At 37.6% G+C, this 574822-nt stretch overlaps 44 protein-coding genes, 4 long non-coding RNA genes and 7 other non-coding genes across 135 annotated transcripts; 32 read left to right on the forward strand and 23 right to left on the reverse strand.

Annotated features, from left to right (window-relative positions):
- Positions 1–37754: 37754 nt before the first annotated feature.
- Positions 37755–230455, forward strand: shep (RNA binding motif single stranded interacting protein alan shepard). Of its 50 annotated transcripts, none has more exons than XM_086833937.1 (11): positions 37755–37817; positions 72384–72633; positions 148050–148385; positions 215589–215842; positions 218131–218189; positions 219437–219561; positions 223012–223153; positions 223325–223695; positions 223893–224057; positions 224412–224587; positions 226071–230455. In XM_086833937.1, exons 2-10 carry the CDS (start codon positions 72469–72471, stop codon positions 224574–224576), a joined length of 1782 nt encoding a protein of 593 aa, XP_086690063.1. In that variant the 5' UTR covers positions 37755–37817; positions 72384–72468; the 3' UTR covers positions 224577–224587; positions 226071–230455. The 50 variants fall into 50 exon arrangements, 46 of the variants coding, with proteins under 46 accessions (XP_086690063.1, XP_020798108.1, XP_020798113.1 ...); XM_020942449.2 differs by lacking the exon at positions 37755–37817 and adding an exon at positions 70193–70541; XM_020942454.2 differs by lacking the exon at positions 37755–37817 and adding an exon at positions 70193–70541 and having other exon boundaries at positions 224433–224587.
- On the reverse strand, positions 126145–129857 carry LOC110176196 (uncharacterized). The gene is made up of 2 exons (XM_020942448.2): positions 128125–129857; positions 126145–128055 (listed from the first exon to the last, which is right to left on the reverse strand). The coding sequence occupies exons 1-2, from the start codon at positions 128223–128225 to the stop codon at positions 126321–126323; spliced, it is 1836 nt and encodes a 611-aa protein (XP_020798107.1). The 5' UTR covers positions 128226–129857; the 3' UTR covers positions 126145–126320.
- On the reverse strand, positions 208080–258372 carry LOC147643472 (uncharacterized). Its single transcript, XR_015271960.1, has 4 exons — positions 257790–258372; positions 209471–209491; positions 208771–208877; positions 208080–208714 (listed from the first exon to the last, which is right to left on the reverse strand). It is a non-coding gene; the product is annotated as an uncharacterized LOC147643472 (long non-coding RNA).
- Positions 258373–258729: 357 nt separating this feature from the next.
- On the reverse strand, positions 258730–260806 carry Srp54k (signal recognition particle 54k). The gene is made up of 2 exons (XM_020959013.2): positions 259728–260806; positions 258730–259678 (listed from the first exon to the last, which is right to left on the reverse strand). Exons 1-2 carry the CDS (start codon positions 260643–260645, stop codon positions 259070–259072), a joined length of 1527 nt encoding a protein of 508 aa, XP_020814672.1. The 5' UTR covers positions 260646–260806; the 3' UTR covers positions 258730–259069.
- Gen (XPG-like endonuclease) lies at positions 260716–263480 on the forward strand. Of its 3 annotated transcripts, XM_086833992.1 has the most exons (6): positions 260716–260856; positions 260972–261117; positions 261183–261486; positions 261547–261832; positions 261887–262054; positions 262108–263480. In XM_086833992.1, exons 4-6 carry the CDS (start codon positions 261672–261674, stop codon positions 263426–263428), a joined length of 1650 nt encoding a protein of 549 aa, XP_086690118.1. In that variant the 5' UTR covers positions 260716–260856; positions 260972–261117; positions 261183–261486; positions 261547–261671; the 3' UTR covers positions 263429–263480. The 3 variants fall into 3 exon arrangements, with proteins under 3 accessions (XP_086690118.1, XP_086690117.1, XP_020814739.2); XM_086833991.1 differs by lacking the exon at positions 260716–260856 and having other exon boundaries at positions 260864–261117; XM_020959080.2 differs by lacking the exon at positions 260716–260856 and having other exon boundaries at positions 260865–261117; positions 261543–261832.
- On the reverse strand, positions 263418–267186 carry AlaRS-m (alanine--tRNA ligase, mitochondrial). Its single transcript, XM_020959078.2, has 10 exons — positions 266918–267186; positions 266683–266856; positions 266478–266623; positions 266210–266413; positions 265876–266151; positions 264828–265825; positions 264615–264771; positions 264269–264554; positions 263985–264205; positions 263418–263927 (listed from the first exon to the last, which is right to left on the reverse strand). Exons 1-10 carry the CDS (start codon positions 267083–267085, stop codon positions 263525–263527), a joined length of 3033 nt encoding a protein of 1010 aa, XP_020814737.2. The 5' UTR covers positions 267086–267186; the 3' UTR covers positions 263418–263524.
- Positions 267165–269182, forward strand: Fitm (acyl-coenzyme A diphosphatase Fitm). The gene is made up of 3 exons (XM_020959081.2): positions 267165–267396; positions 267468–268062; positions 268119–269182. The coding sequence occupies exons 2-3, from the start codon at positions 267537–267539 to the stop codon at positions 268850–268852; spliced, it is 1260 nt and encodes a 419-aa protein (XP_020814740.2). The 5' UTR covers positions 267165–267396; positions 267468–267536; the 3' UTR covers positions 268853–269182.
- Positions 268926–271856, reverse strand: Gdap1 (ganglioside induced differentiation associated protein 1). Of its 2 annotated transcripts, XM_020959083.2 has the most exons (5): positions 271332–271856; positions 270013–270205; positions 269773–269952; positions 269243–269701; positions 268926–269153 (listed from the first exon to the last, which is right to left on the reverse strand). In XM_020959083.2, the coding sequence occupies exons 1-5, from the start codon at positions 271455–271457 to the stop codon at positions 269140–269142; spliced, it is 972 nt and encodes a 323-aa protein (XP_020814742.1). In that variant the 5' UTR covers positions 271458–271856; the 3' UTR covers positions 268926–269139. The 2 variants fall into 2 exon arrangements, with proteins under 2 accessions (XP_020814742.1, XP_020814741.1); XM_020959082.2 differs by having other exon boundaries at positions 269115–269701.
- On the forward strand, positions 269080–273424 carry Dhrs4 (Dehydrogenase/reductase 4). The gene is made up of 4 exons (XM_020959018.2): positions 269080–269674; positions 272117–272539; positions 272602–273004; positions 273079–273424. The coding sequence occupies exons 2-4, from the start codon at positions 272295–272297 to the stop codon at positions 273382–273384; spliced, it is 954 nt and encodes a 317-aa protein (XP_020814677.2). The 5' UTR covers positions 269080–269674; positions 272117–272294; the 3' UTR covers positions 273385–273424.
- CHMP2B (Charged multivesicular body protein 2b) lies at positions 273382–274117 on the reverse strand. Its single transcript, XM_020959020.2, has one exon. The coding sequence runs from the start codon at positions 274115–274117 to the stop codon at positions 273479–273481; it is 639 nt and encodes a 212-aa protein (XP_020814679.2). The 3' UTR covers positions 273382–273478.
- LOC110189049 (pentatricopeptide repeat-containing protein 1, mitochondrial) lies at positions 273382–277374 on the reverse strand. The gene is made up of 2 exons (XM_020959016.2): positions 275441–277374; positions 273382–275381 (listed from the first exon to the last, which is right to left on the reverse strand). Exons 1-2 carry the CDS (start codon positions 277256–277258, stop codon positions 275091–275093), a joined length of 2109 nt encoding a protein of 702 aa, XP_020814675.2. The 5' UTR covers positions 277259–277374; the 3' UTR covers positions 273382–275090.
- Positions 274377–275089, forward strand: Tcs5 (TP53 regulating kinase). The gene has a single exon (XM_020959019.2). It carries the CDS (start codon positions 274377–274379, stop codon positions 275049–275051), a length of 675 nt encoding a protein of 224 aa, XP_020814678.2. The 3' UTR covers positions 275052–275089.
- Positions 276554–278023, forward strand: LOC110189055 (protein Asterix). Its single transcript, XM_020959022.2, has 2 exons — positions 276554–277646; positions 277712–278023. Exons 1-2 carry the CDS (start codon positions 277491–277493, stop codon positions 277880–277882), a joined length of 327 nt encoding a protein of 108 aa, XP_020814681.1. The 5' UTR covers positions 276554–277490; the 3' UTR covers positions 277883–278023.
- On the reverse strand, positions 277933–279248 carry Yod1 (Yod1 deubiquitinase). Its single transcript, XM_020959017.2, has one exon. It carries the CDS (start codon positions 279246–279248, stop codon positions 278211–278213), a length of 1038 nt encoding a protein of 345 aa, XP_020814676.2. The 3' UTR covers positions 277933–278210.
- Positions 279249–279259: 11 nt separating this feature from the next.
- LOC110189085 (uncharacterized) lies at positions 279260–281585 on the forward strand. The gene is made up of 2 exons (XM_020959057.2): positions 279260–281220; positions 281293–281585. Exons 1-2 carry the CDS (start codon positions 281203–281205, stop codon positions 281461–281463), a joined length of 189 nt encoding a protein of 62 aa, XP_020814716.1. The 5' UTR covers positions 279260–281202; the 3' UTR covers positions 281464–281585.
- An 890-nt stretch (positions 281586–282475) lies between these two features.
- On the reverse strand, positions 282476–283243 carry LOC110189061 (uncharacterized). The gene is made up of 2 exons (XM_020959030.2): positions 283094–283243; positions 282476–282880 (listed from the first exon to the last, which is right to left on the reverse strand). Exons 1-2 carry the CDS (start codon positions 283109–283111, stop codon positions 282707–282709), a joined length of 192 nt encoding a protein of 63 aa, XP_020814689.1. The 5' UTR covers positions 283112–283243; the 3' UTR covers positions 282476–282706.
- A 1505-nt stretch (positions 283244–284748) lies between these two features.
- Positions 284749–285545, reverse strand: LOC110189048 (uncharacterized). Its single transcript, XM_020959015.2, has 2 exons — positions 285498–285545; positions 284749–285435 (listed from the first exon to the last, which is right to left on the reverse strand). Exons 1-2 carry the CDS (start codon positions 285543–285545, stop codon positions 284749–284751), a joined length of 735 nt encoding a protein of 244 aa, XP_020814674.2.
- A 42025-nt stretch (positions 285546–327570) lies between these two features.
- LOC110189058 (uncharacterized) lies at positions 327571–333754 on the forward strand. Its single transcript, XM_086833998.1, has 4 exons — positions 327571–327633; positions 329121–329397; positions 332261–332383; positions 332444–333754. The coding sequence occupies exons 2-4, from the start codon at positions 329200–329202 to the stop codon at positions 332633–332635; spliced, it is 513 nt and encodes a 170-aa protein (XP_086690124.1). The 5' UTR covers positions 327571–327633; positions 329121–329199; the 3' UTR covers positions 332636–333754.
- Positions 333755–333916: 162 nt separating this feature from the next.
- LOC110189059 (uncharacterized) lies at positions 333917–340659 on the forward strand. 5 transcript variants are annotated; one of them, XM_086834001.1, is made up of 4 exons: positions 333969–334107; positions 334859–335068; positions 338648–339039; positions 340072–340659. In XM_086834001.1, the coding sequence occupies exon 4, from the start codon at positions 340120–340122 to the stop codon at positions 340381–340383; it is 264 nt and encodes an 87-aa protein (XP_086690127.1). In that variant the 5' UTR covers positions 333969–334107; positions 334859–335068; positions 338648–339039; positions 340072–340119; the 3' UTR covers positions 340384–340659. The 5 variants fall into 5 exon arrangements, with proteins under 5 accessions (XP_020814688.1, XP_020814687.1, XP_086690129.1 ...); XM_086834002.1 differs by having other exon boundaries at positions 334004–334107; positions 338648–339052; XM_020959029.2 differs by lacking the exon at positions 334859–335068 and having other exon boundaries at positions 333917–334107; positions 338648–339052.
- Positions 340660–343908: 3249 nt separating this feature from the next.
- On the reverse strand, positions 343909–360345 carry mus301 (mutagen-sensitive 301). The gene is made up of 8 exons (XM_020959023.2): positions 359413–360345; positions 358890–359342; positions 358622–358827; positions 357950–358552; positions 356254–357135; positions 356054–356188; positions 355872–355992; positions 343909–344088 (listed from the first exon to the last, which is right to left on the reverse strand). Exons 1-7 carry the CDS (start codon positions 360236–360238, stop codon positions 355909–355911), a joined length of 3189 nt encoding a protein of 1062 aa, XP_020814682.2. The 5' UTR covers positions 360239–360345; the 3' UTR covers positions 343909–344088; positions 355872–355908.
- On the forward strand, positions 344857–355866 carry LOC110189057 (uncharacterized). 5 transcript variants are annotated; one of them, XR_015271964.1, is made up of 10 exons: positions 344870–345189; positions 345458–345591; positions 351569–351660; positions 351844–352037; positions 352103–352197; positions 352256–352370; positions 352670–352803; positions 353044–354364; positions 354993–355184; positions 355255–355866. XR_015271964.1 is itself a non-coding variant. In XM_086833990.1 (10 exons), exons 3-10 carry the CDS (start codon positions 351621–351623, stop codon positions 355271–355273), a joined length of 2580 nt encoding a protein of 859 aa, XP_086690116.1. In that variant the 5' UTR covers positions 344870–345189; positions 345458–345591; positions 351569–351620; the 3' UTR covers positions 355274–355866. The 5 variants fall into 5 exon arrangements, 3 of the variants coding, with proteins under 3 accessions (XP_086690114.1, XP_086690116.1, XP_086690115.1); XM_086833990.1 differs by having other exon boundaries at positions 353044–354834; XM_086833988.1 differs by having other exon boundaries at positions 344857–345189; positions 353044–355184.
- On the forward strand, positions 357662–366576 carry LOC110189080 (uncharacterized). Of its 2 annotated transcripts, XM_086833970.1 has the most exons (9): positions 357662–357775; positions 360583–360633; positions 360726–360952; positions 361026–361962; positions 362024–363980; positions 364038–364171; positions 364248–364346; positions 364404–366034; positions 366101–366576. In XM_086833970.1, exons 3-9 carry the CDS (start codon positions 360770–360772, stop codon positions 366227–366229), a joined length of 5070 nt encoding a protein of 1689 aa, XP_086690096.1. In that variant the 5' UTR covers positions 357662–357775; positions 360583–360633; positions 360726–360769; the 3' UTR covers positions 366230–366576. The 2 variants fall into 2 exon arrangements, with proteins under 2 accessions (XP_086690096.1, XP_020814710.2); XM_020959051.2 differs by lacking the exon at positions 357662–357775 and having other exon boundaries at positions 360507–360633.
- Positions 366577–366813: 237 nt separating this feature from the next.
- Positions 366814–372426, forward strand: Setx (probable helicase senataxin). The gene is made up of 7 exons (XM_020959053.2): positions 366814–367121; positions 367180–368182; positions 368314–369928; positions 369983–370116; positions 370332–370433; positions 370497–372121; positions 372188–372426. The coding sequence occupies exons 1-7, from the start codon at positions 366939–366941 to the stop codon at positions 372314–372316; spliced, it is 4791 nt and encodes a 1596-aa protein (XP_020814712.2). The 5' UTR covers positions 366814–366938; the 3' UTR covers positions 372317–372426.
- A 272-nt stretch (positions 372427–372698) lies between these two features.
- Cds (CDP-diacylglycerol synthase) lies at positions 372699–376718 on the reverse strand. Its single transcript, XM_020959055.2, has 7 exons — positions 376455–376718; positions 375584–375708; positions 374909–375005; positions 374663–374839; positions 374105–374593; positions 373908–374039; positions 372699–373836 (listed from the first exon to the last, which is right to left on the reverse strand). Exons 1-7 carry the CDS (start codon positions 376572–376574, stop codon positions 373624–373626), a joined length of 1353 nt encoding a protein of 450 aa, XP_020814714.1. The 5' UTR covers positions 376575–376718; the 3' UTR covers positions 372699–373623.
- Positions 376719–376751: 33 nt separating this feature from the next.
- Uba2 (Ubiquitin-like activating enzyme 2) lies at positions 376752–379472 on the forward strand. Its single transcript, XM_020959054.2, has 4 exons — positions 376752–377081; positions 377146–377300; positions 377362–377649; positions 377712–379472. Exons 1-4 carry the CDS (start codon positions 376938–376940, stop codon positions 379273–379275), a joined length of 2151 nt encoding a protein of 716 aa, XP_020814713.2. The 5' UTR covers positions 376752–376937; the 3' UTR covers positions 379276–379472.
- A 23-nt stretch (positions 379473–379495) lies between these two features.
- Positions 379496–380144, forward strand: mRpL36 (mitochondrial ribosomal protein L36). Its single transcript, XM_020959037.2, has 2 exons — positions 379496–379649; positions 379705–380144. The coding sequence occupies exons 1-2, from the start codon at positions 379569–379571 to the stop codon at positions 380089–380091; spliced, it is 468 nt and encodes a 155-aa protein (XP_020814696.2). The 5' UTR covers positions 379496–379568; the 3' UTR covers positions 380092–380144.
- On the forward strand, positions 380141–381139 carry LOC110189066 (2-aminoethanethiol dioxygenase). The gene has a single exon (XM_020959036.2). The coding sequence runs from the start codon at positions 380289–380291 to the stop codon at positions 381024–381026; it is 738 nt and encodes a 245-aa protein (XP_020814695.2). The 5' UTR covers positions 380141–380288; the 3' UTR covers positions 381027–381139.
- On the reverse strand, positions 381130–382927 carry ldbr (lariat debranching enzyme). Its single transcript, XM_020959035.2, has 2 exons — positions 382626–382927; positions 381130–382570 (listed from the first exon to the last, which is right to left on the reverse strand). Exons 1-2 carry the CDS (start codon positions 382820–382822, stop codon positions 381175–381177), a joined length of 1593 nt encoding a protein of 530 aa, XP_020814694.2. The 5' UTR covers positions 382823–382927; the 3' UTR covers positions 381130–381174.
- Positions 382928–383075: 148 nt separating this feature from the next.
- On the reverse strand, positions 383076–388634 carry msk (importin-7 msk). Its single transcript, XM_020959058.2, has 10 exons — positions 388099–388634; positions 387062–387297; positions 386486–386983; positions 386234–386410; positions 385964–386109; positions 385106–385903; positions 384811–385034; positions 384436–384746; positions 383900–384372; positions 383076–383827 (listed from the first exon to the last, which is right to left on the reverse strand). The coding sequence occupies exons 1-10, from the start codon at positions 388186–388188 to the stop codon at positions 383631–383633; spliced, it is 3150 nt and encodes a 1049-aa protein (XP_020814717.2). The 5' UTR covers positions 388189–388634; the 3' UTR covers positions 383076–383630.
- A 363-nt stretch (positions 388635–388997) lies between these two features.
- Arp3 (Actin-related protein 3) lies at positions 388998–391457 on the forward strand. The gene is made up of 6 exons (XM_020959061.2): positions 388998–389256; positions 389355–389535; positions 389614–389928; positions 390102–390638; positions 390699–390782; positions 390852–391457. The coding sequence occupies exons 1-6, from the start codon at positions 389213–389215 to the stop codon at positions 390945–390947; spliced, it is 1257 nt and encodes a 418-aa protein (XP_020814720.1). The 5' UTR covers positions 388998–389212; the 3' UTR covers positions 390948–391457.
- Positions 391458–391588: 131 nt separating this feature from the next.
- On the reverse strand, positions 391589–394806 carry Nulp1 (Nuclear localized protein 1). Of its 2 annotated transcripts, none has more exons than XM_020959059.2 (6): positions 394219–394806; positions 393772–394142; positions 392783–393658; positions 392395–392721; positions 392105–392337; positions 391589–391962 (listed from the first exon to the last, which is right to left on the reverse strand). In XM_020959059.2, the coding sequence occupies exons 1-6, from the start codon at positions 394372–394374 to the stop codon at positions 391802–391804; spliced, it is 2124 nt and encodes a 707-aa protein (XP_020814718.2). In that variant the 5' UTR covers positions 394375–394806; the 3' UTR covers positions 391589–391801. The 2 variants fall into 2 exon arrangements, with proteins under 2 accessions (XP_020814718.2, XP_020814719.1); XM_020959060.2 differs by having other exon boundaries at positions 391589–392044.
- On the reverse strand, positions 394762–395870 carry fan (farinelli). Its single transcript, XM_020959062.2, has 2 exons — positions 395713–395870; positions 394762–395656 (listed from the first exon to the last, which is right to left on the reverse strand). The coding sequence occupies exons 1-2, from the start codon at positions 395825–395827 to the stop codon at positions 394947–394949; spliced, it is 825 nt and encodes a 274-aa protein (XP_020814721.2). The 5' UTR covers positions 395828–395870; the 3' UTR covers positions 394762–394946.
- Positions 395871–396469: 599 nt separating this feature from the next.
- LOC110189078 (vesicle-associated membrane protein-associated protein A-like) lies at positions 396470–397379 on the reverse strand. The gene is made up of 2 exons (XM_020959049.2): positions 397244–397379; positions 396470–397185 (listed from the first exon to the last, which is right to left on the reverse strand). Exon 2 carries the CDS (start codon positions 397156–397158, stop codon positions 396526–396528), a length of 633 nt encoding a protein of 210 aa, XP_020814708.2. The 5' UTR covers positions 397159–397185; positions 397244–397379; the 3' UTR covers positions 396470–396525.
- A 341-nt stretch (positions 397380–397720) lies between these two features.
- On the reverse strand, positions 397721–442269 carry Sarm (sterile alpha and armadillo motif). 16 transcript variants are annotated; one of them, XM_086833987.1, is made up of 10 exons: positions 442145–442269; positions 415595–415906; positions 409072–409493; positions 407641–408028; positions 402038–403975; positions 401701–401880; positions 401457–401626; positions 401091–401320; positions 399749–400694; positions 397721–397919 (listed from the first exon to the last, which is right to left on the reverse strand). In XM_086833987.1, the coding sequence occupies exons 1-10, from the start codon at positions 442250–442252 to the stop codon at positions 397835–397837; spliced, it is 4779 nt and encodes a 1592-aa protein (XP_086690113.1). In that variant the 5' UTR covers positions 442253–442269; the 3' UTR covers positions 397721–397834. The 16 variants fall into 16 exon arrangements, 15 of the variants coding, with proteins under 15 accessions (XP_086690113.1, XP_086690097.1, XP_086690098.1 ...); XM_086833971.1 differs by lacking the exon at positions 442145–442269 and adding an exon at positions 439321–440059; XM_086833972.1 differs by lacking the exon at positions 442145–442269 and adding an exon at positions 439321–440059 and having other exon boundaries at positions 397721–398268.
- On the forward strand, positions 416804–422041 carry LOC110189096 (dyslexia-associated protein KIAA0319). The gene is made up of 8 exons (XM_020959071.2): positions 416804–418429; positions 418562–419860; positions 419918–420049; positions 420107–420215; positions 420278–420468; positions 420528–421044; positions 421113–421280; positions 421347–422041. Exons 1-8 carry the CDS (start codon positions 417806–417808, stop codon positions 421550–421552), a joined length of 3246 nt encoding a protein of 1081 aa, XP_020814730.2. The 5' UTR covers positions 416804–417805; the 3' UTR covers positions 421553–422041.
- Positions 442270–442456: 187 nt separating the features above from the next.
- On the forward strand, positions 442457–443176 carry LOC147643473 (uncharacterized). Its single transcript, XM_086834000.1, has one exon. It carries the CDS (start codon positions 442537–442539, stop codon positions 443002–443004), a length of 468 nt encoding a protein of 155 aa, XP_086690126.1. The 5' UTR covers positions 442457–442536; the 3' UTR covers positions 443005–443176.
- LOC147643474 (uncharacterized) lies at positions 443039–443775 on the reverse strand. The gene has a single exon (XM_086833999.1). The coding sequence runs from the start codon at positions 443634–443636 to the stop codon at positions 443160–443162; it is 477 nt and encodes a 158-aa protein (XP_086690125.1). The 5' UTR covers positions 443637–443775; the 3' UTR covers positions 443039–443159.
- Positions 443776–445020: 1245 nt separating this feature from the next.
- Positions 445021–453742, reverse strand: LOC147643475 (uncharacterized). The gene is made up of 2 exons (XR_015271966.1): positions 453250–453742; positions 445021–445161 (listed from the first exon to the last, which is right to left on the reverse strand). It is a non-coding gene; the product is annotated as an uncharacterized LOC147643475 (long non-coding RNA).
- On the forward strand, positions 446487–447447 carry LOC110189099 (uncharacterized). Its single transcript, XM_020959077.2, has 2 exons — positions 446487–447067; positions 447143–447447. Exons 1-2 carry the CDS (start codon positions 446588–446590, stop codon positions 447167–447169), a joined length of 507 nt encoding a protein of 168 aa, XP_020814736.2. The 5' UTR covers positions 446487–446587; the 3' UTR covers positions 447170–447447.
- On the forward strand, positions 447666–465006 carry bip1 (THAP domain-containing protein bip1). 4 transcript variants are annotated; one of them, XM_020959072.2, is made up of 4 exons: positions 447666–447728; positions 461550–461702; positions 463499–463781; positions 463851–465006. In XM_020959072.2, exons 2-4 carry the CDS (start codon positions 461551–461553, stop codon positions 464682–464684), a joined length of 1269 nt encoding a protein of 422 aa, XP_020814731.2. In that variant the 5' UTR covers positions 447666–447728; position 461550; the 3' UTR covers positions 464685–465006. The 4 variants fall into 4 exon arrangements, with proteins under 4 accessions (XP_020814731.2, XP_020814732.2, XP_086690122.1 ...); XM_020959073.2 differs by lacking the exon at positions 447666–447728 and adding an exon at positions 460557–460872; XM_086833996.1 differs by lacking the exons at positions 447666–447728; positions 461550–461702 and adding an exon at positions 460557–460872.
- TRNAL-CAG (transfer RNA leucine (anticodon CAG)) lies at positions 448071–448153 on the forward strand. Its single transcript has one exon. It is a non-coding gene; the product is annotated as a tRNA-Leu (tRNA).
- Positions 449135–449217, forward strand: TRNAL-CAG (transfer RNA leucine (anticodon CAG)). The gene has a single exon. It is a non-coding gene; the product is annotated as a tRNA-Leu (tRNA).
- On the forward strand, positions 451762–451844 carry TRNAL-CAG (transfer RNA leucine (anticodon CAG)). The gene has a single exon. It is a non-coding gene; the product is annotated as a tRNA-Leu (tRNA).
- Positions 457560–457642, forward strand: TRNAL-CAG (transfer RNA leucine (anticodon CAG)). Its single transcript has one exon. It is a non-coding gene; the product is annotated as a tRNA-Leu (tRNA).
- TRNAL-CAG (transfer RNA leucine (anticodon CAG)) lies at positions 457795–457877 on the forward strand. The gene has a single exon. It is a non-coding gene; the product is annotated as a tRNA-Leu (tRNA).
- TRNAL-CAG (transfer RNA leucine (anticodon CAG)) lies at positions 458575–458657 on the forward strand. Its single transcript has one exon. It is a non-coding gene; the product is annotated as a tRNA-Leu (tRNA).
- Positions 465007–466779: 1773 nt separating the features above from the next.
- Positions 466780–556188, reverse strand: nmo (serine/threonine-protein kinase nemo). Its single transcript, XM_086833994.1, is given in 9 exon segments — positions 466780–469787; positions 469790–469818; positions 472376–472469; positions 472539–472740; positions 472908–473499; positions 474602–474657; positions 483588–483717; positions 553284–553921; positions 555463–556188. Coding segments are annotated over 8 exon segments (1302 nt in total). The 5' UTR covers positions 553448–553921; positions 555463–556188; the 3' UTR covers positions 466780–469752.
- TRNAA-AGC (transfer RNA alanine (anticodon AGC)) lies at positions 500747–500819 on the forward strand. Its single transcript has one exon. It is a non-coding gene; the product is annotated as a tRNA-Ala (tRNA).
- Positions 556189–557028: 840 nt separating the features above from the next.
- Positions 557029–557919, forward strand: Pop4 (ribonuclease P/MRP subunit POP4). Its single transcript, XM_086833997.1, has 2 exons — positions 557029–557095; positions 557154–557919. The coding sequence occupies exon 2, from the start codon at positions 557233–557235 to the stop codon at positions 557755–557757; it is 525 nt and encodes a 174-aa protein (XP_086690123.1). The 5' UTR covers positions 557029–557095; positions 557154–557232; the 3' UTR covers positions 557758–557919.
- LOC110189068 (UBX domain-containing protein 1) lies at positions 557879–559363 on the reverse strand. The gene is made up of 3 exons (XM_020959038.2): positions 559143–559363; positions 558437–559048; positions 557879–558373 (listed from the first exon to the last, which is right to left on the reverse strand). The coding sequence occupies exons 1-3, from the start codon at positions 559190–559192 to the stop codon at positions 558031–558033; spliced, it is 1005 nt and encodes a 334-aa protein (XP_020814697.2). The 5' UTR covers positions 559193–559363; the 3' UTR covers positions 557879–558030.
- A 182-nt stretch (positions 559364–559545) lies between these two features.
- Positions 559546–560233, forward strand: HP4 (Heterochromatin protein 4). The gene is made up of 2 exons (XM_020959050.2): positions 559546–559974; positions 560038–560233. The coding sequence occupies exons 1-2, from the start codon at positions 559686–559688 to the stop codon at positions 560052–560054; spliced, it is 306 nt and encodes a 101-aa protein (XP_020814709.2). The 5' UTR covers positions 559546–559685; the 3' UTR covers positions 560055–560233.
- A 368-nt stretch (positions 560234–560601) lies between these two features.
- On the forward strand, positions 560602–563302 carry LOC110189073 (uncharacterized). The gene is made up of 5 exons (XM_086833993.1): positions 560602–560949; positions 561023–561157; positions 561222–562132; positions 562204–562820; positions 562878–563302. The coding sequence occupies exons 1-5, from the start codon at positions 560868–560870 to the stop codon at positions 563194–563196; spliced, it is 2064 nt and encodes a 687-aa protein (XP_086690119.1). The 5' UTR covers positions 560602–560867; the 3' UTR covers positions 563197–563302.
- Positions 563303–563576: 274 nt separating this feature from the next.
- Positions 563577–565452, reverse strand: RNaseX25 (Ribonuclease X25). Its single transcript, XM_020959042.2, has 2 exons — positions 565245–565452; positions 563577–564990 (listed from the first exon to the last, which is right to left on the reverse strand). The coding sequence occupies exons 1-2, from the start codon at positions 565316–565318 to the stop codon at positions 564075–564077; spliced, it is 990 nt and encodes a 329-aa protein (XP_020814701.2). The 5' UTR covers positions 565319–565452; the 3' UTR covers positions 563577–564074.
- Positions 565453–566052: 600 nt separating this feature from the next.
- LOC147643476 (uncharacterized) lies at positions 566053–566784 on the forward strand. The gene is made up of 3 exons (XR_015271967.1): positions 566053–566305; positions 566375–566549; positions 566619–566784. It is a non-coding gene; the product is annotated as an uncharacterized LOC147643476 (long non-coding RNA).
- Positions 566785–567099: 315 nt separating this feature from the next.
- Positions 567100–571062, forward strand: LOC147643477 (uncharacterized). Its single transcript, XR_015271978.1, has 3 exons — positions 567100–567276; positions 567346–567522; positions 567592–571062. It is a non-coding gene; the product is annotated as an uncharacterized LOC147643477 (long non-coding RNA).
- The last annotated feature ends 3760 nt before the right edge of the window (positions 571063–574822 follow it).

Below are 574822 nucleotides of genomic sequence, written 5' to 3' on the forward strand. Positions count from 1 at the left end.
ACATATCCAGACTTTAATTTTTATTATTAAAATGAAAATATTATTATAAAGTTTGACATCCTTAAGGCTTTTATATAACACAAGAAATATATAATATATCATCAAATAAAATCATACAACTTACTTGAAAAGAATTAGATTACTTTTATATTAGATTAGATTCTATAAATTTTTTAAAAATCATTACAAAAGTTTGGGTTTCATATTTCCCTATACATTTTCTCTGCGTGCATATTTCTTTTTTCCATTTGGGCCGAGTTTTTCTTTGGGCTTTGGGTCAAAGTTTTTCCTGTTTCTCTTCCTTTGTGCGTAAGTCAGCTCATCTTCAGCTTCGTCTTTCTCTTTTTTTCTTGCTTTCCCTTCTTGTAAACGTGCTCGGTGCAATTGTAATCCTTTAAGCATCTTGTCGAGAGAACTGGATAAATGCAATGCGCTTCATTTAAAATTTTCTTTCTTTTCCATTCGTTGGCTTTTTTTATGCTCAGGCTTCAGGTTCTTCCCCCCCGCCTTACAGCGTTTTAAGAGCCTCGCTGTTGGTTACTTTTTTATGGTCCACTTGGTTGTAGTACATAGTAGTAGCTGCAGCTGATTGTTATCACAATTGACTGAGATTACGTTTACAGTTACGGGGCATAAAGAGGTCACTTAACAGGCGCATTGTTCCGAGTTTTTAGTTAAAAAACTTGTCCCGAGTGCACATAAGTAGCTGCTGCCCCCGTGTCTCTTAATGTCGCTAATAAATGTTTTTCTTTTTACAACAATTTTAATGGTTCCCTCTGAAAGAAGAAGGTATTAAAGCGGAAAGTTTTGTTCAATTTCCTTAATTTCCTTCTTTTATTTTAGAGTTGCAAATTGATTTCATTCTCATCACAAACATTTTGCTGTTGATTTAAATTTTCATATATGCGCATAAAATATCGTTTTTACTTACTCTTTCAGTGTGTGTTTATGTGCAACAAGTTGGAAGCTCTGGGGAAAACTTTTTCCTCTTTGCATATTTAAACAATTTACTTGGGTGTGTGTGTGTCCAGCTTAATTCACTTGATGCAAATGTAAATCGCTTGCAATTATCAATTATGAAAGAGGAGAAAATATATATTCGTAATATATGTATATGCAATATTTATGCAGAAATCAAGGCAGCCAATTGATAAATGTAGTTGCAGAAATCCGACTCCAGAGTATTTGGAATTTCAGATTTAAATGGAAATGTGTATGTTAGTAGAAACAATTTAAATTACTTGATTATCAAGGCTCAGAATTACATTGTATTTAAGGAATGAAAGTAAGTTTTGAGCTGGTGATTAAAAGGAACTTATAAAAATATATAATAATGTAAAAATAAAAATGGATATGCTGATACTGTATTTTAGTCGAAAGGGGCTATATAAATCAATAGTATTTAGTCACCATATTTTTCTGTAAATGTATAATTTGTTTAAATTATCGGATTTGAAAATTTCTCTCAATATAAATACCTAAATACGAAACAATATGAATTGTATAAGTTCTCAGGAAGTAAATAACATGTATAGAAAACCTATTTTCGCTAAGGTATAACTTGAAATCCAATAAAAATATGTCCCTTATTCACCTCAAATAATTTCGGCAATCCCTCTCTCCCTTTGATAACTTTCAGAATTGCACTTTAATACCTGAAATAGGTTCTGTGTGTGCGCCTTTCCACTGACTTTTCGATAAATCAGCCATTTAAAAACCACTCCCTCTAACACAACCCACATCTACTTGCACTCCTTTTAAGCGAAGTAAGAAAAGCCACACACTATGATGATGCTTTGACACATAACCATTTGATTTATGGCGTCAATGCAATTTTTTCAATTTCATTTTCACAAGTACCCCCGAAAAAAGGGGGAAGGCAAGTCCACAGCCACTTCATAGATTTGCGATATTTTATCGTTTCGGGCCAACGCTGACCATGTGGCCATGGTAGGAGACTACGTCTAGGGCTCTGCTCTGCTCTGCTCAGTGTATGAGTGGGCAGGGCAGGTCCTTCTGTCCTGTCCTGGCGTGACCACGGCCAATTGGCCATTGCCAAGCAGCTGGCTGCCATCCTGCCGTATTCCCATCCTGAAAGCCAGCCAGCCTGCAGCTTACCTTGAATGTCTTTTGGCTTACAGCAATTGCAGGCAGCAATATTTGATAGGGTTCAAGTGGAAGGATGTTCCGGAAAGAAAAATTGGAAACGAAATCCTTGCTAATAACTAAAATAAAACATTTAAAAAGGGATTTTTGACCTTATTTATATGTACTTAAGCTTAAAAAAAAGTACATAACTATTTTAAAATATATTAAAGCAACTAGTCATTAGGAAAAACTTAATATTAGAGTTTCTACAAACAATATATTGTTAGTTAAGACATCAACATAAGAGGTATTTATATTTGTGATTAAATTACCTCTTAATAGGAATAGTTTTAGTTATGATTATCTTTATCAGAACACTATCCCCGAGCCCATTGCCATTTTCGTTTATGTTTCTTTTTGGCTCTCTTATTGCAACTGGTTTGCTTCATTATGCCACATTTGCCCACCACCCCAAGAGGCACCTATTGCATCCCTTTGTGGAAAATCCTTATATATATATATATAGGAAGAACTGAACCAAACTGAACTAAACTGACTGCTTGGCTGATTTTGGCCGGTTAGCCGCTGCATTCGATCTCTGGCTTAAGGCCAAAAGTCATAATGCCGCGATGTCGACGGTTGTCATCAACGGTTTCCAGTTTACGTTCCTGGCTTGGCTCGGTTTTCGGCTCGGACTATGGTTGATTTGGTCTTGTTTGCTTTTTGTTTGGCGATAGTCAAGCTTAATTGCCATTGAGTGAATTTTTATGGTCACCATTGTGTATGTGTGTGTGTGTGTGTGTGTGTATGAGAGCGAGTGTTTTTGGCATATTTCAAAACGAGCCAGCAGGGAGGTAACAAAATGCCTCAATCGATGACGAAAACTGCAATTGAATTGAATGCACATAAATTTTCCCAGTTTTATATTTGCCATTTTTGCTGGTATGCAGTTGTTTCTTTTTAATACCCTTCAATAGGGTATTATTGTTATATTGGATTAGTGTTAGCGTGTGGTGTAGCTCATCTTATGGTTATTATGGTCTTTACTCACAATTTGTGTTGTTGCAGACAGGTTGCATTAATTAACTATCTATTGTGGAATTTTCTAGATCTTAAGTTGTATTTATTTGAAAGACTTTCATTTGCCGTAAGAAAATTAAAAAATTTTCTCAGACTGCAAGGAAGGCTGCAATTGCGAGTTAACTCGGACAATTACGTATACGTCATGTTGTACTTAATTTCGCAACTTTGGAACCAATAAACTCTGCTTCATTTGGTACTCTCTATCTGTTTCCTCTCTGCTTTCCTCCTTTAAGTCCTGTGTCTCAAAAAATACGACATCCTTTGACTATTTTTAAATATTTAAAACCAAAAAAACCTATACACATTTCGATTAGTTAATATCTGTCAGAGTATAAGGACTTCGTCTTAGCTAAAACCAATTTCCCTTTTTGTATAGCTTTTTGTTGTTGTTATTTTCTTGTTGTTTTTGTAGTTTTTCGCTCTATTTGGCAGCATTTGGGGTGACAGAGTCCTTCATAGCTAATTAACTGCATTTTTCGCATGTCATAGCGCGGACTGACTGGCTGAGTGACCCCAATGTCCAATGTCCCCGATTCCACAACACTCCTTGGTGATGCTGCTGCTGCTGCTGCATGTCGCATGCATTTGGGGTGTAATTAAGGTCAACAGAAGTCAACTAGCAACTTGATGCTGCATCTGCCCCTGTCCCCTGTCCCTGTCCTTTCTGCCCTCCGCCACTTGGCCATCTTGCTCTCTGTTTGGTGCGGCTTTCCAGGGGGAATTGGGCCAGCGACAAGTGTACACCCGCAGAATCCCATTCCCTAACTCTGGTTATGTTATCTGTCTTTTTGGATCGCCTTCTTGCAAACGCATTACAAACTTTTTGTAAAACGATAAGATGCTGCGGAGCTTTAACTGATTATTTATGTCTTAATTGCAAGAGAATAGTGTCCAATTTGGGTTGAAAAATGTCGCAATTATAGAAGACAACATTTTACTGACTCAGTTAAATTGGAGATGAATGAACTCATTTTTTTTTGTTAGGTTTGAATAATATTTAACGTTTATTTTGTTTTACATAGTATATTCTTTATTGTAATAGATTTTTCCCTAAGGAAAGTTTTAATTTAGCTTAAAAAGTATAACGAATTATGTCTTTTTGTGAAACATCTTTATACCCTTGAAGGGTGTTATAATTTTAGTCAGAAGCTTGAAATTCAGTGAAGGAGTCATTTCAAACCCTATAAATCATATATATTCTTGATCAGCATGAAAAGATGAGTCGATCTAGTCATGTTTGAAAGAAAAAAAAATTTACAAAATTTTTTCTACATTTTATAAGTGGTTACATCGTGAAAATTAAAAAAAAAAATAGGAAAATTTTAATTCTTTTTAAATTTTAAATTCAGTATGCATATTTATAACCCTCATAAAAACTAACATAGGAAAGCCTTCCGAATCAAAATTAATGCTATTTTGGCTTAGTTATACGTTTTTCAAATTTGAATTTGTGGAGAGAATTTTCATGTTAAAACAGAGGTAAATGCTAATATTTTCAACTTAGTAATATTGATTTTCGATTCGATTCTATAAAGGTATATAAATTTAGACATCCCAAATTTCGTTTCCTTTCTTGTTTATAAATATACCTATTTTGCAAAACATTCTCTAACATACTTTTCCTATCTTTGTCCATAGAAATAAAGAGCTACCGACCTTTTTAGACTACTTAATAAAGGGTTAACCAACCTCAAATCTTTCTTTTAGTTATTTAATATATTTAAGTTATTAATTATGAACTTTTAAAGAGATCTAAAATTAACTCAAATATATTTTGTAACCGAAAACCGATGAATACATTTCCTACAACTCGTCTTACTCTAATTTGCATCTTTTATGTGCATCCATATCCTTTTTTGTCAGTTTTCCCTTAATACGTAAATCCCCATTGTTATGTAAATCCTGAGCAAAGGAACAATATAATTTGTATATATATTTTTTTAATATTCATGACGTCAGTTCAACCCCCTTTTTTTTGGGGGGGGGGGTTTCGAAGCTTAGGGAAATGATTAGTTTAAATCATAAAGCTGCGAATTTACTTTCATTTTATGTCTTGCCTGGGTTTATTATGGCAAAATACTTTCAACTTCATTGCCTCGAACCTGGCAGTCACGATGCTCTGCGCTATACTGTGCAGCTATAAATTCGCTTAATAAAGTTCTCATATTTGCAATTAATTTCATTTCATTTTTCATGAATAAGTTGTATGGCTGCAACGGCTTTGCCGACTTCAGCCTGTTCGCAATTTGCGCTCCATTCAATATAATCAGAGCAGCCAAGGCGGCTGTATGGCTGGACAAATGGATGGATGCAAGGACGAAAGGATGGAAGGATGGATGGTGGAAGCTACAGCTGAATGAAAGACACAGGACTAAAAGGAGGGTGGCACGGAGAAAGAGAGAAGCGAATGAAGCCGAGCTGAGTGGTTGCCCGGTTGCGGGATTCATTACAACATGACGTATACGTAATTCGCCGAGTTAACTCGCAATTACAACTCTCCCTCCTTCGTAGTCTGGGGGAAATTTAAAATTTTCTTACACCATTATCGGCAAATGAAAATCGTTTAATTAAACACAGCTTAAGACCTGGCAAATCCCACTTTATGGGCAATAGATAGATAATTCATGCGACCTGTCCGTCTCTGTCTTCTATTTGACTTGTCTCTGTCTGTATATACATACATAGCTCTCCTCCTGTGTGGTTGTTGTAATTATGGTTGGTGGAGCTATGGTCTTTGGGAAAATTGCTATTTAAACATTTTAAGTGCTTTTGGTGTTAATAACACATCACCGCATGTTTCATTTGCCTGAGTCAACAGTTTAATTAGAGTTTGTGCATAAATCATTTGCATCCATCCATCGCATCTATCTGTCCCTGTTGCAGAGAGCGACTGTGCTGCAATCTGTTATAGAATCATATATATATATATATATATCCTTTTTGTATATATATATAGACAGATCTGACTGCCGCTTCTTTCGCCCATTTGGAGCTGGCATATTTGATGTCGTTTTGCTTGGGGTTTTTGCAAATGCTTTATGAGCCATGGGCCAACGGGGCGGATGAGTGTTTTGCGAAGTGATTGTGATTTAATTTCATTTGCTAAGAACGTGTCTGTATTTTGAGTTGAAGAGGAAAGTGATTAATTAATATATTATTTTTAATTAAGATCGTACAAATCTAAAAGTATAAATAACTAGAATTCAATGACTGCTTTGTTGTCCCCTCTAGTTAATGTAAAATATATTTAGATTGTTCTGCAAAATCCTGAAAATATTCTCTAGTTTGCTCTTGAATTTATCTCTGCAATGGCACTTTCCATTTATTTCTAGAACCCATGAGCATTTGCTAGCAAACTTGACTCCCCTTTTCCATCCCAGACATTTGTAATAGTTCATCTCGAATTGCTTTTGAGGTCCATTAATACAAGAGAGCAGCCGTGGCAAGTGACAGTGCTAAAATTAATAGAGCACCCACGATTTCCACTACACCCACTCACTCCACTCACTCCAGCCACTCCACCCACTCACTCTATTCACTCCACTCACTCCTAGCCAATCCATAGCAATCCTAGCTGGTCCACGTGGCGGATGCGTGATTTATGCCATAAGCTAGAGCGCATTTAATTGAAAGCCGCCTTCATTTACGATTATATACATGGAATATATATTCATAGTTTTGTCTGGGCGAAATCTCGACTTTCAGACTCCTCGATTTTGGTCCAATGAATAGACAAATATTGTGGCTGGCTTATTAATGGGCTGCTTAAATTACGATAATTGCCACGCAGCAAGCGGTCAGCGGCAATGATAATGATGATTTCCTTTGATAAGGATGATGATGTCTTGACTAATTAAAGTCAGGAGAAAGAGAGAGAGCAGCTTGGACTTGACGTCACAGAGAAAGAGAAAGAAAGAGAGAGAGAGAGGGAGAGAGAGAGCGAGAGAGTCAGCGAGAGAGAGCGTTTTGGTCCTGGCGGCAACAGCTGTTCACAAACTGCAGCGCCGCCACCCACACAATAGTAGCAAATGCCTCCGCTTATCCTGTTCCTTTTTTTCCATATATATTTCTTTTTTTTTTCTTCTTGAACTGCGTGTGTATACCGAATTCAGTTGTTGAGCCTTTCTGCCGTAGTAGGCTCTCTCTCCAGCCGGAGAACTCCCCCGGCTTTTCAAGGAGCGCAGTCGCCGGAAATTGAAACTTGCCTCTCAGGCCTGCGCTTTCCAATCAGGATCCACTAGGACCCCGCTAAATCTGCAAAGGAGGAGAGTTTGTCAAACTCTTTTGCCGGCTTTTGGTCTCTCAAAACAGCATTAATATTTAATAACACACACTGAGCAGGGATTCTCTTCTGTTGTTCTTGTTTCTTTTTTTTTATTGTTTTTGGTCCTGAAAAAATTTTCGGCTGTCCTGTTGCTCAGTGTCGCCATCTGCCGCCTGCTGCGTGCCCCAGCTTTCAAAACTCGGGTCCAGCCATCAAAAGTTAATTAAAACGCATACTTAATGCTTTGCCATCGCCCTGTACTGTTCCCTGTCCTGCCCTGTCCTGCCCTGTCCTGCCTGTTATCCTTGGAGCCGGCTAGTTTGGCCCCAGCCTGTATCCCCATATGATATGCATGTTTGCATACGAATAGCTGGCACTGTGCGATGTTATGGGTTTTGATTAATTGGAAGTGTTGTTTGACTTTGCACGATTCTGAAAAGGGGAATAAAGGGGTGGGGCAACGGGTTCTAGGGGATATCCTTGGGGATTTCCTATGGGATTTCCTCCTTGTTAAATGTTTTCACATCGTTGTTCGATTTTCATGTTGATGGATTTTGGAGAGAAAATGCTAAGAGAAAGCCTGAAAAATTGTTAGGAATATTAAGTTTAATTTTAGTCCAGAATATTAACTCTAAAATGTTAAAAATATATTCAGAAAGATAATAAAGATCTGAATTAATAAGAAAACAACTAAAAGTAAGCTTTTCTTTTCTTCAAAAATAGATCAAATCTAAGACATAAAAATATTTTAATATTATTTTAATTTTAAAGAGTAAATTTAAACTTAAAGTCGTCATTCCTTTATTAATATGATTCCCATTCCCTCCCCTCTATAAACTCTTTGCCAAACTCCCATTCGAGTTATAAATAAACACATTATAAAATCAAGTTTTTTAAAGTTTCGTAAAGTAAAATAAACTCAAACGAAAAAAGTAAATGTAATGCATATTATTTAAATCCCAGATCGAAACTCAACAGTATTTCTATTTAATCGTAAAAAATGTACCCAAAGGTTGTTAAAAATTAACATAAAATATCAATAGCAAGCATAAATTGGAAAGTTCAAACCCATGGAGACTGGCTGGCGTTCACCTTTCGTTATATTACCGGCTAATCATAGATTTCACTCCAAGGATCCATCTCACTCTCACTGCCATTGAGGACCGCAATCCCCCAAAGAAACTGCCCAGAACGAAATGGCGCCAGGTGAGATGAAATGAAGCGAAAATGTAAAACGATTTTGCATACAAACGAAGCATAAAGCCGGGGTCCAAAAGTCCAAGTAGGGGTCACTTCTACCCTCTTTCACAACACTTTGGAGTCCATCCCCGCTGTTCGCAGTGAGGACCCTAGGCCCCCAGGACCTTCTCGGTTCACAGTTTGCCAGTTATCGTAGCGTTTCTTTGCTCATAACGCGGCGCATACATTTTTAAGGCCGCTCAAGGGACTATTAAAACTATTATCTCGGAAAGAGTCGCCGCTTTCATTTCGCTCTTTTTTTTCTTTTTTGGTTCACCCTCCCGCCACCATAAGGTCTGAAATGAAAAATATTCTCCCTTTTATACCCGCTATTTTGAGAGGTTAAGGGGTATATTGTTCTGGTTGAAATGGAACAGGATAGAGTTTTCCACATCATATGTATTCTTATTAGCTGTATGTCCGGTTGAACAGGGAAATATCAGGGTGTATGTATGTCAAGAGTTCTTGTTAATTATATGGGGAATGTTCCAGAAAACTTTAGGGGTTTCAAATTCTTTTCTACGAATGTCTTACAATATGCTTACAATTTTTTTAAATTAAATATTTATATTTATTTTGCATCTCAAACATTTAATTGCTTATTTTTCGACTTCCCTAGCGATTTCTGTAGTTCAAGTTCTAAAAATTAAACATCTGAAGAGAGAATAAGTATTTAATTAATGTTGTCCATCTCTTATAGTTTAATTAAATTGTTTATAATAATGAAAGTGACAGTAATCATTGAAATTAATTAATATTGTATATTAAAAGTAAGCTAAAATATGTGTTATCCCTTAATATCCTTCGCAAAAAATGCCAAAAAGTATGCAATAAATTCTTGTTGCGGGTATTCCATGGTCGGCTATTCTCAACTCCTTGTCGTTTTTTTGTACTCCATTTCTCTCTGAGTTTTCCCCAGTTCTTTTTTGCTTCATTTCGAGGCCAGAAGAAATTAGCCAAGTGCGCAAAAATTTAAATTAATTTCATGCTTCTGCAAGCCGAGTCAAAACTAAACTGGCCAACACAAATATCGCGACACACATACACACACACCCCTCTGCACACACACTTACACACTCTGCACACCCACGCAAACTGACACATACAGGGGGGAAGGCAACATTTTTACCGCAAACATTAGCAATTCTAATTTTTCGTGCAATGGTCGGGACTTGCCCCCTTTGCAAAAAGAAATCCCCCTTTTGTCCCCAGCGGTTTTTGGCTGGGTCAGTCATAAAAAGGTTAAAGGAAGCCCATAGCCAGTGCCACACTCACACATGTGCAATATTCATTGTTTAAAATGCAACCACAATATATACACACACACGCAGACACTCTCTGTGCTTTTACATCCGGTTTCAAGGGAAACATTTAGCTGTCTGTTGCTCCGAAACTCTCTTATTAGGATCTTGTGTTTGGTGGTAGAGAGGGGAAGGAGCATTCCATAACTTTGTCATTTAAAATTGAAATGGTTATGTTGGGCAGGAGATTCCGAGATGAATCTGTTGGAAAAGAACAAGGGGTGGGGAAATCGTTATTGTTTGAATGTTAAGTTAGCTAATGGAGGGCGTAAAATAGTTTACATATCTGGGGAATTGTTAAATTGATATGGGGTTCAGATGATGAAAGGTATATATCATTTTGCTTTACTTGTTTTGAAAATCTTTTATAATGTAATGTATATAGAAATGTTTCTTTGGAGTTTTCGTTTAATTTCTAATTCAAACTTATATTAATTTACTTAAAATTTAACTTAAATATTTATTAAGCCTTTATCTTTAGCTGATTGCATTTAAAGACCTTAAAAATGCTTTATTAGAATATTTAAAAAAGGTGAGAAGTCTTAAATTTAAGGTTAAACTTGTATTTCTTTTCTTAAAATATAATTTAAAAATATATTTAACCCTTAAATTTATTTAATTGCTCTTAAAAACCTTTAAAATATTTTATTATATTTTTAAACAAGGTTCAAGTTAGAAATTACAAGTTTAAAGTTTCAAACTAGAATTTATTTACCTAAGATGTAATTTAAATAAATATATAACCCTTAAATTTATTTATTTTATTTCAAAAACCTTTAAAATATTTTATAATTATTCTTAAACTAATGGAAATCCTACAAGTTACAACCCAACGAATACTATTTGGCATTTTCCCCCATATATTCTTAAAATATTACTCATACGTCTGGTGGGCCCACTCAAAGTAATTTGGCCTGGTTATTTTTTTTTTTTTGCTACATCTTTTTGCGACAAACTTTCGGCCATCAATGTGGGTTTTGGCTTTTGAATTTTTGGCTTCCATTCTGGTGGACGGATCGCAGTGCGACTGCTTAATTGCCATTGACTTTTGTTAAGACGACGCGTCGGGGCCAGCGAAGGATGATGATGATGATGATGATGGCACCAGAAAGTGCGCAGTCAAAGGCAAACAATGCCAACGACATCCTTTTGAGATTTCTCACTGCCTGCCCTTTGGACATGACGAAGCCATGATTGAGCACGGACTGGGACTGGGACTGGGACAGGGACTGGAACTGGCAAATGGTCTCGCCATTTTTAGTGAGACAAATAGTTGAGTCTGGGTTGCATTTCCATTTGAGAGCGCAATTTATTTGACTGCGCCACCAACGAAGAAGTTTCGAGCAGCGGCCTCAGCATCAGCAGCTAAGACCGGAAACTCTGCAGCGGAAGTGCAGCCCGTTTTTTCTTTTTTTTTTCTGCTCTAACCTCGCTTTCTCTTTCTCTTTTCTATTTGATTTCTTTTAGCCCGACTTTATTCTGGCCCCATTTTCGGTGGCTGCTGGCTGGCTTTATTTGTTGTCTCATTGCCTCCGCCCCGGCACGTCTCTGTTGGCCTTTTCTATTTTCTTTTTTTTTTTTTTTGGGGTAAGAAATGTGACTTTTACTGCGACAATTTGTGTATCCGCAAATTGTGATTAATTACAGCGGCAGCGGCAAAGATAAACCCAGGACTCTGGACTGGTCAAAACGATGTCTGCTTCTTTTTTTTTTTGTAGTGGCGGTGGCTAATGTGCTGTCACGCTAACCCTTTTCTCTCCTCGCTGACCCTTTTAACATAAATTATTCTCTGGCAATTTTCGCCATGTGAAATTATGGAAATTATCAACATTTTCATAACTTTCATTTGCGATTTATTAATATTAATTTTAATACTTTTTTGGCTGCATAATTGCGTTACTTTCATTAAAAGGGTTATTTCTGTAATTTAGCAAAAAGTTTTATGATGGCATTTACATAAATGTGAATTATTTGGAGTGCCTTTGCAGACAGAAATTTTGTGGAAAATGTCACCAAAAGAAGCCACCTTTCAAAGTTCTCTCTTTGCCTCGGGGACATAATGCAATTGTACCCAAAATATGTATAATGTAATATATATATAAGTCCTGGGGAAAATGTATGTGTGTGTGCTTGTGAAACTCGAAAGAATGTAAGGCATTAAAAGCTTAAAGACTTAAAACATTAACACACACTCATACACATATAAAAACTATTTCTGGCAAGGGAGACTCAAAAGATGCCACCGAGTAATGGCATGGATGGGAGCTGGAAGCTGGGCCAGGATTGCGGCCAGACAGACATTCAGTCAACGACTCAGTTGAGCTCATGATAAAATTTAAATCCGTCAGGTGCTTTTCCACATATACATACATACATAGAGAGTACATGTGCATTTTCCACCCAACTCTCTCCGGGAAACCGCACACGAGCATGGTTATAATTTATTATGCGCCAAATCATGGCAAATGCATTAAAATTTTCGTCTACACCGGCAAAGTGTGGCCAAAAATGTCTGAGCTAGAACGATATGGTTATGTGGCACTGGGGGACATCGGTTTTTGTGGTGCTTCTGTTTGTCAAATTTCTTTGCGAGTGAGTGAAAATTGTGCAGAAGGAAACTGAAGGGAGGTAAAGTGTCTAGCAAATGGGTCCAGTTGCATTTGAAGGAAACTCAGGGAATTAAAGATACCTGGGATGTATGATAAAATTCAATGGGAATTATGGGGGGTTTTAGGTTTTTTTTTAGAACACATTTTTATAGAAAGTGTAAGCTTATAATAAATAGCAAAAGGAGTAGCATTTAATAAAAGGAAAAATTAACCTAATCTGAATCGCATTATAAGGTGATATATGGTAAAAGATAAAATATCTTATTTGTCTCTATATATTTAGATAAACATATTTTATTTATAAGAACTTAATATTACCAATTTCTCTTCAAGTGATATTTAAATATATCTTTATATATTTAATAATAATGCAAGGAACCTTTTAAATAATCAAGATCAAGAATATTTGTCTTTCTTTTATACCCATTTTTTTTTTAAATATAAAAAAATATAAAAATATGTAGCACACCAACAAAGATTACCTATATTTCTTCAAAGGTTTAAAAAATATAATAAATATATTAACATATATATAAAGAAAATACATATTTTTATACCCTTGCAGGGTATTATAATTTCAGTCAGAAGTTTGCAAAGCAGTGAAGGAGGCACCTCCGACCATATAAAGTATATATATTCTTGATCAGGATCAACAGAGTAGAGTAAATAGAAGGCTAACAACAAAGTTTCATTAAGAAAGCTTTAAAACTGAGAGACTAGTTTGCGTAGAAACGGACAGACGGACAGACGGACAGAAGGACAGACGGACCTGGCTAGATCGATTCGGCTGTTGATGCTGATCAAGAATATATATGAATAATAGGATCGGAAATGACTCCTTCACTAAGTTTGAAGTTTTCGACTGAAAGATAGGCTTTGCTAATTATCTGGTACATAGAGCGCTCTCCTCTGCGATTCTCAAGTCTTACACTTAAGCAAGGCCCTAGCTAGAGGAAGTTTAGTTTTCTTCTTCTTCTTTTATATAAATTACTAATTTAGTGCTTGGTGGTTGATAGACTTTGATCAAGTGGATGTGGCAACCATGGCTAGATCGAGTCGACTGTTGATGCTGATCAAGAATATATATATGAATAATAGGATCGGAAATGACTCCATCACTAAGTTTCCAGCTTTCGACTGAAAGATAGGCTTTGTTTAACTATTTGGTACATAGAGCGCTCTCCTCTGCGATTCTCAAGTCTTACACTTAAGCAAGGCTCTAGCTAGAGGAAGTTTAGTTTTCTTCTTCTTCTTTTATATAAATTACTAATTTAGTGCTTGGTGGTTGATAGACTTTGATCAAGTGGATGTGGCAACCATGGCTAGATCGAGTCGATTGTTGATGCTGATCAAGAATATATATATGAATAATAGGATCGGAAATGACTCCATCACTAAGTTTCAAGCTTTCGACTGAAAGATAGGCTTTGTTTAACTATTTGGTACATAGAGCGCTCTCCTCTGCGATTCTCAAGTCTTATACTTAAGCAAGGCCCTAGCTAGAGGAAGTTTAGTTTTCTTCTTCTTTTTGTGTGTTTTTTTATATAAATTACTAATCTAGTGCTTGGTGGTTGATAGACTTTGATCAAGTGGATGTGGCAATCATAAAAATTATAGTTTTCTTAATTAAGGTAAGTCGTTAATAAAATATCTCTTGATAATTGAAACCAAAACAAGGCCCAAAAAAGTCAAGATACATGAAAATATGGTTTATATTAAATTATTGTTTAATTACCATACCCTTGGCCGTGTTGACTAGCTTATTATTGATCTTGAAAAGTCTTCCAAGCTCTCTTTAAGAGCCGTGATGATCATGACAAGCGGGGATATGGTGTCATTTATTTGTTTATAGTAAAGTATACTTAACTCCCGAAAATAGTTTATTCAGCACAACTTACTAAACAAAGAACATAACAATGGTGATGTTCGAAACTGCTCAATATAAAATATATATTAAAATAAGTTGATCTATATTTGTAAAGCAAATTTTAAAGATTTGGTATGCTTTTAAATAACAAAAAGTTTACATATTTCAAGCAATGCTTGTATATAATTTTTGCAAAAGTAATTCTTCACACAAAAACCCGCTCAAAATATAAGGATTTTAAGCTTGCTAATATAAGCCTATTTAGGATTTTTTTTCCTTGTTTGTTTTTTTCTTTTCTTTTTTTTATACCCTTGCAGGGTATTATAATTTTAGTCAGAAGTTTGCAATTCAGTGAAGGAGGCACCTCCGACTATATAAAGTATATATATTCTGGATCAGGATCAACAGCCGAGTCGATCTAGCCATGCCCGTCTATCCGTCTGTCCGTCTGTCCGTTTCTACCCAAACTAGTCTCTCAGTTTTGAAGCTATCTGAATGAAACTTTGTAGTTAGCCTTCTATACGATCGTTTGATGTAGAGGAAAAATGCAAATCTGTGAACTGCAAATATAAATATGTTTAGGTGAATGAAATGAAAACAGGTGTTACTTCATTGTTTTTAATCATAAATATATATAATTTATATTGTAGGGATTCCTAGTCATAGAAGTTCTATCTGCAAGGGTATATAAACTTCGGCGTGCCGAAGTTAACTTCCTTTCTTGTTTTACTAATATTTTTAAATTCTTAAGCAGTCGCTAAATCACCTGTTTTTAACAAGATTCTTCCGCTAATCACGCATCATAATTACCAACATAAAGTAAACAGAATGTTACCCGAAATAATTTCGTGCCTCACTTAATTTCCACTGCTACCAAGGCCCAAAAAATGTTGCTAAAAACCTCCAAGTCAGTTTCCCCTCTCTAGATTTTGCGTGTGTGTTCGCTTAGAGCTTGGTCCTTTCGGTTGCATATTGTGGGTGTCCCCTAGAGCTAAATGACAGCTCGGTGTGTGTGTGTGCCTGAGTGCGGGCACAAATGTCAACAACAAGATTATGACCAAAACGCAGTTGTTGTTGTTGTTGCTGTTCCCTCTGCTGCTGTCTGTGGTTAGCCAAGCAGCTGAAAACAAGGAAAAACCTGCATCAATGGACGCCACCATAAAGGAATTGTCGTCTGGCAGGGCAAACAACGAAATTAGATTGCCCGGCTCTGGACATATGCTCCATATTATATGTTTGTATGCATAATCCATCAATTAATACAGCTGACAGGCGTCTAATTAAATATGTCATGACTGTTTTGCCCCACCATGTTCCATGTTTGTGTGTGTTGTGTGGTTAAAGTAACTTAATGAAGCTTCGACTAAAGACCGGCAAGTTTTCCGTCGAATTGTTATTGCTCCACGCGCCGCAAATTCATTGAAGTTTTAGTGAAATCCATAAATAAATGACTTTTCGCATAACCCAAAAACTTGGCTAAGTAGTAAAAGTATGAAGAAGAATGGCCAATGGAGTATTAGCGAAGATCATTTGACATATTGACAGAAGAAATATGACTGTTGGCGGCGAATTTTGAAAACTATAGCATACTTATTGGGGCGTATTTAGGATGTTGAGTTGAGTCAAGAAAATATAATATAGAATAAAAATAGAATAAAATATAATATAGAATTTGCACACTTTCAATACTTTTATTTTAGTTTTTAATGTATATCCATATGTTTTTATAACTTATTTTAAAAATAAGGTCAAGGAACTTAGTTGTGCCTTCTGTAATATTTGACATACATAAATAAAAGTATATTATTAGTTTGAAAAAATCTTAAAAAATAAAGGAGCCCGTTTTTTAAAAAGAATTGAATCTTCCGGAAGTATTAATAGCTTCTTCAGCATATTTTTCCCCAGTGTACACTGTCCAAGTTTCATCGACTCAAGTTATTTGCAGCCTAATACCATTTGATAGATCATCTTTCCTGGAGCAGGGGCCATATATGATTTTTGACTGCTGCTACTAGTACTACAATGCTTTTTCTTCGTTCTTTTGCAGCTTTTACCTTCTGTCGAGCGACGCATTTCGTTGCTCTTAATCCTTTTTGCACACTCCCCATTTCGCTCCTTTTCCCTTCCATTGAGTCAAACAAAAAACCTTGATAATGGCAGCTCGGCACACACATACACACACAGGATGGGAACTTACACACACAAGTACACTGAGAAAAATGCCAAATGTATTTGTTCTAGGAACTGGTTACATTTTCTTAACTTTCTTCTTTTCTCAACCTTAACTATAAGATTCATATTTAAATTATTTTTTTATTATTCATACAAATTATAGCTTTTGATTTATCTTTAATTATCTTATTTTAGTATAACCGCAGTCTTAAAGAACACCTATATTTCATGATTTTATAACAGGTAAGTTCTATTACTGCTTATTTTTAACTATACATAGAAGATATAGAAAGAAAAAACGTCAATCAATTCTTATTTCTACATCAATGTCTCATGTTTAATCATATTAATTGCAAAATTCTTGTAACTATAAGGTTTCTTCAATTTAGCTTGAAATACAGTTTAAAACCTGTAAAATGAATATTTATGAGTAAAACCTATTAAAAATCTTGAATTTTCTCAGTGTAAGAACACACACATACTCAGGGATGGCTCGGCTATATCCGTTTGCGCATATATGGCAGGGATTAGTGAACATGAATGTTGATAGGCGGCGTTTCAGTGTTTGACAGATGAGTTTTATGGGTTTTTGCGCTTGTCATGTGGAGATGTCTCTCTTCATACAGCCGAGTGTCTGTGTGTAGTTCCACGTGTCTGTCTGTGTGTGTGTGGGAAATTCGTTATATATCTGTGTGCGAGTCGTTGTCTCCGTTTGGGCGCCATAATAGCGCCGAAATTGAAAGCATAAAACTCAATTAAAGCAACTTTATGTGCAGTCATTTCTCCGGTTTATGTTTGCAGTAAGCCTCGCGACATGTCTGCGCACCTGCCACGCCCCCCTCTGACAGCACAGCAGCCCGCCCCCTTTAGATGCCACTCGTACTTGCTGACATTTCCTAATTGCGCGTCAACAACGACAACGGATATTGAAAGAGCTCTTTTGCAGTGCTCTCCTCCCGCGCTCTCGCTCGCTTTGCACAAAATTGAAACTGCAAACAACTTCATTTTGGCCCCAAACACACACACACACACAAGCAAACTATTCAAAAGCCCGCTAAATATTTGGCCATCACCCCCACACACACCTACACCTACACCTTGTTTCCAAAGACTCACCTCTTCATTTGCAATCCTTGGAAAATCTGTGCTCTGGCACACCCCACACTCAAATTGCAATTAGAGGTGGGAAAGGATGGCAATATCTGTCTCCTGTCACGCTGCCATCGCTAGCTGCAATCTTCAAGTGCATACCAACCCCCTTTTCACCCCCTTTTAAACATTCCTGCGTAATTTGTTGTAACTGCATCATTTAACATTTGAAAGACTACTGAGAAATGCTAAGCAAGGAGAAGGAGAAAGGCAGGTTGAAAGCAATTCCTTCCCCGGGCTTGCCCTTTTCGTGTGAATACTTGAGTGCTCTGACTTGCCATGCACTGGGGGAAAAAGCTCTTAATTCAAGTTAATTTATATATTTTTTATAGATAAATTAATGATAAAATCAAATCAGCAAAGGTTTCATACTTAAGTAGTTTAAAAATGCTTCTGCTTAGTTTTACAGAGAAATGGTTTCAATTTTTTAAATACAAATCATGTGTTCACATTTGTAAATAATCTTATATGATGTCTAATAATATGTAAATTAAACATACTTTTACTTAATAATTTATTAGGATATTTGTTTTATTCGTTTTCATTATAAAAGAAGCGGCCAAAAATGCCATTTAGAGTATGACTAGGAAATCACAAGTTTATTTAAGTGTTTAGAAGTTTTCCAACAAAGAAATTCAATAAATATTTCAAAGATATCGTTACAATTTAAAAACTATATTTCTACCTGCTTACTTGCTCTACTTTTTCTTACCGTGTACCCCTTTCCCGCACCTAACTCCTGACTCCGCCACCGAAAACGGCTGCCACTTTAGTTGCCATTTGCTCAGGGTAAAACGAGGGACAGAGAGCGAGAAGTGTGTGAGTCTATCGGTTGCTAGTTAGGGATAATGGCAACAGACAGCAGTTAATGTTCCGAAAAAATGCACTACAAAGTGTTACAAAAAAAAAAAAAAAAGGAAAAGAAAATGGGAAAAGGGAAGACAGTGCAGGGCAGCTTTTCCAGGCAGACAACAGACAGAGCGCATCGCTGTTGTTTTACAAGCTCCTCCAAGTTGGATGCCGAGATTCTTTGCCCTCGCGTCCTTAAGTGCTGCCATTCTGTGGACCAGCTTTGCGAGCGGGTTGGATGGATGGATGGAAAAAAGCTAACACTGAATGCAAGTAAGAAATTAATTAGCACTGGCCAAATAGGAGTGAAACTCAACTTTACTTAGCCCCATCTAGAGCTGAGTTGCAAGATTGACAATGCATTCTTAGGGTTTCAAAATAGAGCAGAGATTTCTTTGGGGTATTGTCGTATTTAATGTGAACTATTTTAATGTGTTGTTATATAATTTTGATAGAGAATTTAATAGTTTTACATTATTATGTATACACTTAGGCAGGTCCTGTCTTTTTTTCATTTAGACAATGTTAGGGCTTAGAAAATAAAGCCAATCTCGTTGTCAAATCTTTTCAGCTTGATATTTCTTTATTTAAAAAATTTATTCATTGTTTTTTATTATTATTTCTTAGAAATATTCCTTATTTTATTATTTAATTTATCCCTTACCCCTCGAAAACCCATTAAATTCAACTAATTGATTTGTTTGCCGGCTCTAAACATTTTATTTGCTCTTCGCAATGACTTGTAAGAGTTTAGCCTCCGTTTGATCAAGTCAATTAAAACTAGATTTATACTTGGCAAAGACAAACAGATATGCAAACTAAATACACTTATATGAAGCAAACCCCTTACCAAAAACCCAACTGCCCTGACAAACTTATTAAGCACCCGGGCCAAGCAATCAGGCAGGCAACCCAAAAGTTGGTCATACAAATCATTTGGAGCCCCTCAGAGAGACCGCAGGAAAGTCGACAACAAATAAGTTTAAGTACATTTAACTTTTTGTGGGCGTAGAAGATACTACAAGTGCGGGATGGAGTCATGTCAACTTGCCTCAAGTATTCATTAAAAATCAAACAGAACTACCGAGTAGGATGGAACAAGTTTTTGCGACTCCCAGCAATTGCATTAAAGATCTATTTCGCCTCATTATGGCATTCCCGGGAACTTTGTGCATGCATATTAATTAAGCAAGCAAGTTATCAAGTCGCCAAATTAGCATATATATCAGGCAGAAAGGCAGTCAGTCAGTCAGTTAGTCAGGCCTCAAATTAGTGAGCCCAGGTAAAACATCAACTTGCCTCATTTTCCCTAGCTGCAAAAAATATAAATGAAACTTATTAATTTTGTTTGTCAAAGTTTGAGCACGACAACCGGGGAAGTAAACAGGCGACAGCCAACGCCATGTGTCACTCCATCAACGTTGGATTGTGGGGCTCCAAGGGATGGTCTCGTTAATTAGGGTGTGAAAATAATTTCGCCACGTTCCCTTTGTCTGCCGAGGCAGAAAATGGAGTCTGTTTTTCCTTTTTTTTTTTTTTGGGTGCGGGAACTACGTGAGCTGGTGGAACAATTAAGGAAATTGTGGGTATTGTTAAAGGGAGATATATCTTAAATAATTCAATTGGAATTAATTAAAGGGCAGAAGATATCGTATAGAAATATATACCTTTATTCAAATAATAGTTAAAGAAGAACTTTAAGTTTCTTCAACAATCCCCTTTTATTGTCTACCATAATTAACATTTGTGTTAATTTGCCAGACTTTTAAGCCCGCTGTAAATTCCAATCGAAGAAAGTTCCTCTTTTATCAGTTCCGCAGTTTGCCATCTTTCTACCTCGATAAACTTATAATGAAGCAATGGCGCATCTCTTGTCTTACCTTACTTTTCTGAACAGCCACTGCAATCAAGGCAAATATTTCCATAGTTTTTCTTGCCTTCTTTTCTTTTCCTTTTCCTTTGCTTTTCTCTTTTTTTTTGGGAAAACAATCTTTGCCATAGTTTATGGGCACTACAAACACGGCAACTGCCGCTCATTAAGCCAAAGAAGGGGTGGTCGAGATACCAAAGGAGAATCATAAAAATATCAATTTTATGTTTGAACAATGCATTGCAACCCGCTTTCAGATATGGTAGATGAGATATTGATGATTTTGCCACGAAAAAAATAAAAACAAAAGAAACAGGCTCCGCCTCACTTTTGTTGCCTTTCAATAAACGTAATAATGTTGCATATCCCAGGAGATATACCAAAAGTGGTGGGGCAACATCATTATCGTCATCATCAGAAATTGCTCAATCAGTGGCAGTGATGGTGGCTTCATGGAAATGTGCAAAAGTGGCCGCCTTTCGGTTGGTTTTTGTATTGTAACTACCGCCATAAGATATGAAAATGACGGCCCACCTACAACATCAGCGGCAACATCAACAGCAACCAGTTAGGTCCAGCCATAAACTTCATGGCAACGCCTTGCAGCAAAAGTTTCAAGTAGCTGCATAGTCTTTAAATTTACGATGCAAGACGTTGGGCCCGCAGTCTCTACCATCTACCATCTATGGCCAACCATCTCTCTCCCGAAAATAAGCGAAACAGAAGCCGCACCAGAAGCAAAGGCCAGCCCAAGCGGAACCCCAAGAGTCCTGGGCAGGATATGTGGCATGGGGACCAAGGAAATGTGATCAGTGATGGTCGCGTGATGAGAGTTTTGGGGTGTCTACAGTATTGGGATTACTTTGAAATATTTTTAACATTAAATTATGTATTTTTTAAGGTATTTCAAAGCATATCAGCTATTCTTAAATTATATTTTCCTTAAGAGCTCTTATAGTAAGCTGTAACCGAATGATCGGTTTGCTTTCAAGACCATTAAACTAAAGAAAGTGGCCCCTCTCATGGTAGTGTTCTTCTTAATTATATTAAAATAGTGATCCTGAGCTCTCTCAGCTTAAAATAAAATTATCTACTTCGTATTGCCTGTACATTGCAGACAAAGCATAGAAAAAAGAGCGATAGGAGGCGGAAGGGATCTATCCTTAACTCAAGGAAGTCTTTGGCAGAAATGGAATCTAATTAAATACCATTATATATTACTTTAAAAAGTATTTTACCAACAATTTTTTAAAGGGACTTAACAAATATTTAAGTAGGACTTTCTTTTCTTAAATAATACCTCCCTTCACTATACCTTCCTTTGCAAACTGCAGACCTGCAAAGTCCATTTCCCGTTGCCATCTCTAATTGCGAAAGTTGGCCGAGACTTGGAACGTTTGCTAACTGCCAGCGGCGGCCGGAAACATAGCTCTGCATGAGGCACATGGAAGGAGCGGCAGGAGCAGGACTACAAACCAGAAGAAGCACAAGAAGAACACGAAGAAGATATAGTATCATAAGGAAAGCAATGTGGCAATGGGTAGGGGCAATGAGATGATAAAGAAGCGAGCAGTAGTAACCACCACCACCACCGCCAACGTGGCCAGTGCAGTTGCCTTTAATTTAGCGCCCATTTCTGTGCTTGCGCTTGACACGCCCCCTTTTGCCGCCCCCTCATACACACACACACAAATACACACACACATAGAGGTCTTGCCCACTTGCCCGGCGGCGTAATTTTAATAGACTGCAACAGTCTCAAGTTGCAAAGTTGATTTGCCAGTGGTCGGCGTCCTACCCATGTCCTAGTCCCCGAATACCCCAAACCAGGACATATCCCCTGGAAAACTTTATGGGCCCCACGCCCAAGAACCGGTATTCGTTTTCTATTTATACCGCGGGTTTATTAGCCTTCAAGGTGTATTAGCTGGATTTTCGTGGTATTATTATTTTAGACTACAGAAGGATAGTTTATTTTCTTATTTTATTAAACGAAATTAAGTCAAATTTTCTTCATTTTTAAGGTTTCTATTCAGAATAAGTATTTATTAAATTAATAAGCTATTAAAAAAAATATTAATTATATAAATTTATAATAAGAAATAACCCCAATACATAATTTTCATTGTTATGGAAACGTTAATTCGAAAGGGAAAAACTAGGTTAATGGTTAAAGCCTTGAATTAGCAACAGTTTGTTTCTAATTAATTAAATATTTCGAAGATTAAAAATAGCAATTTATGGTGAACCCATTAATTATACATTTGTTTGTACACTTTTAGTTTAAGTCTATAAGACTATTTGGTCTTTAAACTATTTTATATTAAAATTATTTGGCAAGCCATTTAAACATCTCAAAAGCAGAGATTTTAAACAGTTGTGGCTAGTGAGTTAGAAATATTTAAAAACTTCCTTAATATTACAAAATAAATAAATAATATTTAAAGTATAGTTTCATTAAAAATATTAATATCTATACAAAATAAATAACAGAGGAAATAAGAGAGAGAAATAACTATATTGAAGAGTAGGAGAATGAGCTTAAAAAATAGAGATTTAAAAAATATTTAACTCAAGGCAAAATGCAGAAGAGTTCTTTAATCTCTCTATGCCATTCTACAATTGTTTGTAACTAATTCAAATTATCTTATATCCCTATCGAAATATTTTATCTTAATTCCATAACAGGGTAACATTTCTTCCATCCCAAGACCGACTCATTTACTTTATTTCATAGTTGGCCGCTTCTGGCTTGGGGGAAATGGCGTTTTCTTACTGCTGAGAGAGAGCTGAGACTGAGACTGGGCAGTTTTCTCAGCCTCGGCATTCCCGCCACTGGGATAGCCCAGTAAGGATCTGGTCCAACCCCACACAGGACACGCCATCCCCCCCTGGGGGCCTAGTAACACTAAACTGCATGCGAGGGGCAATGCCAAACAGAAAACTAAAAGAGGAAACTGGCAGGGAAAAGGACGTGGCAGTATACATATATATATATATATACTATATACTATATATGTGTGTGGGCAGCTTTGCACTTTGGTTTTGTTTCGTTCATTGGAATTTATGTTCAAATTTCATGAAAAGAACTTGTTTTCCTGCAGCCAGTCTCAGTCTCAGGCTCCTCGGGCTAAAAATACTAGAGGGTGTGGTGTGCCAGGACTATGGACTATGGACTATGGACTATGGACTGTTTGGGCCCTGTTTGTGTGTGAGCCTTGGCTTATTAAACATCAACAGTAAACGCCTCCAGGGATCCAAGTTTCAGCTTGCGGTTTCGCCTTCTGCTTCCTCTCGCTTTTCTTTCTTATTTTTTTGTGGGGGGAGATTTTTAGAAAATTATAAAATTACCATAATTAGTGTGTTGATATACGATGAAAGTTTTCTAAGCTGATTTATACGATACGCTCGCAGAAATTTGGAAATTCTATTTCTCTGTAAGAGGATTCTTCAGCTTTTATGAGTGCCAGCCATTTGATAGTAGACAGAGAGTGAACTACTGTGTGCCCCATAGATAATTGCACTAATGAACTCGGGCAATTAGAAGGTGTAAAAGTCGAAATGCTACTCGTAGATAAAGTTTCCCTCAACTTCATGTTCAAAAGTATGAATTTAAATGGACGGAAGGAAGTTGGCTTGCTCCTTTCTCTTTTCACTCTTCATTTCACACTTCATTCTAATCTGTTAACTTTTGGGTTTTCTTTTTTTTTTGGCAGCAGCAGTTAGTAGCGTTTGCCAAAGAAAAAAAAAAGCATCAACAAATTTGGATTACCTATTGACTTTTGGCCAGGTTGTGCCTATACACACAGTCATTCTACTGGCCGCACACACATGACCGAACTCTCTTACACCCACACACACACACTCTCTCTTAATATCCTGCACGCCCACACACACACTGCCACACATGCTGACTGTTATAACCTTCTCAATGACCTTTTATTGACCTTCTGGGGAGGTGGACAGGAAAAGCAGAAGCATCTCCATCATTGCAGTGAGAGAAAGCCATTGAAATTACATAGTTTGTATTATTTATATTGATATTTATGATGTATTTAATATCTTAATTCTTCTTCTAACTCTAGTTCTATGATCATTAGAATCCAAAGTCCTTGCCAACTTTCTTTAAGATCTTTATAAAAATTCCTAAATTTCATGAATAGAATATATTGTTTGGATATTTGTTTTTATTTTCAAGTTATAATTACTAGTAAATTATTATAGATCTGAATACATATTTTCACCAAGTGTAAACACTTTGAAATAACAAAAAAAGGACACAAACGGTGCAGGAACATAAACGCCAACACATAACAGTAAACATATTTCATGCACTTTTTATTCGATTGGCCGTTGGCATGGCCCAGGATACCATTGCCAGGATGCCACCCATCACAATGCACAGGCTCTTCTCTCTCTTGGGCTCTCGAGCTGGAACTCCGGCTCGTTACGGTTCTGAGTTTGGGAGTCCAGTGTCCGTTGGCCAGAGTCCTTGGTCCTTGGATCCTGGTGCTGACTCTTCGTTGTGCTGGGCCCCATTCGAATGGCATTTGGCGAATTTCAGTTACATTTTTGCATATGCAATTCTGATCTCCGTTTTGCGGTTACAATGCTCTTTCACGATGCCTGCGGTTGTTGTTGCCGCTGCACTTGTAAATGACAGCAGCAGCAGCAACAGCAGCAGCAGCAACACCAACTACATTGGGAATTGTATTTAAGAGCTGGAGCGTCGACTGCGCAGCCAATTGGCAGTCCTGGCAATATCCTTTTGAATAAAACGCTATGAGGGAGCGTTGGTAAAGGGACAAACGTAGCTGCAACTCTTTGGGTCCGAAGTTGGCCAATGAGTGGCTGGCAATTGCAATAATACTCTTTCTAGGAGTAGTAAAATGGGGCCAGAAATAGAAGTATTTAAATTAAATATATAACTTATATAGAAAACTTTTTTCATCCGATTTTCTACTATACATTCCTCTGTAATGTGTTTGAGAAACCATTTCCTGAGCGAGTTATTTAAATACTTGTTCTAGTGCTTTCCTTTTTCCATTTATTCCAAGCTGTTTTCGTGACGTCTTCTCTTTGATAATTTCCCTAAATTTAAAGAGCATTACCTTAACGGATTATTTGTTGAATAATATCTATATTCCGCCCGATTGCTGCTCCTGCTGCAGTTTGCTACAACTACCACTGCAGTTGGCAAGACGATTCCTTGCTCCTGTTTTGCCGATGGCAGTGTAGCTCCCCTTTTACTGTTGCAAAAACTGCAGTGTAATGTAATGTATGTCCCGAACACGCACACACACAAATACACCCACACAGATACACCTACACACGCACATATCGCAGACCGCCCATATCCTGTTTGTTTTTGTTCACCATCACCATTTCCCCCTCTCTCAGCTCGATTTCCACCGCTTTCCATCGCTTTTCACGATGGCTGCGCTGCTTGTTAGCTTCGGCGTCTAACACGTCGGGCATTTGTAGTTGTTATCAAGTGCAGTATTTAACTGCAGCAATTTTTACAGTTGAATTTGTAGCCCTAAACTGAATGTGTGTGTGTGCAATGCAATTTAGATTTCAATCGAAGCGTATGCGCTGCAAAATGTTTGTTAACATTGAAATTTATGCACTTTGAGCGAACGGAACTCCCCAAAAAATATGCAAAACTGACAAACTTAACTCGAACTATTACACACGTATACCATTAATTTTTTTGCCATACCTATCTTTGGAAATCTTTCTATAAAAAATATAAAAAATTTAGGGGTTTGAGTTGTGGCTTTTTTCTCTTCCTTTTTTTCTCGGACAATGTCTGGGCGTCGCAAGCTCGTCAATCATGTTAATTATAACAAATCTGTCACGTACTCAACATTTTGCAACAAAGAACTGCAAGGCAGAGAGACAAAAAAAAATATGGCACTAGAGTCCTGGCAACAAAAAAAAACCAAAGCAAACGAAACGCAGGAAAAGGCACGAAGCGAACGTCAGGATCCGTGAACCTCATGAAGATGATGACGATGCCGGGATGATGATGATGATGATGATGATGATGACGATGCCTGATTTTATGGCAGTGGCGTGCCCGTAAGCGATTTTTAAATTGCTGCTCTGCATAGGACACAGGACTAGGGACAGGATCCACCTTCTTCCTGCGAGACAGATAGAACATTGTTAGTCCAGGACACCAAAATTCCAATAGCACTGCAAGTAAAAGTCTCATATAAAAAATACATAGTATATTATGGGTGCTATATCATAAGGGTTTCGAAATTTCTCTTTAAAAGTGTGCAAAATGTTATTATTTTGTAATAAGGAAAAGTTTTTACCTTGCTGAGGTTGTCTTAAGAATTCTCTTTGCCACTTTTAGACACCTTTTTCTAGGTATTTTAAAAGACCTAGAGGACTATTGTAGGACTCCTGATAGTATGTGAAATAATTACTTAAGAACTATATATCCCATCAGTATTCATTTTGCAATTTGATCAACCAAACAAATTTTAAGTTGTGAAATTTATTTATCAAGCATATTTACCAAATTAGAGTTCATTATAAATAAATCTGCATTTCAAGCCAATTTCTTAACTTCAGAAAACAAAAATTATATTCTGTAAAATAAATAACGAAATATATACTATACTATTCTATACTCGCTAGTTTTCCTTAGTGCAGCATCAGGTGGAACGTGTTGCATTGGTCAGAAGCCCCTAAAGACAAAGACCGATATAGCGTTATCCCTGAACCATTATCCTTGACGCCGGCCAGAAAATGGCTCGCAAATTGAGTTTGTTAATGGGAAAGAAAGAAATCAAATAGAAAATGCTGCATTATAAGTAATACGACTACCGAATGAATGGGGGAACGCTGAACTACGCAGGACTAGTTTGTTGCCAAAAAGCGAAACATGTTTCTCCTTGGAGCAAGTTTCTGTGTAAATATGTGTGTGTGTGGGCAGTCATGGTTGTGCCGGTCGTGTGCGTGTCTGCAAAAAGCAATAGCCAAGTTCTAGCTCCATAGAAATAAAACAGAAATGCATTCAGACGGAAATGCAAATAAATCTTAGTCACTGCAAAAGGCAATTGGCTTTGGGTCAGCCTCAGACGCCGTCTCTGTAATTCGAAATGGATGTGGGCGGAACATTTCGTGCGTATATATTTATATAAAACCAGCCACCATGTACTATATACTATATATATCAGAAAATAACACATGAACTGCACGGATCAAATGTATATATATTGTTCATATAGGGTTCATTCAATTCAACGGCTTGATTATGTGACCCTTTGGGACAGATTCGATTGGGAATTTATATTTGCATTGCATTTCGTGTGTGGCCTAAGAACTTTGTTAAGAACGAACTGAAAGGGAATAACAATGATTGTTTGCCACTTATCCAAGGACCTTGGCAGATTGTCGACTGACTTTCAAAAAGGTTGAGTGGGGAAATTAAATGTAAAGTGTATACGAATATAGTAAATTTATGTATAAAATGTATGGTATAAATCTTCTTCTTTTAAGACATTTTAGAAAGTATTTAAGATTATGCATTGTTCACCTTTTTTTTCTGCCAGTATATAATTTTGAGTTTATTTTTAAACAAATTTAAAAAAATTCTTCAATCATTATTTCAGAATTATAACAAACATTTTTTAAATCAAATCTCTGTGAGGCATTTTCCAAAGTATTTAAAAGTATATGCACCTTTTAACTTACCTTTATTAGGAATTAGCAAAAGGACTCTCATACAATGATAAATAATACCTGAAAATTTGATGTTATTTATTATATAATCTTAAGGGAATATATATACATATATTTAAAGATTAAACTTTCCCTACAACTTTCCCTAAAGAAAACCCATTTACAGACAAAGTTATTCTCCCTGAAGAGTCTATTAAACTCGTAACCGAATACTGTAATCGACTAAAATGAACATTTATTGAATATTTCGTTTACCATTTATTAGTTTGTGTTCCAATTTGATTCGAAATTACCAGCAATTGATGAGAGTTTCGTAAGATCTCCTTGTGAGTCCTCCTCAAATACTATCTCTCTGACCCCCCATTGGCAACATTTAATTCAATTTGAACTGGAAAAGGAAATTCCTTTTTAGCCAAAACACACACTGAGAACATGCCTGCCTGCATATGCATAAAAATCAGTAAAAGATTTTACCCATCAAATGAATTTCAATGTTGGATTGATGGTGGATGGGTGGAGGAAGTCAGTAAAACAATTTCGAAGATTTGTTACGGATTTGCACCCAACTCAATGCAAATGCAGACCAGACAATGCCAATTGCCAGTTAGAAGGAATACGAATGAAAATCAAATAAACAGAATGAATGGAATAAAATAAACTGGAATACTGAAACTGAAAATAAAAATAAAATGTACCCTCCTAATGCTAATAATGTGCAAATTTCTTTGTTGTCCTTGTTGGACTTTCAACTGCCGACTGTGTCGGTGGGCCTCGGGGCGCTAGTTAGTATTTATGTCTGTGCTGGGCTTACCAGAGACAATCGGTGGGCATTAGCAGGACATTCTTCCCCCAGGACATGGTCCTGCCAGCCAGAGCCTGTTTGTCTTAACCTTTTGCTCCGGCTGTCGTTCCAAAAAACCTTTTGCCTGATCTGCATATTTAAAATACCTCTGTCTACGCATATGTTTCTGCTCCTGCTCCTGCCTACCTGTCACCCCCCCCCCCATCTAAAAGGGCAAAAAATACAGACAAAAATATTTTGAAAAATAAAACAAACACCCCAAAAACTCAATGCAAGTGCATATATATATACATATGTCTGTGCTTTATTCCTCGGGGCTTTGTTTTAACAAATACCAAATGGATAGAGAAAATTGCCCTTTTATGTCCACTTTGGCGTTGTTTAGTCGTTCGGGAACATCTTGTGCATAGCTTAGCCTATAAATATTTCAACATTTTTCAGCAATAAATATTTTTAAATATTTAAATGCTGGACCGCAAGAGCAAAGCATACACATCCCTTTTCCTGACTCTTCCTCTCTCCATGAATGAGTATGTGTGTATATGGCTTTTGTTTTTATTATCTCTATCGCCATTTTGCTGTGATTTTCAACAATGAAGTTTAATTTTATCAAAAACTAATACCCATGCACATACCAACCAGCATTCTGGGCTTTACAAGGATATTGTTTATACACATATATGTTTGTTTTTTCAGTTAGGTTTCCCTAAAAATACCCTTTGATACGGGAAAATTGTTATGAAATTTATTGGGTTATGTAATATTCAAATTGTTTACTAAATGCCCAAAGCGAGGGGATAGGGAAAATTAGGGAAATCAGACTAGAAAAATTTGATTTATTATTTAACACCTACTGCATATATAAATTTGTTAAACTACACGATTTGTTTTAAGCCAACAATTTAATAACTATTATAGAGTACAGTAATATAAATATATATAATATAATATATATATTTAATAGAAAGTATAAATATAATCTATATAATAAAATGATTAAATTGATCTATCAAAATAATTTAATAACTATCGTTTAAACATATTTTCTTAGTAAACCAGCAAGGGGCTAGGATGAAAGAAAAACATTTAAACACTTAAAAAATTTATATTTTAAATGACATTATAATGGACGACATTTTTGGATCTTATTTAAGACAATTTGTTCACTTGAATAAAATGTTTAAATACCTGGAAATATAGCTCGTATCTTAAAATACATCCTACAAAATGTATATTGAGGAATTACATTTAAAGGTACAACAATTTTCTTTTATAAATAATTTTAAAATAAATGGTATACTTCCTTTTATTTACAATTCGTTTAAATACAATTTCATACAATTTGCAAGGTTGTTGTAATATATAAGGTTAAACAAATACAATTAAATTACAAGATAGAGTCATAACTTATTTTCTCCTTAAAAAGAAAAACTTTCACCTACTATAATATAGATTATCCTTTAACTCATGAAACCCTTTAAATATGACAGTTGACTAAATAAAAAGTACACTCTAAGCATTAAAGAACATTGACTCTTTCGTGGTGACCAAACATAAAAAAGTTTTTATTCAAATCCGCCCTGGGGTCACTCCCTCGCATCCGATTCGAGCTATTTTGTTGCAGATTTAGTTTGGTTTTCGGCTTGTCACTTTGGCATTTGCCGTAATTGCCTTTACAATGTTTGCGCACAGCTTGCAATATGCATTCTTCTCCTTGGCGTTTGCTGTTGCTATTGTTAGTGTTAGTTCTGGTAGTTAGTTGTTGCAACTATTGTTGGCCATCATTTGAGCTGCTTTCAATTAGGCAAATTTCGACTCCTGCGGCGCTGGCTTTGTTGCCTCAACTATTATGCTAACTAATTTTGTGAATTTTCACTCAATTGTTTAGCAATTTCGGGGTCAGTGCTCAAAAAATACGAGCTACCAGTAGCAAATATATATTTTCACATATCCTGTGACATTTTCCAGGCCAGTTTTACATACATACATGCATGTCCTGGCCTTTGTAATACTTCTTTTTGTACTGTTTTGTAAGCTTTTCATATTTTTGCTGATGTTTGTCTCACTTTCTTTTTGTGTATTTTGCGTAATTTTTACATTTACGAGCCATTAAAAATATTTTATTGCATTTATATTTCGCTGGCTGCTTTATGGTTTGCCCTGCTGGAGATTTTCTCGCTTCCTTGTGTGTGCGTATCCTGGGTATCCCTGATACATTGTTGTTTGCCTCGCCGCGTGTGGGAACTCCTGATGACGATGACGATGATGATGATGATGATGACGTCGTTGATTTATTTGACTCCTGTTTATGGTATGCACTCACCTCTGTATCTCCTCCACCCCTTTTTTTTGAATACCCAACGCACCCCGAGTCCTTTTGGCAACGCAACCCCCCATCTCCCTTCGACCATATTCATCGGCTGAACAACAAAGTTGCCAACCGCATTTACAGCGAAATTTTGAAAGCTTATACCCGGTTAAATGTTTTCAACTGATGTGGCCAACTCGTTTCGGCAGCTCTTTTTGGGGTTTTGTTAACTATTTGCAATATACGCGGAGGCTTAAATTACATCGAGGGTTTTTTGATAGACAAAATTTCATTTAAATTTGTAACTGGGAAATGGGATTTAAGGATTGAGAGAGTTGTACGAAATACAGCATTTCAGTGGTAGTCCGATTTTGGTAATTAGTTGATGGTAAATCGATTTGAAGTTTATATTTCATGGGTGAATATGGAATCACACTTGAGGGTGTATTCATTGGTAAATTCGTGTGCTAATTCATGACTGAATTTATAAGTAAATTAATTGGGAAATTAATAGGTGAATTAATGAATAAATTAATGGGTGAATTAATGGTTGAATTCAAAAGAGAATTAATGAGTGTATCATTAGGTAAATTTTGGGGGTGAATTCATGATTGAATTTTTGATGAATTCATTGGTAAATTCGTTGTTAATGGAATAATTAATGGGTGATATCTGTAGTGAATTCATGAACAAATTCAAAGCTAAATTGTACTTATGTACTGATGTACTAAATATTTATTAAATTCCCTATTCTTAAGCTCCTTTTTCAGTTTGTACTCTTAACTTATTTTAAAATCGTAATCAATCCTCAATACTGAACATTCATAAAAATAGCATATACCTCGTAAATATATCATCTCTAGCACCATTCAAAATCCCTAAATATTTCCCATTTCAAAAATTGTCACTACAAAATAACCCCAAACAGAATCGAATATGCAGGAAGTGAATCCAGGATCTGAGACTCTCAGGTTCGGTTAAAGCCACACAGGATATGTGTGTGAGAGAGAGAGCTGGCTGGCGGGGGGTGTTTGTGTGCGTGTGGCTTACTTGTTTATGGGTATTTGGGTTAGAAGCTCAAGTGTTTTGTTATTGAGTAAACATGTAATAAATACCGTTATACAAAATACGTGTACATGTTCGTGTTTCATGCAGCGGCAAGAGCGACTCGTCTGTGTTTGCATAGCAGGAAAAGAGTGTGGAAAAACGCCGAGTGTGTGTGTGTGTGTGTGTGTGTGTATGGTGAAATCCTTTTACTAAATACAAACTACGTACATGCGTCTCATGTTTCAGCATCATAAAAAACGCTGTTTGGCTTATGAGCTGAGGTGTGAGTTGGCGACGCCATCATCCTTTCGGGTTATGTTGCCATATTTAAAAATGCCCGAAAGGCTAAAAGCTTGAAGCTTTTGAAATGTGCTCCTAGGACTGGAAAATTAATGAAGGTAAAACTGGCTTTGTGGGACCAATGAAAACGTAAGTTTCATGCTTAACTAATCCCCCGCTGGAGGGATTAAAGTTTTTGGCTGTAACCTCTAAGAGTAAATAAATAAAGAAAGGAGAAGGTTCTTTGCTTCTTGAGACTATTTAAGGATATATAAGACATTTTTAACAGTTCTTCTGGACTTTTCTAGTGTCTCTAACATACATTTTAAAATGAAAAATAAAGAAGTCTGCTTTTATCTTTCAAAGTAATTAATTTTAATTATAAATCCATTTATATTACTTTTAACTATGCTTCATCAAAAAATCTGTATACCAGCCATAATGAATTATTGCATTCTTTTAAATGTTCTATTTCCTAGTTTTTTATTTGCTTTGCAGCTTTTGCCTCTCTCCCCCAGGTGCATAATTTAAATAATTCAGTTTAATTACTGTTGGTAAATTACTGTACACATTAGACAAATATAAACAGCAACAATAAAGCGATGGCATAGAAAACCTTCAATGGCGCACATATGTCAATAGAAGGATGTCCTTTTGTTTGCCCAGAAGCGTCACATAAATTAATTATGCAGAACATTTATTAATTGTCAGGAACAATTGAATGCAGTTAGAGGTAATACAATACACATAAGAGCTGAAAGAGGGAGTGAGGAGGCTGCAAATCAAATGAAATCAATTATGGGTAAAGTCAACTCGGACTGAATGACAAATTGAATTTAATTGCCAGTCGACGTGGCAGAAATGTTTGCCTTTTACGCTTATTCTTTTTTTGGAAAAGGTTGCACACTTTTTTCTCCTCTTTTTTTTTTTTTTTTTGTTGCCTTAAATTGGTGTTTGCCCGACACTTGACACACTTGACAATGACTCCGCATTCGCTTGGCTTCTCTCTTGGCTTCAGACTTTTGCCTCCATCCGCCCCGTGGGCCCAAAAGCGCAGCACTCAGCACTGAAAATGTTTGCCGTTTAGGCCAGCACTTACGTAGCAGTTGTGGGATGGAAATGGTGGAGGGGGGATGCTGGAAAGGTCCTGGCCTCCTGCAACAGTGTTGCCAGAAAATAGGAAAAGATGAAGCAATAAATTTGGGTGAAATAGAAGATAAACTGATGAAGTTTTATATAATATTGCAAGGGAAATAAGCAATAGAATTAATCCTTAATTCCGATTTTGTTTTAAATATTTACATGCTTAGTTTGTGCTCTTTTCTCACTTTAAAAGAAGATGGATCCTTTTGGAATAAGGACAAATCGACAGCACTGTCCTGCATATCTGTGCTGTCATCTGTGGACTCGTTTGGAGCCGGCGTCCATTCGGTGCGATAGCGTTCCATACCATAGCCATGCTGGTCTCTGGCAAACTCATCAGCATTCAACGTTATTGTCACTGAAAAATACACACAATTATCGTTACAAATTGCTGTTAACTCTCACATGCACACTCCTCGTTGGGGGTTGGTGGGTGGCAAAATGTTAACATTTCCACGCCCCCTGCCCGCCTGCATTTTCATTTTCTTTCTCTCTCGGTTTCTTTTTTCCTCTTTTTTTTTGGTGTCAATGGAAAGTGCTATTGAAAGTGCATGCATGTGGGCGACCCATTCACATGGACATAGCGGCGAGCGGCAAGGAATAAGTGTGTCGGAAGTTGCCCTCAAGCCATGCGGATTGCACATTGTTGATGATGATGCTGCTGCTGCCGCTGCTGATTCCGATGCTTATTCCGATGCTGATTCCGATGCCGATGCCTAGCAAGGATCCCAAGGTTCCTATGGCTCCTATGGATCCTTCTCCTCTCTTTGGCTTTGGCTTTGACAATTGAAAAATGCCGAATGCGGAATGGCCAAGATGGCCAGGCATGCAAATGCATATATGTATGGCCATCCATCAGGCTCGCCTTCGTCAAACTGGAACTCAATTATTCAAAGTGATTCAGCACACACACCTCTAATGAGTTCATTTCGAGTTTATGACGCCGGCGCGGCGTTAAGTACATTCTTGCGCTTTCGGCTCCAACTACTAATTTGCATTTCATTTGCCATTGCTCAGGTTGAGTCATAAAAGGTAAAAACAAAAAAAAAAGAAGGAAAATGAGGCCGCACGGAGAAAAAAATTATCTTTATATATTATATTATCATTTATATATAATTTATAATTGGCTCTATCAACTCTCTATCTTTAAAATTTATATCCTCCGACTAAAAAACCTGAAATTAGAGCCTTTTATAAATTTCCCAAGAAACTTGAATTTTTTCCGTATTTCCCTTTATTTAAATAAACTATTTTAGTTAAATTTTCCTTGCTGCTTTTATAAAAATCACAAAATATATTTCTCTCTGCAGAAAGAGAAAAAGAACCGGCATAAAGCTGGCACTAAAATCATTAACGAAGAAAAGAAACTCTAATGGCGCACTGATGAGGTGTCTTTGTCTGCGTGTTGTCCTTGTATGTGTGTGTGTGTGTGCCAAGGATGAATATTCAAAGAAATGCATTCAAATCAAGGCAAACAGTTCATAAATTGGCGCAACTACAAAGTGAAATTTAAGTTTTTATTAGCACAAAATGTGTAGCATACTTTTATGGGCCATCAAAATGAGGTCAACATTAAATCCCCGCATTTTCTCGTGTATTTGCGACCATTCAATGGGAATTTTTTAAATCAAAGGCAATCGTTTCATAATGCTGATGGTGCTGCTAGCTGATTTTTCAATATTTGCATGTACACCATATACATTTTATTAAATATTTTTATTTGTCCAACACTCTTGTTTATTTGTGTGTCAAAATTCATTTGCTTTCGTGTCGCATTGCAGTGCGTGTGCACCTGTACCACTATATATGTATGTATATCCCTTAGGTTTTTTCTATCATATTTACACCAGAGTCCTGTTTGCTGTCCATATCAATGGCAAATATCACACGAAACGGACCTGCAATCGTGTCAGGTCCAGACCACCATTGAGGCAAAAGAATTAATATAAAAAATTAACACAAGTGTGGCATAAAAAGCATAAAGAAAATAATAATAATATTAGCATAGAGTTAAAGTATAAAACAAAACAAAAAAATACGAGTGGACTGCGGGCTATCAGCCACGCTCGGGCTACAAAATTTAATAAGCCCCGGCAACCCTTATTATAAATTTATTTATGTTTATGTTGGCCCAGGTAGATTCTCTGGCCTCCTCAGTCTCACTTACTGTTTGCCGTGACAGCCGCCAGCTGCGACAAAGACACATGAACATTTGAGTACTTTTGGGGGCTCCTGTCCTGGTTCCATGTCCTCCAACCACACCCTCGCACACATCCTTGATGCCAACTGCAAATGGGAGCTGACAAGTTGGCTAAGGTTTCTTTTGGAAAGTTTTGATTCTATATTATATATCTTATATATATTGTATATTTATATTTTTTATTTATCATAAACTATATGCTCTATAAAATATATTTCATTTATGATTGTTTATTTAATTGCTATATTAATGTGTGCTTAAAGGGAATAAATATATTTAAACACCTAAAAAAGTAATGGTTAGACTTTAGAATAGGGTTTTAATAATAGTTTGAGCCAATTATTCTCAGAATTTATTTTTTTTTTTTAATTATATATGAACTTTGTAATTTTTATATACATCTTTCTTCTTACTATTCAAATCCAATTAATACTTTTGATTTTTAAAATGAAGGATTTGAAATGTTAAATCAAGTACAGTGTGGTATAGCTGGATTGTAAACTAAGGCCTTAATAATATTTTAAACCCTTGATGTGTGCGATTTTTAAATGTTATATAAAACTTTTTAATTAACTCTCTTTTGAACTATATAATATAAAATAATAAAAAACCCTTTAATTTATTAATAACTCTCTTCAAAACACTCTCTAACTATACATTTAGGTCTTCTCTTTGGAATTCTAAATATTCAAAAAGCTTTCTTTCACCTATCCTAAGAGGATACATCAAAGTACCCTTAATAAATATTAAAATCAAAGAGTAAACAGAAGAAATACCCATAAAAATTTCTATATTTCCCTTTTACTTCTTTAATATTTTCTTCTTTAATTTCAAATGTTTTAAAATTCCCTTAAAAAAAATCTGCCTGCACTGGTGGCAAACTCCTCTTTGCCTCGGCTTTTGTCAAAATATATGATGCTCATATGTTAGCCGGCACTCAACGTGTGCCGCATTATTCACTCATCAGCAGCCCTCAGCATGCCCATCATCATTATCATTGTTCTTCCCTGTTGTTCCTTGGTCTCTCTTACTGCTCCTGCTGCTCGTTGTGTTGTGGTTGTGATGGTGGTGGTGGTGGTGGTGGTCCACCCTACACAGCCTCCACCTCATCTCTTTGGTCCTTGATAGTGCCACTGGTTGTAGTAGCATTTTTCTCTCCCCGCCAAAAAACCGCCTACTGTCTCTTTGTCAGTTCCATGCACTGCAAAAGTGTTTTAAAGTAGACTTTACTTTGTTGCGGTTGGCTTCCTTTATATTTATTTCGGATTTTTTATGTTTTTTTCGGGGGGTTCCTTTTTCGAGAGAGAGGCTTGACAAAGTGCAAAGGCAGCGGGGGTAAGGGAAAATAAAACGAATATTTAAATAAATGAATTTAAAGATGTGGGCAGAAGGCTATGATTCACAGGGATTTAAATCTGAGAGGAATAATTAATTACCTTGAAGCTTCAAGAGATTATGGAGATTGTAAAATCTTAAATCATAAAGAGGTTAACTGCTTAAATTTTTGCTAAATGTTTTCACAATATTAAATTATAGAATTTACAAATTCATGTATTTCTTTATAGTTATATTTTTAAGTTCCTTAATTTGTAGAAAAATTCTGCTACCAATAACTTATATTAAACAACTTTACTTTACTTACTTATTTATTTAAAAAATACTGCTTATTCTTTTTAAATTTCTTTGTATCTCTTTCAGGATTTCGTTTATTATTTTTCCAACTCAAAAGCTCAACCTGCACAATCTCTTCTTCTGCTGATGTCAGCTAATTATTAGCTATTCCCTGAATCATTTTCATCTGAAATCTTCGAGTGTCATCTTTTAATTAGAGCCTGCTGCCCCAACTGTAAGTATTTTTTCTTATTCACTGCTATTTGGTTTCATAATTTCCCTGCACTTTTCTTTATTCTCTCCCCATCATCTTGCTTTGTATTTACTTCAAATTTTCTCATTTTTTTATTTCTGGGAAAGCAAAACTAATTTCTGTTGCTGACAACCATTTAAATTCAATTTCTGCCAAGGGGCCACCGAGGCGGGAATAAGAAAAGGAACCCTCCAAGATTATCTTGAAGCCGGGGAGGGTATAGGGAGATATATAGCCAGGAAGCACATCATACATATATGATTATCCAAGCTTTATTTATGCTGGCTTGGCTCTTCTCTGGGTTCTTGGTTCTAGGTTGTAGGTTGTAGATTTTTGTTTTGTATTTTTACCTTTTTCCCTGGCAGTTCACATCCATCGTCGTTACCCTTTAACCGCCTGATGCTATTTTCCATCATCATCCTTCCGATGGCAACAGATGTTTTGGGTTTGCTCCTTTGGATTTTCTTTTTTTTGTGCTCTCCTTTTGGTGAAATATAATTTGTTGATCCTGCCCACATCTATGGGTTTGTGAGTGTGTCCTTTTGGCTCGCCGCCGCCGCTGCTTGGCTTATCCCTTTCGTCCTTCGCCCCTTTTCCGCGTGTGTGGCGCATTATTAAAAACTACTTAAAAAAGCCTTACTGCAAGGCAGGAGATTTGGCAGCAAAAAAATACATACAGCAAAATGTCAGAGGGACTAGAAAATGAAAAACAAACACATTTGTTTCGCTCGACGGTTCTTGAAAGCCGAGCGAGCAGCTGGCGTCAATGTTTGAATGACTGCATGAATGATTGAACGAGCGATGGGCTGTGTTACCAAACATTCGCTTGCCAAATTGCGCACAGTCGCCCGTTCAAGATCCTGTATCCTGTTCGGTCCGGTCCTGTCCGTTTGGCCGTCCTGAAATGAGCCAAAAGCTGCGGGTCAGCGAGGCCATATTTGTTTTAACAAACCAACAGTAACATTACTTTGAAGTAATGTATAGTTTAATGGTGACGAAGCTTAGGATACCCTAAGGAAAGTGTTAGTTCAATGCATTATACATTTGGTTAGTACATTATAATATTAAAAAAGTTATTTTAACTTTTTATTTGAATATTTTTGTAAATGTTCTTCTTATAAAATGTTTGATGATTTTTAAAATGTTTGATAGCTTTGCTAAGGTCTAATGATTTAAAAGTAAGTTTTGGATATTTCCAATTATTTTAAAATTCATATAGCTATAATGCGTAGCTGTTTTAAAATAATTTAGTAAACTTTATAAACATTTTATAGTCACAGAAATAATGTGTTGTATATATTTATTAAAGTATATAAGTATTTAAGAAATACCTCTTGGAAAAGTCTAGCCCAGTGAATAAATCTAAAACCAACCAAAAATGCCGCTTTGTTTAGAATGTCCACTCTTTGCAAGGATATATATACTACATATACACATATATATCCGTGGTATTTCTATCTAAAAAAGGATGCAAATCCTGACAAACAAACTACCAAAAATATGTTTGCCGACTGAGTAAAATTTCTGTTGCCATGCGGCGACTTTTCTTTAGCTTTAGTTTATATATATTTTTTTGTTCCTCATACTTTTACCACTAAAATACGTATGAAAAATATTTACAAAATGTCCGCTGCTCTCTTCTTCTCTCTTTCCCAGCGGTTTCTTTGCTCCTTTATTTATTTATTCTCTTTTTTTTTTGGCTGGCAAACAATTTGGCGCCAATGAAAAGGAGTAGAGTTTGAGGCAGGACGAAGAAGAAGTCAAGCGGAGGATGCTGTGGCGCATTTCAAAGTTTAACACGTTTTGGTAATTTCATCAAGGACATGTGGATAATACAGTTGGCCCCTCCAAAAAACAAACAGTTGAGGAGGGTTAAACAATATTAAAGCTGATCTCGAGATTAAAGAGCCCCCCATTAGTGTTTGTTTTTGGGGAGAAGCTTTTAGTAGATGAAACTTGAAAGAATTACATACTAAAAGTGGTTTTTGTGAAGTCAGTTTGGGATATGCGGAACAAGATTTTCGAGAATAACTGAAAAGTAAGAAGATGCCTTTAGAAATATGCTAAAAAATAATGACAGCTATTATTATTATTATTGTTGAAAATGTCTCAAAGATAGTCATACTGATGGTTAGAAGTATAGATTTAGAATTGGCAATACACTTTGAAGAGATTATTTTAAATCTATTATATATTAAAATAATTTAAAAGACCATGAAATAGTATGTATTAAAATAATTTAAAAGACGATGATCTATAATTTTTATGTGAATTTGATTAGTTTAAATATAATTTGTACTTCAAAATTAAACTACGCTTTTGATTATACCAATTCCCTTTAAATAGTCCCTTTCTTTTTCTGAATTTTCCCAATTAAATTGCTTTAATTTCAAAAGCCCAACTAAATGAAAAAGAAGACTTAGGTAGATACACTGGCGTTTAAGAATGTAATTCTTCAAAGCATAGAACAAGTCGCAATAAAACCCACTTCCTAGGTATCAAAACTACTGGCAACCTAATACCACTTTTATGCCACCCATTGGCAGGCCACAGGACTCAATGGGCAACCCTTTGCCAGTCATGGCACAAATCGCATTAGGATCGGACTGTCTCCAAAGGACACACTTCCTTCCCCTCTCTTCCCTCCCTCTCTCCCCTCACTCTGTGTGTCTCCTTAAACCCATCCAATCGGTTGACCAGGACGCTAAGCATCCTCGATGGCAGCTGGCATTGGGGGTTCAAATGCGAAATACAATTTCCTCAACCAATAACGGAAACGTTCATCAATGACCATTTTGGCACTTTCGGTTTCAGGCCAGCTTCGAGTTCATTGGGGCCAAATCAAGTGAGGAATCGCCGTTCGCCATTCGGTCAGTCACCATGGGCGCAGGACATTCAGCACTCACCCAGGACTCACATGCACATCAGACAAAAGTCAGTTGAAATCAACTGGACTTCCAACCGCAAGCAATCGGCAGAAAGAAAGCAAAAACGAAAAAAAAAACCGAAAAGGATCAGGACCAAGTGCACTGCGGAAGTAAAACTGGAAAATTTAATTATCACATACACACACGCATTTGGAGAGGGGGTGGAAGAGGCAGGGGGAATGGGGGTAGAAGGATATGCGGATGCAGACAGACTGATGCCATGTTCCTGTGAATTGTCAATGTCAGAGTTGCTTGTTCTGCTGCTGTAGCTGCTCCTGCCTTTGTTGGTTTTGTTAGCGTTGCAAGCCAAGCAGAAACCGAAGTCGAAGCCTTGAATGTGTCGCCTTCCCTGTCTGCCTTTACAGCTGCACTGAGAGAAAAAAAATATAGGGAAAATTTCGTATTATTTTAGGGCTCTTTTATGGGGTCGTGGAGTATATGAAAAGTCTCTAAATCAGTCTGCATATAGGTTACAAGTTAGGGATTAAGGCACACGGATTATTTTTTAGAAAAGTGATGGTCTTGATTTAACTATTTTATGGATAGATAAGTCCTTTAAAAATTATTTAATTTAACGCTAAAAAAACCAAAAACTATTAAATGGATAAATAAGTCCTTTAAGAATTCTTCAAACAAAGTTTTCCTTATAAAATATATACAGTTTTCAATTAAACCACAGACATATAATTAGAAATATATGAAAAAACATAATAGGAGGATTTATTAGAAACAAATTTCTTAAGTAAAAACCCATTTAATATAATGACTTCTTAGCTATAAATGTGAAAAAATCTATACTAAAAATAGGAAATACAAAGACATTGCCTTTAATTATAAAACTAATACCTTTGTTGATAAAACATAAAACATTTTTAAGGTTATAAACTACAATATGATTTTTCTCATATATTTTTTCTGATAACTCACAACTTTTTAAAATATTTTAAGACCTATTCAAGTCCTTAAATTGTTTGTACAACAACCTTCAATATTTTTAAGGTGTATACCATTGCTATCTGGGTATCTGGATTTCGGTTAGCCTTCAGTCGCGTGCGGTTTGTGTATCAGCCATCTCCACCAGCCCCCTCGGATTTTGCCACCACCGAGCTCTATCATGGCCGTTTCTTGTCTTTGCGGTTCTCGTTGTTCACAGAGTATGATGTCAACTTGTGACAGCTGCTGCTCTTCAGGCCTCCTGCTCGTCCTGCTCGTCCTGCTCGTCCTTCTCCTCCTCCTTAACCTCCTTTACATCCTCCGCCTGCGCCCTAGTTCATGGCAGGCCGTACTCCTACGGATTCTGGCTATGCCCAGAGGCATATTATAAAAAGGAACGATGAGCAATTAAAGCCATGCGTGTCCAGTTCTTACCAAAAACTCGCCAAGGATGTTGAAAACACAGTTTTTAATTAAAATATAAATTTTGATGGCGAAGAATAAAGAGATTTTTATTGAAGTTCTTCTGGACCACTAAACTATAGCGACCACATGGCGTATGAGTAATATTCTTTGGCGGTCAGCGAAATGGAGGAGTTTAGACATTGAGCTTAGGAAAGTTTTGAAATGCTTTTAGTAAAATTTTAAGGTTATATAGTTCTGAATTATGAAAGTATTGTGATAGAGAAAACAATAATGCTTCACATGGAAAATTTTAATGAATTATTGAATAAGAATATTTTAAGATGAAATTAAATTTATAAAGATCCCTTAAATGCAAATTTATTTGCTTAATAAGCACCTTCTAATCCATTTCCTTTTTACTTGATTTTCTAACAAAAATGGAGTCCACATGGCGTATGTGTAATATTCTTTGGCGGTCAGTGTGTTTAGACTTTAGTCTTAGGAATAATTCGAAATACTTTTGATAACATTTGAAGTAATATATTTCAGAATTATTAAAGTATTGTTATATAGAAAATAATTATGCTTCACATGGAAAATTTTAATAAATTATTAAATAATAATAATTCATGAAGATATTTCATTAAAGAAATTACAGACTAAAATTACAAATTTAAAGAAATCTTTCGTATAAAAATGCATTTACTAAATAAAATACTTAATTCCATTTCGTTTTGACTTTTATTTTGTAACAAAAATTGATACCACATGGCGTATGAGTAATATTCTTTAGCGTTTAACGAAGGGGAAGTTTAGACTTCAGGCTCAGGAGTGCTTACAAATATTTTTGGTAACATTTTGAGGTAAAGATTTTTGAATTTTTAGAGTATTGAGATATAGAAATAATAAGAATTCATATTGGAAATATTAAATTAATTATTAAATACTGACATTTCATAATGGAAGTATGGGAATGCTGGCTTGTAGAATATTAAAAGATTAAATAAGAGGTCCTTATAAATAAATTTATTTACGAAGTAAGCTCAATATGTTTCCTTTCCTTGGTAATTTTTTTGTAAAAAAATACTGCGACCACGTGGCGTATGAGTAATATGAGTCATTGTGCAGTGTCTAAACTTAAGCTTAGGATTGCTTTCAAAAAGTGTAGATAATATATTTTTAAATTCCAAACAGTAATGCAATATAATTTATAATATAATTTCCTTTTCAATATATTTCATAAACATAAATGGTTTAGGTAAGAGGACTCATTATATACAAATTACTTTCTAAGTAAACTCCTTCTAATACGAAAACCAATGGTGGTAACAAACCTCCATTTTCCATTTCTCTAAATGCCTTTTTTTGCGCTTTCAATTATTTCCATTCCAGCCTGCCATTCATAATTATTTTTAGCTGTGCCTGCACTCCTGCCTAACACATTTAACAGGCCAGCGAAAACTTTGGCCATAATTAAAACTAAAAGGCGAAAATTTTCTTTTTATTCAAATGCTCGGGGGACTGGCAGGGGCGGGACAGAGCAGAGGCAGGGAAGGATTTTCTCCAGGCAACAGTCGGTCTCTAAGTGCAGCTGACAACAATTGCATTGGAGGATATGGCAGGACGATGGGACGATGAGGGTACTGGTGGAGGCATAAAACACACAAAAGGCGACCAAAAATTATTCAACAAGCGGCGGCGGCGAAAAAGAGACATGGGCAGGACATGCCGCCATTTCTAGCTGGTATCCTTTGTTGTGCGCTTTTGTGTTTTAATAAGTTTTGAATTTCACTACAAGCGCGTAACTTCAAATCTCAGTGCCCTGCCTCTTATCCCGGTTCTCCCCGCTTTTCCTTTTTGCCTTTTGCCAGTCCTTTCTTTTCGTGCATTTCCATTCTTTTATACAACCTTTTTTTTTGTATGTGCTAAACCCTGTCAGAGGGTCTGCAAATTGTGCTTATGAATTTTCAAAAGCATAAAAAAGTGATTCTTCACCCCGGGAAAGTGGGTTATATGCTCGACACCTTTTTGTATTCTTTTTTTTTTGGAAAATAAGAATGTTTTCCTATTTTAAATGCTGACTGAAATCAGTCTTTTGCGATGATATATATTGTGTTTTATATTTTGTGGAGTTCTTACTGGTAATTACGAGGCTCCTTAAATTTGTTTATTTAAGTAAAAACATGAACATAGAGTAGGGACATTTTGCAAAGATATTATTTTGTAGCATACATGATTAAAATAATTTGTTTTATTACCAATTTCTTAACAATTACAAATAAAATTTAAAATTCAGAGGGAAAGAAAATATTAAACAAAAAGTCCAAGCATTTTAGGACTCAAATTGCAAATTGCTAAGTTGCTGATTTAAAAACTAATCTCCTCTTTATATTTGTAAAAATGATCTCTAAATATTATGCAAATTCCTAACTTAACAGGTTTCACTATTGTTTCTTAAATCTGTCAATAAAAATATTTAAACAATTAGGAAAAGTTAGGAAATCAATCAATCAAAGTAATATGTTATACCATACTCTACGATATATAATTTAATAGATTGCAAATCAAATTACACAATGATCCCCTGGAGAATCCTTTCAATTCTTTTTCTATTCAAGGATCCTTCAAGCATCCCTTCCTCGAGGGTCATTCTTGCCCATGGCCTTTTTCCGGCCGCGTGTGTTTTCTTTTTTAATTTTCTGTTTTTGCCACAAAACGAAACGAAGCTGAAACCAATAATTAATACCCAAACTCGTTTTTCGTTTATTATCCTTCGTTGCTGGCATTTTCTTTTGGCTATTTCTCGTTCCACGAGCATTTTAGCGGCTAAAGCTTCGTTAGTTGAAGCTGGAAAACTCGGAAAACTCGCAAACACTCACACACACTCATACATACCCACACACACTCACTCGAACATTTGAATTGCACTCGTTTTAGCCTTGTGCCATGTATCTTCAGTTTTATTTTCCCTGCTGTTTGTTTTGTATTTTCCATTTTACTTGTTGTTTCTTGGTTCTGGTTTCGAATTATTTTTCTCGTTTTTTCAGTATTTCGTTTTCTGTTTTTTTTTCTATTTAAATTTTTTGCCATTTTTCGTTGTTGTTTTCGTAGTTTAGCCGTTGCGCTGCCGTTGATAACTTTGTTTTATAGACATTTGTTCTCGCCGCTGTTACCTAGCGACCCAAATACCCCGTTCAATAGCTTTGTCCTTTGGCCATCCTCTTCACCGATTTTCCTGCTGCTCTTTTTATGGCTTTCCCTCACTGTTGGTTTCTTGTGGATTTCCTTTTTTTCTATTTTTGTTCGTTGCTCTTTTGGTTTACGTTTCTATTTTTCACGTTTGGTTTTTTGGCCCAGCACAAATCTTCTGTTGGTTTTTAGAAGCCACGGGGGCTGTGGGAGCATTTGGGGGAATTGGGCAAACAAAAGGGTAAAGATTGTATAACATGAGATGGGCCTTGTCACTAAAGGTTTTTTTTTAGTGCGGGTACAATTTTAAATTTTGAAAATTTGGGGAAAATTTCAATTTTATGTTCAAATTTTAAGTGGGGAGAAATTTAAATGGAAATTTTAAAAGGTATAATAAATTTAATTACGTAGCAATAACAGATGAAAGTATATATCTTACCTAGAAATTGAAATTCTAGAGCTGGTTTTTTAATATAAAGCTCATAAAATAATTAAAAATTATTCTTTTGTGAATGGTTTTTTAATAAATTATATAAACTATAAAAATTCACTTTTTAAAATCCATTTATTCCATCCACAATAGAAAGTCTTCTCTAACCTTTTTTTATTTTAAACATATAAAAGTAAATAAGGGTAAGGATTTTCAACAATTTATATAAAATATAGAAAGTCATTGTAAAACATTTATTCTATATAAAACAGAAAGTCTTTTTTAACCTTTTTCTACTCTAAAAATAAATAAGTATATAAATTACGCAAATTAGTAACTTAAACATATAAAAACAGACATTTTCTAAATAAAACTTTAATATTAAATATACCATTTTCCTTAAACCCTACCGTTAACAATCTCGTCAGTATTTCATTCCACTAATTGATCAGAGTCCAAGGACTCTAGCCCCATGGCGATGGGGTTGGTCACAGAGTGTTAACGAATCCTTGAAGCCACCCACTTGAAATGCCACGAAATGCCTTCAACCTGACTGTTGTTGCCTTTGGCAACTTAAGAACCTTAAAAGGATTTCACAATGATGAAATTATGTGAAAGCGAATGGAAGGTGGAGGAGGTGAGTGAGGGGTTTGGATTGGGTCTAAATTGCATAAGAACTTGACTGAGGGTGAGGGATAAAGGGAGAGCTAAGCCCATGATGGAGTTTACTTTTCCAGTGATTTACAATTGTGCAGTGAACTTTTCCATCCCTTTTTTGATTTTCTTTCCTTTTTTTTTTTACTTACTTTCACCCAAGCTCTTTCATATGTCAGGGAGCTGGACAACAAAGCTGCTTCTGGTTGGACTCCTCCTTGTCGTTGCCATTGCTCTGGCTGTTGGCCTTTAATTCTTATCAAATTGCCGTAGAGCTAAAGGCGCTTATCAGCTTCAGCAAGTCCAAGCATACATAGAGCCGGAGATGCACTGGGAAAAAAACGAACAATTTTATTTTTGTTACCATGAATGTTTAGTAAAGTTTATAAAGTTTAATAATCTTTATACCATGAATATAACAACAATTTAAGGTATAAGGTTTATTAAACTATTTATGGATGCATTTTTAAATGATTTCAAATTTAAAGTCATGTTTTTGGAGTACCACTATTATATAGTATGCTAAATAAATTGATAATATTTTAAAGTTCCTTAAAAGTATGATATAATATTATGTTTTGTATAAATAGAAAACATTTGCAATGATTTTTGGAAAATGAAATATTAAATTGTACAATTTTACACTGCTTTTTTAGAAATTTCAAGTTGATATTGATTTCGGTTGTATATTTAATAGTTATAGAACATTTTAAAGAAGAAATACATAACTTGAATATCAAAATATGTTACTTTAGAGCATACCTAACCTTAACTTGTAATCTTTAAATCTCTTTAATCTCTAGAATAAAATAGTAAAAGGTTTATTTTCATATACAAAATACTTCTATAAGTTTACTTGTTTTAATATATATTTTATATATTTTTCCCTCTGTGCATTCCACATACGCCAAGTGGTCAAGGGTTGAAGTATGAGGTTAAGGCTGTGAGGCGAATTGCTTCGGTGGGCACTTCAATGCCAGTGATTTGCCAGAACAGTGGAACGCAAGCACTTGTGGCATCAATCGTGGCCCAATAAATCAAGCAACTCTCATCGCTTCGGGCCATATACCATACATACATACATACATACTAGTACGTGCAGCATACACCATTCCACCTTCAAGGCTGTTTGTTTGCATTACACTTCCGTTTCCGGCTCAAGTAAAATGCCAGGGCACACGCAAATTGAGACGAAGAGGAGGAGAATGAGAATGGGAATGCGATTCAGATACGAATTTCGATTGGTATTGGTGTGCCAAGGATAAGTCTGACGGTTGACGTTAGTGTTTTCCCCCTCCTTGGTTGATTGTGCAAAATACAATTTTACTACAACTACTACTTCTATGGGGACTACAGTGGCAATCCCCCATTATTTCCCATCTTGGAATCCTCCTGAAGGCATAGTTTCGTCTTATTGCGGTGCCAACAGCAACTATGGCGCAGAACTTTGCTTTGATAGCAATTGTGATTGAAACTGAGACACGATATTGCACTTAAGATATGAAAAATGCCCCAAAGGGGATGGTAAGGCATTCATTCCTCTCCCCATCCTCTTGCCACATTTCGATTGTTTTTTTAAGGCATTGGCCTAGATTTGCAGTGTGAAATTTAAGTTTAGGAATCAAATGAATTAATAAGTATTTGATAACCTAAAAAGCGGTGGTTTTACTTAAGGTTCTGTAACACTTTAATATCTTTTAATAAGATTATTACTTATTAGTTTAAAATAATAATTACCCTTAGTTAAGGGCAATAAATCCTCGTATCTACCATTACAAAAATCAATTATAAAATGGCTGCCTTCCAAAACGGAAACCCCTTACCGAACTTCGTTCAACTTTGAACTCCCTGAGGCAAGACCACAAATCAAACAGCCTTGGGATATATTTGCTATATGCTTCATCTTTCCCCGATATTTGCCTATAGTTGCCACTGTTTACCAAATGCTTCCACCTATGTATAAGTTACAACTTCACAAGTTTCACAGTTGCCTTGGCCAAAACTTAAAATTATTTGATATTTATAATATTTAATTTCCCAGAGAGTAAGACACCTTTCAAGGTATTTTCCTGCCTGTTTGCTGAGCACTCCACCGAAACAACTCCAATAAAAAATATAAATAAAAAACGTGAAAAGCAGAGAGAGAGAGAGTTCAGAAATACAAAACTTAAACTGTCAGTTTATACCACCGCTTCTTGGCAGGCCAAAATGCTTAAATATTTGGCCTGGCAAAGACTGTTTCTAATTTGGAAATTTCGCCCCGGTTTTCCCCCTCTTAACACTTCCCCGCAGGCATCGCCGAATGCTTTTGCTATTTGTGCTTGCTAAATATTTAACTTTTGAATTTCAAAGCAACGTTGAATATTTGGTGAACTCCGTTCCGCATTTTCCAACCCCCCGAAAACAAGGCCTCCTCCCATCTCTCGTTCACATCAAATCAGAGCTCACTGACTTCATATCGGGTTACATACGTATTAATTTAATATTTCACAGAGCACACGATTCGGGTTTGTTATTTCCCGGCTTTTCTTTCCATATATTTTTTTTCTTTTCACCCGAATTTGTCATCGTTTCCGTCACACAAAAGTGGTATAAAAAATATATGTATATATATGTGTACTGGGCAGAGGAAACCGGGGCTCTCATGTGTTTGGTAACCGCAATTTGTTTACTTTGTCGGTTTTTGTGCACGCAGCCGAGTGTTCAAAATTGAATTTTAACTTGGTTAACAGGGCTCTGGCCAGGGCCCATTCATTGGGGATCATCCAACACCCCGGCCATTGCCTCTATTTCCAGGCTCGCTTTTCCGCTTTTTGTTCATCGCTGTCGTTGGCACACTAGGAAAAAATTGGATAAAAATAGAGCACAGAAATATATTCAATTAATAAACTAATCTGGGGAAGAAATATAGAAAATAATAAGGGAAATATGTAACAATATGCATACTATTATGTTATGTTGGTGAAACCTGAATTTCTAGCTGTTTTTAGTAGGTTAAAATTGATTATAGCTGTAGTCAAAAGAATAAAACGCAGTGAAGGAGTCATTTCTGACCCTATAAATCATATATATTTTTGATCAGCATCTGACAGGGAGTCGATCTAGCCATTTCCGGTAAACAAAATTTATTTTCGCAAATTTTTTTCGAAATTTTAAAACAAAAATTGGTTTTAAAAATTGATGAAAATTTAAATTTTCTTATATTTAAATATGAGTATGCATATTTGTTAATCTACTAAAAACTAACATAGAACAGCTTTCCGATTTGAAATGAATGATTTTTTGACTTAGTAATAAGTTTTGTAAACTACGATTTTTGGGAAAAAATTGTCTGTTTTTATACCTTTTTGCGTGTTTTTATAATTTTAGTTAGAAACTAATAACAGCATCAACAAACGCAGTATGAAGATTTGTTAGTGCTATAAGAACTTGCACAGAAAAGCTTTCCGAATCAAAATTAATGCTATTTTGGCTTAATTATGATGTTTGGAAAACTAAGATAATTTAAGAAAATTGTCTGTTTTAATACCTTTTTGCAGAGTATAGCTTCAGTCAGAAGATTAAAACGCAGTGAAGTAGTCTTTTCCGACCCTATAAACCATATATATTCTTGATCAGCATCAACAGCCCAGTCGTTCTAGCCATGTCCGGTCGAAAAATAAATTTTTCACATTTTTCCGAAAATTGAAAATTTTATAAGGGGTTACATCAATAAAATTGCCAAAATTTGGCCAAAAATTGAATTTTTTAAATTTGAAAACTGAGTATGCAGCTTTGTTAATCTGCTAAAACTAGCATAGAACCGCTTTCCGAATTAAAATTAATGGTTTTTTGGCTTAGTTATGAGTTTTTTTAAACTATGATTTTTCGGAAAAATTGTCTGTTTTTATACCTTTTTGCGGGTTTTTATAATTTGAGTCAGAAACTTATAACAGCATCAACAAAACCAGTATGAAGATTTGTTAGTGCTATAAGAACTTGCACAGAAAAGCTTTCCGAATCAAAAATAATGCTATTTTAGCTTTATTATGATGTTTGGAAAACTCAGATTTTTTAAGAAAATTGTCTGTTTTTATACCTTTTTGCATATTATAGCTTCAGTCAGAAGATTAAAACGCAGTGAAGGAGTCATTTCCGACCCTATAAAGCATATATATTCTTGATCAGCATCAATAGCCGAGTCGAACTAGCTTTCTTAGGAAGAAAAATTTTTTTTTTAATTTTCTGTTCAAATTTTTGTAATGGTTTACATCGTAAATTTTTTTCAAAAATTTTAATTTTTTTCAATTTCAAATTGAGTATGCAAATTTATTTAAATATTAAAAACTAACAAGTGAAGCCTATCCGAATTAATTTTACTGTATTTTTGGCTTAATTATGACTTTTTTAAATATTGAAATGGCGAAAAAAATGGCATATAAAAATATAGATAGAAATATAATAAAACATATAAAAATTGATTAATGAATGCAAATATTTTAAATTTAGTTATGATTGATTTCCCATACGAACCTATATTTCATTTCAATACTGCAAGGACTTTGTCTTCCCGAAGTTAGTTTCCCATTTCTTGTTTTTCCTAGGTTATATCAAAGTCAAAGTTTCTTTCAAAAAACCTTCTCTAATACATTTTTTTCCAGTGTATTGGCATACTCTCCTCTCGATTTCGCGGACTTTCTCTCTAAGCGCTCGCTTCGCGTTCGTTGGCGGCGTTGATAACGTTATCCATTAGGGCGTATGACAACAAGCGTGGGCCGCATGGGCGTTTTCTTTTTTTTTTTTTTGGAGGCGGGTGGACAAGTGGGCGTGGCAGGGGCCACTTTAGGCTGGCAGCTGAAAAAGTTAGTTAGTATTCGGACTGAGAGGAGGGGGAAGAGAAGCGGGCAAAGTGCTTTGCACTGCCTTTGGTTGCGTCTCGTCTCGTGTTTGGTTTTGGTTTCGTTTTTAGTTTTTTAAATGCAATCTTTTAAGTGCTTTTTGGTTGAGGAAGCAGTTGCTGTAGTAGAAGCAGCATCAGGAAGCAACAGCAGCGACTTTTAATGGGACTCCGGCTGTGGCCTCAATTAAAATGACGAGTTGTGCTGAGGGGGTCAGGAATTTTTGGCCATTACTAGCACCGAAATTAAACGCCAATTTTAGCTGAGCCAAGTTTCAATTACCAATTACAATTGATGTTCAAGTGGGGTTTCTATTACTTTTTTCCTTTTGTTTTATTTACTGCTTGTGATTGAAAAATATTTCAGTAAGTACCTACCACACACACACACATGGCTTGTTCTTTTTTGCGCCTTTTGAATTTTTCATGTGGCAAAGTTCAAGAAATGTAATAAATACGATTTTATTGCCGCATTTTTTTCGGGGGTTTTTCTTTTTCGCCTTATTGTTGTTTGTGGCTCAGCTGCATTTTGCAAGAACAACGCCAAGGGAAGGAATATTTGCTGCATTGGCGCAGCATCGAATGAATTTCAGAGGCATAATAAATTTCCAGAGCTACTCGCAGCTTTCAGCAATTTTCCCTTCGAAGCGGAATTTATTTGCGACGTTTTGGGCCAAGTAAAGATGTTTGTTAAATATAATAAATTTCCGGCTTTTGTTCATATATATATGTCATTTTTGTTGTAATTTTTGGGTAGTTTAATGAAATTTATTAAGGAAACTTTTGGGCCAATTGTCGCGGTGCAACAGTGCGTATGGGTAATATTTGGTGTAAATTATGGTTGAAGATATAAATTTGTGGGGAACTTTAAGAAAGGCTTTCGAAGGTCTCAAGATTTAATTATTATTAAAATATATGCTTATCTTAATTTTAGTTTTATTCATTTAATGATTCAAATAATTTTAAGTCACAAACAAAACACAACACAATAATAACAAAATTCTTATAGATTAATATACATTTCCCTGTTCTGTTAAAACTTAGCTTCCTTTTACAGAAACACTTCCTTTTACTTAATTCCCAAATATATATAGCAACCAATTAACATTTAATTTTATCTAACTTCTTGGATATAAGAGTTAACTTGGTATTCTTAAAATTAATTAATATTATTATATCTCCCCTTTTGCTTTACGACGTCTTCTTCGTTTTTATGACCTTTGCCACACCCCCTAAAATCAGCCTTCAGTTCAATCTTCTTTTCTGACTAATTAGACATCGCTCTCTCGGGGCACCCAAATCAATAGTTGGGAAAACTTTATTACCGCCAAATTAGACTTGTAAGTAAAAGTACTTCAACTCGGTTAAGTCCAACCCCTTTTTTAAGCCCTCGCCAAAAGCCATCGACAATTTTATGGGGGGCCCCTTGAAGGCTTCAGACTTGATTTCATCACAAATTGAGCACATTAATAGAATTTGCTGGCTTTTGTTTATGGGTAAAGTTTCAGTTGCTTTTTTTTGTTCTGTGTTTCCTTCTTGCCAGTTAAGCCTTCTTTATTATAATTAGGTGTTTAATTACAAAGTTGAGAGACTTTGTAAAGCGCAGTCTTAAAAGAAAACTGATTTACAAGACATTTTCAAAATGTTAATAAATATATATATATCCATAATTCTGTTCTAGTTTCTGCTCTCAAAGTTCGACTGCCAATAATAATGAGCAAAGATTTCTGACGCCAAAATACAGAACAGAAATATTGGAAATTATTCAGAAATGGTTTGAGGACGACTAGGAAGAAGCACTTGAGATATGTCAAGATAGGACATTGTTTTTGGCCTGGATCCTTTTGGCCATGTGGGTTCTATGTTTGCCAGTCCCTGTGAATGTGCGTGGGTTTCCCCTTATTTTTCGACATGTGTTTGTTTGTATATCGGGGTTCATTGTTACAATTTCATTTCAGGCATATTGGGTTTCAGTCAGCAACGATGACGACAGACTGCCGAAAGAATTCAGTCCAGAGGTCACGTACAGAACAAATAGCAGTTGGGGCAACGGATTCCTAAAGAAAAGAGAAATGTATATAGACGAAAAATGGTGGTGTTAAAAAAATGCTACATTCTATGCTGTGTGATTTCATCAGCAAAAATTTTGCATCTGAGGGGAGATTCTAAAAATCCCCAAGACATCATTTAAAGTCGGTTCTGGTCGCATCTAATCGCTTAGAGAAATGCGGTCAGCTTTGTTTTATGGTCCTGCCAAGGCTTATACCATACCATCACCATACCATCACTCAATCCATTCATCCATCCGGCGACGTCCTTCAGCCATTGCCGTCGCCAACATCATCATCATCAACATCATCGGTTGTAGTCTCGTTGCCAATATGCCACGTTTAGTCGCCACTAATCCATCGCGTAAACAATATAAATGTTCCGACCAGAGCCGCAGCCGGCAGGATATGCTGATTTCAGTGTGTAGTCCTTGGCTGTCAGCCTCCCTAAAAACTCTCCTAACCAAAACACTAGGAACCCCCATCTCAGTTACACTTGACGGAAATCTCCTTTGAAAGTTTAAAGAAATAAATCTTGGGGTCTTTTAAGGGTTCTGGAAGTTCTTAAATTTGAATCATCCAAATAAATATGCCTTCAAACCTTTATCCTATTTTTATCCTACTATTTTTTACTTCATAAATTATATATTTACTTCTTAGTGAAAGAAAAAATCTTATTGAATCCATTGGAACTTTGTTTTCAGTGCCTTCATGGGCATTGTGTGGTGCGGTCTCCTTTTGTTTAACTAAAGGATTTAAAGTTTTTGTTTTGCTTTTTCATTCATTTCAGCGACGTTCGTCATTCATTGTGTGTGTATGTGTAGGTGGGTTGGGTGTGGTATGCCCCTCTGTGTGTGTGTACTAGTGCGAGCCGCCATATTGAAATCAATGTTGGGAGGCAGTTTCCGTTTCCCCTTAGCCTTACCCCTACCCCTCTTTCCGCTTTCCCTTGGCTTTAGCATTGTTCGCATATTTTTATTAATAGTCGCGCGTTGTCTGCGATTTTCCCTTGGCCTCCCAACCTGCGATTTTTCCTGCCCCCCCACCCTCTATTCATTGCAGTCCCGGGAAAACTTCGTCATGGATTGGGAATTCCTCTTTTGCCCCCACTCCCTCTCTCTTTGGGTTTATGAATTGCAAATGGTTTTTCTGCTTTTTGCCTTTTGCGCTTAGCAATCATTTAATATGCCGACGTGCCGAGAAAATGAGTTGTTTATAAAGCGTGAGAGGATTGCAGTGCCTCCTCTTGATTGTGAGAGGAGATGAGAGGCTTGAGGTTGGCATCTGGGGAAAAATAGGGGCTTGAATGGAGGTATGAAGGGTGCTTTAAATAAATAGGGGGTTGTGGTTAAGGGGGGAAAGAGGTGTAGATGGAGGTGCATTCGGAGCAGGTCAATTTGCAAGCTTGTCCGTCTGTCAAACCGGCTAATGAGAGGGTGAGTTCGGATTTCAAATCATTCTCATTGGCCATTTCCTGTTTCAGTTTAATATTTCTTAATGGAAAACTGACAGGCGAAGCCCTAGGGAGTTTAAGTTAACTAGAAAGGTGTCTTAGATAATTTTTTGTTTTTGAAACTAGAAAATCAATACTTTTTTTAAACGGAATATTTCAGTAGCCTTAGAAATACCTTTAAAAACTACACAAATTTTCTCTTGAAATTATTTAAATTCCATTGAATAATAACATAAAATATACACAATTTAATAAAAACTTCAAATTTTTGAAAAACTGTTGTTTATTTTAAATAAGAGCTTAACAATTGTTCAGTTTAATTCACCTTTTACGTTTATTTTCTACTGAATTAATATATAAAAACAATCCACTCAGCCAATTTAAATTTATTATTATTAACTTACATTATTTAGATTTAGTTTTTTACCATTAAAATTGATGGCTACCAATTTAACTGTCGAACTACAGTTACGTTTCTCAAGCAGAGCTCACGAAAATTTCAAAACTAATTACGCTTACACTTGAGCAGTCTAGACAATTCGGTTGAATATTTCCGCTTAAGATTGCCATTGCGAAATGCTATGCCCCTAATTAACTTTGCCCCTGGAACTTTCACCCGACTTGGGTTTAATTAAAGCCATCTCAATAAGTACTCTACGAGCACATAAACATCTCGGGCACAAAACTTTCTGGTCAAACTTATGCAGAAGGAGCCGCACTGGCTCAGCCGCCTTGGGGCGCAGTTTTCCCCTTGATTTTCCTAGATTTTCCACTGCCTTGCCGCTTCGCCAGTGGAGCATCCCCCCTCAAATTTCACACGTTAATTTGCAATTGCCCCCGGAAGGCAAAAATGTTAATAGCGAAAAACCCAACGCACACTCTCTAAGGCGGAGATGAGAATGGAGAGAGAGAGGTGGGTCTAGGTTAGACTGAGAGAAACAATGGGTTAAGAGATAGAGAAGTTCTTGAAAGATAATATTTAAATTCTTAAAATATAGAAATTCAAGAATTTGTGAGTTAAAATTAAACAATGCTCCATAAATCACTTGAATTATAAAGATTATACTTAAGGAATGTGTTCGAAAGTATAAAGTACGATTTGTTTTTGTATTTTTCCAACATTTTTGTTATTTTTATTTATTTATGGTGTAATTGCCTGTAGAAAATGTAACTTAAGTATATTACTTTTTAAGAATTTTTACTTAATTTTGACGTTTTTCACCATTTAAAAAAAATAATAATAATAAGAAAAAGTTAAACCCATAGTGGTTTCTGTAGCACTCCCCAAAGTTCATTTAAATTTCGTTCTATTTAAACACCTATATATAATGATATAATGATAATTGTTCCACATAGAATTGTTATACATTTTTGCTCAGTGTAAAGCTTCCTGCGATGGCTGCGTCAGCTCAGCTGCCGCCATCTCTCTCACCGCTTTCCGCCATTCGAGTGACGCACGAAAGTGTGCAATGAAAATTTTACAATTTACGCGTGCAAAACTTTATGAGCGTTTCGTATCTCGAGGCGGCATTAGGCTGAACTGGCGAAAAGCGGGGGATTTGCAGGAGGATGAAATGCGTCTGACATTGAAGGGGTGGGTGGTGGTGGTGGTGGGCTCTGGTTGTTTGGGGATGTTGACAATGACAAGCAATTAATGTTGCGGAAAATTGTGGCGCGAAAACGGCCAAAACAACAAAGGACATCGCGACGGACAGAATATAAAGAAAAGTTAAAAAAAAAAGTTGAGAAAAACAGCGCAAGAAAATCCACTAAACACTTTTAAAGTTTTGCATAGCTCGAGGCGCATAAGCAGATTTTCCACGCCGCGGCATGTGCATGGGTGTTTATACAGGTGTTTTTGCTTTCTTTCACCTCTTTTTTATTCCGTCGCAACACAATTTATTATGCCATGTCAAAATCTTTGGTAAAATGCATCGCAGACAGGAAGACTGCCAAAAGGGAGAAAATGGGGAAAATGGGGGCAAAAGTAAGGAGATCAAGAGCAAGCCCAAGAATGAGAGGGGGAAGAGAGAGGATGTGTGTGTGTGTGGAAAACTTGTGAAAATGTTTTGTCGGGATTTAGGTATAACCCAAAAAGAAAAAGACACCCAACGTTAGCTGGGATCAGAAAAAGTTTAGATACTCTTTCAGTGATTAATAAAAAAAGGGAGAGCTGATTTTTATAATAAAAAATATTGTCAAACAATAACAATATATTTTAATATTTTAAAATATTTTTACTAGGATGTTCCAAAAATCACTGGGTCTTTAACAGCCTTTGAAACTGTGACTATAAAATGCATTGCAATGTATTAAATGAGGTGCAAATTCGACTTTAATATCATGATAAATTATATAGCTTAATTTTGTACCATTTTATGGTTCTAAAACATTAAAATATATAATATATTGTACAGTATTAAATCTGTTCTTGTTAATTTTTTGTGTAAGCTGCTTACTTAACAAATATATAATAATACTCACACCTTTATATTAAAATTGAACACTATTATTGATGAAATATATTTTATTATATCATTCAATATAAAGGAAACTAAAAAAATTATTGAAATTATTTATATTCTTTAAACTTAACTACCTTCTCCACAGTATAAAACCTCCCCTTAAAGGGTATACAAAATAATACATACAAAAAGGCAAAGGAGTAAAAATATTTGCAGCCAAAAGTAGCTGGAAAATCAGGCAAAAATGTCATCCAGTGAGCTCAAAAAGGGAGGTGCTGTGCTATATATATATATATCTCTATATGTGGACTCAAGGTGGGTGGTGCTGATGGGTGGTTTGGGTGGTCTCTGTGGGTGTGATGGGTTGTCCGCCCCTTGTCGTCTACGTCTGCTGTGATGAGAAATAGTTGCAGCTGCTGTGACATACGCGTTTGCTGCATTAAAGGATTACCCGCAAAATGGGGTATTTTTTGGGTGACGAGGGGATGGTCTCCTTGTTGTTGTTGGTATTGTTACTTTTTGGGGACCAAACTTCTTTTGCAAGTTAAGTTTTTAATCATTTTTCAGTCAACATACATAGAAGAGGAAGAAGGGAAGGAAAAAACTCATTTTTCGTTTTTAGTCGCCTTGGCATGCTTTACATTCGCCATTTCATCCATCCATCTATCTCTTTCCAAACTCACACTAGCCACCCTTTTAGCTTTGGGGACATTTTTCTTTTTCTATTTTTATTTTCTACTTTTTTTTAAGATTAATCATGCGCATCGCATCGAATAAGTTGAATACGCTTAGAAAATGGCTTAGAATCCTGAAAATTGTGGGCGTTGCATGGGGACAGGATTCTTTATTTAGCTAGCAAAGTATTGACTGCATTCGAAAAGGAAGTTACAACACAAAAAATAAAGATAAATGATCAAATTAGTTAGGTGGATCCATTAAGGTTTTAAGGACAATGTCCAGATGAGAGTTTAAATTAAAGTTGAGATGTTTTTTTTTAATTATTAGGTTCACTGAAATTCGATTAAAACAAAGTAGTCTTTGTATTTATGTAAAAGAAAGAATTGATCATTAGTCTAAAATAAAAATGAATAAATAAAACAATTGTTTAAAAGATTTTTGGGTTAAAAAAATGTTTACATATTGTCTTATCGTTCTTATTTATCTTTAACCTATCATATGTTAATATAACATGTATTAAGCATTCATGAATATATTCAATCAAATTAGTTAGTAACATCTTCAACATTTATTTAAATCAAATTAAAAGGCATAAGCCATAACTGTACTTACAACCAAAAATATGTTCACCTAATGCAATTATCACAAATTAAACCAAATGAATCATAATTAAAAGTCAACTGAAATCAAGGAAACTCAAGTTTGCGTTTTGCAAATGTTTTCCCTGCAGCAAACTACTTGAGGAAACTCATGGAAAATTGTGTGGGGGAAAATGTAGGTTTTAGCACTTATCAACACATTAACAACACAGACAGACACATACACACACACTCACCCACACACATACCGAGGAAATTCTCGGCAATTAGCAATGCGAGGGAAAACATTAATGATGAAATATTAAACAGAGCAAGGGAAGAGCGAACTGCGTATAAATAATGCAGCAAAGGGAAAAGGGAAAATGGAAAATTGCGGGGAGGAAAAAAAGAAACGGCAGTGAGATGGAGCGACTTACAAAATGCTCTTTCAATGTTCATTGTAATTCAGCCAAAAATTGCAACAATTTGCTGTTGTTGGTGCTGATGCTGCTGCTGCTGCTGGTTGCTGTTGTTCGATAACAATTTGCAGCAAACAGCGGCAACAACAAAAGCAACTTGTAATGCCCTTATTAAGGAGGTTTTTAGAGGAGTCTGGGATGTGGTCAAAAAGTGAACAAAAGGGTTGAGGGGTTTTGTTATACATTGCACTTAGAAATAATTTAGAAAAAGACGTTTAAATAATAGATATTTGATAAAAATTATCTTTTTTAAACGACATTTTAAAGTGTTTAAGAGTAGATTTCTGGATACAAACAAATTCTAAACCTACACAAATGGTACTTTCCTCAACTAAGCAAAATCAATTAAAAGATCAGTATATATTTCACAGTGTAACACATGAAACTAAAAATTGTTGACGTCAATTTCATTTCATTTTCATTCCCGTTTTTGCCGCTGTCGCTTCATGTTGCTGCTGTTGTTGCTGCAGTGTTGTTGCTGCAGTGTTGCTGCTGCATTTTCCGCCATTTGGTTTGCTGCCGATAACAACTGTACAACTACGGCAACACACACATACACACAACAATTGCCCAAACTGCCAAACAGTATTTAGGCGGTTAAATATATATGAACTACAATTGCTGCAGCAACAGCAACAGCAGCAGAAACTGTGCTGCAGCATCACATCCTGCAACAACAACAGCAGCAATCAGTCCCTTGTTCTTTTTGTTGTTGTTTTTGTTGCACACGGGGCAAACAAATTGAAACTTTTGCTACTTAAGAGAATGCTGCACATTCGTTACGAGACCCAAAAAAGTCACCAGCGTTGAACTACTACAAAAAAATGTATATATTAAATGAATTGCAACAATTTTGTGCAACGTCGCACGATGTTGCTGTTGTGCACAGATAAAAAATGAGGTTCATTCAAAATTAATATTTCTTTATTTAATTACAAAAAATAGTAATGGTTCCCAGACTGGGAGAAAAGTTTAAATCTAGAGTAAAGTCAAAGTAAAAATACTCAATAGGTTAAATACCAAGCTCCTTACTTTTTAATATATATTTGAAAATAGAAACATTATATATTTATATGTAATAATTTTTTTAATTTTTTTTGTTATTCAATAAAGGAGTATAAAGACTTTATAAAAGCTTTGCTCTACAGTTTCCTTAAATGTTAAATTTTTATTAATATAGAAATGAATAGTTTATTAATTTACTTAATATTTTAAAACATTATTAAAAGCTAACAAATTTTCTCGCTGTGCTGATGATTTGAAGAAATTGGTGTGGGCGTGGCAGTAGGCAGTAGGCAGTAGTAGAAAATCGGCGGTGGGCGAAACGTGCGACATTTGAAACAGAAACCGGAAATTGGAATTGCAATTTATGCTCATCGCGTGTTGCACATTTTCTGTTCCGCTCAACTCTGTTCAGTTCAATTCAGTTCAGTTCAGTTGAATTCAGTTGAGCTCGGTTGAGTTGAGTTCGTTTTATTCGTTCGACTCGTTTTGGATCGGCCCAGGATTCCATTTAGTTGGGTGCAGATTTCGTATCATCTGGCATAATCTATTTGGGGGTCATAAGCATAAGGTCAACACATGCCATTTATTTCCTTTTTCCTTCCCCCCGAAACCGATGCTTGTTCGTAATTAGATGGCGGGGGAGGGAGGAGCTCCTTAAATGGGTCAGCGGCAGTTTTTGGTATTTTTGGAATTTTATTTATGGTTCAAATGCGAAGAATTTATGTCGGTTAGCGGATAAACGAAGGGAGTTAAAGGGGATATTAATTTTCGCAACATTTTGCGATTTATTTCAGTTTTTGGGGGGAAATGAGGAGGGAAATTGAAATTCACATTTTTTTTCTGCACAACAATTGCAAATGAAACTTTAGTAAAAGTTTTGTGAAGGAAGAATTCCTTGGAAAGTAATTGAAAGTTTAATCTTTAATTTAAATTGAATGAGCGTGGGCATATTCAAACTTTGCTATAATATTTGAGTAATTTAAATATATTTGGGTATTTTAGAAAATGTTTATTGTATTTCAGAAAATGTTTAATTAAAATTAAATAGGTTTCTATTAGAGGAAACACATTTAGTTGATTAAAAATTCTTCCAAAATTTATTGATTGTAAAAATACTGCCTATGAAGCTTTGGTAATTGATATCAGTTTTATCTCACTTTAAATATTTATTAAGTGTATATATATTTATTAATTTAAAGAGAAATGTATTATATTTTTATAGAACAAAACATACTTTCTTGATTTTAAATAGTTGCAAATAAAGGAAATATATTTATGATACGACTGCTTTAAAAATTGATATCAGCTTCTTTCCAAAATATCTTGAGCTATATATTTTTTGGATTCATAGGAAATTCAATTTCCTTTTTATAAAACTTCCAAAGCAACCACCTTTGGGCATCAGCTTTAATTAGCAATTGTCGTGTTTTAAAACCATCCTCTCTTCAGTCTTCCAGTCTTAGTTGAGGTTTCTCTCAACTTGTAATCTTTAATTTTGTTAACTAGAGGACAAGAAGCCGGCTTTGTCATTGGAGCAGGGGGTGGCACTAACAAGTCCGGCTAACAAAGCTGACAACTAAAATGGTCAAGAAAAAGGTACCCTCTTCTACTGCTCCACCCGTCCCTACCCAGAAAGTTGGCAGCAGCTTTAAATTACACGAATGTCCTGTCAAAAATACTTAGCACCGTACAGGATATACACGGAATACAGGAGCTTTGAGGTCAGAGCAAAATTGTCGGAGACAGCTGTAAATAAAGGAGACCACTCCTCCATGGGCTCGCTTTAAACTGCCATTATTTATTGAGTACATTGAGGCCTGGTAACTTGGTTTTTTCCACAACTCCTCGTCCTCTTTTTTTCGGAGGATCCTTGTTTCCTTTTTCGCCCTTGGTTTTTCATTATTCGAAGCGTTTTTCGGCGCATGGAACATTTGCTGCCCAGCCAAGTGAAACACTCGAAATGCTGGGAAAGGGGGGAATTTATATAGGAATCTGCTAAGAAGTGGAGTTAGTTCCTTGCCTCCCCTTTCAGGTGGTGACTTTGGGCAATGTCCTGTGGCGCATGATAAACGCAGTTTGGCCCTTTTTAAATATATATATCAGCCAGCGCCCCCCCAAAAATTGTTCGGCTTCAAGTGGCCAATGATATATACATAATGTGTATGTATGTAGCCATTTTTTTTGTTTTGATAAATTTAATAAATCAAGCGATTGTTTCGGCTGGAAATGCAATCGCTTGTATATAATAGATGGCATTTTATTTATGGCCCTGCCCGCCGGCTAATGAATGCTTATTAATAACCCGATTAAGCGAGGGGATTTGGTTTGGGGTTTGGATTTAGTCGGAAAAATAAACTCCCCGATATACAGAAAGAAAATTAAGGTAATAAATTCAGTTTTGCTTCTTAATAAATGGGATTTTATAGGGTTAATATATATTATGTATTTATAGGGTTGAGAAATGGAAAAGACTTTAACACTTTACTTTAGATAGTTTTATGAGAAAAAAAATCACGTAAAATATATGAAACTATTTATTTAAATATTTTAAAGCTTTACTATATCATCTAATATATTTAGTGGTGAAAAAAAATATTACAAATTCGCTTACTACATTTTTTATTGAACCAAAAAATCATTATTCCCAATTGTGGTACCAAAAAAATAGCATTGCAAGCATCTTAGCCACCTTTTTAAATAACTTAGAAACTTTTGGAGCACCCTACATATTTTATTATAATTTTCTTAAAAGAATATGAAATATTTTAGAACTTTTTCTCCATGTGTATTCCCATATTTAACTTCTACTCTATCGAATTCCCAATCAAATTAGCTCTAATCGAATCAAAGGCAGGCACTCGCTGGCTCAAAGTCTCTGCTCTAGGATATAGGATAATTTAATTCGAGCGCGGAAAAAAACGAAGAGACGCCCACTGTCAAGGATAAAAATGTCCTTTTCTTGTGCTTACCTAAAAATAAAAAGAAAAGAAGAAAGAGAAAAGGGTTTTTCCAAAGCCCAAACAATAAAAGGCATTTTTCAGTACCGATTTTCCAAGTCCGAATCTGTTTTTCCTGTTCGCACAGATGTTTACGCGGTTTAAAGCTCGTTAGCGCCCCCTTGAAAAGTGGGGGTGTGGTCATGGGAATATAGGGTTAGCAAAAGGACTCTTTAAGGGTTCGAGGAGGGTTTTGCGGTCTGCTTGTTGAAACATTTTGCGGGGTCTGTCGCCCTGGCCTGGCCTTGCCTTGGCAATTTGAAGTCATTGCGGCCTCGGACTTGAGAGATAATAGAACTACGACCGCAGATATTGCCTACAACGGGGTGGGAAGAAGTGTAAAGGAAAATTAGGGAAAAAGGGGAAAAACGAGGAGGAAAACCGAGGGGAAAAACTCCAGGGCGGGGCGTTGTGGCAAAAAAGGATTAATACCAAAGCAGATTAGATTGTCAAAATGCGACAGCTTGCCGCCGTTGCTACGCCTTTATTTTTTGGGGATTCTGGCTAAAAACCGAAACTGTAACAGAGTTATCAACATTTTGACAGCTCCAATTGTGAAACAACAGAATTATGCTAAAAACAATAAGCGGATTTTCTAGGAAAGCTTCCCTGGCATTAAGTACTTAATAATTTTTGCCAAATTCCCAAACACAAAAGGCAAACTTTAATTTAATACCATTTAAATCGGTGTTGATTTAAACGGTGTTTAATTTTAGCTTAAAATAATATCTCAAGGATACTATTTCACTATTTCATGTGTGGTGGAGTAATTATCACAATGATAATGATAGGAATAAATCATTATTTAATGGGTCATTAAATTCAAGGTTGATTTTGTAAGCATGAAATAATTTCAATGTTTTAATGTGATTTAATTTACAGCATTTAAGGCTTTAAGTGAATACAATTAAAAATCACCTTTAACTATATTTATTTACTATTAATTCTTCTCTCCTTTAAATTCTTCCATTAGTAAATGTAATCTTAGTATAAAAAGCTTCAAGAATATGTACTTCCTTTACATCCTTAAGTTATTTTTAAACTCCTTTTGGCCATCTTGTAGATCAATCACTCTTTCGAAAAGCTTTGATTTTGCTTAAACTTTGGACAGGATTCTGGCAGTTTTCACTAATGAAGTTGGTTTTCATGGAGAAAAGGAAAACAATTTGTAGTACAAAAATAAGGAAAAGGAAAAAGGATAAGCATAAAAAGGTCCTCGTTTGAAGTACGTTCTTTTTTTAGAGCTATCAATCAAAAGGAAAGAAATAAAATTAAAAAGAGAATCTTAACAGGAAGTTAGGGAAACAGTTTCACTTATGTTTTATTCTCTTTAAGATATACATCAACTATTTGCTATTAAATAATATCAGAGAGAATGTTAGCTAAAAACAGTATTATTTAAATATGTTTCCTATTTAATAAATAATATTAATATCAATAAGTCAACATAATTCTTACAAATTAGTATCCTTCCCATGATTGATCTATAAATTGTTAGTATTTCCAAAGAATCCCAATCATAATCAACATTTGCAGCTTTAATAACAATATTATGATCACGATGCCAGGGAATCATCTTTATCTGCCTTCTAATGGATTTTTCGGGTGGGGGGAGTGGCGGAAATCAAGGGCGGGAAATTCCACAGATATAGAGTTAGGGGAAAACCGCAGATGCTGCCACATGAGTTTGTGACTGTGTCTCTGTGTGTGTGTGCCTCGCCACTTTGAGTTAATTCCCTTTACTTGGTCGTAAACTTTACGCATTCACTGTAATCAAATTTTATGAAATGCTCAGGCCCCAATTTTCGTCTTCATCTTTTGTTCGAAGGGTTTTCACTGTGTCCTGGAAAGCGTGTGTATGTGTGTGTGGGTGGGTGTGTGTGCACTTTAATGTCTTTACTGTGGTTTCTGGGATCTCAGAGCCTGCGGCCTGTGAATGAAAATTTTGCGGCATAGATAATTAAATAATAAATTGTTGTAATGTCTACATTTGCGATCCGCACTTCTCCACCTCCACTCCAACGTCTTCGTCCTTCTCGACTGTTGCATTTGGCTGAAAGGACATAAATGATTTATATGCACATTGAGTGCGTCGACAATAGATTTAATTTAACGATGTCTTGGCGACGATGATGACGATAATGATGAAGCCATGCGACGACGACAACGCCGCCGCCATTTTGGCTTTGCTCCCATGGCGGATTTTCCTTACCGATTTTCCACCCATAGAGGTAATTACGCGGAAATGTGGAGCCAAGCCTGAGAGGGGGGAAAAGAGAGAGAAACATCAATATTCTTCCTTCATTCGCATATTAAATCTATGTCATTTTATATAAATTAATTTTGCCAATGACATTCAATGTCTGCTCGGGTGAAAATGGATTATGAACGTAATATATATGCTATATGCTATATGGGGGAGCTCTTGCTCTTTGATGTGTGTATTTGAGGATATATTAATGTGATATTGGAAAACATATCGACAAGGGGAAGTTGCAAGGGAATAAAGAGTGGCAGACCTATTTTTGGGGGATTTATTTGCCTTGGGGTTTACTGCTAATGATGTGTGGTAATTACATATTATTAAATAAAAATCTATTCAATTTTACAAACAATTTAATAAATGTTTTAACACATGAATAATGTATATAAGGTGTTAAAAGGATATATATATAATACGAGAAAATAAGCTATTTGTATTACTAATCCTTTTTTGAAATCTTTTACAAGACTTTCTGTTCCAATTTTTCTTAACTTCAAGATATTTAAAATGCTTATACAATTTAAAGAAAATTACTTCATTTATGTTGATTTTATTTTTATTACTCTTCGCTTGAACTGTTAGCTGCTTTCTATTCATGGTCGAGCAATTACTGGCTGCAATTTGATTGAATTTAAATTCTTGAGCTCGTCCTGAGAGCGCTCCTTATCACAAAGTCAGTCCTCTGACAACCCGTAATCCCCCACCACTTCCATCCCCTGGGGCAAAGTCATAAATTATCCTTAGATCACGCGCCAACAAAAGTGTTTCCAGGACTCCTCCACCTCGTTGGGCCCTGTAGGTTTCTCCCTTTCATTTTCTTGTTTTTGATGGTCCTTACGCAGTGACCTATACAATGCATTCCATCAGAGGGGAACTACTAGTAGTAATAGTTCTTCTGGCTGAACCACTTTCTCTTTTCTTTTTTTTTTTATTCCATTTTTTAACTAGCTTGAATTCCTGGCAGTCACATGCCAGCGGAGGCGCAACGCCAAGATGATGGAAACAGCTGACATTTCACTTTCTTGATGCGATTACGCAGCGAGGAATGGTTCAGCCTCCCACACTGGCTTTTTCCACTGCGCCTCCTTCCCGCTTTCCCCGCTTTTCCCCCCGCCTTTCTGTCCACATTGCAAATTGCTTACGGTCACGTAGCAGCGCTCTAGCCTCTCGCTCGCCCTCGCACAACCCCACACACAGCGATGGGGTCGGCTCCTTTTTGCTGCTGTTGCGCGACAAGAATTTTTTGCGCTTCAAGCGGCGGCCAAGAAACTTAACACTGCACAAAAAAATACTTAACTTAAAGACAGAAAATAATAATAATTTAAAATGCCACTTAAAAAGGCTTTTCTTTAAATTCTACTGGTAACTAAGAAAGCTGTTGCGCCATTCGGAAGGAGGTCTAATATCCTTCCATTTTGGTCCTTCGAGCCTAATGCCCAAAGCATTTAATTGGTGATACAATATTAAGCTTTTTGTATAATCTATAACCTATCCGGAGTCCTGAGTAAATAGTCTTAATAATATCTGATAAATATCGTCATGAACTAAGCGTTGATAATCCTTGTAAAAAGCTATCATATATAACTTCTTATACTTTACCAGAATTTAATAATAATAATAATTATATTGAGTTTTGAAAGTCAGGTCCCAAAAATAAGTAAATAATAAGATAAGATCATTTAATTTAGGCATCCAGAAAAATCTTACACATATCTTTGATTATAACAAAATATATTATAAATTATTCATTTCTTGTATCCAATAGATATCTCCTTCAAAACATATTATTGTAAGATTTAATTAATTAATTAAATGTAAAATAATATTTAAATTTAGTCACTTTCTCCTAGTGTAAAAGCCGGAAAAAATGGAAGAGGAAGAGCGGTCGGGGAGTGAGAGAAAGTAAGGTTGGGGAATGGGGTAACAAAAGGAAAATGGTGCCAAACTTAATGAAAATACCAACGCGTCGTCATTTTGGCCGCAGAGAGGCTGTAGTATCTTTCCCCAGAAAAACCATCCTACCCTCTCTCTCTCTCTCTTCCCTAAGCCATCCATCTTGCATGCCATTTCCCCAATATGTTATTTTTCATGCGTTTTAGGCGAAAGTGTTTCAGCCCACTGTGCGCAAGAAGCTATCTTGTTTTTTTTTTTTTCTAGTGACACCCACCTCTTATTTATTGGCATTTTTTTGATTCCTTGCTCCATTTTGTTAGTACAGTAGTATTAGGAAAATTGCCTAAAAAGTAACTAAATAAATTCTAAGAGAATTAAATTTTAGTATATCATATTTATATGGTTTATATAGATATTTAAGATAGATATTTTACTCGCTTTTCTTTAGCTTTTAAGCTTTATGTCTGGCTTCCTATTTGGGGCTAGTATAATGGAGTTTCATTCTGTTTTTATTAACTAAAGACGTTATTAGAAAAGATAATATATAAATTTTAAACACCTGAGTAATATAGTTTTTTTAAAAAACATAATATATTAATTTTAAACACCTGAGTAATATAGTTTTTTTATTTTAAAATTTTTATTAATATTTAAAGTACTATTGACTGCTAAGTTAACATTTTTTTAGATTTTTCAATTCGTTTTGTTTATTTTTCCCTGTATTGGCATTTTTTGATTTCTTGCTCCACTTTCCTTGTATTTTGTTTTTTTTTGCACTGCCGCTTCTTTTGGGAAATTTGCATATCTCGATAGTGTCATTAAATTTGCATATTTAAGATAAATTTAAATTCTTTGCATGTTTTGTTGTATTTCCTTTTTTTCTGCGTTCCAATTTCATTTCGAGTATTGTCCTTTTTCCTTTACTTTCGTCCTGTCCTGGCTCGTTCTTCAAATTTTGCCGTTGCGATTGCAAATTTATTGTAGGCTCAAGGGGGCGGGGTTGGTGGAGTAGCATAACATTGTTTACAGACTGTCTTCATATATGTACAATATAGTGGAGCTTACAGTAGGTGATAGAAATATAGTTATAATTTTCAGATTTTTCAACCAAAACAATTTTTAGCCAAGCTTTAGAAGGTTTTAAATATTGGTATAATTTTACTTTAAATATTGAAAGATATCCGATTCAATTACATTATATTATCAAGGGGGATAATTTTATAAAGCAAAAAGAAAAAGATATTGTAATAAACTTTACAATTAATATTATTAAAAATTTTACAAAACGTAATTTATTGTTGAGAACTTTCCTAGACAATTATTAGTTTCACCATTCGTTTAATATATATTTATATAAATATATTTGTAATTAAAAACGAAAAACTGCATATATAAATATGATTATATATATAAATATATTGATTTCTTTTTATTTATCCAAATCTGTTTATTTAAAGTTACTGCTACTTTTCTCTCCTCGACTATTTGTGCTCAAGAGTGGTAACTTTAAGTGGGCGAGGTGGGCGTGGCAGTGCTTTACAATGCGTGGGAGTTGCTCTCATCTCTGTTTCTTTTCTTTTTTTCATTTTGCACACCCCTCACTCGTCCTTCTTCGTTGTCGTCATCATGCATCATTTGTTTAGTCCCTTAGTCCTTTGTTATGTGCCAAAAGCCAAGGGGGAGGAGGAGGCGGTACAGTGGGGCGGAGAGTGGGAGGAGAAAGGACGTGTGTGGGCGGGCGGATATGTGGTGGGTGTCACACTTTTATGCGACGCACTTGTTGAGAATATTAATTTTATTTAAATATTTCAAAATAACACAAGAGTTTTTGCTGGCTTGCGTTCCTTGTCTTTTTTCGTATTTTATTTTATTTATTTTATTTTGCGACATTTACGTAATGAACTCTGGCTAATGGGATTAAGTCCCATCCCATTCCACAGAAAAACATTGACAGATGTATCATGTGCGATGAAGAAGGAAAAGTTTTCGTTTTGCAGTAAAAAAAGAAACTAAATAAACAGCTTGATTAAAAGATACAAAAACTTTATCCTCTATTTTTTCTCTATTTTGAAATAAATATTAAAACACAATAAATAAAAGAAATAAAGCACTCTACCGTCTTTACCATCGTTTTGTCTCAGTTTTTGGATTAATTGTTAATAACAAATTTTAATATATAAAAATATTTACCAATACTTAATTTAACTTAATAATTAGTAGGCCAAATGGTTTTTATATAATTTTAAAATTTTCATATAAAAGCTCTTTAAAAAGTTCTGTAAAACAAACCAGAAATCCAACTTATAATCTGAAATTAAACAGTAAAAAATGGGAAAGAGTTATATTTAAATTTTAAAACATCCAAATTTTATTTTAATTTACAGATTTAAAAATTAAGAACGTGATTATGTAGTAAAATAAATCGCTAAAATCCCATGTTTACTTCTACTTCTACTACTTTAGAATACTGTATAAAAATAAAGTTATCCGTATCTTTTTGTTGTTGCCTGCAAACTGGGAGAGGCCGTAGTTTTGCTTTTGCTATTTCCATTTAGTTAATTATTTAAATTTCTATTTGCGATTCGCACAACAGCAACAAGAATAGACTTCGGGAGAGCAGCGGGAGAGAGAGAGAGAGATTGCGAGAGCGGCAAAACAGAAAGAGCGAGCTCACATTGTTCTGAGCAGATCAACAAAAACTAAAAGCTAAAAAAAGCCAAATTCCGGAAGAGAAGCTTATAAGAATTAATAAATTATATAAAATAATATGTAGTAAAAAATTCACAAATTCTTAAATTTAAAATAATTACTCGCAATAGATTGCGTGAAGAAAAAATTTAATAGTTCGTCTCTTATTATATACATATTTGGGCTTAATAATGCGGAAAATATGCATTATTTAACCAAACATTATTAATATTAAACCGTTCAAATCAATTAACAACTCTCAAAATGAAGTAGAAGGAAAAAATAAAGAAAAACCGCTAAAATACTCTAGAATTCCCGCTGCCCGCTATATTCAAGTTCACCCCGCAACCACTCTGCACAAAAAAAGCCAAATCTGACGGGAAAAAGCGGAATCGTCATCACTAATCGTAGTTTTGCCGGCAGATAAAGAGAGTGAACGAGAGAGCTCTGCGCTTTCTTCGTTTTTTCGGCTGCGCGAACTTATATTTTGTCGTTGTAATATTTTGCATAAATATATAAATTAACGCGCGTGACGAACAAACAAAAGTAAAGGCAAAAGCTAACAAATCAAACGAAATCCACATAACTTTTAAGTGCAAAGTTTTCGAGCGTGCGTGTGAGTGTGTTTTCTGTGTTTTCGCGTGCGTATTTTTGTGTGTGTAAAACGGAACGTGCAACAAGAAGCAAGAAGAAGAGGAAGTAGCAACAGCAGCTGACAAGCCAACAACAAGCAAGATTTCCAATAAGTAAGCAACAAAAGGGAGAAAAGAGGAGGAGAAATGAAACAAAAACAACCTTTGGAAGCCCCGCAAAACGCTGTCGTAACCGATTGCAAAAACAAAAACCAAAATAGGAACAACTACAATTCGCAGGTCTCAGCTAATTGAAAGCGAACGTGTTGTTGCTTTTAGTGCATTGCACTCGATGCAAAACAAGAAGGACAGAAAAGAAATAGCATAAAAATACATAATAAGAACGGCAATTAAAACAGTAAAGAAATTGCTGCTGCGCTCCCGCTTGCTCTCTAGCCAAATCAAGTGAGGGAGAGTGTGTGGAATAAAGTGCGATTAACAACAAGTGAATAACCTGCAGTGAGAATTACGTTTTTTATGTGTTTAGTGTAATTATTTAAACCTTATCGTAGTGCAAATAATTCGTTTTCGTTTTCCGTTTTTGCTTTGCTCACTTGTTGTCTTCGCTTTTAATTTTGCCGGCGCGCGCTCTCTCTCCCTCTCTCTTTTCGCCTCTCTCTCTTTCTTATCTCTCTGCGACAGCTGTCAAAAGCAATGGGCTCTCTCGCTCTCTCGGTGTTTCGCATTGTGAATAAGCAATAACAATAACGGCAAAAACAACAAGTGCAATTGATAAAAAGCCATAACGTATTACAATTCGCAATTGAATAATTTCCCCCCTGCATATCAATAAATGATTGCATCAGTGTTAGTATGTCTGGTCCCGTAAAAATAAATAAAAGTACAAGAAAATTGGCTGGCTGTGTGCTATTTTTAATGCCCATGCAAATGTTGCAACCGTCCGTGTGAGGCAGACAGAGATAGCGATAGTGCTAAAATAACTCGCTGAAATGCTCCGTTGCAAAAACAAAAGTAGTGCCGAAAATAATCAACAAACTTGCAAGTGAAATATTAATTACAAATTAGAAAAACGGCAAGCGATCTGTGGAATGCGAGAGCAGTAAAAGATGGAAATTGCTGCGGTGTCAGTGGAGAGAGGGGGGACGGCGAATGAGAACAGTGTTGCTGAGCAGCAGCCAGACAGCAAGTGTAGTGAAGTAGAGTGCAAAGTGGAGTAAAAGGAGTATAAGAGATTTATAGGTGCAAATAAAAGGTAGTGTTTAAATAGTGTAGCAGGTAATTAAAAAAAGTGTAAATTATGTTGCCAAGACAAGCATAAATAAAAGTTTTTATTATAAAAGTGTAACACCAAAGTTTAAGGAAATTATCTTAAAATAAAAATATTCTGAAATAGTAAACAGCTTGTTATTATATACTGAAATGAAATAACGTAAAAATGAACATCTGGAGATTTAATTTTCCTTGTTTAACTCCAGATTTGTAGATGTGAAAATATAATACATTTTGGAAACTACTTTTTGGTTGTTGCCAAAAAGTTTTCATATCTTAAAATATACTTTTGAAGATAGAAAACAATTAAAATATATATAATATATCTAATTTCACTGATTTTGCAATCTGGGTTAATGGTTTAAAATCAAGAAATACCTCATGAGCAACCATTTTTAAGATACTTTTGGTTTTAACTTGATATTTTTTAAATTATTATATACTTTTGGTAAAAACGTTATTAAATGCTGTATCTAATACAACTTAGTTACACTACAATAGGATAACTCTAGCGCTAGCTAAGCAATAAACTTAATAACTATTGACCAAACAAAAACAGCAATTGTGAAAAAGTGTTGACAATAGAACACCTGCCGCTGGCACACAATCCTCCTGTATTTATTGTAACTACTGCAAAATGCAATTATAATTGTTGTGCCTTTTTTCATGACTCACTCCATTTCTAATCTGCATATTCTCTCTGCCTTATCGCCTTTTAATTTTCAGCAGTCACGAGTAAATTCGAGGGAGTGTTAATTGCTAAAAAAAAACACCATACAGTAGAGACCGTTTGGCGGAAAGTGTGTTCCCAATGCATCCGAGATACAGCCCCGCACCGCCCCCTCAACAGCAGCAACAGATGGGTGGCGGACCACATCCCCAGCAGGGCGGTGGCGGTGGAGGAGGCGGTATGAGGGGGCCGGCGAACGCCCAGCAATTGCCGCCACAAATTCCGCGATCCCAGAACTATTCAAACGTGAGTCAAACATTCATAAATCTCATCTATATTTAAGGTGGCAATTTTAGATTATTATTTATTGGTCTGCGATGATTTTTTAGAGTGATTTGGGTCGAAATGTTTGCCAATTTGGGAGCTAGGGGAATTTTCGTGAATATAAATTTACATTAAACTTAATTATTATATTTATTTTGGAAGGATTTTTTTAACCTTGCAGGGTATCTTAATGTTATTCGGAAGCTTATAACTTTATGAAGGATTCATTTTCGACTCTATAAATCATATATATTCTTGATCAGCATCAATAGGGGAATCTTTCTATGCATGTGGAAAATAACAATTTTTTTTGTCAATTTTTTTCAAAAATTTATAAGGGGTTAAAATTTTTAAAAATTGAGAAAAATTAAAAATTTTAAAAATATTAAACGAAATACCAAGATTTATTAAACCAAAAAAATATAGCACGGAAACGCTTTCCAAATTAAAATTAATACTGTTTTGGCTGAGTTTGACTGTTTAAACTTTAATTTTTCGAAAAATAATTTCATATTAAAAGTATCTATAAATAAATATTTAAAGAATGTGAATATTTTAGATATCCATGATAGATTTCCCATATGATTCTATAATTCAATTAAAAAGGTTAATAAGCTTCGGCTTCTTTCTTGTTTATTCTTCAGTTGATGGGAGATTTTAGTTAGTTATTTAGTTGGTATAAAAGGATATTTAAACGAAAATGAATTTAAATTAAGTTAAAATTACTTTTAAGAAAAGTTATACCATACTATTTATTCTACATCCTTTTTATACTATATGGTTTATAGTTTTTATTGTATACTATACCCTAGATGGGTACTCAATGGCTCTTACTGCCCACGCTGTTTTTTTTTTTTCTTATGTTTTGAATGAATTGGGTATCATTGAGGCGGAAATAGCCAGAAGACGAAGCGATCTAGAGTTGTCAACAACAAATTAGTGCTTTTCGACATATGTAGATGAAGATAGTTTGCTCTAATTCGTAATTGCCATTGTCTGTAATTTTTTCTTGTCTAGCTGCACTTCTTCCGGTTATATACTGCATCCATATTTGTACTTTACTAGATCGGAACCTATTTGTTATTGATTCAAAGAGTATAAGTACTATCCCCATATTAATGCCTAATGGGCTTTTGCTCTCTATCAAAAATCCAGCGTAGTTGATAAAGTAGCCTGGTACAAAAACGATTGGCCAAAAATCTAAGCAATTAAGTACCAACAAAGGCATCAATCAATCAGTTGCTGCGTGCATCAATCAAGCAATCAAACGGCTCACTCACTCGCACACTCCACTCTCCTTTCTATGCCTCTCCTCGCCTTAGTCAGTCAGTCAGTCAGTCAGTCAGTCAATCAGTCAATCGTTCATTCAAATCGGATGCAGGCTGATGATTTTTGATGCGGATTCTGATGCTGATGCTTTCCACATAGAAGGCGCCAGCTTTGCCTCGCGGCCAAAATAGGGGGCGCCACTGCAATCGACATGTGTCATACGCAGTCGTTCGTATCATGGGGGAAAAAGCGGGAAATGCGGCAGGAAAATCGGGCAAAAATCGGGGGGAAAATCATGGCTAAAAGAGGGAACCAAACATAGGAAAGCGGTGGTAGCAAGGGAGCAAGCATTTGAGTGGAAAATTGCTCCCGCTGATGCGGCTGCCACTGCCTGGCAATGATATGGATTTCTTCTAACCATTTTCGCCATCAATTTGCTGACAGTTGCAGTGCAGCAGCCGTCGTCTGCCTAATCCCTAATGCTAGAATCGGGGCACTATACCGCCACTGCCACCATTACCATTACCACATTATCCTCAATCCCACCTGACAAATCATTATTCACAGGGCACCACCGAAGAAAGGAACATTTTAGCAGATTTAGATTTTCTCTATTTGTTGTTCTTGTTGTCGTTGTTGTTGCTAATTTCAATGGTATTAAAACCCCAGTTTTGCCAGTTGGTGTGGGATTTGGCATTGTGAAATATTTCCATCATAATTTATGCATTTGCTTTCTAAATACACCAACACTATACACTCGCAAAAAAAAAGAAAAATATAAGAAAGAAAATAGAGATGAAAACCACAAAATGGAAATCACACAAAGGCAACATTTGTACGTAGTTTTCCCCTCTCATCCTTTGCCATCCCACAAAAAATCTGGTTTACCTGCGTGTATTATGTGTGCACTGAAATGAATTTCTAAAAATATATAATAATGTTTAGTTATAAATTATTTAAAAAATGTGTTAGGGTATTTCTTAGGAATTTATTGAAAAGTTTACTATGATATAGCTGATATTAGTAGGGTTTCTTGGTCTTATATAGTATTATTTCATAATGTTTGCCATTGGAAAGGTCCTTAAAAAGGTGTCAAAAAGTATGCAATGCAATTTTTCAACTAAAGAAAATTCTAAAAATTAATTCTTAATTAGATTTGTTTTTTTGTTAGGATTTAACATCTTGTAGCTTTATTTTTTGGGGTTTTTTAAATCCTTTATCTAAGTCTTTTATACTTTTATGCTATAATTACCTATAAAAAATCATGCAATTTTTTTTTATTTCACTTATAATCTTCTAAAAAAATATTCATAAAGGTATGATTATATAATCATCAAATTTATATAATATTTTTTTGTTGTGTTGCAAAATGCTGTACATAAAATATATGTATTCCATATAATAAACTATTCAAAGCTGTTGCGGCACAATACCTGAGCGGGGCCAGGACGAACCCCAGGCCCAATGTTGCTCGTTTTGCTGCGTTTTTGGGTAGCCCACCTGGCCAGGTACACCCACTCCCCTCTCCTCCCATCCCCCCATGGCTCCAAACACTCACTGCAACCCCTCCAGGTGTGCTCGCTTTGTAGGCAGCATCTATTTGGCATCCTCTAATGGCCAACAGGCGTTGCTTTGGCTTTCCACGGTAACGTTCTTTCATTTAAACAGCTTTCAACTCACAACAACAATATTCTGGCAGACCACATCAAAATAAAAATACCAAGAGAGTGGTTGGGGGGGGGGGGGGAGAAAAATATGAGGAAAGTGAGGAAAATACGGGAAAAATTGTAAACAGTCGAGGCGCTTAGTCAGCGCCGCAGTCCAAGGCAGTTATATTGTGCCCGGAATGAAAATTATATTTCGCATTTTGTGTCCGCCAAAAGAAAGGAAAGTAAATAAATAAAAGCGGAACAGGGCAAGTTGCTGAAGTTTATGAAGTTAAGGGAAGAATATATACATATATTTAAAATTACTTCAGACCATTCTTTGTATGAGAGGTTTTTATTTATTATTATTATTTTTTAATGGACGAAATTTTGAGTTTGGAAAACTTCAAGACTTTTGTATATAATCATTTTTTCAAAAGTTTTAAGTGGTTTATGTTTTTTAAAATTTCAAATTGTGCTCTTTTCTTTTAAAAATGTATAAATAAATTGCATTCTTTTCGTATTCAATAATTTGTTTACAATATTTTTATTCTCAACCCAAAAACTCAAAGTTTACAAAGTTTACTGTAATGAATTTTCGAATTCTTGAAGATTGGGTAAAATTTATTTGCTTTTGTATCAAGCTTAGCCTTTCTTTCCTATTAATAAGAAAACTATTTACTTAATTTTCTTTCACTACTTCCATCAAATCGTATTGATATACCAAATACTTTTCTCAGTTTTCTTAGTTGTATTACTTCTTTTCCTCTTTAGTAATTAGGAAATTAAATACTTCAGGAAATATGCAAAAAGGAAATATCATTTACACTCCTTTGATTTGCTTTTCCTACCCCTCTCCTTTGCTTTGGCATTTACCTGAATAATTTGTTTTCCACCTGTACCTTGCCATCTTCTTTCCGGTTTTTTGAGTTGAATTTTCCTTTTGGCAAATTCTATTTGAGTTTGCAAAACCAAAAATGTTTTGTAAAACTTGAAAAAACTTTACAGTATTTGAGTTTTGTGCGCTAAAAAGTTTGCTCAACAAAATATTTATATTTCAATGTTCATGATGATGATGATGATGAACAGGATAATGAAGAATGAGCACTTTTGCCTGGTCACGTAGTAATTTGTGATTAAATTCAATGTTGACAATTGGCAAGAGAGAAAGCCAGAAAAGTTGTTAAGGTAATTGCGACCGCGTAGGCTGAGATGCATTTCAATTGAAAGCCTGCTGACCAGACGCATGTCGAGGGGGCGAATGAGGGATTCTCTAGGATTCTCCGGGACTCTCTAGGATATGCTCTAGGACTCTCTTCAATGCAGCGCTGAATGCCGGACGAAACGCCTTTATGTCCTGCGCCTGCGTCGGCTTGTGGATCCTGTTGCTGGGAATTATTTTTGCCGGCTCGCAGCAATGCAATTTCAAAGGCACACGAAGTAGGGAACGATTCGCAAGAACCGAGGCGAACCGAAACCGAATCCGAGGGCAAATCTGAGGCCTTACTCCAAAACCTTACTCAATGAGAAATTCAGAATCCATTCGACGATTGTCAAGTTCAGTTACAAACGCCTTTTCCTCATTTTGCGCACCACAAAAGCGGAAAGCGACCACAGAGCCCCAAAGCACCCAGAGATTGCCAGAGACGAGCGCCTGAAGTCTGAAGCCAAAATCGTATCGAATCCGAAATCCACTTTAAATTCCAATTCAAAATCCAAGAAAATAATAGCCAAGCCAAGCGGGGAGTCCCAAAAGGAGTCCTGCGAATATCCTTTCAACAGTGCAAGCTCGCCATTTTGTGTTTTATCGCCGCAAAATTCACCATTAATATATACATATATATACATATATCCATTCCCCCGTGCGTATACGTAATCTGAGTCGAAAGTCAGTTCATTCTGTCCATGATTTACAAATATTAAAATAAAACAAAAAATCTATATATTATACAAGTAGTCACTGAGAGAATTCGCCGAGTGCAAGTGCAAGTGAAGTTCAGTATTATTTACAACGCGCGAAAAGGAAAATATTAAGAAATTTACAAAGTTATTCTGCTCAAGAACTCGCTACTCAAAGTAGTCCAAGGATTCCCAGTCTCTCAGCGCAACAATTGTCAGCGAAAAATTCCTACTAAGAACTCTTAATAAAAACCCAAAAGAAATCAACTAAAAAGAGTTACAAACTCTCAAAATAAAATTAAAAGAAAAATTAAGAAAACATTTAAGTGAACACCAAAGCAAAGATCTACAGTATTATTTTAATAAAATATATTGCACAAAAAATAATATACGAAACTCTAAGCGATAAATAGAGACAATAAAGTTAAATTAAAAGAAAACCAAATTAAATTTGTGACATTAGCTTAAAAGTAAAACCATAAAACTAGCTTAATTGTGAGTGAAAAAGATTTAGCAAATTGCCCTAAGAAAACATAAAATTAAAATTAGTTAAAGAAAAGCTTAGCTTGCAAAACAAAAATTAAAGAAACAAAAATTAAATGTGTCTACTTGTGTGTGTGCTTAACTAACTGCAAATCAAGTAATAATACAAAATAAATCAAATAAAATTCAACATTACTAAGTGTTCAGTGTTTAGCCAATATATAAAATCGCATTACGATCTCTAGTCAATGTTCTCAATCTAAGAAAAACAGAAAATCAATAAGAAAATCTACAACAAACCAGACGGCAGACAGGGCTCAGACAGTCGCAAACAAGAAAAAAACCGTAAGGAAAAAAGGAGGAAATCTATTTACCATCGACCTGCTCATCAATAGCCATTAAAATTGCGTCAATCAAGAGAAAAACCTCGCCATTGCCCGCAGCAACATCGAAGCTAGCTAATTTCAGTCAGCAGCAACAACAACAGCAGCAGCAGCAGCAACAGCAGCAGCAGCTCGACAAGGAGTCCTTCGACCACCAGAAGCAGGAGCCCTTCAAGTTTGAGGCAGCAGCTGTAGGCAAATCGTTTTCAACAGTTGTCCAAACACCGACAGCAACCACAGCAGTAGCAGCAGCGGCGGTAGCAGCAGCAGCAGGAGCTACACGACCAACAATACCAGGAGCGACTCCTACATCTACAGGAGCAATATCCTTGAGTCAGCAGCTACAAGCACCACCACCACCACCACCGCCGCCGCCGCCACCGCCGCAGGAAACCGCAGCAACAACAAGTGTTGCCGGGACAACAGCAATCACAACACCAGCAGCAGCAGCAACAGCAGCAGCAGCAACAGCAGCAGCAGCAGCAGCAGCAGCAGCAGCAGTAGGAGCAGCAGTAGGAGCAACATCAGTGGCTAGCAAGGGCAAGGCTAGTAAAACCACAGGCAGCAACAGCGACTGTAAAGGCAGCAGCAGCAACAGCAACAGCAGCAACAGCAACAGCAGCAACAGCAACAGCAGCAACAAGAGCAGCAGCAACAAGAGCAACAGCAGCAACAGAAGCAACAGCAGCAGCAGCAGCAACAGCTATAGTCGCAACAACAACAGCACCAGCACCACCACGACGCTGTACACGTGCTCCAGCGCCTCATCGTCGCTGATTGCCCAGCCGCCGCCAACAAAGATATTTAAGACGGATCACCATCTGTGCGCCGCCTACGGACTGCCGACCGCCACCGCTGCCGCTGCTGTTGGTGGGCATCCTTGTGTCTACTGCGTGATACCTGTGCCTCTGGTGAGTGTCCTCCAAAAGAGTCCTTCAAACTGGGTTTCAACAAAAACAGTGTCAGAAAAGGAAACCAAAATTAAATTATTTCAGGGAAAACTTGGAAAGCTTCTCTTCCCAATTTCGAAATAAATACTATATACATACACATATACTACACATTTTCTCAAACAGAGTTTTAAATAAGAGAGTTTAAAAATAATTTAATAAACTCTTAAGAAATGAAGAAAAACTATACAATTATAGAAAAAAAAGTTGGAAAATATAAGAATATGAATATTGAAAAAGGATTATAAAGAAGTTCTTGGAAAAATATTTATCTAAACCACATATTTCAAAAAATTTAAAAAGAACATAAAATTTTTTGTCGAGTGTGGCATTTGCATAGTCTCCTTTTGATTTTTTACAGTCATTAAATATTGAAATAATTACGCTGGGTGGTTTGGGGTGGGCCAGGCATAATGCGGACTACAGCTGGTATCTCCTGGTTGTTAGCCTCCTCAATGCTCCATGGACCCCGTCAATTTGCTTATCCTGTCTGATGATTATCCTGTTCCTGGCGGCGTGTCGCGGACCGGGCGGTTTCTCATTATCATTTATTATCCAATGTTGACGGCTTGGATTTCGTTGTACTTAAAGAAATGTATATTGCTTATATATTTTCTTATATTGTGCAAGCTCTCTGCCTTCTCAGGTTGGAACAGAGTTTTTTAGCGGCTTTGTGGGGGTAATCCAAAAATGAAATGAATTGTTCAGGTTGAAGAAGTTTAAAAGGGAAATATGTATATTATATTTTTATATATATTTTTGTGTTGTGGGTTTGGGTTTTGTGAATTCAAGCGGAATGGGTGGGTTTTTATTCAAGATTCTGTGTGAATTTGAAAGTTTTTCTTTTGAATATTGTTAACTTGGATTATTAATTTATTAATTATTTGAAAGGACCTTTTTCATGGGTTTCTTTAAAGAAGTTTGATGTGGTATTTATTTACCTGGGATGATGCGTAGAATTTTAAGGTTTTTGTAATAGTAAAGCTCTTTGCAATGAGTTTAATTTAGGGTAACTTTTTTAAAAAATATTTATTTTGATTAGTTTGAATATTTAATAGTAGTTTTTCCCTTGTTAAATAAAGAAAACAAAGTGCAAAAGTGTACATAGATTTCTTAGCTTTGCAATACAAATTGCACAAACAGAAGGCAGAAACAGAAGACGTAATCTCTAGCTAAGTAACAGAAATCTGAGGCATGCCACACCCACACACCATCCGGAACCACCCACCCCCTAAAAAACCACAAAATCCACCTCACCCCCGTGCCTGTGGTGCTGCCATTAGCAGCGTCAGCTGTTTGTCCACTTAAAGAATGCCAAGATAATCGAGGCAACAAATGTGCCTAATGTCAATGACAATAAAGACAAATTATACAAATATTTGACTAACTGACTGACTGACGAACTGGAATGATAATGACACTCATTGTTCGTGTGTAGAACAAGGAGAATTTCATTAAAAACCCCACCAAAAAGGCAAACCAAATGGGCCAATTATTGGCTAAACAGGGTAGAAAACTAAGGGGGAAAAACTGCCTTGGCCAGCACATTTTCAATAATTACAACAAAAATCAAGAGCCCGGCAATGACCGCAAATATAAATCTGAAATAATAATGATTATTAGCCCCGGTTGAGGAATATTTTTTTTTTGAGGGTGGCTCCAGAGCTCTCTCTCTCTCGTATAAAGCCACAGAAATGTTTTTCAATTACAAATGGCCAGAAAAGCAAAAAAAAAGGAAGGAAAAATCTAAAGAAAGCTACGGGAAAAAATGCAACTGAAAAATCTTTTCATATTATTCATTAATTTTCATTGTTGTTTAGCGGGTAGCCAGGGAACTTGGTCTCTTTCCTCATTGTCCATTGCCAAGAGTGAAAAATCTTTTTCCCCTTATTATTTCTATTTATTTATTTTTCTTTCTTTCTTTTTTTTCTTGTAGTGAGTTCCTTCCTTATTTTGCTCCTTATTTTCCTTCTTTTTTTTTTTGTATGTTTCGTTGAGCTTTTGGGGGCTCAGGCGAACGAGATTTATGTAAGAAGACTGTCTGAGCCCGCCGCTTTTTCGTTCTCTGCTCATTTTGTTGATTTCTAATTAATTTTACTCGAAGTGAAAATGAATTGGCAAAATGCCCTGCAAACACAATACTAAGAGATACGAAATAAAAAGGGCAGTCGAAATGAACAAGTCAGAGAGGAAGATCCTTCAGTTAAAATATGTGATTTTCCACACATACATACTTTGCAGTTTTCCATTTCGGTTTTGCTAAGTAATTGCCAGGGGAATACAAAGGAAAGGAAGAGGTTAAACCCTTAATTAACGAGTTGAGATTTAGAAATTAAATGCAGAAACTAGATTTTTGAGAGTTCTCTTAATTAAAAATATAAAAATGAGGTCTCTATTCATGTTTTTTATCAGTATTTTATTCCTGTAAAATTCAATAAGTATTTGCCAAGAAAAAATGAATGGAATGAGTTGGGATTTACAATTAAATGCAGAATATATATTTTTTAGACATTTTTTTTTAATTATAAATATAATATTGCATTCTCTTTTATTGTTTAATGTTAGTTTTTTTATACCTAACTAATTAATTTTCTGTTTGTTAAGAAATCACCCAGAGATAATAAAGGGGAAATAGGAAAAACCCTAGTTAGTAAGTTGATAATTACCATTAAATGCAGAAAATATATTTTCTAGAGAGTTTTCCTTATAAAAAATTATGAGTAAAGAAGTCTTTACTAACATTTAAGCATAGTTTTCAAAGCTAAGCATATTTGTTATCCATTAAACATTTTAAAGTTAATCAAACTTAATTAGCCACCCCTATTAATCTTCTTTCTTATAGATATGCATACTGTTAATGTTTTTCTAATGAATACTATTTTAATCTCACTGCATTTTGCTTTATGTAAATACCAAAATCTCTACAAGTAATTAAGTGTTGCATTTAGAAATCACTTTTGGCTAACAGGACCTATCCGATTTTAGGGCGTGTTTTTCCAGGACCAACAACAATGCTTCCATTTTTGTTTTTTTGTTCTGCTCCTGCCTCGTTAAGTGGGCAGTTGGCCACGCCCACCCGCCAGAAAAGGCACTTATGAGCTGCGTGTGCTGGCTGCAACTGTTGTTGCTGCTGCTGTTGCTGCTGCTGCTTTCAAGGACCTTTTCGAGTGGCATCGTTCCACGTGGCGTATGCGTGACATGGTCACATAGAAGGCGTCGGCGCGAGCTATGAATATGCATTATTATTATTTTCCACATACATATGTGCACTGGGTTGGGTCCAGTGAAGTGCGGCTAATTAGCAACTGACATACATTTGCAACTAACCCAAATTGTTGCCGCTGCTTTCCTGACGAGGTTAAGTGCGGTCGCCGGTTTTACCTTTCTTTCTTTGAAACCAGAACAAAATATTAAAGGTGATCCAGGACACCCCGTACTAAGGCAGGCAAATTGTGTGGAAAATCTGTACTCTCTCTTTTGCATACGAAATGAGATGAGAAGAGATGAGTTTTTGTTTGGTCCTGGGTTCCTCCTCTTTGGTAATTGTTATTGATGTGGAAATATGTGCGATTAGCCAGGCTCTGTTTTTTGCCGCCAGCCGTGTCTCTCTCTCTCTCCTCGACGGCAAAGCAAAAACTTTTTCGGCCCCCAAAACTAAAAAGTGAAAATTTTATGGCCAAAATGCGAGGAGGAGAAGAAAAAAAATGAAATAAAAAGGGCAGAAGGCGGCTAACGCCATATTGGATAACATAAAATGGCGTTTATGATGGGCAAAGTTTCATCATTTGCAATTTGCTTTTGACCCTCCGCTCCGTCCCTTCTCTCTGTGTTTGAGTTTTCCAGCAAATTTAACATAAACCATTTTTCGGTTTGAGTTTTTTTATGTTTCTGCCGATTTATTTTTTTATTCTCCATTTTGTTGCAAAACTCTGCTTTCATAAATGATTTTTAACCCCCCCGAAAAAAACCCATGCATATCATTTCATTATACATATATATAAATATATATATATTTGTGTGTTCAGCTTGAAGTTTTTAACTGATTCAATGTTCTGTTCACAGTTTGCCCAGTTTCCAGTTTAATGCCACTGACTGAGCATTTAATTAATGTTTTTACAAACTGGAAAAATAAAAAATAAACCCAACAAAAAAATGAACAGAGGTTGAAATTGTCCCGTGTGCTTTAGACTTCACATACGAAGCTTACAAAATAAAATAAAAAAGAGAGCTGAAAAATAAAACGAACGAAACTTTACGAGGCAAGGAAAAAGCAACTTTTCCGGGTAATTCCATGAAATGGCATTTCATTCAATTCAATTTCATGCTCTGTAATTATTTTGTACAAAATGTTTTTGGGACTCTATGCTCCGGTTAGGTACAACGACAACTGTCGCAGCAACTAATCAAGTTGACTCAATGAAGCAAAGCTCTGCACAAAAATTGAGGGGGAGCGTAGTTGGGTGCACTAAAAACAGGGGAGGTTAAATGTCAAAGTTCACTATATATATTCGTATGAATGTGTGTGCCTGAGTGCGGTGAAATAATGAAAAATAAATTCAGCAAACACACACAGAGAGAGAAAGATGCCCAAATATCCAATTTGGTTTAAATTATTCAATGCTTCAATGGCCCCCCACCTTTCGCCTTTTATTAATCCCGTATATATTTCAATTCACTTTGCATTCATTTGTCCAGGTTGAACACGATGCATCTAATTTACTAATCACTCATTCAAGCATCAATGTCCATCAAAATAAATTACCAAACTGTATCATTTGATTCAATCAATTTTGGTGAAACTTAAAATCAAATTGCGGAATTTGTAATTCAATTGAGGGAAAATTCGCCTTTGGGCCCAGGTTTTCCGACAATTATTTAATTGACGCAGCCACTTTGTGAACATATTTGTTTGAGTATTTTTGACTAAATCTCTTGGACTTGTAAATTGCAACCTGTTGTAAATTGGCATTGCAGAAATTGCAATGACTTGACTTGTGTAACACTTAATTAGAATCGAAACTGAAACTCTCAACATACTTTGTAAATAACATATAAAGGCCAATAATATATGGAGAAATAGTATGTAACATGAATTTAATTGATAAATAAGAGGTCTTAGATTGGCTTCTCTTGTTTACCATTTGGTAAAAAAGGTTAAAGTGTCTTTTAAGCCAAATTAGGGGTTTGTGGGATGAAAGAATTTAGCTTTATTAACTCTTGATAAAAGCTAAAAGTGTAATATTGGGAATAGGGGCAGTTTCTTTATATATGTTCTACCTATGTACATGTCAAAATTATTGAAAAACAAGAAAGAAAGCTAACTTCGGCACGCCGAAGTTTATATACCCTTGCAGATAGAAATTCTATGACTAGGAATCCATACAATATAAATTATATATATTTGTGTTAAAAAACAATGAAGTAATACCTGCTTTCATTTCATTCACCTATACATATTATATTTGCAGCTTTTCGTTCACAGATTTCCATTTTTCTTCTACATCAAACAATAGTTTGTATGGCACCTATATGATATAGTCGTCCGATTTTCATGAAATTTGACACAAAATTTAAGACTAATATAAAATGGCTACACCTTAAATTTGATGAAAATCTATTGAAAACTGAAAAAGTTATAATTTTTAATTGTATTAATTTCTCTATCGTTCCTATGGGAGCTATATGATATAGTATTCCGATTTTCATAAAATTTTATACAAAATTGTAGAGTATAATAAAATGGCTATATCTCAAATTTGATCCAATTCTATTGAAAACTGAAAATGTTAAAATTTTTTTTGTAAAAATTTTCCGATCATTCCTATGGCAGCTATATGATATAGTCGTCCGATCCGGCCCGTTCCGACATATATACGAGTGAGAGTATATAGAAGGCTAACTACAAAGTTTCATTCAGATAGCTTCAAAACTGAGAGACTAGTTTGCGTAGAAACGGACAGACGGACAGACGGACAGAAGGACAGACGGACAGACGGACAGACGGACAGACGGACATGGCTAGATCGACTCGGCTGTTGATCCTGATCAAGAATATATATACTTTATATGGTCGGAGGTGCCTCCTTCACTGCGTTGCAAACTTCTGACTGAAATTATAATACCCTGCAAGGGTATAAATATGTATATTAATTGGCTTAGAGTGTAAAATTATTAAATTAAATAAGTAGAACCCAATACCTTAGTGAGTTAAAATTAGACATAGATTTAGGTTTAAATAACTTATTTTCCTCCTGTTAAAACATTTTCTTCTCTTGCTAACTTACAAAAATATATTTCTTACATGTCAATGCTTTAGCATTAAATATTAACTAAAAGAAAACTACTTTAACATACCTTCAAATTTATTTCCCTATAAAAAAGTGGTTCCTTAATGGTGAAGCTAAAAATTAAGGCCAACTAAAAACCTATTCTTACATTTTCCGCAATATACATATATACACATTTCTTTCATTTCGAGACTATGGCTAAAAGTATGCTACTGCCGAGTAGCAAGGAAAATTGAAGTCTTAAATAGATTTCCCAGGGTGTTGTGCAGTAACAATTCTTTGACTTTTGCCACGTTTTCATTTCTCGCTTTATTTTTGGCATCAAGCAGCAGTGGCAGCCTTTTGAGATTCGTTACGCTACAACGCCTCACAGATGCGGCTCCTCCATCGTCCTTTAAGCTATGCTTGTGTGTGTTAGCTGGAGTGTGTGTTTGATATGTGTGTGTGTGTGTGTGTGTATGTGCCCTGACACATGCTCAGCCCGAGTTGGCCTGGCTTGTGCTGCTGCCAGAGCCACTTGGCCAAAGTATTTTAACCTAAAATTTGTAAAAATAGCACATCAAGAGGCATTCTTGGGGCGCCTTCTGCTGATGCTTCTGCCTGTGTCGCTTCTTCTTCTTCAGGCTTCAAGTGGATGCTCTAGAGGAATATATACATACACTGGGAAAAATAAATACAAATATGAGTTTGTATATTTTAAATATATATATAACCAGTTTCAAGCTTTTTATATATTCTAAAGGGTAATAATGGTCTCATACAATTATGTTTAATTTTATATTTAAAAATGCTTACAAAGTTTTAAGAATTATATCATAAATGATAAAAATATATACAAGTTAAGGAAAATAATTTAAATACTCTTAGAATAGAAAACAATTCTTTTACCTAAACGTTAAGTTTGTTTTCTATTTATTATCCAAGTAGAAAATATATTATTTTAAATTTAAAAGCCTTACAATCTTTGTTTTCTATTTAATATCTAAGTAGAAAAGGTATTTATTTTAAATATAAATATCTTGCAAACCTCCCAATTTTCCCAGTGCACATTAAACACAGAACGAAGGGCGTTGCGTTAAATTTATCTACTGTACCACAGTGCGTATGCTTGATGCTTTATTTATTTATTTAATTTGGGCACGAAATGAAATGAGACGAAGAGTAGCACCGCAATGCATTGTCCATGGGTGTCCATTAGAGGGACGCTAGCGGGGGAATTTTGTGGCATAAAATATGTTGAGCAATTTGTCAGCAGGATCTCTCTCCCCCCGGCCCCTTGTTGTTTGTTGTCCATCACCCGTTGTGTCCTGTAATGAAATGTCATTAACATTAAAACAACTTTCAACACTTGGCCTCGCCATTTGCTGACATTTTTTCTCTGTCTCTCTTGCCTTCTATCTATCTCTCTCTCTCTCAATGTGTGTGTGTGTTGGGAAAATCATCACCCAAAAAAAAGAAAAGTAAAGGAAAAACATGGCGAAAAAATGATTTCTATGTATGTGCCATCATCATCAACTTTTGTCGCCTGACTTTTTCTCGATTTCGTTTTGTTAATGAAAAAAGTTTGCTTCGCTCCCTTTTTATTTTGCTTTGAATTGTTTGATGAGCGAGAAAATATTTTTCCGTACGTCCTGGCAACGCCTTTGACGTCCTGGCTTCATCAACTTTTCATTAATTTATTACATGCCCTGGCCAAAGCCACGCCCCGCTCGATAGCTTCGTCCCTGAGATTCATAATCATTGTACACTTTTTGTTTTTATTTTGTATTTTTATTTTTTGGCTGCTTGTCAAAAAGATTCCTTATTTTGTGCTGACTTCTTTTTTCCTTTCCCGATTTTGCTTGTTTCAATCAATGTTTTTATTAAAAAGTTCCTTTTTTATTGGGCTCTGTGGGCCATGAACTTTGACATTCTCGACTTGTATTTTTGCTGTTGTAATTTTTCTTTGCCTTTGCGTAGGCTCTTTTTCTGTCGAGTCTGATTTGTAGCCTTATTGTAATGCCAATATATGTAGAAGATATCTAGGTAATCCCATTATAATGACTTGACCAGGATTTGTTAAAGTTTTTTGGACATGCTGGAGACTGTAGAGTACCCTGTAAAAATAGTTTTTAAATGTTTAAAATTATATTGGTACAATATTGTCATTTATATCTTATGGTAAATACAATTTGTTTTAGTAAATATTGTTTGTGAAATATTTCTCCTTCCACATAGAGTATTAAACTGTCCTCAACTTAAGCTAAACATATCTCTAATATTTCCTTCATCTCACCCTGTACTCAACATCTCCGTGCTCCAATACAAATTGCAAGTTCGCATCATTAGCTTTGTCCGAAAATTGTCACGTTCAGCACACGTGTGTGCGCAAAGCTGCATAATCCGGCTCCTTGTGTCACCGCCGCCTCCCTGGGCCAAATCGCTGTAGTCGTCATAGTCTCATAGTCGTTGTCGTTGTCGTCGTCGTCGTCGTCGTCCAACCGTAACCACTGCTGGTGGTTGCCATACCACGTTCCCTCTCCCCCCTGCTGGCTCTTTTGCTCCGGCTATCTCTCGGTTCTGTTAACCAATCCGACCGCCAACGTAAACCGCTAAGTGCTTCCCTTTGTTGCGTTCTATTCTCGGTCTCGGTCTCGTTCGAGTTCCTGTTTTTCCCTTGTATTTCGCTAAACAGCTTCAGGAGTAAAACGGAAGTTTGCTATTATTGCTGCCGGCGCTTAACAACACTGTCCGACAGTGTTGACCACTAACATCTAAAGCGGAAGTACAGTCGAACTGTGGAAATTGTTACTAGGTTTTTAATATTTTTACAAAATGAGAGAAACTTTTAAGGTATTTATAATTCTTTGTAAACCGAAATGAAAAACCCCCTTAGAGGGATAACTTTTGATTAATTATAGTTCATTGTTTTACAGAAAGAAATTTTATGAAGTTTCCCCTGCTAAATTTTGTGTGACTTAAGGAAAATTCGATTTTGGGAAGTTCGAGAGGGATAAGTTCAACTGTACTTCGAAGCATTTCTAGAGTGTAACGTGCTGACGACTTTCGCATGAAACGTGCTCGGCATAAATCGTTTTCAGCTCGGAAAAGCAGGGAGAAAAGGTGAGGGGGCGATTAGGGAATGTGTGAGAAGTGGGAACCCCCGCTTATGTGCGATATATGTATATGGTATGTGTTTTTGACCCTCGCTCTCTGCGATTCAGCACCGCCACAGGATGGCAGTTACTTAGCTTATTGCCGAGTTGCATTACCAAGATTTCTTTGTACGCGATATGATATAGTGATATAGTGCGGTTCGTCCCCGCTTCATATCACATCATATTATTCTTGATTTGCTGTTTGTGTGGTCTGTAAAAAAGTATGAAAGAGTATGGAGGAAAAGGGATTTATTGGAATGGCGACTTAAGTCTAAAAAATGCTAAGATTTGTGTTAGCTTTCTATTTTTTGGGATGTTTGTTGTTTAGAAGATAGATGGGTTTAGTTATAGATAATGATTGATTACTAAGTAATATTTTAAATCCAATTCAATAGTGAAATGAGTTCAATAATTAATGGAAATTTTAAGATAATCACAAACTAATTTAATTTCCTTTATGCAAGTATTTCTTTGAATTTCCATTCCACCTTTAACTTACTTTCTTATTTGGTCCTTTGCCATTCCCTTAAGTTCCTGCCAAGTCCTTGAGCTAAACATTGCTTTTAGTGAACCCCCGAAAAGGAGTGGCTTGCCATTCCATTTCGGTGTGAGCTAAGCCAATGGCAGCTTGGAAATGTCAAACTTCAGGACCAAATATATATCGTGTCTGTGTCATAATCAGGATGCAGTCAGTCACATCTTCGTTATCCCTGTCCCTAACCCCGGTTATTTGACATGCACTTAGCGATTGGCGAGAGTTGGAGCTAGTCGGAGTGGATTTTGGCCCGTATCTCCCGAATTTCCTGCCCCTTCTCCTGCTCCTCCTCCTCGTCGTGGCTGATGCTGCCAGAAGGGTCCTCTTCCTCAAGGAATGCGGAATGTATTATTAACTCTCGGCAACGTTTTTGACACATCCATTGATATGCACATTTGTGACTTGTCGCACTGCATTGACTGTCAATGTGAATGCAGCACACACTCTCTACATACAACTCACATACATTATCAGATGGGAAAAATAGGGAAATGGGTTGGGGAGATCCTGGAAAAAGGGACATCGCATTTCAGCTGTGGACTGGCACATTTGATAGTGTTGTAAAATGCATAAAAAAGTGCTTAGCATATTAAAAACATGGCCAAAATGTGCAGCTGTGACGCGATGCCTTTGGGGAATACTACGTGCCCAGTAAAAACGAACGACATGTGTGGGAGTGGGAATCGTGAGTGGAAAGTACCAATGACAACACCCATTCAAGCACCCAATGTTGAAGCACAGTTTTTACTAGGTTTATTTTAATGGTATTTTATTTGGCTAAATTGTGTAGAATTCTCTTAAATGTTTGTAAAATTGATACGTTTGTATTTTGGGTATAAGATAGTTTCTGGAAATTTGAGTAAAATTGGATAATAAATATGGGAGTTTTATTATATTTAATGAAGTTATGCAACATCTAGAGTTACTTTTGAGTTGTCGGCAACAAAGGATGCTGCACAACATGTTCCTAGCAACATTTGCCTTTGTCAATATTTTCTTTTGCCTTTCGTCCTTTTTAATTTATGTTTTTCATAAATTAGAGGGAAAATAGACAAAGGGAATAAGATATGTGCTTGGAGTACCAGATATCTAACATTCTGTAAAACTCAAACTAAACTCTTTTAATTTTTTTAAACTTTTACCAAGGATTATTATTATGCAAACTTAATAATATATTATATTTAAGATTGTAGAGTTCTAAAATGTAAAGATTCCTGAAATCCTCTCTTAAAAGGAATAAAATTCTTGGAATGTAACGCAAAATCCGAGTGTATCTAAAGTGCATGCCACACGTTGCAGCATTTTCTAGCAATTTTCAACATTTATGCAACATTTTTGATTTATTTTCGTGGAGCTTACACACACATACACCCCCAAAGAGAGCGCTTGCATGTACCCTCTAATGCATATGCAGCATTTTGCATACGTTTCTAATAATTCATCTTCGTGTTTTGCTGCTTCTACTTCTTTTTCTTCGTTTTTAACCCTTTGGTATCTTCCCGTTTATCTTCATTTTTTTGTTCTCTTCCTCCGACGGCAGCTTTCTTGTGGAAAGTTCTTTTTTGGCTCAACTTTTGCTGCCTCAGCTCTCGGTCTTTCTCTTGCTCTGCCATTACCAATTTTTGCATATCTCTGTTTGTGCAGCTTTGAACCTTCACCTCACAGCCACCCCCAAAACCCCTTACCGCCCCTTCGCACATCTTCTACATTTTGGAAAATTGGAAAATAGTTTTTCCGTTTTCTTCTTTTTTTCAGATCTTTTGCTGTTTTCGTTTCTTTTCGCCCCCCAAAACCATTTTCCTTTTTATCGACTTATTGTGTTTGACGAAAATGTGCTTTGTCTGTCTGTGCCACGCCTCCACGTCCCCCCCAAAAAAAACACTCCCCAAATTTATCGGTGATATCGGGAATGGAAATCGAAGGGAGTTACGATGACAATGGCAACGAATCCTTTGGCATTCGTGTAGATATATTTTGCAAGAAGAGAGATATGTAAAAGGAAAGGATTGGATTCCGAGAACTTGGAAGTTTGTCACATTGAATTCGAATAAAATATTTCCAAAGGAAAAAAGGAGTTGTATAATGTAATAATTTAAGCCAGAGTGTGCCCTTTCCTCGAACACAGATGTATGATAATAATTTCATTTCCATGCATAAGCGACTTTAATATACGGAAATGTAAAATGAAGAACTATACAATATTTTATTTCGTTTGTTGATAATAAATTGTTATACTGTAACTAAGAATGAAAAACTTAATTTAAGTAATCGTTTTTCACTTGAAATGTCACCCAAGTACTTTTTCTTACTCACTCCCACTCTTGTCACATAATTCAGAATATATTTCCAAGGGGAGAATGATTGTGACTCACAACCAACATCTTCTATATATAAATTTCTCTGGAAAAGTCGCATACAATTGCTTTATTTCATTTTGTACATCTCATATTTCTTGAGTTGCAGGCTGCAGCAGCCTGCAGCTGCTTCCTTTCGGAATAGTTTGAATGGCCAACACAACTCCTTCCTGCGGCGGCATCATCTGGCCACATTTCATATTCGACATTCCCTGAGACGACGACCACGGCAACGAGGACGTCTGTGAGGCTCGTTTCCTGTCTCGTCCTGCGGATTCCTAAGTAGTTTTTTCCTTGGTCGCATTTCCCATTGGCATTTCCCACTCGAAGCGGGCCAAAAGGACTATTGATAGCTGAAGCTGCCAGCTACTTTGGCAGCTGGCTTACCCTTACAGAACTCCACGACGAGTCGTCGAGTCGTCTCCTCGTCTCTTGCCCCTCACTTGAAAAGTATTTACGTTAAATTGAACTTTTGTGTTTGAATTTTTTGGGGGCCTGGACTAACTTCACATTGCGGCTTGTCCTGTCCGAGTTGACTGCACATTATATCCCAACCCGTCCAGAGTGTCGACGCTAAGCTATTTTTATTAGAATTCCCCAAGAAAAAAAAAGGAAAAAATAGCGGCAAGATTGCTGCCTGTCTGTCCTGGCTCTATCCGGTTGCCTTTTGGCCGGCCAGGAATTTCATTGGAATAATTAAAAAATTATAAATGTGCATGCAAGCAGCTGAAGCTTCGGGCTGACCGCATTCCAAGCCAAATTAAAAGCCAAAAATTGCACCCGAAAAGCATCAAGGATGCCGGGAATGCTTCTCTCGTTCTTTCTTATTTCTATTTTCTCTGTTCTCTCTGTTTAATTTGCCAAAAAAATGTTTAGAAAATGGTAGGGAAATTAAATCAACATAAATGTTGCTTTTGCCAGGTTCACACTCTACCATCTCCGTTTTTTTGTGAACTTTATTTTTCACAATTTTCTGCACTTTTCCGGCCTTCAAAAGTTTTAAATACAAAGAAGAACGCCTTAAAAAGAATTATTTTAAGAACTGAATTAATGCTATGTTGGTATAACATTTTATTTGTTTGTTTTGGTGTTCTCAAATATAGTATTGAAAATATTTTACAGTATTTAAACACTTTAACAAAACTAAATACACAAGAAAGGCATAATATATAAAATCATTTATTTAATTTTTAGTTCAGCCAACCACTATACAGTGCGTATACTTAATATTTGAATATATGTTGCGTTTGCCATACACTGCGTATACTTAATACTTTAATATTAAGTATACGCAGTGTATGCCTCTTCGAAAAATTAATTAAATTACTTCATTTATTATTATTTATATGTTTTCTTAAAAATATTGTCAAATTTATGGATTTTTGCCAAGACATATCATTTTATGGTGTAATATTAAGTATACGCAGTAGCTGCCTGAGTAATTATTAATGAGCCAACGAGAGTTTTAGAATTAATTATTGAGCTAAACATGCTTAAATTGCTAAATACATTAATAAACAGAATCAAAGACTATAAAATAATATATCTTGATTGTTATTCAAAAATTTGCAAATACTTTTAAGAAAACATATTAATAATAATTGAAACAAAATTATTTCAAGATCCTTTTCAGAAATTTTAAGATATTTAAATCCTCTCTTATTTCAAATGTACATACATGCATATAAGAAATTATACTTGGGACATGATATGCTAGGGTCGCACGGGGCGTATACTTAATGTGAAACAAGGAAAAAGCTAAGTACCAGCTGAGGAGCAGCCAAAGAAGAGAAATGCAAGCAGATAAAATATAAGGCATAAGTAGATAGATGAGTGGCTGCTGGTGCTGCTGTTCTGTTTTCCCACTGCTTTTCCCTGGCTTTTCCGGCTGCTTTTCCCGATGACGCTGCTGCTCCTTGCTGCTGCTGCTACTATTGCTACTGCTTTCCTGCTAATGCAGCTTGGCGATGATGCTGCTGCTATGTTTAGGAAGAGACTTGCAACTCTGGAGAGTGAAAAATCCAAAGCCGGAAATGAAAAGTGGCATGTGTGTGTGTGTTGGGAAGGAGAGAGAGGTGTGGACATTTTAAAGGGGGGGAAGGGAGGATTATGTGGGTCTCTGTCTGTGTGTGGGTGTGGCCATTTTGCAAAAGCGCAGCTGTAGCAACACTTTATCTCCATGGGTGTGCGTGTTTGTCTATGTAATGAGGGCAATTTAAGGGCACTTGAAGCAATTCAATTCTCACACACACTCATGCCTCGCACTGTCCTTCTGTCTACGTGTGATGTGAAGGGGGTTCTGGGTGAGGGGAAAACAGACGTGGCAAGTTTTTAGTGTTATTAATATGCATGCATTGCATATGCTCAACGTACGCCATTCTCTTCTCAGTGGTGTATGTGTGTGCCGCCGCCATTTTGCTTGATGCCGCCATTGCAGCAGCCTTTAAACCACCCTTCGCCTCGTCCTTTTTCGGGGGTAGCAGCTGCATCGAGTGCTCTGCTAGTAATATTAAGTGCCTGCCCGCCTTCAACTGCATAACGAACTACGGGGCAGGGGTTATTAACCCATAACTGGAATACATGTGCTTAATTTTTTTTTACGTTTTAAATGTATTTTTTGTTATTGTATTTTTTATAACCCTTTTTGAATGGTTTAGAGGGAAAAGGGACACAGAGAGAGAGGGAAGTGGAACTGCCGGCTGAGTACAGGAAATTTCCCAAGGATTAGACGCATTAATGGATTATTTTAAGAGATTTGTTTTATTTTACAACTATTTTCATTTCGTTTGTGCATTTGTTTTCTAGCTCAGCTGTGTGAGGTTTTCCTGCTCGTTTTCATTTCGTCTTTTTTGTGTTTTTTATCGTTGCCTAAATTATGCAGATGAGGATCTAAAAGTTTTGCTAAATTCATTTATTTACGCCATGGTTATCATTGGTTTCTATTTGCTAAACAGTTTTAAAACATTTAAAGTGTTGATTATTCAGTAATTTACTCAGTGCTACTTATAAAAAAAAATATTAATATTTAATATTTACCTTCTAGGTTGTATATTTTTGCGGCTCTTCTCTAGTTCAACTTTTAAAGTAAGACTAGAAGTTAGTTATAAGATATTTTTATTTAATTCAAAATATTATTAATTTATTTCTTCCTAATAAATTTCCTTCTTTATAAAGATAAATTTCTTCATGTAGAGTGTATGATTGTTAACAAAATATGTTCATCAACACTATTCAAGAATAAATCTGTACAAAAAACACGAAGCAGAAAAAGAATAATAATTTTCCAAGATGACAAAGGAAACCATTTTTCTTTTACATGAAAATCTAGGATGTGTAGGAAATAAGGGGTGAGGAATGAGATGGTGGTGGAACTTTTTGAGGTGTAGCATAAATTCATATCGTTTATAACACGTCAAGCAAATACAATTAAAAATTATGCTACCAGACGACGGCGCCGACTGCCAGACATGTATGTATGTGTGAGGTCCTTTATTTCTATATATATATATGTGTGTGTGCGTATTCTTTATGTGAATGTGTGTGAGTGTGAGGAGGAGGGTTTGAAGGCTGGGGCTTCTACTCAAAGTAATTTACACTAAATTACATGCGAACAAGCAAAATGAGAAAAGCCTACAAAGCTCTCGCTTATGTGTGTGTGTTTTTTTGTATTTAACTGTGTGTCTGTGTGTGTGTGTGCGTGTCACAGAAGAGCAACGGAAACGAAAATAATGAAGCGCGCTTTTGTGCGCACATAAGCAAAGCCAAGCACAAAATAAAAAAAATGAAACCAAGGAGACAAGCAAAAATTGAGTGGGGTGCATACACCACCCCCTAAAAACCCGCGAAATTGTGCGTTGTGTCAAGCTAAAAAAAATAAGAGAATCATATACATATATATTGTGTTATTTTTGTTCTAACCCCTTTACATTTTGTGCACGTTTTGTAAATTTACTTTTCATTCAAATAAGCGCCAGCAAAGTTGCTTATGGAGCAAATCCACCTCTTAGCTAAGTCCTTTTTGGTGCTCCTTTTGCTTTTTTGGGCAAATTTTCGCTTTAGTTGTTAATGAAATGTATACAAAAAGTAAATTAATGCTGAAGCACTGAAGCCAAAGTGTTGAGAAAGTTTCCCCTTTTTATTTTTAAAGAGAAAACAAATTAAACAAAACCAGAAAAGGGTTCATTGGTTCAATGCTGATTTAATTGATCAGCATCCTTTTTTTTAAGTGTCTCTTTTTTCTTTTGTGGGCTGAACTGTTGGTCTTTTTGTGCTGAAGAGATTCTCTGAAATCATTAACCATTAACCGCTGACCTTTCACAAACCAAAAAGCTAATAGCATTACAATCCCGACCTGAATTCCACTTCCTTTTTACCTGATGAAAGCTGCTTAACTTCAAGAGCCGCGGTTTTATTTGCCGCTGCTCATTTTTTTTGTACTTTTCTCCCCTGTTTATTTTCGTTGTTTACTTTCCCTTTTTTGTTTTTCCTTTTCATTTTCATTTTCATTTATTTTCATTGCGTTTGACAATGGTTTTCGGTGTCTTGTGCTCGATGTTGTCAAGCCGATTTGCGTCACAGGACTTGCTGCCTTTTTAAATAAACATTAATTTTTAATGCCCATTGACGATTTAATATTGAACATCCGGGTGAGCTTATATATAGCAGGATATATATAATATATAAACCAATTTTTATTTGCATTTTATATTTTACGATTTCATTTATTCTTGTTTTTTCTTATATTTTATTTTTTTTTTTTTGGGTTTGGCCTCATCAATTGCAGCTGCTGTCTGTTTGCGATGAACCAAAAATGTCTGAATTATTAAATCGGCATCAAATTTCGTTGACTTTATAGCTTTGTTGTTCACCCGATTTCGGTCGTAACTCTCGGCTTCCCAACCACTTCCTCGCCTGTGTGCTCCTTTTGCTGTAAATAATTTCTGTCGTTTTCATTGGAATTTTTCACTTGACTCTTCGCAATTCGGCTGCAATCTGTTGATGATGGATCCTTATGCATTATACATGTGCTTTTCTGACTGATAGAAAATTCCCAGAAAAGTAACATATATATATATATATGTATATGTTTTTGTCATGAGTTGTGCTGAAAAATTGAGTTGACAGTTGAGTGGGGTAACTGGAACTGGGATTAATTAAAGTTCTTGTTGGTTTTTAGTTAGTCATTTAATTAAGAAAATCTAGGAAAATGAGAAGTGCTTGTAAATCCCTTTAAAAGGGTGCATGCAATGCATTTTTCGAGGGACCAAATTCAGGGTAAATATCCTTTTTTTTTGTATGACTTAAAAGGATCACAATTTTGACACCAATTTATAGTATGTGATTTTTGATTTTTCAGCCTTGAATATGTCATTTTCTTACAACCATAGTAGATAGATTAACTTCTTTACATAAAGTATTTAAAATTGGAGAATGTAAAGCTTTGTATTCCACATTTAAGAAACTCCTATTCTTAACTAAAACCCTGAAAAATTAAATAATTTAACTGCACTTAGCGAACAGAAATCCCACTTAATTATAAATCAATTTAAATAGTGTTAAAAATATACAAGGAAATGTTAGAGTTCCCAAAAAAACCTAGTTTCTCTAAAGTATGACCTTTTTCTATTGTATTTTAAAACAGAATTTACATAAATTTTAAATAATTATCTTTTTCTCTATCAGTATTTTTAAAATAATAGTTAAAAATCATTGCAATTCAATAATTTCCCTTATAAATTTAACCCCTTCTCTGATTGCAATCCATCGATATATCCTGTAAAAGTTTTCCCTAACTTTTGTTGATTTACAAATTGTGCGGGAGAAATTCAAGAATTGTGTGTGTACCTTAACTTTATGCAAACAGCAAACTTGCTGTGGGTTGGGGGCATGTCAATAATAATTGCGTTGCTGCAATGCCCGGGTCTGCCATTAGCCAGATTTGTCAGAGTAACCTGAGCGCAACTCATGCATTATCCTTGGGTTTTTGCTATTCAAATATTGTTAGCTTAACCGAGTTGTCAATTCCAAGCCAATGCATTTGCCTTTGCCATTCCTATTCTATTTTTTCTGTTAGTACGAGAAAGACAAACACCAGGTGCCCTTGCCAGGTTTTTCCCCTCTCTCCCTTCAAAATAGTGTGTGTAATTTCAGAATTTTTTCCTCTTTGTACTTTGACAATGTTTGTATAGAAGCCATGCCGGGGGTGGGGATTTCTGGTTGGGCTTCTATTCTAGTCCTGGCCTCACTCTGTTTGTTGTAACCTGGTCACACAAAGTAAAACCAGTACGAGGGGAGGAGAAAAAAAACCAGAACAAACAGTCATTCGATTGAATAATTCTCAGAGACTCAGAGAGAGATTGAAGGGGAATCATCGAGGCAAAGGACGAGACATCCTGCACATCATCATCATCATCATCAAAGTGCAAGAAGTGCATAAACTTTGCCCAAAGTTTTTATGTCATTTGCGATAAGGTGTAGACAGCTGTAAAAAAAAGGAGAAAGAAAGGAATAGAATAGAGACTACTATAGTCTGTCAATAATATTAAAACTTGATGAGCTTGGCGCCCAACCTGATTATAAATGGGGAAGGGAGGGATGATAATCACGCCCTTGCTGTGGGATCTGGTCATTTTGGTCTCCCATCCTGTAGCATTGTGCGAAGGAAACATTTGCTGCCACATCCTGGCTGCCTTTGTGACTCCTTTTATCAGCACTTCCGTCATTTGTTTGGCAGGACCACGACCACCAGGAAGAGGACCACGACCAGGACCTCTATCCATTGGCTTTTGTTGATTTTACACCATGTGTCGCAAAAGAGTTCACAGCTTCAGTTGGCTGAACCTCGATGTGTCAATAGCAGCAGAAGGCTAATGGAATTGAAATCGAAATGGAAATTGGTCAAAGGGATTTCACATTTCTACAAATATTTATATGGAAACTGCAATATTGTTGCTCTCGTTTTGGTCCCTCTGCGTGATACGCTTAAGTGATTTTAATAGTGCTTTAATTCTTTAATCCCTATTTTAAATCGATTTAGGTTGGAGGCATTTATAATGTCAGATATTTTGATATTGAATATGCAAAGTGAATTATTTATAAGATACATTGATGGCAATTAAAAGTTAATACATTATTTATAAATACATAAAAATCCAGGATATATAGAGGTTAAGAAGTTGAGATTGTTTATTAAAGATAAATATAACACTCGTATTTATCAGAACTGTTGAAATGTAGTTATGCATCTTATTATTAAAAAGTCTTTGACTTTACATTCTATAAACAAACAATGCATTCCAATTTAAGAGCCAGCTAAGAACTCATTATTGTTTTACTAAAATCAGCATCCTTTTGGTATTTCTATAAAGACTTCTCAATGATTTAAATTCCACTCATCTTTATTGAGTTGCATATCAATTCGTTGCTCAACAACTTTTTTGTGGCCACTCAAAGTAAATGAAATTGATTGCAGTGACCGCTTCTCCTTGACTTTATTACCGGGAAAATAACCGCCTTTGAGTAATATAAATTGGTTTGACATTTGAATAATTCCCCCGAGTTTCCGTTTGCTGTTCACGTTCTTTAGAATCCAAACTTCACAAAGGAGAAGACCCTTTGCATACTTTTTGGGGCTTGGTCACATCAATTAAAACGGATTTTCCACCTCTAATTTGTGAGAAGTTTTGCACTCGGGCATTTTCTTTAAAGGAAAGTTTGCTAACAAGCAAAGGATAGGGACTTTTCCTAAAAGCAAGTTTAACCCTCTCACTCTCACACGCTTTTCCCCCCTCGAGAGAGAGAGAGAGGGGGCTCGTAAAATGCTCAATGTCGAAGACACTGGGCGCCAGTCAAGTCATAAAACTGCCGGCCCTTGCCAGTGTATCTGTTTCCTGTATCCTGTACTCGCATTTGTATCTGTATCTGCGGCCTGTGTCCTGTATCTGTATCTGTAACTGTAACTGTATCTGCTTGCTGGGAATATCTTTTTGCGGCAGTTTGTTGAGTTATATACCAATTGGCAGTTGCTTTCCATTTTGGCCACATAAACTCACCCTGCTTTCTATACGCTCCTCATAAAGCCCTCACCAAAAGAATCCTTTATGCGTCCTGCAAAAAATGAGAAGAAAATGTATAAGTAACCAGATGCTTGCTTTCGTTTCTGGCCATGAAAGTTTAATGAGTGCCGCGTCTTGGTGTCCTTTTTGCTGCCTGTCGCTGGCATAAAAACCCCTGACAGGATATTCTTCTTTTCTTTTCTCAACTCTCCCAGTGCGCTCTTTTAATGTCATCGCTTATGATGCAAAATTGTTGCTGATTCGTTTGATTTTTATTCACGTTTTATGCGTAAATATCTTTCTCTGAACTTGTGGTTGGCACTTGAAGACACATTTTGACATGATGATGGGAATGTTTCTTACTTTTTTGCCTTAAAAGTATGTAGATGGAAGTATCTTTATGATGGCATTCATAATTTCGGAAGGGGAAGAGAATGACATACTTTTATGGAGTTTACATTTTTCTTACAGTTATGAAAGTACTTCTATGACTTGTACTATTAAAAATTTAAATATTGAAATAATTGTTGATGTTAAAAATATCTTTACAATACCTTGAGAAACCTATATTTTTATTTATTATTATAAATTTACTAATAATTGCTTGTATTTTCTTTCTTTCCAGGTAAGTCAATGACAATATACACACATATTCAAGGAAGAATATCAAATCAATATCAAGTAAACTACTTTGCTTTAAATACATTTCCCAGTAACCAATCCAATTTCTTATATTCTCACCTCAAATATCTCTACATAAACCCTTAATTATAGCAATAATTTCTCAATCGCCTGTCATTTACGCATTTCAAGAACCTTAAATTATCAAGAATTCTAGGGCTACAAGAAAAATGGCATAAATACATTACCACTCAATACTTTGTCGTAAATTTTGTAAAATTCCACTCTCTCATAACCCGTAAGAATAACAATAATTTCTCCCAGAAAAAGAAAAAAATAACCTGTCGGTTGCACATTTAAGGCTTAAAATGTACTTTTACACTCTGGTATTCTGCTGCGGTTGCCATTTCCTGGCATTTCGCCTGGCATACCATGTCCAGGTACATTATCCATTAAACCAAACTGGCCGGCCGCACATTTGTCAAGGCTAATTGCCAGGCCGAGAGTCTGGAAGCCCCTTTGGAGCTGACACGCACCTTCTCGTTGCCCCCCAAAAAATCCAATCCAAAAGCAGACCAATGGCCTGGCAGGCAGGATGCCCTAGAGTGCCTCTCCTCCGGCTTTTCCGAATCCGATGGCTGGCTCAGCAGGATACTTACGGACACAGACACGCATTCTGTCTCAATGGCATGTTTGGATTTTTAATGGCCCAACACCAGGAGCTCTCTCCCTCTCTGGCTCTTAGATTTTTCGACAGAGATTTTTCCGGAACGGTAGAATTTCCTCATAATTTTTCCCACACACACACACAGACACACACAGAGGAGGGCACGCACAAACAACACAAAAATCGATCGAAACTTGTTGAGATGGCCAGTCGTCCTTCTTCTTCGATTGCCTGCATGTAATTTCATGTATTTTTAATGCATACCCAGGTAACCTTACCTTACCTTAGCTTACCTTACCAGTAGTTACCTTACCGCACTCGAGAACATTAATCATGTTAAGGTTTCCTTAGCCGCCCGTCTGTCTTTTTTGGCCCCCGGCACCAGAACAACATGTGTATATCCTTTCGGGCTCGGCCCCAGGACCAAAATCCATTTATTAGGGGCAACTAGTTAGTGCTCGAAGGAGTGTGTGTTACCCTCTACCTTTGCTCAAACTCTGTGGCTAATAGTTTTCCCTTTCAGTGGGGTTTTTTTCAGAGACTTTTATAGTTTCATAAAATCACTTTGACAGGACCAAAAAGGAGGAAAGTGTACTTGTACTTTGTTTATTTTAATATGTTTATTGAAATCGGATTTTTAACTTAAAATGTTTAGGTTAGAAATTGTAAGAATTTTGTCAGAATAAAACCAAGTTCAGATTTATTGATTTAAAAATTAAATACAGTCAAAAAACAGTATAGTTAGGACTAAAATTAAGAACCTAAGGATCACTCTTTGCTTGAGCTACTTAACCCGGTTTATCTATACAATAATTTCAATAATATTCTTTATGATTATAAAGAAATGCTAAACAGTAATAAACATAACATTACCTCCTTATTTATATATATATAAATACTATATATATCTTAACTATATAGTTTCTTAAGCAGTATCCCAAAAAGTGACTTCCCAACATCTAAAACAATATCCTATTTTGTGGTTTGTACTCAAAGGGATTTTGTCATGTGCTAAATCCATGGCTGCAAGTGCGATTTTTGCCTTACCATGTGGATATTTTTCAATGGCCAGTGTCGGGTGAAAAGGGCTACGAAAAGGACTGGGTTTTAGAAAGCAGGATGGTGGCATATACCAACCAATCCCTTTGGCCCTTTCCTTTTGGATGATGCTGGTTGTGCCGAGGCTCATGATTTAGATGCGGTGTCGCCATCGTCGTCGTAGCTGCCTCAGCCTTAAACAACAATGTCACCATTTTGGGCTATTTGGTGTGCCTGCGGTCCACCCTACCCCCCCTCACACATGTCCACATTTCCAGCTTTCTATCCTTCTATCCTCTCCATATATCCTGGCCCCTTGTGCCACTTGGTCTAAAACAGAAATGCCACCGAACATGAAAATTAGAGAAAGGTGAAATTGCACGAAATGAGTTTATACCTTGGCTATGCGTAGCCAAACATATTTACATGTCCTCCGGTGTGTGTACTCTCTATCGGTGTGTGTGTGTGTTTGTGAGTGTGTGTGTGTGTGCAAGGGATTCTTTATATGCGTAATGATCGAAATGGTGCTGGCAGCTAGTCAGAGGTATGGTTTCTTAAGGGGATTAAGATTTGTAAACTCAGAATTTGAAGGGAAATCTATTTTGGGTTAGTTTTTAGTTTAATTTTCCCTTTTTTGATTAATTTATTAATATGATTTTTAATTATATAGTTAAATATACTTAATTCTAAAAGAGTTCAAAGGGGTAACTAAAATATATTACCATTTTCATTGTGATAATAATGTTAAAACTATTGTTCATATCATATTTCCCTCATCATATCATATCATTCATCATATTTCCCTCTCTTTTCTTGTAATTCCTTGAATATATTATTTAAATGCTAAAACTTTTGAATAGTTAGTATTTATTCATTAAGAAGCTTTAAATTATTTAACAAAACTGTATAAAATGCCTGAAACATTTTCCTTTATAACCTTTTTGAACTAACTTTATAAGCTGTACCAGCTCTTGCAAAAAAGTAAAAGTTCAGGCAAACTTTTTTGAACTTTATTTATATAGATGTATGTTGTATCTATTTTTTTTTGTTTGCACCTTTTTGGAGGTGTTAGCTCTTCGCTGACTAAGCCACTGGCTAACGGCTAAGAGCTGTAGAGTATAGAAAAAAAAGCGAAACCTCCTCCGGACGTAATAACAAAGCCTCCTGTGTTACAGCCCACATATGTGCGTGGGGCATAGTGTAAGTGTATAACCTTGATGATGGCACTATATGTGTGTAATCGGTGGGGGGAAGTACCAGGGGTAGTGGGTGTATCTAGGGTGGGGAAGGTTGGCTTATAAAACGCGTCGTTTCGTTGCCTGTGTAGGGCTACTTGTCAAGCGCTGCGGGCCAAGAGGAGGTTCGTTCTGGCCACCCAGCAATTTCAGCAAATGCTTAGGGGTCGCACTCTCTCACTCGTCCTCCCGCCTTTCGGTCTGCATGTGCGTCTGAAATGAGGGCTCTTTGCCTGAAATTCCACCTCAATCCCACTAGCTCGAAGCTTTACTGATTTACACGATATATAGGATATATATATATATATATATATATATATAGGAAGCGAGTGCGAGAAAATACGGCGTATTAGGGTTTAGGCTTCCAACACCAAACACCTTTATTAAAGGCAAACACAGAGCGCTGTTTTTTTTACACTACCTATAAAAATTTCTTGAGCTTATATAGGGGAAAGTACACATGGATTTAAGGGGTATATTAAAATTTATATCAAGCTACTTTAAAAGACTGCTAACAAGGATTTTAATTTATGCAGCTTATAAACATAGAAAAGTTCTTCAGGAAGAACATTAAAATATATATGATCCGATTTTCATAAAATTTGACAAAAAATTCTTGATTAATATATTAAGGCTACATATCAAATTTTATAAAAATCTGTTGAAAACTGGAAAAGTTATAATATTTTTCCTTAAAATTATCCGATCGTTCCTATGGCAGCTATATATCTTTTATATATACATATATATAGTCCACCGATTTGTCATGCTCAGACTTATATACTAGTAAAATTATATAGAAGAATAACTTTATAGTTTCATTCAAATAGCTTCGAATAGCTCTTCAATTTGTTCGAAAACAAATCTCGCACGTCTCTGCTTATGATTCCCAACTGGTTCTCACATCCCCGGAACGAAGTGACTTCTGCCAACCAGGTCTCAGAAATGTGTTGTGTTCCAAAAGTTGCAAGTCATTGTTTATTAGTGTTCAAAGTTAGTAACTGATCACACTTACTTACTGGTCATAGATACTTACTAAGCATAGTTACTTACTTGTCATAGATACTTACTGTTCAGAGTTACTTACTGGTCATAGATACTTACTGCTCATAGTTAATTACTAATCATTGATACTAACTAAAAATGATAATCTAACAAAATATAAACAAACTCTCAAGTTCCAAATAAAAAGATGACCAAAATTACAAATTCTAATTAACAATCCAATCAAGTATCTGCAAGAATGATAAAAGTATCAGTGATATAAGTATCTTTAATTAAAATATCTCTGAAAAACGTATCTCTAATATAAGTATCTCTGCAATCTTTCCTAGCACTTATTTTTATTCTGTTTAGTATGTGCACAATGCATAAAAAAATCAGCAAAAAATCACAAAAAATTATAAAAAATGAAAGAAACAAATAACATAAACTTGAGGAAAGAAAAATAAAACTATCTCAAAGAGACAAATCCAGATTTCTTACAGAGAGTCAGCGAGATAGATCTCTGGGAGAGCTTTCGCCATGGTTGGCCAAGTCTTCCGATGTTCCTATAGCATATATATATATATATATATATATATACACACCACCTTCAACCCACCGCCTCCCCACCCTTTCCATGTGGCTCTGCTCTTGCCGACTTGTCAAGCAACATTCCGTTTTAGTTTTGTTTCAGTCTATTTTTTTTCTGTGTTTCTTTTTTGTTTTTTGCCATGTCTTGCAGTCAGGTTTTAGCCATAAGATATAGACAAAAAAAAAGAGCTAACCTATCTTTGGTCATTGGAGGATGCTTGAAACCCCCTTTTGCCTCTCCCCGGTTGCCGCTTTACGGTACTTTTGCCAGTCGAACGGCCTTCGCTGGCATTTGGCAACACAAAAAAAAAATAATATAAAAAAATAAAAGCGGCTGAGACTACTGCAAAAGTTGCTTGCCTTTGGCCTCACTCCCACGCTTCCCTCTCTTACTATTACCAAGGCTCCCTCTCTTTCTATTACTGGGCCTCCCTCTCTTTCTATTACTGGGCCTCTCTCTCTTTCTAAGGCTGAAGATATCTGCCTTCTGTGACGTATTGTTGCAGATTATTTTCGAGGTTTTTTAGGTCCAAAGAACTGCAGTCTTTTGTGTAAGGGTATTAACCTCTGGTATATGCGAATGATATTTGGTACTAATTTATAAATAATGAAGAAAAAAAATAATAAAATAATAAACATTTAATAAGTATCTATATTTCAAAAGATTATCGTTGAAGGTATTCTTTAATAGTAGCAAATATCTTAAAATAATATTCCTGAATAATTTAATATACATTTATTATTGTCTTAAAAAATCGTTATTTCATTTAATCTTTCGACGTAAATAGGCATATAAATATGCTCTTATTACTTATTATATTTTTTTAAATATTAATAAGTTGATATATATATATATATTATATATTTTGTATTCGATTAAAACAAAAATTCATTTTACATATAAATATTACCAATTTCTATACCTAGTCTTTTATTTTATCGCAAAAAGTTCTTCCCAACCACAGACCACAATTTAATTAAAAGTATTACTGGTAAATGTTTTTATAGTATAAAAATAAACATAATAAAAATTCCAAAAAATTGTCACAAAAGCAAATTAAAAACTAAATTGGACTACAATTTCCAATAGCTGCCATAGAAACAACATTTGCAATCAAAGAGAATTTGAAACTCGGGTAACAGAGATTACTTTTATTTCCTATTTTTTGGTGATTTTCTTTTATTGTTTTTGCTACTGATTTTTTTGTTTGTTTTATTTTGTTTTTATGTTGTTTTCTTTTTTTATTTTATCTACTCGTTAGCAACATTTTCGTTGCTGGTTTCGGTTTCGTTCGGGGCTTTTGTCCTCCGGCATTAGTTCTTTTGTTGAAACTTTTCCAGCTTTTCCTATACACAACACACAGCATCCTCTCTCCCTTTACTTTTGCTATTTCTTGTTGCTGTCTTCGTTTACACGGGCATTAATTTTTGCCTTCTTTTCTCCCATTTTTTCTTGATGTGTTGTGTTGGTTCTGCAAAGTCTTTGGAAAAGTTTGCGGCTTAAAGTTGGGAGTTCTCGCATCTCGCAAGGGGGATTTCCTTTTTGTCGCCTGCTGCTGTTGACATGTGAAAATCTTTCGCAAAAAAAATGAAGATAGCTATAGAAGGACTTCCTTTTGGGTGCCATTTTCATGGTTAATTAATAATGCACCAAGCTTACCACTCAGCCAAGTAGCAACTCCGACTGCAAATGCCAACAGAATTTTGTGCCACCACCTCGAAGAAAGTTTCCTTGGGCTGCAATTAAAACCGCAACTCTTGAAATGCCGACAAATTCCCTTTTCAACTTGCCAAAAAGGAAAACTCGAAACTTTTCCCCCCCTTTCATTTCCGTTCTGCTTCGCATTTTTATTGGCCCAAAAAAACAAACAAACATTTTCTCGATTTGGCCTTACATATATGTAACGAACATTTCTTGTTGCTATTGCGGTTTCTTAACAAGGGTGATTCTTGGCAAGTCGTTAATAATTGGCGATCTACCCTCAAATAAAGTTTCCTTGCCTACAATAAAATTTGATTTTGCCAGTTTGTAAGTGAAGTTTATGTTTCTTTGGGATTAGCTATATGGGTATTTTCGTGTGGGTGGAATTTATCACCTTTTGAAAGGATGTGATTATCATGTTAAGTAAGTGTTATAAAAACGATATATATATGAAATTGATGAAAGTGTATTTTATGGCATTAATGGGTTTTAGTTTCGGGTATAATAAAAGAGAAATGTGTTATTTTCTGTGGCAGAATGGTGCCTTGAGACAGAAGCAGTACTTTTGCATGGCAATTTTGTATTTAAAATCTATTAAATGAAATTATTTTAAAAAAGTAGCCGAAACCTTGCAGTGAAAATCCATCATAACTCAGTCAAAAATTCATTAATTTTCAATCGGAAAGCTTTACTGTGTTAGATTTTATTATGTTAACAAATATACATACTTAATTAAAATGTTAAAAAATTAAAAATTTGCACAATTTTGTAAACATTTTAACGACCTTTTAACCCATATAAAATGTTGAATAAATTTCGAAAATTTATTTGTCGACCAGACATGACTAGATCTCCTCGGCTTTTGATGATGATCAAGAATATATATGATTTATGATCTTCTGTATAAAATTATATACCCTGAAAGGGTTAAAAAATAAGATTAAGGTTAAAAAAGATTAAAATCAAATTAGTATTAAGTAAACTTGCCACAAATAATTCTATTCTAATAATTCTTCGCTTGTTGCCTCACGATATAGAGCATGTAACTTTACCACATGAAGTCAAAGTTCCATAAATTAATAATTTTACAACAAGCAAAGTCATAGTAACTGATTTGCGGCAGAAATTACCTTAGCATAAAACCAAAAAGTGTTTAGATAATGAATCTCGAATTGAATTTAAATAACCACAAAACTGTAATTGACTATCTCCAAGAATATAACAATTTTCCAAGTTGAATTTTCCTAGATTTTTCCCTAGACTCATAGAAGTTTCTTAGCAGCAATAACAATAAAGAGCAGAGCAAAACTGAAAATGACTAACAACTAGTAACAATAAAAAAAAAAAAATATAAATATATATATAAAAAAAAAGAAAAACTGCAACAAAAGCTACGCTCCACAGAACAGCTGCAGTCGACGCTGACGTTGACAGAGGCAGTGACTGAGGAGCGGCCGGCGAAATATTTGCAACGAACCGGCAATAGAAAGAGACCGAAGAAGCGCAGACAGAAAGAGACGCAATGACTGGGGAGACAGACAAAACACAAGAGCGCAATGCAACTTGCCTGGCAACTTTACACGGAGAACAATATTTTATGTAATATTTGGTTAAAAAATATAATTTATTTTAAAAGATTTTGCTTTTAAATTCTTTTAAAATAAAATATATAGTCGGTTTATCGGTTTCCAAGTCTGTAAATTAAAAAAAAAAGGAATATTGCAGACATTTTAATTACTTTCTTTTGATTAGTATTCAGATTAGTAGTAAAATTTAACACCATAACTTATAAAAATAATATTCATTAAATAATACATAAATAAAAATAATAATAAATGGTTAAACATAGCAAAACCTTTTAAATTTTCGCGCTCTACTAGAAATATTTAAATATAAATTAAAATTGGAAAACATTGATAAAAAATGTTGTATCTATATATTATAAAATTATAGTTTAGCTTGGTTTAAATATTATCCGTAATCCTGACATAATCTGTACATTTTTTATGCTAACATAGGAGTCAAATTATTTTCTTTATTCAAATATTTTGTTCTCTGTGCATAACATCTGCTTTTGTCTAGCCAAGGGAAACCTGCTGGTTTTCCTTTCCCCTAGCGCCTCATTTCCCCTTTACTTTATCCCCTTGTGCACCTTTGGCTCCACTAGAGTTGCATGCGAGAGAGCGGCAAACGATAACAGTAAAAAAAGACGGGCAGACGACACATAAACAACAGGTGGGAACGACTATCGAATACCCAGGTACAATAAATTGATTGAATACGAAACTTTATATTCAATGTTTCATTGAAATAATGTGTTTAGAACCCAATAATTATTTAAGTTCACGGAAGAGGTATATCTTCTTATATCCAGAATCAAAAAATCGATCATGGATGAAATAGAAACTAAATTTTCTTTAGTAGAAACCTTATCAGTCTTTTAAAATTTAACAAGTTGAAGAAAATTTCTCTAATAGGCCTTAATAGAGACTGCTAAAAACTATAGCATACTTTTTGACACCTAATTTCCTGTTTTCATATAAACAGCTTTGCAAATGATGAAGTTAATTATTTGAACCATAAAACTAGGAAATTGGGACTAAAATATTGAACAAGATACATTAATAATATTTTATGTATATATTATATATTTCTTCGTTGAATATTTCTTATTTTAAATCTCATTTCTGGATATAGAAATTCAAAAAATATTTCTAAACATTTTCTAATAAATGTACCTATTATATTGAAGTACTTCAAACTGTATGATAACTCCCATTATACCCTAGATCAATAGGAGTTACTGGGTAATATATATAAAAGCTAGCCAAAGTTCCGACCGACTCACATGCAACGCCCGCAGCGACAGCGACGCTACCGAGAGAGTAACTGCGACGCCAACGGCGGCAGAGACTCGACTTCAGATTCAGATTCGGATTCGGATTGAGAGTCTAGAGCCCCAGCACGTTCGGCAATTAGTTGAACTTCGTTGCTCGGGCCGACGAGACGAAAACACGAATCCAAACTGGAGAAAACCCCAACAAAAAAAGCACCGAGACACGGCAAACATCCATCATAAAAGAAAATAATAATAATAATAAACAAACTGCAACGGGCGCGCGCTTAAAAAAATACTAGACAAACTTTTGCCAGTGCAAAATTCATAACAATTCGTTTAAAAAAATATAAATATCTGGAAGCGAGGGTAAAAAAGTGAATTGAACTTTGGCAACTTTGAACTTTGATTTCAATGCAACATCAGCAAGCAGCAGAAGCAACTGTAATAATGAATGGCAACCGGCAATGTCTGGCTATAACCCCCTCATCCCCATCTTTCCCCATCACTCCACCTCCCTTTTCACCCAAAACAACCCCCTCGACGACGCCCCTGCTGCTCTGCCAGCGTCGACGTCGCCTTCAGCGTCTCCGACAAATTTATCGATTTTTTCAGCCGCCACATTTGTTTGCACTTGCGTTTGCTGTTGGCTGTTTGCTCTGTGTTTTTTTTTCTTTCTCCATTTCCGGCATCCCTTAATGCATAAATATTTCCAATATAGTTTAATTGCATCCAAAGAAATCGAAAATTGTTGTTTATATAAGTATAAAAGGCATTTTTAAAGCTTCCTCTTGTGGGTGCGTGTGTGAGCTACGGTTGTGTTTTTGTGTGCGAGTGTGAGCTTGTCTGCCAGGCTTGCCACCTTTCCTGAAATTGTAAAAAAAAATATTATAAAAGCAACGAAAACTTATTTTTGGAGCCACTCCCCAACAACAGAAAAGGAGCCAAAATATAAACAAGTTGAGTCAACATACAGCGAATTGAAATACGGAAAAAAATAATAGTTTCTAAAGGTAAATAATTGTATTTTATTTTGAGATATGAAATTAAAGATATCCTTTGACTAGATCACCAATTATTGGATTTGTCTGTATATATTATATATTTATTATATTTCTATTTATTTATATAAGGTTAACCATAACATTTAAAACTATAAGCACCTGTAATATTTCTACCTGATAGATACTACAAAGCACAAACTGTATCTTTTTGTAAAACAAGATTGTGTGGCTGAATTTTAAGGTTGGGAATCTCGAGTACTTGTAAGGGGTTTATCTAATAGATATATTCAAGCCAGTTTTCTTATTAAACAAGAAAGGAAACTAACTTCGGGAAGCCGATGTTTATATACCCTTGCAGTTTGCAATTAAATTATTGGATCGAATCGGAAATTGATCATAACTTAGCTTTATAAATTTACCTTTCTTTTAACCGATATTTTACTATATTTTTATATGGAATTTTTTTTGAAAATGCCAAGTTTAAAAACTTCACAAGTAAGCCTAAAAAGGCATAAATTTTCATTCCGATACCGTATCTTAGTTAGTTTTAATTAGGTTGATAAATCTACATACTTAAATTAATACTTAAATAAAATTAAATTTTTTGATCTTATTTTAAAATATTTTGACGATGTTACCCCTTATCAATTTTTTAAAAAAATTGATAAAATTTTTTTTTTTCTGCCGAAGATGCCTAGATCAACTTGACTGATGATGTTGATCAAGAATATATATGATTTATAGGGTCGGAAATGACTCCTTTACAGTTTTACAAGCTTCTGACCAGAATTAAAATACTTTGAAAGGGTATTCAATTTTTAAAATAATGTATAAATGAATAAAAATATATATTATATGCTAGAATCAAAGTAAGATATAAAATTTATATATTTTCCTTCTCATTTTCTATATTATAAAATGACTTTTTCCGATTAAACCAACTGCAGAATCACTGCAACAGTTTTGATGAGGATGTGCCCAACGCCAACACGAACACCATGCCACTTACACCCCCTCCCCCCATCTAATGCCACCACCCAACCCCCCTCAAACCCCTCGCTTTTCTAATGCCACATCTCCCTTTCCATTTCCCATCATCATTATCACCGCTGTCAGCGTCATTTCCATCGCCTACTCTGCTCTGCTCTGCTCCACTCTCCTTTGGCGTGTCAGCGTCTTTTTTGGCGGGGGCGTTGTGGGCGTGACACATGGCAGGGGCGGTGGCATAAAGGGGTGGGGGGGAGACTCTTTTTCGGGGCTTGCCAGGAAGTTGCGCTAATTTTGAGCGGAAGTTTATTGCCAGCTTCATAATTTGTCTGTCGCTGCTGCTAGCTAGCTTCCCACCCTTTTTTTTTTATCACTCGCTGCTGCTGCTGGGTGCTTCTATTTTGATGGCAATTACTGTACGTGGAGAAAGCGTTCTGGCTAAAATTAAATTCTGCCTGCCTAATCCCATTAAATATCTCGTGAATTGCGCTAATCAAGTTGTTAATTTAATGTTTGCTAAATTTTTAATTGAATTATGAATAAATGAAATTTCATTTCTAGCCTCCACCGACTCCTCCTTTACCCACTTTGACTTGACTTCATCTTCGTTGCTGTTTGTCTTTGTCGAGTTGGTTAATTAAAATAAATTACATGTTGAAAATTTGTACAAAAACCACTTCACTGTGTAAAATTGGAATGGCGGGAATTCCGCGAAGTGGGTGGTAAGGGAGTGAAAATTGTTAACTAACTAAAGTTGGGAAAATTTTTGCCTAACGAATGCTGCTGTAAGTTAGTTCAGTCCTAGGGCAATGTCCAGACAAAGCTACTGTTGATGAGTGTTGACAAAGAGGCAACACAACCGCAAAAATATTTTCACCAAATTTTTAGGAGACAAAATGAGTGCAGAGAAGCGGAAGTTGTTATCTTTAAAATGTCTGAGAAAATTGTAAAGGGTTATTTCTTTCTTTCCAGCAGTAGTTTATTTTATTTTACTTTTATGAATCTCAAATGTTTTCATAAAATGAATATCTCTTTGGTAGTTCTAACCATTAAACCATAAATTGGTTTTCATAAATGCTTTTTGGAAAGTTTACAGAAATTTGGAATGTAAATGTGAATGTAATTTTATCACAACATTTTCGTGTCAATTTTGAACCATTATACCATTTTTTTCACCAACTTTGTGGGTGTGAGAACTAGACAAGTTGTATTTTTTAGAAAAGTTTTCAGCTTATGATGGCTTTAACGTCAGCTTGTCTATTTTATTATCAGTTTTGGCTTTTTATATTATTTATATATAATATATAATATAATTTTAGTAAGATAAACTATGGTTCAAAGAACTATTTAGTTTCTTTCCATTCTATGTAACCTTATATATTTATTTTATGAACTATATAATCCCCTATTCACCATATACTCTCTTATACTCTCCAGTTAATAATCACAGTCATATTTTCTTCAATTACTGTACTTGTACCTTTAAATCCTATCACTGGGATAGTCCTGCTAATATATTCTTCTCAAGTTGCTTATGTTATTTATCATTTATCTATCCTACTGTCTCCCTAATAGACTATATATTCCCTATTCACCATATACACTACTGTTCCTATCTACTCACTCGCTAATAAGCACATAGCTCATACGCCCCGTGGTCCCACAACAACATCGACAAAAGGCAAACGTTAGATGTCTGCAAATTCGATGACTTTGGCAGCAAGTTTTTGTCGCCTATACGCTCCAATGGAGCCGACTGTCTCTATATAACCATGGATATAGCAACTATGTTATGTTGTTGCAGTTGCAGCGACATCTGCAACAGTCTGCAGATTGCTAATGGCCATTGTTAGGGAATCTTGTTTTGCGGCGGGTATCGAAGGCAGAGGCCGAAAGAGAACATGTTCCAGCAAAAGTGAAGAAACTGAGTGACAAGGAAAGAAGAACAAGACAGAGACGAAGACGAAGATAGAGATGGATATACATGAGAGAGAAGAGAGATATATATAGCACATTCCTACACTGTTATAAGAGTATATCTATTGAATTATCTGTATAATTATTATAAATCAGGGATATAAGTCTATTATTATATAGAAACAAGGAAAAATGTATAAAATAGGTGGTATAAATAATATATCAATGTGTTCTCTTTATCATCTTCACAAGGCGAGTCGATTTAGCAAAGCCAAGTACCTGAATAATCCTTAAATTAATCCTTAAAGAGTTACCACATTTGCTAATATATATAATAAAACCCATAATGGTTATACAAATATATATATTTTATAATTTATTCCTTATTGATTTTTATTCTCAGTGCATTCCTTAGTTCAAGATCCAGCTTCAATGTTGTTGAACCGTTAGAAACGTCTTTGCTTCGCGTCATTGGAAGAGGTTCTGCCTCTTGCGCGATTTTTCCCTCTGCATTTTGCAACTAGTTTTTTTTTTTCTTTGCCCCTCTGAATTTTCACTTTTCTGCTCAGAGTTTTTTTTCCTGCACTTTTCTTTGGCGTTGTTCCGTTTGCCGTTGTCCAACATCGTCTAATGCATCCGCTTAGCCTCGCCTCGTTCTCTGAATGGAATGGCTAAGCCAACGCCGAAGCCAAAGCCAGTTAACGCCAAGCTGACTTGGCCCAAAGAGGTGAAGGGGAGAGGGGGAGAGGGGGAGTGGAGAGGAAAATGCGTTTAGAGCTTGACAGTCAATGCACCTGCTCACGGACTTTTCTTTGTCCGCATCTCCCGCCCGCTCTGTCATTGTCTGGTATTTTATCGCTGTTCTCTCTCTTTGCAGCTCCTTCTCCGTTTCCTATCTGTTTTCCCTCTTTTTTCCCACTTTATTTTCCAGCTGATTTCCATTTAATTGATTTCACATTCCATAAGTGTGATTCATTTTAAAGCCATTTCGCATTCGAAATTGAAGTTTGCCATTTGTTAGAATTGAATCTAAGTTGGAGTTTAGAAAAATGATAGTTATAATTGAGGAAAGTTTTGGGAATTGATTATAATGGGATATATATCTGTTTAGTGAATTTAAGTATATGTATTTTAAGTATTTTGAAGTATAGTTTTACAACCTTAAAAATGTAACTAAAGAACTTTAAGTGATATGGTTTATTAGCTGATAATTGGGGTGTCAGGGACTGGAAGTCGACCAAACAATCATTTCGACAGCTTTTTACAAAGCTATCACGCCATATTTGGGAAAATATTAGTTTGTATGACATATGAACTTCATATTATGAAGTACATTTTTGATACATTTAAAATATATATTTAACACGCTAGCTCTGCTAGACACTCTCTTTAAATACTCTTTTCTTAAATTCCTTTATTTCCTATAAATTTTCTCTCTTAAATTCCTTCATATACTAAACTTGTATCTTCTTATATTCATTTTTTAATGTGTTCTCTTCTTAAATTCCTTAATTTCCTTAAAATTTCTCTCCTTAAATTCACAAATTTCATAGTATTTTTTAGTCAACTTTCGAGTTGTCCTTTTGTAAGACTAATTACTTCTTTAAATACCACCCACCACACATATGTACATATACTGAAACGAAATTGATGCATTTATGAACCACCAACACAATCCCTGATCTCTCCCCTTTTGTCCAACATAATTATGACCATAATAACCCCCATCAATTTCCGTTATAATCGGCATGCATCCAAGCGAACATCAAGCCACTTATTCCATTGTCACCTTATCCCCACATGGTAAATGTTTATTATGCCCTTTTTATATTCGCTTTGTGGCAATTTTTGGGCGGCAGGGCAAATTTTTCGGGCAGAGGGAGAAAGTTAACGAACCATAAATCACGGGCACGATCAATGTCCATATCTATCTATATATATACGTATATATATCCATATGCCATGTCTTCGATGCATTCCATGCTGATACAATGACATCAATTACATGCCATAACATTTTGCATGCGCGCAGTTTTGCAAAAGTGTATGCATCTCTTTTATACACAAAACAAAATCTTAAATTCTTAAATTCACAAAAAAATATTTTATTTGGAAGGTTTTTTAAAAAATGCTTCGATAAGATTTCTTTCCCTAATATAATTCCCTAGAAATCAATTTTCTTGTCAACAACAATTCCTTGAGTTCTTATATCTTTTTTTTAAAAAATTAAATTTTTAAAATCAATAAACTTATTTATTTTCTGTGTATATAAGGTCTCCCTAGGATTTGTTTCCTTCTTTGTAAAAATTTATTTTAATCTGGTATTCTTTTAAGTAATCCCTGGATTTTTAAGATGCTTTGAAAACCAAAATATGTAACACAAATAATTTCAAAACTATACAAAAAATTAACTCAGGTTTTTTTCATGTGTATAAGGGTTTAATTCCCTGTGAATATGGCTTCTTGTGAACGCTTCCCTAGAGTTTAAAATTCCTTTTGAAAAGTGTGTATTGAATTATTGAATTTTGTAACCCAAAAAACTAGAACAATTATTTTTCCCTGTGTACATACGGGTCTTCCTGTTGGGCACCAAACGATTAGGTTAGATAGGGACCTCCCTCCACTTAGCGCCAAACGACCGAAAATGGCCAGGGGAACGGAACTGAATAGAACGGAAAATACAGTTATTTAAGGCCTAAAACAATTGCATGCCTCGATGGCTTTTCGGTCGATTCTTGTGTTTTTTTTTTTTGTTTTGGGCCCCCCTATAATCCATCTCTCCGGTTTGTGGATGCAATCGCAAGGCCTTCGGCTCTTCGCGCCCCCTTTTCGGGCCCACCCACTAGACTTGCAGACTGTTTAAATAGACAACCGTCTGTGTCTGTGTCTGGGTTTGAGTTGGACTTTATAGTCTGGGCCGTGCTTTAATGCGTTGCCTCTTCCCTGCCTGATTTTTCCTTATACTCCCCTCCTCTCTTTGAGCTAGAAAAAGCACACTTGAAATGCTTTTTCCAAGCGCATTTTCATTTATTTTATTGCAGGTTTTTTTTTCTTTTTGCTTTTGTTTTTCTTTTTGTTGCTCTGTTACTGAGAGCGGGGCCTCTGCAGCGATATGCAATTTGTTTTATACGCTCATTGCCTGCACCCCAGTAACCCCCCTTGAAACCGGCACCCAGGCCGTGTCTCTGTCTCTGTCTAGCTGTCTAAGTTGCCTATCTATTGAGCGCCGACTATCTATCTTTCTCTCCTTTCTTTATATGCCGTGCACGAGGTGGGGGTTTTGAGGGAAAAAAGGGGTATATTGGTTCGGAATTAGCACAAGGTTGTTATATTGGAAGAAACTTTTTTACAAATAATAAAAGTGTAAAGGATAAGATAGTTTTAAATCTAATTTCCAAAAAATTTGTGCACTAAAATTTAGCTTAAATGCACTTGAAAACTTTTTGTTTTTCAATTTAAAAACAAAGGTTTTAATTTTAAATCTATGTATATTATGTATATTATATATTATTATATATTCAAGAAAAAATCTCAAGGAATTTAATTTTCACTCAAAATTCACCAGAGATTGAACTTAACTTGAACTTCACTGGAAATGAACTTGAACTTCACTAGAAATGAATTTAATATTATTTTGATATTCATAAGAAATTTAAATTTGAAATTCCCTTGAAGTTCATTTAAAATTCACTTAAGAATTGCTTGAAATTCACATGAATTTCACCAGAAAAGCAGGAGAAATTGTTCTGAAATGTATTGGAAACTATTACAAAAATCTCTTAAAAATCATTCAAAATTCCTTAAAAAACTTATATTGGATTGTTACAAACCTCTAACATACCTAGGGATTTTAAAACCTTAAAAAAGGTTTCAAAAATTATTATTTTAAACATCTTAGCACGTCAGATTATTATAATGAAATATCCTAGAACTTCATAAAAAGATTTTAAAGAGTTTCCTTGTTAATTCTAAAGCAAATTTGTATTTAATTAACCGAATATCATATCGAAAATATTGAAAACCAGTATTTCAAGTAGAATTTATTATATTTTTCTGTAAACGCAGTATCAACTATTCGATTCGTTTGCAATTTTTTCTCCCGTCTGCGTGCTGCATGTGCCACTTGCTGCACGTCTCCGGGCCTCAGCGTTCTAAATTAAAGCCTGAAGAGGCGCAGCAACTGCGCTGCAACTGAAACTGCAACTTCTATGAACTCCCAGCCACAACTTCACTCCACTCCACTCGGCTTGACTCGACTCGCCAAAAGCAAAACTCGTCTGCGGAATGAGACTTAACAAGTGGAAAAGTCTAAAACCGCAATCAAGTGGCAAGCAAACCAATATATATATATATATATATATAAATATATATACAAAAAATACTTTTGTATTATAGAGAATTTTGTTTTATTTTTAGAAATTGCCAATCAAAGATAAACCAATCAAATAGAGTGGGAGATGGCTTGTTACCTTGATGGATTTCAGGCCGTTGCAGGTTGTTTGTTGTTATTTTCTGGCCACGCCCTCCGGCAGCGGCATGTCTCGTTGCAACTTGGTCAAGTTTTTGGCCAACTTGTCGTCGTCGGTTGGCCTGACTTGTTGGCCCATTTGGCATTGTTTTGGCTTCAACATTGGTCGTCTAGCAATGACATTCCTCAAATGCCTGACACGCCCTTTTTCTTATTCTTTAGTTTTCAATTTGCATGCAAGTTAGAATTTTCACACCTTTTCTTTTCATTAAAATACTTTGTATATTCTTTATTTGGTTGGCTTGTGGCAATCAATTTTTTTGTGTTTAATATTTTCTCAATATTATAAAAGCATTCGTTTTGGTTTATTAAATATTAATGCTATTCTTTTTTACACATTATGGAATTTCATTTATTCGTTTAACCACTTTTTTGGGCCAATCATTAAATATTTGTGCGAACATCATTAAAATTTTTGTGCAATTTTTTATGCATAAGCATACATTTATGCACATAAATTGCCATTTGCCATTTTGCGGTAGAAAAAAAATGGAAAAGGTATTTTGGTTTTTCCCTCCCTTATCCTACCTATATTTGCATATTTTTCATTTATTTTGAATTTTCCTTTTTGTTTGTGTAATTGCCCGACAGGAAATGGGCATAAAGAAATTATATATACTGCATACATATATATATTTATATTTAATTTTTTATGCAAACATAAATCATAGGGAAATGTAAGATGTGACATTGATATGGATGCGTATAATATTTACAACGTTTTGAAATGCAATTTCAGAGTTCCGTTCTGGATTAGAGGTTCATTTTGATAAATGGTTTCAGATAAAATCAAATAAAAAATTGATTTAAAACAGATGGAACTACTGGCTTAAAAGCTCTAGGGACAAATAAATCAAAGTAATATCACAAAATTTGCACAGATTTCAAGGGATTTAAGTTGCATTTATGATTAATTTAAATACAATTTAAGTTTAAAGTTAATTCAAAGCTAGTCAAAGGATTCCAAAAAGGTATTTAATTAAATTTACTTGCATTAGGGAAAGTTCAAAGCAAATGCCACATTTTGGGGCATTACCCATACGCCACGTGGTACGCTTTTTGAGTGAATGAGAACGAAGGGAAATGCAAATGAAAACCGAGGTAGCAAAAATGTTAATTAACTGTACTCGTCGTGTGCTTTTTATTAAATAATCTTAAATAGAATTACGTGACTTTGCTGCGCTTTGCCAGACACTTAATTATATGTTGGAAGACGCGCTACACACACACACACACACACACACACACACACACACAGGTGTGCACATACATAGATAAAAAACACACACCTTTAGGTTCCATGTCCAAGTGGTTTCCGAGGTTGTTCTTTGGGGTTTTTCTTTTTTTCTTCTTGTTTTTGGAACGGGAATGTGAACAGGGTTCGAGGTTTGCGGGTGTGGAAAAGAGCTTAGTTGTTTTCCTTTTATTATTTGCTTACATTTTCCTTTATTTCATTTAGCTCTACTTGAGTCTGTGTGTGTGTGAATTTTCTGGCTCCATCCACACATCCCCTTAATCGCCCTTGTGTTGATTTTTATTTCATTTGCAGCCTTTCTTTTCGCTGGAGGTTAAGTATCTGTTTACATTTCTTTCTACACCTTATTCATTAAGTGTACTGTGCGTGTGTGAATGAATGTGTTCCAGTGTGTGTGTGTGTGTGTGTATCTGTGAGAGCCTGTTTATCTTTGTATCTTTGTGGTCTGCAGTACATTTATTTATTTTATTAGTCTGCCTTCGTGCGGAGTCAGCTGCCACTCACAGATTCAGTTTAGCAAATTCTCTCGGTCATTTTCATGAAAGACTTTACATACTCTGATGGAAGTAGAGGTTTTTTCGATTTAAGGTTTGAGAAGTTAATAAAAAGGTACAGAAATATTAGAGATTTATGTATAAAAAGTTTGACTTATTTGCTAGATTTATGTAAAAGTATAAAATAAACTTGTAACTGAACAGTTTCCTTATGAAAAACTTTATTTTAAAAGACGTATGGATTTCCTTACCAATTTTTTATAAATATTTCTTATTTATATTGCTTTTCCCAAAATATATTTATAAATACAATTATAACTGATTGAAAATAAAAATGTTATAAATGAATGAACCAAGATTCTATCTAATTTTAAGTAAATTCAAGTCTTATCGAATTCAATGAAATGTATTTCCAAATATTTATACCTTTATTTGTCTGCCAGGTTTTCCCTGTTTTAGATTTTTGGCAACTTTCCCTATTTTTAGAAAAACCATATAGCTTTCATCTCTTGCGATAAGAGAGCATTTACCATTCGTTTTCCAACCGATAATTTTCCACCAATTGTTTTCCTTCTCTTTGACTTTTATTATGCGCTTGCAACAATTTGGTTTAATAGAAATTTTTGCTTTATATTGGGGAGTATTTTCTTTTTTTTTGCGGATTGGAATTGAATTCGGTTTCAGCTCATTCCGATTTCCTACTAAAAATTTCCCGCCCACCGCTGAGCCAGCATTAAATTGGTGTGGCCAGAAGAAGAAAATTGTTTTGCTTTGGATTAGCTTTCAGCATTCGCTGGGCGCTTCACCACGGTAGCTGCGTCCTTTTTTTTTTGGTTTTTTTTTGGCCTGGCCTCATAAAAAGTTCATTCGCCAAAATGGCCAAATGTTTACTGTGCCCCAATCTAGGCAGCCCCTGCCACCACCTGCCACGCCCCCCATTTGATTCGACTCGCATGTGAAATGTTTTCTTGCCCCTGCGGTTGTTGCCACCTCCTCCTCCTCATTTTCTGCCTCCTCTTCTGGCCAATTGTTGTTTATATATTTTTGGCTTATTTTTATTGGCTGTTTCTCTGCTCTTCTGCTGGCATTGTTTCGATTCTGGTCTTCATTTTTCTGTGTATTTATTTTTTTGCTAACTCTCCTCTCGAGTTGATTGCCTGGCTCCTTGCCGGGAAATTGATTTGCATTTGTTTGTGGGGGCTGGGAAATTGCAGAGATCTTTCGATAATTGAAAATTGTATTTCGCACGATTGGGGGTCAAAGGTCAGCAAAGCAAAAGCGCTGTACTGACCATGAGCGTGCACCTACACAGGGGGGAAATTATAAAAGAAATGAGGTTCGGTGTGTGTGTGTCTTTCAAGGTTTTTGGAATATTTTTGTTGTAATGGAAATAATGTGAATTACTTTAAAAATATTGATGAATTTTGAACTCAGTATTAAGAAGTAAAATAAATAAGAATTTATTCCATTATCTGTTTATTAAATTAATAAAAAGCTAAGTTTTAGTAATTTACCACCCGTCTCGAAGGACCAAAATTACTCATCCGACCCGGAGGACCGAACTGAAAGGATGACTTGAATAAAAAGATATCTTTATTGGTTGCTTGAAATATTTATGATTTAAATTTGAATTTCTCATAAAATAGTTGTATTAGAAACTGATTTTGTTTTATGTGTGATCCTGTTTGAATGTTAATTTCTTGTAAAATATTAAACAACAATTAAAACTCGTTGAAATTCAAGATTGTACACCTTGTTTTCCTCACTGCAGCTTCTCTGTTCAAAAGAGTTTTCAAGTTAATTCACACATCAGCCTTTTTCCAGGTATTCCTTCTATTTTCTGCTTCGATTTCTGTCGCTGTCCATTTGGCCATCGTTCGCTTTTTTGCCATTACAAACTTAATGGCAAAACTTCTGGCCATCATGATGAGGTCACCATCTATCTATGTACATCTCCTCTTTTTGGTGGAAAAGTTGGGGGAAAAAATCATGAACAGGACAGAGTCAGGAGCAAACAACATCCGCCCAACTCCCCGCAAAGCTCCTCTTTTTTTATTCAGTCCTGTGCAAATAGGAGAAAGCAGTTGCAGTTTGCAGTTGCCGAGTGGAAAATTTAATTACATGCAAATACCGTTAACTGTGTAGGGACAGTGGATTGTGGGTAGGATTTTTCCCTCCTCTTTTTTTGTTGCAAGAAAAACGCTTCTAGATTCTATAGCTAACATGGCAAAGGACTCTGCGGGTATGATGCCATGGCCAAAGGACAATCGTCTGACGGTTACTTGTTATTGTTGCCAGTGAAGTGGTGGGTGGAAAATATATATAAAATGGGAAATAAATAAAAAGGAGAGCAAATAGAAAAAGGAGTTTTTCTTTTAGCTGCAATTGCAGTTGTTGTGGCGGCGATATGATGCTTTCCACATGCAAAACTCCACACAAACGCAGACACATATGCAAATCCTTCTCATAAAGCTCGTTATTATTCCTGTTTTTGTTTTTCCACTGTTTTTTATATATACATATATACTTTTTTTTTCCTTTATCTATGCAACTCTTTGGGATATTTGTTTTATGCCCGCCAGCAGGTTTAAAGCAAATATTTGCATATTAGCTGGATTTTCAACCACAATCCCGCCCTCTCCAGACTGGGGAAAACAAAAAACTTTAATAATAGGAAACGGGGTGGTGGAAACAACAATCGTTTTGTTTCAGTTTTAAATCATTTAACAAACTAGAATTTATTGCATAAGAATGCAATCTATTTAAAATGTATTATGCCTCCAGGCAGCCAGCTATCTAATGGGGCATGATGCCATTGTTTTTCACTCGTTTCAGGTCCATATATTTAATGGTTTTTTATTTTTTTGCACTCGCTAGTCTTTCAAGGATGTGGAAAGCAAAAAAATAAATAAAATAACAAAGGAATTTAAAAGTATTCTGCGCAATATTAATTGCAGTTTTACGAAATTACTTGCTACTGCAGAACAATATATATATATATATATATATATATATATATATATATATATATATATTTAATGAAATTCGTATAATGGAACTAAGGTTTTATGTAAATTGTTTAAAGCATTTTAAAGTAATTTCAAAATTAAGGAATTTTGCGGGAGGTTAGTCAAGTTTTTTGGCCTGAAACTTTTTGGTTTGCACTTTGATTCAAATGGCAAATCGTTTGGAAAGTTTGTTGTTCCGTTTGGTTTCCATGTCTGCTCCTGTTGGTCGCTGTCAAAGTTGTTGCAGCTGCATTTTGGGAATTACTTGGCTGCATGTTGCCATTGTTTACACATAGTTACTGTCGTTGTCAGTTAATGTAAATTTGGTTTTTACATTATTTGCGGTTCTGGTTTTTCGGCTCTGAACTAAAATTTACCAAAATGGCACGTTTAATTTTGAAAAGGGATTGGAACTTGCAATAAAATTGATCATTTTCAAAAGCAACAACAGCAACATAATTTTTGCTACATCTGTCGTTATGTTGTGGATGTTGCACAACATGTTTTTAGCAATATTTGTCTATGTTGCTAAACATTATCTTGTGCCTTTCACCCTGTGGGATTATGTTTTTTCATATAGTTGAGCTTAAAATTAAAAAGAGTAAGGAAATAGTTTCTTATATATAGTTTTCCTATATCACATTCCACAAAAGCTCACGTTCGGCTGTGAATTTCCTAATTGTTTCATATTTTATTTTATTTACAACGTGTTAAAATGATTAGGCATTTTAAATTTATTTAATTCATTAACATATTTGAATATTATTCGGGTTTGCGCATTCTCGCGATTATTGAATACAGATTTGGGAATCTTTAGTTCACTCCTTGCAACATTTTTGTTTACCATAGAAACATTCTTTACAATAATGTTGCGCAACATGTTCATAAGATCATCCTTTATCAACATTTTCTACTGCCTTTCGCTCTTTTTAATTCAGGTTTTTTAATAAATTCGTTTTATTATACAAATAAATGATGTATTTTATGTCCTCCTAAATACACATAACTAAAACATAAATTAAACATAAATAAGACCAATATGTTTCCTATACTCACACACAAGTTGCCCCAATCAATTAGTCACAAGTTCTCTCATATTTCGAAGGCTCTAACGACGTCTACGCTTTGACTTTGTGGCAGCCACAAAAAAATAGGTGAGAAAATTAACACGGCGAACCACTTAACAGGTGTAGGAATGGTGGATCAACCCCCCATTTTTGCCATTTAGTGTTATTTACCTGTGCAGGTTTCTTGGGGCGACAAGTCACGTCGAAAAGTGCACAAATTACCAGTGAGAATATGAGTGCTGCTCTAGTTATGGCGAACTATTTCCACCGATTTTCCACCGCCTACTTTTCACCCATACTATACCCGAGCAATGTGGGGAAAATCAACCCCGCCTCTTTTTTGCGCAACCTGACAATTAATCACTTTGTCATAGACATCTCCTGCTCCCTTCGATTTCGTACACGTGATGGGGGTCCCTTCAATCATTAATTTATCATGTGCACTTAGCAGGAAAATTGCGACAAACCCACATTTTCCCTCCCTCTTTCTGTGTGTGTGTGTGGCAGGTGCAGTGTCCTGTGTCCACTGCCATACTTTTGTTTTTGCTTTGTTTGTTTATTTGCTTTTCCATTGCAAGTAGGTTTCATTTTGTTTTTGTTTTTTGCATAGTTTGGATCGGTTGGCTGTCGCTGACACATGACGCCTCCTTATGGGCATTGCGGGGGCATTGTGGGCGTGGCAGCCGCAGTTTAATTACCACAGTCTGATGGGGGCGGGGGCATATATATATAAAACTACAAATTAATTGCAACAGAGTGAGTGAGAGTGTGTGTGTGTCACGATATTTACACGCAAAATTAAAAATTAATGCAATCAGCAAACAGCTAAAGGAAAAAAACAACGGAAAACTATTCAAAGGCTCTCAACAAAATTCATAAAAATAAATTTGATTTTTTATCATTCTACTTTGATTGTTCAGTTGATGAATTGTTAATTGTATTTGAGTGAATGCAATTTATTATAATAAATATATGTAATAAGTGAAATGTGTTGAAACCAAAATAATAACTTTGATTTTTATCTTTTTTTCATTGCAGGTAAGCTGAAAACTATATTTATATATTTACAAAATTGGGTTACAGGTAAAGCAAGAATATATAAAGGGAAGGATTTTATTTTCCAAAGTTTGATTGTTCCTTTTTATTATGAGATTATTATAGATTGAAGGTACTAGGATAACAAAGAAGACAAAACATCTTCAATACAAGTTACTTCTTCCTAATTTCAGATTAAGATAAAATCATATAAACTTAGATAGTTATTTTTACTAACCCGTGGCCTTGGTATACCTCTAATTTTCCCCACTTTAAGTTCAAAGGATAAACCTTAATCCTTAATTCGTTTTGCCAGTTTGAAAACCATTCAACTCCAACCTGTCGTCTCTATTATCTCCCAACGACAGCCAAGACCACAATGTCAGTACTGTTCGTTACCTGGCTTTTCCTTCCATTCCTTTCTTTACGCTGATGTCGAAAAATGCAATTTTTAAATTTCCATTAATTTCGCGCTGTCGACTTTCGTGAAATGTTGTCGCTGGGAGAGAATTCAAAAAGCGTTCAGAAAATACAGACAGAGATGTCTCTCTTACCAATGCAGCAGCAACAACAATGTTGTCAGCCATGCAAATAAGCACACACATACAGGTAAAATACAGGTGAGATGGCGATGCTGATGGTGTGCCGCCAGGTAACCTGCTGTCTAAGTGACTGATGCCACTGTCGTCCTGAGTGTCCTCCGCGTACGAGTGTGTGTATTCCGGGAAAATGGAAGCCTCCGGGTCAGGTAGAAGCTACCTTCTGCACTGTTTTTTAATGACACAGACACATGGACCACACCACGCCCATGTCGAGAGGTGGCAATAACATGGCGAGCCAGTAGCTCCAAGGAGCTCGCTCGTCCTGCTCGTCCTGTGACTATTTTAGCCTGAATCTCTTGCCTGTCGTTGCCTCGAACGCTGAACAAGCGACTTTACACCGACAACGTGACATTTAATTCAAAATGTTTTACGCGCCCTCTCGCACCAAGTTTTCCCCCATCCCTACATGCTTTTCCACCTCTTGACGAGCTTGTTACAAAAAAGGAAAAATAATAAAAAACAGAGGATAAAAAACAATAGAGAGGGATAACAAGGCGAGACGAATAGGGGGAAAAAAGAATAGCAGACGTAAATGGTGTATTAAAAGCAACTGAAGCGGGATTTTTATAAGCTTTTCAAAGAAATTTTAAAGGTTTTATTTAGATTTTACGATGAATATATATGTAAAATTAGTTTGCAACTAAAATAGCATACAAAACTATTTAGAAGAAGTACAAGGAATTTAACTAGTTGAATTTAAAATACTATTCAATAGTAAAGAAATCAAGATTCACTTTACTCATTAAAAAACAACCCCACCTAAAGACTATTCATATATTTTTCAAATGAAAGGCCAATATAATAACAAGCTGAGTTACGTCAAACAAATTCCATTTTAGAGATTTTTAAGCACTGAATCTGCATTTTACTCTGAAATAGTCTTTCGTAATACTATAATCACAAAATAAGTGGTCCAATTTCTGTTTCATTAAATACCTAGTAATTTACATAATAATTTATTCCTACATTCATTTCATACATTTGATTAAATATTTCTGAGATCATAGCCACATTTTCCTTTGATTAAAAGAAGCTTTAAAAGATGAGCGAAAAACGGCGGCCATAATTGCGCAGGATCGGGAAAAACCCAGGTCCTTTCGGTTAATCTTCGTCCTCGCCCTCGCCACCTTCGATTTCGCCACCACCACCGCCTTCCTCCTCCTCGACCATCTCCTCCGAGGAACTGATCTCCACAATGGGCTCAATTTCAGAGGCCAGATCCTCCTCAAAGTCACTGATCTCGCCCAACTCTTGCAAACACTTGTCATAGTTCTCATCGAAACGAATGGTCTCATTGAGTGATCTAACTTCCACATCCTGGTCAGGTGGCAGTAAAGCTGGAGCTGTGCCCGGTGGACATTCGGTGATATTTCTTATTCTCAAAGTGTGAATATGAAAGATGGCGGAACGATTGGATTCGAGGAGAACTTGATGAAAGACACTCAACAGGCGATCCATATTTCCAAACATACGAACGCTGGCACTTTTGGGATCTTCACCCTCCTCCAGGATGCGACCTACGATATTGTGACGATAGGGATCCATAAGATAGATAAAGTCCGACTTTTTCCACAACGAATACATCTGATTGTTGATCTGAAAGATGACGTAATCGTTCTCATTTAAAGCCTTTTCCAGCATCAAATGGAAATCATTGAACTTGTACATGGGCACACACTTCCACCAACCCTCATAGACATTGGGCGTGAGAAAGATTTCGGCCACAAACTGACCCATTCTAATCTGACGTGGAAAATCATCAAGATCCATGGGTTTATTGATATTTGTGCAAGGTTCCCAGCAATTCTTGCACATATTAACACCATAACACATGACCTTGTCATACATTTTCATATCCCAAGTGGCAGGATGATCGATTTTGGAGGCGAGAGCAGTGGCCACTGCCACAGGCAAGGCACTGCGATTCCTCAAAGCATCCTTGGGGTTCAGAGTAAGATGCAAATTGGACTTGACATAGGCATAATCCGAAGCAATCACATCATATTCACTCATACGCATACCATGCTCTCGCTCCCAACTCTGACCCTGAGGGCCAGGTGTGGCCAATCGGGTGACTAGTATCTCACGGATTGTAAACTTGTCAGTCTTCTCCAGGTCACTCTCCTTCTTGATCAGCCAGACCACATTGTCCAAAGACTTCATGGCCAATAGTACGGGATATCCCGAATCCTGACTGGGCTTCATGGTTTCCCTGTCTCTGCCATTTAGATCCAAGACCATCCACACACCTCGCTCCTTCCAGATTAGCAAATACCAGGTGGGTGTGAAAAACACTCCATATTTGCATTTCTTAAAGAAAGCCCTCAGGATGCGCCGCAGATTGTGTATATTATTCGGAAAACCATAAATCTCGAAGGCTGTATCCAACTCCACGGCAAATTCGATCTCATTGATCTTGAATGCCCGCGTCACCCGCTGTTCATTCTCATCGTAAACATCTGGATTCTCAATTGAATTGGGATTATCCATATTCTCGGAATCATTGAACAGTATCTGACCATCATTTATAACCATATCAATCATTTCCGGCACCCATTCATCGCGACGTGTATAGTAGGAATGAGCGAATCCCTTGAGGTATCCTGCATATCGAACACTCTCCTGATTTTGAATACCCGACTTTACAGCAGCAAGTCCAGTTACCACGCCCAAAGGATAACCCAGCGATCTATCGATATTTTTGCGACGATTTCGGGCACACTCCTTGGGATCAAGGGGTCGAGTGTAGGGTCCATCATGGTTCCGAAAAATGAGGCAATTCTTGAATGAGCAGGGATCCTGGGACTCTTCTATTGTGTTTACCAAGCGAACCACTCTTGAAATATATATTTTTAGAATACTTTTAAGGCAAGAAATATTTATAGATAGGTTTAAATGAACTTACGGTGGTTCAGGTGGTGCTGCAGGTGGACAGGGTGGACAAAGTGGTGCAGGTGGAGATTCGCCACATGGAAAGCATGGTGGTGGACAGCAAGGACCAGCCATTTTCACAAAGATTTGGAAAGAAACAAAAAGTAAAATATCACCTTTATTCTATGACAAATAATTTGATGAAGTCTGATAGTTTGTTTTGCCAGTCGGTCGTTGAAAGTTACTAAATCAAAAAGGTTACTAGATTTTTTAAGAAAGATTTTGTGTTTGAGAAGACAAAATATTTGGCACTAACTTGGATGTACTTTCTTTTTATAAAATTCTTATAAAAGTAATCATTCAATTTATTAAGCATGAATTATATTTTAACTCGTTGGTGTTTAAACCTTAAAACAGTTTAGTTTCTTTTAGATATTTCCAATTATTTCGTTTTTCGATTTGATCCTATAATTCGATTGAAAACTTAAAGTGTTCTTAAACTTCGTAGTTAGTTTTCTTTCTTGTACTTGTTTCTTATCCATAAAATTCACTTATCGCTGCACTTAGCCCACCTTTCATTAGCTCGCTCATTTAATCAATTGACTCACCTGCTGACAGATTTGATTTGTCCTTTTTCGCAGAACAGAAAACCCCGGGTAAAACACACTCGACTTTCATTACACAAATTGCGGTTTTGGATGGCAAACTTATGATAATTTTTATTGTGCACACGCCAAGTCATCGTCAGTGCTGGAAATCAGTTGAGGGCCATTTTTGGTTTTGCTTTCAGTGTGTCGAGTTTTTGGTTTCCGTTTCCGTTTCGGTTTTTGTTTTTGGCTTTTACGATGGCCCCGGCAGTTAATTCCTTATCCGGCCAAGAGAAAGAGGGGAGAGAGAGACAGTTAACAGGCAACAGCTAAATGTAATTGGAAAGCTCATCAAGTGCTGTCGTTGTTGTGGCTTTGCCACTTGAGTGCGCCCCGGAAAAGTATGCAAAGAATTTGTGCTCTGCTGCTGCTGCTGCCATCAAGTTTGGTTTATTTTCCTGCTGCGCTGCTATTTTTTCCATGCGGTTTATTGAAAACGAGCGAAAGCGCCGTCAACGCAGCGTATACGTAACGTGGCATCATCATCATCATCATCATCGAGGGTATCCATCGAAGGAGGAGTCACTCGGCTGCTTAGCTAAGCTCCTCTGATGGCATTTACGAGCCAGCCCTTTATTGTCCTTTTGTTTTTGGGATTTTTGTTGTCGAATTTATCCCATCCTTCCTGCCATTGTGGTATCCACGTAATTGGCTTAGCAAAAGGCAGGGGATACTATATGTATATGTATATATATAAGAAACAGAGCACTGCTATTAACAATTTTGTTGTGTGCAACGTTTTTATTTCGTGTCATCCAATCAGCAAGATTCCCCTCTGAGCACATGTGAGATTGATTCCCCGAGCACCCATCAAAGGGGATTCCTCTCCAACTTCCTTATCCTTCTTGGAAGTTTTTTTCTCAGCATTCTTTTTATTTTGTTCAGTTTGGACAGAGGGGACTTCCTTTCGATATCTACTTGCAAGTGCAATAAATTTAGCTGGGAATCGTAAATTTTAAACACTTCATTAAACATACGAAAAGGAAACGAAATCGCTTAACGATTATCGCCTGGCTAGCACCCACTCAGCTCTCCCTGCCTATAATAGCACTGGAAGAAATTAGCTTTACTATCGGGAAATATAATACATTATAAGAAATGAAAACATAAATCCATGGAGCTAATTTTAAAAACCAACTCTCTAACCATTTGTTCTGTGTACTTTGTGCAAATGGACTCTGGGATTTCTACTTTTTCATTTCCCATTTTCAATGCTGCATCGTGGCTCTTTGGGGAAAACTCTTGGCAGTGGAGGAAAAGTGAACAGAAGAAACTCCAGTGACTCCTTCAGCTAGTAAATCCCGCCATCATGATGACCACTGTGTATTGAAGCTGCCTTTATACCCGCTTTTCCCGCTTTCCCGGACTGTCGTCTGGTTCAGTGCTCAATAATGATTTCCATTGCGAATTATTTGCATTTCCCCAAACTCATTATGTTTGCATTGTGCAAAAATTCGCCTCGACGTTTTGCCACGACCATGGGGTACCTGAATCTGAATCTGAATCTGTGTGTTCCTCGGCTCTCCTCTCACATTTCCATTTGAATTTTCGTCTGGCCTCCATTTGAAAATATTTTCAACTGCTTTGTTTGCTTTAGCGGTTTTTGGGGGTTCTTGGAATTTCGAATGGTTTTAGCTAATGGAATTTCACTCGGGCTGATTGAGTTGTATGCCACAATTACCTTAAATTGAAGAGGTTTCTCTATTAAGGTAGGGGAATTTCTTTTGAAAATATAATTCCATTAACCGGTTTTTCATACTACAACAAATTTAAGAATTTAAATTTTATACATGGGAAAGGTACTGCAGCTTTATGCTTTATTTGTTTCACTATTTTAGCACCTTAATTCTCCTCAACTATCACCATTCTCTTATATTACCCTGTTAATTCAATTAACTTTGTTTAAATTTTTAACATATATGGTTTGAAAAAATATGAACCACTTTTTTCGTGGCCAAAATTTAATTAATTCCTTTTAATAAATAAAATCATGCTGGGCTGCAGCATGCGGACAAGCATAAAATTGTTTGAAAAATCATATTTCCGGTGGACCTTCGTTAACATCCTTCAACCTCAACCTCATCCTCACCATTCCATTTCATTTCATTTCGTTTCGTTTATTACATGTCAAGCGTCAATGAATGTCAGTTTGACAGTTCATAAGACAAATACGACAATACAGCAGCACCAGAGGGGGGGTGTGGAAAATGGAGGAGGAGGGATAGTTTTTTGGGGTTTTTCCAGGAGGAGCACAAAGCCATGGACAGGTGCGTCTGGTTGTTCCGCTTCTCGTTTTGCGGACATTAATGTGTCAGCATGCAGCGTCTCGTCGTCTCGTGGCATATGAGAGACGTGCTCAGGCACCACCTCAAACACACACACCTATGTAGATATATACTAAAGTTATATATACTATAGATATACAGATATGGCCACCCCCGTACCTTCCTGAATAATGTGTGTAAATGGGACCCAAAAGATGCCGATGCCATCGTCCCGCTGTCTTTGGCAATTCTCGGCGAACGTGTAAGTAGCCGCTGGCAGAAAGGATATATATGTAAGGATGTGCGAGATGCTGCAGCTGTCGTCGGAACATGACAACTTATTGGCATTTTGCTGCCAACATCCCTGACAGTTTTGCTTCTACATTTAAGGCCTTAAACAATTTCTAGCTGCAAATTGAAAATCTGATAAAAATGGGAGATTTAGAAAAGGGGAAGATGGATATCATTTTAAAAGATTGACAAACGTAGGCATTGCACTGGAAATATTTTTATAAAAATATAAACAGAGAATATATATTTATCAACGGGTTTTTTCAAAGCTTAAAAGTACTATTTTAATTGTTTTTATTAAGGTTTCAGTTAACTTTAGTTTATGTATATTTGGTAAATAATTGGAAAAGAATTTAAGCATTAATTCTAGAATATTTATAATAGATTTTAAAATGAGTGCAACAACGTTTCTACCCGATTTTAAAAGCAGTTTTTTCACAATCTTTCGACCAGGTTTTAACCAACAGTTCAACTTCTTTTTTATTAAATTTCAACAACAGTTTTAAAAAACTTCAACAAAAGATCTTCAAGGCTAAGAAACATTCCAACAACAATTGTAGCAGTTTTAATGAACTTTTCAACTAGTTTTTAACAACTTTTCGACCATAGTTAATCAATATGTCTCCAATAGTTTAAGAACAATTTATCGATTCTTCCACAGCAATAATTCTTCGCTATAAATAATTGGTATAAATATTTGTGTTCTCTTTCTGCCTAATTCAAGCTGAAAATTTTAGAATTTACATACAAAATATACAATAAGTTAAGCCTTGGAAATATGTTATAAAATATATTTTTCTTGTGTACATCTCTGGACTTTACTCTGGCTGAACTCTTCCGTAGGCTCTCCAACTACAAATGCCTCTGCTGCTTGCTCCCTTATTGACATTTCCCCTGCCTCGTTGACAGCCTAGAAGTTTTCAATGCATTGTCATAAATCATTTTGCGGCAAAAACAAGTTGAACGCCATGCCACGCCCACACATCTGACTGCCACATGCCGTGGACATTCCATTGTGAATGCCCGGAAAAGCGGAATGGGCCAGTAGACCAGGGGACTGGTCTGGGACAAGGGGGAAATGTATGTGGAAAATGGGTAAATGGGAAATTTTCGAGGCAGTCCGATTGAGAGAGAAAGGGAGAAATGTCAAAGTTGAGTCGGCTCTGTGTGAAGTGGTGGGCATTCCACTCCTCCACTTGTTTTTCCTTGGCATATGTCAAGTTCCTCGTCCATACCTGGCTCTCAAGTATCAGAGAGAGAGAGGGAGAATACCAGGGTTTTCCTATTTTCCTTATCTATATATATATATTCCTAGGTGCATTATTATCCCTTAGGAGGGAAGCCCAGTTGAGTGGTAAAAGTGCTTGAGGCGATGCGTTGTGTGCCACTCAATATTGCGTATACGCCGCATTGTTCGCCTTCCATTCCACATTCCAGCATTCTTTATAAATATATCTTGGTTATTTTTAAACCTTAACTGGTGTTGCTGTTGATTTTTTTTTATTATTCTTATATTTATTTACTTGAAGGGTGTAAAATTTTGTAGCACAACAACATACGAGTATGTGCTAACAACAGCTGTTGCCAAATGGATTTCAACCTATTTTCCGCTCTGCAGATTGAAATTGTGTGTGTTTGAGCAACATGAGATTTTGATGTTCAGCTGAGCAGGCTGACATAAACAGCTGCTGACACACATATAGTATATGTAACTTGATCATTTGTAATATATAACAAAGCATAAAGAGAGCTATTTTTCACAAAGCTTGCAAAGAAAGGAAAAAAGACTTTAAAACAATTTATACATCAACTAATATTGAACTTAACTTTTGTTTATTTTTAAGCTCATGATAAACAAAAACTTAAACCTTTTCCCTGCTGATATATAATCCTTAATCCTAGCCATCTTGCTTCTCTACAAAACATGATAAGCTTCTTTTAATTACCAACTAATTGTTTGTTTTAGGAAATGAAATCTTTTTAGCTGCCGGTTTTCGTATATTTTTCCTGCTATCTCTCAGCATCCTTTTTTGATTATATCAACCTGATATCCGTGAGTTTTTGTGTTTTACCCCCTTCCTTTTGGTCTCATTAAGCAGCCATTTCTCAAATTCTCGCTCTTTCTCTCTCTCTGCACGACATAAAATGGCTTCCACTTCCTTTTGGCTGCTGCTCGATGTCCTGATTACTGGCAACTGCTTCCGTTTTTAATATTTATAATCCACTGTAATTAAGACGAGAGCGCCAAAGAGTCGCTCGTACCGAAAGCGAAGAAAAATGTAGCATTAATTACCAGGAAAGCTTTTTATGGCAAGGACCCAGACCGGAACCAGGTCCTGCGGCAAAAGAAAGTCCATATATATATATATGTATAAAAGGAAAATGCATGAATATAAATGCGTATCACTTGAAAAATGTATAATTAGTGGCAGTTAATAACTTTTTCGCAAGTTCTCACGCACCGAAAGAGGTTTCTGGAACCGCACGCACTAATTAAATATAAATAAAGTGGAGGGGTTGCAGAGGGGGGAATTTTAAAAGAGGTCCATAAATTATAAAAGTCAAAAAGAGTATTTTTTATTTAGTTGACCTCAAGGAGGAAGGGGCAAACAAACCGCAGAAGGCAACTTGACAAAGAGCAGAACACGACGCTGAAAAATGCGTCTCAGATTGAGATAAGTTTCATCCCGACCTCCCACACTCCACCTGTGGAAAATTCGTCCTTTGCCGTTATTCTTGGACTAATTTGTGGTTTTCCTTTTTGCCTTATTTTGGTCTCAATTAGCTTCATTATTGTAATTAACTTTGTTTGCTCAGTCGCTGTCTGCCTTCCCCCTTTTGCCTTTTTGTTAAATTTAGCAAATTAGTTATAGAGATACTTTGGGAAGGAAAGGGAATTTGTTTGCTTGGATAATTGAATGCCCAAACAAATAGCCTTCGATTAAGATCTACAATTGCCTGGACTTTGATTAGATTTTCCAATTAAATACATTTTTCACTCCAATCACATTTTCTGTACCCCACTCGCAATCACATTTCTCTTTCGAAACATATGTAACATTTATTTTTGGGTTCCCAAATAAAAACCCAAATCAAAATTCAATTCGTTCTGTGTGAGTGAGAGAGTGTGTGTGTGCTTTTCTGTTTCCGTTTCCGTTTTTGTGGCTGCCACGTGGCTGACATGTTAAAAGCCTAAATAATTGCCAACATTTTATTTATGTATTTATTTGAGTTTTTTTATTAGTCCTTGGCTAGCAAAAAGAGAGAAGCATAAAAATTTTAATGGCATGACAAAAGTGTTTATTTATATACTGATGATGAGGATGGATTTTAAAACAGATTCTCTATTTATATTCTTTATTTTCCTTGTGACCTTAGCTTAGTTTTTGTGCAATATTAATTATGTAACATATTTTTGGAGCCATAAATAATCAAATATTAATTGTATTTAGAAAAGTGTTGCATAATTAACAATTACCTTCCGTTTTAGTCATTAAAATATGGCATAAACACCTACAAAAATGTAAAATTTAATTCAACACCCACAAAAGCGTCATACAATTTATATTTCTCTAGAATTTTCATAACGTTTTCAACAGACTTTTGGAATTAAATTCAATTCCCCGAAAATGATGATCAATGGCGACAGACCATGTTTACCCAATCTCTTCTTACACTTTGAATTTTTCCAGAAATTTGCTTAATTCTGGAGAACTTTTTTTCCAGCTATTTTTCCTTTTATATTTTTTCCATTGCCTTCGATTTTGTTGGCCTTCAGTTAAAGTTTTGAATTTCATTGCCTTTGCCGGCGAGAACTCTACGAGTGTGCAGAATTTTCCGAGCCAACGTCAGTATCTTTTTTGAGTTCGAAGACTAAACTTCGCGTGTGGATATATATAGAGAAAGAGAGTTATTTTCTAGATACATCGATGCCATATTCATCCGGCTCTCGGCTTGACTTTAGTGACATTCATGAGCGGCTGCATCGTTTGTCATTGCTGCGATGGCATTTCAATTTGCATGGCCTGACGACCGATTTGCCAGGGGTTGGTTTTGGCACAGGCAATGACATTGGCAATGGGAATGGATCTGCTGCTGGATCTGGGTTTGGTTCTGGTTCTGTATCTGTATCTGGAGCTGGATCTGGTTATGGTAATGCTGATGGGGCTGATGGTGAAATGGCAACCAACAATCAGCAGCAGCAGCAGCACCCACACCACTATCCACGTCAATGCCAACGCAATCACAATCAGTTTGGACAGCAACGCCATCACCATGAGTATCATTCGAACACCACCACCACCACCCACTTGAATCATCCCCCTCAATCGCAATCCCCCTTCTCGTGGAGCTATCACGGCCAGGACTTGGTCGCCTCCATTCGCGGACATTATGTGAGTTATTTGCTAATTGCCAGCACAAATATAAAACGAGGTAAAATTAAAAGTGCACAGGGAAAAATTAGATCAAAAAGTGATTAAATGGAAATTTTTAGGGGTGCCTTTATTTCTTAAAACCTTTTTTCTATGTAAGTTATTTACTAATTGCCAGGACGGACTTTAAAAATATACGTAACAAAGAAATAATTATAAAATGCTTTGTGATTTTTCTTGTAGAAAAAAGAAATGACAATACCAATTTAGAAATTATAAAAAACATTTAAAAATAAATGGTTGAAAATATACAAATAGTGTATATTATTTTCACTGTACCAGGAAGCCATAAAAATTCCTCTAAAACGTTTATTTTTATAAATAGAATCTTCAAAGAATCATATAAATATTATACATTATGTTTATATATGTTTAATGTATGTAAAAAAAAGCGTTTTGAGAATAGAATTCATTTTAAATGGTTCTGTAAATCTCATAGATATGCGTTTTCTATTAGTTTTATCAGACTTCTATAATTCGAATTTAGAAAATTAATCACTGCAAAATTCATTTTTTTTCCTGTGTAAAAAAATCATGGTTAAAAAAGTTTTCTCTTGACGAGGGCGTGGCGGCAACATGTCAACCACCGGCGACATGACAGCCCCACACAAAAGCAAATGCAACCGCATGAGTGCGAGCAGAACAGAACGCTTAGAGTTTAGAGTTCGAAATAAAAAAAAACAGAGACAGACAGTGATTTTGGTTTACATTTCCAAAATGAGTGCTAAACACTTTGCTGAATTTGACAGCTAGGTTTTAAATGCGAGTGATTTATTTTAGGTTATATATTTGGGGAACATTTTTTCCCTTTTCAACATATATTCAGGCTTTAAAGCATCCAAATGGGTATTTGAGAAAGTTTTAAATTTATAATTATAATTTATTATTTAATTTATGTTAACTGAACTCAAATATTAAGCAAAGCCCAGGTTCGTAAGTCTGAATTCAGTGATGAAATTCTTAAAGAAGTTTACAGAAAACTTACTGCTTTTCAGGCTGTTTAAGCAATCTACTGAACTTTTCTTCTTAATAAAATATATTATATATTTTATATATATTATTTATATATGTAACTGTGTAGTATTACAAACCTTTAAAAATACTAAACTCAAACCAGGTGATTTATCGAGTTACTTTAATTACATAAAACAGAAATAGAAACGCATTGGTTCGATTTGAAGCAACATTTTACCCCTAAAGTTGCCCCCTATAAAAGTTTCACCCTCAATCTGTTTTTTTCGAAGAAATTTCCAATTGTGTTCGCCACAGTAATTCTCAGCAAGAAAAAAAAAGATGAAGAAAAAATGTTCATTGTTATTGACAAACAAGCGACATTGTGCGGCTTTGATTGTCATCCTGGACGATGCACATAGCACACACGATGCCACACCTCAACAGTGTTCCGCTAGCCGCATCTCAGTGCCAACTCCTCAACCCCCTTTTAACCCCGTCAAAGCCCCCTTAACCCACTTTGGAGCTGGAGCTGGAGCTGGAACGAGGAGCCCCGGCTGTCTGTGGCTTTTTCCGTCTTCGTGCGCTTTGGACGTGTTGGGACACCACTTAATTTCCGGCAATGCGAGTCACGTACGCTCCATCCTGCCTTTATGTGCAATGACATTTTCATTTTGTTCACACTCACCAACAGTCTCACCAACACACTCACCAACACTCTCTCCAACACACCCGAACACTCACCAACACACAGTTACTGGGTGGTGCAGACATGTTACAAAATGGCAAACACTTTTTGGCCTTGCGAAAAAGTTTTTGTCAACTCATTTTGTTGCAATTTGCACAAAGTCTAAACAAAAAAAAAAAAAGAAAAGAAAAGACGACGACGGCAGCGACTAGAAACTCGATTATTTTTAATTAAAACAACATAGAGAGGCAAGGAAAATGCCATGGCAAAAGCCTTCGAAAGAGCTGAAGCAAAAGCCAGATGAAAATTCTTAGGAAAAGAGTTGCGATTCAATTGCAGACTTCTGCGGTCAAGTAGCGAGCTTTGGGGCCTTTTCCTTTTGCTCTCTTCCCTCGCAAATTCCTTTAATTACACGCTAACGATGCCGTCACCCGAAACAGAGAGAGAGCTTGGAAAAACTTGAATAGATGAAAACAGATTTTGTCCGTGGAAAATATCACAGACCAGAAACAAGGGTTGCGTGAAAGCAAAAACCAAAACAAAAAAGTGGACAATCTTCACGGCACTCTTGCTCCTTTGAAATGCGATTCTTGTATAGTCTTTGGTGCGTATCATAATCGAAGTCATATCCGATTTAATGAGAGGGGAATGGCAGCTACAATGGCAATGGTTCCCCATCTGTTTGCCATCATCGATTTGTTTACATTAAGCGGAAACCATTTGTGTTTGCCTTGGCTCTGTGCTCTGCTAGCTGGTTTTTTATTTTGGCCAAATGAAATTACATCCGCCAAACGTGGTTGGAATTCGTAATAAAAAGAAAACGGAAAAAAAGGGGGCAAAAATAGAAAAGGCTTCAATAAGTACACTAAATTAGATTCTTTAGTTCAACAATTGCAGTAACAGGAGCTTGAAGAAATAGTAGAAAAATGTCAATAAAACTTTAAAGAATGAGTTATTGATTATTAAATAAAAAAAAAGAACTAATATTAAGTCAAGGAATTCATTCTGTACCTCATTTCATATAATAGTATTTAAAACAAAACTTAAATTTGATATTTCCCCCTATGTTTTTTAAAGCCTTTTGAGACTGTTTTCATTTTAATTCTAAAATCTCATTCTAGTAAAGTTCTAATAAAACTCCAAACTCAATAAAAATATAATTTATAAGAGATCCCTTTGATTTTCTAAACTTAATTCCCCGTTTATCCAAGCAAGCAATTTGATATTTATGGAATTTACAAGGAAAAACCACAGACAGCTTCTCCTGGCAATTACACATCCTAAATTATATAATTTCCACAGAATTCTACGCTTGGTTTTTCACACACTTGAGAAAATAATATTGCAGTTTCGTTTTTGCCAGCCGCGAAAACCAGCCACTCCAAATGCAAAGGCAAAAGCGGAAAATATAATTAAATTTTGCGTTTTGTATTAGCCACTCGAGGGAGGAGGGTTGGCCTAAGCCGCTTCCCTTTTCCTCCCGCTTTTCCCCTGTCTGCGGTTTGAGCGTTTGAGCTTCGTATGACAGAGATGGAAAACCGCTAGACAAAAGACCAACACTTACAATAAAAATAAATAAAAATAGAATAAACAAAGTGGGAGCTGCAGCTGGGCTTTCCACTTGCCGCGTGGGTGAGTGTATGGTAAAGCGAAGATTTATTGGCCGGGCAGCAAAGGAGGATTACCCAAGCGACAGGATCCTTGTTACCATAAAGCCGCTTAAAGATTTTCATTTCCAAGCCACAAAAAAAAAGGAAAAAAGAAAAAGAAAGGAAAACAATAATGTAAGGCAAAGGCGAAAACAAAAGCCTCTCATCGGTGAAGACAAATGAAATAAGGAATAATTAATTTTATATGGCCAACGTTATTGTTGTTTGGTTTTTAATTCCGTAATGGTGAAAACTTTAATTGGTTTTTTGGCTGCTGATAAATTTACTTCATAATTTGTTTCGCTTTTAATTGTTTTTATTTTGCGACAGAGGTATAAAATTTCATTGCCTGCTTTTTGGCCGTCGCTTGCCCAGTAATGTGCCGCGTGGGCATTAAAAATTCAATAAAAGTACTCACTAAATATAAATGCAACGACAGCAGCAGCCGTTAGAGAGAGCGTTAAAAATTTTCATTAAAACTAAAATTGCAATTTCGAGTGCTGAAGCTGGAGCTTGGAACGGTAGCGGGATAAAGTTTTCGCGGAGGGCGAATGGAATTTATGATGCTTACGTGACCGCTGAAAAGGGGGCTTAAATGATGGCTTAAATGAGTCGTGCCTGGGTGCCCCAGCATAAGTTTTTCCAACCATTTTTCCTTCTCCCCCCCTACCCCTCCGTTGCCAGTTGCATTTGAATTTATTAACAAAAGTTTGGCCCAGGTCCAGTCACTGGCCAGGGTAAAACTACAACTGCAAGTGAAATGTAATTTTATGTCTGCGCCTAAAATAAATAACATTTGCAGGACGTTTGGGAAAATTACGAGATAAAGGGAGAGAGGGGGAATTTTTCGGTACGTGAATATTTGCAAATTATTTTGTATTGTCGAAATTCCCCAATTTTTGGGGCCAGCGAAAAGGTTAAATTACGAAATTGGTTTTCCTGGCAAAAGCAGCGGAATTTTCTCGTTGTGCTTTTTAATGGGAGAATATTTAATTTGTTGAAATGGAGAAATGTTTCAAAATGAAATTAGAATTTTGATTTGTGCACAAACATTATACAAAATTATGTGCTTTTACAAATTTGTTGCTATCAAAATGGAAATTGGAGTAATACAAATATTAGATAATGTTCTAAATGTTTATATTATTTTAATGAGGTTTCCTTTTGGGATTTTCATTTGATTCTACAAATTTTATATTATATGTTATATTAAATAGAAACTCTAGATTAAAAACTTTTCCAAAGTAAGTGCAGAAATCACCTATTTAAACACTTTAAAATGTGTCTCAAAGTATATTATAATGTTAAATATTTTAACATAATTTTACACACATTTTCAGAAGTAGAAAACTTAAATGATTTTGCAAAGAAAGCCTCTGCTGAAAAGCATATTTAAACTGTTAAAAATATATTTTTTTACATGGAAACAATTAAAATAATATTTTACAGAATATTACAATACCTATAGCTTTTATTATAGTTTAATTCGTTTATTTAAATTCCAAAATTATTAAAAAATGAGATACTATTTAGTGCAGTGTAGTCACATTGCTTCACTAACATTTTTGATATATGACACGATACAAATAAAATATAAGCATAAATAACACCGGAAAACATCTGTTTCCAAAGTTTTCTTTTCCCCGCCAAAAAAAAATCACTTAGTACGAAAGTTTCTTTCATTTTTCCGCTCGATTTTTCTTGTTGTTGTTTTCATGACTGCTGGTGGGTTTCCAACCCGAAAGGCGTTAAAGGCTTATACGAATTTTCCTTCTCCTAACGCCTCGACTTTTTTGACTGGCTGGAAAACGTAATTTTGTCGTAAATGTCATTTTTTATGTTGTTCCGTTTCTTTTGTCGCTGTCGCCTGCAATTGTTTTTTGTTGTGTTGTGTATTGTTCTGACCTCCCAAAATAAAGAAAAAAAAAAAACAAAAAGAAATAAGCAGAAGAAAAATGTCTTCAAATCAGTGGCAGCTAAGCCTTTCCACCCAATTTCCACGAACTTCCTCCCCTTTTGCACCCCTCGCAACGACAACCAACGACATTTCAACTCGTTCATTTTATTGGATTTTTCTTTTGCTGCTTAGACTTTTTCTGCGTTGTTGGTTGTTACATTTAATGAAAATTTGTTGGCAAACGTGAAAGGCGTGGAAAATTTTAAATTGATTATTGCACAGAAGGGGGGCAAGCGAAAATATCCTGTTGGGGTTTGCTTTTCTCTCTCCGAGTTTTCCTTTCGCCGCATGAGATTTCCCGCCATTTCAAAAAAGGGATCTCTGCCTAATGTTGTCGAGCAATGTAATATATTATCGTTTATGATGTTAACATAAAACTTGCACGCTTCGCTGGTGGATCCATGGGTGGGTTTTCCGTATCCGGATACCCTTGCTACCTGGGATCTCCATCCATTTTTATGCCTCACTTGCCACGTGCTCATAAAATAAACGCCTCAAGATGGATTGCCTCCCCCTTGGTCATCCATCCATCTGAGTATCCAGGATTCAGGATTTCAATCCATTGGTAGAGAGTCCTGTGTTGTTTTTTTTTTATATCATTTTGCATAATGGCAATTGTAGACATTTTGATTCGCTTGTTTTATAGACGTTTTAGTTGAGCCAAAGAGAGCTTTTTTATGGCCCCATTTTGCAAAATAAATTATGCTATTGATTTGTTGCTTTCCTTATAGGATAATCCTATTTATAAAGAATACTTTTTGTGAGGATAATCCTTTTATAAATCTTTCAATAAGTTTAGCTGCTTTAGCTGAAGCAGGATCCTTTATAGATTAAATTTAGCGATCTGTGAAATTTTCTAAAAGCAAAGATACCGAATTAAAAAAAAAATAAGAACAAATTTAGAGTACTATGTTGTTAAGACTCTAAATAATGGGTTAAAATATTAAAGATGTGGAGATAGAAACTAGATACTTTTGTTTACAAAAGATTATAATCCTATAATTCCTGCAGAGCTATAAAAAACCGTATACAATTCTCCCAATCAACTGAAAAACAATATTCTTTCTTAATACCAAAAATAAACCTTTATTTAAGCCAAACAAGTTATCTAAAAATCTACCCATGGCTAGCACATTTCAATTTGCCAAATGTTTGCATACAATTTTAAGCAACAAATGGGAAGGACTTCTACACAAACAACATTTTTTTTTTGTTTCATTTGCAAGCCATGCATATTCATACCCATCCCCCCCTCCCCACACCAGCTGGAAAATAAAATAATTTCGAAGAAAAAAAAACTGTCGGTAGCTGCTTTCCCTTTTCTCTCTTGAGGGTAGAGAAGAAGGGATTGGGGATCCATAGAAAAAATATGCAAAATAGGCAGGAAAAGTTGCATATCATATGCAATGCACACTCATACACATACACATGAAAGGATTTTCGCCATGCGCCTCATTTTCATTTTTAGCTGCAGCTTTTCTTCTGGCGGTGCCTATTTTTAGCCCGTTGTTCCCCTCCCTCCCCCTCTTTTGCCTCATCCCCTAAGCGCTTTCACTCGTGAATTTTTATGCAAAAAGAGGAAAAAGAAGAGATGAGAGAAAAGTGGGGGGTAGGGGGATGCCAGTGGGTGGGGTATGAAATGGACACAGGACAATACGAAAATTTAATTTACCGCATAGAATTAAAATAGGCAAAAGTCCGGAAAAAATAAGCGAAAATTTTGCGCCTGAAAGCTAAAGGAAAAAAAATCCTTTTGTTTTCTGCTCTTGCGCCTATTTCCCAACACCTCCCAGCACATCATCCCTTGGAAAAACCTCCCCCGAGACACTGTTGTTGGGTCTCCTCCCCCGACTGGCGTCGGTTTTAATTATGGAAAAAGTTTTTGCTTTATTTAGTTTAAACAATAAGTGGTTGGAAAATATGAATTATACAAAGAGACAAACGTGGGTTTGTGTGTGTGCGCAGTAAGTGTATATACATAAATGTGTGTGTGAGTGTGGAAAAATTTCTTGAGGAAAATGCAAAAATATTTTTTTTGCTGCATGCTTTTCCACCTTCGTTGTTTTTGGGGCCTTTTTTGTCAGTGAGCAAGTGAGTCGTGAGTTGAGTCCCAGTTTTTCATCTTTGTTTTTCTTTTACGATTTTTCCAGCTATTTTTTGCAACTAGTTTTTGCATTAAGTAATTTGAAAATGCTGACAGTGGGATGTTTTAGTAGAAAAATTAAAGAAATTTTAGGTGTTTTATCAAATTTTTTCGAAATAAATTTAAGTAAAGTAATAATAATAATTCTTTGATTATTTGATGATGTCCTATAAATTTAATTACATAAATAAATAAGTCTGGTTTAAACCAATTCAAATTTAATATTCTTCTAAAGTGTCCACAGCGGAAGTCTAGGACTAAACTCATTCCCCAAAACTGTTGGCCTTCTATATAATATAATATTATACCCGCTCACGTATTTCCATTCGCCCACAGCAAAATCGAATTTGCGCATAAATTTTCCCTCCTCCCAAAAAAAAAAAAGAAAATGACAATAAAAATGACAAAGGCGCTTCGTTCGCTTCATAGCCACGAAGCTACAACAGCAACAACGACCGCTAATCACAAAGCGTTTATCAGAGGAAGCGCTCCATTCCATCCCTCACAAAATACAAAATACAAAAAAAAAGAGGAGAAAATAGCACCTCCAAACTCCTCGTGGTGTGTCTCTCCACCTGTCAGTTGGTAATAAATTATTATCATTAATATTTTGCGCTTGATTTTGCTCCCCCGCAGGAAGGACTATCGTAGCCGGATAACGGCTGGCAAGGACCAAAAACGAAACGTTTTTTGCATAAAAATTAAGCGAACCACCGAATGGTGAGCATTTTTCGAGAAGCATTTTTTCGGGGTAATAGAATAGAACAAAAGCGTCAACAAAAATGTTGAAAGACACGGCAGGAAATTCTAGGCTTAGAAGAGTTGCTTTAGAACTGAATAGGAATTAGTTATAGTCATTCGAAAATATATAAAAAAAAATGTTTTTCAAGAAGAATATATTATCTGTAAATCATTTTCGTAATATTCAAATATTTATTGATCTTGAAATATTATTTTTGGTATATTTACAATAATATTTTCTTAGATTTCTCTCTCTGCACGTGTGTGTCTGTGCGTGAGTTGGGCAAACTTTACAAACACCCTCGAAGTGCACGCGATAATGGCTCCCAATTTGGTAATTAATCACGTCCTCGTTCCTATTCCCCGCTCCTTGTACGTTTTTTCTCGCCAAAAACAGCCACAGCTGCCCATTAGGGCTGAAGGAGGACGGATGGATTGTAGGATGTAGTAGGGCAGCAGCCACCTAGGCAGGCAGCCAGGCATTTTCCTATTTTCCATTAGCTTTCCGTTGTGCTATGCTATTTTATATATATGTTTTGTATATATATGATGGAATTTTTCGTTGCAGTCAACGTTAAAATGAAGCGAATTTGAACGAACGATAAAATAATTACCTTTATGATTATTTTTGGTGGGTCTTTATGGAGGGACTTTGGTGGGGTTTTTGGGTGGAACTTGGGGGTTTCTGAGGTGTATGTGAGGCTCGGCTCGGCTTGGTTCGAATGTGCCAAACGTGTCTAATTTAGCGGCTTAAATTTATAGCATTTGTGCGCTTAAAATGTTTGGCCATTCCATTTTATGACCCCCACCGAAGGCAATTGATGGGTTGGGTGGCTCCGAGGGTGGTTTCAGCTCCTTCTCGTGTGCCTATTCCTATGTGAGAGAGAAGATTCTTGCTATAAATGGTGGAATGTGTTGTGAAATGGATTTGGAAGTCAACTTTTTTTAAGGAGAATCTATGCTCGAATTGCTTGGCAATTTGTTAAACATTTTCGTAGCATACTTTTTGGGGCTTGAAGTGGTGAAAATTTGCCATGAAGAAAATAGCAAGTACTTTTATAACCCAATTTATTTTTTTTTATAAAAACAAGTGCTACCTAACACTTATTTTGGTATGAATGGAGAAATAATATATTTATATTAACTTAAAGAATTTTATGGCTTTAAATTAAAGGTAAAAGTAAGAAGCAGCCTTAGATACTTTTAGTGGAAACTGTTAAAGAAAATTTTTAATAGTAATAAATAAAATCTCTCGGTTTTATTTATATATATTTATTGGGTCATAAGTTGTTTTTAAGGTATTATTTTTTTTGTTTTCTGAAGTTTTTGCAGCTCTAAAACCTTTTATAGCCTGCGGAGATTGCATTCTTTGCCGTGATGTTTATAGTTTCGTTCTTAACTTCAAAAGGATTTAAAAAATGTTATTTCCCATTCGTAAAACTTATGCAAACAATTTTAAAATCCCTTGTTTTAGCAAAGCATAAGATACACAATACAAAGAAAGCTAGAAAATAAATAAGGCTGGCTGAATATAATAGTTTTCATTTCTTAAAATCATGAATTACATTTTGAAATGTGCAAAAAACATACCAATCTGTTATGCCCGCCCTGAAAATGAAAATGCAGGAACGCCTTCTACGATTTTTCCATGCATATTTTTCGACAAAAAAACCCGTTCTTAAATTTTTTACTCCACTTTCCATTTGCCAAAGAAGAACAGAGAGCAGGAGCCGGCATAGCACAAACACACACGTCCTCCACTCCAATTCGAATGGCTAAACCATTATTACTCGTTCTCTGCCATTTAACTGCCAAATTACAGAGGCACCCCTGCCTCAGCCAGGCAGCCAGCAGCCGACAAAAGCAAACCGCATTCGAATTGCGTGCCCACGAAAATTAACTGAAAACGTGAAGCCACCTAGAAAAACGAATCCAGAAAAAAAAACCAAAAACGGAAGGAAATGTGTAGTGTGGTTGCGGTGGGTTACAGAAGAAGAAAAAAATAAAGTAAAATGGGGTGAAAAACAAACTGAAAATCAAATATTTGCCATATTTTGCAATTGGAAAATCAACGACAGCACGCAAAGGCAAAGGCAAAACGTATCGCCGAGGCTTTGAATCCAGTTGGAATCCTTTTAGAAACCGGGACACACACACACACACACATACGAGTTTTCTCGTTGCTTCCTACCTCAATCAGGACGAAAATAAAAAATGGCGGCTCTGCTGTTTCCGGTTTCTGTTGCTGCTTTTGCTCCGCTCTCTTCTGTTGTTTTTCTTTCGTTTTGTTTTGTTTGTTGTTTGTGCAGACCCATGAAAGATTTCACCGAAAAATTCCCATCAAATTTTTCACCTTGTATACTTTTGCTGGAATATAAATTTTCTATATATGTATGTATGTAATATATGCGAGCGAGTGACACACCGCCGCAGAGGCGGGTTTATTTGTGTTTATGCCAAGTGACCCCAAAGAACGAGTGTGCTCATAAAAAAAAAATACTAGGAGAAAAAATACAAAAAGAACAACAACAACAAAAATGGCCCAAAGCAACAAATGCATTTGCAATGCAAAACTGGAGCATACACATACACACATACATATATACACACAGGAAGCGACCAGGCAGGCAGCAAGGACAACCCAGCGACTGTTGCATCTGTCCACGCCCCCACATTTACCCACCGCCCACCGCCCAACATTTTCCCATGTGTGTTCTCCATTGCATTGAATTGGGAGTTGAGGGAAATTATTTATAGCAGACATGTTTCTACGTAAAATACCCCGTTATTTCCATTAAGGAAAACCCAAAAGATTTTCATTTCGGGGGATTTCCTGTCTTAACATAAATTATTACAATGCAATTTTAATGACTTTATGTGGAAACGTAAACTTGAAATCATCTAGAAAGTATAGAATCACAAAATTTGCAATTTCTTTACATTGTAAATAAGAACAAAGAAATAAACAAGGCAACAGATAGGGATCCCTTACAACTTTCAAAACTTCTTAGTAGTTAAGGATTTTTTGGATTTATAAGAAAAACTGCTTTTAATTTCCCACATATTAAACATCTATTCATAGGAACTTCACTTAATATATCTCTCTGATTTTAATAAATTTTCAAAACACCTTTATAGGATATCAAATTCCTTAAACCATCTTTATTTCACACTCTTTTGTGTTATCGTTTTGCGCAACTGGCACTCAATAAAACAAAAATCTCTCTGGCCCATGATTCATATGCATTTCCCGGTACCATGTGTGTGCATTAGAACGGATGTCATGGCGGTTTTTCTAGCGGTAAACAAAAGCTTTACAGCGGAGCCGCAGCTGCGATGCTCTGTGGTTTTTATTTACGGCAAAAGCAAAAAAAAAACAAAAAACCCCCACGCCCAACCAGATTATTTATGCCGAAACTAAAACCGCATAGTGGAAAAACACCTGAAAGCTCACGTACCATATTGTCATTTACACTTTATTTTTCCATTCTAAATCTGCGATTCAATAGTTTTAACTTTAAAATATTCAGCTCAATACTTTCTAATTTAGTAATTCATTTAAATAATTTGAAAGACATTTAAATAACCTTCTTTTTTTAAAGTTTTGTATAAATTAATGCAATGGTTAAAATGTAATAAATAAATATTTGATTATAAAACAGAATATATTATTTAAGTGCTGACAATTGTCAGATTTATGTTTCGATATTAAGTTTAAACTATAAAGATTATAGTTATAATAATCGTTATTTATTGATATTGATACGTTTTAGTTTTAAATATTTTCTAATGGAATTCTTACAAAAAATTCCATAGAAAATAATCAATATCAATAACAATAAAGGACTTTTTCGATAACAGTTTAAATATTATAAAAAAAAATGTTATTATCTCGATATTTCGGTTTCTATTATACTGTTTATGTTTTGGTAAAAATATTTAGCATAACATTTTGATCCTCTGTAATAATTTAGTTATTGTTTCCTAGTAACAAAAGAAAATTCCAAATTTTTACCAATTAACTTTTTGTCGATATTTTATTATTTAATTAATTGTGCACTGTATTGTTAATTATAATTTAAGCTACAGGATAAATATCAGACAGCTTACGAGGCTTTCGGCTGGATATTTTATTATATTTTTCATAAAATACTTTATCCTTAACAATGAATTTTTTTTCCTTTACTTTCTTTAGGGGAGCTCGTCTAGCGCCGCCGCCGCACCACCAACACCGCGCAGCGCCTTCCCCGGCGCCCCGCTAACCGCCTCAGCCGTCGCACTCAAGGGCGCCCTACCTCAGCGTCCACCGGCCATGACCAGTCCCGCTGCTGCCGCCGCTGGCGCCGCTTTGGCCGCTGGTGCTCCGTATCGAGGCGCCGCCAGCTGGACCCCGCAGGGTTATGCCCCAGCAGCTGCAGCTGCCGCAGCCGCTGTTGCCCAGCAGGCAGCATACCGTTATACGGCGCCGCTGCCCCAACCGGCGTATGCCGCCTACACGCCGCACACGGCCACCACACCGGCCACAACCACGGTGAGTAATTGTGAAAAATATTTAATATTAAATTATAAGAACTAGAATTCAAAAAGTAGTACATATTTGTGGGGAATGATTACTATTCATAAATATTTAAAAAGAGATGTTTTTGAACCTAAGAGAAAGGGATTAGTCTCTAGAAATGACAAAAAGGTTTATTTAATATAATTAATTTATCAAGATATTAATTACAATATTGTAAAGCCTATTTCTTATTACCATAATATTAAATAAATACCCCTCTTAGTCGAAAGGGTATTTATTACAGCTTTAATTTATTAAAGAATAAGTATAGAAGTCGATTAAACTTTAGTCAGTGAAAAAACCTATGGAAAAACAATGAAATTTGGATTATCAATTAGAAAGTTATGAAATAACCCAATCATTACAACAACCTACCTCATACTGCTCTCAAATTTAATGTCACATCCCTATTCATCGATTTAAATCAAATCTTAACCCTTTCTTATCTTATACTGAAACCCCCAAATCAACTCGAAATATATAATCATATAAAATTTACCAAAAAAAGCCATTATCAAATCGAAACATTGCTGCTGTCCAAGCACAAATTTTCTTCGCATAAAACGCACAAAAAAAATGAGATCCACTTTGATGAATTCCTCAATTCGTGTGTAATGGTGCGAATAATCGAAAATTTATGTGCGTCCATCAGGACAAGCAAATGGAATTCAAGTGTTTTTACACTTCCAAGAAACTACCTCTATTAACTCGCTCCTTCGCCTGCTGCAGAAAGGAACTGGTTCTACCATTTCCTTTCAACTTATTGATTGTCAAGTGGAGTTCCTCAGTTTGACAGGAGAAATAGTCTTGGAAAATTGCTGGAGGCAGGCATAAGAAGAAGCGCGTTCTGTCATTTATTGAAAATTGCTGAAGCAGCAATTTATTTATGGCACTCACTGTTGTTTGGTTCAAGTTTTCTTGGCCTCTTTCCTTCCTCACTCTATAACCGTTCTGCATAGCTAAAAGGGGGTTTCTTGTACTTCTTTGGTGAAAAGTTTATTTTTTTCTTTATAATTCACATTTTGCTTATATCCTTTAGAGATTTTTTTATTCTTATTCTTATCTGAAATTCTTTTACCTGTAACTAGAGGATATAACGCTGCTATTCTTATTTTATATGTCTTTAAGAAGGGGTTTTCTGTGATGGTCATAATCAGTCACCTAGAACTCATAAAGTTTATATTTTTAAGATCTACACATTTAAATAACCTATTCTTAGTCATATACACATACAAAGACCTTTCTCTGCGATTCTTTACCCTAGCAGCTAAAGTACCTCTCTCTGCGATTCTCAATCCTTGAAGCAAAGCTTAAAAGGTCTATGATTCTGACTTTCTCTTATTTGTTATAATTTTTTATGAATATATATGCCAAGATTCACTTTCCACAAGTAGTTAAGTTAAGTTAAAGTACATCTCTCTCTCTCTCTCTCTCGCTACAATTCTCATTCCCTGTAGCTAAAGTATCTCTCTCTCTCAGTGATTCTCAGCCTCTACAGGATCTTTCTCCACAATTCTCATTCCCTGTAAACGAAGATTTCCATTCCCTTTGGCATCTTTATTTCTGGCATTAATTGGCCTCGCCCTCGTTTTGATTTGTGTCCTATGTCCTTTGGAGAAAGATAGCACAACTGGTGAATCCCAGTCAAGTCTTTGGGCAATCAATTAGCCCGTTCTGTGGTTTTTCACACTCTGACATTCATCAAAGTCAGGCCCGAGCTGCTCGCTGCTCGCTGCTCCCTGGTCATTTTCAATTTGAAAGTCATACAACAGCCGCAGTATCAGTGCGCAGCATCATTAATAACGAACAATTAAGAATTTTCGTGGATTCGAGTTGACAAGTTGAAACTGCCACCGCCTGTGTGCCATCGACTTAATCAGCATTATCTGACTCCGGACTCATTTCCTGACTTTTTTGGCGTCCTGGCTTCGGGGGTTCAAAAGTTCGCTGCTGTTCAAATATAATCTCTGGTCCTGGCCTCTCCAACTCGCAAAGCGATTGAATCGGCATCGAGCATGGGGCATGAGGCATCATCATCATCATCATGACGAATGATGCTGACTGGTTTTGACAAATTTACCAACCACCAAGCAGGCAGGCACAGCTTGTTATGTGCATAGCTATCTTGCTTTTTGGCAAAGAAGAGTTTTCAATTTGATTTACAAATGATTTTCGATTCGAACGAAGAGATACTCCTTGGTGCTACGCTTCCACCCCTTTTTTTTCTTCTCTTTTTGTTGATGGCCCAAAGGCAGTCAGAACAACTTCTAATAAATGCGCCGAAAAAGTGCTGAAAATAAACGAGCAAATAAATAACCAGTCAGCAGAGTCACATAGCGCCACCCCCTCAGGTAGTTTTTCCTTTAACTGGCGGATGGAAAAATTCTTTCATTTTTCTCGGTTTTCGTGGCCTGCGGGGCCAGGCTTTTCTCGTGCTCCTTTTCTCTTAACTCACCACTTTTATTTCTATTTGCTTTGCTCCTTTCGGTTTCTTCGTCCTGTCAGCCCGCCATTCATTCACTCATTCATTCATTCATTCATTCAACGTCGTCAATGGCAGTTAAATAATCCAAAAAGGAAATGTATTTTTTGTGGGCGTCATCGTCGTCGTCGTCGTCGTCGTTGAGGCTCTCCTGTTGTCCAGTTCCAGTTCCAGTTCGATGGCCATTAAAGCTGCATGCGAATGTTGCTCATAAATATAAAGTGCGGCTACTTATTTCGTTTTCCTCATCTTTTCTCTCGTGTTTTTCCTCCGCTGCCCAGCAGTTCTGTATTTTATGAAAGGTTTTCCTGCCACGGGGGCCATAGATTATCGCTTTTGATTTGAGTGTCGTTAGCCTGGCGGCGGCGTCGCTTTCTGCTCTGTTCTGTTTCCCCAAATTGTTCCACTCTCTTGATGTTGGGCAAAAAAATGCTTGACGGAAAAGAAAACACCCCGCCAAACAAAACGGAATTTTGCTTTAATTATAATTAGTTTGGTGTTTTCGGGGTCCGGACAAGTCTCAAGAGTGTACACAAAGTTTCTTGATAGCGATCTTTTTTTTTGTCGACAAGTTGTGGCACAACTAAGGCGAAAAAACGTAACAAAACCAAAAGCTTTGGTTTGCAAAATAAGAATATTAAGCCCAGATTATTTTAATAAATAAAAACGAGGGGTAAATTTAATTTAAGGTTTTATTTTTTGCCTTGGATTTTGTAATTTTATCATTTACATATCCTTAATAAGTCTTTTTTCATGATCCTTAGCTAATCCGCTTTATAACAGTCATTTAGAAAGCTCTCTGAATTATCTGAGCTATTTACATTTATGTATTTTAAACTTTATTTCTGCAATTCTTATTTAACATATTTAAAACTTCTCATTACTTGCACCTAAGCGCCTTCCTCCTCGATTCTCATTGATCGTACGTAAGCGTATTCCTCCTCAATCAGTAGGCGCAATTAAGGGCCTTCCTCCTCGATTCTCATTGCATGCACCTAACCGCCTTCTTCCTAGATTTTCATAGCATGCAGCTAAAGGGCCTTCCTCCTCGATTCTCATTGCTCGCACCTAAGCGCCCTCCTCGATCGTCATGGCATGCAGCTAAAGGGCCTTCCTCCTCGATTCTCATTGCTCGCACCTAAGCGCCGTCCTCGATATTCATAGCATGCAGCTAAAAGGCCTTCCTCCTCGATTCTCATTGCTCGCACCTAAGCGCCTTCCTCCTCGATCGTCATGCGCGTTCCTCCTCAGTTCTCGTGGCATGCAGCTAAACATTACTCGCACCTAAGCTCCTTACTTCGCCATTCGCACTGGATGCAACCGAGGGCCTTCCTCCTCGATCCTTATTGGATGCATTTAAGGGCCTTCTTCCGTGATTCTCAAAGCCTGCACTTCAGCGCCTTCCTCCGTGAATTCATAGCCTGGACTTCATCCTCTATGTCATCCTTATACCATCCACCTAAGCCTCTACGCAATTCTCACGGACTCTCACGTAAGTCTAAAATCTGAAAAATATCTTATATTCACTATATATTATTTAAGAAATACATTATACTATCATATCATACTATATTTTTTTCTTAAATAACTTTGCTTGACCTCTTCCAATCTAAATCTCTCTAAAGCCTCTTTCTGTAAAATTCGTATTTCCTGTAGCTAAAGTATCTCTCTCCATAATTCTCATTCCCTGTAGCTATAGTAAGTGTCTCCGCAATTCTCACGTACGCCCACGTAACCTCAAGTAAATACAAATAATCCCAAAATTACTTAGTTCGACTATTTATTATTTAAAATATACAATTTGCTATATAATTTGTGTTACTTTAATAATCTTGTTTGGCCTGTTCGTATCTAAATAAGACAAAGTCCAATTCCAATTGTCCCTGGGCGATATTCAGTCGAAGTTCTTGAGCAGAAATGCGTTTGGCCTGAGAACACAAGAGATTATAATCATCTGGCGAGGCAGCAGCATGACCAGATGTCCTCCATTCTGCCCACTTTCTTGTGCATTCTGTCATGGAGTGGTAAAGAAGGAGGAGAAAATGGAACAGAGACATCATTACAATCGCAAGGAGTGGAAATTTTCTTCATTGCTATTCAATGCTCAGTTACATTTCCGTTTCTAAGGACAAGTCCTGCCTTGGTTCCACTCTCTTGGGCAGCGCTGCATTGTGTTACGCAATAACTATGAGCATTAGTTTAATTTTAAACTAGTTTATGTATATTCAGTGCCTCCAACTCTTTTGAGATGTGCACACTTGAGAGCATTTTGCCGCTTTCCTTCCTGTTCCCAACTTGTTGAATTTGAATTGTATTCCGTTGAGAAGAGAAGACAGCTGAAACGCATAAATGTAAATGTTATTCTTGTGCATTTTATTCCGTTTTAAATTTTAATTATTTTTAGCTGCCAGCAGCAGCAGCACCAGCCAAGATGGAGAAGCACTTCTCCCTTGAGAAAATTGAATTTTGTGTGGGTGGCTTTTGGGTTCTTCTACTAAGACAGTTAGACGACGCATCTCTGGGCACTTGGGCTTCAAAAGCAATTATTGTTGAAATATTATTTACATATCTCTAGTCCTCTTTATACCGCTCTTCTCTCTTCCCATCGCTGCCTTGGCCCACGGGTCGTATGAGTGTTATGCAAATGTGTCGCAACTAAATGCAACATAATATGGACGCAACTCCCTCTCTAGTTTGGCATGCAAAGCTGCCCAAAACGAGAGCTATGAAATTTTCAATGCAAAATGCAGAAAGAAATAAAACGGAAAGCATAAATCTGAAATATAATAGTGGTTGGTTAGTGGCTTAAACTTTAGAGCTCATATTTGAATATAAATTGAAAGGTTCAAGTAGTAAGAGGTTTAAAAAAAAGGTTTCAAATTGAATTAAAATAAATTGTGGAAGACCTATTCATTTAGGTTTTTATTTTGTTTAAGATATTACTTTGAACTTGTAGTTGCATATTTATTTAGTATTATTGTTATTAATTTGTGTGTTATTTCCTAACCATATTGTTTCCTCAAAACTAAAGTTACATAGTTTTGTTTTTACAGAGCTTAGCAAATATTTCTGCATATATACCTAAAATATTTTAATTCGTTTATTATGTTCACAATTTATCAATTCCTAGGAAAAATTCGAATACAAAAACCTTTATCTGAATATAAAATAACATTTTAATAAATATCTTATTTGACCTAATGATGTCGGCTTTTGAAACATGCATTGAAACTATAATCAATAAATAATTTAATAGTCGTTTTCCTTCATTACCAATAAATTGTTCATTTAATCTGTATTAATTAATACCTCTTGTAATACCAAAAGCATTCCTTTTTAAAAATTTATATCTGTAATACAAGCTGTTGCCAGATTTCTGCTCACTTTAACCCAACACTTTTCAATTACTTTCCGCAAATTGAGCATTCCAAACGCTTTAATATGCGATAAAAAATCTGTTGCATACTTATGGCCGCCGCACGCAAAGTGAAATTATTTATGAAAGCATTTTTTTCTCCATACATATATTTAATGTAAAAATTAACATTTCATTTTTTTGGGCATATTAAATGAGTTTGTTTATCATACTTTATTTAATTTGGGTTCGTGTTTCTGTTGTTTTTACTGTATTATTTCTGTTAAATTTCACAATGACCGCACATAAATTCCACAACTGGCGGCACATAAATCAACAAACATGCTCAATCAAAATTCCAGCTGGCCAAAAAAGGGCAAAAAATAAGGGGTTGTACATATTTACGCAGGGACCACACACACACAGAGTGAGGCGAAATGAGGGTGATGGAATCAATAAAAACACATTAAACTTTATTTGTCACAAAAAGGGACACAAGCAGAGTTGCGATATTGAGCAGCTGGAAAAGCAATGCAGGTAGCAGTGAAAAAGCGGGGAAACTCGGGAAAATCGAGGGGGAGAGTAACTATCTCGGGCTGCTGCTGCTGCTGCTGTTGGATTAATTAAAAGTGCTGAGCTGGCAAAAGTGCAGAAAGGCAAACAGCGGAGGGAAAATTCCGGACATAAAGCGATTAACTCAATAAAGCGTAAGCGTTAAAACAAAAGTGACAAAGTGCACAAGTGCCACACACACACACACACACACAGAGAGACATTCAGGACACACGACAGCAACAGCGACAACGAACAATGCAAATAAACAGGCAAAGGCGAGAACAGGACACAAAGAACCCCGCACAGATCACGCATACGCCCCGCTGGCCAGCACAAAAAAACAAAAAAAGACAGAAAAGCGAGCGAGAAAAAGCAGCAGCGAGAAGGCCACAACAACTGTTCGTTCGTTCGTTCGTCTCCGCCTGGACAGGCTTAAAAACAAGTGGCCAAAAACATGCGGCTTCCCCTGACCCCTGACCTCTGGCCCCAGACCCCTGTGTACCATAACAGAGCTAAGAGGGAAAAACAGCAAAAAGCTGGACAAAAATTATATAGCAAACGGTGGAATTTAATAAGGTTTTTCTTCTTTTGATTATCAGATTCTGAGTTTTCTTTTCTAGAAATGCTTTTGTTTAACTTCAGCTAGCTTGAAGCTTGAAGCCAGTTACAAAAATATCTTAAATTGATCAAATAAATATTTAAATTAAGTTTTGAACATTTATTAGTGGAATTTATTAAATTTTTCTTAATTTCAAACCTCCGATTTTTGGTATTCTTTTTTTTAATAATGTTTTACAGACAACGTTATTAAAATATGTATGTGTTTTTTTACTATATTCAGAACATCTTGAAATTATTTTAGAAGATCTTTTAAATTCTGGCTTTTATTCAATATATTACTTGACAAATGTAAAGCTGTAAAAATTAAAGGGTAAAACATTTTTTGAAAAACTTTGCAGAATTCTGTAAGTTTGACATGACATAATACCAAACCAGCAATATTAAATTAGGCTTCGATAAGTCATGATTAATGCTTCTCCTCCAGTTAATTTTACTCCCGGGAAAAAATTATAAAAAAATTACTTAAATGAATAAAATAACTAATTACCCTTAAAAAGCATACAAAAAAAAAAACTTAAAAAACTACCTAAAGTAAATTATATAACAAGTAGTTTACTTAACTTACGGAATATACAATTCTTTACAAAAAAATTAAATGAAAACTTATAAAATTCAATGGTAATGCTTCACGGAAATGGGCATTTTACACCTTTGAAAATAACCTGAAATAAAACATAAAGTAATAAAACCAATTCCTTTAGTTAAGTTAATTACTTTATCTCTATGCTCTATAAAAACATTAAATGAAATCTCATTAAATTCAAGGGTACTGCTGCACCTGAAGAGCCTTTTTGCATTGGGGTCCTTAAAGCTGCGGCATCCGAAATGGCAGCATCTGCCACAACAGGCTGCCTGCGGCTAATGCAATGGGGCATCATAGGGCTCTCCCCACAGTTGTTGGCTCGGTCTGGCAAATTATGGAACTTAACTGCAAGTGACAAGCAACTGCTGCTGCTGCTGCTGCTTTTTCAGTTGCTGCAGTTTGTGCTGGCTGCAGCAACTTGCTATGTTGCAGTAGCCGCACGTGCCACGCATCCTGACATTTGGCGGCGGCTCGCAAAAACTGGCCATCCTCGCTGACACTTGACATTTCGCAGCAGTTGCCGTCCTCCGCCTACCTCCCTTCCTCCGCTTTTTTGCCGTCTGCGTGGGCGGGTAAGTTCAAAGTGCATTCTGCGGGGGTAACATTTCAATAATAAAAGAGAACACCCGAAGGCGAGGGGAAAAAAATACGGAAAAGATTGAAATGAAAGCCACAGATGCGGATGCAGGATGTGGGGCAAACGGGAGCGGGTTTTCCGGCAACGCCTCCGCCTGACCCCAAAAATGCTTAGCCTTTTTACACAGTGTGGAAAAAAAACTGGGGAATTTACATAAATATGAAAAATATAAACATTAATTACTGTTGGGATAATAAACAATATAAATACAATACATTAAATGATTATAATAATTATGTGAAATACTCTTTTAAGCTCTAATTTAATTTACTTCCTATTATTTATTTTTAAAAGAATATTTTATTTTAAAAGAAGACAAAAGTTACTTTTCAATTAAAAATTTCTTCTTCTAATTATGCTTAACTTTTAAAAAAAGCTAAAATTAAACAGGGCGGATAGCAAAATAAAATGTTGGTAAACGGATACAAATGTTGACAATTGCTAGGAACATGTTGAGCTATGGACCTTGATGCTGCCAATGCAAATGTTGAGATTCATTTTTGTTAAAAGCATAACTAATATTGAAAATACTTGTCTTATGTAAGCTTCATGGCTAACATTAAATATTTAATGGCATTAAAAATATAAGTTGTAAGCATTAAATATTAATTTGCAGAAAAAACCAATAACAAATATAAATTTCAGTAAACTATGACAGGACCTAAATACTAAATTATTATTTAAAGAGATCTCTCTTTATCATTAACTTCTTTCACTAATTAATAAACTTCTTGGAATACAATTCACAAAGTTCCCAACTATGATTATAAATATCTTTCAGATGATTTATATTTATTTTCTTTCGGTGCTGTAACTCACACTGAGCAAACCAGGCAGCCATCCTTTCCATCCTTAATCATAGTCGCCCAGCTTGGTGTGTAATATTATCCACTTTGGTCTTCCTGTTGCTGCACTGCATCCGCTGGGTATCCTTCCCTTTTTCAACCCATACCTTTTTCCCTTTTCGATTGTTTCAACTGCACTTTTTTAATGCCGCAGTTGGATTTTCTACAGTTTGTGTGTGTTGACTTCGGTGGTGCAATAAATTTGATTGCAATGCATTCGAGTGGCAAGCGAATCTTTTGCGGTTTATCGTGGGAAGTGGTGGGAAAGGAAAATGGATCGATAACTTTTGCGTATTTATTTACCCGAATTAATTATTTGAATTTAAAATTGTATGAGATATATCAATTAAGAAGCAATTTAATTAATAATTGAGGTACATGAGCTTTAATATTCTGCAATTATGCGAAACAAATTCGACAAGTTTTTTTTGTGGGTCAATTCAGCGGAACGTGAACTATTTGCATATTTATATTATTTTCCCTTATTCAAATATTTACTTTAAATTCCATTTAATTTATCTAAGTTTATTTATTCAGTTTTTTCCTCTAAATAAATATTTTTTTCATAGTGTTTACGTTGGTTTTTAGTTAAACTTTACAAGTTTCCTGAACAACATTTCATTTCCCTGAACTTCAAAGCAAAAGCTTTTCAACATCCCCCCACATGTTATGCTATTGGCTTTGCCAAATCCAATATAAGACTATTATTTTGTGAGGGGCTTCCCCTATTCTCCTATTTTTCCTTCTTTTTTTTCTTTCAAACCCCTTCTCTTTAATCGAAAAGCAAACAGCAGCAGCTCCAAAGTCCTCCCAGAAAACCCCCTTTATTTCTTGCTCGGACTGCAGCTGGCCGGTTATAAATTGTCTGAAAGTCGCTTTACAAGGTTTTCGTATCATATTTTATTATTACGCGGTTTTCACGCCCTTTTCGTGGCCCCTCCCTTGGACTTGGACTTCCTTTCCTCTCGGCTTTCCTCTTGCATTTCCCGCTGCTTTTCCCTCTCGGACATCGATGCATTGCGTTAATTTTGTTTTTATACCCCAGGATGGGGTTGGGGCTGCCCGTGTAACAACAATATTTTATGGTTGCTCGCAGATTTTCAGACCAACGAGCAACAATTTTCCCTCCACCACCAAAAAAAAGAGTTATTGCGAAAGTTTTTCCCCTTCTGGGCGTTTTGGCCAGTTTTAAGCTTTTCCGTGGGATTTTTAAACTGCAGCGAACGAACGGTGAGTGAAAAATCTGTAACCTGACCTTTTTAAATACTTGATTGCACTTAAAAAATCACTAGAGATAATCAAGGTCAGTTTGGACACTGAGTTGAGATGAGGTTTTCCCTTAGAATTTCCCCTTATTTGCTAATTGCTTTTCCCATTCCGTTTTCTATGCCCTTTTGGAAAATCAGCTGTCAGGCAGGACTTAAAAACCTGCCACAGTGAGTGGTCGAAGACCAAAGAAACCTCAAAACATGGCCAAGCTGATTCCATATACGGAATCCGATTCCGGTGGAGGACTCCTTCTGCCATTTGGTTGCTAATTAAGTTAGATGCATCTTTGTTGTATTACGCAAGCGAATCAAGTGTAACCGCAAAGTGCCAAGAGCGTGTCTTAGTCCTTACTCTGTGTCTGTTTTTGCACGGGGAGAAATTAAGAGAAAAAGTTGAGGTTTTAATATATTTTAGGATATTTTTTCAATAATTTCTTAGTTAAATAATTGTGTGGATGTGAACTCTTTAATAATTAAAAAGCTAAAGTCGAGTGTGTCCAAAGAGAATAATACTACCCATCAGTAAAATAAGTTTCACTAAAAAAATACTTGATTCCTATAGCATTAAGTAAGAAATGAACAGAAACATGAACATGGCTTATTCACTTTGTCTGCTAATATTTATAAAAAACTTAAATTAAACAAGGCGAAACGTAGTAGAAAATGTTGACAAATAAAGATAAATGTTGCTAGAAACTTGTTGAGCAACATCTAATGATGTTGATGTAGATGTTGCAGTGTCCTTTTAGTTGATATAAATTTACCTCAAACCGAAATACAGGTGTATTCCGATGCTCATTAAAGATATGTTCCAAAACAAAATTTATGCATCTTAAAGCTAGAATACATTTTCCTTTTTAACGAACTCTTGTTAGTTATTTTCCGCACTGCATTTAGATATAGTAGTAGTGCCTCCCTCGATTTCCTCTGTCTTGCACAATGTGTGGAGCATTAATTATTTGCCAGTCTTGGAATTCCAGTTTCCACCACACCCACACACACACTAAAAGACACCACCCTCACTCTGATAGGAAGGTATTCCAAGGACTTTAATTTGCCAGACGAGCCGATATGGCCGTGCTGGTTCTAACAAACAATTGAAACAGCCCAAGCATAAATTACACTAGCTCAACACCTGATTGGGCGGTGTTTTCGATGGGTTGTGTGGTGTGTAGGTGGTTCAGGCGGTTGCAGATAGCTGCAGGTGGGTGATATTCGGTTGCCAGGACACTCAAGAGGGTCAACCAGTACACACACACTCACACACGCAAATTGTTCGCCCTTTGTTGCTGTGGTCATTGATTGTCTGCAATTTGCATTTCTAGACATGAACATAGCTTGCCATGTGAAAATTTTCAGAGGGGGTAAAGGGGGAAAAGCCGTGAGATTGGGTAGAAGCATTTTGGGGCAAGGGTCGCCCATAATGATTCAGTATTGTTTAGCCTTTGACAGGGCAAACCTGTGCAAAAAGACCCCGAAAGTGCTGTTTTTAAATTCAAGTATTTAAAGGAACGCATTTTTTAGCTGGGAAAAACCTGTAAATATTGTTTTTTTATTATATCAAAAGTTCATTGAGAACATTATAGATTTTATTTGCTCATTGTAGAGTTTAGAAAGCTTGAAATTAAATTCAGAACTTTTATTTTATTTATTTTATTCTTGATTCTCCATTATTTAGACATTTTTAAAGATGGATTTATAAATAAAGAAGATTGCAGGGTTATACATATTCTATAAATATTTATGTATCCTTTATTATTAAAAGAAATCAAATTTATTTTCTTTCAATACATTATTCTGCGTATTTCCTTAATTTTTTAAAGTTTCTTTATATAATACATGTTCCAGGAGTAAAGAAATTCACAAATTTTCAGTTAACGAAACCACAAAACCTTTTAAAAAATAATAATAATAATAACAATAGCTCACATGTATCAGTTCCCCCTTTTTTTTGTTACCAATATTGATAAACTGTCTTTGCTTTGAAGTTGAAGTTTCCGCCTTCTAATAACGATTTCCACGGAATCGAATGAATTATTAAGTATTGAACTGGGTTTGGAAACAAAAATCACATTGGGAGGGAGAAAAATACAAAGTTTATGGGCTTGTGACGGCATAACAGGCATAAACTCGACAATTATGTGAATAAAATTGTAATTTCTTGGAAACAGTTTACGTTTAGTGGTAGAGTGCCATGTGGGTGGAAAATTAAATTACAAATTATCATATGCAATTTTAACTCGCAACTGGTTAAGAGCACCCCTCAATCATTCATTTATTCAATCATTCGTTCGTTCATTCACTCAGTCTGTCAGTCAGGCATATGATGATGCATTAAAGGCTGAAAAAGGAGAAAAATCTCATTGAAATCTGGCCGTTTCTCTCTCTCTCTCTCGCTCTGTCTCTGTCTCCATCTCCATTTTCACTTTGACTTTGGCCCAGAGTTTTTCATATTTCCATTTCCACTCCCATTGCCATTCATCCGCATGCTGCTGTGCATTCACTGGGAAATGAACATCAGCTGCAAAGGCAAAGCGAGAATTATAAAAAGAAAAACAAAGGAAAAACTACGCTATAGAAACAAAAAAAAAGAACAGAGAAAAACGCAAAAGGAAAAGCAGCGAGCACATGAGTGTAAAAAACGAAGAAGGATAATTGTGGAACAGGATGAAACACTGAAATTAATTTCCGTTAATATGGCAGCGTGTGTGTGTGTGTGTGCGAGGATGGCCTACAGTGCGTATGAGTGATTTTTTTTTTTTTTGCTGCTAGCAAATCAGTGGAAATTTTCTGTTGCGGAAGTAGAATTTTCTTAATTGCCATTTTAATTGAAGTTAACGAAATGAAGCACTGAAAATAATGTAAATGGTATGAAAATAATCTGGATTAAGTTGTATTTATTCATAAATAAATACAACTTCTTAAAATTCAATCAAATGAATGAAAAATACTGCTTAATGCAGAAATATTTGAAAATGATGTGTAAAATATACCAGAACATTTTTAAAATTTAATGAAATAAATGAAGACATGCTGCTAAATGCATAAATATTTGGAAATTGTTTGAAAATATTAAGTCTGTGTCTTTTTAACTTTGTTCAATGGGTACTTTCTAACTTGAATATTCTGAGTGTTTATAAATATTTGATCCCGACGGAAATTATAATTCTTTCCAAGTATCTTCTACTCCATTTCCCTTATAAATTCAATTCCAAATCTTTCAATTATTAATTGCTTAATTTCAATCAATTAAATTCCCTATAAACTCCCCAATAACTTTATAATACCTGAAACCTTTCTAGTCACAAAGTAACTAAATCTAAAACATATTACAAGCTATCAAATGCGATAAATACCATTTACATTTACAACTTAAATGAACCGAACTCAATCGAAATGTATCTGACCAAAAAAGAACATTCCCATGTTCCATCCGGGGGGCATTTCACAAATTTATATTTAATTTGCAATTGTTTTGCTGTGAACCAAATAACCGAAATCCAAAAGAATAAAAATCTCGCATGTAAATTCAATTTGATTAGTAGAACGGTTCTCGTTTGGAGTTCAGAGTTCGATTTATTTATTTTTTTTTTTTTTTGTGCCCCAACGACCAGGGGGAATTTCAGACAATCCATTAGATGTGGCAGAGAACTTTATGCGTGGCTGATCAATAATCCCCGGCCACCAGCCCTACGAAAGGTACCATCGTACCCACTTAATATTCCATGGCAACGGACAGATATTCGACATTCACAATAAAAAAAAGAAAATGTATATAGATACAAAAGATGAGATGAGAGAGCCAAAACCAATTTGTGCTCATTGGGGAGCAAAATTCGTGGCGCTTAGCATTTGAATTAGGGCCCAGATTTCCACAGGGGCGACGAATGCAACACAACCAACACAAAAAAAAAAGTAAAGCTAACAAACCAGAAAATCCGTGATTATTTATTAATTTGGCAAATTATTCATGCGACGCGCCATCACAAATCTGCTTAGTTGAGTGTTAGTTCGAGAAGGGCGGGCTTGGTTTTGGGTGGTCTGTCCAGGGGCGTGGCTGTGACACAGGTGTGTGGGGGAGGGGGGAGGCAGAGTCCCCCTTTTGCATTTACTACGTGCTGAGCCATTGTCTGTGTGTGGTTACCAAACCCCCTTCTCGCCACTCCCCTCTCCAATGGATATGTGAAGGGTCCCTAAAGTTGTTGCTAGTTTGTTGCATGCCAAATTTCAGTTTCAGATACAGTGGGATAAAAAGTTTACTAACAATTAAATATTAAACAAGTTGGGGAACATATAATTGTTGCCTAAATATGCTTTGTTTTAAAATTTTAGAGATTTGTAAGTCTATAAAAATAGAAAATGAGAAAAATAGACTTAATCAAAAAGTCTGATAATTTACATTCCTAAAGAGATAATATAAAAATAAAAATTAAGATGCTTAATGCATACATTTGTATTTTTTTAGCTACAAAATTGTGATCTCTGCTTACAGGAGATAGACTGGCCTTAGAGCATTCTGAAACTTTCTTTTTTATTAACCAATTTTCAAGAAAGCCTTCTAAAAAGCTACAAAAATTTTAAAATATATGTATATAGTCGGGAAAATCAACCATGTATAAGGTTTATAAAATCATATGTTTTCTGGCTCTTATTTTCCTAAGATTTTGACAGTCGCTGCCTTATTCTAAATAACAAATAACGTAGAAATATATTTACTTATTTCTTTTAATCCTCCCCTTATTTATGTATACTTTTATTATAAAAAATAATCAATTTTTTGAAAATTATTGGATATCATAAAATAATATTTCAATCACTTTACAACCACTGTGCAATTTAGCAGCTTTCAAACTTGCCTCGAACGACTACTGGCAGTTGAAATAAAGTTTTTTATTTAGGATGTTGGGGTTGTGTTCGGGGTCGGGTCCTCTGGCCTGTGGGCGTGGCCCTCGAGGGCATTTTGATTTTTTTTTTGTATTTTGTTGCTGCACAATTTTGCCATTGCAGTTTTGCTGGGACCAACTTTCCGTTGCAGTGATTTATCATAAACTTTTCGGGCCAAACAAAATTTATTTACAGCTAACCAAAAAAAAAAAGAAAAAAAAAAGGAAAAGGGCCAGGGGAAAATGTTCAAAAATGGCTTAAATTAATTTCGTAATAAATCGGATTGCCTGTCGAATCGAATCATATGTGAGATCAACTCCAGAGAGAGATGGACGCAAAATCCAATTGATTGAAATTCCATTTTTAATTGCTCTTTGAGTGGCCTGAAATTTATTTGCTAATTTGTTTTAATTGCCAAACTAATTAATCAAGCTGGTGAGTACTTAAGTGGGCAGTTTGTACCACCCCCAAATGATACACAAATGTGTGCAGGCAGGTGTAAATATTTATGTAAAAACTTGCCATAATTAAGCAGACAAAATGAGTGGCCTTGTGGTAAGAGTATCATTTTGCAGTTGTGCATTCGATAAATGAATAGGTACAGTTGTGTTCATTCAATTAGTAGTGTTTTAAAATAATATAAAAGGATAATTTTAAATATTATTATTCCAGAAAAAACAAGCAGGCCGTTTTACTTAATAAAATCTTTATCTGAGCTAAAATTTTAATATACGAAATACCCTTTAAAGCTATAGATTTAAATTTTAAATTTAAATTTATATTTAGAAATATTGTTTTATATTCCCACCACTTCTATTGGTTGATCCACAATTGTTGCATACATTTTGCAAATCTGGCATATTTATGCATCAAATGAACGAATAAATACAAAAAGCCAGAATATATGTTGGCCTAATAATTTTATAGAATTTTACAAGTCAAATATTCAGGGCAGCATTTGTCGGTATCATTTTCATTTATTCAATAAAAGGATACATGACTCTCTCTGTGTGTGTGGGGTTTTAGAAGGCTGCTACTAATGGCATTAATCTGCATTTTTCTACAGAAATCAATAAACAGTCATTTGGGCAATTAAATTGTTGCATGGCAACCTCTCCCTTTTGTCCCACCCCCTCTCCAGCCACGCCCCCTCATTGTTTTAGGCCCAGCAAAATGGCATAAATCAAACTTAACAGCTGCAAGCGATGGGTCCAAAAGGATGAAGGACATGGAGTGGAAATGGGACTCGGAATGGGAATTGTGGAGGATGTGTAGTAGAGGGTGTGCTCGCTGTGTGCAAATGGCCAAAACTAAAGTTGTACTCGGTGTGTGCCAGTGTGTGTGTTTAAATTGTTTGTTTGCCTCTGTGTGTGTTTAGTTAGCATTTACATCAAATTATTTTGTTTGTCAGACTGTGGTGGCAACGCCTCTTCTTTGTCCTGTGTGTGTGAGTGTGTGGCCCCCAAAGGATGAAAAGCAAGGATGAATGGCATAGGATATTTGTGTGTGCATTTTGCTGCTGCAATGGGAATAATTGTTTCATTCCCCAGATGTTTTTGTTTAATTTTCGAGGCCCCAATATATGTGTCTCTGCTTGGTCTATGTGCCACAGTTTCATTTCGATTAAATCCCATTTACATTTTACATATACTGTAAGCTTTATCAATTTCTTCTCTTGAAAATAATTAATGGTTTTGTTTTGTAATTAAATATTTGAATATATTAATTCTATTCCTATTCCTATTCATAAATATAGCTCTCTGACTCATACCTGTAATACATATAATATTTCCATTAATACATTAAACTTTGCTTCCTTTGAGGGTATTATAACTTGAATACAATATTTCCATTATTATTATCCGATCCATTTCCCTGGTCAGCAATCGTCATGCAAAATGCGACTTAGACACAAACTTGAGAAACCATAAACTATAAATCCTTCTATCTATCATCAAAGAAACTTTTGGTTCCCAGACCTATCGCTAAGCTGCTTCCTGTTTTGTCAACTGCAAAACTTTAACATTGCATTTAGACAATTGCCATGGTTGTTTCACATATAACATACATATATCTATATAATAGAAATCTAAAACTATTTATGTATGTAGCCGTCACTGCAGATATATATAACCCAAGTCTTGCCCTGTTTTAAACCCCCCATGTTGGCTGCCCATAAATATATATATTTCTATATATATATATAACTGAAAAGGCGCTGGAATGGCATCTAAAACCCCTTCACACATATATTGCCGGCAAACTTTTCAATTACGTTGGGGTAATTCTAAACTTTCCTCCAGCTGGATCAAAAAAATAAAAGAAAAAGAACATCCAATAAGGAATACAAATCCCTGCGGCGCTTAAATCTATTTATGTCGCTGGCTCTTCTATTTCCACTGCTGCAGCTTCTTTGCCACTATTCTCGACTCTCTCTTTCGCTCTGTATCTCTATCTCTCTCTATCGTTGCTCTCGGTGGGGTCAGTTCTAGCCGGGGTCAGTTTCCGTTTCCTGTACGGTGGAAACTTGTGGCCAGAGTCCTGAAACAAGAGAAGTTTGTGGCTGGCACAAGTTTGTATACACTAAGAACAATCGAATGAAGAAAATATTTAATTTCAATTAAATTAAATTAAATTTTTCAAATACTGTATATCATGTTAAAATCTTTTTATTAAATTAATGGCTCTTAGTTTGTTTTAGTCATGACAATCGTGGTTTCTCTGATCTTCCATGTTGAATACTTATAAATATTTTCAATATACTCGAATTTTCTTTGTTTATTTCCTGATTACTACAAAATATTTAATTACATTCCATGGGACACTTTTGAAAGTGAACTAAAATCAAAAAAGATTTGAGTTTTGAAATGCCCTTAATTAAATCAAACACATTAATAAATGTATTGAATTAAAAACAATTGTACATTGAATTCATCGCCTCAAGAAGTGCATTACAAACTTTTAGACTATTTTCAATTTAAAGTTTGAAAATATTTCCTTTAAATTTAATATTAACATTTTTTTATAATCTTTACCAGATGAATAAGTATTGTTTTTTCAATGTACAATCTTTTCCGTTCCGTCAGGCTCTTGTCTCACATCAAGGTCCGTTGGGGATATATATTTTTCCCCCTTACCGCTTTTAATCTTGTTGTGCGTTCATATTTTTTAATTGGCTGACCAACATTGAAGAATGTGCCCCTCCCATTCTTTTAATCTGACCCTTGTATGGCGTCCACTTCTCTTCCACTTCCACTTCCTTTTCCTCTTCCACTTCCACTTCCGCTTCCGCCTATTACTCTCTGGCAAAGTCCGTTAAGCGGATTTAAAATGCAATCTGCCAATCGCCGCCTATCCCTATCTTCCCCTCGTCCCCTTTCTCTATCTCTCTCTCTCTTTCTCTGGTTTTTTGGGATCCTTGGTCTGTTTTTTATGGCTGCGTAAATTGAATTTCGACTGCAATGGATGCACAAATTAATTGCCGGCGTGTTAACCTCGAAATTTCTTGTTTCGCCAGCAAAAGAGATGGCAAAACATGGCTCTGTTGCTGACTGCAGTCGACGTTGACTGCTCTGCCAAAGGCAACATCAAATGGGGCGGACATTTTCCCCCGAAGCGCAGGCGTCGACATTATTCTTTTTTTTTTTTTTTGTTTTTCTTATTTTTTGCAATAAAGAGAAAACTATTTCTCTTAGTTTTGGTGAATCAAAAAAGAGATTTTGATGTTACATTAATCTGATAAAGAAGTGTAATTTAATTATAATATAAATTTGTAAATTTTGAAGGATTTGAAATAGTTCTGAGGTTCAATTCAATTAAGATTTTAGATTGTATAGTGTTCATCTCATTATTATATTTATTTGTATCGCTTAAAGTGTTCTATAAATATACATTTATATTATTTTAAATAGTATTGAGTGACAATTAAATTAAAACTTTTATTTGAAATTAAATGAATTCTCAAAAGTGTTTAATAAATAAATATTTAAAGTTTTGAGAGAAGAGGTGTCAAAAAGTATGCTATAGAAAATATCAGGTCATTTGCAGGGCTATAAAAATCTTTGGGTTTGGAAGAACCTTTGAAATGAAGTCAAGAATTATTATCTAAAATGCTACATTCTAAGAAAAACACATTTCCACTGACTTATGTACATCATGCATTTTATTTTATACTTTTAGACAATTTTAAAAGGGGTTTTAAGCTCATATAAATGTATTTGGAAAATCGGATTGCAAAATATTGTCCGGTTTTCAGAGTTTTTTTTTATCTTTTAAAAAACATCTTTAAAATCAAAAGGTATTTCTTTATACAATTCAAAGCTTTATTAATATTTAAGATTTTAAAAACCTAAAACATCATTTTTAAAATTAGTAAAAATATAAAACATCATTTATAAAATTTTTAAAAACCTTAAACATTATTTTCAACTATTTCACTTAATTCTAAATTTCTTTAAAACAAAAGCATGTTAATTATCGACCTGCCAGAGTGGTTATTTTTCACTTATTTGCCTTTATTGAAGTGAAGTGTCTTCTCGCTGTCTGTCGTTGCGGCTTTTCGAGTGCGGCAACTTAATTAAGAATAAGCAAACCGCCTTCCCGCGAGGGGTTGCACTTAAAGGGGGGTTGGCGCGGGGACAGCTTCTCTTCAGCTGCCATAGTGACGCGCTTGGAATATCAAAAACGGAAATGAAAGTAATTTAAAGTGTTATTAAGTCGTCGTCGTGGGCTGTCCCTGTCAAAGGCCAAGGGTTGGGGTCAAAAAAAGCAGAGGGAAGCTCACTGACTAAGGGTAGCTTGTAACAGGAAGTGCCTTACGTGAAAATTGGTGTGTGTGTGTGTGTGTGTGTGTGTGTGTTTACTTAGTGTGTGTAAGTCATATGCAGTCACAACAAAACAAGAAGACAAGATAGAGAGAGGGATGGGGGAAAATAACCAAAGACGAACTTCGCTTTGCACACAGTAAAAATACTTCAACTTTTTTTTTGCTATATATGTACATATATAGTGCCCTTGGTGTACATAGAGATTTCCCAGCAAGAGATTTTCTTACATACTGTTCTTGAAAACTGTCAGCGGTTGAGATGTATTCTTATGTAGATGAAAGACCTTGTTTCTGATGGGCTTAAGTTTGTGAAAACTCACAAGCTAACAAAAGCATTTAAGATAATCTTAAAGGATTCTCTGCCAAATAATTATTTAATATTAATAATTGAAGACTGTAAAACCCTATAAAATGTGTGTTATTATCCTGAACCTCTTAATTTCCCATTACAATCTCCTTAACTATATTTGTTTCCACACACATTCATATTTGTCTGCCTGAAATAGCTATAAGAAAACTGCAATTTTAACTTTGTTTCTGTACGGAAACTCGTTGTTCCCCTGCGTTGCTCCAACTTTTTCCTCTTTCTGGTTTCTGCCTATATAATAAAGCACTTTAAGTGCCACGGCACGAGCCATTTTTGGTTCCATAGATGACAGTAAAAGCAGCTCCCTTCTCGCAGCCTTAACTTAACCCCGACCTCGCTCATAAAGTGCGTGCACGCACCGCATAAATAACCCAAAATAACCAAGGAAGGAAGGGCTGGCGTGGAGGAGCAAAAACTTTGAGTTTTACGCATATGAGGCCAAGTTTATGACTGTGTCGTATAACTTAAACTACGCTGAATTCAATTAACTCAAAGCGCCAGCTTGGTCCTGATTGTGGTCGGTGAAGTTCCCTTTTTGGTCCTTGCATTACTTTCAGTCTCTCGGTTTCGGTTTTTCGACCAACTCTGCGAGTGTGACATCTTAAGCTGCTTGTGTGCGAGAGTGTGTCTGGCTTAATGAGAGGAGCATTTGCCTGTCAGATTTCTTTTGCAACTTGTCTTTTTCTTTTAATACTCTTTGTCTTTGATAGGGGTATTATAATTATTATATAAAGTTAGTGAAAAGAAATAAGAGATAGAAAAAGGTGTATTACCATGTGTGGAATATATTATGTATACAAAGCGATGTTAATCGTATAGAATGTCCCGATAACATAAAATTTATCGCACATTCTGTGAGTTAAATATTGATCTTATCGACAATATGCTAATTATTGAAATAACAACAATTTTAATATTACTAATATTTCATCTAACGTTAAAATATAGATATTATCAATTTATATACGAAACATAGAATTAATATTTTTTTAAAGAATTCATCACTTTTTATTATATTTTTTCCGGATCCAATTATATTTAACTAACATATCATGCAAAATATCAATTTATTGAATATACAATTATATACAAAGATTTAAATAATTATTACCATTATTTTTATAATTATTTATAAATATTACATCGAAAATTTCTAATTGTAAAATTTGTTATAATATATGAATATATACATATAAAATATATATATATATATATTTCTTTATATCTCTTCCTACACGCAACATATTGCAAAAAAGTTTTTTATCCGTGGGAGCAACAAACTTCAGTGTCATCCCTCGTCTGCCAGACAGCCCAAAAAAGTATGCAGCACGCATTTTAAACGTTTTTAATTTAAGGCATCGCCCCAGACAGGCAGTTATGTGAGGTACATGTACTTTGGAAGTCCTGGAATCCCCTTGGCTTAGCGGACAAGTCCTGCAGTCTGAAGCTGCTTGTCAGTCTTCAGTTGTCATGGCATTCGTTAACCTCACCTCGCCCCCTTTGGCTCTCTGTCCTGTCATTTGTCGTCTGTTTTGGGTATTTGCAATTTTTCCGTCTACCTTGAAGGATTTTGTTGTTGTCCTTTTTTCTCCTATATATGTTTGTATATTATGTACATTTTTTTGTGTCGTAATGCCGTGTATTTTGTTGTTGGTTTGATTGATGGCATTTGGCGCCATGCAGGGAAATTTTCTGCGTTTGTCATTTATAAATAGAACAACAACAATAACAAAAGGGAATATATAATAAAACATTCCGCCATAGATAGATATAGATTCCGTGAGCAGAGTGTGTGTGTGTGTGTGGGGTGTATTGTTGTGTGACCCCATGAACTCGAATGATACGGAAAATTAATTCAGACTGAGCTTTTTTTTGCGGAGAGTACTGAAGGGGAAAATTAATTTTCCTGCTGCTTTTATGGGATTTATTTTTGAGGCTTTAGTACAGGAAAAAAATTCCACACAGGTAAACCTATTTATTATTATTTTTTTAAAGAACTTTGTAACTGATTCCCCTTAAAATTCCAAAATGTAGCATTGCTTTTCCTAACAAATCAACTATCAATTGTCTTTCGCTTGTCACAATCGATCTTTTACTATCAAACTACTATTCTCACACCCTATTTCCCTTCTCTATCTAAGTAATTCAGAACCCTCCCAAAGCTTCCCCTAAGAATTGTCAACTAAGTAGCCATTTTGTATGCTCGGCCATGCCGCAATGTGTGCGCCACAATAATTAATTACAGCATTCTCTCGATGGCGGCGACAGCGTTTGTCGTTTTGTCCTTGCCAGCTGAATCCTTGAATCCTAGCTAAATTTGCTGCTTTCACTCCTGTGCCTCCTCCTTCTGGTCCTTCAGGCGTTTTTTGTTGCTGCTGCTGTAATTGTTGTTGTATCCTTGACATTTAGGAGAACAAACGCTCAGCGCAAAAATGTTGGCAAACGCTCCGCCGCTTCCTTCAACCGGAAGTGAAAAATTCCTGAACAGTTGTAGCCACCGAAATGTGAGTGGGCGAGTGAAGAGAGCAGGTTAGTTGGAATGGAAAAATAAAAAAGATGATGCACTACAAGAAAATAAAAGTGCTTAAAAGATAATAATAATTAAAATAATAAAACTATTTATTTATTAATTAATTACTACTCTATTACTACTCTATTACGATCCTATAATTCAAATGCAAGCTGAAAGATTATATACACTTTTGCTTCCCAAATTAAATTACCTTTCTTGTTGTTAAAAACACAAATTATTATTAACTTGTACAAATAAATACATAGTTAATTTTTCCTCAGTAAAGTACCCTCTCTCAAAAAGCAAAAAATAAAGAGATCTCTCTGGAAAACCTTTGGTATTTTCCATTTTCATTTGTTGACTGTTTGAAACCACTGAATTTCCCTTACTGAATTTTCCTTTATAGTTGCACTGTAACCACTTCCTCGCAATTTTATCCTGGCTTTTATGTCCTTAGCATTTCTTGTGGCTGGCGAATGAGAATTTGATTTTGCTCATTTGGCCAAACTAATTTGTACATTTGTCTCTGTTTCTCCAACTGTCTAACCACCTCTCATTCTCATTCTCATTTTCTTTCTCTGTGTGGCTTTTCTCGCTGTTTGGTGATAATGCCTTGCAGCTGTTGCTGATTGGTTTTTATTTTATTATTTGACATATGTTTTGGGAATAGTTTTTTCTATTTTTTCCCCCCTGCTCTCTTTGTCGTGTTTGTTAGCTAATGATAACGACCGTTTACGGAATGAGATTAGAGGGAGAAAATTTTGCCAACTTTTTCGTTTGATTTGCATGTTTCTGTCGGGTTTTTGGGTTGTGGGGCGAAAGTCCTTAATTAGATTAAAATGTGTGACAAATGTGCGACTCGTTTATGAGGGCAGCTGTTTGTGACTAAGCCCGGTTATGATGGATGCGTTTTAAATGGAAGATAGTGCAGATTAGGGACATAAATAAGAGAAAATTACTAAAGCTGGGAGATAACAATTAGACTTAGCTACAGACCCTGAAACTTTAATAGGAGAATTAGGATATAATAATACATTAATGAAAAAGTATGTATTATATGTTTGTAAATCTACAAGGAATTCCCAGTAACTTTAAGTCTTATTTTATATAACTTATTACCATTTTCACACTTAACTCCAAGCTCCATCAATCAATTTTTAAATCAATAAGTCTGTCAAGATTAACATTTTCCAAACCCTTTTTAAATTAAAGATTTCCTTACATTTTTCTTGCCAGTAATTCTTACAAAGATTTCCCTAATCCATCAATGTTCTTTTTCTGAGGGTTAAATTTTCTAACACCCAAAAAAATGATAAGCAATTCATTGTTCTTAAGTATTCACATTCTCAATGGAATTTCAATAAAAAAAAAAAAAACAGGGCACCTGTTAACCCCAGAAAAAGCAGCTGCTGCTGCTGTGTCTAGCGAATGTTTTTTACAATTTCCCGTACAACCGTGAGGGGGAAAAGCGCAAAAACTTTTACAGAATGTTAATTACGAAGGAAACTCTGACGCAAATGCCGCCCACGCAAAAAGAAAAGAGAAAAGTAGAGGAAAATAAGTAAAGAATATGGGGAAATGGAAAATACAGGAAGGAGGACGAAGAAGAAAAGTGAAAGGAAAGATGCCCCCGACTTTGGCCAACGCCCTCCGGCGGCCAAGTGTCGAACGTTTTATTAATTGACTGTCACTTACATATCCGTATTCGGTCGAAAAACATGGAGCACAGAGCGAAGCATCGTGGAGAGAGCGCCCTGAAGAAGTGAACAAAAATTGATATCCCGATGACAGTTGGCATTGTCCGTGCCACTCATTTCGATGCTTAACCAGCTCTCCAGCGTTTCCAGCTTCCAAGCTCTTCCCTTGCCTTGGCTTTTCCTTCCTTTCCGGGCTTTCTTTTGCTTTCCGTAGGGAGATACACTGAAAGAAACTATAAATTATAACGTATATTTTAGTATTTAATAATATCTAGAAGTTGCTCTTTGTTTGAGAATATATTCGAGCTTTAATACCTTTTTTTTTTAATTACAAATACTAAATACTAAGTCCTTTATGGTGATTCAAAAATCAGCAAGGGTTTTAATGTATAAATAATAAATATAAATTTAGTGTAAATTTGTTTTTTTTTTACAATTTTGAAGCCATTTTAGGGTCTGTAGAAACCCCCTATATATTCTTAATTAAAAAACCATATAATCACTGTAACCAAGAGAATGATTTTATTATACTTCTATTATTAAGTTTAATATACAAGTTTTCTATGAAAAAGATTTAAGTTTCTGAAAAACTGAATAAATAGGGCTTCAAACCAAATTTAAATAATATTTTCGGTCCCAATTCCTTTTGAATTAATTCTTTTTAATAGGAGGTCTAACTTTATAGCTTACTTAAACTTACTAGACCGAATTGTAAATGAATTCCCAATAGAAGATTACATAAAATAAATAAATAAATAATAAGACTTTAACATTTAGGACTATAAAAAATTTTTTTCAAAAATTTCCTACTTAAAAAAAAATTAAATATGTATTCGGAACTGATTACGATTAGTGTTTTGACGAAAACTAAAGTTTTTAAAATCCCTACAAAGGTTTCAAAAATAAAAACCATTTTTAAAATTTCCTAAAAGAATTCTACAAAATGTTGCAATGTAAAAATAAAGTAATTTACACTGAAATTGCTATCTTAAAAGTCTTATTGCATTATTGTAGAAATATTTTCAACTCCCTATATTATTTATTAATTTTTTTAACTTAAACCTTTATTTGCTCTGTACCCCCTTTACCCCCCTGTTTCCCTTTATAATCACCACCCCATTTTCATGGTCGAATGCAAAGGCAAAGTCCTTTTTCAATGACATTGTCATTGCCATCGGCAGCGACTTGCCATTCGATTCGATTGCGATTCGCTGCTGGCTCGTCCTTGTTGTGCTCAACAGGTTGTGTGTGTCCAGCAGGCGAAAGCAGTGTCCTTCCGCCCGCCCAAAAAGAACTCATCTCAGGACCTCCAACTTCTCCTCCTTCTCTCTCTCCCTCTCGACTCTGTGTGTGTGTGTGTATTTGTGTATTTGTGTGTGTGTGGGGAACTTTTTGCTGGCACAGCAGCCAACAGCCGGCATTCAATCATGGTTCGGTTCGGTCTCGTCCGGACACTTTTTGCCAACTTGGCTCTCAGTCAGCATCCGACATCGCTTCGAGCCGAATGTGCGTGCGCTAAACAACAAAAGAAAAGCAAAAAACAACAAAGTACAGCGACACAGAGAAAATAATAATAATATTCACCACATTGTGTCTCGTGCAACAGCTGTTTCTGCCGTAACGGGGAAAATAATATATAAATATAAAATAAAATACGTATTAGGCTAACGGAAAACGGTGTGCAAACCGCTGGAAAGGAAATTTGAACTGAAAAATTTCGATTTCAGTTTTGACACTTGATTAAAAAAGTTTTGCATAAAGTTGTGGCCGGATTTTCTTAATATAAATATTGTTATTTTTGTTTTGGTTTTGGTTTTTTTGTCAAGCTTATTCCGGGTAAGTTTTGCAGGGTAACATATGGCCCAAAAGCCACGCCTACACTTGTTTTTTGTTTGTTTGAGCCACCCAGCCAGACTCACTCGCTTTTTGCTCTTTTGTCAATATTGATTTTTGTGTGATTGTTATTTATTTTTCATCTCGACACTTTCCGCTTGCGCCTTCCTCGAAGGACATCGCCTTCGCCTGTCGCCTGTCGCCCTTCTGTACTTCGAGAGTAAATCTTTGATGTAATTTAAAGCTTTCTTTCTTTCTGTCGTCCTTTCATTCTTTCTTCTGCCATATGTTGGCCATATGTGTGTGGGTGGCGAAGTGATTTCCAGGACCTCACCTTGCCTGTGCACCAGCTGTTTTCACAGGTGAAGTGTACAAATTGTTTGCTCTCTCCCCAGACACGCGAAAAAAAGGGGTTTACCAGGGGATCGGAGTAAAGAAAAGCCGGTCAGACTCAATTGAGAGATTAAATTGATTTACCTTGTTTGGATAATATTTATTTTCACTATGGTGATTGAAAGTGATTTATATTTATTCTATTTACAATCACATACAACGTGATCCCCCCTGTTGACTTTCAGGGGTTATTTGGGGAAAAGCTATCAAATAAATAAAGTTTACTAAAAGACTTATTTAATAAATATAACTTTACTAATATATATTTTCTTCTCTTATCTTTTTAGGTAAGTTTCTAAACCAATTCTGAGAGGGAAAAGGGTAAGATTTTTCCTAAAGAAATATAGATAATTAAGCTCAAGCTCAATGAACGTTGCCATGGTTTATAGACCCTTTATTTACCTGCCTCTCATTATTTTTTCAAAACCCTTTACTCCTTTCTTTGTTGCCTGCAAAAGTTTAAGGTCATCAAGAGTAGACCCCGCAAAAATCATTAAAAAAATACATATATTATTTGATTTTTTCTTTACCACCGACCTTTCCTTCTTCCTCAAAAAAGAAAATCATGCAAATACGAAAAATATTTCCAATCAAAGTACAAAAAAAGAAGGGGGGAAATCAGGAATGAAAACCGCAGCAAACAAAGTTCAAATTGTAGCAACAGTTGTGGCCAATACAATAACAATATAACAAAAAAAAGAAGGACGAAGAAAATATAAGAAAATTCTGAGAAAATCAAGAGCTAACCCCATAGTCAGCGAAAAGCAACCCCACAAGGGTTGCACCCAACGCCATCGGGAAAACTTTGTTTGAGGCAATGGGCGAAATCGAACAACAAAACTCGGCGAATTACTTTGAAAATAGTTTGGGGCAACAGCAAATAATGAGCATTGAACGATAAAACTGGAATCTATGAGAATGTTGTGGGGTGGGTTGGATAAGAAAATTGTGGGCGTGGTCCTTCCACAAAAACCACAAAAAAAAGAGAAATGCAAAAATGGGAAACGGAAAACTCCAGTTTTCGTGGCTAAAGCAAGGACTTAAATGAACGAAGTAGCAAAGGACTATTAAATGTAAGAGCTAGAAGGAAAACTACCAAGGATGATCTTGAGAAAAGTTTTTGAGTTTTAAAAATTAGGGAGAGAGACTTAAAAAAAAAGGAAAAGAAAAGAAAACTGGTAATGTGATGGTGACAGCTGTATAAAAGGACAAAAGGCACAGAGACAAGTGTTTAGCTTTTGTCCCTCTAGACTTGCTCGTAGTAATGTCTAGTAACTCCGATTAGGCTCAAAAATTATGTGAAATTTAAACACCAAATACATTTTATATTTACTAATTCAAAAAATATAAATGTAAATGCCTTTCTAAGAGGAAACCTCACATTTATCGTAATAATTTGCTCATGGTTTTTGCCACAGCTTAAGTTGCGCTTGCAGATTAGCCGCAGGACTCATTTTGAACTAGTGGCAAAACATGAAATTAATTATGATCATAAAATTATGCACAGCATATAATGGACACGCCCAGGAGTAATAGTTGCCATAAGACTACTTTCCCCCCATCCTCTTAACACCACCCCTGCCTGGGAAATACAAACACACAGTTGCGGGAAAATAATTCGAGAAAAGTTTCCCAACGAGTGCGTAATAAATGTTTACGCAAATTGGGCAACAAGGGAAGGTACTGGGTGTGAGGGTGCCAAGTGTGTGTGGGGTGTTTGTGTCCTGGGGATATAGCATCCTGTGCATCCTGCACCGCAAAGTGTGGCAACATCACTTAAGCTCCTCTTTTTCGAACAGTTAACTAGACAAAATAATAGTTGATAATAATAGTTGGAGAGTAGAGTTTTGCCTGCCAAAAGTGCAACGTGCAAGTGAGAAAAAGAGAGGTGAGGGGAAATGCCTGGGTAACTGCCTGGGAAAAACTTTTTTTTTACAAATGCACCAAGAGGAAAACCCTTGAAATGTCAAGAGAAAACTGCGATGGAAACACTTCAACTTCCACAAGAGGGGGGAGGCAGGGACAGCTGAATGGGGACTGTGCGTAAAAGTCATTCAAAGAATGATAATAATTTATGGAGAAGTGCGAACAAAATGGCACTGAAAAGTTTGTGAAAACTCTAGAAAGCTCTATTCTTTACTAAATTGGAAAATGAACACAATTCATTTGCTGCACAATTTTTTTGACAAATTTTAAGGCTTTATTTTGGGCTAAATGCTTGCTGAGTTCTTTTAGTAAATTTATTATTAATTGCTCAAGTTTTTAGTGGTTGATTTATGATGTGGTTTTGGGGTCTATAAAATAAATATAAAAAAAAAATAAAATAAAGCCAGTATAAGCTGTTGTCATTGTTTTCAACACTTTCTTAAAGTATTTTAAACCTGCAACAATTTTTGTAGCACATCTCTTATAACTTTATAATATTCTTTATATAATTTTCAATTGCTTAAGCTAAAAATCTGGATTAAAATCTTCAAGTTTAAGCTGCTGTCAATGTTTAAGCTTCAAAATGTACGGAATTAAGCCTCCTAATTTATATTTTCACCATCTACTCATCACTTAGGCATCTAATCAACTTGTCAAACAGCAATTTCTTTTTCTTTTGAAATTTTCTGGCATCTTCGTCCCCATTTTTCCCCTCCAAACTTTTCTCTCCTTGTTTTTCATTTATTTCTCGCTTCACTTCACGGTTTCATTAGCTTGGTCTCTAATAATTCACACGTATGCAGCTCCTTTCCAGCAGCGCTCATTAAAACGTGGAGCGAAAATTAAAATATTATTTTTTAATAGTTTTGTTTTAGCGAAAAAAAAAAACGCGAAGAAGAAAAAACCCAAGTTGGTTTTAATGTTTATATCTATTTTAATTGCAAACTGCTGCTCAAACTTCAGGGTAATGGACTGCTCTCCTGGCTCCTTCGTCCTGTATAGTTTCGGTTTTGGTTTTTTCTTTTTTTATATTTTTTTGGAGATGGGTTCTTTAGCGACTCCTTGCCATAATTAAACTGCCATTTGGCACGTACGCCGACTTAATGATATTTACAGCAAAAACTCGGTAGCACCAGCCACGGCGCAAATAATACAACATAAAAGAAAAAACTGCCAGGAGCAAGGACATGGCGAAGAAAAAAAAAACGCTCACTGACACGTCGCGGAGTTCCTGGCTGTCCTTTCTGTCTCTCACCTCCTCCTGAACTCCTGTGCGGCAAACTCCGCTGCCAGGACCTCATGTCCTTGCAAACTCCCCGTTTTCTGTCTCACATTAGCCTGGCTGCCAAAACATATTTTCAGTGCCCTCACTTTTTGTGGTGTTTTCGTATTTGTATCAGGAATAAGGCGAAAAGGATATTAATGGAATTTTTAACTTTAAAAATTATGAGAGAAATGTATCTTAAAGCTGCTTCGAAAGTCAAAAGACCGCTTAACTTTTCTTTTATTTTTTTTAAACTTATTTTATTACAGGACATTCAGTCATTATCCTTATTACTCTTAATAAATATGCATGCCATGTTAGTTTTTTCAACATCCTTTTTTTTTGAGGTTTATTATTTGCCTAGTCTGTGGCACTTCCTTCCATTTTTTCCCTATGCCTGGGCTAGTTGGAAAAACCTAGGGGAAAAATTAAGAAATTCCTGTAGGATAATTGCTTGGCATACGTGCTGGAATGTTCTTTGCTCTTCTCCTCCATCTCACTCTTTCCTTATAGTCCTTGGAAGGTTGTTACATCCTGCCTCTACTTTTGTTCTTTTATTCTTTTACTTTTTAATTCGTTGCAAATATTTTTGCACATAATATTCAAGTTTCGTGCTTTGGGCAAACTTTTTTTTGTTGAGGCAGACTTTTCTTCGTTTTCATCTTCATAGGGGAGTTTTGATAGTTCTTTCTAAGTCTTTCTCTTTTAGACTGCTTTTTCTCTCTTTCTTGTCAAGCTGCTTTCTCATTCTTTTCTATTTGCATAAATTTTCGTATTATTTTTTTTACACAGATAAAAGTTAGAGTATTTATTTAATGATTTATTTAAGAACTCTAAAAATTATAATCTAGAAAAATAATGTAAATTCGTTGTAATTTGTATTTTATTGCCTACTTTTAGGCACCTTTAAAAAGAATCACAAATCTACAATGGTTTCTGTGGAAACTCTAGTTTTTATCCCTGAAATATTACCCTCAAATCAAAGCTTCAATTTCTTGCTGTGTATTTAATTTTAATGTTATTTCTTTTTTGAAAACTCTCCAACTTAAAGTTCAAGTTGAAGTTTCCAAAAGTTTTTCAAGTTGTGTGTGCCAGGTGCAAAAACAGCCTAAAGGAAAAAGAGTTGGTAGAAGTGAAAAGATGTACTAAAGTTGGAGTGGGGCCAGACCTAAGGAAGTTTAGAGCTCGGTTGGCTGCCTTCTCCCACACACACACACACACACTCACACTACGCATGTGAGGCAACCCTGACCAGAGTTGCCAACTATTTTTGGGGAAACCTCCTTCTCACATATCCTGCGGATGGCGTAGCTAGGAGTACCGTAAAAGCGCTTACTGCGGTTTGCTCTCTCAACTGAACACGATTTTTGAATTAATGCATAAAATGCATAGCTCTTCCTGCTCAACTTCCTCCTTCAATTTCAACCAAGTCTTCCGCCCTGTTCTTCCTCTCAGTTTGTTTGTAGCATTTCCTAGTGTTCTCAACCAAATTGAAATTGAATGTCTAAAAGTTTAGTGTTCTTTTTGCTCTAAAACAATTTCAAAAAGCGAAAAGTGTGATAAATAAAACAAGATAAATGGGATATGAAGTTGTTATATTGCGATTTATATTTATTTAAGTTAGATTTGGGGAAAATATTTCATATTTTTTAATAGTTTATTGATCAAAAATCAATCTTTTAAATATATGAATTTATAAGACTATTATTATTATGATGCCATGGTTAAATTCCTTTTGTTTTTTCAGAACTTAATAAATTGCTTACAAGAAATGAATAATTTGTACCTTACCTCACTGCCTTCCCTATATACCATATCAATTTTGATCAACTTCAATTGCAATTTCATTGAACTCTTCATCGGTGTCGTTTTCTCACTTCACTTGGGTGTAAAGAAATTTTCATATTTCTCGAGACGTTATGTCTGCCATTGATGCTTCTCTTTATCCTGCCAGCGACGACTCTATGTATATATCCTGTCATATTTTTCCATTCCACTTCAATTATCATTATAGTTCACAATCAGCTGGCAAACGCGTTTATACTTCATGCGTCTCATTTTCAATTTTCTCAATTCCCCAATCGATGGCAGCTTTTCCTCTCATTTCTCATCCTGCAGCGATGGAAATTCAAAACAAGCTGAACTGTGAACGTTGCGCTACGCACAAGGGAAAAATAGTCGAGGAAAACTCAAGAAACGTGAAATGAAGACATATTCAATTATGCGAGTTCCGGGCAGAGGAAAAGAAAGGGGTTTGGTTGGGTTGGGTGTCAGGAGAATTGGAGAAGCACAGAGAGAGAGTGCAGCACTTCATCAAACGAAGTGTCAACAAAGTTAAACGAGAAACTGCAGCGACAACAGCAGCAACAATGGTAATACCCATGGCGCACGCAATCCTTCCTGGAATTCTCTCACTCCTCCTTCACTCCAATGCTCCTCCTGGTCCTCCTGGTCCTCCTGCTTCTCCTTCTGATTCGAGACCAGATACTACTCTTCCTGCCAGCTTCTCCTGGTAGCTCCTCCTGCTAGCTCCTCCTTGGTGTGCAACAAAACATAATTCCCAAACAAATATGAATGTCAAACGTGACTGAAATGCAAATGAAAAAGAACCAAACGCGAACAGAAAAATAATCCCAAAAAAAAGAAAGGTGTGACCGATAAAAAAGACCAAGAAAATGGCCTGAAGGAATAGGAGATTTTAAATACTCTTAAGAAGAAAACTTGGAGGTTGAATATTTAACAAAGACCCTTGAGAATATGAATGGAACTATTTTAAAATAATAAATAATAAATAAGCAAGAAAGGTAATAGGATATAGGACTTAAAAGAAATTGGATCGTATTAGAAATCCTTCATAACAAAGCTTAAAATATTCCCCTTCTATAAATCGATATTTATCCATAATTTTATATGACCATTTTTTCGAAAAATCTAATTTTTAAAAAACTTAACCTAGCCAAAAGAGCATTCATTTTAATTTGGAAAGCGGTTTTGTCTTAGTTTTTGTTGGGTTAATAAAACTGCATACTCAATTTAAAATTAAATAGAATTTAAAATTTTACAAATTCTTTTTTTTACATTTAAAAAAAAATTATTTTTTGACCAGATATGCCTGGATCAACTCGGCTGTTGATGCTGATCAAGAATATATATGATTTATAGGGTCGAAAATGACTTCATCAATGAGTTATAAGCTTCTGAATAAAATCAAATAATGTGTAAAGAAATATCACAAGACCTTTGGTCTTTCCTGGTTCCTACATATCCATAACAAAGGTCCAAGACCCAAAGGTGTTTTCAATAATAATTTAAAAGGGAGCTAAAAGTCATTGTAACTTCTCTTCTAAAGTTAATGCATCCTATTTCCTTAGTCCCCGCATTGCATGCAAAGATGCATTCTTTCTTTTTGTTGTCCACCTGAGAAGTGGTCAGTCCCTGAGGCTTCACTTCCTCCTCTTTCAGTCTCCCCGGCAGGTACATCCACCCATTGTCCCAGTGATTTCATTTATGCAAACGCACAGAATTCTAAGAGAGAGAGCTGAAAATCTCTGCCCTTGGATGCACATCTCTGCCAAGGGCTCGGTCGTCTCAACACGTTGACCGAAAAAGTTCCAAAGTTGTTTGGGCTTCATTAATATTCCATGACTTTTGCGTGGGATTCGTTTTATTTTACTATTCCATGGGTTTTTTATTCTCCTCTTCTCGGTTTTTCAGTTTTTGCTTCTTTTTCTAGGCTTTTGGCAAAGTTTTCTCTGTGTTTTCTGGCTTCGTTTTATTTTTTTTTTTGGGCAGCTTGTGTGTGCCATGAATTGTTAATATTTATGTGTGACACTATCAATCATCAATCTCTGTCTATGAATTTTGTGGCCTGCTGCTGCCGGCCTATCCATCAATAATTGCATTTCTATCTGCGAACTGGAGAACTTCAACGAATTTTACACGTTCCTTGCTTTTTTTTTTATTTTTTTGCCTACCGAAATTGGAGCAAGTTTTGCTTGCGGCTTTTGTTTTAATATTTTTGTGGAGGGATTTATTTGATTTTTTGTTCTTCTCAGTTTTCTATTTTGACAAATTGTTGGAATATTTTGTTTTTGGGGTGAGTTTTGTTATAAATGAACCAGAGAGCAGTTCCTGAGAGCTGCCAATTATGTATGGAGTGAAGTCAAAGAGATTGTTATCGTTAGATGGATGGATTGCAAGTGATAGGATTGGATTGGGATAGGGATGAATGGATGGATGATTGGAGGTATATCATACTCATTACCTAGAGAAAATCTGTGGAGACTTGGATAGATTAAAAACTAGCTGGAGGAAGTCATATATCTTGAAAGAAACTTAAAGATAAAGATTGTAAAAGTATTAAATACTTAAAAATATATTTTATACATCTATTTTACATTTATGTATACATTTTTTAATAAATAGAAAATGTCAATCATATGAAAAAGGGTAGAAAAATCAATCAGGAAAGCTACATTTATGTGTTAGATTATTTATGAGATACAAATTTTACACAAAGTTCTAGATTAATATATAATGGCTGAAAATCTGTTGAAAAGTGGAAAAGTTATAATTTATTTTCTTTAACTTTTCCGATCGTTCCTATGGCAGATATTTATATGTATATATATATATTCCACCGATTCGCCATGCTCCAATTTATATACCAGTAAAATTATATAGAAGAATAACTCCATAGTTTCATTGACTCTTAAATTTGTTCCAAAGCAAATCTCGCGCATCTGTGCATATGATTCCCAACTGGTTCAACCTTCCCCGGAACGAAGTGTCTTCTATCAGCCAAATCTCGGATACGTGTAGTGTTACAAAAGTTGCAAGTCATTGTTTATTAGTGTTCAAAGTTAGTTACTGATCGTACATTCTTACTGTTCATAGATACTTAATGCTCAGAGTTACTTACTGTTTAGAGTTAATTACTGATCATAGTTATTAACCGACCATAGCTACTTACTGATTATAGTTACTGAATGTTCCTTGATACTTACTGATCATAGTTACTTACTGCTCATAGTTACTTACTGATCATAGTTAATTACTGATCATAGATACTCACTGTTCGTGGTAACTGATTCTCTACATTTAACAATCGTTTCAAATCTTCATTCCTGGCAACTTCTGAAGCCATAGTGCAAACCTCCTAAAAGTTTAATAGAAATCGGACAAGATTTAGCCAATAATTTGTTGACTAACACGGGCTAAAATCTGTCAAAACAGACGCCACTTAAAGTTTCAAATCGACTTGGAAAAAACTTTGCTGTGAAACTTGTCACTCCGACTAAAGATTACCTGATTTGGGTTTGGTGTTGAAAAAGAAGTTCGATCTTGAGGGATTTCAATGATAATAATGTCAGAGGCACTTCAACATAATCCTCTGTTATCGCTCATCCTCTTAACCTTTCTCCTTTCCTTTTTTTTTTTTCCAGGTAAGTTTCAAAGACACTTTTTTATATATGCGGTAAACAAAAGAGGGAGAAAAAAGAAGAAAGAAAAACTTAAAAAGCGGTAAGTTGGAAGGGGGTTGGTAAAGGTGAAGAACCCCTTTGGGGATAGGCGGCTGCCACTTGTACCCTTTTGTCCTGCTGCAATTTGCTGTTTAATTATTCAACAAGGATTTGTATCCTTTAACTATGCGCTGCCGGTTTGCTCCTGCAAAGCCAAAAGTTAACGTCAGGGGAGGGACTTTTCGGGGTGGTAAATGTGGGCGAGACAAAGCTCAAATCACTTTGTTTGCCCTGCACTTAGGCCACGCTGCCACACGGCTATAATCGGCTCAAAGTTAACTAACACAAAAAAATACAAGAGAGTGAACGAACCAACGAACGAACGAACGAGAAAAAAAAACAGGACGAAAGAGGAGTTGGAAAATGCTTCCTCTCGGCGCCCACTTTTCCTCGCCCACTTGTCGCACATTTTAATTGGCAATTTGGTGGAGGCTGTCAGCAGGAGATGCCACGAAGGGAGGTAGGGACACGAGGACCTCGAGAAGGACCAGTAGAAGCTAAAGCCAGCCAGGAGCAGGAGCAGGAGCAGCTCCTGTGTAACACAATAAGCCGCGACATGTCCCAGAACCTCCCACGACGCGACATGTGAGCATAAACAAACAGTTTACGGCCCGCCACCCAGAATATTCTCAGTCCTCCTTCTCTCCCTGCATTTTCTCCAGAATTTTCCCCCATTTTCCACCCCCTACCCACCCACCACCCACCACGCATGCTGGTAAAGCGAAAATTGACACTTTTAACAAGTCGAAGGCACGCAAAAAAAAAGAGAAAAAAGAATGTCGCCTGTCGAGAGTTTAACCCGAAAAAAATGGGAGGCAAGGCAAGAAGGAAAACTCGACGAAAAAAATTGAGTAAAAATGGGTAGGAAAACTGGTGTAGGAAAAACGGGTAGGAAAAGCCCAGGCCAAGGCAGATGAAAGCCAAGTGACAGCAGGCAAGGGAAAGCAAGCGGAAGGCTGATACTGTGTGATTCGTTAAGTGGCATTCCAGTTAGTCAAAAGGCCAAAGCCCCCTATTTCCGTCCAAACCCCCCGCCTCTTACCCAACCCCAACCCCCTTTGGACAGGGCCAATTTACGCGTTGATAAACTTTTCTTTTTGTTCCTTGTTAACGGTGTTGTTCTGCTGCTCCAAGGGGCTTGTTTAGAAATTAGAAAAGTTGAAACAACTAATGTCAATAATTTTAAAAGACAGCCACAGCCCACACACACGAAAATCGTTTTTCTTATTGAGATTACCATAGAAAAGTTGTGGTAAATATATAGGAAATGCTCTTTTTGTGTTCTAAAAATAAATGCAAATTATTGTCTAGGGATGAGGGAGTAAAGGTGTACATTAATGTCAGTCTTGAGATATATTTTTACTCAAGAAAAAAAATATATTAGCAAGGAAATGATATTAAATATTTATAAATCTGAAGAAGATAAAAGGGAACAAGAAACTTTTTATTTAAAAAAAGAAAAAAAATTGCAATCGATTTATCGAATCGTATCAGAAATCTAGTATAATTAAGCTGAAGATATTCGATTTCTTTGAACCGATATTTATCTATATTTTTATATGAGTATTTTTTCGATAAATCAAAGATTTAAAAAACCCACATTTTGTAATGCTTCTGACTAAAATTATAAAACCCGGAAAGGGTATTAAAACTGATGTAATAAAAAGGTATAAGTTTAGTGATTAGCGTTTCATAATAACTTGTTCAACTAAATAAAGTTATTTTTATTATTATGAAGCAAAAATAATTTGATTTCTTAGATTTTATTAATGTTATATACAAGTTTAAAGTAATATATTTTTGCTTCAAATAACTACCTTTAAAAATATACAATCTAATTACCTAAACCCTCAGCTAATGAGGGTGTTAAAAGCTTCACTCTTTTCACAATTTATTTCAGTAATTGCAGTGAAATTCAAGATGAAAAAAATCCAATTTTTGTTTGTAAAACGACCCTCATAAAGTGTTTTTTTTTGTGAAGAAGAGCATTAGCGCTGAGCAAGTGGGTGTAATATGTGCAGAGGGGGTGTTATGTGTATGTTCATAGGTATATGTAGGGGGTGTCTAGTAGCGGGACCTTCGGTGGCCACCCAACGGATGTTCATAAATCACTTTTATTCGCCTCCATTCTGTAGCGCTTTTAATGTTTGCTCTGTGATCAAATTCAGATTTGCTGTCAACCGAAACTGGGCTCCATAACAGCACCCCCACTTAGTAGATTTTTGTACCCACCGCGTCACACACTCAAGTTACACACACAGCCCACACACACCCCATATCCGTGACCCTATACACACGAAATGAAATTTAATACCAAATTTGGTGCCAATTAAATTTCTTTATAATTTCAATTGATTTATGAATTATTTAAAAGCTAAGATTTTATAGGATATATCTCATAAAGCAAAGATATATTTATAGATAATGTAATCCTAGCTAAACCATTGATTACTTTGGGGAGAAGTTTAATAAATACTTAATAGAATATCTGTGATATCTTTCTAATATTCTGGAATATTTAATCTTATATTATTTATCAAAATAAGGAACGATACTTGCTTGTATTTTTTCCCTGTGCATGAAAATCTCATGTAAGCAAGTGTGTGTTGGTCATGAGGTATATCGGTTTACATTGAATTACGCTTGACTGATGACTGCCGTTTCAGGATTCTTCTGCCGCCTTTCCCCTCCTTTGGAGTCCTTCCTCTTGTCCAGTGGAAGTCATGTAGCGATTCCCTGGCCCCTCCATCCCATTCCACACACCCTTGCGCTATGGGGCACACTTAATGTTCATTAAATTTATGAAAATTTCAGCAATGATTTATGATTCTTTTGGGGGTTCTCCCGCACGCTTTCTGTGTGTTTTTCCCTCTTTTTTCCTGTCTGATGGAAAATCGTTTTAATGAGCTTTGAAGTCGATATGAGCTCAATTTAATGGATTTTCCTAGAGATTTTTTTCCTTTTTTTTCGAGCTACATGAAAGCTTTATTTGATTGAATTAGTTGGAGGGGATTTTGTATATCATATGTGTGATAAGAACATAAGGAATTGAACTAGGTGGTGAGATTAAAGATCAATTTTCACAATTTGTTTCATTAGAAAAATATCCCTGGGATTATACTAACTCTAGAAATCAATGATTTGGTCTAGTTAATTTTCATTTAATCTCGCGAATTAGTACATTTTCTCTGCTTGACCTCTGCCTTTCCTTACATAAATCATACAAAATTAAGAACCATTCATAACTGCAATTTCTAGACTATACTTTGATGTACATAATGTGTATTCTGTAGCATATTGTATGGACTTCCGTCCATCATCAACTCAGTCTAAGTCCCATACCCATTCCCAAAACAGATAACTCCCTTAACGGTGAGTTGAGCACGCACCAAATTAACCTGAACATTGAATGCTTCTACCCCATCTACCAGCCATTAAGATATCAATTTTATGCATGCCCACAGTTCCAGACTTGGACAAAATCCAGGGCTCAGTTGCCCAATTTTGCTCATACATAGGAATTATATATTGCCCGATTACATACAATTTATGTGAGCGCCCTTTTTGGGGAGTGTGCATGTGCATGGTGGTTTTTCCGGGTGTGAGTTGTTGAGGGGGTCTAATTTAGTCCGAGACATGACTTCAAATGTCAACCAATTGTTGACCCCCTCAACCAACCTACCAATTCCCCCTGTTCATCGGTTAATGTCCATTATGGATGAATGTCCATTAATGTTCATGTTTTCATGGTTATGTTTGTCATTAAAATGGACAACACGCACATAAACGCACAACAGGATATCGCACACACATACACGCATGTTGTGTGTAAGTGTGTATTATCATCATTATCGTCCTTAGGTTAGTGAAAAGTCAGACCAAAATTAGCTTAAAGTTAGCCCCAAAGTTAAGATAATGATGAAATTTATTAAATTATGTGAAATCAGAGATAATGTCAGCACCATTTTTTGGTCCCAAAGCAGTTGGGAGAAAAAATAATTAATTTGAATTAATTATGAACAAGAAAGGAAGCTAACTTCGGCACGCCGAAGTTTATATACCCTTGCAGATAGAACTTCTATGAATAGGAATCCATACAATATAAATTATATATATTTGTGTTAAAAAACAATGAAGTAATACCTGCTTTCATTTCATTCACCTATACATATTATATTTGCAGTTTTACATACACAGATTTGCATTTTTCCTCTACATCAAACGATCGTTTGTATGGCACCTATAAGATATAGTCGTCCGATTTTTATGAAATTTGCCACAAAATTTAAGACTTATATAAAATGGCTATACCTCAAATTTGATGAAAATCAGCTGAAAACTAAAAAAGTTATAAATTTAATTGTATTAATTTCTCGATCGTTCCTATGGCAGCTATATGATATAGTAATCCGATTTTCATAAAATTGTACACAAAATTTTTGAATAATATAAAATGGCTATATTTTAAATTTGATTAAATTCTGTTGAAAACTAAAAATGTTATCGCCACCGCGATTGTCAGTCTTCCGACAACAGCCACCGCCATTCTCATTCCTCTCAAATTCCTATGGGAGCTATATGATATATTAGTCCGATTTTTATAAAATTTTACACAAAATTGTAGAATAATATGAAACGGCTATATATCAAATTTGATCAAATTCTGTTGAAAACTAAAAATTTTATAATTTTTTTTGTAAAACTTTTCCGATCATTCCTATGACAGCTATAAGATATAGTCGTCCGATCCGGCCCGTTCCGACATATATACGAGTGAGAGTATATAGAAGACTTACTGCAAAGTTTCATTTAGATAGCTTCAAAACTGAGAGACTAGTTTGCGTAGAAACGGACAGACGGACAGACGGACAGACGGACATGGCTAGATCGACTCGGCTGTTGATCCTGATCAAGAATATATATACTTTATATAGTCGGAGGTGCCTCCTTCACTGCGTTGCAAACTTCTGACTGAAATTATAATACCCTGCAAGGGTATAAAAAGATATAGAAAATGATAAAAGCTATTATTAATAATAAATTTGTATAAGAAAATGGTATACATTTTGATAATGGTTAGGAGAAATAGTGAATTATTCGAATTAATCATGAAATTAATAAGAAAATTCTAACTTGTTGTTTTCCAGAATAATGTGATACATTTCATATATTTTCCTCTATTTAATATAAAAACTTTCCATATTTAATATATTTTCTCTGCACTTTTCTTTAAACTTTCTATAGATTCTTTCCTCTTCCTTATTTACACATCTCCCCTCTTAATCCTTCGCTTTCACTGCATAACTAAACTAATTTCCTGCACTTGCATAACCTTGAAATCGCTGGCCACACTGGCAAGGTGAAATAGTTACAACCCTGACAGCCCCCAGACTTCACCTCTCAGCTTCCTCAGCTCAGATGCACTTAATGCAATTCCGTTTATTTGTTGGCAATTCCTGTATTTTATTCACATTTTACACTTGAACATTACTGGCCATGGCCAAAGCATTTCCCTTCCCCCACTGAGAAATCATGGGCGTAGTCTGAAGAAGATTTTAAGAGGGATTAGGTTAGGAAATTGGTCGGAACGTTCCGTTAAAGCTGGCGAGACTACGTCGCTGCTCTTATTTGAGCTATGCGGAATTTTCTGCTTTGCATATTTTCCTGCCGGGTTCTACTTCTATTTTTTTTTTTTTTTTTGTACTAGAATTTTCGCCTAGAGTTGGGATAATGAGATTATGATGGATACATTCCTGCTCCGGCGGCGGCTTCTTAAGGTGGCTTACTGCCTGTTTGTATGTGCGTGGGAGAGGAGGGGGGCAAGGGCCGTGGCTTTGTGAAAAGCCAGCTGGAAAAGCCTTTCGGATTGCCTTCTTAATGGCCAAGTATTACCGCAGGATTCAAAGTTCACAAAGTCAACGCAAATTCAAGGCTAAACTTTTACGTTTTATTCATCGTATTTTGTATTTAACAAAAATAAAACCCTTTTTTTATCTCACTGTCAACGCCTACAATTTGCTTTGTAATTTACCATTAATTGCAGTAAATCTGTTGTATCCCCCGATGTTGTTATCTGAAGTTTGCTCTTATCGCCAGTGCCCCGAAAATAAACCCAAGGCAAAAAAAAAAAACAACAGAAATCCACAATCGGATAAGAACGCCCACAAAAAACGGATATTTTTGTTGTGATATGATGGGAAACATATGTACATAAATATCTATCTCTTATATAGATTTTTCCATAAGAGATTAAATTTATTTCTATGCCCTGGCAGGGTATTTTAACTTTTAACCCTGTGAAAGAGTCATTTCCGACCCTATAGATCATATATATTACTGATCAGAATTAATATCCGAATCGATCTAGCAATGCCCAGTCAAAAAATTTCCAAATTACATTCCTTTCTTGTTATGCCAAAAAGGATAACAATTTGCCTTGTTTACTGTTTTATTGCATACTTTTGAGCACCTTTCAAATCGATTTCATATGGGGAAAGAAAAGTTACCATTCATCTTTATATTATTAACTAACAAATTATTCTATGTGGCCCATAGTAATCACACAAAATAATTCCAATCAGAAAGTGAATAAAGCTGAAGCTGATAAATTTCGCTTGGCGAACTTGGTCATTAACGGTTAAAGCTTTTATCTTGAACTTCCACCAGCCTACACACACGCGTTTTTCCCATTCCATTCTTTATTCCCCGTTCCCCATTCCCTCCCATTCTGATCCCCCCAAAACTCCCCCTATATATGTATGTTTTTTTTCGCACATGTTTACTTATTTATTTGGATACACATTTATATTTATTTCCTTTCGGCTACGATAATTTTTGCGCTGCTGCTGCGGTGTTGACAACAACAATTGCCAGCGATTGACAGGCGACATGCAATAAAAACGTTTGTCCAGCACAGTCAAGCTCATGTTACTAAGTACTTCTCAAATTAAATGTACAAAATGTACTAAATTTAGTTAGTGGTATAGAGTTTTCTTTTTAATAGGCATTAAACCATTCTGGACCTTAATTAAATTATATGAATGTTTAATGATATCACGACGATAATGGGCTATAATTTCCACCACCGCTGTGTGGATTTTCTGATTCTGTGGGGGAGGGTGGAGTTGTGGTTTAGTGTTTAGTCAGTTTCCAATGGTCGGGTGTTGGAGTGATGGAATGGTCAGTCAGCGGCAGAAATGCCGCAAATTGATGGGTCGCTGATGATGCTGTTCCACCAGCGTCGCTGTCGACATCACCACCAGCAGGCAAAAGAGAGGTATGAGTGAGGGAGAAAGAAGACAGTCGCAGAAAGCAGTTAGACTGATAAGAAAAACGAACGTTCATATGATGAATAAACCAAAATAGCGAGCTACAAAGAGAAAGGGAGTAAGCAAAAGAAAAAAGGCCCATTAATGAGCATTTAATTTCTTGACGACCAGCAGACAAATAGAAAGGAAAATGGAATGAAATGAGGCAAGAGAAGTAAATGCATACTGAGAGAACATGTTAGAACTTAGAAGAACTTCTAACAATTTTCGTAAAATAATTAATACGAATATAAAATATATAATAAAATGTAAAATCCTTTAAAAATGCATAAATATATTAATAATTTCCCTTTTCGAACAGTGTAAAATTCCAAACAAGATGCGATAAAATAAGAGTATAGCCAATGTCAATGGGAATGGGAATCGGAGATGGGAAATGGTAAATGCGAGATGGGAAATGGGTGGTAAAGGACGGGCGTACAAGTTGGACCAAAAGGAAAACTAGAAACACACGAGCAACAGTCCAATAACAGCAAAAACAACAACTTGGAGTCGTCCAACTCGCATAACAGTTGAACAAACAGTAAATGCTATTAGAACGAGAGGAAGAAGCAGAAGATGCTGTCAGAGTGAAAGAGATAGTCAGGAGGAGGTTGCCTCAGCCGGCGTCGCTCCTATTACTGTAATCGCGACGCCGCTGATAATGTATTTAATATATACAGCCGAGGTCCTAAAAATAGCACTGAAAATACAAAATAGTTTTAGGGGCACTAGAATTTTAAAATAAATAAATAAACAATCATATGTTTATATTAGATTGATTTTTTCGGCACAAAAGTCATAATTTTAAAGGAAAAACTAAATAAGTAATTCCTTAGGTCTTGCTGTTAAATGGAAACTCGAATAAATTGAATTTAATAATACTTAAAAAATATGCGAATGAAATATTTTGATGTAGAATCATATATATATTTTTAAAATCACTATTATTTTGACCGCAAGTGTAAATAGTACGTATAATACGTGTGTGTTTGAGCATTTTTTTCTTGCCGCATTCACACCCCGCTGCGTCAGCGTTGACGTCGACTGCGAGACGTAGACCAGCATGAAAATGCAGGAGAGAAAGATGAGGAAAAAGAAAGGAGGGAAAAGACCGTGGAGGAGGAGGAGGAGGAGGAGGCGGAGAGATGCCGCAAGCCGATAAAAAGGCAGGCAAAGTCGCAATTTTCCCCCATACATATGTGTGAGTGTGTGTGTGTGTGCCTTTTCCATATGGGCGCATTTATACGCGTTCGTTTTCAATTGAAAATTCCCCCCGGCTATTGGCATCTCTTTCTATAATATTGTTTCTCTCTCTGTTACGTTTGTTTTGCTATTATCATGGCTGTTCGCTCATCCTCCTTATGCCACTCTTCTCCTCTTAACCCACATACAAGATTTTCTACATTTTTTTTTTTGCCAACGCATTTTGTTTTTTATCAGCTGATACTCGCACCCACCTCTCACACCCACACACCATTGCCAGCCCTTTCCTTAACGCGAATAAAATGAGTGTAAGCCATCAAATTGCTATTGCTCCATTGAAATTGCTTTCTTTAACTCGTTTCTTTTGTCTCATCGCGGTATTTTTGCATTTCTTTATCCAAAGTTGTTTGCTTTGTTATATTTTATGCGCAGATACATATTCGACATGGTAAAAATTGTATTGTATGAAAATAAAGCCCCCACTCTGAGTGTTTCAAAAGATGTTCAATCTTCGTGCCGACCTTTTAAACTGTAGAATCTACAGTACTCAGCCTAGAAATATGATAAATATGTCATAGAAGAATAGTTGGGCTTCGTAATTACGTCTCTTGGGAATTCCTCCCCCCCTCTTTTCCGCCCCGTTCTTCAATCAATTAACAAATTGTCAATCAATCAGTTGAAGCATTCTCGAAAAGTCAAAGATTCATTGGAATCGCGTTATGGGCAATTCCCAATATAAACAACCATCTTATAAAATCTATAAACTGGTTTTTCTCTGAACTTTGTGAGGCAGCGAGCTATGGCAAAATAAAACAAAAAATTGTTAAATTTCTCACTATTACAAAAGTGGGTTATCCAAAACTTCACATAGAGAAGAAAAAACTATGGTGACTTTTAAAGCCAAACAATACCCTTTCTTTTCTATTCAAATATGATTATGTTGAGATAAATGATTCCTTTTTTCTGGAATGTTTACGAATCAACAAATAAATAATTTAATTATATTCTACTTAGTTTTAAAATTAAAAATATAGAAAATGTTCTTAGTTTCATTAAACTAAAGATATAAATGTTTATAGTTATACGTAAGGAAATTTTAATAGAATCCATTAAACTCTACCGCTTTATTTTAGCTTTAGAAGTCAACTTCCATTAAAAACAGTAGAAAAAAAAAGTAATTCAAGGCGGACAGGTGGCGGATGATAATGATGATTTTAATGTTTTTTTTTTCATATTTGTGGTGCAAATTTAATAGTTTTTTCACTCGTCGCTCGTGTTTCCCCGCTTTACGATTTATTTTTACGAGCGGCAAACAAAACAAAAATCAGTCCAAAAGCCGCCAAATAAAAAGAGTGATGTGAGAAGAGAAGGCTATAGAAATTATAGAACCCGCTCATCAGCTGGTGATTTTCGAGGGGAGCGATGAAAAATTCTTGGGGCCAACTAAAAGACAGTGGCCGACAACTCTCAAATTTGATTCTCACGCTCTCGACATAGCAAAAAAAAAATAACCACTTGTTAAAAAATTACTTGCACGAGCAGTTTGCCAAATTAGAAATACAGGGATCTCTCTTAAGTGTGAACTAGAAAATCTATATTTTTTAAAAGATTGCTAGATGTATTTTAATTAATAATTAATTGCAATTTTTTATTTTGGTTCTACAAAAAGTAGATAATATTTTAATTAAAATTCAAACAAACATTAATTGGTTACAAAAATATTAATTAATTTAAAAAGAAAACCCTGAATTTTCATGTTTTCAAATCTCCACTGTATTTTGCAAAACAAAAACCGAAGTAAACGAAGCAAAGGGAGAGGCTGCAAAAATGGGCGAAGCGAATGGGAGAGCGAAGCATGTCGCCAAAATGATGAATGAAGTAATATATTTTTGCCACAAGCTTAATTTCTGCTCCACTGTGCGAATTTTTTTGTGTGTTCGTTCTTCTTCTTCTCTCCTTTTTTTGGGTGGTGGCGCTTTGCGACGTCGGCAGAGGCGGTGGCAGAAGCAGAAGCGTTGACTCAGACGTTGACGTCAACAGCATTCGCTCTCGTTCTCTCTCCCTGACTCTCTGCCAGTGGCACTGGTGCTCTCTCTCCCAGTGTCTTGCGGGGTTTTTTTTTGGGGAAATTCATCCCCGCCGCATACGAAAGACCATTTTCCGGCAAACTAAGGGTGTGGGTGGCAGTGAGAAAGAGAGGGACAGAGAGCAGCCGAGAGCGCAGAGTTCCGTTTTGCCGGCGCTTTTCTACAACTATTTGGCATGCCGCTCTCTTCGCTCTTCCCGCATTCCAGCCTCGTTCATTCATTCAAACGTGTTGGCAAAGAGAAAGAGAGAGAGAGAGAGAGAGACTGCGAGAGCGGCTATTACTTTGCGCAGGCGCTGGCTCTGTCGACGTCGCCGTCGACGTTGCGTTGTTTGATTTCCGTTTTCAGCTAGCTTCACATTTACAGTTTGATTTTAATTTTTGTCGCGGTTAGTTCGAAGAGCGCGAAGTTAAGGCTCACTCTCACTTCCCACTGTTTCCTCCCGTTTTGAGATCAGCTGCTCTCGCAACAACAACAACAACAGAATAATAGCAATAACAACAAGCATTACTGTAGTAACTTACGTCTCTTCTCGTTCGTTTTGCGTGTGTTTCCAGTGCGTGTGTGTGTTTAAGCTTAAAGCTGACGAACGAAGCGAAAAAAGAAAAATATAAATTATAGGAAAAATTGTAAATTATAGAGAGAAAGAAAGAGCGCAAAAAAAGAAGAGAGCGAGTGAAATATTATCGTACGTGTCTACCTCTCAATAGTGTGCGTGTGCATCAAAAATATATAAAAATAGCAATAGAAAGTTATTAAAGCGTTTGCAAAAATATAAAAAAAAACCGACAAACGACCAACGAACAGCGATAGGAAACGCAGAGGAGAATAGTTAAAGCCAGCGTCTCTGCCAACTGCGCTGCCAGCGTCGCACTTGAAAACGTCGCAAAAGTTTGTAAACAGCCGAAAGCTTCTATACGTGTGTGTATTTGTGTGTGTGCTAGCCGGTGTGCCTGTGTGCGTGTCTAGAAAACAGTGAAGAAGCAGCAGACGCCGCTAAACGAGGAAAAGAAGAAGAAGGCGAGGAAAGGAGACGACGCAGCCAAGAAGCCGACAGCAAAGAGTAAATAAAACAAAATAATACAACAAAAAAATATTAAATTAGATTTAGATTTGTATCCCCCCAAAGAATTAATAACATTGTGCCGTTCTCTTTGTGCTGCTCTTTCGCATTGCTTCGCCATCCAAAAGTTCAATGTCTGTTTTTCTTTTTGGTTGAAAAAAGATTTATTTCACCGCTCTTTATATTGTGGTTTTGCAGTTCCTCTTTCTTTTGCTCACTTCTGTTTTATTTTCACTTTTTCTACGCCCTCTCTTTGTTGCGTGTATAATTAAATATAAGCTCTCTGTGCGGGTGTGCGTATGCCATACATTTTTGTTTAACTTTTTTTTTTTTATTGCGATTAAAGGTTAGCCACTTTTTTTATTTTCCTTTCTTTTTTGTACAAGAAATTCATAAAAACCCAAATGAAGTGACAAATGCCAAACGTCAAGATAAAGTTCACAAAAGCCAACGGGAAAAAGTAGGGGAAAGACACAGAGAGAGGGAGACAGAAAGAGAGAGCGAACAGCTTGCAAAAGATTACAGTTTTTGCAATCAGCTGATTTTCAATTTAATTGGGAATTACCGGTTTATAAAAATGCCTGAAATTAACTGAAAATCTTGATTTTCTCATTTCTATTTTTTGTTTACTTGCCTGGGAAAAGTATGTTTAATTAGTTTACATGGGATTTTAAAGGCATTGCTATTTATTTGACAAATTTTTTTAGTATTACAATTTAAAAGAATATTAATAAAGTGCAATTAAAATTTTTTAAATCTTTGCTAAGCCATAAGTAATATAAATAATTTAATCCAATACTTCAAAAATAAATAAATGTTATACCTTAATTAATTTAAAGCTAATGTTTAAGTAATGTCTACAATCGTTAAAAAAAATATCTTTTAAATTTGTCAAATATTTGAATTGTTTATTTTATTTTCTATATGAAAACAATAAATTATGGCTTACATAGGTTCAGGTGCAAAATTATTGTAAAAGTATTAAAATTATATTAAATATTTCTAAGCGTAATTAAAAATATACAATTTCGATTCAAGCTCTCTTCTAACATTAAAATATTTTTTAAAGAATGTATAATTTAGTTAGTCACAGCTTGTATCTTAGATTTTCTTGATGGAAAACATATGACATATGGCAATAGATTTTCCTATCAGACATATGTTTTCTCTTTTTTTTTTCATTTCTTTCGTTCCAAGTAATGTGTATACTGTTATCGAATAAACTTGTGCTCTGCCTTTGAATTAGTCATTTGAATCATTTGACTCTGATTGCGGAGAGTGTGTGTGAGTTCTTGTCCGGACCAGTGTGTGTGTGTGGGTGTGTAGGGCTGTGTGTGTGCTGGTGGTGCCATGCACGATTGCAAAGAGAGTGCAATCCCCACAATTTCCCACAATATCTCCTACCCAGTTTCCATTGAACTGATACCAAACGCACAGCAAATAAATGTGATTAATTAAGATTCATTTTCGAGGAATTTGTTTTAAATCAAAAAGAGTTTAAGGGATATATATGTATTTGGAATATTTAAGATTTATTATATGAATATTTATATATGTATTCTGCAGATAGTTGTGGTTTTAGAAACTGTTTTATATATAGCCTTTTGAGTCACAAAGTGTGATCTAACATAGTAATCAACACTTGACTCTGATTAATTGAATCAGAGCTCGATTTACCTTAAATGCTTATAAGTCAAAATATATAATAGAAAAAACGTGCTTATATATTAAACGCTTTCTTTATTCTAATCTTTATTACTATCTATAAAATATTATAATGCTAATATATCACTCGTTATATTTTTCGGTGTATTTTACCGCCGATTTTCGATGCACACGATGTGGTCAGACCCCAAATAATGTCCGATATGGACAAGCCAACGACTGATTAAGTCCACCAAGTTTAGCCCATGGTCTGCACCCCCTGGACCCCCTTTTCGCCGCCTCTTTGAGGTTGAAGTGCCGGGTTGAGCTTGTGAAGTCCAAGGTTAAGTCTTTATTTTGGGTGTTTGTTCGTTCGGTTTCTGCTCGTTTTTTCGGTGAATGTGCGATAAAGAGGGCAACTTTATTTTTGGCATTTTTTTTAGTGGCTTTTGTTTGTGCACCCTTTCGGCTTCTTCCTTGCCTCCTTCGTCCTTTGTCTGGCCAAAAAGAAGAGAGAGAGAGAGAGAGAATAAATCGAGGAAAGAAAAAGGAAACAGCAGCAATGGAAACAACCCTTGAAATGGGCAACAATGAAATTTCTTAGCAGCTTCAAGAAACTTTCTCTGCGAACAAGTTGCAGTCAATGCACCCCCCTTTACACTCCCTGCCTCTCTTTCGCTCACTATTCCCATCCTGTTCTGGCCCACGCCCCGAAAGGGAGACAGGAGCAGCAGACAACATCGTTAACCTGGCCCAGGGGCCTTAGGGGTTTAATTTAGCCACCCCACCGACGACGAGCCACCACCACCTCTACCACCATTACCATCACCACCCACACCAAACCCCACTTTGTTCCTTCTTTGTTTTATTTCGGTAACAAAGTAAAAGTTGTAAAAAGAATAAAAAGAAAGGAGGCAAAATAAGGAGATGAAATAAAACGAGGCAAAAGAAGCTGAACGTGAGCAGAGAACTGTGAACTCTCACCTCAGCACATGTCCTTAGACAGCTGAAGCATCCCCTTAAGGAGCCGCCCAGTCTCACACTTTGAAAAATATATTATATATTATTGAACTTTGCGCTTAAAAGGGGTTCGATTTTATTGTTAAATTATTGCCTATAGCAAGAATCTGATTTACTATACCATATAATATTTAATCGTATAAAGAGTGTAATATTCAAGGATTCAATACCAATATTTAAGGATTCAACACAATATTCAAGGATTCATGATAATATTCAAGGATTCAATACCAATATTAAAAGATTCAACACAATGTTAAACGATTTAATACAATATTCAAGGATTTAATTCCAATATTTAAAGATTCAATATAGTATTAGGATTGTATTCATATGTTTTTTTATAATATTTAAAAAACTCAGTAGACCACAGGAAATCAATAAGAATAACTCAAAAATCTTCTCACATTATTTATAATTTATTTTAAAAATATTTAATGTATCTTCAAAAATATATATTTTTCTCTGCGCATTTCCAGCTTTTCATCTTCATCTTATAAGAATTTTCCTTGGGTTTTTCTCTTCTGCCCTGGCTCATCTGTTTTATGTCTTTTTTTGGCCGCAGCATTTTTTATGGTTTGTTGGCAATTTTTGGGATTTACATATTTCCCTTGCCCTCCCCCGTACACCACCCCTTGGCCCACCTCCTACTTGTATTCGCTTTGCTTTTTTGCACTTATCGCGCGGTGTTGACTTCCTGGCCCAAAAGGAATATAAAAAAGGAGAAAATTTGGACAGAACAATTTGTTAGTCAAAGTTGCTACTTTTTCGGGGGGTTGCTAACGCGGTTTTCCTTTCCTTTTTTTTGTGGCTTCTACGTGCTCAAAAATGCAAATCCAAACGAAATAAAACGCAGCAATAATAATAGCAACAATAACCAAATATCACAAAGGAAAATGTAATAAAAAAATACACGAGCGACAAGCGTAAAAAAAATGTACAAATAATAACAAATAATATATACAGATCGCATAAAATAAAGCACACAAACAAAAAACGGACAAAAAGCAGCTTAGAAATAAAAAATAAAATATCTAAAAAGACCACAGTATTCACCACAGTATTCTTAATAACTAAAACCGTTTTTTTCGGCTGTCAAAATAGATAATAAAGCCACAGAATTTGATAACAAATATTGGTCACTGAACGATGACTGACCCAAATCCTTGAAATATAATATTTTGCATTAAAAATAAAGGCATTTAGATAAAATATCAAATTTTTAGTCATTGATGTGTCATGATAAAAAAAGCTTTTGGAATTGCCTTTGGTATGACGTTGTTGTCCCACCACAAAAAGTCTCAAATGACCGTCAAGTTTAGAGTTTCCTTTTCATCAAACATTCACTAGAAATTGATTGCGAAAGATGTATAAAAATAAACGAGATATATTTGCGGTTTTTCCCCATTTTGAAAACTTGTAGTTAGATCAACAAACAAAAACTATATATTTTGCTAATCTAATAAACTTGAAATGAAACATGGTGAATTCCGAGAAAGAGAGATAGAGCGAAATTGCCCCAGAGCGTTGAAATGTACGTACTCCCCTCCGATAACAATATCGAGTTTAGTCAGCCCCCCGGTGATAACACAAAAAAATGTTCACAAAACACAAGTAGAGTAAAAAACGCTCTTCTTATCAGTTGTGGTACAAAAAAAAAAGTACAGAGAAAATTATGTCAACTGTTTGACACAACACACAAGAGCGATATATAGATACTATATACATTTGTTTGGGGGCTCTTCCGCGGGGTATATATTATATATATAAATATATATATACATATGTTCCCGATCAAGTGACGCGACTGCTGAAACTTTTAAAAAAGTGAGTTAACGTCGTGGAATGAATGTGCAATCAGATTAAGGGCGTTTTTTATGGGAAGTCGAGGGAGAGAATTTTATCCGAGATTTAAGAGTGAGCTAAAGATTATGTTAATTTCATATTTTTATTGTTGCTTATGGGTATTTTTTATTTGCTTTTATTAATATATGCCATATGAGCTAGATAGTTGCTAGTTTGCTTTAATTTACTAACTGACTGACTGAAATTTTTTATCAAGTGATTTAGGTTTAATATGAGTTTTTTAATGAGTTCTCTAACTTTTAGAGGCATTTTTAATCGGAAAAAAATTCAGAAAAATAACAATCTAAACTTTATTCTCATACAATTTGTATTTGAAATTAAAATTATAGTTTCTATATTATTTTTGATAGGAAAATGAATGTTATGCCCATCAAAAGTGCTGATATGATCACATCATTTATGGTATTATAATTTTTGCAAAATTAAGCAACAACTGGGTACTATAATTTATAAGTTTTTCGAAAAACTAAAATTTTCTGATTAAAATACATTAAATTAAAATAGAGGTAAACTAACTTTTTTAATCTTTATAATATTTTTTTATACAAAAGTTAATGTTTTTCTCACTAAGCGATACTTTTAGGAATAAAATAGAGCTGTTATGATCATTCATATACGGTCTTTTGCATCGAAAATTAAACTATCTCCTCTGTTTCTTACTTAAAACTAAGCAAAGTAACTGTTGCTATGTATCTTTTTCAGTTCTTTCTTTCAAGACGTTCTTCACTTCCACTATTTCTCTCTCTTTCTTTATTGCTCTCTTTCTCTTTCGCTGCATTTGCAGCTTCATTCGTAGATGATTGAATTTTAGTGACTCGCTTTTGTCTTGGCCACAAGAGTGTTGTGTTGTCAGGTGCTTTTTATGGTCTTTACCTTCCTGTCTTCCCTCTACACCTTATTTCCCATCTCCGTTCTTTCTCTCCCTCTCTCTCTATGTATATATATATATATATGTATATCTCTCTTTTCGGCTTTGGCTTTGCTTTTAAAGGTCAATTCGTTTGCGTTTTTTGTGTGTGTGTGTCGGTTTTTTACTTCGCTTGCCTTTGAAGTGAGTCATTTTTCAATTCACACACAAACAGGGGCAAACAAAGCTTTGGGGATTTTGTGTTTGCTTTAGTTGTTAAAGTTCGTTTATTTCGCTCTTTTTTTTTGCAGGCGAGTGTAATTAACGTAGGCGTTTTGTTTGCTTTGGGGGCGCACACCATCTTACTGTGTCTGTGTCTGTGTCTGTGTCTCCTGGTTCCTCCCCCCTCTTGTGGCACATGGGGCGTATGAGTGATAAAACATTTTGTGTATTTTCCTCCATTAATCGCTGGCCAAAACCAAAAACAACAACCCAGAACAGCAGCAATCACCTTTAACAAGTGCAACCTGAGCGCGCTCTGGTTTTCTGGCTTTTCATGTTGATTTTGCAGAGTGGCCAGTTGGTGTGTTTGAATTGGTCGTTGGAAAATGGAAAATGGTTGGTTTGTTGGGGGGGGGGGGAGGGTTGGGAAAAGCTCGGGCGGATTCCCGCGTGATGATAATGGAAATGAAGCCGTTTCACATTTGGCTAATTGTTAATGGATTGTTTGTCTGCTCTTGTGTGTGTGTTTTCCTGTGGCCTAAAACAATTGCAGGTGCAATGACTTTGGTGCCGAAATTGTGATACTTGGGGATTTCATTATGCTAAACGTTTTATGAGATACATTTTGAGAAGGTATGAAATATAAGGTATTTTAATACTTATTTGTATAAATTAATAAAGGAAAACTCACAGTAGCAGAGTTATTTGTATGCCTAAAGCAAAGGTTAAATGTTATTCCTGTTGAGTCTCAGCAAATCAAAACAATTCATTGTAATATAAGTATAGAGAAGGGAAAGTATTACCTGTAATCGAAACATAAATTTTAAACAGGTTTCACAAATATTGAGTTTTCGTATTAAATTAAATTGTGTGCCCATTAACCTGTTTCCCAGAGAAATCCGTATTTTTGTTGGGCTCAATAGTTACTCTTTAAGCTCGCTTCAAAGCCTTTCCACCCACTCATTATCCCACCCCCAACCCCATTGAACAGTTCAATTAGGTTGAAAATCTGTCGGGTGGGCTTTTCACCTCAGTAAATGTGTTGTGTTGGCCCCTCCTAATTTCCACTAAATGGAGATACAAAGCCTGTCTGTCACTCCAACTCCTGCTCATTTCCCCTTTTTGCCCCAAACTATCCCCTATCCTGTTGCCCAAGGATCCTGTAAAACGTTAGTAGCCTGACCAAAAAATCCACTTAGCGAAAGAGAGGGGTATATCTGTGAGGAGAAAGAGACAGGGACATGGAGACAGCCAGCAGAATTTTAGGTTTTTGTGCTTGACTTGACTTGCTTTTAGCTAAGTTTTCCTTTTTTGTAGCCATATATGGGGAAGCTTAAGTATGGAGGAGACGCACTTCCTGTCTGTCACAGAAAGAGACAGAGAGAGAGGGAGAGAGAGAGCGAAACAAAAAGAGACACACACACTCACAAACTCAGAGAAAACACACTCACTTAAGGGGGGAAGGGAGATGTCAAGAAACCGCTTTGCTTTCTTTTTTGTCAGCTTGCAAATTAAATTTAAATACCCGCATAGAGGCGGCGTAGAAAGAGAGGGGGAGAATGTGTGTGCGAGTGAGAGGGGCGGGTGGACTGAAGATTTTAAGAGGGCCACTAGTGTAGCTTTTTGTTGCACAAAACGTGTTGTCTTTGTCACTTTTCGGGCTGCCATTGTCCATGCGAGTGTGTGTGTGTGTGATTGACACTTGAATGTATGCGTGAGGGCTTTTCCCCCTGATAAATCCCACCCCCTTTTTGGGCATCACCCTCATCCATCTTTCAAAAGCGACTCGTGCTCGTGTTTGAGTTAAGTGTTACTTCCGCCACACACACACATTCATCTCATTCATTATTTATGAGAGAGCATGCGAGACGAGCCTTATAGATAGTATCAAATGGGAAGAATCACTGGGGGTATGTCTTCTCTACATGGGAAAAACAAATATCATTTAGAAATTGATCATCAAAAGTGATAGTATTGTATCAACTCTACTTAATTTATTATGCATGAGAAGAGAAAATATTAAATTGTTAATAAACTGAACGCAATTTATAAAGATATTTAATTTATAAAGACTACCTTGAATTTAGATATTATATTCCCATAAGAAACATGGTTAATAATCTTCTAAACTGTAATTTAAAAGGTGTTTACTTTAGGCTTTTCTTGATTTTTAACTCTAGATTTAGATATAGATTAAAAGGTCTCAGAAATAGAACTTCTGCTTGATCTTCTTATGATTCAGGTACAAGGATCAAGTTATTTAAGATTTTATATATCAATAAGGACTATATCTATGTTATTACTCCTTGTTCTTTCCAAGTCCAAGTGAAAAGTGAGAAAAACAAGCAACTTATTCTTGCATATTTCATAGCATTGTCTCGAGTTTAATTCAATTTAAAAGCAGCATGTTTGTGTTTTTAATTGTCAGAGAGAGAGAGACAGAGACGAAGTGGGGTTGGCATATTATCACACCCACATATATGTCAACCCATACTTCCTGCATTTGGGTGTTCTAAAACCCACTTGACCATTCTTTAAGTGCGGCTTCCGATCACGTTCTGCAGCTTTATTTGATTTATTATTTGCAATTGCTTTTACTGGCCCATTCCCCCAAGTGTCTTCCCCTTAATTTTTCTTCTTTTTGGCACCACCTACACACACACACCACTCTGAGGTTTCTGCACGTTGTCACATAAATTATTTTTTACCCTTCCTTCTCCCCTTGATTCTGTTTGTGATTAGTGGTCATGGCTAATGTGGCAATGTTGGTAAATATCACGCGCCATATATCATGTAATAATAACGCGGTCATATTATATATAAATAAATATAAAGTGTGCAAGAGAAGAGATTCTAAATGAAAGAATGAAGAAAGAATGGGTTTCTTACTATTTAAAATTTCTGGGGAAATATATGCATATTATACATAGACATTTTTAGACAAGGTCTCTTATTTGTCAACTTAAAAAACCAGTTTATATATATACTTTTCATAGCTAAAATATTTTCAAAGCGAAATCCATTTTGGTTCAAGTTTCCTCCTCCTCCACTTGAATCTGCCGGATACTTTCAATTGAATTACCATTTGATTGACAGGCCCCAACTAATTTGGTCGCATTATACCTTCCGCAAGACCAATGCTATTTTCCCCTCCACCTCCACCTCCATCTCTCCATTCCCATAGCTTCAATCTTCATTGTGAGTGCCAGGTTGCCTTTGCCGAGATGCCAATCAAGATTTAACCTTTCTGCAGAAATGAGCTTTGGTGTACGAAATTGACAGGAGCAATTATGAGAGAGAGCCAGCCGAGCCCTTTCACTCCCAAATCAGGTGGCGGTGGTGGTGGTGGTGTTATTACACCTGATATTCTGATGTACATACATATATCCCCCCTACCTTTACGAATTTTTGTTGCAGCCTGCAGGGAAACCTGCAAATGTCAATTTCACTATGCTAACTCGATGAACTTTGGCTTTAGATTAGCAATTTACACAGCCCCCAACTTGCTTCGTTTTAGTAAGAGATGACTAGTTATTTTTTTAAATGTGGAAAAGGATAAAGAAGGGGCAGGAACAGCACCAGGAGCAGTAGCATCAGATGCAGAATTCATCATCAGCTTCCATTAATATTCCATTTCCTGCTAAAAGCTTCAATTAAAATCTTATTTACTTGCAATTGCTTGAGTGTGTTGTTGTTGCTAGAAGAAGGTTTTGCTGTTTTAGTTGCTGTTTGTTGTTGTGGATGCTGGACATCCTTCAGCTACACAAACAATAAAACAACCGCATTACACTGAGAATAAATAAAAGACTTTAAAGGTTCATACAAGAAATTTAATATATTGCTTAAGGTTTATGTTAAAAGAGTGTATATTGTTATCATATTTACTTGTAATTTATATATATTTTTCTTAAATATATTTGTATCTTAAAATTTAAATTTTTAATAATAACTACCTTTATTTTTTATTTTATTTTAATGCTAATATCTAACTTAAAACCGGACTCAAAGAACCAAAACCATACACCATAAATACATCATTATTTAGCATTTATAAAAGTTGCTCCCAAAAAGATAAACCATATACTATATAATTTGTTTTATAATAATAACTTATTATAAGCTTATTTCCAGCAATGTTATATATTTAGTTTTTATACTACTCTCAAAGACAAAATTTCAAATTTGTTTTCAGTGTAATGGCAACAAGAGCTCTCGCTCAATCATACACTCAATTAATGCTAAAATTTATTATGCCAACAGACAATCGCTTTGGAGACCTGGAGACTTGGGAGCCCCCAAAGCAGACTGCCTGGGTGGGGTTTCTCTCTCTCTTAACCCACTCTGTTCCTAGATTTTCCGCTGGTCTGTCTGGCCAAGTTCTTCTATATATATGTATATACCTTTTATTTTTTGCTTTTATTGCCCCTTGTTGGACTAATCGCGCTAAAATGCTTTTAGTGTTTCATTTTGTTGATAAATTTCTTGTTATGCATTTTTTTTGCTTATCGTTTTCTCTTTCACTTTTTTTTGGTATCGATAAAATGTGTATCAGAATTCGGTGTTATCTTTGTCAGGTAGTTAAAGCAATGCCAATCACAGCAAATAGTTGGGAAACACAACATGGTTCTATTCTGATTATAAATGTTAAAATGCCATTTTTTGATGACGCATTTCTTTGTGTATTTTTTATATCAATCGATATTTCTCTTATCTTGAACTATTCATTTGGTCAATGGGTTATGATTTAATGGCTCGAAGCACGCAAATGATAGAGAGGCGGCTTGTATTGTAAATAAAAGATATATATGAGATAGTTTTTAAATGGAAAATTCATTCATTTCATTTACAGTTTTGCATTTTCCTCTATTTTTAACGATCGTTTGTATGGCAGATATATATATCTATATATCTATATAGTCCACCGATTCGCCTACGACTTATATACTAGTAAAATTATATAGAAGAATAACTCGAGAGTTTCTCTTAAATTTGTTCCAAAACAAATCTCACACATGTGTGCATATGATTCTCAACTTGTTCTAACATCCCCGGAACGAAGTGACTTCTGCCAGCCAGGTCTCCGAAATGTGTTGTGTTAAAAAAGTTGCAAGTCATTGTTGATTAGTGTTCAAAGTTAGTAACTGCTCATACATACTTACTGGTCATAGGTACTTACTGACCTTAGTTACTTACTAGTCATAGATACTTACTGATCAGAGTTACTTACTGGTCATAGATACTTACTGTTCAGAGTTACTTACTGCTCATAGTTACTTATTGATTATAGTTTAATTAGCTTGCTGCTCCTCTCTGCCTCTCCCCCTCTCACTCTATGTTAATCGTTCTATGTTAATCTCTAGAGGCAACTGCTTCTCTCCCACGCACTCACACTCACTTTCTCTGCTCTTCTCTGCTCTGCGCGGGGACTATAAATAGAGGTGCTGAGGTCGCGCGCGCCTCAGTCTGTCCTAGGGGTACCTAGTGTTAACATCTCAAGTGATAGTGATAGTGATCTCCCTTCGATCCCAAAAATATGACGTGGCCAATACATCTGGATGACTAGGAAGATACTCACTTTGGATGAAGTCAATGTAAACAATGACTGGTTATAGATACTTACTGATCATAGTTGCTTGCTGGTCATAGATACTTACTGTTCAGAGTTACTTGCTGTTCATAGATACTTACTGTTCAGAGTTACTCACTGTTCAGAGTTACTCACTGCTCAGTTACTTAATGATCATGGTTCTTTAAATCGTCCGATTGTTCCTATGGCAGTTATATATATGTATATATATAGTCCATCGATTCGCCATGCTCCGACTTCTATACCAGTAAAATTATATAGAAGAATAACTCCATAGTTTCTGTAAAATAGCTAAAAATGTGTTCCAAAACAAATCTCGCAGATCTGTGCATATGATTCTCAACTTGTTCTAACATCCCCGGAACGAAGTGACTGCTGCCAACCAGGCCTCAGAAATGTGTTGTGTTACAAAAGTTGCAAGTCATTGTTTATTAGTGTTCAAAGTTAGTAACTGATCATACAGGCTTACTGGTTATAGATACTTAGGGAACATAGTTACTTAATGGTTATAGATATTTACTGTTCAGAGTTACTTACTGGTCATAGATATATACTGGTCATAGATAATTACTGATCATACTTACTGATCGTTCCTATGTCAGCTATATATGTATATCTATATATTTAGTCCACCGATTTGCCATGCTCCGACTTAAATACTAGTAATATTATATGGAAGAGTAACTCCATAGTTTCGTTCAACTAGCTTACTCTTAAATTTGTTCCAAAACAAGTCTCGCACATCTGTGCATATGACTCTCAACAGGTTCTAACATCCCCGGAACGAAGTGACTTCTGCCAACCAGGTCTCAGAAATGTGTTGTGTTACAAAAGTTGCAAGTCATTGTTTATTAGTGTTCAAAGTAAGTAATTGATCATACATAGTTACTGGTCATAGGTACTTACTGATGATAGTTACTTAATAGTCATAGATACTTACTTTTCAGAGTTACTTACTGCTCGTAGTTAATTACTGATCATAGTTATCTACTGATCATAGTTACTTAATGTTCATTGATACTTACTGACCATAGTTACTTTTAGTCATAGATACTTAATATAACTGCAATATTATCTAAACATCGAAGTAAGCTTTTTATTTTGTTTTTTGTTTATTTATCTATAGTTATACATTCTTTTTGCACATTTTATTCCTTTCACATTTAACTGAATTTTCTTTCCATTGAAGTTCTTGGGGTTTCTTCACTTATTCTTAGTCTGTAAATGCCAACGTACATTGTTTAAATGCTTTATTTTTTTGCTGTTCCCTTTGGACTATGTTTCCATCTTGTGTGTTGGCCTGTCCACTCAATTGAGTTATCTGCTTTAATTCAATGAAATTATTGCATTTTATTGTCCGACTGTCGCCAAGTGGCCGCCGGTTTGAAAGAGTCTGGAAGTCTGGGTACGTCTGTCCGGCTGCTTCTTCCATATATTCCGCATATTTGCGTAGGCACTTTATATTTTTCACCCACTTGAGGGGAATGCTAGTATCTGTATCTGTATCTGTATCTGTAGCTGTATCTGTATCTGTATCTGTATCTGCTTGTCGTGTATCTGCAGCTAGACGAGAGTATCTGTCGGTGACATGAAATTTAAACTGCGACCCCAGTCAGTGGCCCATTTCAATATCAAAAACTCAGACATGACTTTTGCTATCTGCCAGATACTTTTTAGCTTTCTATGTATATGTGTGTTTGCTACAAAATGTTTGCGGTTAAGTTGAATGGTGAAAAGAATAGGCATTTCCCTTGGGGAGGGAAAATAGCTGAAGTCTTTAGTGTAGCCAAGCTTAGACGAAGTTTGTGGCTTTCTTACAGGCATTGTGAATATAATTCTAAAAGAAAAATACTAAAATTGGCTGGCAAACGTAATCAAAGTCACCTATAAAGATATAGATTGTGCTGTAAGAATTTCCCATTAAAAGATACTCAACTTACTGCTACCCCAGGCACATCCAACACAATTGTTTAGACAATTTATCTTTTAGCTTCTTCTCTCGAAGCACGTGCTCTTTGCTGCTTCCAATTTAAGATAATACTGCTCCCTAAAAAAAAATAAAAATATATGTAGAAACCTGCTCAACCTTTTACGAATCACGTAGAACAAACAGAGAAACCTTTCCGCTTGATTAAAGTCCAGAGCTGATTTTCATGCTCTTCCAATCTTTTTTTAACCCTTCTTTTTTGTCGTATTTTTTTGGGTTACAATCAGAAAGGTTTGCTTTGATTAGACCCGGTTATATTTGGGTATCCCCAGGATTATGCAAATTATAACTAAAACCCGTTGGAATTGTATCTAGAAAAAGGCTTAACAAGACCACGCTGAAATGCTAAATTGGTAAAGAATTTTTAGCTCAATTAAAGTATATTTTTTATTCAAATAAAATGCGAAACATTGCGAAATGTATTTTAAAAAAATAAAAGATGGTGAGGAAAAATGTGTCATCCAATAAACTCGCTATGTTGGCAAAACATGTTGGCAAAATATATAAACGAGGAAAACCCAAAAAGGAAAACAACTGACGCTTGTTCGTAAAATGTCAATATTTAAACTCGAAAATGTGGCAATAACTCGGAACCAATATTATGGATTTTATATTAAAAAGATAAAAACAGAGAACAAAAATAATATACTTACGTTCTGTAGCGTCAATTGCATCTAAAAATAAATTGAAATATTTATAAATAAATATGCTTTTGAAGAGAAGCAAACATTAAAAGCAAATTATTTTGATTAATGCGAATGCTAGCAAGAGCATTTATTTATAAATAAACTTGAGTTTCTGCGAATTTATGGGGTCACTAGAAATTGCATCGAGTTTCTTGGAAGGAATTCAAAAATTTCCTTTGATTAGATTCCTTCTAGACACACAAACACAAAGTCATTATTGTGTTATCAGAGGTGATTATAAAAGTTACTTGGCAACTCTTTTGTTCTAGATAAATTATACAACTTAAATTGTGGTTTGAAGGTCGGGTTTAATGACCGTACCGAGGACTGTTTAAACAAAAGAATAATGATTTCATTGCTCGCAATTATTATGGAAAGTGCCATTGACCCCCTCCTAGAAATTACAGCCTTTAATTTGAAATTGAAAATTCTTTGTGTGGAAAGGAATTATTGCTGATAAACCAGCTTTCACATGAATTATTATTTCTCGTCTCCTTTTCTTTTCCTTCCTATTTTTCTTTTTGTGGGTGAGAGAAAATTTCATAAATTTTTCTCTCGTTTTGTGTGTAAAAATTCCACCTGCAGATAATTCAGAAATTCTTTCTACGCCAAGTTCTGAACGAACTGCCATTGGCATGTCAAATATTTGCAGAGAAAAGGCCTTAACCAAAATCCCTCCCCTTTGGGGGCATGACTTGCGTCAATTATGGAGGGGGGGATGGAAAAATGGGTGAGTTTTTCCTGCTGACTGTTATCTGACGCTTAACATTTCCCATTTTCCTAGCAGCAGATGAATTCATCTATCCATCTATCAGTTCCGTGCCAGCTTCCCAAGCTTCGGGAACCCCAAACGCATTTAATTTATATAAGTCACGTGAGCGGCATTTTTTATGCGGAAAAGCCATGAGAGGTTAGATTGGTGGATTGCTGGTGGTGTCCTGGTCCAATCAAAGGAAAATCCGGATTTGGTTGCCTGATTTGATGAGTTTTGCAACCCCTCGGAAAAGGGGGTTCTGCTTAAAAACATTCAAAAAGAGCTATAATTTGTTTAAAATTTGATATCTTTTATATTATATTTATTTGAACTCTTTATTTTCATAAGTCCCCCTAAGAAGATAAGGTTTTGAACCTCTTCAATTAATTGAAACATCTCTCGGCTTCTATAATTCTCTTGGGTTCAAAAGCCCCGTCTACATATTTAGGGAACTTCTATATATCCTACATATAACCAAATTTGACAAGACTGGCAAGTACTTGGACAAATAATAACTGTCACTAATCGTGATGGAGTGGATTTATGCAGAGATGAGATTTAGTGACTAAAAATGAGTGGTGCACTCCATTTGGTATGCGTCTTTGGTCTTTGCATTTTGATTTATTAGCCTAAGCGAAGACTCAGCTCTTTCTCTCTCCCTGGTTTAAGTGAATTATATTATATATTTTATGTGTGGCTCTCCTCATGTCGCCACGAACATCATAAATCACACAAAAGTCCATTTGTATTTCACACTTCTTGGCACGTGACTCTTTCAAGCGGATCTCTCGGTAGAGATCTTTGACTTTTGGGTTTCTCTTCTGAACTTTTTTTTTTATATTATTTGTTTATTTTCCATGGGTAATAATTGTTGATGGCTTCTTAATGGAGATGTTGACGGTGAGAAGTTGTTATTGAATTTGTAGAGGTGGAAATATATGACAGAGAAATGTGAATTAACGAGCTTCTGCTTAAAAAAGTGAAAATGGAAAGGTGGGAAATTATTAATGTTACAAGTTTATCAAGGCTTTGTAGGCTTTGATATTTTAGTAGTTGATTATTATGTATTGATTGTTTATGAAATAAACCTTGAAAAACGTATAGATAAAGTCTTAACTAATATAGCTACTCAATTTGTTTAACATCCATTTCTTGATGCCTTCTTTTTATAATAACTCACCTTTCGCTTTGTCTTTTACTCCCACTTTCCTTCTAAATTATTGTCGAAGCATTAGAATATAAAAGAAGGCCACCTGTCAATCTTCATAATCGATATTTAAGGGCCATTTCCTGTGTGAACCTTAGACCCATATCAATAGTAGTTATTGCCCACCTACATCGATGACCCCTGGAAGTGTACCGTGTTACCCTTCAACTGAGGGAAAACCTTTGTCTAATCTAGTGAAAAACAGAAATGGTTGAACAAAACGAACAACAAACAGTCATAAGTTGAGGCCATTAACAATTGCGTGTTTTGGCATAGTCATCGTCACAGAAGCGAACCAAAACGAATCGAATTCAAATGGAGAATGGAGAATGGTTTGGTATGGCATCCATCGACGACATCATTTCTCCATCGCATTTGTGTCCCATCGCTGCCGGGGCAATCAAAAAGTTTAGCTTATGCCATTAAATTGTATTTTTAGTTGGCTCCGCTTTTGCTCATGCAAATGCAATAAATAAGTAAACAAATTAAATGCGCATAAATAATAGCGGAACAGTGGAAAAGCGGAAAGGTAGAGCAAAGCAAAGAGGTTAACACATCCCAACTATCGTGCTAATGTGCATAAACTTTTGTCTTGCTCTCTCTCTTTCTTTTTTTTATTTTATTTTATTTATTTTATTTTTTTGCTCAAATACAGTTGGCCAAAGTCTCAGACACGTGTGGGCCCCACAAAAATTGGGAGAAAATCACCAGAAATTTGGTGAACAAGAATGAAAACTCACTTCGCAAAGACGAAGTTTATATACTCTTAACTTGATATTTTTATGTGAACATTTTATTGATTCAGCAAAGTTTAAAAAACTCATAACTTAGCCAAAAAATCATTAATTTGCATTCGGAAAGCGTCTTTATGTTAGTTTTTATCAGATTAATAATATTTCATACTCAATTTAAAATATTAAAAAATCAAAATTTTTGAAAATTTTAACCATGTAACCCCTTATCTTATTTTTTAAATTGTGAAAAAATTTCGAAAATTAATTTTTTGAGCAGACATGTGGCTATATTTATTTAGCTTTAATGCTGATCAAGAATATATATGATTTATAGGGTTTGAAATGACTCCTTCATATTGTTACAAGCTTCTGACTAAAATTAAAATACCCTGAAAGAGTATAAAATTAGTAAAATTAGCTAGCGAAAGAGCCAAACAAAACGCAATCCCAGATAACTTAACTAAATCTAAAAAACAAAAAACAAAAAAGAAACGAAAAACCGCGCAGATTTCGCAGCGTGAAATTTTTTGCAAATGACGCAATTTTTTTGCAAAAAAAAAAACCCAACGAAGAACTAGAAAAAAAGACAACAATAAAAAGCCAAGCTGACGATATAAAAAACATAAAAAGAACAACAAATTAAATAAAATAAAAAGCCAGCCAGCCAAGTTGTCATTTGCTCATTTTGGCGTGACACACATAAGAATACACACACAGGGAGAGAGAATATAATATAAATTATAATATAAATATACAGTAGGCAACCGATATGATAAAAAAAAACTAAAAAAAAGAGTACTAGTTGGTATTAATACATACTTAAAATAAAAATAATAATCATATCATAAAAAATACTAATCAAAAACTTGCTTTTTTAATAATAATGGTTTTATAAAAGTTTCTTACTCCAATTTTAGATATTATAATAACTAAAAAAACGCTAAAATACTTTATATACTCAAGAACTTTCACTGTAAATATATAATAAACTATAAGCCTGTGTGTGTAGCTTACTTATTTAGATATTTGTCGGCTTTTTTTTTTGCTGTGTGCATAAAATTATTAGAACGATATAATTTCATTATCAGACAAATGGCGAGGCGAGCGAAAGAAGAGAGAAAAGTTCATTGGCACACAGGGCGTATGAGTGTTTTGGCTCAAGTATTTTTTTGCAAACAGACAAACACAGAAACACACACAGTCGCAGATAAACAATTGCTGACTACTAAAAATTGCTGCCTGAATTTATTATTTAATTATGTTTTGCATGCGAGAAGAAGCAGTAGTAGTAGTATCTAGGGAGGCCATGTAGGGCCATGGAAAATTGTACAAATTGTACTCGAGTGAGTGTATACATACATATATCTCTTGGATGTGACTTGGACTTACTTAACGAGTTTGGGGAGTCGCAAAGTTTATTTAGATAAGAGAAAGAGCCAGAGTTTATGATTTGTGTTTGCCAGCTCGCTGAGGCGTGACTTAAACAGCTGTGAAAAAAAAAGGAAACACAATGTGTGGAGCTAAATTTTATCAGCTTATGTCAGCCAGAAATCCTCAAAAATAAAGAAAATCAAGTATACGACAGGTGGATCTTCTCTTGAACTTTCTTTAAGGCAAACTCTTGTCTGAGGTTACTCCTGCTCTTTTATAGGTAAAATATTAATGTAATTCTTATTCAAACCTTTCATAAAATATATAATAATAAGGGAGGAATTATTCTATTTCGTTTTATGAATTTAATTCTATAAAATTCAAGAGGTTTAGTAAACATTTTCAGCCCTGACACGAATCAATTAGCAAGCTGTCGTCCTTTTTTCTTTTTTCCTCTCTCTAAATAACCTCCAGGATTCAGTGGCTTTCATGGAAATGGATTTTGCGGCTGGCTAAAAAAGTTTGCCAATCCGCAAAACCTTTTTTCCATTCTTTATTTATACGTAAAACAAAAGAGGAATCCAACAGAAAATACAAAAAATAAATGTTTCGCTTGATTTTTTGGTTAGCATTTTTGGGAATTTGCGTTTGGAACTTTTCCTCCACACACTCTCGTTGTTGTTGGATGCATATTTTAGCATTTTCCCTCGAATAAAATAATGTTTTTGGCAAATTTTCAAAAATGTATCAATGGCAAAGTTTGCAGCGAGTGTGTGTGTTGAGCTTTTGTTTGTTGCATACAAATTTTATAGATTTTCAACGCCTTCGAGTGCAGCTGCCAAATATCCTGGAGCCTTATATGCAAAGCTCAAGCTCCTGCTTTCTCTCTCTCTCTGTCTCTCTCTGTCTTCCTGGCATACATGTGAGGCATTTTAAGTGAAAAACGCCATCGTCATGGCTGTCGTCGACATGCCAATGTTTCCGTCTCCCTCTCTATGTGCCACCTCTCTCCCTCTCTCTGTCTCTATCGTATCTCACCTCTACGGCTAGCTATCCGCCGCTCCATCTCTATCCCTCAGCTCTATCCCCATCTCTATCCATTGTGTGGGCCAAGAAGCAGCATTCAATAACTTCGAATGGCAGCAGATATTCCAGTTGGAATTTCAATAAAAATACTTGTCCAGTGTCTCTCTCTCTCTTTTCCTCTTTTATACATAGTTGATTGTGGCAGCCAAATCGCTGAATATTATCGACATGCTTTTGCACTAAAAACATTTTAATAATGCATTTAGTTTTGGAATATACAAAGATCGGAATATATTTTCATTGTCGTTTTAAAAGTAAATAAATAAATATATACTTTTTGGGGATTGTATAAAACATAGTTATGGGTTTTGATTAGCGTTTTCCCCCTTTATTTAATATAAATTTAAAATATTTGTATGTTTATAAAAACAATAAAGGAAGCCAAAGTTTAAATGCCCTTACAGTTTGCAATTGAATTATAGGATCGTATGTGAAATGGATCAAATCTAAGTTTATAATATTTCCATTCTTGGAATCGATATTTATGTATATCATAGGAACATTTTTCGACAAATCAGCATTAAAAAAATTTAAATTATCTAGATATATTCTGACCAAGAATATACACGATTTATGGGGTCGGAAATGACTACTGTAGTGAGTTACAAGCTTCTGACTAAAATTATAATATTAAAATTATAAATTAAAAAGGACGAAAGGCAGAAGAAAATGTTGACAAATGAAAACAAATGTTGCTAAGGAACATGCTGCGAAACATCAAAATAAAGCCAAATGTGGCTAGGAGCATGTTTAGCAACACCAATTCGATGAAAGGAATATAAATGTTGCAGAACTTCCTTCGGACGGAGCGATGGTTAATAGGATGAAGCAGTTGCTCTCCAATAAAAATTAATATCAATTAAAATTGCATGATTTTTGTAAAATATATTATTCTATACTAATAATCTCCTCCCTCTCCTTTGATTATTGCAGTACGGCCAGCGAGTGCCGACGGCAGCCTCACCGAGCAACACCAACTCGAGCAGCTCCTCGAACACAGGCTCCCAGAGCGGAACGCTGAGCACCAGCCTGAGCAACACGACGAATACCAACACGAACATGGGTCCCAACGGCACGGCACAGAATCAAAACCAGCAGGGCGGCGAGCAGTTGTCCAAGACAAATCTCTACATACGCGGACTGCAGCAGGGCACAACCGACAAGGATCTAGTTAATATGTGTGCACAGTGAGTACCAGAAAGGACACCATTCCATTCCAAAAAAAAAATAAATATATGTATATAGAAAATCATACATGAATCAGATATGAATGCAATCAAGTCTCTCTCTCTCAATATGATTTCTGTGTCCGTTGGTGCGTTGTTCTGTGCCCTGCGGTTTTCCATCTTGTCTCTGCGGCGATCCACCTATCACATTAAATTGCATTATGGGTTGCCAAGGCACGGGCTCCCTGGGCAGGAGACCATTATGCAAATTCACTTTAATTGTTTTTGCAGCTTCAGGGCACTCATCTACAGCAAATAGATATGTATTTCTATATGTATATCAATTTGTACATCAATTTGTATGTCAATTTATGTACTGCCTTTGATGAACCGAAGCAGATGCTGGATGCCTTTGAGCAAGAAGCATGACTACCTTGATTTTAATTGAACATTAATAGGAGGCAGTGTGGGAAAATTTAGGAGACATAGGCAGTGGAAAATAGTAAAGGAAAATTGTATATTAACTAAGAAAATGTTAGGTGGAAAAGTGGTATTATAAATGTATTTATTTGATATTTCAAGTGGCCAACTAAGTAACTTAAATCGATATTAACCAGGTCATCTTTCAGTTTTCAGTTATTATTGAACATTAAACACCCTATTTATATGAGCCCTTCTGTACTCTTTAGATAACGTATACATTTCGTAAATAAAAGTGTAATGAAATACACTATCCTTATCTTAATGTAACAAAGCACTGACGTAATGGAATACATTTTAATACTCCAAGTATAATATAATATCCAAATTGTATTCTTTTGCGCCCTTTTCTTTTTTCTTCGTTTATCATTTACAAATTTGACAATGTATTCCATTCTGTGGCACTTGGCTCGATTCGTATCTTTGAGATACGCTTTGTATTTATATAGTATCTTGTGGTGCCACATCAGGCATACGAAATGCCATCCATACGAAATGAACTAATTCGAAATGTGTGTGTGACCGACTATTGATTTGCCCCCCCAATGGAGTAGAGTTTTTGGGAACCCGAAAACCATTTCCATCCGCTGAAACCCATCCCCAGGCCTGCTCCCAATCTCATTCTCATCCCAATTCCCATTCTCATTCCCTCTGCTAATGAGCGGCTTAGCCTCAGTCCATTCCGCTCGGCTGCGTTCCCATAAAGCCATCCACCATCACCACTGGGAAGGTCCTTTTTGCTCTCCATTCTCCAGCCTTCGGGCAGCCAAAAAGTAACCCCCAAAAAAGCAACACTCTTTCCACATCCACTTCCTTCTTTCCTGACTTACTTTCTGCAAACTAAACAAAATCCACTAATTAGTGCGCACGCTTCATCAAAAAATGAATTGTTTGTTGGAAATCATTTTTGGGCGCAGGCAGGAGCAGAGTGAGAAATGTGAGAAATAAGAAGGTAAAACAAGAAAATCAACATTATTATTATTATTATTATGTGTATATTACGTATACGCACTGTTGGCCACTTGATTATGATCATGCCATTTCTTTGGTACATACATAAAAAAACAACTTATTCGTCACACGAACATAAAAATACTAATGAAAAGCGCTTAGAAGCAGCAGGAATCGGGTATTCCCCCCCCCCCAAGTCAAGTAATTAAATTGAAGGTTAATTTGTTTTGCTTTTTTTATGCTGCAAAGTCAGAGGGAGAGTCCACTCCTGCTTCTGGTCCTGTTCTTAGTTCTGTTTCTGCTCCTACTCCTACTCCTGCTCCTTCTGCAGGCAATCAAAATAAGCGGCTTATTAGTAGTCGGGCAAGGCTTAGGGCTCCCAGGGCTTTAATGTTATTATAACCATGTATTTATGGCAGTGGTGAGTGAGAGGAGGGAGAAGAGAAGCCTTTTGCTGGCTAGTGTAACTAGGAAGGTATCGATTTAATTCCTGGACAGTCATAAATGAGCAGCAGCAGCAGCAGCGGCAGCAAAGATGGCGCCCAAAGGGTTGTGCACATTTCCATTGCCTACTTTGCAGGGCACGAGCAGAAAAATTGCATTTTAATGACACTTTAATTGCTTATGCTAAAGGTAAACCCAACCCAATCAGAGTCGCGGCAGGTGTCTGCCATGCCCCCCTCCTGTCATGCATTATCTTTGTGGCACGTGGCACCCGCCACCGCCACCAGCGACACGCACCCTTAACCAAAGAGATAGAGACTGGAATGTGTTTATAATCTGATTATCCAGTCTTTTGCAATCCTTGTTGTTGTCATGCAACGATATATATTCAATATATTAACCACACCTGTGTCTCTCTCTTTCAAACTTTTCAGATACGGAACAATTATATCAACCAAGGCTATTTTAGATAAAACAACAAACAAATGTAAAGGTATTTTTTTCTTCACCATTCTCATCATTATTTTATTTATGTGTGTTTTTGTACAAGTATTATTAGTATGTGTTTATGTAAAAAGAAAAGAAAAAAAGATATCCAAAAAGAACGCAACAAAAAGAAAAGAATATAAACAATCAAAAACTGAAATTTCATTGATTTGTTTTGTATTATTTTCTTGATTTGTTTTGTTTACAAATGCTGAGTGCTCATTGGAATTTAATTTATGAATTCTTGTACTCAGCATTTGTTTAAATTAAAAACACTTGAGTTTGTTTAATAGAACTGATCACGACTTATTTATTGCTCGTTCATTATTGTGTACTTGTAGCTTATATTATATATTTTAAATATACCATAATGGTATATATTCTATATACATATCATTTTCGAAATTAAATATTGGCATTCTACCCAGTTTGCAATATGATTTCCTTCTACTTGTCCTGAGTTTTTTCCTCAGTTTGGTTTTCCTTCTCATTTCGCAATCGTGTCATTCATGCATTTCCACTATTTACTATTACAATTAAATTTATATATATATATATAAATATATATGTATATCTACTGCTATTGATGCACTCGATTAATGATAATTACCATTTCGATTATGAAAATATGTAAATATCTCCGGTAAATGAACGAGCTGTATAAATTGTGTATCTCCTGCTCTCTCTCTCTCTCTATCTCTTTCTATCGATGTTTGTGTGCGTGTATCGATATAAATATAGTATTTTTTTTCGAATATTTCTTGATATTATTTTAAGAGTTCTTTATGTTGGTGTTGTGTTAAATTAATTATTAATTTAATTTTCACCCATTTTTTCTTCTTCTCCCCACCTTTCTCTCTTTCTCTCTCTCTCTCTTTATATATTTTGTTTTTGTTCAATTACGATTTTTTTCGTTTTCGTTTTCGTTGCACGTGACCCAATGCGAAAATTACACTTTTATATATATATTGCTTTTTAATTCCTTCTCGATTGAATTTTCGATTTCAATTTTCGATTTGTGTGCCAAACAAATATTGGACTATAAATAAACATTTCCACTCGCTCTTTGCCAATATATTTATATATATATATATTTATACATGCAATTAAAAATAAATAAAAATAAAATTCCCCCGCCCACCCGCAAACACACAAAAAATACAAAACAAAAATTAAACAAAACAATGAAAAAAATAAATAAAAACAAAAAAACGAAAACAACGAAAAACAAAAACAAAATATGCTTTTTTGCAGGTTACGGCTTCGTCGACTTCGAGCAGCCAGCCTTCGCCGAGTGCGCCGTAAAAGGATTGCAGGGGAAGGGCGTGCAAGCTCAGATGGCCAAAGTGGGTATCTGGGTGCTTCATAGGCCGGCCATTGTACGTTTGTTTGCATGCAAGTAATACTCACCCCCCACACACCGCAGAAAGTGTCCCATCCTCCCTCCCTCCCCCAAAGAATAGAACCCAAACCATCCCTGTTTGTCCAAAACTTTAGTTTGAAATCCTTCAAGTCCTTTGATATTTATCCTTATTTTCCAAATCATTTTTTCGTCATTACGTTTTATATTGTACTGCCTAGAAGTTGCCTCTCTCTCTCTCTCTCTCTCTAGTCCAGATTATTATAAAAATAATATTATTATTTAAGTTTCGGTTCAGACTTTAATTTAGAGTTTTAGTTGGGAAATTGGATTGAGTTTTTATAGGTTATTTTTGTTAGAGAGAATAGTGATTGCAAGACAAATATATTTACCGAACTATCATAAACCGATTTTCACAGTCTTTATAAAAGCCATCTTGAACTTTTTAAATTTATGATAAATTGAAAAGGAATTTACCAGAATTAAGTCAATTTAAATATTATTTATTAGCTATTCGGTAAATACATAATACCTTTACTTATGAGATACTAAAAGCAAAGATAATTAGATCTATTAAATATAATATTTATTAACTTGGTACTTTCATGAGGTTAAAGCTATCTTCTAAGTAAGATCATGGCTTTAATGATATACTTTTATCAACTATTTCCTATTACAGAGCTAAATAGAACACAGTTCCTAATGAATTTAGTTCTTCTTAATATCATTGTAAAGATTTTCCTATATAAATTTCAATATATCTCTACAAAAGTCGGTCTATGATAGTGGTTTATTATTATGCCTTTGTAAATCAGAACACAGCAAATTATCTATTTAACAAGAAAACATGTGGTAAACCCACATTAAAGTTCTCACACAGCGAATTGTGGTGAACCATATATAAATTATGCTTTCATTTGCATTATCTTTATTGGTTTATCTTCCCTTTGGATATCCCAGCCCCGAAAAAAACCCCAGATCCAACCCAAAACCCTAAAACCAATATAGTTCGTAGTGTTGTTCCAAAGACTCTCTTTGTATAACAGTTTGTCGTATACCAAAAGAAAACCCACACATACTATATATCTCGATATAACCGAATATAGACAGAAACAATTTGATAGTAAACCTGAAAACAAGTTACTTATAGATTTATTTCCTTGTTTTATCATCTTCCGTTGCTTAGTGGTAGCCTTATTGATAGTATATATATTTTATAGTGTACATTTCCAATATTAATTGAGAATAAATTCATTTATTAATGACATTCTGTAGTTCATATTTATGAAGCTGGAATAAGTCATCAAATAAATAATCCCCTCTCTTTAATCTTCCTTTAGCAGTTGAATAAAGAACCCCCCAAAAATAATGGCATTAAGTGAGAACAATTAATGTTTGTTAGCGGATTTGTTTTGGTAAATTAATTGCATTAAGTGTACACTGTACAACAGGTATCATTTGCAGTCTAGCGTACAAGATTTTTAATAAGGTATTCTGATTATATTAATACATATAAATTTATATAGAATGCAGTAACTGATATGTAAATCCCATTAAATCATTATTAGCCTAGGCTTTACTCATCAAGGTAGACCTAAAGAGTATACACAACAGTTCTTTATAATTTTCTTATATTTATACTATTATATTATTCCCTTGCGGGGTTTTATAATTTTATTTAGAAGACTGTACATCAGTTAAGGAAACATTTCCGACCCTATAAACCATATATATTCTTGGTCAGAATCACCTTATTATTTAACTCAATCTTTATAGATAAAACATTTTAAAGAAACATTTTAGATCAAAGTATTTTCTGTATAAAACATACATTATGCTTATGTTTACTAGTTTAGTTCTCTCTGAAATAATGAATCCAGTTAAAAACTATTCAAATTTTAGCTCTCATATGTAATTTATGATTTTCCTAAGAGATTTTACCCGAAACTCAATTGTAGCTTAGCTCCTAAATGGGAAATCGGGCTTTAGATACTTAATTTAAGTAGACCTTAGCTAAAGTATTTATCGATTTAAGTAGAGAAAGTCAAACATTATAGGTAACCCTCTCCATTTCCCTCATAGATTTAGTTCCGAAAGCGAGAAACATTGTAAACATTTCAATTCTTGAAATTGTAAATCGTAAATCGTAATCAATAATTCGCAGCCATTTACAGCGGCTTACGAGTGCCGAGAGGCCGGATTGGGATGCTCCCCCGGGCATCAATATCAATTTCGGCCATTAATTTGTGCATATTAATAATTTGTAAACAAAACGAAAAGTTTTTCATCCGAAGAGCTTAGCGCCTCTGATATCATCCTCGCTCTCCTGTTGGCCTTTTCCCCCAACTTTATAATCCGATGGCATTAAATGCTCATTAAACACAAAAACATAGCAACAAAAAAATGGAAAGTTTGCTGTATAATAATAATAAAAAATACACCCAGACCACATGTATTAGCGTAGGCATTAATGAATTGTAATCCATAGATTTGAACGACACAAACATACACATAAAATAGAAACCAGTACAAATAGAGTATCTATCTCTTCATATATGATAATATTCTACATATATATTGAATCTGTATAAACTGTATACTCGTATTTTGAAGTTATAGCCAGCCAAAAGTATATAATCAACCTCTACTACTACTTCAACCTACTACAAAGTTTGTTGTTTGAGTACGCAAATTGCTACAAACCTGTGCCGGCCAAAAATCAAACCAAAATATAAAAAGAAAAACCAAATACAATCTAAACTCTAAGTATAACAAGTCAAACAGATATCATTATAAAACCCTAAGACATTACTAACTGCTCAGGTATTTAACTTAGTTAAGCGATGATTAAGGGCGAAGGTAAAGACACTGAGGGTGGGGAAAATCAATTCAGTGAAGCGTTTAGGTCTCTAAGTTATTTTCCGATAAGTCTCAGGCATTACATAACATCCAAAAATACACACACTACACCTACACACACACACACACACACTAAACACACATCTTCATTCAGAGTTAGGCACACTAAATGCACACTAACACACTGACAACAGACAAACAGTCCAAAAAGAGTTTGACAACAGATACATTTTTTGGCAAGCAACTTGAATATTTACTAATGACAAAATCTCTACGTTCTTAATTTCTCTACTCCCCCTCTCTCTCTCTCTAAAAACAAAACAAAAACAAAATTAAAAACACACTTTCCACACACATTTATCAACATGCATATGCTCACACACCAATTAAAAACAAACACACACACATGCTTACGCCAACTGCTTTTGTGTAACGTTAATTTGTGTGAAACCAAAACAAACAACAATCAACCAAAAAAATACATTTAAAAAAAAACCCCCACAAATCAAACTAAACTGATTCAATTTCAACAACAACAACCACCAACAATCAACAATCAACAACACCACACCACCCTGATCTGACCCAATTGCATACAACAACCACACAGCAACAGGAACAGGATCCCACAAATTTGTATATTGCAAATTTGCCGCCCCACTTCAAAGAAACTGATCTGGAGGCAATGCTATCGAAATACGGACAAGTTGTTTCGACCAGAATATTGCGTGATCAGCAAATGAACTCCAAGGGTAAGTATTACAATATTGATAGCCAGATTGCCACAGAAATTCCCTCACTTGATCACTGAAAATTGATATAATTACCAAACTTTTCAAGGTGGCAACCTGGTTATTTGTAAATCCTTTTTCAATAATCAATTACTAATTAATTTATACATTTCTTACCCCCCCCCTGTTAAGGTGTTGGCTTTGCCCGCATGGAGAGTCGCGAAAAGTGTGAGCAAATCATTCAGATGTTTAATGGTAACACAATACCGGGTGCCAAAGATCCCCTGCTGGTTAAGTTCGCCGATGGTGGACCCAAAAAGAAGAATCTCTTCAAGACCCCCGATCCGAATGCGCGTGCGTGGCGCGATGTGTCAGCGGAGGGTATACCCGTGGCCTACGATCCCACCCTGCAGCAGAATGGAGTTAGCGTGAATGTTGGCACACCCATTGGTGTACCCTATTCCCGTTTCAGTGCCCCCCAGGTGGGTGGCTATCCAGTGACTGGCTCTCAATGGATACCCGGTTATATGATGACCCAACCGATCACTCAGGTAGATGATCAGGTGAGTAGTGGATGAGCATCCATTATGGGGTTTATAAATGGCATTGGATTTGAATGAGAGATTCGAAAGATTTTATATACAAAGTGAATTGTGAAACTAACAAAAGAGAATGGAGTTCATCAAGTCCGATGTCATTGGGGTTTTTACCATCATCCTTGAATATATATATTGATCTATTATCATCTCTATCCCCACAGTACATGCAAATGGCGGCTGCTCCACAATTGGGAGTTACCTCGTACAAACCAGAGGCGGTGAACCAGGTGCAGCCACGCGGCATCTCGATGATGGTCAGCGGCGATACGGGCGTGCCATATGGAACGATGATGCCCCAATTGGCCACTCTGCAGATTGGCAACTCTGTAAGCCATTGATCTATTATGAACCCGAAACTCTTTCTCTCGAGTTCCCCTTGCCAAGAGGCAGACATGCCTCCAAAGGGACATGTCTGCCTGAATCCTTGTGGATTGAAAAGAAAGAAAAAGAGTTGTCGTCAGCTTAACAACCTTGAAGATTCGCATGAATTGTGTGTGTTTCTTCTCGGTGTGTGTGTGCTGAGTGTGTAATATCTTGAAAAAGAAGTTGATTGATACTTAATTTCGTACTCTTTCTATTCCTTTCTTTTACTCCAATTATTTTCGATTGATTTCTCGGTTGGATTTACTTTTTGTGTGTTTGATTTTTTTTTTCTTTCGTTTCTTCGGTTTCTTTTATAGAACTTTTCTCCATCGTTACAGTATATTAGTCCAACTTACCCATATTATGCACCACCACCAACTATTATACCAACAATGCCAATGACAGATTCCGAACAGGCTAGCACAGCTGCATCACCCGACGAGGCATACACACAGTATCCACATCAAGCCGCTCCCAAATAGGTCTTCGCGAGGTGAGTGAAGTCTTCTCTCTGCCATCTGTGTCTCCACTGTCTCTCTCTCTCTGTCTGTCTCTGCCTCATCTCTCATCTCTCATCTCTGATCTCCATCTCGGTCTTGGTCTCTGTCTCTATCACTATCTCTCTGCTGCCACTGCATTCATCACTCTGTCCCCTGAATTCCTCTCTCTGTCCTCCATTTGTCACCCCAAAGTCATCTAAGAATGTTTCAATAATAATTGCGAAATTAAGAAGAACAGACTCGTGTCTCGAGTATCTTTAAATTTTTAATTAAAAGCTTGAATCAAAAATGTAGCTTTATTTTTTAGGAATCTGAATTTTTCTATAACTCGAACCAATTTTAAATATATATGATATTTCGATATTTTTATATGCCAATTTTTTGGGAAAATCCAAGCTTTTAAAATATCATTACTAAACCAAAAATAATACTATAATATCCTAAAGGCGTATACAAATAATACAAAAATTAATAAAATTACTATTTTAAAACACTGTTTCTCGGTGTCGAGTTATAGAAAATCCATCATTGTTTTTGTTGTCGTAGCACTACAGCTTTCCATCCAGTTTTTTTGTGTTTACTAACACTATTTTGCATGTGCGCTCTTTGCTCTTAGAGCAACCCCAAAAGTCCCCCCTTTAAAACGAGCACTCACCCACCCCAAAAAAATTAATGTACCACCTCACTCGTCTCATTTCATTTGCTTTCACTCTGAGCTTTCCCCTTTAAATAAAACCCCACAAAGGCTTCATCGTTTCATCTACACTTTTAAACACAATGCCCAACACTAAGGATGTACATACATATAATGTATCGAGAGGATATAAGAGAGAAATAAATTTCTCAATGTAAAATTTAAAATATTGAAATTTTAAGTATACCCAAAAATATAATTTAACGTTAAAATATAGATTTGATCAGCTCTAAAGCCAATAAATAAATATTGATCCAAAATAGGATATATCTCATCGTTGAAAAATAAACTTTCTTGTCAAATTTCGATCAGTATCTATAAATTAATATTATCTTACATCCCTCCCAAAACTGCATCCACCAAAAAAGAAAATACACTCACAAACACTGACCATTATCATCGGGGCTTCATGTGTTTTGTGTGCTCTGCTTGTTGTTGCTTGCCTGTTTGCTTCAGATCTGTTCATTCCATTAACATTATGTTTCTACGATCATCTCATTTCGATACTAAACACAAATTCCTATTTCTTTCTTCATTCATCTACTTTGCGGCTTGAAAACATGGTTGTTGCTTTAAATATTGTTTCATATAGTACAGTTATTAAGCAGCCTACTCACTGGTAACCCTTACTAGGTAAATATCATTCATTTTTCAATCATTTGCATGTGACCCTTGGGATTTTGGGGGAACTGGATAATAACCTGATAACCTATCTTCCTTTATCCTTGAAATAAATTAATCGTAAAAAGAAAACATTTACTAATTCTGTATAATACTTACAGCTATAATATATTAGTACCCCATTTGAGTACTATATAAAATCGGACGAGAGTGAGAGCACGATGCCCGGTGGAAGCAGCAGAAAAGCCAAGGAGGAAAATGAAGCGGATCGAGAATTAATAAGGATAATGGAGTCAACAACATCAACAACAACAACCACCACATGAACAACAACAAACGACAACTGGAACAGCAACAACAAACAACAACTAGCAGAAACAACAGCAACATTCGGCAGGAGAATCCGGAATGCAGATACAGTTCGCGAAAATTAAAATCTAGAGAAATGCAAACCCTAAAATTATAAAACAAAAGAAACAGAAAATTATGTATAAATAAGAAAAGGAGGTTGGATATGAGAGGATAAAGTTTAGAGGTTACACGAGCAAAAAAAGGTGAAGACGCCGCCGGTCTCGAAGTAGACGAGCGCTGAAGACGCAAGTAAAAAGTGAAGAAAAGCAAAGACTAAACTTAAATAATAGAGCATAGTTATACACACTAAATAAACAACAGAGAGTAGCCGCGAAAGCAGAAAAGCTAAAACAAGAACAGCAGCAGCAGCAGGCAAAAAGGCAAAAGAAAGTGCAGTCGAAAATATTTACAAAAAGAGAACTGCAGGATGCGAGGAGAATTCGAGGAGAAGAAGCTTAAGTCAAACGCATGGAAGAAGGAGCACTCGAGAAACTTGAGGAAATCTGCCGAGAAAGAAAAACCATCGCAGATTAGAGTTAAGTTAATTTTGTTAAGCGAAAAGTTGAGGGAGAAGAAACAGTTGCATGGGGAAGCCGAGTTCAAGAAGTGATGTAAAAATAGAAGGAGAAGATTAAAACAAAAAAAAAGAAACTATTTTGCTAATTTTGAGCTAGCAGAAAAACAGAAAAAAATAATAACAAAAAACATAAATTATAAAAACCGTAAGCAGAGAGAAATATTTGTGAAATGAAAGAGAAGCAACCCAAAACAGAAACAGAAAACAAAAAAATAAATGTGTGTGCAATGTATGTTAAAATCGTAAAACAAAAAACAGAGCAAATAAAAACGAAACAAAAGTCATTTCGACTCGATGATGATGATGATAATACATAAACCAAGCATAACTCTTAACTTCGGCAAAGAAATGCGTAAGAAAGCGAAACTTTTTTACCTTGGAGGCAGGAAGATTTTTTTATGCTGAAGATGAAACTCGGACTCAACCCTTTGTTTCTGTTCTGTTTGTCCTTAATTGTAATATTTATTTTATATTTTTTTTGAACCGTGTTGAACAGCACAAAAAGAGTGGAAGAAAGCAGCAAGGAGCGTAGATAGCCACTAAAAAAGAAATTAAAGGAATGATAAAGGATAATCTTTGGTTAGCTTTTTCCTTTTTGAACCGAAGAACATGCAAATTGTATAAAGCAAAGATCTGAGTCGAAAATATGAAAAATCCGATGGAGAGGAAAACCAATTTATGTTTTTTGACATTCATTTTGTGCTATCCAAGCAGTCAAAGGCAGTAAGAAGAAAGTAAATCTAAACAAATGAAAAGAAAAAGCCTCTGAAACGGGCGAAAATAAACCTAGGTTAAGTCTTAGCAAAACAAAAAAGTAAGAAAATTGCAGTAAGCAACAACAGATTTAGTAGTTCTAGAGATCTAAACAAAAAGATGAAATAAAGAAAACACAGAAGAAGAATAAGCAGAAGCTTAAAATGAATGTTGCATGAAGAGAGAATACAGAGAGAAAGAGGAGATGATGAAATCTTGTACTAGTTTTTAGCATATTTTTTGTGCTCATCAGTCGATTTAATGAATGAATTTTTTGTAGCTGTCTACAGTTTTTTACGTTAACTGTTTTTTAGAAATATTAATGCAGAAAGTAAACACAAAAAAAAAAAAATAAGAAAAAAAACAATAACAAAATGAACCTAGGTATAGTATATTTTTCTGCATAGGCGAAGAGTTGTTGACATCGCAGAAGAATTGTGAGGAATGTGGATGAAGGAATGGAGTTTGATTAGCAAGGAAATACAACCAAGAGGCAAACACTTTTTAAAAGGGAATAGCGAAGCAAATCGAAACAACACACAAACGTAGCGAAACACACAGAACAAGAAAATAAAATTTTGAAACTGTAGAATTGTAGTTTAGCTTTGTGATGCGGAAAAATGGTACGATTTTTTGAAAGGATCAGTAAGGACAACAACAGCAGCAGCAGCAACAACAACTGGCACAGGCAGTAGCAGAAATGTAAACAAAAAAACATGAAAATTAAGATTAAATTAAAACAAAAAAAAAAAAAAAGAATTAAAACAAGATGAAGCAGAGAACTACGTTTAGTGAACTTAGTTAATAAGCGAAGATTTCTTTAGTCTTGTAAGCGTCTCTTAAGTAGAGTTTTCGTGAATGGAGCAAGGGAGTTTAGAATTGAAATTAAATCCTTTTTCAAAGCCTAGTACATATTTATTTTCCTGAAACACACACACAGACACACACACTTACACACGGACACACCTATCAAGTCTAAGCATTGTATTTGTGATTTTTTCGAATGTGTTAACAACCAAAACGATGAGCAAATGAAGAGAAACAAGGGAAATATATGTGGGGTGGGCGTTAGAGAGGGAATTTTTTGAGAAGAATCTCCGTTTTGAGAGAAGGACATACCCTCACACTCACAGAAACACACAAACACTCACACACACACACGGCAAACAACATTCCTGAGCAAAGTCTTTGATTTGATTTTGATATTTGTATGAGATGTGTTTACGATACGATATGATTTTCAAGTTTAGAGTTGTCGAGTCGCCTAACTGAACTATCTACTTATATATATATATACATTATATATACATATATATATAAAAACGTAAGAAAAACACAACGCCAAAAGTCTTCCTAAGCCTAAAACCAAAACAACAACAAAATGCAAATGTTTTTCTATACTTTTTTTTTGTTTTTTTCTTGTTACGATTATATTTGCTTTAGACTGACTACGAACTGAAACTGTAACAATAACAAACAACAAATGCAGGATTGTAAGACACATATATAGACTCTCCATCTCCTGAACTTGATGTGTATCGGAAAAATATATATATTTTGCCAAAAATAAACAACATTCCAAAAGCAAAACAAAAAGTGTAAGAAAAAATATAAACAAAGGACAGGAGAAGCGAAATTTTTGCAGAAATCAATCGAGCGATGCCTGCATTTGTTGTCCTTAAACAAGAAAGATCACAAATACAAGAAACCACTCATTGGGAGAATATTTTTGAAAGGACTTTCAATCTTGATATCCTGATACACCTACACACACACACCCACACACATTCACCCAAACCCATACATATATCCTCGAACTCACACAAAGTGCAATTTTCTTTCTGTAGTTTTCAATGATTTTACTTTGTTAGCAGCAAGCAACTTAAGCAAATTGAGAGAAAAGCATTAAACACTAAGTTAATTTATAAAGCGTCGGAGCAGGAAATGTGTAGTAGAGGCAGGCGCACCCTAGGAAAGTGAAAATGAAATTTATGTTTTAGAGATGGAAATGAAATGCAGTCGTAGAAGGGACGAGAAGAAAATGAACCTAGTATATAAGATCAAAGTCTAGTGCGTAAGTTTAGCGAACCTAAGTACAGTGTTGAGAAGCAAAGAAGAACGCAAAAGAGGCGGGTTTTGAAGTACAGTGCCGCAGCGGGAAAGCGCGAATGGTAGCAAGGAAGACCGGAGACGAGTAGGACATATGATTTCTAGTTGGTAGTGAAAAAGAGAGACGAAAATAGTTGGTTAGTTGGAGTGCAACACACGTAGCAAGTTGTAGTTTTTGTGTAGTTAGAGAGTGAAGACGGCGACGAGCGCCTCTGTCCGACAGTGTTGGTCAACGTTTGGCGGCCAGCGGGTCGCACTGTTTGAGTTTAGGTTTAATTTTTGAAAATGATGAAACGATGTAAGCAAGGACGATGCTGGAGAGGGTAAACAATAAACAAAACAAACAAAAAAATTAAGAAAAAGAAATCAACCGACGAGGAGTGTTCTTATCTAAAAGCTATACTGACTTTTTTGTGTGTGTATTTAAATCTACTTTGACAAGAAACCAAACTTGGAACTCGTTTGTTTTGCGTCTGTATTTTGTTTTAATTTAATGCGTTTTATTTTAGTTTTTTAACTAATTTTAAGTAGTTAATTTATTATTTGTCTTAAAATCGCAGAGACCCCATTCAAGATTCAAGATTGCTTGGGTTTCCCCCTGATTGAAGAACTCTCTCGCCTGAGGAGCGAATCGATTAAATTTGATGCAAGTGTTGAAGTAATTTTTAAAATGCAAACAAAAAAATGTCTAGTGCGTAAAATTGAAAACTAAAAACAAGAAAAACAATTTCAATAAAAACTAAAAACAAAAACAAATTCGAAATAATACCTTTCGTTTTGAGTGTGTGTGTTTTCCTTCGTTTCGTTTTGCATTTCAATTCGATGTGATTTCTTAGTCGTAGATTGTTCGCTATTTGAATTAACAGTCTAAGCTTACTCACACCCTACACCAACTAGTTTGCAGTAACAAATTCTTAAACTAATTAATTAATTATTGACTCTACTAAATTGAATTGTGTTTTAAACAGCAGGAGGCAAACTTAGTCGTCTTAGTCGTTGTTTAGGGGCGGGCAGAGAGCAGAGTGTGAGATGCGAGCGGGAGGAATAAATAAACATTTTTTAATTAAGCCAATTTAAGGAAATGATGAATATATATTTTTTTGAAACTTTTTTGACGAAACCAAGAATATAAACAAAGGAAACCAAAAAAACGAAAAACAAAATGAAACACATAAAAGTGAAAGCAAAATGCGGAGGAGCCAGTAGTAGGAATGAACGCTAGGCAAATCGACAGGATGGCGGAATGAAAAAAAACAAGCTCATTAAATTTAAAAATAAATAAGAAAAATAAATGGAAACAGTTTGGTATGAAAAGTGAAAAGGAGGGAATGGAGGAGATGATGCCGAGGGGAAAGGAACAAAACACGACGACAAAGGCGTAAACTAACTTTAAGTAAGCGTAAAATGCAAGCAGCTAATTAAACTTAGAAACAGAAATACTTAAATGAGAGTAATGTACATTTCGCTTGTTGCTATTTTTAAGTTTTAAATCAAAGTCTTTTAAAGAACTTTATTCATTTTCTTATTAACAATGATAAAACCCAAAAAAACGACAAAAAAATCAAGCAAGCAAATGCGCAAACTGGTAAAAATAAATCAGAAGAAGAAAAAAACTACATCTCTCTTTGTAAATCCTCCAGGACACAAAACTGAGGGAAGATCGATCGAAAGCATGAGGAATCCTTTTCAACTCTCTGTGTATTTTTTAAGGTATTATTTTTTGCATCAATGTGACGCTTTTAAGCATTTTTTATAAGGCGAAAGAATTGTATTTAAAACTCTAGTAAAAGCTAAACATGAACACGAAAAACCTAAAACCCTAAAAACGAGAAATGACAAGACAAAAAAAAAATGGAAAAATGCGGAAAAGCGAAATCTTTGCTAAAACTTTCAAATTTATACGCGTACTTTTTGTGCCCTCAACTTTAATGCAAGAGATCATACATTAAAAAACTGAATTGGAGATCAAGAGATGAAAGCTAAAGACCCTAAATAAAAGAAAAACGCAAGAACGATTCACGATGGAAAATTAGTTTAAGCAAAACATTTTGCAGCTTTTGTGCTTATTTCGCTTAAGACTAGTTGAACAAGAAAACCCAAAACAAAAAAAAAAAAAACAAAAAACAGAAAGTAAATGAAGAAAAAAAATTAAATCTAATTGTAAGTAAAAAAGAAATGAGAATAGATCAGTGTAGAACAGAACAGAATGCGAGAGAATCAAGCAAGAGGCAGCCAGGCGAGGGCAGGACGAAAGTCCTTGGTCCCCCGACTTGAGGTGAGGCAGAAGGCATTAAACCGAAAACATAGCAAAAGATTTAAATGTGGACGATGGACGATGGAGGTCAAAGAACACACGAACGTAAAACAAGAAGAAAACGTCTCTTTGGTAAGAAAAAGTGTAAAACCTAAAGAGCAAAAATGCTGTCATCCAAAAACCAAAAAAAACAAAACAAAACAAAAAAATGAAACTGAACTTTTTCTGAATCAATAAAAGACAAATTGATTTTCTGTAAGAAAACAAAAATCAAATGCATTTTTTATTCGTAAATGTGGGTTGTAAAATCTCTGTAAACTCTGGTAATCATCCCACATTGGGGATGCAAAAATATCTCTGAAGGGTTAACCCGGCAATGGCTGCTATGTCCTGTGTCCTGTCATCCCCTCGTAAAGTGCTTGGGCCTACGGGGAGTGTTTCTCCCTTAGGCTATCTTCTTGGGAGTGTGTGTACTTGTGTGTGTGAGTGTACAGGCCCAGCTTATCGTCTCATAAATAAAGCCCTTTGGGGGCGGAGCCCACCACAGGAACTCCTAGTGAGTGTGCCTAGGAAGCCGCAAGGATGAACCGAAAAACGTTGACAGCCGTTCGTCCTGCTGATTTTCCTGCTATCCTGTTCGTTTGACTTGTTTGATGGTTTTATGAGTGTCAAAACTTGACATTTTTATGACAGGCAATCGCAATTTCATTGTTATTGCAAGGAAAAAGGCGTCGCAGGGGGGGAAAACTAAGGTTTTCCGGAGGGGTGAAAAGCCGGCAGAGGCCTGTACACCCCCACAAACACTGACAGGCGGCCACTTCCGGTTCGGAATCGATGCTGTGTGTATGATTGCGCCAACAAAAATGCTATAAAAGCAACACACTTTTGCTTATCGCACAAACACTGGAAGAAATTTGGAACTTTTTTTTAAATTAAAAAATTTAGTATGCACATGAACATAATAAAAACTAATATATGAATGCTTTCCGAATTCAATTTAATGCATTTTTGGCTTAGTTATGAGTTTCATAAACTTCGATTAAATATTGGTAAATATCGAATATTTTAAGCTTAGTTAAAATCGATTTCCCATTTGATTTTATAATTCACTTGCAGCGGTATATAGTTTCCCTTATAATTTTTGTATAACATTATTACTTATATATTTTCTTTGGCTTCAGAATATTATTATCTTGCAAAACTTTATTACTCTTAAGAGCAAGAACTCCTAAACATATGCCTAGCTTTCTTCAGTGCAGGAGGCAAAATCTCCCAAAAAAAAAGAAGACTAACAACAAGAAGAGCATTAAAAGCGGGTCGGCACATTTGTTTGCCTTCCTGCTTGTTTGTTTACTTTTCCCTGCCGTTGTTTCGCTTTCGCATTTTTGCTCGCCGGCTGCGCGACATCTTGTCGAGTTTTCTGTGCACCTGTTAGAGGCTTGTTTTTTGTTGTAGTTGTATGTGTGACGACAGAACAGTATCCACTTTCCACCCTCCAAACTTTCAGTGATACAGACATATCTATGTATGAATATATATTATTTGCAAGTTTGCTTGGTGGGGCGACGGAAAGTATGCAATGCTGCAGCAGGTTCGGAAAAGACTACTTCACTGCGTTTTATTCTTCTGACTGAAGCTATACTCTGCAAAAAGGTATAAAAACAGACAATTTTCTTAAATAATCTTAGTTTTCCAAAGATCATAATTAAGCCAAAATAGCATTAATTTTGATTCGGAAAGCTTTTCTGTGCAAGTTTTTATAGCACTAACAAATCTGCATACTGGTTTTGTTGATGCTGTTATAAGTTTCTGACTAAAATTATAAAAACCCGCAAAAAGGTATAAAAACAGACAATTTTTCCGAAAAATCATAGTTTAAAAAAACTCATAACTAAGCCAAAAAATCATTAATTTTAATTCGGAAAGCGGTTCTATGCTAGTTTTTAGCAGATTAACAAAGCTGCATACTCAGTTTTCAAATTTAAAAAATTCAATTTTTTGCCAAATTTTGGCAATTTTAATGATGTAACCCCTTATAAAATTTTCAATTTTCGGAAAAATGTGAAATATTTATTTTTCGACCGGACATGGCTAGAACGACTGGGCTGTTGATGCTGATCAAGAATATATATGGTTTATAGGGTCGGAAAAGACTACTTCACTGCGTTTTAATCTTCTTACTGAAGCTATACTCTGCAAAAAGGTATAAAAACAGACAATTTTCTTAAATAATCTTTGTTTTCCAAACATCATAATTAAGCCAAAATAGCATTAATTTTGATTCGGAAAGCTTTTCTGTGCAAGTTTTTATAGCACTAACAAATCTGCATACTGGTTTTGTTGATGCTGTTATAAGTTTCTGACTAAAATTATAAAAACCCGCAAAAAGGTATAAAAACAGACAATTTTTCCGAAAAATCATAGTTTAAAAAAACTCATAACTAAGCCAAAAAATCATTAATTTTAATTCGGAAAGCGGTTCTATGCTAGTTTTTAGCAGATTAACAAAGCTGCATACTCAGTTTTCAAATTTAAAAAATTCAATTTTTTGCCAAATTTTGGCAATTTTAATGATGTAACCCCTTATAAAATTTTCAATTTTCGGAAAAATGTGAAAAATTTATTTTTCGACCGGACATGGCTAGAACGACTGGGCTGTTGATGCTGATCAAGAATATATATGGTTTATAGGGTCGGAAAAGACTACTTCACTGCGTTTTAATCTTCTGACTGAAGCTATACTCTGCAAAAAGGTATAAAAACAGACAATTTTCTTAAATTATCTTAGTTTTCCAAACATCATAATTAAGCCAAAATAGCATTAATTTTGATTCGGAAAGCTTTTTTGTGCAAGTCTTTTCAGCACTAACAAATCTGCATACTAGTTTTGTTGATGCTGTTATAAGTTTCTGACTAAAATTATAAAAACCCGCAAAAAGGTATAAAAACAGACAATTTTTCCGAAAAATCATAGTTTAAAAAAACTCATAACTAAGCCAAAAAATCATTAATTTTAATTCGGAAAGCGGTTCTATGCTAGTTTTTAACAGATTAACAAAGCTGCATACTCAGTTTTCAAATTTAAAAAATTCATTTTTTTGCCAAATTTTGGCAATTTTAATGATGTAACCCCTTATAAAATTTTCAATTTTCGGAAAAATGTGAAAAATTTATTTTTCGACCGGACATGGCTAGAACGACTGGGCTGTTGATGCTGATCAAGAATATATATGGTTTATAGGGTCGGAAAAGACTACTTCACTGCGTTTTAATCTTCTGACTGAAGCTATACTCTGCAAAAAGGTATAAAAACAGACAATTTTCTTAAATAATCTTAGTTTTCCAAACATCATAATTAAGCCAAAATAGCATTAATTTTGATTCGGAAAGCTCTTCTGTGCAAGTTTTTATAGCACTAACAAATCTGCATACTGGTTTTGTTGATGCTGTTATAAGTTTCTGACTAAAATTATAAAAACCCGCAAAAAGGTATAAAAACAGACAATTTTTCCGAAAAATCATAGTTTAAAAAAACTCATAACTAAGCCAAAAAATCATTAATTTTAATTCGGAAAGCGGTTCTATGCTAGTTTTTAGCAGATTAACAAAGCTGCATACTCAGTTTTCAAATTTAAAAAATTCAATTTTTTGCCAAATTTTGGCAATTTTAATGATGTAACCCCTTATAAAATTTTCAATTTTCGGAAAAATGTGAAAAATTTATTTTTCGACCGGACATGGCTAGAACGACTGGGCTGTTGATGCTGATCAAGAATATATATGGTTTATAGGGTCGGAAAAGACTACTTCACTGCGTTTTAATCTTCTGACTGAAGCTATACTCTGCAAAAAGGTATAAAAACAGACAATTTTCTTAAATAATCTTAGTTTTCCAAACATCATAATTAAGCCAAAATAGCATTAATTTTGATTCGGAAAGCTTTTCTGTGCAAGTTTTTATAGCACTAACAAATCTGCATACTGGTTTTGTTGAAGCTGTTATAAGTTTCTGACTAAAATTATAAAAACCCGCAAAAAGGTATAAAAACAGACAATTTTTCCGAAAAATCATAGTTTAAAAAAACTCATAACTAAGCCAAAAAATCATTAATTTTAATTCGGAAAGCGGTTCTATGCTAGTTTTTAACAGATTAACAAAGCTGCATACTCAGTTTTCAAATTTAAAAAATTCATTTTTTTTGCCAAATTTTGGCAATTTTAATGATGTAACCCCTTATAAAATTTTCAATTTTCGGAAAAATGTGAAAAATTTATTTTTCGACCGGACATGGCTAGAACGACTGGGCTGTTGATGCTGATCAAGAATATATATGGTTTATAGGGTCGGAAAAGACTACTTCACTGCGTTTTAATCTTCTGACTGAAGCTATACTCTGCAAAAAGGTATAAAAACAGACAATTTTCTTAAATAATCTTAGTTTTCCAAACATCATAATTAAGCCAAAATAGCATTAATTTTGATTCGGAAAGCTTTTCTGTGCAAGTTTTTATAGCACTAACAAATCTGCATACTGGTTTTGTTGATGCTGTTATAAGTTTCTGACTAAAATTATAAAAACCCGCAAAAAGGTATAAAAACAGACAATTTTTCCGAAAAATCATAGTTTAAAAAAACTCATAACTAAGCCAAAAAATCATTAATTTTAATTCGGAAAGCGGTTCTATGCTAGTTTTTAGCAGATTAACAAAGCTGCATACTCAGTTTTCAAATTTAAAAAATTCAATTTTTTGCCAAATTTTGGCAATTTTAATGATGTAACCCCTTATAAAATTTTCAATTTTCGGAAAAATGTGAAAAATTTATTTTTCGACCGGACATGGCTAGAACGACTGGGCTGTTGATGCTGATCAAGAATATATATGGTTTATAGGGTCGGAAAAGACTACTTCACTGCGTTTTAATCTTCTGACTGAAGCTATACTCTGCAAAAAGGTATAAAAACAGACAATTTTCTTAAATTATCTTAGTTTTCCAAACATCATAATTAAGCCAAAATAGCATTAATTTTGATTCGGAAAGCTTTTTTGTGCAAGTCTTTTCAGCACTAACAAATCTGCATACTAGTTTTGTTGATGCTGTTATAAGTTTCTGACTAAAATTATAAAAACCCGCAAAAAGGTATAAAAACAGACAATTTTTCCGAAAAATCATAGTTTAAAAAAACTCATAACTAAGCCAAAAAATCATTAATTTTAATTCGGAAAGCGGTTCTATGCTAGTTTTTAACAGATTAACAAAGCTGCATACTCAGTTTTCAAATTTAAAAAATTCATTTTTTTGCCAAATTTTGGCAATTTTAATGATGTAACCCCTTATAAAATTTTCAATTTTCGGAAAAATGTGAAAAATTTATTTTTCGACCGGACATGGCTAGAACGACTGGGCTGTTGATGCTGATCAAGAATATATATGGTTTATAGGGTCGGAAAAGACTACTTCACTGCGTTTTAATCTTCTGACTGAAGCTATACTCTGCAAAAAGGTATAAAAACAGACAATTTTCTTAAATAATCTTAGTTTTCCAAACATCATAATTAAGCCAAAATAGCATTAATTTTGATTCGGAAAGCTCTTCTGTGCAAGTTTTTATAGCACTAACAAATCTGCATACTGGTTTTGTTGATGCTGTTATAAGTTTCTGACTAAAATTATAAAAACCCGCAAAAAGGTATAAAAACAGACAATTTTTCCGAAAAATCATAGTTTAAAAAAACTCATAACTAAGCCAAAAAATCATTAATTTTAATTCGGAAAGCGGTTCTATGCTAGTTTTTAGCAGATTAACAAAGCTGCATACTCAGTTTTCAAATTTAAAAAATTCAATTTTTTGCCAAATTTTGGCAATTTTAATGATGTAACCCCTTATAAAATTTTCAATTTTCGGAAAAATGTGAAAAATTTATTTTTCGACCGGACATGGCTAGAACGACTGGGCTGTTGATGCTGATCAAGAATATATATGGTTTATAGGGTCGGAAAAGACTACTTCACTGCGTTTTAATCTTCTGACTGAAGCTATACTCTGCAAAAAGGTATAAAAACAGACAATTTTCTTAAATAATCTTAGTTTTCCAAACATCATAATTAAGCCAAAATAGCATTAATTTTGATTCGGAAAGCTTTTCTGTGCAAGTTTTTATAGCACTAACAAATCTGCATACTGGTTTTGTTGAAGCTGTTATAAGTTTCTGACTAAAATTATAAAAACCCGCAAAAAGGTATAAAAACAGACAATTTTTCCGAAAAATCATAGTTTAAAAAAACTCATAACTAAGCCAAAAAATCATTAATTTTAATTCGGAAAGCGGTTCTATGCTAGTTTTTAACAGATTAACAAAGCTGCATACTCAGTTTTCAAATTTAAAAAATTCATTTTTTTTGCCAAATTTTGGCAATTTTAATGATGTAACCCCTTATAAAATTTTCAATTTTCGGAAAAATGTGAAAAATTTATTTTTCGACCGGACATGGCTAGAACGACTGGGCTGTTGATGCTGATCAAGAATATATATGGTTTATAGGGTCGGAAAAGACTACTTCACTGCGTTTTAATCTTCTGACTGAAGCTATACTCTGCAAAAAGGTATAAAAACAGACAATTTTCTTAAATAATCTTAGTTTTCCAAACATCATAATTAAGCCAAAATAGCATTAATTTTGATTCGGAAAGCTTTTCTGTGCAAGTTTTTATAGCACTAACAAATCTGCATACTGGTTTTGTTGATGCTGTTATAAGTTTCTGACTAAAATTATAAAAACCCGCAAAAAGGTATAAAAACAGACAATTTTTCCGAAAAATCATAGTTTAAAAAAACTCATAACTAAGCCAAAAAATCATTAATTTTAATTCGGAAAGCGGTTCTATGCTAGTTTTTAGCAGATTAACAAAGCTGCATACTCAGTTTTCAAATTTAAAAAATTCAATTTTTTGCCAAATTTTGGCAATTTTAATAACCCCTTATAAAATTTTCAATTTTCGGAAAAATGTGAAAAATTTATTTTTCGACCGGACATGGCTAGAACGACTGGGCTGTTGATGCTGATCAAGTATATATATGGTTTATAGGGTCGGAAAAGACTACTTCACTGCGTTTTAATCTTCTGACTGAAGCTATACTCTGCAAAAAGGTATAAAAACAGACAATTTTCTTAAATAATCTTAGTTTTCCAAACATCATAATTAAGCCAAAATAGCATTAATTTTGATTCGGAAAGCTTTTCTGTGCAAGTTTTTATAGCACTAACAAATCTGCATACTGGTTTTGTTGATGCTGTTATAAGTTTCTGACTAAAATTATAAAAACCCGCAAAAAGGTATAAAAACAGACAATTTTTACCGAAAAATCATAGTTTAAAAAAACTCATAACTAAGCCAAAAAATCATTAATTTTAATTCGGAAAGCGGTTCTATGCTAGTTTTTAACAGATTAACAAAGCTGAATACTCAGTTTTCAAATTTAAAAAATTCATTTTTTTGCCAAATTTTGGCAATTTTAATGATGTAACCCCTTATAAAATTTTCAATTTTCGGAAAAATGTGAAAAATTTATTTTTCGACCGGACATGGCTAGAACGACTGGGCTGTTGATGCTGATCAAGTATATATATGGTTTATAGGGTCGGAAAAGACTACTTCACTGCGTTTTAATCTTCTGACTGAAGCTATACTCTGCAAAAAGGTATAAAAACAGACAATTTTCTTAAATAATCTTAGTTTTCAAAACATCATAATTAAGCCAAAATAGCATTAATTTTGATTCGGAAAGCTTTTCTGTGCAAGTTTTTATAGCACTAACAAATCTGCATACTGGTTTTGTTGATGCTGTTATAAGTTTCTGACTAAAATTATAAAAACCCGCAAAAAGGTATAAAAACAGACAATTTTTCCGAAAAATCATAGTATAAAAAAACTCATAACTAAGCCAAAAAATCATTAATTTTAATTCGGAAAGCGGTTCTATGCTAGTTTTTAGCAGATTAACAAAGCTGCATACTCAGTTTTCAAATTTAAATAATTCAATTTTTTGCCAAATTTTGGCAATTTTAATGATGTAACCCCTAATAAAATTTTCAATTTTCGGAAAAATGTGAAAAATTTATTTTTCGACCGGACATGGCTAGAACGACTGGGCTGTTGATGCTGATCAAGAATATATATGGTTTATAGGGTCGGAAAAGACTACTTCACTGCGTTTTAATCTTCTGACTGAAGCTATACTCTGCAAAAAGGTATAAAAACAGACAATTTTCTTAAATAATCTTAGTTTTCCAAACATCATAATTAAGCCAAAATAGCATTAATTTTGATTCGGAAAGCTTTTCTGTGCAAGTTTTTATAGCACTAACAAATCTGCATACTGGTTTTGTTGATGCTGTTATAAGTTTCTGACTAAAATTATAAAAACCCGCAAAAAGGTATAAAAACAGACAATTTTTCCGAAAAATCATAGTTTAAAAAAACTCATAACTAAGCCAAAAAATCATTAATTTTAATTCGGAAAGCGGTTCTATGCTAGTTTTTAACAGATTAACAAAGCTGCATACTCAGTTTTCAAATTTAAAAAATTCATTTTTTTGCCAAATTTTGGCAATTTTAATGATGTAACCCCTTATAAAATTTTCAATTTTCGGAAAAATGTGAAAAATTTATTTTTCGACCGGACATGGCTAGAACGACTGGGCTGTTGATGCTGATCAAGAATATATATGGTTTATAGGGTCGGAAAAGACTACTTCACTGCGTTTTAATCTTCTGACTGAAGCTATACTCTGCAAAAAGGTATAAAAACAGACAATTTTCTTAAATAATCTTAGTTTTCCAAACATCATAATTAAGCCAAAATAGCATTAATTTTGATTCGGAAAGCTTTTCTGTGCAAGTTTTTATAGCACTAACAAATCTGCATACTGGTTTTGTTGATGCTGTTATAAGTTTCTGACTAAAATTATAAAAACCCGCAAAAAGGTATAAAAACAGACAATTTTTCCGAAAAATCATAGTTTAAAAAAACTCATAACTAAGCCAAAAAATCATTAATTTTAATTCGGAAAGCGGTTCTATGCTAGTTTTTAGCAGATTAACAAAGCTGCATACTCAGTTTTCAAATTTAAATAATTCAATTTTTTGCCAAATTTTGGCAATTTTAATGATGTAACCCCTTATAAAATTTTCAATTTTTGGAAAAATGTGAAAAATTTATTTTTCGACCGGACATGGCTAGAACGACTGGGCTGTTGATGCTGATCAAGAATATATATGGTTTATAGGGTCGGAAAAGACTACTTCACTGCGTTTTAATCTTCTGACTGAAGCTATACTCTGCAAAAAGGTATAAAAACAGACAATTTTCTTAAATAATCTTAGTTTTCCAAACATCATAATTAAGCCAAAATAGCATTTATTTTGATTCGGAAAGCTTTTCTGTGCAAGTTTTTATAGCACTAACAAATCTGCATACTGGTTTTGTTGATGCTGTTATAAGTTTCTGACTAAAATTATAAAAACCCGCAAAAAGGTATAAAAACAGACAATTTTTCCGAAAAATCATAGTTTAAAAAAACTCATAACTAAGCCAAAAAATCATTAATTTTAATTCGGAAAGCGGTTCTATGCTAGTTTTTAGCAGATTAACAAAGCTGCATACTCAGTTTTCAAATTTAAATAATTCAATTTTTTGCCAAATTTTGGCAATTTTAATGATGTAACCCCTTATAAAATTTTCAATTTTCGGAAAAATGTGAAAAATTTATTTTTCGACCGGACATGGCTAGAACGACTGGGCTGTTGATGCTGATCAAGAATATATATGGTTTATAGGGTCGGAAAAGACTACTTCACTGCGTTTTAATCTTCTGACTGAAGCTATACTCTGCAAAAAGGTATAAAAACAGACAATTTTCTTAAATAATCTTAGTTTTCCAAACATCATAATTAAGCCAAAATAGCATTAATTTTGATTCGGAAAGCTTTTCTGTGCAAGTTTTTATAGCACTAACAAATCTGCATACTGGTTTTGTTGATGCTGTTATAAGTTTCTGACTAAAATTATAAAAACCCGCAAAAAGGTATAAAAACAGACAATTTTTCCGAAAAATCATAGTTTAAAAAAACTCATAACTAAGCCAAAAAATCATTAATTTTAATTCGGAAAGCGGTTCTATGCTAGTTTTTAACAGATTAACAAAGCTGCATACTCAGTTTTCAAATTTAAAAAATTCATTTTTTTGCCAAATTTTGGCAATTTTAATGATGTAACCCCTTATAAAATTTTCAATTTTCGGAAAAATGTGAAAAATTTATTTTTCGACCGGACATGGCTAGAACGACTGGGCTGTTGATGCTGATCAAGAATATATATGGTTTATAGGGTCGGAAAAGACTACTTCACTGCGTTTTAATCTTCTGACTGAAGCTATACTCTGCAAAAAGGTATAAAAACAGACAATTTTCTTAAATAATCTTAGTTTTCCAAACATCATAATTAAGCCAAAATAGCATTAATTTTGATTCGGAAAGCTTTTCTGTGCAAGTTTTTATAGCACTAACAAATCTGCATACTGGTTTTGTTGATGCTGTTATAAGTTTCTGACTAAAATTATAAAAACCCGCAAAAAGGTATAAAAACAGACAATTTTTCCGAAAAATCATAGTTTAAAAAAACTCATAACTAAGCCAAAAAATCATTAATTTTAATTCGGAAAGCGGTTCTATGCTAGTTTTTAGCAGATTAACAAAGCTGCATACTCAGTTTTCAAATTTAAATAATTCAATTTTTTGCCAAATTTTGGCAATTTTAATGATGTAACCCCTTATAAAATTTTCAATTTTTGGAAAAATGTGAAAAATTTATTTTTCGACCGGACATGGCTAGAACGACTGGGCTGTTGATGCTGATCAAGAATATATATGGTTTATAGGGTCGGAAAAGACTACTTCACTGCGTTTTAATCTTCTGACTGAAGCTATACTCTGCAAAAAGGTATAAAAACAGACAATTTTCTTAAATAATCTTAGTTTTCCAAACATCATAATTAAGCCAAAAAGCATTAATTTTGATTCGGAAAGCTTTTCTGTGCAAGTTTTTATAGCACTAACAAATCTGCATACTGGTTTTGTTGAAGCTGTTATAAGTTTCTGACTAAAATTATAAAAACCCGCAAAAAGGTATAAAAACAGACAATTTTTCCGAAAAATCATAGTTTAAAAAAACTCATAACTAAGCCAAAAAATCATTAATTTTAATTCGGAAAGCGGTTCTATGCTAGTTTTTAGCAGATTAACAAAGCTGCATACTCAGTTTTCAAATTTAAAAAATTCAATTTTTTGCCAAATTTTGGCAATTTTAATGATGTAACCCCTTATAAAATTTTCAATTTTCGGAAAAATGTGAAAAATTTATTTTTCGACCGGACATGGCTAGAACGACTGGGCTGTTGATGCTGATCAAGTATATATATGGTTTATAGGGTCGGAAAAGACTACTTCACTGCGTTTTAATCTTCTGACTGAAGCTATACTCTGCAAAAAGGTATAAAAATAGACAATTTTCTTAAATAATCTTTGTTTTCCAAACATCATAATTAAGCCAAAATAGCATTAATTTTGATTCGGAAAGCTTTTCTGTGCAAGTTTTTATAGCACTAACAAATCTGCATACTGGTTTTGTTGATGCTGTTATAAGTTTCTGACTAAAATTATAAAAACCCGCAAAAAGGTATAAAAACAGACAATTTTTCCGAAAAATCATAGTTTAAAAAAACTCATAACTAAGCCAAAAAATCATTAATTTTAATTCGGAAAGCGGTTCTATGCTAGTTTTTAGCAGATTAACAAAGCTGCATACTCAGTTTTCAAATTTAAATAATTCAATTTTTTGCCAAATTTTGGCAATTTTAATGATGTAACCCCTTATAAAATTTTCAATTTTCGGAAAAATGTGAAAAATTTATTTTTCGACCGGACATGGCTAGAACGACTGGGCTGTTGATGCTGATCAAGAATATATATGGTTTATAGGGTCGGAAAAGACTACTTCACTGCGTTTTAATCTTCTGACTGAAGCTATACTCTGCAAAAAGGTATAAAAACAGACAATTTTCTTAAATAATCTTAGTTTTCCAAACATCATAATTAAGCCAAAATAGCATTAATTTTGATTCGGAAAGCTTTTCTGTGCAAGTTTTTATAGCAGTAACAAATCTGCATACTGGTTTTGTTGATGCTGTTATAAGTTTCTGACTAAAATTATAAAAACCCGCAAAAAGGTATAAAAACAGACAATTTTTCCGAAAAATCATAGTATAAAAAAACTCATAACTAAGCCAAAAAATCATTAATTTTAATTCGGAAAGCGGTTCTATGCTAGTTTTTAGCAGATTAACAAAGCTGCATACTCAGTTTTCAAATTTAAATAATTCAATTTTTTGCCAAATTTTGGCAATTTTAATGATGTAACCCCTAATAAAATTTTCAATTTTCGGAAAAATGTGAAAAATTTATTTTTCGACCGGACATGGCTAGAACGACTGGGCTGTTGATGCTGATCAAGAATATATATGGTTTATAGGGTCGGAAAAGACTACTTCACTGCGTTTTAATCTTCTGACTGAAGCTATACTCTGCAAAAAGGTATAAAAACAGACAATTTTCTTAAATAATCTTAGTTTTCCAAACATCATAATTAAGCCAAAATAGCATTTATTTTGATTCGGAAAGCTTTTCTGTGCAAGTTTTTATAGCACTAACAAATCTGCATACTGGTTTTGTTGATGCTGTTATAAGTTTCTGACTAAAATTATAAAAACCCGCAAAAAGGTATAAAAACAGACAATTTTTCCGAAAAATCATAGTTTAAAAAAACTCATAACTAAGCCAAAAAATCATTAATTTTAATTCGGAAAGCGGTTCTATGCTAGTTTTTAGCAGATTAACAAAGCTGCATACTCAGTTTTCAAATTTAAAAAATTCAATTTTTTGCCAAATTTTAGCAATTTTAATGATGTAACCCCTTATAAAATTTTCAACTTTCGAAAAAATTCAGAAAATTTATTTTTCGACCGGACATGGCTAGAACGACTGGGCTGTTGATGCTGATCAAGTATATATATGGTTTATAGGGTCGGAAAAGACTACTTCACTGCGTTTTAATCTTCTGACTGAAGCTATACTCTGCAAAAAGGTATAAAAACAGACAATTTTCTTAAATAATCTTAGTTTTCCAAACATCATAATTAAGCCAAAATAGCATTAATTTTGATTCGGAAAGCTTTTCTGTGCAAGTTTGTATAGCACTAACAAATCTGCATACTGGTTTTGTTGATGCTGTTATAAGTTTCTGACTAAAATTATAAAAACCCGCAAAAAGGTATAAAAACAGACAATTTTTCCGAAAAATCATAGTTTAAAAAAACTCATAACTAAGCCAAAAAATCATTAATTTTAATTCGGAAAGCGGTTCTATGCTAGTTTTTAGCAGATTAACAAAGCTGCATACTCAGTTTTCAAATTTAAATAATTCAATTTTTTGCCAAATTTTGGCAATTTTAATGATGTAACCCCTTATAAAATTTTCAATTTTCGGAAAAATGTGAAAAATTTATTTTTCGACCGGACATGGCTAAAACGACTGGGCTGTTGATGCTGATCAAGAATATATATGGTTTATAGGGTCGGAAAAGACTACTTCACTGCGTTTTAATCTTCTGACTGAATCATCATTAAAATTGCCAAAATTTGGCAAAAAATTGAATTTTTTAAATTTGAAAACTGAGTATGCAGCTTTGTTAATCTGCTAAAAACTAGCATAGAACCGCTTTCCGAATTAAAATTAATGATTTTTTGGCTTAGTTATGAGTTTTTTTAAACTATGATTTTTCGGAAAAATTGTCTGTTTTTATACCTTTTTGCGGGTTTTTATAATTTTAGTCAGAAACTTATAACAGCATCAACAAAACCAGTATGCAGATTTGTTAGTGCTATAAAAACTTGCACAGAAAAGCTTTCCGAATCAAAATTAATGCTATTTTGGCTTAATTATGATGTTTGGAAAACTAAGATTATTTAAGAAAATTGTCTGTTTTTATACCTTTTTGCAGAGTATAGCTTCAGTCAGAAGATTAAAACGCAGTGAAGTAGTCTTTTCCGACCCTATAAACCATATATATTCTTGATCAGCATCAACAGCCCAGTCGTTCTAGCCATGTCCGGTCGAAAAATAAATTTTTCACATTTTTCCGAAAATTGAAAATTTTATAAGGGGTTACATCATTAAAATTGCCAAAATTTGGCAAAAAATTGAATTATTTAAATTTGAAAACTGAGTATGCAGCTTTGTTAATCTGCTAAAAACTAGCATAGAACCGCTTTCCGAATTAAAATTAATGATTTTTTGGCTTAGTTATGAGTTTTTTTAAACTATGATTTTTCGGAAAAATTGTCTGTTTTTATACCTTTTTGCGGGTTTTTATAATTTTAGTCAGAAACTTATAACAGCATCAACAAAACCAGTATGCAGATTTGTTAGTGCTATAAAAACTTGCACAGAAAAGCTTTCCGAATCAAAATTAATGCTATTTTGGCCTAAATATGATGTTTGGAAAACTAAGATAATTTAAGAAAATTGTCTGTTTTTATACCTTTTTGCAGAGTATAGCTTCAGTCAGAAGATTAAAACGCAGTGAAGTAGTCTTTTCCGACCCTATAAACCATATATATTCTTGATCACCATCAACAGCCCAGTCGTTCTAGCCATGTCCGGTCGAAAAATAAATTTTTCACATTTTTCCGAAAATTGAAAATTTTATAAGGGGTTACATCATTAAAATTGCCAAAATTTGGCAAAAAATTGAATTATTTAAATTTGAAAACTGAGTATGCAGCTTTGTTAATCTGCTAAAAACTAGCATAGAACCGCTTTCCGAATTAAAATTAATGATTTTTTGGCTTAGTTATGAGTTTTTTTAAACTATGATTTTTCGGAAAAATTGTTTGTTTTTATACCTTTTTGCGGGTTTTTATAATTTTAGTCAGAAACGTATAACAGCATCAACAAAACCAGTATGCAGATTTGTTAGTGCTATAAAGACTTGCACAGAAAAGCTTTCCGAATCAAAATTAATGCTATTTTGGCTTAATTATGATGTTTGGAAAACTAAGATTATTTAAGAAAATTGTCTGTTTTTATACCTTTTTGCAGAGTATAGCTTCAGTCAGAAGATTAAAACGCAAGGAAGTAGTCTTTTCCGACCCTATAAACCATATATATTCTTGATCAGCATCAACAGCCCAGTCGTTCTAGCCATGTCCGGTCGAAAAATAAATTTTTCACATTTTTCCGAAAATTGAAAATTTTATAAGGGGTTACATCATTAAAATTGCCAAAATTTGGCAAAAAATTGAATTATTTAAATTTGAAAACTGAGTATGCAGCTTTGTTAATCTGCTAAAAACTAGCATAGAACCGCTTTCCGAATTAAAATTAATGATTTTTTGGCTTAGTTATGAGTTTTTTTAATTTATGATTTTTCGGAAAAATTGTCTGTTTTTATACCTTTTTGCGGGTTTTTATAATTTTACTCAGAAACGTATAACAGCATCAACAAAACCAGTATGCAGATTTGTTAGTGCTATAAAGACTTGCACAAAAAAGCTTTCCGAATCAAAATTAATGCTATTTTGGCTTAATTATGATGTTTGGAAAACTAAGATTATTTAAGAAAATTGTCTGTTTTTATACCTTTTTGCAGAGTATAGCTTCAGTCAGAAGATTAAAACGCAGTGAAGTAGTCTTTTCCGACCCTATAAACCATATATATTCTTGATCAGCATCAACAGCCCAGTCGTTCTAGCCATGTCCGGTCGAAAAATAAATTTTTCACATTTTTCCGAAAATTGAAAATTTTATAAGGGGTTACATCATTAAAATTGCCAAAATTTGGCAAAAAATTGAATTTTTTAAATTTGAAAACTGAGTATGCAGCTTTGTTAATCTGCTAAAAACTAGCATAGAACCGCTTTCCGAATTAAAATTAATGATTTTTTGGCTTAGTTATGAGTTTTTTTAAACTATGATTTTTCGGAAAAATTGTCTGTTTTTATACCTTTTTGCGGGTTTTTATAATTTTAGTCAGAAACTTATAACAGCATCAACAAAACCAGTATGCAGATTTGTTAGTGCTATAAAAACTTGCACAGAAAAGCTTTCCGAATCAAAATTAATGCTATTTTGGCTTAATTATGATGTTTGGAAAACTAAGATTATTTAAGAAAATTGTCTGTTTTTATACCTTTTTGCAGAGTATAGCTTCAGTCAGAAGATTAAAACGCAGTGAAGTAGTCTTTTCCGACCCTATAAACCATATATATTCTTGATCAGCATCAACAGCCCAGTCGTTCTAGCCATGTCCGGTCGAAAAATAAATTTTTCACATTTTTCCGAAAATTGAAAATTTTATAAGGGGTTACATCATTAAAATTGCCAAAATTTGGCAAAAAATTGAATTATTTAAATTTGAAAACTGAGTATGCAGCTTTGTTAATCTGCTAAAAACTAGCATAGAACCGCTTTCCGAATTAAAATTAATGATTTTTTGGCTTAGTTATGAGTTTTTTTAAACTATGATTTTTCGGAAAAATTGTCTGTTTTTATACCTTTTTGCGGGTTTTTATAATTTTAGTCAGAAACTTATAACAGCATCAACAAAACCAGTATGCAGATTTGTTAGTGCTATAAAAACTTGCACAGAAAAGCTTTCCGAATCAAAATTAATGCTATTTTGGCCTAAATATGATGTTTGGAAAACTAAGATAATTTAAGAAAATTGTCTGTTTTTATACCTTTTTGCAGAGTATAGCTTCAGTCAGAAGATTAAAACGCAGTGAAGTAGTCTTTTCCGACCCTATAAACCATATATATTCTTGATCACCATCAACAGCCCAGTCGTTCTAGCCATGTCCGGTCGAAAAATAAATTTTTCACATTTTTCCGAAAATTGAAAATTTTATAAGGGGTTACATCATTAAAATTGCCAAAATTTGGCAAAAAATTGAATTATTTAAATTTGAAAACTGAGTATGCAGCTTTGTTAATCTGCTAAAAACTAGCATAGAACCGCTTTCCGAATTAAAATTAATGATTTTTTGGCTTAGTTATGAGTTTTTTTAAACTATGATTTTTCGGAAAAATTGTTTGTTTTTATACCTTTTTGCGGGTTTTTATAATTTTAGTCAGAAACGTATAACAGCATCAACAAAACCAGTATGCAGATTTGTTAGTGCTATAAAGACTTGCACAGAAAAGCTTTCCGAATCAAAATTAATGCTATTTTGGCTTAATTATGATGTTTGGAAAACTAAGATTATTTAAGAAAATTGTCTGTTTTTATACCTTTTTGCAGAGTATAGCTTCAGTCAGAAGATTAAAACGCAAGGAAGTAGTCTTTTCCGACCCTATAAACCATATATATTCTTGATCAGCATCAACAGCCCAGTCGTTCTAGCCATGTCCGGTCGAAAAATAAATTTTTCACATTTTTCCGAAAATTGAAAATTTTATAAGGGGTTACATCATTAAAATTGCCAAAATTTGGCAAAAAATTGAATTATTTAAATTTGAAAACTGAGTATGCAGCTTTGTTAATCTGCTAAAAACTAGCATAGAACCGCTTTCCGAATTAAAATTAATGATTTTTTGGCTTAGTTATGAGTTTTTTTAATTTATGATTTTTCGGAAAAATTGTCTGTTTTTATACCTTTTTGCGGGTTTTTATAATTTTACTCAGAAACGTATAACAGCATCAACAAAACCAGTATGCAGATTTGTTAGTGCTATAAAGACTTGCACAAAAAAGCTTTCCGAATCAAAATTAATGCTATTTTGGCTTAATTATGATGTTTGGAAAACTAAGATAATTTAAAAAAAATTGTCTGTTTTTATACCTTTTTGCAGAGTATAGCTTCAGTCAGAAGATAAAAACGCAGTGAAGTAGTCTTTTCCGACCCTATAAACCATATATATTCTTGATCAGCATCAACAGCCCAGTCGTTCTAGCCATGTCCGGTCGAAAAATAAATTTTTCACATTTTTCCGAAAATTGAAAATTTTATAAGGGGTTACATCATTAAAATTGCCAAAATTTGGCAAAAAATTGAATTTTTTAAATTTGAAAACTGAGTAAGCAGCTTTGTTAATCTGCTAAAAACTAGCATAGAACCGCTTTCCGAATTAAAATTAATGATTTTTTGGCTTAGTTATGAGTTTTTTTAAACTATGATTTTTCGGAAAAATTGTTTGTTTTTATACCTTTTTGCGGGTTTTTATAATTTTAGTCAGAAACGTATAACAGCATCAACAAAACCAGTATGCAGATTTGTTAGTGCTATAAAAACTTGCACAGAAAAGCTTTCCGAATCAAAATTAATGCTATTTTGGCTTAATTATGATGTTTGGAAAACTAAGATTATTTAAGAAAATTGTCTGTTTTTATACCTTTTTGCAGAGTATAGCTTCAGTCAGAAGATTAAAACGCAGTGAAGAAGTCTTTTCCGACCCTATAAACCATATATATTCTTGATCAGCATCAACAGCCCAGTCGTTCTAGCCATGTCCGGTCGAAAAATAAATTTTTCACATTTTTCCGAAAATTGAAAATTTTATAAGGGGTTACATCATTAAAATTGCCAAAATTTGGCAAAAAATTGAATTATTTAAATTTGAAAACTGAGTATGCAGCTTTGTTAATCTGCTAAAAACTAGCATAGAACCGCTTTCCGAATTAAAATTAATGATTTTTTGGCTTAGTTATGAGTTTTTTTAAACTATGATTTTTCGGAAAAATTGTCTGTTTTTATACCTTTTTGCGGGTTTTTATAATTTTAGTCAGAAACTTATAACAGCATCAACAAAACTAGTATGCAGATTTGTTAGTGCTGAAAAGACTTGCACAAAAAAGCTTTCCGAATCAAAATTAATGCTATTTTGGCTTAATTATGATGTTTGGAAAACTAAGATAATTTAAGAAAATTGTCTGTTTTTATACCTTTTTGCAGAGTATTTCTTCAGTCAGAAGATTAAAACGCAGTGAAGTAGTCTTTTCCGACCCTATAAACCATATATATTCTTGATCAGCATCAACAGCCCAGTCGTTCTAGCCATGTCCGGTAGAAAAATAAATTTTTCACATTTTTCCGAAAATTGAAAATTTTATAAGGGGTTACATCATTAAAATTGCCAAAATTTGGCAAAAAATTGAATTATTTAATTTTGAAAACTGAGTATGCAGCTTTGTTAATCTGCTAAAAACTAGCATAGAACCGCTTTCCGAATTAAAATTAATGATTTTTTGGCTTAGTTATGAGTTTTTTTAAACTATGATTTTTCGGAAAAATTGTCTGTTTTTATACCTTTTTGCGGGTTTTTATAATTTTAGTCAGAAACTTATAACAGCATCAACAAAACTAGTATGCAGATTTGTTAGTGCTGAAAAGACTTGCACAAAAAAGCTTTCCGAATCAAAATTAATGCTATTTTGGCTTAATTATGATGTTTGGAAAACTAAGATAATTTAAGAAAATTGTCTGTTTTTATACCTTTTTGCAGAGTATAGCTTCAGTCAGAAGATTAAAACGCAGTGAAGTAGTCTTTTCCGACCCTATAAACCATATATATTCTTGATCAGCATCAACAGCCCAGTCGTTCTAGCCATGTCCGGTCGAAAAATAAATTTTTCACATTTTTCCGAAAATTGAAAATTTTATAAGGGGTTACATCATTAAAATTGCCAAAATTTGGCAAAAAATTGAATTTTTTAAATTTGAAAACTGAGTATGCAGCTTTGTTAATCTGCTAAAAACTAGCATAGAACCGCTTTCCGAATTAAAATTAATGATTTTTTGGCTTAGTTATGAGTTTTTTTAAACTATGATTTTTCGGAAAAATTGTTTGTTTTTATACCTTTTTGCTGGTTTTTATAATTTTAGTCAGAAACGTATAACAGCATCAACAAAACCAGTATGCAGATTTGTTAGTGCTATAAAGACTTGCACAGAAAAGCTTTCCGAATCAAAATTAATGCTATTTTGGCTTAATTATGATGTTTGGAAAACTAAGATTATTTAAGAAAATTGTCTGTTTTTATACCTTTTTGCAGAGTATAGCTTCAGTCAGAAGATTAAAACGCAGTGAAGTAGTCTTTTCCGACCCTATAAACCATATATATTCTTGATCAGCATCAACAGCCCAGTCGTTCTAGCCATGTCCGGTCGAAAAATAAATTTTTCACATTTTTCCGAAAATTGAAAATTTTATAAGGGGTTACATCATTAAAATTGCCAAAATTTGGCAAAAAATTGAATTATTTAAATTTGAAAACTGAGTATGCAGCTTTGTTAATCTGCTAAAAACTAGCATAGAACCGCTTTCCGAATTAAAATTAATGATTTTTTGGCTTAGTTATGAGTTTTTTTAAACTATGATTTTTCGGAAAAATTGTTTGTTTTTATACCTTTTTGCGGGTTTTTATAATTTTAGTCAGAAACGTATAACAGCATCAACAAAACCAGTATGCAGATTTGTTAGTGCTATAAAGACTTGCACAGAAAAGCTTTCCGAATCAAAATTAATGCTATTTTGGCTTAATTATGATGTTTGGAAAACTAAGATTATTTAAGAAAATTGTCTGTTTTTATACCTTTTTGCAGAGTATAGCTTCAGTCAGAAGATTAAAACGCAAGGAAGTAGTCTTTTCCGACCCTATAAACCATATATATTCTTGATCAGCATCAACAGCCCAGTCGTTCTAGCCATGTCCGGTCGAAAAATAAATTTTTCACATTTTTCCGAAAATTGAAAATTTTATAAGGGGTTACATCATTAAAATTGCCAAAATTTGGCAAAAAATTGAATTATTTAAATTTGAAAACTGAGTATGCAGCTTTGTTAATCTGCTAAAAACTAGCATAGAACCGCTTTCCGAATTAAAATTAATGATTTTTTGGCTTAGTTATGAGTTTTTTTAATTTATGATTTTTCGGAAAAATTGTCTGTTTTTATACCTTTTTGCGGGTTTTTATAATTTTAGTCAGAAACGTATAACAGCATCAACAAAACCAGTATGCAGATTTGTTAGTGCTATAAAGACTTGCACAAAAAAGCTTTCCGAATCAAAATTAATGCTATTTTGGCTTAATTATGATGTTTGGAAAACTAAGATAATTTAAAAAAAATTGTCTGTTTTTATACCTTTTTGCAGAGTATAGCTTCAGTCAGAAGATTAAAACGCAGTGAAGAAGTCTTTTCCGACCCTATAAACCATATATATTCTTGATCAGCATCAACAGCCCAGTCGTTCTAGCCATGTCCGGTCGAAAAATAAATTTTTCACATTTTTCCGAAAATTGAAAATTTTATAAGGGGTTACATCATTAAAATTGCCAAAATTTGGCAAAAAATTGAATTATTTAAATTTGAAAACTGAGTATGCAGCTTTGTTAATCTGCTAAAAACTAGCATAGAACCGCTTTCCGAATTAAAATTAATGATTTTTTGGCTTAGTTATGAGTTTTTTTAAACTATGATTTTTCGGAAAAATTGTCTGTTTTTATACCTTTTTGCGGGTTTTTATAATTTTAGTCAGAAACTTATAACAGCATCAACAAAACTAGTATGCAGATTTGTTAGTGCTGAAAAGACTTGCACAAAAAAGCTTTCCGAATCAAAATTAATGCTATTTTGGCTTAATTATGATGTTTGGAAAACTAAGATAATTTAAGAAAATTGTCTGTTTTTATACCTTTTTGCAGAGTATAGTTTCAGTCAGAAGATTAAAACGCAGTGAAGTAGTCTTTTCCGACCCTATAAACCATATATATTCTTGATCAGCATCAACAGCCCAGTCGTTCTAGCCATGTCCGGTAGAAAAATAAATTTTTCACATTTTTCCGAAAATTGAAAATTTTATAAGGGGTTACATCATTAAAATTGCCAAAATTTGGCAAAAAATTGAATTATTTAATTTTGAAAACTGAGTATGCAGCTTTGTTAATCTGCTAAAAACTAGCATAGAACCGCTTTCCGAATTAAAATTAATGATTTTTTGGCTTAGTTATGAGTTTTTTTAAACTATGATTTTTCGGAAAAATTGTCTGTTTTTATACCTTTTTGCGGGTTTTTATAATTTTAGTCAGAAACTTATAACAGCATCAACAAAACTAGTATGCAGATTTGTTAGTGCTGAAAAGACTTGCACAAAAAAGCTTTCCGAATCAAAATTAATGCTATTTTGGCTTAATTATGATGTTTGGAAAACTAAGATAATTTAAGAAAATTGTCTGTTTTTATACCTTTTTGCAGAGTATAGCTTCAGTCAGAAGATTAAAACGCAGTGAAGTAGTCTTTTCCGACCCTATAAACCATATATATTCTTGATCAGCATCAACAGCCCAGTCGTTCTAGCCATGTCCGGTCGAAAAATAAATTTTTCACATTTTTCCGAAAATTGAAAATTTTATAAGGGGTTACATCATTAAAATTGCCAAAATTTGGCAAAAAATTGAATTTTTTAAATTTGAAAACTGAGTATGCAGCTTTGTTAATCTGCTAAAAACTAGCATAGAACCGCTTTCCGAATTAAAATTAATGATTTTTTGGCTTAGTTATGAGTTTTTTTAAACTATGATTTTTCGGAAAAATTGTTTGTTTTTATACCTTTTTGCGGGTTTTTATAATTTTAGTCAGAAACGTATAACAGCATCAACAAAACCAGTATGCAGATTTGTTAGTGCTATAAAGACTTGCACAGAAAAGCTTTCCGAATCAAAATTAATGCTATTTTGGCTTAATTATGATGTTTGGAAAACTAAGATTATTTAAGAAAATTGTCTGTTTTTATACCTTTTTGCAGAGTATAGCTTCAGTCAGAAGATTAAAACGCAAGGAAGTAGTCTTTTCCGACCCTATAAACCATATATATTCTTGATCAGCATCAACAGCCCAGTCGTTCTAGCCATGTCCGGTCGAAAAATAAATTTTTCACATTTTTCCGAAAATTGAAAATTTTATAAGGGGTTACATCATTAAAATTGCCAAAATTTGGCAAAAAATTGAATTATTTAAATTTGAAAACTGAGTATGCAGCTTTGTTAATCTGCTAAAAACTAGCATAGAACCGCTTTCCGAATTAAAATTAATGATTTTTTGGCTTAGTTATGAGTTTTTTTAATTTATGATTTTTCGGAAAAATTGTCTGTTTTTATACCTTTTTGCGGGTTTTTATAATTTTAGTCAGAAACGTATAACAGCATCAACAAAACCAGTATGCAGATTTGTTAGTGCTATAAAGACTTGCACAAAAAAGCTTTCCGAATCAAAATTAATGCTATTTTGGCTTAATTATGATGTTTGGAAAACTAAGATAATTTAAAAAAAATTGTCTGTTTTTATACCTTTTTGCAGAGTATAGCTTCAGTCAGAAGATTAAAACGCAGTGAAGTAGTCTTTTCCGACCCTATAAACCATATATATTCTTGATCAGCATCAACAGCCCAGTCGTTCTAGCCATGTCCGGTCGAAAAATAAATTTTTCACATTTTTCCGAAAATTGAAAATTTTATAAGGGGTTACATCATTAAAATTGCCAAAATTTGGCAAAAAATTGAATTTTTTAAATTTGAAAACTGAGTATGCAGCTTTGTTAATCTGCTAAAAACTAGCATAGAACCGCTTTCCGAATTAAAATTAATGATTTTTTGGCTTAGTTATGAGTTTTTTTAAACTATGATTTTTCGGAAAAATTGTTTGTTTTTATACCTTTTTGCGGGTTTTTATAATTTTAGTCAGAAACGTATAACAGCATCAACAAAACCAGTATGCAGATTTGTTAGTGCTATAAAGACTTGCACAGAAAAGCTTTCCGAATCAAAATTAATGCTATTTTGGCTTAATTATGATGTTTGGAAAACTAAGATTATTTAAGAAAATTGTCTGTTTTTATACCTTTTTGCAGAGTATAGCTTCAGTCAGAAGATTAAAACGCAAGGAAGTAGTCTTTTCCGACCCTATAAACCATATATATTCTTGATCAGCATCAACAGCCCAGTCGTTCTAGCCATGTCCGGTCGAAAAATAAATTTTTCACATTTTTCCGAAAATTGAAAATTTTATAAGGGGTTACATCATTAAAATTGCCAAAATTTGGCAAAAAATTGAATTATTTAAATTTGAAAACTGAGTATGCAGCTTTGTTAATCTGCTAAAAACTAGCATAGAACCGCTTTCCGAATTAAAATTAATGATTTTTTGGCTTAGTTATGAGTTTTTTTAATTTATGATTTTTCGGAAAAATTGTCTGTTTTTATACCTTTTTGCGGGTTTTTATAATTTTAGTCAGAAACGTATAACAGCATCAACAAAACCAGTATGCAGATTTGTTAGTGCTATAAAGACTTGCACAAAAAAGCTTTCCGAATCAAAATTAATGCTATTTTGGCTTAATTATGATGTTTGGAAAACTAAGATAATTTAAAAAAAATTGTCTGTTTTTATACCTTTTTGCAGAGTATAGCTTCAGTCAGAAGATTAAAACGCAGTGAAGTAGTCTTTTCCGACCCTATAAACCATATATATTCTTGATCAGCATCAACAGCCCAGTCGTTCTAGCCATGTCCGGTCGAAAAATAAATTTTTCACATTTTTCCGAAAATTGAAAATTTTATAAGGGGTTACATCATTAAAATTGCCAAAATTTGGCAAAAAATTGAATTTTTTAAATTTGAAAACTGAGTATGCAGCTTTGTTAATCTGCTAAAAACTAGCATAGAACCGCTTTCCGAATTAAAATTAATGATTTTTTGGCTTAGTTATGAGTTTTTTTAAACTATGATTTTTCGGAAAAATTGTCTGTTTTTATACCTTTTTGCGGGTTTTTATAATTTTAGTCAGAAACTTATAACAGCATCAACAAAACTAGTATGCAGATTTGTTAGTGCTGAAAAGACTTGCACAAAAAAGCTTTCCGAATCAAAATTAATGCTATTTTGGCTTAATTATGATGTTTGGAAAACTAAGATAATTTAAGAAAATTGTCTGTTTTTATACCTTTTTGCAGAGTATAGCTTCAGTCAGAAGATTAAAACGCAGTGAAGTAGTCTTTTCCGACCCTATAAACCATATATATTCTTGATCAGCATCAACAGCCCAGTCGTTCTAGCCATGTCCGGTCGAAAAATAAATTTTTCACATTTTTCCGAAAATTGAAAATTTTATAAGGGGTTACATCATTAAAATTGCCAAAATTTGGCAAAAAATTGAATTTTTTAAATTTGAAAACTGAGTATGCAGCTTTGTTAATCTGCTAAAAACTAGCATAGAACCGCTTTCCGAATTAAAATTAATGATTTTTTGGCTTAGTTATGAGTTTTTTTAAACTATGATTTTTCGGAAAAATTGTTTGTTTTTATACCTTTTTGCTGGTTTTTATAATTTTAGTCAGAAACGTATAACAGCATCAACAAAACCAGTATGCAGATTTGTTAGTGCTATAAAGACTTGCACAGAAAAGCTTTCCGAATCAAAATTAATGCTATTTTGGCTTAAAAGAAGGTAAACAAAGCCACTGCCAAAAAGAAAAAAAGGTAAACAAAGGCAGTTTGTTTTCCAACTTTCCAAATGTCAAAATTGACAACCACAAGTAAGGGTCAAGTGGCTCTCTCGCTCTCAGGTTCTACTTTCCAGGCCGAGAACGGCCATCGAAAAAAAATGCGCGCGCGAAGGCAAAGAATTGCGAGGATAAAAGAAAAATGGAAAATCTTTTGTCTCACTCACCCGCTTGAACTGTTGTTGCTGCAGATCCCAATAGCGAGTTATGAAGTGTGTTTTTCGCTAAATAATACCTAATTACTTGACGGTATGGCGCACCCTCACGCATTTTCTCCACAAAAATAAAAAACAACAAAAGGAACTGGCCAAAACAAACGGCACTGATCGGTGCTAAGTGAAGAAATGACCGGCTTCTGATTTGGGGCTGTTTAAGGCTGTGCCCTCATTTTAATAACAGTTTTAACTTCACTTTTACATCACTAGCACTTTGCCACTGTTTTTCCGCCGTAGTTTTTCCGCGTTTCACTATATTTTCACCGATCTCGATGCGAGTACATGTTTTCCCTTTCGTTTTCGTTTTTGCACTGCTGAAATTTGCCCCTGGAATTTAACAGCCCCATTAACATTTTACGTCTTACACGTACACGTCAACAGATACATGGAGAAGAATTCTCGTCGGAAAAAGAAAACTCAATTTGATAAAGCAGTGAAACGGTCGGTAATAAGTACCCGAATTTGACAAAGCAGTTTGATTGGATTAGGTGCTTCTGCTTATTCATTACAGGCCTTTCCAGAGTAGAATTCCCATGTGGGAAGTAAAATAAATTCACAGATCTGCTCTCATCCGACGAGGAGAGTGTAAATTAACATAGAACAAATTTCCAGCGGCCACCGGGAGAGGTCGCTCAGCTATGATGGATGGCGGAGTGAGCGAGAGAGGGAGATGAGGCGCTGTTGTCAATATCAGCTGGCGACCTGTGACTGGTAAAACGAACCAATTTATATCTTTATATTTAAAAAAAAGTATTATATTTATAAAAAAACTAATAATAGATTGGCAGGTGTTATAATATTCTTTAGTTGTATTAACCGATACACTGACAATATGTATCGAAAAGCACGACCACCTTGTTATCCCATTTAAAATTGCAAAAAGCAGATCTTATGCCAATTTCAATTAATATTTATTTATTGTTTATATCTAGTTCAACTGCCATTCCGGGATTTTTTATAGGCATATGCAACTTCCATTAGTTCGTGTACAGAAAACTGTTTAAGCTATAAAAACTGACACTGTGGCTGCTGGAGCCGTACAAAACCGAATTTGTTAACTGTTTGCACGTTTGCACATAGGCTATTTATATGCTATATTCGGTCCCACACATCCGATATCAATTTTTGTGGCCTTGGACAAAATGGAAACAATGGCTAACAAATTACGAACTACGCGGAAACAAAATCATATATAAAAATCGTTAAATTTACACGCCACACCGTCATCAGGCTCACTTGCCGCCAAAGCCGCCCATCAGGTTCCCCAGGCCGCCTAGTCCGCCCGCCGCACCTTGTTGCAGCTGTCGCATCATGTTCTGGAGTCCACCTACGCCGCCCATCTGCTGCAGCATCCGTGGATCGATCATCTTAGCCATCTGCTGGTTGAGCTTAGCCATCTGGTTGGGATTCACGTTCTTGGTCATGTCGCCCTGCTTGAACAGGCCCTTGACGCCGCCCATCTTCTTGACCACCGCTGCGAACTTGGTGTAGTGGGCAATCAGCTCCTTAACTTCGCGCTCCAGGACGCCAGCACCTTGGGCCACGCGAATGCTGCGGTTGGGCTGCTTGCTAAACAGTTTCGCTCCGTCTCTGTTGTCCAGTTCGTTGTCTGACATGCTGTCCATCATGGTCATCATGCGTTTGATCCTTGCCATCGACTCCTGTTCCCCGCCTTTGGTCATGAAATCTTGCGAGAAGCCGGGTATCATGTTCATGATCTGCGAAAAGGGGCCCATCTTCATAATGTTCTGGAACTGTTCGTACATGTCACGGATGGTAAAGTGTCCGTGCTTGATCTTCTCGAGGAGTTCCTCGTTGCCGTCCAGCTTTAGCTCATTGACCTGCGAACCAAGAAAGTTAAAAATGGGAAATTGTTCACCGTCAACTCACCTTATCCATCAGACCCTCTATGTCACCCATGCCTAGCAACTTGCTCACAAAGGGTTTCGTCTTGAAGGGCTCCAGGTCATCGATGTGCTCGCCAGTACCGATGAAGATTATTGGCGACTGAGTGGCTGCCACGGCCGACAAGGCACCTCCACCCTTGGCATGGCCGTCCAGCTTGGTGATGATGACGGAACCGATGTCTACCTTGTCCTTGAAGGCCTTTGCCTGGGCCTCACAAGCCTGTCCAATGGTGGCGTCCATCACGAATATAATGTTGTCGGGACTGACGGCATTCGACACCGCCAACATTTCCTCGAACAGCGACTCCTCTTGCTTGTGCCGCCCGGATGTGTCCACGATGATCATCTCGAAGCCCTCGCGCTTGAACATGTCGACGCCCTCCTGGGCAATGACCACTGGGTCGATTTCCGTGTAGCTGCCGTAGAAGGGGATGCGCGCCTTGGTGGCGTTTTGCTTGATCTGGTCGTAGGCGCCGGCACGGAAGGTATCCGCGCACACGAGGCACGACTTCCAGTTGCGCTTCTGGTAGTGATAGGCTAGCTTGGTGCACGTGGTTGTCTTTCCGGAGCCCTGCAGGCCCACGAACATAATCACGTTCGCCTTGCCCTTGATGGGCTGGTAGGGCTTCACCCCGGGATCCACCAGTTTGACGAGCTCCTTGAAGACGGCAGACTGGATCATGCGGCGCTTGTTCAGACCACCGGCCATCTCATCGAAGTCAATCACGGCGCGTACGTTCTCGCGCAGCTGCTTCACCAGCCGGATGTTCACGTCCGCCTCCAGGAGGGCGGCGCAAATCTCTTTCAGCATCGCATTAAGCGCCTCCTCGTTGATGACCGTCGCCTTGCTGAGCGAGTGCAGCGCGGTGGTTATCTTCCGCCCCAAATCCGCGAGAACCATCTTGCTGGTGGTGTGTGTGGGTGCTGTGGCGTATGAACTATTGGCAGCCTCTGAATTTTATCGGGCTCTGCGATTATTTCAAAAACAGGCAGAAAACTTATATTTTTTGGACTTTCTTTCGTTTGACACGTCGATGTGGAAGAGGAAGAATGCTGACCACTGGCCATTCGCAGGCGTGCTAGTCCTACTGTCAAAACAAAGGCAACTATCGGTATGCGTTTCGTTGTGAATGGCCGTGACGGGAAGAGGAAGCAGCTGTTTGAAATACTTTCGCAAATTTATCGCGCTTTTATTTTAATTTTTTGTTTATTTTTATGGGTGTCAAGGAACTGTGGACTGTCCTTACGCCCCACGCCGAACGCAAGCCCATCAATGAGCTGCGGGGCAAGAAGGTGGCCATCGACTTGGCCGGCTGGGTGTGCGAGTCCCTTAACGTTGTGGATTACTTTGTGCATCCGCGGCACCACTTAAAGTGAGTTTGATTCCACTTAAAATACTTATTATTATTTAGTTTCAAATAATTTGTAAACCTTACAGAAACCTGTTCTTTCGCACCTGCTATCTGATTTGGGAAAAGGTCACGCCCGTCTTCGTTTTAGAGGGAGTTGCTCCAAAGCTCAAGAGCCAGGTTATTGCCAAGCGGAATGAGCTCCAATTTCGAGGCGTTAAGCCCAAGGAAGCTACCGCAGGAAGCTCCCAAGCTCCGAAGGGTGACAAGGGCCGCACCAGGTTCAATCATGTCCTCAAACAGTGCGAAACACTGCTGCTTTCAATGGGAATCCAGTGCGTCCAAGGACCTGGCGAAGCGGAGGCTTACTGCGCCTTTCTCAACAAGCATGGGGTGAGTTGGATGAACATTTCTTTTAATATTACCTCTCTAAATCGATTTCCCTTAAGTTAGTTGACGGCGTCATTAGCCAGGACTCGGATTGCTTTGCTTATGGAGCCGTTCGGGTCTATCGCAACTTCTCGGTGTCCACCCAAGGAGCTCAGGCAGCAGCCGGAGGTGCTGTGGACATCTACGATATGAGGGAGATCACAGCCCGTATGGACTTTGGTCAGCATAAAATTATTGTAATGGCTTTGCTCTGCGGATGTGATTACTGCCCCGACGGCATTGGTGGCATTGGCAAGGATGGCGTCTTGAAGCTCTTCAACAAGTACAAAGAGACTGAGATTCTGGACAGGTACGTACGTCAAGTGTCTGCCTTAGCTGGTTCACAACATTATCCCCGTTTTAGGTTGCGAAACTGGCGGCAGGAGACCAACAAATACAATGCCCTCGAGATTCGTGTGGACGACAAGTCTGTGTGCAGCAACTGCGGGCACTTAGGGAAGACCCAGAGCCACACCAGGAGCGGCTGCAGTGTGTGTCGAACCCATCGAGGTTGCGATGAAAGCCTTTGGAAGTAAGCCATACCCTAAGACGGTATTCTTCTATTTAAACCATACATCTCCGCAGAGAACAGCGTTTGTCCATAAAGGCAGAACTTGCCTTGCGCCGGAAGGCCTTGTTAGCTCCCGAATTTCCCAACGAAGAGATCATTGCTGAGTTCCTCAGCGAGCCGGCCACCATCCCAAACATCAACCTCAACTGGCGGCAACCAAATCTCGTCAAGTTCATCAAGCAAATTGGGCATCTTCTGCAATGGCCGGAAATCTACTGCTTCCAAAAGTTCTTCCCCATTCTAACGCGTTGGCAGGTGCAGCAATCGACGCGGGAGAAGGCTCTTATTGAGCCGCTAGAAATCATTAAAAAGCGCACCGTCAAGGGCGTGGCCAGCCTGGAGCTGCAATGGCACGATCCTAGCGGGAGTTTTAAGGGTCTTATACCCGACGAACAGCTATCCGAGTTTGAGCTGGAGCATCCGAAAGGAATCGAGGAGCTGTTCTACACCATCGAACCGTTGGATATGATGGAGCAGGCCTATCCGGACTTGGTGGCTGCCTTCCTCAAGTCCAAGGAGAAGCCTGCCAAGAAAACAACGAGAAAGAAAAAAACTGCTCCACAAGAAGATGATAAGGAGAATGAGACGGAACAAGGACCGAAGCCGAAACCAAAGCGAGTTGTCCGAAAGAAAAAATCTACAACCGAACCAGGTCAACCCTTGTTGCAGCAATTCCTGAGTCGTGGCAAGGAAGGTGGCAATACTCCCTTCAAGAGTTCAGCTTTACAGGAGCGCCAGCAATGCTCCACTCCCATCACCAAGTGCTTGCCCTCCGATCTGGAAAGTGACTGCGATGCGGCCGAATTTGACCTGTCCGACATTGTCAATGGCATCATAACCAATCCCAAGACGAGGCCAGAGTTGTTGACGCAGCACCAAGGACACCAGTTGCACTACGAACCGATGGCGGCAGATTTGAGTTTGCGGCTGGCCCAGATGAGCCTTGGCGACGACGAGGAGTCGCAAAATAAGAGAGAACTTTCTCAAATGGAGCAACCGCCTCCGCATAGCAAACGGTTATCTCTGGATGACAGCTTTGATCGATTGGTAAACGGAAATGCTAGAAAGGCCTCACACCTCATCGAGCCAGCTAGGACGCCAGTGGAGCGATTCAAGCTAAAGCATCGCCTCAGCGCAAGGATTCCAAGTCCAGTGAAGCCTTTGGCTAGTGTGAGCTTCTTTTTCAATCAAAGCTCTGACAATACAGATGCCTTCGAGGAGCTGATGAACTCCAGTCTGTTGATTCAGAAGAACGAACACGAAGAAGAGGAGGAAGTGGAACAGCAGCAGGAGGATGAGGATGAATATGATGAGCTCGTGGTGATCAGTGATTAAACAGTTTCCGCGTTATATTCACAATAGAAAACATTAAAGGGCCAAGCTCTAAGCTCTCACATTTTTTGGAGGGCGATGATCACAACTAGAAATAACCTATAGATAAAGTTTGGCGAAAGCGTTCGCCTGGGCCAGTGCCTGGTCCAGCTGCTCCTCGAACAGATTGCTGACTCTCCGGGCCTTCATGTTGCACACGGTCCGAGGATCCTGACCCTTGGGCGCAGAGACTTGACCACCGAACGTGTTCGCGAAAGACTGCAGCCAGGTGGATGCATTGAATTGGTCACCGATGCAGCTGGCTGGTACGCAGCAGCGTGCCTTGACCACACTGTCACACATGCTGACCACCAGGATAGGCCGATCCGGACAGAGTTTGGTGGCCCGCTGCAGCGGAATTTCTTCTACGAGGGCCGAGCTGGTGATGTAGTGCAAAATGAAAGGGTGACTTTCGACAGGCTTCTCCTGCAGCAGGTTGCGCATTTCCACTTCGACGAATTCCCTATTATAGAGTTCACTTGATGTAAAACTATGAAACTTGGCAAGATTTGGCACTTACTTTAAAGTTGTGCGCGAAGAGTCCTTGATTCTCTTGAGCATCTCATTGAGACGCTCCAGTGTGTCCATCTTGAAGGCGTATGGCAGCTTGATGTCGGTGTGCAGCATATTGTGACGGATGGTCTGCAGTTCCGCCTCTGTGGCGTTGGTAAGCTTGTCGGTCTGAAACTGCTTCTCAAGCAAATCCACTCGATGTCGCAGCAGGGCAGCGGTTTTGAGAACCTAGGGAAAATAAATAATAGGATTTAGATCCAGAAACTACTTTCTTTTGGGGCGTTAACACACATTCTCCGCCGCCTGGCCAGCCACAGCGGTGAAGGCGAAGCGCGCCCGATTAGTTTGCTTGAGATTGACGATGCAGAAGCAGGAGAGTTCCATTGTGTTGGTGGCGTGAGTGCCGCAGCACAGCTCCTTGGAGCTGAGTTGCAGTTCAGGGCTTTCTACGTTGACTAGACGCAAGCCCTGCTCCGGATACACCTCGCCGGGCACCATAGTAATGTCATTTTGTTGCAGCACTTGGGCGGCACTCAATAGTTCCACCCGAACAGGCGTCGCGGAGCAAATTATGCGGCTGCAGTTGAGGTTATTGTGGTTATCATTAAAGAAAGGAATGAACGGGCTATTAACTCACTTGATCAGATCCTCGATGAGCTGGACATCGCTCTTTTGGATGCGCTTGCCCAGGAGTCCGACCTCGAGCTTGCACTGATCGCTGGTCACCGAACTAGACACCTGGTAGGTGACCTTGTTGAAGAGAGAGCGGATGGCAGCGTTCAGCAGATGAGTAGCTACGAAATTGTTAGATTAATTTAATTTTCAAAAGAAAATCTCTGCTGTGACTCACCTGTGTGATGGCATGTGTTGAGTTGCCTCTGCTCAGCGTCCACCTGTAGCTCCACTTCGTCTCCGATGGCCAGCTCGAAGGTATCGCTTGAGGGGGAGGAAGGTAACCTGCACATGTGAACTACGCAGTCGTTGAGATGCTTCACGCAGATCACATTGAGCAGGTGAGGCTGCTCTGGTCGCAGCTTATTTTGTACAATGATCTTTCCTTCGTCGGATTGCTGTCCCCCAGACTCGTAGTAGAAGTTACTGGAGGCAGTGACAATGGAAATAATGTCGGTGGAGGGCTCTTGGAGACGACTGGCTTGGGTGCGTGACACCTCCGCATCGTTGAGAAGCATTCCCACTACGCGACTCCTCAGCGGCGGTATCCTGTAGGAATCACTTTCCTTGTCGAAGGTGTAGACATACTTGTGACTGTTATCGGTGGCTGTCAGACGCTTCGTTAGCTTCGCCTGGGCCTCTGCAATTCGTTGATCGCTGGCTAGATCGCAGAGTGCTTCTCCGTTTTCTCGCTGGCCGCCTTTGGCCTTGATCTTGGCCAGAGAAACCTCCGCTCTGTAGCGCTCCAGATCACAGTTCATGTTCTCTAGCTCGGCCAGCTTGAGAAAGCTCTCTTCCGTGAGACCATAGGTGTCACTCAGCTTGTAGAGAAAGTCACCCGGTATGGTGTTATTTGGAAATCGGCTGCGCTGAACCTGGAACTCCCGGTAGGCAGGCACAAAGCCTGGACATTCCATAAGATCAATATCGTCTAGGTTGGGAAACTCTGTGAGTACCTCGGCAAACGCTTTGGAAGAACTTTCGCGCAGGTTGTTGTACACCTCCTGCTCGTGGTTGATAAGATCGACGACTGCCTGCTGGCGGGAAGACATCGCTGGATAGGCCTCGCCCAGCGTCTCCACGACTATAGGAACTAGTTGGGTCAACAGCTTCTCATGACCGAAGACATGATCGGAGATATTTAGAGCCTTTCTCAGCACACGACGCAGCTTTTGGCTAAAATGGGACAGGTATTAGCTGGGAAAAGGTGCGAATACTAAACATACTTCTGATCGGGAAGCATTCCATCGGCCAGACACGCGGTAACCATGCGTGCGTGGTCCGCCAGAATTCTGTAGCTGGTATCTACCGATGCTCCGGCCGAGAAACTTCCGCCGTAAGCCGGTGCCTTTGCCACCTGCTGTATGCTGTCGAAGATTGGCGTGAACAAGTCTGTATCATAGTTGGAAGTCTTGTTCTGCAGTAAAGCGGTCAAACGTTCGAAGCCCATGCCAGTGTCCACGTGATGAGCGGGTAGCTCTGTGATTGATCCGTCCGCCAGGCTGGAAAATGAAATTAATATGATTTTGTCATGGAATTAATGATGACATCCCTCCTTACCGATTGTACTGTATGAAGACGAGATTCCATAGCTCAGTGAGATCGGAGCGGCCTGCATTTACCAGCTTTGCGCGCTGTTCCACACTGCCAAGATCCGGACGATGATCGATGTGGATTTCTGTGCAGGGACCACACGGCCCGGTGGTGCCCATCTCCCAGAAGTTGTCTGTGCAGCCAAAGGGAAGGATACGCGAGGCGGGAAAGCTGCAAGGACATAAACTTCAAATGTAACAAACGTAACGCTCCTTTGATTATATAACAATTGTACCCCAAACTCCTCCAGATCTCGAAGCACTCCAAGTCAGCAGGGATGCCTAGCACCTTGTCACCGGCAAAGTAGGTTACATACAAGCGGGCTGGGTCGATGTTGTAGGGACCGCGGAGTAGCTCCAGTGCCATGGCACATGCCTCCCGCTGTAAAACACCAGAAGAAAGTTATTTAAAGCTAACAGAAACTCGAGTTGTGCTCCCACCTTAAAGTAGTCCCCGAAGGACCAGTTGCCCAGCATCTCGAAGAAGGTGTGATGGTAGCCATCTGTGCCCACCACGGACAGATCGTTGTGCTTGCCGCCCACCCGGACGCATTTCTGTGAGTTGACCACCCGCTTGTGGGGAGCCGCTGCCGTGCCGAGGAACACGGACTTGAACTGGAACAGAGAGTAGTTGGATAAGAGGAGAACAATAGCCTCAGATTGTCTGTTACCTCACCTGATTCATGCCCGCGTTGACAAACGCCACCGTGGGATCGCAGAAGGGCACCACCGGGCTGGAGCGAACGAATTTGTGGCCATGGTTGACGGTGAAATGGTCGAGGAACGTCTTTCGGATCTCCCGCGCCGTCAGCACGCGCTGCAGCTGCTTGGCCGAGTTGTACATGCCGCTGCGCCTAATTGACGTCGTCCAACCGGCAATTAAAGCTATGTAAGCTAAAAACTAAATTTGAACAGCTGATCGAGGGGCCATTCACTGCGCAGCAGGTGTAGTGCAAGTGCCATTCTCTGGGTAGCGCTTTCAGCCCGTGCAGCAGCTGTTCTATTTTTTACTGGGCGCAACACGTAAATTTTGGCCATAATAAAAAGTACAAAATCACCGTCGGGAACAAAGAAGGGGTTCATCGAATCCCCGGAAAAATCAGCCGTGAGTGTCGGCCAAAGGAATGGTAGCAGTGTCAGACAGGTGCAGCTCAGGTAAAGTGTGGAAACCCTTCGACGAACTTTGACACGTACAATTCTTCCGCTTTCACTTTCGGCCGCCGCAGCATAACCAAAAACGGCATCGCAACAACGCAGTTTCCATCTGGCCTTCTTTATTTTTGGCACAAAGCGAGATGGCCACCAAGCGGCGACCCCTACGGCCCAATCTTGGCTCCAATCCCAGCTCCCCATCCGGCTCAAACATGAACTTCAGACCCGGGGGCCCTGATATCACACGGGCCGAAGCGCGCGGCACGAGACCAACCGCGGCGCCCACCAGCATACGAGAGATCCTGGTCATGGGCGTGATCCATCTGTGCAAGAAGACCATATTCTTCAACACGGACCTCAAGGTGGCCCTGTATCTAGGCAGTCTCTTTGTGATCTCCGTGATCGGGGACTTTGTGCCTTTCCCAAAGACCTACTTTGCGCGATCAGACAACCTCTTCAACATGTACTTCGTGAAGGTGGGCTGGGGTTGGACTCTGCTCTTCGCTGTGCCCTTCCTGGTGCTGTCTGCATATACGATTACCTGCGGTGATCATAAGAAGATGCTGCGCCACCATTTTCCGCGCATCGTCATTGCCACCTTCTTCTGGTTCTTCTGGACAAAGCTCTTTAACATTGTTGAGACCTCCTACGGTCGCTGCACCACTAAGGGTAAGTCGAGTACATCTAGTATAGAAACAATTTATTAATCAGCCCTAATGTTGCAGGTTACCAGAGCAAGTCCAGCTGCCTGAAGGCCGGTCATTTGTGGCAGGGCTTCGATATATCCGGTCACGCCTTCATCCTTATCCACTCGAGCCTGGTGCTCATTGAGGAAGCACGCCCCATCATCCGCTGGGAGACGATTAAGGAGCATATCCGAAACGAGTTGCACAACCGCAGCTCCTCCGAATCTTCGGGCACGAATCCGCTGCGTACCCTGAACGACGAGCAAATGCGCAGCCTGCAGTTCCTGTACAAGCGCCTGACGCCGATCATCCGGACCCTGTTCATCGGTATGGCGGCACTGCAGCTGCTGTGGGACATCATGCTAGTGGGCACAATGCTGTACTACCACCGCATGATCGAGAAGGTGATTAGCGGCATTATTGCGATCCTCACCTGGTACTTCACCTACCGCTTCTGGTATCCGACTCCCGGCTTGCTGCCGGAGGCGCCTGGCAATGGCAGCTTCAGCTACCAGCGCGAGATGCCCACGTTCCCCTTCAAGCGACCCTCGCATTTATCTACGGCATCCGGAGCCACCAGTGCCGGGGCCAGCCCCAGAACGAACCTCAACGGCAAGGCGGCGTCAACGACGAGTTTGCCGAGGGACCAGCAGATACCGACTTTTATGGGCATGCCGCTGTTCACGAACGCGAAGGCGGCCAGCGCAGCCGCCAATCAGCTGCAAGCCGAGCAGCAGAAGCGGGAAAGGGACCAGCAGCAGCTGGACAGCTGAGCAGAGTCCTTGGAACAGCTCGGCAGACACAGCCATCAAGCATAGCAGGAATTGACAAGTATAAGGTGACGGATTGGAATTTTTACCAAATTTTTTGTATATTCAGCGACGATGAAATGATGAAACAATGATATTACTAAGCAGCTCGAGGCTGGCACTGGTTCGCGTTCTGCTCCTCATCCTCCTCCTTCTCCTTACCATCATACCCCAGGATCTGATCTCAGGATCCGGGACCCAGCATCCTTCATCGGCAGCGCGTAGCTTTAAGCGTTCTTATGTTCGTGTGTTTATATGTGCCCAACTTTAACAGTAAAAGGATTTGTTAACAAAGTCTAGTGTCCCGATCCTCCTCCGCTCACTTGTGGGCGAAGGCTGCGAACATGGCCATACCGAGGAAGCCGGCGCCCGCTCCCAGCTTGTAGTTGCCCGGCGTCCGCATCCACATCTCGCGCAAAATGGCAAAGTTGCTTGGCTGCAGGCGGTGGTAGGACTCGCGCTGCCGGAAGCGCAGGAAGTAGGCCTCAACCTGGGGCAGCTTGCCGAAGGCCCAGTAGTGATTCTCGAAGCCCAATTGGTACAGCCGGTGCAGGAGCAGTCCCAGCGAGATATCTGCCAGGGTAAGCTCGTCTCCGGTCAGCCACTCGCTGCGGGGAGCTTTTGCTGACAGTTCCTGCTCTACGTAAAGTAGGAAGTGGCGCACAGCATCCAGAACGCGTTGGAAATCCTCGCGGGACGAGACCAGATCCCGACGGCGCACTTGGATGTCCAGCTTGTTCTTCAGAGCAGCCTTGTTAGATGCCAGCTCTTCTACGGAACGGCGCAGTAAGTCCAGAACCTTTTCGTTGTTCTCTAAAAGATTAAAGGCAACATATTAAAGTTTATCCGTGACTATGGTTAGAGGACTAAAAGAGGTAACCTACTCAGGCAGGACTGGCGCACAGGTCCTATGAAGGGCGCTTTGGGCACCAGTTTAAGGTCATCGTGGATGAAGGAACCCAGACTGAGCGCTCCTACTGGTAGACGACCCACCGCCTGCTCATAGAGCAACATCTGGTCGTAGTCCTTGGAGTTTTGTGCAGGCTTCAGCGCCGGGTGCTTAGCTAAAAATCTCAGATTGTTAAACAGCTTGTTGTAAGCACAGATTTATAGATGCTAGTTACCTCCGCGGAACTTGCTTTCCACGTAGTTGATGATGTGCGTAGAATTGGGAACGATAAAGGCTCCATCCTGAAGTACTGGCACATCGCCTTTGGGATTAAGGTTCAGGAACCAACTGGAATACTGCTCTCCATTGCACAAATCCACAACGTATGGGAAAAAGTCGATCTTCTTCTCATATAGGACAAGAAGAACCTGTATTTGGAAATGGGAAATATGGATTTTATGATTTAAAAAAAAAGTTTCAGTGGGTAGGGTTGTAGGGTATTATAATTTTAGTCAGAAGCTTCTAAAGCTGTAAAGAAGTAATTTCTGACCCTATACATCATATATACTCTTGATCAGCATCAACAGAAGAGTTGTTCTAGCCATGTCCGGTAAAAACATAAATTTATAAAAAATAGCAGGAATATATAAAAGGGGTTACATCGTTAAAATTTTCAAAAATGGACAAAAAAAAATTTAATTTTAAATTGAGTATGCAGATTTAAGAATATAATAAAAACTAACATGGAAAAGCTTTCCGAATTAAAAATAACGCTGGGTAATCTGGGTAAATATTGATTCAAAGAATTCGAATAGTTCCTTTCTTGTCTTAATTTCCTATTTATGTCTTCGTCGATTAATACATATATGTACATATATGCGAAATTTATATATTTGGCTTTAGTCCAGGAATTTGAAATTAATTGAAAAATATTTAAAAATTTCACGAAATGCAGGCAGGCACTATCAATGCATTCGACTCATTTAGTTAAGAGTCTTAGAATGGTTACATTTCTGTTAATTTAGGTAATATCTTTAGAATCCTTTTCTCTCTATTCTCTTATATAATTATTTGTTTTTATTTAATTCTACCTAAATGTTTTTTGATCAAATAATATACTAAATTCTGCGCTTTGTTTACTTTTTCGCTTATCTTCTGTGCTCTCCCGCTCAATTCAACTCATTAGCACCTGCAGCAGCAGCCGAGTAAACAGTGTGTAAATCTATCCTATGCTGTCATAAGCCCAAAGTCTAGACTTTTAGAGTGTAGTCCGAAATCTAGAGAGCTCCGCTACACTTCCTCCCAACTACATGCTACTCCGAGACCAAGTCATGCTCCATTGCATCCGCTAGGGAGCGCGGGTGGAAACCTTCCAAGCGGGGCATCCCACTCCAGTCATTACATCAAATACAAAAAAAACAAAACCATGACGAGTCCGAATTACGATGATGATTAATTTAGTAATTTCGCGGCATTGGTTGATTGAGATTCGGATATGGAAAATAATTTGCTCGAAGATCACATGATTAGAGAGAGCTAGCGGCTGCTACTAACTTTTTGTGAGTAGAAGTTGTACGGATGGAAGAAGAGCACCAGCTTGTTGTCCGGCAGGACAGGAGCCTTGAAGTCCTGCAGCGATGGGGGCACAGCCTCAATCTCTTTGGCCTGGTCGCTACTCATCTCTTGGGTTATATTTTATCGGGTTTATTTTTATGTAACTTATGTTTAGTTAGTCGAGAGTTTAGTTAGCACTATCATAAGGGCTTTTTCCGTATCACATGCCTTGCCGACGCGAGGGCTGCGAAAAGTTAAATGAAAAACCGAAACGAAAAGCGGTTAGCGCGTGCCGGACGGAAACGGAGAGCCGGAGAATCGGGGAATTGGAGAACCTGAGACGAACCGTGTTGGAGAAGTGACACCAGACTGCTTCCGCCGACGACTGCGACTGGAGTGGAGCCAGAGTCGACGCTGTATAATGGCTCCTCTGTCCGCTTGTCAATTTGCACTTTTTGGCGAATCTATATATGCACATACATATGTATATGTTTTGGGCACGAAGTTCTCCATTATGTAGAGAACCCCGCTCTGTTTGCGATTTGTTTGTCATACTTATTTATCTTTGTTTATGTTATTACGAAATTGGAGCGTTTATCTGACTGTTTGGAGATTTTCATTTCAAAGTGCTTTCGATGAGTTGTTGTTGCGGTTAAATGGTAACAGCAATAAGTAATATAATTGAGTATATTTATTTGTATTTCTATTTATACATTTATAAATAACTCTTAGTTAGTTTTTTTTATTAACTTCAAAGTAATCAATCGCTAGAGTTCCACTTTTAGCATTTTTAAAACTGGCGCCAACTTAAAGCTTTCTGCGAATGGCAAACCGCGGACAGGAAGAAGAAGCTATTCCAGTTGTAAACAAATTGGAGATCTCTAAGCCGCAGTCAAATCCAATTGGGAAAATCAATTGTTAGGCAACGAATCCTTCAAAAAAAGATTTTAATCGCTTTGGAAAATGCTACATCTGGGCAAGCAACTGGTGGTCAGGGCGCCCAAGATCCAATTCAGAGCAGCCGCTGTGACTGGAAGTGGTCAAAGTTCGGGCCGGAATCTTGATCAAAACAACAACATTCACAGCCAGAAACTTGTTGGCCCTAATCAGTGCCATAAGCGCTTGTCCAGCACCAGTCAAAGTTCGCACGTTGGTCCGATGAAGCGCTTAGCAGGGAAAGTTGCCGTGGTCACTGCCTCCACAGATGGGTATGACATTGCCCCAATGTCCAATCATGTTTTCCTTAGTAACCAACAGAATCCTGTTCCAGGATTGGCTTTGCCATCGCCAAGCGGTTGGCCGAGGACGGAGCCGCCGTGGTCATCAGCAGCCGAAAACAGAAAAATGTGGACAACGCACTGGCGGAGCTGCGGAAGCTAAACCTAAATGTCCATGGACTCAAGTGTCACGTGAGCGAGCCCCAGGATCGCAAGCAGCTCTTCGAAGAGACCATCAGCAAGTTTGGAAAGCTCAACATCCTTGTTAGCAACGCTGCCACCAATCCCGCCGTAGGTGGAGTGCTCGAGTGCGATGAGAAGGTCTGGGACAAGATCTTCGATGTGAACGTGAAGAGCTCCTACCTGCTGGCCAAGGAGGCGTTGCCCCTGCTGCGCCAGGAGAAAGGTTCCAGTATCGTCTTTGTCTCCTCCATCGCAGGCTACGATGCCTTTGAGGTTAGTCTCTTCTCGCAATGCTTATCGAAGGGTCAAATGTCCGGAAGCTTATCGCAATCCTCTTATCGTTGCAGCTACTGGGAGCATACTCGGTGAGCAAAACAGCCCTGATCGGCCTGACCAAGGCGGCCGCCAAGGATCTGGCGCCCGAGGGCATTCGGGTCAACTGCCTGGCTCCCGGTGTGATCAAAACAAAGTTCTCCAAAGCGCTGTACGAAAATGAGTCGGCAAATGAGGCGGCGCTGAGCAAGATTCCCATGGGCCGCCTCGGTACTAGTGAGGAGATGGCTGGAGTGGTCTCATTTCTGGTCTCTGAGGATGCGGGCTACATCACGGGTGAAGCCATCGTGGCCGGCGGTGGAATGACTGCGCGTCTCTAAGCGATGTACATAAATATATTTCCTTACGGGCTATGGATAACAGCAGTGTTCACAGTGATCAAAAAATACAATGACAATTCAGTGGGACTAACGACTAGGAGGAGCGCAGCTTGGCCAGCTGGTCGGCGATGTCCTTTTCGGTACGCTTGCCGCTCGTCTCGAAGTCTGCGGTGCCTGTGGCCGGGATGCTGGACATTTTGCCGGAAATCTCAATGCCAATCTCATCCAGCACCTTGTTAACCACGGCGTTGGACTCCTCCTCATCTCCCGACTCGTTAAGCATGTCGTCCAGAGTGTCGTTGATCATCTCATCGGTCATCTCCATCTTCATGTTCGCCGCCTGGAACTGTCGCACTGTCTCACCGATTGCCTCCGGCCGCATCACCTTATTCATGTCAGCCATCGTCTTGGCCGTGCTGCCCATGGCCTCGCTCAGTGCGATGTTGGCGCCCATGTTCTTATTTTGGTAGCCGATGGACTGGATCTTTCCGGAGGCTGCGTATGTGCGAGACTTCTGCTTCCGGATCTCCACCAGCTGCTTGGCCAGGATGCGACAGGCGTCGTTGTTTCCGGCGGCGGCATTGCGTCGGATTTCAGCCTCCAGCTTGCGTTCCTCATCCTCTAGCTTCCTCCGTTCGCGTTCAATGTCGCGGGTGGCCTTGCGCAGCGAGCGATCATTCTCGCGCTGCTGCTCCTTTACGGTGGGCTTCTTGCCGAACAAATTGTTGAACATTTTGGAATTTAGTGCTAGCTTAGAGCCTTAATTTCTGACTCTCGGAGCTGCTGAGCTGTGGTGGTTTTTCCTGTTGATGATTCACACGGAGATTGGCGCAATCGGAGCAAACATCAAAACAGCAAACAGCTGTCAGCTGTGTGCATGCGTTTCGCAGTGAATACCATAGTCCCCATAAACTAAGCACCTTTTCGGGGCTGCCAATCTTTCTTCAAAAAAGAACGCCGGCGGACGACTCGTTTAAAGTAAAATCTAAAGAATGTCTATGGAAATCCTCAAACAAGGCGCCGAGGGGCGCCTATATCTGGGTGATTTTAAGGGCGAGTCCTGCCTGATTAAGGAGCGGTTTGTAAAGAAGTATCGTCATCCCGAACTGGACACGCAGATCACGCGGCAGCGAATGAAGGCCGAAGCCAAGGCGGCCAGCCGTTGTCTGGCTGCCGGCATCCTGGCCCCAAAGATCCTTCACTCTGACCTCAACACCCACAAGCTATACATGGAATACTTTGACAAGGCGACAACAGCAAAGCTATTTATACAACGGACAGTGGGGGCTAACTCGGAGGAGGAAGCGAAACTGGCGCTGCTGGAGCTTTGCTCGCGAATTGGTTCTATCGTCGGCAAGATGCACTCAAATCACATCATACACGGCGACCTGACCACCTCGAACCTACTCATCAACCCGAAGGCCTGCGACTACGACGTTATCCTTATTGATTTCGGACTGAGCCACTACAACCAGGCCACTGAGGACAAGGGCGTCGATCTGTACGTTCTGGAGCGCGCGCTGCTTAGCACCCACAGCGAGCAGCCCTATCTATTTGAACACATCTTGGCCGCGTATCGCAAGGAGTGCGGCAAAGACGAGGAGGCAGTGCTGTCCAAATTTGAGGAGGTAAGAGCCCGGGGACGCAAGCGCACAATGATTGGCTAACAAATAATAAACTTTAATGGGCCTGTTGCACTGTTAAACCTATTCTATCCTCTTGAAGGTCTCTCTGGGTGGATCATCCTGCAGTTCGTCTATCTTGATTTTCTTGATGTACTTCCGCAGCTTTGTCTTGCGTTTGATCAGCTCATGTTTGAGTGGTTCTTTTCCCTCAACGGGTTCTTCCTTGTACCTTGCATATGGGCGCTCCTTCATCTTGGTAATAGCATCCTCCAACTTGAGACCGGTGAGGCCGAGTTCCTCATAATACAGGCGGTACTTATCACAGAATTTCGAGTGTCCCTTTTTAAAGGCGGCAGTCTTAGTCGTGGGATGCTGTATAAGATTACCATTAGTACAGGACGTGTCGATATATATTCTCGCTAATGCCTTACCCTGGCGTCAATGGCCCTGGCACATCCCCTGTGAAAGTTGTGCAGATGACGCAAAAATGGCTCATTGGGTTTAAGTCCCTCCTCCAGACTCAACTGCATGATCTCGTTGATGTAGCCAAAGGCTTTATTGGCGCAGCCCTGCCGCAGCATGGCGCCCAAGATGGGCATATTCATCTTGATGCCTGCCACCTGCATTTGCTGCAGCAGCTCTCTGGCTTCCTCCTGCGTGCGGCAGCCCAGAGCGAGGACTCCGTAGGTGACAATATCTGGATGCAGACCCGCTGTCCGAATCATGGCTAGCACCTCGCGAGCACTCTCGTAATCGAAGCGCATGGATCTCTTTTTGATCAGTATATTGAAGAAGTCGATGTCCGCCTTTAGCCCGATCTTGCGGACGAAAGTGAGCAGCTGCTTCTCTGCGGTGTTGGTAGGAGGGATAACCTCCAGCATGGTGGTGAATGTCTCAATATCTGGCGTGACTTTATGCTCTTTCATGAGGTCCAGAAAGCCTGTCAGACCGCCGAGGAGTAGAAACCGCTCATGTGGGCGAGACACCTCCTCAAAGGCCACCAAACTGCCCAGATGAGGTCGCGGCAGGAGGAGATTTGGCATTTCCAGATCGCTTGATGTCGTGACCATCTCTATTTGGGCAGGAAGCGATGAGGAACTTGAAGATATAGTGGGCAGATTATCTTTATTGCCACTGTCCAAGCGAAGAGCCGGCTGCTGTCTAGTTGCTGAAGGAGCAATCTGATCGAGGACCTCCCGCATCGCTTCCAAGTCTCCAAAGCTGCAGTCCCTCACACATCTGAGCATTGTAGTAAAGCTGTAGTAGTCCGGTCTGATCCCACTCTGCAGCATTTTGTGCCAGGTGAGGAGAGCGTGCCTGAAACCGTGCTCCGCGTGGCTGGCGCAGGCCTGCAACAGGAAGTTGAACGTCTCGGCATTCATCTCAAGCTTCCGCTCATTCATTTCGTCCGCGAGAAGATAGGCAGTGTCGATATCCCCGCATCTACCGTAGGCCTTGATCATAGCATTGTAGTTCTTTACGTTAGGCTCATATCCCTTTTCCAGCATGTTCTCCCTGACGATCTGAGCCTTGGCCAGGCCATCGCTGAGGGAGGGAGCATTGGCGCAGGCGTTGAAAAGAGAGGTGTAGGTGCCGCCAGTCACTTGAAGGCCCCGCTGCCGCATCTTCGTATACAGAGCAAAGGCCTTGCGGGTGTACCCGGCCTTGGCGCAACCGCTGATCAGTAGGTTGTATATGTACTTGTCCGGCTTGGCACGATCCTCGCGCAACATCCGCTGCTCCAGCACGGCGATGGCATCATTTAGCCGGTTTGCTTTCAGGTGATCCTTAATCTGGCGAGCGTATTCCACGGCCTGCAGCTTCTTTGACTGCCTCGTGGGTCTGCTTATATAAGCCTCCTCCTCCACATCTCCAGGATCTTCGACTTGACTCTCGTTAACCTTGGCATCGCCGAAAGTGTCCGGATCACCAAAGTTCAGAACTTTCTCGTTGGCCTTCTCCTTTGGCTGTTTTTCTTTTCTCCGTTTGTTGTGCTGTTTTGGTGCATCCAATGGAAGTTCCTCCTCTTCTTGAAACGGATTGTGACTTCTGTTTGCTTGCCGTTTGGTCTGCAAACCGGCTTCTTGGTCCGTAATCCGCACATGCAGCATGCGATTTGGTCCGCAAGTCCAAGCAGAAGACACCAAGACGTTGCTAAAGTTATATTCCTTAAGTCCATTTCTGGTGGCGTTTAATTGCATGCCACGCATATGCGTGGCCAAGGAGCGGCTAATCAACCGCAGTGCCATTTAATCTGCTGCAACTTTATGTGATTTTTATGTAATTAAAAAAAAACCAATTCAAACGTGCAAGCCGCGATGTAAATACGAAACCATCTGCTGGACGAGGTTGCCACCTTTTTCATGGTGTCATTCACACAAATAAAGACATATATTCACAACGAAACGCACACAAAGTCATTCCTCGTAGTCAATCTGACCTGGTTTTAGCTTAAATTAGTGAAAATTAAATAAATTAAACATGAGCATCACCGTGGACCCCCGCCGCAAGGAGAAGATCAACCGCTACAAGGCGCCCAAGAATCAGGGGCAGAGTGGCGGCGCCAACGAGGACATGATGCCGGATTACATGAACATTCTGGGCATGATTTTCTCAATGTGCGGCCTGATGATGAAGGTATGGAATCCACCTGCTTTATGACTTATGTATGCATATCTAATCTCCAACTGTTTCTTCCTTAGCTCAAGTGGTGTGCCTGGTTTGCGCTTTACTGTTCCTGCATTAGTTTCGCCAGCTCCCGAGCCAGCGACGACGCCAAGCAAGTGCTCTCCTCCTTCATGCTGAGCGTTAGCGCTGTGGTGATGTCCTATCTGCAGAATCCGGCTGCGATGACCCCGCCCTGGGCTTCCTAGCATTCTCAGGACTCTCAGCTTTCCACGTGGCAGTGAAAATTCATTTCCACTCTAGTGTAGATGAATGTGCATGCTTTATTACGATCCGAAAAGGGGATAAGGATAAAGAGACTATGAATTCAGGCGACTGGCGCAAAATAATCAATGAGTTTTGGAGGCGTGAATGTGGAGGTAGTAAAATTTAGCTACTGCGGGCTCGGGATCTCCGCGCACTGCAACTGGGCAACGGTGAGTCAGTGTATCAGTGCGACTGTGGCTAGGTGGTGAGCAGGTAGTAGGCAAACAGCATGAAAGCCACAATGTAGACGGTGCCGACGATCAGGACGTATTAAATCTCCCCGAACCTGCTGTGGCCCGTGGCCTGGGCGTGCTCCTGGGCCTGTGCCTGCCCCACCAGCCTGACGTCGCACTGCATGCAGCGCACCGTAAACTTGTCCACGTTAGTATACTGGCGCGACGACTTGGCCTCGTTAGCCAGCTGCTCGGCTTGTTGGTATACGCCCATCTCTTCTACGGGAAAGATGGTGGCGGGTGCGGCGCTTTGGGCCGTTTCCATGTACAGCGGGTCGTAGTGGATGCCGTCGAACAGCAGGAAGACACGCAGTCCAAAGTTCTTGTCCTCGCCGAAGCGGTTAATGATCGCATTCTGGATGTCTACGACGTCGATCTCGATGCCGTAATAGTTGGACAGAATGGCCACCTCAATGGCGCCGCCCCACGAGTCAGCCTTCTGGATCCACGAGCAGTACTCTGCATTGGACTTGCCCAGCACGGCATCGTTGTACTCCTGCGGATTGGCGGCCACCTCTTGGGCTATGATGTGACGCATCATTTCACTGCCCTCGTTGTCCACCTTGCCGTTGAGCACGAATCGAATGCTGGTGAACAGGCATGAGTTATCCGCCGGCACCACCTTCTTCAATAAGATGCCGTTGAAGTCGCCGTTCGGCCCGCTTTCCGTGGGTGCTATTGGGAGCTGCATTTGCGAGGCATTGCCGCCTGCGGCTACTGCCTCCAGTTCTTGCTGTTGAGCATCCTCTTCGGCCTGAAGACGGCGCGCCAGCGCCTCGTCGTCCTCCAGGGTGGCAAAGGCAGATGGTGCGGCTGCTGGAGCGGCCTTCTCTTCCACAATCAAGGTTTCTCCACTGTTGATACCGACGGTCTTGAGGTCGCGCTGCTCCTGCTGCTGCGAGAGGTCCAGGGGCTTGGGCGGATAGCCTACCAGGACGTGGAGCTGAGGTGGCTGGATTGCGGTGGCAGTGGCTATTTTCCGCTTCAGCTCCCCGAGCGTCGTATTCTCGTTAAGGTCTTTGACAATGAATTGACCTTTTTTCGATTTGAGTTTTAAACTGAACGATCCAGTCATTGTTCCGTCAGGGGCGCTCCTGGTTGACGTGTATATCTTTTTGGGCGGGTGTGTGTGTTTGTGTATATGGGTTGGCTTCGAATTTGGACTCGTTATTGCTTTTCTTTTATTGCTAAGTTATATTGTCTAATTTGGTTATAAGCAACTAGAGATGACAAAACATGTAGAAATATCAATATATCGTTATATTTTGAATACAACAAAATATTTTTATAACGATATTTTTGTTGAAAAAGTGGCAACGCTGGCTTATCGTTAATATTTACGAAGTATTTTTAATATCTTTGCAGGAATTAATGCTTTCTTCCACCCAGTCTAATTGATTCCACAGCTGGAAAATAAGAATGACGCGAAGAGGGAAGGAAAGTGGTGATTTTCCTTTATCAGTCTGGCAGCGCTCAGCAAAAATTTTACACTGCTATAAGAGCAAGCCCATAGAAATATTTTGAATGGTGGAGGACTTGAGTAACTAACTTTTAAAAATTTAATTAGAAGTTTGCATCGCAAAAAAAGCTTAATTTTCACACTATATACATTAAATAAAAAATAAAACAAGGAAGGAAACGTACTTCGGGAAGTCAATGTTTATGTAACCTTGCAGTTTGCAAGTAAAATTAAGGACAAAATCGGAAATAAATTATGCCTAAGCTTAAAAAATCGCATTTTTTAAACATATATTTTGTAATATTTTTACATGCGATTAAAAAAAAAATAAAGTTTAAAAAACTTGCAGCAAAGGCAAAAAAAATTAATTTTAATTCAGAAAGCTGTCCTATGTTAGTTTAAATTCGGTTAATAAATCTGCATTCTCAATTTAAAATTTAAAGAGATTAAAATATTTTTCAATTTTAAAATTTTGACGATGTAACCCTTTTTAAAAATTTCATAAATTGATAAAAATTGAAGTTTTTAAAATGTTAAGTTCAGATTTGTTAACCTAATAAAAACTAACAAAGACACAGTTTCCGAATTGAAATTAATGCATTTTTGGCTTACTTATGGTCACTCGTAACTGCAAGAGTATATATACTTCGGCTTACCGAAGTTAGCTTCCTTACTTTTTAATTTTAATATTACAAAAAGGCTATTAAATAATTTCATTATCCTATTGCTAACGTAAACACGAAAGGCTTAAAAGGTTCTGCTTCCCTAAGTCAGCTAATTTTCTAGTTGTAAAGAATCATTATTTTTAAATCCATTCGTTCAATACATTGAACATATTAAAAATAACAAATAAAAAATCAATTACTTGCTAAAATACAAACAACCCAAACCTCTTGCTCAAATTTCCTAATAAAATAAATATATTATTCCCAAAATCCCCAATAAAATACTCCCCCACTTAAATAGTTATTTTCGACACCCATGCACAGGTGTGAATTCAATTGTTATTAGCTGATCTCGGCGTTAAGGCCAATGTCAAGCCGCTAATTAATATTTAGCAGAGAATCCGCTCGCACATAATGGCCTACTCAAATAGAACTCAGAACCGAGGAAACGCCGATTAGCAAAAAGAGGCGAAGGAACCGGGAAAACCGCATGTCAACAAATTGACCAAACATTATGCTCAAAGTACCGGACAAATGAAACCACAAAAAGGTAGCAGAAGCGCCAAAAAAATGGACGCAGGCGCAACACTTTGTCTGGCTTTTGCTATCGCTATTGCTCCACATGCGTGGCGGGCTAAAATCACATTTAATAGCCCCAAACAGATTGATTGCCCGCTCCTCGCACCGCTCTGAATCACCGAAACTTGTGCCGGCGTTTTTCTTTTCTTGTTGTTTTTGTTTTAATTTCTGTGAAAGACGAGCGGTCTGCCGGCCGAGCATCGCAGGCCAGTGGACTGGCATATAAATAGACGGGTCGGCGGGGTCTGGTGTTCAGTGCTAGCAAGTCTGTCAACGCGCAGTGCGAGATCATCGATCAAATCGAAGCCAACCGAAGCCCAGTCAACATGAAATTCTTGCTTCTGGTGCGTCTCTACAAGCCAAAGGACTACTTAGCGACCTTAACTCATTCGTGATCCCTTTTTGTTCCCTTACAGAGTGTGTTCCTCTGCCTGGCTGTGTGCTTCATGGTCACCAGTGCTGCTCCCCGAGAGGAGGCCGTTCCCGAGGGCCTTGAAGGTCCTGGCAGCGAGTCCGTCAACCCGTCCGACGATCAGTCTTTCCTGCTCAAGCTCAAGTTGCTGAAGAAGCTCCTGTTCTTGGGCTAAATGCACACCCACATCGCCCATTAATGGATTTTTAGTTTAACTATGTGTTTAGGTCTTTAAGAAGAAGAGGAAGAAGAACAAAAAAAATCAAATAAAAATAAATATGTATTTGGTAACAGAAATTTACTTTTTCAAGTTCGTTTCCTGAGTCTTTTGTTTGGCAGCGCGAGAAGAAGAAACCGTAACTAAAACTAACATATTAAATAGGTAGTTAAGTAATGAGATTAATATGGCTTGACATAGATAAAGAATATTGTCTTTACATTAAAAATGTTTAGATCTAATTTTAATGAAAGTATAATTAAAATATAGATTCCCTGAGCAGTAAACTAAAATAGTTTGCTTCCTAAGTCTTTTGTTTTTGACAAACTAGACATTATTGGAAGAGTTTAAACTCTTTTATATAGTTACCAGGGGTAAAATATCTCCTGAACTCTAAGGCTTACAATACCCATCAATTAGTATTTCCTAAGGAAACTCTAAAGATTGTAAACCACTTAGGCTTGCCTGACTTGCATATCTTGATAATGGTTAAACCATCATTGTTTAAACAAAACCTTTGATGTATAACCAACAAAGAGTTGATAGGAATTTTATTCTAAAGAAATCCAAAACTAATTTCAGCATTTTTATTATATGTCACTTTACATGGTATTTTAAATCAATAAAGTTTTATATTCGGTTTATACACCTTATCGAGAATCAGTTAAATCAATCAATGGATGGAATCATTGATGAAAAGCGTAGCTATTCATTTAGATATCCCCTTTATGGCACACAATTAGCACATGGCAGACTTTTCATTTATATAGGATAGCGTATTGGCCAATACTCACCAGTAAGGAGGACTCCACTCGCTTTTCACACTCTCTCCGTGGACACGACGATCACAAACAAGTTTCCCGTCGAGATCTAAATAAACAAAAACTCGACCCGCTGTCATTAGCTCCTTTTTGGATATAGAGGGAGATCCCCCGGACCGATGACATAAGAAAGTCGTCTCGCACGAGCCTTTTTGTTGTATGAAAATTACATTTATTTTACGATTACGTGGTCTTCACTCGTCTGTATGGATGTATGAACGTGCTGTGTGTGATTATGGTATTTTCTAGGTTTTTTCTTTTTGTCAAAACTGCTGAATTATTGAATGATGTGGAAGAGGCAAGTTCCCAATTGGTTGGACTAGAATCTGAGCTGAGCTTAGCGGGCAGATGGGCGCCGGCGAAGGGTGGAGCTGTGCCTCCTAACCCAGGAGCTTCTTTAGCTTGAGCAGCTTCTTCAGCTTAAAGATCGCCTGCGGATCCTGGGGACGCTGGACCTCATCGAAGGCTGGCTGGTAGATATTATCCCCAATCAGGGACTCATCCACGGGCACTGCAGATACCAGGACGATGGCCAACAGGCACACGAACAGGGTCTGTAAAAATAAAGTAAGAAAAATGTTATTAAAATTTGCAAGTCCTAATTAATTCCGTAGTTTTTAATGAAAGATATTTTTGCTTGAGATTTCTATCATTGTGTATCCACAGTTGAAAACTATATTTTCCCTACTTCAAAATAAGAATCTCCTATAATTTTTCAGTTAATCCTGTTCAAGCGAAGTAATCCTTGATGATATTTAAAGACTCACCAGAGCTAGGTATTTCATGATTACTTCTTGTGGTAGATGTCACACTGATTAATCCAAAAATCGACTGCACATCGCTCCACCTGTGATCGGGGCTTTTTATAGCCGGACTTAAGGTGGTCATCGATGATAATGCCATATGTAAACTGCAATCTGCAATGGAGAAGCAGACAAATGAGCGATACATAAACAAAAGACCGGCGCATATATAAATAAAACGGTGAACAGAAGGAAATATCAACTCAAAAACTGAAAACTGAAAACCGAAACTGGCCAAAAGCGGAGTCGAGGGGCAGCTGGAGGGTGTGTCTCTGGCCGTGCAAATCAGGTAGACCGAAAACTAAAACACCGAAACCAAGTCGCCCTGTTTACTTTGCTTTTGGTGGCATCTTCTGTTTGCCCGGGTTAAGCCACTGAAGAAGTTGATCACTGATTAAATAATAATCGCACTCGGTAAATGAAAACAAGGCTCGAGTGAAGGTCACCGCAAATGCGGTCACCAGAGCGATGTTTGTCCACAATTAGGAGGAAGATAGTCGTCATAGGAGGAAGTTTACTTACTAATTCCCAATAACTACAGTTCAAGAACGTCCTCAAACGCACCACTAAACATTCACACTGATCGATCACTATGGTCGGGCCAATTAAATAAATTATCACTCAAGAATGAGGGTGTATATATCGAGATCCATAAATATTTGGCACTTTTAATAGCCGTCAAGCCTAAAGAGTCGACCACTGTGTCAATAAAATTGAAGCTAAATGATGGAACCATTTTGGGCTGGGCTCCAGCACAAAAACCCAACTGAGACTGGCACGGAGGCCAGGCGTTTTTTTGCCCAGTCATCGTGGAAGTAGCCGCAGTGGACTTGGATCTTGCAGCTGATCCGTGGGTTTCAGAAAACCGGAAACATTCGCTCCGCTCTACATATGTAAATCTTCGGACTTTCGAGAATGCCAGTCATCACAATGTCACAGCGAGTTAAAAAATTCCATAGATTGTACTCGAAAACTAATAGGTTGTTTATGGATAAATCAAAGCAGACTTTAGAGTTGTAACAATGCAAGAGATAAGACTGAATGGAATACCTTTGAGTCGATCTTTGGTGAGCAGATATGTTTCAAGTTTTTATATGCTTCCCATGCCCCTGAGCCTCTCAATTACAAACTTGTTAGGGCGTGCCTCTGGCCAAGTGTGAGATGTCTCAATCTTGGTGAATCTGTAGTAGGTGGCCATAAATTGAGTTTTGCACACCGAACCTGACTAAGGAAAGGCGGCATGAAATCACAGTAATTGTGAAATTAGTTTGGGGTTGACATAAATATGCGAAAAGTGTGGGAACTGAAAGGGTGTGTGTTTGATTAGGGTTTTGGTACATCATTGAAATTGTTAAAAATTAACAAACGAATTCGTACTTAAAGAAGAAAGGCAACTTACTTCGGTTTGTCAACGTTTATATACCATTGCAGTTTTTAATTAAATTTTAGGATCAAATCGGAAATCGATTATAACTTAGCTTAAAATATTCGCATTCTTTGAATCGTTTTTCGAGAAATCTAGGTTTAAAAAACTCATAACTAAGCCAAAAATGCATGAATTTTAATTCGGAAACGTTTACAATTAAATTAATCATAATATTTTAAAATAATAGTTGTTATTATTCTTCATAATCAGTAGTAGTCTCATAGTTATCATCACTCTGATAAATAACCTCTGAGCTAGGTTCCTTATCTTCCTTCTCCTCGTCTTCATTGTTATGTTCCTTCTTCTCCCCTTCTGGTTCATCTTTAGTCTCCTTTTTTTCTTCTTCACGATTTGCTGTTACTTCATCGCTATTATCAAAATCAGAGGATGGTTCCTTATAGCCTGGTGGTCTCCTCATGGCAAACTTGATTCTGGTGGTAACCAGTTTCATGACTTCCTCGTACACCTGAATCAGCTCGAGGAGTACCATATACCGGCCATCGGGGATTCGGAAGGGAATCAGGCTGACATCGACGGTGCTATCCTTCACATAGTAAAACCCGGGCACAAAAGGACACGAAATTACAAAGGTGGAGGGCAGAAGGCTTTCACCCGGAATCTCCTGCACGGTCATATTGCGTAGCGAATCAAGGAGCTTGCACACATCCATATTTCTCAAGCGGACAAGTTCGACCTGGTCGGAACCACCAAATTGATCCGAGAGTTTCCGCACGAAAATGTGCAAAAGCAGTTTCCCGGGAAAAGGAACTTCCACAGTCAGATTAAAGTTAATTTCCTCAAAGCGAATAATGCTATAGGCAAGATGGATGTTCTCGGGCACAAAGGACTTGGAGTAGAACTCCTCGATTTGTAGTTTTAGCTAGATTATAAAGTTGGTTTATATATAGGAAATGGGTCTTGGGATTATTGAAACAAACTCACGCCGTAAACACCCGATAGATATATTAACAAAATCGGAGTTAGCCACATTGTTCAGTGCTTGGTTCAATTTAGCTAACTGCTCGCCATTTGCTGACATTTGGCAACTTGGAAATTGGCCTTATTACGCATCTGATTAGTCAGGCCACGTTAACTGGGCTAATGACTCTTGATTCTTATCGATCAATGCCCTAACAATGTGAGCATACTCCATGAGCTCACAGGTCGTATGCGTAATGTGGGTGTTCAATGTGTGCACACATGGCGTATGCTTAACGAAAACAAGTGCCAAGCATTAAACATATATTCGCTGACATTTGCCACGAGTAAATCAGGTTTACGATTAGTATTTACACGCCTCAAATCGCTACGAGAGATACAGACATAATACTACGTACGCCTCTAACGACGCATTTATGAAGACAATAAAGTCGGAACCCGGGCCCAGTTGCAAATTCATCGGTCGTCAGTGGCCAACTGATGAACTTGAACCAAAAAAATGACCCAACAGATAACAACAAAAATATATAAAGATATGACTGGCAGAGACTGCAAAAGTTTACCATGTAAACGGACATAAATTGTGCCGCCGGAAAGCGAGGCGAACAAAAGTCTCGGATAAATCATACCAAACGGAATATATGTATGCCAGTGGACCATAAATTTGAGCATTTTTATTGCAATTTGCTTGTTTGTACCAAAAAAAAAAAAAAAAAACAAGTGCAAACAATGGCCACAATAACAGCGATGGCAAACAAATGCTGCCTTAAGCCGCAAACTACAGTGAAAGTGACGTAATGCGATGGCCAGACCCGCCACCAGCAGCAGCAGCAACAACAGCGGGAAAAAATATGTATAAAAGCATTAAAAAACGACACCAAAGTATGGAGTGTGGAGTGTGGAACAGAAAAGCCAACTGAGCAGAAAAAAATGTCAATGTCTTTTACAAGCCGAGAATGGCGAAGAAGCAGCAGCAACAGCAGCTGACCAAAGGGTCATGGGTTGGTCAATAGGGGAGGCTGGGTGCTTAAGGGCGATGGTGTATACACAATGGATAAAGGACAAACAACAGCATGGAACTGCAAATGTAAACATTGTTTGCATGTCCAGGACCTTGACGATGGGTTTAGTACATGGACCGACTATCGACAGAGAAATGCCAGGCCCCTAAGCATACCTTTCTTTAGGTAATTTATTCTATTATGACTTTTATGGGGGTGTCAAAAAATTTAGTCTAAATTCAGCTATAGCTTTGTAGATTGTAGTTTATTGTGATTAGAAGTATAGGTTTTTAATAGAAATGGAAATCATAAATCAATGTAGGAAATATAGAACCAAACGCTAAGAAAACAAGCATTTGGAATAAAAAGAACAGCAAGTGCTCCAAGAGGGGCTTGAGTTGAAAATGATTACGTTACGTTTCCTAATATATATTTTCAATAATAATATAGTTTTCAATTTTGCAGAAAACCTTATAATTTTTCCGATATTTCTTTAAAACAAAACTCCCCTCACGCTCCCATCTCTGCCATCTCTGTGGTTTTCGCGAAGCATAACAAAAAATTCACATGCATCGGATGTCGGCTTACATTTTATTTACTCCGCTGTTTCTTCGGTTTCTTCGCTCTGCGTATATTTTATACGTTCAACGTTGAATGTTTTTATCGCCTGCATTTACAATTCAATGTCACGCCGGGCATTGTTTTTTTGCAGCAATTTGTTGTTACCACCGAGCCGGGACGAAAAAAATAAAAACCAGAAGATAAAAGAGAAGAAGCTGCACCAGAAGATGCACAAGATCGAAGATCGAACCGGTTGTTGCCGGTTGCCACTCCTCCATTGATATTTATGGTCAATACACATACACATACACATCAGGCCAAGAAATGCAGCTTCGCTGTAAAATCAAGTGTGCAATGCGACCTTGAGACCTAAACTCCAGCTTAAACTTCAACTTCAACTCAAAGGTGGACCTGCAATTGCCGCTGGTCGCGTCTTATGTATTATTTATGTATGCTCGTCAAGTTTTATGAACCAGCTGGCTGGATAATAATTGTTATTAAGCCACATACGTTATGTAGTGAGACGGCGGGGCGATATCATTAACAGTCTAGGCCAGATCCATCTGGATATTACATACGTATCTGTGTAAACGATTGGGCGCTACTCTGTCTGGGGTTTCCGTATCATTTTCAGCGGTTATCAAGCTTTATCAAAGCTACGTGACTTTGGTAATACTATTATCTTTTAATATTGCTAATAACGAGTATATTGCTTAACCGCAAGTACTTATCATCTTCTTATCATTATAACTTTTACAGTTTTTAACATTTTTTTTTTATTTAATTTGATTCAAAGCTATCTTTAATTATAGAATTTCATTTTTAGTTTTATGAAAATCGGACTACTATATAATATGACTGCCAGAGAAACGGTTTTAAATGTAGAGGATCAGTAAGTATCTTTCAATCTTTCTATGATCCGTAAATAACTATGATCACTAATTAACTATGAACATTAAGTTACTATGATCAGTAATTAACTATCAGCTGTAAGTAACTATGAGAAGCAAGTAACTATGATCAGTAATTAACTATGAGCTGTAAGTATCTATGACCAGTAAGTAACTCTGAACAGCAAGTATCTATGACCAGTAAGTATATATAATCAGTTACTAACTTTGAACACTAATAAACAATGACTTGCAACTTTTGTAACACAACACATTTCTGAGACCTCGCCGGCAGAAGTCACTTCGTTCCGAGGATGTTAGAACCAGTTAGGAATCATATGCACAGATGTGGGACATGTAACTATGATGAGTAAGTATCAATAAACATTAAGTAACTATGATCAATAAGTATCTTTAAGCAGTAAGTATGTATGATTAGTAACTAACTTTGAACACTTATAAACAATGACTTGCAACTTTTGAACCACAACACATTTCTGAGACCTGGCCGGCAGAAAACACTTCGTTCCTGGGATGTTAAAACCAGTTGGGAATCATATGCAAAGATGTGCGACATTTGTTTTGGAACAATTTTAAGCTATTTAAATGAAACTATAGAGTTATTCTTGTATATAATTTTACTAAAATATAAGTCGGAGCATGGCAAATCGGTGGACTATATATATAGATATATATGGCTGCCATAGGAACGATCATTAAGTATGATCAGTAATTAACTATGACCAGTAAGTAACTCTGAACAGTAAGTATCTATAACCAGTAAGTATATATAATCAGTTACTAACTTTGAACACTAATTAACAATGACTTGCAACTTTTGTAACACAACACATTTCTGAGACCTGGGCGGCAGAAGGCGCTTCATTCCGGGGATGTTAGAACTAGTTAGGAATCATATGCACAGATGTGTGACATTTGTTCTGGAACAAATTTAAGAGGAAGCTATTTGAATGAAACTATGGAGATATTCTTCTATATAATTTTACTAGTTTATAAGTCGGAGCATAGCGAATCGGTGGACTATGGATATATATATAGCTGCCATAGGAACAATATCATATAATATGGCTAATTATGGGTATAAAGCTTGAGGGCAAGTACTTATCTTTTTTTTTCAGGAAAGGCTTTTTATACAAAGGAAAGAGAAGTATTTGGAGTACTTTTAACCTATATAGACTGAAGTTCTATTATCAAGGAACTAAAATTCTTGTTTTTTTTTGTGGAAATCTTATGCCATCTTATTTTTAAAAGCATAGGTAATATTTCGTACTTTCAAGAAGAATTTATTAAGATTGGTTAACATTTGTCTAAGCTATAAAAATAACCCCTCATAGTAAGAATAAAATAAATAATAATGTCAGCTTAGTTTAATTACTATAAACTATCTCAGGCTGGTCAATAGTTTAGTAATAAAACTAAGCTGGCATGAGGCCATTAAGCATTGTAATGTAAGTTCGCCACAGTAGTAGTTGCAGGCTAATCAGCATTTAAATGACCTCGAGGTTAAGTTTACAGTTTATTGGCAAGGTGAGGCAAGACTCAACGAGGGATGTTACACAAGTTTCCCTCGGATCTAAGCTTTGCTCATCACATACAACTTACTCCAACCCCCTGTAGCCGTTGATGATGAGTGAAGAATCTAGGTTTATGTGTTTACTTCCACATTGGACAAACACTCTGGTAATGTTAATGGAATTTTTCTTATTTTAACGCCTAACCGATTGATTCCGGAGATCAATGCCAAGTTCTGTAATTAAAGACAAAACTCTATGAGGAGGAATTAGAATGCTAGTTTTTATTTCGCGTTGGGTGTTCTTTTGCTTTGTTGATTTAGCACTTGGGGATTTTTGTTTTCACGGCGTTTCGCGTACACTCCGGTGGCAGCAACAACTACTATATATATTGTGGCAAAGTGGATCTATAGATAAAATGCAAATTCCCGTTAATTGAATGCCAAACAAAAGCGCAGTGGCAGCCGCAACATCGAGGGGATGCCAAGGGGGTGCCAACTACCGCAGCGGGGTGAGTGTTTGAAAAATCAATTAGCAGTATAAAATGCTTTTTGGGCTTTAAAGCCGTACCTGGGTTAGTTTCTGTAACCGTGGCTTCTTCTCCACTTTTCTCTCTCCCGCTAAAAGAGAACAAATCCCAGTTCTGCAAAAAAAGGAGAGGAAAAGCATAGGAAAAGCAGTGGAAAAACCGCAGCTGCTGCTTTAAATTTATGCCAACGCGGCATTAGAAGCATGGCTTGCGATTAAATGGGCAGGGGAGTGCCCTGAATTTAGGGGGAGTAAGCATAGCGAAGGGGGATTTTCCAGCCATATTGGCTAGGTATTGGTAACACACATAGTTTCATGAAAAAAATGGCATGTCTATTTTAGAAAATTTAGATAGAATTTCAGTTTAGACAAGTTTTACCAAACTAATTTCTTGGATATTAAGCTAATTAGTATCCTTAATTTGGGTAGTATCACAATACAAAATACTTCTTTGTTTTAAAATATATATAAAGCAAAAAGTGTAAAGTAAAAACTTATACCATTTTCCTAATTTCCTAAATATAATACACTTAAAAAACATACTTGAGCCTAATAAGATATGGTATATAAAATAAATAATATTCTTAATGCCTTTATAAGTTTTCTCTTGATAAAGACAATGAAGTCTTGGAAATAGTTTTTGTTTTGTTAGCTTAGAAACAATTTAAGCTATTCAGGAATATCAAAACTGGTATCTATGTAAGCGGGGAAAAAGGTGTAAACCCATGTGAATTTTTTTTCAGTGCACATGTGTGTAGCAGAATGCAAGAAATCAAGGCTTTAGTTTCGGCGGTTGCAACGAAAAATGGCGGAGCACTTTATGAATATTTCTAACACAATGGAGCATGAAAAAGTTGGGTTTTCTGTGGAAGGGGAAGGCAGGAGGAAGAGGCAACTGACCCAGAAGTGGGTGGGATGAATACATGAATGAAAGTAACCATTGAGGTTCAAGCGTCTGTTATCGATACCGATTGACAGGGATGGGTTCTCATTTGAGCATCAAAATGTCATATAAAATGAATATAGAAAAGAGATAGTTGTAGGATTTATGAGTCAGGAAATGTTTTCTAAATGATTTTTGTATAAAATATTTACTTACCAAAGGTTAACAATATAATTTTATTATAAAACCTTATATAGGAACATGGTAAAATGTCACTAACTATTTTCATTTATTTTGAATAACCCCACTACGCCCCTGTTTTTTTGCACAAAAACCCAACAGAGAGTCCGCTCAACTTACAATGCAAACAAGAAAACCAAAGGAGCAGAATGAGATTCTCCTCAGACCCACTTCCTGTGCATTTTATCCTCGCATTTAGATTGGCAATAAATTAATACTTGAACATGGGAAGTTGTGCCATTAGAGGGGATGCCAGGCAGTGACACACATTTGGGAGATATTTAATTTGGCTAAAATGCCAATCGAAGGGGAGAATCCCGTGCAACCCGCTCAAAGCATTTCCATTTGAATTCTATGCATATTGCGCATACGCCGGGTGGGCGGTGACAATAATAAGCGAGCTCATTGAAAAGAAATTTACAGCAAAAGTTTAAATTAAAAATTTAGCAAAATTCGACAACGTAAAAAAAGACGAACAGGAAAATCTATTCAAATATTGATTGCAGAGGAAAGGCAGCGGGGGCTACATATAAAAGGGGATTCCCCCGGCTGTGAGCACGTGCTGGCGCCATCTAGTGGCCGCTGCATGCAAATTGCCAAATCAGTGCGTGACTTGTAAAATTTGAACAAAAAAATCTGCGAACAAAAAATGCAAAGCAAACTGTTAGTTATGACAAAGCCAAGTTAACTAGCGGTTATTTAGGTTTCATTTTTTTTCTTCATTTTCGTTGTCGGAAAATGCTTAACTGGCACGCACGTGTAACGCCCCACAATGGACGGTGAAAAAGAGGTGGCCCAATCTTTAAGCGCCACTCAATTACCGAGTTTACAGAATGCCCCGGCGGCTAATGGTCAGCTCATTTGCCACGCTCCCGCCCCGAACCCATTCATGGGGTCTCTCCTTTAATGGCCCTCGAGCAACTCTTTTTCTTTCTTTCTTGACTCTTGTGTTTGCTCTGCGCTGCTTACCTGCTACCTTTTTTGCCGCCAATTTGAGCAGCAACTGTCAAAGTCAAAGACTAACAAGGGAGCATATACAAAGTCATAGTCATATGTGCACTATAGTGTGTCCATTCATGACAACCCTCCGCCCCATATTTTACATTCAACTCACCCAAACAGCAACTTTTACATCGCTTGACTGCGCTTGTCCACTTTACCATTTTTGTAGCCCAACATCGAAGATGCCTTTTAAATGATATTTTTTCAATCACTAAGAGAAAAGTTGAAGTCAAGAAAACATATAGATGAAATTAGAAAATCTTAAAGTAAATTAGAGCTCTTTTAGGAATTTCTAAGCATTGCAAGGTCTAGATGAGATTTCCTTATAGTTTGGATAGCTAGGGTAAAAATTGCATGCTTAAATATCAATATATCCTTGTCCATATCCACATATATAATTGATAAAAAAGGCATTTATAATGCTTTTTAAACCCTTGAAGGGTATTATCGAACGATCGAAATCGAATAACTATGCACATTAAGTATCTATGACCAGTAAGTAACTAAGAGCAGTAAGTAACTCTAAACAGGAAGTATCTATGACCAGTAATTAAGTATCTAAGACCAGTATGTAACTATGATCAGTAAGTATCAAACATCATAAACTATGATCAGTAAGTATCTATGACCAGTAAGTATGTATGATCAGTTACTAACTTTGAACACTAATAAACAATGACTTGCAACTTTTGTAACACAACACATTTCTAAGACTCGGCTGGCAGCAGTCACTTCGTTCCGGGGATGTTAGAACCTGTTGGGAATCATATGTACACATGTGCGAGGTGTGTTTTGATACAAATTCAAGCTATTTGAATGAAACTATGGAGTTATTCTTCTATATAATTTTACTAGTATATAAGTCGGAGTATGGAGAATCGGTGGACTTTATAAAAATATGCATATATAAAGCAGTCATAGGAACGATCGGGAAATTTAAAGAACAAATATCATACCTTTTCCAGTTTTCCGCAGATATTAATCAAATTTTATATATAGCCATTATAAATTTTCTAATCAACAGCTCTGAATTTTTTCCCAGTGCTTACATTTTGTAAACAATTTTCCTACAAGTCAAACGCTGTATATCTTGAATTTATATTTCAAGTGCAGAAAGTGGGCCAAACTAACATTTCCATCGATTTACTTCGGTGCGGGTGTCAAAACTTTTTGGTCAGTTTATGGAGTTTTATTGGTTGGCTTCTTGGCCCGGTCAAGTCCTGGAACGTTTCAAGGAATCGAGGGTATGGGATAAGGGTTTCCATAAAACCTAATCGATTCGGACACTTTACAACATGTTTATCACAAGTATTTGACCAAAAGAACTATTTCTATCAATTGCTGCAAAAGCAAACAAGAAAGGGGGAGAGATGCAGTTTAGCAATGGAATAAGAAAATAACCCAATGAGAGGGAGGGGTTGTAAGGAAAATATTGTGGGGAAAAAAGCAGAGAATGGAAAGCAGCTTAAGGAGTTTAAGCACCTTATTTGTTGACTGGAATCTGTTATTAGGTTAAGTGCAGATTATTTTCAATTGACGGCTGTCAAAGCAGTTTGCATAGCAATTTAATTGCAACGAAAGAAACAAGAAACTTAATCCAATTTACCCAAGATATGCTATCACTTGAAAGAATTTAGATTGCTTTCACTTGCTTGTTTAAGAAAATATTAAATTGGTTTTGAAAAAGAAATTTATTTATTACCCAAAAACGTTTTACCATTATATGATTCTTTCAGCTCACTGCTCGTTTAGAAAGACCCATATTTTTTTTTTGCAGAAACCCTTAGTATCCTTCCGGATCCTTCATCCCATTTCATCTGACCCCAGCTGAACATTTTAGCATTTAAAATTTATGTCAAATTAGCGAGCGCCTCAATGACAAATGCGGGGGCAATAGAAAAGGCCGCGAAGAATGCAATTTTTACAAGCCAGAAACGAGTCGAGCAAACCAACTTCCTTCCTGGAAACCACTTCTGAGGAGCATCATCCCAGAAACCACCACCCTTTGCCGCAGGGCAACGGAAATTAGTTCAACGGCACTCACAACGGCGGCAGTTAAACGTCGCCTAAGACTGGAGTGCAAGCAACTCATCCTGGGTTCTCTTAGGGATGTGAAAACTAAATTTTGACGGACGATAGTATTAAAACATAAAAAAATATATATACATTTACTAAATTGTTGTCAAAACAATTGATAATTAAACTCTGGGTAAGCTTTCTTTAAAACGTTTATAATTTATCTAATAAGTGAAGTGAAGTGAAAGTAGATCGTTCTAGGATATTTTAGGTGTGGGATTAAACATAAAAACAATAGAAGAAGCTAACCACAGAAGCCGCAGTTTATATACCTTGGTAGTTTGTATTATAGAATCGAATCAAGAATATATACGATTTATAGGGTAAGAAGTTTCTGACTAAAATTATAATACCCTGCAAGGATATAAAAAAATAATTGTTTATCTTATATTCCTTTAAAACTATCGATAGTATACATTGTATTCTCTGGCAGGGTATTATTATTCTAGTAAAAAAAACTACGTTTTCAGAAGTTAGCTTCCTTTCCTAACAATTTCGAAAACTTTTGAGATGGAATTTAAACGTTTGATAGATTCTATAAAAGAAATTGGTTTTGAACCTTGTGACCCTGTGAAATCTTAAAGATGTAATATAATTTCTTTATAATTTATTGATCATATTGATAAGTTTGGACTGATAATTCTTCCCAATTTAAGACAGATAAATCAAATCGTATTTTTCTTGGTCAGTAACATCGCTAGGATCTCTCTGGGACACCACATCTCCTTTCCCTAAACTGCAGACACTTGTTTTTTATAGCTGCAAGGCGGCGGTGGCGTGGGAGGCGCGCGGACATTTGAAGATGATGTAGTGCGGACATAAACATAAATAATGGCAATGCGCAGTTATTACTTTTCTTGGTCTTGGTCTTGGTCCCGGCTCTGTTCGTCGTCCTGCCGTACGTCCTTGGGCTGTGATGCTTACATAAAAATTAAATGTAAGTACGAGGCAGAGATGGAGGATTCTCATACAATGGCCGGGCAGCCTTTTGCTGGTCTCTATCCTGCTCTTTTAATTGCATTCTGACTGCCGCATCAAATGGCAACCGCTGTCCTAATGGGTTAATTGGGCTTAAGGCAAGGATCCTTCGTCCTTGGAGCCGGGCTCCTTCTTTCCTCTTTGCAGCTTGCAGCTCCTTCTAGTGATTTATCTACGCTGGCAAATTGACAAACGATTCGCGCTTAATGGAAAAGTTACTCATACGCCATGGATTACGGCGCTGCGCATTATTAATATTCATTTCAGTGCGCATAATTTGCACATACATCAGGGACATGGGAGCAATAAAAGAAAGAAATGGCCATGATTTGGCAAAAGTTGCCTACGATCCTCGCCAGCGGAGAATGCAGATTGCATGTCCTGGCAAACAGGATGCAAGCGCCCCAGTCATGCATTAACAACAGACCCCATCCCAACCAAGCAGCAATCCGGGCAAAGAGCTCCAGCCGAAAACATAAACAATAAACAGAGAGCTCAAATGGGCAGGAGGAGCAGGAGAAGGAGCAAGGAGTAACGCACTCCGCTAATGCACCAAAAACTGCATCCACTGCTCTTGGCCATCTCCGTCCCTTGCGACTCCCCCAGTTACTTAACCATATTTCTCATTGTTGTTGAGACGTTGCAGGTGTTTGCTGAAGCATATCAAAAATATATATACGACTACCACGACAACGAAGACGACGACGACTTTGGCCAGGACCCCAAGACGGTGCCTGGATGTGGTGGCTTTTCGGTTGAGCCAAGCCAACTGGCTGTCTGGAAAGGATAGAGATGCCTGGAAAGTCAGGATCTAGTTCGCAAGCAAAGACCATGGAGATGAAGGATGATAATGAGTGCAGAACATGGGTTCAATTGAAATATAATGAGTTTTGCTATTAAGATGGGGTATTATTCTTCTTTTAGACAAATTTTAGGAAGAAACTAGGTCTCTTGGACTTTTTTTATGAGACTTTAAAAGCAATTGAAAGCTTAAGAAGTCTTCTAAAAATCTAAACAAGCAAAAACAAGGATTTCTGGAAAGCGTAAATAATATAAGTCCGTTAATATTTTACAGAGTTTTTACAGAACACAATTCAATTTTTTTTTAATGCTTTATCTTTGGTTATATAATATGAAATTTCTGTTTAAAAAAACTAATCTTTTTATAATATATAAGACCCGATCTATATTAACAAGAATGTTACAATGTTATGTTAAAATAAATAAATGTTTAAATAAATAAATCGCTTTCCCAGGAACTAGTTCCATGAGACTTCCGCTGCACATCTCCACAGAGAACTGCAGGTTGCCTAAAAGTAGGCAACATTCTGTGGCACTTGCCATATGCGGCAGAAGAAAGGCCGTCTGCTGCACACTCTTTCAGTCCCTCCCCTCTATCCCCTTGCTTGGCTGACTTGCCTTAATTATGAGTTACTTTTGTGCAGGCATTTTCTTAGTTGCTCTTACCTGGGAGCCACCTCTACCTGCTGCTATCCGCCCCCCTTGTTGCCCCGTGTGTGCGTTGTTTACTTTTTTGTGCAGCTTAAATCAACTGAGGCGGGCAGGTGGTAGGAGCGGTGGGCGGTAGGAGCAGGGGAGGCAATTGCTTGGGTCCCTGTGTTTGCCTTGGGACCACAATGCAGCTGAAGGAAGGGGTTTGAAGGAGATTCTTCTACAACAAAGCAGACGAGAGTCGCTGGCGGCATTTGCTGCAGCACCAGCAGCAGAGGTACAGGAGGTGCCGGAGAATGGGGAACCAAGTCTGCGGTTGGGTCGCCCAGAGAATGGGAGCCTGGTTCCAGGGGGGCGTCAGCTGCTTACGCTGTGTAATTCCGCGTAAAATGCACAAAGGGACAACCCGTTAGGCTGCCTTGAACCGCAGCGCTTCCACCTGCATGACACCTGCCATTGTTCGCAAAAAGTAGACAATAGGGACAGCCACAAGGCGGTGCGGCTCCCAAAGAAGGCACAATGAGTAGGCCTCGCCTGAATCCATAATATACATATATATTTAAAAGGCCTTGCCTCACTATGATTTATTTTGGCTGTTAAAAATTAACCCAAAAAGTGTCAACAATTCAGAGGCAAACACAAGTGACCTACTTAGAAGCGAGAGCGAGTCATCAACAATTAGATAAAGTTAAGAAGGATTTAATTTTTTTAACTTTAAATATATGACAAAACAAACTGGGTTATTTATTAAAGTGCATTTCAAGGAATGATATATATAGGGAAACCTGATAGGTAAATAACAAGCCGAAGGGTTTATGCCATAGGACTATGGGTTCGAATAAGAAATCGGTCATAACCAAGCTTAAGGTGCATTAATATTTTTTATGTTTTCTTCTTTATTGATTATGATTTGCTTGGACATGGCTAGATCGACTTAGCTGTTAATGCTGATCATGAATATATATACTTTATAGGGTCGGAAACGATTGCAAGCTTCAGACTGAAATTATAATACCCTGCAAGGGTATAATAATGTATCAAAAGTTATCGCCAAATACAAAAAAAAAATAAGAAATCAATATTTGTGAACAATTGATAATTAAATAAGGCTGTTAACTTTGAGCATAACTTGGTAGACATCCTTAATACAAATTTCTGTATCACTATAAACAAAAATTAACCTATGGTAATTAGGGAATTAACTGGAATATAGATGCATAGTATTGCACTGCTAAACCTAGACCTGATCCCTTCTATAGCTTCTATATTTATGATACAATTGTCATGGTTAAGACTTACCGCAGTAGAGGACACGTGGTCATTGCTTAATTCCATCAATTAAGTATCATTGAAGTGAGCTTCTTCCTGTCTATCGTATTATCACATATTCATTACATTGGTCAGGTAATACATTTGGGGTCGAAGAGCAATCACTATCACTACCCCTCCTACCACTATCGATGTAAACACTGGGAAGGCCATGGACGAAATGAGGGCAGGGCGGCTGTAGCGCCTGTATTTATAGTCACCGAGGGAAGAGAATAACAGAGAGCGAGAGCGAGAGAGAAATGAGATATCTCTACAGATAGGCAGACAGAGATAGATGCACATGGAGAATGATAGTTTGAGCGAGAGAGTGAGAGAGAGGCACAGGCAGACAGAGAAAGAGAGAGTGGGAGTGGGAGAAAGCTATTCACTGCCATTACATTATTATATTATTACAAGAACGATCAATAATAATTGATACAATATAAATTTTATATATTTATGTTTAAAAACTGCGATATATATACAAATTAAATTTAAAGTTTTACACTAACATTGCATTTTCCTCTACATTTAACGATCGTTTCTATGACAGCTATATGTTATAGTTAACCGACTTTCCATTTTCAATTATAATTCAATATAATCGATACATTATATTTCCTACATTTGCTGACCAAATTTAAAGTGCCAATAAGAGAGTGTAATAAATTTCATTCAAGTGTTTATTTATTGCCGCAATAATACAATTGCCAGTTGATGGAGCAACAAAACGCTTTTAGTTGTTTTCAGAATTAATTATGTGAATTCATTTAAATTAAGCAAACTAAATAAAGCGAAAGGAGATGCTGGAAAATGCACTCGCACGCAATAATGGCAACAATTTTCCATGCAAATAACTCACTTTTAGTTAATTTCCAATTTCCTTCGGAAGTGTTCTAAATTCGATTTAGTTTTATGGACCAACAAAACGGTGTGTGATGGAGAAGCTGCCCCTTTTGGTGGGGCAACTCAAACTCCATCTTTGGGTGACCGGAAATGCAACAGGAAATCAGTGTGCAGGGTAAATGGTGTTTTGCTGCCACGCCCACCGCCGTCTGCGCCGTTGGATTTTCACATGCGGCACGTTTTCCCATTGCACATTTTGCGTTGAATAAACTTTGCCGGCAGTTGCGGCGAAAACGTAGGAAAAGCAACCGAAAAGTCAAAATAAGTCAAGCTGGAAATATTCGCAATTCGCCATTTTCCCTTTTTCCATTTTGCCATTTTACTCGGTGAAAGGCGAAGAACAGGAACAACTCCGGAGGCCATTCTGTTATTACAGTTGCTGCAATTTCAGCGTCGACGTTTTGCTGCTTTAGCAACAATTACAAGGACCCGGCCCAGAAGAAGCGGCAGCCAGGAACGTGGCCCAGAGAAGGATGGCGGAAAAATACTCGTACCCGTTTTTGCAGGCAAAGAAAAATAGAGGCACCCTGTTGCACGTTTTCCCGGGAAACTGACAGGAGAGAGAGAAAGAGAGAGGGGAAAGTTCGGTAGCTGGGTCGCCGACTTGCCGCCACTCAAGTGAAGCAACAGTCCGCAATCACAACATGGCAGTACACACACACACACAAGAACACACAGCATCAGCACACAGATGGAAGATGCAAGAACACACACACACACACACACAAAAGATATTGGACAGATACACTGAGGGGAAAAAGGAATCAAATCCCTAAGGGGAAATTCCTATTCTCCTTAGACTTGAAACTCTCTAGATACGAGAATTATTGAGCTTTAAATCAAGCCTCATTTCAACACAATTGTATCTCGTTTTTCTAGAATTTATCGGTACCCTATAGTTTCTTACAGTGTATGAAAAACACACACACATGCATACACACACTCCACGCACATGGACACACTTCACCCACATTTGTCTTCCGGCCATGACAGCGTCAGTAAATTGAAAATGGCGACCAAATGCACAGAGATGGCAAGCGGCAAAGTTTACGAGCAGCGGTAACGTGAGGCTCTGCCACGCCCCCCTCTTAGTACCAGTAGCCCAGGAGGACCTCCGCTGTCACTCTCCTTGACTCTCCGAACTGGGAATATCAACAAGGCAACCTTCAGACGGCTAACAGTTTTCCAATTCCCGCTACACGACGCATCTCATTGCTGGCCAAGAGCGATGCGATGCGATGCAATGGCGATGCGATGGAGATGGCAATGGGATGCAGATGCAGATGCAGATGCAGTTACTCGCACATTGCCATGTCAGGCGGATGTGAGCGGAGCGGAAGCAAGTCAGTCTTGTCCACCTCGCTGGCTATTCATGGTAAGTAGCCAGCAATGATCACATTCTGGCAAGGTTTAATAGTAATTGATGATGTGATACTGATTTAAATATGGTTAAGCTAAGGATAGGAAAAGTCCTGATCCAGGATGATATTCCCTGAAGATATTCTATATTATAGGTACCTCCCTACCTAGTAGAGCATCTCTAAAATTTCCCCATCTGGCTTGAATGTTTGCCTTGCATATCCTCTGGCCTTTTCCCTAGAGCTTGGCCATTGTCTCCTCATCTCCATCCTCTCCTTGTTAATTGTATGCGACCACTCCAGCTCCAGCTCCAGCTCCAGCTCCATCTCCATCTCCAGTTCCAGCTGCACTTCAACTCAAACCCACGACTGCCAGCTGCCAACGGGCGGCGGTTGACATTGATCAGGCCTGACCTTAGCGGGGTCGGGGGTCAACCCACCGCTCCGGGAATGGAGCTGCAGCCAGCTGCTGGTCAGTTAATGCGCTTAAAGCGAGACACAAGGATACAAGGATGGTCCGCTCATCATTATGCAGATGGAAACACGGAAGTTTCCCTCAAGGCATGCAAATGGAATGTGAAAAATGCGCCTACGACAAATGTCTAAAGTGCACAGAGAAATAAAATGTGTACCGTCAAAGCTACATAAGAATTCTATAAATTTGTATATGATTTAGATTTTCGAAACAATATTATACAAAAACATTGTCCTAGGGATATCGATTTACAAAAGCTATTCTAAGTTAATAAATAAAAAGTATTTAATTTCAAATAAATAAATTGCAAAACTCAAATCCAAGAGATCTTAATAAGTTCTAAAAAATTCGTATACTCTTGTGTTTGCATTTCTTGTTTAATAAATATTAAATTAAGAATTATGGCTCCATTTCTGATTTTCATTCTCAATTATAATCCATATTTATCAAGCACAACACTATAGAAATATAAAATGGAGTTTGATCTGATGGGAAATCAATGGAATTCCATTCCATCTACTCCTACTGAGTGGAATTTCGTTGTCTGTGGTTTGTTCGGGGGCGGGATGTGCATGATAATGAGTGGTAGAGTGGTAGTTTCCCTCCCCACTTTTCCTGCGGCCCCGAGTAATTGCGGAAAATGAATTAAAGGCAATTTGCGGCGGAAGAGCGAGTGGCAGGAGGAAGATGCCGGGAAGGATGCCGTAAAAGACGGGGGCATTCAACAACGAACAACGAGATGCCGAGTGAAAGCAAACAACGTAAGCTGCTGCATAGGTGGAAGCAAGGATAAGGCTGAGGACGTGGAGGAGGAGCATTGCCAGTTGCCATGATGATGAGGCAATGTTCCAGGAAGCTGGCAAGTAGCAACACCAGCACACATTGCCCGGAAACAGGATGAGATCCTTGGGAGCAGGAGCAACAGCAGGAGCAATCGCAGCATGTAAATGCAAAAGGCAGCTCACCAGAGTATGGGGGTGTGTGTGGGTGTGTGGGAGGTAGGTGTGTGTGTTGAAATTGCATTTAAAAAGCTAAAAGAAAAGCGGATGCAACAATTTGCCATTGTGCAACTGTCAGGTGAAGCAGACCTTGGGGGCGTGAAGGCACTCCCCCCCTTCGATTTTCCACATGCTTCTTCCTACTCCCCACCTGTCGGCATCTGTCTTCCTGACTTTCCTCAGACGATTTAAGCGAATTTCAAAGTCACACAAGGAGCGCCGCCTTAATGGGCTCCAGGAACTGCGAATTCGGGAGAGGAAAATGATGGAAATTAATGATGGTAACCCGGTGCTATATCTACTTAGGTATACTCCTTGTGGCAGCCAGAAATCTGTATTCCATAATGCAACAGGAAACCGAAATTGTGACAAGAAATTGCCAGTTTTCGCAAAGATTTGATTTCTTGTAAGACTCTACATTTATGGGATAGCATTTTGTGATTATAAAACTTAAATAGGAATTTAAAGGGTGTCATTTTATAGTATAAATAAAGTTTTGTTATTTTATTAATCTGGCCATATTTATAATAATTGGACCATTGTTTAAAATTCCCTTACTTTCACGTCCTTTAAACCTATTTTTTCCAATTGAAGTATTTTTTTATTGTTTTTAGCATTGTGTGAAAAAAATTGTTGTTGAACACTAATTTGATTTTAATTTGTTTACTTTGTCGTATTATTATATACGTTTTGTTTGCTGTTCCGTGTTTAATTAAAAATGCATTTGTGAAGCCAACCTTGGGGGGAAGTGGGGAGAGCAGATAAAGGGGGATATATACACGATATATATACGAGCAACACTTCATTATGGCAGCTCTATAAATTACTGCAAAAAATAACTCAATTACAAAAAAATGAAAAGCCAATACTTGGCTGGAGCTCTCACACCCTGAAAAGCGTAATGGAAAACATGCGCTTTCCGTTTCCGCTTTGCCAGTTGATTTTTGCCAAACAACAAACAAACAGTTGCACATGCAACCATATATATATTTATGTATATATATTTTTTATTCAGTAAACTTTCTACTTCCGCTTCGATTGAGCATTAAATGTGTATAAATTTTCGGCTAAAATAAAGCCGAGCTGAGAGCCAACAACAAAACCTATTAATGTCTAACACATGCACACAGATAACGAATACACGCAGACAGACAATTACAATGGCAAGTCGAATGCAAATAAACAGTAAATTTGCATAATCAATTTGTTTATTGATTCGTATAGTCGAACTATTTTAATTACGTTTGCGCCAAACTAGGGAGAGCTGGCCAAAAGGGGCTAGTAAAATTTGGCAAAAACTCTCAAAAAAAGCAAAACATCATTGAATCATTTCTCCCACTAAAAGTTGACCCTTTTTTTTGGACGAATTTGCATTTGGCAAATGTTTATCAATGTTTGCTGGCTTTGAATTAATCAAAAAAAACATCAGCTTATGCCATATAAATATTTAGGGTAATAGGCATTCAAGTACCCTTTAATGAAAATTTATATTATAATAAAGTTTCTATAATGATTTAGTATGTGTTAAATATAAAATATATAGCCTATTTTATCATCATGTTCTTCTATATCGATTTCAGTTAAATGTTTATGCTTTGTATTAATATATTATTAAATATATTGAAATTTAATAAACTCCATTTTATAGGGCATATAACAACAACAATTAGCCATATCCGGTGGAGCTGATATCTGTTTCCGCGTATGTACAAAAAATGAGAACCATACTTTCAGGCATTCGCATAAATTGCCTTTTAATGGACACCGGAGCAAATGGGAATTGAACGGGTTGGAGCTCGGCGGGCTCTTTATGGCTGGATAAACGCTTAAAATGCTAAAAGCCAATTATTTAACAAGTTTTTTGCGAGTACGCAAAAGGTTAAAAAGCAGTAACCGAAACGGATGCCAATGAAGCGAAGGAATTACATATCCCGACAAAAAACAGTAAAGTAAAGTACGTGATAAAGAAAATATTAAATTATATTAAAAATTAAATTTTTTAAGCACTAAATAAATTGTAGAGTCCCTCTTCTAAAGTTTGAATTTATGCCATAAAGAAGATCGATTTCTTAAAGTTTCAAGCACGGGTTTTTCCGGCTAAGAGGTTGTGCCTTGACTTTTCACCAGTATCCTTTTCCGGCTGTCATCGTTGAGAGCAAACTCCATCAGCATCATCGTCAAGTCACAGGCGCAATGACAGACGGGACACTTGTCTCGGACCAGGAACCAGAGGTTGAGAGCAGGCACCAGAACTAATGTCCTCCAGCCTAAGCACTCACCTCGTGTCAGAGACACGCTCTCTGCTGACCAGGGAACCACTGGACCAGTGGAGCACTTGCACTGGACAGATCCGAGTTGGCAGTCAATCAAGGGGAGGCGTTAAAATTTGTTTTCCCTTTTCAGTTTTTTTTTCTTTTTTGTTGGCCGCTCAAAAACGGCGCAGGAAAATTCGTTAAGTGGCTACGAGTGGCGCAGAGAAAACATATGGGGCCGGATGTGGATGAGGATGCGGATGCGGATGCTGGGACAGAGTGTCAACCGCAGGGCAAAGTGCAGTGGCAAGTGTTCCCGAACATAAAAAGTTTTCCGCTGCGGCTGCGGTTTTCCTATTCGCTGATTAAATGAAATGAAAAGTTTGCACGTCCGCAGAGTAATTGGAATTAGCCAAGAGACTCTTGCCGAGTGTTCTGGGCCAGAGCCTAAAGTCCTGGCATCCACCGAAAGCAATCACATCATAAATTGTATGTGAGAGAGAGTCGAAACAAAAAACCCGGGCCAAGCAAAACGATAATTAAATCACTGTGAATGATACCAGATAAATCTCACTGCTGTTGAATTTTCCAGCAACTTTTTGGAAGAAAACCTCCGGCTCCGGCAATAGAGTGCATCATGGTGGCACTTGAAAAACTTTGATTAAAATCCTTTTGAAGTGCAAACAAATAGCGCGAGACAAAAGTATATGCATCTGGTGGGAGGAGGAGCTCCAGGGGGTGGTTGCAACTGCCGGGCGTAAGGAGATTTAGCACGAGACGAGAGTCAATGTGTGTCCGCACTTTTTGAAGGCTAAGCCAAGAGCACACGAACCCCAACATTTGCATTTCGCCCGCCTTCTCCTTTGGTATCCAGTACGGAATAGAGAAGGGTGGGTATATGCGACAAGGGGTCCTTAATATTATTTAAATTATTTTTCAGTAGAGTTTTTTATTTGCGACAGCTTTGGAAAGTGAGCATTTTTAAAAGCATAACAAGGTATCCCTCAGAACCACATTGAATGTTGACAACCATTAAATGGAACTGTTTACGACCTTAACGAGTTAAAAGAACAGCTCTTAAGTTTACACATATCTACTTTATAAATTTTTCTGCCACAAAGTCAGTTTTTAACCTTTTTTTTTTTTAAAGTCAACTTTGCATGGCCTTAAGTCCTTAAAAGTCCGTGTTCTCCAACGTTTCAAGAAGAAGAAACATAGATAAACATATTCTTTCAAAATGTTGAACAACTTTTTCCCTGTTCTTTCCCTTTTTCAACTCGATTCAATTTCTGATTCCCTGGGTACTCAATTAGTCGGTATCTTCCTTTGATTTCCTTCCTGCATCCTTCCTTTTTTTAGCTATTGCTGCTTTTTCTGTATTGTTGTCATTGTTGTTTTCATTGTTGTTGCTATTGCAGTTACCCGAATAATTTTTTGTTGCTCGCCTTGCTCGCTAAGCTTCACTAAATCCTTCTGTCGCGACAAAACCCAAACTCGGTAGGAGCAGCAACAACAACAGCAGCAGCAGCAGCAGCAGCAACAGGAACCACTGGCCACAGCACTCGCCCGAACATAAAGGGAACGGGGGCAGCCATGGGGGAACATACAGCAACAACAACAGCAATTGTTGTGGCACTAACAGCAGCAACAACAGCAACAACAGCATCAACAGCAACTAGCAGCAACAGAAAACTGCAGCAGAGGTTAGACCAAGTGCAGGGGCGGCGTGAAAAGGGGGCGGCCAGCTTTGAAGATGGCGAAGAAGAGCAACCATGACGACGCCGGCGACAATGCAATAACTCATGTGCAGTAGTTGTTGCTGCTGAATGTTGGTCATGATGACACTTTGGTTGTTGCTCCCAGCTCGAAATCTCCACCGAAAACCCACTATTTCTGCTCCTGCCCCGCCTCCTTCTCCTTCTCCTTCTCCTTCTCCTCGTTCACTGTGTGCCCGTCGCTTTGTGCTTTGGCAGAAAGTTTTGTTTGATAGTCCCACAATTGCAAAAGTTGGCCACGTTCTTTGTGAGCTGTGAGCTCGGGATCTGGCTTAAATGCATTTTAAGTTGCATCAACTTTAATAAAGCGCCACATGTGAGGCTTGTTTACTGCTGTTTTGGCTCTAGACGGGATGTTGCTGCTGCTGGTGTTACTGTTGCTGCTGTTGCTGCTGTTGCTGCTGCGATGTTATTGTAGTTAAGTGCACTTGAGAGCGCTTTAAAGTTGGAGGCCAAGCGATAAGGATACGCAACTTGCACTCGATGCGAAGTCATCCCTTGCCGCTTAGCCTCCAGCATTCTCTTTCCACAAAGATCCACATTCTCTGTTCTGCTCTTGTACACCGTGACGTATGCGCAACGTTGGGTTTTCGCCTGGCGGTTTATCATACGTATACGCACCGTTGCCGAGATGGAGAGTGTGTGTGTTTGAGCTGGGGAAAGAGTTTCCAAGTCGTCATCGTCATCATCATCATGATGCTCCAGCGGCAACTTGAAGGTCGTCTAAGTAAGTTCCCAGAGTCTGTCAAAAAGCATTCTAAAGATTTTTCGGCTCCCAGGGGGTTCAAGAATTTCAGCCTTTCAAGCGACAAAACAAAAAAAAAAAAAAAGAAAAGAAGCGATAAGACTCTTGGGGAGTTATCATGCAAGTTTTTCTCCTTGGTTTTAGACGAAACAAATAACTTCAATGTTGGCAAAGAGATAGGGAGTGCAGGCATTGTGGCAGCCAAGAAATAAAAAGTATTTTTCTGTGGGAAGAGGCTTCAACTACCAGGCATGGGAGAAGCTTGCATTTAAAACTAATTGAATTAATACAAATTATGAGAGTAATAAATAATTATTCAGCATTTATGGCCTGACCCTTGTGAACGTTTATCATCGTTGAAATTTCTTTATTTGAAGAACCCTTGCCGCACCATCCATCATGTGTCATTGGACGACAAATGCGTGTGGTTGAGGCTGACTTTGTTCGCAAGTTGAAGAGGTTAAGAATGAAGTATTCCCGCCCCATGTCCTTTTTTAACCTAACCCCCCTAACCCCCTCTAAACCTCTCCCCCCCCCCCTGGCAACCATTCAACCTTTCAAGCCATTTCTATGCGTGACACTTGAGGGAAACGGAGGAGAAATGGAGAAGCCTCAGTCGAGTGTCTAAATGTCACGTTTAAATTTATGTTGCAACAACAATAACAATGCCACACACACACTCACACAGAGAGAGGAGGAAAAAAACAAGGACCCTCCGAAAAAAATATGCAGCGTAAACAAAAACAGTTATGACAACAATAGAAACAACAAACAGCCAAGAACTATGACAACTCGACAACAGCAACAAATGGCAGCAACAACAATTACTGACACAGCACAGAAGGCGAAATGCTGCCGTGTGTCACCGGTACCATGGGCACCAAGGGGTTAAGGGGACCCCGAATGAGATGCGGGTGCAACTGTCACCAAAACAATGTTAACCAAAATGGCAGAAAAAAAAGAAGAGGGATCCAATTCTACGGGATGGCTGCGACAAAATAAAAAGCATTTCGAGAAAAAGATGAAAACTAAAACAAAAACAAGCACAAAAAATGATTGGAATACATTAGAAATTGTCTCTATTGTTTTTCGGGGGCTTCATGAGGGGAGTTGGGGACCAGGGAAACGTTAGACGAATGCAAATGGAAAAAGAGTTTACGATATCAAGGGGATGGCATAGAATATGCATCCGGGAAATAAATCCCCTCTATGAGGTTCCCAGGATTATACATTTTTCATTTACTTCTTTTGCCAAGAAAGTCAGCTTAAAAAGGACTGAAGAGAGTTTCAAGTGATTTAATAATTAAATAAAATTATGACTTAAAAGTAAAAATTATAGCACTTAAGACTGTGTTATAAAAGTTCTTGTGATGAAAAATAAAATAGTTAACTTATTCCATCTTTTTATATCGCTAAAAAGTTTAATATCTATTAACTAACTATACATTTAGTCTGCTAACTTAAATAGTTACTAACTTTTAACGATACTTCGTTACTCAACTCAAAATCTTACTTGCAATCACTTAAATTACGTTAAGATAAATTCACCCTAACTCTCTCAACCGCAAATGCAATTTCTGGAGCATTTTCCCAGACTCTGGAAACTTAAATGTTCCCCGGAAAAATAACATATTTAGCCATTTTGGGGGGGAAAAGCAAAAACTTTTTGCCCCAAATTCGTATTAAATTTCGTGTGCATTTCCGGAAATTTTCCGAGAATATTTCTTAATTTTGCAACAATTTTCTGCACAATTGCGCTTTCGGTTGCTGGCATAAGTATCAAATGTCCGGCATTTCCATGAGGAGATGCTTTTCCCGCCACCCGCCACCCCCACACAACCATTAGCCTTATGTTTATATCATTAACAAAGTTATTTGAAACTCAACTACTCTAATTATTTTTACGTTTCTTCTGCGGCTTTCGAGGGGGAATGGAAAATCATTTCATTGTGGAAAAATTCCGGGAAACGGGGGATCCCCGAGTGCGTTTTACATGAGAATGCTGTCTTAACATGGCCAAAAACAACAGCAGCAAGAACATGGCGTTGTGTGTGGTCTGATTCTGATTTTGTTTCTGGGGTTCTTTCATTATTATTATTTACATTATTTTTTTCCTGTTTTTCTTATGCTTTTTTATGCTTTTTTTAATGTTTTTTCCCCTCTGCCAGCATTGCAGCGCCCTTGTGGCTGAGCTTGCGATTCAGCTGCGCATTGTTGGTGGCATATTATTTTGCACGCTCGTTGCCATTGCCATACCGACACACAACTGCAACTAGAGAATGGCAGACCGCAATGAGAAAAAATGTTTTCATATTTATTTGCCGCCTGCCACCCACCCATCCTTGCCCCCGAACACATACCCCTCCCCCCTCCCCACAGGACTCGCATAACTCTACTCAAGTATGCAACTTTATCATTTTGATTTAAATGTTTTGCCGCTGCTCTTGTCTGCCGCTCTGTGACACGCATGTGCTCCTCCGAACCCCAACCAGGACTCGGTTCCCCATGCTCCCAGCTCCTAGGTCCTAGCTCCCAGATCCTAGGTCCTGGCTCCCAGCTCGGTGAGTAGGCGACAAGCAGTAAAAATTGCATTGTTGTTTAGGTTTGCCAGCTTATTCAGCGCGGCGTTTGCGTGATTTTATGAAAAGATTGTTTCTCCCCCAGCCAAGTCTCTGTGTTTTTGTTTTGTTTCAGCAAGAGTATTGTAAATAGAACAAAAACTAGAGAGAAGAATTATAAATGGCCGAGGAAAGCCAAAGTGAATTATATGGCTAAGCAACGGAGACAAAATGTGAAGCCACTTGATGAACTATGACATGGAGAACTGGGAAATGGAAAGCTATTCCGACAGCATTTGTTTATATTTTCCTTTCGAATTATATTCGATTTTTAATTGGGCAAAAATATTAGAGTTTAATTGAAGCAATGAAGCATGCCAAAATATTTTCTTGCCAAAGCAAGAATGTATGCAATTTAATTGATTTATGCTTAAGGGGGTAGACCACCCTGAACGCATGAAATTTGGAGGGTTTTTCAAAAATTCATTTTGACTAAGTTATTGGGAATACAACTTTTTATTTATTAGTACATCAAAGTACATATGTTAAACTAAAAAATACTTATTGAAAGAAAAAAAAATATTTACGATCCTCGGAGATATAGCCAGTCAAATAACGAATTTTTTTTAGGGAATGGTCGGATGGTGTACATGCTGCACACCACATTTGTTATCCGAAATTCAAAAACAAAAATTTTTTATAAGCTATATAAGTATGGCTATAGCATGACGTAGCCGTTTTTGGAAATAATTTTTTTTGAGCAAATGGGAGCACTTTGAAAAAAAAAAAATTTTTTTTTAACAAAATTTTTGATTTAAAAATTTATAACTTTAAAACAAAAAAACATATCGAAAAAATCCTACGTCATGCCATAGAGGGCATTATAGAGAAGCTGTGTAAAAAATTTGAAGAGAATCGGTCCGGCGGTTTTTGAGAAATCATGTACACCGTTTTAAAAAACGTTGTTTTGAGAAAAACGCAAAAGAAGATAAAGAAAGTACTCTACGGTATACCGGCAGCGCTCACTTCTAATGCCTGTAGAATCCACAAGTAACGAGATATTTTTAAGCCCGATGTCTTAAAATGACCGTAAGAATATCAGCGTCAAGATTGATTAAAAAAAAAAAATTAGATTTTTAAAAAATGTCAGGGTGGTCTACCCCCTTAAATAGATTCTAATATGTTTTTTTAGAGAGGGTAATAATATGCTCGAAAATAAGAGATGAAAATTTAAGTGCTTTAAAAATAAATATAGATTCCGTAATGATACTTAATACAATCACATATTATAGTACTCATTTGAGCAAACATATAAAAAAAATACTTTGTTGAAATGTACATTTGATAGAAACAAGTGTCACAAAGTATTATAAAACAAAAGGCATATAACATAACATTTAACACAATCCCATTTAAATGGAATTCCTTTTTAAAAACCAACTGTGACATTTGTGCACACACTAATTGGCTTGGATCTCGGCCTTTTGACATTGCATAAATTAAGGGAATTTTTGCGAATATAAAGCCAGGGGATTCCCCTTCCTACAACTTTGTCGTTCCCTTCGGCGTGTGTGCGTCGGTGTGAAGTGCTGAAATTAATTTAATTAAGTAATTTCACATGTCATTCGGCATATAATTTATGGTTTGCTTATATTTTGAGTTAATTTGAACATTTTTTTCCTCCATTCATTTTATTGCATTTCCATTTTCGCCTGTCACACGCGCTTGTTTGTGCGAGTTTTTCCAAATTGTTTTGATGCTCCGCCGGTCCAGAGTGTATGAATGTGGAAAATTCTTGCCGTCAACAACAATTTTTTCCCTCCGGTTTGGTTTTGCTTTTATTTCTTCTTTTTCCCTCGCATTGCCTCTGTTTTTTCCCCCCCCTTTAGCCAGCGACTACATGTTTGCAATATTAATTTGCAAAAATAAAACCAAGCGGAGTTAAAAAAAAACATCAGCAGCACGGAGAAAATGTTTATATTTTTGTTAGATATAATGCCGAGGAGATTTTAAATGAGATTGAACTAATAAAGTAAACTAATTAAAGGCAGCGGTTAATTATGAACCGAGAATAGGTGAGGGAAGTTTGCATAAAGTTTAAGCAAATATGTATGCTTTTTTTATTAGATAATAAATATTCCAGAGAGAGAATTTTTATGATTAATATTAAATGCATTCCTTGTACAGCTTTTTTTATGGATTACTCTAAAATTCTTTTACATTACACGTTTGTAAATTGCACATTACAAAGTTTCTCCAGATACTTTGTATGGTGTTTTGATTTTATTTTAATAACTATAAATACCTTTGAGTGAATGAAAAATGATAAATAATAATTGATAATTTAAATATCACATATTTTCTCATTTTCTCCAATTAAAACTTTGGAAATAAGCAAAAATAACAAAATTAAAGCACCTATAATATGAATTAATTGACCAATATACAAGGCCCTAGGGGAATTTGCTCTGAAATTGATTCATTTTATTTGGAGATTATCCAAGTGTTGAACATTTCCGTATCCTGTGAAAATATCTGACAAGAGGCCTCCGGCTATAATAATGATGAAAATAGGAGCAATGCGTCTATTCAAGTGATTAGCTTGGCAATAACAAGTTTACTTGTTAGTTAGTCGCCGCCTCATGAATGTCAGCAGTTTTTGGACCCTTAACCCCTTGGATCCCTTAACACTCGTAACCCTTTGCTCTGACTAGTTCCTAGACCTCTCTCTGTGCGGACATAAATTTCAACTCATTTATCCGGAAATGGGCGTACTGCCAAAGTGAGCAGCAAACAAACAAAATGAGTGGCCATTTAGTTTAGTCTGGAGCTTAGCAGTAGGAAAAGGACCCGGGACCCCCATGCCGAGATGTCAGCATTGTTTACTGCCAGACAACTTTGTCAGCCAAACTGTCTGCTCTATCAGTCAGTGAGGAGTACTTTATGCAATTAACTAATTCGATGTTCCATGTTTTTGTAGCAAAGCCCTCTTGCTGTTACCTCGCAAAAAGCGAGGAAATCAAGGGAGTTTCAAGGAGTTTTTATTCGAGCGACACGACCAATAGATACCCTTTTTAGGTCACAGATTAAGTAATATCATATTTTAGGGTATTAGTCTTTCAGTCAGATGTATAAAACGCAGTAAAGAAATCATTTCCGACCCTATAAATCATATATATTCTTGATCAGAATCAACAGCTCAGTTGATCCATGTCCGGTCGAAAAATACATTTTTTTTTTAAATTTTTATAAGGGGTTACATTGTTAAAATTTAAAAAAATCGACAAAATTCGTAATTTTTCACATTAAAAATTAAGTATGTAGATTTTTTTTAACGCAATAACAACTATCATAGAACAGCTTTCCGAATTAAAATGCTTTTTTGGCCTAGGTATGTGTTTCTTAAACTTTGAATTCTTGGAAAAAAGTGTCACATAAAAATATCTTAAAATAACGATTAAAAGAATGCGAATAAGAACAAAGCTTAAATAAGAGCTTAGTTATAATTCTAATAATTAATTGCAAACGGCAAGGGTATATTTACTTAACTTCCCGAAGTAAGTTTCCTCCTCTTGTTTTTTTAATGATATACCCGCTTTCGGTTACACCATAAATACCCAGTATACCCTAAGTATACCCTATAACCTGTAAAAACCAGGTGAAACAAAAACGGCAAAAGGAAAAAGCGCTGACAAAAAACGCTGCCCTTAGAAAACACACAATAAAATTTATGTTGTCAAGGGTCAGGGTTTTCAATCTCTCTCTGTCTCTACGTCCATCTCTCTCTCCCGTTGCCTTTCAACCAATGCATCTAAGAGCGGATTGAACGCCAGGTTGAAGGACTCTGTCTCCTTAAGAGCGCATTGAATGCAGCAGGACATGGCGAAAGAGAGCGGAATGCAGTGGCAATGAAACAGGCGAGCACTCTTACTGGAAGGAAAGAGCTAACTGCGCTTCGGGCTATCTGCCGAAAGTTGATTCAATTAAAAAAAAAGCAACAAATGGAATGACAAACTATGGGCCACCCCTCCGGCCTCTTGGCCCACTCCATATCCCCCAGGCAGCCCCTCTTCACCCACTTTTAATTGAAAATGCATTTGCCGGAGTTTTCAGCCGGAGCTCCGGCTTGAACCATTTGCGAAATTCGCGTTGCATACTTGCAGGCAGTGCTTAATTCAAAAAGCAACAAGTACAGTCGCCTCGCAAGCGATTTACGCCGAGTGCCGCTCAAGTGTCAAACTGCTGCTTGTATTGGTGTTTGTAATGGAGTTTGTAATGCTGTTTGTAATGGTGTTTATAATGGTGTTTGTATTGGTGGTTTCATTGGTGTTATTTTGAATCTATATTAACATTTACAGAGAAGTTTAGATGGTTTAGTCTCTTAATTTATAAATTAAGCTTAACCTCTATCCTTTAAACTATATTAAAATAATAAATTTCTAGCTTTACAGTCGCTTTATATTTAAAACAATATCAAAATATTTCTTAAGAACCCATTCAATGACTTTTGGGTCTCCTTTGTAAGATTCTAAAATTCTAAAGCATATTTTTGGATCATATATTAAGGTTTTAAAATCCTCAGCGAATTCCCTAATTATTTTCTTACTAACCACTTTAACCTACTTCCCCCTAACCATTTAACTTAATATACAGATAATTCTTACCTCATACGGTTCTCATTTACTCCTTACTCCTTCATTTAATATAAATCTATTCCATAATTGCGTCATAAATTCTCGCTCCTTGAAGCATTAATTCAATAACCAATTTCATTCACTCAATTTTGACAGCTTCACAATGCGCTTAACTTGCCCGCAACTAATCCAGTCCAGCTCCCCGAAGATTACCGCCCCCCCAAAAATGATGGGCACCCGTGTCCTGCATTGATGACAGTTGATGATTATTAAAACAAAACCCGAAATTAGGCTCTGCTGGGTGTGAAATGCCTGCAACGGAAATGAGGTTTCATTCTGATTTACGCAGCCATCAGACATCGCATCAGGACAGCCCACTGTCTCCTTCCGCCTGGCACCTGCAGTCGAAGGACATTAGGTGCATTTCAGCCGGGTTGAGAGCACACTGCATCTCCGAATCCCCCCTCCCCTTTTGAAAACTTGACACGCATATTTAGTGGCAACAACAAACCTAATTACCCATGTCCAAGAGCGACGACCACTGCAGAAATTGAGGGGGGAAACTGGCAGTGGGAAATTGCAGTGGGGTTTAGGAACTCATTCCAAATTTTCCCCCTAGTATAACAGAGAGCATTTATGACCGGGTTTCATAATGGGCCCCTGACTTGGATGGGTCTTCACTTCAGCAAGTACGAGAGCATGTGTGTGTCCGGAGGGGATGCTCCTTGTCTGCCTGTGGATTCCTCGCTTTGCATTTCGATAAGAATACCTGAAGTCGACTCCGAAATGAAGTCAGAAGCTAAAGAGTGCTGTGGGAACTGGTGACCAACTAGTTCTACTCTTTCGACACACATAAGGTTACCAAGTTCTACTAATACAAAATAAATAACTTCAATATTAAGTTATTAAAATTCAAATTCCTTTATAAAGAGCCTCTTTAGTTAAACGTTAACTTAAGTGATTCAAAATTTGTATTCTTTTTTATTATATTATAATATATTTGATAGACCTAAGTCCGTTTGGTACTTCATTTAGAATTTCCCAAAAAAGCTTGAAGATAGTTACATCAATTTTTCGTTTATAGTTTATGCAATTTTCTGGGTCACATCTCTGAGTTTGGAAACCGAAAGCCTTGTTCGCTGCTGACCAAAGCAGGCCGTCCTTGAGCCAGCAGTTGCAACATTTGTCATGAGCAGGGATTTCTCAACCACCTCCGCATCCCAGAATCACTGAATTTTCCTCACACTCACCCTACATCCGCATCCGCATCCGCATCCTTGCGCCTGTCCAGTGGCCACCCAGGGGGATAATGGTCGAGTTAGTGGGTTGTGCACCGAACAGATTTTATGATTGCATCTGTTACGCTGCCAGTTGCCAGTTACCAGAATCAGTAGCAGCTACCAGTAACTAGTTACCAGTTTTGGAGCTGTCCAGATCCCCAGATCCATAAGCTATTCCCTGTGTGAAGTAGTTCTGGCTGCGCCCCTGAGCCTGGTTCTGGGTCTGGGCCTGTGTGTTTGTGCATCGGTTGTGGTAGCTAAATTAGCTGCGATTAGGCCTAATAGAGCCTGCAGTGCCGGGATTGCGGATTGCAGATGGATTTCCCATTGCACACTCGCACCCTTCTGGCAAGGCTCCTCCTTTGGCAGTTAAAACTGTTTGGATTACTTCTGGTGTAGTAGCATCAGCTCTCCATCGAAATCTTATTTACCAATCAGAACAGATAGATGTACTAGTGATATTCCAGGGACCAAGCCATTAGTAATAATTAAGTTAACATTCGAGTGCGTTATTCCATTCGGGGGAACAGTGCCCCTGGAGTGGGCTTGATAAATGGTAATGCAGTTAAGCCATCAAATGAAGATGCATTCGAACGAGATTTTGTTAAACGATGATGGAGTGTACAATTGGGGTAAGGGAAATCAGGAACCTAGAGTCACTATCGTTTTTAAAACCCCAAAAAAATGCTTCTTTAAACTGAATTCGGACACATTTTGAAGGGTTTTAAAACCCCTTTCCGATTTTTTCTTCCCCAAAGTAATAACGATCACTTGCAGTGCTGAAAATATATATTATACATATGTATATCCCTGGCATCGTAACCACTAGTTTATGGGTCCTTGTTGGTTATCAAATTGTGTAGAATTATGGAATAACATTAGTTGAATCTGAATAATTCACAACCATCGCAACAGCTCCCAAAACACTCGGCCATCGCACTCTCTTCTATATTTACATATGTAAACAACAAATTCAAAAGGGGGGAAATAACAGGAGAACACTTCAGAACGGACGTCCATCATGCGGAGTAGATGACCGAAGCCGCAGGAACTGTTGGCCCACTTCCGGCAGGGACTAGGGCTAGGCTCACATACCACCTCCTGACCCCAAAGCGCCACCCCTTAAACACTTGTCAATCCCAACTATTCATAGTTCTCGCCTGCTGTTGTTCAACAAGGACATGCATAAAATTGACCATGATTTCGTCTGACAAGACATCAAGTTGGTCAAAAGGGACCAGGAGCGGAAGGGCTCAGGACGAAGGACGAAGGACCACAGGGCTGAAGGCCGACACATGTCATCAAATTTGTGGGCAGCGCCTATGCGTATGCAACAAATTTCAGCACAGCACAAGAAACGCAGGCTGAAAATGCACTCAAAACAATAATCATCAACAAAAGGACATTGTAAATTGTTCTTAAAGGATAATTATTTAACAGGAAATGCAAGAATTTAAATTTAAATTTTTATATAATAAATATTTTTAAAAATATAATTGTTGGCAAAGGGTTTAAGATAAATTGAAGGTCTACTTCGGCTCAATTTCAATAGCTTTCTCTAGCTTACTTATATACGCTTTGTAATTAGAATCTCAATCTTTAACTTCCAATTTATGTTTTCTCTTAAAAACATCCTCACAGTGCATTTGAGAATGAAAAGCCAGATGGTCTCCCCCATTCTGGATCCTAAAAATTCCCACAAGCAGCAGTCCGATGCAGATGGTAAATTAATTACTTAATTAAATTTATTGACTTGCTTAAGTTAATTTGCGTGCCAAGTGGCTGGACATTTCATTCGATTTACCGCAAAGCAATCAGAAATTAAGATCCATATGTGTGTGTTAAGCCAAATCAATTTCCGCACACATGCAAAAACACACGGGGGGAGGAAATCCTATTACCACTTGTTTAGGCCAATTGCCAGATATGTGGAAAATGAAGAGCCGCAAATTTCGTTGCGTCTCTGTTAGTGAATTTTGCATTTGGCAGATGACAATGGGCCAAGTGTTGTTTTAGTTGTTGGTCAGAACGAAATAATGAAATGTTTGTTTGAATGAAAACCCAAAAATGAATTGATTTTTCACCTCCTGACTAATAACTTTTGTCGGTAGCCGGGATTCGGGAGCCGGGAGCCCGGGAAAAAAAGCAACACATCAAACAAAGGCTGGCAAATATTTGGAGCCTGGACAGAAGGACATACAGGAAATTGTTGCATCGAGTTGGCCATATTATGTAAATCACTGCCACTGACAACAGCTATCCGAGGAAGAGCTGGAAAATATTTTGTGTAACTTTAACTGTGTGCGAAACCCGAAAACCACTTTGGTCCCAACTCATTTGTGGCTAACAAATTTGCATGCATTGACGCATCATCATCGTTATCATCATCATCGCAGTGGGCAATTCATCTGGCCTTCGCCCATGGATATACTATACTATATCTACATGTATATCCCACTTGGCAGGATTTCCCTCTACTTTTTTTACACTCTTTGCCGAGTGTTTGCCACAAGGACAGCAACACAAGAGACTTTGGCTGCGATTGCAAATCTTTGGCAAATCAATTGAAGTTGCGGCCAAAGCGGGGAGAAGGAAAAGGCAGCTGCTCCCCTCAATGTGTCGGCTTAAATGTCAATTTGCATGGCCAGGACTGACAGGATATCGATGGGCCCAGTGATAAAACTGAAAACTAGCTGGCTTTTTTGAGCCTTCATTTAAGATTGATTGAAGATTTTTGCAGCTTCTGTGCGTAGAAACACAGCTTTGGGGGGATATTCTGATTTTCTAACACTCAAAATCTTATTTGCAAAGACTGTATATCAGTTGCTTTTTGAGATGTACCATTCTGTAGCGACAATTTGGACTTCTTTTTAGGATTTTTTAGAAACCTAGAGGGTTTTTTAGCTCCCCCGTATATCAATTATTGTGTTATCGAGCCCTATCCTTTTTAAAAAACCCACAAAAGGGATTCAATTTTTTCCTCCAACAAAATACCAACCAAATCAAATAAATAAACAAAGCCTAGACCATATAGAAACCATGGAATGCATTCACTCCTCCGATTACAATTCACACAGAGAATTTCGGCAAGCTTTGTGACAACGATCATTTTACAGGCTTTTTCTGCGTGTCAACACTGGCTGCTTTTTTGTGTGGTTGGGTTGACTGGGGGTTTGTTGGCCAAAAGTGTTGCCTCATTAGGCCACCATACACTGGGAAAAAGCACCGCAAATACATGCACACAAACTCGAACACACAATGGCCTCTCATCGTTGGGTATTTGGGGTCTAATTACAAAACACAAATGCACTATAATTTCAAAATCCAGCTGCTTCCTTATTCCCTTATTCAGCCTCTCATGTATGATTTCGTAATTTAAACGGCAATCACCTCTTTCCCGCCTCCCCTTTTGATTTTAAACCCGCCTTTCCACGGCATCGTATACATACATATATCCACCATATGTCAACAGGCAACAAACAAACTTCTGTCAGCAAAATCATGCAAAATGTGACACCGGGCGAAGGGAATCGAGCAGCGGAAAGGGATATTTCGAGTGGATTTAAGGGCTGGAACAATGTATCCCCATCCTCCTAAGTCCTAACATCCCACGCTCTTCTGCTCTCAATGCTCGTCGGGTTGCGTGTCATTCAAAGTTTATTGATTCGGATTGAAAAGCTGACATTTGCACATATTTCACAAATTTTGCGCTTTTTTATGCGAACGATTGGTGGGAGGAGAAAGAGAAATGTGTTCGAGAGTTAATAGTTCAATGAGATATTCATTATTGTCTATAAGCCATTTTTAATTCCGGCACTGATAAGCTAAAATAATTGGCAATTTTCCAGCAAGAGCAGGAAAGCAGAGAAATGGATTATGTTGCATAATTAGAAGCAGAGATAAAATATAAACAATATCACATCATTAAATAAAACACCTCTCATTAATATTCAGTTATCCCGCATATTACACTCACTTATAATGACCATTTCCTTACGAAATTTTCCTCAGAAGAGCAACTCCTGGAAAAAATATTCCTTTCCCCAATAGCAAAAGCAAGGGAATCGAAACGAAATTAAGAAAGAAATCATCTTGGCTATGAGAGGAAATGCAATCTGTAAGTGATGCTGCCCGATTGGGTTTGTCTGCTTTCATTACGACCTTGGGCGGAGATTTCCCACCCCGTTCGATTCTCCCTTGGGGGCAATCATACAGACCATTTAACTTCAACGACAGTCTGTGGAAAGAAACAGAAGGACAGCCAAGGAGCTGAGTATTTCCGACTAGGCTCTCTGGCCAAAGTTCTGTCGCGCTCATTACAATTATATTTGCAAAGTTTTCCTCGCCTTGCCCTCTATTTTCACGCTGCCTTGTGCCAGATTTTCAATTTTCAACTTGTTGCCATTGACTCTGCTTCAGAGGGAAAAAATTCGGCTTGCCTATTTATTATTCATGTGTTTATTTGTTTATCAAAATACTAAATTTTTTACGAGGCAGACACAGGAAGAGAGGCAAGGGAGGATGATTCCTTCAGGAAACTGAAAAATTCATATTTCGTAGGTGTCTGTTTGAAGGCCAAAGGTAATATTTATGACTCTTACAATGAAATTGCAATTGAAATGGATTCCCGTTGACCCCTGATCTTTCCGACAGCATCAAAATGTTTTTCATAACCATAAATTTGGGGGAGAGGCAAAAACGTAAGGCCAAAAGGGCAAGTGCCACGTTTGCAGTTGCCTTTTGTTTAGAAATTGATTTGTTTACGAGTATATTTCCAAAGAAACTCCCTTGGGAATGGGTTGCAGCTCTGGGAAAGTGTATAGTTTCTGTAATTGAACCTTAAATTTAATTTAATTGTCAAGTTTTATGTTCGGTGACTTGGTTTTTAATTGATTTAAAAATTTTGTGTAGAGAGGGCAGATTTATAGTCGTGTGCTAAATTCTATTTCTTTTGTCTACTACTTATGAAGTATAATTATGAAGTATAAGTATGATCAGAAAGTATCAATAAACATTAAGTAACCATGATCAATAGATAACTATGCTCAGTAAATAACTATGATCAATAATTATCAATAAACATTAAGTAACTATGATCAGTAAGTATCTATGACCAGTAAGTATCTATGCCAGTAAGTATGTATGATCAGTTAATAACTTTGAACAATAATAAACAATGACTTGCAACTTTTGTAACACAACACATTTCTGAGACTTGGCTGGCAGCAGTCACTTCGTTCCGGGGATGTTAGAACCAGTTGGGAATCATATGTACAGATTTGCGAGATGTGTTTTGGAAAAAATTTAAGCTATTCGAATGAAACTATGGAGTTATTCTTCTATATAATTTTACTACTATATAAGTCGGAGCATGGCAAATCGGTGGACTATATATATAGATATATGTATATAGCTGTCATAGGAACGATCAGTAAGTATGATCAGTAATTAACTGTGAGCAGTAAGTAGCTATGAGCAGTAAGTAACTCTGAACAGTAAGTATCTATAACCAGTAAGTAACTCTGAACAGTAAGTATCTATGGCCAGTAAGTACCTATTATCAGTAAGTATCAATGAACATTAAGTAACTATGATCAGTAGTTAAGTATGACCATTAAGTATCTATGACCAGTAAGTAACTCTGAGCATTAAATACCCATGACTAGTGAGTATGTATGTTCAGTTACTAACTTTGAACACTAATAAACAATGACTTGCAACTTTTGTAACATAACACATTTCTGAGACTTGACCGGCAGAAGACACTTCGTTCCGGGGATGTTAGAACCAGTTGGGAATCATAAGCCCAAGTGTGCGAGATTTGTTTTGAAACAATTTTAAGCTATTTGAATGAAACTATCGAATTATTCTTCTATATAATTTTACTAGTATATAAGTCGGAGCATGGCGAATCGGTGGACTATATATATACATATATATAGCTGTCATAGGAACGATCAGTAAGTGATCAGTAATTAACTATGAGCAGTAAGTAGCTATGAGTAGTAAGTAACTCTGAACAGTAAGTATATATAACCAGTAAGTAATTCTGAACAATAAGTATCTATAACCAGTAAGTAACTCTGAACAGTAAGTATCTATGGCCAGTAAGTACCTATTATCAGTAAGTATCAATGAACATTAAGTAACTATGATCAGTAGTTAAGTAGGACCAGTAAGTATCTATGACCAGTAAGTAATTCTGAGCATTAAATACCAATGACTAGTGAGTATGTATGTTCAGTTACTAACTTTGAACACTAATAAACAATGACTTGCAACTTTTGTAACATAACACATTTCTGAGACTTGACCGGCAGAAGACACTTCGTTCCGGGGATGTTAGAACCAGTTGGGAATCATAAGCCCAAGTGTGCGAGACTTGTTTTGAAACAATTTTAAGCTATTTGAATGAAACTATCGAATTATTCTTCTATATAATTTTACTAGTATATAAGTCGGAGCATGGCGAATCGGTGGACTATATATATACATAAATATATATCTGCCATAGGAATGATCGGAAAATTTAAAGAAAAATTAATATGACTTTTCCAGTTTTTAACAGATTTTTATCAAATTTGGTATATAGCCATTATATATTAATCCATAAATTTTGGTAAAATTAGCTTACTTTCTTGTTATTAAACTTTTTTATAGCAAGCTTAGCGACAAATGAGTATGCAGCGGAACTTTTATGAAGCTAAACATATTTATAAATCTTGGTTTGACCAGGTGGCGCTAGCAAAGCTATAAATTTGATTTTGAAAGCATTTAAAAAGAAAAACACATCAAGAAATAAATAAGTAAAATATAACGTCCAAATCAATTATAATAAAAACAAATTTTGAACCTTAAATCCTTTTATAAATGCTCTAAAAGGCGAAACTTGGTTTTATAGTAAACTTTGAGCGAAAGTCCTTAACTTTAACTCATTTGTTGCTAGAGCTTTTGAGGGTCCTGAGCTTCAAATCAAAAAAACAGGACCTGTGGAATATTCCCCCATAATTATAGCTTTGCAATAAATTATGCCATAGCTTCATCACCATTTCCAGACCAAAATGCCAATCGATTAACATTTATAAGCTCAAATTTCTAAACTCACACAATCCATCTGCTCGACGAGGCAATAACTTTTCGACAAATAATCCCACGCCTTCTGGAATAACAATAACAATTTACGATCATTTGCAGAAGAAAAACAACTGAATATTTAGCTAAAAATAAGCGAATGCCAAACTCGTTTCAGCTGCAATTTGATGAGAGCCCCCAAAAATCAATTCCGGCCAAGAAATCTTTGGCTGAGTCATTCCCAATGGCATCACGAAATGGATAACTTCGGCCGAAGGTGTCATCTTCAAGTCGGAGTCTGTGCCAAAGGTCGTCCTTCCTCAGTTCACACGAACAACAAATGTAAAATAACAAATAACAAATAACAGACAAACAACATTGAAGTTGTCGGAGTTTGGATCGGATCAGCGAAGCGTTTGATAAAGGTTTCTCAGTTTTATGACTCGACCGTTTTTGCCTTCTCGTGTCTGCGATTACTGCGAGTACACAAAAGTCGACCCAATTACGAGTTGTTTGTTCTTAAAGTGAGACGTCAACGTCATCATCTTGGATACTAAGATACTCAAATACTCAAAAACCCAAAGTTACTCGAATACTCAGTCATCGCCATGATCATCGCATTTCTGCAGATGGCCAGCCAGAAATCGAGCAACAGCCGTTGACCTTGCCTCCAATCTTACTCCAATTTCGTGGCATAAAAGCGAAAATCAATTCAAATGGTAGCCAACGGAAAACAACAACAGCAAAATTGGATGAAAAAATAAAGAAAAATAAAGGAAAAACTATGAGCAGCGAAAAAAAAACTTGAATGGTAAGTCGGAGCCACGGACCCCATGACGTATGCTTAATATTCAACAATTGCTGGCGATTCAAAGATAAAGCCTTGTGATGTGCTTCATCTGTTTTAATGATTATTTATTGTTAAGTTAAGATTATTTAAAATAAAATATAGGATTTATTCCTATGCTTTGTTTACAGTTTAAAGTTAAAACTTTCAAATGAAAATTTGACTATATTTTGAAAAAGCAATTAAAAAGGGAAAAGGAAATGTTAATCTATTAGCAAAAGAAGAGATCTGCGCTTTTACATCTTAAATATCATCTATTGATTCCATTAAAAGTAATATTTGATTAATAAATAGTTTTATTAATCAAATAATACGTAACCAACTAAAAAGTTTTAAATTTACAAATATTTCCATACTTTATCGTAAAGCAAATCTAATAACCGGTTTAAAACAATCACTTCAGAGTCGCAAATAAAAAATAAATTCCTTGACAAACATTTCATAAACCATACAATACAGCAATTAATTCTGATAAATATAAAAGGAATTTGACACTCTTTACAGAAAAGCATAACTAACCCTGGCAGCCGGACCAAACTTTAGCACTTGGCTGACAATTTTGCTACCTGCTTTTTTGAACCAGATTCTGTTGGCCAAAAGAGTCTGCCGGTCCGTTGGCCATTCGATTTTGTATGAGAGTTCAACAAGCTCTAAGCGATTGACCCTGTTCGCACCTCGTTATACCTCCATTGGCATTTGGCCGAGCTCCTTCATAAGTACCCGGGCATCTTTGTATCTTTGAAATGCAATCTTTTCTCACTTTATTCATGGCATTTTCTGTATGAAATTTCCCCCGAAGCGCTGTCTATCATCAGGCAGCATCACTGCGAAGGAGAATTGTGAACTTTGCAAGCCGATCAAGACGGGGTTCAGATGCCTTTGGCCTTCTAGAGTCAGTAGTGTCTTTATATTTTTGAATGGATCTGCCATTAATTTCAATCATCTCTACAGCACATTTGCCATCGTGCTTGTAATTGGTTTTCCGAACAGCAGTTCGAATTTTTTTGTGAGTGTTTCCCTTGTCACTGTTGCTGAATAATTTCAGTAAATATACATCAGCCATTCATCAAATGGCAATTCAATCAATTTTTCTTGGCATTTTCTAGGAATAGTTACTAATTTTGGTTATAAATAAAAATTGAACTGATAGAGTGTCACTTTTTTTAGGGGAAGACAGAAAATTAAATGGAAACTGTTTGAGATTCTTGCAGTTCTTTGACTTGTTAAGAAATTTTACCGAATTATTAAATGGTTTTCTTAGCGACAAATACTTTTTGGTTTATGTAAATGATTAATTGCAGATTTAAATTCTAATTTTATAAACAACTAAATAACTTAATTAAAACCAAATATAGCTGTTGTATTTACTCTATTATCCTCCCAGTGACCCACTTAAACATGTACATTTATTTAGGGTATTCCCCCCTAAGCTCTAATTTATCATGCCAAAAATTTAAATTGCTAAGCAAAAAATTGTAAATAAATAAAGTCACCTCAAAGAGTCACTTGAACGGATGACTGGCAACTTAAAGAAAAAGGGAGGAAAAGTATCAATCAATGTTGGCCAACTTGTGGGACAAATGAACTCAACTAATCCGTCGAGTGACAAAACAATTTGCGCAAATTCACTTTCAACCGGGGGAATTCTGTACAATTCGATGAAGGAGCTTCGCGTTTCGATTACAAAACCCATAGACAATTTGCCACAATTTGTGGCGGAGCGAAACCTTTTAGCCCAGATGATGTGTGGGATTTTGGAGAGCGAAGTGGCCTGGTGGAGGAAGGAAGGGCGGAGTTGCGCAAATCCGAGACAAAGACTGGTGATGATAGATCACGGCTCGTTTCTTCGACTATATTTTTTTTTTGTTTTTTGGCGGATGTGGCATGTGCCGCCGAGCCATCTCCAGAGGATGTTCTCCTCCTCTTGGAACTTGGTACTTGGTACTTGGAACTTGCTTAGCATATCCATTGTTGGATGGATGGCAGCATTGCGATAATTATCATTCCGCCGCCGTTCTGCCTTTAATTACCTTCCACTTCTGGCTTTTGCATAATTGCATTGTTTGTTGCCGAAATCGTCATTAGAATTTTTATTTGCACAATAATCAAGTTGTTCCAAAGTCATAAAAAAAAGAGTGCCCCAAGTGCATTGTTTTTGTGCAATGGCAGGGAGTTTTTTTTTTTTTTTTTTTTTTGTTATTGCTTTTGTTGTTTTGGCCAACTGCAAACTCCAAAACCAGAACAATGAGAACTAAGTGCGTTTATCAAAATGTTTGCGGTCTGTTTGCCAGTATTTTTTGTTTATTCTCTTCCGTTTTTAGTGGGTAGGATTTCGTTAGCAATTGACAAATGATGCTGGGGATGAGGCATTGCCGGGCCAACTGATGAATGAAGCGGCTCAGAGAGGATGCAGTTGGTCCAGTTAGGCCTTGGACTAGTTGAGTTAGATTAATGTAGGGTTGATTTATTAACCCAAAGAACTGTGTAATTATAACCAAATTTACAACGAATCAATAAGCACTTTAATTTAATAAAGAATCAAGTCTGCTCTTATGAACCCCTTATTGATTTCAGCCACAAACAATAAACAACTTGTGGTTAAAAAGCAATCACTTAGAGGTCAAAGCCAGGCCTGACCCTGATGTAATGGCACCCAGCCAGTAATCCAGTTCTCCACACACACACACAAAAGAAGATCACTTCCAATTAAAAAACATTTCAAAAATAATTTAATAAATTACGGCATTAGGCTGACAACAGAATGGCAACGGAAGAGCCCAGCAAGTGTCATAGCGAACCGACGGGAAGCCGACATTTATAAGCCACATAATTACTTGATCATTGTTTTCGTCACGTATTAAACATTTTTTGTTTTCAGCCAGAAAATATGAAACCCGAAGAAGCCCCAGCTGATGATAATGATGATGGATCTGCCCGCCTTCGGCCTTCAAATGGGTAAAAGTCAAGGCCGTTGCCGACTCAACGCGTGTGAAATCATTGGAAATTATGTGGAGGCGGTGGAAATGTCTCGACTTCAATCGATTAATTGTAGATCAATCAATTGGGCAATGGTAGCCCGGTTTCCAGAAGGGGGAAAATATATAGAGACGACGACCAACGCCTAATGATAATAAGATATTTACTATATTTACAAATGGTACGTAAGGCAACTGCCATTGCCCATTTTGAGCGGTTGTGGTGCAGTGCAACTGACGCTGATTAAGGGAATTTCTCACACAATCCACCGCACCGATACGCCGAAACTTGCTCTCGAAACCAAAAAATCAAGAAAACTAAGCCACGATAGACAACGTTTGGCAACGGCCAGACGATTGTCTGCGCTTTTCTCGAAGGTGAACCAGAATGCCGCCACTGCCACCGCCACGTCTCCGGGTCTCCCTGTCTTGAATCTCGGATCCCAGGTCTTTTCCAGTCCCCATGATGATGTCTTAGCCTCTGTCGATCTCTGGGCAATTGAAGCGCACCGAGAGCTGAACCGGATTGAACCACCGTGCACATCTTTTGAAAGTGAGCGGCTGAGCCACGCTGCGACTTCATCAATTCTAGAGCAAATGAATGTCTCTTGCCAACCGGCAGCGATGAAAATTTATTGCACCATTCGATTTTAATTAGTCTAATTTATGATAATTTTTTGCAAATCGAAATTAAATGCTGTCGGTAGGCGAATGGAATTGCACAAGCAGCATCCGTTGGGAGTTGAGGTTCTGGGAGGGCCCACATACAAATTAAGAGAGACGGTTTTCTTAGAGTTACATAATATAGATTCCATATTTATAATTATTATTTGAAATATATCCGGTTATCTATTATGTGTGGGTTCTTGAGTCTAAGAGACTTCTTAAGAAAGATTAAATCTCTTAATGTACAATGCGTTACCTAATATTTGTCACACAATATATATAAATATATTCGTATTAAAATATTTAAAATACTAAGTGTTTTCATATTAAAGTCTGTATGTATTCATATATATTAATACGTATTCTCAGCATTAATATTAATGGTATTAATACTTATCTACATTAGTTTTCTGTAATTAACCAGACAAAAAACCCAACACTACTCTTTACAATTTGTTATGTTTTTTAAAGGTATAAAAACATAAGTAAAATATTTTCTTACTTCCAATTTCATTAACTTAATTTCCCTTTTATTCATCTCAACTCTAAACCTCCGTTTTACTTTCCTGTATTTTTTCTTCCCCCACTTTTCCAATCAATGTCGAATCGAGTTCGTTGCCTAAGTCTTTCGTTTATCCAGCGCTAATGAACGAAAATTTCGCACTAAGCGCGCGACAATTAAATGGAATTGCCGTTAAGTTGGCCAAGTGGCATCATCAATAAGCAGAAATTTGCACTAATTTTTGTTGTTGTTTTGTTTCATTTTTGGTTTTTTCGCAGCTTTTGCGACACAGCCGAGCAAACATCAACAAACCGCGAAAACAAAACAAAACAAAAGAGACTCATAGACCCCGAAAAAAAACGATCCCCCGCACTCATGAATGAGAGAATAATACCCGATACCCATTCGGATCGCAGAGAGCCCCCACGAGACACGATGATTTAGTTTTCCAGCTTCGGCTGCGGTTGCTCTTTGGCAATTCCAGCGATGACTCTGTGGATTTGGCCGCTGGCAGCCTCGCTCATCTGCAGAGAGGGGCCCAGCGAGTGCTTGAGTATAAAACAAAAATTGATGCGAATTTTTTTACAACTTTTGCATCGACATCAAACGCGGCCACACGTGTTCCTCGGCTCGCATCGCCCCAAAAGTGAGTCCCGCTGATCCTAATACGAGATCCGATACGATTCGAAACCGATATAAACCGATACCAGAGTGTTTTTGCTCGTGCGCGGCGGCAAAGTGCGTGGCATTCAAATTGTGCTGCAGAGTTGAGCAATCAATTAGTTCCCATGAGGAGCAAACAAGTGCTGGATATAGTCAGAACGAACTGGGAAATAATTTAAGACTAAACATTGAGCGAGTGTGAGAAAATCAGCGGAGTAGGAAAAACAGTTTAAAAAACCTTTAAGGGATGCAGAGATCTTTTGTTAACTTATTTTTTAATTTTGTTGTTTGAGTTAAGAAATGGTTTGGATATATACTTATTAATCTATTTTTTAATCATTTTAAAAGTGGTTTTTGATTTTAATTTAACTATAATTAAAATTTCTTCATCAATCCCTTATCGTTTCCACAAGAAACCTTTAATACCGAGGACTCCTATTAGTTAATCATTATTATTTAATCATTTGCGCGTTCTTTTAAATCTCAAGAAGAATGAAAAAGAAGCCAAAGTTACCCTTGAAGTTTGATCATGTAAATCATGATAACTAAACCAAAAATACATCAATTTCAAATTGGAAAGCTTTATAATGCTAGTTTTTATTAGGTTATTTAATCGCTTACTAAATTTAACATTTACAAAAATAAAATTCATATAATTAAAATTTTTGAAAAAATTAACGATGTAACCTTCTTATTTTTTAATTATGAAACAAATTTCGAAAACTTATAAACATGGCTATATCGTCTGGGCTGTTAATGCTGATCAAGAATATATATACTTTATAAGGTCGGAAATAACTCCTTTTCTGTTTTTCAAGCTTCTGACTCACATTTATATCAGGTTATAAAGGGTAAACAAATATAATAATAAATTTATATATCCAATATATTAGCTGTCCATTAAATAAATAAATGTCCAAAGAGCTTTAAATGGATTGTAAAAATGCATCCCATACAAACAATAACAATAAAAATACCCAACAAGCTTTGTATCTTAACGATCAGCTTTACTACATTAAAAGCCAGCTTTGAGGTAATCAAATTATGATGGAACAATGTTGTAAACAAGAATTCTGCGCAATAGCGTTAACCCCGAGATAAACAATTGGAGTTATTATCAATTAAGATCCATTAGAAGCATCCGCTGCCCCGCAAAAAGAAACAAAAACAAAAGTGAATGCAACCGTTGGCGGCAGCTGCAACGCAGCAACGTCGCACCAACGGCAGCAATACTCGATTGTCCATTAGCAATAGTTGTGGTTGCCTCCTCTCGCAGCACATAATAGACATGTACGATAGATAGATGTAAAATCAAATTATATACCACACTGGCCGACAAGGAGAAGAAGATGCAGCTTCCTTTCTAAAATAGCTAAACAAAACCGAAATGCATTAAGCCCGAAAACAGAAAATTAATATCTTCAACCCACTCGACTCGTTTTCTTTCGATTTTCGTTTTGTATTTTTTAGATAGCAGCAAAAAAAAAAATCACATTTAAATTACGTATTACCAAAAAGAAAAAAAATCACAAAAACAACAACAGACATCATGGCAGCGGCAACAACAGCGAACAAATCACCGCAGCAGCAACATGAACAGCAGCAGCAGCAACTGCAGCAGCAGCAGCATCACAAACAGCAGCAGCAGCAGCAACATCTTCAGTTTCAGTTTTGGTGGAGGAGCCCCTGCCTTCTGATAGTCGTGTTGGGACTGCTCTCAATGCTGGCGGGGAACTGTGTCAATGGGGTAAGTCCTCTTCCCACCGATCGTAATCGCAATCGTAAAAGTAACAATAATCGTAATCCTAATCCTGTACATAGTACCGAAATAGTGCACACTCGAAAAAATATTGAATAAGAATAGTTTGTAAGGGGCTCACTTTGGTCAAAAGAAACTATCTAGAATTTCAAAAGATATTTGAAGTTGAAGGATATTCCAAGGTGAAATAAATACTTTTTCCTTTACAGTAATGTTTCCTCTATTTATAAATATATAATTTATCCAAGTGCAGAGAGACCCAGAAACCCCGTTCCCTTATTCAATTACCATTTTTATTGCCCGCTATAATGGCAAAACACAAACCATCTCTTGTGTAAAAGGCTTTTTATGAGCTTGGGAAATGGCTTATTGAATAATTTGGCTCTGGCAGTATCTAAGCATTGATTTGACAACTTCATTGGCCAGGCCTGTATGTGTATATCTTTGGTGTATCAAAGTGAGCAACAGATGCCACACAAAAAAGTGTCATCTGAGATAATTTTCGTACATTCATTCCGCATAGAAAGATTGTGCACACCATTTGTCTCTTGTTTGATTGGGATCTCACTCAGCCAGCAACAACAGCGGCGGCAACAACAAACTCCCACGCAAAGTTGCAGCCACAGCACTGCAACACAGAAACACCAGCAACAATTACAATTGTTGCCTCAAAATAGTAAAAAAAAAAGATATACCCAAAAAAGAGCTGGCTTTCTGGCTGCCTGCCTGCCTCCGCTGGCCCCTTTCACCCTTTTGGCCATCTTCCTTTCATGCCGCATGCAATGTTGCAAGTGCAGAAGACCCAAAAGAAGCTGGCCAAGAGAGATCTGTTGGGAACATAAGGGGGGGAGGCAACCAAGGGGGTGTGTAGCCGACACACGAAGCAGACAACCTGTCTGCCAAAGTGTTAGACAACTTCTCACGTCCCCGCCAGAAATGCACACAGAAAGAGCTCCCCCTGGATAGGAGCCGAGGCTCTTTCTAAAAAGGTGTCGTCATGAGTCTTTCTTCCTCTGTCTTAAATACACTAACTAAAGAGGGTAGTTAGTTTACTTTAAGTAACTTTAACAGTTAAATAATAGTTCCTAAAGTCAGCTAAATAATGTATAATCTTTCCTGCAATTATGAAGCATCCTTCTTTGATAAATATATATTAATACTTATGAATTTCTACAGAAATTGATTAGCTAGTACAACTTTTTATTTTATAAAATACAGTCTATATATAGTGTATAACTAGACACAACAAAAAAGTGTAAACAACATTCGCTTTTTACCATTTGGGGCTCTATTCCCCGCTGTGTGTTACATTATCAATTAGCCTTGGTTACCCCTCAGCCGCGCTCGGCAAACAGAAATAAAAGGAAAATACAGGGAAAATTAACCATTTTCCAGTTGTAACTCTCATGCCGTCTCGTCTGCTTGATATTTAAAGGAAAATGGCCCGGCCAAAGGTTGAGAGTGGAGGAAAATAATTGATGGCGATGGTGCGAGGGGGAGCATCTTCGGGGAAATCACTGGGACTGGGTTTACTTCGCTTTTTTTGGGTTACTGAGGCAATGGGCGGTTAACATGGTTTGTTGTTTCATTTCTGTGTCTCTTTGGGGGCTGTTGGAAATGTTAAAAAGCCCAGGAAAGCCCAGTTATTAGCGTGAAAATTGCCAGTGATTGAGAAAAGTTAAGCAGAAAAACGAGGCAGCGTAAATGTTGGAAATTGCAATCGAAAGTGGAAGCTAAATTCCTAATGTTACCTATAAAAGAAGACTTATTTTAGGAAGTTTATCTTGAGGAAATATGACATTATTTTAACTAAGATTTCTATCCATCTTAAATAAAGAATATCTCTATATCTTCCCATAAATCCCTAATGTTTCCCAAGAAGAAATCCCAACTGTTTCTCACCCCTTCAAACGACTGAACATTGCCAATCACTTTTGCCACGTCGAAATAACTTCCATTAGCATAAATTCGGCATTAACCCAAATAAGCCCCCTTAACCCCTTGAAGGCGGTTGACTGGCTGGATGGGAGGGAGATGCCGCCGAAGGGAGAGAGAGATTTATTTGAGCGTAACGGCGACGGCGGTGGCAGCAACAATGGGAAACTGCATTCGGATTAGAAATTGAGGCAAGATCAAGATAGATGGTTTAGATGCAACCTGCAACATGGAGCTGGAACCGATGTATGGATGAGTCTGCTCCATCGACACAAAAGAATCCGAGTGTGAGGATCCCATCAGCTCTCCGCCTTCGATGTGTTTATTGTTTTATTTGTTGCTCTTTTCGACTGTTTGGCTTTTTGGCTTTTCGACTTTTTAGCTTTTCGGCTTTTCATGGTTTCGTACGCATGAGATTGACAGTCGTTTGTCACATGGGGCACACACACTCGGAGCACACAATTACTTGCAACTGTTGCAAGTGCACAATTTTCAACACTCACTGGTTCTTTTGTTGGTTTCTGCCAGTGTTTCTCGAGTTGCTGCATTTGCATTTTAAATGTGTCTATGTGGCAATTGTTTCAAATTGTAATTTGTTATTGTTTAGAGTTCATTTTGTTGTTGGCGCTTGAGCAATGTGTGGCTGCCACATGCCACCCACAATTGAAGGTCGCTGAGCAAACTGTGAGCTGAGATAATTCACACGAAGATCCGCCAAATGAAGTCATAATTTAATTCCATATTTTTATGTGTTGAGAGAATTGCTATTAAATGCATTATAATAATATTTTATATACGAAATAGGGGCCAATGGTATTCAGGTTTGTTTGCATAGCATTGCAAATATTTAAATATAATTGCTTCATTATTTGTTTTTACTAGTTTTTATATATTTTATTTATACATCTTTTTCCAGCAAATCGATGGCTATATTGCTGGAGAGGATTACCCCGCCTACGATGCAGTGCCCAAGGGTCTGGCCTTCAATTGTCAGGGTCGCCAGCCGGGCTACTATGCGGACACAGAGACGCGTTGTCAGGTGAAGTTGCCCCTTAAGTAACCATATATCATGTATAAAAATAATGACTGCAATTTACAGGTGTGGCATTGGTGCCTCCATTCGGGCCATCAGTACTCCTTCCTCTGCCCCAATGGCACTGTCTTCAACCAGGCCGTCCGTGTCTGCGATTGGTGGTCAAATGTTAACTGCGCCGGCTCGGAGCAGCTCTACCAGAACAACGACGAACTCTATCGCATTCCCGAGAAGCAGCAGTCGTCGAGTGATGTATGATATGAGGCCGATGATGAGTATAAGATTGGGACAGCAACAAACGGAACTACAACACAACAGCGCGGAGGCAGACAGCGGCAATTTCAAAAGCAACAGCAGCAACATCAGGAGAAACAGCAACAGCAGCAGCAGCACCAGCAGCAACAACAACAGCAGCAACATCAACTCAACAGCAACAATAGAATCATAGATAGCAGCAACTACAGTAAAATGACCAAAAATAGCTTTAGAGGTAGCATGAGATTTACCACACCAAGTACCAATCCTCAATCGTCGTACTCATCATCACAGCAGCAGCAACAGGAGCAGCAACAGGAGCAGCAACAGCAGCAGCAACATAAATCTAGTAAAAATAGCGAAAGAAAATCAAAGCCTAGCAGTAGCAGTAAGCCCAATAGACTTAGCCATAGCGATAGGGAAAGCAACCGCAACCAAACTAGAACTAGGAATCGCACACACAGCAATAGCCAGCATCAAGGGAAGAAAAAGAACCCAAGCAATAGCAATAGCAACACACAAAACTCACACAACAATTCCCGAGGCAAACAGCGCTATAATACTAACAAATTCGAAAATGATGCAGAGCTCAAGGACTACAAGAGCAAGATCAAGAACAAATACAACATCGATTATGATCATTCTTTGGATGAAGAATATGAAATAATCGAGGCCATTGAATGAGTTTTAAATGCACAGCAAATGAAAAGTATAAACAAATTTTTAAATTTGTTTGTAAGCAATTTTCAAAATGCACAAATAATAATTGTCTGGAAAAAGAAATTCCTAAAACAAAACTCTTAAATTTAAACAGAAAGAAAAAAGCGATTCTTCAACATTTTAGATAATACATTTTTGCAATGTATAAAAAATTACTATATTTTGCTTTGTGCAGCTTTGTAATCATTGTTCTTGTTGTTGTCACAAAAACCTCAGTTTTGGCGCTAAATTCCTCGTTACGTCTTTTGAATGTTTCCCAAAATTATCTTTTGTATATAATTTGTTAATACTAATAACAAAAACACATTTCTTTCATTGTTAAATATCCACAAACACACACACATACACCTTTCATGTTCATTTAAACCAAACATCAAAGTAAATAAACATTTTTAAAAATAACTGCTTTTAAGTTTACTCACTGCTTACCGGAAAAAAGCAGTTAGATTTCCTAATTTTAAAGCAGTGTTCGTTTAAGCTTTTTTTAACTGCTTGACTGACTTGCTTTAAAGATCACGATCAATATAGTTGTCCCTCTTCCTCTTTTGAGTATTTTTAAAGCTCAACTTGACAGCGATCAGCTGCTGAACATATGGTGTTAAAGCTTTCGATCCGTGTGTAAGAAGAAGCAGCTTTTCAGAAAATATCGACAAAAATTATTTGTTTGTGCTGCGTCCAAATTGTATTTTGTTTTGTTTTATTTACACTTCTACAATACCTCGAAAATGTGCCAGGAGCTTGGAATAAACAAGGCAGTAAGTAATAATTATGGCTACAATTGCGATAGAATTAATATCAATAGGAAGCCAAGCGCTCAGGTTACTAACAACTTTGGGGAAATGTTCACAAAAAACGCGGACAAAGTGCTTGGCATATACACAGAGAGAATTAATATTGCCTGAATCGATCAAATCTATGAATTTGAATATTGTTTTGTACATTGTTTTAGGCTTTTGATATTTTTCTACAGTATTTTATACCACCTTTTAGTAAAGAGTTCTTTAATTAAGGTATTTTTCCAAAATTGAGTATATTTTTTCTTCTCTTTGTGTATGAATGCTCGCCTTGAAGCTGGATTAAACTTAAATGGAAAGATGAAAAGCAGACTATTGTTAAGCCAACATAATAAGTTAGCTAATCGCCCTTCACTGGCCTTTTCATCTTTAGTAAAGGGTTTCAGGAAAAATCGTGGGAGTGCTCCTCATATAACAAAATATTTAAAGTTTTTAAGAAATTAGAAAACCAAATTGCAAAAGCTTAAAGAAAATATTCAACACCTGTAACATTTACTATATTGACTATGAGTATGTTTGCTATTTGCCTTGATAACACACATCTTATCCCTTATGGAGAGGAAAACACCAAAGTTTCCTTTAATATTTAGTGTTTATATATCTATTACATCTTTTCTCATTTCTGTAAAACAAATGTATTAAGGAAGTAGCAACCAATGAAGCATTTTTTAAGAAACTAATATGTTGAGATACGAAAACTCCTGCTTTGTAGGCACATCCATGAAAGAGGTGTTAAACGTTTATCTTCCCCCTATAATCTCTGTTGATGTTAACCCATTACCCTCCCCATCGGGCCATATCCATGCCATCTACATTCGAAATGAGGGGGAAAATGGAGTTGAAGCCGAAATAGAGAAGAAGTAGTTCAAGTTTTGTGTGCCACAACGGGGAGACTTCATTTCCGCGTACGAAATAATCGCAGGTAATTTTATATACCTGTATATATGTACATAAATACTACACCTACGCAATGCCGGTCGTTGCTCATGCATAAGAAATAAGCCTCTCCAACTGTGATGCGGAAATATCGGTGCTTTAAGCAAATGAACTGACCGAAAGTAAGACACAAAATCAAAATAAAACCTAAAACAAGCAACCTAATTAAAAGTCAATTTCAATTTCAGTCATTAACCGAAAGCGGCACAAAGTGTGTCACAGTTTTGTTTGGCGCTCTTAACCCCCCCACGTCTTGTCCCGCCTTAACCCTCTCTCTGGCACTGTAAATCACAAATAGTGTTTTCATTTTCTCGACTTGACTTGACTTGACCATTCACTCTCCGGTCACCCACATTCGAGCCGCCGTTCCCCCCAAAAAATTTTGGTTCACGTTTTTTTAATGGGTTAGACAACCACGGAGGCCACAACTGGTAACTGGAGTCAAGTTAACACCATTTGCATTATGTAAGAAGCTTAAACAATATATATTTTTCTTCTCCTTCCCTCACTTTTGCCCCCTGGCTGCTGCTTTGTTACGGTTTTTGGCTGGAAGTGTCCACTAATTAATATGCAACTAAATAATTTACAATGTGACGCGAATTTCATGCAAAATATGAACCGAAGCGAGAGGAGGAGGCTGGTGGAGAGCGAAGGGGGAAAATGTTGCGAGCAAAACAAGAAATTATTTCATTAACTCTCGGCTTCATGTGAATGTTGAAATTGTCTTCAATAAATTGCGCAAATTAAATTTATTTGCCAGAAGGGAGGAAGGTAAGAGTCTGGGGAAGCTTAAATGCTCTTGAAGTGTGAGGTATTTAAGGGAAATAATTGAATTAAAGTAGTAGAAGTTAATGAAATGTTCGAGTTTTTTATATATTTCTAAAATACTGTAAATAATGGTTAATGAAGTCAAAATCCATTGAAGTTTGATTACTAATTTCGGTAAGACTTTTAACTAGCTTAAACTTTGATCTGGTTTAAAATATAAAAAGATATTAGAGTCCCTTTTCTCATATTTACTTTAGTTGCCAGATAATATTTATATTTTGTATTGATTAAAAGATATATATAGTTTTGGCTTAAAAAATGTAACTTAAATCCCCTGTTCATTGGCTGATATTAAGTTTTAATTAGTAGAAGAAGGTTCTCCTTAAAATTGGCAACATTTCTTATTGAAGAAGGTATTGTTATTTGAGAACTGCTTCTCTTTTGGATTTCACAACAACTTTATGGTTTTACCTCAACAAATCCTACGTTGTATAATTATAATTATTTATAAAAACAATTTGTTTAATTGCCAAACCACTTCGCTTGCTTCTTTTGATGGTAATAATAGTTGCTGCACACTAAAACTTAATTTATTGAAAAGCTTCACCAAATAGTGACCAGGGTCCGAGAAAAAAGCAGGGTAACCGAGTCGGCAAAATGTCAGAAGGTCTTTCAAGGTGTCTGGGTCTGGTCTCGCAAAACCGGTAGATCCACGCACCAGCCAAGCACTTGGAACTCATCTGATCTCCGTCGGATGTGGATGTGGAGAGGTGACTTCTGCGAATTCTTCTTGCCCATTTGCACGACCTGTCAAACCGAATCTGGCTGTGGACTCCGCTGACTATATATGCGACAGTTCAACTTCAGCATTTGCCATTTTTGCATCAGGAAGATGCAACCTTCCTCTCAACCCGAAAATCCTCCCCAGAAGCGAAGGCTATCCGCATCTGCAACTGGTTTTCTGCCACTGCAGTTTGGGTTTTCTGGCCGCTGTCTTATAAATATGTTGCGTCTTTTGCGCATGCGTTTTGAAAATTAATGCAAAACATTTCCAGCTCCAGCTGAGAGGCATCTCATTCGAACAGGTCCCCCTCAAGTTGAAGTTGATTTGTGTGCTTAGTATAATTGCTGCGATTATCGAGTTGTCCAAAGAGCCGAGTTTGGCTCTGAATTTGAGTTTCAGTTTGATCACTGCCTCATCTCATCTCATCTCAAAACAGCTCGTCGTCGTGGGTAAGGTTAAGACGACGGTTTTGCGTTTAGCGATTGTCAAGTGTATTCAAAAATACGAGAGATGCAATCTCCGGTCAGGTTTTGACTGCGGTCTGTCTCGAATTGTCGATCTGCCCGCTGATGGATAGCTATGATCAGTGGCGTGACTACAAAAGGGGGTTGCAAAGAAATTTCTTTGAATATCGAAAAAGTCTTCCCATTCCTAGGTTCCATATAGAATTAATTATGTTCGCTAAAAACATATTTATATAAAAAATCGTCACTTCGTAATTGAAACTATCATATCTCAATTGCCAGAATTAAATACCAGCAGTTTATATTAACAATTTAATATTATATATATTTATACAAATAAATGGTATATCCCTAAAAAATCTTCCCATCCCCACTTCCTTATAGAGTTTATTATCATTCCCTAAATAGTCTCAGATCTATGATATATTTTGATTTGAACTCTTGAAAGACTTATGAGCACATCAAACTATACAAATTGATGAACGTTCATTATCAGGGTCATCTGGGAGGTAAAGTGGCATAATTAGTTGACTGATCTCTGATCCATTTAAATTTATATTTAAGCTTCCTCCAAATGACGAGCATTATGAATTAATAATAAAAAGACAAATATGAAGTGGATTTAGAGATCAGGGTCAGACTGGGACTGACAAAGTGGGTGACAGAGGTTACTGCTCTTGGATCAATTTAAAATTAAACATGTTAAAATTTCTTAGCAATATGTAAGGTCAATGTGGCTACAAAGAAATTTGATGGGTTTATTTTGGGATACATCCATATGATTAACTCAATGGCTTAAGAGTGGAAATTACCTCAGCTTAATTATTGATGGTTTTGTTAATGACTGCTGGTTTTGTGTATATTTAATAATTGAGCATTTCTCAAGCCTTAATTGGAGATTTATTAATAAAATTGGATATTAATCACCATTATTAAAAGTAAATTTCCTAATGAAAAATAAAGGTTATGATTTAACTAAAAGAATAAGAGTATTTATGAAAGTAAAACTATAATAATGCTCGTACATTAAATAATATTAATAAATGGTTAAATATTTTATAGATTAGCGAAAGTTTAGATTTCACAGGGTAGAATAAGATCCAAAAAATAATCTTCAAGTCATTCAGCTTTTTCTTAATTATCAGTTTACCTTCACTATTATCATTTTTCCCCATCTTTGCCCCGATCTTAAGATATATTTTATTACAAAATCCCCGGCTAATTCAAGGTTCACACTGACAAATTCGATCTTGTTTACCTCTGCCCTCCCATTTGTCTCTTTTTTCAATTAAGTATTCAATCTGGCCAAAAACCATTTTCTATGCTAATTTCAAACGGCGGTAATCCGACCTGCCCCAAGCCTCCGATTTGATATCCACAATCCATATACAATCTCCCAATTCGGTCACACCTCGTGCTCCAGTTTTTGGACCACTTTTTCGCAATCCAATTTGTTTTGCCCTTTTTACCCGTTCATCTTTTTGTGAGTCTCTAATTAATTTTCAATCAAAATAAAACGAAATTTGTTTTTTTATGCTCGTGTTTGCAGGGAGCCGCAGCGACTTTAGGAGTCTGAAGACAAAAGCCCGAAAGAAAGGCGGAAGATTCAGAGAAAAGGTGGAAGAAAGACCACAAAAGATTTGAATGCTCTACACATATTAACATAATTAAGGTGCCTGCCCAATGGCTGGCCATTGAGAGAGATATATCAGGGAAAGACACGCACTTTTGTACGGCGGCCATCAACACCGCTCGCCTCGAATCCCAATGCAAATGAGGCGACATCACTCAGCGGCCAAAAGCGAAATGTGCATCGTCAACACGAAGACCTAGAGCTGGCAATTGCATAATAGAGGCAACCAAAAACCAAACACGACCTCATTTACAAAATCGCAAAACTTCGATCGACGACAACACACGGGCCGACTAGCAGACGAACAGGTAAACCTGAGAGGTAACAACTCTTTGGATTAAACAAATATTTTTCCATCAAGCAATATACTTTTGAAAAAGTGTGCCACAAGACACACAATTGCCTGATAGCTAATAGATAAAAAGTCTATATTAAAAAAGTTCCATAAAAGAGAGGCATATTTTATTGTTAACAATTAAGAACAATAACATAGGATCATTGGTTCATATTAAAACGACTCCTTCACTATGTTGTTTAGGTCAAAGGGTAATCACTATCACTACCATCACTCTTGATGTAAACACTAGGAAGGCCACGGACAGAATGAGGTCAGTGCGAGGCAGCGCACTGTATTTATAGTCTCTGAGTGAAGAGAGCAGAGAAAGTGAGAGCGGAAGAGCGGAGAGAGATACAGAGAAAGTGCTATCTCTAGAGATGCATAGAGAGAGATAGACACACCGAAAAAGGTAGAAACCAAGAGGCAGAATGAGAGAGACAGAGAGTGAGAGGGACAGAGAGGGAGAGAGAGCTATTCGCCGTCTTAACAATATTATATTATTACAAGAACGGAAGCTAATTTAACACACTGAAGCTTCAAATTTAAATTCGATCAAAAATAATTAATTCAATATACATTTTTTAATATATATATTTTTAAAAACTTTATATCTTCGGAAAATATATCTTCTATATATTTTAAATCTATCTATCTATCTATATTTTATATCTATCAGAAACAACTTCTTTACTGCTTTGAAAACTTTTGACACAAATTATAGTACCCTAAGCTTTAACCTAAAATCATATATCAGTATCTACATAAACCTCAATATTTTTTGCACATTTTCTAGTTAAACCTTCAAAATATAAGGCACTCTTGCAACAAATAAATCATTCTTTAAAGATATGCATACTCTAGTTTCTTGTTTACTTTCCTACAAAACTGTCAAAGTATTATAAGTAATGGGTTTAACCCCAAAGCAACTAAAATATTATTTTCAAACATACTTTACTTTAAGTGCATAGTTTATTGTACAAAAAATGTTCTCCCTCCATTTCAGTGTTTATTTTAATACCTGCATGACGTATACGCACCGTGGGCCGCAATAATGGACCTAATGGAGCTGCTGCATCAGCTTTTGCTGAACGTGTTCGACATATTTAAGATCTACCTCAAGTTTGCCTTGATCACACTGGTCATCTACTTCCTGGCCGAGTGGTATATCCTGCGATATGGCGCCGAACTGGAGGCCGAACTGGATGCCCATCTGGTGGCGGGCGCCGAGCTGCGACAGGAGTCCCCGGAGCGACCCGAATCGAACAGCACGTTGAGCAAGGTGTTCCGATTCGTGGTGAACTTTTTCATCCTATAATCGACTTAATAATATTCACTCGACAAGGTCAATCGAGCAGCTGAATCGGTTGTGTGTCTTTTTGCGGAATTGCAATTCGATTCAGCCAGCCACATCTCAAGGCCCCCGCCCCGTCAGGAGAATGTAACCACTTTTGATACAATCGAACCAGTTGCATTTAACAACAGAAAAAAAGGCAATCAAGAAAAGAAAAACAAAACAAAGGCAAAAGCCACCAAGTAAACACAATCTTTATATGTAATAAACAATAACAATAAGGAGCTATACAAAAAACAAGTTGAACCGCTTTTTATTTCGGCAGGGATCGGGGGGGCCAAGTAAGGCATTATTGTTTAAATTTTACATAGCCTTTGGTTTGGTTCTCTGGCTTAAGCAAAATAAGAATGACTAAAAAATCAGTTTTGGGGTGGGGTCTCCACGAATTTGGGCTAATTACACAGTTGGCAGTTTGACAAACAACAAAGAAAACCTCAAGAAATTGCATTACAAACTTTGAAATTGCACTCAAGGAAATGTAATATAAGGCGAGTATTATTAAATTAATCACATTTTTTATGCACTTCTTAAGAGGGTTTTCTGATTACCACAAACATTCATCACAGAGGAGTGTCCTTTGAGAGAAAGAGTTTGTCAGAAGATAGGAATGTATTCAACAAAATGATTGTAATATAAAATATTTAAAAAGACCTTAAGCAAATTAAACCTAATTATTAATTTATTTGTAATTTTGATACTCCTTAATATATATATTTATAAAGAGCAATTTATTCATATTACTTGTGGTTAATATGAATAAATCCCCCTAACATGTGGATTTTAAATTTTATTTAATTCAATGACAATGACAAGCCGTAAAAATGTTTACTTTTTAAGTGATTTTTTTATTGGAATATTTATACGATAATTTGGCAAATTAAATAACATTTCTTAACAAAAAGAAAGAAAGAGTCAAGCTGACTATTTCGTTTGATTTTTCTGGTGTAACAATTTACCAGTTTGTTACCTTGTTTATATTTTATATCTTATATAAAATATATTTTCTAATATATAGTAAATGTTACAATTATTATTAATCTATTTAAGACTTATTTTATTTTATCTTAACAAAACAAAATATAAAATGTACATAAAAACGTATGTTAGAAGATATTTCCTTTTATACTTAGTACGTATTGACGAATTTATATAATGTTCTACTTAAAATGTTCAATTTTTGGTATAATATTAAGGAAATTGATATAACTAATAATAAGATTCATAGGAAAACGTTATTAATTTTACAACTATTATAAACTAATTATGTTAAACAATATTAAAATACCTCAAAATAAAACCTCTTGCAACTCTATTAATTTATTTTCCATCCTTATTTTCACCGCATTTCCATGCCAATTTGGCATAGTTATCACGGACAACCCCTCTGAATGAAAAAAAAACAATATTTTTGAACAAATTGCTCGTTTTATCAGCTGGCATAACTTGAGCGATCACAATTTGGATCTATTGATCGCCGGATTGTTGTTGGCTAGTGCTTAGTGGACCAGTTAAGTAGTAGTTACAACACGTTGTGCCGACTCTCGTTGCTTTTATTTTTGTGACTTATTTTGTTGGTGTGTGTGGTACCTGCAACAAATGTGGAATACCGGTTCAACAAACCGTTCGACCCACACAAAAACACACAACGCATACAGATCCAGAGCCGGGCGACACGGTGCTCCCATTCTCATACACAGATAGAGCGGGGCACAGATTTAGCACTAGGCAACAAAAATATGGACTCTTTAAGGTTTTACAAAATGTTTTAAAAAGTCTAAATAAGTTTTAGGATTTGTTTTTGTTAATTTCTTTGTATTCTAATGCAGTTTCCATGATATCAAAGCTATGGGAATTTAATTATATATTTTGAGCTTATTCAAGCTGCACTGACCAATGCTTACCTTAGCTATCAATAATATATAACTTATTACAATATAATCAATATAAAACATCCATAAATTGCCTAGATTTTAATATATTATACAAAATGCTATTGATTTAATCTATCTATTTGAGGACTTAACATAATTACCACACTAACAAGGTTTTATTATTTGCTAACCATTTAATATATTTTAATCTAAAAATTCCATTGATTTAATCTATCTATTTGGGGGCTTAACATAATTACCACACTAACAAGGTCTTTTTTTGCTAACCATTTAACTAATGTATTTACATATCTATACTTGTGTATTAATTTATTCATATATTTTAACTATCTCTTTTGCTTTGCTTTGTTACCTAGTGTAACCCAAAGGGGGTCTCTCCGCGTTTGAATGTAACTAGATGCGAGATGTGAGGCACACGCCGTTAGCGATAAAGCACTCGACAATTCCGCATGTTACAGATACAGATACGAATACTACTTAAGATTTTAAGCCTGGCTCTGTTCCAATTTGAATACGCAGACAGTTGCAGTCTGAGCGGCAAGTTGGGTTCAGTTCACTTCGCTACAGTTGGATTTAGTGCTTAAATTCAACTTTCACATACGGAACAAGCGCTCAGATGCAGTGCAGCATTATTACTCTTAATGCGGTTGCTACTACCATTGCACTGAGACAAAAAATGAGGGGACCAGACAAATATTAATAAATAAATAAATTCTATTACTACATTTTTGCAGTTTCAGAAGTTTAAGCTTATCAAAATCCTTCTTCAAACCTAGTTCGAATGTTACCCAAAACTTATTCTCTTCAAAATACTTATAATATATAGTAATATTAGCTTAATTGAAAACTAATATGGCCATATATACTTTATAATTCATTTCTACAAATTATGATATCTTATTTTCTTGCAATGTACTAAAAGCTGCTATACTTTGTGACGTAAGAGAAGCAGCGATATGCCATAAGCCGCTGCAAACGGAGCTTGATTGATTCCATTATGATGAGAGCCGCGAAATGTTTTGCATTATTTTGCATTCAAAACGAATTTCGATCTGTGGGTTTTCGGTCAATGGAATCCAATGCTTGGAAGTGCAGTCTTGACCAACTACTACAGTGGTTAGCATTTAATTGCCAAACGGAGCGAGGCACTCGAACGAGCCAGCGAACGAGCGAACCACGCTGCGTATGCGCAATAATTCATGAGGCGTTTAAATAATTTCTGTGTGTGTGACTAATGCGTTGGCAGATGGCCCGTTCGTTTGTTTTGGCCCAAAACGCGGTTCATTAATTGAACTGTAACCGTAATTTGGTTGTGTTATTGTTACCATTATGTCATTGCGGTCAGCTGGAGAGGAAAGCATAAGGAAAAGCATTTAAGGCACTCAAAATAAACAATGCACACTGGCATATTAGTTGGTAAATCGATAATGGATCACGGATCAAGCTTGTTAAGTAATGGGAAAAGGCCACAGAAAGCATGGATTTTTAATCGGAAGTGGTTAACTATAAAAGGAAATATAACTTAGCCATATAAATAACAATGACTTAATTATAAGATAGTTATTAGTTTTAGGCTTAGGAAATGGTAGAAATAAAATTTATTAATTTGTTTATCAAGACTTATAAAGCGTTTATATAAACTAAATACTTTTATTTCTAGCTTAATATAAGTACAATATTTCTAGACTTATTTAAATGTATCATATTTTGTATAAGCCTCTTTAATTTTACCATAGTCCAGAATAAAAACAAATTGCCAAGATACCTATAAAAATTCCTGCAATATAATAATAATTAATTTAAAAATTGAATAGAAATAGTCCTTAAATATTCTAAAAAATTAAAGATGATAAAGTTTTAATTAATCATAATATATATTTAATAATACAATATTTTTAGTTAGTTAATAAAACATATATTAATTTAAAAGAATACTTGAGAACATAAGGTAACCCTATAGAGTATTCCCCACCTGCTCTGATAAGCCCCTACTAATTTTTGTTACATTTTTCCAATATTTTGCAAGAAGCCGAGCAAAAGGTCTGAAAAAATCTTAATCAATAAACCTGTTAAGCACGATTATCAAGCAGCTCAAGCTCAAAATGCAGAGCAAAGTCAAGCAAAGTCAGCAGCAAAGACACTCTCCCCGATTGCAGAATGTTGACAGAGGAAAAGCAAGGCAAGAAAAGCTCGGCTCAGAGAGATCTCCGGGTCTGGAGCTCTTTGCGGAGTCTCCTGAGTACGGATTTCTCTGCTCGGCTCTCCGCTCTGCTCGATGACAACGTGCCGCGCATGCGCAAAGGCGGCGCGGAGCGGCTTCGGCAAAGTGGTAAGCGTCGTCGAAGCGGCAATAAACCCGTTTTCAGAGCCTCAGACGGACCAAAATTAGCGAGCGTCAAGCCGAGTCGAACTGAGCCGAGGAGCTTTTGTGGGGGGAAAAGCAAAAACCCAAAGCCAAATACAAAGACAAACCGAAAAGCCAAAAGACAAAAGCCAAAGCCGAACTCCCAGTTTGTGCCAACTGCTTGCGAGTTGGCCAATACACGATCTGCAATTTCAGTCTGCAAGCGGTCAGCCAGGTGAACGGCAGCCAGCACACCTGGGCACTGAGTGAGTGGGCGTGGCAATCCCATCCGATCCGATCGGTGCATATATAAATAAATATATACACATATATGGACGACGGCGGTCATCTCTCTGTGCGTGAGAGAGTTGGACAAATTATATAAAAAGTGATCGAAATATATGGAAAAATCCACAGAAAATCTATCGAAATATGTTGTATGAAGTGTCTTGTTTGTGTTTTATAAAATAATAGTGAATGGAACGCATAGAATATAGTCAGATTTAAAGCAATTTCCTGTGGATTAAATCAAAAGTAACCGCAAAGGCAGTTACAAAATCATCTAAACAACGATAAAAATTTCCACAAGTGCACTAACACAAGCGCACACGATCACCAACACACAGTTAAAGAAAACTGCAGCAACTTAATACAAGTGCAAAAAAAAAAAAGAAAAAAAATATCTTAAAGAAAAGGAAAAACATAATGACTTTTGCCTTTGTGTGATTTTGCGTGTGAGATCGCTTTGGGCTTGTGTGAGTGCCAACTGTTTTATGAGGCTAAATCTTTATTGTTCATTTAGGAAACACATTAAATTAACACAAAAATCAGCTGGAAAAATTCAACAAAAATCAGCATACGACAATAAAACGAATGCGAAAACGTTAAACCATTTTGTGGATTATACATAGCAACATTTTGGCCGCCTTCAAAGAGGTAAGACTGAAAATTTGCATTAAGTTTAGAGGCTTCGTTGCTTATCTTGAAGTCAAACACCTTTACTTGGTGCCTAACGCCTCCTTCAAGCCCTTGCCCCTATTTTTTTAGTAGGATTACAGAGTAAAAAATTAATGATTTTATTTAAGAAAATATGGGAGATTTATGGGTTCTATAAATAATATGAAAACGATAGGAATTAGGGTATCCTTGAAGTCACTGCTTTTACTTTCTTGGGTTACAGAGTAAATTATTGAAGATTTATTAAATACAACAAAGGAAACTGACTTCGCGAAGCTGAATTTTATATACCCTTGCAGTTTGCAATTGAATTATAGGATCGAATCGGAAATAGTTCATAACTAAGCTTAAAATATTCGCATTCTTTGAAAAAATGATTTCTTTACAGCTTTTTAAGCTTCTAACTAAAATTATAATGCCCTGCAATGTTTAATGAATAATCATTCTTTGAAATTTATAAGAAAAAAAATGTATATATAGAATTTTGATAAAAAATGTTTTACTTTAATGTTCCTATCATCCTGCCTAATGGATCTCTTTATTCATTAAAACTTGTTGAGTGAATTTAAGTTCATATATTTATTGGGATAACTAGAGAAGGTGTTAAAATGATAACTCGATACCAGATTTCAAGCGAAATTTTTGCGGTGTACCAATGGCTACCGCTCATGGCCAAAAGAGCGTTTTGCAAACACAAAAATGATCTCAGGCGTTGCTAATTATTTCTCTGCGCCTTGTATATTGTTGGACCAAACCAAGCACCGCCTTGGAAGCCCCAATCCACACCATCCACACCTCCACTCCCCCGAGTTTTCTGCAGTTACAGTTTCTATCGGTGTTTGTGCGAAGAGATGTTCAAATTGTTTGCGCATCTTCAGCGAACAACAGCAGCAAACCAACACCAAGGCATCGGCGAATATGGCCAACATAACTGAGCCAAGATTTTACTTTCATCATCAAAAGCAGCAGCAGCAGCAGCAGACAGACAGGCAGACAACAGCAACAAATGAAATTTTGAAATTTTACTTTCATCCATCTTGCGGCTGAAACGTTTTATTTTGACGCTTTTCACTCTCCATTTCGTTGCCCACAGTTTTCCACAATTAAGAAATTTAACAATAATATTTGCTTAATTGTCCCCCGGGTGGCGGTAGAAGTTAAATAATAATTTCTGTTTGCATCTCTCGAGTGTCTGGGAACTGAACTCCATAAGAGTTCAGGTCAGAGTCGAAAAAGTTGGCCAACCGGAATGGGCGATAAAACCTATTTGCCGAAGAGCTTTGGTAAATGCAAAAAACAATAACAAAATAGCAAAACTTCAAAATAAAACAAACACAAATTGATTTTGTTTTAAGTGCGGCCGAAAAGGAAACTCGGTTTTCTCCTGCTGCCAACGACTTGGAGACATGAAGATGCTGTCTTCAAATGCAAAAAAAAAGTCGAGAAAAGCTCCTAATGGAGTTCATGTTATTGGCAGATTTAGGTTAAAGATATGAGAGATTATAGCAATTAAAATCAGGAGAAATTTCCATTGATAAGAGAGGCAAATTGACAGAAAATGTGGGAAATACATATTCCAAAATTATTAAACGATGTGATTGAACGTTAAAAATGTTGAAAAATTTAGTACTTTTTCAATTTGTGAGTTTAGTTTAATATTTATAAAGAGTTTTAGCAAAGTAAACAATATTTAAGTACTAAAAAATATGTGTTACCTATTCACCAACCTAATAAATATTTATCAAGGGTTTAACCATTTGTCAGTCAATAAATTCAATTAATTCAAAGAGCATAAGCATTCGAAAAACCCCAAAAATAACAAACGAATTGAGCAGAAAAATACGAGGCCTTTCCCAGAAATGTAATTAATATTTATCAAGGCTTCCAAGAAGTATACTAAATACGTAAACAAAGCCAGCTATTTCCATTAGCAAATAAATAAACTAAGGCAGAAATTAGTTTTTATTAAGACAAGTTATGCTTCGATGATTTTAATTAACTCTTTAAGAACTTGCTTCCCCTTCCTGTGAACCAGTAACCTGAGTCGGTCAATTATTAATTCATAAATTCATAAAATAAACGACGATTAGGGCAGGCCAACTATAAAACCAAGTGAGCCGTAAAAACTTTACACATTTCTCTGAGTTTCAGTGCCTCGAAATTCCCTCAATTTTTATATTTTTTTTATGGGTCTGCACTGCACCAATAAAGCACAAGAAAAGGCGACCTTGAAAGTACCAAAAGCCAAGATCTTATAACACACCATGGAGATGCTAATTTCTTATGACAACTAGCAACTTGTATTGGCCAGATGATGGCAGACCGAAAACGGCAAAAAGACGGCAAAAAACAAGAGTTGACACCGACTTCTGCTTCTATATATCGCAACCGGATTGGCTCACTCGGGTTATAAATTTCGATCAAGAAACCCGTCGCTGACGTCGAAGAAATTTATACGAAAAATATGCACGAAACAAGATGTAAATGAAAACGAGAGTTTCGGTCCCCAGACGATGACAACGATCATGCCTATGGCCATGGATGATGCATCTAACAACGAATTAATGCAAAATTATAAAACTTTATTTAATTGCTCATTGTGTCTGTCTTTGTGTCTGTCTTTGTGTGTGTGTGGGGGTAACTTAATTCGACCTTCGGGGCTCTTGATTCTAGGCGCCGTTTTATTGTCTTAAAACAAAATCCATTCAAAGTCACAGATTTGCTGAAAACAGATGGAAAAATTTGCAAAAACTCAAGGAAAAAAGAATATTTAATGCAAATGTTCTACTAAAAAAAATCATAGGCAAATTAAAAATGAATTTCCTAAACCAGATCCAAATTTTATTGTTATCTCATTATTGTGTTTCCTTTTATTGTTATTATTTTGTTTTAAACTTTTTGTGTTTGCTGCAGTCGGACATGTCTAAAGATCCATCAATTAATTCCAAAACAAAGGCATACAAATAAAAGAAAACAATAACAACAGCTACAACTTGCCGGTATTTGTCATCATCGTGCTTAGCCTTGAATTTGAACTTGGCCAAGAGACAATATAAGGCCTGGCCTGCTAGGCATATCGACTTTTCGAGACATCATTTATTGCCCCGGCACTCCGATTTCAGATTTCTCTGTGGGCTGTATAAGCGATTAGAGGCCAGAAATTAATAAGTTCATATTTCATTTCATTTGCGAACAATGCTCTGCACTAAATTTGTGACTTTAAAACAAAAAGCAGAGCCATAAATTAACTTTGTTTAGCACACGGCAATTTATCACCAATTTCCGAAGACACCTGATGGCTGAACTGACCTTAGGTTTCAGTTGAGACTTGGAAATGGAAATGGGCAGACTCTCTGTGTACACACAAAAGGGAAAAACAGAAATTGATGGATGTGGCAGGCCTCGATAATCGTGTGTAGGTTTTTTTGAAGTAATCTTGACAAGGGGATATTTGTATTACTATAAAGAGCTTGGGAACTTTGAGCAATTTGTTTTATAAAAGAACTCAGGGAGTTCTAACACGTGTCTGCCTATTTAAGAGATAGTTCTATAGAAACAAAAGATATACATAACAATCATATAAATATTATTAAATACATTTTCTGAAAAGTCCAGCATATATATCAAACAAATATTAATAATAAAAAGGAAACTTGTTTAAGCAAAAATTCAAATAATTCCTGTTTAATTCTGAAAAGTATAAGAGATACAACTGTATATATTTCATAATTATGAATAATTGAGACCCTAATAAATCAGATATTGTAAGAAAGCTTTAAAAAACATATTAAAAATCATAAAAAAGCAGTACATTAATTTAAGTCTTCGGTCTTAATTCGTAAGTTGAATCAGTTGGCTTCTTCAACCAAGTGATCCCCAAAACTTTAATTAAGACTAAATGACTTACTTTTTTGGTAACAAAACCCGTTTTGAATTCCTGAGAATAAAAAGCTCTATTGAAATACTCCCTCGTTATGAAGATAAATAACAACAATTGAACAAAGAACGCAAATCAATAAAGATAACAAATAATATCTTAAGCACAAGTCGGAATATATAAAATTCAGTACCTCAGAGAACCCTTTGACATTTCGGTTGGTGTAGACATTTCCATCAATATTGTTTTATCTGTCGAAACAGAAACGATTATCATATTTTTACTCGGATATATGTATATCTTCGCACTCGACCCACTCAGTCCCGCAAAATGTCAAAAAGACAAACAGAATGGCAAACACTCAATGGGACTGGCGGGGAGACATCAAATCAAATCCAATCAAAAATCACCACTTAAAATGCACGACACACTTTTTGGTTAAAACTGGGTGTGAACGGCTTTGAATCTTTGAACTTATGGGCTTGAATTGTGTAAGGGAGGAGGAGAAGGAGGGGAAGGAGAAGCTTCCTCGCCAATCCTAATGGCCCATCAAGTATACGCCCCGTGTGCCAGACAAAACAATGCACAATAAAAAGTATAAAAGTACTTTTTGCGGGAGAGAAACCAACTGCATTGCCAAATTACAATGCTCCAATGATCTTTTTCGTAGACAAGCGTTTTGCATTTAAGTTTTTTTCAACGCGAAAAACGCATTGGGAAAGGAAAGTTTTTACTTGTTCGCTTTTCAATTTGTTATAGTTATTATGCATTGTTGTTTATTATGTGGCCACAGTATTTATTTATTTGTTTGCCCCGCTGCTGTGGCTACTGCTGGTGCTGGTGCCACCCTTTCAATTTCGCCCAACCGAACGCGATCGCGATCGCTCTCCTTACGTAAGTGTGCCCCGCCGCCGTCGAGCGACCGAAAAGCAAAGTGACATTGAAGGCTGCCAAAGCTAATTATGCAATTACCCGACACCCGAGAGACGGAAATCGGAAAGTGAAGCTGATTAAGGCTCTGCGCACAATGAGTGTGTGCACAAAATGAGCACCGATTTTATATTTAGTTAATTGATCGCTTAATAGTGAATGGAAATTATGTTTAGCTATAGCATTTCTTTGCTAAAGTTAAAAACCCCAATAAATTATGATTTTAGCAAAATAAATACATTTACTACAAAGCCCATTTACATCAAGACATGCCGGAAATATGGTTCATGAATATATGTACATTTAAAATTTTGTTTGTTATAAAATCTTCTATAAATTCATCTTCTAAAATTACTTCCTTCATAAACTCTTCTTTAAAACCTTTTTCTGTAAATTCTTTCTTTATAAGTCCTTTGTTATTTTCCAAAATTTAAATACAGTACTATTTGTATATGATCATTGTTCATTAACTGTACGTTTTTTTGACTTAAGTAACCTAGCTAAATTTCTTTAAAGTATGGAAGAAGCAACTTTATAAGTATGTTAAAGCTATCCCTTATTATAATAAATATATTAAATACATGTTTGTTGTCAGATACTAGTATTTCCAATAAATATAAAGACACAACTTATGCAACTCAATAATAATACAATCCTAAAGGTACGGTCTAAGTTCCAGTTTATACTTTCCCAGTAAAATTTCACTGATTTCCAATAAGCAACACTCCAAGAAAACAAAATTGAAAATTTTATCAAAGTAGGAATTATAACCAAGAACACTTTCTATAACCAATTTTGGGAGGAATGCATTTCTACGCCAAGGTGTTCACCCCATCTTCGATTTGATTCAACTCTCCCCCGGCAAGTTGAATGACAAGCACGGAAAGAGTAGCGTTAATCGCGGAACGTGTCTCGAATTTTAAGACAATATCCAAAAAATCCAGAACTCTTGAGCTTACAACTCAATTGTTAACCATCAAAAGGGGCAGAGAAGGCCGCAGAGGTTTCTTTTCTTTAATTTTTTTTTGTTCACTCGGAAAGCGTTCAACGACTTTTGCCAGAACATAAATCTTCTGTCGAGGTGTGTCCAATGAACACATTAAGGCTCAACAATTTACATAATATTTTGTATATCTTAACTTTTTTCAGTTAGCCAGAGGAGTTAGAGTCAAAAAAAACCCAGAGAACTGAAGCCGACAAGATGAGAAGAGCCAAAGGCTGGCTGTTAATGACAGCAACAGGTGAGTGGTACCGGAGGAGGATACTGGTCTAAAAACTGAGCTGAAAACCCACAAAACACACTTAATGGTTTCACTCCAACCGGACTGTGATATAATACCAATCCTGGCCGGGTTATGCAATTCCTGGGGAGCCGTGAAGCTTTTAATTAATTTATATTTCGTTTTCCTTTTCGATGGACGCAGTGCTGCTACTGAGCCTGTTGGCCTCCACAGATGCCGCCCTGCCTTTCAAGAAGGTATCCATTGCCAAGACACCCGCCTCCACCAGCAGCACTACCACCAGCACAACGACAACAGAGCCTGCATCAGTCGCTGAGGAGGAGGAACCGGAGGAGGAGCAGTCAGTGCCCACCAGCGAGGGCGGCGACAGCAACAAGGTGAGAAATGGATTTAATACGATTTTTACATGTTCCAATCATTTTGGTTAAACCCCTCATTTCAGTCGGACAATGGGACTCTGTCGAAGAACTCCAAGCTGACGGGCATCCCACAAATCGATTACATCTGGGATCCCAATCTGCCCAGGGAGCTGAGGGGGTAAGGATGTAGTAAAATGTTAGGGTTTTAAAGATAAACTGACTTTCTTACTCCACAGCTACAACCTGTCCACTTATCCCTTCCTGTCCACCGTACCGCCCATGGACGAGATCCACTTCAAGTGCGAGGGCCTGCACGACGGCTTCTATGCCTCCATTGAGTACAAGTGCCAGGTGAGCAGCGTGACCTTGTCTGGGCCTAATGCCGACGTAACACAATTGGTCACCAAGCGTAGACAAACCAAACCGAGCCCAGTCCAGACCCAACCCTATGTGCATGTCCAGCAATTTCTCTTTTTTATTTTTTGTCGTCTGCCGACGTGACGTCAAAAAAATACAAAAGAAACAAACCAAACTTGTTTGCGGCTCGATCTTGACCCCAAAAGCGGGCAAAGAGAAGCGCTAAACGATGTCTAACAGAGCGGATTAGTTATGGCCAAAATGTGATTAACCAGAGTTCGAACTTGTTGCAGATCTACCACCACTGTGTCTACGGCATCAGGCACGACTTTCTGTGCGCCAACTTCACGGCCTTCGATCAGCGCACCTTCATCTGCCACTTTGCCTCCGATGTGGACTGCGAGGGATCCCAGAAATACTGGAACAGGTAAGAGCTACTAGGGGAATCCCTGCCTCACACAGAGGTGGAGTCATTATCAGTTTTACAACAAGCTCTTGAATATTCAATGGGTATATTAAGTCTTAAATAAGAATAATTACCCCATTTACTACTCCCGTTTTTGACTAATACTATAATACCTTTGAAGGGTATAATAATAATTACATGCTTAGGTATTACCTAGTTCTTCGACATTTTTGACTTTACATAATCTCGCCTATCCCGCAGAAACGATGAGCTGTACATGGCCACCACCACCACATCCACGAGCACTACAACTACGGAACCGCCACCCACCCAACCATCGGCACCGCGTCGTCGGCCGCAGAGACCGCAGCGTCCGCTGAGGCGACCCTACAACCGCCGACCCATTGATGACTACTACTACGAGGAGCAGGATCAGTACGAGGATGATTACTACGAGGAACGTCCCGTCAGGCGGCACAAACCACGTCCCCGTCAAAGGAAGCCCCCAGTGGAGGTGGACTACGACGATGAGTACGACGAGAAACGAGCTGAGGCGGAGAAGCCAAATAGACGGAACAGAAATCGTTACCGGGATGAGCAGGAAAGCCAGGATGAAGACTACGATGAGCGGCCCAACAAGAGGCAAAGAGGTAAATCCACTTCAGGACCAGCGGGCCGGAAGGTATCACCAAGGAAACCGGGACGCGTAGAGGAGCGACGCAGCTTCAACGATGATCGGCCGCTGGGCAGGAGACGCATTGAGAAGCAGAGAACCACACCATCGTCCGCTTTGGATGAACTGGATGAGTACGAGAAGCCATACGGAGGAGTGGATCAAGAGGAGGCAGCCGAAGAGCAGACACCCCAGAAAGTTAAGACAACCCCAAAGCCACTAAGTGAATTTATTACACCCAAGGCAGCAGCTGCTTCCGTTTATGCCCGTCCCCGGGCTCCTCCAAGGATAGCACGTCCCGTACCCATCAACGAGAAGAAGAAGTACTCTTATCCCGTGCAAAAGAGCACAGCCACCACCCAAGCACCCTCAAGCAGTGGCCAGGAGGAGGAGGATTATCTCGAGGAGCAGGCGGAAGAGGACTACGAGCAACCACCAGCCAGGAGCACACCCAGAAGGCGTTTTCCGGCACCGCGTGCGGAACATAAGCCCACGAGAACAACTCTGCGGAAACCCGTGACGGATAAGAAGCCACTCGTTGACGATTACTATGAGCCGGCGGATCACCAGGAGCCAATAAGAAAGCGCAAGCGTCCCTTGGCTCCCAGATCCCGTGCCCCAGCTGCAGATGTGGACTTCGAGGACGAGGACTATGAGGAGAGTCCAGCGCCTGTGTCCACAGCCGCTCCGGCGAGAAATCAGAGACTGAGGGCCAAGACCACAACTAGCACCAGGAAGCCAACGGCACCACCCCGCCCCCGCCAGCCGATCGTGGAGGAGGAAGAAGACTTGGAGCAGGAGCAGCAGCCAGTGGATCATGTCGAGGAGGAGGCACCGCCGCCCAGGACGCGAGTCAACTCACTCAACGCGCGAACGGCGGGCATTGGAAAGTCGCAGCGTCCCTCATCGGTACGTGTGGTCAAGCGACCCTTCCTGCCCTCCAGGGGCGGCAGTCCTTATCTGCCCCGCGGCCTTCAGCCGGTGGGAGTAGCATTGAAACCATTGCCCACCACGGATAGCACACCCATTGACATGGGCTCCACCATCTCGGGAGTGCGTTTGCTCGAGCACGGTGCTCCCTTGCTGAGAGGAAGGCCCGACAGCGACGAGGATGACGACGAGGTGGAGCCACCTCCGTCTCCAAGTCCGCCAAGAACTACTCTCCCACCGCGCAGTGCCCTGCCGGCCACATCAAAGCGAGTGGAGCAGCCGCGTCCCAAGCTAAATCTCGATGAGCTCTACGAGAATGACTACGATGTGACGCTGAACGATGCACTCGATCCCACTCTGAAACCGCTCTCGCCCCAGCATTCGCATACCAATACGCATCCACATTCGCATCAGCTTCCATACCAACAGCAGCAGCAGCAGCAGCGGCAGTATGCCAGTGCCTACAATCCATTCGCCTATCAGCCAGCAGCGTATCAATCACCAACATCCGCTTCAGCTTCGGCATCCGCACCTGCATCCGCACCCGCATCCGCATCCCAATCGCAGCCAGCGAACTATCATAGTGATTCCTATTTCTCATCGACAGATATACGCCGGCGGGCTGTTGTCCCGGCGCAAGCCTCGCGTCCACATCGACACGAATACGCTGCTGCCGGAGGAATCGGCGGCGGAGGAGCATCCGGAGTGAGCCGGAGTTATCAGCCGGCGGCGGCGGGCGGACGGATTGCCCAGCATTTCTACGACGACTTTGCCTACTAAATAGTTCGCGTGTAATAAGGTGAGAGCTCTGCTCCTTCGATTAAACAGACCAAAATCCTGATAGAGAATGTGTTCTTCCCTCCTTTCAGTTTCTTCAGATGTAAATAAGTTTTCCCCAAAACACACACAAGGAGAGTTCCATACGGTGCACGGCTCCTGCAACTTCTTAAACAAATCTGTCTCTACCCTTAGTTGTTTAGCCGCAAAAAGAAAACCTACTCGTAATTCAAGAAGGTTCGGGACATTACTGGCTTTCAACTGCTAAAAATAAGCTATGTGATTAATTCTCTACTTCAATGACAGCCTTTAGTTTGCGGCATTAATACAAATTGGCGATAAAGTTAACTCTCAAAGCTCTTAGCATATGGCACGTCATGTCCCGAACCTTTCAACTTAATATATACGTTGTATAATACTCAAATGTCGTGATAGTAGCAGCTTGCGAATTTGTCTGCTAGCTCGTATCTAGTAGTTTATGAAACTAACTAACACAGCCTCCTCCTCCACGTTTATCTCCGCAAAATCAAGAATCAAGGACATTTAAACATCCAGCAGAACAGTTTGAAACCTTAATTTAAAATTGCAATATGCACAAAAATTGTCTGTAATATTTAAGCATTGTCCGGAGATCGACAGATCCAAGACTTAAGTCGGAGTGCATATAATATAAAATAAACAAAAACTAAAATAAATATAAAAAACTTACCCAAATTGGTTTCACTTTTACTAGAGCCTGTTCTGGGCTAATCTTTGTTGGATGATTGTAAGCAGACCTTTAGATTCTCCGTTTCCTCTTCCAAATGGTCAAGTTTTTTCATTAAAATTATCTGAAAAGGCCATATATTGAAAACTGAGGTTATCAAATTTCACAAATATAACTATTTTTACCTTAGCTGCAGAGACAATTTCTGTGGCCACCCTGAGAGGCATGTGCTCCACTGATTGAACCAACAGAACGGGTCTTATCTTGGCTAGATCCTCAATGCTTCTGAATCCAGCTGCGTACAGTTGCTTGGCTCGATTCTAAATTAAAAATAAAATGCCAAATTACCATCAAAACAAATCAAAGATTTCTCGTTTCTACTCACAATTTTAACGCCTGGCAGCTCCATTAATGGCTCCAATTCCAAGGTACCACATCTGTCCATTTTGTGAAGAATACGCTCGAACAAGGGCTTATAGCACCAAAACTCCTCCAGCTCCTCGCACAGGCGGACAATGGCGCTGGAGGCGGCAATCGATTGGCTGATCAGGTGCTGCAGAGTTCCACGCTCAACGTTGTACTTGCTGGCCACATTAGGCAGCGGCATGAGGTCAAGAATATCCGACAGGATCAGCACCTTGTACATGCGGTTTAGCTGGAGGGAAAGTGGACCCTGCACCGACTGGTTCTTGAACAGCCTAGCTGCATGGGCTTCAGTGAATCCAAGCTGCTTAAACAGAGCCTGCGAATCCGTCGGAAGCGAGGTGTAAACTTGAAACAGAATACTAGCATCGGCCGGGAACAATTCATCGCCACGTTCGTTGGAGTTAAAGCACACGATTAGGTACAGCAGGTGGGAATAGTGCGTCAGGATGAGCTGCTGTTGCGCCTGCCTCAGCTCTTTGTGAATGGCACTGGCCCGCTTGTAATCAATGCCCGCTTTGAAGGCAGCTCTTCCAATGTTGGTCAGCTTAAATCGGGTGGACTGACCAATGAGTAGTCGCCGATCGCCACCAGAACGAGCAGTAGTTTGATTCACATCCTGTGTGGTTATGATCTCCGAGCAGTTGACCTTCGATTTGCCCAATGGTTCGGTCACCTGCAGAACTTTGTTCTTGAACATCTCACGCAAGATTCGAAGCACTATCTCGTCTACAGCCACATCCAGGGCGCTGGCCTGCACAGATAACAGAGTACTATTCACCAGACGATTCAAATCCCGACGACATTCCGCCAGGTTCAGTCCAATCACGCTAAGAATTAGAGACTGAAAGTAGTTTGGAAACAATAAAACTTTATGGTCTAATAACTTCCATATTGATATCCGATTTTACTCAAAAATTTTATTTTTACTTTAACCGAATAAGGCTAAATCGACTCGCTGGTGATGCTAGGATTAGGGATAACTTTGTTTATCTAATCTATATGGTTTGTGGCTTTCTCGAGACAGGTAACTGATCTGTAAGTCCCTTTTAAACCCAAACAAACTATTTTCTGGTCTGCTTCTTTTGGAGCTATTCAACACTGATGTAAATGACTCAATGCAATTGTATACTCAATCGAGTTTTCGCTCAAATACATTTCTGTCAAGTCAGCAGTGTCAAACTTCCGAGTTATTTCTTGGAAAATGACAGGTTAGCAGAAATCTGAACCAATTATAAATATTATTCAACTGTAACCCTAATATTTGACAGAAAATATTGCTAAATTATCAGAAATCCCTTGCAAGGTGTAGAAGGCTTTGACATTCGACTAATGAGCTCATTTTGTGACAAGAAGTCTTGTAGTGCAAGTGAAAAGTGCAGTGTCGTAAGAAAAAAAAGTCATACTGATCAAATCAACAATTAAAAAAAACAAGTACCTACGCGGTCTGTAGCAGAACTTGACAAATATAAAGCAAAACCGGTGTAATCTAAACACATATACCTAGTAATTGATTTAGGGATTCATAATCACTCACTAAAAAAGCAAAACTAAGGAGAGCTCAGTAAAAAACCAAAGAATAAGGGGCGAATAATATTCATTCATAAGAGAGCCATTAGAAAGTCAACCATGACTTGACTTATTCCTTAAGCACTCACCTGAAGTCCCACCGCTTCTTGCTGATCCAACGAACTTAGCGCCTTGTCCATGGGTGAAAACAGCATTTGTCCGACCTGCAGGTTGTCCTTGCTCTGGGCAATCAGAATGCTTTCACCCGCCTCACCTAGTCCAGCGCGTCCAGCGCGACCCACCATTTGCTTGTACTTGCACAGGGTCATGAACTCTTGGCCCACATATGGGGCTCGAATGATCACCCGCTTGGCCGGCAGATTAACTCCCGCCGCCAGTGTGGAGGTGCAGCAAATGACAGTGACCACTCCGAAACGGTAGGCCGTCTCGATGTACTTCCTCTCATCGGTCGTTAGGCCAGAGTGGTGATAGGCGATGCCATAGGGCAATGTCTTAGCCAGTACCGGACTGAGGATGCCGCACATCTTGTCCAGGGCATCCATCAGGTCGACTTTCTCGCTGCGTCGATGCTCAAAAAACTTCTGCTTGGGCACAATGCGGCTGAGAAGAAGAGCCACATTCTCGCAGTTCTTGCGGCTGGGGCAAAAGACCAAGCAACAATGTTCCGGGGCGCATTCGCTGATTAAGCCAGCCAGATGATCAGGATCCGCTTTCTTCACAGCTTCGCTGTACTGCAAGTATAGTTAAATAATCAGATGTTAAACTGAACGTAGAGCTGAAAGAATCTGAATTCTGCTTACGGAATAGTTAACGCTGCGACTGGGTACGAAGATCTCTTCCAGCGTTTGGCCAGCCGCGTTAATTTCCAACAAATCGGAGCCACACTTGATGTACTCCTTCAGTTCAACTGGCCGAAAGCCTCTTGTGTAGACGTCTGCATTAAGAAACGCGGATATTTCGCTGAGATTGCCTATTGTGGCACTCATCCCGACAATTTGAATGTTGGCTGCAAGCGAAATAGGCATAGCTATAATTAGAAGGTCAGTGTTCAAGGCGTTGATAACTTACCATTTAGAAACATCACCTTGGTTAGGAAGGCCTCCAAGGTGGCTCCCCGTCCCCGTTCACCAATCAAATGCAGCTCGTCCACCACTACCAAGCCGATCTCATGAGGCCGCTGCACATCTATCAGGCTGTCCATGAGAACAGCTCCCTTTTCAATGGAAGCAATAAACAGGCTGCGCCTCTTGCGGCGTGGCTGAGGCGGGCATTTTCCCTTTCCCGCCGTGTACTCCTCCACAATGAAGTCCAGGTCAATGGCGAACGGCGACATGGCGCTGACCTTTTCCTGCACAATTGACACATATGGCAGGATGAACAAAACATTGCGTTCGCGACAAAGCAGCTCGCGCAGCATGAGAATCTCGGCCACCAGGGTTTTTCCTCCACTCGTGGGCAGGGCATATATCAGATTTTTTCGCTGCCTGATAGCAGGTAGATTCAGGCATTCGTCCTGCCATTCTGCAAGATAAAAAACAAAACGGGTGGTTCTCAGAAAGGCGATAAATAATGGGTAATAACCTTAACTAACCGTACAAACTCTTGATGCCTTTGTGTTCTAATATCATCTTCTTGACCTTATCTGGAAGGCCATAGAATTCGCCCTTGCTGGGGAAGTTGTCCCTGGCCTGGTTATCACTCTCGAAATCCGCAAAGGCTTGCGACTCCCAGTTCACTGGGTCGAGTATGGAGCGATTTTTTAGCTCTTCACATGTCTCGTACTGGGTGCCCTGCACTATGCCCTCGAGGACGGACTTGGAAATAAAGGACATGGACTCGTCGTCCTTCGCCGACGATAGATGCAGCTTCTCCGGCGACCGGGGCACTTTGAAGGCCACCGCGTCCAGGAACAGTTGCGTGTTTTGCATTAGCGGCTCACTGAAATCTTCGGCACCGTGGAATATATCCTCCATTTCGGCAACGCTTAGGTCGTTTAGGTTGATTTTCTTAAACACTTCATCGGCGTCCGCATCGCCCGAGAGGTCAATACGACTGTTCTGGTCCGCAGGAGTCCGAGTTCCCGCGTGTTCCAGCTTCAGTGTTGTGTCGGGGAAGGAAGTGTCGCCGAAAAGCCCGTCGTCGGCTACCGCGCTCTGCATCATATTGTTGTTGTTTCTGGTACTACTGCTTGTCTGTGCCTGCGTCCCGAAGAGCTCCCCTTTTTGACCGCTGAGCAAATCTTCCAGCTTCGCGTTTGAAAAGAAGCTTTCATCATCGCTGTCCGGCCAAAAGAGCCCCTCAGTGCACTGGCGCTTGGCATGGTTCTCCTCTTGACTAACATGTTGTTCTTCCGTCAAGTTTAAAGCCCATTTATTGCAAATGTTTTGACCATTGTTTTTACTTTGCTGGTTGGACATTTGGCGCTTAAAAGTGTAACCGTTGCAGAGAAGTGACAAAATAACAAAATAAGCTACCAACGCAAGGTGACGAAATTGACGACTCTGATTTCAATCCAAGTTCCGAACCCCTCATGTATTCCATGGGTGTTCACGTATTTATTTATTCATTCACTTCTTAAATTCTTCTTAGAATATTAGTTTTATTACCTAGAAGTGCATACGAAAATCAAGACGTCGTTTATTTGATAGAAAAGGGCATAAAATATAGTGTAACTCCGACGAAAGCACCTTATTTCATTGTATCATGGAGTGCTGCGTATACTACATTCAGTACTTTTGACATTCTTAAGGTATTTTTTTAGTACGATTTAGGACGGAAAATGGCAAAGCTGTGAGAGAGGAGGCAGCGATAGGTAAGTGGTCTAGTATTTTTACGAACGTGTTTTGGTATTATGAAAACGCGCGGTGGGCACACTGATGACTCCCGCAATTTGTTTTCTTTTAGTTCAAATTCGCGTCTATTCATATGGAAGTGTAACTCGATACAGGATGGGCAGTTGCTGGTACCTAGAGCATGTCAGCACCGGCGATCGCATCGTCCTGAACAAGGGGGAGAACTTAATAGGTCGCCACTCCACATGCAAGATCACGATAAATCAGACCTACGACTTTGTGTCCCGGGTGCATGTGAAGATGACCGTGAGCGAAGCTGGCGTCCTCGTACAATCTATGGTAAGTCTGTAGATTCTCTGTGTATTATTGTCATGTATGTATGTATGCCTAAATCGGTATTGTGTGTGCCTAGAACACCAGCAACGGAGTCTTCATCAATGAGCAGAAAATGAAGGACCAGAATACACGCACAAAAGTCGTGGCGGGCACCGTCATCAGTCTGGGAGTGGAAGGGCACATCACTAATGTTCCCCGCAACTACCCCATCTTCGTGCTGCGGAAAGTGGTTCCCACGGCGGAGCAGATAGTGCTGTCCTCGGACGATGATGATGATGGTGCCATTCCCGACTTGACAATAATAAAGACGGATACTACTGACCGGGAGAATCATCCCTCCTGTTCCCACTTGCACCTGCCAAAGATTCCCCAGGTAAAGCAGGAGCTGGTGAGCAAGACCACCGAGGAGATTACAAACATCTTCGGCACAGCGGATGAAGCTATTCTAGGCAGCGTTATGGATTTGAATCCATATATTTTTAACCAGTTGAACAAGCAATCTGGCACTGCAGCTACTAGCGACAAAATTCACGACGGCGACGTAATAGAGCTGGATACGGATACTGATAGGGAGAATATGCAGCCACCGTCGCCTCCGAAGCCGCTTGAAACCGTTGATTACGAGTACGACGAGCAGTTCGCTATTTCACAAGCTGTACTAGAGGGAATGAAAGCTGAGATGGCTTTCGACGTTGGCGAGGAAGACTTCCTGTCGTCCAATATCATGGACGCGGAAACACACTGGTGTTCGCCTTCGGCCCAAATGTACGATGATGACATTATAATTATAAACGAGAGCGATGACGATGAGCTGTATGACAAAGTGGCAGACTGGTCAAACAAGCTGCTCAGCCAAAAGGGTCCAAAAGACACCGAAATGTCGCAAGTATATCCGCTGATTCAAGACTCGGGCTCGGATCAGGAAACCGACTTTGGAATAAAGAAACCCCAGAAGTCATTCTGCATTGATAGCTCCGGAGAGGACGAAAGCAACGACATGGATATGTACAATGGTAAGAATTTTGTAACGTAAATAATTATAAATTTCAAATGAATTTTCCAAATTATTCTTAGCGGACAGCATAACAACAAACGCTTCGCGTTTTTGCTGTCCTCAGCTCTTTGCTAGAGAGGTAGGCTCCAACGACGATGCTCAGCTGTTCTCGCGCCGCCAGAGGGTTGTTTCAGAGGTGGATCAGGAAAACAAGGTTTCAGAAATTAGCTCTAAACCCAACGCAATACTAAAAACTTTGAAGAAGCCTCTAACATCGAAAAGAGACAAAGAAGAGACAATTAGTGAGAAAATAGAAGCATCTAAACGGCTACCCAGTGCACGCCTGCGCAACAGATCCAAGTCCTTCTATATGGAGCGACCGATAGACATAGATGACACCCTTGATTCTAAAGATATCAATGAAAAGCAGGTAGACATTAGGTCAAAGCAGGGAATGAAACCCATTGAAAAGGTTGAAGATTGCCGCGAAGAGTTGGTGGTAACTCTGCATGCTCCTGAGGAACCAAAGAAGAATATTTCAATTAAAAAAACTAAGTTGAACTCATCTTTCACCCGCCTAAAATGCAAGACAATCCAATCCGGTGAAGATGGCGATGGAAAGGCTAAGGAACCTAAAAAAAATGGAAAAAGGATATCTCCAAAAAAACAAGATCAAGACGAACCTGCTAAGGCTCCTCCAACTCCGTCAAGAAATCGAAGTGCTCGCTTACTTAACCGATCGCGTTCCTGCTATATGGAGCGGCCAATCGACATAAATGAATACCTGGGCAGTAAAAATACAAATGAAAATAAAAAACAAAATGAAACAAGAGAAACTCAGACTAGGAAGCGCCAAAAATCAATCGAAAAAGATTGTGACGCTCCAAAAGAGAAACAGAAGTCGCCATTTAAGAAATCCGAGGGGAAAAAGACTAAAAATTCTAATCAAGAAATGAAAGACAAAGCTAAGGTTCCCAAGAATAATGGAAATACCGTAACACCAAGAAAAGAATACACTGTTGAAGACGTGACTCCAGTCAAGAAGGGCCCAAGCCCTCGGTTACTAAACCGATCAAATTCATGTTATATAGATCCCACGGATAATTTTACTCAGACTAGGGAGAATTTGGCGGCCCATACCGATCGCGGTCCTTCCATAATCGAGGCTCCATTTATGTCAAAAAATCGGTGCAAAGCTAACAATAAGGATAAGCAGAAGGTGATCGATCGTCAGCGCTTCGTTGATTACCAAACCGAAATGAACGCCAAGTGGTACCAGAAACCGAAGGATACAAAAAAGGACGACGAAGTGATCAAGGAGAAACGACGAGAGGCGTTGAAGAAGCTCTCTGATAAACCCAAAGATGAGGAGAATAAGCCCTCCACCTCGAAAGCAAGCAAAAGGAAGAACTGCACCAGTGTGCCCACTGTCAGCAACACAAATCGCGGGGAATTCCTCACCAAAGGGATCGAAAGTGGTCCTCCAGCCAAAATATCAAAGAAGGCAGCGCCGGCGAAGAATTCGACTCCCAAGCGACGCTGCACCATTGACGATCCGTCGCAGCGGCCCTCTACAGCGGACGATCTAGCCAAATATCCAGAACCTCATTGCTCCCGTCCGCCAGAACGCAAGGAGGCGCAGCAGGCTAGGAATCAACGAACTTGTAATCGCGTTAACTTTGCTGATATGGAACGTTACCGCGAAAGAGTCGAAAAAGCAAAGCAAACAGAAAAGAAGCGAAGACACGTTCGTTTCGGTGATGAAGAGGAAATTAGATATATCGATAAGGTCAGTGGAGCCAATAAGCCGGTGCGGAAAAGCAAGGATACTTTGAGGATTTGCCTCAGCACGTATATCGAGCGTCGCGACTGGACACTCAAGGGGAAAAATATGGTGAATGACATCCTCTACCACAAGCGGACTATCCTCACATGGGCCAATCAGTGGCTGAAGCATGGCACCGTGGACGCTGTAGCCAAATCGGATGTTTTGATGCCCATTCCCCCCGACTTTAGCGGCTTCCAACATTACAGGAAGTAAGTTTAATAATGGCTTTTAGAATCATCACTTATATTTCTTATATTTTGTGAAAGAATTTTCTTGCCGTTGATGAAACTGGACTTGCTTTCCACCATCGAAAGACACTACAAGAACTTAGATACTACGATTGATTTCGAAGTGACTGACGTTAAGTCAGAGAAAGAATACTACCGCATCTCGGCCAAAAGTAAGTGACTGTATATTGGGAATAATAATAAAAACAATAATCATATCAATACCTTTTATTCTTCTATATTTGACAGCGAACGCCAGACCCATTGCAAAATTCGAACTATACACCCTTTCTAGTGATACCGAATTGCCTGAGACCTTTGCCAGTCCTTTGGAAAACACCGTTAATGGTAAGTCTTGAGAACACGATTGGATCATTCCCCAAGTATCACCATTTAAACCCTTAGGAAGCGTTTGTTTCATGACATTCGAGATTATGATGCAAATATCCTTCGAGAAGATGAAAAGCCTTAAAAAGTTGACTGTCCGTCCAGTGGTGGATAGCCTCCGAGTGGAATTGGGTGCTCTAAGTGCTATCCAACAGCTTCACCGATCGCCTCTCAGCAGGCGGATTTTGATGCCCACTGAGGCGGTGAAGACTCTGCCACTACCAAAGGTGGCACAGGCGTTCGCGTACACGGGATTTACTAAGCTTAACAAGCATCAGGAGGATATTTGCCTGCGAATCTATAAGAGAGTGATGGACAATGAAAATCCAAGTGTGACCCTAGTACAGGGTCCTCCTGGCACTGGTAAATCTATACTTCTGTCAAATCTCAGTCTGCAGTGTCTATATGGAAAGGCCTCTGTAACGTTGGACCGCAAGTTATTAATCTGTGCCCATTCTAACACGGCCGTGGACCACTTGGTGAAAGCTTTAAGTAAAGCACTTTTTCTTATGAGCCACGACCACTTCCACCTCTTGCGATTTGGGATGACAGAAAAAATGAGTGAACATTCGCGCCAGTTCTCCGTTTCTCCACATTTAAAAAAAGCCAGCTTAAAAAAGCTGAATCGTCTAACTCCAGAAAACATTGATTTCTTGATGAAGCAGCAACGCGAATTGAGTGGCGAGATCCAGCAGCTGAGGCAGAACTCAAATCTGATGACCACTTATCTTCAGCAACAGTTGGAACAGAAGCAGAAGCAGCTCTTGCTGATCAGCGAGCAACTGAATCCACCGCTGACGCAACGTGAAGAGTATGACATTACCAAGATGTGTGTCAAGCGGGCCCACATCGTCTGCACGACGCTCTCATCGTGTGTTAGGCTGGCCAATTACGTGGACTTTTTCGACATCTGCATCATCGACGAGGCCACTCAGTGCACGGAGCTCTGGACGCTTCTTCCTATGAGATTTGGTATAAAACACCTCGTCCTGGCTGGAGATACACAGCAGAAACCGGCGGTGGTGCTGTCCAAGAAGGCCACTGACTTGGGGCTTGGTAACTCCATGTTCGACAGGATTCAAAAGAGTCTTATGAAGCACCTCAATCTGGATCAACCGGGAGGCAATCGGCTTGTGCACACCAAACTTTTTAAGCTAAGCATGCAGTATCGTATGCACCCAGAGATTTGCCGGTGGCCCAACAAGTACTTCTATGAGGATCAACTGGTGAGTGCGGATATAACCACAAAGCCCTCGCCGTTAATACCCTACTGCGTGGTCAATTTGAGCTATACTCGGGACACCGGTGGCAGCAGTGAAAATTGGAGTATTAGAAACGACGAGGAGGCTCGTTTTGTGTCTCAATTGCTGGCAGAGATGGACAAGCACATGCCCATCGAGCACTACAGTTACGGCTTGATATCGCCGTATAGTAATCAGTGCCACGCCCTAAGCCATGTAATTCCTCGCCACATGAACTTGACACCACAGACTGTGGACTCGTACCAGGGATTGGAGAAGGACGTGATCATCATCTCAAACGCACGGACACGCGCCGGCGGGTTTCTCGCGAACAACCAGCGACTCAATGTGGCGCTGACAAGGGCGAAACGATGCCTGATTATATGTGGCAACTTTTATAATCTCCAGGTGAGTAAGCAGGAAGATCAGGATACAAATGTGTTGTTTTGATAATGCTTTTCTTTCTTTATTCAGTCTGTAGACATGTGGCGACAGTTGCTTGACGATGCCCGCCAGCGTAAAGTTTACTTCGACTTGAAACGCGACGAAGTAAATGACTTGCAGCGCTCCCTGATGCATAAGCTCCTCGTGAAACCATTGTGATTGGCGAAAGTTCGTAGCTAAGGAAAAATATATTTCCTCTTTGTAATTTCTAGATCTAGGGCATATCACCCTTAGTTGCCTTTTTAAACTAAGTTTGTTATTATTTATCTTGCAATTTAGGTACTTTATTTATTGTTCATACATCAATAGTGCCTTAAAGACATGAAGTTTGTTATTGGAAATCTATCTGCATGTATTTGGCCAAATGAAATCGTAGAATAGCGTTTCTATTTAAGATAAATATGTATATACTAATGTAAAACTTTAAAACATACTATTTATGCAAAACCACCGATCTTCTGCTGATTTTAACATTTTTATAATAAATCTATACTACTTGGATAAAACTTGTTTCGTTATTTTACAATTGTATAAGTAGTGTTTATTGGTATATGTTGAAAAACAAAAATATAATGCATGTAAGTAAATTCATGAAATTTGCAGAGAAGTCCGTAAAACTAATTCCGTTTTTGTAGGAGTACATGTGATAACAGTTTAACGGCATTTTAATAGTGGGCGGTATAACACTTTAACAAGGTCGAATAGTGTCCGAAAATACCGAACATATTTTCCAGTATTTTTGCAAACGCGCTTTGGTAATTTGTAAGTTGACACGGCGGGCACACATTATAATCCCCGCAATTTGTTTTTTATTATTTCAAAGAGAAATAAGATTGTTTCGCCGGGAAGGGCGACTCGGTTCGCCATAATGGCCAGCCGCTGGTACTTGGAGCATGTGACCACACGCGAACGTATCGACCTCAACCAGGGGGAGAACCTAATGGGTCGACATTCCTGCTGCAGGATTATTTTAGGTCACATTTATGAGTTTGTGTCCCGGGAGCATGTAAATATAATTGTGAGCGATGCCGGTGTGATAGTACAGGAGATGGTGAGTCTTTGTTCCACTGATCAACTTGTATATGGTCTAATCTGAGTCATTTACTCAGAACTCCAGGAACGGCGTCTTCATCAATGAGCAGCGGATGAGCGGGGAGTTCAGACGCATGCCGGTTGTAGAGGGCACCACCATTAGCTTGGGAGTAGAAGGGCACTACACTGACATTCCGCGCACTTACCCGATCTTCGTGCTGCGGAAAGTGGCTACCGAGGCGGAGGAGATAGTACTGTTATCCGACGACGATGACGATACCCAGCCGCTGCCTGCGCAAACAACTATTAATGGCACTCTGGCTAAAGAATTCAATCTTGGTAAGATTTCCCTGGACTTGGATGAAAAGATGGGTGCTACAGACCAGGAGGGGCAACACTCCAGTACCAACTTGCACCTGCCCAAGATTCCCGAGGTTAAGCAGGAGCTGGTGAGCAGAACCACGAAGGAGATCAGAGACATATTCGGCGAAGCGGATGACGCTATTCTTGGTAGCGTAGTGGATATTAATCCATATCTGTACAACCAGTTGAACAAGAAATCTGGTGGCACTGCTCCTGCGAGCGCCAAAATCCATGACGGCGACGTAATAGAACTGGATACGGATACTAATAAGGAGGAGATGCAGCCACCACCTCCACCAGAGCCGCTTGAACTCATTGACGATGAGTACGACGAGCAGTTTGCCATGTCGCAAGCCGTGCTGCAGGAGATGAAGGCCGAGTTGGCCTCTAGCGACGACGAGGAAGATTTTGTATCGTTTGAAAACATACAAGATGAAGAGCGGCTAGATTCGCCTTCGTCTCAAGTTAGCTACGATGATATCATTATCGTCGAGAGCGACGACGATGAGCTGTATGACAAGGTGGCCGACTGGTCGAACAAACTCCTTAGCCAAAAGGTTCCAGACGTCATCGCAATGTCGCAAGCATATTCGGTGATGGAGGACTCGAGCTCGGATCAGGAGAACGAGTCGCTCTTTGAAATGAAGCCACCGATAAGGTCACTCCGCATTGATAGCTCCAGCGAGGATGAATCCAGTGAACTGGTTCTGTGTAATGGTAAATATACTAAGTGGAATTTAACAATAATTTACATATACGAATGAAAGTATATATTTCAGTTCCAATTTAAAATGAAAGAATTATCTTTAAATATTTAAACAAAGTATTCTCCTAATCCTTATCCACAGCAGAAAGCAGAACAAAAGACCCTCCCTTCATAGATACAGATGAAACTCTGAAAAGAGATAAACCAGAACAGCAGGACGAAAATTGGGATTGCCGCGAAGAGTTGGTGGTAACTCTGCATGCTCCTGAGGAACCAAAGAATATATCAATTGAAAAAACTGAGAGGAACTTATCTTTCACCCGGTTAAAAAGCAAGACAATCCAATCCGGTGAGGATGGCGATGGAAAGGCTATGGAACCTCAAAAGAAAGCGAAAAGGATAACCCCGAAAGAACAAGATCAAGACGAATCTGCTAAGGTTCTAGAAACTCCGTCAAAAAGCCGAAGCGCTAGGTTACTAAACCGATCGCGTTCCTGCTATATTGAGCGGGCAATAGAGTTGGATGAAGCCCTGATCAGCAAACAAGTAAATTACGATATAAAAGAAAAGCAAAACGAATCTCTGTCTAGGAAGGGCCACGTTACCAAGAAGTACGAGGAAAACAAATCAAATAAGACAATTCCTTCTCATGAAGGAAATGAAGAAAAAGCGAAGCCACCCAAAAATAGTAGCAATAGCGTTACACCAAGAAAAGAGGACACAGTTGAAAGTGTAACTCAAATAAAGGGCCTAAGCCCTCGCTTGCTAAACCGATCAAAATCATGTTATATAGATCCCACGGATTATATGCTTAGGACTAAGGAGAATTTGCCAGGCCATAGCAATGCTACCACGAGAGCTGAGATCACCAAGGATACCAGATTTACTCGCGGGCCTTCCATAATAGAGGCTCCATTCATGTTAAAAAATCGGTGCAAGGTTAACAAGGATAAGCAGAAGGTTATCGATCGCCAGCGCTTCGTTGATTACCAAGCCGAAATGAACGCCAAGTGGTACCAGAAACCGAAGGATAAAAAAAAGGACGACGCTGTGATCAAGGAGAAACGACGAGAGGCGTTGAAGAAGCTCTCTGATAAACCCAAAGATGAGGAGAATAAGCCCTCCACCTCGAAAGCAAGCAAAAGAAAGAATTGCACCAGTGTGCCCACTGTCAGCAACTCAAATCGCGGGGAATTCCTCACCAAAGGGATCGAAAGTGGTCCTCCAGCCAAAATATCAAAGAAGGCAGCGCCGGCGAAGAATTCGACTCCCAAGCGACGCTGCACCATTGACGATCCGTCGCAGCGGCCCTCTACAGCGGACGATCTAGCCAAATATCCAGAACCTCATTGCTCCCGTCCGCCAGAACGCAAGGAGGCGCAGGAGGCTAGGAATCAACGAACTTGTAATCGCGTCAACTTTGCTGATATGGAACGTGAAAGCAAGATGAAGAAACAGCAAAGGCGCGTCCGTTTCTGCGACAAAGTCAAGATTAAATATATTGATAATATAAGTGGGGCCCGTAAGCCCGTGCGGAAAAGGAAGGATACCTTGAAGATCTGCCTTAGCACGTATAGCGAGAGACGCGAATGGACCCTTAAGGGGAACCATATGGTGAACGACATTCCCTTTCAAAAGCAGACTATCCTTACATGGGCCAATCAGTGGCTGAAGCATGGCACTGTGGATGCTGTAGCTGAAACGGATGTCCTGATGCCTATTCCCTCCGACTTTAGCGGCTTCCAACATTACAAGAAGTAAGTTAAAAGGTGGCTTGGGAAGAGAATCATTTACTAATATAATATTAACAGGACTTTTTTGCCGCTGATGAGACTAGAGATGCTGACCACCATCGAAAGAGACTACAAGAGCTCGAAGATAACACTTGATCTTAAGGTGATTGCAGTATATTCCGAGAAAGAGTGCTACCACTTAGTGGCCAGAAGTAAGTTGAAAAGTATTAACAAACAAAAGCGGTGTCAAGAAAGAGATAGTCGAAGGCATTCAAGGCGTTATTAGCCGCCCTCGCATATGCGCTGGCTAAGTGAAGCTCTTATCTGAAAAGAACTTTTTGTTTATCAATCAATCACATAATCCAGGAAATATCCCCACTCTATAGCTAACTGTGTCAATACTCTCCTATCTATCTGCACTTCACAGCTAAGACCAAACCCATTGGAAAGTTCGACCTTTACACTCTTTCCAGTGGCCACGAACTGGCCGAAACCTTCGCCCTGCTGTTGGCCCAAAAGACTGTCGGTGGTAAGTGCTAAAATTAAATTAATTAAATTAAATTAATTTTTTCATTGACCATTTACCCTCCAGGCAGCGCTTGGGACCTGACATTTCAAATTTGTGCACAGGTATCCTTGGACATGATGAAAAGGCTGCAGCAGTTAATTGCTCGTCCGGTGGTAGATAGCCTCCGAGTGGAATTGGGAGCTTTGAGCGCTATTCATCAGCTTCACCGTTCGCCACTCTGCAGACGAATCTTGATGCCCACTGAGGCGGTAAAAACTGTACAAATACCATCTATGGCACAGGCGCTTGCCTACAAGGGATTTAGCCCACTTAACAAGGATCAGGAGGATATTTGTCTCCGCGTCTATGAGAGAGTAATCGACGACATGAACCCAAGCTTGACACTGGTCCAGGGTCCTCCTGGCACTGGTAAATCCATACTTCTGTCAAATCTCAGTCTGCAGTGTCTATATGGAAGGGCCTCTGTTATGCTGGACCGCAAGTTATTAATATGTGCCCATTCTAACACGGCTGTGGATCATTTGGTGAAAGCTTTAAGTAAAGCACTTTTTGCCATGAGCCATGACCACTTCCAGCTTCTGCGATTCGGGATGAACGAAAAAATTAACGAAAACTCAAAACAGTTTTCGGTTTCTGCGCATTTAAAAAAAGCCAAGAATGATAAGCTGAAGCGTCTAGCTCCAGAGATCATCGAAATGTTAAAGAAGCAGCACTGTGAATTGAGTGGCGAGATCCAGCAGCTGAGGCAGAACTCAAATCTGATGTCCACTTATCTTCACCAGCAGTTGGAACAGAAGCAGAAGCAGCTTTTGCTGATCAGCGAGCAACTCAATCCACCGCTGACGCAACGTGAGGAGTATGACATTACCAAGATGTGTGTCAAGCGGGCCCACATCGTCTGCACGACGCTCTCATCATGTGTTAAGCTGGCCAATTACGTGGACTTCTTCGACATCTGCATCATCGACGAGGCCACTCAGTGCACGGAGCCCTGGACGCTTCTTCCCATGAGATTTGGTATAAAACACCTCGTTCTGGTTGGAGATACACAGCAGCTACCGGCGGTAGTGCTGTCGAAGAAGGCCACTGACTTGGGGCTCGGTAACTCCATGTTCGACAGGATTCAGAAGAGCCTGGTGAAGCACCTCAATCTGAATCAACCAGGAGGCATTGTGCACACCAAACTTTTTAAGTTAACCATGCAGTATCGCATGCACCCAGAGATCTGCCGGTGGCCCAACAAATACTTCTATGAGAATAAACTAGTGAGTGCGGATACAACCGCAAAGTCTTCGCCGCTTATCCCCTACTGCGTGGTGAATCTGAGCTACACTCGAGACACCGGTGGTACCAGTGGGAATAAGAGCATAAGCAACGACGAGGAGGCTCGTTTCGTGGCTCAATTGCTGGCTGAGATGGACAAACATATGCCCAGCAATCGTTTTAGTTACGGTTTGATCTCGCCGTACAGCAATCAGTGCCACGTCCTTAGCCAGGTAATTCCACGCCATATGAAGTTGACGCCGAAAACTGTGGACTCGTACCAGGGATTGGAGAAGGACGTGATTATAATCTCTAATGCACGGACACGCGGCTGCGGCTTTCTGGCCCACTATCAGCGACTCAATGTGGCTCTGACAAGGCCGAAGCGATGCCTGATTATATGTGGAAACTTTGATGATCTGCAGGTGAGTGAGCTGTTAGATCTGGATACATATGTGTTGTTTTTATAATGCTTTTCTTTCTTTGTTCAGTCTGTTGATATGTGGCGACAGTTGCTTGACGATGCCCGCCAGCGTAAAGTTTACTTCGACTTGAAACGCGACGAAGTAAACGATTTGCAGCGCTCCCTGATGCAGAAGCTCCTTGTGAAACCATTGTGATTGCCCATGATTCCCTAATAGGAAACTATACCCTTATGATAATTAATAGATTTAAGAACACGTCACTTCGTGTACCTTCGTTTTTGAATAAAATTAATTGTTTTTTGTAATTTTCCTTACATTCATTCATATTATTTATTTTTAACACATTGATAGAGAATTAAAGAATTGAAGTTTGTTCATTGAAAACTTTGTACACCTAGTTAATAAAGGGATTAGACCAGCATGTGCATTTTAAACCCATTCGCGATTATGACCACACTACTTAATATATTCTTAACACGACCTGATTTAGCTTAATAACATTTTCACAAATAGTAAATGCCTGCGGGGTCTCTGTTTTTCTTTTATTTTCTTTTGACACAAATCACTTTGTAAAATATTTCTGGTTTGGTTTTAATTGGTTTTCATTTGAAAATATTCATATTTACTAAGTGGGAAAACTGAAGGGATTTCGAGTTTTGAATTTATTTTAATGGGATAATTAAGCATCCTCAGTTCGCTTCCTACTTTGCAAATTTTACACTTGGTCTAATCCTTTTCAAACACCATCAACTTGCATTTAATTTTGTAAATGCTTTAAAGATCGTAATATATCAGGTTATATATTATCTATTTTGTGAGTTCAGGATGGATAATTTTAATGTTATATACCAAAAGAAGGAAATAATAAATATTCAATAGGTTTAAATCAATTGTTTACATTCTACATATATATTGCACTATATAGAGTTACAGCTTTACGGAAATCTTCCCGAAATAACTTGATCGATTTTTTCTCATTTCCCGTCCCTCTCTTTTAATCCAACTAAAATGCGCTTTAATTATGCTAATCTCCAGCTGCCGCTGCCTGATCATCTCTAAGTAATAGTAAGTAAATTCACTAACAACACGCACACACACACACACACATAGTCTATATATTAAATTCATAGTTCTGTTTGCTTTGTCTTGCGTTGCCCCTCACTGCGGCATTAAAAAGTATGGAATCGCTTAACAACAAAGGTAAAGTCACGGATAATCCGATACTGAACTTGGTGCAAAAGTAAAGGAGGGATAAACTTAGGAAATAAATTTAAAATGTAGCAACAAAAATCTAGCTAAAAACTAATAACATAACAAAAATTATGCCCGTAATTAAGACTTATTTTATGCGGCTGCTAGAAGTGCGCTAGCCAGTATATGCTTACAGTTGTATATATCAAGTAGGTATATATATAAATTTCGATTTTATATATATGTAGAACGTACGACTAAAGCAAACATTTTGTCAGAATCTAATGGGTAGCCGCTGCAAAGGCTTAGGCTTAGGTTAGCATGTCGCCCAGGTTGTCCTTAAGCGACTGATAAATTTGGTATTGTTGATCAGGTTTGAGGTTGTAAATCTGCGTCAACAGCTTCGCCGGCGACGGAGTTCTGATGAAGCTCGAAATATAAACGTTGACAAAGGTGGCCATCAGAAACTGGCAGTCGAAGCGATCCATGATACCGCCATGTCCGGGAATCATGTCCCCAAAGTCCTGTCAACGACATATAGAGATAGTCATGATTAGAGAAAATTCAATTTGCTTGTGAAAACGAGCGTATTAACCTTGATTTTGAATGCTCTCTTAAATCCAGAGGCAAAGAAGCCGCCAAACGGTCCAATTATGGAGCTGAAGAGGCTCAATGAGATCGAGTGCCAGATGTAGGGGTAAAGACTTAGGGTTTTGCCAATGCCGAACTGAAAATTAATCACAAATATCCATGTATTGATTCTAATTATACAAAACAATTAAGACTACTTACCAGCTTAAGACTGTACTCCTGGGGGGTGAATAGATAGCTAGGTACACAGGACATCGTCATGCGGCCCAGTTCCTCCGAGTACTGGATGGGGCAAATGAAGTACTGGTAGTTGCACAGCACATAGGAAAACAGAATGCCAAAGACCACTGTGGCGAACCCACCCCCAATGAAGCCCTCCCAGGTCTTCTTGGGGCTCAGCTTGATGAGGGGCGTGCGGCCGAAGAAGAACCCAAACACATACGCCATGACATCATTGCACACAATCATGGAGACAGGTACGATGAACCAAATTAGACCCTCGAATATGTTCTGAATAATGAGATAGCTTTGGGTGACGACAATTAGCAGCGACACATGGGTCCAGGCAAACAGGCTGAACTGCTTAATGTAGTACTTCTTCACCAGCGAGAGGACGAACCAAACGAAGCCAATGATGTATAGGGCAAAGGACAGGAAGCGGTGATAGGTCACCAGGAACTTGAGGTACTCCTGTAAAAGAGAATAAATTGGATTAGTTCAGATGTTTCCTTAAAAATTGCATAAGGAAGGGACATTTACCACTCGGTTGATGACCACGCCAAAGTAGTCCACCAGGTTCTCGCCATAAAAGAAGTAGTTGGAGGTGAGAAGGAAGTACCAGGACAGACTGCGGAACCAGGGCAGGCCATGAATCCGATACACCTGGTAGCCAATCGATATGATCTCCTGAAAGCACTTAACCTGCACCAACAGTGTCTGTTTTGGAGAGAGTATAAAAAAGTAATTTGGTACTCGTTTCAGTCGATTCCTCATTTAACTACCCACCGTGATCATCAGGGCCAGTGGACCGCCATAAATGATCAGTGCAAAGCCGCATATCATAATCCATGTGAAAATGCCGCGGATGACCCAATTCTTCCATCTGTGGAATGAGCGTAAAATTATTGTTTGTTAATATATTGTGTATATATGTCTGTATTTGCTTGCCGCAAACTGCAGCCAGCTGTGGATGAAATATTTTTGGAAAGCTTACACATTCAAAATACTATACACACTCTTCTCTTAATTGAAAATTGTGTATAACTTATGGCCAAAATTTGTTTCTACTCATTGATTTTTTTATGTGAAACAATAAGTATGACTTCAATGATTATCCATGTTTTCTATACACTATCAATTTGGTTTATAAAGTAAATATGTCGCAGATCCTTTATTATATCGTTTCTACATTTTTTGGAAATGGATCCGTTAACTATTAATATAATTACAGAATCTTTACAATTTTAATTAAGACAGCAAATCACTTTAAGGTTTGAAGTATTTGTTGAAATGAATAAAATTTTCGTTATATTCGAAATAACTAAAATTAAGAAATCATAGACTTTATCGTAGTTCAATCTATAATCCTATACCTAGGGAATTTTTTAATGAAAACACGTGAAATGTTGGAATTGTTTAAATTAAAAGCAGACTGGGTTGATTTGCAAAGCATTCACTCACCGATCGGGCAAATCCTTGAGGGCCGAGTCCAGTAGTTCAGGTGTCTTGTCGGTGCCCTGCGGCAGGTTCTTGGCCAGCTCCTCCACAAACTTCTCCTCGGGAATCTTCTCCTCCTCGGAGTCCACCTGCGCAATAGGAAAGGGCGAAAGCGGGAATCGCAATAATTAGGGTGCGCATAAAGATTGGCTGTGAAATGTATTCCCGATCGGGTTGCAGGGTTTAAGCACTTTCTATTAGGCACGCTGTGCAAAGTCCAAGATACGTGTATGTATGTGGCTATATACCCATAATCAGAACCATTCGTTTATCCAAGGCGCACACACATGCACGAGGAAATGGGAAAGGGAATGAATTGCGGGCTTTTTCGGTGGCGTGTTTTGTTTGTTGCCAAATCGCGTCGTTGATAAGACGACATGCGGGGCGGCGGAGGCCTCTTCTTATCACACAAAAAAACTTAGCCGGAACTATTGCAAAAAGAAAATAGAGAAAGAAGAAGGAGAAGGGTGGGTAATGGCCAATGCTTCCGTAATGCTTTCGTCCACTTAATTGGATTTGCTGGAAATAATGGCGCTATATTGCAACACAGCAGGTGGGCGGTGGGGGTGGCTGCCAATGTTATTGTGTTCTTGCAATGTTCTTGTTATTGGATTTTCTCCTGCTCTCTCTCGCTCTCCCCGACTCTCCGCCGCTCTCTCGTGCCCACCTGCTCGTGCGTCAGAGAATAACAAAAACACACGCACACACACCGACACACATATGCTGGTATACACACATTTAGCTTCGACTCCTATGTTTCTTCTGCGCTCCAAGAATTATGCAAATGGAGTAGCAACAATCGCTGCTGCTCCACATAGAAGTCATTGCCACTTACATGGTCCGAGGAGTCAGCGGCGGAGGAGTTGCGCTTGGCTGCCCCCGATCCTGATCCGGCAACGGCGGAGGAGTCCTCCAGAGTCTCCTCCTCCCCCTTCCTGCGGCGCACTTCGGTCATTATGTTCGATTTTCACCGCGCGGCGCTATTGATTTTCCCGTAACTGACTTGACCGCTTCGCTCAAATTCCGTGTTTCGCTTGCCGAGATCCGTGCCCCGTGAAAATGTTCACCAGCACTTTGTCCGTAAAAAATACAAATGTTCGACTTTTCTCTATTTCTGATTAGAACGCTGCTGGTAGTGTGACCAGTGGAGCTGGGGGCAAAGTGGCAGATGTATGTTTCACGCGTTATGGGATTATTTAGGCAGGCGACTGTGGTCATATTGCCGGCGGCGTCACTTGCCAAAAATTTTCGCGTCGCAAACATTTTCTGGAATCTTTTGAGTGAAAATACGAAGAAAGAGAAAGGATAAAACAGGAAAATGGCAGCAGCTATCGATGGCGTTTTTCCGTCCACTTTGCAGGAGCTTGTGAAGAAATCAAAAGTTCTAGTCGTGGGTGCTGGCGGCATCGGCTGCGAGGTGCTGAAAAACCTTGTGCTCAGCGGCTTCACAGACATCGAAATTGTATGTTTTTTTTTTGCAAATGGAAGGTTTTTGATTTAATTGCTAATGTGATTAATGCCCACAGATCGACCTAGACACTATAGATTTGAGCAACCTCAATCGGCAGTTCCTTTTTCATCGGGAGCACGTTGGCAAGTCGAAAGCGCGGGTGGCAAGGGAGAGCGCCCTGAGCTTCAATCCAGATGCCAATATAACTGCTTACCACGATAGTGTAACGTCGTAGGTTTTTCTTACTTCATTTTCCGCAAATTGTAGATATATTTAAACCCCTTAATTCCAGAACCGACTACGGAGTCAACTTCTACAAGAAGTTTGATTTGGTGCTCAGTGCTTTGGACAACCGGGCCGCCCGTATCCATGTAAATCGCATGTGTCTGAATGCCGACGTTCCGCTGATCGAGAGCGGAACCGCCGGCTACAGCGGACAAGTGGAACTGATCAAACGCGGCCTCACTCAGTGCTATGAGTGCACTCCCAAAGAGAAGCAGCGCAGCTTTCCTGGCTGCACTATCCGCAACACGCCCTCGGAGCCGATTCACTGCATCGTCTGGGCCAAGCATCTGTTCAAGTGAGTACAGAATAAATATTCAGCACATCAGAAAACAGCTTCTAACAAATTTTAAATTTTAGTCAACTCTTTGGTGAGTCTCTGGATGATGAGGATATTTCGCCCGATGCAGCTGATCCAGATGCCCAGGAGGCCGCAGTAAGTGCAGACAGTGATGGAGCTAGCGGAGATGCTACTCCAAAAGTGGTCGATAAGGAAGAAGAGAAGGAGCCTAAGGAAGACAAGGAGGATGATTTGGACAATGGCAATGTGGTGCGCATTAACACTCGTCAGTGGGCCAAGGAATGCAATTATGATGCTGGCACGCTGTTCAACAAGTTCTTTAACGAGGACATTAACTGCTTGCTCCAAATGGGGAATCTCTGGCTGACACGCAGGGCACCCGTTCCAGTCCAATGGGACACTCTACTGCCCGAGAGCAAGTCCGATGATAACCCTGAGATTGCCAAGCAGCATCACAAGGTCTGGACCCTTGAGGAATGTGCATCTGTCTTTGCCAGTGCGTTGAAGGATCTGAGTGCAAGTTTCCTGAAGCTGGAGGGTGATGATACGTTGTCTTGGGACAAGGACGACCAGCCTGCCATGGACTTCGTGGCCGCCTGTGCCAACGTACGCTCTTATATCTTCAATATTGAGCGCAAGTCGCGCTTCGAGATCAAGTCGATGGCGGGAAATATCATTCCGGCTATAGCCACTACCAATGCCATAACTGCCGGCATTTCCGTGCTACGCGCCTTCAATGTGTTGGAGGCCAAGTGGACTCAATGCATTACCGTTTATGCACGCCTTAGGCTGAATCCGCGTAACCAGTTCCTGGTACCAGATGCCTGTCTTCCCGGTCCCAATCCTGACTGCTCTGTGTGTTCGAAGGATCCGGCTATTACGCTGAAGATTGATACAAAGCGAATGACCATCCGGGAGCTACGCGACGAGGTGCTAATCAAGACGCTCAATATGGTGAAACCTGATGTGGAGGTGCCCCTAACCAGCACCGTTTTGCTTTCCTCAGAAGAAGGCGAGACCGATGACATCGAGGGCAAGCTCCTAAGCGAGATGAACATCGTAGATGGAGTGATCCTTAAGGCCGACGACTTCTTCCAAAATTACGAGCTGCGGATTATAATCTCTCACTTTGATGCCGAGAGAGAGGATAATTTGTTCGAAGTGGTGGCGCAGGCCAAACAACTGCAGCCCAAAGAGGAGGAAAAGATTATTGAAAAGGACGTGGAGAAAGAGGAGGAGAAGAAAGATTTCGATAAATCTGCGAAGAAGCGTTCGGCTAATGGTGCAGGAGATGCCACTGACGAGGGACCCTCCACATCGAAGCGCAGCAAGCCCACCGATGTGGATGTGGTAGACGACGATGACGACGACGATTGCCTGTTGATCGAGGAGGACGAGGATGAGGCAGAAACTGTGGCAGTCGCCACAGACAAGCTATCCGTGCAGAGTCCTCCAAAGTCCGGCACGAAACGCAAGCCCAGCGATGTGATCGACGATGACGATGAGGACATTACCGAGATTCTGGATTCCTCCGACGAGGAGCCAGCGGGACCCACCAAGTGCAAGCGTACCCGTTTGGATGAGTCTCTATCCAATCCCATAGAAGTCATCAATATCGATTAATCATTAAAACAAAAAAAAAACGCCGTGGATAATATCTCAACTGCAGTTTTAAAATGAAATACTTGTGTACATTTGCAACTATTAAAACGCTCACTTTGAAATTGAGTCCAATAATGAATAGTTGAGTGGATCCGCTCGAATGAAATGAATAACAAATGTTTTCTTTTTAAAACAATAAAAAAATTAAATTAAAATAATCCAGCCAGAGTCGGGGAAATTATTTTCTCGGTGGGGGTTAAATTCGAACAGCAGCCGCAACGGGAGGAAGGTTTACCCCCGAAATCCCCCTACATATGGCACTGTCGCGACCAGTGTTGGCTAACCCTCGAAGTCTGAGGGTGTTATCGGGGCTATTTGGGTGGAAACACAACAAGGTAGGAGTTTCAACTTTGATTTTTGACCATTTCTCAATGAAAAATGATTTCTCAGATGTCCCTGGCCAGCAGAATATTACAACAAGGCTCCCGCCTTTGGAGCGGGCTAAGTGCGGCACGTGGTTTCCATGTTCTCGTGAGGCCGGCGGCGCCACCAAGTGCACCCACTGCAAGCACACAACTGATGACCGGTCCAGCTACGATCCAGCAAGGATCGGGACTTCTGACGCCTTGTTCGACGCTGCTTCAACAGGTGGCTGGGTTCAAAGTAAAGGGTCGGTTGAAGCGACGCTGCAAGGACTGCTACATCGTGGTGCGGCAGGAGCGCGGTTATGTCATATGTCCCACGCATCCGCGTCACAAGCAGATGGCGATGAAGAAGCGCGACTACAAGTCCTGGATCCTGACACATGCCACACAGTCCAAGGAGCGGGGTTTTTAGACCTATTTGCATAGTTAAAGGCGTGTTAAGAATAAAACAAAACTTAAATAAGACTTCCGAACTGGTCCCTTTTGGCGTTTTCCAACACTTTGCTGTTGTTTATCTTTTTTCTGGAAGCCAGGGGACTTCAGTCGTTCTTGCCTTTTCTCCGGACGTCAGTGAAGTGTCACGGCTGAAGAAGCTACGTACGCCCCGAGATGACGACGCACTTCACCAACGTGCTGCGGCAGGCTTTCAAGACGTTCGACCGGGCCAACCATGCCAGCTTCAATGCCAACCTGCAACATCTGCGCCAGCTGACGGACGAGCTGACCCACCGGGACCTGCACCTTCGCGAGGAGCTCTTCCGGAACGTCGATGTCGGCGTCTCTGGCCGCCGAGCGCCGTGCAGCTATATGCACATCTTCGAGGACGAGCGCTTCTCCATGAGCCTGTTCATTGTGCGCGAAAGAAGTGACATTCCGTTCCATGACCACCCCATGATGTTTGGCCTGCTACGATGCATTTGGGGGCAACTTCTTGTGCAGAGCTATTCGCAGCAGATTGGAGCAGACGACTCCCTTACATATGATCCGCATCCTACGTTGGTCAAGGTGAACGCAGAAGAGCCCAACCTGGTCACGCCGGACAGCCCATGCGCTGTGCTGACCCCTAGGAGGAGAAACTACCATCAGATCACCCAGACGGGCAACGGAGGAGTATCTGCTTTTTTTGACATTCTTAGCCCGCCCTACGATGCGGATATGCCCGTGTATGGGCCACGCCAATGCCGCTTTTACAGCCCCAGAGCGGACGGTGGCCAGCTGCAGCTGCAATGCATCCCCTCGCCGGCCACCTACTACTGTGATGTGGTGGAGACGCCAGAGTCTGTGCTGGAGGCTGCATTCCAGTGCGCTGACGAGGCCTATAACGCCGCCAATGCCAGCGAGACGTAGTGAGTCTGCGTGTCTGCAGCCTAACCCTCCTATTTATTCGCCCATCACCCGTTGGCTGCCAAGCCAGCCAAGTATCTTCTGTGTTATTTAAATAAATTGCCTCTTTTTTTTAAGTTCGCTCCGCTTTTACTACGGAATTCGTTGGATGTTAGTCTTCTTCCTCAGCTTGGTAGATGTTCTGGTTTCGTCGCTTCAACTTCTTCAGATTGGAACTACACGCCGTCACCGGAGCTGGTTCCTCCACTTTTGGCGCCTCTGTGATTTCCTCAGTCTCCTCCTCAGCCACCGTGTCCTCCGGCAGATCAATTACGTTTTCATCGATGGCATCTGTTGACGTCGGCGCCGGCAGGGATAAATTTAATTTTCTTTTCGTTGGTGTGATCAAGGGCTCGCCGAGATCCTCCTCTGTCATCTTTTCGTCATAACTTTTCGAAAGCTGAACTGTAGATTCAGCAACTGGCAGATCTTTTCCATTAGCTAGCATAGCTAAGCATAATGGATCATCAATGCCAAGGGCAGCGCAAAACGTGTTGCTTTGTGGATTCAGGTGGGCTTTTGGTTGACCAACTGCCATGCTTTTGTAGTTGGACTGCTCTTCGGGATCGTAGGCTGGAACAGTGCGCTCAAAGTTCTCTGGCACCTGCAGATTCTGGAATTTCGTCGTAACTGCTTCCAGCTCCTCTTCGGTGGGTGTAAAGTTGAAGCGCTCTGTGACCGCCCCCGCTTTCTTTCCCGGCAGATAGTAGTAGTTCTCCTTCACAGAAACCAAATGGTTAGTGCTGTGCAAAATGGCCAGCCATTCCGAGTCATATTGAAGCCGGGGATTGCCCTCAATTGGGTCGCTCGGTATCTCCACTACTTGCAGGAAACCACGACGCGGTAGGCACTTATCCAAAGCCAGGAATTTTGTGACAGGTACGGGTTTCGATGGTGGGGGTGTGGGAGCTGCTTTCTCGTCATCTTCATCCTCACTGCTGCTGGAGGAGGAGGAGGACGCGGCTCCGTCATCCTTTCGCTTCTGGCACGGATTGTGCGGTACCAGGGCAGCAAACTTGCAGTGCAGATGGGCGGCGAACCAGTAGGCTGGCTGTACCGCCTTTAGTAGCTCCTCTAACGGCCGACTTCCCAGCTGACCACTTTCCATGTCCGCCGCAAAGAAGGGTTTCCGCCGCAGAAGCTGCGCCTTGTTACCATACTCATAGATGCCGGTGGGCCAGTCGTGCGATAGAAAGATGTCTACCCGACCAGACAGCTGCTTCAGCCGGAACACCTCCAACTGTCGCACATGGTAAACACTACGGCATGTCGCCTCCGAGTAGGGCGGAAATTCGTGGTGACCACGCAGAAAGTCATGTCCCTTAAAAATGCCACTTATGCCTGCGATGCGCACTCCGTTCACGTTAACCACACCGGCGTATCCCAGATAATAGATGTTTGGAGCCACCCAGCCACCGTAGGGCAACTCTTGGAGGTAGTTTGAGGCTTCGTGATTGCCGCCAATGAAAATGGTCAGTACCGGCGCCACTTTCTCCCCGCTGTAGTACCTGTAGGTTAGGGATTATGACCAAGTGTCCAACGTCAGTCAATTAGCGTACTCACTTGTAGAAGGTACACATGTCCAGGTACTTCTTGGGCACCGCCATGGTCTGGAGGTCCTCCAGATTCCGCGTAGACTGGAAATCGCCGCAGCATAGCAGCAGGTCTATCTTGATACCGCTCTCCTTCTCGATGCCCTCGATAGTGTCGTAGATGCGCTCCAGTTCGCCATGTGCACAGCCTTCAACCGCTATTTTCATGCTTTTAATATAACCTTGTTATAGTTTTGTTTTTAAATTCAAATCAACTTTACACTTCTTTTTGCAGAATTGCATTAGGCCGCTTACCAACACTAATTGGCGTCACATTAAAAACAGCTGACTTATCGATTATCGCAAGAAACAGTTCAAGTTATCGATTTGTTTTACATTGAGCGCCAGCGTGGAGAATTTTAAAAGGAATTCAGAAATTAAAATTCATTTAAAGCTTCTTGTTAAATACACATTTATCTAATTCAAACGTTAAAAATGTTTTTTTTATTTTTCAAAAATATCGCTCCATTTAGTACAGTATATACGTGTATGTGTGTGTATAAAGAAAATGTTTGTGAAATGCTCTGCGTTGAATTTTCATTCTCTGACCGACTTGCCATCTTTTTTGGGGTTCTGTGGGGGGCGTGCGGGTGCGCACGAAATCTCATTTCATGAGACCTTCTCGTCCTCGACGTGTTTGTTTGTTTTCGTTTCGTTTTGTTTACATACAAAGATTTACAATGGACTTTCGACTTATTGTTATCATAATTTAGTTGGCAGCCGAGCATGCCAAGAAGTAGGAAATAATAAAATATAAATCTACAATAAATATATAGTGCCGTCTGGACGCCGCCTGATCGGACCGGTCCGATTCAAGGCAGCGCAGCATGCATTGGTACACGGAGTGTACGAAAACTAGGAGAATGAATGCTTTAAAGCCATCATCAGCATGCAAGATGTGTTTTTTTTCGATGTTACTTTTTTTTTTGTTTGGAAAGAATATGAGAAACAATCAAGTCAGATCTAGTCAATTCAGTTACGAGCCGAACTTGAAGGACGAGGGCACGGCGGTCTGTGGGAAGGCAAAGCCGCCCTGCTTCTCTATCAGTTTTGACTCCTTGGCAGCCTTGCGTTGGTCGGCGGTCACCACCACCTCTTGCAGCGCCTTGGCCTGCTCGGGGGTGAGGTTTGAAGTGAGGAGCGCATACCAGGCCTGGTCCTGTGCGGAAAGTGCTGTGCGGTGAGACATGGAAAAGGGGGTTATTAGGAAAAGGCACAAAATTATTGTACGACATTTAAGCTTACCAGTAATAACTTCCTTGAACGTCCAGTACTCATCGATAGCCGTCTCGTTTTCCTCGTCATCGATGGGCGTTGTAAAAGACTCCAGGCCGGTTTCGTTCAGATCACCAATCGACTCTTCCGCCTCGCTGTCCGAGTCTGCATCTTCGTCCTTAATCTCGGCCTTGATCTCGAAGCCAGCAGCGTCGCCTTTCGTCTTGGTGAATTCAGCCAACTTGTCCAGATAGTCCGGTGCCATCTCATCCATGTCATCCTCGTCGCTAGACAAAGCCTCCTCGCAGTCATCGCCATCCTCCTCCTCTTCCTCTTCCTCCTCCTCCTGGGCCCTAGATTCATAGGCGCGCTTCAATCCATCGAAAAGCAAAATGAGGGCGGGCACAATCTTGCCGGCCACCTCGCTCAGCACCTGTGGCTTGGCTTCGCCCAGGGAAATGAGGGTACAGAGACCTAGGACACACAGCTTCCGATCGTGAATGCTAAGGGGTTAAATTATTAATTATATAATGCCTTAAAATAGTTTGCGATTCGGTTGCAATTACCCCAGGAAACAGTCAGTGTCATGAAGCCACTGCTTAATAAAGTGTGCGCTAATTGATTCGTTGTTCTGTTGCGACATCTTGTCCAGAATGGAAAGCAGCAACTGGGGATTGTAGTAGAGCGCCGCAATAACCACTTGCAGGCACATGGTGCGCAGCTCAGAGGACTGCACCTCGCGCGTTAGACGGGACAGGGCCAGCTCCACAAACAGATGAATCACGGAGTCAATCTGGCCTTTGCATTGCAGGATAATCACTTCCATCAGCTTGGCGGCATGACATTCGGGATCCTCGCCAGGATTGCTAGTGAGCATCTATGGGAATGTATATTTAGTGTTAATTAAGCTTAATATATTGTATTTAAACTTAAGCACCTACCGTCTTGCACATGTCTAGAATAGCCAAAAGCCTGTTTGGATTGGACAGAAAGGCCGGCGTGTCGACTGTCACATAGTTATGCAGCGCCGGCATAATATCAATGAAGTAGTCGATACCGTCCTTCTTGAACACCTGGTAGATCAGCTCCAGCATCTGCCACATCTCGGGCGAGATAGCCTTGGCCGTTAGATCGTAGACCAGCGAAAAGGTTTCCTCATAAAAGTCTAAAAAAAAAACGAAACGAAACGATATTGCCGAGTTCAAAAGGATTTTAAGTCGCTACCCATTGACTCACCCGTGATGTTGTGCTGGAAAATGTGTCCGACTACATTAATGACGATCGGATGCAGGTTAAGTAGGACTTCGGGATGCTCCTCCATTACACTAAGCAGAGTCTCGATTGTATTGAGCAGGCTCATGGCCGTGATGGCCTTCTCGTCCGAACCCTCTTCGGATTCAAGAACCTGACTAAAGGTAGTGGCCAGATGCTGGCAGATCTCGGTGGCGACCGGCAGCAGCTGCTCGGTGAAGGTGCACACGATCTTTTGCATCACATTCGTCAGATCCTCGTTCTCCGTCTCGCGGATGATGGTGAGCAGCTCCTTGGTGATCTCCTTGATTTGGCTCTCAACGTATTGCGGCGCCTCGTTCTGGGACGATAGGAACATCTGCAGGCCAATGGCCGCTTCCACCTTAACAGGCAGCTCCTTGTCGGTGAGCAGGGCGTTGGTGGTTAGCCGCATAATCTCAGCCAGCACCTGGGGATTCTTGATCTGCACGTCGCAGAAGTAATGCAGCACCCAACACGCACGCGCCCGCATATGTCCGGCAGAATTTTGGAATTCTGGGAACACGTATGTGGTCAGCATGGATTCAACTTGACCGCGGTACAGGGCCTTCTTCAGCAGTACGTCCGCCAGCGTTCCGATCATGTGCAAGGCACCATCCTTCTGCTTGTTGTCCGCATTCGGTGAGGTAATTATTTGCATAATTGTGGCCATGGCCTTGGGCAGGATACCCTTGCGCTTCTTGCAGATGGAATGCAGTAGGGATTGGGCAGCCGGCACTGGTGTGGCATAGTCCTCAAAGATGTCTGCAGGGAAGATGAGTAAAATAAACCACGCACATGAGATAGTAGGGAATTCTCACTTACCAAACTTAAGGCGAATGTACTCGTAGGGATCGCTCTCCCAGAGCTCCTGATCGGAGTCCGTGAATGACATAATGGGGAAGATCACATCCTGGATAACTGCCACCATATGGGGCTTAATGAGCTTCCAGGTATAGGCGTGGCTAACACTGCGGAAATACAAATGATTTAATTCAAATACTGAGAAAAACAATACACAAACTGTGTATGGGTAACTAATTTTAAATTTAGAGTCAAATGATATTCATAAAACATAAATTTAGAGCTACTTACGCATTCTTCAAATAGTTGAGCACATCGGTGAGGACTCGCGGCGAAACGTAGACTCCGTTCCGGTACTGGTCAAGGATTTTTAATAGCACCTCCAGGACGCCCTGGCTGAACGTAGGCAGATACCATTCGCTGAATTTTTGGTACTTTTCACTAACCACATTTTGGGGACTTCCATAGCTGCAAACAGAATATTTAGATATATTTTGGTGTCGTTGTTCAAGGGCCAATAGGCTTGATCTTTACTCAACGCACCGCTCGAACATGCGGACCATGATGTGAAGGGCCCACTTTTTGGTCTTCCAGTAGGGGAACTCCGTTCGCTCGTCGTCATCGAGATGCGAGCTGTCGGGCACATCGCGATCGGCCACCTGACGGCAGACCTCCATCCATTGGGAGAAGATCTCCTTGGTGATGAGGTCTAGCGGCAGACTGAACTGCGTCAGGGCGTAGTAGATCTTTAGGATTTGCTTTTGCAATAGCACCGACTGCTCGGACTGCTCAGCCAGCAGGCGCACTATCAGCTGGTAAATCATAGGCAGTAGCAGATTCATTGCCTCGTTCAGCGGCGTTCGATCCTCACTGCGCTTGTACTCGTAAGTTTTTACCAGCTGGTACATGGTCACCAGGGCTCCGTTCCAGCCGTTAACATCCTGGTTTTGTAAGTAGATGCTGATGTTGTCTACCACCTGTGGCCAGCGTCCGGGGAAATCGTTCTTGATGATGTGATTTACGCAGACGGAAAGCTGAACCCTGTGCCACGGGGCGGAGAAAAGATTGAAGAAGTTGAGGCATGGTCACTTAAAGGCAATTCCCATTTTAAAGACTTACCTGATCAGTTCGGGAGCATGCACGATGGCGTCGACGATGGCACCGCGAATCATGGCCCTGTCCTGCTCGTGAATGGAGAAGGGTATGGGCTCGCCCGGCTTGGCCTCGTGGTCAGCCCAGCTGCTGTTGATCAAATTCTTGAGGTAGACAGCTCCCGCCTGGCGGACCGGCTGCTCCACAGTCGTCTGCATCACGATCTGCAGTATGGTGGGCACAAATCCAATGATTTTGTGTATCTGTGGGCGAAAGTATAATATGTATGGATTTGTTTACACAGCTGCTGTGATGAGTAATGGAGGATGGCCGCCAAGGGTTAGGCGTTTGATTTCAACCAAGAATCGATCGATGATGGCTGCCCATGGAAGCACTTTAAATTCTGTGCGCAGAGCTGTTCAATTAATATGGGGCTGCTGCCGGCCATAAGCGCTGATAAAGTTAATTAACCCAAAGGGGCAGTGCTGGGAGGGGCATGCAAATCGTTAGATGCTGACTCAGTCGTAATGAGCATGCCTGCACAGTGGGGTCGAAGCAATTGTTTAATTTTCGTGGCTCTATCTAAGCCACCTCCTCTGATTGTATACGCCTTAGCTTCCGGAGGGATTGCATAAGCTTCAATTGCTGCGGTATTTTCCAATTTACAATCAGAGCTTTGCTTATTTATTCGCCATTACATTCTTTTGAATAAAATTGAAACCACAGTGCCGCACTCATGTACACAGCTATTGCCTATCTGTACGTATTGCACAAAAATATACATATGTATGTGTGTACTTGTTGCCATATCCCGCCACTCGGGCAGGCCAAGGAGTTGGAGGTGGTCAGTGGTAAATACCTGAAGGGCAACCTTTTTGAGCGATATCAGCTTACACTATCCCCCAGTCCCCCACACAAACACCGCAGACGAGCCGCGCGAGGAGGGACAGAGGGAGAGGTTAAAGCGAACAATTAAAAAGCACATGGTTTCGGGGCGATGGCGCCACCACCAAGTTCGTTCGAATCTTTTCGCCGGCGGGGCGGCGTCAGGAACAGGCACTCACCTGGGCCAGTTGATCCTCGGCGGCCTTGCGCTGCTCCGGATTTGGATCAATAGTTGCGCGCAACAGTTCCGTGAGTTTCTGTGCCTCCATTTTCGCGATTTGCGGTTCTGCTAATCCCACGTTTCGGCCGGTAGTTGCTGCTGCTGCTTGCGGACACGCGCTGTGCCCACTGTGCTACCCGCTGATGCCTGGTTGTCCTGTGCTCAAAGAGTTGCCGCTCTAGTGGCTCTAATGTGGGGGCGAAATCTGGAAAATCTCTGCTCCCTGCACCTGCACCAAAAACGTGGAAAAGGCACACACCGCCGAAGTTTGCAGCAATTGATATATATATATATATATATATGATCGATGCAGCCCTGAAGAGTGGGCAACGCGACCAAAACGTGAACAAGCGAATGGCACATCGACTGCAAGCTTTTCTATAGGCTTATCGTACGTGAACAAGTTTAACTGATTTACGTTTTAATAAATATATTATTTTATATAATTTTAGACTAAATAAATAAGTAATAGATATACAAAATAAATTTATTAGTTCACAATAATTTTGAATCGATTTTGAATCATTACATCGGTGTGCCGCTTTTTTCTAAAACATCGATAGTATCGATAGTGACATCTGTGATTTGCCAACTCTATAAATACGCTAAATATATATATAATTTTCAAGTCTTTGCTAAAACAGAAGCTATAGCTATATATAAACATCACTAAATTTTTTAGTAATAGTTTTTAAAAAGCTAAAATTAGGCCACAATCGGTCCGAAAAAATTACAATTTGGCAAATTTAAATGGCCATGGCATCGCAGTGGATGCCGCTTTCCTTTCTTCACATAATTTTACTTTCCAATTGGGAATAGAAACCGAAATGATTAATTCAAAACAAATCAATCGATGTTGAATAAATATCGGAAATATCGATAGTGAGATCGTTGATTTGCGAGCTCTAAGTGACACATCGTTGGGCGGAGTTGAAAATATATAAAAATCGTGTTTATCTGTGTTTGAAAGGCTATAAAACAGAAAGAAACCGCTTAAGAAGGTGATTAATCATAGCTAGATCGCAACCCAAGTGTTTTACTGACGGCAAGGCAATAGCAGAGCAGCAGCGAACATGGCAGGCAGGCTACCGGCGTGCGTAATCGATGTGGGCACCGGGTGAGTGAAGTGTTCAGCGGACTGCCTGCGGGGGTCTCTGCTTCCAATTGGAAGAAAAGAGGTCATCTGACTAATCCGATGTGCGTTTATACGTCTAGCTACTCCAAGTTGGGCTTTGCCGGCAACAAGGAGCCGCAGTTCATCATCCCCTCGGCTATTGCCATTAAGGAGTCTGCCCGAGTGGGCGACACCAACACACGGCGCATCACAAAAGGCATCGAAGACCTGGACTTTTTCATCGGCGACGAGGCTTTCGACGCCACCGGCTACTCAATCAAGGTATGAGCCCGCTGATTAGTCAGCCACTTGAGATCGTCCAGGCCATTGTGTTTACTTAAATCATCGATTTTCCCGCAGTACCCGGTTCGTCATGGTCTGGTGGAGGACTGGGACTTGATGGAGCGCTTTCTGGAGCAGTGTGTGTTCAAGTATCTGCGAGCCGAGCCCGAGGATCACTACTTCTTGCTAACTGAGCCACCGCTAAATACTCCGGAGAACCGCGAGTATACGGCGGAGATTATGTTTGAGACATTCAACGTTCCTGGTTTGTACATCGCCGTGCAGGCGGTGCTTGCCTTGGCCGCCAGTTGGGCCTCCCGATCCGCCGAGGAGCGCACACTTACGGGCATTGTGGTAGACAGCGGCGATGGAGTGACGCACGTCATACCAGTGGTAAATATCACCAAACCGATATCTTATCAGCAGCAGAGTTGGGTTTGCGGCGGGTAGAGAGTATGGTAGTGGGAGTGTATGGTATTTGTATGAAAGTTGGGTGGGAGTTTTAATCAATCAAGTTTTAAACGGGTTACTGAAACATCTAACCAACAACTTTTTTTTTACTTCAGGCCGAAGGCTACGTGATCGGATCCTGCATTAAGCACATCCCCATAGCGGGCCGCAACATCACCTCGTTTATCCAAAGCCTTCTGCGCGACCGAGAGGTGGGCATTCCGCCGGAACAGAGCCTTGAGACTGCCAAAGCGATTAAGGAGAAGCATTGCTACATCTGCCCCGATATCGCCAAAGAGTTTGCCAAGTATGACACGGAACCGGGCAAGTGGGTGCGCAACTACACTGGCACCAACATGGTGACCAAGCAGCCGTTCAGTGTGGATGTCGGCCACGAGCGCTTCATGGGACCCGAGATCTTCTTCCATCCGGAGTTCTCAAACCCCGACTTTACCATTCCGCTTTCGGAAATCGTAGACAATGTCATCCAGAACTGCCCAATTGATGTGCGGCGACCGCTTTACAATAATATCGTCTTGAGCGGTGGATCCACAATGTTCAAGGACTTTGGCAGAAGGTTGCAGCGGGATATCAAGCGATCGGTGGACACACGCCTCAGGATCAGCGAAAATCTGTCTGAGGGACGCATTAAGGTGAGTGTTGCTACTCTGGAAAACTCTCCAGGCTTTAATTTGTAATGTTTTTCCTTTTAGCCAAAACCCATTGATGTCCAGGTGATTACGCATCACATGCAGCGGTATGCTGTGTGGTTTGGAGGCAGCATGTTGGCCTCAACGGTAGGTTATCTATCAGAATTATTTATGTGGCAAATTTGTACTTACTATTCTACTATTCTGCTCTTCCAGCCCGAGTTCTATCAGGTGTGTCACACGAAGGCTGCCTATGAGGAGTATGGTCCCAGCATTTGCCGTCACAATCCCGTTTTCGGCACCATGACATAATTGTACCGATCCAATCGGCCCGGTCTGCAGCAGTTATTGATTTATCTTCCCAATTTGAAATTTGATTATATGTATTCCATGCTAAAGTATTAGTAATGATTCTTTTCTATCCAATGTATGTTGTGTTTAGTTTTAGACTCTCTGTGTAAATTGATTTCGTTCTTTAATTTCGTGTGATTCTGTTAGAGATTCCTAAACAAACTCCGATGTCTGCCAGTTAAACTCAACTAATTAAGATGCATTTTATACCATACTCAACCACACAAACAATCACAATCACACTGAACTGAGCTCTTTGGAAATCCCCATACCCGCTCTATACACACACCATATACGGAAAGCTGTACTTGTCATAGTAATATTTATAATTGCAACAACTGCAGAAAACTGAATGAATGAAGAAAAGGAAGAAAACGGTAAGAAATATTGATGAGAAATCTGTTTGTTACATTGATAAGCGTAATTGAAAAGGCATTAAATAAATCAATAAAGCATTCTTTAAGCTTAAAACCACTTTACCAAATATTTTATAATAACAAGATTTATAAGGCTCATAAAATTGGCTTGAGATCGCTCTCGAACTGGTTTTTGAAGAACATTTTAAAAGTAGTATGTCGTTAATCATCTTGTAATTTCGATAATTAAAGCTTCTAATGGAAAATTTTATTCAATGCATAGTGTTCGTAGGTTTCGTATGTGTTCAAATTGCTCTAATATATGTATATACCATAATATATATAGAAATTTTGTGACGGTGTCGCTTAGCTGAGGGAATAGCAAAAAGGTGGTTTCAAAAAGACATTTGTTCCATGCCACAACTTCGTTACGTTCAACGTAATAATTGACACCTGTGACTAGTCAACGTAGTCGCTGGAACCCTCCTCCTCGTCGTTGCTACTGGAAGACTGTGCCGCCGCCGTCTCTGGGGACCGCAGATGCTCTGCAATCCGGAAATTCTGGAGGAAGTCGCGCATGGCATCCATCATCAGTGTCAGTGACTGCTGTAGACCAGCTTCTGCAATTTGTAAATACTCTTTAAGTATTTATTTATTTAATGTTACAATAAAATGCATTTGAAGGTTACTATGCCCCATTTTCTGTGATGAAACGTTGGTAAAGAAAACAAGATGAACATAAAAATACACGTTTATACGAACCTTCGGTTTCGCCATTCGCCGCCTGCCTAGCTGGTTCCACTGCCGCAGCAGCAGCAGCATCAGCGCCGGCCTCAGCGGCTGCTCCGGCGGCCGGAGCTGGGGCAACGCCTGCCTGGGGCTGTTGAGCAGCGGCTGCCAGATTGTTGACGTTGAACGATGGCAAGAGCGATTGGAAAAACATTGATACGGAATTGTTTGTGTTCGTTGTGGGACTGCTGCTCGACGAGGATTTTCTGTATAGAATTCAAATGTAATTATGCTATTGAGATCTATGTCGAGGTTCGACCTACCGCTGATAGCAGTTGACGCTGTTCGGCGGCGGCAGTGGGTCGTAGGTCATGATGGCTTGTTTCTCCTTGGCCACGAAAACGGCCAGAGGCACCTTTTCCTTGTAGTCGGAGAGTATCACATGCCGCAGAATGGGTCTAGGCGGAGTACCGCTATAGCGAAGTGATCGCTTCTCCTTATACTCGTTGACTACGGGATCCTTAGTCTCGATGCGATCGAGGACAACATTGACATTGGACTCTAGCCAGGGAAGCACTTCGTTCTGCCGCCAGACGACGCGAGCGCGGCATACATAAAGACACACCAACTGGTGCAGGGCGGGCGATTGACTGGATTAAATGGACAGAGTAAGATAACAGATTCCAATATTAAATCACCAAATGGTCATACTTTCCCGATACATCCGCAAAGAAGTAGGAGGAGGCCAGCACCCGCTTGTCGGTCTGCACGGACATCTCGTCAAGAAGCGGCCGCAGCACACCGGGGAACATGAGCAGGGCATACTGCAGTGCCTGGTTGGAGCGCTCGCAGACGCCATGGAGCGTGTACAGCGCCAGGGCGTACGAGTAAGCCATGTTGGGCAATTGGTTGAGGTTCCTGGCGGCATTGTACTCCTCGTAGAATTCCACCAGCCATCCAAACTGCTTGCTACGCAGGGCGTAGTAGTCAATAACCAAGATCATAGCCAGCGGATCCATGTCCGGCTGCAGACTCAACAGCAACTTGGAGATCTCGAATGCAGTCCGGCTGCAGGCCCGCTCCTCCAGGTACTGCGCATGCTTAAACAGTACTATGTAGAAGGAGCGATTCTCCTGGCGGCGGTAGTCCAGTCGGCAGTTACCCGAGGTCAGACTGAAGTTAATATGCAACGACGACTCCAGCAATAGCAGGGCTCGCTCCAGCAGCTCGGAAGCCAGTGCAAAGTCCTCTGTCATCTTGCATACCTCGCTCAGCTGCACCAAGGAGTCCACATGATAGGGACAGCGCTTAATAAGCGTGATCAGGAATTCCGAATCGATGCGCTCCAAGGCAGAAAGAAACATGTGCTGCACTCCCTGGTAGTATTGGCTATGCTCGAAGGCGAACCACTGCACATCGCCGCCCCCGCTCCCGTTGTCCAGAATGGATTTTGTGGAAACTGAAGGCGAGTCGGGAGCGGGCAGCAGCTTCATCGTGATGGTGTTTTTGGTCAGCGGAGGCCAGGACTCCTTGGCCGTAACCATATATGTAGACTTGAGAGTAGGTTTTTGCCGACCACGCTTCGTTCTGAAAAATTACATTTTTAATAGGGGCTATAATGATTTTGCACTAAATTTCCCAAGGGAATTTCATTGGCTTTTGTCATTGGAGATAAGATAAGATTAATGGTCAGAACTTACTCCACTTTAACCACCCGCTTTCCGAAGGTGCGTCGCATCTCGTTCTGCGGATTCAGGTGCCGCAATTCAACACCCAGCAGCTTCTTGGTAGCCGAGCCTCCGGCGGCGGCCGCCTGCTTTGCCGATTGCTTGGGCACTGCATCGTACACCTTGCCCAGCAGTGGATCTACCTTTTCAAAGTACTTGTCCTGGCGCTCGTTGTCCTCGCTGCTGATGTGATTCCCGCTGGATCTGGCCTTCTTCTTGCGCTTCTTCTTCTTTTTCTTCTGGGCCGCAGCACTGGCATTGGGCAGCGCCGCAGACGGGTGCTCCGTCTCGTTGTCGTCCTCCTTGAACTCGCTCTCCGAGAGACTCAACCCGGGCTGGTTCAACTGGCATTATGAAAGAAATCGAATTAGCTCATGGCTAAGCGCGAGTGATGAGGTGGCTTAGCGGTAGGACACGTACCAGATCAAATGGATTTAGATGGGTCTTGCGGTCGCGCTGCATGTCGCTGTCCTCCAGTTCATCATTATCCGAAAGCTCCTCGTTGTCCTCATCCTCTGGCGGCGGCGCCAGCTTGTCGGCGTCGCCTTGCAGCTTCTTTAGCATTCGCGCAGACATCCTAATAGTCTTGGTATTTTCTTGGTGTCTGCCTGCGCCGTGCTTCTATTTATTTTCGTAGCAAATTTTCTGTGCTGGATTCTCATTCGGAACGGTGTTGGAAAGCGCCAGGATCGGTGGCAGCAGCAGTGCTGGGGAGCGTGTGCTTACACAATGTGGCGCTACACAGCACTAACAACGGAAACAGCTGAATTGCCGGCAATAGAAGAAGTTTGAAAATGTCTGGATACTTTTAATGTATATGATTTTGCTATTTTAGAAATAAATTCATGCAATTCGCCTGTTGTTTTCGGAAATTCTGAGGCTTTGGGGCTTTCTACTACATTTAAAATTTGTACTGTTCAGCCAAAAGCTATTTGTTATGTTTTTTAATAAAATGATTGATAGTTCGATGTTTAAATATGGTTTTCTATTTTCAGATAGGGTAAACTCATAACACGTTTGATATTTCAAGACTTGTTCCTTTAAATTGTTTTACAATATTGTGGGAATTTTCAAATGATTTCATTTTACAACAAATTCTAGGCCAAGTTGTATATATTAAAGGATTTTCGTTTCAGTTCACAAATCGTTTACAAATACAGTTTCCCATAATAGGCGCCAATAATGGCGGATATGATGGTGAAAATACAGGATGCAAACAAAAAGAAGTTCATTCCCGAATGCTTGGCACGACGCTTTTCGACCTGGTCGCGTAAAGTACTAACCTCAGTCTTGAGGAATGAGCGTTCCTCCTCTAGCATGCTGACTTGCTTAATTAGCTGTGCTACTGGCTCACTGACTTCCTCAGCATCGAACTCGATCTCTCCGTCTGGCTTGGGGTTCGATGTGTTAGTAGCGCCACCAGCCTGACGCGCAATACCAGTCTCGTCCAACTGCTTCCGCTTGACTAACAAACACTTGATTTTGGCTTCCCAAATGTCGTTTTGTTTCTGCTTCGTCCAAAACTCCTGCGTGTCGATATCGCCGTCAGCGACAAAAGCTGCTTGGATGAGAAATTTGTGTTGCTTCTGGCCGGCATCTGGTGCAATGGGCTGCATAAAGACGTCCACGGTAACCTTCTCGTTGGGGCCCACAAACCCAATATTGGGGCGCACCAAGAACATGCGGGGCGAAGTGGTCTTTAGCTTAAAAATCACTTTCTGCTTCTTGCTGGGATTCCCAAGTACCAGGTTCTTACACACTGAACGGTTAAAAGGGCCTTCAAAGACGAGGGTCTCGCGAGGCTCGAGGGTTAGCATGGCCTGCGTCTTGTTGCTGCTCATTATAATGCTTTGGAAACCTACAAACAATGTCAATTAGTATGGGTCCAAATGATAAAGATCCAAGAAAACTAACAGAAATAAAGAAGATAATTCCAAAATGTAATTTTTCTCGGTACGCTTTTTCGCCCTGACGGAAGTGAACTGAGCAGCGCTTGCCTCGATAAGTCAAAGATGAATGTGTCCGCCATTTTTCGATAGTAATCGAAATTTACGTGTGTGTTAGTATTTAAAAATATTTCCACTGCACAGCATTTCAGAACAAAAATAGCTGTTTCCATTTAACTAAACTTTCGTACTATTTTATAATAATAACAGCTGTTTCTTGCTTATGTTTTACTTTCATCAACAATTCATGACTTACCGCAGTGGAGGGTACACGTCATTGCTTAATTCCTTCCAGTGTTCTTGCCTTTTTAAGGTATAATCGCAGTGAGCTTCTTCCTGGTTATCCAGATGTAGTGCATTGGTTAGGTGATATTTTTGGAGTCGATCAGGAAATCACTATCACAATAGATGTTAACACTGGAAGGGCCACGGACAGACTAAGGCGCGCCCGGCGGCAGCGCACTGTATTTATAGTCTCCGAGTCGAGAGCAGAGAAAGTGAGAGCGCGAGAGAGAGCTATCACTTGAGGTAGGCACACGTACCCCTAGAGATACACAGAGAGAGAGAGGTAGGCATACTAAAATAGGTAGCGTAAAGAGGCAGAGAGCGAGAGGGAGGGAGAGAGCAAGCTCTTCACTGCCATTACAATATTATACTATTCTCGGACCGGAAGCTAACTTCGGCACTCAGTTTTGTATTTTCGTCTACAAATTACAAAAACAAGCCTGGATTGCAGTCTGCTTTAATTGACAATAAATTTGTGTACAATTATTGGCCAAGCTCACAAGTAATGTTTGCCATAATATGCCCCAACAATGACGGCTATGATGGTAAAAACACAACAGGCAAATTTGATCATGTCCCTGCCCCGTTGCTTGGGTCGACGTCCCTGTTCCTGCAAGGTATCAATCTCCTCTTTGAGAGCCGAGTGCTCCTCCTCCAGCATGCTGGCTTGCTTGAGTAGATTGGCTGTGACCACAGACTCGTCATCTTGGTTGCTTGGAGAGACATTAGCACCGCCAACAGCCCGACGTGGTTGCTCTTTCGATGCCTTCTCCGATGCCTTTCCCGGAATAATCTCACACTTGATCTTGGCATCCCAGATGTCGCTCGGTTTCTGCTCCTTCCAAAACTCCTGCAGGTTGATATCGCTGCCGGAGGCTATGGCCGCCATGACTAGAAACTTGTGTCGCTTCTGCAGGTCATCCGATCCAGTGGGCTGCATGACAATGTTCACGGTGACGGTCTTGTCGGGCCCCAAAACCCCGACATTGGGGCGCACAAAGAACATGTGAGGCGAAGTGGTCTTCAGCTTAAAGGCCACACTCTGCTTCTTGGCGGGATTTTTGATGACCAGGTCTTTGGAGGAGGCACCTTCAAAGACGAGCTGATCTTGCGGTTCCAGGGACAGCATTATTATTCTTTTATTTTGTTTAAGAATCTAAATAAAGAATGTGAATTAGTACAGGTCCGAAAGGGAGGTGATAGAGGAAACTAACGGAGAAGAAAAATATAAAATTCCGAAGTTTAACGTTTTCAGTTTGTTTTTTTTTTTGCTTTAACGGCCCCAAACAACTGAAGTTAGTAGAATAGCCGACTTTGCTTGATGTGGAACTATAGATCTTAATGTATAGATAATATAAGCTGATTTTATATTTTAATTCTAGCTTCGTTGCAACAAAATTTTAAAACATTAGTACATTATTCAGGAATTAAACTGTATATCGTACATTTTTACCTAGTACCTGTAGATAGGGAAAGGCTGTTAATTATTATGCTGTAACTACTAATCAATATATACGTCTAAAATCAGAAATAATGCCTTAATTTATTATAGCTTTAGCATGATTTTGAAAATTACAAATATGTAACCACAAACTAACCCTTTATATCTGGAATATATTGTATAATTTACTTACTTATCAACTTTAGACGCACAAAGTTTTAAATGGTCCTTAATAATTAATATTCAATAATTTAATTTAATAATTTTCTTTATTAAATATTTTGTCGAATTATTTTCGTTATTGTTTTCATTATTTACAAAAATTCGATGAGTTTTCGTTGTTGAGTGTGCACTGTGTTCTCCACTACCAAAAGATCATACGCCCGGCATTCGGGGAGGTGGCCTTGGACAGGATAATGCCCGACAGTTCCTTGTCCTCCGGTTCATTGCTGTGTCAAGTCAAGAGGAGGATTAAAATGGTTAACAGAACTCGGTTCGATAATGCAATTATATATACACGTTTATTTGTATTGATATTCGCTTCGTTGGTTTCTTTTTCTTTATCTTTATCATTATCTTTTTTGATTTGTTGATTGTTTTGTTTTGTTTTTTCTTGCAATAAATAACAATGAATGTTGGTTTGGTTGTCGAGACAGCGGATGCTGGGGATGCTGAGAGGGCATCGGGTTGTGATGCGATTTGAAGGATGGTGAGTTTGGTGGGGTGCAGTACAACAGGCACAACGATAACAACGGTTATGTTACAACGGATTGCGGTAGCCAGTATCGCTTTTACGGTCTATTAAATAGAATCCGACACAGGGTCCCGGATGATGGAGAGAGCAAGAGAGAGAGATATATAGAGAGGGAAGAGAAGAGAGATATATAAAATATATACAAATAATAAACAAATCGGGTTCCATTAGCGGGCACAAACACAAATTTTAAAGAACATAACACATAATAATAAAACATATAATCGGTATGGAGACATGCAGCTGATGATGAGGTATGAGAAGATTTCAGTTTATAAAGCAGGGGGAAATCGAGGGGCCATTTGGCAATAATACACAGTTTAATTTAATTAAGTCGCATTTTATTTTTTGATGTTGTCCTCTTTTTTTTTATTTTTGCTTTTGTTTTTGTTTCGTTTTGTTTTTTGTATGTTTCGTTTTCAACTGTTTAGGCACTAGTTAAATATTAAAAATATATATTGCAAAAATCAATAAAATTATGCCTTAAAAACTCCTGCGCTAAAAATTAGGTTTTTTTGTACAGCATCTGTTGTTGTAAAAATGTATGCATTAAGTAAATTTCGATTATACGTAGTTTAAATATCACTTAAATATTTTCGTTTTAAGCCACACAATTGGGTTAATTTCAAACATTGCTGTTTCTAATTTACGCTTGCGGACGGTTACAAGAACAAATTGCATACGCGAGAAATGTACAAATTTTAAATATATTAATTATAAATAGCATATTAAATATATAAATTGTGTTTTTTGTTTCCTTTTCGTTTTGATTTCCAATGTATGTAACTTTTTTTGTTTCTTGTGGGATTTTTTAAATTAGTTTTGTGTTCTATAAATTAGGTTTCGTAGTTATGCAGTCGTTAATTGTGTGTTCTTGTTTTCCATAAATTAGTTTTTGTAGTTTAAATTCGCTTATTCTTTTGTAATTAAAAAAAGTATTCTTTTTCAAAATCAACAACTAATCACAAGGCAAATAGAGTTTTAAAGAGACAGAAAGGAGGGAGGCGCGGGCGTCGTTCTACTTTCGTTTTCTTAGCCATTTTGGGCAACGCAGGCGAGTGCTTTAGTGGATGCTTGGCGTAACGAGTCGGATCAACGAGTGGCGAGTAAAATATAGCGAGCGAGTACCAACACCAGAGAGATAAAGATAAAAATGGACAGCGATGGGATATAGAGATAGAGGTATATAGGGGGTTTTGATTGGGAATCCAGGGGCTTATTGGACGGATGAGTGAGTGAGCAGGTGAGATTCTTTTTAGATGGCACAAATGCAGCGAGTGGCAAGTAACAGGTTAACAGGCATTTAGTGAGCGAGTAAAGTCACATTTTCACGAACTGATTTCTCTGTGATCTAATATTTTGTTGAAGAATTTGTTTTTTGTTTATAAAGAACTAGACCGAATTGAAATCAGTTCGTGAAAATGTGACTGTAATTCAGTTGAAGCAGACAGCGAGTGACGGGCGACGAGTTGGGTCAGCGAGTCCTGGTCCTCCTCGTCCCATCGCCTCCTCGTTATGGCTTACTTTTTCATCAGCGAGCGGACCTTCTTCATCGTTCGATTGAAGATCGTCTTGTTGTTGCCGGTTCCCCCGGCACTGTAGTTGGAGCCGAGGGACGAATTGGAGGTCTTGTTGCTGGTCAAGCTGGCTCCCCGATGCACTGAGGCCGAGGCCCTCTGTTGATTGCCATGCCGCAGGCATCCATCCGACTGATCCTCCCGCTCGCTCTCCGTCGCACTCACTCCATCGGGACTCTGACGCTCCCTCGCTCTCTCCCTCGCCGGCTGCGGCGGTCGCTCTGGTGTGGGCGACTTGGATGAGGAGGAGGTATCCCTTCGCTGGGGTTGCGGCGTCATTGGAATGGCCAGGTTCTGCATACTCTGCGTACCCTCTGATGGCTCTCCAGGGGGAGGCAGTAGCTCTGCTAGAGTTTGCTTGCTGAGGATGTGGTCCAGACTTCGTGATTTCCTGTGCTGCTGCACATTCGCCGGAGTGGCCAGGCTATGTTTATCCCGTCGGGTCACCGGTTCGATGGCACCATCCGTTTCCTCCTCCTCCGGTTGCAGGGTGCACGTGGAACTGGCATTCGTTAGAGCTGTACTTCCCGCTGTAACCATTGCCGCTACGGCTGCTATCCTCTGCTCAGGAGTCGCTGTCACCGAACCCGCCTGATCCAGCAATCCATCCACGCTGTGCGATCGATAGCCATTGCTCATCCCGGAACCGGATCCATGACCCAGTCCTGCCGCCGAGCTCCGCCTGGGAGGCAGATACGTCAACGGCGTCATGTTCTGCATGGAAGCCGAACCTGCTCCGGACTTGTGGAGCAGGGCGGCCTGCTGGGTCCGATAGGGGGGCAGGATCTGGGAGCGCTTCGAGGGAGCGCGCGAGTAGCCGCTCAGCTGCGAGGTGCTGCCACGTTGGCGGGCCGGCGAGGGGGATTGGCGGTACCTATTTGCCTGGTGATTAGCTGTGAGCGCGTGAGTCGGCGTTTCAAGCGATTTCGAGAGTGTGTGTGTGTGGCAACCAGAATTAAATCAATTATTAATTGGTAAGAGTAAAGAGTAATGGGTAGTGGTGAGTGTCGGGTGTCTAGTAAGGGATGAGTGGGTGAGTAGAGAGTTGAATGGGTAGAGAGTTGTACTAGAGAGTGTGTGTGACTTGAGGATCTCTGCTTAGGACTAAAACATAAGTATTCGAGTTGGCTTGCTCTGTAAATCTTTAGCATATTAACTTCGCTCACTCTACGCTGGAGCCGCCGCCTGGGGACCCTGGCTCGGGCTTGGGCTTGGGCTTGAGCTTGAGCTTGGATTTGAGTTGGAGTTGGGAGTAGTAGTAGTAGTAGTTGTTGTACTCGTTGGCCCACCTTGTCCGCTGCCATTGGCCGTGGCCATTAGGCCATCCACCACACTGCCTGCGCCGCCTCCGCCGCCGCCACCACCTCCGGATCCTCCTGCTCCTCCACCTCCGACCGGGCCTCCAACACCGCCCTGGTAGTCGGAGTCGTTGCTGTGCATTCTTTGGTATGAGACCGAACCGGGCGTGCCGGGCACCATGGCCGCAATGCGATCGATATTCTTTTCGCCGCGCAAAAATCTGCCGCATCAGAAGAATGGGAATCGTTTAAGTTTCAGTATTTGAGTTGGTTATCTGGTTTATCAGGCTATCAGGTAATGGAGTACACCATCCTAGTCCCAGGCTAATCCAGGTCTAAATGCGTCGCTTAATATACCTTTCGAGCTTATCGATGCAGGCGTCCTGGTAGTCGTGGATCCAACTGACCCCATTGAAATGCGCCACGCTGCGCATATCCTCCGGCAGTCGCTCCGCCTCCGGCCAAAGGAAGTTCTGGTCCATGATGGGTATAATGTTGCAGTTCGAGTTCAGGGCGGCCACGATTTCCTATGGATCGCAGAGTAGAGCAATCAATTGAGTAACATTTCAGGCGGAGGCACTCGAAATTGAGGTCTACTCACACGATGGACCCAGTCCTTGCAGTCCTCGTCGTTGATGCAGCGTTGCAGAGCCTCGGGAGTTAATACTAAGACGAAGTTCTTTGCCTGCCGAATACTGTTCAAGAGTCCGTTGTCGAATTTGCCCGCCTCCAGGCGCTCCACGTCAATGAACACAGAGAAGCCACGCAGCTGCAGATGAACCTAGGAATAGGGACAGAAATGTTGTAAATCGAATTATTTTGTGAGATACATTTCAATGTATTTAAATCCTGAATTTAAACTATCATCAACAGTATCTTTAGGGTCAACACTGCGTATACGTAATATTTCTTGAATCGATTTTATTAAGTATACGCACCTTGAGCAGACTGGCCAACTGGGATCCATTCGAGCGCCTGTAGCTAACAAACACATCCAGTGTCTTGGCCATATTCTCCTCCGATGAGCTGGGCAGCGAATTCTCCAAATTCTTGACCGCATTCAGGATGCGCAGCCGATGAATCGAATTGTGAATGCCACACTCTGTCATCAGCATATCCTCGTTGACATGCGGCAGGGCACATTTATCAATGCCGGCATTCAGCATGGCATACGTGTATGTGCAGTAGTCGGTGCCGATCTCCGAGAGGAACTGATGCATCTTGGCCGTATCCTTGGAGGAGTAGTCCGCCATGCGCTTGAGATTTTGCAGCTCGCGCTCGAATCGCTTCAGCAGGATTCCATTGCCGATGCCAATGTCAGCGCGCAGGTTGTCCTGGTTGAGCTTCAGCAGCAGATCACCGTCCACCTGGGACTCCTGGAACTTGTCGATGTAGTCATTGAAACCGATCTGCTTCACCCACTCCTGCACATCCTCCACGGACCACAGTGGCACCTGCTGCGATAGCTTGTGCGGCACCGTCTCCCCGATTAATCTCAGTGCCTGAGCGGCGAACTTGGAAGCGATGGCATTGGGGCAACTGGCCACGGTTTTCAAAGCTTCGATGGCATTGATCTCCCGGAAGATATCGGTGTTGCCCTGCTCCCTCTTGATGCCCGCCTCCATGCAGAAGTGGAAGGCAGCCAGATTGCGTGCCTCCTCGCGATTGGAACTCAGGACGGGCACCAGTCGCTGGAGCCAGTGTTTGCTCTGCCCATGGGCATGGGCCAGATTGGATCTCGCGAAGGCGGAGGGATCATGGGAGGTGACGAAGGGTTCCACCAGGTCCAAGCAACCAGACTTGAGCACCTCGGCTTCAATTTCCTTGTTGGCCACCAGCACAGCAATGGCCAGGCACGCATAGTACTTGATATTATCGTCGTTGTGGAAGGCCAGCGGGAACAGCCACATGGGCACTTTGCGTAGGATCATCTCCTCCTGGTTCTCGGCGCCACCGTATAGCGACAGATTCGCCAGGGCACTGGCACAATGACGCAGGGTCTCCACATCGCTGGTGCGGCACTCGAAGAGTACGGCATCCAGGCCTCCGAGCCTTATCACATCGGAACACGTTCCCTCCGAGTGCTTAAAGAGATGCTCCAGGATGCCAGTGCCAACGCGGGAGTGCTCCATATTCGACTTCTTGGTGCAGACGCAGGCCACATTTACCACCTTGTCCAGACCGTTGTCCACCACATGCTTGCGATTCTCGGTCGTGAGGCACTGCTCCAGGAGTTGGGCGGAGGAGAACTGCAGATCAGGCTTGACGCAGTTCTTCATCAGCAGATCGAGGCCGCCGCTCTGGCGCAGGGAATTGCACAGCGAGTAGCCCAGCTCGTGGCCATGTGTGGGCACCGCCCAAGCTCGTCGTATCACCTCGTTAATCTTCTCTAGGTACTGGGACTTCTCCTTGCCACCGACCGAGGAGTGGGCCACTGCACTCCCACCGCCACCGCCCCGCTCATCCTCCTGCAAGGAGCTCACTATCGAGGTCAGCATGTTCGAATACTTATTGATCGTCTGCTCGATCTCCTGCTGACCGCTTCCCGCTGTCAGGGACTTGAGGTCGTCCAACTTGAGATCGGTGAGCTTCACCATTTGGCCGTTCATTGCGGACATTTGGGAGGAGCTGGTGATCATGCTGCTGCCGGAACTGGAGACGCCCTTGTGCGTCATCGAGTAGTTGGCCTGCGAGGCAGAGGACACATGCTTCTCCTGGCTGATGATACCATTGGAGGTCATCGTCTGCGACTGCTGGGACTGTGAGATTGCCTTCTTGTCCGCGGAGAAGTTGTCGCTCTGCACCGTAATACTGGTGGCGGCCACATTGTTGCTCGCCTGCTGTGTGATGTCGCCGGTGCGCAGCGAGAGTGCTTCCTGGAATAACCCAGGTGAGGTGGAAATAAAGGGAAAAAATGTTAATAATTATAATGATTAGTTAATTTAATATATGTATATGTAACTCTCATATATATTTATCAAAATATAATATGATACACTTGTTAGGTTAAATGAATTATAAAAAAGGCTACAGATTTCTAGGAAACTTTGGAAATTAGTTTTAAAGGTTTCTCCAACTTATCTTATTATCTGGAATTCCAATCCCAAGTTTAATCTAAATTCTAGCTTATTCATTCCAACACCCCCCCACTAAGTCACCTAGTTTTTTAATACATTTGCTAAGTAAAACCCCTAAGCTCTGTTATACCTTGCTCTGCTCCACCTCAATGGGAATTTCGCGAACATTTTTCATATGATTGCTGTTGGAGTTGCTGTTGTTATTGTTGTTGTGATTGGGTGTTGTAATTGCTGAGTGGTTGTTGTGATTGTTGTTGGGTGGCTGTGGTTGTTGTTGTTGTTGAGGAGGTGGTGGTGGCGACAGTGGACAGTTGCTAATTGGCTGTGGGGGCGGATTAGAACTCTTACGTACTCTGGTATGTGAGCTAGAGCTCGAAGAGGATTGCGACGAAGAGGAGGAGGAGGAGGAGGAACAGGCCGATGCCGCTCCAGACATTCTGGCAGCGGACGATGCCGTGGACATGGTTGTGGCTGCCGTAGAACCTGCCGCCGTTACCACTTGAATGGGTTGCGGTGGCGGTGAGAGCGGAGAGTTAATACCGAAGCGATTCGGTGATGTGGTGGCCACCGGTGGCGGTGACAGCGGCATCTCGACAATGGGGCTGGGCGAGCGGGTGGGCGTGAAGTCCGACTGGCCGCTCGACCGGAAGATGCCCTTGCGGACGGGCCAAGGCGCCTGATTAGACATTTGTTTCCTTTAAAAATGCTCAGCAAAAGACGACGACAGAGGCAGGTATTTCAATGCCAAAGTCGGAACGATTGCGATCACTCTATATTTGTATATACAAATATATACAAAAACGTATGTTTCTGTTTCGTTTGCGTATTTTTTTTTTCAGTCTTATGTACTTTGTATTTTATTTATTTTCATTCACATAAAAATAGCGCACAAATTGGCTGCGTCGACGTCGCCGTCACTTTCTCTGTGTGTTCTGTTGCTTAAATATTTTTTTTGCTGTGTATTTGTATCTGTTATATAGAGTGAAGATATATGTAAGTGTGTGTATGACACTGACCGACAAATAGAGCTTGTAATATTTTACAGTTAGATGGTAATTAACAAGGCACTTGACACGACGAAGCATGCGATGACCGAATCGAACGAACACTTGTTGCACCGCCTTATGGCATGTGGTGAAATAGGAAAGGACTTAACGAAGGAGCTCACATAGCGGCGAAAGCGATAGGCCATCTGTCGTTAGGTTTTTCGATTATCCGTAGTTAAGTTATATTTCGTTGGGTTCTCACTGGGATTATAGGGTTTCGTCAAGTTATGAAAACAGAGTTTCGTTATTTAAATATTTTTTTACTTGCTCTCTTCGATATATTGTATTTTGTTCACAGTCTATGATATTTTCAGAATTTTTGAAGGTCAGCTCTTTGCTATACCATATATTCCGTTGCACCTGCGACAATATCAGTTTTTGTAAACAAAAATCGCGTTACAATTGTTATGTATTTTAATTAGGAAGTATTTGTCACTTGCGTTGGCTTTGTATTTTGTATTTAGTTTCGATTCTGTCACAGACACACATCAGTTTCGACTATATGCAAATGATTATAATGTTCTCTATTTTATTCTACATTCTCAAGTACATATATTTCGATGGCTGAAACGCTCGCGACGCTTGTCTATCTGCTACTGAGGTCCGCGTGTCGCTCTGAAGCAATTTTATTCAAAAGAATTTCGAAAATAATACAACGAGAGCAAATACAAATACAAATTTCTCGGAGCGCAAAGTCGTGGGAAATAAATCAAAAATGGTGAGAGGGGTTGGGTGGGGTTTTTTTTCCCGATCTTTCCCTGATCGCTTCTCGGAAATACACACATAATTCGGGGCAGTGCGTGCTGTTCCATGGGTTTTGGAGCAATTGACGCAAATGTCCTAAGACCATTCCGTATTGTTCGCCAATCCATAAAAATCGTATCAAAGTATTTTCATTGAATTTTTTTTATATGATTGTTTAAACTCAAAAGCACTTGTTGGCTCCGCACATGGAGCGTGGCTGTCGGCCTAATTTTTTGGCACAGACCCAGGCACAAGGCAACCCCATTCAAATTAATGCCCTCGTTCAAGATTTTATATTTAAATTTTCTGGGATGGATTGAGTTTTGGTATTTACTTAATAAGGGTGCTCTGTCTCTGATGGATGGGGATGATGATGTGTTGATGGAGAGGTTGTGAGGGGATCTTTTTGTATGGGAGAATATAAATGTTTTAAAAGCAACATAACATAAAGTTTTGATAGGGAAATTGATAACAACCTTTCAATTTTAGAACTTCAGATTATAAATTCATTAATAAGACTCTCAAAACTATGTCAAACAATGTTGAAATTTTAAATGAATTAGTTTAATAATATAATAAAAACCACATTTATTAATTTAAGCAGAAGCCTTGAAAGTTGCTACTTTTTGAAGCATACTTCTCAGCGCCATTTCAATATATCTCAAATCTTCCATTTTCTTTTGTAAAACCTATCAACTAACAACCTAACAATGACTTTTTGTTTGACCTTTTCTCTAATTTCCCAATATTATATATATATTTTTGTTATCCTTGACATTTACTGCGTATTTTGAGGTTCTAGACCCAGATATATATATCGGTCACCATAAAACAATGAATGCTAATAAACGTATGCAAATCAACAACCATGATGTAATTCAGTCTGATTAGATTAAATCTGTCGGTGCAACTAAAGTCTTCCCCCTTTTATCAACTCTACTGGGTGTTACCTGGGTAACAGGTGTAAAGGCAAACATAAAAACACATCAGGTGTACCTGAACTTTTCGAAACATTCCGATGGGTTTTTCCTTCTTGGACTTGCAGTAGTTACGGATGAATTTGCTGGGGCTCCCAAGGAGCAAGCACTTGTTAAGGAACATTTCACATTACTCTCTAGTTTTTGGCGCCAGACAATCGATTTTCTTGAAAATATATGCGTAAGCAGGAGGGTAATTTCGCGACTTTGGTAACTTTCACTCTTGGAGAATTTTCCTTGTGAACTGGCCTGGCTGGCCGGGAATTCGCTATTAACGCCTTGGCACTGGTGTCCCTTATGCGACCTTAACATGCACGCGATGAACTCCCAACTGAAAGGAGTGGTCTGAATGGTCTAACAGTTAGCAAAAGCTCTCGAAATGGGGGTGACTCCCCTTTGGGGCTTTGGGGCTCGACCAACTCGACCAACAACTGCTCCCTTTGTTTATACTTTCACCCCTGCAGTGAAGCTTTATTGGCCAAAAAGCTCGAGGACAGATTTTAGGGGCGGTGAGTTCAATGACAATTTGCAGAAGGTTATTAACTCTGATTTAAGGATGGGTTAGCACAAAGGGTAATCCGATTATCTGAGAAACTATATATAGCAATTAAAACTAACTTAAAAACTCTACTCTTTCAGTTACTTTTACACAAATAATTTGCCATAATTTTATACTTTATATTCTCAAAAAACTCACCTTAATAATGGCTGCATTCTCTTCCGTCTTAACGCCATCAACCTCCAATCGATTCCGCATCGCTGCCGAGCCCTTGCTCTCCTTGTAGTCTATATCTCCGGCCTGGAGGCGCTTCATCTCCGCCGAATTGCTGGTGGCCTGCTCGGAGCTGAAGCCATCGGTGACCACTTTGGTCTTGGACTCGGTCTTCATGCGCTTCTCCTGGAACTTGATCGTATCGATCGTCTTGCTGGAACCGCTCAACCCGCTGGCACTCAGCTGGGCGGCGGTTGGGTGGGTGAGGTCAAGGCCGCTGCCAAAATGATTATGCGGGCAGTCGTCGTCGTCGGGCAGGGTCACAATCACATTGCTGTCATCATCGTCCAGATTTTCAAACGATGCCCGAAGCCTGCAAAAAAGAATAAGAAACGTTAATTGAAGGTAAAGATACATATTGCGAATACGACTTTAAGGTCAAAGCACTTTCAATTGGCAACTGTTTGCAACATTTTTGAATTTCTGAATTCTCTAATATTCTGCCCCTCGCCCTCTCGCTCTGTCTTCACTATTCTTCATTTCTCTAGCGCTCTATGTGTTTCTCTAGGCATGCCTCTTTCGCTCGCTCCTTCTGTGCTTAACTCTAGAGAAAGCAAGAGTTACTCTCTCGCTCCCACTTTCTCTGCTCTCTTCACTTGGAGAGTATAAATACAGGCGCTATCGGCCCGCGCGCCTCAGTCTGTCCGGGGCCCCCCACCTGTTAACATCTAGAGTGATAGTGATAGTGATTAGTGATTCGACCCCAAAAATATGACGTGGCCTATGCAATGCATCTGGTTGACCAGGAGGATGATCAACGCGATGATACCAGGGTAACCGTGTGTCCTCTACTGAGGTAAGTCTTAACCAAGACAATTATATCATATACATAGATTATATAGGAGCGATCAGGTAGAATCAGCTGTGCTAGCTATGCATTTATTTTCAAATTAATTACCTTATTGCCATGTTATTTTGTGTTATGGATATTTTTATACGCATACTTAAAGTTAACAGTCTAAATTAATTATAAATTATTCACTCATATTGATTTATTACCCTCTACGATAGTTTCAAAAATACATCTTTATAGTACTTTAATTATAGTATTATAGTAAGCGTATTCAAAAGTCTATCAGTGCCAAAAATAAATGTAAGGAGAATTCGGAGACAATTAATTTCTTATTTAAAGGTCACAGAGTTTAAGTTTAAAGAAAATCTTTAGCTCTTATATTTTCAATAGTGATCTCAACTAGAAACTATTACTAGAGAATTCCTATTTTATGTGTCACTATCAATCAGCAGAGCTGTCTATCTATGGAAGATGGTTACGTTGCAGATAGATAGATACTTTTTCGACGAGTCACCATTGATTGGTAAAAAGTTTTTTCGGTTTCAAAGATAGCAAACACTCACTTCTTTGCCAGTTGGGTGATCTTGTCCTGGTTGCTGAGACCCCTGAGATCGTCAATCGACGGATGGGCGGATGTGAGTTTAGGTGTTAGCCGACTTGTCGTCGTCTGGGCCATTGTGCTGGGATGTGCCGTTAGCGCTGATGGTGAGGATGTGGTATTTGTGGATCCTGATCCTGATCCTGCTCCACCTGCAATTCGTTCGATGGCCAGATCGTTGATTTCCGACATGGACTTTTGGATATTTGTGAGATCTCGCTTGACCGCCGCCGCTTTCATCTCCGCCGACGTGGACAGGGCCTGTGTGGTGGAGGAGCTGGAGGAGGACGACGATGAGGAGGAGGACGATGAGGTTATGTGATGATGCAGGCGCTGTGACTTCTTTTCCACCCGGGTCGTGGTACTGCTACTGCTGCTGTTGACGACCTGCAAAAAAACAAAATAAACATAAACACCAGGCAATAATAGAGGATTGTCATATTTTCTTTTTTGGCTCATACTCATCATAGGCGGAAAATGCGAGGAATGTACACAATTGTACACACTTTTCCCCACATTCCGTTGTCTCTTTCCGCTTTTTTGTGCAAATACCGTATAGATATCCGTACATATAGGTATATATAAATATATAGTATATAAATGCTTTACTGTCTGGCGCTATCTCAACTCACATTTTATGGCCCGGGGCGCTTAGCTTGGTCTTTATAAATCAAATGAACCATTTGTTTTGGGATCGACATTTCTGTTTTTTGGGGGGAAGCCATATAATATTTGACTTGCAAGGGAGCTTACCTCCAAAAAAATAGATGGATGGGCCGCTCTATCTATATTCTTGAGTTTTGATAATTAGCCAAAAATGCTTTATGGTTTAACTTTGACTTAATTGACTTGAAAGAGGTAGTCTTGGGTGGGGATTACACTGGGAATTACTTTAGGGAAAGATCTTTAAGAACCTTGGAAGCTCTATGAGGAAAATTGTTCTACCTACTAAATAAATATAGATCTTTGAAGAGTTTTTATATTATATCGATTATTAGCTTTACTAGCTCGCTTGAATTAATTGTTTTCAAGTCATTGACCCTAGGTCAGTAAACCTAATGATGCTCTCATCAAGCTTTAATCATCATTTATTCTTTTAAATATATATATGCATATTATTTAATTATAATAAATTAGCTTTTGCCTAATAAAACATGGCCAGTCTACCACTCATAACTTTCTAGGAAAAACCCAAGGAATACAATTTTCTATTTATGGTTTATTTTTGTTGAAAAAAGCTAAAGCTCTTCGTCGTCAAAGCATTTTTGACAAATGTTCACGTATTACGAATCAAATCTAATTTTGGCCAGGTTTTGCAGGCGTCTGCCAGAAGAAAAGGCAAAAACGAAGCAGAAGCCGCAAAAGTCAAACAAGTTGGACTGATAGTATATATATATATGTATACATATAAGTGGCCAAGTATGTGGGCAGCGATCGGTTTTATAAGGCATTCTTCTTCAAGTTGAGGCAATAAAACATGTGCAAATACATAAATCGCAAGCGATTTGAATGGTCGTTGCGCATACGACATGTTGGCCAAAGCCAAGGCAAAAGGCAAATAAATTTCGCACTCTCTTCTTGCTTTTCCGGCTGACATACACTTATCGATATGGTAACACCTTATAGTTTGCCCCCACTGATTAATAAATATTTCCCTTTTCAGGTGAGTAAAGAGTAGTGAGGAAGTCGTTGTTGTCGTCTTTTGCTGGACATGAAATCAAAAGATTAGATATCGCCTTGTTTCATTCTTTTCTTCCCACCCTTCCCTTCCGATTTCTGCGTCATTTAATAATTTATCACCATTGTATTTCGTATTTCTTTGTGGACTAACCTTTTATAGATCTGCGAGAGAAAGTAACTTCTTGGAAAACTCGTCTGTTTTCAATTGAATTTCATATTACGTATACGCCTACGTTTTGATAAAGCACTTAACTCGGGCATATATAGTATAGACTTGCTATATATATATATGTGTATAATCAGCTCGGGATGAGGGTCTTATCAGACATGAACACACACACAGAGACACAAAAACACAATTGCTTAGCTTTTCTTCACTTTTTAGCCAGCAATTTCCGCTAGTATGTGCAGGACTTTTACTTTTCGATTTGATTTTTCTTTTAAGCTTTTCCGCCTTTTCACTTTTCCACTCACTGACCTGACTATATAGTGACTCTTTCGTTTCGCTTTTCTACTGCCTTCGTTCTCGGTCGTTTCTATTTAATTTGTGCAATACTGATAACAAAGAGTGTTCGTTTAATTGTTCGTTAATAGGCAAAAAACCCACGATTCTTTGCTCATTGATTTCGTTCGATACTCGTCGTTTGGCGGCGGCGAGAGTTATTATTGTTATTATTATAAAAAGTTGAGTTTGTATTATTATTTCGTTTTCGACGGCACACACGCTTAGCAGACTAGGAATACAGCAAAATTATTTCCGCCTCGGATGACTGTTTTGTATTTTATATTTTTTGCTATAGTATTTCTTGAATCTCTTAGCGCGTCGCTGCTGGTTCGTTCGTTTCGTTAACTAAAATAAAAATGAGCGTTGAGCACGAAATTTCTAGCTTCGCACAGGCACAGCGTGGGAGCTTCAAGGCAGAGAGCTTTCAGCACTGTCGCGTCGCTGTCGGCGTCACTTTAAAGTGTGCGATCGACGAAAGATACACTTGACGAAAGAGCTTCCAAAGAGATAGAACACTTTGCTTACTCTATCTTTCGTTTATTTCTAACAAAATGAGAACATAGGTTATGTTTTTAATACGATTTTAACATAGTTTCAAGCCGAGGGTTTGCTAAGGGTATGTGTCTTTGCCTTTGGCCAACATGTCGTATACGTAACGCCTATTCAAACAAATTACTTGATCTTTGATTTATTTCTAACAAAATGAGAACATAAGTTAGGTTTTTAACAAGTTTTTAACATTGTTTCAAGCAGAGGGTTTGCTAAGGGTATTTGTCTTTGCCTTTGCCTTTGGCCAACATGTCGTATACGTAACGCCCATTCAAATAAGTTACTTGTAGTGGCTAGATATGAGCAAAATAGCTATAAATACGTTGTTATATTGCATAAATCTAGCTTCTACAATAGTGACTTTAACTTTGAGTCACCATAAACTAAATTTTAATACATTTTCCCCAGTGTAAAAGAGAGATAGTGAGAGCAAAAAGTAAGAGACAGGCTGAGGAGCTAAAAGGCAACACATGGAGGTGGCTACTAATGGGTGTGTGTTGTGTGTGTGTGTTGTGTGTGCGTGTTTGTGAGGAATTCTAGGAAATCAAATTGTAAATACAAGTCCGGGGCGGCTCTCTCCCTCTCTCTCTCTGCCATAACATTTGCAAATGTGTGTGTTTTCTGTTCGCTTCCCTTCGCTTAATCTTTAATTTATGCCGTGAATAATTTGCATTTCCATAATTCAGCTGCTAAGTCGGGCTGCGTTCACGTTTTTGTCTAAGCTTTTCAAGCTTTAGCTTCTCTAATTAACGAGTTCTCTGGCCTGCGGTCGATTTGTGGTTTATATTTGTTCGATTTTTTTCAGATTTCAGCTCGTTGAGGATTGTCCAAGATTTGTATCTCGTTCTACACATTTCAATTTGCGGCGTTGTTTACTTTTCTGATTACCAAAGGGGGGAGGCGAGACGTGGAAGCTTTGTTTTGTTTTTACTTAATATTTGAATAATAGGGTGTTAATCTGTTCATAATTATTCAGCAAATTTACTTTGCTTTTATAATATTTTAATGATTATTGAAGCTGTTTGTGTGATTTTTTAAAATAGATATAAATGAGTTTTAAACGGTCTAACGGTACCTGTTCTGGATCTGATTCAGTTTCAAACTTTATTTTAAGTGTAGCAATTATTCATTTTATCACAAACTTTAATAACTTTTGAGTTTTAATTGCTAATAAATTGTAATTATTCATTATTCAACATGTTCAACGATCCATGTGTAATAAAATAGATATCTCAACTAATTTTTTACATAAATATTAATACTGCTTTTAATAACTTAATCTGTTGATTATTTCACTTGAATAACAATGATCTTAATTGCCTGATTTTTTATGGTTAAAACCCATAAATAATGGCTTTACTATCTTACCTACGAATATCACTTTCTATTCCTAGACCTCTTTCGTTGGTTTTACCTCAACAATTCCTGCGAAAGGGGAAATCATATCGCTAAATTGGTTTGCTAAGCCCACTAAAATAAAGTCTTTTTCACCAGAAAACAAAAATTGTCATCGCTTACCCAAATCATTAACAGAACCAATGGAAACCAGCGATTCTCCCCGAAGCAATAAGTTGGGTAATTTGTGATTTTTATTTCACAGAATATGAATGAATATTTTTTTGTTGCTTCTATAGAAGATAGACTATATATAGCTTAATGGGTTGAAAATCACATAACAATAAGATCACCATGATGCTTGTTGAACTTGGACCACAAATGAGGCTATAATCGCAACCAGGATGTAAGCAGATAACGCAAAAATGATGAGCAAACAATCAAAGGCAGGGAGGGGGGAGCAGGGGAAGGCGGAGGTGGGACGGAACCGGAGGTGGGACCGAATCGGAGGCACCGGCGACGACGACGCCGGCTGACGTAGAATTTGATGGCGACGAAGTGTGCCGGCAAGTGACTCAGCTTCCCCATTTAAAGCGAGGCAAGAGGAAGACTTTGGCAAATGTCTCATACCCAGTATTTGATGATGTTTATTACGGGTATATTGGTTTGTGGATATACTTTAATACCTAGAGAAATATATAAAGCTAAGAGATGTACAAGAATGCTTGTTAAAATTTATAAAAGATACTAAGCAATATACTTCATTTTCAAGGCAAGAAAACCTATAAGAATAAATCACTAAATAGGAATCTTTCCCAAGGGGAACATATAATTAAAAGCAATATTCTTTACTTAAAAACGTTGAATTATTATTTTAAAATCTTTAAAGTCTTACTTCAAGACAGCTTTGAGATACTTTTTAGGTTTTGATAAACTTTAATAAAGAAATTCAGCTTACTCAATTGTTATTAATTAATCTTTTAATACTTCCTAAATAGAGGCATGAACTATATATTTATAATTATAAAAATTATATAAAATATATATATTTAAGGCTGTTTAAATTACTGAGTATTAAACTAGACCATAACCCTTACAAGTATCACAATTTCTCACATGTTTGTACTTTTGAGATGTTCAACAAACAACTGGCGTCAGTCTCTCAGACTCTTAACTAACTGGGGGAAAATGTGTCATAAAATTACTACAAAAGCAAATTACTTTTATATGTACTACCTTGATTATGACCTGTCAAGTTCTAATTTAATAAATTAATAGGTAAGGGAGAATCTGGATCTAGTCAGTGGCTATTTTCAACAAATGAAATAATGGTCATTCTGCCTATCGTTCTTTATGTTATAAGGAACAGGTCAATGCTTTTATCAGATCCAAACACTCTATCAAATCAGAGACTATTTTTAAGGAACAAAAATTGCAAACACTTGATGGACTTCTCACCCATCAAAATAAAATTCAAAATGTCTCAGTATCTATTTTTAGCAGACTCTTGACACTTGACAAACTATCTGATTGGGAACTTCCTTATCAAAATAGTGACAGGGAAAACTTGAAGATAAAAAAAAACATTGTTATGCAAATTCCAGTGAAAACACCAATTCGTATCTTATCTACGTGAAAATCATAAAAAGAAGCATAAACAAATTGTTAACGGGTCATTAAAAATCGGCACGTTTTCTTTTGTATTCTCCGCTTTATATATTTTGCTAAATTGTTCAGTGTGTTTCAGTGCGGCAAACAATAAATAAATAAATATATGATTAACAAAATCGATGTTGTTATTGTTGTTATCCGTCCAGCAGCCGCAATGTCGCCATCGAAGCTATAAAACTCCCAAGGGGCAGGTAATCTTATCAAGGATAGAAGGGCACTGCTGCAGCATTCCTTTATCAAGTGTTAACCTCTATACTTATCGGTTTCCAGTACCACCAAAAGGTTGCCTCGATTAGGGGGTTCCTTACACCTTAAGTAATGCGTTAAAAATAGCGACATTATGCCAACTACGCCCGATTCCATACTGTTCAGTTACGATATCTGAACTGTGATGACCACAGCTGCGTCAGATTCTATTTTGTCTAATCGAACACTTGAGTTCTCGTGGATTCAATTCAAAATCTTTGTTCCACTTTACTTATTTTATTTTGGCTATAATTTCCATTGAATGAATAAGTGTGGTTGATAAGGTGTATAAGCTAAAAACACTATGGTTTTTATAAGTAATTAGATTAATAAAGGTAAACGTAAGGGACAGTCTTCACAATAAAGGAAGTATCTAGACTTAGACCTTACTCAATAATACATTATTTAAGGTAATACTGTACAAGATGTTTCCATTTTTTATATAGTTTTGAATCTAGATCAAATCTTTCATATTTCCTATAAATATACCTTAAACTCTTACCTGCTGTGATGTGGATGTGGACTGATGTGAGGTTTCCTTAAGACTACTGCATGAACTGGAGCTGGTGTTGATTTGCCTGCCATTTGCTGTGGTTGTGGCCACCACACCACCTCCGCATCCACCACCACCACCACCACCCACAGCCATTGCAGAACCATTCAAGGTCGTCGTTGGCATGACTGTGGTCGTGTTGGTGTTGCTACCACCACCCCCAATGGGCTGTGGCGATCCATTCTTCTTGTGGAAACTCTCGATTAACGATGAGGCCGGACTCAGCACTCCGCTGGGTGAACTATCCGAGAAGTCTGTCATCTAAAGGGGGGTAAAAGAGCAAAAAAAGGGGTACACATGAGACGTGTGAAAAACCGCTTCGAAATGCAAGCTTATCAGTGAAGCTGAGAAACGATTTCCTTATATGGCAATGAGTAACTCTGAGATACATATATGCATATGGAGATGTCAGCTCTCACTCTCTGGAATTCCAGAGAAAAATAACTTTATGATAAGTAACAAACAAATAGAAAATGCGGATTCCCCATAATTAAGTATTGTGCTGTATAAAGTACTTAAAACTCTCGTTCATATGCTAAACAGGTGCCTTTCAATAAGATTTATTGATTGTATTTCTTGGGTCATAAAAATGGGAATTTTTAACAGCAAAAATCATGTCACTACAACTTAATTAAAATTATTCTAATGATTATATAGAAATAACTTTCATTACAAAATGAAAATTTAATAAATTTTGTAACTATAGTTTACCCATAGAGACTTTCTATAACTCTCAGCCATTAATGAATATATTGTTTACGCTTTTAGCACTTTATTTTTTGTGGCCAGTAAATGCAGCAGCTTTGGGTATTATTATTGGGTATTATTGATAAAAAAAAGCGTCAACAAGGCCATGAAAATGTTATGGCGAGATAAATAGACTTTCTAGAAGGATTTTGGGGGCCCAACAACAAAAGGTAATAGCCGACTCCAGGCTCAGGCATAGATTCAGCATTTCGTTTCGCCCAGATTTGAATTGATTTATATTTGTTGTCTTACTTCTGCTTGTTGAGCAATTTAAAAATTTACATAAATACATTGCAATGATTTATCCCCCACTCACTGGAAACGTAATTAATTTTTTCTGCAATACGATTTGTGAAATTCGATTTGGCGCGTGGGTCGTGTGTTTATTATTATTTAAATCAGCCAATATGGCTGAGATGGGAAGTGTGTGTGGGCAGGATCACAGACAATGTATGGTAAATAGTACAGTAGGGGTCAAAATAATAGAATGACTAAACGGTTATTAATATTCTAATTTAGTGCTCGCTTCTGCTTATTAGTAAGGTATTCAAACTTTAAAAAAATAAATATATACAGTTCTTTATTTATCTTTAACAAATATGGCTTTAATATCAGAAGCCATTTAAGTTTGTTTAATTGTTTGAGTATTGTTGCTAGAATAAATATGTGACGGTAGCATATATTATTTATATATATGCATAATAATTTATTCAATACTTTAAAGTTTTTTTTTCTTTGCTTTTAAATATATATATATATAATATGCTAAATAAGCTGTAATTTTGTTGAACCATGCTTTTACAAATATATTACAGATATAAAGACTAATATCTAGTTTTATATTTAACTTATAAAATTTAAAAATTAAACCTAAATTCCCAAAAGTATCTAATATCTGTTACTTCTTCCTTAATTGTACTAAATAAACAAATGTAAATAAAATACCTAATATCTACCTAATATCTATTACTTCTCCTTTAATTGTACTGCATAAACATATATGTTTACCTTTGATATTTATCATCGTTCAATCAATATTTTGGCAAATTATTCAAGTTTAATTTGTGGAGTAAATAAAAACAAAAACCCATAAGACCGTTACCAAGCAACCATTATGGCAGAGAGCTTTTCCGCCAAGCTTTTTCTACATTTTAGCTTCCATATCTAACGATGAGCTCCAGCCGGTGGCCTCCAGCACTGAATACACCCACTTACAACACTGGTAACTGCGCAGGGCCCACCTGCCAGGGCTGCGGTAATTAATCAGCTGTAAGCTGAATTAGTTGCTCACTTTTTTTGTTGTGGAAAAGAAAAAATCGCAGCTCTTGGTGTTATCTTGTGTTTGTCCAGTTATTAACACTCCACAAAGCGGAGAAGTGTGCAAAAGTGGGTGAAGAACCAGCGCATTAAAAGATGGAGCGAGTGTGGACTCTTGGCTTTTGTCTTTTGCTGGCCGCTGGCTCGATGGCGTCAGCAGCATATGCCGACGTCACGACGCAAAATGCCATGTTAGGCAGCAAGAAAACGCACAAAGAAACCTCTGCGGCGGACAGCTCCTCGGTGGCTACGGCTGGTGGACTGTCCAGCAACGGCGTCTGCTCTCGGATGCTCCGACATGTCTTCGAGAATGCCACACCACGGGACGAGCAGCAGGCGGGCGTCTTTGAGGAGTACAAGCCACAGCCAGACACGGTGGAGCCCCTGGAGGAGGAGGCCTATCTGTGGAACTGCCTGCAAGCCTGCTGCGAGAAGCCCAAGAATGTGACCACCGGCTCTTGCAACGTGGTGCTGGTGTTCAAGGGCAAGTGCTATCACATCCGCTGCCAGAGCAACGAGGCCTGCCTGCCCAAGCAACGGGTGCGGTTGCCCAATGAGAAAGTGCAAATGGTACTGGTCAATCCCGTGGGCGAGGCCACCTGGCCGCAGCTGCTCAAGGCCGAGGCGGCCAAGCAGAATGCCGAGATCCTGCCCTACGACGAGGCGGCTCTGAATTTCTGGAAACAGCCACGCAGATTGGGTTACTTGGCACGCAATCAGGTGGGTTTTTTACATGTATTAGCACTGTCACATATCGACCAAACTTCTCTCTAGGAGGGATCCCCTGAGACACCTAATACTCCATTAAATACATACAATATATACTAATAATCCCCAACTTCACCATCTTAGGAAAGCCCCGTTTACGAGGACGACGACTTCCCGTTGGCTGACAAGCGAATGAACCAATTGATTCTCCAGCCAGATGAAAACGATGTGCTGGCCAATGAAGAGCTTAACTACTACGATCAGAATGCCAAGTTTACCGCCTGCAACCTAGAGACACCGTGTCCGCCGCCTCAGCAATGTGTGCCCCTTCAGCCGAATGCGGTGCGGGGCGTGTGCACCTGTCCCAATGGTTTCATTTGGAATAAGCAACGCAAGTGCGTGATGGCCGCTATTCCCTATAGCTCCTATCTGACCAGTAGCAACGAGGCAGTTCAGCAGGATGCAGTCGCGGCGGCGGCCAGTGAGAACAGCTCGCCGGAGGTAGCTGCTGCGCCAGCGAAAACCGAACAAAACAAAGATATTGTGGTGTCCGTGATGTCAAAGGAGGTTCGACTGCCCGAGCAGGAGGTGACACTCGCCGCCTTCACGGTTCCCGATGAGCAGACCAGCGATACAAAGTACAAATATTTGTGGACTCTCATATCGCAACCCAAGGGACCAATGAATGGTACAATCTCCGATCAGAGCAAGTCCAAGGTGAAGCTATCGAATCTCTCTGAAGGATTGTACACCTTCAAAGTGACAGTGACCGGAGACAATGGAACCTTTGGCGAGGCAACAGCGAATGTTACGGTGCTGCCGGAAAACCGAATCAACCAGCCGCCGCAGGTAATCATCTCACCCAGGGAGCAGATTATCCGACAGCCCACCACGAATGCCATACTGGACGGTAGCACCAGCACGGACGACGACAAGATTACCAACTGGCACTGGGAGGTTATCTCGGGTCCGATTGGCTACCAGCCAGTCTTGCCGGAGGTGAACACCCTTCAGTTGGACCTCACCTCGCCGGGCAACTACACCTTCAAGCTCACCGTCACCGATTCGAATAACATTACCAACTCGACCACGGCCACAATAGCAGTCCTTAAGGAAACCGACTATGCACCAGTGGCCAATGCAGGGGATGCCGTCATTTTGTATCTGCCGAACAATAATGTCACCTTGAATGGAACTGCCAGCTCGGATGATCATGAGATTGTGGCCTGGGAGTGGACCAAGGATGCTAGCGATGAGGCCAAGGCTGTTGATATGCAGAACACGAGAACTCCATATGTTCAACTATCCAATTTGGAGGAGGGCATGTACACTTTTGTGCTCAAGGTCACCGATGGCAGTGCACAGACCAGCACGGCCAAGGTGCATGTCTTCGTGAAGCCTCCAACGAATTCACCACCAATTGCCGAGGCTGGCACAAACACAGTGAGTTAAATATGGGATAACTTGGCGATCAGATTGATATCTAGTATTCCCTTATAGACCACCAGTTTGCCCATTAATTGGGTACTGCTCAACGGCTCAGAGTCCAAAGATGACATTGGCATCAAGAGTTATCAATGGAGGCAGCTGAGCGGACCCAATAATGCTGCCATCTTGATGTTCAACTCATCGGTGAGTGAGCTATCAAGCCTGTTTTTACAATATTTATTAATTTCGCCAATTCCCTAGATTGCCAATGCCACGTCCCTAACGTTGGGTCTCTATGAATTCGAGTTGACGGTAGCTGACGAGAATAACAATACGGCCACTGACACCACTTGGGTGAAGATTGTGCAGGGTAAAGACAAACCACATTATATTTTTTCCAAATTCTCAAATAATATTATTTTTCTAAAACAGAACGCAATGCCGCACCCGTGGCCAATGCTGGCGGGGATCATAGCATCACATTGCCCGCCACAGCCATCTATTTTAATGGCTCCAAATCTTGGGATGACCTGGCAGTGGTCAAGTACGTTTGGACACGAGAAGACAACAGTTTGGCAGCTGGTGTCGTTGTGGCGGACACCGATAAGCAACCCGTGATGATTGTAAGCTACGAAGCAGACTTAATCCTACTAATAATAATATGGTTTATTCCTTTTCGAAGCTAACAAACCTAGTCCAAGGACGCTATGTCTTCAAGCTGACGGTGAGCGATGACCAGGGTCTCACTAGTTCGGATACTGTGAGCGTGAACGTTCATCCCGATCCCTTGTTGATTCATCTTGTGCAAATGACCCTGCCCATGGGCGTCTCCGTGCTCTCTCAATCCGAGCTGGATTCGGTGGTTCAGAAATTGCAATTGCTGCTGGGCGATGAGAACAAAATCCAGGTCAGAGAGCTCAAGTACGATTTGCACACGGATGCGGCTGTTCTGGTCTTCTATGTGAACGATGGCCAGGGAAAGCCCCTCAATGGCCTGCATGTGGAGCGACAGTTGAGAGCTCAACTCCAGAAGGATGCTTCCATACTGGGAGCCTTGTTTGTGGATATTCGCACAACTGTTTGCCAGAACGATTGCTCCGGGCACGGCAGCTGCAATCCCACAACGAGAGCCTGTATATGCGAGGCATTTTGGATGCCCTCAGCAGGTTACTTCTTTAGCAATCAAGAAGCCAATTGTGGTAAGTAAACCGGAGAACATTATGTGTAAGAAATAGCTGCATAATTAATATTTATTATTGTCCCTTAGATTGGTCCATATTGTACGTGTTTGTTGGCGTAATTGTGAGCTGTCTGCTGCTTTCAGGAGTATTTTGGGGCATTGCCTGCGCGTGCAGGCAGTCAAAGAAACCGCGTCTTCGCCAGAAAGTGCAGAAATATGCACTGATAGGCAACCAGGATGAGGAGGCAGCCAGTTGTAAGTCGTTTACTAATGGAAGTTTTATCTTTAGACTAGCTAAGAACATGTTTTACCCTCGCACAGATTCGCGCAACACTTCCCTGACCGAATCGGAAACGGATTCCGATGTTCTGTTTGAGACACGCACAAAGTCCAATGGAGGACTGGGCAAACACAGGTCGCACAATCACCATGGAGGACATGGAAGCAGTGGCGGAAGTGGCGGCTCTTCTGGTCGCGATGGCCACAAGTTGATGGCCCAAAAGCTGGGCCGCAAGATCAAGGCATAAACTTAAGCAAAACGAATATATGTGTGTGTTAGTCGATCTACTATACACAGGGGTGGTTCCATAAATAGCTGTGGATCTCAAACCAATTCGATTCGGAATCCTTAATCTTTTCTGTGCCACCCCTGGACAGTGTGCGTGTGTGATATCTATTTGTATTTTCTATATATATATATATATATTTACTCGGAGATCTTTTGTACTTTCTGCATACTTGTATGTACACGTGAAGTTCTAATGTTCCTTTATGTGCAATTATCGTTATTTACTGACTTTTACCTGTGTTAAGACATACTTGTTTGTATTATTATTTAAGCTGCTGTGCAATGCATACTATTTATATGTTACTTTTAATCCGCTTTTACCTCGATACTTTTTTATGTTCATGTACATATATATGTAGAGATAGCTGTTCACAATCAAATGTAACTGACATGTAACTGCTTAAAAGTGCATTATGCCCTGCATTAAACGAAACCCCATTAGACGAAATGTATTCTGTTTCGATTGTGAGGGGGTAATCAAGGTAAATCAAGTCAAGCATCGTTTGTAAGTGCCTATAACTCAAGTGATCAGTCATTTATCACATTTGGCACACTCTTTCGCCTGATTTGTATGCAGAGCCCATCTCAGCCAAGCGAGGAGGAGTATGCTCAGTGCATTCGAAAATACATCTTCCTTTGACGACTACGGTTTGCTGACGATGTTTACACGACTCTTGTTGACTTATCACAGATTTGCTGTATTTTCTGGCAGCTTCTTTACCCCACCAAGCTTTTAATTCAAACATTGACGCATTTCGGCCCACACATTTCAACCAAACTAGGTTCACAGGCGGATGTCTTGCCAATTTTTGCACAAGAAAAAAAATATACGAAACATTTAAAGAAAATCCTAGTAAATTTTAAATACTCTACTAATCTTATCAATTTGAACCAACATGAAATTGTGACATATTGATAAGAGAAATACTTATGCAAAAAATATAGCAAAACAAATTTTGATAGGTTTAAAAAAATCATTTTGATAAAATTAGAGATTGACATGTCCCCTCAGATTAAGGCGTCTGGTATGGAGAAATGTCTTTATCGTTGAATAATTTTGTTAATACTGGTCTTATATTTTTTCTTTCTGTGTAGCTGCCAGTCAAAATGTATGGGTGTTACGTTTTTTGGCGAAATATCTTTAAGAGCGCCGCGCTGATTCGCTGATTCAGTCTGAGCCAGGGGCTTAAGCATTTGCGTGCTTGTTATTGATTTTAGCCGGATTTGGCCGGCTTGGTTTGGTCGTGGTCCTGACCCCCGTCCCCCTGCACCCGCCTCCACCCCCTTGACTGTCACGCGCGACCCATTTTTCACAGCTGGGAGCGGCCAAAACACGCGATTTTCCCATATCCCCCGCACAAACCCAGAACCAAGTATCCATGTGGCGCCTGCCACATGTCATGACCACTGTGTACGGCTGTCCTTTGGCTGTAATTACCCCAAACCTGTCCTGACCTTAGAGGGTTTTGCATGCCCAAAGTGAGAAACCGAAGGTGAGAAAGGTTCTTGAACTCTTATTCAAAAATATGGTGAAGGAGGAGGAGGAGAAGCACTCCACACCCAATGGCTTTTTCGCTTTTCTTGGTATTTAAAGCCCGCTTAATTGTTTATTTTCCCCTCATAAGTCTCAATTAAATGCCACATTCAATGGCCACTTCCACGAACACTTAACAAATTATGAATTTTAAATTTCTTAATATCCGATGGCCAACTAATTTGCATGATCTCCCTCCGACCTGAGGTCTCCCCAGCTGCTGGCGTTGACAGTTTACAGCTGTCGGAGTTGGACAATAGCAATCACACCTGTAGAGATTCCCCCCCTCACCTACCCAAGCCCATGGCAGGTGGCAGCTACTGGTATTATCATTATTTTTGTCATTTGTCAAATCAGCCAAAGCGACGAAAAAAAAAGAAACGATTATTTTTTTGTTTTAAAATTGAATTCCCCTGTCGCTTTGAGTTATGGCCATTTTGCATAAATTAAGTGATGTCTTTATTTTGTTTTAAAATTATTATTTTAAACGAAAACGAAGAAGGAATTTCACATAATGGAGATTTGACAGATAGATTGATTTATGTGGTACGAATAAGAATAAATATAGAATTGTATTTGAAATTAATCAAAAGCGATTTAAAATATTATTAATTATAGATATAAACGCCTTTTAATTCAAAGCCTGTTCAATTAAACAATTAAATTCTGAGGTAAAGCATATAGTATTTAAATGGCACTTAAAATTCTTGTAAATAATATTTCCTGATTCATTTTATGATACCTAAAACAAGCTCTTAACTTTAATAGCTCATAAAAGGAATGTAATAATTATACTCAAGGGTATTCCCAAGTCATCGTAACTCGTTGACACTTTAAAGCTCTAAAGTCATATTTTATCTTAAATTTTAAACTTGATGATTAACAAAGTTTTATTGATTTATCAACGCATTATTATTGAGGACTAGTCACAAATTCCAACACTAAAACCCTTTCAAGGTTAGTGGTTTTTCTATTTTGTGACGATTTGCATTCGATTTGCGGTTCGCTTTAGTTCAGTTTCATGCGGTTATTTCATTAAAATGTTATAAAACTTTATCAATTAACATAAAAACGAAATAGGGGAGGCAAAACAGAAAACAGAACCCATAATAAACTGGCTTTTATGTTCGTTTTTGTTTGATTTTTATGTGATTTAAATGAACACCACATTTAAAATTGTCTCCTTGGTTGCGATGGGTGGGGTGGGGCTGGTGAGGGTGAGGGGGAAGAACAACATTTTTGCAAGAACCGTTGATAGAGGAACAATGCGAGAGGGGATCACATAAAAATACAAAAAATAAAATTGGCACACGAGACAACGGTTGAGTGATTTTTAATGTATTCGTGACAATAATTTTTGGGCGCTGCTGATACGTGAATAAAGGGGCAAAGGGGATGGGGTTGCGGGTGGCAGCAACACCATAAAATGCTTTGTCTTGTCTGCTTTATTTGCGTTTTATTATTGTTTAATTAGTCCCTGGCATTCATCTATGAATGCCAAACTTTGTTTGTGTTTGCTGGCAACAGCAGTGGCAGTCGTTGCAAAAGCCACACCCCCTTTTATACCACCCGCTTTTCCCGCACACACAGTAAAAAAAAATATTGAAGGTCAACTTTATGTTATTTTATAGAAATTTCATAAGAGAAGATCACTTACTTCATATTTACATCTCTTAAACTCTAAAAAATGCACATGTTTAGTGCTTAATTAGTTTGGTTTGTATTATTTACATTTTTCAAACTAATAACGTACCTTAGCAGCAGCCCACCTCCATTTTACACTTTGTTTATCTTGATCTTCTGGTATTTGCCTTCTTCCCTTCGCTCTCTCTCTCTCTCTATTAGCACGCTCTCAGGCCAATAGAAATAATTTCTGGCAATGTCAATGTCAGTGATGGAAAGAGGGGGGGAGAAAAGAAGAGCAGTAGAAGAAGAAGATCAAAATTTGCAAGTGTAAATTACGACGTGCTGCTGCTGAAAAATCGTTTACCGTCGGAAAAAATGTGTGATAATACCTAAAAACCAATTAAATCAATAAAACTAACTTCGTTTAATGCCTGGACACTCAAATAATCACGGATAACATGTATTTTAAAGCATAAAACTGAAAATTAAGTGCGGTGTGTCCCAGCAAGTGCGATTGTGACCGCGAAAAAATTTTGTGGTGGTAATGCCGCAGTGAAAAGATGAAAAAAACAATTAATAAATTATTGATCTAGAAAGAAGTTTTCTAAGTATTTCGCTAATCAAAATCAAAGTGAAGCTACTAAAAGTGCATTAAAAAAACTTGAGACTCCCGCGGACAACGGCAGCAGCCGCCGCTAATATGTGTGGTTCAGTTGGAAGTTGACAAACCGCGCTTTGGTGCCCATTCGTAAGTACCGTACAACTTCTGCTCGCGAGAGTGGCCAAGCGAGAGCGGAGAGAAAGGGCAAATAAGAAGCAGATCAAAATTTGGCAAAGTGTGAAGTGGACGCGTGCTGCTGCTGAAAAAAACATTTATCGTCGGAAAAAGTGCGTGATAATACCGAAAAACTAATTAATTCAATAAAACTAACTTCGTTTTATGTGTGGACACTCAAATAATCATGGATAACTTGTATTTATAAGCATACAACCGAAAATTAAATGCAGTGTGTCCCAGCAAGTGCAATTGTGACCGCGAAAAAATTTTATGGTGGTAATGCCGCAGTGAAAAGATGAAAAAACTTTACTAGTGCCTATATATTGTTCAAGAAAGACATTTTCGAAGTATTTCGCTAATCAAAATCGAAGTAAAACAATTAAAACTGCAATACAAACAAATGAGACTCCCGCGGACAACGGCAGCAGCCGCCGCTAATATGTGTATTCCAATTAGAAGTTGACAAGCCGCGCTTTGGTGCCAATTCGTAAGTACCGTACAACTTCTACTCGCGAGAGTGGCCAAGCGAGAGCGGAGAGAAAGAGCACACAAGAAGCAGATCAAAATTTGCCAAAATGTGAAGTGGACGCGTGCTGCTGCTTAACCAATGTTTTATGTCAAAAAAAAAAGTTTAATAATACCTACTAATCTATTTAATCATCAAAGCGGAGTGCGTTGAATGCGGGAACACTGAAAAAACTATTGAACAAGTGAATTTTGAAGTGATTTAAATAAGAACAATGCGCAGCTGCTTGAGTGCGCTACTGCTTGTTTGCGCTGCTTTATTTTCTAACTGTAACCGTGGCCGCGGAGAAGTGAAATAGTGAAAAAATGCACAAAAAGTGCAAGTGCTGAAGTGAACTTAATAAATAACTATGAACTTATGCAAATAATAAAGAGTTAATAAGTGGATATCGAATTTAGCCCAGAAAACCTGCAATAAGAAAACCTGAGACACCCGCGGACAGTAGACGGCAGCAGCACCCTCCACCATGTATGTATGTTTGTGTGTGCGTGGGGAGTCTATGCAGTTTTGTGTGCGTGTGCATGGCGGCAAGAGACGATCACAAAAGAGAAATGGCAAAATACATGTTGTCTTGCGGTGCGCATTGAATTAACGATTTTTAATGCAATAAATGTAACTAAAAAGTGTTTAACGTGCGTGTATAAATTAATTGAATATAAAAGTGCAATGCTAATTAATGCGGTCATTAGTGTGTGTTCGTGTGTGTAATTTCATAGTTCTTTCTATTCCTTTCCGTTTCGTGTGATCGATGCAAATCTAAATAAATATTTTTTTATATTTTTTTTTTATGTGTTTAAAATATTTATAATATTTTTTTTTTGTTTTTTTTTTTTTTTCTGTGAGTTAAAAAAAAGGGAAAGGAAGGAAAGATACCAAATCGCGTGAGTGGCCAGAATTGAGTGATGTGTGTAATATAATTTCAAATCAAACAAAAGCAAGACGAATAAGAAGAAGACAACGAGAATTATAAAATCGGTGAGTGAAAAATGAACTTATTTTTTATATTATTATATATACATAATATTTATTTATATTATATTATTATAAATACATAATATTTATTTATATTATATTATTATATAAACATTATATTTTTATATTTTTTATATTATATTATTGAATACAAACTGACTCTCTCTTATTCATAAAGCAAAAATTGTGTATTTCAGTACTTGTCTGCTTACAACTTCTTGTCTTCTAAATCATATTTCTGGAGTTCCAAATTATTTAAACAAATCCTAAAATTTTTTTCAAGTCTATTCTCTTTAATCCCTAAAAACAAACGCACACCGAGACTTTCCTTGCTCATGAAGCAAGTTTATTGTTCTAGGGCGGCAAAATTCAAATGCAAAAGAACTGAGAATAGGGAAAGAATTGCAAAAAAAAAATACAAGTATAAATGTATATATAGTACATCTGTAAAGCAAAAAGATCTCGTGTGGGCAGAATGACATCTCGAGAAGGAGGAGACAACAAATACTGAGACTGTTCCCCCCAATGGGTTTTTCAGGTCGTAGGTTGAGGCCGTTGTGTGGGCGCGAAGGCGATAAACAAGCTGGAAAAGCAAACAGTTGGTGCAAAAAATAGATGAATGCTCTCTTCGAATAGTAAACTAAAACGACAAGTAAACAGTTATGAAAAGAGACCATAACATTGTTAACAAATGGAACAATTTTCACTATTTCAGAGAGATAATAAGGTCATAAAAAGTATGCTTTATTATAGGTTTACAAAGGATTAAGTTCATTAGGAAATGGACATTAAGTGTTAATATATTTAAAAAATTAATTGCTTAAGTGTCAGAAATTTAATAGGAAATTTACAAAAAAGAAGGTATTTTTACGAGCTTTAGATAATTATATTATATATTTTTTTATCTATTAAAATCTTGTGATTTCTATAGCATCCCTTATTTATTGATTTTCGATATTGACCCTAATCGGTGTATCATTTTCAGTCTGTCTAAGCTGAGGTTTATAAACTCGTTACAAACATGGCAAAACTGGGCCCAAAGTCAAGTTTTAAGCAAACTTTACAAAGCCTTTAAGGTCGTAGTTGCCTCTTAAAAAACAATTAAGTATTAACAAGTACTGACTGCAACATAAATATGACCTTTTTATGAATGGGAGGAGGGGAGCTGCCATAAATCAAGTTCTGCTAATAGCTCAAAAATATGAACACCCTTGAATAATTGTCGCACTCACTGTCTTTTCGCTACTGTCACCTTCGCGGGAGGCACTTATTTTCTGCCAATTTATAGTAATTCAATTTTTGCACTTTCCTCGGCGTCTGAGTCTTAGCTTTCAGGCAATAATTTGTAGCCGATGCACCTGTATTGCACACCTGCACCTGCCAACTGTGGGGCGACGAGCAATGCAATTTGAGTACTCAAAGGTAGCAGCAAATTGGATGAAAATAAATCGGGAGAATATTTACGATGACAGGCAGGCAGCCATCGGTATTTCCGCTTTGCCAGCAAACTCGCTTTTCTATTCAAATTGCGATAGATAATGCAATATTCGCTGAGCCAAGGAAAATCGGTATAGCAAGCGGAAAATCGCACAAGTTCAAGGTTATTGTTCCCAATGCCATTGTCTAGAGCTTTGTGATTGTATCTCGACGTTTGTGTCCGTACAAGAATTGCAATTGCAGCTGTTGCTGCGGCACAGGGTTTGGCAATTAGTAGCGTCTGCAATTTGTCTCATTAGCTAAAGATTAATCTAATACGCTCGAATTTGACGTTACATTTAGCCAACTGCGTGGGTGTGCGACTCACCTGAGAGCTTTGCCAAAAAGTTAAATCGAGAGGAATAAAGGCACGAGATCTGAGTTTCATATAGTTGTCGAAATATATCACAAATCAGGGGTATAGTTTTAATAACAAAGTATAAGACAAATATATTATATATATGTATATATGTACATATGTTAGGCTTCTTGAACTTTATGTTTTAATTATATTATATATACTAAAACTTGTTGAGTTATTGAATAAACTTGTTGAAGCTATAAAATGTGACTTACACATCTCTGATCCCTTAAATACTTTTTATATTGTTTAGATAATCAGTAACAATTTAATCTTAACCACAAGCTGAGTCAATATAGTTGTGAATAATAAAATTTTAAAGTGTAATTTCGTCATTGCATGAAAATACAAAGTTCCCATTGTGACTAAAATCTAATAAGTACACAGCTTGGTTTTAAGATAAGAATTCAATTTAGGGTCAAAATGCGTTGAATGTCAATTAACAAATACCCTTTTCTCCTTCGAGTTTAGCAGTAATTAAATACATTTTTCTTAGGATACAATTCTAACCAAATGAAACCTATATTTCTCTTTATAAGAACTGAATTTCTTAAAGAACTTTCAGAGCAAGGGTTGTTTTTTAGCACAATGCCATTTCCAATCCCCTTTTTCTGCTCCCTCCTAATGACGCATTTTTGAAATGGAATTTATTGTAATAAAGTCTGGTAGCCAGTTCGGGATGTTACATATTTGGGAGTGTGGGGTCGTCGTCGGGTCAGATTGCAATCCCTGCAATGTGGAGTAAGGGTTAGGGAGTGTTTTTCCTGCTCAGCCACCACTTTGATTGCCCGATTGCGTGGGCCGGGCCAATGTCTTTTGGAACAAGTTTGTCGCGCGCTCGCGATTCGATAACAATTGCCTGGCGTTGCTGGCTGAGATAAGCCATAAATAAACGTCGCAACCAGAAAACATTTCACCAACATACTCCACTCATATCTATGTAAGACAGACGGACGAACAAAACTGAATCAAAACTGGTTTCGCAGATTCTTTTTTCACCTGGGCGAACTGCCAGCCAATCTGGGCAATCTCTGAGGTGAGTGAGTGAGTGCAAAGACCAGGTAAAAGTGCCAAATTCTACAAGTTAATGGGTTTTCTCTCTCTCCCTCTATGTGTAGTGCAATCGAAAAGCATAATCAAGGCAATCGACCATGAAAACTGAACAGAGCGGCAACTACGCAAAACTATCTATAAGATACATTATCCATTACCTATCTAATGATGGAAGCCAGGGGTTGTATAATATAGTGGGGCGGTTTGTGTACCCCAAATATAAACAATAACACGTTTTTTATGTCTTTTCAGCGGAATAGTTTCCAACTGAATTTCCTGTTGCTAAAATCTCAGATTTTGTAGGAAATATTGGCAATATTTGTGTTGAACATCCCGTGTGTATAAAAGTTTACAATTTTGCTAGATAAAATGTATCTTTTTGTGCAATAAAAATGGTACAAATTAATTGTAATACTAATACGGGGGAGATGTTTACTTTTGAAATATATAAAAAGATGTTTTGTTTTTAGAAATGTATAGATTCTTGAAAGGAGTATGATTTTAAGGTTTTTTATTTTCTGTTTTTATTTTTAGTCCATATGAAAAGGATTATGCTTTAATTTTTAGAGATCTACACTTTCTATAGAATCTATCTATCTATATCTATTATACATTACACTTTCAATACTTGCTTTTTAGATATTTGAAATTATAGTAGCTCCGAAATTGTTTTTTTTTTTTGTAGTATTATTTATTAAATTTTCAACATTTTGAAAACTCTAGAAAAGGTTTACCTTTTCTTTGTCACTTCACAAGATCAACATGTTTACACTTCTCAAGCACCCTTTAAGATCTTAATCGATCTGCTTTTTATTTATATTTCAGTAGCATTCGCACATTAGCCGTATAATAAAATAATCGTTATTTTTTATTGTGATTTATAAGTGTGCCTTTGCGATTTTATTTTATTTAGTATATAGCCCCGCACTCGAGTGTTACGATTTGATTTCAGCTTTTGCACGCGCGACAGCGACGAACACAACTGAGTTATGAAAACTGAATGAAAAGCACAAAAGCAGGGCGAAAAGTAAACTTGTTTGCCGCCTCGCCGCCACCCCAAACAAAAGAGCGAGAGAGAGAGGGAGAGACAGAACAGAAACAGAATGAGAAAGAGAGGGAAGCAGGGAAGCTTTTTTATTTAACAACACTGGCAGAGAGTAAAAAAGGCATTGCCAGCAGCTGAAAAAAGCTCTTTTAAAACTTGTTGCTCTTGTTATTGTTTACAAAATCTCTCTCTCTAATTCCCTAAAAAACTTTTATTGCTGTGAGAGCAGTAAAAAAACATGTACAGAGAGTGAAACACAAAATAATTAAGTACTTCCTTCCCTGTTTGTTTATAAAGATCCTCCTTCTCTTTCTCTCTTGCACTCTCTCTGTGCTGCATCTCTTTCTCACCCTCACAACCGTTGCAAATTTGAATTAAGGCTTCTCCCTTATGATCTCGTAATTGAGTTGAGCCGCAAATTAAGTGGACCGTGTGAGATCTACGAAGGCGCCTCTCTTGGTCTCTTGGGGTTTTCCCCCGGAAAAATCATCTTAATTGAATTCATTCATAAATTACATCTTTGAACTGGTCCAACCAGTCATTTTATCTGGAGAAAAACATCTACGAAATTGGTGCCATAAGTCAGCAAATTAAATGAAAGGCTATTGGTAAATGGTTTTTATTGATGTAGTCGTTTCGTTTGGTCTGGAAATATTCTGAATCACTGGGCAGTTGCTTTTCAAATGGTTGTAAACAAAAAATTAATCCCAAAGATTAATCTATTTGTAGCGAAACCTTAATAAATTTGTGATTTTAATGGACTTGTAAATAAGATCTTTATTAGAGAATTGTTGAGATAATTAACATGTTTTGGAAAGCGGGTAGAGTTCTATGAAAACAGTTATTTTTTAATGAATGAATACCTTTTAATAATCCATGAAATGGGAGCACTTTAGTAAGATTAATATAATAAATATACATATATTCATAATGAAAAAAGCAAACATTAGCTTTTATTTTTATTTGTTCTTTTAGCTATCCTCAAAATATAAAAATCCATTTTCCCAACCTAAAACACTTAAATCAAGTAAAAGTATTAAAATTTATTTAGTCCCACTGATCGCCATTAGTCTTAATAAGCACATGAAAAGGCACAACAAAAGATATATCTTAACATTGGCCCTGGGTTTTTCCCCCAAAATGAGAAATGTTTAGGAGGGGGCACAAAGTAAATCCCCCGATCTCAGGCAGGGCCTCCTGCTCCAACCGTCCGTTCATCCGTTCATCTGTCCGTACTGTCCGTCCTGTCCGTCCGACCAATTCCTCCCCCCAATTGACGTCAACGGCGCCGCCGACAGAGTCAGTGAGGCAGGCCGAAAGAAGCACGTACTGGAAATCAAATTATGTAGTTTCTACATTATATAGACAAAGTCGACGGCAACAGGCAATGGAAAACAGAATACAGAAATAAAACATTCGGTTCCACTTTGGAACGAGACCAAAATCAAAAGAAAAAAAATCCCAGCAAATGCGCACAACAAAGATCCAGATCTTGGCTATATAAGCAAATACAACTAAATATATGTTTTTTGAGAACAGAAACGAAATCCTCGGGCAATCTCTAAGGGGGCCCCAGTTTTTCCTTGGGTCAGGTCGAGAGTGCAAATTGGCAGATGGTGCTTTGGTTTCTGGAACTGTTTCGATCTGTATAGATGTAGATATTTTATAAGTATAATGAACGATTGGAAACTGCAGTTGACGCATTTCCACGTCGACGCATTTGGTTCTCAATAAACAAAAGCCGCATGAAATTAATTATAAACAAATAGCCACAATTCCGTTCGATTCAATTTATGTGCCGGCAATTTTAATGGTTTGTGTTGTTTTGTTTTCGCCGGATTTGCCAACAACACGCCGGCTCAAAAGCCTGAAAATGGTTGTTTATTTTCCACAGCTTCGGTTTATTAAATGCATGGCATTAAGCACCGATATATATGCGTTTCAACTTTCAGTTTGAGTGCGTTTTATGTCGGCTATATCGAATGGCCGATAGGCTCGTAAAGCGTTTCAACTTTAGAGTGACATTTACAGCCGAAGGAGAGGTGGCCTTCACATATAGTTTACAAATGCAAAGGGGTCTTGTTTGTTTTGTTTTTAAATTTAAATTTGTCTTTGTTTTAACTTGAAACTTTGAGAAAAAAAGAAATATATTTAAAACGAATTTAACACATTTTTTGAATGCTTAATATAGATCTTTCGTTTATGAACGTTTTTCTGAACTCTAGATGAAACCCCTTTTATAAGAATTAAAATTTATTTAAAAAATCAAAATAAAACAATAAATAACTTGGGTATGGGTTTAAAAAAAATGGACAGTAAATTGTTACATGTTCATTTCTTAGAATTCTTTTTGATATTTTTATAAAAATAATACGTAATTCCATAAAGCAATTTTGTTATCAAAAGAAACGTGGCTAGAACTATAGCAAGCAATATTCTATATTCCATATTTAAACCGGATGTATTTCCTTTAATTTTTATAAAACCCCATCAAAGAAATAACAATAATAGAACTGCAGTTTCGTTGGAATTCCACCCAGAGTGCAGTTCAGGTCAATTAGGCGACTTTGATGTTCAGTTTTCTATATAAAATGTCTGGTGTATCGAACAAACAAAAATCCAAAATCCATTGCGTCACAAATAGCATACGAGAATCATAAATAAAATCATGTTTTCATATATACCTCCGAGTCGAGCGTCTGAAGTCTATTGTGCCTTTCACTGGCCATTAGGAGCGCTGCCTCCGCTGCCGTCGTCTGGTTCTTGGTCATTTTGAACCGCGTTGTCGGCGCCGCGGGGTTAATGTACCCTGCGACCTAAACACAAAAAAAAAAACCCTTGACTCTCACAATTGTGCCTTCATTTTCGATGGGTTTTAGGAGACCAATGTCTGATTTCTATTAAAAGAGGGCGTGGAGAGGGGGATTGATTGACAATTACCTGATAATGCTGCCGGGGAAATATGAGACGCGATCGCATGCCGGCTGCCGTGTGGCTGCCACTTGAGGTGGCACTTGCAGGCTGTGTTTGCGCCAAGAGTGGACTTCTGGTTGAGGTGACAACCATGGTTGCTGATTATTTCTTTATTCACTTCACTTTATAATCAAATTTTGATATAGAAACTATCACTCGATCACTCTAAGGGTTTTTCCCTTTGCACACTCCGTTTGTTTACTTTTATTTATAATGCGGCTGCTTTGCTTTGGGGTTCGTTGGCATTTTTCCTAGAATTCCTTTAGATGGCCAAAAACAAAAACATACATTTTTCATTATATATTATTATTAACAATCCCAAACAATTAAAATTCCTTCGTGGGTTATAACAACAGAAAAACAGCAGATGAAACTGTGTAATTTATCCGCACATAATCGCATTCAAAAGGTGTTTGTTCTTTTGGCATTGTTGCTGCCCGTAAACAATTATCAAGCATCTGGTTTTTTAGCTCTCTCGTGCTTTATTATGATTATTTGTACTACCAATTTCGTTTTGGCAACCGTTAGCCAAAAGATACGTGCAAGTCAAAAGCCCAAAAAAAAAAAGATTCACGCACAAAGAGAAGCCCAAACAGTTGGAGGAAGAGCAGGGGAAAGGCTTACACAAGAAATGCCACAGAACTGGTTTCCGTGCCTGGCGGTGCCCCCGGTGACAAATGTATCTGCAAGATACATAATACACAATAAGCGGGTCTGATTAAGCCCTCCTTTTACGGCTAGAATTGGCTCGAACTTCTCAGAATTTTCGCACATGACCAAAATAAAAGAGCAACATTTAAGCGAACTCTATTGATTTCGTTTAATTTTGAAATAGTCCGAAATTAAAAGAGAAAGATCTATCTATCTAAAGAGGTGTTATTTTCTATAAAAATATTTATAACAATAAAATGAATTCCTTTCAAACAAAAAAGAATGTAGAATTAATTTTTAAAAGATTACCCTTTACCTTTATATATCTATTCTTTACGATCTTTTTAATGCCCTATAAAAAGCAAAAACCTTTCTAGAAATTCCCCGTCTTTTATTACAAAAAATTCCAAAGTTTTCCATTTTAGATCTTTCTGGCCAAAGATGCAAATGAATAGCCAGTTTCAAAACATTTTACAGCTTCGTTTGGACCAGACCTTGACTCGGTTTCGACTTTGGTCTGGTTTTTCACACCTCTGGGGGCGTGAGACAAGTTCAAAGCCCACCTGAGACACAGATGTGACGATGGAAAGCCCACGTGCTTTAGGTTTTTCCACACTTCCGTTCGGGGTCTTCATGTAACTGGCTAATGAGTTTCCGCTTGGCTAATGCAGCTGCTATATAACCAACAAAGGCGTTAACCGCTCTTTGCTGCACTTTTATTTATTTTTATTTTTATTTGTTGTGCCTGAGTCGTAGTTAGTGAGTATTTCAAGTACTACTGCACCTCTGTGGGCGTCCGTCTGATTGATTTCTTGTCTGCCAAAGGCGACGACGAAAAGCCTACGCAACGATTCTGTTCGGTTTGAGCTTGTGGTTTTCAGTTTTTCCAAGCTGTTTTTTGCGGTCGGACATTTGTTTTTGTTTGCTTCTAGATTCGTCGAACTGGTTTTCTGTTGTTAACTCGTTTTATTAGCCCACTTAAATATATTTTAACAACTTATGGAAATTTATTCTTGAATTTTCTATGAGACATGCACTCCTTTTCTTGTTATTAAATGTATTGCATTTTCATGTAAATTATGGGTTGTCCATTCATTTTTTTATTTCGGTTATTTGCAAGTCAGATTTTTGAATTAATTCTTGGTATCGATATTCCACGAATTTCTTTATTTTTATATTATTTATGTCACTTGAGCGCTGATTGGTTGCTAATTTCTTTTGATTTTCTTGGGAACACCTCAAGAAACTTGTTTGAAATTCGAAAGAAGTTACAATTTATTATATTATTTATCAGACACTTTTCCACATGCTTTTTTCTGTATCTCGAACGTCACACATGTGACGACAAAAAAGAATTTAATTTTATTTTTACTCATATACGTATTTGTTTCTTTTATTTATAGCTTTCGATAAATTTCAATGGAAATATTTTCAGCTTTCCCTTTACGCACTTTTTTCACTTGGATTTATAGCGATCTTTAGGCATTTTCGCTATTTCACAATAATACGTTTATACAATACATTTATTTATTGTATTTTTTTAAGGCATTCGCTGAGGTTTCTTTGTAGATATTATTATTTCTTGTTGCTGTATCTGTATCTGTATCTGTCGTTGTCTTCGATAGCGCTCTATGAACTCGACGTTTGAGTGTTCGACACAAGACTGAGGCCTGAAATTTTTATTTTCTGACTCGATGCCTCGAAAAAGAAGAGAAATATATACTTCGAGAGAGAGAGAGGGAGAAATCCCCGGAGAGAGAGAGGGAGAATTCCCCAGAGAGAGAGACGGAGAGTGGGTGATCCTCTTCTTCAGAGTCTGGCTAAAACAACTTGTTTTTACTTGACGCTTTTGGCGCATTTTGTTTCGTGCCATTTCATTTGATTTCTTGTTATTTTATATATTTTTACATCTTTCACATTTTTGGCAATGATTTGCAAGGTATTTTTTCGCGGAAATCTAGGTATAAAATGATTTCCCCACCTTCAGCCTCTCGACCGCATCTTTGTTTATATTTACCATTTGTATTTATTTGCACAGACTATTTTGTTTTATTTACTCGAACTAAGCAAACAGAAATCATCTCCGAAAATCGATTCGATATTAGCCGACACGTGCGTTTTAAATGGCTAAAATCTTTTAACATGTTTTTTTCCGCTTCTCTTTTTGGCTTTCTTTCAATCTAATTGATTTGTAGGTATTTGTTTATTGAATGATGTTTTTTTTTTGCGTGTTTGGCGTTTCCAGGAAATGGCAAAGTGGAGCGAAAAATAAGCAAAATAAATCCGATTGAATGAAAATGCCTTGAACCGATGTAAAGAGTTCGTGGCTCCACCTACAGCTGGTATCTGTGCATCTGTCGGATACTCTGAACAAGTTGTATCTGCGACCGCGTCAGATACTCGCGCGCAAGGCCACTAGCGACTCTTACGTTATGCAATTCATCTGAGCTAATTCATCCATCATCTTTACCACCAATCTGTTCGCGAAAATTTAACGCATCCTTCAGATACTTTCGCTATTCGGGTCAGGCGAATTAGTCACTAAAATGGCACACTTCTTTCCCTTGCCTTTGATCATGTTTTAAGAAATGTTCAAGTTAATCACAACTTTGTCAAGTGCCAAGTCCTTCAACTGAGTCATTTGCCCATTCAGCAAAACCAAGCCAAAATGGTATAATACTTTTGTTTATAAGCAATTAACAGGGGACACTAGAGAAGTGGGAAAATTATGTGAATATTGAAAGAATTACGAGTCTGTTTGTTAAAGAAAATTGAACTTCTTTGAATGATACTTTTAAATTTAGATTAAATATCTTTAGGATTACCAATTCAGCAGTCTTTATAGTTATATATATTATATAAAACAATATACTTTATATATATTATTTCATTTTAAATCTTAAATTAATTTTACTTCATACCAGACATTTCAAGCATCTTTAAAATAAAGAGAAATTAAGTCTTTATGTTAAAAACGATTGGGAATTATAGGAACACATCGGAGGATGCTTACTTAAACCAAGAAATTAATGTTTTCAGATATATAAAAGTATATGGAGGAAGTCTCTATGAACTTTTTAAAATTTAAAATATATAATTTGCTTCACTAAATCGAGTGCTTACTGTAATTGTTTTGTCTTCAGCTGGTGTATCTATGTATCCAATTCATTCAGGCTTTCGCCTAAAACATCTGTGAGTCATCAGTAAGAGCTGTGGATCTCTCCACCAATAACATCTTGCACCGATCGCATTGCCAATGAAGGAGTTTTCAGCTCTGACTCACCATCGTGGGAGCTTTGCATTCGCATCTAAGACATAACTTTCAAGACGTTACCCTACTATACCTTTAAAAAAAACAGGAATAATAATAAAGAAGAAAAAAAAGAGTGACCACGCCTTCTTCCCGCCACGCATGCGCTTCATCATCGTCCGCGGACTTATCGTTTTATTTTCTCTCAATTGGAATTTTCATGCGTAATTGATTTTTATGCATTTCTCCTCCTGCTTTTTCCCCCTTTGAGATTGTTTATTTATTTATATGCAAAGCGTGCTTAACACGTTTTTTCCCCTTCTCTCTCTCACTTCCCTTGATTTTTGTGATTTATTTGTGACTCGGAATTGGGTCACTTGAGCGTTGGCCAGGGAATATAATTCCTTGATACAAGACCTTAAATCGAAATGTACAAGAGAATTGGTTTTATGAACTTAAGTAATTTATGCTGCATCTGAGGGGGTTTTCACTGATTAACAAAGACTCCGGGGACAGATTAATGTAAGAATTGATATTACATTTGTTAATTTTATTTGTATTTTGTATTTGTATTTCAAAGCTGTTTATTTAGGGTCGGCTTATACCCCAAATTTTATAATTTTAGGGACCGATAAAGTTCTTTTTAAGACATTTTGGTTTGGATAATAAAGAGATGGAAAGAAAAAGTCATTATTATGCTGAGTCCCTTGTTTTTGCTTGCGTTTTACAGCACAATTCGTATCTTAACAGCACTCTGTTAATCTTTTTTGTTCGGATAAATAACAGTATGGTAGAAAACCAATATGTTTAATGATAGCTCTCAGGTTCTTTAACAGTGAGAATAGATTTAAAATGGACCTTGAAGATTTGGACTATGATTCTTTTAGAATTTCTTTTTGGATTCCTTTTAAAAATCAATTACTGGAGGTATTTGTAAAATACTTTTTTTAATTCGAACTTTTTACTCTCAACAAGTTGCTGTAGTATATAACACTATAGTAATAAGCTATTATTAAGGGCATTACTGAACGCTAAAAGCTTAAAAAACCTATATAAAATGGTTGAATTGCGTCATTAAGCACCTGTTATCGTTATTATTATGGAAACCCTTCTCACAAAAGGTCTACCAGAAAAATATGTTTACAATTTCAATTAGATGCTGGTCATAAATTACGACAACTAATCCCAATCTCGACACCTTACAAGCATCCGCATTTACACAAACACACTCTCACCTGAGAGGCTAATGCTAATGACACCATCCGAAAAAAACACACTCGAAACTCAAACAATTTGTTTTTGATTTGACCATGAACTGGGTAGCATATCAAAATAATTCAAGTTTGTCTTTTGTTTTTACCTCGGCAAGCATACGTATCTATTTCTATGGCTATTCAAAACCGAGAGATGCAAATAACAAAAACAAATGACATAATTGTTTTTATGATTGTCTGATTTTTCAAACCAAAAGGAAGTACTCACCTTGACAGTGGGCATTAGCTGTGCATTAACTTTCATATTGGAATCGAAATCAGTTGGTTTAGTGAGCTCCTGATAGGTCTTCTCTACGGTTGAGATTGTGATCTCTGGGCACAGTGGTTTCTTGGGATTATTACCTCTGGAAACGCAATTGGTCAGGGATAAACGTCGCACACTACCGATGCGAAAGGTGCCTCTACCATCACCCGTACCACTGCCACTCGATTTCCTGCGACTCCTTCGAACCTTGAAACTCCTGCTATCCTCACTTTCTTTCGACTGTGGATCAGTGTGGTTAATACTCAATGTTGTTGTCTTCTTGCACCACAAGCCGCTCAAACGATTGCCCATGCTATACGGATATCACATTAACTCTTTGCCGGCTTCTAACGATAAATAATCTCGAAAATGTTGTTTATACTGATTCGAATTCAGGGGAGAATATCGAGAGAGATATAGATGAGACTGAGGGAATCGGAGACGAACCGCTGCGCATCTCAATTCGGCAAATACTGAATACGGAATTCTTGCTGAAAACCACAAAATGCCAGACCCAAAACACAGTTGTCCGTTTATAAGTAGCTTTTTAGGCACCCCTGTCCTCTCTCTCTCTATAGAATATACATATGTATAGATTTTTGTGTGTATTTTTCGGTGTGTTTGCTGACTTTTGGGAGCTTTAGGTTTATAATGTGAACAAGCCGCGAGCCCAACGTCTCTGTTTGTATTTCAACTGGGCACTATTCGCCCCTCGGTTTGTTTGTACTAATCGATTTTTTTTTCGAGTCGTTTTGCGAGAGCCTACACCACACAACACACACTCTCTTTTTCTCTCTCAGTTCTCCGGGAAGATTCCCCGACAAACCCAGGCACTAATTAATATGCTCAAGCCCCTTCCCCCTCTATCAAACACAACCAACTTCATATAATTTTCAACAACAATCTTCAGCGACTACAAACGCAGCTCACGTTCTGCTGCGTTGGGCTGACGATGAAGAGCTTGTCAAATAGTTAAGAACATCGAGGAGAAAGAATTTAATTGATCTACAGTCAGGGGCATACCCTGCAAAAATCGATGGAGGGGAATATACAAAACGGAAATAATACAATATGGTATTAAATTCGGTTGTATTTTGTTTGGGAATTACAAATCTAGGGGCAATATTATATTATTATATAATAGATACAAATATAGGGAAGGGTTACACAAACTACAAGGGTTTTTAAATCCTTTATACAGGTGTCAGGAAGTATGCTACAAAATTGTATGTACCTATTTCTTTTTAGGAATAAAATATTGCAGTTTTACTTAAACTTAAAACCCACTGCTACTTTTGATTAGTAACTTATGCAGAGCAACACATTTCAAGAAATCTGAATTAGTTTTAGGGGATATATTGCAGAATCTAACATTAGATATTTTAAATCCCTGGTATTTTTTTTTAATAGTGTTTAAAATCTTTTTTCTTTTGTCAAGAGATCTAAATAAAAAACATAAAACGAATTATACTTTATTCAAACATAACCCTTTCTTGAGTTCCCTTGTTAATGCCATAAATCATACCCCCTTAGATCAAATCATTATTATCAAAATATAAACAAATGTATGTGAGTCAGCTGGTCACCTTATCAGCAAAAGGTTTGAACAATGCCCTCCAATATATGGGTCAACGTTTAGTTTCATTAATTAAAAGGTTGTTTTAGCTCATCTAATCATTATGATCTATTAAAAAAAAAAAACAAATGTTATTTACCAAAAGAACAAACCCACTGAGATGATCAGTATACCTTTCGCAGGGCATTTCGTTAACAAGAAATTTGCTTAACGACTCACGAGCCATGCTAAAAATCAACGCCAAATGCCGATTATTCATACCCGGTATATCCATCCAATAATGTGGTTATAGCGCTATATACTCTACGGACTCGTTTTTGCCTCTTTCTTCTGCGTCTACGTGTTTTGAAAACGTGCTAAATGTTATTTATTAATTAAGTTGACGCTATTTTCTACCTATTTAGGCAAGGTGAGAGATAGAGAGAGAGGGAGAGCTCCAACGAGGGAGAGAGTTATATCTGCCCAGAGCCGGTTATATATATTTTTTTTTGTTAGGAAAGTCGCCAAGTTAGGGAGTGGTTCCCGACCTAATCCCCCATCAGTTCCCCAATCCAGAAAGAGTCGCGTGTGAGGTGTGAGTTATGTATTTGCTTAAATATGGCACTGGGTTTGCTTAAAGTGCACTAAGAAAAGTCAAGGGATTACTAAATAATATTCGAAAAGAATTATTTTTGTAATTTTAAAGTGAAGAGATTACTAAATAATAATCTAGTATCAATATTTTGTACATCTCCAAATGGAAAAGTTGCCTAAATAGATGATTTATGGATTATACTACTATCATTCCAAGAGTTTTACTATGTTACCATGTATATGATCCCTATTGTCGTAGTCCCACCTATATTTAATATTAGATTGGGTAATTAGTTACAGTGTATGCAAAACTATAATCAGAATGAGCCTAAAACGCGTTAAAGGGGGGTGGGAAAAAGCAAAGAATGAAGGGGAAACTAAAGCTTGAGTGAGAGTTTATGGACACCATAAAGCCAGTGAAGAGCTCCAAAGTGAGTCATGACCTTTGCTCGCTCTGCTTATTTATAAATAGCCTTTGGCAATTATTCCGAGTGTGAATTTATAAAGCCAAAAGGTCCCGAATAAAGTCTCAACTGCCAGTTTATATGCGTGCTTGGAATACCCTCCAACAATATTTAAAGAATTACGCTTACAAAAACATCTTACATTTATTTATATTTAAAAAAGGAAAGCACTTACATTTCCATAACTCCTGATGCTTGAAGGACTTAAGCTGAACAATCTGCCAATCTGGTGGTAATGCGTTGGAGATCCATTACTATGCGATGATGATATATCCGTGAACATGGGCGAGTGGGAATGATCTGGGAAAGAGGATATTTCATATATTTTAAAGTTATTTCAAAACTATAACACAAATTTCACTAGAAGAAGAAGGTGTCCTAAACTATGATATTGCTGTTTTATTTTAGTTTTGATTCATAACTTCTGCTGTATAGCAATCTTAATCCAACGGTATAAATACATCCATAAATAACAATTGTAAAGAACTTTAGTTGGCCTTGTGTTAATTGTCGTCTGGGTAGAAAAATATATATAGAATTTGCTGTCATTAGAATAAATCCCCAATTATGAAGAGCTCCAATTCCAAAGGCAAGGAGATCCAGATGAAGAATGAAGTCTTCCCTGGAGGAATCATTCCTTTGCTGAAGCCCATTCGCAGTAATCCATTTTCCGCCAGTCCTCAGCTCAATTGTTTCATGGTAATCGTGATCCGGACTAGGAAGTGGACCAAACGCTTCTTCTTCAACCTGTCCCTTCATCCCAGACACCTGCCAATGGTCTTGGCCACCATCTTGGTGGCCATCCGTCGGAGTAGTTGGCACAACTTCTTCGTGTTGATGCCATCCAGGGACTTTTTGCTGTTGCGTTATCGCTTCCCCATGGCAACGATTATAGCAAAGAAGGGTGACTACTTGGAGTGTCCTACTGATCCTAGAGCATTCCAAAAGAAGTCGTTAAGAAGTCAGTTAGTTTCAAAAAATAAAAGAGGCCGGAAGGAAATCAAAAAGAACAAGTCAAAGCTTCCTCGTCGTTAAGGAGCTGATTCAAATAAATCAAAATAGGCTACTTGTATAAGATAATCCACATCTAAAAATATTAACAAACGAAATGGAACACCTTGGTCATCTTAAATCTATGGAAACCAATTTATGCATTTAATGTGATTAAATAATTGTTTATAAAAGTTTCTCTACTCACCACTCAAAACGGGCGACATGTCCTTGGGAAAGGCAAATAGATCGTTGTTGTTCCTAATATCCGATGAGTTCAAGGTCAAACTCGGTTTGCGAACACCCAGGAAGTTGGTGGAGGCCGAGGCGGCACTGGAACAACCACTCCCTCCACCCGATCCTGCTCCTGGAAGGCCATAGCTTAAGCGGGTAGGCGTGGCATTGGGCAGATGATGGGATTCCAGGGGAGAGGCAGATTTGGGTATTCCACTGCTGGAATTGATGCATCCCGCGGGCACTCTCTTTAGGATCGGTGCAGGTGGCAGTTGGGATGGCGAGGGACGGAATACCCCAACTGGATGGGGAGGATTGCTGCTCAGTGGGTCACCTTGCTGCTTGGGAATGGCCAGTCGGAGCGTTTGCCTCGCAGCTAGCCTTCTTCCAGGCGCGTATTTATTTCCCGACTGCGCAGTCGACGCCGGCTGATCGTGATTCATGATCGATTCAGGGGGCGGGGGAGCGAGAGAAACCTGTTGCTCTCAGCTGTTAATCTCACAGCTGCTCTCTTTGTGTTGAGCTCTCTAACAACAGCGGTTAATGTTTCAGTTCTTCTTCTTGATTTATGCTGTTAAATACTCTCACTAACATTACAGTGTATCTTGCTCTCAGCTGTTAATCTCACAGCTGCTCTCTTTGTGTTGAGCTCTCTGATAACAGCGGTTAATGTTTCAGTTCTTCTTCTTGATTTATGCTGTTAAATACTCCCACTAACATTACAGTGTCTCTTGCTCTCAGCTGTTAATCTCACAGATGCTTTCTGCTAACAGCTGTTAATGTTTCAGCTCTTCTCTATTTATCTTTCAATGCTGTTAAATACTCCCACTATCATTACAGTGCCTCCTGCTCTCACTGCCACTGTTGTTCTCTTTGCTGTTATTGTTTTTATTTATTCTGTTGCCATAGATACTTTTTAACAGCACAGCTGTTTATCACTGTTATCACTTTTGGTTGTATTCTCTTGTTTTGCTGTTAAGCTATTCTCTGTTACTCTCTGGCTCTGTCAACGATTTTATAGCTTTATTTTTACTTTTTTTACCACTTAACAGCTGTTATCTTGGCCTTAACTATCTGTCACTTTTATCGCTGTTTTTTTTTGTAATTATTTACACTTCTTTTTTGCACACTTGTCCGTTTTGTTGTTTGGGCTTTTATCAATGAATTCGCTTTATTGCTGTTGTGTTGGCTTTTCAGGAAACTGCAACGATTACAACATTATATAAGTTTATATGTATACATATACATACGTATATATATTTATATGCGTGAGTAAACAAAAGCCAAAGCGGTACAATAAATAAAAACCTACAACTTGCTGTGTGCAGTTTTTTTTTGCAATGCAATTTCTTGGAACGTGCCAATGCACATTTTTTACCTCTTTCCCTCCTACACCTTTTTCTGTTTTTTCTTTTGACCCACTTGGCATGAGTAAAAAAACAACAACAAGCTAAAAAAAACTTTAAATATATTTTCACTCTTTTGTTGACCTTTTAAAATTAACCAAAAAGAGTTGGTAGCGATTTACAAAAATTATTACACCACAAAACCTTTTTTATTAAGAGTAAAATATTTATAATATAATGCAATATATGTTCCTTAACGTTTTTACAATTCTGTGGTCTGTTTTGTATAATTAATGACCGAAAAATGTTCTCGTTTTTTGAAATTTCGATATATAAATATATTATTTACACTCATTTATGAATTGGAAACATGAGCATATAATATATATCTTGTTTTAAGATTTCTACCTGTACGCCTCTTCCCACGCTCTTTTTCACTGATTTCAAAAATCGGTTAAACAAAGCATTTTAATTTTCCATCGTTGAACTTGAAAAGTTGTACGTGGTCGCTGAGCGAAATGAGAATTCTCCACCGACAATGAGAGATCTGCGACCAATTTTCGTGACTTTGCGTGGGACCAGCGACCATAAAAGCCACACGCCATTTAATTCTCGGGTTAATCTGTAATAAATATATACACACATATGGGCATCAGTATATAGCGAAATTCGTTTTAGTTAAATTACTTGGAAACGTGAATGAATCTTAGGCATTGGCTTTATTTGTCTAGAAAACTGTGGGCTGCAAGATTGAGACTGAAAAATAGTCGTCGGAATTGGAATTGCCCTTGAACTCGGTAAAGAGAACATAACTGGGGGTCATTTTAGGAAAATTAATCTTATAGATGGACATTTTGAGAGTTTTTTAGTGAAAAATATAACTATTTACAAGGTGATCTCTATAAGAATACAATTCTTTAAAGAGTTTATGTTACAAAAGATTCATATTTGATTTTGGAAAGTTTAAGAATCTAGAAACATATCAGAAATAGGTATTGTCTTCCGATCTTTAAAAAATAATGAAAATAGTATATAATCTTGCAATTTATCAGAGTATACGGAAATATACTGAAAATCAGGGAAGCTATAGTTTGTTTCCATTAATGTACTGATTGTTTTTATGGCGGATTTAATATATATAGAAGTCCGGTTCAGCTCTATCCATCTTAATGATAAAAGACTGCAATTGAAGTAATATTTGAGAAGTTTAATGTAAATATGTTCAAAAATAAAAGGTAGTAATAGAGGGACGAGTGTATGAACAGGGCTAGATTAACTCGGCTGCTGGAGTTGATCAAGAATATATATTTTAAAGGATGCATCTTTGCTTGACAAACTTCTGACTTAATAAATAATACCCTTCAAAGGTATAGTACCAACATTTGATGTTACAACATTTGCAACATGTTAACAAACTGTGACAACTAATTAGCAGCAATGTCAGATGGAGTGCACACACAGTGATTGATTGCCAAGCGATTGACACTGAAAAGAGTTTCTCGTTCTCAGATCTCGGGGGGTGCCAGCAATTAGTGAAGCTTACTTTTGGAGTCACAATCAGGGACGGAGCCATTTGCATATGACAGGGGGGAAATACTGAGACGACAGACAGTCAGAGATTAAACAAATCCAAATGCGAATCGTGAAAAGCCGTCGGCCTTTTGGTTGCCTTAAAGAGTTGCAGATTTCTTGCATATTTGCACACGGACTTACAATAAATTGCAATTATGCAAATTGCCCGATTCGAGCTTTTCGAGCGATTCGGAGCCAAAGATGCCAGACATTAATCATGCTGGGTATTTAGCAATTATTGATATTGACGGGGCGTGTCAATAGCTGGGCAATGATAAATGATTTTGGCATACTCTCCAGCCCTGGAAAAGAAAAAAAAAAACTCCAGCTTGCAACTCGCATTCGATTGAATTCGATTCGATTAATCGAGGGGTCAAGTTCAAAGGCAAATGGAACTTTAGTTGGCCTTGTGTTAATTGTCGTCTGGGTGGAAAATTATATATAGCATCTGCTGTCATTAGAATAAATCCCCAATCATGGAGAACTCCAATTCCAAAGGCAAGGAGATCCAGAAGAAGAATAAAGTGATCCCTGGAGAAATCATTCCTTTGCTGAAGCCCATTCGCAGTAACCCATTTTCCGCCAGTCCTAAGCTCAACTGTTTCATGGTAACCGTGATCCGGACAAAGGTGTGGACCAATCGCTATTTCTTCAACCTGTCCCGTCATCCCAAACAACTGCCAAATGTCTTGGCCACCATCTTGGTGGCCGTCCGCTGTAGTAGCTGGCACAACTTCTTCGTGTTGATGCCATCCAGGGAATTTATGCAGTGGCGATATCGCTTCCCCATGGCAAAGATTAAAGCAATAAAAGATGACAACTTGGAGTGTTCAACGGATCCTGCGGCGTCCCGTAAGAAGTCGATAGGAAGTGGTTCAATTTCAAAAAAGAAAATGGGTCGGAAGCAAAACAAAAGGAACAAGTCAACGATTCCTCGTCGTGGTGCAGCTCGCTTGGTATGTGATCCAATGGGGAGCAAATGTAGGAGATGATGTAAACTATGCCATTCTTAATCTTTCACATCATTTCAGGCCCTTGAAAAAAACGAAAAACCTTAAAAACCCCACCAAGTTGGAACTTTCGAGTCTTGAGAGTTCTAATAAAATCGAGGATGATGTTGCAAGTAGTGAAAGAGATGAAGGAGAAGAAGAAGATGAAGAATTTATAGACAAACATAAAACAAAATCAGAATAAACTTTTAACCCAAAATACCAAACATCAAAAAATACAAATAAAACAGGCAAATAAAACACATTGCTTATCCTATGTTTATAAATGCAAATTCATAGAAATTGGTAGCATAAATAAAATCGCCTTTTTCGAATATACTTTGACATCCTACGAATTTTAAACCTTAGCATTTGATAACTAAAATAATTTTCAAATCTTGTTAAGAGTAAGAGACCTAAACAAAGTAAGCAAAGATAATTCACTCTTGGATTACCTTTGTAATTAGTAGTACTAACAATAAGTTTTGTTTAATTAAGTTGTGGACAGAATGCTCTTGGAAATGGAATACTGGGATTAATAATTATTGATTAAACGTATCAAACACAAATCTTTAGCAAATATTTGAATATATCCACCAACCAGAATCAGGACTATTTGCTGCAATTTGTAAGTCATTTTTATAGCCTCACTACTCTCCGTTTTGACCACCAAGGTGTTATTTATTCCTACTGAAACATATAGAAAATATAATCCATAAACACACGAAGGCACACGAAGGTAAAAAGGACGTCCAGGGGTTATGCGGACATTAATCTTTTAGCTATTGCGGACGTTGATCATTGTCTATTTAGCGGTCAAAGCTGGCCGGTCATCGAACTAATTATGGCATACAAAAGTAAACAATCGGCCAAAAACAATTGTTTTCTTGACTTTGATTTGTTTTGCTTTGTTTGCTTTATTTTTTTCGGCCGCTGCTTAGCTAGAATTTTTGGCACCCGACGGAAACAAGTCAGGATGGCCGAGTGGTCTAAGGCGCTGCGTTCAGGTCGCAGTCTACTCTGTAGGCGTGGGTTCGAATCCCACTTCTGACAAGAACTTTTTGCTTTTAATAATTTTTCTAAATATTATTTTTATATTTTCTAAAAATTTACATTTGGTTTACATATCAAAATGTAATCTTTGTATTTTTTTAGAGTTAGGAGACTCGAATAAAATCTGCTGTTTACTTCTATGAAATTTCTGCACGAACATAAATGTAAAACGAGTCTCATGCCAACTTTTAATTTATTTAATTTAGAAATACTTAAGAATTAATTAGCATTGTATGAAAATTGTATTTGGCTCTCGTTACTTTAGTCAGGTCGCAGTCCACTCTGTAGGCGTGGGTTCGAATCCCACTTCTGACAAGATATATTTTTGAAACATTTTGCCTTTTTCTTAAGTTTAAATAATTTATTATTATATATTTATTGACATATATTATTTTTATACCCTTGCCGGGAATTTAGAAGCTTGCAACGCACCGAAGTAGTAATATATATATTCTTGATCAGTATCAACAGTCGAATTGATCTATTTATTTCTCTCTCCCTCTCTCTCTCACTGTCTGTGTGTATCCCTCTCTTTCTCTCTCCCTCTATGTCTATATTTTGCGAAATGTGTATCTCTCTCTGTGTATGTATAGAAATATCAATTTCTCCCTCTATTTCTCTGCCTTTCTCTAGGTATCTCTTTAGTTCTCTCTCTCTCACTTTCTCTGTTGTACTCTCTCCTCGGAGACTATAAATACAGGGCGCTGCTGTCGCTCTGACCTCATTCTGTGCGCGGCCTTCCCAGTGTTAACATCGCTAGTGGTAGTGATAGTGTTTGGCCTTCGACTCCACCTGACCAATGCAATGGAAAATAAGGAAATGGAGAAGTAGTTGCTTTTTTTGATCTATATAATGTCTTCCCTCAATAATAATATAAACAATTAGGTTTTCTATATTTATTCTCTAATTTTCTTAATTAATCAATTTATTAGAATCGTTTTCTTGGTAACAAAGTGTAAATTCACACTCGTTACTTTCATGGTCAGGATGGCCGAGTGGTCTAAGGCGCTGCGTTCAGGTCGCAGTCTACTCTGTAGGCGTGGGTTCGAATCCCACTTCTGACAAGATCTTTTTTGCCTTCTTTCGTATTTTTTTTTTTTTTTTACTTATAGAAAATTTTTATAAATATTTAAGAGTATAAACTTGAGGTATAGTTAATATATTTTGACCAAATAATTTTTTGTTATATTACTCATTTGAAAACAAAGATTATTGCCACTTCTTGAGTTTATTATAGGTTTGGTCTGGTTAAGCAATCAATCTTTCACACCACTCTGAGGATTGTTTTTCAATAAAAGACAAAAGCCTCTGCCTTCGATCGCAATAACAATTTTGTATGTACTTATATACTTGTATTTCCACTGTATTCACATGATATTGGGTAATCAAAGGGGGCATTAAAGTGCATTAGGCGTGCCGCAAACGTCGGCTTATCACGTCCAAGCGAACATGGCTGCACTGCCACGAGGAGGAGTCATTCATCAAATGTCTGACCGTGAGGAGGTGGCTTGTTTGGCGGGTCATTAATGGGGCAAATACACTCATACAGGTTTATGACCAGAGGAATCCCCACTCGAAACCAGCTGATAACTGCTATAAAGCCCGTCCAGACCTTGTGCGACAAAATGCTGTCGTCGTCTCCCGTTTCGAATGTTGACACAGCCAGTTTCCGCAATTCCCTGCATTTGCATAAATATAATATAAATATATAGAGAATCAACGGAACTGACCCAGCCAGATGGCATTGAGCTCCTGCCCTGGAATCGGAATCAAAATCGGAATCAGAATGAGAATCGGAATATAACTGTGTCAGCTTTGATTTGCTTTGTTTACAAACAAAACTGGGAAAGAGAAAGAGAAAAGTAAACTTTACTTGACTGTTATTTTGCTTTTTAAATTGTGTCAGTTTTAAATTACCAAAGCCAACTGGCATTTCTACACCTTTGGTGCAATAATGTCATAAGAGAATTGGAAATACACTTGAAAATATTCAAGAAAAATATATAGAAATTAAATAAAAAGAGGTAACTTTAAATATAAATTTTCAATGAAGAAATCTTAATGGGATTTATAAGGAAAAGTAAATACAGCCACATTTGAAACACTTTTTCATACGAAAATTCTTAGTAAATTTCCATTGGCAAATCTTTCCCTCATTTTAATGGGTTTTTGATGCATTCTAAATGAATAAAAATTGCGTGCACAATTGTGGCTTGACTTGAGCATATTGGTTGACCCATTTCGATGATTATAAATGAGTATAACTTATCAAGCGATTCTTTTGCCTTGGAACTAAACTGGGTTTCACTCTTCCCCTTCAACACCCCTACTGCATTATATAATTGCTTATTTTAGCCATATTACAGGAAAGGAAATAAGGCAACAAGTTCAATGGCAAAAAAAAAAAACATCATTTCACGTAGCTTGTCAAAACATTTTTCAATACGAATTGAAATTGAAATTTGAATTTTTCACATCGAGTTGTGCTCTCGCTCCTTCGGTTTTTGGTTATTTTCCTTTGATAAACAAATAATTAGCGGAAAAATGCGCAAATGCAAATTACGTCCGTTGGCAGATACACAGACATATGTATGTCTGTGGGCTCACTGCCTTCTGTCTCTCTGACCATATCTATTTGAAACTATGAGAATGAATATGTATATTCTTGTCGGCGTCAAGTCAAAGGCAAGGCATACACAAAGACCATCTATTCTTTGGCTAAAAGTACGAATATCTTACTGAACAGTGTCAAAATCTAATTTGAATTCTTTCACTAGGAACATTTTTTTACGACTTCCTTTGGGGAAAACTGTCGTCAAGTGCTGCTGCTGCTGCTGGCTAGCAAACTCATTAAAATATCCATTTTCCAAAGACCAGAAAAAAGGAAAATGTAAACTCTCGCAGCGAGCAGTCATAATAAATAATACGAAATATTAAAAGACAACAAAAGAGTTGGCCGCCGCCTAATGAGAAGGGTTCGGTTTGGTTTTTCTCGGTTCCCATGGCTAGTGCCACGCCCACTTCAACCGGATTATTATTAGCGCTTTTTGGCCCGAATCGAGGAATGCTGCGGGTCTTGACCTCTTTTTCCAGCTACGTTTTTTTTTTTTGTGTTTTTAGGAAGTTAGTCCGCAAAGATATAGATATTAGCGCCATGGCGCAGTTCTTAAAAAAGGCCTTATTTTTATTCTCTTTTGTTAGGCGCCCAACCCAAAAAAAGAAACGCGGAGAGATAAGATTTATCTGTATTGAAACTGACATTGTAAACAGATTGTCGGCATTTGTACAAAGTGCAGCTGATCGAATCGATTTAATTTGCAATTATTCCGTCATAAAATTGCACAGTTCTAGTTACTTAACTTCCAATTAGCGCTGTAATACCCGCAAATTAACGTTTATAATTATTACCTGAGAATACAGAGACAAAGTTTATATTTCTCAAAGTTACCACCCAGCTAGCAAGAAAGTTGAATAATAATTTGCATAAAACCAGAAGTAAAGCTACATTATAGCTTGTTACTATAAAATTGTATAGCAACTCCAGAGCTAAGCAAATGATAGAGCAAGCGAGTGGGGTAAAACGTGCTTTTGGCCTGCTCATCCCATGTGTCAGGATGGCCGAGTGGTCTAAGGCGCTGCGTTCAGGTCGCAGTCTACTCTGTAGGCGTGGGTTCGAATCCCACTTCTGACAAGACCTTTTATTTTATTTTATTTTTTTTATTTGTATTTTTATTCTTCTAATCAAATTGTTTATTTTTTCTGGTTATTTTTGGTGGGTTTTTAGTGGCCCGGAGCCAAGAATAACAATTTGATTGTGTGCATGTAAATAAATATGCGCGTGTGAGCATTCTCTCAGTTTATGGCGTAAACAAAAACATGTGCGAAAGGCCAAAAACTTCAATCAAGTGAAATGGAAATTGAACATGAAAATGGAAAAACATGTGGGAATAAGTAAAACAAATTGTTTGGCCGAAAGAACGCAGGCGGCAGGTCAGGCGGATGGAACATATGTATGTATAAATGTACAAATGTATGTATGCTTCCCGGAATTGCCAAAATTCCGCAATTGCGGCTCCATTGGGGCTCGCAGATCTGAAGACTACGTGGGTGTCGCATTTGTTTAGATTTTGTTTTGTGTTTTTGGGGAAAATCAATACCGGTAATTTTAATTTGATTTTAATAAACTTGTTGCCCTGATAAATTACAGCCATGGAGGTGGGAAGGTGATAACTCATGGCGCCTCCCCTGTCTGTGTTTAACATTTAAATTACCCATTGTTTTTTTACTCTTTTTGCGGGTAATTTATTCGTGGAATTGATCGGCTGCCCTTTCAATGATTGACTTGACTTTTATGTGAATTTTTATAGGCGTTGCATTGACGTGTGTATTGGGCCGAAAAGCCCAAAAAGAAATCCCCCTAATTGTATACAATGTCAGAGTTTATGACTCTGCAGAAATACGCCTTTATGTTTGTTCACACACAAAAACAGAATCTTAAGTGCACACACAAAAAAGTTGACTTCTTTACGGGCTTACCGCCAGTTGTAATTGTTGTAAATGTTTTTATATATTAATTAAAACATTTTGTTGTTGGCTGAACTCCCAAAAAATTAATCATACCAGTTTCAGGTTAGTCTAATGAATAGTTTCCAAGTAATCCCACACAAATTCCTTTGAAGGTTGCGGAAATATTAAAAATATATGGCTTTTTAATTTTGGTGACCAAAATTACGACTAATAAAACTACATTCTTGTCCACAAACAATTTTAGAGGTGTAAATATACTCAAAAAAGTATTTGAGAATTTCAAAAAACATCAAAATAAAGATATGTTTGTTTTACAAACTCAAAATCTTTATAACTGGAATTTTATAAGATTATTTATGAATTAAAGTTTTTGTTTTCACATGTGTGACTCAAAAAGTGTTTTGTGCTTACTGATTGCTTAGCAAACCTTTGTTTTATTTAATAAAAACCTATCTTTAGTAGAGCTCTTTTTTGTTAAATATCTTTAAACTGTATCTGATAGCTCAGATATCCCATAAAGCACGTTTCTTTCAGTGTATATATGCATTTTTTGATTGTGTGCAACTTACAGTGTACGCGATTTGTGTGCGACTTGTCGGCGTTTTTCAGATAAGCAGCGGAAGCTGTAGCTTTCGGATTTTCGGGACTCTTGGATTATCTTTTGGGGGGAGGGGGGATGGGGTTAACTTTTCGAAAATTCCTGCAAGTCAATCAACCCGTCAGTTATGCTTCTTGATATTTCATTTTTAGCTTTTTCGCTTCTTTGGCTCCTCGACTTTTCGCCTTTTGTTGCCTGGTATTTATAGACACACACATGGAAGCGCAGCCAAAATTAAAGCGTATACGCACCAAGGAAACACACACACTTCACACACAGGCACACACACACAAAGAATTTCGTAATTGCACGGCCGGTTGGGTTTTTAAAAAAATCTTTCTTACATTACTAAACACATTTTATAACACGAATTTCGTTTTATTTTATAATAAAAATACACACACCGTAACGTTTTATTGTTTTTAACCGCGCGATGTTGACTGCGACGCTGCCGCCAGCTGAATGCAGGCAGCGACGCAGCGCAGCGACAGAAAAGCTAAGCGATCGCACAGTGGACCACGAAGTGTGTAAGAGCGGGAGTAACTGAGTGTAAATGAGAATAGAGTAAACGTAATCTAATTTCGGTGGGAGAGTGAGAGTCTTTCTGCTACGCTCACGAAGGTTCCTATTGTAAAGCCCTGTATGCACTACATCCCTAATAATATATCAAATAAATATTATATGTATATAAATATATTTATTTTATCATTTTAAAGTTTAGGGATAAATAAACTTTTTAACCCACTGTCCGATCACTGGATTAGCTGAGAGCGAGAGCGACTGATAGCGCCGAGAGAGCAACCTGCTGCTGTGAGAGTGAGGGCGAGAGAGTGGGTGAGCCAGAGAGCTTCAGGTTTGGTTGTTTATTGCGCGTCTTCACCAAAAGTGCGAGAGTGAGAGTGGGAACGAGAGAGAGAGAGAGAGAGAGAGTGAGAAAGAGCAAGTTAAATGCGTGGGCGAAGACAACAGAAACACAGACACACCCACTATCTTACGGATACACGCTCACACACACATGCTTATTTTAAACCGCTGCACGTGCAATGCAAAAACTCAACAAAAATAATAATAATCAAAACAAATGCAAGATAAAAGATATTTTAAGACTATCTTTTATAAAACCTTAAAAGCGTATATTTGGATTGAGTTTTTTAAATCTTAGTTTCTATATAATAAATGAAGGCATTTGATATACATTGTTTTCTAATAAATATTCCAAAATATGTTAGGTAATAATTACAGATATTAATTAATTTATGAATTTTATAATTACAGTCCCTGTTTTTCTAAAAACCTTTACATAAATTCCCTTTTTTGGTGTACAAAAGAAAATTTGGTTTTTTATTGAAATTTTTTTGATTAAAGAAGGTTTTTTTTTTTAGTAAAAATCATTTTGTTTATATTTTAGAATTTTAATAGACTCTAAAAAAAGATCTTAATCGTTTCAGAAACAAGCTTTATTTTAGGGAATTGTTCTTAGATGCTTTCTTTCCACTTCGCCTTACCCGTTTTAAATTTTAAAATATATATATTTCTCCTCCCATAACGTATACGCCCCCGTAATAATTTGTTTTACTGCAGCCATAAAAAAAACTAAGCAAATAAATCCGAAAAAAATACCACAAAATTATTTAAGCTGCCAAAAGTCGAGACAATAAAACCTGTTAATTAACTTTGTACAAATTTGGCAGAAAAGTGTCGCGACAAAATAGCCATATCTAATAAAATAAGAGGGAGTAGCAATTGATTAATGCTTCGCAGAGTCTTTAGTTATTTTAGACCCTCCTCTTTTTATATTTTTAGTGCTTTTTATATACCCTATACCCTTACCAGCGTCTCATAGTTTTAGGTAGAAGCTTGTCACGCTGTGAAGGGATCATTTTCGACCCCATAATTCATATATATTCTTGATTAGGATTAAGATAAAGTATAATTCATTTGCAAACTGCAAGGGTATATAATCTTCGCCTTCTTGAAGTTATTTTCATTTCTTGTTTTGTTTTGACTTTGAACTTGAAAAAGAACATTGACTTTGAGGGGTAGAGTTGGTTTAAACAAACACTAATTGAAACGTCATGGGGAGCTCTTTTGCTTAAGTTTTCTATATTACAGCACCTGATTAATGATACATTAATGTTCATACTTGTGGCTTTTTTAATATAAAGATAGATTATTCATTAATATCTTAAAGTAAAGTATAGTATTTTGAGGTATTTATTTAAATAATGTATCTTTACTATTTATATTTGAGCTGGAAAAGTGTTTTCCTCTTCACTATTTAATTATTTATTCATATTAATAACCTTTAACATTCCCAAAGACAACTCTTTGTTGAAAGTCAAATTCCCAATCGCAGAGATAAATCTATTTTTTCTAAATCTAAATCCAAATTTAAATATGAATGCAATTATGGAAAAACTCCATAAATCAAGTCTCCCATGAACCGTATGTCGTTTAAGCTGTCGAATGCTCTCGAATGGTAATTTATCACCTGGTATCACAGTTAAATAAATTAAGCAGGACGTACTCCCCACCCAAATAAATAAAAATAAACAAAATATCTTTATGCACCCCTCAAACTCAAGTCAGATTAAATCTTTGTAGCCCGGACAATATCTTCATTAAACGATTGGTTCTACAAGGTAATCTGGCAGGTGATTTTCGTAGCGAGTTGTTGTTAATCCCGGTGTTAACTTAATCCGAACTTCATTTACACAGAAGACTCCTAGATGGCAGAGGCCTCCGATCAATGGTTGATTTTAACCTTTGTGCGATTGTGTTAACAACTCCACTGACAACTTGTGGCATTACTGGCCGAAGGAGGAGGTGGAGGGGGGATTTCTCCATTGTTGACCCACATTGGTCCCCAGAATTGTTATGGTAATTTACAACCTCCAGTTAAATATTTCAGCTGCACCCAACTGCAGCCCGCTGTGCGGTTGCTTATACGCGTCTACTTGTATTGTGATCGAGTTGACAGTAGCACAAATTTTGATTGATGACGCCTGATTGACATTCGGGCAATTTGCTAATTCTATTTCGACTCCCAGCCAGAAATTGTGTCGTTTCTTTTTTGTGGGTCACTCTGTGGTTTCTTTGGGTTGGGAACATTTCTTGCACTAAAGCGATCATTAATCATAATGAATGCGAGTGCAATTGCCATCAGTCTGAGGTAGTCGTTGAAGGGGCTGCCTTATGCTATTTATGCTATTTGCTAACTGCCAGATGTTAGCCGTTGCTAACAAGTAAATTAATAAGAATTATGTATGCTGGGTGGCTGTTAAGAGCGTAAACTTTAATTAACTTGGGCTGTCAGGTCGAGTCGGGGCGATTAACATACGCGCATGCCTATCAAGTGTCTGCCATCAGTCTATAAAAATGGAAAAAACACGCGTATGTTGTATATATGTATATATATATTCACTCGAGTCCAGCTCCAGCCAAGGCACTCAAAGTCAAAGTGGAGCGGCAGCGGTTTCAACTAATTGAAATGCATTGAAAGTGCGTGAGACCAGTAACTGCAACTGAAACTGCAATGTGGATGCACTTGGGGAAAATGGGGTATATTATATCAATTTTGCATTGAATTTACATAAAGTCTGACAAGGTTTATAAGGTCTCAAAAATAAACTGTTTGGGTTAAATTATAAAGCAAATTCAGTCACTTTTTGCAAGTACATATCAGCTCTAATTAATTTATATAGCACTTGATATATTTCCAAGTGTAATAACAAGCTGATATGAATGTTGCTGCAGCTGCGTGTGAAATGTCAAGCGATTCAGACTTCGGCTAGTTGACATTTGCCAGTTTCGTTGCCTGAAAACCACAACTTAATTACTCCCGTTCGATCGTTCCCGAAAATTGTAACATCATTTATCGGCATAATGTCCAACTGCAATTATTTTGTTGCACAACAATAACAAAAAAAAAAAGTGACACTTGCCAATCTTGGACGGTGTGATGTATGACGTTGACCTGATTCCGTTTGTATTTTTATTATCATTTCCATCTGCTGCATGTTGATTTCGTCCCCGTCTCTCTGTCTGTCAGCCGTTCTGTCATTACAAACACACCTTTCCGTGACGCGCCAACCGGCAATTTGTCTTTGCCTTTGGGGCGCCGTTTATAATAATTCATTGGGAAAGCTTTGCTCATTCATATTCGGGTGTGGGCAGCAAGTTCAAAGTGTTAAGTGTGGTGTGGTCAACATGTGTAATACGCGGCGTATGCTTAATGTTGCCAGCGAATCGGATTGGTCTTCTGACACCTCAGCGAGCACAGTCAGGATGGCCGAGTGGTCTAAGGCGCTGCGTTCAGGTCGCAGTCTACTCTGTAGGCGTGGGTTCGAATCCCACTTCTGACAAGAATTTTTTGTTTCTTAATTTATTTACTTTTTCTAATTGCAAACACTTAATTATATACAGTAAAGGTATTTCTTAATTATGTAATTAAGGGAAAATCCCAAATATAAACGTAGTTTGCTGTGAGCAATTTCTCGTACTCGCTACTTTAGTAGTCAGGATGGCCGAGTGGTCTAAGGCGCTGCGTTCAGGTCGCAGTCTACTCTGTAGGCGTGGGTTCGAATCCCACTTCTGACAAAGATATTTTTGCAATATTTTGCCCTTTTCTAAACTTTAAATGTTTTTTTTTATAAATATAATTATATATTTATTAACATATATTATTTTTATGCCCTTGCCGGAAGTATACTTTTATTTACAAGCTTGCAACGCTTTGCAGTAGTAATATATATTCCAGATCAGTATCAAGAGTCGAATTTATTTATTTATTACTCCTTACCTGTCTCTCCCTTTCTGTCTGTCTCTCTTCCTCTTTGTCTGTCTCTCTCCCTCTATTTCTATATTTTTCGTAATGTCTATCTCTCTCTGTGTATCTCTTGAATCAATCAATATCAATTTCTCCCTCTCTTTCTCTGTCTATCTCTAGAGGTATCTCTTTAGTTCTCTCTCTCACTTTCTCTGTTGTACTCTCTCTTCGGAGACTATAAATACAGGGCGCTGCTGTCGCTCTGACCTCATTCTGTGCGCGGCCTTCCCAGTGTTAACATCGCTAGTGGTAGTGATAGTGTTTGGCCTTCGACTCCACCTGACCAATGCAATGGAAAATAAGGAAATGGAGAAGTAGTTGCTTTCTTTGATCTATATAATGTCTCCCCTCAATAATAATATAAACAATTTGGTTTTCTATATTTATTCTCTAATGTTCTTAATTAATCAATTTATTAGAATCATTTTCTTGGTAACAAAGTGTAAATTCACACTCGTTACTTTCATGGTCAGGATGGCCGAGTGGTCTAAGGCGCTGCGTTCAGGTCGCAGTCTACTCTGTAGGCGTGGGTTCGAATCCCACTTCTGACAAAATTATTTTGCGGCTGCCAAACTTTTACTTTTTGCATCTCTAAGAATCCTGAAACAATAATTTCCATTTATTTGGTTAATCAATAAGCTAGAATCAAATACTCTTCTCAGGGGCGCCATAAAAATTACAAGTAAATCAATTTGTAGCCGCCTAATTGTCGATATTCCAATCACATAATCGGCTGCCAGTCAACGATTGCCCCCGGTTGTCGGGCAGACAGATATAGATATAGACATGGAGACCACACACACACACACAACTCCCCCCCCCCCCTGGTCCGATCCGATCCGAATCCCATGAGAATTATCGTCGTCTGGCATCGCTGCGAACACACAACTTCAAGTCAGAGTCGGACTCATACCCATTCGGCTCAATCAGACACTGAAATTAAAATGCTGACTGAGCGCGATTTCCAGATGCGGCCCACACTCAGTAGTTGTGGTTCTTCCACAATTGTTCTTGGGAAAACAGATCAGGACCATCTGTAATTATGCTTCTCTGTGCGCTCGTAAAATGCAATCAACTGGCCACAGACAATTGACAATTTGGTCAGCTACAAAAGCAACAAATTATACAAAAATTATTTGATATAAAAAAAAAGCATCATTAAATTGTAGTTGTTAAAGTTTTTATTGCATTTGTTTTAGCACTAGCTTTGGCTTTGGAAAATTAAGGCGGGTCTGGCCATAACCAGGGAATGGGTCAATTGACAGGCGACAGAAGCTGCAATTTCCATCACCAGAGACAATGCAAATGGACGTCTCGGGATTTATGAGTGATGTGACAAGTGGATGCTTATCTGCGGCTCAACGCCCCTGTTTTTTCCAAGGGGTTTTCCTCCTTCGCCTGATGAGCGGCCATTGAAATTTATGACTTCGTCGAACCGCCAATTGATTGGCTTTTAAACAGCCAAATGAATGCTGCCACTCGCAAATTGCAAAGCCATAATTAATGTCCACAAATCGCTTGAACGCAAAACGCCCGTACCAACACCTGCAGCTCTTTGAATTTTCAGTGTTTATTTATGGAAAAGCTTTTAGCACATTTTTAAAAATTAATTTGGGGATGGAGAACTTGTCGCCGCAGCAATGCTACAAATTTATTGCAGTCAGAATTGATAAGCGCAATTCCTATCTAAATGCTAATTTCTGATGGAACGCTTTAAAGTTAAATATTAATTAAATGTGCTAGTCGGTATTGGTATAGTAGTTATCTTTATTTATGATTTAGACATTTATTTTTATTAAAACATTCTACAATGTTGGAACTAAGCATCATATCAAGATTTTATGTTCTATAATGAGGTTTTTAAAGAGTGTTTGGATGTTAAATTTATTTCTAATTAATAGAAGTAAAGGTATACTATTTTTATGCCCTGGCAGGGTATTGTAATTTTACTCAGAATCTTGTAACGCTGTGATGGATTTATTTCAGACCCTATAAATCATGTTCTTGATCAGGATCAAATCGATTTAAAGCTTACTTATGATCGATTTCGGATTCTATCCTTCTTGGCATTCTAAAATTAGTTTCCAATCTTGTTTTGTAATATATTCTGCCCTTTTATTTTCTTGCAAAACGTCAATTTATTGATCACTTTCTAAAATGATTATAAAAATTAAACGTATGTTTACCTTTTAACAATTTAAATTTTTTTAAAAACAATGGTATTTTTTGGAAATTATAATTTCCTCTGACCCCTATAAGGAGTGTTCACTGTCCTGCCTTGAGCTTTTTACAGATCTCGCATAAAAAGCTACCACCCTCTTATTGGCGCTCTCTCTTGCCGAACCTGAAACCAAGCTTATGCACGCCAAAACGAGTGCTTTGCGAGAACGCGAAGAAAGCGCCAAGCTTTCGGCTGGCAAGCGCCTTCGAGTGACGCACGCTAAGCTTTTAGACAGTCGCTGAAGTGACGTAGGGCAGAATGCAGAACAGGGCCGTAGAGCCCCCAACTAATTAATAGATTAGCAGTGATATTAAATTGGATCCCGTTGAAATCAGTCGCATTAATCGAAGCCGCCCCATCGGATTCAACGAACGACCCTCGCGTGAAAGCTTACCGGCAACGTTAGTTCTTTTGGAAAAGCACACACGTTCGAAAAGAATCTGTAACAATAAAAACAAGAGGAGGGTGTTGAGGTTATTCAACCCCACGAGTGCAGCTTCAGTGAGGCAGAAGTGACAGAGAAAGCGCAGCACAACAGGTCAAAGGTGAGTTGCCTATTTACTTAGTCATCGCAGATATTGGACAAAGAAAATTAGAAGCCGCTAATTCATTTCATGGCATTTTGTAAATGTTTGACCACGCGGGGAACGTACTGTAAGCTCCAGTTTTACTCGAAGCTTTTTCATGGCTGTGCATTTAATTGGCGCAGCTTTTTGGCTTAAACTGACTGCACTGCAAAAGCTTTGATGAAGAAAAAGATGCGAGAGAGGGATACCTAGCTCCCCAGGTTTATTCTTGCACCAAGTATAAATGTATATGTATGTATATGTATATAATTTATATACTTATGTATATTTTTAAACGAAATATCTCTGTGTAATTTGTACACATTTTCCAAATAATTGCATTCAGTGCTTCCCTTGCTTAAGATCTTTTTAACGCTTAAAGTTATCAATTGAAAGATTTTCAAGTATTTGATCTCAAAAGGTATCTACAAGATAAGATAAGACAGAATTTTATCAAAGATTAGGTAATCAATTTTTTAATGACCTTTAAGGAAGATTTCAAGTAACTTTTCTGATAAAGTAAGAAGTGATTTTTAGAACTTGTCAATCTAGGATATTATTTCATTTGACGAAAGACCTGAATTGAATTTCTATACCATTGAATTTCGATTCGTTTTGAAAATCTGGAATTTTGGAAATATTCATCTTCTTTTCAGCATGAGTAATTTGCGAATTTGTCAGGCCATGTCCCTGAATCCCAAGGTATCCTCACCTGGATCGGAATCTGTATCCTCGAGGGTCTGTATGATGGGCTGCCAGCTGGAAAATCCCAAGGAACTGCGACGCTTTCCCGTCCATGATCCCCATCGGTGAGAATTAACAAGAACAACAAGCTCCCTGAGGGCTCTTCCAGAGCTCAGTTTAAACCTGTTATATATCCAGTAGATAGAGAGAGAGGAAGCTTTTCGATCCGATCGAAGCTCGTATCAGAATTAATGCCCATTCGCAATTCCCGGTTCCCATCAAATCAGAAGCTTTGGCCTCCGCTCAGCTCTTCCCCTTGCCTTTCCCCCCCCCCCAGCTCCTCCTGCTCGCTGCTTCTCAGTCAAAAGGCCATTGAACTTGCGCGCTTGTTGTCCGCCTGGAAATGCATCGTTTTTAATGGGGAAACATTTCAATGCCATGGTGCAGAAACTGCAGCTAAAAAAGCAATTCCATGGATGATGCCGCCATTATGGGGGAGTGTAGAAGTGGGAGTCGGGGTCGGGTTCGGGTTCGGGGTGTTTTTCGCAGACTCGCGTCTATTTTTAACTCTCACGCTCTCCCGTAAATGCAGCAAATGCGTGAGGGAGAGAGTACACCACCCCCCACCCCCCACCGCCCCAGAAGCACCGCGCTCTGCTCTGCTGGCCGTGAAGTTCTTTCATTTTTTCTTCGTCTCTAGTTTCGCAGCAAACAGTTCCGTCTACCAAAGTTATTTGGCATTGGCCATGGAGTTTAGGGTGGACCAGTTGATTATTTATTGATTAAAATATCGTAAAGTATAGAAATTTAAACCCTTCATATTATTCTTCTATATTGCTAGAAAGCTTTTGTTACAAAATATTCAAAGTCATTCCTTTATTTATTAATTTTGGTATTCTTTAAAGTGAACTTTGATACCGTCGCTAATCTAGCTGACATTGAACAGTTCCCTATTTTTATTATCAGAAACTACCTACTCACTTTCATCATCTAAAATATACGTTTTTGTTGACATTTCAAAAATGTACTTAACTCGAGATAAGAAACTGAGATTAGAAAGGCTTTTTTGTGTGATTCATTATCTTTATAAGCTTTTGATTATTCTTAGAGCGTGGGAAAAATATTTCAATAGAGTTATTAATGGTTTTCTTTAGTGAAAAAGGGTTTATATTTATTGTATTTACATTTTTATCAAGTTGAAAAATGGTTAATTTGTTTAAATCTTCATAAAAATCTAGAAATCTTTTAGTACGTTATTTACGAGGTAGCTAAAAACAAAGTATCTACATTAACTGCAACTCCTAAAATTGGGCACACCCTAATATGCTTCCATTAAAACGAGTAGCAAAACAATAACAACAAAACAGGAGGAAGTTGACTTGAGCAGAAGCTGCAACAGCAACAACAACAACAACGACAACAAGAACAAGAACCAATGCAATTGCAATAACAAACTCGCGGCAAAACATCCGCTCTGGCGGAAAGAGCGAGCGAAAGCACAACACTATCTCCCTCGCACAACTCTAGTAGCAGAACACCGTGTGTGTGTGTGTGTGTGTGTGTGCGAATGAAAGGCACCTGTGGGGAGCATAAATAAGAAGCTTTTTGCAGAACTTTCGAGAGAGAGAGCGTGTAGCAAGTCGGATCTAATTGAAAGCTGCAGCGGAAAAAGAACACAACTCCAAATGCAGTTTTCCAGTAAACAAAGAACCGCTCAACCGATCGCAACGCTCTCTGGCCAACGCACGCTCTTTCTTCCCAATAATTGGTATATTTGTGAGTTTGCAGAACGGAGTGCTAGCTGGTGTTGTGGTTGTTTTTTATAAATGACAGAAGAGCTTTCCTGGAATCCAAAGAATTGAACTGAGCTTTTTTTATAGCTCCGGAGCGATTTAAATTGTGGAAATTCATTCAATTGCAGCTGCCAACTCTGGCTGCGTCACTTTGGCATCAACGAGAAACGCTTGGATCAGCTCGGCGGCCTGCAAAAGCTGCGCATCTGCCTCAGGCATTTTAGCCAACGCGAAGAGATGGCCAAAACCCGCATCAAGATGACGCCGTTGCGCAAAAGTACCAAGGGAATAATGCTAACCAATAATTCGGGGTCTTTTGGAAGCATGGGAACAGCAGGAGGAATAGCTGCAGGAGGAGGAGGAGGTGCAGCCAAGATGGTGGTGAATAGCAATGCCATACAAATTGAAGAGGTGAGTTTGGTCAACAATTTTGTTAGAAACTTTATCAATATTTATATAAATTATATTTTGTAATTGCAGAAACCAACCAGAGATGTGGATAAACCACAGCATCAGACCAAGAAACCATTGACTATTATGGCCACTATGCCGCAGCGTTCCCATTCAATTAGTTCCTCGGCCTCCAGTGATGTCCAGTCCATCAATTCAGACTACGAGGCTTCATTGCCACTCTCCACCTTGGTGGTGGATAACAAAAATGGGAATAATACTCGAATTGAGAATGGACAATCGAAGAAAAGGAAACTGTATCTTATTACAGAGAAATCCGATGAAACCAATGGCCATATTTTGGAGACCAATGGACAGCCGAAGAAGCGCAAGATGTTCGTGGTCGTAGAGCAGGAGAAGGAGTCATCGACTGGCAAGAAACTAATGATAGTGACTGATAAGCCACAGGCTGATCTCACCCAGCATTTGGAGAAGTTGCTACCGGAGATCTTGAATCGCATACAGGACAAGGATAAGCAAAAGCTTATCAAACCCACACCAGTGGTGGTGAAATCCAAACCGGTGGTTGTTAACAACCCGACAATTATCACTAAACCCCACATCACATTGCCGCCCAAAAAGAATCCCACAAATTTTGTGAAGCTGGAAGCGAGTCCTGTGCCCTCAAATGCCGTTCAAATGCCACTTCCCATACAGAATAGCAAGCCCAAGGCTATGGAGGAGGAGGAATCACTTAATCCTGAAGAGATTGAGACTAATATTAATCTATCGCCGGATTTCCGTTTCCTTATGAAGATCCTGCCCAAATTGGAGCAGTTGCCTGAGCCGCACAAACAGAATGTGAAGCGTTCCATTCAGATTTTTGTGGAGAAAAGCTACAGTATCTATGGCAAAAAGGATTAATCCAATCGATTAAGCAGTATTGAAACTATGATTTCATTTCCATACGAGTTTCCCCCATTGTCAGAAAACCATTTTTCATTACATTTGTCCAAGACTGAAGCAGAACCAATATTAATTATTTAAGCCAGTTTATGCGGAACTGAAGCAGCTCCTAATTTAGATATCGATCCATAAAATTTGATATCCAAAAAATTTGATAGATATTACCCGAATAATTGGCGATTTCTGGGTAGATTTTGAAAGCCATAAAAATGTAAATCTTAAGATTGAAGTTCTTTCTATATTGAATATATGAAAGCAATTTGCTAATTAAGCATTAAAACTAAATGAGTTTTTACTTGGGGAAATAATTAAGCATACCAAGAACCCATTTAATAAACAAAACACCTTGATTTCTTTTATCGTATCTTTTTTGTTTTTTTTTTTTGGTTTGTTATGTTTTTTTTTTTGCATTGTAATTCCAAAGAACTTTATTTAGTTTGAAAGCATTTTTTACGATCTCATCCATTCTTTTCTCGTTTGTTTACGTTATAATAATATTTAGTAAGTCTAATGCGGGTTTATTTAGTGTGTGGTTTTAGTTAATACAATGGTTAGTGTGTGTTTCATTACGATTTTCGTGTATGTGTGTAAATTATGCAAGTTTCTCGACTTTCGGCATCTTTCGATGGCATTTATTTTCTAATTTACACATTCTTCTTGCTGACAAAAGTTAGTAAGTTGGCTTAGTATCGTTTTCGTTTTCGTTAGTAATGCTAATGTGGCTAAATGTGGTTAATACGCACACACAACACACATATATGCATATGGGTTAATTACATATATACAGTTAAACAATTGATGTTTAAACAACACTTTGCTTTTGCGAATCGAGGAAACCAAAATTGTGTGTGTTTTCTTTTGTGTGACCTTTAATTATTAGGGAACTTTTTGCGTGCTTTTTTTACTGGATGATGAGGAGATTTTCTACATGAGAGGAGAATTTTAATTCCATTTCGAGTGCTACATATATTTATAATAATATATTCTTTTTACAACATTTATCAAATTTTCCCACACATAAACTCGTATATTCGTATATTTTCGGTTAAGCTTTTTTGCCTTCGATTTATAGTTTTCATATATATATATATGTATATATTTCGTGTTTGTTAACTACTTTTTTTTGGTTGTGGCCTACAATTAGCATTTGGGATTAGCATATCGAGTGGTTTGTTTTTACATGCTTTTTTTATAAGAAAAAATATTTGCCTTTCTACCGAAACATTTATGTCAATCATCCTTAATCCTTCATCAATGAGAAGCAATCACAAAGTTTTTCTCTACGTCGATTACAATAGGTATTTACATAGTATTTTTTTGAGTGTTCTGGAGTGTCCTGGGTTTAGTAAGCAAAACTACATGCTACTTTTTTTGCGGTCCAGATGAAAATGCTCCTCGTTGGATTTACACATCGAGTTAATCATGGGATACTACCAAGTGTGTGTGTTCTTGGGTTAAAAAAACTGTGTCACAATTTCTACAAACAGCCTTTTGTTAAACATGTTAAACGTACATTTATAAATACGAATATCTGTTGTATCTGTTAGCAAATTAGAGATATATATCGTTATATAAGTATTATTTAGTTTTTTACATTTTATAACCTGAGCGCAATCATTTTTTTAAGGTTCACTCTACCAATTCGTGACCAAAAAATTTCAAATTTCGAATGTTTTTCTTTCCAATTGTCTTTGTTCCATCATCTTCCTCTTACCAATTATATATATTTATACCTTCCAATACATATATATATATATTCTGGATATTATTCAAGGGTTATGCTATATATGTGTGGGTTTACCTGTACTCTAATACAAACTTGAAGAAATCTGTAGGGTGTGTTGTTGTTTGTTTTTGCTTTTAATCTCAAAATATTGTCCACAGGTAAATATCGTGTGTCCCATATATATTTATATATATATATATATCGTATATAGTTGGTTTTTCTTCACAGTGCTACATACATATAGCTATAAATTCTAATTAGCAAATGCATTGGGTTGTTGAGTTGGATCCACTTCAATTAATGCGCGTCAAATGAAACAATTTTGGATTCGTTTTCTTCTCTTTTTTTTTGTTTTGTTCTTATTTTTTTTTTATACAAACAGTTTACACAGTGTTTTCTTGTTTAAACGTAAATTAATGCATAATACGTATCTAATATTTATATATATATAGTTAAGAATGATCCATAAATCGGTTTACAAGTCAAATACTATAATGCAGTTTACAGTTACAGATCCTTAACTTATGAACTTATAACTCGAACATGAAATCATACATCGCCCTAAAGTAATATATATCGAGTGTGTGTTTTATTTTAGGTATTAGGTTTTTAGGCTCTATGTTTTATGTTTTTTTTATGTTTTAGTTCCCAGACCTGCTCAAATCATCGAGGGTGTGTCGTATAATGTACATGTCCATTACTTATTGTATTCGTACTAACTTGTACTTAATGATCTACACAGAGATAGATAGTTATATATAGAGAGAGATATAGAGAAATGTGGGCTAATTATTGGTGGGGATGGTGGAGATAATGTTATGTACACGAAAACTAACTAAACCCTCCAACTGCTAAACAAATATATATATAGATATTATATTGAATAACAGTTTTTTAAGGGTGCTTCAAATGTGCTTCAAGATGTGGGATGCAAAATGATTTATAAACTCTAACTGGCATTCGAGTGTGTGTTGTGTTGTGTTGTGTGTGTGTCTCTCTGTTCAAATGAGGGAAATATCCTGTACTCTATATATTATTTATGGTTAAGAAAAAACATTAGTTTATAAAACAAAAGTTGAAAAGAAATTCTACATTTTTTGCACACTGATTTTCTGCCTTTTCATTTTGTTTTTCTTTTGCTATGAGATCTCCGTGAAAGTTTTGAATTCATATTTGTTTTTTCATTTTCATTTTCGTTTTTGTTTTTCGTTTATGTTTTAAGCTAATCCATATAAGTATATATATATATATTTCGGTTAATATATATAATGCTATAATTAATAACTACATACATATACATAAGAAAGCAGCACAGTTAAGAGAATCGAAGAGTTGGAGGAAAAGTAGTTTTTCTTTTAGTTTAGGCTTTTCAGTTGCTTTAGTATCTCCTCCGATTATATTTATATATATGGTTTTTTTTTGATTTCTCTAAACATTGAAGACGAAACGAGACATTCAAAATTACACTCACACACACATATATATATATTTTTTAAACGGTATACATTGCGTTTCTCATTTTTAGTTTTTTAATTTCTTTAGGTGCTTAGGTTTAAGCTACGTAAAACATGTTAAACCGAAAAGTTGACATTTCCATATATATTGCATTTCATCAAAAAAATAATTAATCAATCAATCGATCTGCATCTGAATCAAGGTCAAATGAGAAAACTCAGTCTTAAACATACATATCTGTATCATATATTTATATATATATATATATATATAATGTTCTTCGTAGCAATTTGATCCTCTATAACCGATCCTGTCCTGCACCTTAGCAATGAGCATTAAGAGTGAGAGAGAGACAGAGGTGTGTGTGTGTGTATTTAAGTGTGTGTAGTTATGTCGAAATAATTAAACTATATTACATTGGTAAATCAACTAAAAGCAAAAGGTATATAAGTGTGTATATGCATTATAGCAACTAAAATCGAATTGATTCGGGCGTTGCCTTTCGAATGTTAACCAAACTTGGATGCAAAACCACCCGAACCATTCACTGGGGGGCAGTGTGTCGTCCACTTGTTGGATTTTCCTTTTTTCTCAATCGTTAAATTTATGCAAAATATTCCTTAATCAAAAAAGAATCCTAACAAACTATGATCAAAGCGAAAAAATTGTCATAACTAAGGTTAAGTTGAAATTGTTTAGTTTATTATGTATTATATTATATATAGATATTAATTTATTTATATTGTAATCTTTTTTGTTCAGTCGACAGTTGAAACTTTGAACTAATTTCCCGTTTTCCATCTAATATTGAGTTTAGCCCTGACTTCTTGTCAAGTCAGAGACATTTTTTGGGAGTATATATATCTATATATATATATAAGTGTTTCTAGAAACCAGTTTCAAAATTGAAGCTTCAAAAGTTTTGTGTTGTGTGTAAAACATAAATCTTTAGATTTTCTTTTCGTTAGCTAACAGAAATTTAAATTTTCATTCCGCTTTTCGTGTTTGTTGCTCGCTTTGAGGTAAATTTTTGGCAAACAAACTTTTGTGGATTTGCGTGCAGTTCTTGTGTTACTATTTTTTATTCTTTAAATATATAGATGTATATATTTATCGATATATTTAATAGTTAAGCATATATTTTAATATATATATATATAATGAATACGATGTTGTCTGTGTGTGTGTGTTTGCTAATTAATTTACATATACATAGAGTTTCTTTAAGCTTAAACATAAAACGCGATTTTGTGTGTTTTTTTTGTATTAATTTTTAGCTTGAAATTTCGATCAAATTCTTTCAATTTTTGTCAAAAGCAACAACAAAATGTGTGTTTTGCTTTGTTGCCGAGAATATAATTTTTTGTATGTTTTTTAATATAGATTCTACGCTTTTGCTTGTAATGCGTACTAATTATGCTTTCACTTTAAACTTGCTGGTTTTGTGTCTCTGCTGCTGCTTTAACTAACAGTTTTGTTTGTTTTTAGACTAGTTTCAGTTGAGTTACGTTACATATTTGTTTCGTCTACAGTTACTATTAAATATTTTCTGTTTTCTTTAAGTTAATTTCGGTGGTGGAATGCTTTCAACCCTTAAGCAGGCATTTAGCGCCAGCTTAAAAGCCATTTTGGCGCCTCACAAAATTCTAATTCCATCGTTGTTCCTGGCTGCATCCTTATTCGGTTGGTTTTTTTTGGGGGTAGGGGATCCTGTGTGGGGTTTTTTATTTATTTATTTAATGTGGATTCGGATCTGGAGTCACCTCCTTTCTCCTTTCTTTCGGCGAGTGTGTTTATCATTTGGCTGAGTTGTTGCTTTTGTTTCGATTTTAGGCAGCAATCGCCTCATTTTGCCGTCATTCCCACTGATGAGGCGACGGCGGCAGCTCCGAAGGATGTGCCACAGTCGAGCTATATATATATATATTCATATAGAATATCGGGAAAAAAAGGATACGAAAATTCATTTTAATTTCAATTTCAAGAGATAGAAATATCTATAGCAACATCTAGATTAGTTTAGTTTAGTTTAGTTCAGTCCATGCCATACATTTATAATAATTAAATATCGATAGAAAACACACTTAAAGCTTAAAGATCAAAACACAAGGAATACAAAATATAGCTCCCATAAATAAATAATAATACAAAAAACACATCTATAACCAAAAAAACATGAAATGAAAATAATGTACAAAAAGAGAACTACAAAGTAGTATAGTTTTTGGAGTAAAGGGGACTCAAAATACAAAGTAAAAGTTTTGTTAATCAATTAATTCATTAAGTGGTAAGTTGTTCAGCGTTCAAATCTACTTCAGTTCTTTATTTCATCTTTTATTTTGCTTATTTTTTCTTGATTCATTTTTATTTTCTGGCTTTGTCACTGCTGCTCAACTGCACTTGTTGTAAAGCTGTACAAAAAATATATATTTTTGATTGATTAATTCTGTGCAGTTTTTTTTTTTCAATTTGATTTTTAATGAAACCAAGCATGAGGACATTTTATTTCTGTGTAATGCATAATTCGAGGTGTTTTTTTGAAGGGAGTTATGCAGGACGACAATGACAAAAGCTAAATGATTGCCTGATATTGTGCATTATTTATATTCTATTTAATTAATTTCTATATTTTTCATAATTGTTTTCATAGCAAAGCCTGTTTTAATAAACAATGAGTGTAGAACCCTCTTTTTGGAAGAGTAGAACTCTTTTTGAGAGGCTAAAAACAATGACTTTTTAATATTTGATAGGCTTGGCAATTGTTTTAAAATGTCTATTGTTTTTGGCATTTTGTGAATCCCTTTTTTTTGGCGGTGTTTTGGTGCAATTTTGGAACATGAAAATGGGGGGAAAATGGTCTGTGGGCTTAAATGTTCAAATGAGGCTTAATATTTACTTGATGGAATCTGTATGCTGTACACGAATTACAAATATATATATTTATTTATGGATATATAATAGATATATGAATGTGAACACAAAACATAAACACAAAATTCGATTATGAAGCAGGGTTATATATATATTATGAATGATTTTCTATTGTTTGTTGTTTAATTTTGTGGTTCGATTTGTCGGCTTTATAAAATAGTTGAAAATGTCTCGGTTTTTGTTTATAATTTTTTTGGGTTTTTTCTGTTTCCATTTATATCAAGTGGTTTCCTTGCCAATATTGGTTTTATATTTCTGCGACATTTGTAAACAATTTTATAACATTTCTGGTTAGATGTCCATATTTCATTTCATTTTTTTTAGGATAACATTTATGTACACAAAAAAGAGTTACGCAAAAATACCCATTTAAAAAAAAGGAGATGAAAATTATAATTGTAAACGAAAAATGAAAAGTTAATCATAAGGGAAAAAGTTAAAACTAAATAAGTTATTTGTTTTTCTTTTGCTTTTTTTATACACATTTTGCATAAGAATAAAGAGGTAAAAAAAACAGAGGATATGAACAAAAAAGATGATAAACTAAATAAATAAATATTTAGTAAGGCTTTCGCTTTGATATATCAACAGACCTAAGAAGGAGCAGAGTGAGAGAGAGGCCTCTTTTCTTTTTCTGTATTCTGTATTCTGTTTATCTGTAAATTGTATCTTTTTTTATTTTGGTTCGCGACTCCTCACACAATCATTCATTCATTCATTCGATTCGATTCGATTTGCTTCGCTTTGGTGACTCATTGATTCAGAGTCAGTAGTATCTTTGTGACAGCAAGTATCTTCTGCTTCTGCGCATATCGTTTCTATATATTTATCGTATATATATCGTATCAATCTATCGAGAGACAGAGAGAGAGAGAGAGGAGTATCGCGCGCCTAGGATCCCGATCCCGATCCCGACCTGGAGCAGCGGCGGCAGAGTGTGGAGCAGCGGCAGGAGCAGCAGTGCAAGTTGTAGTGGTAGTAGTAGTGGTAGTGGTAGTAGTAGTAGATTTTCTCATTCTCATTGGCTTAACAACGCAAATATAACGATTCGATTTAATAGAAATTTTTTCAATATTAATATCCATTGGTTGAACAACAAAAATAAAAAAGAACAAAAAACATAAAAAAGAGATTTAAAATATTTCAAAAATTAAATAGGTTACATAAATGATAAACAAGTAAAGTTGGGTATATATATATAGAGAGAGAGAGAGTGGGTTTTGGGGACAGGTACAATAATTTAGTGGGAAATGGGGAGAGGGAGCATTACTAAAGCGGAAGTTTAAGGGGGGACACGGAAGCCATGATCAATCAATTTTTTAAATAACAAAAAAAAAGAAAAGTAAGAAATAGATATATAGAAAAAAGGTATACAATTTTGACTAAAAGTAAGGTAAATTTCAAAAAAGTTTTGGGTTTTGGGACAAGGAGACTGCGTGCAGAGTTTTTTTTGGGGAAATTCAATGGGGTTTTTTTTAGGGGGAAAAAAACGGAAAGAATTCTTTGAGGTCTAATTGCAAGCAACTCCTCCACTCACCTGGCAAAGCTCTTGAAGGCCGCACTCTGCGGATTAATGCAGAGCGGCACTCGACCCGTTTGCAGCTGCTCGGCTATGAATTTGTGCATCTCCTCTGCAAAGTTTTGAAATATATTATATATATATTTTCTCATATGAATTTATATAGCGATTATTTACTCACCCTTGACCTGCTGCACAGAGGTTAGCTTACGCTCCCAAAGATCATCAAAGGGCTGACCAGCGGAGGGCTCAAAATCAGCTGTATATTGGCGCATTCCGGCCGAGGTAGTGAAGCAGCATTTGCACATGCATGAATGATAGCGAAGACGACCCTCATCCAGATACGGATGCGCCAAGGCATCTGTCACTGAAATGCGCTTGTCCTAAAGATGGGAAAATTATATTTAAAAGTGGAAAAAGTGGAAAAATAACATTCACAAACAAGAGATACTAAATCAATGAATCTTAGAAGTAAACTAGGGAGTTGTGCCCCTCTAAACCTCTCTAAAATTCATTAATTATTTATATTAAACTATGTAAAATAGTTTACCGGATCAAAGACGAGCATCTGGCAGAGCAGGTGCACAGCCTCGTGTGTGGCATGTGAGCTGAGTGTGTAGAGCACCGAAAACGAGGGCGGCTTGGGGGCGCGTCGCAACATATGGGTGCGTGCACCCTCGCAGGCATGCCGCATATCCTCCATGGTGGGTGTGCCCAGCAACTCGGTAATCAGCTCCAATTGCTGGACAGGATTCTGCGCCTGGAACAGGATGCGGCGACCGAGCAGCTCGCCAAAAATGCAACCCACCGACCACACATCCACCGCCGAGGAGTAGTGACGAGCGCCCATTAAGATTTCGGGAGCACGATAGTACTGGGTGACCACCTCCTGGGTCATGTGCTTGGCCTGATCCGGCTCCTCGACACGCGCGAGTCCAAAGTCACAGATCTTCAGGACACAATTCGAGTTGACCAGCAAATTGCCGGGCTTAATGTCACGATGCAGGATGCGGGCCGAGTGCAGATACTTGAGGCCGCGCAGGATCTGGTAGAGGAACACCTTGATGTGGTCAGCGGATAAATGCTGCGGCGACACGATTATCTTGTGCAGATCCGATTGCAGCAGCTCCGTTATCACATAGCTATAGTAATCGATTCAGATTCGGGGTTAAGGTGGAAACCAATTCGATAGTTCGACATGCGAAAAGAACAAACAGAAAGTTTGCAGCTAACTACTACCTCTTCCCAGACCTTGTTTTTTTTTTCTGGTTTGGTTTTGTTTGTTTGTTTGTGCTTAAAACTTTTTCAATTAGTTGCATTTGCTTTTAGTCCCAAAAACTTTTCAACTGAGACGACGCCCCAGAGAAGCCGGCACTTTGCAAAATCAAACACATTTATATACTCCTCTTTTTTTTGTTTTTTTTTTTTTTTTTGGTTTTGTGGGGCTTTGGAAAAGGATTAATGAAATATTTGCCGTTGATTGTTAGTGGATATATTTCTTGGAAAAACTAAGATGCAAATTATGAATACGTTGCTACAACTTTTGACTATATAATAGTAATAAGAAAGAAAGCTATCCATATACCCTTAAAGTTTGCCGATTGTATTATAGGATCATATCGGAAATAGACCAAAACTAAGCTTAAAATCTAATGCTGATCAAGAATATATATGATTTATAGGGTCGGAAATGACTCCTTCACTGAGCTAGAAACTTCTGACTAAAATTCCGATCAAAGATTAAGTAGAAAAGCTAAAGTTCCTACAAATTTGGGTACTATAGCTCTTTAGTCTCTGAGATCTGTTGTTTTTCTACGGACCGACAGATGGACATTGCTAAATCGACTCGGTTAGTGATGCTGAACAAGAATATATATGCTTTATGGGGTCAGAGATGCCTAGATACATTTTCAATAGGGAATAAGCTACATTACCCTCGTACCTTATAGGAATCGGGCTTAAAAAAATAGAATATAAAATAATATTATGTATAATATAATGAAAAATTATTCTGGTTTAATTTAGATTAAAAAAGTTACAATCCTAATATTTACAGCATTTCCCCAAAATATCTTTTCCAAAAGTATCTTTCTAAACCTTTATTTCAATATCAAATCCTTCTAGCTAAAAATAAATGTTAAAAATGTTTCCTAATAACCAATAAATTTTCCTATTTCTACACTTTAGCTTTAAAAGTGTAGTTATAGGTTTTTTTTAAGTGTTTTGCTTTTTGTAAAAGGATACATTTCTTGAAAGAAATCCAAATGCGGTGGCTGTAGAATGTCCAGGGCCGAAAGAACCTGTAAAATAAACCAAATAAAGGAGCATTAATTAATTAAATCCAACGAGGTTAATCAATATTCATATTCATATTTATATATATACACATTTATATTCATTTTCAACCTGCAACGACGTCAGCTCGACAAGTTTAAAATGAAAATCCCTAGACAATACGTTCGGTTAACACTTTACACCTCATTTGAAAAGGGGATTACGTGGTGCTGTCGGCCCATAAATTATGGAGTTGCAATAAAAATCAAGTTGCATGTTAAGTGTCGCTGCCGGGACATTAAATGCCTGCAGACAATACAAAAAAAAAAAAAAAAAACAAGAACAAAGGCAAGTCGGTAAGGAAATTGCTGACCCCTTGGCTTTCCTGATGATGTTGTACTACAAACTACGTACAAAAAAAAGGCAAACCAAAGTCTGGGCTACCACATTGGGGGAGGACGCCAAGTCCAAGGAACTGAACAAGACTGACGGACAGCAGAATATAAAAAATATATACATATACATATATCTATATATATATTTAACCAGGGGTAAAAAAAGCTGAGGCTAAAGCTAAAGCAGAACCAGACAGACAAGCGCTGATTTATTTTCGCTTGCGGTGAAGAGATGACGAAGGAACTGCAAGCAATCACATCAAAAACAATCTAACAGGAGGAGTAGCTTAACTCGTCACTTTTAGGGTTTTTTACACAGTAAGAAAAAGGCATTATATTTGGAAATTAAATTATTAAAAAGAATTTATATACGGTTACCTATGTACTATATTTTTTATTTACTATGCTATAGAATATTCCAGTTATCTAACATAAATTAGCAATTGTATACTAATTTAGGTAAAAGAACCTTTAGCTTGGCAAATAAATCAATAATAAACAGCAAACCCTTGAGGTTTACTATTATTAATTAATTCATTTGAATAGGATTTTAGAAGAAATTTATAAGCTATGAAAATTATTAGGTATAAAGCAGGGTTGGGCACTGAATGTTGAATTAGGAGCATGACAAAAACTTAGTAAAGGCAAAAGTTATCCTCTGAGGATTGCCTGTATATTGAATTTCAATTCTACAATCTTAGTATTTTATTTTCATTGTATTTAGTATTGTATTTCAATTCTACAATATGTAGATATTGTTTTTTATTATATCATTTAATATATATCTTTATTGTATTGTATTTTGATTATGTTTTGTATTGTATACGATTTTTTGGAATGGTATTTTCATTCTTCGATTTTGTTTCATTACTTTTGAAGCTCTATAGCTTTATTTAAAAATTCAAATTTAAAATTTTCAATGACAAAAGTTTCTTTGTGTACATTTAAAATCAATTTACAATATTTATACAACTCCAGTTTAGTGGGGGGGGAGGGGTCTGCAAAATGCGTAAAGTGACCAAAAAAACAAGGTAAAAAAAGTAAGGAAATGGGAATAAAGAGCGCTGCAGCTAAATCCGCTGCGGCAGCAACAACAAAAAAAATGTTGCCAGCCACAATGTTGCACATTTTAAACCCCCTCCCCGCCCCTCTTACCAACCAACTGTCGGCAGTTGCCAAAGCCAAAAGCAGTTCAACAATTTTGAGCACTTTTCGCGGGACATTGCGAACGAAAGGCAACAACAAAAAGTGCCGACAACTTTGGCTCTCAGTTACTGGTTTTTTTTTACATTTATATTCTTTTCCCCCCCTTTTTTTGGGTTGGTAAGCCTTTGCCGTCTTCAAGTCTGAATCTCCGTCGCCGTCTTAAGTGGCAAAGTTTTTTTTTCCCTTCCTCTACAGGAGGCGACGTGATATTCCTTCTCCCCTCTCCCTGAGCTGATTCTTGGCTGCCTTTGTTTTATATTTATTTCTTTGTCCGCAAAAGACTCCGGCTCCGGCTGTCTGTAAGAATTCTGTAATATTTTGAGACGGCCGCTGCTGTAATTTAGCGACTGCATTTGTTGCGTTTTGCGGTTTGAAAGAATAAAAAACAAAACAAAAAAAAAAAATACAACAAAAGCTGCGAGTCCAAAATGATTAATATGGATTTTAGGATACCCTACTGATACTTTAATTTATTTAATTTTTTATACCCTTCCAGGGTATTATAATTTCAGTCAGAAGCTTGCAACGCAGTGAAGGAGTCATTTCCGACCCTATAAACCATATATATTCTTGATCAGCATCAAAAGCTGAGACGATGTAGCCATGTCCGCTCGAAAAATACATTTTTCACATTTTTCCGAAAATTGAAAATTTTATAAGGGGTTACATCATTAAAATTGCCAAAATTTGGAAAAAAATTGAATTTTTTAAATTTGAAAACTGAGTATGCAGATTTGTAAGGGCTATAAAAACTTACACAGAAATCGTTTTGGAATTGAAATTAATGAATTTTTGGCTTAGCTATGATATTTTAAATCCTATGATTATTTACCCAATATATTAGCATATACTCATATTGATTTCTGTTTTTTGTGACTTGTCTATATCTATATAACTTTTCTCTAAATTAAATAGCTGATCTCCTTGATACCTTCGTATATGCCTTTGGGGATTATTGATTATTGTACAGTCATCCTGATCAAATTACTCCTCCTTACCTCACTTTTTAGGGTATATAAAAAACGAAAAAAAAACTGCACTTTTTCTGATTGTTTTTTTTTTGTAGTAGTTGCTGTTTTTGTGGTTTTTTCGGTCAACTTCATTTACTGCACTTCACCTCGCTGCACTGCACCGAAATGCAATGCACTTCACTCCACTTAACGTAACAGCGCAGGCGCGTAATTTGCTGCCACGGCGGAGTTGTTATTGTTATTGGCCCGAGCTGCATTACTTTTTTTTTGTATTTTTTTGGGGGTCTCACGTGCAACAGCACGGCGGCTTGCAGCTAATTAACATTTTGGCTTGGCTTTGCAATCAGAAACCAAATTTATGCATTGTGCACCACCGAAGGCAGCTTCAAGTGTCCTTGAAGTGTTGTACAAAGACGAGGGCAGCCCAAAACGGGTGGGATTGGAGGGGGGAGTTACAGAGTTAACCAACTTAGTATTAACAAAACAGAAAACCAAATAAAAGCAGCTAACTGGGTTGAGTTTTTGAATAAGGTTGCACAGGAAAAAGAATTGAGTTTAATTTATGCGCTTTTAAAGGGGTTTAGTAATTATGGAAATCGGTCTATCAATAATTTAAATGTAATTTATTAATATACATATAATATAGTATATAGTATATAATATAGTATATACTTTAAACACACGAAATGCCAGAAAAAGATTCTCTACAAATATCTAACAAATTTCATAATTATTTAAGCTTTAAAAAAAATATTATATTTTGCTGATCTTATCGTGATTTCTTGTAGTGTATATATCAAAACAGTTTCTAGTTAAGCACAGAGTAGCAGTAGAGAAACAAGTGAAACTTGTGTTCAACTTGCAACCAGCAGCTGTGCCACAAAGACGACACAGTTGTTGTTGTTTAACCCTCCTAAGACCCTCCCCCTTGCTCCATACTCTTTCAACCCACAACTACCTCCTCTTCTACAATTTTCCCCCCAGCTCTAAGCTTCCAGGGAATTTTCCCCCCTCTGGCTTGCCTTGGGAAAACAAAAGCAAAAGTGTCACCGCTTCGACTTCACAAGTATTTTCATTCCAAGCTGAGGGACAAATTTCTAGCTAAAAGATTGTCAAGCAGCAGCAGTAGCAGCTGTCAACACATATTTGTTGGCTAATTAAATGAGAAGAGGGGCTGTCCCCAGGGGGGAGGGTAGGGAAACTCCACCGAAATTGACTATTACAACTTGCAGGCAAATAAAAAAAATAATACAACACAAGAATAAACCTTGAGAGGAGCGACAATATAAATTTCCTTTGATTACTCGCTGTTAGTTACTGTTTACAGAGAAACTTTGCAAGTTAGTTTAGTGTTGTTTCTGTTATTATTTCTTTTTTTCGGGGTTATTTCCTGTGTGATAGGTATCTTTAAATAAAGAACCAGATGAATATGAATATTTCATTAGAAAAATATATAAAATGTTGAACTATGATCTTTAGGTAAGGGTTTTAATCAAGGAAAATAATTATTTGTGAATATTTCTAGTAAAACCTAATAAAAACCCTATAAATATCATTTCTCTGTAAAGTTCAGTTCGATATAAAATATATATTCCAATTTCCACCCATTAATATATCTTTATTTTCACCAACGAACTTCTCTCAAGAAATACGTTCTTGTGCATCAGAGCTATGCAATTTTCCTTCAAAAATCAGCATATATCGCTCTAAGCTCTGTACATACATTTATCCCTCACAAAAATCTAAATGAAATTGACATTTCAATTGCAAAGAGCCCTAAGAGTGAAAAAGCAATGTGAATAATAACAAAATTTGCATGCAATTGATGCTGCAAGCGCGTCAAACTCAATCATTTTCGGGCGGAAGGAAAAGGGAGCTAAATTCAAGATAGAAATCATCTCTGATGAGGAAGGGGGGACGACTTTTGGGGGGGAAGGCTAAAAAAAATAAATAAATAAAAAAATATGCAAAAAACTCTTGCCTCGCCCCGAGTTGCATGTGAGAAATGCTTTTGAAATGTGCGCCACGTACGCGTTGCAATAAGAAATCCATTGAAAAATATATTGAAATTTTTTGGTTTATTTATTTTTTTCCTCTGTTGTTGTGCCTTTTGCAACAGCAACAATAATAACAAAAGGATAATGGAGCTGCAAACATTTGGCAGCGATTTGTTAAACTGCAAAATGCATAAAGCATGAGAAGAAGTTACTTCAAATCGGAAAAGGGTATGGCTTTTGAAGGTTTGATCGATTGAAAAAAGGGTCAAGGTAATGACTGGAATTTAAGGGGAAATGTTTGCCGAAATAAATATGAATTTTGTGCTTTATTTAAATAAAATAGCAGACCAGGAAAAGTAGGATGGAATTGTTACTTATCTTTCTAAACAATATTCTCACTTCAAGTAAGAATAAATACTAATCAATCAATATTTGCTTCACCTTTAACTTGCATCAATTTATCAAGTCAAAATTCTTTTAATGTTGACCTTATGACCAAAAAAAAGAAAATCAATTTGAGAATGATTTCCTTTCTGTTTGCCCTTCGTTTTCGATAAGTTAGAACTTTGGAAATTGAGGAACCTCCATTGATTGAGTTATAAATAGTTGAGTCGTTCGTTTTGGGCCATTTGAAAACTACTCTACGTTGCGCCCAATTTGCAATAAAATGCAAGGCAGCCACGTGCCAAGCCCAGTAAATTTCCTCCTCCACCTCCTCCTCCCAGAACCCCTCTCAGTTAGCAACTTGTCTGGGGACCCCCTCTCTGACATCCCATTTCGACGCCCCTGTCCCCCGTCCTGCCCCTGTCTCCTTCTATCTAAACGTTCCGAGTTGATTGCACTTGTTTGCCATTCTCTGAATGATGTCTGTCATGTAGGAAATGAAACAGGAAACGCAGACAGATGCAAAAAGGCGCACAGAGAAAAAAATAAATAAGGAAAATATGTCATCGTTTTTAATAGGATTTGTATGCAAAGCAAAAGAAGAAAAACTAAAGACAAACATGTTATTCGGAATATAGAAAACAGTTTTTGGAACAACAGAAACGAGAGTACTTGCAATTAGTTTGCAAAAAATAAAAATAAATACGAAAATGATAAAATGAAAAAAGAAAAGAAAGCTAAGTTTGAATACCTTAGTTTTTATACCTTTTGATCAAGGAAACTTATTGTAAATTTGTCATAACTAATTGAAAAAAGCATTAAATTCAATCGGGGAAGTTTTTATGGTTCAGGTTTAAATTAGTTTTATTTAATTTTGATTGTTAAAAAGGCAGCATATTGAGTTTAATGAAAAATGGAATTAAGTTTTTTATACCTCTGCATGGTATTATAATCCTAGTCAGAAGCTTAAAATGTAATGAAGGAGTCATTTCCGACCCTATAAACCATATATATTCTTGATCAGCATCAACAGCCCAGTCGTTCTAGCCATGTCCGGTCGAAAAATAAATTTTTCACATTTTTCCGAAAATTGAAAATTTTATAAGGGGTTACATCATTAAAATTGCCAAAATTTGGCAAAAAATTGAATTTTTTAAATTTGAAAACTGAATATGCAGCTTTGTTAATCTGCTAAAAACTAGCATAGAACCGCTTTCCGAATTAAAATTAATGATTTTTTGGCTTAGTTATGAGTTTTTTTAAACTATGATTTTTCGGAAAAATTGTTTGTTTTTATACCTTTTTGCGGGTTTTTATAATTTTAGTCAGAAACGTATAACAGCATCAACAAAACCAGTATGCAGATTTGTTAGTGCTATAAAGACTTGCACAGAAAAGCTTTCCGAATCAAAATTAATGCTATTTTGGCTTAATTATGATGTTTGGAAAACTAAGATTATTTAAGAAAATTGTCTGTTTTTATACCTTTTTGCAGAGTATAGCTTCAGTCAGAAGATTAAAACGCAAGGAAGTAGTCATTTCCGACCCTATAAACCATATATATTCTTGATCAGAATCAAAAGCTGAGTCGTTCTAGACATGTCCGGTCAAAAATTAAATTTTCTGAATTTTTCCGAAAATTGAAAATTTTATAAGGGGTTACATCATTAAAATTGCCAAAATTTGACAAAAAATTGAATTTTTTAAATTTGAAAACTGAGTATGCAGCTTTGTTAATCTGCTAAAAACAAGCATAGAACCGCTTTCCGAATTAAAATTAATGATTTTTTGGCTTAGTTATGAGTTTTTTTAAACTATGATTTTTCGGAAAAATTGTCTGTTTTTATACGTTTTTGCTGGTTTTTATAAATTTAGTCAAAAACTAAAAATATAATGAACAAACGCAGTATGCAGATTTGTTAGTGCAATTAAAATATTATAGGAAAGCTTTCCGAAATAAAATTAATTCACTTTTGGCTTAGTTATGCGTTTTTTAAACTTTAATTTGTCCTATAGAAACATAGATGTTAAAAAAGGTAGAAACTTGCTTTATAAAATTTAAAAAAATGTAAAACTGCTGCCTGAAAATGTAGATGTTTCAATAGATTTTCATTTATAAATTAATCACAACAAACCTAATATAAAAATCCAAATTAAACTTATAACCCTTTATTTCTTTCTCTGTATATTGCTTGAAGCGTTGACAACAAAGTCGCGCCTTCGCTTGTGCTTCTTTATTTCACCGCCTTCCCCCCTTACCACCCATAGACAACACACACACCCACCCACCTTTAGCAATTTATGCATATTAATAGAAAATTTGCATATTGGGCAAGGTGTTACAACAATTGTGGTTGTTGTTGTTGCCGTCGACATATGGAAAAGCGATTTGCAGCTAAGAGGGCGGAGGTGAGGGGACTTGGCTGTCTGCTCTATAACGCCCACTTCTCCCAGACTTCTTCTTCATTATTATTAACATTATTATTATTGCATTACGAAATTCACACGCAGCCAAGCGGACACAACAAAAAAAAGTGGGAAAAATACAGAGAAAATCATGTAGGCTGATGAAGATGATGATGATGATGGATAAACCGAGATGGTAAAGATATATATTGGCCATCTCCTTGAGCATTAGATTCCCAGACAGCCCACGGCCTATTGGGTGTCTAATGAAGTTGAACCAATATGAAAATGATTGGGAAATGCTTTACAAAAATATATATATATATAAATATGAGAGAGAGGAGAGACCGTGACATTTAAGACTGCATCGAATCTTATGTGACAGTTTGGCAATATAAAAACCAGACCATAAAACCACCTCTTCCTTGTCTTTTTTTTTTAGCTGGGGGTAAACATAATAATGCAAATGTCAAATGCTCCAAATATGGCAAACATAACAAAAGGTTCTTGAAAAAAATAGAAACAAATCGAATCTTTCAATGGCTCTCAGCACGTGCAGTTGCAATGAATAAGTAAATAAATTATAAATGCTGACAATTCACAGAGAATATTTATTTATTTTTATATATTTTTTACTGGCATATTGTGCTTTTGTGTGCTCTTTTTTTTTTAAGTTGTATGCTAATATATTTTGGCAAAATTACAACATGCAACTCATGCATTTTTTACCAATGCCTCAGGCTCTTTAAAACTGCCACAAAATGTTGAACAATTCACGGTTTTTTGTTCAATTCAGTCACTATATTTTTTTTTGTTTGCTTCATTTTGGAAAATGTTGACAGAGTGTTGCCCACATCGATCATTCACAGAGTAATTTATTTATTGAAAGAATAAATTGAGCCAAGAAGTGATGCTTGAGATAAATAATATACACTTTTTTTTTGTAAAGGTCACAGCAAATGTTAATCTTGCATTAATTTTTATCGTTGCATTCACATTTCACGGTTTAATCACTCTTTCACAAGAGTCTTGTGATTAATTACTGTCGCAGAATCACTTGCGAAAACAAACCAAAGTGAAACGAGGGCTTTTGTCCTTTAAGAACAACTTTTTAAATTCAATAAATTAACGTGCCATATCAAACATTTAATTAATGACAATCATACCGAGCGAACAATAATTCCACTTGAGCAGACAACAACGGGACATGGGGAAAATGTGGAAAATGTTCTGCCAAAAAGGATATTATATTTTTTCCCCGAGGCTATCCCTCGCCTGTTTGAGTTGTAAATATGATATGAAAAAACAACGCTGGGGCTAAAGTGGAAAATATAATTGTTAATAAATTCAGAGAGATATAAGCCAAAAGGCAAACGGAGCACTCGGGCTATCCCGGCGTATACGTAATATTTTACGTAAAAAGAAATAAAGGATAAATACACAGACAGTTGGCTCCCCGCTGTGACAATAATCAAAAGTGCTGTGTGTGTGTATATGTAAATATTTTAATTAAATTTTTTTAATGCCACCAGTGGACAATGTAAACTGTACGTAGATATATAAAGATAGTTAAGGGGGTTAAGAATTTTCCACTTACGTTCTCGTGCTTGAAAAAGCATAGCATTTTCAGTTCGCGAAAAACGCGTTTCGATGAGACCAACGATTGGAACACATTTGGCAGCTTCTTCAAGGCCACGCGTCGTCCATCCCGAGGATCTGTGACGGCCCTGGAAATTTAAGGAAAATATATTAAAATTAGGTTTATATATGCATTTGGAAAATAGGGAAATTAAATACTAGTGAGTTCCAAAAATCACCATAGCTTTTAAAACATTTAAAAATATATCTAAATGTAAGGAATTACAGTTTTTAGGAACCAAATTCCCTACTTTATTATTCAAGTTACTATACTATTACAGTAACAGATACAATAATACAAAATCAATTAGATTTTTTACTATATGTAATATTGTATCTCAATTGTTGACACCTTTTAAAGAGTTTTACATCCCCTAGGGATTTCTTTAGCACCCCCCAATAATTTACAAGTACAAATATTGAAGCAAATAAGTTATAATTATATAATATTAACATTTCACTGCTTCCTCCTAAATTTCTATAAATCGCTTGCATCATTTACAGTACTTAAAGCCATCTTTTAAATATCTAATCCAAAGGTTATAACATTTTGCTTACTAAATTCACTGAAAACCTTCTATATCTTATTGTTAAAAAATATTTCCATCTGCGCAATGCTAATCTTTAAGTTCACATTCACCGCTCAAGTGTCGCATTATAAACAAACAGAGCCGATTTTCCCAACATTCCCAGGAATGAGAATGTCACTTTATATTCTCTTTCTCTTCGAGAGACAAAGCCCAGTCAAAATCAGACAGACTGAGAAGCAAACAAACATTCGATGGAGTTTAAAAGTTCGTTCAACTTTTCGCCTTGGCCAAATGACAATGCCAGCGTTATTTTCCTTTTGTTTTTCAGCACAACCCCTTCTTCTGTTCCTCCCGACCCCCATCTATATTTTCCCAAAAAAAATAGCTTTTCCATTCAGGCCTACAAAATGGCGCCTAGAAGTAGGCAAATTCCTATTGTCTCGCAATTGATAAACAACAAGCACGGAGACATATAGACACAAAATTAGCAAATACAAAACACACACAAAAAAGGTCAAATAACAGACGAGGAGAGTTTGGGGTTTTCTTTTTGGGGTCCTGGTCTGTGCTCGGTTTTCATTTGGTTTTTTTGGTTCATTTTGGGCTAAGGAGAAAATTAAGGAGCAGTCGCAGTAGTCGCCGTCGTACACCGACGACACTGAGGCGTCGGGCCAGGCTTTTGGAGAAAACTTTTATGATGCCATTGGCCATGGCTGTGTGTTAGTCAGCGTCCTGTTTTGTCTGGGACACAAGTCCTTGTCGTCTGTCTGCCCGAAGCTCTCCTTCCCTTTGATACAGAGGGAAAAATATTGACAACATTTGGTCATCAAATGTGGTTTATATTGAACTGACTTTTGGCTAATAAAATGTATTGAAATAAATGGAATAATCAATTAAAATTGATAAGCACATTTAGTGAAATGAGTTACGAAAGAATAACTTTCTGTTTATTGAAGTAATATAAGAAAATAACAATGTAATCAGGGGAAATACAGAAGAAAATGTTGGTGGAAAAAGGCATAGAAAAATATTGCTGGTGAAATGTTAATAAAACATGTAGGGCAACACACTTTAAGAACTATTTATTTTAAGCCAAAAGTTAATGGTATAAACAAATGGTATAACAAATTTACACACATTTATTATACTAAAAAAAGGAAACAAGGCGGAATGCACAAGGAAATGTTGCTAGATAAATATCTCCAGGACATGTTGATAAGATTCAATTATTCAAAAATTTAACATTAATTAAACCTAAATATAATACAAATTGACAAACATATTTATAGAACCCAGGTAGGTTAGAACTATGCTTCTCAATGGTATATATAGAATTTTTTATTATTTTAAACAAGAAATTTATTGAGGAATTTTGAGAACTTTCTCTTATAATGAAAATACATCTAAACAATCAAAATATATTAAAAAAAGTATATTTTTTACAGGTGTTAAGATCAAATAAATTTATCTCTGCTGATTTCCAAGACAGTCCGAGCGGATTAATGTTGTACATTTTAAAAATATATAATTGTTTAAATCAGCATAGACAATGTTTTATATTTTGTTTCTTTGCGTGCTAATTTTTTCCCCATTTTCCGCACTTTTCCAGGCCTTTAGCCCTGCAGAGAAAATATATATATTTTCATATATAAATATATATATTGTTATGGTCTTTGGTTTATTTTGGTGTCCCAAAAATTGCGCAGCAGCATCGCATGCCTCTACTGTTACCAAGAATAATTCCCTTTTCTCTACCCCATTTATTTGGGAATCTGCTTGTGCCATGTGATAAGTTGAGGGCCGTAAATCTTTTGGCCCTGTTAGTTGGCCGACGACAGTTAAGCGTTCAAAATTATGGCAAATTTGCTGCAGATTGAATTGGTTTGTGTAAGTCTCTCTCTGTGTGTGTGTGTGTGTGTGTGTGTGTGTTTGCGTGTGTTTCTCTGATTGGATGAGTCAGCAGCATCCCATTTGAGTGTAGCATACATTGGGGCGTTTTTTCCTTTAACACACACAGGCAGAAAGCTATTTGCATGTCTGAGTCTGTGGAAATGAACGAATATCATCGTCTAGGCACAATGTCAGCCAGAAGTGTTAATGATAATGAGCAACGAAACGATTATGCTAAAATGCAAAACAAAACAACGAGAAAACAGCAAAAATAAAGCCAGACAAATGGCAGACTCTGACTGAATAAAAGGAGATAATGACGCGTAGCAACAAAATGGTTGTTATGCAAAATGAGACATTTTGATATGTGAGTGAGTGATAAAATCATGTCCGGAAAGGGGAAATATAAATCAAAACAAATGCACTGAAACTGTTTGATTTTTAATGCAAAAAACAAACAAACATTAAGGGGGAAACTACCAATTATTCAATAGTTATTTTATGGAATATTATTAAAAAACATACTGATACCAAAGAAAATATAATTTCAAATTGTCTATTGTATTTATTGTCAAAAATACAAATAAAAATTATAAAAAGCAAGTAAGAAAGCTACAGCTTAAAAGTTTTGTGAACATATCTAACTCTCTTTGTTTCATTATTTTAAAACTTATAAAAAACTTATATTAGGCTTGGCAAAAGGCAGAAGAAAATGTGGCAAGCAGCATGTGGCAGCCAAAAATATTGTCAATGTTGCTAGGAACATGTTGAGCAACATCAATATGTTGCAGATGTTTATTATTAAACTTTACTTCAATTTTTAGAAAACCAAACAAATTTGCTGTTATATAAATTTACTTTAAAAAGAAATTCATAATTCAGAATATTATAAATACACCTTTTAAGGTTAAATTAATTTCATATTAACTTTAGAAATATTTACAGGAAAATAAACAATATTGTAAATCCCTAAATTCTTTGCCTAACTAAATCTTTTCCTGGAATAGTTCCCTAATTGACCCGATGGATGATGGCATCCACATCGAGATAAAGTCACACCCATTTAATATTTCATGGTCATCTATCAAAGTCTCTCTCGCCGTCGCTAGAGGAATGATCTGAAAATCAAGAATTCACTTTGTTTGCTTTGAATTGGGTTAAAATCAAAAATTGTTTACGGCTGGAGCCACAGAAAGCGAACAGATAAGACCACAAAATAAAACGAAAGAAAAGAAAAACATGGACAAATAAGTCGGATGCTGCGGAATGATAAAAGGCGGCAGACAGAGATGGGTATAGCTAGGCTAAACAGAGAGGGCCATAGCTAGGCTAGACAGAGATCGCATGACGATGATGGATGACAAAATGCAGGCACGTCCCGCTGTCCATTGTGGAGGAGCCCAGCATGTGTGTGTGCGGTGTGTGTGTGGTGTGTGTGCGGTGTGTGAGTGTCCCCGCTGGCCATCCCTTTTGATTTGGCCCCACCCCAAATAACGAATTTTCCCCCCATTTTCCCTTTACATCATTTGCTGCTGCAATTTTTGATGTTGCTTCTTCGCTGTGCTACGTTTCAATGCCAGTTAATGGGAAATCATTTATCATGTGCGTGTCTTCTTTGTCTAGAAAGGGCCCCCTATATATAAATCTATATAGTATATAGTATATATTCGAGGCGAAACAAAAAGTGCCAGAACTAAATGATAATTACCCGAGACATTGCACAGAAACGAGACCTAAACGCATCAAGAGAGAGAGATCAACAATTTATCATCAACTCTGACCCAAGGAACTCGCTCTGACCGTCCTTCAATTTGCCATGGCCTCTTCACTCTACTTGAAAATTTGTTATAGTTTCCCCCTCAACTCAATCCAAAAAATATCTGATTGATCGGAACCAAAGGAATAAAAATGGAAAAAAGAAAAACACATCTCCAATCTCCAGGTGCGCATTTCGTGTTCAAGTGCTTGGAATCGAATCGCATCAGAAGGGGTTAAGGGAAAAGCACAGCAGAGGGGCGAAAAACTCTGGCTGGAAAAGCGCCGGAAGCGCCAAAGGGTGGAAAAACTTGAAATTGCCATTTCGATGCTCACAAAGTTCTGTCGTCGCATTCTTATTTTATTTCTGCCATCTTCCTTTTCCGTCTCCTCTTTTTTTTGGGTGATTTTCCGCCGCAAACAAATTCAAATATCCTTTCGATTGACTCTTGGCCAGTTTGGAGATGTCCTGCCGGAAAGTGTTTTCTAGGTAAGCTATGTTTGGTTATAGGATATATATTCCTTTAAAGAAGAATTTTTTGATTCTTTAAAAGGGTTTTGAATAAATTTTAAAGAATAACACGAAAGGACGCTAATTTCGGCACGCCGAAGTTTGTTTACCATTGCAGACCGAAATTCGATCACTAGGAATTAATACAATATAAATTATATATATATGTTAAAAAACAGTAAAGTAATGCCTGCATTTTCCTCTATTTTTAACGATCGTTTGTATGGCAGCTATATGATAAAAGAGTCCGATTTTCATAACATTGTACACACAATTCTAGATTAATATATAATGGCTAATTACCAAACTTGATGAAAATCTGTTGAAAACTGGAAACTGTTACAAAAGTTGAAAGTCATTGTTTATTAGTGTTCAAAGTTAGTAACTGAACATACATACTTACTGGTCAGAGTTACTTACTGTTCAGAGTTACTTAAGGTTCATTGATACTTAGTGGTCAGAGTTACTTAATGTTCATTGATACTTACTGATCAGAGTTACTTACTGCTCATAGTTACTTATTGTTTATAGTTAAATTAAATATCAGCTCGCTGCTCCTCTCTGTCTCTCCCCCTCTCACTCTATGTTAATCGCTCTATGTTAATCTCTAGAGGCAACTGCTTCTCTCCCATGCACTCACACTCACTTTCTCTGCTCTTCTCTGCTCTGCTCTGCTCTGCTCTTCTCTGCTCTGCTCTTCTCTGCTCTGCTCGGGGACTATAAATAGAGGCGCTGAGGTCGCGCGCGCCTCAGTCTGTCCTAGGGGTACCTAGTGTTAACATCAATAGTGATGGTGCAAGTGATCAGCCTTCGACTTCAAAAATATGACGTGGCCAATGAAACACATCTGGATGACTAGGAAGAAGCTTACTTTGGATGAAGTCACCTAATCTTGGTCACTACACTGAATGGAAGTAAACAATGACGTGTCCTTTACTGCGGTAAGTCTTAACCATGACATTTATATTATGTATGAAGAAGCTATTGATATCAGCTATTGGTATCAGATCTAGGTCTAGACTATATAATCCAATTTATTTTCTTACTGGTTTGTTCCCCTTTACATACTTAGAAACTTTCAGATATTTTTAGATACTTTAAATATATATGTTAAAAATTGTAAAAGTTATCATTGTTTTTCTAATATTTTCCGAGCGTTCCTATGGCAGCTAAATCATAAAGTCGTCCGATCTGGCCGAGAGTGAGAGTATAAATAGAATTCTAACTGCAAAGTTTCATTGAGATACCTTCATTTATTTAAATTTAAAAATATGTTCTATGCTAGTTTTTAGTAGATTAAAAAAGCTGCATACTCAGTTTTCAAATTTAAAAAATTCAATTTTTTGTCAAATTTTGGCAATTTTAATGATGTAACCCCTTATAAAATTTTAAATTTTCGGAAAAATGTGAAAAATTTATTTTTCGACCGGACATGGCTAGAACGACTGAGCTTTTGATGCTGATCAAGAATATATATTATTTATAGGGTCGGAATTGATTCCTTCAATACGTTTTAGACTTCTGATTAAAATTATAATACCCTGTGAGGTTATGTGAAACTCTTGGAAATTTGTATAATATTAAAGGTCTTTACTAATAAAGTTAATATTTTATAATTTTACTAAAGAGGTATTTCCCATTCGATCATATGTATTTCTATATTACTTCCCTGAACATTCCTTTTGGATTCCTTAAGCAGCTTAAGCCGACAAAAAAACAACTTTTCAATGAGTTTTTGGGACTCGGACCTTGCCTGGGGCTCACATCTGCCTTAACTTTACATTTCATTCCTTTTTTCATTTTGATGCATTCTTTTTTATATATTTATGTATATGTTTGTATATATTACACAAATTGAACTCCTGTTCTTTTTTTCGGAGGCGTTGTGAGCCAGCAGCAGCATCATGTCAGTATCTTTCTCCGTATCGTTATATCCAAAGCTTGCATAATTTCATTTTTGATTTCTTCTGACACTTTGCACATGCTTTTTGAATAACTCATCACCTTGTGCACTCATCATATAAAAAACATTCTTTATTCTTGGCTCAACTCGGTCCAGACCAGCCACTCCTCCGCTGTCTTGGTCTTCATTTTCATCTCCAGCTTCATCTCCATCTCCAGCTTCTTCCTCCGCCCAGAAAAGCTGATCCATCCAAGTGAGCATTTGTGCCTTTGGGCCTTTAACTTCCTGCTGCTGCTGCCATCGTCGTCAGACTGCCTTTTTTCTGCTCCTACCAGATTTATTCGTTCATTGAACCCTCTCAGCCTCACTCTTACTCTGGTATTTTTAGCGTATTTACTGTATTTTTAAGCGCATTTTTATTTAATGGTTTTTGCCAGGAATAAATTCCAGCAAATCTCTAGCTAGCTCACATTTCACCATTTAATTCCTCAATTACTAATTGCACTTTGGCCATAATTATAGCCTCATTATATATGCCCTGTGTCAGCTGTTGAGGGGGTGGTGTTGGCCCTGCGTGTAAATTACTAATTCCTGCCACCGTTGTCCTGACACCGCTTTGATTGTCCCTGTCACTCACTACAGGTTGGTACATTTATCTATCTCTGTCCGGCAGGCATGGAAAGCTCTTTGTTTTCCCAGCGATGTGCTGAGCCAGCCAATTGTTGTGCTGATGTTGGCATTTCCCAGCCAGTGTCCATTATTTCGGTCGGTCACCGTCACAGAATAGAGCGAATAGAGGCTAACAGAAGTGCAAAATCATGCGGGTGGTATAGGTCACTAAAGTTTTTAAATAACTTATTAAAATATAAATAAATTGTATAAGTTATTCAGAAGTTAACTCAAAAAACCCTGGAACTCCAGCTCATAGATCTAGATTGGTTTAGTTATTTTATTTACTTTTAGTTAGTTAAAAGTTGTGAAAAGTATTATAGCTTTTGTCGGACAGTTTTTACTCGTTAAACATTAAGAACTCCAGCTGGCAGATCTAGAACGACCCTTTGTACAATAATACTCCCTGAATTAAATTTTCCCAAGTTGCTTTAAGATAAAGATCCAAAATGCATCTCCAACTGGATAATTCATACTAAATAAAGCATATTTGATCTATTTGCACATTGTTTTCATTTAAAGAATAACTTTACAATTTACATTTAAAATATAATTAAAAGTTTAACTAATGTTCTCAATCTCAAATCCTTCCCTACACTTTTGTCGCCTGTGCTGAATACACAAATGAGTCATGTTTTGGGCCAAGTTTTCCCCTGATGCCACCGACAGCAACTAATTCGCATGTTTCAACCATTTCACACTGTTATAATTATGGCAATGTATGCCAATAGCAGCAGGGAATTCTAATGCCTATATTCGCATATTCCTGAATTTTCTATTTTGTTGCGAAATACGCAACATTAATTGCAACATTTTCGCTATTGTTAATTGACTAATAACTTTTTGGGGTTGTACTTCTCTAGGGGAAAGTGGGGGTAGAAAATGGGAAAATGATTTTGGGGGGAAAACTGACACATACACGCACACACACACACACTAGCTAAAGCAATTAGGCTTAATTGAATTGGATTGTATAAATATATATATTAAAGCAACCAAAAAAACAAATATATACAACCAGGAATAGCTTTGAATTAGATTAGTTCGATGGGAATATTTACAGTGAGGAGTGTAAAAGAAGAACTAATAAAGAAGGGTTTATATATATATTTTTAAATATATATTTATTATTTTTATCTAAGAAAATATGTACATGTTCTACACATTTTTGGAAGAACGAAATCTTTGGGGATTTAAAATCTTTATGCTTCTATATTTTCTCAAGGAACTAAAGGTAATTAATTGATTTTCATTATGAAATGATAATATAAAGGATTGAAGTTCAATAACTTTTGATATTAACACTTTTCAGATCTTGTTAATCCCAAAAAGAAGTTCTTAGGTTGAATTGAAAGTGCCCTTTAATATATATCCTCTGTCAATACGTTATCTTAGGAGCACCTTGCACTATATGTGGCGGTATGAAAAGCTTGGGAAAAACCTAATCTCCGCTTTTCCGACCCCTCCTTACTCTCTCCTTCCCTCATCGTTGTCGTGTCTGTCCCTTTCTCCCATACTCTCCTCTCTGTATTTCCATTTGGTCGTCGTCTGCTTCAATTTATGCGCGTAATCAATTTTACAAATGGCCTGCAGGCTAAGGCAGGTGGTAGGCGTGGCATTTTCCGGGCGGAGAGAACGAGAGAGCGAGAGATATAAATTTATGCAATTTAGAATTTTCCAAGGGTGGGAAATCTGCCAGTATATACATATATATGTGTGTATGCTGGAGTGCAGTCAATGACTTTTACAGCCGAATGAAGCTAAAATCAATTAAAATCCATTTTGATTGCACACTTCCTCTTCAAAATCCGCCCACTATACATAATTCCATTTTTGGATTCAGATAAAAATTTCCCCCAAAAAAAAGAAAACAGAAGAACAGAAGTTCGCACTTAAGTAGGCTATGAAAAATGTGAACACATTAAAAATGTTCAAGGATTTGCCGGCGAAGCTAAAGCAAAACAATAGAGTCATTGTCAATGTCGTTAGCTCCGCTGCCGCCGCTTTTCTTTGTTGGCTTTTGAGAGTTTCTTGGCCATATTTCACTTTAATGCCAAAGAAACTGCCTGCTGCCTCCTTTTTCGGGATTTTTGGGGCCGCGGAATGAAAAATGACAACAGAGCGCCAAATTGCCAAAGACATTAAATGAAATATTTACGTACATATATACGAGAGAATACGCTGAAAGAGTGATGGTCCCGGAGGGGTAGGGATTAGGAGGGGCAGAAGGACATTTGGGCGGCGGCTTTAGCTTGAGGCGCTGTCATAATTTCATAATTTTTGTGTAATTGTTTCGCGAAAAGTGAAATTCTTGACATAGATTTATGCCTCTATTCGTTTGGCCGCTTTGAGAAATGACACAAACACAGGAATCTGACCTAATTGATGAAGGATACATATATAAATGTTTTGTACTCAATTACTACTTATCCTGGTATTCAGATTTTAAGGTTGTTTTATATGGCTTACCTAGAAAGAAAAGAGAATAGATATAATTATTAGTTTAGTTACTTTTTTAGGTTAATTATATTTAAAAGGGATTAAAATAATGCCTGTTTAATGATTTCTTGATGCATAAATCCTTTTCCACCTTAATATTTACTTAATTTCTATAGATTTGAGATATTTTAATTTATTTTCCATTGAAAACTGCTTCGTTTTCACCTAACAACTTCCACCTAATTATTCAGCAATTTATTAAGGTGAATTTTTGGACATTTTGAATAAATTACTTGTTTTGTAGAAACTTTAAGGGTCACGCTTTCCCGGTACTTAATCAGAGGTCACGGCAATGTCGCTAAAATGCCTAAAAAGTGAGCTCAAAGTTGTCGCAACCAATTATGTAAAAATCTGAGGGAAATTTAAATTTCATGTTGCCGTTTTTCCATGATGGGAAGACACGGGGGAATTCCCTTTTCCTTCACCCAGATTGATTATGACACTTTCCCCCAGACCTAAAACCCCCCTTAAAAAATCCAACTGCTGACGCAAATGCGCCTCAACATATGCAGCAAAGGGCTTTATGTAATGGAAAATTACCCCAAGAGGATCCGGGACAAGCAAAAAAAAACAGAATCAAATCGGCGCCAGATAGGAGAAACAAGTTTGCATTTGACACATGGCACAAAAAAAGAAAATGAAACCGAAATAACCAGAAAACAAAAAACTTTCGTTGCCACCCTCGGCGGGTGGGTGGATACAAAAATAATGATGATGACGATGACGATGGCGACGATGATGTGCCCTTGAAAGCCTTCACAGCAGCCCAAAAATTCTGGACAAGAGAGAGCCCGTGTGGGCGACCAGGCCAAAATCATTTCATTTCATTTTATTTCGTTACGTTACGTTTACGTTACGTTTTTGTTTGAAAGCAAATGCGGATGCGGATTTGTCCGCAAACAATGGGAAAAGCGATGCGATGCGGCTCCCGGTCCTGCGGTGATGGCCAAAAATAGCCAAAGGACAAAAGCATTGAAGGCAACAGTAGCTGCCACCGCCCATCGTCATATATATATAAATGTATATTCTGGGTTGATTAGGCTGCTAATGGGTAACAAAGGGATATTACACACAGGGTACAATGGGGTTATACCACAGATAGATTGATAAGGTTTAAGTAAAAATAGTAAAAGCCTTGAATATGACAAGAGAATTGAGTTTAATTAATTAATTACATATGATATATCTATAGATTCTCTTTTGTTTATAGTTAAGATCCTTATATTTGCTTTCAATTTAAAGATTTCAGCTAAATTTCTAATCAAAACAGTTCAAGGTTCAAGTTTCACCTAATTGTTGTATTTTAACAATTCAATATAATTTCCCTTCATTATAAACTCATTTAAACTAAATTTGTATATTTTATCATATTCAAAAACAACTTTCCAGGATATCAATTATGTCCAGTTTATGGTTAAAGCCTAATTTATTCCCTTTTCTTTTGTTGTCGCTCTATACTTAAGACCGTCATCAGCATTTTCTTATGGATGTTTCACCCCATGGCAATTTTGCATGCTCGAGCGATTCCTTGTTGTGCTTCGCATGTTTAATTTAGAAGCTTCTCTCTGTCTCTTTCTATTGCTTTCGACCCATCTCTTTCTATACCACCCACAGCTTCTCGACTTCTCAAAAAACATTTACATGTTTTGGGTTTTTTGGCCGCGGGGCCGAAGGCCGAAAAGGATAGTAGAGTCCTGCGCCGTCCATTTGAACGTTAGTCCTGAGTGGGCTTAGGATTGTAGAGAGCCAGAGTCCTTGGGCGCTTTGGGTTACTTTTAAATTAATTATGCGCTTAATTGTCTAATTATTGCACACAGTAACAACATGGAGGGAAAGGTTAAATAAACAAAAAAGGAAGTGGAAAACCGGGCTAAAGTTGTGGAAATAGTTAAAGTTTATAATTTCCAAAAAAAAAAGATATTTTTATCTAATTTAAGTGAATTAAATTACAGGGTTTGGGTTTAACGAATTACCAAAATGAAAGCTTAAAATCTCGACTGTAAATATGGAAAGAGTAATACCCAACACCTCTCAAATATATATATTTATAACTCCATTAAATCCCCCAGGACTTTGTCCCCACTCAAGGCATCGATCAAGGAAAATGTACTGGAATAAGACAAGACTTATCCTTCCCGGCTATTTATATTTTCCACCTGGCTGAGCTTTTAAGCCAATTCATTTGGCGCTTTCCACCTTTTCTCAGCCTTTTCTTTCACATTTTTATTTCATTTTCCGCATTTTCATTTTTGTACGCATGAGAAAGTTGGCCAAAAACAGATTTGCCAAAGAAAAGTTCAAGGTAACACCCGCACTCTCTCTCGCTCTCATTCATCTTCAGGTGGAAAAGCGTATGAATTTCCCTTGTGCATTTATAGCGCGGCAGGCTGCCTCATTAAAAAGGGGTGCACACAAAATGTAATAAAAGATGAAAAATAATAGAAAAAATTCTACTTGCGGCGTCTGTGAATAATTTGTTAAAATTAAGCCCTGCCCAAGGGCGTTGGCCAACACCCTCTAATGATATATCCGCTGCAGCGGGAAAGGAGAGTGAGGAAAAGTGAGCCTTGCCGTGGGTGACATAAAAATATTATAAATGTAAATGGCGAACGTCGTCGTCGCCGTCTCCGTTGTCGAGCACATTTCTCATGCGAAGAGAAGGAAAAACAAAGAGTCCTTTCAAGGATGCGGGAGTTAGACCTACATGTGTGTGTGTTGTATGTGTGTGTAGTTACTCCAAGGCTGGCAGACAAAGCGTCGTCGTGCGATAAAAAATTGCACGTAAGGGGAAACTTGCTTATGCAAAACGAGCCCCAAATAGATTATGTACTTAAGAGAGGGAAATTCAAATGGTTTACTTTTAAAAATATGTTTAGATCAAATCACTTGAGACAGTTTTGGGATAAAAATAAAGATAAAGACAGGTAAAAAGAAAAATTAAGGAGTCAATTTTAATGGTTTCAGGATTTTTAATAGTAAAACAAACATAACATTAGATATTATTTCAACATGTCAAAGTTTTTAGATAAAAGTAAAGATGAAGACAGGTAAAAAGAGAAATTAAGGAGTTAAGATTAATTGTTTTAATACATTTGAATTGTAAAACAAACATAACAAAACATATTTGCCAGATATAAAAAATAAACAGTTTCTTTCCAGATTTAAGTCAAATTGGTTTCAATTTTTATTAAATTTAAGTAAATAATTTAAACATTTTTTCACAATTAGCAACTCTCCTATCTTTTAAGATTCCTAAAACAACATTTTATAATCTAAACGTTGAGCTACTTTCACTAGAATTTACTTTGAAATTTATATGATTAAAGTTCCTGTGACAAAACGCAAACTCCCCTCTAAAATCAACATTTCATATCCTATCAAAACTGGGCACAAATTCAATATTCCCTTTGCCTTTTAGGTTTACTTTTTTTTTCTTTTCTGTTCGTCCTTTTTGCTTCCATCAGGAGAACAAACAAAGAAAGTATAGCCGACTATTGTGCGTCATGTCGCGTGGGTGCCTGCGTTGTGTTTCAGGTGGAACTTGTGTGTGTGTGTGTGTGTGTTATAAGCATGACAAGCTGTCATTGTTTTTTATGCCACGTCCTCGTTTCTGTGCCACCTTTTCTTAACACCCACCCACCCACTCACTCACCCCTTTCTGCTCATGACTTTATTCCTCTCAACAAGTTGCTCATACGCCACGTTGTACTAATAAGTTAATAGCTCCTCTTGCGCAGCTCTTTTCCCCCTTTTCCTTCCCTTTTTCATATATTTTCTTTCCATTTTTGCCCCAGCAGCGCAGTCACTTTCTCTTCTCCTGACAAATTGGAAAAAAGCCCCGAAATAAAATAGGATTTTGTACGTGTCAGAGAAAGTTATAACAATAGGAAAGGTTCAAGTGAGTAACAAAATATATGGCATGAAATTGCTAAAGCCATGGAAAATGCAATGGGGTGCGGAGTGTGCCTGCCTGCCGGGGAAAAACGGGGCCAAGATGGCTGATGGTTATAATCTAAAGACTTTTCCCCCAATACCAGCAACCGGCAACCGACAGCTCAAGGTCCCAGGTCCCAGGGTCTCCCCTTTTGTTCAGCTTTTCCTTTTAGCATCTTGGGCGCCTAATCCAACCCTATCATTGATGGGCGACGCTCTAATAAATTTCAATACTCGAAGGCGCAAACAATGCCACAACGATTTGAATGAAGTTGCCACTTTATCGAGAGGCGCACACATAAGAATATATATTATATTGCTCCTAGTCAGGATAACAACGAAAAAGGAAGACAGAAAGGAGAGGAAAAACCCTACGAGAACCTCCGGACTGAAAGGCTGTTCGCTGTTGATAAGCCACGTTATGCTACGATTTATCCTTTATCTTCTAGCTTGAGGTAGGTTTCGGTACGCAAAAGAGGAAAGGATTACATAACTCGTTATATCCCCAGCCTCACTTGCACATCTTTTATCAATAATTTATGAAAACACTTTTCATATTTATGACAGGCACGCGTGCAAATGTGAATATTTATAAGGAAAATATATGAGCAAACATCTTTTCCATTTCTATAACTCATCTAACTTACTCCTTTCATTTCTAGCTTGCTTAAATTAATCCATCAATTTATCAGTGTCCTGCTTTAATGCATTAGAAGGCAAGGACATGCCTGTTCTTGGATTTTATTATAAATTTAACACGCTCCCAAATGCTGTCATGATGGACAAATGATGAGCATTTAATGATAATCGTCAGAGATAATGATGTCCTTGCAAGTAATGCTAAAATCAACTAAAAGCGGGTAAGGATATTCAGGACATTAAGTTAAGCCAGCAAAAAAGAACAAAAATGAAAATGTTTGCCTATTAAATATGCATGGGACAAACTCTGATTTTTCTTTTTCACTTCCACCACACAGAATTTTCTATATGTATTTTTGATTAGCCTTCTTTTTTTGTTTTGCTTTATTTGTTTGTATAAAAATATATTTGCACAAAAATTTTTGTGCATTTTTTTAGGTCTAATAAAATTACCATAATCAAATGAAAAAGCAATTCACATTGAGTAATATTTTTTGTTAGAAATAAATTTACAATTTCCCAATGGAAATACTTTATTCAAATTGCCAGCTATCCAATTAATATTTGCTTAATGGAACGAATGTATCTATATATGTAAATTAAAATTCTAAACAATAAATAAATAAATATTTTAATCTTTTTTATCGCAATTACTAATATAGAATAATTAACAAATCAAATTGGAAAACTAGGCCTAATATAATTGAACAATTTCTTCACGTATAGTTGACCACGCCTTTTGAATAATTTTAATTTATTTGGGGAAAACTTTCACGCTTTCCAACCATTTCCTACCCTTACCCTTGGTTCCTGCCTTTTTTGGCAACGCTTTTCCTGTAAACTGACCCATTATTTTTCCATCCCACTCAAACCATTAACCCCTAACTGACCCTATTACACTTATTTGTTAGTCTAAAAATATGTACATATTTTTTCACATTTCCCTATTGCCGCTGATGACATTTATTCTGGCACGCGATGTCAATTAGCATTCCCAGTTGAAATATATTGCTGATATGCGGAAAACAAACTAAGAAAAATGTTGGTGTGAACGACTGAGTAGGAATTTTGTATAAAAAAATCTTTTTTCCTTTTTTATTTTTCCCTTTGTTTATACCACCATATCATGTGGGAAACATTTTCTATTTACTTTTGCATATTGCATTTGGCATTTTCCTGGCCTGTTGTGTGCACCACCTGCATGACATGTCCAAAAGTCGGAAAATTTACGCGCCTGTTAATTGACAAAGGCTTGTGGGCTAGATTTTTCGCCAGTGGGACTACTGTGCGTATGCGTAATATGAGATATATGGAGGGAAAATGGGAACAGGAGCGATAGACCACAAATCTCAAATGTCAAATGGCTTGAGTGACATTTGTATTGATTAGTAAATGCGATTAATCATGGCTTTTGTGTGTAGTGTGTGTCTGATTTTTTATTTATGTGTGTTGCACGTTTAATGGGTGTAACAAGGAGGCATATATATTATATGCAAGTTGTATAAGAGATAAAAAATTAAGCTAGGATTTAAAAGAATTTATTTTGAACTAGTTATTTACTAGGTTTATAAAAAAATATACAATGAAATTTAGTATTATATATTTATTTTACTTCAATAAAAAACTCTTTCCTTTAAGCATTCTGCTTATAATTCTCAATTATTAATTCTGGACTACCATTAAAATGAATTTTTGGTTTCAAAGCTAGCATTTTAGTTTTATTTATACTGTTTTTTTATCATCTTTTATTTATTTATCTTTTATTTATTTATAAAATTACTTAAGATAAATCTTTCCAATATTCGTTTCCCTCAAAATTCCCCGAACTCGGCCACACATCTGTTGTTTCTGTTGCATTAATCAAGCAAATGTTTTCATCAAAAACCGCATAAGGCCAATTTGCCTTCGGGACATTAAATTAACTTGACCGCCTGCTGCTGTTGGTGTTCTACCAACTTGTGCTTCGACATCTTGATTATCACACGATAATGACGTCACACAGTGACCCATATTGAGCTTGAAAGACTAAAAAGTTTCATTCCAATATTGAAAGTAAATGGCCAACAGCTGCTGCAAATAGTTAACTCACACAACAGCTGCGGAAAGAGAGATGTGTGTATAAAAAAAGAGAGGGAGAGAGATGGAAAGATACAGAAAACACGTTCGACACGTTCAGCAAAACTAAGACTAAACGCAAGTTGTGACCTAAATTCGCTCAAATAAATATTATTATGCTCCTCCTTTCCCATCTAACACTCGTCTTCAAAGCAATCTGAATCTGTATCGCTCTGGCATATTTTTCCAGCTCTTGCATTTTCCCTACTAATTAGCCTGTAATTGAGCACTTTCCAAATGACGCAATAAATTTTTGCTTTTCTTTTTTTGGTTAATTAATTAGCTAATCATAAATGTAAGAAGAGACTTGAACATAACTAATCAGTGCCAGTGGCAAGTAGAGAGAGGGATTAAATAGAGATAAGGGTGATTAAAAAGGGGGAAAACAGACAAAAAGAGAGAGGGAGAGATAGAGATAGATTGTGTGTGTGTTACACAAGTGTCAAGTTCAGAAAAGCTCGCTTGTCTAATGCTCCATCAGCTGACTTGGGCGCATTTCCTATTTATTTATAGATAAGCCAACCCACAGAGAGCAAGCAAAAGCAAACAAAACTACGAAAATGATATCAAAAGAAAACTAGCGATCGCTACAACTATTTTATACATATCTCTTTCTCACTTGATATAGTTTTCGATTGTCTTGTGCTTCGATTTAGCACCTGAGGCACCCACGAGGGGATGTAGCTCAGATGGTAGAGCGCTCGCTTAGCATGTGAGAGGTACGGGGATCGATGCCCCGCATCTCCAACTGGTAATTTTTTATATCTATTTATTTTTTACTATTTTTATACCCTTACAGGGTATTATTAGTTAAGTCAGAAGCTTGTAATGCTGTGAAGAAATCATTTCCGACCCTATAAATCATATATATTCTTGATCAGCATCAACAGCCCAGTCGTTTTAGCCATGTCAGGTCGAAAAATAAATTTTCTGAATTTTTCCGAAAATTGAAAATTTGATAAGGGGTTACATCATTAAAATTGCCAAAATTTGACAAAAAACTGAATTTTTTAAATTTGAAAACTGAGTATGCAGATTTGTAAATCTATTAAAAATTAGCATAGAACAGCTTTCTAAATTTAAATAAATGATTTTTTGGTTTAGTTATGAGGTTTTTTAACTATGATTTTTGGGTAAAATTGTCTGTTTTTATACCTTTTTGCGGGTTTTTATAATTTTAGTCAGAAACGTATAACAGCATCAACAAACGCAGTATGCAGATTTGTTCGTGCCATAGAAACTAGCACAGAAAACCTTTCCGCATTAAAATGAATGCAATTTCGGCCTAATTATGATGTCCGAAAATCATTGATTTTTCTCAAAAATGTTCTGTTTTTATACCTTTATGAAGAATATAATATAAGTCAAAAGGTTGTAACGCAGTGAAGGAGCCATTTCCGACCATATAAACCATATTCTTGATCAGCATCAACCGCCCAGTCGTTCTAGCTGCAAACTGCAAGAATAGATAAACTTTGGCTTCCTGAAGTTATTTTTCTTGCTTGTTGTTAAATAATTATTTAAAACCATTTTCTGATAAAATACTATCTAAAACTTCCAATGTATATCATCTCAGAAATTTTGAATTAATTTGGTACAACTATATGATTTTAGTTTCCATTTTTATAAAATCATTTTGCTCATCAACAAAAAAAATCCTATATTTTTTCACAAACCCCCTTTAAAGGAATATCCATCGATTTCCCCCTATACATTTCTTTTAAAGCTCCTCTCTCCCATCATTATTTACAGACAACCCAAATTGTACTTTTCTGTGAAATCTGAAAAAAAAACCGCATTTCAGTTGAGGGTTCTCAGTTTTCCCAGCACTTGAGTCAAGGACAAAAGACCTTAAAATGGACGCACTGCAGCATTAAAAATAAGAAAGAAAAGAATAAAAAAAAGAGTATAAAATTGAACTGGAAAAAATGTAAAGATAAAAAGTGCTGGGGTAAAAGCAACGGAAAAAGAGAAATCACGAATGCGTCATAAAAACTTTGCACATCAATGCGCCCAGCGAGGAAAAAGGGCTAGGGTAAGGAAAAGGGGGCGTGGCAGGCATATAGATAGCGGACGCGGCCATCAGCAGCCACTTTTAAGCCAAGCATCTAGCCAACAAAGTCCTGGGCAAAAAAATGAAATATATTAAAAGAAAAACCTATTTACAGCTAGAGCTAATATAATAGCATTTGTAGGTGAAGATGGTATTTTTGCTATTATAAATATATAGGATGTATAGAGATAATATATTTATTAGAGCAAAGAATCAAAAGATTTATAATAATAATATTATAATTATTATTATATATAAGAAAATATAGGAGCCAGTGAGAGTTCTATATCAAAGTTTACAAAGCGAATAGCTATATTAATTAAATCTAAATAGCTTTTATTTGTATTGAAGATTTTTTATAGCAAAAGGTAGAAAACTTTGTTGATTTTCAAGGTTATCACAATAGGTTTTATCAATTTTAGTAACTTACTTCGAAAAATAAAGTTCTGTTTTGAATTCTATATTGAAGAAAATATTTTATAATGAAAAGTATATTTTATAAAGAAAAGTTTATATGTTTTTCCTATGAAACAAATAGTTTTTTCCTATAAAAAGTATAACGTTTTTGTCCTATGATAAGTATCAATAATTTCCTATGAAAAGTATTTGCTTTTTCTACAATCTTAGCACCTCAAAATATTTTCATACATTTTCATTTCAACTAGAGCTATTGTTTCCACCGCTTCTGTAATATAGAATGTTATATAAATAAAAAAGAAAGAATTCGCTCCTGCTGTTTGGGCCAAGATGCGAAAGAAACCACTTGAAAAATCCAGTGCACAGGAAAAAAAGTGAGCAATAAGAGGAGACACTGTGAAGTGGACTGGATGGGGTGTCGGTTCTCCAAAAGGCTAACTGACCAAATGGTTTGGGTCAGGCCCAAACCAGGGGGAGAACGTTTTTATTGCAACGTGCCAGAGAGCATGGTCCCCGGTTGCAATCGCTATATATATATATATATGCGTGCTATATACCCGGCAGCCTCATTTGTTGATGGATTAGTCAAAGTGCAGCCACAGGGGGGGAAATGGGAGAGGGGGCCAAAAAGGGTGGCTACAAAAAAAGAAAGAAAAACCGAAGCAAAAACCGAGGAGCAGCAGCAGGAGCATTTCCTCATTTGCCTGTGGCAATGCAATTTTACTGCTGCAGTTTTGCGGCTCCTGCAGTGCACCAAGGAGTAAGAGCCAGAAGAGGATGCCCGCCTGCTTGGCCACATTTTTGCTGCTCATTTTGGCATCATTAAAGCCTTCAGTTACCGCATTTTTTTCCTTTTGCCTTCTTTTTTTGTTGTCTCCTTTTTGGCCAGCACGCACACAGACACAATTTTGATTGATGATTGAATGCAACAACGGCAGCAGCGCCAACATCCAACATCTGATGAGCAACAGCTGCTTAATGATTGAGCGAAAGGCGCAAAAGGAAGCGAGCTTAAAATTGTGAAGGAATCATCTTTTGTGGCACTCTACTTGAAACTCATTATATACACACGTTCACTTTTATATACTATAGAGTATTTTGGTAGTAATTAAGTTTAAACACAGCTTAGTCATTGTCTAAAAGTTTGTGACTCAAGAGAGAGTTAAAAACAGTTGGTAAATTGATGTGATTAAAAACTATAAGTGGGGATGTCTTTAAGAAAAATACAAACAAATTGAAGCATTCTAATGCAAGATGATGAAATCCTAAAATATAAATTAAATGATTAAAGTTCCCAAGTTGTTCACTAACAATTACTACTCCTTCTTGTAAGCTTTAAAAACTTGTCAATAAATTTAACAATATCTTTATTTAAAATTTCTCAAGAAAACATATATATTTATTATCACATTCTTGTAGCTTTTGTTTTAAAGGAATTTCATTTTTTGTAATACTCATCCGTTGCCTTTGGGTTTGTTTTGATGTAATTTTTCTGGGGAAAATATTTTGATTTTTATATATACACTTGCTTCAAGTGAATTTCATTGTTTTAGCCAGTCTCTGACCTAAAGGCATTTACTTATTTGCAGAGGCAGCAACAAATATTTGAATATTTTATTTAGCAAAGTGCTTACACTCAACGTAAATTAAATGCAATTTATATTTGAACGATTTTATTTAAAGTTCCCATCAATTTGTTTGTTATTTGTTTATTTTAAAAGGATGTTCACTTTAATTTGATATGTTTTCTTTTAAATATTACTCATACGCACTGTGTGGCAGCATTTAAACTTGTCTATTTATGGCACCCGCAGCTCTTTTGAAAATTGAATTCCCCCAACGGGGATTTATCCTTTCTGACATTTATCGCTGACATTAATTACTGCGGATGCCTGCTTGGCTTAACGCATATTTATTTCATTTTCTCTTTGGCAATTCCCTATATTTGACATACAATTTGAATGCATATTTAATGTTAATTCATACTTGATTATTTATATATTTCATTTGACTTTAAATGAACAGGTTTCTGCATTTAATTTGTGGACTGCATTTGCAGGTCTTTTTGGTTCGAAGTTCGAATATTTATTTGTGTGTTGAAATTTTTCTTTCTGGTTTTTCTTTTCGGCATTTTAACAACTAAATTGTTGGCCTTTTCTGGTTGTTTGGCAACAGAAAAATGTGGTAATCGGTTCAGTCTGAAAGCAATTTGGCAACTGCATTTCTCATAGCAACGCAGTTGGCTGACGACTCACAAGCGATTTAAATATTTAATTAAAACATCTTTTGAATGCGAGTGGGCTCCTCGGCTTGTTTGTGAACAAAATCTGGATTAGCATATGTTTTCCAGCAAACATTTTGTTCGACAAATGTTTTCTATTTCTACCCACCGAAAGAAAGAAAGACCGGCTTGATTAATCACTCCTTTGGGTGTGATATGGGTCTGAGTCATTTCAACTTGCACAGCTGACGCAATATTATTATTTCCCCATTCAATTTGGCCTTTTCAGGCGGTTCAAAGTTGAGCTCAAAGATTATAGATTTCAGGAAGCTTGAATTACATTTTCTTCACAGCAAAATATTTAAATTTGAAATCATTAATAAGCTAGAAAAGACAGCATGAGATTTTCCTGTTTCTCACATAAATTCCAATCAAAACTGGCTGGCTGTCCTCTTCAGAAATTCAATGATCTCATCGAGGAGGCGCCTCGATAATTTATCAGTAAATCAATAATGCCAAATTCGAAATAACTTGCTCTGTTATCTCCTTCAACCATTTAAGTGTCATTAATTTTTGCCAAAAACTTTTGTGTCGTTTCAATCTCTGCAGAAACTAATGCGTGTGGTAAAAAATGGATAAATTGATAAATAGATAGATAGATAGAAATATAAATATATAGATAGATGTGTTGGGGACAGTTGAATATTTTCCCACAGCAAAAAAACTGGAAAATAATGTGACAAAATCAGCAAAAAAGAGGAAGAGGCCAGCGGCTGGCACAAAACATGTTTAACAAGAAAGGAAGCTAACTTCGGCACGCCGAAGTTTATATACCCTTGCAGATAGAACTTCGATGACTTCCTGGATTCCTTCCATACAATATAAAATATTTATATTAATGTTAAAAAAAACAATAAAGTAATACCTGCTCTCATTTCATTCACCTATACATATTATATTTTCAGTTTTACATTCACAGATTTGCATTTTTGCTCCACATCTAACGATCGTTTGTATGGCACCTATGTGATATAGTCGATTTTCATAAAATTTGCAACAAAATTCAAGACTGATATAAAACGCTATATTTCAAATTTAATGAAAATCTGCTGAAAACTGCAAACGTTATAATTTTTAATTGTATTCATTTTTTGATCGTTCGTTATATAGTAGTCCGGTTTTTTTTATAACTTTACACAAAATTTTGATTAAAATAAAATGATATTTTATGAAAATCTGGTGAAAACTGAAGAAGTTATAATCTTTAATTTTATTAACTTCTTTTATTTCTTATAAAATGGCTATGTATCAAATTTGATAAAAATCTGTTGAAAACTGAAAATGTTATACATTTTAATTGAATTAATTTCTCGATCGTTCCTATAGGAGCTATATGATATAGTCGTCCAATTTTCGTAAAATTTTACACAAAATTGTTGAATAATATGAAATGGCTATATCTCAAATTTAATTAAATTCTGTTGAAAACTAAAAATGTTATCGCCACCGCTATTGTCAGTCTTCCGACAACAGCCACCGCCATTCTCATTCCTCTCAAATTTCTCGATCGTTCCTATGGGAACTATATGATATAGTCGTCCGATTTTCATAAAATTTTACACAAAATTGTAGAATAATATAAAACGGCTATATCTCAAATTTGATGAAAATCTGTTGAAAACTGAAAATGTTATACTTTTTAATTGAATTAATTTCTCGATTGTTCCTATGGGAGCTATATGATATAGTCGTCCGATTTTCATAAAATTTTACACAAAATTGTAGAATAATATAAAACGGCTATATCTCAAATTTGATGAAAATCTGTTGAGAACTGAAAATGTTATACTTTTTAATTGAATTAATTTCTCGATCGTTCCTATGGGAGCTATATGATATAGTAGTCCGATTTTCATAAAATTTTACACAAAATTGTAGAATAATATGAAATGGCTATATCTCAAATTTGATCAAATTCTGTTGAAAACTAAAAATGTTATAATTTTTTTTGTAAAAATTTTTCGATCATTCCTATGGCAGCTATATGATATAGTTGTCCGATCCGGCCCGTTCCGACATATATACGAGTGAGAGTATATAGAAGACTAACTGCAAAGTTTCATTCAGATAGCTTCAAAACTGAGAGACTAGTTTGCGTAGAAACGGACAGACGGACAGACGGACAGACGGACAGACGGACAGACGGACAGACGGACAGACGGACAGACGGACATGGCTAGATCGACTCGGCTGTTGGTCCTGATCAAGAATATATATACTTTATATAGTCGGAGGTGCCTCCTTCACTGCGTTGCAAACTTCTGACTGAAATTATAATACCCTGCAAGGGTATAAAAATGCATAAATTAAGGAGGAGGAGAAAAAATAAAACAATGAAAAAGCGGCAGCAAACCCAAATGCAAATCAGCTTTGAGGCCAAAAGCGAAAAAAAGGAGGGCAGCAATGGGAGCTAGTGGGCGTGTTAATTACACACTGTGGGACACACAGTGGTCCCAAAAAGAATTCGCACAAGGGAATTGCTTACGTAGAAATAATTTGCAAAAATATAACTAAAAATTATATAAGAAGTACTAGGAACACAATGTTTTGTGGGTTTAATTTAAGGAAACATGAGGGTATGCCTCCGAAACATTATATTAAATAATAATTAGTTCTACAAAATACCGGGGAAATTAATCATCATTAAATTAATCAGAAAAAAACATTAAAAATTCGTATTAGATACAATAGACTTCTATGTTTAATATCTAATTGTACTACACATTTTCCGTACACTTTTTTTTTATATATTTTAACAAATTTTAATACCCTATAGTTAAATTAATTAATAAGTCAAAAGAAAATGCTGTAAAATCTTGTAAATCTATTCAATATAACTTGTAACTTTTTATTTTTAATAGTTTTAAACCCTAAAAATATAATTTATGAAACATAATGCCTCTAAGTTCATTAAACCGATGAATAGATTTTGGAAAATCCTGTAAATAAACTTGCAAAGCCTTGTACTCGTTTTAAAAATTTGAAAAAATAATCCAAACATATGTTTCTATACGTTTACAATGTAGTGCAAATATTTAATAGCATTTTTGTGGTTCACATCAAATAGTGTGAGCCACAAACCAGTGTAAATTTGCATTGAACAAAAAATAAAGAACAAAAATCAGCAAAAGCCCTAGAATTTCCTATTGTTTTTTTCCAAATCCAGTTCACCCACACACACATGCACACACCTGTTCAAAAGCAGTGAGTGTGTGTATATTTGTAAATGCATTGACAAGCGGAAATGTAAAGCAAAACACAAAATGCAAATGTGAAAAGCAAAAACATACAAAGAAAAAAATAAAACCAAAGGCAAACAGCTGATGATGACGATTCAAAAAAGCAACAACAACAACAACATCGGGCTAAAAGGCAGCGCTGCCCGCGCCTCTGCCAACGCTCCGCGCATTGCTTTTGTGTGGTTTAATGACCTTGCCCAAGTTGTTGCCCACCCTTCTCGCTCGCACTCGCTGGCAGCATTGTGGGGACTTTGGTATTTGCTCCCCTGCCAAGCTGACGCCATGTGGTCGCTAATGCGGGAGCGAGACGGGGCTAGGGAGAGGGAGCACCAGAGAGTGGGGAGAGAGAGAGAGAGAGAGAGAGAGGATGAGACAGAACGCGTTCGTGCCTAATTTTAATTTTATGCACTCTTCTCGCACGCCTCACATTCCCCAAGCTCCCCCCTTTTCGACCCCTCCGTATACACCCTTCTCCCTCTGTCGTTTTATTGGCAGAAAACAGCGAATTTTATTTTTAAACTATTAAAAATTGCTTCGACAAGAGAATTGTGTCAAGTGTAAATTGAATACTTTGTTGACGGCACCTTCACCCCTTCTACTCTTTAGGGTATTTTTTATTTAAAGAGATCGTGAAATCATGAATTTATTTATTTAAATATGAAGCACTTTTTTTATATTTTATTCCCTTTCTCTTTTAGGAATACTACTTTTAACAAAAGTTAGTATATCACTAGTAAATAACGAAGGGAAAATTTCTTAGAACTGATTATTATTAGAATTCCCAACTCTCTTATTTGGTTTTTTCTTTAGCAAAAATAAATGTTACCGGGATCTTTAAATACCATATATTTAATACGAATAAAAATTAATTTCTGAATAATAAATGTAAAAGAGAAAATAACATTTACAAACTCAATTGAATTAAATTAGATTCCATCCAACCCTAAACAACAATAACGAGATAATATCGTTAACAAAATAATATATAATAAAAGCTTGGTATGTGGGCGTGAATCTACTCATCATACTTTTCATGATTCTTTTTTTTTATAGAAATGCATAAAATTGCCATCAAATACGGAACATAAAAATGGGCTAATATAAAGATCGTTAAAGCATCGCATCGAAATTCGCATCTTGTCATTAACAAAAGCTACACCGAACTTGCCATGTTATTAGAAATATATATATATCTGTTTTTGGCATTATGTCTATTTAAAACAGTCCAAATTTATGGCCTAAACACACAGACACACACACACACACAGGCACACAAAGTCAATGACATGTGAGGGGGTGTTATCTTTGAGGGTGTGGGACCCCTCAGCTTGAAATGAAAGGAAATGAAATAAAATGACATTGGGGAAATGAATGAAAAGTGTGACGCAAAAAGTGAATACGTTAGGCGTTAACCTGGCAACAAATATAAAATGGGGAGCAAGGTTTTCACTAATTATGATGTAAGGAAATGAGATTAAGAGCTATAGAATGAGTGAAACATATGCAAAATAATGTTTAGCCACGAAGAGATTTAGAACTCAATATATAAACTATGAAAAGAAAATGAAATGTTATGTTATGTTTATAAATAGACAACTAGACCGGAAGCTGAATATGTTAGGTATGTTTTTCTTTGAGTAATCTAACAGATAAATTATGTCTATAAATACAAAAAATACCTTGGAAAATGTATTTAAAAAACTGACGTATTAAATTGTATTTCAAAGTTGTGGTATATTAATTCTACTCTATTGTTAAATTTTCTACTTTACATTAAAATGAGACAATATATTACTACATTACAATAAATTCCTTTGAATTATATAAAAAAGTTAACATATATCTATACACATATCCACTTTAAATAGAATTTAAGTTCAGAACATATAAAATGACCCCAAATCGAGGTTAATGAATTTATTGATTATAAAACTTTCAAGTTCAATGGTTTCTACTCAAGTCGGTTCTTATCTAGACATTCACTTATGTTTTCTTTTTAATAGTTTAGTTTGTAGTCCGTATAGTATATGTATATACGTATAATTATCAAATTAAGTACTCTTGTGCAATTCCTTGAAATATAAGCTAATCACAGTCAGTGGTTATTAAACATTATCTTTATTATTATTTCCCACATGCTAAAGATCATTGTGATCAACCTTCTTCTGCCTTATTTTTATAGACTCTCTTTTTTAGTATAAATGTATTTCAGATATTATATTTTCCCTATCTTATCTAAGCCAGCAAGTTATGTTTGTTTAATTTCCCTTACCATTCTGTTACTGGGGCAAACAAACAATTGAGTGACAGGCTGAAATTACGTTTATTTGTCCAACGAATGCCTAGTGACTAATTTCATTTTGATTATTTTGTTTCAAGTGTGGTTGAAGAACGCTCAGAGCAATGAACTTTGTTTCTTTTTTTTATGGTCTTATCTCTAAAAATGGGGGAAAAAACCTAAAACGAATCTGGAAAAGTGCTGCTAATGGCCTTTTCTTTTACCAGGAGGCGGGGTGTTAATGTTAGAATGGGGATTTGGATGAATTGATCCGTTGAAACCCACGCAAAGTCATAAATCAGCGGAAAATCAAACGAATGAGACAGAGAAGTCCATCAATGATCATCTAAAAAGAAAACTTCACTTAGGGGGTCCCCCTAAAAGCCAAGCTGTGGGAATTCTTTTCTATGTTATGGGTTAAGTTGGAAAAATGATCCCTCATTCGAAATGGTCATATAAAAAGGGGTTAAAAAATCTATATTGAAAGAATAATGAAATGTTTTATTTCATTTTATATTTTAAACGAAAGGTTGTTTTGGGTTTATTTTTTTGAAAAGCATTAAAAACCACTCCGGCCTTTATTAAAGGTAATGAAAAATGTGCAAAAATATTTATTGTTTTTTCATGTTCAGTAGGTTAAGGGGCGTGATCTTTTAACCACCAATAAAGCAGCAAAAAATAAGCAGTTGCAGGCATTAAAAAAATACTAAAAAAAAAACTAAGAGCTACAAATGGCAACCTTGACAAAGGCAGCTGCATCTGAAATAACAAAAAAAGGAAAAATAAAAAACCTCGCTAAATTACAGCGTCGACGTTGACAGAGTTCTTTTCTTTTGAGTTTTTGTCTTCTGTATTTCCCAGGGCGGCTTTTGTCACTTATTACTTTTTTCGTGTCTTCTCTTTTTGTAAAATTCTTTTTATACTGCCATGATTTCTTTTGTTGTTGCCATCTGCACATAATAATCTCATGCCCAGCCATGACACGAAATGAACATTTCTTATTTTTTGTTTCTGGCTTTCTCTTGAAATCCCCTGATATTTTTTATATTTCTTCTTGAATGCTTTGGATTTTATAGTTTAAGATTTTTTTTACAAATTTAAAATAGAAAAATCGTATACCAAACAAACCTAAAACCTAAAAAATACGTATTAGAACATATTCTAAATATAATATTCGATCCCTCACTCAATAAACCCTAAAAATCATTAATTACTGAAAGGTTATTTCAGTTATTTCCCATTCCAATCAAATATGTATTTCCAGCTGTTTTCATTCTCACACAAAATAATTTAAAAATTAACTCCTCCTACACTCGGTTTCAAGGAAACGATTCAAATGAAATTTTCATGTCGAGACCAAAAATAAACTTACCCCCCAGCGCCGCCCAGTCAAAGTCAGTCAGAACAAGAAAGGAAGCTAACTTCGGCACGCCGAAGTTTATATACCCTTGCAGATAGAACTTCTATGAATAGGAATCCATACAATATAAATTATATATATTTGTGTTAAAAAACAATGAAGTAATACCTGCTTTCATTTCATTCACCTATACATATTATATTTGCAGTTTTACATTCACAGATTTGCATTTTTCCTCTACATCAAACGATCGTTTGTATGGCACCTATATGATATAGTCGTCCGATTTTTATGAAATTTGCCACAAAAGACCTATATAAAATGGCTATACCTCAAATTTGATGAAAATCAGTTGAAAACTAAAAAAGTTATAAATTTAATTGTATTAATTTCTCGATCGTTCCTATGGGAGCTATATGATATAGTAATCCGATTTTCATAAAATTTTACACAAAATTGTAGAATAATATGAAATTTCTATATTTCAAATTTGATTAAATTCTGTTGAAAACTAAAAATGTTATCGCCACCGCGATTGTCAGTCTTCCGACAACAGCCACCGCCATTCTCATTCCTCTCAAATTTATCGATCGTTCCTATGGGAGCTATATGATATATTAGTCCGATTTTCATAAAATTTTACACAAAATTGTAGAATAATATGAAACGGCTATATCTCAAATTTGATGAAAATCTGTTGAAAACTGAAAATGTTATACTTATTAATTGAATTAATTTCTCGATCGTTCCTATGGGAGCTATATGATATAGCCGTCTGATTTTCATAAAATTTTTCACAAAATTGTAAAATAATATGAAATGGCTATATCTCAAATTTGATCAAATTCTGTTGAAAACTAAAAATTTTATAATTTTTTTTGTAAAACTTTTCCGATCATTCCTATGACTGCTATATGATATAGTCGTCCGATCCGGCCCGTTCCGACATATATACGAGTGAGAGTATATAGAAGACTAACTGCAAAGTTTCATTCAGATAGCTTCAAAACTGAGAGACTAGTTTGCGTAGAAACGGACAGACGGACAGACGGACAGACGGACATGGCTAGATCGACTCGGCTGTTGATCCTGATCAAGAATATATATACTTTATATAGTCGGAGGTGCCTCCTTCACTGCGTTGCAAACTTCTGACTGAAATTATAATACCCTGCAAGGGTATAAAAAGGACAGACACACAGAGAGAGTGAGTGAGAAACAAGTATTTTTCTTTTGCTTACCTGTAAAGAAAATAAAGAAGAAGAGGGAAAAATTAATCAATAAATATATACCTTTTATGGTACGCATACTAAAGTAGAGTTAAGTAGAGCCCCGACAACAGCATTTTCACCATTTCATTTGGCAGCAAATCATTTTGCAAGTGTCATAAATAATTCCCATACTCGATTCGAGTCGAGTGAGTTTTAAAGCGTATCTCTGAGACAGGGACAGACAAGTGCAGGTTGGTTCATAATTTATGCAACTATATTTCGATTTTCCTCCATTTTCCCCCCTCTTCTCCGTGCTCAGTTTGAGCATACATATATGTATCTATGTTGGCAATAGCATAAACCAGTTCTTTAAATATGAGACAGTTAAATGTTGGGAATTATGTCGAGTTGAGTTAAATATCATAAATATGAAAGATAAGTCGGTAAGAGGGAAATGTTTAAAGGAAAATAAGCCTAGACTTAAGAGTTGGAAATATTTATCTAACCTGTCTCCGTTAGCACACGTGAAGTACTTATGAAAAGAAGTTAAACAACGCTCCAGTGGGGTTAAATTGTAATTTTGTGGGTAGATTTCAACTTTTTTGTATTAAATACTATTTAATTAATATATATTATTTAGTCTGCGTAATTGTTTATCATAGGAAATGCTTTAATTTCTTATCATTAACATTTTAAGATGTCTATGCGTATCCCTGTTCTGTAGTAAAATCCTTAGGCATCTTGTAACCTCTCTTTAATAGGTTTATAACTATGCTATCAGTTAAAAAACCTCAAATAAAAGTACTTTAAAAAGTTACAAGTATATTTTATATTACCAAATTCAATAAATAATAGCACTTAACTTAATACAATTACTTCCCTGACCATCAGAGTGCTAAATTGAGTTCTCTACGCCCACACAGCAAACGCATTCGTGTTTCTCGTATGCCAAAAACTCATCAATTAAGCCCCGAAGAGCATTCCAAGTGACAGCGAACAAATAAAATGCATTTACCAAATCAATTTTTGCAGCCACATTAAAAATGAGCCACCGAATGAATTAAGAAAATCGATAAAAAGTAGTCACTGGCAGCTGCTTGCCTTACATATCTCAGAAATTAACGTTGATTAATTGTAAATTAGATGTTTGGAGATCAATGGACAATCATCAAATTGATTGCAATTTGCATGCTGAATGGCCCAACTAATTAAGCATCGATTTTACTCAATTTGATTGGATTTCATTGGCGAATCGAATCGAATGGGGGGATTTTGACCCCGAACAAATACAAACAGCGAGTAATCAAATTTATTGTTGTTGCCGAGCGTTGATTAGTTTTGATTAGGTTTATGTGAAAATTTCCCATGCCTAAAGCTGAGCTGATTATTTTCAGCTTCAATGTGGTAGCAAAATATTTAATATGGGTTCAATATTGAATTTACTTGTTTAATTTAATAAAAAGGCAAGGTGAAATTAAATCATTTAAATAATTAGATGTATTTACCTTAATAAATACAAATTTAATATTAGTTTAAGATAATAACTGAAGCAATTACTTTGGGAAAATGAAAGGAAAGGAAAGAAATCTTAAAATTTGAGCTGAGTGCCCTGGGCGAGGCAAATCAAAAATAAATAAACAGACCGTTGAGAAGTTGGAAAAGCTGGAAAACTGGTATTCTGCACAGTTTCCACCTGCTAACAAACTCTTCTCCTCGCCCCCTCACCTTGTTGCTGATGATGAAAATGTTTATTACATTTCCTGCCCTAACTATTCCACAGACGCAAATGACACAAAAACAAAAAACTCTCTTGACAAACTTTTGTCTCGCACAAAAAGGGAAATTAAAGGAAACGGATGTATGCCAAAGGGTTGAAGGACGAGGGGGAGAAGCACTGGATTACAAACAACAATTAGACGATAAGGAAACATAATTGTAGCTGGGGGCAACACCAACTTCCTTGAGATAGTTACAAAAGCGACAGAGAGCCCTCTTTGCAAATGGAAAGGAAATGAAGGATTTCATTAAAAGAATGCGCACACAAAATAAGCAAAAACTTAAAATCTCTTTACTAATTCAAACGGGGTTTTTCCTAAGAAAAACTTATAGTTATATACCGATTTGGGTTTTCACAAAAAAATTTAAGGCATCGAAGTTGTAGATCAAAGTTTACCGAGTTTACAGTAGTTTTCCATTAGGTTTTTCCTAGAAAAATGTTACCCAAAAACGTGCTTGGAAGTACCAAAGTATTTGTTCTCTAACAAATAGCTCTATTCACAAGTTTTTCACCTTGCATTTACATAGAACAGGAAATCACCTGCTTAAGGTTTTTCTTTATTTCAACTTGTCAGTTTTTCCCATTGCTCGTCTCACTTCTTTATATTTCTTCTCCTGCATTTCTTTTCTTTTTTTTCGTGGCCAAACCGCAAACGTGTTTGGCATTTAAAATCGATGCAAGAAAATGCAGCCAGTGGTGGGAGGGAAGGGGGAAAACTCCCGGGGTAAGAAGGATGGGTAAATGTGGAAAAGAGTTGAGCAGTCGTCAGTCAACACAACTGACACGCAATAGTTATACCAAGAGATACAGTGAGGTAGACAGGAAGCACGGGGGAGGAGGGTGGAAAATGGGCGGAAAATAGGGAAATTCAGGGGGTTCAAGAGGGAAGCAACCAACTGAGACGCTTGTCTGCCTCCTTCAGTTGTTATTGTTAGCCATGTAATTAGGTTGTTGAACAGGCAGACGGTTTTTTCTCCATTCCTTTCCTTTATTTCTTTTATTTTTGGTTACTCACATGTTGTACAACAATTGTGTAATTTCACTTGCCTCAAAAAAAAAAACCTCCATTTTGTTGTCTACCCATGTCTGCAAACATTTTCTTTTCAATTGAATAATTTTCATTTTCATTGGTGACTTATAAATGTGGCAAATATTTTGATAATAAAAGACTCAAAACAAAAATACAATTTAATGTTTGGCCTTAAATCAAATGCAAATTTTTGGCCAATGCGGAGGGGGAAATGTGAAAAAGAATGACTGTGGAGGGAGACGAAAAACATAAATTGCCTTGGCCACAGCAAATAAAACACATGTGGCCCCTGATAAGGGGGGGGAAAATGTTGAAATGACGCAGAGAGGGAGGGAGGGTGCAGAACCCGGAGTTATCAATGAGATTGCCTTTGGGGGCGACTCAACAGGGCGTATGCGTAATGTAATTTAAATCTGTACAACCATAAAAAGATTTCGCACTCAAACGAAAAAAATACATATAAATAAATCAAATGAAATGAGAATCCAATTTAAAGAACCTAAAAAAATATATATGCGCAGGGAAAACATGTGCATTAACAAGCAAATTAATAAAGAAAAAGAGATATTTTGTAATATTTAATATGCATTTCTGTTCATGTATGAAAATCAGAGATTCAATGTAATAATAAATGCAAAATTAATCTGCTGGGATCCAAAGGATAAACGATTTTGTTCATTGAAGATAAGTTTAAATTAATTAAAATCTTACTAGTTCATTTCCAGCAACTCACAAGTCTTTAAACACACATACTTTAATACAGTGAGTTTTATTTAATTACTGATATTGACAGCTTAAAATAAATATTAAGGCCACAAATAAACACCTAAAACGAACCCCTTCAAATATTATCACACCTTAAACTAAAGAAGGAGCCAAGTTTGTAGCCATTAAAAATACATATAGCCACAAATTAAAGAACAATAAAAACGGATGACCAAAAGGTCCAAAAGGGGGGCGTGTCCGTAGGCAGAGGCCACAGGTGGCAGGGGCAGGGGGCACAGACTCTCCAGACTCCAGACTCCGAATCGAGTTGAATAAACCCCAACTAAAGTCAACAGCTAACCATAGAGAACTTGTTGGAGTTTCTTTTAAACATATATATATATATATATGTATATATTTTCTTTTCGCTTTTTGTGTTGTGCCTGTGTCGTAAACGGATCGGAATCGGACTGGCCAACAGTTGGACTTGGACAGGCCTAAAGTTGATAACCTTGAGAGCATTTTCATGCGAAAGTTCAATGAATTTTTAGTTTCTACTTCCATGTGGCTAGCAAGAGGGAGAGAGGGATAGAGGGGGAGAAAGAGCAAGCACATGTGACTTTAAGAAGTGGCCAACAGAAAAGCGGCAATGGCGAGGGGGGAGGGGAAAAAGTGAAACAAAAACCAGACTAAACACTGTCGAATGATGCAGCACTAAATGGGGGTTTCCAAGGGGTAAGGTGGCAGCAGCAGCAGCAGAAGCTGAGAACCAGTTCAGCAAATGGACTAAGAACAAGTAAGAGCAATGCTTTTGGAATTCTTCAAGACGTACAAAGTACCTTTACAAAATATTAAAAATAATAATAATATTATTCGTAGGATGATTTTACATTAAGAAATCTTTTCAATTATTTATTTCAATATGATTATTAGGTTTTTCCAACTTTTGTTCAATAGTATTATTCACCTCACCATACTTTTTCAGTCAGTGCGACCATTACTCAGTTAGATAATGAATCTTTTCAAATATTGATACCATTTCGTCCTTACAATATCCCAGTGTGACCTTGCTGTCTACAGAAAACTATTCCTCCTCCTTAGAAATCGAATTCATAAAGATTTCCCATATATATCCATCATTTCTAATATTACAGGGTATCAATCCAGCACGCAGGATAAGGCAAACGAAGGACAGAGAGGGAGGGGGGACCAGGGTATGAACGAGATGGGAAGGTGTGTGAAATCGATGCGTCGTCGACATCTTCGTGCCTCCTTCCTTGCGTTCCATCGTCTCCATCTTCGTACACCAAACTCTTCTCCTCCATCTTCGCTTGTCTTCGCTTTTAGTCGAAGCTCATGAAATGCGCAGGAAATCAATGATTCGCTTCGGTTTCGATTACACACACACACACACAACATATGCAGTTGGCCATTTGGAACACACACATGCAGATGATGGCTATTGGCAACATGTTGCCGCAACACGCACAGCATGTTGCTGAAAGCATTTGCAATAAATTAACTAAAATTATAGACAATTATTAAGCATTGATCAAGCGTATAACTTGAGCGATGATCGCTCTCTGATTTTTTTTTTCTTTCTTTCTCTTTGCTTTCGATCCCTCTTTTACCTCATTTGTTGGTGTTGTTGTTGTTGAAGTTGTTGGTGTTGTTATTCCATGCTTGCAACATATTTTTTTTTTTGCCTCACTTGCATATTTATTGGGGCGTTTGTGCATTTTAATTAAGCGATTTGTCAATTGCACAGAGAGCCTTCTGCAAAGTTGAGAAATGCTTCAGGGAGTCCGAGATGGAGAAAGAGAATTATTGATTGCGATTGCCTGGGCAAAAAAGGGAAAATTATATGGCAAAAGAATCTGAGCAAAGAGAAGAAGATACATGGACGGCGATGTTCGATGGCGAAGGGCAATTAGTCAATCACTGGGTTGAATCAAGAGGGTTCAATCGGTTGAACGTAATTGAAATGGAAGACAAATTGATGCATTAAGCTGGATTGAAGGCTCGAGGTGAAAATCAAATTATTCCAAGATTGAAGAGCTGATCTTGTATTAGAATAAAGCTTACAGATAGATAGGATCTCGATTTTAAAGAATATGGATTAAATACATTAGAAAGATACAGATATTGTATAGAAAAGTGCTAATTTATTCTTGTTATATTTATATTTAGACAAGTACTTTGTTACAACTGCTAATTATGCCAGCATCCTTTCTTGGCTTCTGATTTTCTCCTCCTTTGGCTTTAAAAGTTTTCCAATACCCTTAATATTCTCCCCCCCCCCAATTCCTTCCTGTTTCACTCAATTTGTCTCCTTCTCCTTTCTCAAGTTCCTTTCCTCCTCCTTTCTGATGTAATTTGAGAGTCGTGAAAGCCGCAGACATTATACATAATTTAATATGAATATTATAAGCTAAAGCACAACACAACACCAGCCAGGGCATGGGGGAATTCCCCTTGCTCCTTTTGCTCTGTCTCTTAATGACAAAGCCGAGTGCTGCACTTCAACACTTTTAGTGGCAATTTACAGGAGCTGACCACAAAGGCGGGTAGTTGGGGTAAAGGCATCCAAAGAGGGCAAAGACAGCAACAATAATTGACCACAGCAAAAGTTCTTGTCTGATTATGACAACAACAGATGGGAAAAACGGGCAAAAATTAAAGGTTAACTTGAGAGTTACACAGAAAAAGTATGAATCATTTATTATTAATGATTTCTGATATAGAACTTTAATAGAAAATATATTTTTGGGACTATAAATTAATGTGTCTTTCATATATTTTAATATTTGATTGGTTTCTAGGTAATTATACGTTCAAAACGTGATGTTATAGAAGAGGTAACAACTTTAATTCACATTTTAATAAGCTTCAAAGTTATCCCATATTTTTCTTTAGATATTTTTAAGTTCACACATTTTCTGCCAGTGCAATCATAGAATATTTTGCATTTTCTACATCGACTTCTCATCGTTCACAGCACACCCCCCTTTGCTAGTTCCCCCTTCCCCTTTGCTGCATGCAGATGATGTAAAGTGCAAATAATTATGACAAGCAAAGTGCAAGTGCGAGCGAGATGGCCACCAAACGGAAGCAGCTAAAGTAAAAAAAAAAGTACAAAAACAAAAAACTGAAAAAAGGGAGGTGCAAATAAAAACACACAACAAATCTTCGCACACCTGCAAAATGACAACAACAAGCATTAAGATGGAGCGAGCAGCAAGCGAGAAAAAAAAAAAGCGCAACACTTGAACTTTGGTGCAGCTGCTGCAGTGGGGAGAAGCGAGGGGGGAAAGCGAGATTAAGAGGGCAGAGCAAAGGGGAGGGAGGGAGGCGTTTGGGGGCGTTGAGTCAGCAAAAAGCCAAACAGATTCAACGGACACACCTCCAAGCAGCAAAAGCAGGAGCAGCAGCAGCAGCAGATTACAGGGAAAACACAATACATTTTTTTATTTGGAGAATCGAGACCTTCAATACCCTTTAAGAAACACTTCATACACTTTTTTTATAACCTTGCAGGGTATTCTAATTTTAGTCAAAAGCTTGTAACGCTGTAAAGGAGTCATTTCCGACCCCATAAATCATATATATTATTGATCAGCATCAAAAGCTGAGTCGATATAGCCATGTCCGGTCGAAAAATAAATTTTCTGAATTTTTCCGAAAATTTAAAATTTTATAAGGGGTTACATCATTAAAATTGCCAAAATTTGACAAATAATTGAATTTTTTAAATTTGAAAACTGAGTATGCAGATTTGTTAATCTGTTAAAAGTTAGCATAGAACAGCTTTCCGAATTAAAATTAATGAATATTTGGCTTAGTTATGAGTTTTTAAAACTATGATTTGTGGGAAAAATTGTCATATAAAAATATTGATATATATCAATTAAAAAATGCAAATATTGTAAGCTTAGCTCTGACAGATTTACGATTCGTTCCTGAATTTCAATTGCAAACAAGGCTATAAAAACGTAAGGTTCCTTTCTTAAGAATTCATAGTCTGAATTAAAAATGTGTTAATAAATACATTTAATTAATTACAAAGTTAGGCATTCAATTTCATATAACAAAATAAACTTTTCCCATTCCAGGGTACTTTAAAATTCGCATCTATTTTATCTTATGCACTCCTCCAGCCATAACAACGATTATGAAAGACAATCAGCTGCACTGCCGCCGATGCTGATGCTGATGTTGATGTTGATGTGGCTATTGCCAGAGTTTGCTATTGTTGTTATGGCCATTGCTGCTTGGAGGTTTGTAGGGTAATTGACAAACGGCTAACCGATGCACTGGATAGTGCATGAACGACTGAGGACTGAGGACTGAAGACAGAAGACAGAAGACTCGCTCCAAAGACTGACTGAATTGCGTCCGTCTGGCTGCACTCGTCGCGAACAAAATGTGGCCAGTGGAGCAGCCAAGCGGCAAAACTGAATGCCTCAGTTAAAGTAGCTTCTGTTGCACAAAAACAATAATAAAAACAAAAAAGAAAAGTTTGCACCACACAAAAAAGGAAAAGGGGGAAAAAAATGAGAAAATATAGTTACCTCCAGGGGTTAATGCAGTGTCTATCTGTTTGTGACCGCGCTTTTGCTCTGATTACTGATAAATGTGTTAAAGCGAAATGAAAGGGTCTCCCTCGTTAGAGTGCAAATGGGTTTATGGGAAAATGTGGTGGCCTAGGGGCAATTGCAGGGTTAACGTCATCAAAGTGAGAGCACACAGTGTGGAAATGGAACATTTCTGGAGGGTGTTCATAATGGTAGGAAAGAGGAAGCAATGTAGGAGGCAGGATGATCAACCAACTTTAAGGTAGACCAACAGAAAATATCTACAGTATATTTCTTAAATAATAACTAAAGTTTCCCTATCAAAAATCCTTGCAAATCTTTAAAATCCCCGCTGCTATCCATTTCCTTACACAACCTAAAAACATAAAAAGACAAAAATAACCGAAGACCTCAAAAGGATTTGCAATCACAAAAGTTTTTGCGCAATGTTATCCATGCGCTTGGCATCATCTCCTGTTTTATTTCTCTTCCAGCCTTCAAGCTTGTTAAGCCGTAAGCAAATCCGTTTCTATTTATAGCCAAGAAGCAGCACGTCAAGAAAAACGCTTTTCCCCCTTTAGAACCCAACTGCACATAACTGCGAAACTACGTCAAAAACTATTCCTAGCAAAGTCAGAGACAGAGCCAATAATGTAAAATCGCATAACACTTCAAAAACAGCAAACGCCAGGGGGGCAAATGTATATATAAATTTATATATATATATATATGGGGGACTATGGTATCTGGGATAAAACTGGCAACTGGGGAAAAAGGGAAACAGATGAGACGGCGACACAGACTGAAGTTGAGATGATGCTAGCCGCATAAGCCACTCAAAATGTTGGCATTGCCCGCGCTTCCATACAAAAGCCAAGCTGACACATCGAGAAATGGGGGTATAGGGGGGGGGGGGGGGTGGTTTAGGCCATGGCTAAGACCAAGAAGACTGCAGTGTTGTTGTTGTAGCTGCCAAGCATTGGGACAAAAAGGAAGTCACTTGACTTCGTTGCTTCGCTATTTCGTCTAGTCTGTGCGGTGTTGGTAAAGTTTTTCCTTGGTGTTGTTATTATTGTTGGTGTAGTCTTTTCTGGTTGTAGTTATTGTTGGTGAAGTCATTTCCTTGTTGGTGTTGGTGCGATAGTTTTGGTTTTAATTTACTGATACTTTAAATTACTGATACATTATTATGCAGATATTTGAGAATGTATTGGTGTATTTGTTGGCATAATTGTTGTAACTTTAGGATTTGTTGGTGTATTTGCCTATGAATATGTATAAAGAATTGTGTTTATATAGAATGCTTGTCAGTGTCAGGATGTATTGCGTGCAATGCCTCAAATTAAAATAGGAATAGGAAGGTGCAGACAGCATGTTCCTTGAGGAACTCTTGCAATTTAATCTATAGATCTTTCATCAATCACTTTAATGAATAAATTATAGCAATCAATTCAATATAACTAGCTAAGGCAGATGTACTTTGTGCTGCGATTAGGAAATACAAATACAAGTTCAAGTTCAACTAAACCTATATATCAATTTATGGAACTGCTTTACTTAAACTTACAATTATAATTACAATGTAAGCCGACGTAAATGACATTTGGCCAAATAGGGAAGCTTTTATGTGGTCTATCTTAATTATGAATTTTTATATTTAAACCTGATTTTCCAGTCACACTCCACTGAATGTTCACATCTGACTGTCATTTCCACCTAACTTGATGTCAAATGGACGCCCACACTGGCGTTTGGTAACCCACATGATTCTCGTGGAAGATTGGTGCGAATGGAGTGGTGAAAGGAAAACAGATTCAAGACTTCGCATTTGCATTTTCCCAGAGGCAGAAGCAGCAGCAGCGACAGCTTTTCCCATCATCATTAACTTTAACTGCTAATTGAAAGTTTGATTGAACTTTGATACTTTTTTGCCTCCCCAAAAACTTTGGGCAGTCTTCTGCTAACTGGAAATGTAAACATTGTAAAAATATCTAAAGCCGCCCTGCGGTGAATTCGTGTCTTAATGACATAGCCCGGCATATTATTATTAATAGCTAATTGATTTCCATTTCGACTTTGTTTATAATTTATCAAAAAAGGTTAGCAACAGCTTTTTAAATGGTTTTTTCTGGGCTTTGTCCAAAGATCAGCGGGTAGTTGGTTCTCTTCTCAGGCCCTTAAAGGTTAATTCTGCTGGTTTTTGCCTTTAACTCTGCGGTATTATCGTACTCTGAAGGGCAATCATAATTAGCGTTGGAAATGTTTAAGAGGCCTGAAGAGTTCTTTCAAGTTTAATTCGCGTTGACCTTTCTGTTTGGATGGGTTCTCAACGATTTGCGAGATGACTTCTGGAGAAAAAATCTCAACGAATATGAGTTCAGGGACTTTTGCGAGAGATGGTGTAATCAGGAAATACATATTATATATTTACTGAACAAGTAATTTGATATAAGCAAAGTGGCTGGTTTCAATCATTCACCAATCTTTAATTTTCTATATAGTATTTATTAAAATTCCTTCCTTTTCTTTTCTTTGTAATCACATTTAATCATTTTTAATAAGCTCTTCCTTCTACTTTCTTTTGCTCACTTCCTGCACTGCTAATTACAAAACAGGAATCCAATTAATGTTGACTCTTTTCTTATATATATATATATATATATTCTCAATTACCATCAATTACCATAACTAGATCAAGAAGTTATAAATATTGCTGTAAATTGCACTTAAAGTGTCTACATTATTATTTATAATGTTCTTGTCTCTCTTTTTTTGTAGTTTAATTTGTTAATAAACATTAAGTGCCGCCTGGTTGGTGTATAAGAAAATCTACTCGGTTTTTTTAATCCACATTTAAAGCACTTTAGCATATTTCCTCTACATCTTCAGCCTGTGTTTCCATCATCAGCTGGGAACTAGTTTTTCTGTTCAACAATCCACTTTGCTCCTCTATCTTACCCTTAGACTTTTTTACACAGAAATTCATTTTGGTATAGATTGATTTTAGTTTAGATTTAGTTGGTTTATAGATTATTTCAATTGAAATTTTTAGACAATAAATCAGTATTAAAATCTCTAATAATTTCATTATGTGACAACGTACACAGGTGCTTGCATTAAGCTTCAAAAAATAAATTGGTAAAATATAAGCCATGCCAAAAATATTACTTTATAAAGCCTTAATAAATTTACTATTATTTGTTTAATATAACAAGAAATTAAATTAAAATAACCCCAGAATTATTTTTTGTGTAAGAAAATCTATGTGTCACAGCTGATGTTGTTCCCTGGTTCTGCATTTTCTAGTTGTTTCCTTTTTTTATACACTTTTTCAATATTTATGCACATGACACAAAAACGTGAGCTGCAGCTTGTTGTTACCTTTATATTCTATATATGTATACAAGTTCTGTTTTATTCCATTTGCTTGCTAGAATTTATTGAAATAAATTGTGGCCGCTTTTTAAAGCATTTCCATTCCGCTCCAATTTGAATTAAAGTTGTGTAAAGTTCTTAAAGAATAACAAGTCAAGGGGGAGGGGGGGTGGTGATGATGGAAAGGCCGGGGAGGTGGCAGGTGGGTGGCTTAGTGGGGAGGCATTCCCGACTGTCTGGCGCAAGGAGAGGAACAAAAAAAAAAAAAGCAGGAAACTGGGTCAAAAGTTGGAAAAATTATAAAGTAAGGCAAAGAAAGAAAAGCGTAGCAAAAGTTCAGTTCAAAGAAACAGAAGAGGAAAAGCTGAACAGAAAAAATAAAAATGCTGGCGGAAAGGGGAATGTTTATGCACATGCACTCTCTTTATCCCAAATGCCTGCATTTTTGTTTATTACTTCTCCTTTTTCTATTTGTTTGTTTTTTTCCGACTTTATTGCAGCCAACAAGAAATCGAAATAAAGCAGTCTCAGGAGATATTTCAGGAAATTAAAATGTTCAAAAGGGCAGAAAGGCCAGAGGGGGCTCAGCAGGTATCATATATATACATAAAGGAATTTGAATTGCAATGGGACTATAGTCAGCAAAATAAAACAGAGCTCAGGGATTATTTACATTGCCTTAAAATAAAAGAGAAGAACTTTTGGGACAAATATAAGGTAGGATTTATAAATTATAGAGATTAATTTTATAGGCAACAAAGTAAGCCTATTAAAATCTTCTTAACCAATGAACAAGACCCTAAAGTTTACAACATCAATCACCTGTAAGCCATTCATCAATTATCTCTTGGAATACAACTTCAATTTTCCAATTAGTATCTATAATTCTAGTAATAATCATTAACATTCGATCTCTCTCCCTCTCGTAATGAAAGAACAACAATTTATAATCACATTAAAAGCCAAAATTGAATTGGCTTTTGTTGACCAGAGTTCATTTTGTCTTTTAAGCCAAGGCCCAGTCTATCTATATCCGCCCCAATGTCCGCCCACTAAACACACCTCAAGAGAGGTGTTAACTGCAATTTTATGCAAATTAGTGGCAAAACAAAGCTCGATTCGGTTAGGTTTAGTTTGTTGAAGCGATGCCTATCAATCGTAGACAAAAAACCTAATTGCATTGTTTGTACTTTAATTAACCAAAATGCTCAAGAGCCGCACCTACAGATCAGACAACAGAAATTGGCATTATTATACACAGATATATGCGACACCTACTTGCCGAGTGAAACGGAAATCAGATTTGCCAATCTAGAAGAATAACAAAATATATAAAAAACTACACAACATGACAGACTTCTAGTGATAAATATTGGCTAATTATGAAAAAGCAAACAGCCTTCAAGACCAGCAAAAACAAAAACAATTGATGAAAAACAAAACAAACAAGAAACCCAAAACTACAAAATGTCACAGCGAAAAAATATTTGCTGTTAAAATTGTTCAACTTCAACTTCTTTTGGATTTTTTATGTTAGTTTTTCTTTTTTTTTCCTTTGTGGCGGCAGCACTTTTGTCAGCTGCAGATGCAGAAAATGTTAACTGCACAAAATGTAAATAAATTTTCCTTCAAAGCAACAAATGCTGGGCAGCGACGTTGGCCGAGGCAGCGCTGCAAAGTCACGTTGCGGCAGACAGAGCGATTTGTGCCACTAACCTACTTCAAGACAACCGACAACCGACAACCAACAACCGACTCAACCCTCCCTCCCCCCTGATCTTTCAGTGGCTGTGCCTCACTTTTTGTCCATGCAATGTGAAGCGTTGACAAAATAAAATGAAATAAAAAATACTTACTCACTGAAAAAACCTCGAAACAAAAAAAATATATATGCATGCTGACTGTAAGTCGAGCTTGGTTTTGCATTTTGATTACAGAAATTTTGTAGGCGGGTGATACTCTTTCTTCCGGAAGCTGGGGATTTATTATCCTTTAACCAAAAGTGAGACCAGGCCATCAGAAAGTATATATGGACAGTGGCAATGTGACCATGTTTTTGAGGATGAGGTCAAAATAAGGCTATTAGCAAATAAAAACTTCAAGACCACTTCCTTTAAAACTTATTTCTTTAAGACTCCTTTAATAATCCTTTATTTAAGACTCTTTTCTTCAAAACTCCTTTCTTTAAGCCTTTTTTCTTTAATACTAATTCCTTCAAGACTTCTTATCTTCCCAATATTTTATTCTAATACTTTAACTCTAGAAAAAATATTGTAAAACAAAATTTACTGAACTGAAACGTTCAGATTTTCAGATCATCAAGGTATTAACCCATCAATAAAATTTGAAGTAAACCCTTTTACAATCCATCAGTGTATTTATAGTTCGATCACTGCTCAATTTACATTTCAACCCTCCCCTCCACCCACTCGTCATTAATCAAGTTCCTTGGCCTGAACTTTTGCCTCCTTCCTACCAACAAATTAGGCAGCTTAAAAGGCAAAAGGCGTTGATTGATTTCCAGAGAAAAAAAAAGGCTTCACCCCCAGGAAAAGGTGCTGCGATTGATGGAAAAGGTGAAAAGACCGAGGGGTCTCTCAATCTCGAACCATGTGTCCGTGTGTGGATAAGTGATTTTGGTCAATGGTCAGCAGCTGTCGTAACTGAAAACCGAAAACAGCTCAATTGAAATAAGTTTTTTAAAACTTATTTATGGGCCAAGAAGTGACAGATAAATATGCAAACGGAGATACCACCGGCCAAAAGGGATAGGCCCACAAACAGAGAGACAAATGTAGACACTTTTCTGCTTTTTGTTCTGTGACCCATAAAAATTATCGGGCTGTCAGGGCGACTTCAGTGACACGAGACTGACATGGGGGGAGACCTGGGCCAAAAGACCGATATAGAAACCACTCACAGATATCAAACCATTATGTGTCTATCCATCCATTCCGGGGAGGCATTATCAAAGCTCTCAGTGGCAATTATGTGGGCATTGTTGCCAGGGCCTTTCGACTCTATGATTCATCAACATCATCAGCTGCTGCTTGTGGCTATAATAATAAACATAATTCCCCTTTATTTTTCTTGGCCATTTGTCTATTGTTGCACAGCTGCATTTGGACCAAAGTTGAAAATTTGTTACCCATATTTTGTTGTGTGTTGCACTCCTTGAAAAGTTAATCAAGATCTAAATGGATTGTGCCGTTGTGTGGCATTATAGGAGGGTTTTATGAATTCGTTTTTTTGGGGAGTGACAAACCCTTATTGTCAGGAAAGGGAGTTTGCAATTTCTGTTTCGATATATTGCAATAACAATTCAATAATTTATATAATTATTTACAAATACTATTCGATTTATTTACCCAACTTTCTCTGATTATTATCTGGCATTCATTAGACCTGTCAAGTTCAACGAACTTCCCCCCGCAGCACTGTTTTCCATTTAATTCATTTCCATTTTTAGCCAATTAACTTGACCAGTTACTAATTAAATTTACAATAGCTAAAAGCACCACACAGAAGGAGGGGGGTGAAGAGACATACTGTAGGCAGGTCACTGCCATACAATATTGTCATAAAATATGTTTAATAAACACACACAGACACACACTCTTAGAGGGAGGGAGAGAGAGAGAGACGGACACCTTCATCTAATTAAAAATATAATTTATGTTGACTCTCTTTTTCTACTGATACCAAAATGGCATTAAAAGTTTGCCAAAAGGGGTGAAGAGGGGAGAGGGTCGGTGTGGCTGGCCTGGCCTGTTGTCAAGGCAATTAAACTTGTGTGTATGTTGTATGTGCCCCCTTTTCCAGCAACTCTTTACAAACTGGATTGACCCCACTACAACAAAAAAACAAATTAAAAGTATAAAAAATAAAGACTGGCGAGCGTTTTGCATGCGTTTTATGCAGCTAGAAAAACGCACCGAAGCATTAAGAAGAGTTTTCCAGGCGTTTGTGGGAAACATTTTTGCATTCGACGGATACAAAATACATTTTAAAAAGCCAACTACAAGTAGAAAGTTAGCTTTTTAACCAACACAGTGGAACTCTCTAAAAAAAACGTATATATTTTTGTTGAGAAATATTTTGAAGACATATAAAAAACCTAAGAATTAGGAATTATTTAAGAATTTCCCTTACAGAAACCTCTAGGGTTTTGAAAACTCTTAAAAGAGTGATTATTCTACAAAATAAATATATAATGTACACTGTATTTGGTACCTAAAAAATTATATTGCATCTCTCTAAACACATTTTAGAGTGTTTTAAAATTCTACTAGTTTTTAAAGCAGACAAACTTCATAGTTGAATAAAATACATCTCAAACTAAAGACCAAATCATTTTATAATGTTTTCAACGCATTAAAATAATGTAAATTTTATTATACCAACTCTTACAGTTAGCAAATAATAATATTCCCATGTTCCACTGCATTATTTTCTCTAATTTTTCTCCTTTTTCTCTTCTGTATTTTTGCATAGATAAAAGATACAACAAAATATTAAAGCTGTGTTGTTTCTGCTTTGTGGGTTTGGGTTTTGTTCGAGGGGCTCAACAGCGCGTAAAAGTCAACGACAGCTAAATGTGGCGCTCGAAATTAATTTCCAACTTTTATTGTGGTTATCCCCCGCTTTTAACCACACATCTCTCTTTTTCTAGCCGACTATATAATTTTAATGAGACACACACGCATCTGGGGAGTATATTCAACTTTAACTTACGATCTTTTCGGCATTGCGAATAGAATAGCGAAATAACTGGGCATTGTTCCATGACTCACATTTGAATTGTTTAAGGTTGTGGGACCTTAATGTAATGTGAGACCCGCAATTGTTGAATGTTTTGCAAAAAACACTTACCTAAAAAGAGAGAAAATAATGGGAAAATTATTAAAAATGTTGATATATTATATTATATTGCTGGGAAGCTTATTTATGGGGTGTAAATATTAAAAGCTTTATAATATACTTGATATATATACCTGAAATATTATCATTAAATATTTAACTAAAACTATTCTAAAATTCCTAAATTCCATTTATTCCTACATTTTCTTTTCCAACTCAACACTTTAATTATTTCCCATCTGGCTCATATCACACAATCTAAAAAATGTTTCATACCACATTTTGTGAGTTCAAGTGACTGCGGCACACAAAAATTATCACGATAAAGTAAAATAAAATCTGAAATCAGAAAACAAAAAACCATAAAATATTGTCAAAAGCAAATGCAGCAAACACTTAAAATGGTCTCAAGTGGACGACGACAACAAGGGGACAAAAAAAACAACATAAAGCCATGGCCGCAACAAAACTCAATTCAATCAAATAAATACAACAAAATGCTTTGAAAAAAAAATCCTATATAGGAAAAGGGGGAAAAGCACGACAGCCAAGTTTTTCATGGTTGCTGAAAAGTCAGGCAACGAAAAAAAAAAATTTGTCAAGCAAATAAAAGGAATGCGCACTGGAGGGGAGGGGAGGGGCGGTAAAAATGCGCTGAAAATTTATGCACTTTTCCCCCGGAGGCGAAAAGACAAGAGCAAGAGCAAGAGCAAAATCCCTGCAGGGTCGGGCCTCCCATCGTCGCCTCAGAGGGCGTGGCTGCCACTGCCAACATTTCTGATTTTTTTCCCCGACTATTTGGTTTGTATTTTTTCAAGTTTCTGTGGTTTTTCTTTTTTTAACTTTTTTTGTAAATATGCATGGGCACGTTGGCAGTCGCTCGAAGGACATTGGGCCAACTGACTGAATGTCTAACTGGCTAACGGAACGACTGACTGACTGACTGACTGACTGACTAACTGAGAGACTGACTGATGGATGGCAGTGTTGGTTAAATGAATGAGCCAGTGACTGACTAACTGCCACGCCCCTTGGCCTGCCCCTGATTGTTGATTTTGATTTGAGACAAAAGTTTATGATGAGCCTTCGGTTACACCGAAAATAATATAATTACAAACAAAAAACTTGCGGTTTTTATATTGCAAAATATAAATTTTCATCATATTTGTTAATTTTTAACTTTATAAATAACTTTGTTTCAGGTTTCAAGTCTCATATTAAATGTAAAACAAAATTAGAAAGGAAATATACTCCAGAAAGTCTAACTTTATATAAACTTGCCGTTTCAAAATAAATTATAAGATTGAATCCGAAACTTATAATAACTTTTTATTGGTAATTTTATATAACAATATTTTCCAAAAACCCAAGTTTTAAAAAACTCATAACTAAGCCAAAAAAGCATTAATTTGAATTCGGAAAGCTGTTCTATGCTAACTTTTAACAGATTAACAAATCTGCATACTCAGTTTTTAAATTTAAAAAATTCAATTATTTGTCAAATTTTGGCAATTTTAATGATGTAACCCCTTATAAAATTTTCAATTTTCGGAAAAATTCAGAAAATTTATTTTTTGACCGGATATGGCCAGAACGACTGGGCTGTTTATGCTGATCAAGAATATATATGATTTATGGGTCGGAAATGATTTCTTCACAGTATTAAAAGCTTCTGATTAAAATTAAAATGCCCAGCGAAAGAGTTTAATAAAAGTTATCAGATAATAACTTAAGTTTATTTTTCTTCCTGTAATTATTTTAATTACCTCTCATTTTTCGAATCCCCTTGTCTTCATTTTCTCTTGCCCTCTGAACTTGTTTAGTTTTCTAGTTAAAATTTGTTCGTGTTTGGTTTTTGATTTTGCTAAAAAACTTGCGTTTTCTCTGGGTTATAACCATGATGATGACTACAGTGGAGCATATAAATATATTTATATAGGTAAGCCTTCAGTAAACAGTTTCAAATGGGGCTGCAAAGAGGCTGATAAGGGGTTTAGGGAAAAGTCTGGACTTAAGGCAGAGGTAAGAGCAAGGGAGACAGCCAAATGCCTGACCAAGTTTTCCCCAAAGGGAAATAATTTAATTTAACTGGCTTGGGTTTTGCGGTTAATCAAACTAAAGTTTCAAGCACCGAAACGAGAAAGGAATGTTTAATAAGCAACAAGAAGCTAAATAAGTTCATGAATAGCTAATGCTTTAATTGTTTGTCATTTAATTTAATACATATACCTAACAAAAACCACAAGAATAAGTATTTATTGGTTATTTATAAGGGAAAATTTGAAAATTTCAGGTAGATAAATACATTGTTGTTTGCTAATTAAAGTTCATTTAGTTTATAATTTAATCTGCTGCTCAGACATGTATTTAATTGCAATTAAAGCATAATATTTAACCTTTAGGTTATAAATTCTGTAATTTCTTGTCACTATATTCGATTTCCTCTCCAAACTAAATGTATTGCCGAAAAAATAAATCGAAATAATATAATTGAATAAATGTTTTAGTTATATTTCTTCCTCTTGCACTGCCACATTTCGAGGCAATAAATAGCATTTTTCTTTTTGGACATTTATAACAAGAACAACAACAAACAATATAAGAGAGGACACGTAACAATGGAAGAAAAATCATGACCCATGGAGCATAGGAAAAGTAAAAAAGAAAATTCGCTGCCCAGACATTTGGCTTCCTTCTGTTTTCTTTTCTGAGAATTTTTCACCGACACACGCAGAAACTTTTTTCCCACAGACATGAAAATCTACTCAGCCACGGGAGTTGCAGAGGGGGTGGTTGGGTGAAGGACGCTGGGGTGTTATAAGCGGTTAAATTCGAGCATGCCACTGCCCCCGACAACGACAACTCACGGATCAGGATGTTCCACCTTTCCACGTGTAGAGGACGGACGCCTCTGGCGGCGCCACCACCATTAAGCTCACTCTCCTCGCATTTTCCTGTTGTCGTCGTTACAGGCCACCCACCAAAGCCGCCCACTCACCCATCTCTTCCCTCTCCCCCCTGCTACTCTCTCTCTGTACCCCATCACTCGTTTGTCCTTTGTGCGACCCCCAGATCCTGCCTGGACCAGCTACCACGACCACGTTCCTCCTCCTTTCCGCTGCTTTTTTGGCGACTGTTTGCTAACCATTTTCGTGTGTGTGAGAGTGTGTGTGTGTGGGGGGGGGATGACGCGCAGTTTTCCACACACACAGAGACAAGAGACAGAGTGTGCAAACGAGAGGGAAGAGAGGAAAATCGGGAGCGAGCGAGATGCCTGGCAAAATCCTGTGGCTAATTTTATGTTACGCATACGCCGCGTGTGATGTTTCTGTTTTTGCGCCGCTTTTTGTGCCCCTCGTGGAAAACTATGTTGCCTACTTTTAAGCGTTTTAGAATGGATTTTTCGGGGGAGAGAGAGAAAAGCTGGTGGAAATGGGGAAATGTGGGGCGAAAAACAACGTCGGAATGGGAAGGGAATATACGGTTAGTGGTTTTCAGTTGGAACGAGAGTAGTTTAGCGGAAGAGATTCCTATTTAGCATGTAAATTTGTCAGATGGTAGGAGTTTTCCTTGTTTTTCTTTCTTAAATAAATGAAAGTGTGTTAAAACGGAAATACAAAAAAGGGTAAATTAAAAGACTAAGACCATAAATGGTTAGTAATTAATGTAAAAAGTTAACTAGAGGAGCTAAAACAAATATTTAAAGTAAGGTAAGCAGCTTTAAACTACTGTTTAACTTTAGCTTCTATTTGAACGAAATAATATAAACAAATTGTTAATGAATTTGTAAAATTACTAAAGTTTAAAGGTTGCTATTTTATTCCGGGTTAATTCAATGTTAAAGCAGAACTCTTAGCAAGTAAAATCCCAGAACAAAATATCCTAAATTTAAAAGAAAGTTTACAACTAAAATATATCTCTCAAAACTTGGCTTTATCTTGGTTTTGGATAAACTTTTTCTCATTTATATTTAATACTTTCATTATATAAATTAAACCAGGGTCAGCGTGACAAAATTATGACCAAAAGCCGAATTTATCTGGCAAAAAGCATCCCAGATCCGCCTTCTAAAACCCCAAAAGCTAAGGCAACTTGATTAAGATCATAATCGTTAAAATTACTTGAGCACAACTATTTTACGAGCAAATTACTACTTTTCTGTGTGTGTGTGTTGGTATTTTTATTTTATTTTTATTACTTATGCAGGCAACAGCACCACCAACAACAACGACGACGACGACGAAGAAACACAAGTTCAGTGGCTCGGCCAAAATAATTTATGCCAAAGTCGCTCTAACACGCCCGGCTCCTTTTGCACATTTTTCCCTTTGGTTACCCCACAGCTTTTCTTTCCATCGATAGTCCTGGTCCGAGTCCTAGTTGGAGTTTTTCCCCACTCCTTTGGTATGATGTAACCCACCATCACATCCTTGCCTCGTCTCTTTCTCGCTGTGTAACTTTTACAATGTTGCACAAGGAGCCAAAAATTTCCACCGCTCCTCCATTCGAGTAGTTCAACTCTCTGTGGGGGCGGTATTTCCGTCTTGACTTCCACCGAGATTGCTACGTTTCTTCTCATTCTCATTCACATTCTCTCTCCCAATCTCAATGGACTTTCGGCGCAAAAAGGGAAAATGTCCTTCATCTGGCTACAATTTTTGGTTTGGGAAAATTTCTACCTCGAAACTTTGTTTTGTTTAATTTTAAGCGACGCTTTTCTACGCTGCCAAGGCAAAACTTTCTGCCACATTCAATCTCCTGCAACTCCTCCCCCCCTCCGTGGAGGATTATTTTTCGTATTTCGCATTTGGTGAAAATTGTGTGGCACCAGATAACACACGCACCCAGGCTACTGGGGAAAATTCGAGGAGAGAGCTGGTTAAAAGTGGCAAAATATTTATTTCGTTGAAATATGTTTTCAGATTTTCCAGCAAAGCGGGGAAAGGTGTAAGGAAAGTGTGTTACATAAAACTTCGAGTTGCTGCTGCTGTTAAATTTGCATGGTAAAGCCTTTGGCAATAAACAATGTTGATGTTTTTTTTTTCTTCTTGTTTCTCAAGTAATAAAACACAACTTTACAAAAGGGCTACATTTTATGGCTAGACCAGAGAACCTAAAAAATTAGTAAAAAGTTAAGAGCCTTGGCTCTAAACCTAATAAAGGAGCAAGGTAAAAGACTATGGGTATAATTTTATTATTTTGCCAGCATATCAAATATTAAGAAGATCTTTGAATTTATGTAAAGTATCTTTACCATAATAATTTAAAATTTAAATATATTATCCCCACAACTTTCCAACCACTCCACACAGAATCCCCAAAAGATCAACAACACATGGAAAAATAAATAACGAGGGATTCCTGGAAATGTCACACCCTCAAAACACACACACGCTAAAACGCCTCCGAAAAAGAACCCAGCCACGCCCACTGGCAAAAAGAAAAACGAAAAGCGTGGCAAAAGTTTAAAATTTAGTCCCAAGTACAAAGTTGAAGCAATTTATATATATTTCTTTTTTTACAGAAAAATGCTAAACAAAAACAAAGGCAACAAAATAGGAAAAAGCTTGGGAAAAACGAAAATTATAATAAAAACATGAGTCGACCGTTTGGATATCCAACAAAGGCGTTTCAAACACACCGAAAAAAATTGAGAAAAAGAAAAACGAAACAAACACTGAGAGGGAAAACTGCAAAGAAAAACGCTGCTGGGAAAATTCTATGCTTTGCTTTTCTTTTTAACAAAAAAAGAAAATACCAAGGAGCCGAAGAAGAAGGACTACTACAACTACATGGAACATGTTTACGACTCTACGAAGAGTCTGAATTTATGTGCATAATTTTTTTTATTTCCCTTTGCCAGACAGACTTTCCTCCACTTCCCCCTAAAAATAGGGGGCGTGGCGCAAATTTATGCAAACAATAAAAGGCAGCAAAGCTAAGGGCAAGTGGCAGATAAAGAATAAGCTATACTAAGCATTTGAAACAAACTTTTCTCCGAATTTTCCTACGAAAATTTAACAAAACAGATAATTGAAAATATTTGTACTACCTAGAAAGGCGGTCTAGGGGCGTGGCCAGACATCTTGTCACAACGAATAGATGTAGAAATATATATAGTTTTCCAGGGAAGTTTCAATATTCACATGACCCAGGCTTACAATAGTTAAAATTTCAGAGATTTAATTTTATATTCCTGACTCAAAAAGAAAGAAACATTACCTGAAACTTCCGTTCTAAAACCTGTATCTATGGGAGATGCAACCATAATACAAAAATTCCAACCTAGCAAAAGTTTTACAGCAGCAATCAATGCATTAGAAGCAATTTGGTCAGCCAAAAGGCAGTAGTTGCAACAGGCTGGCTTATGAGTGGCAATAAAAAGTAGAAATCAAACCATATAAAACCAAAAGCCAGGGACAAAGGACGCTAGTTGCAGCGGCAAAAAAAAAAAAAAAAACAATAATACCACAACATGGCAGTGTTGCAAATGCAATATCAAATTGCAGCAATAGTTGCAACATTGCTGCAACCATGGCAACAGCAACTGCAACAACTTAATGATGATTCTTACAGGAATTTTGCAAGAGTTTGGATTGTAACAGTTAGAATTAGAGAGTTACAATTAAATGTAATTAGTTTCTTTGGGGTTTTAAAACAGTCTCTGCTCGGTCTTTGCTGACAGAGGAACAGATTACCTATTAATTAATTAATTAATTATTATTTACTTAATTATATTTCATATCAAAGGATATTTCAACATGTAAATCCTCTTTTTTAAGAAATAAAAGACGCAAAGCAAACTATTTTTTTCAAATTCCCACTTTTTTTCCACTCCATTGAAACGCTGAAAACTGTGCTATACTTTTTAGTGCGAATTCCTGAGAGCCCTTTAAACCTATGCAATTAAAGCTGCAACCAAGCTGCACCTGTGTTTGTGCTGGCAAACATGTTTGTGTTTGTGTTTGTGTTTGTTAAGCACTTTCAACAGTTTTGTAAAATTTGATTCTGAAATGTTTGTAGCACGTTCAAAGGAACGGGAGAATAAACAGCGAAAAAATAGAGGTGTGCAAAGGAGTCAAAGAACAAACAACAAAAGGTGGAAAAATAATATTTTGCACACCTTTTCCCCCCTCTCTCTCTCTCTCTCTACCTCAGTTAATAAGTCGTGAGCTCCACTAATACACAAACAAAAAAAAATAGAACACAAAGGAGGAAGGAACTACTACTATGTATGAAAGAAGGTGGCAAAGGGTTAAAGGTAAGGTAAAGTTTAGCTCAGGGGTGAAAGAGAGAGGGGAGAGGCGATGGAGCGAGAGGGCATAATGCTCGTAGAGGAGCTATATATACTAGGTGTGTCATGGGGCGTTCAAGTGTACTTTGTTTAATGAGTTTTCCCTGATGAGAGTTCTCCCGCTAGTTTTCGCCAGCAGTCAAAACAAAGGCGGCCACGCCCACGCTTAAAAACAAAAGTTAAAAAAAAGGCAAGTAAAAGGGTATAAAACAATTGGAAATTTACCAATTTAAATATTAAATTGGAAAGTGCACAATTTTAATATAACATATAATATGATATTTTAATTCATACATTTAAGACACCTTAAAATATAATTTAACTTCGATTTCCATTAACTTATTTGCTGTTTTTACTTGTTTCCCTTTAAATAACTTTTGGATTTTTGAAATACCCTACTTATATCCCTTTAAAATAGTTCCCAGACATAAACAAAATAACCAGTTTTTCCTTTTAAATTTGGCCAGACAAAGCCACACCCGCTGAAAGACCAGGCCATGTCGAATTCTCTTCCAGGAAAACGAATTAAATCGAAAGGAAAATGCCAAGCGAGGAAAAGGCTAAGAGGCACAGATTTTTGGGAAAATTCTTTAGCTCACCGCTCTCAGCAGGTTGTCCTGGCGATAAGGGATTTTCAGAGTTATTTTCCGATTTTTATATTTTGCTTTTCGCTGTTGCGGTAGGCAGCAAAAGGAAATGGAAAATCGTGTGAAATTCAAAAGGAGATAGCGAGAGAGAGAAAGGGAGAAAATCATAAGCTAAGATATCTCTTTTGAACCCCGAAAAGGGGAAAATTCATTTCACAACGATTTGTTTACACAAAAACAAAGATATGAGGGGACAGCAAAAGAGCAGGGAAAATACATAGTTTTTCCATCCCGTGAAGGTCATCAAACTTTGTTCGAGGGGTCTCTCTCTCTCTCTCTCACACTCTTAATGTCTCAAGAAAATCAAACATATGTCGAGGGGGCCCCCGAGACGCCCAAGAAAGATATATGTATAAAAATAGTTGGACGAAATTGTTCAACATGTTTGGCTTGTTCTTCAAGATCACACACAATTAACAGCTGGATAAATACCAAGCTGGAACATTAACCAAAAGAACTGGGGAAACACAGGGGAGGGGGAGGAAAATGTGGCCAAGAGATGCGAATGAAATGACTCAAGCGGCACTCATTGTCCCATTCGGTTCTGTGACTCAAGCGGAGGCGCTGACAAATCAATGTCGTTGGGGCCACAATTTAAATTTAGCCAATATCAATGGGGAAATCGTAGAGAGTGGAACAATGAGTAGAGAGAGAGAGGGGAATTGTACGATTCTTTTAATTAAAATCTTCTACGATTTCCCCCCTTCCTATTTTTTTATTTTACAGTCGATGAAAAGGGAAATGCGCCCAGAGGAATTGTCATTCGATATGGCTCATTTTTCAGAGAGAGAAAGAGGGAAAACTGGGCAAGACTATTGTGTGCTGACTTATTTGATGACTTATTTTTCCTATCAGAAAACTACACTAATTAATGGTGAGGCTAGTTTAAAACAAAGGATAAAAGTACGCAAAATCTATATCTTATTTTGTGTGGTTTTAAAAGAGGAATAGAATCCTTACAAAACGAAAAAAGAACAGTTGAAATTCCTACTAATCCTTTAAAAACCTTTAACTATAGCTAAGTTTAAAGGATAAAATTATACTCTTTTTTGGGTCTTAGATAAAAGCCACAAGAAACAGTCGAAATTCTTACTAAATTTCCTCTAAATTCTTTAATTTAAAGGATAATATTATACATTTTCCTCGTTCATACAAAGAGCTCCTAAAAATTCCCACTAAAAATCACTAAAAACCACTAAATCCTTTAACTCTAATTAAATTAAAAGGATCAATTATACTTATTTTGGGTATTAAGAGAAGGATACAAATCCTTACAAAACCCATCAAGAAAAATAGAAACTTCTTCTATAAATATTTAAGAATCCTTTATATGCTTCATTTTTATAATAAATAGCAAAATGTAATGTATTTTCTATGCGTCTTCTCCTTATAAATAAATTTTTTAGCTTTATCTACCTTTAAATCGAAAACTCTTTAATGATTTCATGGAATACCATTCAGTTTTTTTATACCCAAAACATCCAAATATATATCAATATATTACAAGCACTTTTATGTGACGCTTTTCTTTTAGCATTTTCCCCATTAATGTCCTTAATTAAAGCCACCCCCAGATGAGCAACTCCATAAAGATCCAAAGGAATTACGCTATATGCAATGTGAAAACGTTTGCATTATGGCAACTGAAATTCCCCGACTGAATGAATGCCTCACCGCCTCGCCTTAAAAGCGACGTCGTGGAAATAGTCGTAGTTTTAGTCTGTCCCAGTGTCCGGCATTTTCCGCCTCGACCACAGCTGACTCGCCTTTTGACAATATTGTTTTATAGCCATACAATATTACCATTAGATAAATTGCTATTTGGCAGAAGAGAAAGAGAGAGACCAGGAAAAGCGGCAAACTGAGAACAGAGAGCTTGTCCACGTTTCAAATTACTTTCTTTATTGATTTCTTTCGATGACTTTGGTATTGTGTCTGCTAGTTTTACTGCTCTACATGCATTCCAATGTTTTCCAACCCACATTCAGTCAGAGAGAGATGCTGCAGCAGCGTTTATTAGAGGAGTTTTCCCGCCCTCGCATGTGTGCGTGAAATTTGATGCCGCACACTTTGACCCTCGAACTGAGAGATGTATAGGGAGAAACGGAGAAAAGCAAAGAGCACTTTGTCGACACACTCCCACCCCCACTCCCATTCACCCCCCAAAAGAATTCTCTATAAAAAGATGTATCGCTCGCCTTCCCCAAGATACCAGTATCTATGTACAAGTATTTTCCCTGCACTTTGGCATGCCGCGTTTCCTTGGCAGCTTCAATTTTATGACGCATTTTTATGATTGGTAAGAAAATTTTTAATGCATTCTGTTGTGTTGTTGTCAAGTGAGTTTTATGGCATTTCTTTCCCTCAATTCTGTGTCCATTCTCTGCCCAGCTCATTAAGCGATTCTAGGAGGCGACCACTCGAACTTTGAACTTCTATCCGGTACTAACACGCCCACATACATACATATATCAGTTAATGTTAATTACTTTTAACTATATAATAAACCAGGATTTATGGCGAATGCAACATGATTCACTGGAGTTAATTGGGAACTTTTGGGTATTAATGAACTCACGTGGATTTAGTGGAGAATAGTTATAGAGTATAGTTTGAAGATGAACTTACCTAAAAGAGAGAAAATAAAAGAAATTGATTAATAAAATGGAATATAACATGTGTTACACTATTTTATAAAACTAACAAAATTCTATAAAGTTTATAGAATATCATTGATAAGATAACACTTCCCAGAAATTTAAAATAATGATTACCAAGTAATCTTCCAGATAGGGTTCCTTCTGAATTCAAACTACATTTATTTGTTTAGCTTCAAATTATTATATTTCAATAATTTTCTATTAAGAACATTGTCTTATTATGTTCATATATCATTAAGTACTCAGGAAACTTTATCGTGTTTCTATCATCAAACAATAATTACCGCACAATTACACTTATAGGGAACCCCTATAATCTATAATAAATTAATAAGTTCGAACCTGCTGCGCTGAGTCATCAATTGGGGACTACATAAATTATATAGTTATAACGGTTTATCATGGTTGTGGCCAACAATTTCGATGCATGTTTTGATATCTAACCAATCAATAACCGCAAAAATAATACCCAATACACCCCACACTCTGTTGTCTTGTTCACAACTGGAGGCAAAAGTTCAATTAAAAAAATATTTAAACACTGAGAACAGTTCTTCTTTTATTTTTCTTCTTTTTCCCCACAAAAAAACACACACTAATGCGTGTCAAAATAAAATAAAAAAAGGAAAAGAATGAAAAAAACTTGGGATAGGTTGAAGAACACTGCCCCAAAGGCATATAGAGGAACATACAACCCAGACAACCCAAAATGAAGGCGAATGCAATGAACGCAGTCTTGGACTTTTGGCTTTTTACACCGAGAAAAAATTATAGTAGTAAGAAATTCTATAATATAATTTACAGACTAAGGATAGTACGCGAACTTTTTAAATTCATTGCAATTAACAGAGTTTGTTGTTTGATAAACTGTGATGTATACTTGAGAAATCAAAAAGAAATTATATATAATGTAGAGCACGGTCTAAAGTGTATAATTTAATTTTTTATATAGTCCGTTACAGTTAATATCATATTGAAATTTGTATATTTTAATAATAAGACCCAAAAAGGATCCTCTTTTTCGTGTGTATATTATGGTTAGCAAGGGTAAAAAAGGGGTTTCGGTGGGGGAAGACTTTGGGGTCTGGGTCGGTCAGCTTTAACTCGATGTATAGATGAAGACCATCCGGTTCTCTATATCTCCTTCTCTTTCATTCTTGCTCCAACTGTCTCACTCGCTCAGTCATCGTAAAAAATCCCCAACGAAAATTTCATTCTTCTTTACTTAACTTTCCGTTGTTGTTGTTATTGTTGGTGTAGTTGTTGTTGTTGCTGCTGTTGGTGTATATTTCTTATTTTTTTTTTTCTTATTTTTATTTATTTATTTTTGGGTGCAATGAACGTTGCGTCGCTGCTTTTCTTAGCGCATGCGTGCCAGCAGCAGCAGCAGAATGAGCAGTTGAAGCAAAACAACAACGACAACATTGTTGCTTTAGAGATGAGCAAACATTTGGAAAAGTCTCTTTAATATTATATTTTGTCGTAAGTTAAAAGGAACTATGTGATCACAACTAGATAAAATGAAAAAGGAATAAGCCTTAAAAATAAACTAAAATTGCAAATCATAAACAGATTTCCTTGTTCATAAAAACCTCTAAATATAATCTTTAATAAAAATTCAATAAGCTCATAACTGCACCTAGTAATTTATATATACTTTGTAGGTCATTTTTGATACTCAATAAATATGTATTGCCATCATAAAAATCAAAGTAGCAGTATAAATCACTCTGTCACGATCGCAGTAACAGTAACTTGGCCATTTCCCTCGCTTAAAAATACTGGCAAAATTCGCTAATAAATTGGCTAACCAAAGTTGCAGCTACATGGAGTTGGAGTCGGAGTCGGTGTTGGAGTTTGTGCCCAAGCCCAAAACTCCACCTTGCGTCAATATTAACATTCATGCTCATCCTTTATGTGGAGACTACATTTATCCCCCCCTCAGGGTCAACGGCCCACTCTCCTCGATCCAATGGCTATTATAACCAACCATCTGCCGTTTTCGTTGGACTCCCGTAGCCCGTCGTTCATACTCCTTTTCATTTTATTTTTTCTCCCGTATTTTTGTTGTTAATGGGCTCCCACTAGTCGAGGCTCCAAGGCTTTGACACATGTGGAGGGGAAAAATCAATATGAAAAGGAGACAAAATGAGGACAACATGGAGCGAAGCCAGACAGCTGCAAAGGACATAGGAGCATGACAGGACCAGCAGCAGCAGCAGCAGCAGCAGGGTCAGGTACTTGAGCAGGCTGAAGTGTATCCTGCCATTATTATGCCACCGATCTTGTATCCTCAACGATCTGCCCGAGGTTTCTTGTCTCTTTGTTATCCTCACCGTAATTTGAGCTCATTCGGTTCGTCCTGAAAATGCGGCTGCAAAGGATCTGCTTTTAAGGACCTGACACAATGTTCCCTCGCAAAAAAAGAGGAACAAAATATATATAACAGACAGCGCACCTGCCTCAAATGAAGGAGAAATCCGCCCTGAATTTGTATAGATTTTTGCTAGAACTAATGATGCATCATATAGGGATGTTTTTTTTAGGAGACAGAGGGATAATCCCGTTTTTGTAGCAATGAATCAATGGAAAAACACACCATTAAACTCGTATGAATAGTTTTGTTCAATTCGTATATATATCAATATTATTTTTGATTGAAAAACCTTCTCATATAAATTGCATACATTTTGCTCCTGACATTTTTTCTGATTTTATTTCAGTAAAACTTTGGTACAAAAGTGACAACATTTCGGATTCTGTCGACAATTCGCAGCTGAACTTTATTAAAAATTGCGTGACATGATGGTAAAATCCATTGGAATTGTTTTATTGCAATTTTCGTTGCTTTGCCAAACTTTTTTTTTACTCTTTGTGTGTTTTATGAGATTTTATCCCTTTGCATTTTTAAAGAGTTTCATTTAAATATCTTTCTTTACACTTTTGTATATTGTTTATTGCTTCTACATTCTCTTTTTTTATTCTTTTGTCTTTAGTTGTGATTACTTTAGCTCTGTTTTTGGTGTTTGTTACTTTAAATGTATATGTTTCATAATCTTAGATAAATGTTTCATACAAGCGTGATTTCTGTGTTATTTTCCCAATCTGAGAGTTACAGGGTTATGAATATTCTTTAGATTCATCATATCGCATTTTTCCTTGATTGATTTTCCCCTCGTTTTTGTAATGTTTTTGTGTGAGGAACATTTTCCATTTCCCTTCCTTCACCTTTTGCATTCGACACTCAGAAATATATATACTTTTTATATATATTAAACCACTCAAAAGCCAAACAAAAATTCTAAGTTCTAAGCTACACAAAATTATCTCTATAACTTAAAGGATTTAAACTCTATTTAATATATATTAAAAAAGTTATAAACCCCATTTAAATTGTATATTCAAAATTCTTGCTATTTATTAGTATATAATACATTTTATTAAAAATTTTCCCTGTGCATTTTAATATTGTATTCCAGGTCTGACTGAATTGGCGCCAAGGAAATAAACACAAAGCTTTTGTTGCATCAGTTTATGGAAATCATCAGGGGGCGACTTTTCAGGGGACACGTGGAGAAGGAAGGAAGCCTCGACAAAGAGTAACAACCTTTTGTTGTTCATATGTTTTTGCGCAGATATCAAGATCATACATCAATAATGACACTTGACAACAAAGCCGACTCTCAGATACATCCTATACTATATGTATCATTTTTATTTTTAAGCCACCTTCCCCACCTTGGTCTGGCGAGGGAGTGAAATAAATCAGGTGAGTGCCTTATAAGGAAATATCACATATGTACATGCAGAAAGCTAATTGCATGGCAACATATCTCTCGAATGTGAAAAAATATAAATAAATGAACTGCGTCGCAAGTCATTTGTCAAAGGAGATTAGAAAAAAGAGGCAGGTGGAATTCTGTAGCAAGTGCAATATGGAATGGTAAAAATATTTCCCTGCCACAATTAACGCATCTATCTAATTATATACAAAGGGGAGAAAAGAATCACAAGAAACACAGAGAGAGAGTTGACGGCGCCAGGAGAAAAACCATTTTCCAAATACACTTCCACTTCTCTGCCTGGTAAATATTTAACAATGACGCTGCAGTGGGGCAAAGGCATTCGCAGCAATTACCGCCATAGACTTCTCCTTTTTTTTTCTTCCAGAATTTTAATTGAAATGTCAAAAGCGTTTAGTGGCAAGCACACACACACGGGATAATAATCATCATTGTTGCCACAACGACGACCATGATGATGATGATGATGATGCAGCCAAAAAGCGGTTCCCCATGGAGAGTCGAGTGTATCCCTCAGTTTCGTTTTGGCTCCAAAAGGGGAATTTGAGGCAGTCGGCAGCGGCAATGCGGCAAAATCCGTCCCTGATTGTGCGGCATTATTGGGGTTAAGAAAATATGCTAAGCTCCCTAGTTAAGAGGCCTGAAATCGTAGAGAGACGAGCCTGTTAAAGCCTGTGTGCCGCATTGTGGCCTCACTTATCAGGTGGCTTTGAAATGGGGGATTCCCAATAAAATGTAATTAGAAAAAGAGTGAAGTTCGAGAAGGGTATAACTAAGAAGCATGTGAATGAAAGTAGTTTAAATTAAAGTACAATATAATTGAACTTTTCCCTGGAATTTCCTTAATTCCTAACAAATCCTAATTTTCCCTTATCTATCTTTCATTTCCCACAATTTCATAAAATCTACAAACCTTCTCTTTACAGATTTCACAACATTACAATTACGCAACTTGCCTTGGAAATACGAAACTCAGAAACTCAATTGAAGCTCCCAAAACAATTGTTAATTAACACCTACGAAAAATGGTGTAAATCTAAGTAATTTGTATACACAAATTGTGCAGACTGCAGACAGGAATACAAATACTGGAGGCAGGAGGAAAACTCTACCAGGCAGTACACAAATCAAAGCAGATGATTTTTTTTTCTATCTTTGTTTTTAAATAACAAAAAAAAGGAGGGTGGCAAAATGTTGTCAAAAGTTTGCCAGCGAAAAGATTGCAGATAGGCCCTGTTTTGCATCCCAGAAAAGCACACTCCCTTGCACCCCCCTTTTGTTTGTTGAAATTTAAGTTCGACACTGAGAGTTTGCAGACATTTTACAGTTGCAACTTTTGGTACACGGAGAAAAAATACAGTATTGTAATGAATTTCATACTAAAAATAAATAAATGCATTAATAAATTTAATGTAAGGTAACTTTAGGTAAGTAAATAAAGTTTTAATCACAACTTACAAGTTGTAATCAATCGTTTAGGCTAAACTTTATATGATTTCTTTAAATAAACTTCCGTTTTTAAATAAAATATATTCCATATACCGACTTGTAATACTTATTTTCTGTGCACTGTGGAATATCTCTCGTTTTGTATATACTTTTTTAAGCCTCTGTCTGCTCTTTTTGTTTTGTGTTAACCCTCATTTAGCATAAACAGCGGCTAAAACCGAAGAGGCTGATGAAGCACACTGGGATATCCACACACAATAGCAGTTAGTTTACGGCTGTTGCTTGAGTTGCAGTTGCAGAAGTTGCTGCTGCAGTTGCAGTTGCAATTTCTGTTGTTGCAGTTGCAGTTGCAGCTGCGAGCAAGCTTGCCAGCCACATTAAACGCTCGCACGATTTTCTCGTTGCGGCTGAGTGACTTGTGCCGTCGTGCCACCAGCGAAAAAAAAAAAGTTTTTCCATTGTGCTAAATATGCGAGATTTTTCCAAAACAGCCAGCAGTCACAATGGACCAAGGTGGGAAATGGCTGGATAATGGGGAAGGCGCAAGGAGGCTGGGCAAGTGGAAACCAAAGGCGAGATCCTGTCGGAGCGATTGCCAATTCGGTGCCAGATCGCGGCTAATTAGCACGAATCCGAGGGATCTGTGTTATTTAATTTGTTTGTGAATTAAACTTATACGCTTTCAGGGTATTTTAATTTTTGTCAGAAGCTTAGAATGATGTGGAGTAGTTATTTTCGACCCTATAAATCATATATATTCTTAATCAAAATCAACAGGCGAGTCGATCTAGCAATTTTTTAGAAAATTGAACATTTTACAAGGGGTTACATCGTTAAAACTTGATAAAAATTAAAAAAAAAAATGTAAAATGTTTAATTGGATATAGAGACTTTTTAACCTTATAAAAACTAAGACAAAACAGTTTTCCAAAATGAAATTAGTTCTCACTTTGTTAAACTTTGCTTTGCCGAAAATATTGTCATATAAAATTATAAATAAATATTGATATTGAATATTTTAACCCTAGTTACAATCGATTTTCGATTAGACTCTTTAATTCAATTGCAAAGAAGACCTTCCTGATGGAAGTTTCTTTTCTGGCTTATTCCTATTGATTCTCCAACTTATAAAACAATACTTTTCCAACTTTCTTTTGCATTTAATTTTCCTTCGGCTTATTATTCCCCAAAAACCTAAATCACTTGAATGCATAAATTTTCCAACACTTCTCGGTATAGTTTTTTTTCTTCTTCCATTTTGGCCCCTCGAGGCAAATAGTTTGACGCAAAACTTAATTAGTTTCCCTGCTCGCTCCCCCGCTTCCCACCTGGATGGGTTCTGTTTTATTTACTGCCCCCCACCTGGACAGCTCTCTCTCCTGCTCCTGCTCCTGCTCCTCCTCCCCTCTCCCTCTCCATTTATTTCCCTTTTCCAACAACTATTCACCCGTAGTGGCTTCATTAGGTTCGGGTTCAAGTTGAGTTGACCGCCCCAGGCTGAAGGCCCCTTCGGAACCCCACCCCGGTTCGGTTCGGTTTGGTTCGCTGTGTCCAACTGTCTCGACTTGTCTATTTCAGTTTTCCAATGCACTTTACGAGCAGCTCCAAGGTAGGAGCCCCAGAACAGTTGAACTCCACTCAATGGGCACGGGAGCCTGGTGGAAAATGGGGGGAAAACGGGGAGCGTTCAACGTTCGTTCTGTTGTCCAACACACGATGATTTATTTGGCATACACGCAGCAAAAAGAGGGGGGGAAACGTTGGCGAGGAGCTACCTGCTTGAGGTGGAGTCTACACTGGGAGAAAAGCAGGGTCAAATCTAAACGTAATTGCAAGAAATATGAAACAAAACTGTTCTAATTTCACTCTAAAAGTTGCTATAATAGGCCATAATTATAACATAATGTGACCGTATTGCTCGCACAAACTTATACAAAAAATGCCATACTAAAATTAATAAATATTGTGATACAAAGTACTTTGTTATTATTTAAAAGGAAAACGAAAGAGGTAATTTAAAATTACAAATATTACCATATCTATTAAGGTATTGAATCTAGATTGGTATCCCCTCTTTCTTTCAGTGCACCAATCCCAACTTAGAACCCATGGAAGCTTTTTACGTTTTGGTGGCACTTGGGTTGACTATTATTTTTCATTTGGGGCGCTCAGCTCACAGGCGGTCCAAGTGAAAATTATTTCAAGATACTGCTTGGCAAACGCACTGGCACCGGCTCAGGCACACGCACCGATACAGATACAGATACATTTGCGGATACAGATACAGATACATTTGCGGATACAGATACAGATACAGGCGGAGCCGCAGATACAGATACAGAAACACACACATGTGTGGAAAAGAGCTGCAACATTATTTCTTGCGCTCCCTTCAGCCACACTTTGTTACACGATACCTAAAACCGAGGCTCAATGGGAGAAGATGAGGGACGGAGGAGAAGTGGCCGGGTCTAGTACAAAATAAACTTCAAAGATACATTTGCGCTTCACTTGAACCGTAGAGCATAGAGCCCCAGCCGGAGTGAACTAAGCTGCACATACACACATGTGTTGTTTGGCGTATCTGTAGTATCCTAGTATCCTAGTATCCGAGTATCTCTCTTTGGCCAGAATGAAGCTGTGTACAAAATTGCGTGCGTAATTCCCTTTTGTCTCCTACTCCTACTCCTACGAATATAGGGATAAGGACCAAATGTTTCACCCGAAAAATAAAAGAGAGAAAAAGATATAAGTGGAGGAGGAACAAGCAGGCGTAAAGGATTTTCCCCGGGGCTCTACCTGAATTGCAGGTCCTGTGCGTGTCATAAGGCCATGTTGCCGGACTTCACTTAACTACTTTTCAACCTCTGATGGAAAGATAATGCGCACACGGTATGGGATTTCAATAAGAAAATCAATTAATCGTTTGAAAAGGAAATATTTCCAAGAGAGATGGAAATATATAGTTTCTGTGATACTTTTCAATCGTTTCAATTTATGAAATGGAAGTTTATCGGGTAAACACAGGTAATGTATTAATTACTACATATTAAAGTTGCCATAAGGAAGTTAAACGATTACGTACGACTTACATAAAGTCTCATTGTTGTAATTAAAGCAATATAAATATATTTAAAATATGGTTTAGTTAGTAAACAAGAAACTACACAAAGGGAGAACTATATTCGTCAAGATTGAAGGGTTACAAGATAATGAAAGTTATTTAAAATCCTGTTGTTTAAGGAATTGATTTAAAAACCTATCGCCCAAGTCCAAGAACAACCACACCAACTTTTACAAAGCCAAATGATTTATCTCTAAGGAAATAAAGTAATATTATCTATCTGACATTTATCAATAAATTTTCCCTAACCCCAAGACTGTTGACAAATTACAGAATAAATTATAATAACACCCATTCCCTTGCTTAAACCCTTTTCACAACATTTAATCAACCAAAGACAATAGTTTCCCTTAGAATAAAATCAATAACCTAACTCTCACAATTTACGTGTGTATTTGGGAAAGAGGGAAAACTTGATGAAAAACTCATAAACCAATAGAGCGCCCTTTTTGAGCAAAACTGCAAAGGCAACCCAGTCGGGGATAAATGCAAAAGAAATTGCAGGGAGAGCTACGAAAAACAGGATAATTATTCAAACACTTTCAAAGTCAGAAACAGATACAGACGGGGAAAACGCTGAATTGAAAATGGTTTTTTGGAAAAACTTTGTCGTTGCAAGGAGACCGAGACAAAACTAGAAAAGGGGATGGTTTGGGTTTGGTTTCTGGGTTTTGGGTTTGTATTTTCAGGCTATTCCTTGGTACTCTTCAGGATGATGCACTCCCAGGGAAACGAAACGAAACGAATCGAGACGAGACTGAAAAACAAAAAAAACATATGCGGGACCTCACGACCAAACCATATCCTGTAAGCGGTCTGTGTGTGCAACATACAAATACACACATGTGTATATATATATGTATGTTTGCCAGACGAAATATAACTGAAAAGCAGGCGAAGGTTGTTCAACCAACCAACCACCGCAGGAAAAGACCAAAAACAGGACGGGATTCAGAAGGGGGAACGTCACAGGCACAGCCTCTGCAGCAGCTGTTCCAAACATTGGATGGGCTTGGAATGGGATCGCTATCGCTGCGACGATGGCATTATTGTGACTGGGATTGAGGAGAATCGTAAATAAAACTATGCATGTGCATTGCTTTCGATTTTGGCCTCTCGCACACACACAACACACCCAACACACATCTTTTTTGGTGGTTGGAAGCGGCCCAAAATCAAAAGTACAAGCACGAGTGTGTGTGCCATGCGGGAACTGAACTTTCCGGCTGAGATTAGCACAGGATTTGTGACCTGATCAAAATCAGATGGGAATTGTAGATTGACAAAAAATAAGTCTAACAGAAATTCGAAAATGGGAATACCCTCAAAAAAACGTAGTAACTTAGTTAAGCTATTAGAAACCACAACTTAAACTATGAAGACTAGCTTACAATGTATCATATACCATTGTCTGTTTACTACTTTAATATCTTTAATCAAAAGGTATTCAAAAACCCTAAAGTTTTGATACTTTTTGATTAGTTTTTATGCTCCAAAATAAACCATAAAATTCATGACTATAAACAATAAAGACCATTAAAAGGTTCTAAATTGCAGTTCAACCCAAGTCAGCCTGTTGCCAGGGAACTGGAATGGGCCAAAACAAAGCCAAGAGCCTAAAAATAACAGGAACGGGCTAAGCCAAGTCAGTCGGTGAGTGAGCCTAGACCAGAGACACCTTGCCTTGCTGACCAGGCCAAGACTCTGGATGCCAGGTTGAGGTCCAGGTCCAGAGAGATTCACAATTCGTGCAGGAAGCGGGTTTCGTCTCTCTCTCCGATGCAGGCAAAAGGTTTACACTGTCTTGTTTTTTTTTTATTTATTCCAGCCAAAAACCGTCCACTTGTCCATCGGTCTGTCTTTTGGTCCATCGTCTGCCTGCGCACCTCCCAAAACCAGTTGCAGGTAGTTTAAAGTAAAGCCCAAAGATCTTTGCTCATTCGCTCGTCTTTTGGGATACCTTATAGCATATTTCTTATGCGACTGCTGCGCAGACGGACCGAGTCCGACCCGCACATACATACCAAATATACCTACGGTTCGGATACAATATATATATATATCTTATATATATAATTCTCTGTCGCTTTCTTGACTCTTTCGAGTCGCTTGCATTGGGAAAAATTCGTAGAACTTTGCCTAGGATTAATTGGTTGAATGTTTGTTGTTCTTGTTTCGTTTTTCTTCTTTTTTTGTGTATGTTTTGTTTCCAGAGTGCCATTTCTGGGAAACAAATTATAAATTGAGTAATCTAGCAGTAAGAATCGATTTCGGTTCTTTTATTAGAATCATTTCAAGTGTTTTAAGGTTGTGGGAGAAGTAATTAAAGGAATTTATCAATTTTTAGACAATTTAACTTTTACCTAAGGAACATAATGTAGCCAACTTTTATAAGCGGATTCTGGTAAAGTTGTATATTTTGTACTCGGCCAACTTCAGTTTAGAAACAAGAACTACTTAACGTCCAGTACTTCCTTCCGCAAACCACGCTTCACCTGCTCACCTGCTCTTTCCACAGGCACAATTTCTCTACCCCCTTGGAATAGCACCACTTTTAACTAAGAAACCGTAAACAAAAATAAATAAATAACTATAAAAAAGACATGGCCTAGCCTAGGCTGTACCGAAGCGGGCCGGCTGCATCTAACAAGTTCGACATTTGGCACTTGAATTTAACGCTTGATTGCATTCCAAGCCTAAGTTTCTGTCTCTCCCCCCTCAGAAAGTCGGACAGGATCTTTATATATACATAGTGTATTTATACAAGCTATATATATAAGGTGCAGCACAGCTGCCATAACTTGCACAAGTTCAACTTTGTGTTATTAAAAGAAAATTGAGTAGCAAAAGCCGGCAACTAAGAAACTTTTAGCTGAATTTCAACTGTAAAGTACTCACACTTAAATCTTGTTTATGAATGGTTATCCAAAACAAGATGCAGTCCAAGTCGTAGTTCTGCACAGAGTTTTCCAAGTAATTTTTAAATAAAAATTATGAGATAAAGATTATAAGTAGTGAAAAACTATGACTGCATTATTAATATATTGCTTAAGAGACTGTCAGACCCACACGGTTAAGATGATTGCTTTGTAAAGCCAATTCAAACGTCAACGACTTCTTTCTGCGGGTTCCACTTTAACTTGGCCAAAAGGGATTCAGGGGGGGGGGCTTAACTCGGCCTTTTCTTCCAGGGGAATGGGGGATGGGGGTTTTTTAAGGGGATATACTCGTACTCGAGCTGCTTCTTGCACCTCTCCTCATCATAGTTTGCCTTTCCACGCTTTGTGTTTTCTTTTAGCTCAGCTCCTCCACTTGTGGCTCGTCTTCAGACTTCCTTGTGCCCAGAGAGAGAGAACCCAGACCCAGGCTAAGGCCCACCACAACCCCCTTCTCCATCCCCGTCCGTTGTGTGCCAGTTTTTCACTGGCTTCCCGGCGGACCCAATGCCGCCTCCTCCACCAACTCCGCGGACCAAAGAGGCCCCCCCCAACCAACCGATAAACTGGCCTCACTTTGCGTTTTGATTATAGCCGGAAATGCCGTTTTACACGTGAATGAAATTTGTAAAAAGCAGCGTTGCCGAACTTCAGAGTCTACACTAAAAATAAATTGATGGGTAGCCAAGATTAGATATTTAATGGAAACGAGAAAATTAAATGGAAATTCTCTAGTCAAAACGTATGTGAAATTGTGCTGTGGAGAAGCTACTTTTTAGAGATCAATTTGCACCTTGTTTTTGTTTACTATTTTGTTTATTAACTAAAAGGTAGACTCACATTTTTAGCACAAATCTTTGACTCCACACAAAGGCCTTTTTAGAACCTCTTTTAACACATTTTATTAAGTAGATATGGGTTATGAATATCGGGTGATATATAACTAAGAGTGATATCTAATTTATGCACCTATAAGATATTATATTAAAATATCTATTGTGTCAAAGAATTTCTCATCTAATTCGAGTAAGTTTTCCAGCAGTTTTTCCCCTTTCACTTCTTTCAGTGAGTTACAAAACTAAACAGATGTAGCAGTTAGATATAAAGTTAAACCCGTTTAAGCAACAATTAATGTTAAAAATTTTCGCACAAAAATGCAAATGCAAATCAAAGGAGAGTCAAGAGGAAAGGCAACACAAACGCACAAAAAAACGAGGGAGATGAAAGTAAACGAGGCAAAAACGAGGGGAGAGAGATGTCCGCGCTTAGGGTAAGAAATATATATATTATAGGAAAAATCCACCCTCGGGGGGGCCCAGGCCAAAACGTTGGAAACTGCACAAAGGCGCAAAATCATGAAGGACAGCTCGGGGCTCTGGACTGGGACTGGGACTGGGCTCAGAATTGAAATGAGTACGAGGCATGAGGATGTTGACGTTGCCTGCTGCACAACACACAACAACAACAAGAGCAACACACAACACACAGAACCAGAAAGGGTTACAGAATCAAAGGCCTAAACAGAAGGTTGCTGAACCCACGGCGAGACCATGACAAAAATGAACATATAGCAAGGCAATGGGGTGTGCCTCAAAAGTGGACCGAAGTTGCAAATACCCTTGCAGTTATTTGTTTACAATGTTTGTGTATATAAAAGCCAGTATGGTATATGATGTAAACATAACTAGCTATTTGAGCTAAATGTATACATAGTTATAAGGCATAGAATGCCTTTACTTGGGGAACTCCCAAACTGTTTTGTATATTTTAAAAGAATTTTATACAATATTTCATGACTTGCTAGTGATTCTAAATACTAGTTTTATTTCTACAAAAGTGCCTGGAAATTAGTGGTTGATCTAGCCATTTGATAATGCCTTCTTTTATCAATAAACAATTGCAAAAAGTTGTAAAGAACCTTTCTCAATAAGACCTTTTTAATATGACTCCATTTACTTTTGCATAAGTTCTACAGAAATGCTTATGGATAGATTATTTTATCATTTTAACAACTGAAATATATGTTTTATATCCAGACTAGACTTATTTTTAAATATAACTTTCCCTAAACACCCACGAAAAGGAATATCCTGCTTATAATCAGCATAAAGAAAGGATAATATGATCTCTTGACTTACCAGACAACGCCGAATGCTCCATAGCCGATGGGACGATCCGGTTGAACATCCTGAGGAACCGCTGGAGGTTGATAATAGGGAGCCGCTGCGGCCAAGATTGCGCTGGCGCCCTGTGGCGCACCACCGGCAGCACCACCCTGTACCAGTGACATCGAAACGCTCATTGATGGACTACGCGGCAAGCTTTCCAAATAATTTGAGCAGCTGCACCCGCTTCTGGTCGTTGCTATCGATGTTCCTGTTGTTTTGACTGTCTCGTGTTCCGATGGAGCTCAGTTCCGCCGGGATGGTGGTGGTTTCGACTGTGGACGTGAATGTGGTTCTGCTTCTGGTTCTGGTTCTGTTGCTTCCAGAACTGGTGGTGACTGGGGCGGTGGCGACGATGGTGGTGTTGGTGTTGGTGGTGTTGGTGTTGGTGCTTGGCTTGATGTGGGAGAAATGGTGTTGATTGCTCAATGGATGCCGCTGGGGGCTACTGATGGCCGCCATTCAATTGTTGGCCATTTGTTGCTGTTTTGGTTGGCTTCTATTCTAATCTATTCTATACTTTTCCGATTCTTTGTCGTGTTGTTAACGTTTACGTCCCTTATTGGACACTTTTAACTTATTTAAATGAGATTTGAAGACATTTTGGAGAACTGCAAATAAGGAGAGATAAATAAACACTATTTGTTAGGATTTGTTTACAAATGATTAGTTAAAGTGGCAAATTCTTTGAAAGTTTGGGAAAGAAATAAATAAAAGAAATCAATTATAATCTTAATGGTTTGACTTTTACTTATTCTTTATTTGAATTCTTTCAGATTAAGTTGATAATATTAATTATAAATGAGGAACATTGAACATTGAATTACAAATTTTTTTGTTTAATATTTAAAAAGGGTTACATCTTAAACATTTTCAACAATTTCACATATTTTTAAATTGTAAATGAGTATGCAAATTTTTTAACCTTATAAAAACTAACATAGGGCCGCTTCCCGCATTAAAATTAATGCTTTTTAAGCTTAGTTATGAGAACTTTGAACTTTGGTTTGTCGAAAATATTTTCATATAAAAATATAGATAAATATTGATTAAAAAAAGCGAATATGTTAAGATTAGTTATGTTCAATTTTCGATTTTATCCTATAATTCAACTTCAATTTCCAGACTTCCACTTTCTTGATATCTCTATTTTTGTATTAAAATTATTCTTTAATGTTTATAGAAAAAAACACATTTTATTACAATATTTAAGACATGTAAAAATTGTATTAAAATATTTTTAAGCAGAAACATTTTAATAAAGCCAAATGCAAATTCAATAAAACTACCAAAAATCTAATGACTTTTAAATGTGCTTCTAAGTTGGTTTCATTACATTAAAATTTTAGTTTTTGAATATAAGTAACCTTTATGATAACTTTAATTTCATAGTTCCAACGTTTCATGAAACTTTAAAACCATAAATCGGTTGATTTTTCAACTAGAACAAACCGAAAATTAATTACATTTAATTTTGTTTCATGCCTATCATTTTGAGCTCTAGTTTTTCGAAGCCGGAAATATCCCGTTGCGTTTGTTCACTGTACTTTAATTGCAATTACTTTTGTTTGCTTTCCAAATTTTTGGTGGCAAATGAAGCTGCACAAGAACAACACGAAAAAAAAAACACAAATTGAAAAACAGGAGAGCGGGATAAAGAGAGAGAGCCCGAGAGAGAGGAGGATGTGAAAAGTGCCGTTAGCTGGGCTGTCGCGATTACAACCGTAAGAGTGTGCTGTAAGTGTGTGCGCGCATGTGAGTGAGATTCTGGCGATTCCCGAATCTGAGTGAGATTTTTCAGCTGCGCTGCCTGCGCGTGGCTGCAAAAAGCCGCTCAAAAGCGCCATTTGAGCCAAGTGCGACAAGCCTCGTTAAATGAAAAACCACACACACGGATTTTACACAAATTTAAGGAAAGCATGTTGCGAGGCAAACCAAACACAATGCTGAGAAGAGCCAAAAACCTCTGCCGCCAAACTCTCTCAGAAGACAACAACAACGGTAAACTCAAACTCAACTCAAACGGAATGCAATAAAAGAGAAAAAACGGGACAAAAGAAATTTTTGCCCGGGGATAAATAATAATTCCCAGGGCTTCGCTTTCCTAGATTTTCCTGGGGCAATTAAACTGGCGTTTCCACCTTTGATTTACCTTAAAAAATGCACAAATTATTTGAGCAGCGACGGTGGCCCGGCAGCAGTTTTTCTTTTTTGTTAATTTTACTATTTCCGACTCTTCCGCATTTGTGGGAGCGAGACGGACGAAGCAACGCGCCGGGAACGTGCGGGAGGGGAACTTGGTGCGTGTGTGTGAGGGAGAGAGAGCGAGAGAGATAACACGGTAAAAAGCACTCGAAATGAATTTTGTAATTTTTCTTAATTATTATTGTAAAAAACGCGAGACGACATTGTTGTTGTTTGTTGTTGCGGCTGTTACTACTACTACGACCGCGGCGGCTGCTCACACACACACACACTCAAACCGATACACGAAACACACGAACAAGATGCAGCAGACAAACAAACAATTGCCTGGGTCACGTTTCTGGCTTTATTGCATTATCATAGTTGTCACACGGCCGCGGGGCGTGGCTGATGGGCGTGCACAAAGCCTCTGCATTTAACTTCTTAAATTTTCAATCACACGCGGCGTCTTTTTCGATTTCTTTTATTTTTCCGTCCGCGGCACGACCGCCTTAGTTGAGTGAAACTTTGTTTTTGGAATTTTGTGGGATTTTTTTTGCCCAAGAGTTGCGTTTTTCGGTATTTATTTCTTGGTCACTCTGAATTCCGGATTAACATTCGACATCTTACGTGTCAATATAACATGGGGTCGAATTTTCACTTTTGGGGTCGAATGCTCATGTAAAAAATAAAATTGGTAACTAACCGCTCTCTGGTTTCTTGGGTGCTGTCAGGTGTCGGTCGTTTTCGGATTGGTGAAAATGTATCAAAATATCAATATGTGGTATTTAATAATATTTTGTTTCTTGTCGCTCTGAACTTCAGAGCTGTTGTTTAACATGTTACACTTCTACATAACACTTTACACGTTTACAGATACATGCAGTATTCTTATTAACAGACCTGCCCATTAACAGAATCCTCTCTTTTTGGCTGTCTGGTGGATGTAAATTAACAGAACACTCTTTGGTGCTATCGGGTGCAGTGGTTTCATTTCCGCTTTTTTCCCGTCAGATTTTTATGTTTTTGAAGTGGGATTGCTGGAAAAATATATAAAATAGCGGACAGCGGGAATTCTGGCTTTTTGAGCAAATTTAAGCAAATTTCAATTGAACGTCTGTACAGCGCCAGAACCCTGGTAGAGTTGGAAAATGTCGATGATACAATAAAGTTCTGGGCTGAAGCTCAGACACAATAAGTGCTGTTTTAACTTCGTTCCATCACCCAGCTGCCTATCTACAATTAAACAACAGAATTTTTATCCAACTGATGATGCCGATAAAATTGACTATATAATAAGTATACTATAATTCTTAATTTTTGTACATTATATATTTTATGTAAAGTATTGAACGGAGTGTTTATTAATGAAAATCATACAACATATTGCTTTATAAAAGTCAGCATTTTTCTTAACTTTTTTTTCTATGGTACTTCCCTTATTTTAGCTATTTTTTTGTTGGGTTAATCCAGCTGTTGTTTAACATTTTACATCGTACAAATCTAGATAACCATTTTACACGTTACACGAACATCGATAAAAACATCGAATCATCGACCAATCGACGTAAAAAATCGGAAACAATATGGTCCCACTGCAGGTTTGTTTTGATTTTGTTTTTGTTTTTTCATGTTTTTGCAAATGGACCACGCGACTAGCAATTTGAAGGAATTCATCACTGACTTGGTTATTCCGCACCACCGTCGAAATGTGGCCATCAATGAGGACCACATAACCATGCTGGAGGGCAGTAAGATCAAGAAGCAGCATTCCCGCAAGCGGCGTGCCCACAAATCGACAACGTTGACCAGGAAGGAGTACGCGAAGCTCGGATTGAATACACTGCCCACCAAGCAGATGAAGTACGAGGAAGCCCTGCCGCTGCATAATCTGTGGAAGGGTTACGTCCGCGAGCACCTGGCGTTGCGGGAGGGCGGCGAGGTGCCCCAAGTCCATGATCCCCGCTACGATGAGTTCAGCAAGCAGTTGGTAAAGTTGGATTTGCACGGCGCCAAGTTGAGAGTCACGCAGTCCAAGTGCAGCACCCTGGAGAATCTGTCCGGTATCTGTGTGATGGACACCAAGAATGTGTTGAAGCTCCTGGGTAAGGATCACCGGCTGCGAACCATACCCAAGAGTGAGTGCGTTTTTGGCTTGACGGTGGGCAACATGGAGTTCACCATCTTTGGTCAGCATTTAAATATCCGACCAGCGGAGCGTAGTGTCAAGAAGATCAAGAACTATGTGGAGCCGTTCATGTAACTGACCTAAGCAGTGTATTAGTGTTAAGAATTAAATTAATTACTCATTCAAAATTATAAAATTTGGGAAGAAAGCTGCTTTTCCACTGGAAAGTCCCTGAATTTTTGCCAAAGCATTAATGTTTTCTTTTTTTTTCCTGTTTAATACATATAAAAAACCGTACATTTAATGTTTTTTGGGGAATATCGCGCCACGTTTTTTAGTTGTTTTAGTTTCTAGTTCCGATTAGTCGTAAAGATAGAAGTAGGGAGATTCCCTGGTATTCCCAACGTCCTATGCAGCCGTCTTGGTCATGGTAATGACAGCGGATGGGACCAAGCCGAGCACCTCCAGCGGCTTCTCATAGTCCTCCTCGGCAAACAGTTGGCGCGGAAAGGTGGTCATCAGAGAGAATGGTGTTTCAATGCCGGTCTTGACCTGGATGAACACACGCACGGCCGATAGCTGTTCCTTGATATTGAAGGTCTCCTGGAGCGTGGAGCCATCCTGCAAACGCACCTGAATACGGGTTTCCGTGTAAACGCGCTGCGGAGATGTCACAGCCGGAGCCGGCGAACTGGCCGTGGTGGAGCTAACCGAGGGTGCTGGCTCAGAAATGCCCGCTTCCTTTTGTTCTCTGTGGGTAGCGGAACGCGAAATGTTATGGATTTTCTCAATGAAACTGAAGATTGAGCCTCACCTGGCCTTGCGTGCCGCCTTATCTGCTTCGATTTGAGCCCTCACCCGGTCGCGAGCCGCCTTCTCCTCGTCCTTCTCACGCTTGCGCTGCTCCACGATTTTTTTCATTTCCAGCTCCTCCATGCGGCGCTTGGCCTCTGTCATATCCTTGCCGGACTTGATGCGATTCTTCTCCCGTTCCAGAGCATCCAATTTCTCGCGCTCCTCGCGTTCGATGCGCTTTTGCTTGAGCTTTTCTTCGATGAGAGCGAGCTGGGCCTTCTTCTCCTCCTCGGTGAGGGCCTTTTTCTCCTCCGTGGACTCGGAGAAGTTGCTGTGGCCGGTCTTGGCGGCATGATACTCCACTTCTGTGTGATCCTTAAGCACCTTGCCGCAATCGTCGCACTTCAGGGATTTGGCTACCAGGGAACTGGAAGCGGCTTCGGCACCGCCACTACTGCTGGGAGCTGCTGAGGCCGCCGCGTCGTCGTTAGAAGTTGGGGGAACCACCCCGGTACCCGAACCCTTAGAGTCGCCTGTATTTTGACGTGGTATCTCCTCGTCGCCGTGGGCCAGCAACCATTCCATGGCCGGTTCCACTCCCTTGTTGCTGGTGACCTGCAGAGCGTATTCTCTGCGGAAAATGTAGGGAAGAGAACCCATCAAAGTAAATTTTCGCAACTTGCCGGAAAAGGAGTAAAAAAAACGGGGAAGTCCCGCACACTTACACGCGCTCCCGGGGAAAACCCATATCCATCAGAGTCTGCACGTCGCTCATGTTGCCTGCGTTGTGCTTGCAAACAATGTATTCGTCTATAGTTTTCGTGTATTTACACAAAAATTTACAATGACACACAGAAACAAAAACCCTGGTGTAGTGTTGAAAAGTGTTAAAAGTAGCGGCTAGGAAATAGTTGAATCTGTGCGGTGACCTATCGATACCAAGTGGCAATAGCTAGTGCGGCCGTAAAATAGCTATTAATACTTACCTAGTTTCTTATTTTTAAAATAAATACATTTTTATATATTGGAATACTAAATAAAGTATATAAAATAGAAAATTTAAGGTTCATATCAAATATGAAGTATTCTGACTTCAAATAAGTTGAGAGCCAAATTTGTTTACAGCCATGGCGGTCAGCTGTTTAGTAGTGGCCACTATCGATAGTTCGCCACTGATTTTGTCGTTTCCCAGCACCGACAAACGGCGTCTGCAGCCAAAAAAAATAACTTGCGTTTGCCTTAGAAAGTTTCTTTCCACGATATTGAAGATGTCGCCGAAATGCAAAACCAAGAAAATGGTTGTTAAGATACCGCGCCACCCCTACTTTAACATACAAAGTGAGCGCAGCGTGGAGCGGGAGGTGGAGTACCAGGTGCGAAAGTGTCGCGTTAATTTGGAAAGGCTAAAGTCGACTGCTGCCAACACCGCTCATCCTTTCCCACTTAAACCGAAGCCCAAAAGATGCATTGTCCGGGTGGCCAGGCTGCCGGACGTGGAGCGCAGCGAGATCTCCGTGACCCCGGCCAGTTCCATCATAAACTCAGACATTGACGAAGGTAAGGGTGGGTGAGAGGCGGCCTTGGCCAAATATGTCGAACTAACTACTATTTTAATTACAGGCGCATCTAGCGAGTAAATGGAATTCTAAGTACTAACGAGAAACCTAAATGACTGGAAACAATCACCTATATTCATATGTTTAGATCTACGGCGATAGACTTATGTGTTCTACAAAGGCATTACCATAGTTTTTTTAACCCATACCATTCGTGGGACTCATAACCATTATCCAATAAAAAACAATTTTATATTCAACTGCAGCGATTTTCTTATTTTGTTAAATTTATTCCATTTTACTATTTGTAATATATGTTTTGTGTGTGTCCCCTGTGTTCATCTTTTAGCTTAAAGCCAGTCTCTTTTGGTGTTTTGTTTATTTATAATTATTTATTTGAAATATTTGTTTGTTAACATGCAAGGCGCAGCCTTAGGAGTTTAATGTAGTGTGTTTTGCATTAAAAGAAACCAGGAATTTAAAGGTTTATTTTGAATAGTATTCTTTTCGTACTAAATCGTTCTTATAAAAATACAATTTTTTTTATGTATGCACGAATAGACTTAAGTTTATACTTAGTAATTCGAAAATGATTTTTTCTATCGAACAATCGCCGGCTGAGATCGATAACTCATGTTTTTAAAATTTACTTTATACACAGAGCTAAAAACAATCAATTTGAATAATACAATTGTATATATATATATAAACTTATATTTCTAGTTACCATACCCTTTAACAATTTAATTGAATAAATATCGATATTTACAAATACCATCTCTACGTGGGAGTCAGCTGTCAGCAGAGGAAAAATTTCTGGAATAACAAAACAGGCAAAATTACCCGTTTCCGTATTCGTACCCGGAAAAAAAAGTGGAACAGCCGATCGAAACCATGAACTGGCACAGGGGCAGCATAGCGGAGGCCGTAGCCGAATCGAAGGCCAAGGACGCCGTCTTCGTCGTCTTTATTGAGGGTAAGACTAATGCACAAACTTCTCGAATCCTCCACGTCATTGTTGTGAAAATCTTTGCCTTGAAATCCTTCAGGCAAGGATGAGCTGTCCAGCAAGCTGGAACGATTCGTGGACGACTCGCGGGTGCGAACCCGCCTCGAGACCGCCGACTTTGTATCCATCAAAGTCCAGGGAAACAGCTCAGCCTACGGACAGTTCATGTCGCTATGTAAGTATCGATTACTGCCGAGTCACTCGCCCATCGCTCTAGCGGCCCTTGTTGCCTCTTCCAGACAAAGTTGTGCCCGTTCCCTCGCTCTTCTTTATCGGCAAGACGGGCACTCCTTTGGAAATAGCCACCGGAATCACGGATAGTGTGGAAGAGCTAATAGCCAAGATCGACCGGGTTTTGGTTCTGGCAGGGAAGCGAACGGAAACGCTGTCAGTAACCAGTTCAGTCACCTCCTTTTCGGAGCAAATGAATCCCACTGCAGTCAGAAGCTTTGCCGGAGCCGATGACTCAAGCAGTTTAAGCAAGGACGAGGCACCCGAGGCCCCCGTGACACTCGAGACCGCAGAGACTCCTGAGACACCCGAGGAACCGCAACCAAGTCAAACTGTTTCAGTGACTCCCAGGCCCGTCGAAGTGGTCGCCTCCGTTTCGGATTCGACTCTACAAGTAGAGCAGTCTAAGGCGAATCAGGCATCTGCTCCAGCTGTAGCCAGTATTTCAGCGATATCCGCTGAATCATCAACGTCCAGGTTGGTGGAAGCCAAGCAGCCCACAGCTTCTCCAACGGATTCGGTGGCTGAAAAACAAGAAACAGACACGGCATCGGTAGTGGTAGTTGCACCGACACCAAGTAGAGCGGAGACTGCGACCACATCCGGAACCGCTGCCGTAAATTTGGCCGCCTCGTCAATTCTACCAACAGTACCTTTGCTTACGGCAGCTGTACCAGTTGCTGCCGCTCAGGTACAGGGACCCGCGCAGGAACAAGTACCGGCACAAGAACAGATATCTACAACAGATTCCGAAACGCGGATGTTGGAGGTACAGAACCTATTGGAGCAGAAGCGCCGAGAGCGACTGGAGGAGGAGAGACAACGTGAAAAGGAAAACGAGCTCAGGCGGCGAAGGGAGGGTAGGCTGGCGCAAAGCCAGCAGGCACTGGCCAAGGAGCAGGAGCTAAAGAATATGCAGGTATTAAAACCTAAACATAAATGCATAAAATAATGAGCTAAGCCTTTGTTTCTTCGTTATTATACTCATAGGAACGCATTCGTCGCGAGAGGCTGGAGGAGCAGGCGGCCAGGGAACGTATCCGCGCACAGATCGCCGCCGATCGGGCGGAGCAAGCGCAACGCAACCAAATTAACGCGGAGGCGACAAGCACAACCACCTCGCTGGCTTGCGAATCCTCGTTTAGTTCTGTTGACGAAACGCGTCTGCAGATCCGCTTACCCGGTGGCATCAATCACACCAAATCCTTTCCAGTTGGCGAGGTGCTAGGCACCGTGCGCATCTATGTGCGAAATGAACTGTTAGCCGCTAGTGATGTGCGGGATTTCACTTTGGCTACGAGCTACCCACGCCGGGAGTTCGCAACGGAGGACGAGGAGAAGACGCTGAGGGAACTGAAGCTGGTGCCCAATGCCGTGGTTCTGGTGCTGGCTAAGGAGCATGTGAATCGAGTGGTACGCAGCGGCAGCTCCCTTATGACCATGCTGGTTACGGCCATTTGGGCAATGCTCACACCGGCAGCCAAGGCCTTTGACTACATCAACAAGATGGGCTTGCGCCCCCTCACTCAGAGGTTAACCGCGTTTGTGGCCAATATCCGGGGAACAACAGACCGAGAGGATAATCCCGGACTTGCCCAGGGCGATGCGTGAGTACTATGAATGGATATTTCCAGTTTGATATGTTTAATTTATTCTGCTTTCAGTGCCGCCCGTCGCAACATGAACCTCTTCAACATGCGACCACCACCTCATCCTGGTTACAACTACGAAGATCAAGGGAACAGGGCTTCTGGATCCCAGACAACACCTCCCACTCCCCAGCCACAGCCGGGTACTGGAAGTACCCCACAACCCCATCCCACTAGCAGCAGCCAGGCTGCATCGCAGGAGTTTCAACAGCGCCCAGGCGGATATCAGCCACCGCGGTATGGTGACTCAAACATTCGACGGCTGCAGGATACAAACAAGGACGATGAGAAGGATAAGGCCACGTACAATGGCAACTCCACGCAGCAGCAGTAGGGTGACTCCTTATCTCCAATACCCCCCTAGATATCAAACCTATGTAATAGCCTGTTATGCTAAATTATAAATTAAAACCATTCAAGAATATATTCCAATATATCAATTCGCTGTGTTCGTTTAGTTTAATTTTAAAACAAAATGTGAGCCTTAGCAACTAGGATGATTGTTAAACTTGTTAAAAGTTAAAGCCGTAGAGTCTTTTTGTAGAGACAGGATCTCTTGGGATGATATATACCGCGATAATTTTGAAAATTTTGTCAAGTTAGATATGAAATATTAAAAAGGATATTTAAAATTGTAATTTTAGATTACTTTCGATAAATCAAACAGAATATCTATTTAGCCTTTAGGCTTTATAAAAAACAAAATCAACAGCATTTTCGAGTTAAAATCAAGGCATTCCTTTAATTGAACAAAATTAAGGGCTTACAAACTAATACGATAGATAATGTAGATCTTCGCCAGTTTGTTAAGTCGAAGATACAGTATCAACAAAAATGAGCTTATAGACTAGAAGAATAGATATCTGGTAAAGATTTAAAAATAGAAGGCTTTTAATTATTAGTTTTAGGCCGTTCCATAAAAGTAGATTAAAAACAAGTGCATGTGATTAAAGAATATAAGTTTGATTTAAGAAATATTATCAATGGACAGATGGAAATAAGGTTATGAGTTGATGAAACCATTTCCATAAAATTCACTAAATTTGAAGCTATTTACGTTTATGATTGTTCACCTCCGCCGCTGGATCGTGTACGTCAAATCAGTGGAAGAATAGAAACAAGGGTGGAGTTAACCATCAAGTCCTCCTAAGGCGCGCCTCAAAATACTATACATAATATGTAAGATCATGTGTCCAAGTTCCCAGTCGTCGTTTACAATGTAAACCACATGAGGAACTGCAGCAGCTTGTAGACATTAACCAGCGGAAACTTCCAGTCCCTTTTCCGCTGCAGCGGTGGCACTAAGCTCGGGTAGTGAACGAGGCTGCCGATATGGCAATTGGTGGTGATATTGCCACCGGGATATACAACTGTCACAGCATCGCCCTGCTTCACGCCATCGCAATCGATCAGCTCCAACGATTTACTGAAGCAGATGCGAATCTCAGAGAGATAGCTAATGCTGTGCTTGTTATCGAAGAGGCAATGGATGGAGGGATTCTTGCCCAGCGCCTTCACAATGGCATTGTTGATTGCGGTGACCGTATTGTTGGAGTCCGGGTGTATGTCGGAGGCGTCCAGGATGCGCGACATAATGTAATCCTCTCGCCAAGTCAGTCCTTGTTCGAAGTACTTGAGTTCATTGTCCAGTGCTTCGATGCGCATCGCGCAGGTGCCATGCTTCTGCCACTCGTGCTTCCACAGCCACTCCTGCGTGTCCTCGCCCTTGAGATCCGGCCAGAAGGTCTCCAGACGATCTGATATGGGTTCCAGCTTTTCCGGACTGAAGCTGGCCGAATTGTTGCAGAAATTCGGCCCAAACTGATGCAGTTTCGTTGGCCATATGCCGTGGATTGTCCAGAACTCCTTTTTTTGCGGCAGCGAGCACTCCTGATCGGGATTATCCTCGCGCCAGTGATAGCATGTGGTCACCGGCCACTGCTGGGTGAAGATCAGCACGTCCCAGTCGTTGTCCTGCACGGGGTTCCACTTTTCTCCTTCCAGCAGGGCGTCGTCGTCATCGTATGGGAACATCAGCTCGAACTCCACACCGCCAGTCGCCGCAGGGTCCCGTTTCGCCTGATGCTTCTCCACAGACGTTGATTCATCCGTCGAATCCGATGTGTCGCTAGAAAGGGAGGAACTTGAGCCTATGAGTAATTCCCATCGATTTTGCCGAGTTCTTTGTATGGTGCCTATCACAAAAGGGGGCTCTTGAGTCAACCTTGAACTTGACTCAGCTCCTGGATCGCGACATATACAAATGTACATTGTATAGCTATGCTGCAGGACTTGTTGTAGGGCAGGATGAAGTGGGGAGTCCGGGAAAGTTTGCCCCAAATAATCTATGGGTTTCTCGGCTTTCCCCGGCTATTAACTCACCTAATGGGCGTGGATTTAATGGCCACAAGGCAGCAGGCTAAAATTGCCCATATTAGAAATCGCTGGCTCTGCATTTTCTTGTACAATTTCTTGCAAAATAAAAATAATAATAAACTGCGATGCAAAAACCTTCGGCGGCGCTATCGATGTATCGATATTTAGTTATGTGACTTGTTATCGATTGCGGACATAGCTTTATGTTCAGTATCTTTATCGACCTATCGAACTTTAATACTAACAAATGGAGGATTCAGGCGCCACATTTAAATTTAAACAAGAGAAAGTCAAATTTTCACCAAAAAGTATCCATTTTATAAATCACTTATTCTAAAGTAAAACTGTTCTTGATATTCATGCTCCACTTCTTTGGTATATTGTCCTATCCTTAGTTTGTAAATAAAAACTAAAAACAAAAACAATTTTAATATCAATGTTTCAATATATACATGGTCCAAGAAAATAATAGTTCCTTACTACTATACTATTGCTTATTTTACTAACCTTACTTACTATCTGTACTGTACTATCCTTACTTATTATCTCGAACTTTACAATATATATTTACATATTATTTACATGTTTGTTTTTGTTTAAAAAGAGGAGCTTATCGACACCGGTCGATTATAGCGGCGTGCGACGCTCACTTATAAGCTTTACTGAAAACTCTTTCAAATTCGCACGATGATGCGGGAACGCAGAAGTATTCGAAAACCATCGATGTTGCGCCGCTAAGCATCGATGTTGCCGATGTTTCGAAAACATCGATGTTCGCATCGAGGTCATCGATGTTCGCATCGAAGTAATCGATATTCGCATCGATGTTTCTCCACCTCTATTAGTAACTGATCATACATACTTAATGGTCATAGATACTTAGCGATCATAGTTAATTGCTGCTCATAGTTACTCATTGCTCATAGTTACTTACTGCTCATGTCGCACACATGTGCATATGAGTCCCAACTGCTTCTATCATACCCGGAACGAAGTGACTGCTGCCGGCCAAGTCTCAGAAATGTGTTGTTACAAAAGTTGCAAGTCATTGTTTATTACTGTTCAAAGTAAGTACCTGATCATACATACTTATTAGTCAGAGATACTTACTGATCATATTTACTTGCTGATCATAGATACTTACTGTTTGGAGTTACTTACTGCTCATAGTTACTTACTGCTCATGTCGCACACATGTGCATATGATTCCCAACTGCTTCTATCATCCCCGGAACGAAGTGACTGCTGCCGGCCAGGTCTCAGAAATGTGTTGTTACAAAAGTTGCAAGTCATTGTTTATTACTGTTCAAAGTAAGTACCTGATCATCCATACTTATTAGTCATAGATACTTACTGATCATATTTACTTGCTGATCATAGATACTTACTCTTTGGAGTTACTTACTGTTCATAGTTATCTCGCACACATGTGCATATGATTCCCAACTGCTTCTATCATCCCCGTAACGAAGTGACTGTTGCCAGCCAAGTCATAGTAATGTGTTGTGTTACAAAAGTTGCAAGTCATTGTTTATTGGTGTTCAGAGTAAGTACCTGATCATGCATACTTATTAGTCACAGATACTTACTGATCATATTTACTTGCTGATCATAGATACTTACTGTTTGGAGTTACTTACTGCTCATAGTTACTTATTGCTCATCTCGCACATATGCGCATATGATTCCCAACTGCTTCTATCATCCCCGGAACGAAGTGACTGCTGCCGGCCGAGTATCAGAAATGTATTTTGTTACAAAAAGTGCAAGTCATTGTTTATTAGTGTTCAAAGTAAGTACCTGATCATACATACTTATTAGTCAGAGATACTTACTGATCATATTTACTTGCTGATCATAGATACTTACTGTTTGGAGTTACTTACTGCTCATAGTTACTTATTGCTCATGTCGCACACATGTGTATATGATTCCCAACTGCTTCTATCATCCCCGGAACGAAGTGACTGCTGCCGGCCGAGTCTCAGAAATGTGTTGTGTTACAAAAGTTGCAAGTCATAGTTCATTGGTGTTCAAAGTAAGTACCTGATCATACTTATTTATTAGTCATAGATACTTACTGATCATATTTACTTGCTGATCATAGATACTTACTGTTTGGAGTTACTTACTGCTCATAGTTACTTATTGCTCATCTCGCACATATGCGCATATGATTCCCAACTGCTTCTATCATCCCCGGAACGAAGTGACTGCTGCCGGCCGAGTATCAGAAATGTGTTTTGTTACAAAAAGTGCAAGTCATTGTTTATTAGTGTTCAAAGTAAGTACCTGATCATACATACTTATTAGTCAGAGATACTTACTGATCATATTTACTTGCTGATCATAGATACTTACTGTTTGGAGTTACTTACTGCTCATAGTTACTTATTGCTCATGTCGCACACATGTGTATATGATTCCCAACTGCTTCTATCATCCTCGGAACGAAGTGACTGCTGCCGGCCAAGTTTAGAAATGTGTTGTTACAAAAGTTGCAAGTCATTGGTTTTTGGTGTTCAAGGTAAGTACCTGATCATACTTACTTATTAGTCATAGATACTTACTGATCATATTTACTTGCTGATCATAGTTACTTAATGTTCATTGATACATTCAAAATATTGCAGTTGATTTGTAAAGTAAACTAAAATATTTAATTAATTACCTTCAACATGTCAAACCCTAATTCAATCAATATATGTTTGAGGTCAAATGTTTCCAGGTGCACCGTCATAAAACTCATTAATTTTAAACACTCATTAACTTTATGAGCAATTAGCTAAATTGAGACCCGACCTAATAAATTCCGCAGGTATTATCGGTAATTGAAATAGAAAAATAAGAAGAGGGAACTGTTTCCGCTGATTAGGATTTATGAAATACTTCGCCAGCTTGTCTGCTCTGGCTTCTAGTCGGAGTCAGTGTCTTGAAAATCCCCTGGTTACGTTGATAAGATTCCGAATAGAATGTTCTTTTGTTTTCCTCTTTAGTTTTTAGTCATCATCCAACTTTAATTAGTGACAACGATAATTACACATTGCAATGTTCCTGTTCTGTCGCCTTTTATCTGGTGTTCTGCTGTTGACTTCTGTTGAAAACCCAATGACTACGGCCAACAGCAGCAGCAACAAATCAATGACAACTATGAATCGAACAAATACATTGGCAGCAACAACAACAAATGGTGACAAGAATATTGCTTAGCAATTGATTATTGCTTAACTGTACTTTGTACTTTTGATGATCCCCAATGAACATGGGCGGCGAACCTATAACAGTTAGTAAGGGGGGTTGTTTTAGGTGAGTGACCAGCTGTCGGTATTCCAGACAAGTGGGGTAAAGCTGTCACACTTAACGCCCTTATAATTGTGAGGGGTAACAGGAAGGAATAGAAGTTGTATCAGGTTATTATTTAATATATAGAAATATTTCTAATAATTATATTAGGGAGTCTAGACTTTATTTTGCATAAAAAAACTTAACACTGACACCTTTGATTTAATAATGACAAAGTCTAAATTATAAATACAATACCCACCCACTTTAATTAGTTTTAAATGTTGAAATAATATAAAGTCTATATAAAATATACTCAGTATATATATAACTTTCTGCATGGTAAATCTAGCAAGTGACACCAGTTGTTGTAGCTGCGCTATTTCCGCTCATGTTTTATCAATTTATCAAATTCAATTAGTTCGATTCCAGGCGATAAAACTCATTTACATGACGAACGAACTTCTAATCTATACCCCTCGCTTTCCCTTGGATATCTTTTCGCCGCATTGAAACAAATTCCCGTTCATGTCTGTGGATTTTATCAACAACATTTGTGATTATTTTCGTGTCATGTTTTTGTAAGCCTCGACGGAGGAGTGGAAGTTTGGATAGCGAGCAGGCGGCAGGCTTTTATGCAGATTTCTGAGTGGGGACTTTTGTTTGATGACAAATTAATTTAATAATAATAACAGCTGCAAAAACATTTCGTAATCAATTTTTGCGACCAGAACTTAACAATTATCCTCGATGTACAATCAATTAATGTTGTGTTTTAGCTGGCGGCCCTAATGAGATTTACTTGTGTGTCCTTCGGCTGATTTTGCTCTAAATCGTGGAAAATGGTTTTCTCTTTCGTTTGTTCCGCCATAACTTTCATTTGGGGGTGGCTAATAAATTTAAAAAATGTGACTTTTGAGTTTGTTTTTGTTGCAACCTTACTTTATAATCAACGCCATCATCATCATCAACATTGGCAGCAGCATCGGGGGGAATTCCCCTTAAGACTTGACTCCATCATCTTTGTATTTTTTTTTTTGAGAAGCCATCTCTCTTTTTCTCTCTCTCTTTCTGACTTTTCCCTTTCTCTCTCTTCATTTCACGCCTGCGCAAACGAGCAAGAGAGGCCCTCGTTTTGTGGGCGGAGCTATTTGCGTTTATATAGGATTTTCCAGTGCGGGGAACTCCCGGTAATTGCTTCAATTTGGCGTACATATCCGGATCCGCTTCGCATCCCCTCTCCTATTCTCCGCTTCTTTTTCCAGCTTCCTTTCGCTCTCCTTGTTTTTGTGCAATTGCTGTGTGTAAATGGCATGAGAATGATAATTGTAGCAATTATAATATTAAATTGGGAGATCATGGCTCACAGGGTTTTGTCTCCCCACCCACTTTTTCGTTGAGTTTTTATGTAGCATACTTTTTTGCTGTCATCCTGGCAGCTCTACCTCCCTCTTACCCATGACTCCTTGGGGGATTTTTCACTCCCGAGTGCTGCTGTGTATTCTGCCGGATTTGTTTGTTAATTAGAATTCTAGCGTTGAAATTAAAATGCTCACTCTAAAGCGGATAGAGGGGACAAAAGGGAGAAAGGGAAGTAGCTGGAAAACTGTCGGAAAAACTTCAACTAGTTTTTCGGGGCGTTGGCTGATGTCCGCGGGGAATGCGCTCCTGCTGTCGCTTTTTATTATTTGTCTGCCTCTGTTCTTAATTACTGCAGTTTATTTTCTAAGTGAGACTAATTAACAGGCGATTCGCAGCATTGCGGCACATTTTACTCTTTTTCGTCTAAAGATTTTCACTCCGGTTGTGAGTGTACGGGATGTATAGTGTGTGTGTGTGTGTGATAGTGGTCAACATTTCTGGCTAGTTAGTTGGTTGTGATAGCTTTGGACCGGAAAGTTTTTCGACAGACATCAGGACACTTTTTCTACTCGAATTCAAAGTCCTGCGGCTGGAAGTTGTGCGAGTGTCCTCCAATTAGTTGGGCCACTTTGCCAGTCGCATATGTGGAGCAAAGTCATCAAAAGTTGTCTCGTTTTAAAGGGGTTTAATTACCGCTTTGTTTAAAAAGAGTTAAATTGGTATTTTATATAATTTTATTCGATTTTATTAAATGAAATTTTAGTGCCTATCTCTTTTCAAAGTTATTAAATTCAATTATTATTTATTTGATTATTTTCTTAAGTTACATAAACAACGATTATAAACTTTAATTTCCCTTGAAATACAAGTCATCAGACTATGAAATGTCAGCTTCAACTTATGGCCTTCTAAACTAGACATTGATTTGCCACCTTTAGTTCGTGCAATCGTACCTGGGATCTCCCTCACACTCCCAATCCATTAACTGTGCCACAAATTTACGTTATTAGTGCAGCATTAGGCTCTCGGCGCTAATTATCAACACTGTCTGAGGCGCAAAAAGCCCGCTTAACCTCCACCTATCCACCTACTTGGTATCCACGATATCCTTGGTCCGCCATCAGCAACAGTCCACCACCATTTGGCATTTGAATGGCGCCCATTTCAGCACCAACCCCCAACCTGCATTCCACATAAAACATGGCCAATACACACACACACACTGACAGGACACCCACCCACTCACACACGCACACACGCAGAGCACAACCCTCGCACGTTAATGAACGTAAAATTCACTTAATTCCAACTTTAGCCATGAATTAAGCACGACAAATGGACGCTAAGAGGATGGTAAAGTGGAAAATGGGGCGATAAGCTCACTGGAGGGGTTGCTTTCCACCCAGTAAAGTAGTGGGTGTAATGTCCTCCTCCTTAATTCCACATCCCGGGGATAAATAAGCACAAAGACGTGCCACGAAATGTGCACAAAAAAAAGCCTGGAGAGACAGAGCGAGGAAGGGAGATGGTAGAGCGGGGAAAGAGACAGAGCGCCGAAACAATAAGTAAATGTGCTTTTATGGCTCTTAATTAAGGCAATGATGGGGTGTTTTAATACGTTTGCCAAATGTTAAATGACAAACTGCTTGCTCGTCGACTCGTCGTTATGGCCCCAGCTTCTGATCCTCTCCCTATCATTCACACAGGACGAAAATGGTGAGTGGTTGGGATTAATCAGGGCTAATAATATATGGAATTAATTATTTATAAAATAATTTTAATAGATCTAAATATATAGTCTTGATAAGTACCAACAAAAGGCATGCCTTTGCAACATTTGTATGTTGCTCATCATGTGGCAACATTTTCTTGTGCATTTCCCCTTGTTAGATATTAACGATACTTAATACTAATGGCTTTTACTACCCGTCGACCTTTTCCTCACAATTTTTTAAATATATATTTTTAATTCCATTTTTGTCCCCAGTGTATACACTTCACTCACACACATGGACCTTAATGAAGCTGCTGTGAAAGCGGTTTTGAGACTCTTGCTACACTCGTCTCCCTTTTTTTTATAATTTCCCTGAAAATTCCAGGGCTTTTCCTTTTCCCTTAGCTGCTACTGTAAATTGTCTGCCACTGAGCACTCCTTTGACTAATTGCTGGAACAGGTCGATGGATTTATGACACTCAGTGTGCATTTGGCATGCCTAATGAGCAATTGCGCCGACACTTTCTGGGCCATTTTGATGGGCTCTCAAGTGACAGAGAGTGGGGAAAGAGATCAGGAATCAACCGAAATTTTATGGCTGATTGAACATATTGAAATTTTTCGGGGTGGGGTTTCGGCGGGGTAGATTTTTATGATTTGTAAATGTTTGTGCCGGCAAGTTTATGGCTACATTTTAGGCAGAAAAGGTTCCAATTTGTGGCTTTTTATGCCCAATCTCCCAATCTTTTGTGACGAGTGTTTGTGTGTGTGCGTATATCGTAAAAATCAGTGTTGTGGCACATAAAAATCCAAATGCGCCATTTGCAAGGCTGGCAAAAATAACATTTTCAACACTTTTGGTTTGATTAATCAAATGTATTGCCGAGGGGCAGGATACTCTGCCTTGTCCCGCACTCCTTTTATCCTTGTCCCCGGACATTTAGTCCAAATTAGTATGCCACGCACGTTTTGTAGATGAAAAAAATAGGAAAACGAATGGGAAACAAAACAAAAGCTGTAACAAAGCGGAAACGGAAACGAGACCAACAAAACAATCATCTAAAATAAGAAAAAACAAAAACAAGATGGCGCAACCTTTGTTGTTGCTGCGCTGTTCGTTTTTTATGATTTATTTATATATTCAAAACAAATGCAATTGGGTTTATTACACATCAATAAGCAAAAATTTGCGGTGCGTGTTTCGGGGAATACAGAAATAACAAAAAAATAAAATGGAGGATGAATTGATTTACATGGAATATGTATAAATATCCATGACAGCCGCAAACGTGATCAAATTATGGATGATTGGGGCTACGTTTAGAATAATAAGGATGTTTAATGGCATAGGAGAACTAAAAGGAAGAGAAGCTTTCCATAAAATCATAATATATTTTGTTGAAAGCAGAGACAATTGGTGTATTTCCTTTCAAAGGTCTGCTAGTTTGTTTACAGTAAAGTTTACAATTTTAATACTTGGTTAAAACTTAGATTAAAGTTTAAGGAAATTAAACAGAACTTAGTACATAAAGAAAATGCTGTAATATTACTGTTCGCAGAAGCTATTTCCATAAAGTCAAAGAAGTTTAAGAAGACATGTTTCTTTTGGCAATGTCAAAATATTAATGTGGATTTGTCAAATACCAAAAAGTTGTTCAAACAAGCAAATCGCAGCCCTACACATGCGTAAGGACTTCCTCTTTTAGAAGCCCCAGGGAGCTGAACTTCACATAAGACGATGAGAAATCGAGGGGGATTGGTGTGTCAAGGACTGGGGAAAGGGGCTACGAAGGAAAAGTATCCTTCCAACCGCAAGAAGGCAATTCGAGATGTGAGTAAACAGGCAAATGGCACGCGTTGTCATATTTCAAGAAACAAAGAAACACAGAGCCACTTTGAAGGCCTTTGAGATTATGATTTGTTTTGCTTGGCGCTTAACGAGCCCATGATATAACACATAAGGACCCCCGATAAGTATGCTAAGCATGTCTCCAAGTGTGTCCTTGCTGTCCCTTTCCCCTTGCTCTTGAGTAATTTCAACTTGACAGAAGACAAATTTTTACAGATTTGTTAGAATTTGCTCGAAAGAAGGTCCTCGAATATATGTGTACGCATGCAAATAAACATTTGCACTTAAAATGTGTATATATATGTTTTATATAAATATATCTGAAGATATTTATTGTGGGGACCAAGGAATTTGCTGACATCATGTAGGCAAATTGCGTAAGGAGGCTCTGACATTGATTTGACATGAACCCTGAACCCAGAACACTGAATGACGAACCCTCGAACCCTAAGCATAACAAATGTGTTTGTTTTTTTGCCTTTTCGATACAGAGAAAGAAATATCTTTAGTTATGTATATAAATATTATTCCTTCTTTTATCCTTTTGTATTTAGAATTGATTTATAAAATCTGTGTGGTTAAATATTTCTTTAAATTGTGTATATGAGTAAACTATTTCGAAGCCAAGTTGATTTCTGCAGCATTACCTAAGGTATCTTATTTATATATGAAGGTGAGGCTTATTTATTCCGTCTTAGTATCATCTTGGTCTATATATAATATTAAAAACAATAAAATGCTGAAAATCTTTATTATCTTGGTAAAATCATTATATTTTTCAAAAAATTGTATATTTTAATATTAAATAAACTAAATCCAAGGTTATAAAATTTTTCCTATGTGTGTCTCAGCAATCTTTTGCCTCAATCAACCCCTTAAGACCAAAGATGTAATAACAACAACTTTCTTGGCTAAACCCTTTTTTTTTCTAATGGCTGAGTAAATTGATAGGACAAATCCGTAGGAGCCAGAAGTTTAATGAAGTGAAAAATTGCAAAATAACCAAAAATTAAATGAAACAATGGTCGGGCAGCTACACAGATGTGGTATGTATCTATATACAAATCTGCCTATATATCTTTACAATTTTATATATATCCATGTTGATTTTGTTTTCATTTTTTGTATGTATATATTGTTTATTTCGAGCTGCCTTTTGTTTTTGGGCCTGCCTGCTCCTTGGGCTTGTGTAAACAAAAATTGAACAAATTTCCAGTTCAGTGGCTTTGTGGCCGCTTGGCCATTTATAAAAGTTCTATAAGTCAGGCTAGCTCCCCCATCCCCCCTCGCCAGAGTGGGGGCGTGGTCCGCCCCAAAGGCAATTTGTATTTATTTGCTGGATTTCCATGTTGAAATTGCTTTTGTGTCTTTTATTTG

This window comes from Drosophila serrata, unplaced genomic scaffold, assembly GCF_035046125.1.
Source record: "Drosophila serrata isolate PLE 108 unplaced genomic scaffold, ASM3504612v1 contig_272, whole genome shotgun sequence".
Classification (NCBI taxonomy): Eukaryota; Metazoa; Arthropoda; class Insecta; order Diptera; family Drosophilidae; genus Drosophila; species Drosophila serrata.

Coding starts and splice junctions, on each gene's coding strand:
- mus301 (XM_020959023.2), bottom strand. CDS start 360,238: ATGTCCAACCAGCAAAGTAAAAACAATGGTCAAAACATTTGCAATAAA. Junction 358,553..358,621: donor GTCGCAGCGTTAACTATTCC/GTAAGCAGAATT, acceptor CTATACTTGCAG/TACAGCGAAGCTGTGAAGAA. Junction 356,189..356,253: donor AGCTGCCAGGCGTTAAAATT/GTGAGTAGAAAC, acceptor TTTTTAATTTAG/AATCGAGCCAAGCAACTGTA.
- Srp54k (XM_020959013.2), bottom strand. CDS start 260,645: ATGGTTCTCGCGGATTTGGGGCGGAAGATAACCACCGCGCTGCACTCG. Junction 259,679..259,727: donor TAGAGGGTCTGATGGATAAG/GTGAGTTGACGG, acceptor CTTGGTTCGCAG/GTCAATGAGCTAAAGCTGGA.
- Gen (XM_020959080.2), top strand. CDS start 260,960: ATGGGTGTCAAGGAACTGTGGACTGTCCTTACGCCCCACGCCGAACGC. Junction 261,118..261,182: donor CATCCGCGGCACCACTTAAA/GTGAGTTTGATT, acceptor TAAACCTTACAG/AAACCTGTTCTTTCGCACCT. Junction 261,833..261,886: donor GAGACTGAGATTCTGGACAG/GTACGTACGTCA, acceptor TCCCCGTTTTAG/GTTGCGAAACTGGCGGCAGG.
- Tcs5 (XM_020959019.2), top strand. CDS start 274,377: ATGTCTATGGAAATCCTCAAACAAGGCGCCGAGGGGCGCCTATATCTG.
- LOC110189055 (XM_020959022.2), top strand. CDS start 277,491: ATGAGCATCACCGTGGACCCCCGCCGCAAGGAGAAGATCAACCGCTAC. Junction 277,647..277,711: donor TGTGCGGCCTGATGATGAAG/GTATGGAATCCA, acceptor TTTCTTCCTTAG/CTCAAGTGGTGTGCCTGGTT.
- LOC147643474 (XM_086833999.1), bottom strand. CDS start 443,636: ATGAATCACGATCAGCCGGCGTCGACTGCGCAGTCGGGAAATAAATAC.
- LOC110189058 (XM_086833998.1), top strand. CDS start 329,200: ATGGCAGCGGCAACAACAGCGAACAAATCACCGCAGCAGCAACATGAA. Junction 329,398..332,260: donor CGGGGAACTGTGTCAATGGG/GTAAGTCCTCTT, acceptor ATCTTTTTCCAG/CAAATCGATGGCTATATTGC. Junction 332,384..332,443: donor ACACAGAGACGCGTTGTCAG/GTGAAGTTGCCC, acceptor TGCAATTTACAG/GTGTGGCATTGGTGCCTCCA.
- LOC147643473 (XM_086834000.1), top strand. CDS start 442,537: ATGAAGAGCTCCAATTCCAAAGGCAAGGAGATCCAGATGAAGAATGAA.
- Pop4 (XM_086833997.1), top strand. CDS start 557,233: ATGCTGGAGGGCAGTAAGATCAAGAAGCAGCATTCCCGCAAGCGGCGT.
- ldbr (XM_020959035.2), bottom strand. CDS start 382,822: ATGAAAATAGCGGTTGAAGGCTGTGCACATGGCGAACTGGAGCGCATC. Junction 382,571..382,625: donor GACATGTGTACCTTCTACAA/GTGAGTACGCTA, acceptor CCTAACCTACAG/GTACTACAGCGGGGAGAAAG.
- Nulp1 (XM_020959059.2), bottom strand. CDS start 394,374: ATGTCTGCGCGAATGCTAAAGAAGCTGCAAGGCGACGCCGACAAGCTG. Junction 392,338..392,394: donor AGCGTCAACTGCTATCAGCG/GTAGGTCGAACC, acceptor AATTCTATACAG/AAAATCCTCGTCGAGCAGCA. Junction 391,963..392,104: donor GGCGAATGGCGAAACCGAAG/GTTCGTATAAAC, acceptor TACAAATTGCAG/AAGCTGGTCTACAGCAGTCA.
- LOC110189057 (XM_086833988.1), top strand. CDS start 351,621: ATGAGAAGAGCCAAAGGCTGGCTGTTAATGACAGCAACAG. Junction 351,661..351,843: donor GCTGTTAATGACAGCAACAG/GTGAGTGGTACC, acceptor CGATGGACGCAG/TGCTGCTACTGAGCCTGTTG. Junction 352,371..352,669: donor CCATTGAGTACAAGTGCCAG/GTGAGCAGCGTG, acceptor AACTTGTTGCAG/ATCTACCACCACTGTGTCTA.
- LOC110189096 (XM_020959071.2), top strand. CDS start 417,806: ATGGAGCGAGTGTGGACTCTTGGCTTTTGTCTTTTGCTGGCCGCTGGC. Junction 419,861..419,917: donor CCGAGGCTGGCACAAACACA/GTGAGTTAAATA, acceptor ATTCCCTTATAG/ACCACCAGTTTGCCCATTAA. Junction 420,216..420,277: donor TTGGGTGAAGATTGTGCAGG/GTAAAGACAAAC, acceptor TTTCTAAAACAG/AACGCAATGCCGCACCCGTG.
- Uba2 (XM_020959054.2), top strand. CDS start 376,938: ATGGCAGCAGCTATCGATGGCGTTTTTCCGTCCACTTTGCAGGAGCTT. Junction 377,082..377,145: donor GCTTCACAGACATCGAAATT/GTATGTTTTTTT, acceptor TAATGCCCACAG/ATCGACCTAGACACTATAGA. Junction 377,301..377,361: donor TACCACGATAGTGTAACGTC/GTAGGTTTTTCT, acceptor CCTTAATTCCAG/AACCGACTACGGAGTCAACT.
- RNaseX25 (XM_020959042.2), bottom strand. CDS start 565,318: ATGCAGAGCCAGCGATTTCTAATATGGGCAATTTTAGCCTGCTGCCTT. Junction 564,991..565,244: donor ATTAAATCCACGCCCATTAG/GTGAGTTAATAG, acceptor CTCCCTTTCTAG/CGACACATCGGATTCGACGG.
- LOC110189049 (XM_020959016.2), bottom strand. CDS start 277,258: ATGGCACTGCGGTTGATTAGCCGCTCCTTGGCCACGCATATGCGTGGC. Junction 275,382..275,440: donor CCAGGGCCATTGACGCCAGG/GTAAGGCATTAG, acceptor AATCTTATACAG/CATCCCACGACTAAGACTGC.
- AlaRS-m (XM_020959078.2), bottom strand. CDS start 267,085: ATGTACAACTCGGCCAAGCAGCTGCAGCGCGTGCTGACGGCGCGGGAG. Junction 266,414..266,477: donor GAGATCTGGAGGAGTTTGGG/GTACAATTGTTA, acceptor ATGTCCTTGCAG/CTTTCCCGCCTCGCGTATCC. Junction 264,206..264,268: donor CTGGCCAGGCGGCGGAGAAT/GTGTGTTAACGC, acceptor TATTTTCCCTAG/GTTCTCAAAACCGCTGCCCT.
- fan (XM_020959062.2), bottom strand. CDS start 395,827: ATGGCGGACACATTCATCTTTGACTTATCGAGGCAAGCGCTGCTCAGT. Junction 395,657..395,712: donor GAATTATCTTCTTTATTTCT/GTTAGTTTTCTT, acceptor CATTGTTTGTAG/GTTTCCAAAGCATTATAATG.
- LOC110189073 (XM_086833993.1), top strand. CDS start 560,868: ATGAACTGGCACAGGGGCAGCATAGCGGAGGCCGTAGCCGAATCGAAG. Junction 561,158..561,221: donor CGGACAGTTCATGTCGCTAT/GTAAGTATCGAT, acceptor TGCCTCTTCCAG/ACAAAGTTGTGCCCGTTCCC. Junction 562,821..562,877: donor GGACTTGCCCAGGGCGATGC/GTGAGTACTATG, acceptor TTCTGCTTTCAG/TGCCGCCCGTCGCAACATGA.
- msk (XM_020959058.2), bottom strand. CDS start 388,188: ATGGAGGCACAGAAACTCACGGAACTGTTGCGCGCAACTATTGATCCA. Junction 386,984..387,061: donor CATGCTCCCGAACTGATCAG/GTAAGTCTTTAA, acceptor CCCGTGGCACAG/GGTTCAGCTTTCCGTCTGCG. Junction 386,110..386,233: donor CTCAACTATTTGAAGAATGC/GTAAGTAGCTCT, acceptor GTATTTCCGCAG/TGTTAGCCACGCCTATACCT.
- LOC110189066 (XM_020959036.2), top strand. CDS start 380,289: ATGACGACGCACTTCACCAACGTGCTGCGGCAGGCTTTCAAGACGTTC.
- shep (XM_086833925.1), top strand. CDS start 135,222: ATGCCATATTCATCCGGCTCTCGGCTTGACTTTAGTGACATTCATGAG. Junction 148,386..215,588: donor CCACACCGGCCACAACCACG/GTGAGTAATTGT, acceptor TGATTATTGCAG/TACGGCCAGCGAGTGCCGAC. Junction 215,843..218,130: donor CTAGTTAATATGTGTGCACA/GTGAGTACCAGA, acceptor CAAACTTTTCAG/ATACGGAACAATTATATCAA.
- CHMP2B (XM_020959020.2), bottom strand. CDS start 274,117: ATGTTCAACAATTTGTTCGGCAAGAAGCCCACCGTAAAGGAGCAGCAG.
- LOC110176196 (XM_020942448.2), bottom strand. CDS start 128,225: ATGGCTGGTCCTTGCTGTCCACCACCATGCTTTCCATGTGGCGAATCT. Junction 128,056..128,124: donor GCAGCACCACCTGAACCACC/GTAAGTTCATTT, acceptor ATATATTTCAAG/AGTGGTTCGCTTGGTAAACA.
- Cds (XM_020959055.2), bottom strand. CDS start 376,574: ATGACCGAAGTGCGCCGCAGGAAGGGGGAGGAGGAGACTCTGGAGGAC. Junction 375,709..376,454: donor CCGCTGACTCCTCGGACCAT/GTAAGTGGCAAT, acceptor CCTATTGCGCAG/GTGGACTCCGAGGAGGAGAA. Junction 373,837..373,907: donor AGAGAGCATTCAAAATCAAG/GTTAATACGCTC, acceptor TGTCGTTGACAG/GACTTTGGGGACATGATTCC.
- LOC110189078 (XM_020959049.2), bottom strand. CDS start 397,158: ATGCTGTCCCTGGAACCGCAAGATCAGCTCGTCTTTGAAGGTGCCTCC.
- LOC110189080 (XM_086833970.1), top strand. CDS start 360,770: ATGGGCAGTTGCTGGTACCTAGAGCATGTCAGCACCGGCGATCGCATC. Junction 360,953..361,025: donor GCGTCCTCGTACAATCTATG/GTAAGTCTGTAG, acceptor GTGTGTGCCTAG/AACACCAGCAACGGAGTCTT. Junction 363,981..364,037: donor GGCTTCCAACATTACAGGAA/GTAAGTTTAATA, acceptor ATTTTGTGAAAG/AATTTTCTTGCCGTTGATGA.
- Dhrs4 (XM_020959018.2), top strand. CDS start 272,295: ATGCTACATCTGGGCAAGCAACTGGTGGTCAGGGCGCCCAAGATCCAA. Junction 272,540..272,601: donor GTCACTGCCTCCACAGATGG/GTATGACATTGC, acceptor ATCCTGTTCCAG/GATTGGCTTTGCCATCGCCA. Junction 273,005..273,078: donor CAGGCTACGATGCCTTTGAG/GTTAGTCTCTTC, acceptor TTATCGTTGCAG/CTACTGGGAGCATACTCGGT.
- LOC110189068 (XM_020959038.2), bottom strand. CDS start 559,192: ATGAGCGACGTGCAGACTCTGATGGATATGGGTTTTCCCCGGGAGCGC. Junction 559,049..559,142: donor GGTTTTCCCCGGGAGCGCGT/GTAAGTGTGCGG, acceptor CATTTTCCGCAG/AGAATACGCTCTGCAGGTCA. Junction 558,374..558,436: donor AAGGCGGCACGCAAGGCCAG/GTGAGGCTCAAT, acceptor CGCTACCCACAG/AGAACAAAAGGAAGCGGGCA.
- bip1 (XM_020959072.2), top strand. CDS start 461,551: ATGAGTAATTTGCGAATTTGTCAGGCCATGTCCCTGAATCCCAAGGTA. Junction 461,703..463,498: donor CCCGTCCATGATCCCCATCG/GTGAGAATTAAC, acceptor ATTCAATTGCAG/CTGCCAACTCTGGCTGCGTC. Junction 463,782..463,850: donor ATGCCATACAAATTGAAGAG/GTGAGTTTGGTC, acceptor TTGTAATTGCAG/AAACCAACCAGAGATGTGGA.
- Setx (XM_020959053.2), top strand. CDS start 366,939: ATGGCCAGCCGCTGGTACTTGGAGCATGTGACCACACGCGAACGTATC. Junction 367,122..367,179: donor GTGTGATAGTACAGGAGATG/GTGAGTCTTTGT, acceptor TCATTTACTCAG/AACTCCAGGAACGGCGTCTT. Junction 370,434..370,496: donor GGCCCAAAAGACTGTCGGTG/GTAAGTGCTAAA, acceptor TTTACCCTCCAG/GCAGCGCTTGGGACCTGACA.
- Sarm (XM_086833971.1), bottom strand. CDS start 439,668: ATGGGCAATCGTTTGAGCGGCTTGTGGTGCAAGAAGACAACAACATTG. Junction 409,494..415,594: donor CCACATCCACATCACAGCAG/GTAAGAGTTTAA, acceptor GTTTTTTTGCAG/GTCGTCAACAGCAGCAGTAG. Junction 401,881..402,037: donor AGTTGGCCAGTCTGCTCAAG/GTGCGTATACTT, acceptor CCCTATTCCTAG/GTTCATCTGCAGCTGCGTGG.
- LOC110189048 (XM_020959015.2), bottom strand. CDS start 285,545: ATGTGGCTAACTCCGATTTTGTTAATATATCTATCGGGTGTTTACGGC. Junction 285,436..285,497: donor ATCTATCGGGTGTTTACGGC/GTGAGTTTGTTT, acceptor TTTATAATCTAG/CTAAAACTACAAATCGAGGA.
- Arp3 (XM_020959061.2), top strand. CDS start 389,213: ATGGCAGGCAGGCTACCGGCGTGCGTAATCGATGTGGGCACCGG. Junction 390,639..390,698: donor TGTCTGAGGGACGCATTAAG/GTGAGTGTTGCT, acceptor TTTTCCTTTTAG/CCAAAACCCATTGATGTCCA. Junction 390,783..390,851: donor GCAGCATGTTGGCCTCAACG/GTAGGTTATCTA, acceptor CTGCTCTTCCAG/CCCGAGTTCTATCAGGTGTG.
- HP4 (XM_020959050.2), top strand. CDS start 559,686: ATGTCGCCGAAATGCAAAACCAAGAAAATGGTTGTTAAGATACCGCGC.
- Gdap1 (XM_020959082.2), bottom strand. CDS start 271,457: ATGAGTAGCGACCAGGCCAAAGAGATTGAGGCTGTGCCCCCATCGCTG. Junction 270,206..271,331: donor ACAACTTCTACTCACAAAAA/GTTAGTAGCAGC, acceptor TTCCAAATACAG/GTTCTTCTTGTCCTATATGA. Junction 269,702..269,772: donor TGTGCGCCAGTCCTGCCTGA/GTAGGTTACCTC, acceptor TTAATCTTTTAG/AGAACAACGAAAAGGTTCTG.
- mRpL36 (XM_020959037.2), top strand. CDS start 379,569: ATGGCACTGTCGCGACCAGTGTTGGCTAACCCTCGAAGTCTGAGGGTG. Junction 379,650..379,704: donor TTGGGTGGAAACACAACAAG/GTAGGAGTTTCA, acceptor ATGATTTCTCAG/ATGTCCCTGGCCAGCAGAAT.
- Fitm (XM_020959081.2), top strand. CDS start 267,537: ATGGCCACCAAGCGGCGACCCCTACGGCCCAATCTTGGCTCCAATCCC. Junction 268,063..268,118: donor CGGTCGCTGCACCACTAAGG/GTAAGTCGAGTA, acceptor CTAATGTTGCAG/GTTACCAGAGCAAGTCCAGC.
- LOC110189059 (XM_020959029.2), top strand. CDS start 340,120: ATGGACCTAATGGAGCTGCTGCATCAGCTTTTGCTGAACGTGTTCGAC.
- Yod1 (XM_020959017.2), bottom strand. CDS start 279,248: ATGACTGGATCGTTCAGTTTAAAACTCAAATCGAAAAAAGGTCAATTC.
- LOC110189099 (XM_020959077.2), top strand. CDS start 446,588: ATGGAGAACTCCAATTCCAAAGGCAAGGAGATCCAGAAGAAGAATAAA. Junction 447,068..447,142: donor GTCGTGGTGCAGCTCGCTTG/GTATGTGATCCA, acceptor ACATCATTTCAG/GCCCTTGAAAAAAACGAAAA.